We start from the raw sequence: 448,725 nt of genomic DNA on the forward strand, positions 1-448,725 counted from the left end.
CTGTCTTGGTTTGCAAAGGAAATGGCCAAAAGAGAGATTTTTTTTACCAAGAATAATGTTACGTTTTGGACCAAATAAAAAATAAAATAATAAAGGGGCCACCGAATGATATTGCCTAAAATAATTTTTAAAAAAAGTACCTCAACACAATAGGAAGTTTATTAATTTATATAAAATCATATATCCAATATGTAGTAATTAAGCATGTGACTTTTATATTTTGAGCGAGGTCAAATATTTGAATAACGTTTCTTATTACTATTCCTACACTAATATAACATGTGACATTTGACTACTCGATCATACATACATATACGCATGCGAGTTTACGTTAAACATTAATATGTTTGAAAAAGTAGTAGTGTTAGGAGATAACTAATAAAATAATGATATTATAATTGCAGGGATTATTTTTGTCAATCAAGAAAAGAAACGCGTTTTCTATATATTTATGTTTCCAATTAAGTATAGTACTTTTCCTTTAGATGAAGAGTTTAAATACATGCAGTAAAAGTATTGTAATCTTATACGAGTATATATTACTCTTGTACGGTAAAAACAATTGTGCACACGTAAACTAAAAGTTAAAACATAATTATATCATCTGAACTAAAGTTATACAATCAAAAACAACAAATATACTGTATGCATGGTATAAAGTTATCGAAGGGATGAATACACAAACACCACTGAATCGAAAGGAAATATTCTAGTCACTAAATATCCCCCAAAATATATCTTTCTTAATAACCATTTTTTTTTAATAAAAAAGGCAATTCAATTCTCCGACGACCACTCCGATAGTTTATTTTGGTGAATATGCATTCTCGGTTAATCGAAAAAATGAGTGGATAATATTTACATATATATGTATATATCGTTCTTGATTGATTGGCAAGTTTAATTTTTTAAAACTTTGGATCCCCAGACATTGGCAAATATGGACAAGAAAAGATATGTCAGTCAGGGTGGCGAGTAGACTTCCACACGGAAAAATGGGATTTGATCCAATGGTTGAAATAATTTTAAAGACCGACGATCCGTACGTATATCTTCTGTGTTAGAACAAAAAATGATGTCACTTTCTCTTTCTTCAGAATTTTAAATAAAGTATTTGAATTTTTTTCATCCAAATTAAAATTTTCTGGTAGTTGCCATTGGGTTTATAGGAGGAGCTAATCAAATGAGGCGCACTCACGTGTCTCTCTTCTGTGGCTTCATCTTCTTATTTTCTAATTAATACTACACTAGCTAGTAGTACTAGTAACAATAAGGGGTTAATTATAAAAATAAAATTTTCCTAATTCTGTCATGGATTCTTTCTAACTGTCGTAAGTTATTAGTATATACATATAATCAAGCTTCAAGCATACTATACTATGAAAATATGTTTGTGTACTCGTTGAAACTCTTAACAAGTACAATGTGTGTGCAACTTTGATCAAATTGAAAGAAAGAAACAAAAAACAAAAAAAGAGCTAGCTAACAAGTCTTGTTGCCACGTAATAAAATTAAATGATAAATTTTACACGCATACTTTAACATGATGCACCATAGTGCAGCAAACAGCCTTTTCATATGTAATGTAGTTTTTAGGGACGACAACAACAACAAGAACAAGAACAAAAAATGAAAACGAACCCTATACAGTTTTTTTTGATTTTTTTTGGGCAACAAACCATTTATCTTCTTAATTAAAGAGGTTTATTCATTTAACACATAAATGCTTGATTTTTTTTGTTTGTTTGTAGTTAAGCTAAATTTTAATAACACATCGATCGCTCATACGAGTATTTAGTAGTATTACTATTTACTTACTGTCGAGCGTTAATACATAGTACTATATTGTTTCAAGTTTAAAATAATAAAGTTCACATATTTGTTGTCTTTGTTACTTTTTGGGCAAAGTTGATCTGTAAACAATCGTCTTCTCTAAACGATAAGTCTAGGTCCTCTACTAGCCTCAACTCCAAAACGTCCGCAGCGCAAACCTGACATTTGTGATGATCAACAATAAATTAAAGATCCGAGATATATATGTTGTTGTTCTATTGTTTTATATAACACTTTTGTCTTCTTTTCTTTTTTTTACTCGAGATGAATAAAAGTAAAATAAAGGATATATAATCAATCAAACAAAACAAGATATTACTGGTGATTGAAAGATTAGAAAGTAAGTTGACCAAAGAAAAATTACTAGAAAGTAGTAAAAGATTTAGAAACAATTCAAACCGGAAAAGATTACTGGTGATTTAGATTGAAAGATATGGTGAAACAATTACCGGAAAATTTATAGAAACAATTACATATGGTGATTAATATATATTAGTATTCCGTCTACTATTCAAAATCATACACACACACACACAAATTTATTGATTACATTACCTATGTATGTATATATAAATCTGTGGGAAAATGACCAAAAAGCCTTACCTTTGTAATTGATAAAATGTTTATAATTAATTAATTAATTAATTAAAAAGCTAATTTTTGTGAAACAAAATGTAAAATCTCCTATACAAAAATTAAAAATGAAAAATGGGGTACTTTAATTAACAAAAAAAAAAGAAAAAAAGAAAACGTTAAAAGTATGGACGTCTTTAAGCTTGGACAGTCGAAAGAAGTACAAATTTGGCTTTATATACCTCTGCCGGCTGCCACAACAAAAAACTGCATAACAGAGAACAACCAAAAGCACAATGGAAAAAACTCTCCCACAGTCTCCCATGAAAACCAAGGAGGAGGAACACACGGGAGTTGAAAGCTCCGGTGAGAGAGAGAGAACCCTTCCAGTGACGGCGTCGGGCGAGCAGGCAAAAAGCTACTGTGAGCAACAAGTTGTCTCCGGCGAACGTACGGGAGGAACAACTCACTCCAATCCTCCGCCGTCCGACCAAGTCTCCGCCTCCGTCTCTGCCTTCATCACCTTCACAGTCTGCAGGAACAACTCACTCTCAACCGTCTTCGTCGATTTCAACCCTTCCTCTAACATCTCTCCCCCAAGGCACAGCTTCGTCACCGTCTCCGCCTTCATCATCTTCACAGCCGCTTCACCTGACTGATCCTCTGCTGTCCCATCCGCTTCTGACCGCCCCCATAGGAACGACTCACTCTCAGCCGTCTTCGTCCACTTTAACATTTCTCCCCCAAGAAACAGCTTTGCCTCAGCGTAACCCAGCGTAAGTTCACCGGTTCATTAAATATGATTTATAAATAATAAAGTGATCTTAGATTAGATTAATAACTCTATTTCTATATATGTCGACAGCGAGATTGAGAAATGGCGTAAGTTGGTGAAACGGTGTCACGAAGTTATCCTGCTCCTGATTGGGTTTGCTGTGGTCTTCGTTCCAATCAGCTTGGTAATGCAATCTGTCAGTGGCAGTGACTACGTTGGTGATTCCGTTTCCGCTGCTATCATGAAGCTAATCTTTAGCTTCCTGCAAGATTTTGAGGCCTCTCTCGTCGCACCGTTTTTCACCGCCGCAGTTCTTTACGGGTTAACTTACACCATGTCTGCGGCTGATGTTCCTGTGCTCTATGCCTCGACATGATTGCAGTTGTCTTGGGTTTTGTTGCAGGATTTATTCTGATGTATCACATATGGCAGATTTTTGCTATAGCTGCGGGAGTTACTTGCGAGATTGTTGTTACGGTACTCTTCGCCTGGCAATTTCCACGAGAACGTGCTGCAGTAAACAACCTCGGAACACCCTGAAGAAGTGATTTGGTGCTGCAGATACAAACAAGGGGTTATGCATTATGTGTGAAGGTTACTCTTGGATGTGTAATCACCCACGTCGCCTCTTTCTCTATCTTCTACGTATTATCAAACTTTAATTATTTATAAGTATGGTATCTTAAACTACGTATGTGTGCGACTGCGTTATTATCTTTATCAGTTAAGTGTTGATTTCTTGTGTGGTTTCTACATGCGCGCGTATTACTACTATATGCATGTTACAGAAAACACATATATCACTCTGTTTGCTTGCTTCTTTTTGTTTGTTATGTTTTCCACTTGGGCTTAAGAATATGACATTATAACACACAACCAAAACTTATACAATCTGCCAACATAAACAGAGAAACCAAGTCTTTAGCTCCAGCGTAATAGACAACCAAAATTTGTCAAATGCAAAACAGAGATTCATACCCTGCGGTGGGAAATAGTTCTTGTCAACCAAAAAACTCAAGAATAGTATGAAATGACAACACCTCGCGTTGATAACGACTATCTGTTTGTGTTACAGACTAAGTTCATGAGTCGAATCAATGCATAAGTGATCTAATTTGGTAAATGTAACAAGCTGAAAACCCGTTGAAGAAGGGGCATTTTCAAAATATTTTGAGAGCAGAACCATGGAAATCCATTCGATTAACCAATCTGGATATCAATAAGTTTAATAACAGAGTTTAAAAAGAAAAAGACAGAGAGAAACAGAGTCACAAATCTCTAAACTGAAAAACTTGCTACCCAAGCAAACCAATAACGTCTTTCCGCTTCAATGTGTGAATGTAGCCAATTTCTCCAACTTTTGCTAAGTAATGAATCCCTCAAGAAGAGATACAAGAGACCCTAAACCAGTGGTTCGGTTAAGTGTTTATCTTCCAAAAAAGCAAGAATACAAAAGGCGAATAAAACAAAAAAAGTCCAATATACAAGTGTTGCCCCAACGAAGAAAAAGACTACACCCTCGATGGGATTTGATGGATGCATGTAGGAAAGGAGCATCATACATCCGTAAAATTGAGCAAAATGCCCAATTTTAGTGACAGTCAGCGGCTCTTCATCACTATAAAACCTTCTGGCCACAACTTCAGCTATGCCAAAGGGAAGGTAAGATAAGATGATGGGGGCGCACACATTGCCAAACTTGTCGAGATCAAACCCTTCTGTATAGAAAATTCGAAAAATGAAAAATGCATATGCTGTGATGATCACAGAATGCATCACTATCGAGTAGACAACTCCGGAGGTCATCCTGTCATTAAGATATATGTGGATGATTAATCCAAACGACGCTAGCTTGCATATTTAAATGTGCGTATACAGATGATAATGATGAGGTAGGGAACGATGTAAGTAATGCGTGCTAATTATAAATAGATATGACACTCACTCGATAACAAATCGAATTCTGCGTTTCCACATGTCTTTGAGGGTTTCTTCCATCTACAAAACAAAAGCTAATCTCAGTTTAGAGTAAATCATCAATTCCTTGTTATAAGATGGAACTATAAGAAAATGTTACACATACGAGTAAGCCAAGTTTAGTAATATACATGCACGTTATAGTGTTAATTAATTTCCTTTCGGTGATGAAAAGTGATAAAATTAAACGTCAATCAAAAAGTTTGATATGTTTTTTTTTCTCTTTTGTCTTGGTCGTCTGGTTTTATGAGTTTTGCTAATGTACTTGTTAGTTCGTTTTGATTTCTAATAAAATCCATTACGACGATGGTCAACAAAAAGTTGTAGTAGTTACTACAACCTAATTATGTTTATCGTTTCCTTCCATCTAATTAAAAAACTCTAATTACCCGCAGTCTCCAGTCAAACTCTATGTTAATTGGTTTATTGAATAGATCTACCTAGCTAGCTAACCCAAAAACAAAAGAAATAACCCCGAGGAAACAATTTTCCCCATGATGGTAGAAATTAACAAGGCAAGAGGTAATTAAGAAAAAAAGGAATCCGAAATCAAAGTTAAAAAGAGTCGACAACTAACCGGCAAGAGTTTTGGGACTTCGGCGGCAGTCATAACGACGGTAGAGGTGAGATTGACGGCGGTGAAGACCTAATTAAACCTTTAGTTTATCTCGCACTCAATTGCTCAAGAGAGATTTACTTGCCTTGGTGCATATATATATCTATATTATTATTTTTGCATCAGTTTTTGCCAAAAATACTTTTTGAAAGTTTTTACATTTAATTCATTAACTTTAATATTAGTTACCAAAACTTCAAAATTAAATATAGGAAAGATTTAAAAAAATAAGTAAATCTTTCTACTTCATTCAAACATAAATATATGATTATTTTTCTTTTTTATTTGAGTTTATATTTAAATTATCTTGAATTATTCTATAATACATTTAGTTAATAAAAATTGTGATTTTTTCCTGTATATCGTATAATACAAAATTTTAAAAACGGACATATATTACTCAATAGATGAATAAAAAATACAGGTACAATATTCCACATCGTTTAAAAAATTGGGCAATGATTTAGAGTCATACTATACAAGAGACCAAAATTATTTTGAATACAAATGAGTAGAAACTTTGATTTATCAGACATTCAAACTTTAAAAACTTTTATTTGGTTTATTCCGGTTCTTTATTTTAAAGATTTTTAAAAGGTTAAATATGAAAAATGTTTAATACTTTGAAAAAGTTAAATATGATAAATATTATACCGTAGATACACAATAAATATTAAAAATTAAGATGATATAGTGTGAGTTAAAATATCTCAGGATGAGGTTATATAGCGGAACGGATTTTATCGATATTTATATAAAATTAAAAAATATTATTAATTTAAAATTATACGGGTAAAACATCATTTAATTTCATTATTTTGTTAACATTGTCAGTATGAGAGAATAGATATATATAATTAAATTGATTAAATAAATATTATGTAAAAATAAATTCTATTGCGGTATTATATGTTTTAGTTAACAATTATTATATAATTATAACATATTTACCAACAAATACAAATTATAATTTAAATATATTAGTTATAAATAATTTTGCCCCGCGATGTACTGCGGATCCTAATCTAGTATACATATAATAATTAATTGTAAATTAAGTGTTTGTTATATATCTAGCTAGGTCTCTAATTCGTCATATACAAAAATTAATACATAACCATTAACTATTTATTTTTGGTTTTAGGATGACAAAACTAATCAAAAAGTTTAAATATACAGTACATATAATTCAATTTTTTGTTTTTTGTTTTTTACATCAATATTTAACTAACGAAGTATTTTATTGTTAACCCGTCCCTTACCAAACTCTCTACCATCGATAAATTAAGAAGTTTTTTTTTTTTTTTTTTTAAAGGGCATAAGTTAAGAAGGTGAAGTGACCTTAGTGCAGTGGCCAAAGGTAAGTCCTTAATGCACAAGACACCATCACACCCGGGATCGAGTCCCGCTTCCTACGAATGTAGGGATTAGGCTAATGGACCGGCCTGTTGTGGTCTAATGGTTGACAAAAAAAATTAAGAAGTTACATATTTGCTACAAATTTTATAATTAGTATACCTATGGGATGAGTTTTATTTGTTTAATAATAAAACGTAATAAAAATAAAGTTTTAATCGTTTAATTTCAGATAACTGTGTTTGTTTTTGCATAGAGAAAATAAGACACTGAGAGACCCGCTAGGTGTCATAATTCTATTGCTGGTGTTTGTTTTTGTTTTTTTTTTTTTTTGTGTTTTTTTACTTTTTTGCTGCATTTGGTTCTCTATCTGTTTCGAAACAAACGAGAGAAGAGATAGGGAGAAGAATCGATTTTTCATAAGTCGATTCACAACCCATCGGTTTTCCAGTTAAAAATGATCTCTTCAATTCTGGGTATTAATCGATTGATTTCGGAGGAGAAGACATTGATGCTCAGTTCAAGCAATTCTCGCCTCCAATGTCGAGAGGACCAGGTCGACTGATACAGAACGTGACATAGTTCGCAGATGCTCCGTTCAAGTAATAGACATTCTCGATTTACCAATCAAGCTTTTCTTGTCTCCTTTCACTCTTGGCTTTGGCATCCCTGAATTCATCTCAAAACTGTCTAACCTCTCTGTTTTCGTGAGTTGCCTTCTCTGTTCTTAGCTGTCGTAAAGGATGAAACTTTTTGTTGGTTTTGCTCAGTTTCTAGCTTGGAGTCTATCATTTTCTTTCCGGTGTTTTCTCGTATATGATGTTTCCGTGACAATTTCTCTCTGGTTGTTTCCTAAAGTTTTGAACTTTAATTAGCAGTATGAATCAAAGTTTTGTTAGATAAGAATCAATTTAGGAAACTGGAAGATGTTTGTTTTAGTTTGTGGTATATGGAACCTTTTTTTATCATTCAAGTTCCAATGAATTGCAGGCGGTTGCTACACTTGGAACTTATGACATTGCATTGGATTTGGGAAAGAAAGTCATATGCCAAAGGTCAGCTTTCAAGATTTGAAGTTAGTCTTAGTTTATGTATGCATTTTTATTCTGAGTTAGAGAATTTTTTTGTGGTTCACATGTTTAAGGTCATCCAGTGAAATGAGCATTTTTTTTTATTCTGTTGGTCAGGGATTATTGCAAAACTTGTAATGGGTGGCAGGCATTACGGTGCACCATGTGCAAAGGAACAGGGAATGTTCATTACCAAATCAAAGATGGGATTGTCTCTTGTTAAACCAAGTTTATAATCGCTTCAGCCATTAGATTTCATGAAAATTAATCAATTCACCGTTATTCTGATAATTCTCTAAGTATTCATTATCTAAAGTAAACTGATGGATGTTAATGATTTAGTTATCCAAGTGATATATTGTAACATACATAAAAGAACTTAAAGATTTCTTATTTCTGTCTTCTTTGTAGTGGAGAGAAGAAACCAACAGCTGATTCTGTCGCAGATGCCATAGTTGAAAATCGAGCTGAGTTGGTTCATCTTCCCTCCTCCATCGACATTAGTGCACCATTGCCTTCAAAAGACTGCCCAACTTATGATGGAATAGTAAGCTCTGTCCCCCCTGCTCATGGTCTAGGCTACGGTTAATGTATTTACATTGCTATATTTGATACAGATTTGGTTTATTTCTCTCAAATTGTCATGTACTACTGTTTATTTCATGTCCATGTGATAAGGTGCTTTTATGTGTGTTAAGGTGAACAAAATAGACCAATTTTACTTACATCAATATATGATTTGAAGGAACATCTACTGATATTATATTTTTAATACAAAAAAATTAGACACTCAAAGATGACTAATAGGGAACAAAAAATTAAAAACAAGAGTGTGAAGAGATTAATATTATTTTAAATATTATTAAAAGATAGAGATACTCATTTGAGGATGTCCAATGGCCATGCTCTAATAGTGAAAAGAATCATTTGGATGATTATATATATACGTGAAGACCCTCCACTCCTGAACCACAAAAGCAAGAAATTTAAGAATCCCGTACAACACGCTTTAACCATCAATCAAATGGATCATAATAATGACTATGGTCTATGGATAGGAGGAATTATAACTGAAATTCAGGAATCAAAATCTACTATAAATACTACTACTACTAATTAAACATGACAACACAACGGAAAAGATTTCTAAACAAACCAAAGAGAGAGAGAACAAGAGAGTTTATTTTCTTGTAACAAATCAAATGAAGCTCTCTTGTTTTGTCTTTCTCATATTATTATTCTTTTTCGTTTCTACTTCTAAATAACGATTTTTATCTAGGCTCTAAATAACGTTAATAATATATATGTCAATAACGTTTAAAAAAAAACAAAACTTGCATTATCACATGACTACTACACACACGTGAAGCCATGATTGACATGCGAGTTTATGTTGAATATTAATATATATGCTTATATAAAGTGTTGAAAACTAAAGAAGGACTGTTGTGGTTGTGTAACATAACCTACATATATGTTTCCAAAATGATATATTAGTTATATATATATATATTATAAAAATGATACTATATAGTTGCATATTATAATTAATTGCATGGGATTTCTTTTCGATAAAAACGCGTTTCTATATTCAAATTTAGAAATTATGATTTAGTCGACAGACCACTGTAATCAAAAACGTAACTCGTTTGAGAAAGAAAAAAATGAAGTGGATGATATATATATTCATAACGGAATCATATCGTTCTTTCTTAATAGTCAAACTTTTTTTTTTTTTTTTTTTGTTGAACTGTGATCCCCAGGCAAAATCAACAATGGACCGTTGTCCAAGAAAAGATCTGTCAGGGACTGGCGAGGCTTCCACACGGAGGAATCGCTTTGGCAATACTTTTAATCCAACGGTGTCCTTTTTGTGTGTGTTATATTTTACTTACATATTTTTTTTTTTTTGAACAAAACATATTTTACTTATAAAAAAGGATTATTTTTTATCTATATACTGGTGATTGAAAGATTATAAAGTAAGTTGACCAAAGAAAAATTACTAGAAAGTAGTAAAAGATTTAGATTTTAGATACTTTTTTTTTTGTTTTGTTAGTAAAGATATTATTATTACTATTATACATTTATAATTATTGAGAAAAAGTTAACTCGTTGTTCAATTTTTGGGTTAGTCTAATCAAGTAAGTAAGTAATCAACAGAACAGAACAAAAATATTTGATCATTACAAAAATGTCATTCTGCTGCGCGCAGAGTGCAGACTAGGAGTTAAATGGGACACGCGCATGCATCTTTCTGCTTCGTCTTATTTGTCACTGTACTCTGCAGTACAAGTGTTATAAAAAAATAATTTTCGTTTGCCATCATCGATCGATTCATGGAAAAGACTCGCTTATAGTTAATAAATAATCAAATCATACTATAATGTATAATAATCAATGAATGAATCCACATGTAAAATGTAAAATGGTTGTGTTAATCATTGAAACTATATATATATATATATATATATCAAGTATGTAATTTTAATACTAACAAAATGTAAAAGGTTTTATAATAAATATATTATTGTTGTTTTTTGTTTGCCACGTTACCAAATCAATGATATTTACACGGATTATTAACATGCAATGCAATACATAGTGAAAAAACGCTTTTTTTTTTTTGTTCTCCTTATAAATTATAGAACAACAATGAACAAAAACAAAAAAGTTGTAGTACAAAGCTTTAATTTATACGACTTTATAAGTATATATAACCCACACAAAAATAAAACGAACCCTATACAAATTTTGAAATAGTCTATAGCAGCACGTATACAGTAGTATCTTTTTCATGGGTAAGGTAAAATTAATAAACCAACACCATTAATTAAAGGTTTATTCATTTGAACCTGACTATATATTCCTTTAACAGAAAATGTGATATTAGTTCTCTTCGGCGAACCACGCACGTTCAGATACCAACTTACTATTTTTTTTTTTAGAATGGAAGTAATAATCGTTAACCTACAAATATTTACAAATCATATATAGCTGGTACACACCTCTTAAATACACACACCTCTACACTACATGGAGAATTAATTAGGCACTTAAAAATACTATATCAAATATAAATAATAGGGATATTCACATCCCATGTTTTTTTGCTGATTTTACAAAATGCTGAAAATTGTCGTCAGTAGACTGTAAGCGACAAGTTTGTTTTCGCTCCTCTTCTACCTCTACTATAGGCCAAAATCTAACATTTCTTTCCACTTTTCAGATGATCAATAAAGAAAAGATCCAAGATGATATCGTCCTTAATATATATATATATATGATCCAATAGACGGAAAATACATGTTGAACAAAACAACTGTAAAAATATTAGAATTGAAGAATAAATGTTTTAAGGGATAGGTTTTTGAAAAAAAAATAAAATAAAAGAAAAAGAGAGGATAATGCCATTATATCAAACACATTTTTTTTGTTGTTAATCAATTCAAACTGGAAAATTTATAGAAACAATTACATATGGTGATATTCCCTCTGTATCACAATAGATGATGTTTTAGTATTTTTACATTAATCAAGAAAAATATTTAATGTCTAGCAATAAGTGTATTATTTATTTATAATAACATATTTTTATAATTATTAACCAATAGTATTTCATCAAACTTTTAAATTCTCATTTAATGATTCTTGAAATTTGCAATCTTTTACCATTAATTAATAAAAGTATACAGAAAATCATCCTTTCTCATACAAAATAAAATTCTACAACATCATCTATTCTGATACAGAGGGAGTATATTAGTATTCCGTCTACTCTTCAAAATCATTCACACACACACACATAGGACAATCGGACTTACTATAAGATCCATCATTCATTTTTTTTATTTTTAAATGAATGGTTCCACAAATTTATTGATTAACATCTTATTATATAAACTTTGGTTTTTAAAGTTAGTAATTCATATAGTTGTGACATGTGTCAAGTATATCAATAATATTTTAATTTGAAAAGAAATTTTATTTAATAATTATTAGGAAAATTAAAAAAATCCTAAAAATAAAATAATTACAATTAATATTTTTTAAAAGATATATAAAATCAAAAGTAATCTATTATATCCTAATTCTAAAGGAAAGTTATCTATTAAGTTACTAATTTCAATAGGAAAATATGTGCAATTAATAAGGAAAATATTTACAATTAATAAGGAAAATATATGCAATTTAATTGCAATTATTATTTATTGTAATCATATAGTAAAAATAAATTTATACATAAAAGTGATTAAAGTATAAAAAGGTTTCAAGTGTTAAAATTAGTGATGCTGAAAAAAATGTTACAATTAGTGATTAACACAATATAAGAAAAATAAGATAATCAAAATAAGAAATTAATGTAATTTTCTTAAGTTTTTCAATCGGTGAATGAATTTGATAGCGTATTCAATATTATGTTATTATATAAACCTTGGTTTTCAAAGTTATAACTCATGTGATCGCGACACGTGTCAATTTTAAAAATTAAAGATTTTGTCATGTGTTATACAAAAACTTTGTTTAAACATATTTGTAAATTATAAGAAATTAAAATTTTAAACAATTTAATAAATATAAAAGATAGTTCATATATTACTAATTCTATAAGAAAAGAATTAAGAAATAATACAATTAATTACTATAATACCATAATTAAATAAATTATACTGTCAATTATTAATCCTAAAAGGAAAAGGATTGTAGATACTCATTTTTACATAAACAAATATTTTTTCTCATAATAACGTCTTTGAATTCTTGATTAATTTATGATAGTGTTAGAATAATTTTATTCAAAATTAGTTGGACAAGTAGTAAAACTATTATGTATGAGATTATAAAATATGAAACAAATATATTTAAAATATTGTTACTTTTACAAATATGAGATAAAATTAGATTTCAGTTTTTCTTTGAAAATTATGTTTTATTAATTTTTAGTTTTTTTTAAAAATTAAGTAAGATATAAATTTGATACAATGCATATTTTTTTGATATGAAAATTATAAATGTTATTAATTGGGATTGAGTGCATAGAATTAAAATCTAATTTTATTATCATGTAATATACAAAGAAATTGTATTGCAAGATGGAGTTTGTGAACTCTAAATCTGGTTTCTTTAAAATATAAATAAAATAAAAATAATATTTTGAATATAACTTAAAATTTCACATATTTTTCTTATATCCGCGTTAATACGCGGGCCTAATCTAGTATGTATATAAATCTGTGGGAAAATGACCAAAAAGTCTTACCTTTGTAATTGATAAAATGTTTATAATTAATTAAAAAGCTAATTTTTGTGAAACAAAATGTAAAATCTCCTATACAAAAATAAAAATGAAAATGGGGTACTTTAGCAAAACAAAAACAAAAAATACGTTAAATGTTCTCACAAAGTTATATAATATAGTATATATATATGTTGACAGACGAAAAGAAAAATGGACGTATTTAATTATAAATTGTTTCTTTTGGTTCGTTGGGTTTTTGTCGTCCCCTGCTTCGACAGTCGACAATAAAATTTGTCTTTATATACATGTATAAACCTGCAACAAGAAAAATTGCAGGACAGTGCTCCGTGGAAATGGATACTCTCCCACAGTCTCTCTCCACGGCGGCAGGAGTGACGGCGTCCGGTATAGGGAGATTGAGAAATGGCGTATCTTTGTGAAGCGATGTCACAAAGTTATCGCGATATTGACTGGGTTTGTAATGGTGTTTGCTCCGGTTAATTTTGTAATCAAGACAATGAGAAACAACGGTGGTAATCAACTTCAACCGGCTGCTATTGTTAATTTTAAAAACAGACATATATTACTCAATAGATGAATAAAAAATACGGATATAATATTCCACATCGTCTAAAAAATTGGGCAATAGTTTAGAGTCATACTATAAAAGAGACCAAAATGATTCTGAATACAAATGAGTAGAAACTTTGATTTATCAGGCATTCAAACTTTAAAAACTTTTATTTGGTTTATTCTGGTTCTTTATTTTAAAGACTTTTAAAAGGTTAAATATGAAAAATGTTTAATACTTTGAAAAAATTAAATATGATAAATATTATGTCGTAGATACACAATAAATATTAAAAATTAAGATGATGTAGTATGAGTTAAAATATCTTAGGATGGAGTTATATAGCGGGACGGGTTTTATCGATATCTATATAAAATTAAAAAATATCATTAATTTAGTGTTACACGGGTAAAACATCACTTAATTTTATTATTTTGTTAACACTGTCAGTATCATAGAATAGACATATATAATTAAATTGATTAAATAAATATTATGTAAAAATAAATTATATTGCGGTATTATATGTTTTATTTAACAATTATTATATAATTATAACATATTTACCAACAAATACAACTTATAATTTAAATATATTGGTTATAAATAATTTTGCTCTGCGGTGTACCGCGGGTCCTAATCTAGTATATATATAATAATTAACTGTAGGTTAGGTGTTTGTTATATATACTATATACTATCTAGGTCTTTAATTCGTCATATACAAAAATTAATACATAACCATTAACTATTTATTTTTGGTTTTAGGATGACATAACTAATCAAAAAGTTTAAATATACAGTACATATAATTCAATTTTTTGTTTTTTTTTGTTTTTTACATCAATATTTAACTAACGAAGTATTTTATTGTTAACCCGTCCCTTACCAAACTCTCTACCATTGGTAAATTAAGAAGTTTTTTTTTTTTTTTTTTTAAGGGCATAAATTAAGAAGTTACATATTTGCTACAAATTTTATAATTAGTATATGGGATGAGTTTTTTTTTTTTTTTAATAAAACGTAATAAAAATAAAGTTTTAATCGTTTAATTTCAGAGAACTGTGTCTCTGCAGAGAGAAAATAAGACACTGAGAGACCCGCTACGTGTCATAATTCTATTGCTGGTGTTTGTTTTTTTACTTTTTTTCTGCATTTGGTTCTCTATCTGTTTCAAAACAAACGAGAGAAGAGATAGGTGTTGGTTCCAAGTGATATTAACACCTAAAATGATGGATGTTAATGATTTAGTTATCCAAGTGATATTCTAACATAAATAAAAGAACTTAAAGATTTCTTCTTTCTATCTTCTTTGTAGTGGAGAGAAGAAACCAACAGCTGATTCTGTCGCAGATGCCATAGTTGAAAATCGAGCTGAGTTGGTTCATCTTCCCTCCTCCATCGACATTAGTGCACCATTGCCTTCAAAAGACTGCCCAGCTTGTGATGGAACAGTAAGCTCTGTCCCCTCTGCTCATGATCTAGGCTACGGTTAATGTATTTACATTGCTATATTTGATACAGATTTGGTTTATTTCTCTCAAATTGTCATGTACTACTGTTTATTTCATGTCCATGTGATAAGGTGCTTTTATGTGTGTTAAGGTGAACAAAATAGACCAATTTTACTTACATCAATATATGATTTGAAGGAACATCTACTGATATTATATTTTTAATACAAAAAAATTAGACACTCAAAGATGACTAATAGGGAACAAAAAATTAAAAACAAGAGTGTGAAGAGATTAATATTATTTTAAATATTATTAAAAGATAGAGATACTCATTTGAGGATGTCCAATGGCCATGCTCTAATAGTGAAAAGAATCATTTGGATGATTATATATATACGTGAAGACCCTCCACTCCTGAACCACAAAAGCAAGAAATTTAAGAATCCCGTACAACACGCTTTAACCATCAATCAAATGGATCATAATAATGACTATGGTCTATGGATAGGAGGAATTATAACTGAAATTCAGGAATCAAAATCTACTATAAATACTACTACTACTAATTAAACATGACAACACAACGGAAAAGATTTCTAAACAAACCAAAGAGAGAGAGAACAAGAGAGTTTATTTTCTTGTAACAAATCAAATGAAGCTCTCTTGTTTTGTCTTTCTCATATTATTATTCTTTTTCGTTTCTACTTCTATTGCCACGGCTCCGCCCAACCCTATCTACGAAAGCTTTCTCCAATGTTTCAGCAACCACACAGGCGCTCCTCCCGAGAACCTATGCGACGTTGTTCTGCCACAAAGCAGTGCCAGCTACACCCCAACCCTACGCGCCTACATCCGAAACGCGCGTTTCAACACTTCCACGTCTCCCAAACCTTTGATCGTTATCGCGGCGCGTTCTGAGTCTCACGTCCAGGCCACCGTCCTCTGCACCAAATCTCTCAACTTCCAGCTCAAGACTCGCAGCGGCGGCCATGACTACGACGGCGTTTCCTACATCTCTGACCGCCCTTTCTTCGTCCTCGACATGTCCTTCCTCCGCAACATCACCGTCGACATGTTAGACGACGGCGGCTCCGCTTGGGTTGGAGCCGGCGCTACTCTCGGCGAGGTTTATTACAACATCTGGCAGAAGAGCAAAACTCACGGGTTTCCCGCCGGAGTTTGTCCTACGGTAGGCGCCGGAGGTCACATTAGCGGCGGAGGCTACGGAAACATGATCAGAAAATACGGACTTTCCGTCGATTACGTCACCGACGCCAAGATCGTAGACGTGAACGGATGTATCCTCGATCGGAAGTCGATGGGAGAGGATTTGTTTTGGGCGATCGGAGGAGGAGGCGGCTCGAGCTTCGGCGTGATCTTGTCTTTCAAGATCAAACTCGTGCCTGTTCCTCCGAGGGTGACTGTTTTCAGAGTGGAGAAAACCCTCGAAGAGAACGCACTCGACATGGTCCACAAATGGCAGTTCGTTGCTCCCAAGACAAGCCCGGATCTGTTCATGAGGCTAATGATGCAGCCCGTGACCAGGAACACTACTCAGACGGTCCGAGCGTCGGTGGTGGCTATGTTCTTGGGGCAACAGAGCGATCTCATGTCTCTGCTGAGCAAAGAGTTACCCGAGCTTGGTCTGAAGCCGGAGAACTGCACGGAGATGACGTGGATACAGTCGGTGATGTGGTGGGCCAACAACGACAACGCCACTATGATCGAACCGGAGATCCTGCTGGATCGGAACCCGGATTCGGCGTCTTTCTTGAAAAGGAAATCGGATTACGTGGAGACAGAGATCAGCAAAGAAGGTTTAGATTTCCTGTTTAAGAAGATGATGGAGGCTGGGAAGCTAGGGCTAGTGTTCAATCCGTACGGAGGGAAAATGAGCGAGGTGCCTACGACGGCGACTCCATTCCCGCACAGGAAGAGGCTTTTCAAGGTCCAGCATTCGATGAACTGGAAAGACCCTGGCACAGAAGCGGAGAGCAGTTTCATGGAAAAGACGAGAAGCTTCTACAGCTACATGGCTCCTTTCGTCACCAAGAATCCAAGACACACGTATCTCAACTACAGGGATCTTGACATCGGGATCAACAGCCATGGCCCAAACAGTTACAGAGAAGCTGAGCTTTACGGGAGAAAGTATTTCGGTGAGAATTTTGATCGGTTGGTCAAAGTGAAAACAGCCGTGGATCCTGATAACTTCTTCAGGGATGAGCAGAGTATACCTACCTTGCCCACCAAGCCTTCCACAAGTTAGGTTTTTTTGGCAAAAGACCAAAATAGCTATACATCCCAGAGGCTGTCTAGGGATCATTCATTTATATCGTAGCTAATTTATACAACTTGTATTTTTTTTTGCAAGAAATACAAGCATCGACACTATATATATTAAAACAAAGAACTCTATCGCACTCAAATTATAAATAGCTAGTATTACCAGACGATTGTTTTTAATTAATATATAGTTATATACACTAAATCTAGCGCAATAGAATTTGTATACATCATAGGATAGTAGAGTACCGTTCTGTTTTGGTGGAGGGATGGGTGTGAGTAAATGAATAATTTCAATTTACAACGATATTAGTAACTAAGTATATAGATTTTGTTCCTTAATTTCTTTTTGTTTTATTTATAGTATAATATTACATGTACATTAATATATTTTCATTGCTAAGCTAATAGGAGGTGAATAAAAAGATGAAACAAAAAATATTGTTTATATATATAAATATTAGTTCTTTGTAATAACTAATAACAGAGTGAAATCAAACATACAAAAAGAATACGTACTATTCCTTTTTCTATTATATACTCTTAATTTTTAATATGGGTAAATATGATAGATTTACGTTTACCGTTTACCCATAGAAAACTTAGAAAATTACTCATAGAAAAGAGTAATTTTTAATAATGGGGCCATCGGGTACAGAGGACGTGCAATTACAACTTCCTGAACTACTTCTCAGGGAGTTTTCATCTAGCCACATGTCTCTACTCCTTCTCAGTCCTCTGCCACTCCTTCTCTACTTGCTTTTGTATCAATTTCCCTTTCTAGTTCTAGTTCGACCTTTTGATGTATACAGATTCTGAGATACAAGTTAATTAAATAGAACCGAATCAAAAACTTTATTCTGAGATACAAGTTAATTGAAAAGAACCGAATTAAGTTGGCGTATAATAATAATATATACGTACAAAATCTTCAAAATGCAAATAAGAAAAACCATATGCTGTTTTGGTGGCCAGACAAAACAGCACGCAGTGCAGGCTCTCATTATAGAAACAGGAAAGCTTGCATCTCGCTTCAAGCATGCTTAGAGGGGTTGAGACTGGCTAGATGAAAACTCCCTGAGAAGTAATTCAACTTCTTCAACAACACCAAGCTTCTTAAACCACCGAGCCAACACAGCAGAAGCTTCTTTCTCAATCATTATAGAGTCTTTCTCAAGCTCAACCAAGAACCCTAATGCTTCATTAAGCTTTTCTTCCTTCTCATATGCAGCCAATACAAGAGCCACGCACTTATCAGTAGCTTTGATTCCCGCTTTTCTCATATTCTCAAATGCCAAACGCGCATTCTGGCTCTGTCCCAAGACACTGTATGCGTTTATGAGCAGTCCGCATAGCTTTACATCAGGAGTGATCCCGGCGATTTGAACAGCATCAAAAACCCGCTTGGCTCCTTGTGCGTCTCCACCCATCGAGTAGGCTCTCAACAATGCCTTGTAAACCTCCCTTCCCGCACAGATTTCTTGGGAATCCATATCTCTGAGTAAGGCCTCTCCTTTCTCGGGAGCACCAGCTCTAATGTAGGCCATAATCATAGAACCATAGGATCGATAATCTAGTGGTTCCCCAAGCAATTTGATGTCGTTGAAAGTATCTTCAGCCAGTTTATGATAGCCTGCCTTGCTGTACAACTGAACCATAGCAGTAAGGGTAACCTGATCAATGAGAAAGCCTCGGTTCTTCATGGCAAGAAGAGTTCTTTCAGCTTCTTCCACTTGGTTAAGCTTCCCATAGTAATGGATGATCTTGGTATAGTCACGGGGATTGGCTTCAAAGGAATCTTCGAGCAGCGAAAATTCAGCCACCTACAGGAACAAGATTGAGTGATTCAAAAACTTAACAAATTAAAAAGAAAAAGTCAAAACCAACAAGACAAAGAACAGGAGTAGGGAAGGAGGAAAGAGAACAAAAGTACATTGATATAGAAGGGAGAGTCAAGATTCTTCAACTCTTTAAGAAGAGAAAGCCAGTCAGCTCTGATGGGGCTCATCCTCCTGACCCAAGCAGCCAACAAATCACAAAAGCTCCCCTTTTCGCTGGAGAAGCATATAATCTGCTTCATAAGCGCTTGACAACGTTTTGACATCTTTATAGGAATCCGAGTAATTGCCTCATCTTGTTCATCTGTCAGATTCAGACCGGAACTAAACCTAGGGGTTCGTTGTTCTGTACCCTCCTCCTTGTCTACTACTACTACAACCTCGCCAAGGGCGGCACTACTACATTTGCAACTAATTTGACGAGGAGATTCTACAAGTAATGGGATCCGATGCCTATGGCTTCCAATAACAACTAATGGACATTTCAAGCCGAAGCTCAACAACACTACTGCGTCGCAGCTATACATTCCCATTATAGAACCACCTCAAAGAACCTCTCCGGAATCTATCTAGAATAAAACGGGACAATTCTCATGTACCTCAGAAAAGTAAAGGCTGCTTCCGCCCTTAGGATCATAGATAGAAATACTACAGAATTGAGCTTCTATGATTACTTACAAAATTATTTAACTGGAGAGAGAAAAGCAAAGTTCATAGACAGAGAGACTACGGCGACGAGTTGGGTGGATAAATTAGATTAGACCGGTGGAGAAGAGAGGATGATGTCTGCTCTGCTCTCACACCACAAAGCGCTGCTGCTTCCATATGGGCCTTATTATGTTGGGCCTTATTATGTTGGGCCTTCATTAGAATTATGGCCTGGTATTTTCATGGGCCATATTGTAATAAATGAATAGTGGCCCTAACATCTACATGATTATCCACTAATGCGTTTACAGATAGTCCAAAACATTCGTGCATGCTATGCCTTGGACGCTGCAGTTATTTTATAAATAGAAGTATTCAAAACTAAAGCTAACAGATCTGATGACGAAATTTTTTTTTTTTTGTGGTAAGAATGTTGTACTTAGGTTTTAATTACAACCGCGGCTAAAGAAGAATATAATAAGATACATAAGCAGGTGAACAACGATACATTACCAAATCCGGACAGATTGTAGTAACTTCAAATGTGTAAAGAAGTAACCCTTCGGTAAATTTCCACAATCGAAACTGTTATAGAGTCAAATCATTAGTCAATGACAAGAGAAAGAGACTTTTTAAAAACCATTATTTACGGATTTATCATAACTTTCCCATATGAGATGTTGAGAATTGACAAATGTTGTGCATCACACTTTTATATGCTTTCCACTAAACCGGTCAAGACGAACTAAACCAAAATCTATATATACATTTTTGGAGACATTTAACAAATAAATTCTGAAGTTAGAAAATATTTACAAACATGTTGTTGGCATTAATTATTAATTTTCTTTTTCATTTAGTTAATTAATATTAAATTTTAATTTTGGAAAACAAGATTTTCCATCCTAATAAAATTTCTAAAACAATAGGAACCACTCCCTTTAATATTAAGTATTAAGTTTATAATTAATTTTATTAATATTAAGTTTCCAATTTTACAAAACAATAAGAATTAATTCTATAAACACACACAATATTTAATTGTATGTTATAGTTGCTATAATATAAAACAATAAACCTCAAACAAAATATTTTTTACACTAACTAATATATAAAGGTTGTACATTTTAAAAAATACAAATTAAATATCAGTTATTAATATAGTTAATATACAAAGCAAATAATATTTTATTTTTATTACAAAGTAGTCTCGCGATGTACTGCGGTGAATATCTAGTTCCTTATCATTTTTTTTTTTTAAATTTTGAAATAGCGTTTCTATACCGTAAAAATGAGGTAATTATATTATTTATATGTACATATGAATATCCTTTAATGCATTTACTAAAAAAAGTCAATAAAGGTAATCTCTTTTTAAATATTAATAGCACTATTTGTTTCTATGAATGGTATATACTTAGTCTCTTATTTATACATGTGGTTAAGTTTTTTTTGTTAAAGACATGTGGTTAAGTTAACGAATAACATGAAAACTTAATGTAAGTGAAACAGCTTCTTGTGAATCCTTCGGGTAGAGTGATTTAGGATCCATTATTAGTGTAAAATTCGGATTCAATTATATTTTGATTATTTTTCGGTTTCATACGAAGTAGTACTACCCGACATAGTACCGGGGAGTCCACCGGGGCGGTCAACAGAGAGATATAATAGATTTCCTCATTTCCAAAGTACCAGTTTTGCCCTCCAATTCGCTGCTTTAAGTAAAAAGAAGGAAACAAACATAGCGCCACTGTTGAAGGGTATTTTAGTCATTTATGGAGAGGACGGCGATCCAAATCTGCTTCACTGAAGCTCTCTCTCTCTCTCTTTTTTGTTTGTTTGTTTGTTTGTTTGTCTCGTCTCCTCCTTCTTCTTCTTCTTCCCCTTTCTTTCTTCGTAGATGTTCACTGAGTCGACGAGACGATACGACTCACCGCCAGCCCTGATAAGACGTTTGCTTTTGGTTCGATCGAAACAGATTTGTTCTTTTCTCTCTCTGGCTGGCTAGTGGCTACATACATACATACTCAGAGGGAGGCGATAGATCTGAGGAGGAATTACTGAATTAGCGGGGTGGGAGTTGTGATTGGTAATGGCTTCTACGGAAGTCGATTCCCGCTTAGCTCGAGTAGTGATCCCAGCTCTGGACAAGGTCATTAAGAACGCCTCCTGGCGTAAGCACTCCAAGCTCGCTCACGAGTGCAAATCCGTCATCGAGCGCCTCAGATCTCCTGATAATTCTTCTCCTCTCGCCGACTCTGATTCTGGATCTTCCCTTCCCGGTCCCCTTCACGACGGAGGAGCCGCCGAGTACTCTCTCGCCGAGTCCGAGATCATCCTCAGCCCTCTCATTAACGCCTCCTCCACCGCCGTTCTCAAGATTGTCGATCCGGCCGTCGATTGCATCCAGAAGCTTATTGCTCATGGCTATGTTCGCGGTGAGGCCGATCCCACCGGCGGACCTGAGGCGCTACTCCTTTCCAAGCTCATTGAAACCATCTGCAAGTGTCACGAGCTCGACGATGAAGGACTCGAGTTACTCCTCCTCAAGACGCTCTTAACTGCTGTTACTTCTATCTCCCTCAGGATCCATGGAGACTCTCTGCTGCAGATCGTCAGGACTTGTTATGGCATCTACTTGGGTAGCAGAAACGTCGTTAATCAGGCCACCGCTAAGGCCTCGCTCGTCCAGATGTCTGTTATCGTCTTCAGAAGAATGGAGGCTGATTCGTCTACTGTCCCCATTCAGCCCATCGTCGTCGCCGAGCTTATGGAGCCCATGGACAAATCTGAATCTGACCCATCCACCACGCAGTCCGTTCAAGGTTTCATCACCAAAATTATGCAGGATTTCGACGGAGTCTTCAATTCAGCTAACGCCAAGGGCACCTTCGGCGGCCATGACGGAGCCTTCGAGTCTTCTTTGCCCGGGACTGCGAACCCGACGGATCTGTTGGATTCTACTGATAAGGATATGTTGGATGCCAAGTACTGGGAGATCAGCATGTATAAGTCGGCTCTCGAAGGAAGAAAAGGGGAGCTGGCCGATGGGGAAGTGGAGAAAGACGATGATTCTGAGGTTCAGATTGGGAATAAGCTGAGAAGAGACGCCTTCTTGGTTTTCAGGGCACTTTGCAAGCTGTCCATGAAGACGCCTCCCAAGGAAGATCCTGAGTTGATGAGAGGGAAGATTGTGGCTCTCGAGCTATTGAAGATTCTACTCGAGAATGCTGGTGCTGTCTTTAGAACCAGCGATAGGTTTGCTTCGCTTATCTTCTTGCATTTTTATAAGCCACATTAGGTAGTTTGTTATTCTTGATAGTTGCTTTGCGCAGAATGTTATTTAGTTGTTGGTGTTATTTTCTGAAAATCTAGTATCAATTCATTATGAAACAGGTTCTTAGGCGCCATCAAGCAGTATCTGTGTCTCTCCTTGTTGAAGAACAGTGCTTCAAATCTTATGATCATTTTCCAGCTTTCCTGCTCGATTTTACTTAGCTTGGTTTCAAGATTTCGTGCTGGGCTGAAGGCAGAGATTGGGGTGTTCTTCCCTATGATTGTTCTAAGAGTGTTAGAGAATGTTGCTCAACCTGATTTTCAACAGAAGATGATAGTGCTTCGGTTCCTGGACAAGCTCTGCATTGATTCACAGATTTTGGTAGATATCTTTATCAACTATGATTGTGATGTCAACTCATCCAATATATTTGAGAGGTATGAATTGATGTGGTATTTTGGTTTATCTATGTCTTTATGCCCTGAATCTGTTTATTTTATTTTTGTTGTATAAGCGCTGGATCAAGAATTAGTGTGCACTATCTAAAGTTGACATTTATTTCCGTGTTTGTTTTCTATACCTTGTTTTTAGGATGGTGAATGGTCTCCTTAAGACTGCTCAAGGAGTGCCTCCTGGTACAGTCACTACCTTGTTGCCACCTCAGGAAGCAGCCATGAAGCTTGAAGCCATGAAATGCTTAGTTGCTGTTTTAAGGTCTATGGGAGTATGGGTGAATAAGCAGTTGCGTCTTCCGGATCCTTATTCTGCAAAATTGCTAGAAATTGATGATAGAAATCTTGAAGAAGGAAGTCATCCGGTGGAAAATGGTAAGGGGGATGGAGGCCATGGGGGTTTTGAAAGATCAGAATCCCAGTCTGAATTGTCCAGTGGGACTTCTGATGCCTTAGCAATAGAGCAGCGCCGAGCTTACAAGCTCGAACTTCAGGTAAAAGTGTTAAGTTACCTAAAGTTTCATTCGGCGCTCATTGACTTTTGTCTCAGCCTGTCAGCTTAAACCTGATTTGGTTTTATTGATGGCAGGAAGGTATTTCTATTTTCAACCAGAAACCTAAGAAAGGCATTGAATTTCTAATCAAGGCAAACAAGGTGGGGGACTCACCAGAAGAAATAGCAGCTTTTCTCAAAGATGCATCCGGGTTAAACAAGACTTTGGTAGGGGATTATTTGGGGGAAAGGGAGGACCTATCTCTTAAAGTGATGCATGCATATGTGGATTCTTTCGAATTTCAAGGCATGGAATTTGATGAGGCTATTCGAGCCTTTCTCCGGGGCTTTAGGCTGCCAGGGGAAGCCCAGAAAATTGATCGTATCATGGAAAAGTTTGCTGAGCGTTACTGTAAATGTAATCCAAAGGCTTTTTCTAGCGCTGATACGGCATATGTCCTCGCTTACTCTGTCATATTGCTCAACACAGATGCACATAACCCTATGGTGAAGAGCAAGGTACATATTTAAATCCCTCTTGAGGGATATCCTACTCCAAGCTTGTTTTAAGCTTCTGTAATGTTCAAACAAGTTAACTCATTATTAATTTTTCAATTACAACTTGCAGATGACAGCTGATGGTTTTATTAGGAATAATCGTGGTATAGATGATGGAAAAGATTTGCCTGAGGAATATCTACGTGCATTGTATGAAAGGATATCTAGAAATGAGATAAAGATGAAGGACGATGGTTTGGGTCCGCAACAGAAGCAGCCGACAAACTCAAGTAGATTACTTGGCTTAGATACTATCTTAAATATTGTTGTTCCTAGGCGTGGTGATGATATGTACATGGAGACCAGTGATGATCTTATTAGGCATATGCAAGAGAGGTTTAAAGAAAAAGCTCGCAAATCTGAGTAAGAAGCTTCCTTTATTGTGCATTTTTGTTTTGCACGCTCTTGTGCGGTGGTCTGCTTCACCCATGTTGGTTCTTTTTGCCGTTCTTTTCTCTTTTGGGCATCTTCAAACTTATGTTCTGATAGTCAATTCTTTGGGAGTTAGTGGTTGGTCAGGTCCTTACTGCTGGCTTCTGATCTTATTGTTATTTCTATTTTGCTATTTTGCTATGATTTTTATACTTGGAGGTACCTGAAAAAGTGTATGTCGTGGTTTCTAATTTTTGTTTTCCACTGTAGGTCAGTTTATTATGCAGCCTCGGATGTGGTTATACTCAGATTTATGGTTGAGGTGTGTTGGGCTCCTATGTTGGCAGCTTTCAGTGTTCCACTTGACCAAAGTGATGATGCAGTCATTACAACATTATGTCTGGAGGGTTTCCACCATGCCATCCATGTCACTTCTGTAATGTCCTTAAAAACGCACAGAGATGCCTTTGTGACTTCGCTAGCAAAATTTACTTCCCTCCACTCTCCTGCTGATATCAAGCAAAAAAACATTGAAGCCATTAAGGTTTGTATTTTTGTTTCTCAACTTCCTACCTTTATATTCAAGGTACAAAACGAGATAGGGGGAATCTCATTTAGTCTTATGTTTCATTCTAAGCTGGACTAGCATTGACAATTTTGCGTCTGAAAAACTTGGGAAAAAAATAATTTCATGTTTTTTTTGGCACTTTTCTCATTTCTAGGAAATGGTAATTGAATTAGCTGTTTCTTTCGAAGCGAGTTGGGTTAACTTGCATCACATCCAAACATGGTTAATCTTGAAAATACTAATGGATGATAAGAAATGGCTTCGATTGATTAAGTTTGTTTTGTCTGTTTACTGATAGGCAATAGTAAAACTGGCGGAGGAAGAAGGTAACTATCTACAAGATGCTTGGGAGCATATATTGACTTGTGTTTCACGGTTTGAGCATCTTCATCTCTTGGGGGAAGGAGCGCCTCCTGATGCCACTTTCTTTGCATTTCCGCAAACGGAGTCAGGAAACTCTCCACTGGCTAAGCCAAATTCCGCACCTGCAGTTAAAGAAAGAGCACCTGGAAAACATCAGTATGCTGCATCTGCTGTGATAAGGGGTTCCTACGATGGTTCCGGTGTTGCTGGCAAGGCTTCTAATACAGTGACAACTGAACAGATGAACAACCTGATATCTAATCTGAACTTGCTAGAACAAGTTGGTGACATGAGTCGGATATTTACTCGTAGTCAAAGATTGAACAGTGAAGCCATAATTGACTTTGTCAAAGCCCTCTGCAAAGTTTCTATGGATGAGTTACGATCTCCATCTGATCCACGGGTCTTCAGCCTAACAAAGATTGTGGAAATAGCGTAAGTATCAATCTTTTATTTACAATACTGTTGTGTTTTGCTCAAACTCTCTCTTATTTATACTCTATTGGGGTTAATGGCAGGCACTATAACATGAACCGCATAAGACTTGTCTGGTCGAGCATCTGGCATGTGCTATCGGATTTCTTTGTGACTATTGGCTGTTCTGATAACCTCTCTATTGCAATTTTTGCAATGGATTCTTTGCGCCAGCTGTCTATGAAGTTCTTAGAGCGGGAAGAGTTGGCGAATTATAACTTCCAAAATGAGTTTATGAAACCTTTTGTTGTTGTCATGCGCAAAAGTGGTGCTGTTGAGATCAGGGAATTGATTATACGATGTGTCTCGCAGATGGTTTTATCCCGTGTTGACAATGTCAAGTCGGGATGGAAGAGTATGTTCATGGTATTTGATCCATCAAACTCCCGTTTATGTTGATGTCTCTCTCAGTTGTTGATGACAGATATACTTACTGAAATCTGTTTGCTCTTGCAGATTTTCACTACAGCGGCACATGATGCACATAAAAATATTGTGTTCCTGTCTTTTGAAATGGTTGAGAAGATTATCCGAGACTACTTCCCACACATCACAGAGACAGAGACGACCACCTTCACAGACTGTGTGAATTGCCTTGTTGCGTTCACCAATAGTAAATTTGAGAAAGATATTAGTCTCCAAGCTATTGCTTTCCTTCAATATTGCGCAAGAAAACTTGCTGAAGGCTCTGTTGGTTCATCATTAAGAAGGAACCCTCCATCATCTCCTCCGGGTGGAAAAAGTGGAAAACAAGATAGTGGAAAATTTCTAGAAAGTGACGAACATTTGTATTCTTGGTTTCCGTTATTAGCCGGTAAGCCACATTTTCGCACTTGTTGTCACAATAGTCTTACTTTTTTAAATTAACATAATCATCACAATGACATTTTTGGCTTTCTTTTGCGTGCAGGTTTATCTGAACTTAGTTTCGACCCAAGAGCAGAAATAAGGAAGGTTGCATTGAAAGTCCTGTTTGATACTCTGCGGAACCATGGTGACCATTTCAGCCTGTCTTTATGGGAACGGGTTTTTGAGTCTGTTTTATTTCGGATATTCGACTATGTGCGTCATGACGTTGACCCATCTGGTGAGGATTCAGCAGATCAGATAGGTTACAATGGTGAAGTTGACCAAGAGTCTTGGCTTTATGAGACATGCTCGTTGGCTCTACAGCTAGTTGTAGACCTCTTTGTAAATTTCTACAAGACAGTTAATCCTCTCCTTAAGAAGGTACTGATGTTATTCGTAAGCTTGATAAAACGTCCTCACCAAAGTCTTGCTGGTGCGGGTATTGCTGCGCTTGTCCGTCTGATGAGAGATGTCGGTCATCAATTCTCAGACGAACAATGGCTCGAGGTTGTGTCATGTATCAAAGAAGCAGCGGATGCTACATGCCCTGACTTCTCATATGTTACCAGTGAAGATATGACGGAGGATGTAAGCAATGGGGACGAAACAAATGATAATTCCAACGACGCACTGAGAAGAAGAAACAGGCAGCTTCATGCTGCCGTCGCAGATGCCAAATCCAAAGCTTCAATTCAGATTTTTGTGATTCAGGTCAGTAAGTCTCAAGTCTCTGGTGATGAAGCATGGATATATTCACACATAATCGATCTCATCAGTATATGTGTATGTTTGTGCACTTGTTCTTGATTTGCAGGCGGTAACAGATATCTACGACATGTACCGTACGTCTCTCACAGCCAATCACATGTTGATGCTCTTCGACGCTATGCATGGCATTGCATCCAACGCTCACACAATCAATGCCGATCCACTCTTACGTTCCAAGCTCCAGGAGCTGGGGTCGTCCCCTGATTCCCAAGATGCTCCTCTGCTGCGCCTGGAGAACGAATCTTTCCAAACATGTATGACCTTCTTAGACAACCTCATCTCAGACCAGCCTGTGGGTTACGACGAGGCTAAAATAGAAACCCACCTCATAAGCCTCTGCAGAGAGGTGTTAGAGTTCTACATAGACATCTCGTGTGCAAAAGAGCAGTCGTCTAGATGGGCGGTTCCCTCAGGGACAGGAAAAAGGAAAGAGCTAACCGCGCGAGCTCCACTAGTGGTCGCTGCAATCCAGACACTGGGAAACATGGGAGAGTCACTGTTTAAGAAGAACTTGCCGGAGTTGTTTCCGTTGATAGCGACGTTGATAAGTTGTGAACATGGGTCAGGGGAAGTACAAGTTGCCCTTAGTGATATGCTTCAGACATCAATGGGACCTGTTCTCCTCCGCTCTTGCTGCTGATCTCTCTCTCTCTCTCTCTCTCTCTCTCTCTCTCTCTCTCTCTCTCTCTCTTCATTTGCTCCCTCGATTTTAATCATAATTCTGATTGGTTCTTTTCTTTTGAGGTTTCTTTTTTTTTTTCTTTTTTTTGTCACAAAAATTTACGTTTGCCTGATTGTTTGGTGGTAGCCATGGGAAGAAGGTAGCGTTCACGAGGTGTCTATTTTCTTATAATGTAAATTGTAAAATATTAGACAGTCTGTGTTTTTGACACATTGTTTCATAATAAGTCTTCTACTAAACTTTCTTTTTATTTCGAGGTTGGATGAATCACAAAACGTGATTTAGTAAGGCGTTTTTTACAATCAAAAGTGAACGAAACGTTTAGTACTAACATCGATAAAATAAAATAAATAGAAAGAATACAGATGATGATGGGTGTGTCATGTGTGAATCTCGTTGAGAGATTGATAATTATGTTACAAACTTAGAACAAAGTCAAAACTGGATGCCGAGGCGACGGATCTCAGAACGGAAGACGGGACTGGAAGAGAGAGTACGATGAGCCAAACTTCGAATGTCTTCTCTTGAACATTCCTTTGATATTCTCACCAACTCCCACAACGCTCCTCCGCTTATCATCTCCTTCGCATTCACCTCTGCCCCCACCAAACAATACCAAAAAAAAACACCAATGAATATGATGAACCACAAGGACCACAAAGAAAAGTCAAGGATCGCACTAACCATGCTGGGCCAAATGACATAAAGCTAGCTCTATGTGCCGCCTGATTGGCGCAGCTTCATCGTTAGCATGTTGTACAATCCATGGAAGAGCTCCGTCTTCTATTAGTAGTGATCTTCCACTCTTAACACCTTCATACACTCTTCAAATTAACCCACCAAAACAAGAAATGTCTCTACACACTAGATGACCTTGATGGAAAACTAGAACGGCTTTTTACCTTGAGTGGTTGCTCGGGACTCGCACTTTGCAAAGTTTGCAATTCCACGAGCCACCTGGGCAAGAACATCCGGATGTCCGCATCTAACCATTCCTAACAACGCTTTTATTCCACCATCCGACCATAGTCTTGCTTGAAGTTTGTCTGCCAGACATAATAGACATCTCAGAAATTGGTCGGTTTCTTCGTTCAAAAGTAAATGACAGTTGAATATGTTATTTTACCATTGCCACAGAGATTAGCAATAGCTCCAGCAACCATGCGTAAAGTCTGTGGATCCTCTGCATCTGCAGCTGTTAGAGATAGCAAGCTGATTCCACCTTGGTCCACTATCAGTTGTTGGCTCACTTCTGTTACCACCAAAACAAAACTAAAACACATGAGCACATATTGTCACACTAAGTGACCACAAGCCATTTAACTAGTCTGTTTCTGCTTTCACCGTCTGTTTAACCTCCAACTATTATTCAGTATCCATAAGCATTTACCATTCATTGCGAGATTGGCAATCGCACCAGCGGCGACTCTTCGGACAGTTTCATCTTCGTAGCTTCTCAGAAGCATCAACAATGATGTAAGCCCTCCAGCTTCAACGATCTTTTCTTGATTTGCCTCTGCTTATCAAACCCAAAGAAAATAGGGGAACTGTGATACCTTATAGCAACAAAAATATATGAACCTCAAGAGATATCATATATGAATGTGAGTGAGCAAAAGTTACCTTCAGCTGCAAGATTCGCCACAACTTTCACAGCATGAATTCTTATGTTTGCATCATCTGATTCAAGCAATTGCAAAATCTTTTGAAGTCCCACTGTTTCAAGGAGGATAGAAAGTTATAAGAACCACAAAGGCAGTTGTACACACTCCGGCGCAAACATTTTAGAAGAAATTCCTATTACCTTGCTCACATAGTGTAGCAAACGGCGCCTTCTGTCCGTTCATAGATTCTCTTGCTTGGGAATGCCGTGAGGGTAATGAGTCCGTGCCAGAAAATGAATTCCCTGGGGCACCGCTGTCCAAGCATCGTCTCATCTAGAAGAATGAGACTCAACTGTCAGGTAAACTCAAGGTTGAACCAAAAATCATTACCAAGATACAGTTGTTATCAAGTACAAGAGCAGGTGGTTGTGAATATGTGCCTCATAGTGATTATAGTAAGCTCAAAGAAACTCTAACCGTGCTTGTACAATTTTCCAAGTGTTACAAGGTATATTCAATGAGTGAAAACGATAAAGACTAATCCTTTATTTGATGTTAAAGACAGTTGCTTTACAGCAATTAAAGGAGAGACCTTCACACCCACTAAATTCGTAAATTTTGTACCTGGTCAGCTTCAAAAGTAAGTTGCACAAGTTGACTTCGTAATATAGTGACCTCTTCTTCAAGTTTCTTTTTCTGAATAGCCTCATCCTCCAGCAGTTTTTGTAGTCTTGATATTCCAGCATCTTCGCCTTCCTAAAACGCCAGAGAGCTTGGTTAAATATTATCTAAGATGTTAAATCATTTGAGAGGGGGAGAGAGATAGAAAGAGCGAAAAAGAAGTTAAAGACTGGGTACCCCTGATTTTGTCTTCAGCGTTGACTGGCTTTTTATTTTGCTAACTTCCTCTTCAGCTGCCTTCCTTAACCTCATTTCGTTCTCAAGTGATTCTTTTAACCTGGTGAATTCACTAGCTGTAACAACCCCGTTGATCTGCAGGTTAATATTTACAGGTTAAAGATTCGTACACTCCCATCACCTGAAAAGAAAATAAGAGTTCTGTGGGCTAGTACCTCTCCATTGCGTTTACCATTCTCATGGTTCCGCTGGCTCGATATCAGCTTTTCTTCAAGCTTTTTAACTGACTCCATATACTCCATTTGACACTTTAGTTTCTCCTTCTGTAAATAGAATATTAGAAAACAAATATCCGATTTCAGGTACTGAAACAAAACACGGATGTGAAACCGTTTTTTATTTTATTTTTTCGAATTCTTTTGGGTGTATGCTAACCTCTAAGGCCTCAGCAAAGTTTTTTTCAACTTCTGATATACGATTTTGCGCTTGTCGATTTATTCTCTCCACATCGTCATCAAATGCTTTCAGCTGCCTTTCATTTTCAGCAATCACCTTATCAAGTTGGACCTCAAGTTTCTTGGATAAACTCTTGTAATCAAATTCTTCCTTTATCTTTAACATATTCTCTACCTTCATTGCCTGCCCAAAAATTAAAAACACTTATGGGTTTTGAATATTTTCAAAACGACTTCTACATTACGGGATGGGTAAAGATAGTGATAGCGCACCCTTTGACCAAATAATATAGTACTTGTTGTCTCCCCTCTATGGCGTGGAGAGGGACCAATGGTCACAATTAGGGATGTTCTTGCTGTGCCTGAAATGCAAAAAACATATGTATAAGCGACTGATATTCTGAAAAGTCCAGTTATTAGGAATTCAGAATTCAAGACACCAGGACTTAGGATATGAGCAATAAGATAAACTAACCACCAAATGAATCTCTCAACAAGCGAGTAAGTTTTGAATCGCGAAGTGGAACATGAGGGCTATTCTCAGCTATTGCATTTATGCATTTTCCTAAAGCACTAAGTGAAAGATTAATGGATTTAGCTTCCTCCAGCATGTGCCCTTCGCTGCCTGCATAGCAAGAAAGAAGGTGATAATGAGTAACACCCATAAGATGGAATCTTACAGAGCATCATAGGAAAAGTAGGAAATGTGTTAGTAACTGATACTGTCTTTCATTGAGGGAAAACGAAGAAATGAGGGAATCTGCTGAGTACAAAGAGCTTTGACAAGCTATGTCAATTGATTATTAGAGGTTTATACCAGACTTGTGAACACGTTCAGAACCAGCAAGATCAACTAGAACAAGCTTGCTTCTCCTAACCAATGGCTTTGATGGTCTGAGAAAGTGAGATGAGTTGTCCGTTTCAGTTGAGACTGGATCCTCGTTTTCTACCACCGACCTCTTGACATGTACCTGAACTATTATTGATCATGCATCAACTCAAGATAACAATAGAGATGAGCGTAAAGGTATATCAAAATCTAATGTCTCAAGGCTAAACAGAAGTGAATTACCATGAGAATTGCATGACTTCGAGAAGATTCAGTATTCAATTTGGTATTGGCAGCAACCCTATGTGTTTCCCCAAGCTGAAGGAGCTCAAGGAAATTTTGTTGGTTCCTGATCTCTACATGGGTTGCCCCAGGCAAGGAGACATCTCCAGTTTTGGGGTCTTCGACAATAGCAATATTGTCATTAGATGGGTCTAGGAGATCTTGGATGGTCTCCATATAAAGCTGGAGATAGAGAGAGAGAGTCAGTGTCTGATGCAAAGTAAGTGAGGAAACAAACAATGCAAGGAAAGAAAGAAAACCTGTAAATAAGAGACAGAGACAGAGTCAGTGTCAAGAGAAGTGCCAGCAATGATATCTTCCATGGAACGAACCATGATACCACGAGCAGCAGTATCTTCGTCTCCTAATTTCCCAAGGGTAAAAGTTTTGCCAGTACCGGTTTGACCATAGGCCATGACAGTTCCATTGTAACCCTCAAGAACACTCTACAAAGTAGTGGGGTAATCAAAGTAAATTCAGATGAATAAACAAAAAGAGGGAGAAAGAAGAAGAAGAAGGGGGTGGGGGGAGAGAAAAAGGAAAGAGACCTCAACAACAGGCTTGGCAACAACTTGGTAGACGCGTTTCTGTGAAGCAGTTTCGGTAAGGACGTCATCAAACTCATAGGTTTCAGTATCCCAATTGTTTTTCCTGAGTTTCAACCTTTTAAGCTGGGAACATATGGAGACAAATCAGTGAGAGAGAGAGAGTAGAAGGAAAAAAAAAACCAACCAAAAAGGGAACAAGAAGAGAAGAGAAGAGAAGAGAAAGACCTCAGGTTGCAACTCAACACAATCAGCAAAATCAGCATCTGCGACGGACTCATCAGCATTACGAGGTCGTAATCTAACAGCTACTCGAACTCTCCCAGGCACTGAAACAAAAAAAGAAGAAGATGATGTTAGCAAGGGTGGGTTCCAGAGTATAGAGATCGACAAAATCGTTCTAACAACCATCAATTAATCAAATCAATCATCCAATCCAAGTAAGTCGATTTGGAAACACAGAGAGAGTTGCTTAATCTTCACTAAACCACAAAGCTAGGAGATGAGAGTGAAACTTGGAAATTGAAATCGCATCTCAGTAAGTTAGGTAATTACAAAAACCAAACAAAAGAGAGAGAAAGAAAGGAGGGACCTCCATTGTCAGCGAGAGAAGCAGAAGAGGTGGAGTTGCGACGGGGGGCGGAGGAGGAAGGAATCCTGGATTTGAAAGAAGACGATCTGAGATTGCTGGAGCCAGAGACGGGTCTCATGGATCCTCCTCTAACCGCACCATTTCTCGATGAAGATGAAGCCATAGCCATCCCCTCTCTCTTATCTCTATATATATGCTAGCCTAACAGTCTTCTTCTCCGTCTTCTCTTCAGAGCCGACTGAGTTTATGCGAATAGAAGAATTAAAATTCAAAACATGAAAAAGAGAATAGAGGCGAACAAGAAGAAGAAGAAGAAGAAAACCCCTCCGAAAATTACAAGAAGAGAGTTGTGGACGTTTTTTTTTTTTTTTTTTTTTTTTTGCCTCAATTTCGTCTCTTCAATTTTTTTTATTATTAGTATTACTTAATTATTAAAATAAAATAATAAACACAGCAGTGCCAGTGAGTTATGGAGGAGGAGGAGGAGGTTGGCGGGGCCCACACGCGTCCGCATTTTGAATGGAAGAAGAAAGATAGACAGAGACAGTCGTTGGGTTTTTCAGTGGCTCCCACTTTTCTCACAAAGAGTCCACTATTTCTTTTTTACCTTTTTACCCTTTTCCAGGTTCTTTTTTTTTTTTGGCTCGCTTTAATTGCGCCGAACGGGTCGGTTTGGTTTATGATGATGCTTGCTCTCTCTGAACTACCCTTCTCCCAGGTTATTCGTTTGTATTGGATCTGTGTCAAGTTTTGGCTGAGCCCATTTTTAAATATAACTCCTGGTAGGCCTCTTGTAATTTGGTGGCCCACGCAGAATCCTATCTAACTTCAACGTTTTTTTAACTTTGAAACTCCAGTCATGAGACGGGTATTTTAGCTGTCAAATTTACGCACTTGGTGAGAGAGACAGTGTGTCAATTGATTGAAAAAGTTAAAACTAAACTAGACAACCAAAAAAAGAAAAACCCCTTTCAAATCAAGAGGACACTACTAGTAACAACTGTTAATAAAACTAAGTTTTTGACATGTGAAACAGTGGTTTTGGTTTTAACTTGTGAGCGTGTTCATGTCTAATCATCAGCTTTACCGAGAGGATACAAAATGAATGACTTAACCAACAACAATAGAAGCTTTATTTTTGACCCTTTTAACCAGCAAGTGGATTGGCGTGGATCGTCACACGGTTTAGCCTTATCTCAGCAAGCGGCCTATCTCTTGGCCCTGTTTGAGTCTGCAATATCATTAGAAGAGTTAGTATTCTTTATCTTGTGTAAAACAAATTCACATCAAGAAAACTTCTAACAGTTGCTAGTAAGGAAGATAAGAGTTCAATCTAGTATTTCTTGGGAAGGTAAAAAAAAGAGGTTGGTTAACAAACCTTTTCCATAATGTCAAGGACTTCGAAGCCATGAATGACTTTGCCAAAGATGGTGTATGATCCATTGAGATGTGGTTGTTTAGCGTAGGTGATAAAGAACTGGCTTCCGTTGGTGTTTGGGCCACTGTTTGCCATTGAGAGCATACCTCTTGCATTGTGCTGCAATAAAAAGAGAATGGAACCAGCAGCAGGTCAAGAAACAGATCAGGAGGATAGTAAGTAAGTAAGTAACCCTCTCTTCTCTTGTAAGATAGATAGATAGATAGATAGATTACCTTAAGGGAGTCACGGATCTCATCATTGAATTTCTTGCCCCAGATGCTAGTACCTCCTTTGCCAGTGCCATTAGGATCACCTCCTTGAATCATGAACCCTTTGATATTTCTATGAAATATGGTACCATCGTAGTACCCACTTGCACATAACGCCAAAAAGTTCTGCATCCAAAATTAATTTATAACCAAATTAAATAAAAATATTCCCCTCCCTCTATCATCATAAGATTCAACCCTAAACCCTAATTTCGATCGATTTTGAATTTATAAGTTGTAAGACAAAGGAGCAGAAACAATCCATCATAGAATCGAAAACAGAGAGACAGAGAGATGTGAAGAACTAACCTCAGCACTCTTGGGAACCTCGTCGCAAAAGATCTCGCACTTTATATCACCCAGATTCGTGTGCAATGTTACTGACTGCACATTATATTATACATACAATTATCGCCAAAACAAATTCAAAAAAAAAACTAAAATAGCAAAAATAGAAACGAACGATTGATTGACGACGTCTCTCACCATTGATTGATGCTCGGAAAACTAGCAGAGGCTTCTTCTTCCCACTTCCTCTTAAGTCGCGTCGATGCTTTTGGCGCTTCCCCTTCCTTCCAGAGACATCATCTCTCTATACTAAAACGTCGCCGCCTTATCGTGTTGGGCCTTTTATGGGCCAGATTTTGGATCCATTAAACAAGATTTCTAACGGTGACGTTTTATCTTAATAGTTAATACTGTAGTTAGTATGTTTGGTTATCTCTTTCAAATCCAAATATTGTATTCTATATCTCTTGTAATGGCGACCACCGGCGCCGCCGCTGCCACGGCCACTGAGATTGGAAACGCAGAAATCAAACAGCCTCGATCGATATTTGACTTGCCGGCCGATTTCCTTGACTCGTGTCGATTGTCAAATCCTTCGGAGACTCAATCGTCGACATGGTTAATACCAGTACCACCCGCGGAGGAGGAGAAGAAGAAGGACGGCGTGATTCTGGATAGATGGACCTGTAATACTTGTAAAATTGACTTCTCTTCTCTTCAAGATCAACGCTCCCACTTCAAATCCGATCTTCATCGCCTTAACGTAATCATTTTTCTATCTCTCTTTCTCCCACTACTTTGATGATTACTCCTTAAGAATATAAGAATATAGAAAAGTCCTTCTATATTGTTTTCCCATGCCTTAATTTTTTTGTTGTTGCTGTGATTGTATAGATCAAGCTGAGTGTTGCTGGCAAGCCTATATTGAGAGAAGAAGATGTTGATGAGTTGACGTCTGAATCTGTCCAAGACTACGATGTCTCTAGTATATCAGGATCAGAGGACGAAGCTGATACTAGTAGACACACACTCCACTTTGATCCTCAAAAGGGTATTGATAAAAAGAAGCTTTTTATTCGTCTTCAAACTGGTGACAAAGTTTCCATCTGGAAATGCTTAATCATGGACGAGGCTGAGGTGGTGAATGACACTGGATCTTCTTCTCTCGATGATTGTGGGAGGGGTTTGGGCGAGATTGAAGTCACTGAGAGGTTGAGAAATTTGATTCCAGAGAATACGGATCACAGGCAAATGTCTGTCGTGTTGCTTGCTAGTGGTGGCCACTTTGCCGGTACTGTCTTTAATGGAAAGTCGGTTGTGGCTCATAAGACTTTCCACAGGTACTGTCTCTTTTACATGTTCTCTCTATTTTCATGTGTTTTTTCCCCTGCTTGCTGATTCTTATTCAGTTCAGAATCGAGATTCTGTTGTTACCTATGATAACTGAAAATTAATATCCTTTGTTCTTGAAACATTATAGAGTATTGATGTGTTCTCTTATTCCCTTTCCCATGTATAGGTATGTTGTAAGAGCCAAGGCTGGTAAAAAGCAGTCCACGAAAGATGGAAGCGGGAGGAGTATACACTCTGCCGGAGCCTCACTTCGTCGTTACAACGAACTTGCTTTAAAAAAGGTTCGTCTCTAAACATGTTTTTGCTACTTACTGTTGCCTTCTTCTTCAGCTAGTGGTTCGTTGATTTTCTTGCTAACTATATTTCTAAGCCCCTTTTGTTGCGGATTATATAATTGGAAATGGGGGCTTAGGAGATGATTCTGTATATATCTCTTGGAACTTTATTTGCTAACATTGGCCGCCTTCAGGATGGTTGTCAACCGGGATCAGGATCATAGGAAGGAAAACATTAATAATTTTGTTTATATATTTTGTAGCCTCTATTAATATGATACATAGCCTTGAAGTATAATTCTTATCATTTCTCTATATTGTTAGGATATTCAAGAGCTGCTTGCTAGCTGGAAGCCTTATTTTGATGGTGCTGCTTGTGTTTTTGTTCATGCTCCCTCAAGCAGTAGGCAGTTACTTTTCAATGGAGGCAAACCGTACTTTAGCAGCCAAAACTGTGCTGTACGAAACGTTCCATTTACTATCCGGCGGCCAACCTTCAAGGAATCACAGCGTATATATAATCAGTTGACTCAGATTGCATATGTAACTGAGGAGATTTTTGTTAATCAACCAGAAGACACCAAAGCCCATACAGTGGTGCATACCCATAATGAGGATCCTGGTCAATCCTCAAGAAACGAAGAGCCCAATGAAACTTCTTCTACTAACATCATCTTAGAGGAACCAAATCTTATAGAAGAGGATATCGGGGATGGAGTTACTGGTACGTCAACTTCGTTGCATGAAGCTGCTAAATCTGGTGATTTTGAAAAGGTTCTGGAGTTATTGGAGGAGGGTATGGATCCTTGTGCTAAGGATGAAAGAGGCAGAACGCCGTACATGCTTGCAAATGAGAAAGAAGTGAGAAACACTTTCAGACGGTTTATGGCGTCAAACCTTGAAAAGTGGAATTGGCATGATGCTAAAGTACCCAGCCCGCTCACCAAAGAGATGGAGGAATCTCAAGCTGCCAAGCAGGTACTTTGCATTGATTTGTTATTTGTTGACATCAAAAGTTTGGTTAAGGATTATGCATGAGGCAAAATAGGACTAGTGCAGAACTCCTTAGTCCTTTCTTTACGCACTGGGTTCTTAGGTTGAGCTCTATCCCGGAGTTTATGGATATATGTGGTCATGTGTTAGGGTCCAATGTCTGCCAACAGCCAAATACTATATAATTGTGATGTATATGAAGCATTTGTTCTCGCATGATTTGATATATATGATTTTTTAGATGGGATTATGAATCTACCATTTGACTAACTTGATTTGTGACGGTGATTCTTGTTCAGGCAGAAAAAGACGCCAAGCAGAAAGCAAGAGCAAAAGAGTTGAAGAAACAACGCAGAGCCCGAGAAAAGAAGGCTCAAGTAACGTTTTAATCAGTGTCTTATTCCAACCAAAATTCGGATTAGTAGAAACTAGAGAGACAGTTAACTTCTTGTCTAACACTCCTTGTGTTTGCAGGCCGAAGCTGCGCAGGCTGAGAAAGAGAAGCCGATCTCTAAAGTGGTTAGCTTCACAAACCCTCAATTTGTATAATTTTGGATATCAGTTATTTAAGGAGAAGCCACGTCAACATTTACTTTCTCTTTTGTGTAAATCTTCTTGTAATTAGGAGGAAGTGAGGAGAGCAATGGCAGCCCAGAGGGAAAAGAGAGCAGCCGCTGCAGAAAGACGGATGGCGGCACTTAACATTCAAAGCAGTTCAACGACAATATAATTCCCAACAAAGTTTTGAGTGTAAAGAGGAAAAAAAAAGGTTTGAAAAACTAGGAAAACAAGAAGCAAGTAGTATCAAGAAGGCACGACATCATTGATTGGGCCACAAATTTGTTTCTAAAATGCCCGTTTAGACCACATACAATGTAGTATTTTCGGATTACAATAATAAAAAGGCTTTTTATCATATAATGAAAGTAGTCAGTCACAAACCCTATATATAGTGTGATAAATACTGGTGATAATAGTGAGATTTAGTCATCATTAATGGTGGTCAGAGGAGGAGAGTGCTAAGTGAAGGGCATGCTCTGCCTCCTTCAAGAACAGTCTTGTGAGCTGCTTCTGTCCTCTACGGTACACTACACTTGACCACTTGTTTCTGCTCATCCTTCTCCCATCCCAGTCCCTACTATCAAAACATATATTTCAAAAACATTCTATCCAAAGCTAAACCATGTCCAGAGATTTTGGACATTGTACCTCGGCTCTTCATCGCAGCATGCCTCCCCAAGGAGCCTAGCATCTTCTTCTTCAGTGCCCGAATTCTCTTCCAGCTTCATCATCCTGTCAAGAAAAGAAAAAACGCATTGAGGACTGTCACTTTCTTCTGATCCTGCTGACAAACATCTTACTTAGCTCTTAATATCATGTCAAATTCAGTTGCATACTTTGCATTAAGGAGATCCACAAGTAACTGCAAAGCTCCAGAATCCCCGCATGCTTCCCATATGGCCATCCTGACCTCAGTTTCAGACGGTTGCTCGTCTGGTCTTGACTCTACAAGCTTCTCGAAAATAATAATTGTGTCTCAATATCGAGTGAAATACAAACTATGGATGTTTATCTGATTTTGTCATCGTTTCCCAACTCACTACTTTAAGCAATGGATCTTTCGTGTAGGATATGTGTTTAAGTTGAAAAGATGCCAGAAGAAAGAAAAAGGGTGATCATACCTCTTCAAGCATAGCTGAGACCTTGTAAATCTCTTCTTCTTGCATGGCAATGGTCCTTAAGCCAGTCATAAAATCTTCTGGGAAAACTAGTTTGTTCATGTATGAGGGCATCTTACGCTGCCCAGACCAACTGAAACTACAGGATCTCACTGTCTCCTTCTCATCACTTTCTCTAAGTTTTGATGTGGTTTGTGGGAAGAACCCATGATTCAAGGCCGATTTTGGCAGGAGATACCGGAGTTGAGCTTTCTGCATTACGAGAATTTCCAGAGTTCAACAGGTACATTATCAAATCAAAATAAAATGTACAATGCTAACCTGAGCTTCAAGAAGCTGCCCTTTGGAATCAGAAAAAGGGATACTCGGAATCGCCTCAACAGGATAATGAACCTAGAATAAATCCAAGGTCATTCCTAATAACAGACGTGAAAACACAATTGACGAGTATGTTTTTGCTCTTGAAAGTTATGTTTCTCGTCAGCATCCTCACAAATACATTACTGGTTGAAAATTAAGGAACTCTCGAAAGCAAATATTACCATGAGATAATCATCTGGATTATTCTCAATCACAAATCCATACAGGTAAAGAAGCTCCTGCATACAACAAGAAGGCACATCACTCAAACAAAGGCTTAGATGTGATAATTTGCAAATACACATGTCCACCACTCGAAAACCTATAGATCGTCATACAAGATAATCAATCAAACAAAACAAAATATTTGACTGGAACAGGACCACTCATTTAATTTTTCATTGAAGCTGCCAGGAACTGCAAAAGGTCTTACCTCATTTCCTTTGTTACCATAGCTGATCGAGACCTCCTTGTTTGGGATACACTGTTGTGCAACTGTTCAATTTACAGAATTGTGGCACTTAGTTTTCCACATCACATATCATTAAGAAGTGAGTAAATGAATAGTTCCATAGTTTGATAGATATATGTAGAAAGTGAGAGGTAACACAATCAAATTTTGACTAACCCGAGAGAAGGTACATGGAGGAAGGAATCCTAGATACCAATCCGGTGCCATCAACTTCCCAAGTCGCTACAGGCTTCAAATCTAAACAACCATAACTATAGTATATCATATCAAATGACACTAGGATATATACTCATTGACCATATCAACAATATGGAACAGAGTAAAGAGAGCCTCGTTTTAAGTTTTCTTTGATAATAAAAAGTTGGCATACCATGGTTGCAAAAGTCAATGCCAGGAACAAGTCCCTCAACCCACACAGTATCGCCGGGTCCGAGAGATGACGCGCCAGGGACTTGAGCCTGAATATCTACCCATCAGAAAATGAAGAAACTCATGAAGTTTTGATTACAGGAGAGAAGGATAAAAGAACATGTATTTTTTCACATAGAATTCAGCAAACTGACTTTAAATGACTTGCCTTTGTCCCCATTAGAACTAGCTGGGTCCGTTTCAGGGGTATGACTTGTTGATGGGTATTCCCCGACATCCTCCTGGCTTTGTGGAAACACGAAAGAATGTGGAAGAGGAATGTTCAAGGCACGACTCCAGAATACAGAATTTGCCCTGGCGTAATGGAAAAGGTCTCAAGATCACTCAGGACACAAAACTCTGGTTCTACTAACAAGAGATAACACCACACCAGTAGCCAACATACCAGAGGAAGTGTTCAAAGGAGACCTCGCTGCACCAAAAGACAAAACAAAATATGATTGGCTCGAGCACAAGAAAATTTTAATCTATAATACTAGGTAGGCGTAAGTAAATATGTGAGGTATGTAAACCTTTGGGAATCACCATCCAAAATAAGAAGCTTTTTCACCAGGGGTTCCACCTTCTCATGGTAAAGCGAAATCAACTTCTTCTTCTGAAAAGGAAAGTACAGATGAAACGAAAAATGAAATCACGATGGTCATGAACAGTGAACTGGAGAAAATGTGGCAGCAATCTATTTGTAGGATGATATAGGGGAAATTAAAATTGTTAAAAAGAGTGACACCTGTAACTCGGTTGCGTGATACAAGTTTGTCCCCTTGAGCTCGAGGATGTCAACATCAGAAAACCAAAGAGGATTGCCAAATCGAGTAGGAAGCATATCAAGATACCTATAATGTATATCATCATATTCTTTTTATATAGACAGTAGAGATGAATCCCCCCTTAAAAAACTTATGTCGGTTAAGAGATAAAAGAAAACTTACGGCTTCCAGGAAGAATTGATTCGAAGACGCTCGAGAGTGAGGAACAAAATCATGAGAAAGCGGTCATCGACTTGTCCTTGTTGGAACATTTGCTGACACTCTGGGCCGAGGAGAGGGTCCTGAAGAACTCTCATAGGGGTAATGGCCAAATCAAGCGGCACAACAAGCAAGACATCTGAAATTTTCCAAAAAGCTGAATTCAGAGGAGTGTGTACATACTGAAGCGATTAACTCAATGTTCCATATATATAGCCAAATGAGATAAACAACTAATAGATAGAGATAGTACCATCGGAAGGTTGAGTGGAAGAGCTGGAGGCGAATATGCCAAATCCTTTTTGGGAGTCAGAATATTTGATGTGGCAGCCTCTTAATTCAGCTCCATTCACCTGAAAATTCAAAATCAAACAAAGATCGATCGATCGATCGATGAGAGATACATAAACGACTGAAAATAACACTCAGACAACAGAGGGGGGATCTCTAACCTGAAGCCATTCTAGGAACCTTTCGAGTTTCGCTTCTTCTTCTGAGTTCGCCATATCTCCCGGCGAAGTTCAACACGCCGGGAGACGGGTTTAAGGGAACCGGGCAGAGGGTTTTTTTTTTCTCAATCGTTCTTGTTAACAACACTGGGCTTGTTGCTGACTTCTGTCTCTGTGGGCTTTTGTATCCACCCCACACCCACTGGGCTTGTTGCACTTGCACCTTCTTCTCTTTTTAATTTCCTTTTTTCTTTTTTTTGTTGTGAAAATATTTTATTTGGTTATAATGTAACGGTTTGTAGAGATGTAGAAACTGTTGAAAGATTAGGTTAAGCCGAGAATGGGTTATTCTAGGAATATACCTTTAATTTCACCTAAATAAAATATGTACTGTAGTTTGCTACATTCATAGTTTTACTCAAAAAGGTGCTTTAGTTATGTTTAATATGATATACGATCGTTTATTTATTTTGTTCGCTCCAATAACATTGGGATGCGAATGTGAATACTGCCGACTCGTTAAGCACTGACTCACGTGCTTACCAAGTTCTCACTAAACGCCACATTTGGTTTACTCATCATGTATATACGTGTTGCTCTACCTTAACCTATTGCTTGGAATATCCCCAGAATTTTTTTCTTTATATATGATAAATTGTGGAAATGCATGTCGTTAGTTTTTTTTAAGATATACATACAGTAGGTGCTAAAACGGTCCCTTTTTCAACCAAACTGGAACTATCACGTGGGTGGCTGTGCAAAGCCAAAGCCACACTGACCTTGACCTATATATATATTGATATATTGTACTAGGAATATGAATTTCCAAAGCACATCAGATATTTTAGATGAGAGATAATACGTACTCACACTAATTTCATAACTCGATAGTAAAAAAATATTGTTTCGATACGGTCGGTCACGCGGTTTATCACCGATTATATACGGTAACGATTTTTTAACCGTTGAAACTCATGCATTTGTAATTATATAAGTTCTGTCGTTTTACCAATTTTGAATGATATGATATGATGACGTACGAGTTCCACGCAAGTAGAGAAACAATTCAGATTATCTTCCTTTCTCTCTAGCTTTCCAGGTTACTTGTTAACTGTTCGATAAAATATATGTATGTACTCTTGCAATTTTCTTTTTATATATATAGTTGATTGATTCCTAATTTGATTATGTCATAGGTAAATCTTTTGTAGTCAAAGCTCCGGTAAGATGGTTGCCTTTGGGAAGAGGTTGAAAGAAAGCCAGATTCAAGAATGGAAAGAGTAATATTATTTTGTTTACCATTTGAATATTAATTTTATTTTACATAAATGCATGCCTAAAATGCGTCTCTGTTTCTGCAGATATTATATCGACTACAAGTTTATAAAGAAGAAGGTGACCCAATTTAAGCCGCAAGTTGATGATGATGTTGGTACCCAAGATCATAGTTCTGTGCTCAAGGGTTTCTCTAGAATTATGGATAATCAGGTAACATATATATTATATATATAGGAGAACCTTAGAAATATTTCTCATTGAGAAGGAACTTATTTCCCCCCCCCCCCCCCCCCAAAAGGCTTTTTTTCATGTCATTCATCTACTTGAATGTGCCATACAAAAAGTACTCTCTTGCCTAGTTGACTTATGCCTGAATCATTGGTCTTTTTTTTTTTGGTTAATTAGATTGAAAAGGTTGTCTTGTTTCTTCTGAAACAACAAGGACTGCTCGGACACAGATTATCATATCTTGGACAACAGCGCAATGCAGTTTTTCAGCAAAACAACATATGTGAGCTTGAACAAGGATACAGACAAGTAGGACATGATCTGTTGCGGCTACTCTGTTTCCTTGAGATGAACGCCATTGGTATCCGTAAGATCCTGAAGAAAATTGATAAGCATTTTGACTACAAATTCACAGACTATTACGTCAGAACTCGTTCAAATCACCCTTACTCTCAGCTACAACAAGTCTTCAAGCAAGTGGTAACATGTCCTATCTTTACCTCACTTTCTTCTTTTTTTCTTCTATATGCATGTAGTATGACACCTAAACTAAATGCTCCTGTTTGACTTCTCCTTGCAATATATATATGCAGGGTGTTGGAGCTGTTGCTGGGTCTGTTTCTCGCAATCTTGCAGCACTTCAGGACCACCAAGGGATCCATACTTCAATATATGACCAATCTGTTTTATCTAACCCGGTTATCATACAAAACATCTCTTCGCATGCCTAATCAGTTTTTGTCTTTCTGCAGCTGACAACAAGTTATTTTGTTGTGACTAGTAATTTAAGAATACCATGTACTGCAGGATGCTATGGTTGATTCTATCAATGCTGCTGTTAGGAAGCTATCAAACTCAACAAGCTTTCTGGATTTCCTCGGGAAACATGCGTTAATCATATTGGAAGACTCGCCTTCTCTTCAAGATCCTGTTGCTGAGGAAAATTTTCATTTTCTGTCCCTGTTCCTGAATTTGGTTAACGCTTTTCTGTATATGGTAAACACCTACATCGTAGTCCCTACGGCGGATAGTTACTCGCTTAGCCTTGGAGCTGCAGCAACTGTTTGCGGTGTGGTGATTGGCTCCATGGCAGTTGCTCAACTGTTTTCTTCAATCTATTTCAGTGCATGGTCAAACAGATCTTACCTTAAGCCGCTTTTGTTTAGCAGCATTGTTCTTATCGTTGGCAACACATTTTACGCCTTGGCCTATGATATGAACTCTATTGTACTTCTTCTGCTCGGTCGCCTCTTCTGTGGGTAAGTTTCAAGCAATACTAACGAATTTACTACTCTACCTATGTTAACACAGTGATTGATTTGTACAGTATATGATCTGTTTTACCTCAGGTTAGGCTCTGCAAGGGTAATAAATAGGCGTTATATAAGTGATTGTGTGCCACTGAAGCTTAGAATGAAGGCTTCTGCTGGATTTGTTAGTGCAAGTGCGCTAGGAATGGCATGTGGTCCAGCGCTTGCCTGCTTCTTTCAAACTAACTTCAAGATTTGCAATCTCACCTTCAACGAGAATACATTACCGGGTTGGTTCATGGCGTCGGCGTGGCTGGTATTCTTGCTCTTGTTATGGATATACTTTAAAGAACCTGAGAGAGAGGATGTTGTGCCACAGCAAGGTAATCAGACTTTTCGATTTGTTAAATTGAGTGTTCGTTCTGACTTTGCATATATATATATATGCAGGGCCTTCAACTTCAAGTTTAGGTACTTTGGATGAAAATATTGTGGCGCCTTTGCTCCTGAAATGTGTAGCTAAACAAAAGACAATTTATGAAGATGAGAATTGTGAAGAAGACCGAGAGCCAGTAAATTCAATTATGTCAGCATACCGGTTGCTTTCACCTTCAGTAAAAGTATAATATGAGTTTGAGTCTAAGTTAAATTTTCTAATTAACCAATAATAGCTAGCCATATGTTGAACAAAGAACACAATGGTGGATCTCCAGGTTCAGCTATTTGTCTACTTCATGCTCAAATATGCGATGGAGATCTTGGTGGCTGAAAGCAGCGTCATCACTAGTTATTACTTTGCCTGGCAAACCAACGCAGTTGCAATCTTTCTTGCTTGCCTCGGCCTAACTGTGCTTCCAGTTAACGTTATAGTCGGACACCACTTCAGCAACATGTTCGAAGAAAGGTAGAACCACTTCACAATCTGATTCTAATTCATTAGTTACAATCTACAAAAAAAGTACTGTGTGCATACCATAAGGTTTCATGTTGCAAAGACTTATAACTTGCAGGCAGGTTCTGCTAGCATCAGAGATGATGTTGTGCATTGGCATTCTCCTCAGCTTCCACATCATTGTGCCGTACTCGGTTCCTCAGTACGTCGCCTCTGAATTCATCACTTTTGTATCCGCAGAAGTGCTTGAAGGCGTGAATTTATCGCTCCTATCGAGGGTAATGTCATCGAGGCTGTCTCGAGGAACATTCAACGGAGGTTTACTATCAACAGAAGCTGGTACGCTTGCTCGGGTCATAGCGGATGGGACCATAACAGTTTCAGGATACTTACCGGAGAAGTGGCTCTTGAATGTTACTTTGCTTCCCTCGTTTCTAATCTGCATCTCTTCCATTGTTGCAACCGGTGTTACTTACAACTCGCTTTACTAAACAAGTCTAATCTACCTACGGTTAAAGATAGGGTGTGTAATCTAAGTAATAAACCGACCAAGTTAAAATATCTTCTTTTGCAACGGGATCGGATTTGTATAATTGGGTTTGGGGGCTGAATTTATAGCATGGTTCTCTGTAAACCGATTTTAGCGGAATAAATTGAACTAAAAAACCATAACCACCAAAGGAACAGATAAAGAGGTATCAACAAAACCAACAAATTGAACCGGTCGGTTAAGTCTCGTCTTGCATTGCAATTGCAATTGCATATACAAACAACAACGCCGAACAAGTCAGCAGCTCTCTATTAAATTAGATTGGTACTAGCGGCGGACGGAGAGAAGAAGGACGAAGCAATCAATAATTTTAACAATGGCGGCGGATATGCCGGAGGCAACAGTAAGGAACATTCTAGACCAAGAGTCACTAAAATGGGTTTTCGTCGGAGGTAAAGGAGGTGTTGGGAAGACGACTTGCAGTTCGATTCTCGCAATTTGTCTCGCCAGTGTTCGATCCTCCGTTCTCATCATCTCCACCGACCCTGCTCACAACCTTAGTGATGCGTTTCAGCAGCGCTTCACTAAATCCCCCACTTTGGTTCAAGGTTTCTCTAATCTCTTTGCCATGGTAAAAGCTTTCTCCTATTTTTCTTTTCTTCTAGATCGTGGTGGAGTTATGATCTTATATGGAATTAGGGTTCTCTGATTCAAATTTCAATCTCAATCTGCGTGTTCTTATCTGAATTCGCTCTTTAATGATTGATTGAGATTGATCCCCAACAGTGTTGAGGTTTGGAATTTGCATATGCGCCCACTCTGATTTTGGGGAATTAGGTTTGGAATTTGGATATACGACCAATTTGTATTCTCTTAGCTTTGTTAGGAAAAGTTTATATCTCTAATTGAATTTTGGCCATGATAGATATAGATAGTAAAATTGGATGCTTGTTATGCCAAATTCAATGTCAATTCAAGCAGAGGTTTTATTAAATTGCTTTGGTGGTTCTGGATCGCCTTTAATAGACAGGGTTGATGATGAGTTCATGGCTAATCTTCTAAGCTTTAAGCTCTTATGTGTGTCTGTTTCTATGTTACTCACACTCCTTACCTCTTGATAGTGAGTGAATCTTGTGTTTGCTCTTCTCAGGAGGTGGATCCTACCGTTGAAACTGATGACATGGCTGGTCCAGAAGGCATGGATGGTTTATTCTCCGATTTGGCTAATGCGATTCCTGGAATCGATGAGGCCATGAGTTTTGCTGAGATGTTGAAGTATCTTATTACACTCCAAGCTATTTGGTTCTTCTAACAGTTGTCTGTCTCGCATTAACGATGTATTATCACTGACATATTTATATTCCTTAGGTTGGTGCAAACAATGGACTATGCAACTATTGTGTTTGACACTGCTCCAACTGGCCATACTCTCCGCCTGTTACAGTTTCCAGCCACACTAGAAAAGGGACTTTCCAAGTTGATGTCACTGAAGAGTAGATTTGGTGGCTTGATGACTCAGGCATGTCTATAAGCTTGTGAATTTCAGTTTGCTTGTCCATTGATATTGCTCTTTGGTTTCTTCTTTGGCTGATTTGTCATGGAACTTGTTGCTAATGTAGATGAGCCGTATGTTTGGCATAGAGGATGAGTTTGGAGAAGATGCTCTGTTGGGAAGACTTGAGGGCTTGAAAGAAGTGATTGAGCAAGTAAATCGGCAATTCAAAGACCCGGTAACATTTTCTCAACTGTTTAAGTTCTATGCTATTTTCAATTCTCATTGGCTGTTTTCTTAACTCTGTTCGTGAATTTTAGTTTTAGATGCATGACAATTGCTCTGTAGCATAGAATTTAATAGCATTCATCAGCGTTAGTGAAAAGTCTGATACATATTTGACAAACTCTGCTTTTTAAGATAAGAAATTGACACGTGTGGCTCTTTTACGCAGGATATGACAACGTTTGTTTGTGTCTGCATCCCTGAGTTCTTGTCTCTCTATGAAACAGAGAGACTTGTTCAGGAACTCGCCAAGTTTGAGATCGACACACATAACATTATCATCAACCAAGTACTATACGACGACGAAGGTGCCTATTTTTTAGCAGTTGTGTCTTTCTTCTCGTATCGAACTTGTTTTACATGCAAATTTAACAATTTTTCTCACATGTCTCTTATGTAGATGTGGAATCCAAGTTGCTCAGAGCAAGGATGCGGATGCAACAGAAGTATCTTGATCAATTTTATATGCTATACGATGATTTTAATATCACAAAACTTCCTCTGCTTCCTGAAGAGGTAAGAAGGCATGGCATTTGTTATAAGATGAGAAGGAACACACTTAAAACCAAACCGAAGACTTATATAATTTGCATACTAAGAATATGGATGTTTGGATGACAGGTGACAGGGGTTGAAGCGTTAAAGGCGTTTTCACATAAGTTCTTGACGCCGTACCATCCTCCGACTAGCAGAAGCAATGTAGAAGATCTGGAGCGGAAAGTACACACATTACGTTTGCAGTTGAAAACAGCTGAAGAAGAACTTGAACGTTTCAAGAGTGGCTAAAGAAAAGGGTTTGTTCTTCCCTATGATGATGGTAAGTTTTCTTTCTTCACCAGATTCTCTGGGAACTGACTTGCTTTATACATGGGCGGTCTTCTAGATCTGGGTTTTCATTTGGGTTTCTTGTTGATTATGATTTGAACAATTTTATAGGTGGAAAGTTAAAACTGAATCTTTTTCTCTCTTTTAAGTTCTTCATCTGGCAACGACTCTTTATAGGGACCAGGATTAAACAGAATCATCTTTTACGTTTTGTTTTGCATTGGATTTTATTTTTCAGTTGTAATAATCATATTATCAATCATGCAGATAGACTCTAGTACACTCTTTACCAATGCGTAAATCATTTTGTTTTAGACTAGGTGCATTTTATAATTAAAGCTGATGGATCTGTTGTGTGACATAATTAACTTGAGGGGTCTTAATTACTGTATATAGAGACTGGTCTTTTTAAGAGACAAAAACAATGTTTCCATGATAAAACAAATACAGTAGTATGATGCGGGTGTTCTAAAAGATAAATTTTTGATTTACTTACAAAACCTTACAAGTTGTTGTGTTCAATAAGTTTGGTCTTCATCGGTATAACAATAATAGTGATGAATAAAAATAGAAACGAAACTTATTCCCACGTCACGGCGATAGGGCTTCTGACCTTGTACTTGTCACATATCCAAACCAAAGCTCCGAAGGAAGAAGAAGATGAATTCGTCGAAGCTTCTGAAACAAACGTGACCGTATAAGTCAACCTCTCTCTCACCTTCTGAAACTTGAGAACCTGCGACTCCACTCTCACCTTTACACCTCTGGGTTCCTCAACGTGAGCCATATACTGACAAACAGGTGACCCAACGTTCGTCACAGTCCTCTTATATCTCGCCGTTGTGGCGCCGCCATTGACGAAGTTGACCGCGAAAGAGGGATAGTTCAAATCACCGGGACTCAAAACGACGCCGTGAGTAGTAGGACACGTGTATCTCGTGCCGGAGAACAAGAGTATCCTCTCGCTCGTGTAATTCAAGCTGCACAAGTAGTTGAGATAATCGACGGTGGATGTATCGTATACAAGCCCCGGATCTACCGCTCTCGTTGGCTCCACCTGTCCCGCTCCAAGCGCAAACGCCGTGGCCGCCGAGTCACGTCCCACCCCCATATCTCCGATCGGTCGGTTCCTGTTGTCGGTGATCCTCGCCGTCGTCATGATTGCCGATTTTATCATCGCCGGTGACCAGTCCCCGTGGACGGACTTGATCAGAGCGGCGATTCCGCTGACGTGTGGACAAGCCATGGAGGTTCCAGAGATGATATTGAATTGGACCCGTCTTGGATCCGATCTGAGGAGGCTAGGGCCCGAGAACGGCGACCAACCGGCGAGGATGTTCAAACCGGGAGCCGCTATGTCCGGTTTAGAAATTTCCGGTCCGGCGACGCTAGGTCCTCTTGATGAGAAGGCGGCCACGATCGGGGCGGTTGCACCGTACGCGGTTCCTCTGAATCGAAGAGACGCGGTGGCGTTCGCCGCGCCGGAGAGATAGCTCAGCAAGGTTTTACCGTCGGAAGCACCGATTGAGACGGCGGGTAAAACGTGAGGATCAGCTAGAAGCTCCTCTCCTTCGGCCTTTGTGCTCACCAGAAGCATCGCTGCTCCTCCGCTCCGTTTCACCTCTTCACCTTTGGCCGTTCTGCCGCTGGCTCCTCTTAAGCAAATGACGATTTTACCCTCGACGAGTTCTCTCTTGAGCGAGTCCCGAACGCAGTACTCGGCTCCTCCCCTTCTGCCTCCTCCAGCTGTTGTGTTAAACGCTAAAGACAGATTCTTTAAGCTTTTCCCTTTGTACAAGGATGATCCAACTATCCTTTTACGGTTCCCGATCTGGACAATCGCCGGAAAAGTCCGGTCCGTGTAACTCGCAGCGACGGTCATCAACCACGGAGCTCCATTACTCACTGTGGATGCAATTGGACCTGAATTACCCGCAGAGCAAGAAACGAAAATGTTCTTCTGCATCGCTCCAAACCCAGCGATCGCTATTGGGTCGACATAAAACGGTCGTGACGACCCACCTAGCGACAGAGAGATCACATCCACACCGTCTGAAATCGCTTTGTCAATGGCTGCGATTACGTCGGTGTTGGCACATCCTAGTGCCCAACAAGCTTTGTATGCAGCAATCCTCGAAGTAAACCTCATCCCCGTAGCCAAACCTCTTCCTTGTCCGAAATAACTCGCTTTCGGGACCATGTCTCCGGCAGCTGTCGAGGCTGTATGCGTCCCATGTCCTTGTGCGTCTCGAGCCGACCTATATATATATGCAACCAATTACTTGTCACGCTTCTTTTTTGTTATACGGATCATACTCCTTTTAATGAGAACCACCATGCATATATTATTGACCAAAGAGTTGTTCAAGGTACTTTTATTGTATGGATCTTCAATCTTGATCAGAAACAATTCGTTAATTTACTTAGGAATATACACATTTAGCTTAGATCTTCGGATAAATTAATTTAATGAAAGACTCTTACTAGATCATTGTCTCATTGGACTTGTAATGAAAGATGCATTCACTAATTTTGTCCAGTCACATCAATTGTTTAGAGGAAGGTAATTTTATGTTATCCAAAAGATGTTCGGTTTAACGTTATGGAGCTAGTGATCAACGTTTTTAATTACATCTTTTTTTTTTTGGTTATGCATGATATTCAAATTCGAATGTTTTCTTCACATTGTTCCCGTTAGCTTTTAGGGGATAAATATTAGCAAATGTGCTATCAGCATTAACCGTCTAACCTGAAATCAGAGGTTTCGTTGATTTTTCCAACGATGGATTCGTAGCCTTTGTAAAACGCGCTAGCCCCGATGATCTTCTTGTTACACGATGATGAAGAGAAGTTTGTGCCATGGTCGCACGAACCTCTCCATCTAGATGGGACCGGAGGCATGTGCGTGTCTCGGAAGCTCACGTGCTCCGGCGAGATCCCTGTGTCCACAAGGCCGATGATGACGTCCGAAGATAGGCTGGTCTCGTTCCAAAGTCCGATCCCATATTCAAGACCAAGAAACTCGTGAGAATATGTCGTGTGTAGAGATAAGAGCTCGTCTGGATACGCCGAGATAAACCCTTTTGTGTTCTTCACGGTCTCGAGCTGGTCGTCGGTGAGAGTCGCGGAGAAGCCGGACATGGCATTTTCGTAAATATAGTGAATCTCGGGGATAGAGAAATCATCGTCGTCGTGAATATTCTCTGTTTGGAGTGAATCCAAAAGCGAAGTAACGACGTGTTTGGTAGTGGTTGTTGCAGTGTGGATCACGTAGGTTTGTTTGAGGGAGGAAGCATTTGATGTGAAGAAGAATATGAGAAAGAAGAAAATTAATGATCTGAAGAACATCATCGGACGGTTGTCGTCGTTAGAGGGAAACAAGAAGAGCATTAAAAGAAAGCGATGTAACAACAACAACAACCTATGATTCTTTAGGACTCATATATTTCGGGGTATATAACACATAAAAGAAAGATGTAGGTGACGTGTGAATACTGTGAGCTGTGAGCTGAGGAAAATTGTGACTAGAAAGAAAAGAGTAATATTTTTTATAAAAAAAAATAAAGGGTAAATATTATGTGATGTTTGTAACTGTCGCTAGCTATTGTGTGGTTCTTGTGCGGTCCCCCGTCTGTTACTTAATGTTGCTTTTTTTGGAGTCGTGGCCGTGGGTTCATTTATATTTATTTTACCAATAAAAATGAGCAGATTACAAGCTTTGATGGGATGATAATTATGAATACTTGTCTAACAGAGAGTGAAGCGTAAGGAATAAGTCTAGCCTTAGAAATGGGATGTGGTGATTCTGCATGTTTCTGCTGGACCCATCATCATTTTATGCAGATTTTGTAACTTGTGTTCACTCGTTTTGCAATCGATTCCATTTCACATGATTAGTTCACATTGTCCATCAAATTACTTTTAAAAAAATGGTCGATCATAGAAAAAAAAAGTAAAGAAAACAGGTGGTAGTTTAGAAGGACGGAGGATGCAGCTTCCACCGCCGGTTAGGTGACATTAAATGAGGGGACAACGCAACAATAATTGGGGCGTGACTTGATATTACTCATATCGATCGGTCTAAAGTTTTATTTTTTTGTTCTGACCTCTCTATATTACCAGCGTACCTATGATTCAATTCAGGGATTGCTTGTTCACACTTCACTGATCATCAGAATCTCTTAATTTGTCTTGGCTTCGAAGCCAAGTTGGAAACACACGTAAGCTAAACTACTTCCATTGTTTTCTACTTTCCTCATCACTCCTACGAAAGTCAGAGATATATTCATCGTATCTTCCCATTTAATTCTTCAATAACTTCTCTCTCTCTCTCTCTCTCTTTTTTTTGTTTTTTTAATAAAAGGATAACACACCATATAATTAGTGCTTTGACCTCTTCTTAGGTAGATCTTAATAATAATGTACACCAAGATTTACATATTACTTAACTGCTGAACATTTGGATTTACTAATATATTTCTAATTTATGTAATTAGTGTAATGCTTTTCTGTAAGACAATTAAAAACGATTTCTATGAAGTAACTTATAAGTTAGGAATTAACAACAAAGCCCGTCTAGCTCAGTTGGTAGAGCGCAAGGCTCTTAACCTTGTGGTCGTGGGTTCGAGCCCCACGGTGGGCGTATTTATATTTTTTTTGGGTTTTAATGGGCTTATAGTAGTTGGGCCTATAATCGTGGCGGGTGATGTGATGCTATGATGCCTTATATAGATAGATTAGGCACAATAAACACAAGCGGGTCCAACACACTCCATAACGGTAAGAAAAATTGAGAGAATTCAATCCCCCTTTTGTCTCGCCCGGCGATTGGGGGTTTCGTGGTCTTCTTCCACTCCGCTTGTCCAATTGATGGGTGTGGGAGGGAAGTTCTGGGATTTGCTGAGACCTTATGGTCGGCAACAAGGCTTTGATTTTCTCACTAACAAACGCGTCGCTGTTGATCTCTCCTTCTGGATCGTTCAGCATGAAACCGCTCTTAAGGGTTCTGCCCTTAACCCTCACCTCCGCCTCACTTTCTTCCGCACTATCAACCTCTTCTCTAAGGTTCCATTTTTCTTCGAATTCCTGCTCCTCTCTCTCTCTCTCTCTCGCTCTCGCTCTCTTGAATTCCCCAATTTCGTCTCCTTATATAAAAAAACCCCTTTTTTGGCTTAGCTAAAAAAAAAGGGTTCTTTTTCTTTCTCTTCTGTGAATTATGGGTTTTTCGAATTCTATGTTTCGAATTTTAAGGTTTATTCTGTCGAGATGATCATAATGCGGTTTTAGGGTTTTGCAGTTTGGAGCGTACCCGGTTTTTGTGGTTGATGGAACACCATCACATTTGAAATCTCAGGCGAGAATCTCCAGGTTTTTCCGGTCTTCTGGAATTGATACTTCGAATCTACCTGCAATCAAAGAAGGCGTCTCCGTTGAGAGAAATAAACAGTTTTGTGAATGGGTTAGGGAATGTGTGGTAAGTTGGATTTCTTTTTAAAGAAATGGCTTAGTTTTGTTTCACATAATTTCTTATGACTTTTTGGTTCTTCTCTAGGCGCTACTCGAATTGCTCGGTATTCCTGTGCTGAAAGCTAAAGGTGAGGCTGAAGCTCTCTGTGCTCAGTTAAACTGTGAAGGTTATGTGGATGCTTGCATTACTCCTGATAGTGATGCTTTCCTCTTTGGTGCTAAGTGCGTCATCAAAGACATCAAGCCTAATTCAAGAGTAAGTCTTCCTTTGTAACTGAGTATTATTAGCCTGACTCACTTGTGGGTGGCCTCTTTACCATCTTAGTTTCTTTATGTGCAGGAGCCATTTGAATGCTACCATATGTCAGATATCGAGTCTGGCCTTGGTCTGAAACGAAAACACTTGATTGCCATTTCTCTTTTGGTTGGAAACGACTATGATTCTGGCGGTGTTCTTGGCATCGGCGTGGAGAAAGCACTTCGCATTGTTCGTGAGTTTTCTGAAGACGAGATTTTTGAAAGGTATAATCATTATATAAGGTTTCTGTTTCTGCTTTTTTGGTGACTGGTCATTTCTTGAATGTGATGAGATATTTTCTTGCAGGTTGCAGGACATGGGAAAAGGGTTGAAACCTGCAGTTCTTGGTGGAACCAAACCTGTGGATGATGGTGAAGAATCCCTCTCAGAGATGAAAAAAAGATCTTCTCACTGTTCCCGTTGTGGACACCTGGGCAGCAAGAGAGCTCATTTTAAGTCATCTTGCGAGCATTGCGTTTGTGATAGTGGCTGCATTAAAAAACCATTGGGGTTTAGATGTGAATGCTCCTTATGTTCCATGGATCGAGACTTAAAGGAACAGAAGAAAACCGAGGATTGGTGGATTAAAGTCTGTGATAAGATTGCTCAAGGGCCAGAATTTCCCAATAAAGGCATTATTGAACTGTATCTATCCGATGGTTTCACAGGTATGTAATTACTTTACAACTTTATGTCCGTATTACATGAACTTTGTTTTGGAGCCTAATCTGTTAAGTACCTCTGAAGCAGAAGGTGGCTCTTCAATAATGTCTTGGAGAACTCCTGATACTGAAATGCTAGTGGATTTCATGGTTTTCAAACTGCATTGGGATCCGTCTTATGTTAGAAAAATGTTGCTTCCAATGTTGTCGACCATTTATCTAAGAGAACGGGCAAGAAACAAGACAGAAAACCCTTTGTTATGTGACAAATATGAATTCCATTCAATCAAGTGCACAAAGACTAGATATGGGCATCAGTTCTTTGTGATAAGGTGGAGAAAACCCATATCTACAAGTGGTTTTACTCACGGTGAGCGAGAAATTGTTATACTGGAAGAAGAACTTGTCGAAGATGTGGTCGAAGATGAAGAGTCTGGTGATCCGTTAGATGGTTTTAATGAACCTCAGGTGCAAGATGATAATGGTGACTGCTTCTTGCTAACTGATGAATGCATTGGACTTGTTCAGTCTGCTTTCCCTGATGAAACAGAGCAATTTCTGCGTGAGAAGGTAAGTTGGCTCTCTCTCTTTCTCTGTGGATTGCCTTTTGTTCCCTTGGCCTTGACTGGTTTATTGTTCAACTGTCAGAAACTACGAGAGTTGTCCAAGAAGAATGTTGCGGAAGTAACAGCAACACCAAGAGCAACAACAACAATGGGTGTGCAGAGAAGCATCACTGATTTCTACCGATCAACGAAAGCAAAAGCAGCAGCTCAAAAAAGTATAGACGCAGGAGGGAGCTCAAGAGCTTCTTCTTCAGCGGAAAAGAAGAGACGGGCAACTTCCACTAGTAGTAGTAGTAATCTTTCAAAGTCTGTAAGGCGTCGTCTTTTGTTTGGTTAGAACATTCTTGATTCTGAGTTAGTAAACCCAATGTTTGGTCTGTATATGAAAGAATTTGGCATTTTTTTAAAAAACAAGATATTAGTGCAGCTTAGGGAATCGAATTTTTGGTGTGTACGTTTAAAAAGAAGAAATAAAAGGAAATGGTGCTGCCCAGGATCGAACTGGAGACCTTTTGCGTGTAAGGCAAACGTGATAACCACTACACCACAGCACCAGATGCTATTGTTTGTACAATCACTGAAAATAGCGTTTACTTTTGTTTTTCTTCGGATTGCCAAAAACGGCGCATTTCAGAACTGATGTTTTGTTTATCGGAGAGCAAAAGGGAGGGTTTGGGTCTTATCGGAAATTATGAATGTGGTAATAACAACATCAACACTCCCGAACTGCAACTCTCTCTCGCCGTCATGGAGAGACAATTCCTCGTCAAAGCTTCCGTCGGGGGAAATCTCACGGCGGGGCTCGGCTATGTTCCTGACACGCGCCAAGAGCAGCCCAGATGATTACCACTCAACACTCAAATCTCTCAATTCCCGTGGTCGCTTTCCCAGAAAATCCCTCGGCCAGGTTCTCTCAATTCTATTACATCTCTGCTGTTGTGTTGTTGAGACAAATGGTCGAACACCTTTGTGTTTTAACCAGAGTGTTTGTGTTTGTGTTTGTGTCACAGCATTACATGTTGAATTCTGATATCAACGACCAGCTAGCTTCTGCGGCTGATGTGAAAGAAGGAGATTTCGTGTTAGAGATTGGTCCTGGGACTGGATCTTTAACCAATGTCCTTATCAATTTAGGTGCTACAGTTCTTGCCATCGAGAAGGTTTGTTACTACAGACCTCTCCCCCCCATACGCTATCATAGGAAACTGTTAGATTCTGATTTTTTGCAACTTCATCTTTAGGATCCTCATATGGTGGCTTTGGTCAGCGAACGATTTGCAGCTTCTGACAAGTTCACGGTACCTTTCATCTTGTGTGTTGTTGTTTGGTTTTCATCTCCTGGATGCTTCTGTTTGATATTTCTGATCAAATGGGGGTTCTTCTATAGGTTTTGCAAGAGGATTTCGTCAAGTCTCACATCCGCTCTCACATGCTCTCCATTTTAGAGAGTAGAAGCTTGTTAGATACAGATCCTTCTCTTGCAAAGGTAAATCAGTTTTCTCTTTTGTGGTCACTTTGATCACATATATATCCCCTTTGATTAATTTGTTTACACGAATAGAATTATATACGACTACGAGTGCAGGTTGTTTCCAACTTACCTTTCAATATAAGTACTGATGTTGTCAAGCTTCTACTTCCTATGGGTGATATCTTCTCCAAAGTTGTTCTCTTACTCCAGGTTAAACAGAAGAAGTTCTCCTCGTTTTTTTAACAGGATTATTCCAAATGCTATATTCTTTGTGACAAGTTTTTTTTTTTTTTTTTTTTTTATGCCAAATCTTAGGACGAGGCAGCTTTGCGATTGGTAGAACCAGCATTGCGAACATCTGAATACCGACCCATCAACATTTTGATCAACTTCTATTCAGGTACTTGTTCCATGATGTTCGCTCTTCCAAATGTTGCAAATCGTCAATGTAGTTGCTGCTGAGAAACTTTGTAACTTTTTTTTTTTTGTTTGTTTCAAGAACCGGAATACAATTTCAGAGTTCCTAGGGAAAACTTCTTCCCTCAGCCCAAGGTCTTGATGAATATCCAAACTTTCATCATAACTAAATTTAGCAACCATTACAGAAAAAAAAAATGACTGCTTCTCATTTTTGTGCTCTGTACAGGTTGACGCTGCTGTTGTAACATTCAAGCTGAAGCATCCGAGGGACTATCCTGATGTTTCCTCCACCAAAAGTTTCTTCTCTTTGGTAGGCTAGAACTCTTGTCAAAAACTACTTGTTAGTTTTTGAACATCAAAACATCTGAATCAAATTCCACAACAGGTGAATTCTGCATTCAATGGGAAGAGAAAAATGTTGAGAAAGTCCCTACAGCATATATCGTCATCTCCTGAGATCGAAAAAGCTCTTGGAGTTGCTGGTCTTCCAGTCACTGTGAGTAATCTCTCTGATGACTTTTATATGAGCCTCTAGCAGCAGTTGAGATGAAACCTTTAATATGGCATCAATATACATGAAACCTTTAATCATAAATTTTCCTTTCTTCAACTACATTGCAGTCAAGGCCTGAAGAGCTTACCTTGGATGACTTTGTCAAGTTGCATAATGTAATCGCCAGGGAATAACACCAAGACCAACCGAGAAGGACCATAAGTGTCCATGGTTTGTTGGCGTCACCTGAAAACAGAACACTGACAGGCGACATGAGGAAGAGACGCCATTGATGCAGATGACACTAGATAATAATCCAGAAAGACGAATATGACCAATCTTTTTATACAATCAGGAATCCGGAAGTTAGTAGAACACAGTCATAATCTTGTTTGTTCTTGTAGAATGTTTTGTGTATGATGATGATCTTTGTAATGTAAATTGTAGATTTGTTGTAATACCAAAACAGTAGTGTCTTTATTTACAATCACAAAAGTTTTTGTCGTCTTTTCTACGGAGAGAAATAAATAAAAAAGCTACAATCTACAGAGAGAGTCAGATGATGATCATCCATGAAACTGGTAGATAAGATCCAAAGCTCTCAACTTGGCGGCGTGTGGGTCGAAATCAAACCCATAATCACGGCCAGTCCTCTCTTCCGTAGCTGAAGTCTCCACCACGGCCGATGACGGAGACAGTGGCCGCTTGACTCTCTTGTTCCTGATGAAACACTCTCTCATCTTCTCACCAACCTTCTCCACCGCCGAATCCCTCTCCTCTTCCGCCGCCAGCTCATTCTCTTCTTCTCCTAGTTGCATCGGCTCGACGGAGGAGATGAGAAATTTATCGGCTAGGAAGACGGAGAGGCGTTGGTGGGCTATGCGGAGAGAGGAGGAGATTTGGAGGAGCTGGTTCTGTTCAGCAGTGGTTCCGATTTGCTGCGCCATTAGAGTCGCTTGCTCCAGCGACGATATTAGCTCGGCTACTTGCTCTATACTTGCCGCCATGTTCTTACAGTCTCGCTGTCTATTTCTCTCAATTCCGAGGAGGAGGACAGAGGAAGAAGAGACTGACTCACTGACACATGGGGTAACTCAACTCAATCTGTGCTTTAAAAAGACTACTTTTGGGCCTTCAAATGGGTAAATCAATCAATTTGTGATTTCTTTTGGGCCTTCAATTCTTAAATTGGGCTTTAAGAAGAATACTACTACTAATAATACTCGAGGTTTGGTTGGAGGAGTTTTGATTTCGTATATGGATCTCCGCAACCGCAAGCAATCAAACCTGTGTATCCCTTATATAGTGCGAGATGTCGAATGAGCTTCAAGTATATATGCTAATTCTTAAATTGATATCCCTTGTTGACATGGATACTTTACTTATAACATAATCATAACCATATGGTATTTCAAGTACTATTAGTCTATTACTAGATGGTCTTTCGTAATAACTCCGAGGCTATGAATATAATATGTGTATGGCTTTATGCCTTTTATCTAATCATTCACATTGCATGTACACTTTTTTTTTTTTTTTTTTTTTTTTTTTTTTTTTTTTTTTTTTTATATTTGCTTTACAATGAACAATAAACTGTACTTGGTGTTTGTTTGTGTGTGTGAGAGAGTGATAGAGAGTATATATAAATAAATATATGCATTAAATGTCTCATCTTTAATTAAATAATGATGAGTAGTGAGTGAGTGAAAAAGAGAGACACGACATCCATCCACATGGCGAAATAATTTTAAGATGAAATTATTAATATTGTATGTACCGATAAACATGTAAAATTATGAAAGAGCATATTCACACACGTATTTATGATTCTCCTCAAAGATAGATAGTAGTACAATTCTGTTACTTTTGGCGATCCAAGAGTTTTACAAACATTATAAATTCTGATGAATTACATACATATTATAATTAACATATATTATAGTAATCACAAAATTTTGTAAGGTTTATCTGGTTAAATACGACGAGAATAAATGAACCATTGTCACGTGCGTGAAACAACAACATTATTTTCAAATAATTTAACTGTTAATGTCTTTTTTTTTGTATGCCAGCCAAAGTACTTATTAGCAGCAACTCTTGAAAAAAACTACTAGTAATTTAATAATTAGGTATACACATACATAGTTAGTTAGTCCAGAAAGAAAAGAAACAAATTAATGGATTTTTTTTTTTTTTTTTTTTTTAAAAAGAGAAGAGAGTGGGCCAAATAAAAAAAGGTAGGGTGGTCACGCGAGTCACACATGCAAATGTCTTATGGTGGTCTTGTAATATCACTGAAAGTTAGAACTTAGAAGCATAATATTGTAAATTGGCGACAAGTTCCTTGTTAGAATTTCAAAATTTCCAATGGGCGACCGACGTGGGCATTAATATATATTAGTAAGCCACGATTATTGTTGATTCTACAATACTACTACAACAAAGAACGAAGACTAGAGAGTACGGAGATCTAAATCTAACAGCAACGGTAAAAAAAATCGAAATGATAAAGATGGAATCACAGCCGTCGGATCCCAAAGAAAGCTAACTACGTACTGCTTGCTTTTAATAAGAGAGAGAGAGAGACAGAGAGAAGTCGATCGTCTCTTTTCTTGGGAGGGGAATCTCAGTGACAGATCTCTGATCTCTCTCTTGTAGGCTTTTTTCTTTCAAAAAATATTTTATCTTTTATTTAATTTCTTAAATAAAAATAGTAGTATTTCTGTATATTTTTGTCAACTATTTTAAGAAATACGGAAAAAAATAGTACGAATTTTTGAAGTAAAAAAAAGGGAACTAGTATTAAAGAATTAGACTTTGAGTTGATGATCGAAGTTTGTCTTTAGTTTTGTACTCTGTCCCCTTCTATTTCTTTTTGATTTCAAATATCTTATTCTCTCTCTCTCTCTCTCTCTCTCTCTAAATCGCGTTGAGATTTGAATTTTATTTTTCAAATATTTTTATCTGAGCAAGAGAAAAAGAGAGAGAGAGAAGAGGAGCTGGTGTTTGTTTGTATCGTTTGGGAGTTATAGAAGAAGAAGAAGAAGAAGAAGAAGAAGAAGAGAGAGAAGTCAGCAGCAGCAGCAGCTTTGTCTTTGTATTCTTGCAAGATCCTCTTTCATTTCAACTTCAACAGCTCCGCTTTTGTTTAGCTACCTTCTCTTCTTTCATTACACAACAAAAAAACAACTTGGGGTAAGTTTCTTTCTTTGGGATCGAAATTGACATATATCTTCTCTCTTGTCTTATGTTTTTTGTATTAACATCATCATTTTTAGTTTTCCCACAATTTTAAAATTCTCTCAGCCTGAGCTGTAATTTCTGATTTTTAGTCTCAGGTTAATTTTTCTACTTCTTTCTCAAGGAAACATATATATATATATATATATAAGTTATAATTTCTGATTTGATTCTCATCCCTCAGCCTTTTATTCTTTCTGCTTTCTGGGTATTCAAGAAAAATCAAATTGAAAAAAAGTTGTTTAAATCTTTTTGCTTTCAAGATTCTGAATCTTCAAAGGTTGGTTCTTTCTCTGCGGTTGATATTTGCATCCACAAGTAAAAATAAAATAAAAAAAAAGGAGAGCTTAATTAAGCTTGTGTGATCTCAAACTTTATATCATTTGGTTTTTCAATTTTGCTTTATCATCCGTTGACAGTGACCATTTTATTATTTTGTCTATAATTCTCTAGAAATCTTACTTAACCTCTCTCTACATGTTTGTATACTTACTGAATCTCTTTAAATTTCTCACACAGATCAAGTTTTTGGCTGGACGCAAACCCCTATTTTCACACTCAAAAGTCAACTACTAAATTGAAGGTAAAATTTTTTTTCCTCCTCTTAGATCATCATCTCATTCCTTAAAAGATTGGTACCAAGTTTTGAGCTATGTTCAACATCATTCATTAGTAAAGTAGTAGGATCACTTAGTTTATATCAAACATAACATTGGTGCTTACAACTTACAACTTGTGTCTAATGAATAGAGAGATACAGATACTACTTCCCATTGACTTGTCTTTAAAGAAAAGTCTGCCAGTTTACTTTGATCCTCAGCCAGATTTTTTCCCTTTCTGTTACTATCAACACATTTAATCCTTCTAATCCACACACAATTTTACAGCTTTTGCTTCCCCTTTTTTAAGGAATTTTTCTCCAATCACGAACCTCTAACCTTTACGAGTTTTGCATTGACAATGATGGATGGTTCATGGAGAGTGAGAGTTTATTTCGTGGCTGTGAATGAGTTTGATTTGATGTGGACTATTATTATTCATAGATATGATACTGTATACTACTATTAGGGAGAAGCATTTAATGAATATGCATCTAGAAACCACTCGAAATGATATGTCGTGGGGATACTTCTTTCTTTTGTTAAGCAATGGCTTTTCTGTGATTCTGGTACATGTTGTTTTCATCTAAACTAATATTGTTCCTTTATTTTTTTGTGTCTTCTTCTACTCTTGTGTTCCATTTAAGTTTTGAGCTTTCTTAATCTCCAAGTGCAGATAATTAGAATCTGGAATTGTCTGTGAAGAACTCAGGGAAAAATTGGATTCAAGTGCAGTTAAAGGAACAAAGTGACAGGGTAAGGTTTTGCCTTTTCTTTATGTTTCTCCCACTGAACATGTGAAAACTCAATCAAAGTTTTGATTGTTCTCTTCATCTTCAACTGCAGTTGGAGTCGATACAGTCCAATTTCAGATGAGGTAAAGTTCTACTTTTTTTGCCCCATAAACGAGGAAAAACATGGCTCAGACATGTATAAGGTTGTAAAGTTTTGTCTTTTTCTCTTCAGGTTTCATTAGCACTTAATCAAACACAGATCAAGAAGAGAGAATATATGTTCAAATAGCCTAAAGAAAGAAGCTGTTCTTTTTTTTGCAATGGGAACAATGGCAGAATTGGGAACCATGGGGAAGTTTGGAGCCATGGCAGAAGAGCAGCAAGTTAACCAGATGGTCATGGATAAACAATCAGCAGAAGAATGGCTATCGCGTGTCCATTCACTAATACCATCAGTGCTCAGCAAGGCCAAAACGGTTAATAATTTTGCAGGACGATGGAAGACCATAATCTCAAAGATTGATCAGATTCCAGCTTGTCTATCTGACCTCTCAAGCCACCCTTGTTTCTCCAAGAACAAGCTCTGCAACGAGCAGTTACAGTCTGTAGCTAAGACGCTCAACGAAGTGATAGAGCTTGCAGAGTTGTGTTCAACTGACAAGTATGAAGGGAAGCTGCGTATGCAGAGCGATCTCGACGCTTTATCTGGAAAACTGGATTTGAATCTAAGAGACTGTATGGTTTTGATCAAGACCGGCGTCCTCGGTGAAGCCACATTACCTCTATACATCTCAAGTTCACTGGAAACACCAAAAATTTCGAGTTTAAAAGAACTTCTAGCGAGGCTTCAGATCGGTCACTTGGAATCAAAACACAATGCTCTCGAAAACCTCCTCCGTGCAATGCAAGAAGATGAAAAGATGGTTATGCCTTTGATCGGACGAGCCAACGTAGCAGCTTTAGTCCAACTGTTAACAGCAACTTCGACAAGAATCAGAGAGAAAGCTGTGAATCTCATCAGCGTATTAGCGGAATCAGGACACTGCGACGAGTGGCTTATCTCCGAAGGTGTATTGCCTCCTCTAGTGAGGCTAATCGAATCAGGAAGTCTTGAAACCAAAGAAAAAGCTGCAATAGCGATCCAGAGGCTGTCCATGACAGAGGAAAACGCAAGGGAAATCGCAGGACACGGGGGGATCACACCGCTGATCGATCTCTGTAAAACAGGGGATTCTGTGTCACAAGCTGCGTCTGCAGCTGCTTTGAAGAACATCTCAGCAGTTTCAGAGCTGAGACAGTTACTTGGAGAAGAAGGAATGGTTAGAGTCGCGATCGATCTCCTAAACAATGGGATACTGTTAGGATCAAGAGAACACATGGCGGAGTGTTTGCAGAATCTCACTGCAGCGAGCGAAGCTCTACGCGAAGCCATCGTTTCAGAAGGCGGAGTTCCGAGTCTCTTAGCATACCTAGACGGTCCGTTGCCGCAAGAACCGGCGGTGACGGCGCTGAGAAATCTAATCCCGTCGGTGAATTCAGAGATGTGGGTGGCTCTCAATCTGCTGCCACGACTGACACATGTGCTAAAGTCAGGATCTTTAGGCGCGCAAGAAGCAGCAGCATCGGCTCTATGCCGTTTCGCGTGCTCGCCGGAGACGAAAAGGCTAGTGGGAGAATCGGGGTGCGTTGCGGTGATAGTGAAGCTTCTGGAATCGAAATCAAACGGATGTAGAGAAGCGGCGGCGCAGGCGATAGCGGGATTGGTGACGGAAGGAAGGATTCGGAGGGAACTGAAGAAAGACGGGAAGAGCGTGACGAACCTAGTGATGCTGTTGGATGCAAACCCAGGAAACACGGCGAAGAAGTACGCAGTGGCGGGGCTGTTGGGGTTGTCGTCGGGAAGCGAGAAGAGTAAGAGAATGATGGTGTCGTACGGAGCAATAGGGTATCTGAAAAAGCTGTCGGAGATGGAAGTAATCGGCGCCGATAAGCTTCTCGAGAAGCTCGAAAGAGGAAAGCTCAGAAGCTTCTTCTTTCACCACCGTTAGTTAAAAAAGTAAAAACAACAACCGGTTATTATGGTTTGATGTAAGTTTTATATATATACCAAACCACCCGTTAGTATTTTGGGCTGTTGTTTCTCAGTAGCTGTTAATATGGGCTTTATATTATATACAGGCCCATTAATTAAAAGTCAACCTAGTCAACTAGTTTAATTCCTAGATATTTTAATTTACAAAATTGAGAGTTTGGAGATATATTGTCGTAAGAAATTAAAATATTTGTGCAGTTATTGCAATAAAAAGAAAATAATCCGAAACAAAAATAGAGATTTCCTAATAATTTTGTTGGTAGGGGAGAGATACAGATAGAAAGGGTCAACGGTGCGTTCGTTTCTTCTCATATAGCTCTCTCTTATCATTCTGTTTTCTTCTTCATACCTCTTGTACGAGAATATATATTCATTCGTTTAAGGTAAAAAAAAAGTATGCTTTGGTGGAGCTCGAATTGTCTTTCGTATGTACTTTGTTTTGTCTTTACGATAATTTGCAATGAATCTGTTGTTTACCACTTTGAGTTAAGGGATAATTTTTTCTGGTGGCACTCCTTGGTAGAATTTTTAGGGTTTTCTCTGTAAATTTCGTAGGAATACTTTGTTAAACGGATGATGCATAAATCTGGTTTCTTTGGTTCGATTCTTGTTGTATTATTTTTGTTTTGATTTTTTTTTTTGGATTGTTAACCGCACAACAAATGATATCAAATTTGATCTTAAAGGTGAGAGAGAAGATGAGTACCCTTGAGAGGACGAGAGCTGAGCTTGGTCTGGTTGTTGTGTATTTGAACAAAGCGGAGGCGAGAGACAAGATTTGTCGAGCTATTCAATATGGTTCTAAGTTCTTGAGTGATGGTCAACCTGGCACTGCTCAATCTGTCGACAAGTCCACCAGCTTGGCTCGGAAAGTTTTCCGTCTCTTCAAGGTTTTTGCTTTTTCCCTTTCTTCTTCTTCTTTTTATCAAAGTTCACTTCACACTTTTACCCCAAATCAGTCTCAAGGGTATGAGCTAGCTAACTAGATGTATAGATCAATCATTCATGGTCAGTTAAGTTCGAGCTTAGAGTCCTTAAATCATATCTTAGATGTAGGATTTCTAGGTTATCACTTGCAGGTATGGGGGATAAATGTTTTTGAGGGTTCGCAACTAGAATGAATACACGTCATCTGTAACTCAGTTTCTTATAAGAGATGGAGTGATTCGAGTAAAATGGTTTTGAGATTGACATCTGTTAGTTTTACCTGTTGAGATGATTTGGAAGAGGATATAATACTATTTGATTTAGGAATAAGCGCTAAGTGGTGTTCTTCTTGTGGTGGGTGCAGTTTGTGAATGATCTTCATGCTCTCATTAGCCCTGTTCCCAAAGGGACTCCACTCCCTCTTCTTCTGCTCGGAAAGGTAATGTTATTGTTGCTTGCTTTTCAGAGCTTGTTTCTTTTTCCAACTAAATTGATTGATCTGATTCTGATGATTCATGTTCTTATTTTGGCAGTCTAAAAACGCGTTGCTCTCTACATTCTTGTTTCTCGATCAAATTGTGTGGCTTGGCAGGACTGGGATTTACAAGGTGAGGACATGCCTGCATTATGAGAGACTTATTTTCTCAGGTTAAACTGAGGTTCCGAATCTGATGTTATTATAGGACAAAGAACGCGCTGAGCTTCTTGGACGTATATCCCTCTTCTGTTGGATGGGCTCATCGGTCTGCACATCCTTGGTTGAGGTTTGTTCACTGCCACTGTATTGTTTCTCATCTCTGGTATAAAGGCAGTACCGCACTGTGTAACTAATGGCTAATAACTTTTCGAGATGTTTAGGTTGGAGAGCTTGGTAGGCTGTCAGCATCAATTAAGAAGTTAGAAAAGGAGATTGGGAATAAGGATAAACATCAGGTAAGATGCCTCAAGCTATGATTCTCTTTCTCTATGGATTGAAGAAGAAATTTTGTTAATTATGGATATAAGATGTTTATGCAGAACGAGCAATATCGTGCAAAACTAGAGAAATCAAAGGAGAGGTCGTTGGCTCTGGTGAAAGCAGGGATGGATGTAGTTGTTGCTTTTGGATTGCTTCAATTGGCTCCGAAGAAAGTCACTCCACGAGTCACAGGCGCTTTCGGATTCGCCTCCTCTCTTATCTCTTGCTACCAGGTATTTTTTCTTTCAAGAAAACAGTTTGCTATGTGTGTTGCAATCTTGCTTTGGGATCAGTTCAATGAATTAAAAGCCATAAAAAATCTATCGCTTGTGCAGTTATTGCCGTCACATGCCAAGTCCAAGACGGTCTGAGAGAAGGGAAAGATAGAAAAAGTAATGTAGTTTCACTTCACGCATGTCCAGGTGTTCCATATATGTAGTCTGGTCATTTGTATTTCCCCTGTTTTTGAAGACTTAGTAGTTAGTAGTGTTAAATTTGTCTCGATTGGTACGTTTTGTTTGTGTTAGATGTTGTTATGGTATAGCATGATGATAAACGTTTGCAGTCCCTCCGTAGATTAATAATAATAATCAACATTGCGGAACCCCACACTAAGAGTATATTCGTAGGGTAATTGTGTCAAAATCCAAGCAAGCGGAGCAATAGTAAAGATACATCTTCGTTCCGATCCTAGAGAGAGACTCTGTTGATGCATGATACTAGTAATAAACACTGTTCCGATCGTCCTAAAAAATGAGACTTTGTCGTTGCATCAGCTCCACCATTTCATTGAGCAATGAATAAATAAAAAGACTGATACAAGCAAGAGTGAAAGAAAGATAAAAACCCTCGGAAATATATATAAAACGCTAGCTAGCTATAGGATAGGACGTAAAATGTTTTATCTAAAGGATTCAAGGCAGTGATTCATGGTGAAATCTGTGTTCAATTCACAAAGCTGCAGCTGCATTGATAGTATCTTCGGCTGCACTGATGATGATGATAGCACTGTTACCGATTTATCCAAGTTTGAAAGCCACCTTACTAGTTTTGCCTTCGTTTTCGGCTTTCTTCCGATCGCTACCTTCTCCTTCTCCTTCTTCTTCATCTTTTCCCCTCTGTTTCCTATTACTCTCTTACGCTGATGAGACTTGCCCGTTTGCTTCATCTCACGGCTCGCTGCGGATAACGCCACAGACAACGACGATAGGTTCATTGTATTTTCCTTGCGGCCTACATCTATGGCCTCGATCGCTTTCTTCAGAGACCCGAGGTTGAACGCAGATGCACCACCCTTTTCCTCATCGTTCCGCCGTCTTGTTCTCTTCGTTTCCGGCTTCATCTTTCGTACGGCTTACTACACTTTTTTTTTTCCCTGGACTTTTACTGACTGACTTAATTAGGGCATTTATATAGTATATTTACTCACTCGAGCTTACTGGGCTTTTCTTTCAGCCCAATAACAATTGCGTTACAAAAACGCTTATTAATTACTAAGAGGTTGTTGTTGTTGTTGTAACTTGTCGTTACAATCCGATCATACTTGGCTTCATAGTGTATTACTTGAAAACTACAAATCTGGTTCACTTTATTTTCTACTACACTTTGATGTTGACAAAAGTCACAACACACGAGGAAGGAAGGATGTTGACAAAAGTCAAAAGTTGGAGACATTAGCGCGATCATAGAAGAGACCAGATGGGTCTCCATTAGGGACCAAAGCCAGTTTCACTGGACTCGCTGCACCTTGTTCAACGCTTAAAATCCCAGTGTTGAAATTGATATCTGTCTTGACGAAACCAGGACAAACACTGTTGATGATCATTGATTTGTTTCGCTTAGCCAACACTCGTGTCAATGCCATCACCGCAGCTTTTGATAGTATGTACGCAGACATTACTTTTGGCCAACCTTTGGCTTCTAATGAGCCTTGTCTGTAATCCTTGAGATACTCATCCATCACTTCATCTATTTTCTCTTCTGTTAGATTCTCAGCATCACTCAGCACTCCTTTTGCCCACTCATTTGACACATTCTGTAGTAAAAAAAACATATATACAAAGCTCACTCCTAATATATCTACTCTTGAATCAACATCCCCTGCGGCTACTTATATAAGTTTATGATGGGACTAGAAGAAAGAAGATGGTACCTCTAACTTTCCCATGGTAGAAGCGATGGTGACGATCCTTGGGGAAGCAGAAGACTGAAGCAGAGGAATCATAGCCTCACACATTCGTTTGACGCCGTAGTAGTTTGTAGTAACACACTCCTCGACAATCTCATATGTATCGCTCATAATCTTGGAAATATCAGTAGGTGCACCAGCCTGCAGTATTAATTAATGAATTATATGTTAAGAAGACTAAGGTACGTACCTCTCCTCAAGCATGTGGAAATTGTTAACTAGGAAATCAAAGTGTAACCTCAGCAATCTGAGCTTTGAGAACATGGACATTAACATTGGCGCCTCCAACTCCGGCATTATTAACCTGGAGACAATACCAAACAAGACCCTTTCAAGATTATGTATCCTAATGGCAAGAAACAAGAATTTGCTGAAGATCAAGTATCTCAATCCCTAAAAAAGGGAACTGCAACTAACGAAGATCTGAGAGTGAAACTGGTTGCAGCCAAGAATGTAAAACACAGATTGACATATAATAATATAGTAGGAATCGGACAAAGATTCAAGAAAAGAAAGAAGGTGAAACCAGAATATCGAGTTTGCCGAAGCGGGTCTTAAGAAAAAGAGCAAGAGAAGCGATGGTGTCTGGAATGGAGACATCAAGAAGGTGAAAGGAGATGGCTTGATCAGAAAAACAATTCTCTGTCTTGAGCTTTTCGACAGCAGCAATACCCTTTTTCTCATCTCTCGCAGTGAGAATCACATTTATCCCATTTTTAGCTAGTTGCCTGCATATCTCTAACCCTATCCCTTTGTTTGAACCAGTAACAACTGCAACTCTGATGAACACAACAAAAAAAAAGAATCAAAATCTGATCCCATAAAGATTTCAAGCCGAGGTTAGAGAGAGAGAGAGAGAGAGGAAGCACGAACCTTGTGTCGGCCATTGAATTGATGAGAGAAAAAGTCAAAGGGAAGCTCTATACATATTTTCTCTCTTTGTGCTGTCAATTTTAAAAAGTATAGTATTTCACTCAGTTCACCAATTGCGAACGACGTTTTCTTTCTTTTAATAAAGTGTTTTGAGTTAATTTAACTTAATTTGTTAGAGATATTTGAAGATTATTTTTACATTCATGACGTTCTGTATATAGTAATTCAATTACATTCATGAATGTGTATGTATACTGTATAGTCCTTAAACAAATAAATGATGAATCCATCACTTAACTGTACACTGCAACCCAAGTTGGTGATGGTTAAAGAATGGACATATATACCCTTTTTCCATGAACGAAACGAAACTACCAGCAAGTGTTTAAGACGTTCTTGTTTGTTTCCACCAGAATTATAAAAACACAATAAGGTCATTAGATCGCCAGTGTGCCGCTTTCTATTATCGGGTTTTCATCAGACGCATCCGTCGGAGGTTTAGGCTTAGTCGCCCTCGAGAAACCATACCCCAGAGAGCTTCCGCTTGCTTCACTTAGCTGCCATTGTCATTACGCCGTATCCCCAACACAAAAATCAATCAGACCAAACCACACTCTGATATATATATAAAAAAAATAGATGATTATCGACAATTAAACACACACCTCTGTCAGCTCAGACAAGTGACGGGTTCTGAACTCGTTTATTGTGTTTGCAATTTCCGACGTCGGTAATTTTGCCTGAGAAGGTTTTTTAAACCCCAAAAAAAAAAAAAGGATCGATCATGCACTGTGTGTTTTATCCTTTCTTTAGGATTACTTCCACTAATAAAAGAAATCATTTATTTTTTTACCTGAGCAAGAACAGCAGCTGCCAACTGTAGACTAGGCTCCAGAGTCTCTGGGACAACCTAGAAGTTTTTGTGATCGACATATATTATTAGTGTACCATTTGATTAAAAAGCTAGAGGAGAGTGAAGGGTATGTGAACATATTACCGCAGTAGCACCGGCTTTTTCTAGATTAAGACCATGAACTACATCGTGTGCGCGGACAAAGGTTTTGACATTGGGGTAATACTTGCTCAAAGCCCACACACATCTGTAGTTTGCTCCTGGTGCGTCTAAGGCAACCACAGCAGCGCATGCTCTCTCTGCTCCTATTTTGTGGAGTACCTGTTTTTTTTTTTTTTTTGGCACAAGTGAAGTAATAATTCAAATGCTGATCTAATCTGTAATTGTCTAGTGTGTCTTTTTCTCTTTTTCTTTTTGTGTGCGTGTGTACCTCTCTACTACCAGCGTCTCCGAAATAAACAGGAAGATCCAAGGAACGCCCGATAGTCACTCTATCACTGTAGATTTAAATACGAGGTTTTAATTTCAGGTAAGCACAGAATGTGAGAAAGAGGCCAGGTGCAATCTTGAAACTAGACTTATAAAGCAGAGAGATTCAAATGTAATCTCAGCGTGTGTGTGTGTGTGTGGAAATTACTGATAGTCCCCACATTTCCAGATTGATACGAGAACAAAACATTTGAAACCTACTTTAGCCCACAAAGATTATCTGACAATAGAGGCAATGAATAAGGAACGTAATGTTACCTGCTGACATCGAGGGCAACAAATGGGATAAGTCTTTCCGAGAGAAGCTGAGCGATTATCTACAAGTTACAAACAAAAAATGGTCATGAGGTTAGATACTACGACCTATCCTGTGAAGCAGACTATCTAGAGAGAGGTTCTCATATAAGAGCATAAACTAAAGAAGTTCAGATAGTGTATTAAACCTGCCCAACTCGACCAAATCCGCAAATAATTATGTGATCTTGCAAATCATCCGTCTGCAAATAAAATCAGACAAGAAAAAAATACACTCATCAGTCGGTCTTGTAATGAATTTCTCAATTAGAGAACGTGTGAGCTTCACTGAATTCAGGTGGTACCAGGATTGATGGATTATTTCCTGACAGAGTTATATATGCTATAAACGAAACATCATGATTCCTACCTCACTCTCAACCGGCAACAAACTTCGAACATCATGCAACTCAAACCGAGATGCAATTAACTGGCCACCAGCAGCTAACCAAGGTGTGATAGCCATTGAGATTCCCACGACAAGAAACAGCAACGAAGATAACTGGGGAGACATTATACCCTGAAGAAACAACCACATATTAGGCCTACAGGGATAAAAGGTAGTTGAAAACCATTAAGTTGTGAAGAACATTGGTGCTTATATACTCATGTAGATGACAAACCTGATTGACAGCTTCTCCGAAAGCAACAAATGCAAATTCTCCCCCCGGGGCCAGAAGTAGCCCTACCCGAATTGCAGATATTATTGAAATGCCGAACAATTTGCCCATAATCACGACTAACATAGTCTTTCCCACTATCAAGAGTCCCAAAGTTCCCACTATCACAGGGAAATTAGAGAGAAGTAATTTCGGATCAATAGACATGCCAACCTGAAATGAAAGGAACTCTTTTTGTTAGTTTTTATACCTGTGCTTACAGTTGATTACTAATATCAGGATCTTACTAAAACACAAGTAAGTCTTACTTTTCACCATCTATAATTCGTGATTCTTTCCAAAATATGGATACAGTTATAAGGAAAGTTATGTTACCGTCATGAAGAAGAGTCCCAGTAAAAGACCACGATATGGAGCAATATCTGATTCCACTTGCAAGGAAAATTCTGTCTCTGCAAGGAGTAGACCAGCCAAAAACGCTCCTAGTGCCATGGAAAGTCCAGCCTGATTCATAGAAGCGGAAAAATTAGGTGACGGAAACGAATAGCATGTCAGTAAAATAGTCCAATACCAACAAGGTCACTGTCATACCCTGGCTGTCAATAAACTAGTCCCAAGAATAACAAGAAGCGTGTTGGCAGAGAATATCTCAGCGTTTCTGTTTTCTGCAATTTGCTTGTAGATTGGTCGAAGAAGCTGTATGCCACAAAATGCCATAGATTAAAACTCTATTGAAACAGATGAACTGAGTACTGGAAGTAGCAGTGACAGCACAGTAGTTCATGAAAACATGCCTCTTCCTTTTGTAGCAAATCTAAAACATTCATCTAACAAGTTTGGTGGTAATTAACTTATTTTAATATCCGGGATCTCAAAAGTTAAAAGTATCTGAGCCTTACAAGACGGCCACCAGCAATTATGGCAGTAATAGCAACTGCTGCTTTGACTGCAGCAAGCCCAAGAGCTTCAGCGATGGCTTGAAATCCAATCTGTAAACAGCAGCTAGTAACTTAGCATTTTGCTAGCACTGATACTTACTAGACTTCCTTTAGTATATCTCGCATAGTAGCAATTTCAGCACATGGCATCGAGCAGAAAAAGAAATCCTTGAGATGAGCTTACCCCTCCTTTCGATGAATTAGGTGAAATAAGTGGGATGAGAATCAGTAAAACAACAACAGCTAGATCCTGTGAAGAAAAACAACAAACTGATGAGAAATGCCTCAGCATAGTTGTCGTTACAAAAGTACAGAATTAACTATGTTCTGAACCGACCTGGAAAAGCAAGACGGAAAATGAAGCCCTTCCATGTCTGGATGTACTCTCACCTCGTTCTTGTAGAACCTGAAAACCAGGTACATTGTTTCTGTTCAACCATAGCGTCATTGCATAAAAATCATGAAAGGGCTGTTACAGACTTTCCTTTCATTAAGACACCTATGTGAATACAACCAAAAAGGTCACCTGAAGGACAACAGCAGTGGAGGACAGTGCCAGGCCATTTCCAATCACTATTGCCGCTGGACCAGCTTGACCAGCAACATAATGGGCAATCAATCCAACTACAGCTGCTGTCAATAGAACCTAGATTTCAACAATAGTAGTACAAATTAAGCATGTACGTATTGTAGTAGTTGATAAATAATGGGGAATGATATACGCAGATCTACATATCACCTGAGCGGAGCCTAATCCAAAAACATATTTCTTCATGGAACTCAGTCTTTCAACAGATAGCTGTCAAATCAAAACAAAACAAAATTTGGCTTTTCGACCAAACACAATTTGAAAGCAACAGGATACACAAACATATATCAAATAGTATACCTCAAGGCCAATGTTGAAAAGCAAGAAAACAACTCCAAATTCTGCGATGGCCCTGGTCCCGTGCACATTACGGATTATCGAAAGACCATATGGACCAATCAGAATTCCAGCTGCCAAATACCCAAGAACAGGGCTGCCTATACATTGCAGCAGATGAAGCCATCAAGATGGCACATAAATCTCTATGCAACATGATTGCGAGACCAGAACTGAAATTGTTTTTGACTGATGAGAACATGGAAATCGTAAAAGTTTTGAGGGAAAGGGATAACAAATAGTGGTGCAATGGATAAGAAACAAAAAAAAGAATCCTACTTACCTCCAGGAATCTTCTGAAATAAAGGCACAAATATGACGCTTGCCAGCAGTAACCACAAAAAATCAAAAAGGGAAGCTTCTTCCTCATTGACCTAATAATGGTAGAAAGTTTCAGCCTGCAAAGTACATTCAAAATAATGTTCACTTTGAAAAAAAACAAGAACAATCTTTAATACCTCCTGGTGAGGGAGCATCTCAAGTAGTTTTTTAATTCTCTTGGGAATTTTTTGCACTTGCCGGATCAATGGCTTCGTACTGGAAAAGCCGTCTTCTGTACTAGTGCTGGTAACATCTGGCTGTTGAAGCAGCTGATTGTTTCCCCCTACTCCATTGGAGTATAATGTCAGTCTGGAACGGATAAGAAGAGCATATCAACAAAAAGACTAAACTTTAAGTACTTAAATGATCCTACAAAAATTGACGAGAGTAAGAGTATATTTTCAAACTGACCCTGCTCCAAGAAGTGCAATCCCAAGAACTAGCTTGGGCCATTGCTTTTTGACAGAATCAACCAGACTCGCAAACACTGTGGCGGTCCCATCTGGATTGGAAGAGAAGAAAGATGCAGAAAAGAAACGGGAGGATTTATTAAAGGATGCCTTGGGAGAATTAAGAGAGGAACCCTCTTTTGGCTGGTCTTTCTCCTGTTTTTTGGTCTGAACATTGATCTTTGACTTTTCAAAATCTGCTTCAACCACTTTAGAAGACTCTATATTTGGCTTTCCATTCTCATGATCGCTTGACTCATAAGGCTGAGTTAGTTTTTGAGTCTTCTGACCAGCTATATCAGGCACAAGATCAGATGTGTTCTGTACCGCTAATAAATCATCATCTTTAGGTGATTCTTTTTCAAACTGAAGGCTTACAACTTCAATATTACTTGAGAGTACTTCCTCATCCTCGACAGGAGCTTCTTCATCGGAGAGTTGGGTCTGAGTTTCCTCTGGGGTCAGAGAAATGGAGAGAGACTTTTCTGCTCTCTGCAAAGCGATCTCTGCATCATTAACGCGTTGGGTAGCCTCGAGCTCAAATGCTACAGCTTGCTCAGCGAGTTTCATAATATTAGCGACATCCTCCTCGGCTTTCAAGGCATTGATCTGTATTGTCTCGGCGAACTCACTCAACTTGTCCACTTCCTTCTGCAGCTCGTCTTTTTTGCTTTGCAGAGAATTCAGTTGGGCCTCACAATTTGCTAAATTCACTTGGCATTCTTTGATATCATCCTTAGCAGCTAAAAGGGCATCCTCTTTATCGTTAACATCATCTGTTCTCTCATCAGTCTCTTGTGGAGTATCATTCCCTGAACCAGCTGCTTCAAGTGATTCTACAATAACCTGAAGCTTAGCCTCAGCAAGAGATAAGGCCATAGTAGCCTTATGAAGAGCTTCTTTAGCAAGAGATTCCTCATCGACGGTATCTCGAATGACATCAAGGGTTTTGTTAACGTCATGCCAAGCAGTAGCAGCTTCATCCTTGAGTGCAATGGCTCTTTCTGAGAATCTCTGAGCCTTTTCCTCAAACATGGTACTGTTAAGTCTAGCAACTTCCAATTCTTTAACTGCCATGTGTAGTAGCTCCTTGAGCTCCTCCAAACTCGCGTCTTTATCTTCATTCAAATCTGTACTTTCGGAAGATTCCCCAATTCGATCATCACTATCTAGAGAATCATTGCCCTGACAACTTAACCTAAACCCAAAACCTCGGAGGCGAGTGCCAAGTAATGATTTTTTTGGGCTAGAATGCAAATTATGACTATAAAACCTTGTAGAGAAACGAAGACACGAGTGCACTTTGGGAATCCTAGTGCTGATGATTCCTTTGGGATTTGAAAAGCAGTAGTAGTAGTAACTCGCACCATGAGATAGAATCGGCTGTGGAACAGTAGACGCAAATTCCATGTCGAATCAATTCAAAAACTAGAGCTTTTACTTGGTTCCTCGAACCTTCATATATAACTAAACACCTGTATGACCTGTCTCTGGAAAATTCCAGGAAGCCACATCATTCATATAGGTATCATCACACAATTCAGACTTGAAAATCAAAAATACGGCGAGAAGCGAGAAAGAGAGAGAGAGAGAGAGAGGGAGAGAGAGAGAGAGAGACTAACCAATCATTGAGAACTGAGAGTACGAACAGATGGCGTGGGCTCGTCTTCGGTTCCGCTCCAAACAGAGTTTTTTCAAATGTTTTTCTCAGTCAAAAAAAAAAAAGGAAAAATTCATGAGTTTCTCGCCAACCAGACATCATCATCATCATCATCATCGTTCATGGTATTTTTGGTAAGGATTATTTTCCCCGATATATTTACGAAAACACCCTGCGCTTCCCTAAAATAAATGAATGATCCACATCACCCGATAACCACTTGGTTTAATTTTATCCGGTATAACCCAATTTGCTTTGAACCGAATAGATTAGATGATAACAATACCGTATTCTTTCACATACATATAAGAAAAAAACTATCAGTATATCGCATAGACCATGACCATCCCATCAGTAAGCAAGCATATCACTGATCACTCTGTCAAAAAATCATATTTGTTGCTTTTCTCGCCCGTAATATATTATAACGTAATCAATAATAATACCAACGAATCAAAAGAAGAAGAAAAAAATCATGTCTGGACTCTTGATTATGGAAACAACTCATTACAAATAAAAATCAAATCACACAACACTCACTCAACAAGAGATATATATTCAAGACTGTGAATCGCCGTTTTCTTCCTTGGTCTCCACTGCGATATCTTCCGTAGCCTCTGCAGGAAGAATGTTGCCTGAGGCTGTGCGACGGTGGTTCGTCGCTTGGAGCACGTGAGCGTAGTTTCCTTTCTCCATGAAGAGTTGGTTAAAGTGATGCCGACAATAGAGAACGCTGTCTAGGGAGGCGTAAGAGGAATGAGTGAGCGTACAGCCACCGTGAGCGCACCGGAAACATGTCTTATGGAAGCATTCTCCTTCCATTTGTACCTGTTAGCAGCAAATTAACCAAATTCCCTATTAAACCGATCAATTCAACATTTTATGGAACCAGCAACAACCAAGTACAACGTTCTGATATCGTATCCAATGTAAACTAAACAGACCAAAAAAAAAAGTCAGTTTTTCTTTTCCTTTCCCGTTTGATCTAATCTAGTAATAAATCATATGAACCGAATAAATCAAAGGACATGGAAAATAAAACCCCCAAAACTGAAATGCCGAGCACATAAAATTTTGTGTTTCTACAGTACCAGTTCGTTGCAATTTTGCTTAAATTTACAAATCTACAAGTTAGGGACTTGATGGTAAATATTTGGATAAGGAAGAAGATGTAAAAAAAAATGCAAAATACCAACCTTTTCAAGAGGGTAAACAGTTTTTTCGCATGCGGCACACTTGTCTTGTGTTCCACAGAAGATGGAAGATATCTTGCTGGGAGTCCTAGTCTGTAATGTTGAAATTATCAATGCAGTCAATTTTCTTTCAGATCCTATTTATTCGTCCAATCATTAAAGAATGAAAAATGAAAGATTGATACGCATAATTATCATATAGAATGATCATTGTACACATAAATGATGAACGTACCAGCTCAGGCTTCTCAGTTTTTCCTGATAAAAGAAAGAAACTTGTTACGATCATGATGATTTATTTGATTGGAGAAAAATAAGAGAGATTCGAAGTTGGAGATATATTATAATAATGAACCTGGTTGAAAATTTTTGCTGAAATTGCCAGACTCCTTGAACAATTGCTCAAAATGAGTCTTGCAGTACAAGACTCCGTCCATGGAGGAATAGTTGCTCATCTGCCATCAACGCATAAATATTGTTTCCATGTTTGGAATCTTTGATTGAATAATATGATCATAGGAAAACTGAACAAGAAATTTGGGAACTAAATGATCCCTTGTATAAGAATAATGCAACATACCACAAGGGTTCCTTTGCAATGGGTGCACCTGAAGCAAGACTTGTGGTAAGGCATCCCTTCAATAGACAACATGTCCACCACATACACTGTCTTATCGCAAGCATTGCATTTGTCGAGAGTTCCTGTGAAAGACATTTTTCTGTTTTTTTTTTTGTTTTTGATTTTCTTTTGTTGTTGTTTCCTTCTCCAAGATCCTGATTAAAACAGGTTAGAATTTATTTTAATCAAATCAAGAGGTCATCTGAGGAATTAGTTAAAGAAGGAAACCTTTACCTCAGACAAAGGAGGAACCTGCGAAACTTCTGTCCTCTTTTATACGAAACCTTGTTGCAATTGTGAGGCTGTAACGGAGCAAGTTTTTTTTTTTTCTCTCTCTTTTTTGATTTTGCAAAACCAACGAGATAAAATTGGGTGGCAACGTGATTGGAGTTGAGCAAAAGAAGGGTTCTGGTTTCTGACAATTTCAACCCATTAAGGAACGTTACTTTAAGCCAACTGTCTTGAGGTGGTGCAACCCATGTCAGGTCCTGCAAAGGAATATAACAACCTAACATTATACAAATATATAATATTCTTCTTCAATAAAATAAAATTGCTTTTAATACATCTGTATGCGTATCTATCAAGATACCCAGTTGTAAGTTGATGCAATTTTAATGAAATAGAAAGTGAAGCACCACTAAGTCGATTTTCTCTTTTTCCAATATCTTAAGAATTATAGTGTAGTTCAAGTCTCTCTTTTAGTTAACATTACCACACGACACAATATTTGAATAGAAAAACCTGATATGCAAAGTAAAGTAGTCTTACAACACAACTTGTTGACACAAGATGAGATCTGAGATTGTCTTTCCGTGTCGATCGATTCTCCTGGAACAGTTGACTCCACCATCTAATATGTTCCGTACGACAACATTCAAAGCATGAATGCCTTTAACATCATATATCTCTACAGACACATTTTCATCGATTGGTTTTGCATCGGTTTCAAGAAACGGAGAGGTTGATAACAGAACTGACATCACATGTTTAACCCATTGAGGAGTAATGATGAGTTTCAGACGATCGATATCAGGGGAATAGTGTGGGATTAGTGAGAAGTTTATGTCGTTTCCTTTATCACCTGCCCGGCTATGAGCAACAGAGTAGAGTGGGATCTTTCGGCCAGATGGAGCAGGAGAGTGATGAATTCCAGATAAACCCGTCCACTGATCACCTTTCGTTGTTTGGTTATTTAAATTTTTCTTAGGGATCTACAAATGGAAGCAATACCAAGGTGTTTAGCACTTAAGTTTAGAATTCTTTCACAATTTCATCCTCTAGTTTTGAACACAGATACGTACAGAATCTCCATACACAATAGATTGATTCACTAAGGAACTGGATTCAGTTTATGATCACTACGATTATCTAATTTTGTCTTAGCACTTAGCGTAGTATAAGATAGCTGTCAACAAAGAAACTAACCGGTTTGAGCAAGTACTTTCTCACTAACCTTTTGGATTTTCTCTTGAGCAACTGGATAATGATTTTCAGGGGTCACTGACTTTGATGTGTTGGTGTGCTGAAGTCCAGTTTTCCAGATTACAGATTCACGGCTGACCTAGATAATCAAACATGTAACATCAGAAGCCAGGATATGATTTATGCAAGGCTATATTAGTTACAACTTCACGATAGAGACGACATACCAAAAGCTTTTCAAGAATAATCTCTATCTTGTGTCCGGTACTGCATGATTGCAAATAATTACAAGGAGTCAAGCCAAACCAAAAAGACCTTCCAGCATCTCATATGCTCTATTTTAACAAATATCAAGTTTCGGTACATTGAGATTGCCATGATAAAAATTATCAGTCTGCATAATCAGAGATAAAAACAGAACATGCTCTAACTTGTCAATAATTAAGCATTCTGTCAAGTCTATAAGATATCTGAAACCATCAGGATCTGGTACTACTGTAATGCTACAATAAGAAATTACCTAATTCCACCACCACCAGCTGGTCCATTTGTATATAAAGCATTGAACTCTTTCGTTAAGTGGACTGCATGTTCTTTCAGTTTGAATAGACCATCCATACGTAATCTAATATCTCCACATGACTGCCAAGATGATTCAGCGTCGTTGTTTGTCGCCTTCAAGCTATCAAGCCCAATCACATAAGAAAGAATGCAGTGGTTAACACCAGGAATGGTTTCTTCCATCCAAGATCGAACCTAAAAAAAAAGCACACAGTAAAGTATGTATACACTTTATGAGAAATGAAAAATCCATTATAGGCATAACAAGGAGTCATTTCAAGCAAAACTAGTGCTTAATAATGCTACTACATCATAGACATTTTAACCAAAGGCACACCAGAAACTCTGAAGCTTTAGCACGCTGAATAGATCCATGCCCTCCATAAGATATTTCTCCCCATCCTTTCCAACCACACTCCTGCAAAAAAAAGAACGAATTATAGAACTCAACATATGTTGTTCTTTAGTATCAATCTAATAATACCAACATTTTCTATGGATAACCTTTGGAATCAACCGCAAAAGTTTCTCAGGCACAGCAGTGTTAGCAGATGGTTTTGCTCCACTGCATTGTATTTTGCAGTCTGAAAGGGGAAGGAAAGAAACATCTCGAACATCAATCACCTGCAATAAAGATTTTCAAATCAACTGTTTCCGTTGTTGTTACAGTTGTTTCTTCTAGCTTTTGTACCGCTAACTTACCACATCAGGTGTAATGTAGGCACTAGGATCAGCAATTTCATACAGAAGTTGCTCGGCGCAAGTACTGGTATTTAAAATTCCACCAGTCCCTTCAGGCTTTGATACATATACTTTCCCGTCATGGCCAATTTCTGCATAAGGAAGTGACACATCCTGGAGGAGAGGGAAAGCCAAGTCTCTATAATGGTCACCTAAAGAACAATGAAGAACGAAATGACCATACTGAAAATGAAAAACAGCAGTCCATTATTTCTTCCCTGAGCCAGTAAGCTTAAAACACACCTGGATGCATGAAGTATCCACCAGTGAGCTGACATCCGCATTCCAGAAGGTGGCCAGCAAGAGTTCCCTGAGCTAGCAGCTCCAAGTCATTCCAATTCCAACCTAGTTCATAGACCTAACCATACAACAAGGAAATGATCAGATTAACGAACAGAAACGCCTCTTGATACGAATTCAAGCCAAAGGGAGACAAACGATGATTATAAAACTGAGATGATAATGATATGCAATCCGAGTGGTTATCTGGTCCAACAAGAAAATCGTCCTGGCTGTCAAATATCAGATAGTTGGACGGATAAAAAGTCCTCACCATTGGTGCTAAAAACAAGGCAGCATCAGCCACTCTTGAAGTAATTATCACGTCTGGTTGGTACTTCTCCAGACATTCAACAATAGGAGCTGCTCCAAGATAAGTGCTAGTACCCTTCAACAAGGAGAATAAAAATTTCAGGACAACCACAAGGAGGAGCTAAATAAAACATGGTACAGTCTGAAACTCTCTACTCTTGTGACATATAACCTACAGCCCTTCAATGTACACATAACCATGTGTACGCATCTTCTAGTCTATCAAAATAGCAGTCACAAGCTGATAATAATACCCCATTTGACACATACGATCAGGAGTACGAGAAACAGAATCCTACCCCGGTAGAGCAATATTGACCGCAAGAAGATGATCCAGAGCCTAAATAAGATTCAAAAGACAATGGTTAGACACACTTATAATACACAGAACACTATCAATAATATATCTCCCAGGAATGAAATGAAAGTAGCTTCCATAACCTGTTTCAAAATGCACCTCATGAGCCACAGCGACGGAAATTGTGAGCCCTAGTTCACTGGCTACCTGGAGAACCTTCTTCTGAGCCCCAGAAGGATCAACTGTATAAGGAAAAAAACACGAGAATTCAGATTATCAGTCAGAACAAAAGGGCACCATTATATAGAGTATAAGCTCTTACTTGCACCCATATTAGTGATTATACAAGTGCCTTTCTCCACAGCCAAAGGTAGTAACAAATGCATCCACTCTGAAACTGTACAGCAGGAGGAAAAAAATGGTTGAAGTTGATGAAGTTATGAAACAATCCTACAAGCCAATTCTAGCAACTAGATGATAGACTACTAATTTTCAACAAAACAAAAAAAAATCAAACTCAAACATACCACGAGGGTCGAAACCGTCACCGCCAGATGACATAGAGAGCCAGCGATCAGCCAAAGTTCGCTCGGCTAAGCACTCAAGGACAAGATAGTGAAGGTCTTCAACTCTCTGAAGCAGTTTGAGAGCCGCCAGTGGCCTATCGCCGCCGAATCCAGCACCACATCCGACGTAAACCGTCTCCTTTCGCCTCTTCGGGTTCTCCCTCTGAAATTTAAAATCAAAATCATAACCACCACCAAGAAGCGGATGATTCTCAAAAGTTGAAGTAACATTCAATAAAAAATCTTACCAACTTAATCACACAATCGCTGAGATTCTCTTTACCGTCCATGAGAGAGAGAGTAGTAGTAGTAGTAGTAGAAAACCCTAAAACACCAGGAAGTGGAGAGATCATGCAATTGGATCTCTCACGGATTGCTTTGAATCCCCGACGTCGATGATCACAGATTGAGGAATTTGAATTTTGGGAAAGACGTCAAAAGAAGCGAGTGGGAGAGGAGTGAGAGAGTCCCTTGAGTTTTATTATGCTTATTATCCCAGCCACCACCATTAGATTAAAGAAAGTGAAGAACTTAACTTTAATAAGTAATTTACTAAAACGGTCCCTAAACTTTAAAATATTTTTCACACAGGTCTCTTTCTTTCTCTACTTGAAAAGGTTTTGCCAAAATAATTAGGATCCGTTTCGAGTAGAAGAAATAGAATCAGAGGGACTAGTTAGTAGGCAATGGAAGGAGAAGGATTCTGCAGCAGCGACTGGGGAGAGATAGTAGCAGAGAAGGTTGTGTCGGCTTACATCTCTCTCCCGAAGAAGGGAAAACCTCAAGGACGTGAAGTCACCGTCCTATCCGCTTTCCTTCTCTCTTCTCCTTCCCAATCCAAAGGTCTCTCTCTCTTCGACTATTTTTGCTTTATCCTTTGGTTTCCTTCTGCTGTTTCGATTTTTAAAGCTAATTTAGGGTTTATGTGCAGACCTGGAAGTAATAGCGTTGGGAACGGGGACCAAGTGCGTTAGTCGGTCGCTGTTGAGTCCCCGTGGAGACATTGTTAACGATTCTCATGCCGAAGTTGTCGCCAGAAGAGCTCTCATGAGGTTCTTCTATTCCGAGATTCATCGGATCCAGCAATTCACTTCCCCCGATCAGAGGCGGACATGTTTTAATAATGATGCCAAGCGTCAGAGATATGATGATAGCGTAACAAGCTCGATACTAGAGTCAGCAGACCCAAGCTCTCCTGGAGAAGTGAGTTATAAGCTCAAATCTGGTTGCCACTTGCATTTGTACATTTCTCAATTGCCATGTAATCCATCAGCTTCTTATTCGTTTTTTGCTTCTTCTCGTTTCAATAATGTCGTCTGGCACTGACCATTTTTTTGTTGATATTTATATAGGTGGTTATGCTTCTACTAGTTCACCCTTGTATGCCCTGAAAAATATTCCATCAACACAAGTAGATGACGACTCTGTGTTAGTTCAAGGCTCGTCTGGACGTTCTCATGTTCCAGAGATTGGTAATAGCAACAAAGGTATTGAACCTCATTGTTGCAAGAATTTGTTTTCCCTGCTTGCCTTTCTCTTATATAACAGCTATAAGATAGCGGATTAGACTGATGTTGTTATCGATTTATTTTGGATGTCTCCATTTCAGGTAATGGCTCACAAGTAGGAGATATGGTGCAAAGAAAGCCTGGTCGTGGTGAAACCACACTCTCTGTTAGCTGTTCGGATAAGATAGCTCGATGGAATGTTCTTGGAGTTCAAGGTTTCCTCTCTACTCTGCTAATGTTTTTGCAACCTCTTCTGTACTTTTAATTGCATCAAGCATATATGTCATGTGATATCTTGTGGGTCTATGCTTGAAGTTTGACAGAGAACTTCTTTTGTCATTCTATATTTTCTTATGGGCATTTTTCTCTCTCTCTTTGTGTGTTCTTACTTCAGGGGCACTGCTTTCCCAAGTCCTTCAGCCTGTGTATATTTCTACCATCACCGTTGGACAATCTCTGCACTTTCCTAATAGTTTTTCTTTGGCTGATCACTTGCAAAGGTCTTTGTATGAGAGGATCCTTCCATTATCGGATGAGCTTCTGACTTCCTTCCGTTTGAACAAGGTTTCATCAGCTTCTTTATACCAGAGTATCATGTAAATTGCAGTAGTTACTTGCATATGCTGTGCTAATTCCTTTTCAGCCACTGTTTTTTGTAGCTCCAGTACCACCATCAGAATTTCAGCATTCAGAAACTGCTCAAGCTACCATAACATGCGGGTTAGTTTTCAATGCTCTCAACTCTAAATCACATGACAATGACATATCTTTCTCTTCTTTCTTGTTACTAGGTGACGATGTATTTGTTGTCTCTTAGGTATTCCTTGTGTTGGAACCATGCTGGGTTACACGAAGTTATTCTTGGAACAACCGGTAGAAAGCAAGGCACCTCAGCTAAGGGAGCTCTGTATCCGTCGACTCAATCATGTATATGCAAGTAAGAAGAGGAGCCTTGTTATCCAAGCACGACCTTTCTTATTTCTAGTTGATACCATAGTCATCTGTTTTTTTTTTTTCTAGACAGCGGTTACTTGAACTATTCTTGAAAGACGCTCATGGACACGAAAATGAATCCTCTAAGTCAATTAAAACTTATCGAGAACTGAAGGTACATGTGATATTGATTATTTTCTGCTGCTTCATTTTGATTTAACATGCTTCCACTGGTACTACTTACATACTAAAGTGTATGAATCATAGCGAGTGTTTGACATGCATTCCACAAGATTGCGATACTTTTCTCTGGTTTGTTGTGAGATGGTTTACGTTTTTTTGTTTGTTTTAATTCTATGCAGGACAAAGCTACGGAATATTCTTTGATGTCGAAGATTTTTAAAGGAAAATATCCATTCAACAACTGGCTAAGAAAACCCTTGAATTACGAAGATTTTCTGATAGATTAGTCTTGAGGTATGTCTTCCTATTTGCCCTCTCTCTCTCTATCAACCTACCTTCTTTGCATCATTAGTTCATTATCGTTTACAAGTTGCTAAATTTGATAACTTTGTTTAGGGAAGCAAAGTAATTAACTATTATTATGATGATTACGTTCCAATAATAAAAAAAAAGAGTTGAGACCATGAATCACAGAAAATTCAAAGAGTGAAGAATGTAAAACGGGAAACCCAAAGAAAACAAAAGCAGATAATATGAATTTGACTGAAACGAACGAATGAAGATGGAGTATGTTCCATTCAGAGATTGACTCGTCCCTTGATGATGTCGAGGCTCATCTCGCTAGGATCTGTTGCTTGCAATTCAACTTGAATCCCATCCATTTCCCTCTTGAATCTGTCCTTGGAGCTTGCATACAACATCTTACTCCTCACTCTTGATGTATCAGGTGACCTGAAGCAAGTCGATGTCTCAGTTATCACAAAGTCTACGTTTCCAAATCATTAGAAGAAAAAGAAAAAAAAAAACAGGGGAAAGGAGCTGTACCATGCGATGAAAAAGATCTTGCTCTTCTGGCAATTCTCAGGAGTGGTGAAATCAAAGTCATAGACAGCATATCGGCACTCGTCCTCTGGAATAGATCCGGTGAAATCGTCGTAAGTTTCTTCTGGATTCCCAAGCTTGTCTATCATAACTTGCTGAGCCTTCTCATCGATTTTGAAAATAATGTACCTATAATTCCTCTTTGCTTTCAACTCCAAGAATTTGAGCTTGCACTCATCGCTTACATGCATCCCAGAAGCTGAGTTAGCCTGCACAATCGAACACACGCATAGTGAACTAATATGATCACAACATATTACATGATTGATTGATTGGTGATACCATTGGTAAAAAAAAAAAAAAAAAAAAAATGAGATGTAGGAACATACCATGTTTTCTGCTGAAATTGGGGGCTTGATGATCTGAAAGTAGAGAAGGTAGGGGGGTGGTTTTAGAGGGTGAGAAGAAGGAATAGACAAGTAGGTTTGGTTGGGTCGTTAGGCTGGTCACGTCTTAAAACCAAGAAGACTTTGATGCTGTCACGTTGTAGCCATATTTTACTTCCATTAGAAATATTAGAGGGAGTCTATATATTATATTCACGCTACACATCATAATTCACATGTATATGTATGTTGTGTATGTAAAGCACATGTGGTGAAGTTCGTTTGTGTTCCGGGCATAATTGGGAAGTTGAGGAGGTTTCATGATGTACATGTTTTATTTCTTTTTATTAAATGTTTTTGACTTTTTCTTTCCTCACAATTTGGTTGTAGACTTTGCTAATTTATTCAATTTAGCGGGAAAACAATAACTAGACTTTCGAGTTTGTCATTTGTTTTTGACAACGAGTTCGTTATATATTTCTCCAAAGGGGTTTTGCACTATGAGAAATTGCAGCTACTATCATTTGAAAAAAAAAAAAAAGGGTTTGGCCGAAAAATAAACAAAGGTTGCATCGATGTCACTTGACAACAGTATAAAATCATAGGTTTGTGAAAATGTTTTGCAATTATTTTGTTTTCGGCGGCAGAGTAGAAAAAATCAGGTTGGTCTGTTGAGAGCCCAATCAAAAGCCCATGGGCTTTTCCCTCGAAAAGACAGACCACTTTCAGTTCCTTGCTTACTTGTAATTGTATTGTTGTGGCGGCTAGGCCTATTCAACCGTAATATATTTATCACACTTGTCGGTAATTTGTCTATTTTTCAATGAGAAAAAAGCTCAAAATATGGTTATGTTATGGGTTAGGATTAAGATTAGATGATGTTGGTGAATTCAAAACTTATGAATTATTTATTATTACTCTCCTCTGGGTATCGAGTATCGACACTTTCCGGTTTGCTTGGGCTACTTCCGCATCGGTTTGATTGAGATACTGTCTGAGTATCCTCATTTTTATATACATCCTCTTATTAAAATCGAGAAATTTATATGGTTGTTGGTGGATTTGAAATTGGAAGGAACACCGGAAAGTGCGTCTTCGATGGATAGATAAAAAAAAAAAAAGGTGTCTGCTTTTTGTTCAGTTGTGTTTTGCTTCTTTCTTTTAGTTTGAACAAAATTAGTACTGCCGGTCTCACTGTTACTAGCCGAGCACGAGCTAGCTGGCTGACCAGAATGGTTGCGAGTTGACAAAGGTACTACCTGTTTCTTTATACCAAATTTTTTAAGTTTGATCTCTGAGTGACATCTCTCTTTCCCTGTAATTAAAAAGAAGATTGGGCAATTTCCTGCTTGTTTCCAGGCATTACCCGTTGTTGCCTTTATAACTGAAAGAAAACATCGATGGGAGGTCAAAGCTCAAAGATTGTTACATGTTGTTGGAATTCATCTCACAAGACTGCTGCTCTTGAAGCTCCATATGTTGGTGACGTCTCTGTTCTCAGACAATTTCTTTTTTGGCTTTATGCCCTGTTTTCTTTAATCCTTTTTACGTGATTTACAGAAAACGAAGAGATTGATAGTGAGGTAACAGATGTGCCGTCTTTTAGTGAATACACACTAGAAGAGCTTAAGATCGCCACCTCTGGTTTCGCTTTGGAGAATGTTGTATCTGAACATGGAGAAACAGCTCCAAATGTTGTCTATCAAGGGAAACTGGTGACTCATAAGAAGATTGCTATCAAGCGCTTTTCTGGAACTTCCTGGCCTGATCCACGCCATTTCCTGGTATTCACATGTATCCTCATAGTTTATCTTAATTGCCAATCTCTCAGTCTCATATCTCCTTTTAACTTTGGTTGTGTCTGTTTCCAGGAAGAAGCAATATCGGTTGGTCAGCTACGCAGCAAAAGAATGGCCAATTTACTCGGCTATTGTTGTGAAGGCGGTGAGAGGTTACTTGTGGCTGAGTTTATGCCTAATGAGACACTAGCCAAACACCTTTTCCACTGTAAAAGAAAAAATTCATTTGATCAGTTTTCTTTTAATGCTCTTTTTAGATTGTTTGCCTTTGTATTTGCATTATCACTTTTAACATCTACCACCAGGGGATACACAGCCAATGAAATGGACGATGCGACTAAGGGTTGTCTTATACATTTCAGAAGCTCTTGAATACTGTAGTAACAAAGGACACACGCTATATCATGATTTCAATGCTTACAGAGTTTTGTTTGACGAGGTACATTCCATAATGAACTTAAGCTCTTTTCTGAGAGACCATGTTTTGTTTCATGATATATTCCTCCACTGACGCTTTTATGGATCTTCTTATAAGGAATGCAATCCGAGACTTTCAACCTTTGGGTTAATGAAGAATCGTCGGGATGGTAAAAGTTATACCACAAATCTTGCTTTCACCCCTCCTGAGTATCTACGAACTGGTGAACTTCATATCCCCCTCTCTCGTAGGTCATATTTTCCCAACAACTTGAGGTTTAAGTGTGTTCTTGATACAGGGAGAATCACAGCAGAGAGTGTAATCTACAGCTTTGGCACTCTTCTGCTTGATCTTCTCACCGGAAAGCATATTCCTCCTAGCCATGTAAGTGTCCATGGTATTACTATTTTACTTTAATCATTTCTTGAATTATCTTTGCTAACTATTTCAGCCTTCTGCTATGTGTTTAGGCCCTTGATTTGATTCGAGACAGAGACCTTCAGACTCTAACTGATTCCTGCTTGGAGGGAGAATTTTCCGACAGTGATGGCATGGAGTTAGTACGCCTGGCATCTCGCTGTCTTCAGCATGAAACTCGTGAGCGACCAAGCATAAAATCGTTGGTCACTGCGCTGATATCTCTCCAGAAATACACAGAGGTTCCGTCTTATGTTCTAATGGGTATGCCTCAGAGTGGTACTTTTGCGTTACCTCCGTCCCCTTTTGCTGAGGCTTGTTCGAGACAAGACCTGACTGCTATACTCGAGTTCTTGGATAAAATTGGATACAAAGACGATGAAGATGTAAGTCGTCAGGTTTTATGGCTATATCAACTTTTAAAATCCACTTAAAAGTTAGAGCCCTTATGGTTCCCATCACATGAAGGTTTCTTCATGGTTTTATGTGACATGTTTAAGTGCAGCTTTCGTTTCTGTGGACGGAGCAGATGCAAGAGGCTATAAACTCGAAGAAAAAAGGCGACATTGCATTCAGAAGGAAAGACTTTAGTGAAGCCATTGAGTTTTACACGCAGGTCTGTCTTTCTTCCGCACTCGAATCCATAACAAGACCTTCCTCCTTAGTTGACAATGTCCCTGTCTACAAAATTTGTCTCAGTTTCTTGATTTGGGAATGAGCTCTGCAACAGTCTTTGTGCGGCGCAGTCTAAGTTACCTGATGAGTAACATGGCGAAAGAAGCTTTAGATGATGCAATGAAGGCTCAAGGCATTTCTCCTGTGTGGTACGTTGCATTGTATCTGCAGTCTGTTGCTCTTGCCAGCCTGGGGATGGAGAAGGAATCTCAAATCGCACTAACTGAAGGATCCAACCTTGAAGCCAAAAAGATTTCAGCTTCCACACAGAACTAAAGACATTGGGTTTTGTAAAAGATGAAGAAGCTATCATTCAATGAAGGGAAACAATCGAAAGGTAATCTGTTGTCCCATTTGAAGCTAAGAAGGTTTAGGTGTTGGTTATACTATCTAAAACTTAAACAAGGCAGACGCTAATCCATTGTTTTCAGTTGGTACATAAGACCTTGGGATGTATGGACACCAAGAGAATATTATACAAACTCCATTAACAAACAGATGCAGAAAGCAAAACAATGGTTATAATGTCTTGTGCAGCTCAACCTCTGCCTCCGCTTGGAGAATTGGGTGAGAGCTTCTGTAGTCTTCCTTAGACATACCACAGTAAACAGGGTCTGTGCCTCCTCCGGTAATGAAGTTCCAGCCAAATGCCGACCCTCCAACCACCTTGTCGCCATCTTTAAGAGTGTTGAGCTTCTCGGTTTGGGCATAGCTCGTCTCAGATGATCTCAGTGCAGTAGTAGTTTGAGGTGTTTCACTAATGGCCTTTCCGTTGGATAAAGACTCGGTCTTAGCAGTTTTCTCACGTTTGGGTGATCCTCCAATCATCTCTTGGTACAGTTGAAGCATGTGCTTCATCTCTGCAAACAGCATAATTTTTCAGAATGAAACAAGTTGGGGGACTTTGTGTGTTAAAGTGAAAATTGGAATATAACAAAAAGTATGAGCTCTCTCTCTCACTTTCTTGAATCTCGAAAGCTGCCTTAGAGTTCCTGAAGTCTGGAGTTCGTAAAACCTGTAGGAAGAAATCTCTCAGTTATCTTCTTTTATTTCGAAACATAATAAAAGAATTGAAATTGCCAATCACAATTTTCATCTAAAGGAGTTAAAAACAACCTCGAGAACGTGAGGGCGAAGATCTTTGAGAAGGAGACGCATCTTGTAGTAGTTGGAGTTTTCGATCCGAAGATTCGTCTCCAGCGCTCGCTTTCTTCCCCTCTGCGGCGACGGATCCATGGAAACCGTCGACGGAGGCTGAGCCGTGGTCCCGGGAGTAAACGCCGGAGAAGGTAACTCGGCTGATCTCTGATCTGCAGATGTAGGAAGCGGAGAAACCTGTGCTGGAAGAGATGAAGTAGCAGTAGGAGGAGGAGGAGGAGGAGAAGGTTCAGTGAGTTGAGTCGCCGACGAGGTCGATTTCTCCATAATTCAATTTTTCAAAGGTTTTCAACCGCCGAAAAAGAGATCTCCATCAACGCCAGCCGGGGATCTTAAAAGAAAACGACGCCGTGAAATGTTTGGGCCTTACCTCTCTCTCTCTCTAGGCCCATCCATATTTGAAGTGTTTATGGAAATAAAAACGGCATGAAGTCTTACAATTACAACAAACTCACAATATCCGGGAATGTGTGTCGTCGTTTTTTACCGAGCAAAAGAAATATTGTGATTAGAAATTGTGCTTTTCTGGTTCTCTCTTTCTCACTCGATGATGAATCCCCAAATAGAGAAGGTGGTGAAGGTAACGACAGTGGTGGCGACCACCGTTGTATCCTACTTCCTCTTAACCGCTGATTATGGTCCCGAACCTAACGCTCTTGATCCTGTGAGTTCCTCCCGATTGCTTCCTTCTTTTTTTTTTGTTTCCATCATCAAGTCTGATCGAATCCGCAGCAGAGATAGTTGTCTCTCCCTCTCTCCTCGGTCACAATCACTAGGAGGGAATACGCTTGTCTCTTTATAGTTGCTTCTTGCTAGGGTTGTGAAGTTTGATTACTCGGTGATGATTAGTTTCTAAGAAAACTTTTGGATAATAAATTAATAAGATGTATAGGATGGATGGCAGATCTCCAAGCAAGAAACAGTTTCTGATCAAAGTGAGAAGTCAATTTTGATCTTTATGCTCAGCTCTGTCTGGATCTGCTCTTGACTAGTGGACTTCTGGACTGCTTCTATTGCTCTGTTTTTAGTCTGTTACTGTCAATTGCTGAATGCTCATTTTCTCTTAAACAACAAAAATCAGTTGCTTATGGTTCTTTGTGCCTATATATATGTGGGGGATTATGTTTCCAATTGACTCTCTGATTCTTAGTCTTACATAAGATAGATATGGCGTTTTCGTATTCTGCAGATCAGAGAGAGAATATTGTCAGCCCAAGATTCCGTGAAAGAGTTCATCTTTCCATCAAAGAAGCGCCCCGACAAGTGACAATGAAAAAGTAAGATGCAGCTGACCATGATTTGAGTGTCTGGTTTCCAGCGTCTCGTTTTCTGGCTAACAAAGAGGTTCATCTGCTTTCTTAGTGCTCCAGTTGGTATCCTCCGTTAAACTTGCAAGACTTTTGAGTTATGTCAATAAAGTATAGCAACAAGTAAGTAGATCATCTGGATTTTATCTTTGTATAATAACCAAACCAATTCCACCCGATCAGTTAGCTATTTCGGTATCAGTTCCGTTCAAGGAATCGAATATGTCAAAGTCCCCTTTTTCAATAAAGTATGCTCTAGTTGTGTGTACTACTACTAGTATTAAAAAAACATCCGTACGGACGGTTAGATCAACAAAATCATGTGGATGATTGATTAAGCAGAAGGAACTATTAAATTGATACTTAGCTTTTTTGACTTTTATGACCACCAAAGCGGAAACAAAAGACAAGTGGAGTTTTTTTCTACCTAACAGTAGATACACTGACCAACATCGAACAACAATGACCACCGTCCGATCAGGTATTACCTGAAATCTTGACGGTCTTATATAAAACAACAAACGAACAACAACAACAAATCTAAATGGCAGCAGCACCACCGATTCGGCACACTCATTGACCATCATAAAAACGGTCTCGTGTTGCCATTAAAACGCAAAACTAAACGGAGCGTTTTGGGTTTTGCGTTTTTTGCGGCAGGCAAAAGAAAGGGGGAACTAATAAGGCTTGGGCATGTACATGAACATATCCTGTAGCGGAAACATCTGATTACTCCCTCCTCCTCCTCCAAAGGCGTTATCCACAGTGGCATCAATGTAATTAAACCCAAAATCAAGGGTGTTATTATTACTTACAGCCGCCGACCAATCATTCCACTTGGGCTCGCTCTGAACCTCGCTCGTGAACTCAGGCGACACCACCTGCTCCGAGCAACTCGAATCCGTCGTATGCAGCTTCGGCACCGAATCCGACGTGTCGAAATACACGAACTCACTCGTCTGTTGCGGCGGCGGAGGCATCCCCATCTCCGTCACCTTCGGCTTCTCCTCCACGATTTCGTCGGTGACTCCCCCGTAAACAACCGGATTCGGCGGTGGTACTCGCCTCTCGATAGCTCCTTTTTTGTTGTAAATCCGACAAAGAACCCAATCGTCCAGCTGGCAGAAAAAAACGGATCAGTTAATCAAACTACAGAGAGAGAGAGAGATTGAAACAAAATTAGATCTTAATCACATATATAATTACCCTGAGGCTGTTCTTCTTCTTGCGAACGGAGCGGTCAACGTCGGCGAGACGGTACTCGTGCATAATCCAGTTGGTTTTCTCTCCTTTGGGAGCTTTGCCGGCGTAGAAAACAAGAGCTTTCTTAATCCCGACCGGTTTAGGAAGACCGATGGGTTTATCAGCACCGGTGGCTTTCCAGTAACCAGAACCAGCAGACCGGTTAGGACGCGAACCGTTGGGATATTTTCTATCTCTGGGAGAAAAGAAATACCATTCCTTCTCACCGTACAAGGCTAAACCTGTAATTTTTGATCTTCTTTAGTTTAGTTCTTTTTTTTTCTAAAATCCTCAGATTTAAAAAGAGAAAGAGAATTTAATAATCAATATACCAGGAAGCTCCCATGGATCGTATTTGTAGAGATCGATCTCAGCGATGATGGGAACGGCGATGGACTGAGAAGCACATTTGCGGCAGAGATAGTGCATGACGAGCTCTTCGTCGGTTGGGTGAAATCGGAACCCTGGAGGCAGCTCTAATTCTGCTGACATAATCGATTACCTTACCCTCTCTCTTCTTCTTCTTTCTTAATCTCTTGACCTATTATTATTGATGGCCACTAGTATTATTAACTACGGAATAAGATTAGGACGCGATGGTGGTTGGGATGATCCTAATCTTCGTATAGCTCTAATAAGAAACTTGGCGTTTGAAAGTCTGGAAAAAAAGAGAGAAAAGTCAAATATATAAGGAAGAGGGATATGACACGTGTCGACATGTAAGGGTAGAGAGAAGAGCTTCTAGAACACACGTGGGTGGATGACGCTGCCGATACACGTTTCGCACAGAGAAGTCAGTTGCTGACGTGGCCGTTAGTCGATGTTGTCACTGCTTACGTCTGTCGTTTCGAGAGGGGGGGTCCACTCCCTTCTTCACTTGTTCGTAAAATTCCAAATCCGACCGGTCCGATACGACCGAACCCTCCTTATATGGATTCTTCGTTTCCGGTCGGTGGATCTGTGGTCCCACTTTTCCTTTTGTCTTTTTGCAAAATGGTTCTTATCATTTCATTTCCGCCGATTAAACGGTGGGAAAGTGGTCTCTAGTTGTCTCCATTTTTTCGACGGTGACTTTTTTCTATTTCCTTTTTCTTTTGTTGTAAAGAGATTATTGATGTCAATTCATTTAAAGGGTCCAAGTTTCTTACACTGATGAAGCTTTGATTTGGGCTTGGTTCTCTTATTCATGCAATTGACATTAATCTCTTTACAAACAGAGGTTATAATACTTGCTATCTATACTCTTACTCATAAAGGCGAGGGATGTTATTACTCATCTAGTAAGTAGAACGAAATATACGACCGGCCGGGTAAAGCAGGTCACGAGACGGTACTCGTGCATAGATCCAAATTATTTTGATACTTAGGCCCATCATGTTTCGACCCACGAAATATAACAATATATATATTGAGATACGTATATATGATGATGAAGGTAAGACTGTAAGAGTGCCGGAATCAAACAATACCATTCCAAGGGAATGACTCGAGTTTGTCTAACAAATACCCCAATAAGACGGTTCTTGTTTGCAGCGTTGTACTCGTAATCATATACTGTATGTTATTATTTATTAGCTTACGACGGTGGGCCATTCAGAGCTTTGACGTGACCGAGGGTTTTGGAGGTCTAGCCTCTCTTAATAGAGCCTCTTGCGTTAACGATACGACCAGCTGTTTCACATATTCAAAACATAACCAGAATGAATTCAAAGATTTATTTATATATCCAATTTGAAACATTGGCAGTTTTGAAAAAGATATGCTACCATATATCATCTATCGCGTCCAAATATGTATATATATAAAAAAGGAGGCAAAAGAGTAGAGAGTACCTCTCCGTTTCTGTTGAACATTTCACCAGTGACAAAACCACGGGTCTCATGAGCGGTAGGACTGACAATCTGCAAGCGGCATCATCGTTGTGTAAGTGGCTGACGCTCAAACAGCAAACAAGTCGGCTTTTCTTACATAACAATAAAGACTTCTTAGAATTTTATAATCCTATAATGCTATTATGTAAAACTAATAACATGTCTCGCTGAGCGAAACTCAATCTACTGGTATAATACTATTAGACTACATTTGATGTACTTCATTTAAACATGTATCTGATTTCTATGTTGATTTTCTTTCGCTCACTAAAAAAAGAGCTCTGAAATGTTCACGGAGAAACAAGGATAGAAAAAACTACCACAAATAGCAACCAGTCATCAGCTCTTAGAGGTCGGTGAAACCACATCCTGCAAAACAAATGAGGAAAACTGAGTAAAAATAGCTACTGAAAACTTTTGTTTGGAAGATCCCTGCCGGAATAATGTCTCAATGTAAATTAAAAATTAACACAAACACACGAAACTCAAACACCATCAAGAGAAAATAAAAACTTACGCATGGTCGAGGCTAAGTGAAGCGGATCTCAGGCCCTTTCTGCGGTGAGGGTTCAAACCGACACCAGAAAATATTAAATCCGAGGCAAATGCCACGACACATCTGCATAACAACATGGCTTGCCAGATTATTAGTTTGCTAAGAATGATATATCGACTTTCAGAATGAACGGTATACCATCAGTTTTCAATGCTATTAAGAAAGTTTGGCCTTTTAAGAGTCTCAACCATACTCCAATTTATCAGTGTTGGGGATACTAAATCTAAAACACCACCGATTCACTTGTCTCCAATCATTATTGCTTTAAAAGAAAGGGCTGTTACCAAATGAGTAATATCAAATTTTAGATGGCTACCCTGATTTACATAGATGGAGGTACTTACCGGTGCAAAGCCTGGTCATCAGAGAGCTTTCCCTTTGCTCTAAACCAATAGTTCAATCTGCCCGAAGAATTTGTAAGAGTAATAATTATTTTTTAAAGAAATACTCAAGTCTGGTAAGTGATGAGTTTCATGTGTAATCACATGAGTCATACAGTTTATCAGTTCTGCTTGCTTTCCTGGTGGAATGTATGAGTATATGGATATAAATGATATATTTACGTGAGCTGTTACCTCGGAGGAGACTTTGTCTGATTTGTTGAATTGCTGGGATCACAAAATCGAATCTCTATAGGCCATGGAACAAAGTTTGCAGTGGCAACTTTGTTCCGGTAACTCCTGAAAGAAAGAAACAATTGGGAGATTGGTCCAACTTGAGCTTCTGAAACAAGTTTTCAACTTTTCATGCATTGGAAAACACTATCACTTACCTAGGTAAATGAGGATCAGTTATACGACGCTCACGCAGCTCCTCCAGCGATAGAAGCTGCAGCAGATAATGGTGATAAAGGCAACGCTTACAAATTATTGAAAGCCTTAGATCTGACGAAATGATACCGTATCAGGATCTGGCACGGAGGGTATGGTTGACTCCTGATGATCAAATCCTTGTTGCTCTTTCTATGAAATTAATGAAAGAGACAATTTCAAAAGCAGTTTTCAAAGTTTTGTGAAAGGCAATCCTCTCTTGGTGGCAGATTAACGTAGAGATTAATGAACTATCATGAAAGGAATAAAATGGAAAACCTGAAATGATGCCACCAAGATGAATATGATATTTCCTTTCTGTACTGCATCTACTCTTCGGGTGGCAAAGTTGTTCCCATCACGTATGCGGTGCACTTGATAAATAATGGGGACTGCAGGAGTAACAAACTATGATAATTAGATGAATAGAATAGCAGGCAAAAGGGAAGAAAAGCATCAACGGTGGCTGGCAAGGGCACAGTGAAAATTAATAAGTTCATACTATCAATATCTCCAACGAGAAGAAAATAGGAGTGTAAACTGTGGACTATCTTCAGGAAATCAACAGTTTTTGATGCCGCAGCAAGTGCCTGTAAAAATAATGTTGGTAAGAAGAGACTTAGTAGCGTTTATGGTTAACACTGCCTGAAAATGACACATAACAAGCTATATATATATATATATATATATATATATGCAAGCAAATCAGATCAGCAAGGTTTATAGAGACATAATGTAACCTTCCTAGAGAAAATGGCACACCTGTCCCATAAATTGTCCACCGAAAACCTTTCCAAATTTGGGAGCATCAGGTAGTGTGATCCCCCTGAAGATATTCAACTACAAGAGAGAAGCACATAGAATAAGAGGGGATCAACCGCATATCATTTCCCAGCAATACAAAAAATGTGATAAACGTAGATGTAATAGTACTATGAAACTGACAAAAATCTGTAGACGTGCTGACAAAAACGATGCTTAGATAAAGTTGACTAGAGAAAGAATTATATAAATAGAAAGCATAAGAAAAGAAGAGAAGAAGTTGGATGATGACCGTACTTCTAAAGGGTCGAGATGCAAAATGCGTTCGACTAAAGAGCATTTGTCAACAGTGGTATCGGATTGCCAGATTGAATTAGTCTCAAGCAAAGGACAATGATCACGCGGCAACACCAAGCAAGTAAGCTGCAACGGAAAGCGTCAGCTCAAGGACAGAGAAGGGATATATGAAAAAGTCAGGTAACTTTCAAGCAAGCACAAGCACCTGGGACATAGCAACAATGTCTGCTGAATGAACGTTCCCAGAAATACCTGTAGGAAAAAGAAAAAGAAAAAGAGAGAGAGAGAGAGAGAGAGATGGAAGCTGAATAATACTATCACCACCAAAAACGAAAGGTTCAATCAAAGTGGAAGAACAAATGTTAAAATCTCACCAAGGCCGAAGTAATCAAACTGTTTCAAGAGAAATTCGGAACGGTTATCTTCCTCGGCTGGTCCGGAAACCTGAGCCTGCAAAAAAAAAAACAAGAATCAAAAAGAAAGCAAAGTTAAAGATAAAAGATAAAAAAAAACAAAGATACATATATATATATAGTCATTGAAAAGGGTAAGATGATGATGAGAGAAACATAAAAACCTCTCCTTCAAAGATAAAGTAACAGCCATCCCAAGTTTGATCTTCACGAACCACATAATCCCCTTTCCCTGCAATTATATTTATAGAGAGAATGGCTAATTATTGGTACAGGCTTGAATCTCGTTTCTAAACCGTGAAAAGCCAATTAAGCAGATACTAAAGAGCTTCAATAAAATTACGAATCGTATTGCGAGAATTCAAAAGAGAGAAACAACAAAAGGAAAAAAAAAAAAAAAAAAAAAAAAAAAAAAAACAGACCGTAACGTTTCAACAAAACAACTTGAGCAATTTTCCTGAGAGAAGAACTCGGCAATTTCTGAAGTAAAGGGACGTTTCCAAGGAACTCCACAACTGCAATCAATAATAACAACAGACTTTGGATTTTAGGCCAACTTTGGATCCGGACTATCTCTATCTCAATCTCAATCTCACTCCTCCAAAATCTTATTATAATACAACCTAATTTATGTATATAGAGGGCTTACCTGATTCGGTGTTCATGGCGGCGGATTCGGGTTCCCGGAAGCAATCGCCCCCCCGGTTGCTTGCTTGCTGGTGTAGAACAAGAACAAGAAGAAGAAGATTGGTGAATTCGATCCGATTCGGTCCGACACACCAGACCAGATGATAAAATTTGGTAATTTTTATCGTCGGCCCTCCGGTTTATGTATGTATGATACGTGGACTCGGTTCGATTTTGTTTTCCGTCACGTGATAAAATTGAAAATATTATATTTAGTGGGACTCTAGCTAGTAAACCGGAGGAAAAACATTTAAGGGCATAGGATATATATAATTTTAATATAAACTCAATTTCTTCTGGTCAACAAAAACATTTAATATATATATAATTAAATATTTTATATCTTGCTGATAATGTTATCTTGGGCGATGCCTAAGAGCACACCCATTGCACATACTCAGGGTATGTCTTTTATTTTTTTAATAATATAAGAAAATAAAAGAAAAGTTTTAATCTTAATTTTGCACCGGTCCGTGTCTCTGCCCACATCCTTCTTGACACTCAGAGACACCCAACGTGTCACTAATTTATTGGTTACGTTTTGTTTTTTTTTGTTTTTTGTTTTTTTTCTTCATTTGCTTCTCACTCTCTTTCGATACCAACGAAACGATGAAACATGAATCGATCTATCAAAATCGACGAAAACAAAACGATCGAAGCTCTGATCGGTTTCCAGAAAAATTAAATCTCGCCTCGTCGTCTTCTTCTTCCTCCAAACTTCCAATTTGGTGTGGAACTCCTCCTCTCTTGCTCTCTCTCGGCGTCTCTGTGTCTTGTTGCTGAATGAGCAAGCTCCAGCGTGAGTTAAATCTATTAATTGCCTTCTTCTATTTGGAATTGCATCGGAGTGTGAGTTATTGTTGTGTATTGTTTATGAATCGAAGTGCTGCAACGTTTAGACTTGAGAGTTGAGACGATGCTTCAACGTTTATGAATCGAAGTACTGCAACGTTTAGACTTGAGAGTTGTGTCTTGTTTGTTATTGTTGTGTCTTGTTTGTGTATCGTTTGTTATTGTTGTGTCTTGTTTGTTATTGTTGTGTCTTGTTTGTGTATCGTTTGTTATTGTTGTGTCTTGTTTGTTATTGTTGTGTCTTGTTTGTGTATCGTTTGTTATTGTTGTGTCTTGTTTGTGTATCGTTTGTTATTGTTGTGTTCTGTTTGTGTATTGTTTGTGATTGTTGTGTCTTGTTTATGAATCGAAGTGCTGCAACGTTTAGACTTGAGAGTTGAGACGATGCTTCTTTTTGTTCTTGTTGTTGTATTGTATCAGTAAGTAAACACATGTCAGAACAAAACAGAGAATCAAAGAGAAGAAGAAGAAAAAGATATGCATTGTGAAGAAACCAGTTTTTTTTGTTTCTAACTGTAAAAGCATTTTCACTCTGTGTGGTTCTGATCTAACTCTGTGTGGTTCTGTTATATGTGGTTGTTGTTACAGGAATTTAACATTGAGAAGTTGCAGCTAGTTGAAGCAGAGAAGAAGAAGATTAAACAAGAGCTTGTTAATATGTATGAGAAGAGACTTGGTGACGCTGGTTATCTCAGTTACAAGCTTGGCCGTACTAATAACCGTGGCGATGGTATTTAACTTTGTGACAATCTTCTTGGCTTTGATGTTTGTTGTTTCCATGTGTATGTGGTGTTTTCATTGTATAAACATCTGTCATTGCTATCTACAACATCTTCTGGTGTGTTATCATTGCAGGCTTTCCAAGCTAGCAAGTCACATGCTTACATACCAATTTCTGTAAGCTTATCCATTTAACTTCGCTTATCATCCTGAGACTAATTTTATCATTGAGGAGTCCTAAATCTTTGCAGTTAAAGTGAATCCATGAATTTTTTTAACTGAGTGACATGTTTTACTTCTGCAGCGGGTGACTGAAGTGACAAATACGGTGAACTTAACAGATAGGATGTGGGCTAGACTCCTTGCATCGATAAATCAACCGAGTTTCTTGACCGGTGAAGGAGCATTGCAGAATGTGATGGACATGGAAATTTGAGAAAAGATTGCAACATGAAGACATCTTCTATCTAAGAAACAGGTCAGATGATATTCTTGGCTCTATACCTGATGACGATGATGTATATACTTAAGATATTAACCTATATATATATATATACTAATAAAACATCACTACACCCATTAGTTTGATGACGATGATGAAGTACTCGTTCTTGTTCCTCGAGGCTGCGGTACATCGCTTCTCCTTCTCTTCCGGCATGTAATAATGGAACTTAGGACTGTTTGACTTAGGACTGCAACAGGGGAGAGGATATGGGGAATCAGCAAAATCCTCAGCAATGATCTGTTTTGAAGTGACACTGAAGATGGGAAGAAAACAACAAAAGTCTTTTGCAAGCACTTTCAGTGTCCTGAATCATTCAATGGTGGAATCTAGTAGTTTCACTAGATGATTCTTCTCCCTCCGTTGTTGCCAGACTCTGCTTATTAATCCCTTTGTTCTATTTTTTTGTTCGAGATTTTATTTACTTATTCACAAGTTTTGGAAACAAGCTATCAATCTTATTTACAATTTTGGAAGAACGGTTGGTGTATTGAATTGATTCCTGAGTCATAGATCTCATAAATCCTCCTAACTTGAACCAGAGTTCTTGATTAACCCAAAAGCAAGGAACACATAAATGATCTGGAGGCACTAATGTTTTAACACAGTACAGACTCAACAAAACTCAACGTAGAACAAAAAATCAATGTTCAGTTTTGTGTTCAGTTTTGAATAAAGACACCCATATCTAGAGATGACTAATGGGAGGATAAAAACTAAAAACAATGGGATGAAGATCTAAACTTAAATTAATATTATTTTTAATATTTTTAAAAGTTAGAGACACTAATCTGAGGATGTGCAATGGGTTTGCTCTAATGTATAATGAATGTTTTAAGCCACACATATCATCTCAGGGCATAGGATATATATATATATATATATATATATATACGTACCTCGCACGTTTATTATTTCGAAAAGGAATTTATTTACCAATAGTATCTTTAACACATGAAATTACCCAATGACATATCTAATACGTTGTAAATCAGTATTGGAAGACGAGCTTAAGAAACCTGTCCCACAAAAAAAAATTCCACCATATAAAGAAGAGTCTTGGTTGGTATGATAAATTTATCGATGAAGAACCTTAGTTGTAAACTTTGTGAATGGACATATATTACTCTCGTAAAGTTCATACCGTCCTAATTAAAAAGTATATATATATATATATATATATATATCTAATTGAAAATAATAAAAATAATTTTAAAGCTCATGAAACAAACTCTAATAATGTTTAAATAATACTAATATGCAAACTAGAAAAAAATGTAAACAATAGTAGTAGTACTATAGAACATGCACGTTAGTGGAGAAAACTGGATTTGTTGTCTGTTTTTGTCCGGACACTCATTATTGCTCCATAACGGTGCATTTCAGCTATGATTAATGATTTTTTTTCACTTAAACAAAATACTCTACTGGACTAGTACTATTTTTCAAATAAAGCAGTGATTTTTTTTTTTTTTTTACGTCTACAAATTAAATAAAGAAATACTTGTGGCTGATGCTCGAGTTCTGGATCCCTCTTTTATAAGAGTAATCAATTACGTTGGACCTCTCCTCTTTATGGTGAAAAAATCATTTCAAGAACTTGTGAAATGGAGAGATACTCTCATAAAGTTTACACCGTACAGTTCACAAACTCTCCTTTCATCAGTCTAGATATCCAAATGAATCATCAGTGATTTAGTATTTTCGTGATGATTTTTCCAAAAGGGGGAGATAGTTTCGCTCGGACGTGATATAAAAAACATTTACTATTTTTACCTATATATGGTACCATGTCTGTAACTGTGAATTGATAAATTTTGACCCTGCAGTCTCGACGATCGAGCTGTCTGCATGTCAGTGTCAAATAAAGAGCAACCAAAATTTTTCAATGCATCTGTATTACAATCTATTACTAATTTTTATTACTTTTAAATATTTTGACTTTCCAAGCAAATATATATATTTTGTTTTCACTATTACCTACTACATATATCTATATCTATTTTAAGTCTATTTTACACCAATAAACTTTGTATACAAAATTTAAATACTATAATTATTACAGTTTTTTAATTCTTTTGTCTACGTACGTACTTGCTATATAGGTTGTACAAATTAGTAGGTGCACTTGCGGAGAATTTGGGGAACGCTAAACAAAAAAAGGACATCAAGATTCTATATATACATTCCTCGTTTTTGTTCTCTTTTGGTTCATTTACACTTTTTTTTTTTTGTATAGAGTTCTTCAAGTCTTTTTTTTTATATATATCACACATGCATCTAGAGAGTGAAATCTTTCCAAGCTATTACCATGTAAAATAACCCAAGGAAATCAACATATACACAATACATCATGTAAAAAATTAAGAATATGTAGTCCTAGGATTAGAACCTAGAACATTGGTTCCAAACATATTAAAAAATGTGTTTTTCAGATCCATGAAAAATATATTTCCAAAGTTTGGATCTCAGTTTCTGAAATTCATATTCTGTGTTTTTACATTGTTTTCCTCTTATATTTTACATTGTTTACGTTACCATTAAACATTTGATTATCTTTATTAATAAATTATATTTGGGAATCATTATGTTCTTTTAAAAATTTGATAGGTAACATCTTGTTACCATTACTGAATACTGATATATAACAACTGATTGCAAGTACAGTATGAGTACTTAATTGTAACATTAATTAAAAAAATATATATTATAAAAAACTAGCTTTGTCCCTACGGGAATAACTTTGTATTGAAGAAGAGAGTACGTCTAGTCGTCTATCACTAAATAATGTGGGCTTCTTGTGTTGTAATGACACATCTAAAATTTATTTATTTCCACAATGTTGTTTTGTAGCTACCAGATTAACTAATTTATAACTTTGTATTGAAGAAGAGAGTACGTCTAGTCGTCTATCACTAAATAATGTGGGCTTCTTGTGTTGTAATGACACATCTAAAATTTATTTATTTCCACAATGTTGTTTTGTAGCTGCCAGATTAACTAATTTACTAGAAGTAATTTATACTAATTATTTACGTTGTCATATTTCTTAGAACTTGTTATACATATATTCTGTTACGAGAAAAATTAATAGATTACTGTATGTAATAAGTTAAACAAAATTCTAATGTTTTCCTAGGATTATTAATAATAAATTCATGCATGCGATAATTATTTAGTACAAATAAGATTACATAAATGAATTGGAATCACTGATTATACAAATAGTATTGGTTTCCACTTTCTTGCACTACAAATAATTCCTATAAAGAAACCCCTACTTATAATTATTCAGTGAAGTATATTGGTTTAATCCTTTCTACAACAAATAACTTCATATGATATACGAATAAAACTGCAATGTCATAAAGGGAGACTTGAATTAAGGAGAAAAAAAAGAGAGGACAACATAGTGTAATTAATATGGGTGAAAAGGGGGAAAATATTAATATGGGTGAAAGAGGGAAAAAAAAATCTCTTAGTTAATATTGTAGACGCTATTTCAAATATATTATTATTATCCAAGAAACCAAGATGTTGACCCCAATTCTAATCTCTCCATTTCTTTCTCCCTGTATGAACCTAATAAATCAACTTTAAATACACACTCTCTAGTCTCCATATATATCTCCACTGGGCTAAGCTGAGAATAGCAAGAAGCAAGACCATTATAAGAAGGTACAAACTTTAACACAGACTTCTGTTCTTGGTTCACCTTTTTTATTTACTTCTTTTTAAGTTCGTTTTTAAACTTCAGGATCCATCTGGTTTTTGCAGTTTAAACTATAAGACCTTCTGTTTCACACAAAAAAAAAATAACCATAAGACCTTCTATGTCTTCGACAATGGCGGATGGTGAAGAAGCTGTTAGGAACATTAGATTAAGAAAACAACTCGCAGTTGCTGTAAAAAGCTTGCAATGGAACTACGCAATCTTCTGGTCATCTTCACAGACACAATATGGGTAAATAACTTTTATTACTATGTGTTATTTTTGTCTCCTTATAATTCTTGGTAATATGAACAAATTAACACACACAGATTTTAGAACTTGATCTCATCGTAGTTTGTCAAATATAGGCATTGCTCTGTTCATCAAGAAATGATATCGCACACCTCTTAGTTTATATATAGTAATAGTTGTATGCACGGAATTACATGGGTTTTTTTCATGATCGGATGACATATATAGGTTCTGATTGTCTTTTCCCTTGCATTTTTAATTACTATATATTTAATTGTAATGGGTTGTTTTGATGTGATTAGGGTTTTGGAATGGGGAGAAGGATATTATAATGGTGATATAAGAAAGAGGAAGAATAAGAGCTATGAAGCTGATTCTACGTATGGGTTGCAGAGAAGCAAGCAGCTCAGGAATCTCTATCTAAGTATGCTCGAAGGAGACACTAAAGTTACTACAACCGGCCATGGTCATGGTCGTGATACTGATGATAAGACAAGTAGTAATGTAATGCTCTCACCAGATGATCTCTCTGATGAAGAATGGTATTACTTGGTTTGCATGTCCTACGTCTTCGCACCTGCCCAGTGGTTCGATCTCTCTCTCTCTCCCTGTAATTAAGTCTCTAACTTGAATGCATTTCACACATCAAGTAATTATTATTTGTTGCTAGCCTATCAGTGGGTCATGACAACCTTGATATAAATGGAAATTAAATATATTTGGATACAGAAATATAAAGAAAATTTATACCAAAAGATAACAGACTAGCTAGTGGGTTTTACCTATATATTAAGATATGTCATGCTATATTCGAATATAGAGTTTGTACTAGGCCACTGCATCATATATAAAGCCTGTTTCAATAGGTCATAAAGTACTTTAGACTTACCCTGGCCTCAAAAAAAAAAGGGGCTAAATATTGTTTTTAAGAAGAATAGTAGCACTATTTCATAACTCTATTTTAATGTTTTTTTGTTTGCCAATATCATTTAGCTTTTTTTGCTGAATTGAATCTTAAGTTATATAGTACGTAACCTAATGATTTGTTGAGCACAATATATATATTAGTTTACCGGGTAAAGCTTTGGCGACGGATGATACCATATGGCTTTGCAACGCACAACACGCAGAGACCAAACACTTCACTCGATCTTTGCTAGCAAGAGTATGACTCTTACAAACTTTTCTCACTGCAGTATTCTGTAATATCCAACTCTCACTCGTCTCTTCGTTCCATTTTTTTTTTCATGTGACGCTCCAATGGAATTAATTAGAGCGCCTCCATTCAGGTACTTTAGGGCTATAATCAGAACTAAGTACTTCTTAACTAATTGTATAAATTACAGAATTTTAGAGATTAATTTGCACTAATCTTTTTGTCTTCTACAGACCGTTGTGTGTTTCCCTTACTTAGGCGGCGTGATTGAGCTTGGCGTCACAGATTTGGTAGCGCGCGTTTTGAATTTCTCTAATAACTTTTGCTTCATAGTTCATACACTCTATTTTACCTACACCCTCAACTCATATATGTGCTTTTCATGTTAAATGAAAAAAAAAAAGATTGCAGAAGATCCTAATCTGATTCAACATATCAAAGATTGCTTGTTCGAGACTTCAAATCCCGATTGCTCGGAGATGTATATCAGCGAAGGAAACTCGAAACTCGTAAACCTAAAAGATGGGAACCTTCAGTTTTGGTCTAAACCAGATGAAGGCTTGCAATACAAGGAAACATTAGCTACCGTTCTGAGGTTAGCTACGAATAGACCAAAGAGGAAAGATCTTGCTTCATCTGATTTTGGCTCTAGTTTCTTGCGTTGGAAGTCCCAGTCAGTTACTTCAAACCCGAATTATCATCAGAAGCAGAGTAACGTGTTGTGGAAGATATTGCATGATGTCCCTCTGATGCACTCTGCAGATGAGAAGAAAATGTTTCAGGCAGAAAAAACTGGTCTGAATCAGCGTGTTTCAATGGAGTGCGATGATGATGATCCTTCAGATAAAAGCGAAGAGAACGAGAAGTTCAGTGTTCTCAAATCTATGGTTCCCACAGTTAATGAGGTAAGTAAGCTTTTTCAATATTTTCTCGAACAATGACAATCATCTGATATAAAACTCTGTTTTTGAATGCAGGTAGACAAAGCATCAGTTTTGAACTACACGATCAAGTATTTGCTGCAACTCGAAGCAAGAGTTAAAGAGTTAGAATCTCGTATCGGACAAAGAAAGCCGACGATGAAGGAGAACATGCTTTCTGAATTAATCGAAGAGACATCAGAAACAGAGCAAGGAATGGTGAGAGATGAGACGACACACGTGAGGGTTAAGCTCAAAGAAAGTGAAGTCTTTATCGAAGTAGGATGTCTCTATCGAGATTGCATAGTTGCAGATATCATGGAAGCTGTGAGTAATCTCAACATGGATGCTTTCTCGATTGAGTCGCACAGTCACGATGGAGTGCTCGTATTAAATCTTAAAGCAAAGGTAAATACGAAAACGAATCTTCTTTGTAGTTTTTTTGTGATTTCTTGAATAACACGGTACCTTTGGGTTTATGGTTTTGGTTCTTAATAATAGTTTCGTGGTGATGCGGTTACCTCAGTTGGAATGATTAAACGGGAGCTGAAGAGAATAGCATGTGAAAGCTAAATCGTTGGTGAGAAATGAAGACAAACGTTAACGTAGTATTTTTATTCCACAATAAATGGTAAAATCTAACATAATTTATTATTATTATTGTTATAGTAGATTATGGTTGATTTGATATATAAGAGTAAGAATTTTCCAATGTAATAATTATTTAAAAGGTATTTTCTGAGCACTGGGCGGATATAAACAATATTTTGTATTCGCCTATCTATCTTGTAATGGTACGCACGTCTGTATCATGAACCATGCAAAATACAATCTCTCCTCCTTACATTTGCTGATCATGTGCTATATATAGTATAGATTATATGATGTATTTGTCATAAACTTGATGTATAATAATTACATTTATTCTGACCGATTAGTAGGTTTGAGTAGATCGTGTAAGCTACATGGGTACAAAGCTAACCTCCGACCATGTGCTAATTTCATAATAGTTCTAATTTATTATTGGTTTGCACCAAAAAAAAAGTTATAATTTATATGAAGCGTTGACACAATTAAAATTTTAAAAAGTATATATGCCATGGTGTGTTCCTAAACCGACCATACATTTGAGCAAAGTCAACAAGTGAAAAAAAACATAAAATTCGATAGAACAAAAAAATATATATTTATTTTCTCACATTTGGAAATAATTACGATCGTTACTAATTCTGATTATTTGGTTATGTTTTAAATAATTGACTTTAATTCGTAGAGCAAATACAGGATATTTATCTGGATTGATCAAATAAGATAGATCATCGTTAACAGTGTCTGACCGGGGATAACAAGAATAAATGATGATATTTTTTTATTGTTTCTGTCAGAAAAAGTGAATGATTAATCATATAGTTACGAAACTAACATTTTTCATATTGAAAAAACATATCTTATACAGATTAGCAACTACATTTCCATTAGTTGTTTAAGATGCACAACCGCACAAGTCGTCTTTTATCGGCACCACAAACTCTACGGTGCGTACGATCAGTCATCTTCTTCCCCCATCGGACTATCCACATTGTTCCAACTTCCAACTCCTTTTTTTTTTTCCGGTGGCCGGTAAGATTCAAGAAAAGAGTTCAAGCGGAAAGAGAGAGTTTTCATAAACGTTATAAAATATTCAAATTTGAAAGCAAATCTGCAGAAGCTTTAAAGGGTAAATCAAATAAAGACCGTTGCTTTTTTTTTTCTTCTTCTTTAATTACATTTTTAAAATTAAATTTTTTTATCTCATTATCTGACGGATATATGTGCGAAAGATTTTCTTATATATATAAATAAAAGAAAATCTTCGTGATAATTTCGATAAATATTGTTGTGATATATTAATAATTTTTTTTTTCTTTCTTTTTGTTTTGCTTTTTGATTTTGGCACGCCTTAACGGTCTCTCTGCTTTTGCCTTTTTTTTTTGGTCGTGATAAATTATACTTGTTGCTAGTTTTGTTCTTACTTTAATCTGTTAGCTGGTCCTCGAAATTTCGCTATCCAAGAATCAGAAATTATTCCCTTCGGTTCAAATTTTCGGATTCAAATTCTCTCAAGTTTTCTTTCCTCATCCATAAATCACAAACGAAAGTTCTAAGCCTCCATTATTACATTTTTCTCACTGTTTTTTTTTGTTTTTCTTTCTTACTCTTAAAAAAACTAGAGATCAACAAAAGCAGAGGAATTTTCAAAACAAAAAAAAAAAACAAATCTTTGAGAGTATGGAGAGTTTTTCAAATCCTGAAGAAAACGACGATGTAGGATCCATCGATCCAAATGATCAATCAGCATCTGAAACTCCGGTTTACTCGACGATGAGCACAGATTCTTTTGCTTATCATCGAACATGTTCTGAAACCTCGGGAGGCTTTTCAGACCAAATTGATGAAACCAGCAGCTTCTGCAGTGATGTCTCTCCTAGTGATTGGCCTGTCCCTGTCCTAACCGAATCCAAGTCTACGTGCTCAAATTTTCTATCTGCCTTTATTGAAACGAAAAAGAATCAGAACGAGCCTGAGGAGAATCTTGCGGTCCAAGAAATTTCAGGGCCAGGTTTTGTATTTCTCCGTCTCTCTCTATCTCTGCCCACTTGTGTCAGAATCTTGAAACTACAATTCTCGGTTTTGTGCAGAATTGGAGACGATGAAGGAAAGATTCTCGAAGCTTCTGCTTGGGGAAGATATGTCTGGAAGCGGCAAAGGCGTTTGCACCGCTGTGACAATCTCAAACGCTATTACTAATCTTTATGGTAACTAAAAGCCTCACAGTTTTTTCTTTTACTTTTAAACTAAGCCATTTATAGAAACTGTAACTAATAGTGTGATTCCGAGATTGCAGCTACTGTTTTTGGACAGAATCTAAGATTAGAGCCACTGGAGATAGAGAAGAAGGCAATGTGGAAGAGAGAAATGAATTGCCTTCTCTCTGTATGTGACTATATTTTCGAGTTTATCCCAGAGTCACAGAACCTAAGCAATGGAGCCACTGTTGAGGTAAACAGGTTTTTTGCCTTATAGTGTAGAAGAATTAAGTATAAAACCTGCAGAAATATAATTCTAAAAAGGTTTGTTGTCAGGTAATGGAGAGTAGACCAAGAGCAGATATCTACATCAATTTGCCTGCACTCAGAAAACTAGATTCCATGCTTATGGTAGTTGCTCTGAACCCTAATACATGAAGACTAGTTCTATAAGCTTTTTTCGGTTAATTAAGGTCATTCTTTTTTGTGTTGTTTGCAGGAAGCATTGAATAGTTTTCAAAAGACAGAGTTTTGGTATGCAGAAGAAGGAAGCTTGTCAATGAAGTCAACAACGCGTTCTGCAACTGGATCATTCAGGAAAGTGATTGTACAGAGGAAAGAAGAGAAATGGTGGTTACCGATCCCTCTGGTTCCATCGGAAGGTTTATCAGAGAAAGCAAGGAAACAACTTAAGAGCAAGAGAGAGAGCACTAACCAAATCCACAAAGCTGCTATGGCAATCAATAGCAGCATCCTTGGTGAGATGGATATCCCAGCTTCTTACATGGCAAATCTTCCAAAGGTGTGTCTATAACAACAAATGGTTATGTTTTGCACACTAGAAGTTAGCATTTTGAATTCTTATTTTACTTTTGGCATTTTGCAGAGCGGAAAAGCGAGCACAGGAGATTCAATGTATCGAAAGATGACGAGTTCAGGGAGGTTTTCACCAGAAAAGCTGCTAGATGGTCTCAAGATTGAATCAGAACATGAAGCCCTTCAGTTGGCAGATAGAGTAGAAGCTTCAATGTACACATGGAGACGCAAAGCTTGTCTCAACAATTCCAAGTCTTCATGGAACATGGTGAAAGATCTAATGTCAAATACAGAGAGATCAGACAAGAACTATGCTTTGGCAGAGAGAGCAGAGTCTTTGCTTTTCTGTTTGAAACAAAGGTACCCAGAGTTGTCTCAGACATCATTGGATATATGCAAGATCCATTACAACAAGGTAAGAAACACAAACAAAAGTGGCTTAACTCAATCATGATTTCTATGATTAAAAAACAATTTTTGATCTATTTATTTTTGTGGTTTGCTGCAGGATGTTGGAAAAGCTGTGTTAGAGAGTTATTCAAGAGTTCTTGAAGGTTTAGCTTTTAACATAGTTGCTTGGATTGATGATGTTCTTTATGTAGACAAAACAGTGAGAGGAGAAGAGGAATTATAATTACATACTTTGAATTTCTTCTTGTCTCCCTCTAGCAGCTCCATTGTAAATTACTAAATTAGGTAAAACCAACTTATCTTTTTATGCTGTGATCATCTTCTCTTCAAGTCAAGTAGTCAACCATGACTTCCTCCACTAGTTCATTTAGTATCAACTTGCTAATCTCAAAGCCAATCATGTCAACCTCACATCTGGTGTCTAACCAGCTCCTGGGTTTATCCATGTCTTCTCTAACTCTATCGTCCAACAACCGAGGGAGTTGCATTGGCAAGAGACGACAATAAACCTTTTCTTGTACCTCGCTAACGATGCTTTCCACGCTAGAGGCGGGCAAGGCTAGGGTTCTGGGTTCAACAAAGGAAACCCATTGAGGAAACCTGCAGAATTCGAAGAGAACTTCGTTGATGCTCTCGAAGAGGAGGTCATGGTCTACACAAAGCTTGTTTGGATAGAATGGTATGTTGCTGATTAATGCCGGACAAAGAAGCTGGTCAGAGCATTCTGTTATCAGATACAGATCTTCCCAACTTGAGTCTATTGCATCCAACACCTCTTTTACGTACTTAAACACTGCTTCTTTGTCATCCATACCACGGTTCTCTTCTTGCAATAGGTTACGACGCAGAGGTTGTTGTATCTTTGCTTCACCTGAGTATTGTCAAAGATGAGTCAATGTAAGTGCATACCTCTTGAAGAGTTCTAGAATATAAGCCCACTAAGCATTAATTGGATCTTCTTTCTATACCTCTTACTGGATTTATTTCATATTCAATGAATAGCGGCTGGGATGGTAATGAGGCCACAGAGAGATGAGACAGTGTCTGATTGCTTTTGGATATGAAAGGGCTACTAGTACCATCTATTGGTGAAGCAGAGTCTATCTCTTTGATAGTTAAGGAATCATCTGCAGCAGAGTCGCAAAGAATCATTTGATAAATAATAATAACGTTATTGTATTGTATCTCTCAAAAATGGGAGAAAATGTAAAATACCTGCAACTGTCTCAGAGTTCATGAAATTGTCTGAAGAAGAAGATCTCGAAAGCACGGTTGAATTCTTGTCCCCTACTCTTCCTGAGCTGCTGAAAGGAGACGAATACCCGGGAAGGGATAATACGAGCCTACTTTGATTTCCTAACATCTCAGAGAGATGTTTCTCGTTGTCGTCGTAGTGTTCTTGATGATGAAATCTCTGCCGAGATATCGAAGTCATGCGCTCGAGAAAGAAATGGTCTTTGGTTGACAAACTCTTCTCCAGGAATCTGTGGTGGTGGTGGTGCCGCGATTTCTCTTTTCTGATTGCATGTTTCAGCTTCCTCATGATCTCAGAGAGAAACAAATGCAAAATCTTGGCTTTGTGTCTTATCATCAAACGAGAATCGTCTTCAGATATGCTGTGTTCATCTTCTTGTGCTGACCTCTTCTTCCACCTCCTGAGAAAACCAGATATCCTGCCTAAATGATGATGATCTCTCTCTTGTCTTTTCGAGCAAAGCTTTTCTTCCACATGGCTGCTTTCCATTGACATTTCAGATATTGGCACTTAAGAACCAGTTCCGATATGCAACACTCTTTATGATTTATAAAGCTTTACAATCTCAGATTTATTGGAAAACAAACAACAAAAATATTTAAAACCCAAAACTTTTTGATGATAAAGACTTTAGTTTACTAAGAAACAGAGGAAATTCTTCAACAAGAAAACTGATTTGACCATTGTATGTGTATCCATTTATTGTTTATAGAACAAATCTAAATACAAAATCTACTGTTATTTAACATTTTCTTTTACCTATTTCAAACTTTAGTATCAATCTGATTTTAAGTAATCTATTCAAAACTCCAAAAAAGAAATAATATATGATTCATTGTATTAGAGTGAAAAAATAACTTGGAGATAATCTAACATTGGTAAGAAGAATATAGTTTAGATTGGATAATGATGAAATCAAGTAACTTCTGATTTTTAATTAAAAAGAACCATATTTGGCTAATGTATTTATTTGATTTTTTAATTCAAAAGATCCATATTGGCTATCCTAACTTTTTGTTGGATATTTTTTCTTAATTTACTTATTTGATGAACCTGTCATACCTTTCTGGTCCAATTTATTGAAAACAATTAGTTGTGAAATTTTGAATGAGAAAATCTTTAAACATAGTGATAATTTATTACTATAAAGTACATGCTTTTAAATATGATCCAGTTATCTGTTTCCATGTCATATTTTTTTCCCTCCATGTCATAACTTATAACATTAAATTTTGAGAAACAGAATCACTAAATTTTATGAGATATAAACTCACTAAATTTTACAAAATAATACCATACTGATAAAGATTGTGCTATACTGTATTATAGAGTCACAACTGTGAAAGTCTATACAATTAATATCATCTTAATCATGCTTTAGCCTTTAGATATAGAAACAGAGGAGCGTAGCTCTTACTACCTCGATTTCAGTTAATAATTATGGGGTTACCGAACTTCCTCTTTGTCCTCCTTGCTGTCCTCAGAATTCTTTCAGTTTCCTTCTCTGCGTCCCAGTCGAATTTAGCTCCTGAAGTAATCATACATAGTTCCAAAACACAGCTCTTTAATTTAACATGTGAACATCTTGTTACTTTTATCTACCACAAGATAGAATTATGAGTTCTCCATTGGTTCGACAAGAATCATGTTTAGGAATTTTCATACCTTTGGTGTTCCCGTCAATCAAGCATGAAAAGCCTCCATCGATATCTTCATCTGAATCTATGATAACACTGCATTGTTCAAACTGCATGAAATGAATTGCACATTGCTTAGATTTTGAGCAAGTTAAAACGCTTGTTCTATGATAGCTGACCAATGACAAAATCCAGCCCAATACCTGCGTTCCAGTGCCTTCTGATTTTACTGACTTTCCTGCTGCTCTTTTCTTGAACATACTCTGTTTTGGTTTCACCGTCTTCCAAGATCCCACTTGTATCTCTGGGGATAAATATGCTTTCACAGCTCTGGCTGGTGCGTTAGATGGACTGTGAATGCAAGATGAGCATTTTTGTAACTATTTTTGGTATAAAAAAGGGTAAAAAAGGGTACAAGTAGCATAGCTTGTTTGACTTACTTTCTGGGAAGCTGCGGTTGTTTTGTTTTCAGTGTAGTATTACAATAGGAATTGCTCTGTAGTTTATATTTCATGTGTCAGTGACAGCTGAGCATGTAAACAAAATGGAATTCCGAAGAGTGGAAATGTTGTTCATTGTAATAGAGTTTATTACCTTGGTTGCTGGGCCGCGCTGCTCTGGCAAGTTTTCCTTAGCCTGTTGTTTAACAAAAGCCACATTAATAGCTGAAATTTTCAGCCTACATAGCAAAAGACATGGAAAGCAAAAGACTCTCACTTGTGGTGCTGTTGGAGGCTGAACTCTTGGCCCAGGCATCTTTGAGCTCGCCAAAACCTATAGGAGATTTTGGTGGTGGGAAACAAAGCATACATGTGTTTTAATTCTAAAAGGTCTAAAATTTAGAGTTACCTTGGCTGCTGGACCGCGCTGCTCAGGCAGGTTTTCCTTAGCCTGAGGTTTAACAAAGGCTACATTAATTGCTGAAATTTATAGCTAATAGAGCAAAGACATGGAAAGCACGAGAAAAGACCTGCACTTGTGGTGCTGTTGGAACCTGAACCCTTGGCTCAGACATCTTCAAACTAGCCAAGACCTATAAAGAGTGTTGGTAGTGAGAATTAAAGCATTACATGTTCACAAGTCTAAAGATTTATGACAATCCGATATGACAAACAGGCTCTGCTAAGATTGATAAAAATGCATACACAGTTTCTTTACAACACTGATGTTGTTACCTGAATCTCTCTGGTGAACGTGTGACAGAGTTCCCTTTGAATTCTCTGCATAGCGGATTCTACTTGCTCTGGGATAGCTGTTAGCATCAGACAGATCTTCTGTAGCTTCTCCTGATTGGGATCTTTGCTGAGTTCCTCTAAAATAGATTTAACACCTCCATCAAGACTAGCTTTAGCATCTGCTTGTTCCTTCATCTGCTTGCCAATAAATTATGTATTGTAATAAGTTAATCCATTTGCACAAGGTCGATAAAGAAACAAGTAAAAAATGCAAATATTTGCTTTTACCAGCTGCTGTAGTGAAGTGTCTTGGAGAATCAACTTTTCCTGTAAGCGTCCAGCTGCAATGAACAGAAAAATCTAGCTAAGTATCTCTTTAGACCTTCACGTGGAGTATTGAGGAATTAAGAGTCATTCTTCATGGTGTGATCAACGGTCAAGTGAAATGGTCTTCAACAAACTGAAAAATCTATTGGAGCAAACAATGTCAATCTGCAAAATTGCTCTAGTCAATATCACGTTCCTAAAGGAGTAAGATCAGCTTTTAACAAATCATGTTTGGCTAAAGAAATGAGAAAATGAGAATCCAAGGGAATACACTATCCTAAACCCCCTAGTCTGCTTCTCTTGCCTATGTGGTTGCTACATAGTTTGAGAACAGAGAGAATTTGGCATATTCAAATATAGGTGTTCTGGTGTACTTAAAATGAGACCATCAATAGAACTCACTTTCAAGAAATACTTCTTTATTTCCTCTGTTGGCCTGCATGATGTCACTCTGAATTGAATCTAACATCATTCCAAACCTGCTCAAAGAAGTTTCCATCATCCCAAACCGTTGCTCAAGTTCTTCACTGATCTGAGCTGCAAAGTGACAAATGAAGAAAAGTTGAATCAAATTAGGAGCCAAGCCACCCCAGTGAACATATTTTTCCACGCTAAGAGGCCAAACTTACATTTATTAGACTCACCAACTGAAGCAGAACTCCACCTTCTTGTAAGACCGCTGGAAGGTCTCGATGCTGCCAACTGACTATCATCTCGTTTATGATTGATTGGGGGTAAGCAACTGACCTTCTTCAAAGAATAGTCTCGTTCCTGAGAACTAAATCTCTGTAGCAGCACAAAGTGTAATCAATTTTATTAACATTTTCCTATTTTTTCAGAAGAAGAAGATAACCCAAGTCGTCCCATGAAGGACGTTTAGGTTAAGTAGCTAAACCTGATCGTTGATGAGGAGGTCTTCGCCAGAACTCTGAGTCATCTGAGAAAAGCCACAACCACGCTGAGACGAAGGTCCCTGAGAGAAGGATTGCTGTGATTGCTGTGATCGAAGCTGCTGAGATGCTTGTGGTTCAGCTGATCTCCTATACGCAACACAAACAGATACAATTCGAAAGAGAAAACGTAATCAGTAGCCAATAACAGATACAAATATACAGATCAATGAACCTCGTCTCCAGTCACAAATCAGATCCGAAACAACAAAAGCGGATAATCCCAGAATAAATTAAAAAACCCTAAACCATGAAAATCGATCAAATCAAGGTCCGCTAATGTGAAATTATTCGCGTGAAAGAGAAATATAAGAGATAGAAGCGAAATCGAACCTTAAATTAGGAGGAAAAACAGATATAGATTTCAGATCGTAGGCTTTGTTCATATTCATCTTCATCACAGAGCAGACGACGACGCAGCTCTTGTTCAAAATTTCACGATAGTGTGATCAATCGATTATGAACTTTAGGCTAGAGTGAAAGAGAGTTAGAGAGAGAGTGAGAGAACTCGAACCCAATTTTGAATTTCAAAAAGATCTCGAGAGAGAGAGAGAGTTGAGGAAAATTTATTTTTTTTTTCCTTTTTCTTTTTGTTTTGCTGTTTGTGGTAAAAGAGACGATTTAAGAGGTGATGAAGCCCATGGACTGTGTATAAACGGCCCATCTCAAAGACTTGTATAAAAAAAACAAACGTATATGTGGATAAATTTATCACGAACATATTATTATGGATATCTAAATTAATAGTTATTGTTTTTATATCTACAAACGTATATGTGGATAAATTTATCACGAACATATTATTATGGATATCTAAATTAATAGTTATTGTTTTTATATCTACAAAACTAGTGTATTAATACAAAAAGAAAACTAGTGTATTAATACAGAAAGAGAGTTTAACAATAATCTTAAAAATATTGTATTCATAGAAACCCAAATTAACTTCAAAACTGTTGTTTCTATAATAATTAGTCCATATAAATGTATACATGATGTTTTCAACATTTGTTGCAATGGAAAATTTTATATGGATATGAAAAATTAAAACAACAATAAATTGGATTAAGATACAAATACAATATGCTTCATACAAATTAATGGACACCAATTTTGCAAAGAATGTTGTCCGAATAAACAATACACTAGGCAATATCCCGTGCTTAAAGCACAGATCAACATTAAAAAAAAATTATAATTGAATAATAAAAGTTATTTTTATATTAAAAAAATATTTTGTTTAAGATAATATTTATTTTTAATTGTTCTGTAAATCTATATATGTTTTTTTAATACTAATTATTTTAGAATATTATAATATTTTATTTTTTGATGTATATTGCAGTTTTATATTGTTTGTTTGTTATATTTGCATCATTATTTTGTGAAATATGAAGTAGTAATTTTAATATTATAATTATGAACAAATAAAATTTATCAACTTATCAGCCATATAAATTTATTTTTACCAATCTGCCAATGTGAAAATTAAAACACACATTTTATTTTCATAGATCAAGTAATATATCTTTGTTTTTTAAAGTTCAAATCACAACATATGTAGAAAAAAATCTTCATTTTATTAATCATATGTATTATATGAAAATTCCAAACAGTTTGTAAATAAAATAAAATAAAGATGATAGGAGAATCATAATATGAAATTTTAACAAAATATTCGAAATCATGCTATTAAAAATAATTATATTGACTACTTAGATATAAAATCTTAGTTTTTGAAATTCTGATTTGTTTATATTTTTTTAAAAATATTTTGTAATTTTCGTCCATAATTTATTAGAGAGAGAAAATATTTTTTTTAACTAATAATTATTTAAAATCATTGGCATGACAATGTAAAATTAAAGAAGAAAATAAACTCTATTATATGAGCAGTTAATTTTTATTTTTTATATTTTTTTCAAGTACAAATTAGTTTTGATTTGAATAGATTTCTTTTATTTTTCTAGATTTTTTTTTATATTTGATCATTTTTATTTTAATTAATTATATTTATTCAATTAATTGATTAATCTTAATTAAAATTTTCTAATGGCAATTGAATGTAATTTTTTACACATTTTAAGGATAATGGACACCATTAAAAACTAGATCAATTTGAACATTCTAATATTCTTATTGGAAAAAATACATTAATAAAACATTATTATGTTAATTCGACATTTTTATGTTTTTTGATGATCATCCACAAAAAATATATTCACAAATAAATATCCTCATAATAAGACATTTTTAGCATCAACATAGCAATTAACAAATATTCACTTTAAATATAGTAAAATAGATCTTAAAATGTAGAAAAAATAAAATTATAATGAATCATAAAAACAAAACAAAAATATATGTCATAATAATTAAATTAAATAATTATAAAGAGAGAAAGAGCAAAACAAGAAAAGATTGAAAAAAAAGTGAAGAATAGAAAAAAAAATGTGATTAAAAATATCCATTAAATTTTAAATAATAGTTTCAATCGAATAGTTCTTATTATTTGTGACAAATTCTATCAAATCTACTCTTCACATTTATTAGTTAGACCCATGTTTTATGTTTAGGGGTAAAAATATCCAAAAATTAGTTGAATAATGTAAAAGTATGTAAAAAAATGTGTTATAGTTAGATAGTGTGTTTTTGCACAAATTTTGATAAAAAATGAGTCTATATATAAATATCCCATAACAAATTCGAAAGTGACATGCCTAATAACAAAAACTTAAATTGAACGCTGCCATGTCAGTCACTATTTTGACACAACTTTTATCTTACCAGTGTGGTAATGATACAGCTATCATGGTCAAACTTCAGCAAGTTAGCGGGTGAAAGGTTCCCCTCATAGATCCATCCAGGTCAAGTACGTAGATAGACCCTAGTTTATCAGCGTAGCACAAATGAGAATCAGTGTTTGTAAAAGAAACTGCCACCAGCGCCCTCTTAGAAGAACTGCAAGAACGTGTGTAACTTGAGCATACAGCTTGTTTTACAAAAACTGATTCTAAGAGAACGTGTGGATTCTAACAAAAACTGCAAGAACGTGTGGATCTTAACTCACATCGTTACCGTGCAAAGGCATCTCCAGCTAAAGGCACACCAAATTGTGAAAAATTTGTCATTTCCAACACAAGCAAAAAGTTGGCCAGTAGTCCCAAATGTAACCGAAGCAATGGAGTCCTTATGGGATGGCTCCTCCTCCAAACTAACGGGGTAATCGTCCCTGTTACATGAAATTAAAATAGTTAGTTAAAAGAACCAGCTACGTGTGCCATAAGATGATAAAAAAACATATGGTCAGATACTTACTCAAGATCGTAAACTCTCAAGTCACAGCCAATGGAAACTGCATATTCTCAATTCTAATCTGAATATTGTAGATTTTACATCATATTCTCAATTCTAATCTGAACCATGTACACACACTAAATGCATTACACAAACGTTAACAACCAAATACTGTATGTTTTTTTATATTTTCATATTTAGTTTTCTACTATATTACATATACTAACAACCAAAAAAAAAACTTTAGAGTAAAACAAATAATTTTACAACATCAATCCAGTAACATATACCCCAGCTTTTTTCCAGTTGGAAAACATTAAAACTGACTAGTTATATTTCGTTAGTCACCTTGACTTGTCGATTCTAGAACATCCTGGCCTCATTTTTATTAGATTTAAGAACCGGCAGTGAAGTCAACAATTTATAAAAACAAACTTGATGTATAAGTAGTAGAAGTGTCAACGAAATTTCTCCGCATAAAAACATTTATTTCCGACATTTAATCACAGAAACTTAATGTCCAAGTGTGGAAGGACCCCATTAATCTACACTAGGATTCCCGGAGACTTAAGATATAAGCGTAAAGTGTTCTCAACTGCTCTCGCTTGATTTAAATAATCTGACCCAAAGCCATTGACCGAGAAATTAACAACACGTAAATAGTCCGAAACCACCTTGCAATTTTCTTGCAAAGGGATAGAAAAAGACATAGATACTCTTATATATACCTTCAGAAGTCCCTCTTGCCTATATATATTATGCATTACTAATAGTGATTTCAATTCTCACACACCTTCCTTCCTTCCATCATAAGAAGAAGCAAAGGAAAGACCAAACCCTAGTATAAGAAAGAAAGAAACCATGGGAGACGATATATATGTTGCGGTGAATCAAGATGTTCGAGAAAGTAAATCAACTTTGTTATGGGCTTTGAAGACTCTTCAAGTCAACAAGATTTTCCTTCTTCACGTTCATCTTCCATTTTCCTTGACCACTTCTTGTAAGTATTTTTGATACGTTCTCTCTACGTTAGGTTTTTGCAGTTTTTTTTTTTTTTTTTTTTTTTAAATTATCTTGGGGCTGTCGAGAACCTTTGATTAGGGATTGTAACTTCAAGCTTAATTTAGATAATATATGATATTTTGTTACAAATATTAGATGAGATTCTGGATGATGCTGATTTCTACATACATACTTACCAGAAAATACGTCTGTCAACAAAACATATTTCTTCAGATATATAGAAATAAATACTAATCATCATGTGTCATCTTATTAAAAAAAACATATTTTTCTTACCACATTTCAAGAGACTTTGAAACAAAGATGTGTTGATATTAAATTCCCGAGAAGAGAATACATATGATGCCAAACTATTTATAGTATAATTAACATAGAAGTAATTTAATAAAGTCATGAAACAATCAACATCCTAATTTTTTAAACTTCAAATTACAACAAAAACAAATTAGACCAAAGGCTCTATCCATTTGTAGTTAAGTCTACCTACTTCTATAACGAATTAGATTTTTGGGCGTATACGGCTCTATCCATTTGTAGTTAAGTCACACATCATGGAATTTTACTCTGTTTTAGAAATGGTCTTTATGTTTGTGTATTTTTCAGCAAGTGGTCTTACACAAGGGGAGATCGATGCAATCCAAGATTCAGAACTCAAGACTTCATACCGTAGCCTCTACAAGTACCGTGATATCTGCATAAAAAATAGGGTGAGTTCTCTTTTCGATTCTGATATACTTGTGTAGCGATGACAGTGTTAATCCAAACAAAAAATCAACACCAGAGATGAGGCTTAAGAAACACAGTATACGACTAATCTACGTATCGTCAATACGTTTTATTTGTTTAGATATAGCTTAACAGAATGCTACATTGATGCAGGTTAAGGAAGAAGATGTGGACATATCAGTGATGTCAAGATATGATGTGGGTGAAGGTATTGTGGAACTCATCTATGAAAACAATATCAAGAAGCTCGTTATGGGAGCAGCAGCTGATCCTCACTACTCCAGGCAAGGATAGCTCGGAAACCAATCAATAACTCCAAGATCCAGAACATCAAATTTTTCCTAGTAGAAAGATGAGTGGGTAAAGCAAACACGCTAACCTCTTCTTTGATAATGCAGGGGAATGGGTATCAGATCAAGAAAAGCAGAGTATGTGCTTCAACATGCACCTCAGAGCTGTAACATGTGGTTCATCTGCAAGGGGAAACTCATCGAGACAAGGTAAGCTTGGGGATTACACTTGTGTGTGTGTGTGTGTGTGTTTTATAAGAAGTGTCGAGTTTACCTTAAAGAGTTTTTATGTGTAAAACAGAGAAGGAAGTTTCGACCTTGGGAATCGATCAGAATCATTCTCAGAATTCTCTAGTTCAGCGGAGAAACCAAGCAAAGGAAGAAGAAGGGATGAAGATGAACCCGAGTCACCTAAAGAACAACAACCAGTAAGTACAAAGACTGAATAAAGCCTAAATAAAACATCCACTTTAGTGTAAAGATGGAGAATTGAGAATAATGTGAAACAGGGTTGGATACTGGAAAACGAGGAAGCAGCAAAGAAAGTAAGAACAAGGAAGGAACCTGAGACAGTGAAGTCAAAAAGCAATGGGAGTGAAGAAGACTCATCAAGTTCATGTCTTCCTCCACATGAGTATATGTGTCCTATAACGTTGGTTAGGATTCGAACCCTGCATCTTATTTTACATTAAGCTTCGCTGGTTAGTTTGTTAACTAAACGCATATTTGGCAAATGTGATGTAGGAGATAATGGGAGATCCGCATGTGGCAGCTGATGGATTCACATACGAGGCAGAGACATTCAGAGAGTATCTAAGGACAACAGGAGGGAAAAAGAAGTCGCCAAAGACAGGCGAGCCCCTTGAGAATCACAAACTCATTCCAAATCACACTCTTCGTATCGTCATTAGGGAGTGGCTGGAGAAGCACCCAAATTATAGTCGTGATTAAAACCATAATCTTCTTCTTCTTCTCTATGAGAAAAATAGAACAAGTCGAGAATTATGTTGTGAAAATGAAAATTAAGACAAATATAAAAACTTTTAATGTATATACTGTTGTTACATTCATGGAGTCTCTTTGTACAATTCTCTATGCATCAAATCTGTGTATACTGACTCTGTCTCTATGGGGTCGCTTGATTAAGTTAAGCCTAGTTTCTTAAAAGAGAGAGAAGCTATCGAGATTGTACCTTGAATTAAGAAGTTGGAAGGCAGCGACATTAAAGCTTAACCCAGCCAGATGATCGTATATAGGCATTGTTCAAATTCGTCTTAGGATCCATGATGAGGGACGATTCGAGAGAGACTTGTGAATTTTTAGGGAGAGCCAATAGCGAAAATTGAATTGCGTTATCCGCGCGATTGGCGGGAGAGAAACGATCCTCAATTGAAAAGAAAAAAAAAAAAAAAAACCCTAGATTGATGATTGCTAAGGCCATCCTTAATGGGACAACAAATGGGGTGTTCCAAGCCCATTTTTAATATAAAAAAATTGAATAGTGGAGTAAGATCAATTTTTTCGTTCTTGAAGTAGAATAGTTTTAAGCTCAGTTCTAGGAAACGTGTCATTACGTGAGTCGCTGTGTTTTTTTGCAATTGAGAGTTTTTTTTTCATTTCTCTTCCTCTTCCAAATCGAGATTCTTTTGCAAAGCTTCGTAAGTGTGAAATAATGGCGGCGGAGGGATCGTCCATCAATCTCCGAGGGAAAGGATCGTCTTTCACTTCCCCCTCCGTTTACAAGATTGCTTCCGGCGTCGCTAATGTTCGAATTGATTCTTCAGCGATCGAGAGATTCTCCACTAGAAACACTCCATCGATCAAACGAAGCTCCTTAGGTATCCCTGAAGGGTTAACGAACGAAGAAGCCCGAGCTTCTTTAGCTGTTATCTTAAACAAGCTTATTTTGTCGACTTCTGGTCCTCCTTCTTCCTCCACCGCTCGTTCTGTTCTTCCGATTAAGATTTTGAATTCGGAGGCGGAGAGTTTCGAATTGGGTGAGATTGATGTGACGGAAGGGGAAAACATTGTGTTGGAGAAGTCTTTTGCTTCGTTGATTGGACTTTGTAATTCACAAGAATCTTTGCCTTGTTGTGAGTTTTCTTGTAAAGATTGGGTTTTGTCTTTGAATGCTTATGAATGTGGAGTCTAAGTAGTTTAAGTTATGTTATATTAGCTGCATAATCTGGTTGTGTTTAACTGATGAGAAACCTCTTTTGAGTATGGCTTTGAAAACCACTTGAATCTGTGTTGTTTGTTAGCTAATTGGGTTCTTGATATAGGTGGGTTACAGTGTGGCCAGTGTGGTTGTTGATTTTGATTATATATATGTGCAGGCAAATGTTGACGAGGCGAGGTTACAGTGTGGCTTATGTTGTCTTTCAAGCACAAGCAGTGAAGCCAGCGACGTCGCCGTTGTTCATTCAGAACGAGATACTCAAGGCTCCTAGTCCTAAATCATTGGATCTTCCTGAAGGATCTCAACGCTCTGGGCAAAGCTTCTTCACTCTCCCTCTCAGACCAATCGTGATTTTGCATACTCCTCTCATAATCTCAGGTTAGTAATTCAAGTGATTGGTGATATCACAAAATAATTAATAAAAAAGTGATTAAAATGGTGATGTTTTGATTGAGAAATGGTGATGTTTTGATTGAGTTTTTCACCACGGTTGATTGCATAGCCTTTCTCTCTTGCTGCCATTAAAATGTTAGAAGCTTGGTGATTGCCTAAGAACTTGATCACTTCATGTAGATGTTAGTATGAATGGTAGCTAGATGTTCAACATTGTTGTTAGATGCCATTGGAATGTTAGAAGCTTGGTGATTGCGTATGAACTTGATCACTTCATGTTTTCAATGTCCCAAGTAGAGGTACGGTTACAGTGGGATTACCACCAGACTGGGTTGATGTATCTGAGGAGATTTCAGTTAACATTCAACGTGCAAGAACCAAAATGGCTGTGGGTGTGGATTCTTGGATTATTTGCAGCTTCCTTGGATCTCTGTTTTTTAAAGAGCTCTCTGTTTTCTAATTTGAAAGTTTTGTAGGTAAGTATTAATATTTTTTGTCCAAGGATCATTGAATTTGGTTTGTATCTTTGTTCACATTCAAGTTTTGGTCTATAGTTAATAATAAATTACATCTTTGTAAAATGTTTAAGAATATTATATTATTATATCTTTATTCTAAGAACACCAAAATTAGTTCCTCTATTTTTTTTACCTATGATCTTAACAACTGATCTTACATTATTTTCACTATATATTTAATCTAAGAACACAAAAAAAATTCTTCCATTAAGGATGCCCTAGCAGAACGATGGCTTATGATGGGCCTTCTTCATATGGGCCGTTTATTTAATGGTTTGGATATAGCCGAAGAAGAAGATCTGACCGTTCACACTAAAATGCTCCGTGACGTGTCGTAACCTGCATCGTTAACCTCCCGATTATTCCTCAAACATTAACAATTTTTTTTTAAAAAAAAAGTTTTGCACAGATGTTAAAGTTTTTTTTGACAGGCTCCATTGTTCTTGACTTCTTCGTCTTCTTCTTCATCTTCACCTCACTGTAATTTTAGCGGCGGTTGATTTGGTGTTTCAATTGGGTATAAACAAACAGGTAACAAATCCGAAACGATATTTCTCACTAGCAACTAGCCACTTCCTAATTACTTAACCCTAAAATTATCTTGCCTTCGATTTCAGATTCTTGTATCAGATTCTTTTTTTTTTAATCTTCCCTGAGTTGACACTTAATTAGAAAGTCAAGAATGTCTTTTTTAATTAAAAATAATTATAGGAAATGTGTCTTTTACGGTAAGAAATGGTCTTGCGAATGTAGTACTAGTGTAAGAGAAAGTCACGGATACTATCTTAAAATTTGCATTTAAATATTGTGATTTGTGAGAGCACAGGCTCGTTCTGATGTTAATATCTTTAGATCTTATCTTTCCTTCTAATCACCTCTCCCCTTTCTCTCATAAACAAATACATTAATATGAAATATTACTACGAACATGGTAGGAAACATCTTCGTAATTAGTAAGCCAATGGGAGGACCAATAGTCCAATACATATACACTCATGTCTCTGTAATATTATAAAATAACAAAAAGATAGTTTTCGTTTGTGTGTATTATCCTCTTTGTTTTGGGAAAAGATAAGAATTTGTCCTCTGCCTGCGTAATCAATCAATCTATATAGAGAAAAGTTGAGAGAGAATCAACCATGGCAAAGGCTTTGAATGACGATCCCGTTTATGTTGCAGTCAGCCAAGACGTTGGTGAAAGTCGATCCACTTTGTTATGGGCTTTGAGGTCTCTCCGTGTCAAGAAGCTCCACCTTCTTCACGTTCACCACCTGATTTCCATGACCCCTTCATGTATACCTCCTATCTTCATTTCTCCTTTTTCTTTTGTCATTTCGTGCCAAGAAACTTTGGTTAGGACTGTGTTAATCGAACATGTTATAATTTGTTATATATTTCTCTTGTTTAGTAACACTTATCAATCATCTGATGATTATGCGGATCACACCAAAAAAAAAAAAAGAGGAAACTTTGATAAAATAATGCAAATGGTTGCAGCTGATACAAATTCGTGTTTCTTTAACCTTGAGTTTTCCTTCTTTTCTTTTCCTAATCATGTTTGTTCTTTTGTTTCCTTGTTTGTGCTTTCCAGCAAGTGGGCTTGAACAAAGTGAGATCGATGCAATCCAGGAGTCGGAACAAACAAGTATAAGTGACAGCCTTCTCAAGTACCATGATATCTGCATAGATGAAGGAGTGAGTGCTCCCAACTGATTAATACTGTAGCTGTCACAATAAGGAAACAAGTTGAATCTGAAATCATATTCGCGTGGTTCATTTTGTTTTACATCAACAATTTCCATTAGAATCTATAAGAGTTGAGAACGTTTACTATGTATTCATCTGGAAAGAATTGTCTGTATATTGATTGCAGGTTATTGAACAAGATGTGGATATGTCATATTTTTCAGCAAATAATGTGGGGGAATGGATTGTGGAACTTATCTATCAAAACAATATCAAGAAGCTGATCATGGGAGCAACTGCTGATTCCCATTACCCTGAGTACGTATATCTTGAGAATCATTCTGTGTCAACACAGTTAAACAATCCCTCTGTATATCATTAATCTGCGTAAAGATTACTTGTGAATAAGTAAAAGGTTCACTCTACTTACTTATCTTTAATGATGCAGGGACATGGTTCATATAACATCTACAAATGCTGAGTATGTGATTCGACACGCACCTCATTGCTGTAAAATATGGCTTGTTTGTAATGGCGACCTCATCCAAACGAGGTGAGATTCAGGATTACATACTTCTGCATGTTTTGAAATAATTGTAAGGTTTATAGAAAAGTTTCTTTGTTTATCAGGGAGGGACGCTTTGAACTTGCAGGTTCATCGTACTCCTACTCTGAATCCTCAAGCAGCGTTCATAGCCTTGATTCTGCTTTGATTCCTTATGGGGGAGCAGGAAGAGCTGAATGTGTCACTGAGCCACATCCCCTGTCGTCATCTGAAGAACGATCAGTACGTAAACCCCACTCTTTGGTCAGCATATAGCACTTTATAAAATTTGGAGCCTTGCAAATTCCGTAAAACCTCTTGAAACCATTGGAGAAAATATAAAGAAATGGAGTTGTGAGAATTGAAAAATTCTAGGATCCAACACCTCTCCTTATTAGCTCAAATTTGTATATTTCCTGCCCCACGTGTCTTAACCCCGAGTTTAATTTCAAGTTTACCATGTTAGATTCTTGTGCTGGTGTTTTATATCTTCCAGTGTAGGCGATTCTCATTTGTTCAATTGTATTGGTTCTTTTAAACAGGCTAGTGGGGTTGAGACGATGTATTACGAGGCGCAGAGACAGCGATTAGAAATTGAGGAACTAAAGAGAGAAAAGGAGCAACGCGATAAGATGAGGTGTGAAAGGGAGGAAGCTCTCACAAGTTCCTTTGGTGTCACTCAGAAACTGTACAGTGAAGAAGTAATTCGCAGGAGAGAAGCAGAGGCGGAACTAAACAGATCGAAAGCAGAAATTGAAGATATGAAAAGGGTCCAAAAGGAACACGAAGAACAGCATTATACTGATTGTCGTCTGTTAGAATTGATCCAGAAAGAGCGAGACGAAGCTATAAAAACATGTGAAGAGCTTTTGATACATCTAAACCTGGATAAGGCCATGTCATCATCACATTCACCATCATCCCCGTTGCAATGGTCTCTTTCCGACGAGCCTCCCCAATGTTTCCTATGTCCCATTTCAAAGGTCAGGACTCAAACCCTCCATGGCTCCATCTAGAAAGCATATATTTTTATCAGACATTGACTTGGCTTCTGCTCAATATATCCAAACATTAGTTTACTCTTACACTAAACCATCCATGTTGTTTAAAACTAGTCTTCCAATTAATTTATTCATTGCCATTGCTCGTTTATGTAGGAGATTATGCATAATCCTCATGTTGCAGCCGATGGTCACACCTATGAAGCAGAGGAATTCAAAAGGTGGCTCCGTCACGGAGGTGAAAAATCACCGATGACAAACCTTAGGCTCGAGAATGACAATCTCACCCCGAATCTTGTTCTTCGTTCAGCCATTAGAGACTGGTTGCAACGGCACCCATATTTCTATGATTCGTCTTAGGATATATATGATGCTGATTGTGTTGTGTGATTCATTGAATGTGTTAAAATTTAATAAAAAGTCCTTTATTCACTGGGAAAAAATCTTGCAGTGCCGTTTCTTGTTTTAGTATTTTTATGCACTGACTTCTGTTTTGATTGCCACCCGTTGACTTTACTGTGTCCACTTTACAAAATCTGAAACGGTCAACAAAAAGAACATTGAGGGTCACCACTAACCACTGTTGGTTTCTTTCTGTTAGATTCTTCTTTGTTTCTCTGTTTTCATTTTTAGGTGAGAAGAAAGATAGATTACAAAGGCGAAAGAAAGGACATCATCAATGGCGGAACTCATGGCCATGGGCAGTGATGTTGTTCATGTTGCGGTGAAGAATGATGTCAGGGAGAGCAGATCAACTCTGCTTTGGGCTTTAAAGAACTTCGGGGCCAAGAAAGTCTGCATTCTCCATGTTTATCAGCCAAAAACTGCTTCTCCTGCTGGTAATCGTCATTTTTTCAAGCCTCAATTGAACTAAAAGATCGAGTTTTTAATTATTTCCCATGGCGCGATGTTTGCCAATTGTTAATGTTTGTTTAAAGGCTAGAAAGATGATTTGTGTTGCTTTTGATATCTTAGCTCGCAAACTTGAAGAATTGGAGGCTATCATGTACGAGACATTACATGATTATTTTGATCTTTGTCAACAAGAAGGGGTATTGATCTGTTGCACTCTTATATTGTTAAATTATGTTAGTTCTTGCTTTGAGATGGATGGTTGTGTTTCCCCTGTTTCTTGATTTCTAATTAGGACGATTGTTATGCAAAAATTGATACCCGATGTTGGATTCATTATGATCACAGGTGAATGAGGACGATATTTACATATCATGTATAGAGATGAACGATGTGAAGCAAGGGATATTAGAACTCATCCATGAGAGCAAAATCAAGAAGCTCGTCATGGGAGCTGCATCAGATCATCATTATACAGAGTATGTATAGGAAATCTGCGAAAACTTTAAATTTCACCGAAACGTTCACTCGTATTGACTTGCTGAAAATGACAGGAAGATGTTCGAACTCAAATCCAGAAAAGCAAAGTATGTGTACCAACACGCGCCTAGCTCATGCGAGGTTATGTTTATGTGTGATGGACATCTCATCTACACAAAGTGAGAGTTTTAAAAACTCTCTTTACTAATATGTTCTTGTGGCTTGTCTTTGAGGAAATTACCTGATTGTCTCTATATATTAAATACTTAGGGAAGCCAATCTTGAAGATCATGTGGATGAAACAGAAGCCGACGCTGGACAATTGAAACCGAAACTTTATTCCTCTGCTTCACCGAAATGCTCTGCAGAATTGGTCTCTGCAATTGTAGCTTACATTGACACAAGGAGAGACAGAGACATGTTAGAGCCAACTGCATCAGAGGATCAATCTGTACGGTCTATACATTGTTGGTATTGTTAATTAAGATATATAAACAATTGATCTATGCAAAAGACGTAAAACCAATATATCCTGTGTTGTTTCTGTGTCTATTACCAAGTGATTGAAAGCTCTATGTTATGTTGCAGGAAAGCGACAGGAATGATCAACTGTATAGACAGCTTAAGCAAGCACTTATGGAAGTTGAGGAATCGAAAAGAGAAGCGTATGAAGAATGTGTCAGGCGATTTAAAGCTGAAAATACTGCAGTTGAGGCCATTCGAAGTGTAAAAATCCTGCACAAAACCATAATCTTCAGACATTGAAAATGTGTTTTTGCTTAGACTTGCTTCCTTTTACTTTATAGGCAAGAGAGTACGAGGCCATGTACAATGAAGAGGTGAAGCTAAGAAAAGAAGGTAAAGAAGCCTTAGCAAAACAGAGGAAAATGGTGGAGAAGACTAAGCAAGAGAGGGACGATGCACTTATCATCATTCTGAATGGAAGAAAGCTATACAATGAGGAACTGAGACGCAGAGTTGAAGCTGAAGAGATGTTAGGAAAAGAGAAAGAAGAACACGAGAAAACTAAGAAGGAGATTGAAGAAGTGCGAGTCATTGTTCATGACGGTACTGTCAGAAACAGAATTGAATGTTTTCTTTCAGACAATTAGAGATTCCGCTGAATGTTTTTACAAATTAGGTATGCAGCTGTACAATGAGCAGCTGAGACAGAGGAAAGAGATGGAGGAATCTATAAAGAGACAAGAGGAAGAGCTCGAGAAGATAAAGAAGGAGAAGGAAGAAGCGTGCTTGATAAGCAAGAACTTGATGCAGCTATATGAAGACGAGGTGATCAATCTTAGATTTAACTCAGAAACTAGAAGTTAATGATCATCATATTAAAATACCTGTTTTGACAGGTGAGGCAGAGGAAAGAAACAGAGGAGATGGGAAAGAGAAGAAGAGAGGAGCTAGAGAAAGTGAAGAAGGAGAAGGAAGAAGCTTGCTCTGTAGGACAAAACTTCATGAGGTTATATGAAGAAGAAGCAAGACGTAGAAAAGGAACAGAGGAAGAACTCAGCAAGGTCGCGGCTGAGAAAGACGCAGCCAGCTCAGTCTGTTCGGAGATTCTATTGCTTCTTCAGAGTTACACGCGTCGCCATGGAATTCCTTCTGGATTCTCCGTTGAGGAATCCGTTACACGCCAGCCTCCCTCATATTTCATCTGCCCTATCTCACAGGTACGTCGACCAGGACCCATGTAGTTCACTGTTCATATTAGAGCATTTTAACTGAAACTGAATCCCAAACAAACGGATAGCCCTGAAAAGCCCAACATGTCTATTTCCAAGTTGTATGTTATTTCTGTTATCATCTGCATTATTGCTCTTCAATATGTGTAGAACTGATATAAGTACACACTTAGGGGGTGTTATTGGATTGAGGATTTTAATAGATTTTAATTAACCCAGGACATTAGTGGATTTAAAAGTCTAATGCATTTGTGTGGACTTTATAATGCATATAAGGTGGATTTGAAAGTCATTGATAATGTATTTTTGGTGATTGTTATGGATTTTTTAAAAAGTTATTGTTAGAAAAAAATATATATATATCCATAAACTGTGTTATACACCAAAATTATATTAAATTAATAACAACCAGACTTTTACGCATGTCATAGAAAACTTGAATTAAACTGTATTTGTTTTCAATCCAGATTTTTGGTGTAATTAAAGAACCCAGATGTCATGAACCCAGAAAAAAAAAATTAAAGAATACAAAAAAACACAGATCTGATGAATAAGTGTGATTATATACAAAGGGTTTGAGGAGGAAGAAACAGAGACTGAACCCAGAAAAAAAAAAGTGTGATTATATCATAAACCAAAAAAAAAGTTATAGATCATGAACCCAGAAAAAAAAGTTAAAGAACACAAAAAAAAAATTCTCAAAAATAATACATATCTGATGAATAAGTGTGATTATATAAAAGGATTGAGAAAAAAAATCAAACAATAATATGTCAAAGGCTAGAGATCCATCTAAAGAGAGGAGAAGAAAATGAAATGATTGAGAAAAGTGTGATATTGTGTTTGTTCATATTTTAGAAGCAAAGTACGTTGAAATCCAAAATCACACAAAATCCAGTAGATATTGAATAACACTAGATTTTAATGGATTTTTAAAAATACCCAATTGAATAACACCTGATTCTTAAATACATCAAACTCCTTTAAAAACCACAATCCAATAACACCCCCTTAGTTTGGTTTGGTCTCTGATTGATTTTTAGACAATTTTGGGTTTGATTTATGTGTAGAAAGTCAATGCTCGTTTTGATTTTTTTTTGGAGTTTTTCAGGAAGTAATGCGAGAGCCTCGTGTTGCGGCCGATGGCTTCACCTATGAAGCTGAATCCTTAAGAGAATGGCTAGACAATGGTCATGAGACATCACCAATGACGAACCTTAGGCTTGCCCACAACAACCTAGTCCCTAACCACGCCCTTCGTTCCGCCATTCAAGAGTGGCTCCAACGAAACTCTTGAGAATCGAATCTCTGCTTTGTGTTTTGAATCTCGAGTATATTATCTGTGTTTACTTAAATTTTTTTTACTTTTTGTGAGTGGAGTGGAAAAAGACTGGAAGTTCATATATAAACCGTCTGTTTTATTAGGTGCAAAAACCCACTCATAAAATACTTGCTGTTTTCCTCTGTCTCGAGAAACCTGTCTGCCGTCAACACTTTCGGAAAACGCCCTGTAGTGTTGTTACTTTTTGGCGTTGTCTTAATTAACACGTCCCTTTCTACGGGCCTGTATTACCAAAGATGGCCCAACAAAGGGCCCACGAGTTTTGCGCACGTGATAATCAGAGCAAAAGCGCGACGCGTGGACAAAATGACCAAAAGGTGATCTTTTTCATCGTGGGAGACTATGATTGGCCAAGACAGTTTGATCATAGTATGAGGTCGACCACATTAGATTTTGAGAGATTATCTAATAAATGGTTTTTTTACTACTGTAACATGCCGTCTTGTCGGTACGGTTCATACGGATTCAGTTTTTAAAATTTGTAATAACTCAAAATAATTACAATTAAATTAATTTTAAATTAGGGGGTAGCCGGTGATCGGTGGATTTGAAGTACAAATCGCATGCATGTTCCACGCGCAGCTTGTCTATAGATGTTCCACGCACATGCCAATTTAGTGTGCAGATGCATTATTTTTGATAACCGGTATTTTTATTTTGGTTAATGTAATGATGTTAATCAAATTAGACCCACTTTTTATTATATAATGTATATTAACATTATTGTCAACCTGAAATCATCAGTAATCATACCATATATCAACATGGCATCATCAAATACTTTTTAATAGTTTCATGGCATATTTATGAATATGATGTATGATGTATGAGACGTACTGCAACCGTCCCAAATGTCTATAAAATTCTATTATCTGAAAATTTGTCTTGTGTGTGAGTTAGGCATCATATATATATAATCAGTTCTTCACTAACTGACAATAAGTGAATTATATATATTTAATCAAAAAAATTTATAGAACGCTGGAAAAAATAAAGTGTTAGACAAAATTTCACAAAAAAAGAAAAAGAAAAAAAGTGATAAGTACGATAAGGGGTTGATGTTAGTTTTGTGTCATTTGCATTAATTACTCCACATGTTTTTGTTCGACACGCTAGTTCCGTTCTAATAATCACTATCAGCAGATAACACTTTGATTTTTTTAAATACTATAAAAAAAAGAAAAAAATAAAAATCGTACGGACAAAGAGTTCGACCCATTGCTAAATACAAAATAATCTAATATTATAATAAAGGTTTCCAAAAATAAAAATCCATAAACACACAAATACATCAAACACGCGTCCCACGCGCCAAAGGACGAGAGAGTCGGAGTCGCACCCAAAAAAAAGTCAAAACCAAGCGTTTTAAGCTTTACTTGTGTCTAAAACGACACTCACCTTTTCTCATTTCTCTCTCTCCCACGAGAGTTTTTTTTTCCCTCTCTCTCTCATCTCTCTCTCTTGTTCCTTGTACCTTCCTCCATTTTTTTTTTCTTCTCTATCTTTCCTCTCTAAATCATTTTTATCTTCTTCTTTTACTTCTCTCCTTCGTATTCATCTTCATCTTCTTCTTCTTCTTCTTCTTCCTCCTTTTATGATTCTGTGGAACCAATTATGATCCTGTGGAAAACTCTCAGTTGTTACTCGTTTGTTTTCGGGTTGTTGCTGTACAGTGCTAGTTTGGTTTCTGCTGGAGACATAGTTCACCACGATGATTCCCTCCCGCAGAGACCTGGTTGCAACAATAATTTCGTACTGGTGAGAGGATCATTCATTCACTTCACTTTGATCTATCTTTATTTTAGCTCGTCCCCTTTGAACTTATCTATCTATCTCTTGGTGACTTTCTTGTATTTCAAATTACTTTACGTTTGTATTATTAATGAATTTTTTAAGTCTCTGTGTTGTCGATTGCTTTCATTCTTTATGTAATCTCGGTGTCCTCCTGTTCCTATATCTGTTATTGCCAGCAACATACAGTGAAATTTGGGGGCTTTACTGACTCTAATACTCTATAGAGCCAACTTTTGGATTTGAGATTTGATGTCATTTAGAACAGAACAGCCAGAGTAGCTATACCTATGAGAGCTTTAAAAAATGTTGCAAGCTTCTTGTTAAAGATATAATTAAGGAGCGATTTTGGTGTGTCAAGAAATTTGGATATAGATCTAGAACTCTTACCTTTTTGCATTTTAGCCTATGGAGCCTTCCTACTTTAACTCCAACGCAATTTCATGGATAGGTGAAAGTCCCAACTCGAGTGAATGGGACGGAATACATGGAGTATGTTGGTGTAGGTGCTAGGTTTGGCCCAACCTTGGAATCTAAGGAGAAACATGCTACCCTCATCAAACTTGCTATTGCTGACCCTCCTGATTGCTGCAGCACACCCAAAAATAAGGTTGCCAATTTTTTTACTTTTCGTCTTGTCAATTTGTACTACTCGTCTTTCTTCTTATTTCACCTCTGTGTGTAATTCCAGTTTCATTTTCTTTTCGTAGCTTACAGGAGAGGTCATTCTTGTTCACCGTGGTAAATGCAGTTTTACCACCAAAACTAAGATAGCTGAAGCAGCTGGTGCCTCGGCCATCCTTATTATAAATAACAGTACAGGTACTTCTGTCTGTAAATATTATTCCTATTCTTGTAGTTTTACTTTTACACACATAGAGTGTGAACAGGTGATAGTATTTATTTCCCAAACAAACAGAATTCTAGTTACCTTCTTGAGTTTGGCAAGGTTGATTGTTGTTTTGCAGATCTTTTCAAGATGGTCTGCGAGAAGGGCGAAAATGTTTTAGATATAACTATTCCTGTTGTTATGTTACCCGTTGATGCTGGTAGAAGTCTGGAGAACATAGTCCAGAGTAACAGTACAGGTAATTCTTTGTATAAAACTAATTGTACTTCAGCAGAGGTTTCGTCTTGTATTTTGGCATCTCTCTGCTTTCTCTTTTTCTGTATGTTGGTGTTGACTATATTTGTTCAGTTACTCTGCAGCTCTACTCGCCGAAACGTCCAGCAGTTGATGTGGCTGAGGTCTTTCTATGGCTTATGGCTGTCGGTACCATTTTATGTGCTTCTTATTGGTCTGCCTGGACTGTCAGGGAAGAGGCTATTGAGCAAGACAAGCTGTTAAAGGTGCTTGCTGGCTCAGAATTTCGTACAACTTTATATTGTGGGCATCCATCATGTTCGAACCTTTGACAGCCAAAGAAAAGTGCCCTCATTCGTTTGTCATTGATCTTAAACTGCAGGACGGATCAGATGAACTTTTGCAGTTATCAACCACCAGCTCTAGAGGTGTTGTTGAGGTCACCGTGATATCAGCAATTTTGTTTGTAGTGGTTGCTTCTTGTTTCCTGATCATGCTCTACAAGCTTATGTCATTCTGGTTTATAGAAGTGTTGGTGGTACTATTTTGCATAGGTGGCGTAGAGGTCAGAACGTTTATCTTGTGACCAATTGAAATCATAGAAATACCTAATTGAATCATCCTGTTATTGATACTGAAAGTTTCGTTGGTACTATCAGGGGCTGCAAACCTGTTTGGTCGCTTTACTTTCATGGTATGTTTATTTCTTCTTCTCGTTAACATTTCGCCGTCAGGAGCATGTTTCACCTCTTTTGGCTTTTAAAAGAGAAAGAAACATTAAGATGTACAACATCCCTTGATGATTTGAATACTATATAAAACACTCCTAACCGCAAAAAGTGGTTCATTATTTGTTCTCGTGGGTTGATCTCTTTCCAAACTTCCTATGTTCTGCATTGTCTGGATTTTAGGGTTTGTTTTGCCATGTAATAAAGAATCAGAGAGAAACTATGAATTCGTTTTCTTTGATTGACTATGAACTGATAGGACAATTCACTTGAATATTTGTTCTTTAACTCTCTGCATTGGTTGTAGAAAAGTTTCATATGTGCATGCTTCTTCACTCTTTAGAAGATAAAAAAGAAAAAGAAAAATCTGATACTGACGTTGGATTTATTATAGTTTCAGATGTTTCCGCCGCTTTGGAGAATCATATGTCAAAGTTCCTTTCCTGGGTGCTGTCTCATACTTGACGCTGGCTGTTTGTCCCTTTTGCATAACATTTGCTGTAATTTGGGCAGTTAAACGACAATACTCTTTTGCTTGGATAGGGCAAGATATACTTGTAAGCACGACTTTCCATCTCTCTCTCTTAACTGACTTCAGTTTGAATCCATGTTTGTCTATGCCACATACTGTTAAATTTCCATACAAGACTACCATGCTCATACCTAGTTTAACAGATAACAGAAGGTAACAGCTTACTTTTGCTTTTTTTTGGCTGACAGGGAATCTCACTGATAATCACGGTTCTTCAAATTGTCCGCGTACCAAACCTTAAGGTAATAGCCATTTCCTTGTGACGGCGCCAAATGTTACATGTTGACAACACCCTGTAGCCATCTAGTACCAGCTTTGTGTTTGAACATCACTTTTTGCCAGTGTGTATGTTCTGACTGTGTGCTTACGAAGTTGGCTCCTAATAAATAAGCTTTAAAATATTGAAAATACAACAATCTGAACCACTGAAAATTTGCTTGCTGCCAGTGACACAATCCTTTCAACCAATGTATAGAAGACCAATCTTTAATAACAGTATTAGTTATGATGACTCATTGAACTTTAATGTTAACAGGTTGGGTTTGTTCTTCTCAGCTGTGCCTTCATGTATGACATCTTCTGGGTTTTTGTTTCAAAATGGTGGTTCCGTGAAAGCGTGATGATTGTGGTAAGTTCCTGCTGCATTTTCTTTTTGGCTCCAGAAAACCATTTTCATTCATGCAAGACTATGCAAGATGTTCCAACATACTTTTCTGTCTGCTCAACACGGATATTTTCGAGAAATTGTCATCCTTTCCCATTTTCGCACCTATAGGTAGCCCGTGGTGACAGAAGCGGAGAGGATGGAATCCCAATGCTACTAAAGATCCCACGTATGTTTGATCCCTGGGGTGGCTACAGCATCATTGGATTTGGTGATATAATATTGCCAGGACTGCTTGTAACTTTTGCACTAAGGTTTGTACTGTTTCCCTTGCGCTCTTTCGTCTTATTACTATATTAAGGTCTCAACTGAACTGTATCATTAGACGGAAGCAATATTAGGCAATACTGAAATGATTCGCAAATGCCGATATCGATGTATATCAGGACAACAAACCAACAGAGGTGCTCAGCAAAAAACAGCAAAAATGCGAGATGGGTTTTATCAGAAACATAATTGCACACATTGGAGTCTTGCTTAATATACCTCTATATCCGCATTTGTGCATCATTTCAGACAGATACTTGATGAACATATATCGCTTGAACTCTAAAAAAAAATCTTATTACTTGCCATTCTGGTTCAGTTTAACTTTCATGTAATGCTCTGTGCCTGTTTAATGTGGTTTTGCGTTTTTTTAAGAACTTGTTCAAGAGTTGCTATTATTGCACCATAAGTAGGGTATGAGCCTCATGACATAAGACAGTACAAAGTCTAGTAAATAGTTAAGTTTGAATGAATCAAATGTACTCAGAGAAATCAGGGCAAGAGTGCACTAGGTAGACGAATGGAGACGAGATCTTGTTTAGAAGAAGAATAGATACAGTAGGGATGTGTTTTCAGTTGATCCATCTTATGATTTTCATGTAATAAAAGAAACCTACTATGATCAGTACCTTAATCTAATGTTAAATCCGATTAAACTGTGCTCCATTCTGCAGATACGACTGGTTGGCGAACAAGAAGCTTAAGTCAGGATACTTCCTTTGGACAATGTCTGCTTATGGTCTAGGTATGATCCCTTCAGTAGACGTAGAAGAAATTGCAGAATCTACTAAAAGGGTTTTTCTAATAGTATAATTCTTGAAAATCATCATAGGTCTTCTCATAACATACATAGCTCTAAACTTGATGGACGGACATGGGCAACCGGCTTTGCTTTACATTGTGCCATTCATACTAGGTAAGCACCCAAAAAACAGAGATGTTTTGGAACCAAAAAAAGCAGCTATTTGAAAAGTGTTTGAAACTAAAAAAATGGTTGGGGGGGAAATGTCTGTCAGGAACTTTGTTCGTGTTGGGTCACAAGAGAGGTGACCTGAAGACGCTATGGACAACAGGGGAACCAGAGAGGCCATGCCCTCACGTTAGGCTGCAACCTCAATCGTCGTCTTAAAACAACAACCAAATGTATCAGACAGATGAGAACAGATAAAATCAGATGGTTTTTTTTATTGTTAATACACACACCCTTTCTTAGGTCTATATATATATATATATATGTCTGTGTACGCTTTTTACACAACTGAGCAAGCAGGAGAGCCCCATAACATGTGCCTTGAACTCGTTTTAACCTTCTTTAATTAATTTCATACGGTTTTCTAATAGATAGATTGGGTGGGGTTCTTTTGATCATATTTTATTTTTATAAAATATATATATCCAATAGATTACACTCTACTAGTAGTATTTATGAATTGTTATTTGTTGTAAGAAGAGGTCACAAGTTTTATAGAGGATGTTATTATTGTAGCAACAAAATATAACTATTACTTCTAATTTCTAGACTATGTAAGTTAGTAACTAATATACAATTAATTAATCTGAAAATGTAATGATTGTCGAGAAAAAAAAAACAGTTGTTTCATACTATGACCACACACAAACAAAGAATAGTTGTTGCGTAATAATCTTGCAAAACTGTTTTGATATTTCTAAATCTGAGATAAGTGTTTGTTAAGATATTTTCAACGAATATGATAGTGTCTAGTTAACTAAACTTTTCGATTTTTTTTTTTTAAAGAAGAATTCTTTTGCTTTTCCGAATTGATTGAATTTTTTAATAACCCATATCTAAAAGAAATTCCTATATTAATTGACCAACGAAACGACGACGAAAGTCATCATTATTCACCAAAGTAAAAGTCAAGAAGAAGAAGAAAAAAAAAAAAAAGAGTCGCACTTTAAAAAGTTAAAAAAGAGTATCTGCTCCCAGTCCGATCATCGTACTGAAGGGATCTTTCTTATACCTAAAACGACTCTTTGAGTGAATCAAGACGATCTCTCCCTACTCTCTCAGTAAGATCCTCATTCTCGTTTCCTTTATCTGTTGTTCTGTGAAATTGCATGAGAAACCCTTGGAAACTGGAATCGCCGCCGCTGCGATTTTCACCGGCTTGATTCAAATTTTTGTATTTTTGAGTTGTGAAATTGCGGAAACTTTTAACTTCTTAAGATTAGAAAGACGATGCTTGCCTTGGATTAGTCCTCTCTCCAAACTCTTACGATTTTTAGGTTAATCTGTACTTTTTTGAAATTGCAATAGACACAATCCAGGCATGTTTAGGTTGATCTTGGTATTCAATCTTTGTCTTGTCTCCACGAATTGGCTTTTGTAATAACTAGGAAAACGCACGGGGAGGTGAAATCCTAAATTGAAATTTAACACTTGTAATTCATCTTAAATTATTTCTTTTCTCAATCAATTTGATTATTTTCACTTCTTGCTATTGCTTTCTGCTGATTAAAAAGCCAAAGGTTCATTTCAATGTTATTATATTTTATGTTGTCACACACAAAAGTGAGCCTTTTTTAGAGTTTGATTTACTATGAACATTACTTTTAACCATATATAAAATTTTACTTATGTTTGTCTCCGACCATATGGTGCTATATATTAGTATCCTTTCTTAATTCGCTATTAGAAATTGTCTTTGTTGTTGATCATTATCAATCAAAATACATATGAGGCTGCTTCTCTCTTGGTTTATTTACTATATCGAGAAAATACTAAATGCCACTTGTCGAAGGAAGGTCGAAGATTGAGATCAGAGTAGATGGCTGGATTGAGTTTTGTTTCCCCTTCACTTTGATACGCGATTTCTCTTTCCATAGATTACTGATTCACAAATCACAATCAATATTCCGATGTTGTAAGCAAGTGGAGTTTGTATACAAATGATTTACTATGAACATTACTTTTAACCATATATAAAATTTCACTTATGCTTGTGGATGTTTTTTTCTCTCACTTTTAGATATGTACAAAACCGAGTTTTATATGACGGACCAATCAAACCTAATTGGTTAGTATAGAGTAACTCATATTCTTCAGCTACAACTTTTAGAGATATATATTTGGCTATAATGCTTTCCACAGTTACATGCATATTGGTCTCACGTTTTCCCTCAAAAGACCCCCTTCTTTCCTCCCTTTTAATGGGTTAATCTTGATTGCCTTATTTCCTACTAACACATTTGATACATGGATTTGTAATATTTGCTTCAAATCACATATTCCTCTTTGGAAAAGAAAAAAAATCCAAGACGTAACAGACTAAGAATGCATATAGACAAAAACTTGTACACTCATCAGCTATTCAATCAAAATAATTCAATTAAAGTAAAAAAGTCAGAAAATTAATAAAATATAGAACATAGGATTTTATGTTGGTCTCTCCCAATCCATCCCATTCCACCGTGTCGACTGCTCTCCATCCAGGCTGCATCCCCCTCTATTTGATTTCCCACTTATGTCTATGAATCGGTACCATCATGTTCTTCAATAAACGATAGCGAAAACAAAGTCGATATGGTGAAACAGGTGATAATAATATCTCACCTTTTGATGTTCTCTTCTTTAGGCTAAACACTAATTTTATAAATTTCTTGCATTTTCTTTTTTTTGGCAGATTCCAGATCACTCTAAAAGTGACTGTTATACATCATGTTTTTAAAAAGTTGTATATACAGATTAGAAAGTCATCAAAGACTAAATAAGTTACCTTTAGTAGATCTTTTCTTTCTAACTTGACTTGTCATTTGGTCGTGCTTACGCTTTATAGAATTTGATTTTGTGTTGTCACAAGCTCTCTATTTCCATGCTCATTTGTAATATTTCAATATATTATCAAAATGTTTGATACCCAGAAAGTATAAGAAATTATAATTCAACTAAAATTTTTAAAAACTTTATTTACAAAAAATGCAAACTAACCTGGATCATGAACATCTAATGGAAAAAAATTAACATTTATACCATGTTTGTTAGAAAAAAATAGGTTAAAATAAGAACATATATAAAATTATAATTATACCATGTTTGTTAAAAAAAATTGGCTTATCCGTAGCTCCAACATCACTGCATATCATCATGCCTCTCGTATCTTGGTATTGGTTTTTCCAAAAAGTCAAAAAATAAAATCTGCACATTGAGAATCAAAAACATTAGCCATGCAAAAAATATGGCACACGTACTTAATAACATTAGCCATGCAAAAACATAAAAACCGGAAAGGCTAAAAATTTTGAAGAGACTAAAAGTTAACAAAAATAAGATTAATGTATGAACTTAATAGTGTCGACTAACAGTAATAATAATCTAACCGAGAAACACTACAGATCATTCGCAGCAAAAATATTAAATTACCTTGAATTAGAGATTGATGCTTGAAAGTTAAAAAAATACTTCAATAATACAATTCTTCAGTACTCAAAATTTTTTTTTTCGAAACTTGTTTATGTAGTCAAGAAAAGTTTATATATAATAAACAAAGAGGTGTAAGACATAGAGGTGTAAAATGTAAAGGTGTAAAAATTAATAGATGTGAAACATGGAGGTACAACAAAGAGGTGTAACACATAGAGGTGTGAAATTAAAAGGTGTAAAAATTATGGATGTGATTTTTGAAACCAGGAGGTACAACAAAGAGATGCAAAGACTAAGAATGTGTGATTTAAAAGGTGTAAAATTTAATGGATGTGATTTTTGAAACCAGGAGGTATAACAAAGAGATGCAAAGACTAAAAGGTGTGATTTAAAAGGTGTAAAAATTAATGGATGTGATTTTTGAAACCAGGAGGTACAACAAAGAGATGCAAAGACTAAGATGTGTGATTTAAAAGGTGTAAAATTAATGGATGTGATTTTTGAAACCAGGAGGTACAGCAAAGAGATGCAAAGACTAAGAGGTGTGATTTAAAAGATGTAAAAATTAATGGATGTGATTTTTGAAACCAGGAGGTACAACAAAGAGATGCAAAGACTAAGAGGTGTGATTTAAAAGGTGTAAAAATTAATGGATGTGATTTTTGAAACCAGGAGGTACAACAAAGAGATGCAAAGACTAAGAGGTGTGATTTAAAAGGTATAAAAAATAATGGATGTGATTTTTGAAACCTAGAGGTACAACAAAGAGATGCAAAGACTAAAATGTGTGACTTTTGAAAGATGGGGGTGCGACGAAAAGACAAGATTAATAATTTTAAACCGTTGGATTAAAACTGTAACTAATCTCATCCATTGGATTAAAAGTTGACACAAAAAAGTGAGTTTGCTATTATATATAGATACCTTTAGCTCTTGATGATTGGTGGTGACAGACTGAATTTAAAAAAAGCAATGGCAGAAGAAGCAGCGGATAAGGCAGCTTTCCTCGGTGGTCTTGTTGTCACATTCAAGGACCAAATCCACACTGATGTTCTTGTTAAGCCTGGTCAACAAGGCTCACCCATACCTACTCACAAAGCCGTTCTGGTATCTGTTTCTTCCCAAAGCTACTACTTCTAGTCTCAAGACACTTATACTTAACATTCAGATCATCTAGTCTCAAATTCCTGGATTAGTTCTTCTTTTTACCAAAGTTCTCTGAAAGCTCATTTGCTGTTTTGGGCAATGTTGGACAATTCTTTTACTATCCATTTACTTGCATTGACTGATTTATGCTTTGGATCAAGTAACAACATCCCTTAGATATATGTATTTGTTTTTCTTCCTGTAGGCGGCAAGATCAAAGGTCTTCAGGAACATGTAAGATTCTGATGAATGCAAGACCTCCTCCGAGGAATCTATCACTCTCCCGGATTTGACTCACGACGAACTCAAATCTCTTCTCGAGTTCCTCTACTGCGGAAACTTAAAAGCTCCATACAATCAATACAGAGCCCTCTATTTGGCTGCCGATAAATACGACATTTCATATCTTCAAGAGGTTTGCAGAAACCATTTCATTGCTTCCCTCAGCTCCAGGAACGTCCTAGACATCTTAGAGCTCGCCAGTATTCCTTGTGACACACTCTTGAAAGAAGCTGCGATCAATCATATTGTAAAACATATGGAAGAAGTGGTTGTTCCCATGAAATACGAGACATTTGTGCAGAGGAACCCTCTAAGCGTGGAGATCACTAGGGCTTATCTCAGAGAGACCAAAGCCAAATCCAAAGATCATGGATTTCATACTCGCGCACGCATGTGGGATGCATGAGTGATTTTTCTTACTTTTTTCTTTTCTTGTAAGAGTGAAAAAGTTACTTTGTTTTATGGATTATTATCTCAACGTGTTATATGTGATTCATGTCCCAGCCTTTATAAATTAGTAAATCTAAATCGGTTAGATTGGCAGGAAAGAGCAAAAGCAAGTATACTGATATTTTATAGTTGCCATAGTAAATGGCTAAATCGATATAATATCACAATAAGATCCACTGAGGTTTAAAGTAGATCAAATACTATGAAATTACATTGAAATTTAAAGTTTGTTTACGATACTTTATATCTTTAGCTTTTTGACGATAAATATAGTGTTGGCAGTAGGCAACTCTCAATAGGTATAATTTTTTTTCACTTTATTCAAATGAAAAAGAATGGTAATAAATTGGGATTTGTAGAGGTGGGCCGTGGTGGGTAACCTATAATTAGGTCTCCTGAATAGGAACAAGTGGCAATTTGCCTCCGTAGATGTCGGGGAGTTGGTTTTCGTCTATGTCTTCAAGCAGAGTTGGAGTGAGTTTCTTGTTCTCCACGAAAACAATCTGTCAAGGAAAAAATCAAACAACAGAATAACAAAATAAATCTCTCTCAACCAAAGTCTAAACGGTAAGAGGTTAATTTTGTTACCTTTTTCTTGGTGTTGGCGTCGATAAAGGGGTAAATGACCTTCCATGCAGTCATGAATATGTAAGGGGCATGAACTATATAGAGTTTCCCTAGTCTCTCTGGGTAACAATCCTGGAACCACAAGGTTTTATTAATTTTTCAATTTTGTGAAAATTATTATGTAGCTTCCATAGTATATTCCTCATTGTCCGAACCTTCAAGACAATAACGATATTTTGCTAAAATAGTCCCGATTACAATCATGAAAGTTCTTTTAAAAAAAACAAAAAACAAAAAAAATCCATAAAAGAGTATAAAGTTAAAAGAAAGAGCCGAGTGCGGCCAAAAGGACCAAAATAACAAAAAAGACTTTTTAACCAGATCACCTACTCAAAAATAACAAAATGACCTTAAATTACCTAGTAAATAACAAAAAGACCTTTAATCTGATCACCAACTCCTAAACCTAGTAAATAACAAATCTAAGTTTTCTTGGTTAGAAGCCAAATTAATTGTAGTATTCTCTTCTTCTTCTTTTTTTTTCTTTTTTTGGAGTGAAGTGGATTATTAGCAATATTTATGATATATGCTAAAAACGATACTTACGTTTGTTTCAAAAAAATATGATAGGCAAAAGTGGAAGTTATAAAAATTGAACCTGCAAAGTGGAAAGAGCAGCAAGGTAGCCGCGGATGTCACAGTTAGAATATCCCCATCCTTGTAGATCTCCAATGGTTACGAATTTCTCTTTACCTCTCGGCATTCTAACATGAACATATTAACAAACAAAAAGTGCATTATTAGCATAAATCCCCTACTAACTTACAACTGACGAATCAATTAATGGATGATGTTTGTATTCACCTAGCGCATATCTTCTCGAGAGTGTAGACAACAAAACGCTTGAACTCCTCAGGGTTACCTTTGGAAGGGTTATGCCTGTTCCCAATGGCAACAACGATAGGTCGACCCAACTTGTCATGTCCCTGCATACACACCTTCTTGTGCGAGAGATCATTCGCAATCTCGGATTCAGGTATGTGTCCTTTTGGGAGCATGCTTCTCTTCCAAGTCAGGTACTTGAGAAACAGCGTTGAAGCCTTTTCAATGTCGAGGTCACGCGCCCTCAGAAACCGCCTTATCATCAGATCATCCACCTCCTGAGCAAATTCAGACAAGACATATCGTTAAAGATTCTATCAAAATCAAAAGAGTATATATCTTAGCTAGTTGACTTTTTCTTGACAAGAAATCGAAAAGGGACCTTAGTTGCGGGATCTTGTCGGTCGCAAAGAGCTCTCATGATCCCGACTTTGCTCCTTTCGATCTCATCTTCGATCAACGGACCATTGTTGTCTTTCTCAGCTGTTTCCGCTGCTTCTTGTTTGCACTCTTTCTTATCCATTACGTTTCTCCGGTAAACGAGGAGGACTAGATCTTGAAATTGGTAGAGAGAAGAAAGCGGTTGGGATGGATCATAAATGAAGACAGCAGAGGGGGAAGATTAAGTATCATTCAATGCCAAGTTGGGCTGCTCTCCCCTTCAATGGCGACACTCACCTACCAACCTTACTCTTCCTTACAATTCCGACTCATTTATTGACTCATCCCCAGCTCTTTTGTCGGGACTCTACGGGAGGAAGACGATCTCACGCTCCAGTCATAATGGGCCTATATTAAGGCCCACTTTCAATTGTGTGAGAGCACACGACACAACCTTAGTAAACGAGACTTAGGCCCCTTTACATACAGTCAGTAGAGCCCATGGCAGAAGCTTGTCTCCAGTTGTGCGTAGGAGTATATAAACTATACAGTAATCGATTTTGCAAACTAATTCGTATCTTTTTCACATGTAGCAGCAGCAATGAACAGATCTGCTTCGTTGCAAAATATTTTTTTGATTGCATGTACCAACCCAAGAGTACAGCTAACAAAAACACACATATTCAGTAAAATAAAATAAAAATACATCAACCTAATTATTGCTTGTTACAATAACATTATAACAATGCCAATGTATAACTCATAAGCATTTCTTTTATACGGTCCACGCCTCATTACGACCGCCCCAGTCGAAGAAGAGACAGACCAACAACACATATTTGCTGCTTCTGCCACGTGTCGTAATCCTGATGGCTGGGCAGCTGGACGACTGTGATGTGTGGTTGCTTTTTCGAGAAAACGGCAACCCCGTCATAGCCACACCACCACCACTATTCCCTAAAAGTTGTTGGTGTTTTTCTTAATCATAGTCATAGAGCTAGCTCACGTTCGGAGTATTTGTCTCTTCTTAATCATTGTTTAGGTTCGGATTATTTGTTTGCTTTCAGTAGTTAAAAATAATACTAATATCCACAATAGAGTTAATCTATTGTAAAAAGAAAAAAGAAAAAATTTGAGTTTTTTTTTTTTGAGTTATGGAATCTCCCATTCCGCATTTTACTAGCACATGAATCATACTATAAGTTCTGAATGGATAACATAGTCTGCAAATTTATTTGCTTTGGTTGGTTGAATGGATTGAGAAGAAAATTAAAGTAAGTAAGTAGGGAAACGAACACATGTGATCACAGAAAAGAAAAGCAAATATTGAGCTGTTCAATGCCCCGCAAATTTGAAACTAATCTCCAATTTATAAAATATGGTTTGGTTTGTGTTCCACTTTAAAAACCTCAAAATTGACAATCATACTATATTGTCACACTAGTGAAGAATACTAGTAACTACCACAAGGTAATACTAATAACCTTTATAAAAATAGTTTATAGGCCCGGGCACAATATTCTAGTATGTTACTTTTTCATAATAAAGCAGGTCGCTTTCCACACACACTTCTTCTCCTTTTTCCTTTTTTTCTCCAACGGTCGGAAATAGTAATATTTTTTTTATTCGTCGGCTAGTCAAAAAGTTAAATCCTTTTTTACAGTGTTTCGCCAAAAACAAAATAATTAAATTATTAAGTTTTATTTTATAAAAAAGTTTAAACAGTTTAGCTTCGTCCTTTAGGCATGTGCCACCTATACCAACGGAGACTCTTTTTGCTTTGTTGGCAAGACCTCAAGAGATAAGACAACTCATGATTACTTATATTTATCGTCTTTACTCATTAGAATAGGATTTTGATTCATAATTACAATTTACGTACGGTAAGGATATAATCGTATAGCTCATGATATAAGAAAAAAAACACCCATTACAAAATTCGTTTATTTGGTAGAGAAACTAATTGTAGAGACAAAAATATTCTATCTATGCTACTTTAAAAAAAAAACAAGGAGATGAATCTTTAGTAGTACTACTGTACTTTTGCTAGAAAAAAAACAAATTAAGATTACTATAATTAATAAAGAAATAAAGGTAGCTCAAACATGGCTATGTATTGAAGCTTCAGAGTATAATAATACAAGTAGCCAATAACATTATTAGCGTGGATTTGTTACATGATTAAAAAAAAAGCCTTCAATCAAGTCTTTACTATTACAATAGTATTAGTCCAATTAGTATTACTACAGTATTAAACAAAGATCATCGTTATCCATGATTGATTCCCTCTTCTTTCTCACTATTTTCGAGACGTTAGGCTTTGCTTTTTCTCTACTACCTCTCTCTTCTCTATAAAACGGTACCACTCTTTTCTCCTTCTGAGCCACTCACTATACTCATTGTAGAAAGAAAAAAAAGCTATCAAACGTTTAACGTTTCTAAAGAGAGAGAGAGAGATGGAAGGGAAAGAAGAGGATGTTCGAGTGGGAGCGAACAAGTTCCCAGAGAGGCAACCCATAGGGACGTCAGCTCAGACGGACAAAGACTACAAGGAGCCACCTCCAGCGCCACTGTTCGAGCCAGGCGAGCTGAGTTCTTGGTCCTTCTACAGAGCCGGGATAGCCGAGTTCATAGCCACTTTCCTGTTTCTTTACATAACGGTGTTGACAGTGATGGGAGTGAAGAGAGCTCCAAACATGTGTGCCTCTGTTGGAATCCAAGGCATCGCTTGGGCTTTCGGTGGCATGATCTTTGCCCTCGTCTACTGTACTGCTGGAATCTCCGGTAATAAAACCCATTCATACCCTTCTCTTTTGATGCATGTTTTAGACCTAGTAGTAGTAGTAGTAGCTCTGTTTTCCGAATTTTGATTCAAATTTTGTGTGTTTGTATACTATTTTCAGGTGGGCACATAAACCCAGCGGTGACGTTTGGTCTGTTCTTAGCTCGTAAACTGTCGTTGACGAGAGCTGTCTTCTACATCGTGATGCAATGTCTCGGAGCCATCTGCGGCGCTGGAGTTGTCAAAGGCTTCCAGCCTAATCCTTACCAAACCTTCGGCGGCGGAGCCAACACCGTCGCTCACGGCTACACCAAGGGATCTGGACTCGGTGCTGAGATCATCGGAACCTTCGTCCTTGTCTACACCGTCTTCTCTGCCACTGACGCCAAGAGAAGCGCGCGTGACTCCCACGTTCCGGTAACTTTCGAGTTCCTACCCGAAATCTTAATTTGATTGATTTGTTTGAGAAAGAAAGAAAGATTTGGTAATAATAATATTTGATTTTGGGTTTGCAGATTTTGGCTCCACTACCAATAGGATTCGCAGTGTTCTTGGTTCACTTGGCGACGATTCCAATCACCGGAACTGGGATTAACCCAGCTAGGAGTCTTGGAGCTGCAATCATCTACAACAAGGACCACTCTTGGGACGACCACGTGAGTCTCCCTCGGCTCACATCCTATTACTACATAATACAATGCAAACATATTGATCTGTCTTTTTTTTTCTATATTAATATTGCCAGAGTTTTTTTGGTTGATTTTGAATTTGTTGGTTGGTTGGTTTGCTGTTTGCAGTGGATCTTCTGGGTTGGACCATTCATTGGAGCAGCTCTTGCAGCACTTTACCACCAACTTGTCATCAGAGCCATTCCCTTCAAGACCAGAAGCTGATTTTGTTTCTTTTATTAAGTTTCACTGTTGCTTTCTCTTGGTTTTTTGTAATTTGTATCGATTGAGCTTGGTAATATTTGAGATCTTCTGGTCATATATGTTGTTTATTCAAATGGATTTGTCTTTTTCTTCATTCTCGGTTATTTGAGATAATGATCTGGTTTAATCGTTAATGGGAAGTATATATGTCTGGTTTAATTTGAGAAATTTTCAAAACTAATTAAAGTTTTTCTAATTTCTGTTCCGGTTTTAAATAAGACCAAACGTAAAATATGGGTTCAGGCTTCTCGGTATCTCGGGTCAAATGCTTAACCAAGATTAATTTAGCCCATCTACTATTAGCCCCCATCTGCATTGGTCCTCTTTTGCACTCAGCAACATTTTGCTAATGTGCCCTTTTCTGGATGCTACCATCTTTTATATGGGGATCCAACTCCAAAACGTTTCTTAGTTTGGTACGATTGATAGCCAACCAAAGTTGAGAGAACATTCTTACTGTTTTTATTTTTACTTTTTTTGCTAGAAAGAAAACTCGTCAAAAGTGGATTACCCACTGCCTCACTTTTTTTTTTTAGTTTCTACTTTCTATCTTTAAAGTGTATGTTATGTGATTAAACTATTTTTATCTGCTTGGAATTAAAAATGTATATAAACCATAGTAATTGCGTGCATACCGGTATTTCTCAAGCTCCTATGTGTGCGTATAGCCTAAATTACGAACCCATAAAAACTGTTACATCCATATCCGTAAGTATGATGAATGCATGGCTCAAGGCCTGTCCAACTCCCAACCATTTACCCGTTTTATTTATATATCATTGACCATGAGATACAAGAAACCCCAAAAAAAAAAACAGAATCATACTTATGTAACTGATTATTAAAATAAGAAAGGTTTAATTTAAAACTAAGTCAATTAGAGTAGAACTCTAATGTCGACGTTACCTTAAAACGTAAAAATCTTGCAATCATAATTAAACGCAATCCGAATTATTATACTTACACAAATCAAAGTCATTTTCAGCTATATTAACTTGGTCAGGCGGCCGTCAACTTTAATGCTTCACGTAAATATACATTATACGCGTATACACACACATAGTCCCCCCAACTATTCTAATAACTCACTCAATTAATTATACAGCCTTCCATTTTAGGTGAGCTACTAAGCTACTTTTCTTTCATGTCAATCAACACAACAACAAAAAAATAACCAAACCGCGTGACCAAAAATAGTATTTATGTAAAACATTGATATATTCACCAAATTTCATCATCTAATAAATACTAATAAATTAATCTTATATTTTAAATTTAAGTTTATCCAATAACCACTCATATTAAATGTAATATATCAGGAAAGTGGTGTAAAATTGAAACCTTTGTCGTGAATGTGATGTGGAATTTAAAATTTTCATAGAGAATTTTTTTTTGAAATCAGGGCTAATTTTGTTATGATTGAAAGTTTGAGGATAAATTCGTAAAACGGGAATATTAATTGGAGTGATAAGTTATTTGTTTTTGTCAGTTGAGCGACTGGGGGAAACAAAGCGCATTTAAAACCCCAAAGAGCTTCCCTCTCTTTCTTCCCAAATTCCTCTGTTCTTTCTCTCTCTCTCTTTAGTGTCTTTACTTCGAAGCCGCCATTATCGAGTGATAGGGAGAGAAAGATTCGCCGCAACAAGAAAAAAATGTCTCCGGCGAAGAAAAGCCGAAGTTTTCCTCCGATAAGTGAGTGTAAAAGTGGAGAGTATGATTCGATCGCGGCAGATCTTGACGGGACTCTGCTTCTATCGAGAAGCTCCTTCCCTTACTTCATGCTCGTCGCCATCGAAGCTGGTAGTCTCTTCCGTGGTTTGATCCTTCTTCTATCTCTCCCTATCGTCATCATCGCTTATCTCTTCGTCTCCGAATCTCTCGGAATCCAAATCCTCATCTACATCTCCTTCGCCGGTATCAAGATCAAGAACATCGAACTCGTCTCTCGCGCCGTTCTTCCACGGTACGTACCTCTTCGAGATCTTTGATTCTTCATTCTCTATTTTTTTCTTGGAGTCTCAGATTTGACTTTAGGGGTTTTGATTGTCTTTTAGGTTTTACGCGGCGGATGTGAGGAAGGACAGTTTTGAGGTGTTTGATAAGTGTAAGAGGAAAGTGGTGGTTACTGCGAATCCCATAGTGATGGTTGAGCCATTCATCAAGGATTATTTGGGAGCAGATAAAGTTTTGGGAACAGAGATTGAAGTTAACCCCAAGACGATGAAAGCCACAGGGTTTGTCAAGAAGCCTGGCGTTCTTGTTGCTGATTTGAAGAGATTAGCAATCTTGAAAGAGTTCGGCGAAGAATCACCGGATCTTGGCCTCGGTGACCGGACCTCCGATCACGATTTCATGTCCATCTGCAAGGTATCATCTCTATCTCTCTCTCTCTCTCTCTGTGGTTTGATTTGCATATCCAAATGCTTTGATTTTACGTTTTCTTGAATCTTTAAAACATGGTTTAGGTGGTTATTAATTAAGTAAAGAGCTTAAACTGATGTATTTAAAGACAAATAAATGCAGTAGGGCCTATATAAATGGCGGTGGAGAAGTTTCACATGATCTATGGGTAAATAGATTGAATTTTCCATACAGCCTTCACATGATTTATTTACTCTGTATGCAAGGTGTAGTGTATTATAAACGCACCTAGAACAATTACTTTAGTCTTGAAATTTGGAATAAAAATATGATGTTTATTAGGATCAGTAGGTTTTATTATATAAGGTTCAAAACTCATACTATAATATATGCATATGTGAATTCACTGAAGAGTTTTTCATATGACAGTGACAAAAAGTAGATAATAGAACCCATAGAATAATACAAAGTAGGAGGAGTTTTTCATAAATGCTTCCAACCTATCACCAACTAAGTTGGACGGTCCATTTAATGAATGAATCAATCCATCCATATCTCAACATGTAATTTCTATAGTCGTGTGAATTAGGACAAATGATTTAATAAAATATCTTAACAGGAAGGTTACATGGTGCACGAGACCAAATCAGCCACAACAGTTCCCATAGAGCGTCTGAAGAACCGCATCATCTTCCACGATGGCCGTCTAGTCCAACGCCCCACGCCGCTAAACGCAATAGTCATCTACCTTTGGCTTCCTTTTGGCTTCATGCTCTCGATCTTCCGCGTCTACTTCAACCTCCCTTTACCTGAACGCTTTGTCCGCTACACCTACGAGATCCTCGGCATTCACCTAACGATCCGTGGAAACCGTCCTCCACCTCCTTCCCCCGGCAAACCTGGAAACCTCTACGTCCTCAACCACCGTACCGCCCTTGACCCCATAATCGTTGCCATTGCTCTCGGCCGTAAGATCACATGTGTCACTTATAGTGTCTCTCGCCTCTCCCTGATGCTCTCACCCATCCCTGCCGTTGCTCTGACCCGAGACCGTGTCGCTGATGCAGCCCGCATGAGACAACTCCTAGAGAAAGGTATGTTCTATTCTATCTATGCGCTCTCAGTTATCATTGTAGAAAAGCAGAGTGTCTCTGTTTTGCTACTTACGATTGGTTTCATTATCTCATATGGACCCTAAAATATGAAATGAAGAGAGAACCTAGGCTCCATTGGTCACACATAATACCTTTGGTTTCGTATAAAGAAAATCAGAAAAGAGAGCATTACCTCACCTGAGTTTCATTAGAATCATATACAAGTGCATTACTTACAGAATCAGAAAACAGATACTCCTCTCTTATTCTACACACATCAAAATTCCTATCATCACACTATCATTAATTGTAACTCTTTATTTTACTTTTTTGCAACAGGTGATTTGGTGATCTGTCCCGAAGGAACGACATGTAGAGAACCATATCTACTAAGATTCAGTGCTCTATTCGCAGAGCTGAGCGACCGGATCGTGCCAGTGGCCATGAACTGCAAGCAAGGGATGTTCAACGGGACGACAGTGAGAGGTGTGAAATTCTGGGATCCGTACTTCTTCTTCATGAACCCTCGACCTAGCTACGAGGCCACTTTCTTGGACCGTTTGCCTGAAGAAATGACGGTAAACGGTGGTGGCAAGACTCCTTTCGAGGTGGCTAATTACGTTCAGAAAGTGATCAGTGGAGTTTTGGGATTCGAATGCACTGAACTTACAAGGAAGGATAAGTATCTGTTGCTTGGAGGCAACGACGGGAAGGTTGAGTCTATCAATAAGACCAAGTCCATGCAGTAATATATATAGTCCAGCTAATTACTGGTAACTGGTTGCTGCTATTTTGCTTGAGACTGGATTTAGGTCTTTCTGGTTTCACCAGTTACCTGTTCTTCTGTCAAGTTTTATTCGGGGAAAAGGTTTTGTTGAATATGCACTGGAAAATGAATTACGTTTGAACTCAACTCAACGTACGTACATGTTGTTTTACGATTTTCCGTTGTCTTAACTAATAACTATGAATGATTTGTAAACTGTTTACAAATATATGTGTTAGATTTACAAACATAACAGACAGATAGATAAAGTCCAATATACTCTGCCACGAATTCTATCTATCTGCAGAACTGCATTGATCTCACATGATCTTAGGGACCAAGGAGTCAAGGACCATGTGTTGGTGTTGGCCTGTTGGGTCTAGTGTTTCATATGGCCTGAAATGCGGTGAATCTCTTATTCTATTTGCTTCTTTCTTGTAGTTGAATATCTTAGGGGGATCATACTACCAAATCTGGAATTAAAGGTTTTTTGGATGACAATTTGTTGGACAGGTATGGCATTTTCTGTATGAAGGTATAATAAACTTTACTGATTTGATTGTTAGCCATAACCACTACTAAGTAGCCATAACCAAACTGAAACAGAGAGTTACAAGTGAGACTCAAAGTTCAGAGCAATAATAAACAGACAATGAAACTCATGGAAGTACTCAAACTGAGATAGAGAGTTACAAGTGAGACTCAAAGTTCAGAGCAATAAAAAACAGACAATGAAACTCAGGGAAGTACTCCAACTGAGATTGAGAGCTACGAGTGAGACTAAAGTTCAGAGTAATAAGAAACAGACAATGAAACTGTGTTAGAAGTTAGTCAACTATATCTCCAAAGTTATCCTATTGATCTTCTGGTTTACCTTTTCCCTCCAATCAGGTTCGTTCTCGGAGGGCAGCTGCACACTAGTTACTGTGAGATAGGTGGAGCTGTTATCGAGCGAGTGGATGCTATATCCAACAACAGAGGTGATGACAGAGGAAAGATTGTTGCTGTTTCTTACAGATTTTGAATTCAGTTCAGTAACCACCACAACACCTTCACATTCGCTAAAATAACTCTCATAAGTGAAAACCTCCTTAGTATTTACCGTTGAAGAACCACAATAATGTAGTGTTTTTCAAGCCTAAGATCTTTCATTTTTTTTTTTTGATGTATTTTAGTTTTTGGATAAGAATTATATTTTTTTAGAATTGCACAAGTTTGTAGTTGTTATTTGCTAGTATACATGAGATATGATTTTCAATATGAAAATCTTAATTTCATAAGTATATGATTAATTAATCATTCAGTTTTTTGATAAGTTTTTTCAAAAATGAAATGAATAATATTTTTTAGAATTGCAAAAATTTGTAGTTGTTAATTGCTAGTGTACATGAGATATGGTTTTCAATATGAAAATCTTAATTTCATAAGTATATGATTAATTAATAATGAAAATCATTGAGTTTTTTGATAAGTTTTTTTCAAAAATGAAATGAATAATATTTTTTAGAATTGCACAAATTTGTAGTTGTTAATTGCTAGTGTACATGAGATATGATTTTCAATATGAAAATCTTAATTTCATAAGTATATGATTAATTAATCATGTTAATCATTCAGTTTTTTTTATAAGTTTTTTCAAAAATGAAATGAATTATATTTTTTTAGAATTGCACAAATTTGTAGTTGTTAATTGCTAGTGTACATGAGATATGGTTTTCAATATGAAAATCTTAATTTCATAAGTATATGATTAATCATATTAAATATAGATTTGTATAAATAAGAAGCATATATAATAACGTTGTGTGTGATTACTTTTGTTTATGAGTTTTTTCTAATTTTACCTCTACTTGCGCAGATTCTGTAACTTCTTTGACATTGGGAGCAACACCGGACACCATTGAAGCATCGACGACGATGGAAGTGAAAAGATTTTTCCAATTATTCTAACAACATGACAACAACAAGTGGTTAGTGTGATTACCATTGTCATAATCCCTTCATCAACAAAAGTTCATCATCACCTCACCATAGGTTTTGTGGGCAACCATCACAATATCATCTTTCTTTTCTACAACCCTAAACCAAGTATCAGATGTTACTAATAATGTGGTATAAATAAGAACTACAATAATGTTGTGTTTTTCAAGCCTAAGATCTTTCATTTTCTATTTTTTCTGATGTATTTCAGTTTTTTGATAAGTTTTTAAAAAATGAAATGAATTATATTTTTAGAATTGCACAAATTTGCAGTTGTTATTTGTTAGCGTACATTAGATATGTTTTTCAATATGGAAATCTTAATTTCAGAAGTATATGATTAATTAATCATTCAGTTTTTTGATAAATTTTTTCAAAAATGAAATGAATTATATTTTTTAGAATTACACAAATTTGTGGTGGTTATTTGCTGCTAGTGTACATGAGATATGGTTTTCAATATAAAAATTTTAATTTCATATGTATATGAATAATCATATTAATCATGTTAATCATTCACTTACGACATAGAAAATCATTAGTTCTTGTTATTCTCGTCACAGAAGATAAGATCGGCTCACCAAAAAAATAGAAGATAAGATCGGCTCAGCAAAAAGATAGAACAAAAAGATAGAAGATAAGATCTATATGCTAATTATTAAGGATGGCTTTCATGTATATATGATTTTTATGATGTATCAAACAACTTATAAATAATGCACAGAGCATGTGCTTGCGGTCCGCTTCTAATTATATATTTCTCAGCCCTGTTTTCTTAAAAAGCCTCTTATCGAAGTTCTATTGGTAAAGGGTTGGGTGGAGGAGTGTGAGTTGGTGGTTCGATTATCACAGTTGCGGAAAAATTTATAAATTTTGCTGACTCATCAGTTCCTGCTTACGTGTATTTATGACAGCTCCTAAGCTTCGGCTCACGCTGACTTCTAATCCAAGCCCTAGCCATTTCTTCAGCTTCCGCATGAACTCGGGTATGATAAACCGTTGGAGCGGCACGGTCGAATGCAGAGGCAAAGCTGATCTCGGGGAGCCCCGGTGCACAGGTTCGTGTGTCCTTACCAAACGCCAATCCGCAAATGTTGTCGAATGTGAGCCGTAGTATTAAGTCTTGGAGATTAACCGGTTCTGATTTGGCTTGAGCCGTTTCAAGGATTGGACAGAACCGGAGCTTAATTCCTCGGTTTACCCACCTACCCATGGCTTGCCGCAACGTCCTGCATCATAACAATACCGAACCGACTGTAAGTATTAGTAAACCGGACAAGGGTTAGCCAATGCATTTGAGTCAATTCTGTTAATGCACGATGAATTTGAGTAATCAGGATTAAACCGAGCGGTTAGGTACCAGGTGTCACCGTCGGAACTGAAAATGCCTTGACCGAGAAGATCATGGAAGACGGATTGCCATGTAGGACCTTTAGGGTAGTTATCGAACCGGTTCTTGAGCAATGAGCATGTGTTCGAGATTCTTAAGGTCACAAGTGACGGTCACGAGACCTTGCTTCCTAGCCAAGAAACAGAAAGGCACGGCGAAGATACAAGTCTGATAAGTGCCGCCGCACGCACGGAGGTTCTCGGTGATCCAGTCATGCATTCTGTCACGTTGCTCTATGAGACCAGGAAGACTACCCAATAGGGGCCAGACACGGGGACCCTTAAGCCACCGTGAGATCCTCTTGAACCATAGGCAATACGCTGTTACGACCGCTACAAGAAGCATCACATTGGATATCTCCATTTATAGAATAGAGCTCTTTAATGTATTCTTGTGGTTGAGAAGAGAAGAAGTTGGATGAAAATGAATGATTTCTCTGCTTAAATTTATAGGGAGCAATAATGAGGAAGAAAGCTTCACTATGATTCACAATCTGTCACTCGTAACTATCAGAATCATTAGTGAACCCACTGTTATCGTTGAGAGAATAGATATGTACAATTGATTTTATGTATACAGTGATAGATTTGCAAGTCAAGAAAGTGGTAAACTGGTGCTTATGCTTGGCTGGTACCTAATTTTGCAGCGAAAGGATAGTATCATTTAATGAAATTCATTAAATGATCATATGTGTGTAAGTAAATACTCCTACATAGTATATGTTTGATGAAGCTGTGTGGTGAATTAAAAGAGATTAGTTGAGAACATAGGGCACCAAAAAAGATGGTGGGGAAGACGAAGATGTAACACAAAAGTCGTCTGTTTTTAAATTTAGAAGTTAGGGGATAAAGGTTAACACTTAACACATGCATGTTCGGTTTGCTAGTGAGATAGGTTTAACGTTCTAATTTCTAGATACAGCTATAAGCCTACAAGTTTTTTTTTTTTGGTTTTAAATACCTACAAGTGGTGCTTGTCTTTTTTTGGTTTACTTGGTTATAGAATATTGATTTATTTTGGAAATTTATTTCGGTCTGGTTAAATTTAGTTGATGTGGATTTGGTTTATTTGGATTAATACTGAAGGTTTTAACTTTTATCTATCAAACTAGATGTAGAAATTTCTGTATCAGTACGATTTTGATTTGGTTAAATTCGTTTTTTGTTTAGTTCAAATACTTGTTTTTACACCTATAATTTGTAAGTAGGTGAGAGATATCGGAACAGAGCTTTTATTTCCCACTTTAATAAAAGAATACACAATTTTTCTTAGTTAAGAAAAATTCCTCGTTTTGGGTAACCGGTTTAAGGATTTGGTAACCACTTGTTGTTGTGTCACTATTTTGACTTTTTTTTTGTATTTTTTTTTTAATTTTAAATAGCAAATTCATAAAATTTTAGGAAAAAATGGCATATTTGAAAATGTCATCACGAAAATTTCACTTTGAGTAAGAATTTCTTGGCTTACAATAACCACATTTGATTTTTTTTAACTAACACCTGAAATTTGTTGTTACACAAAGTTCATCATAACCTCTAATCTCTTTAACATTTAGGGACGATAACTACTGAACGCTTGGTGATGCTGGCAAAAAAAATGTTAGCATGCTTCTACTCAGGCCTTGCATCTACAACTTCAGAGTCCAAACTAATTGCAAGTTATGCTCTGCATTCTTTGTTTGTTGGCACTAATTCCAGCTACTGGACTGCTGCCAAATCCACCATGCAAAGAGATGCCAACTTTCAATTTTTTGATAAATTTTTTCAAAAATGAAATGAATTATATTTTTAAGAATTGCATAAATTTGTAATTGTTTGCTAGTGTACATGAGATATGGTTTTCAATATGAAAATCTTAATTTCATAAGTATAAGATTAATTAATTTTGTTGATCATTCAGTTTTTTAAAAAATGAAATGAATTATATTTTTTAGAATTGCAAAAATTTGTAGTTGTTATTGCTGCTAGTGTACATGAGATATGGTTTATAATATGAAAATCATAATTTCATAAGTATATGACTAATCATATTAATCATGTTAATCATTCACTTACGACAAAGAAAATAATTAATTCTTGTTATTCTCCTCATAGAAGATAAGATCGGCTCACAAAAAAAAAAAAAAAAAAGATAGATCTACATGCTAGTTATTAAGGGATGACTTTCATATATATATATATATGATTTTTATGATGTATCAAATTATAAACAATGTACAGAGCATGTGCTTGCGGTTCGCCTCTATTAATATGTTTCTCAGCCGTGATTTCGTCAAAAATCTCTTATAGTTCTACTGGTTTAGGGGTTGGGTGGAGGAGTGCTTGGTGGTGGGTTCGACTCTCAGAACTTGCAAAAAGACTAAATTTATTTTTGTTTTTGGGTATAAATTAGGTGTTTTTTTTTTCCTTTTGGCTTCTGGCCTTCTAATTGTTAGCGACATCTGAATATAAAAATTCAGAAGCTAAAACTAATAGATTCAAACTCAAGATTCTCAGCCGAACCCAAAGAGCATATCTTTGCTACCTCTTGCCTCATCTTCTTCGGACCACACACAAGAACTCCCACGCTCGAACCCTTTAAACCAGCTAGAAGCTCTGTTTCACACAATAAACGGAGTTAGAACTCACAAACAAATAATCATTTATAGCAGTATGATCTGAAATAGACTTACTATTAAGATTAGGCCTCTCTCCATAATGAATGTCGGTGGATTGCGATAGCAATTGCTGCGGCGAGCTCTCCATAATCAACAGAGAGAAATCGCCGACGTAACGGTCACTTGTCGTATAATACCTTTTTTTGCTCCACAACATAGCAGCCGTAGAAGTAGCCACCACGCTAATGGAGATTGTAAGAAGGTAAATGAGCGACTTATGAGCCGAAGTGTACTTTTCCGAGCTTTGATTGATGTGATATCTCGTGATAAGTGCGATGATGACAATAAAGATTATGAACGAAGAAGAGAGGATGGTGGCAAGACAGAGCCAAGAGTTTGGCCCGAGGATTGGTGAGATGGGTTTGTCTGATAGGTTTGGTTTGAAGCGTAGGGTTTTGATGGTATTCCTATTGTGGTGAGTTGATTCTCTCGCTGATATTTCCTTCTCTCGGGTGACGAAGGCTTTGATCTGGATGTCTACAAACGAGGTGATGTCGGTGGTGAGACCAGTTGCTGGTAGAATAAGGTCGAGCATGGAGAGCTCTGAAGAGTTTTTGAACGCGCAGATGAGGGTCATTTTGGGGGTTTTACATTTGTGCGTTGAACTAATGTAGAATAGGTCGCGGATTATGGAGATAAACGGTGCAATGCCACTGCCTCCACTCACCATCACCAGAGATTCATGTCTGTTCTCGAACATGCAAAGAGAAAAACAGAGCATTAAAAGTTACTTGTGACGTAAGAAACTAAATGTTGAACTTGTCTGTTTTGGATTAAAGTGAATTACCTTAGGAAATCAGTGGAATTAGGGCCGTAAGGTCCCTCGACTGAAACAGCGAGTCGTTCTATCCGATCAGAAGAAGATGAAGAAGAAAGCATCTCGTAAAGCTTAGTGGACCATTTTCCTTGGCTCTTGATCATAACACTTAACGTCTCTGGTTCGAGTTTGCTACTAGAAGTTATCGTAAATGGATGCCACTGAAGCTTCGAAATACTCGGTATGTTCACGAACATTGTACTTGTTGGGCTATACATCAACACTGTTAAATCAATTTTAACATATGATTTACTGAATCATGATCGATTGAAGAAGGACAAAAAACAGAGGAATCATGATCAGTAGTTAAACTCACTAGGGTTTTTGGAGAAATTGAGCTCAACGGCGTCACAGGGAAGAACACGAGCAGAGAATAGCTTGACATTGTTGCGCGACTGAAGATATCTCAAGAAACGATCGACGATGAAGATGTAGAAACCGGGAAAAGGGATCAACGCATGAGAGATGCCGACGTGGAAGACGTAGAAGAGCATGAAGACGATGTAGAGATAATGAGTATAGAAGAAGACTTCGAAGAATCTCTTCCTTATCTTCGGATACGTGGTTACCCACATCATAAGTCCAGCAACCAGAGATATCGCTCCGGCTAAATTCGAGACACCGGTCCTGTCCCACTCCAACATCTATTTACACGAACGTTTAAGGGCATTTAATATAATGTAACTTATATAATAGAACAATATCAATGATGAATACTGTACCAAAAAGATACTAACTAACCTTGGAGATTTGATTTCTGGATATCCAATAGATTAAGTAACAGAGACCGTGGCTGGTGAATATGATCATGGTCAAGTGTCCCAGCCATATGTGGTACTTGATGCTTGACTCGGACGTAATCCCCACTGCAGCCAGCAACGACGAGCCGCGAGCCACTGGATAGAACAAGAACGCCAAGCATATGTCCCCTACTATACCTACCCATACTGCTATTAACTCCAGTCTCGCTTGCCATCTTTTCGGTTTTGCCACAAAAACAAATTAAATACAAAAGGCCAAGTCAAATAGCTTAACTAATAGTACAGGTCAATGTTATTTTACAAAAAATTGTTTATAAAAAGGTCAAATTGTTTTGAGTGATTGAGAAAACTATGCGTCACTTCTTATTTTAAGACGCACAACTATTTTCTATAATTTAGTTCAGTGAAAACAGAAAAGTTGATTTATACAATATATATATTCTCATCATATATCAAACAAAAAATGCCCTGCAAATATGATCATTATATATGAATATTTTTGCTATACACAAAAAATAATTACAAAAATTTATCTATAAATAAAACTTACAGGATCTCTCCGTCAAGTGCTGCTGATTCAGAAGTGATAGTGACAAAAGTATTGTAAATGTAATTGGTTAGGCTCCAAAGAAGAAGAGCCATGAACATTGTCAAAAACATAACCTCAGTCACTGTCGCTATTCCTAATGGTCCCTTCACTAACATTGGTCTTCTCAATACACCAAACTTGTCTCTCTTCTTCTCCGCTCCGCTTTAAAATTTACGAAAAAGAAAGAATCTAAAATTAATTAAAATTTTAAAAGCTATTAATCATAGAGCAATCAGTTGGTAGCTAGCTCAAGGCGTTTGATTACGTATTTATTTGGTTAACCGTCGTTTGTTTCTTCAAGTGAAGGTAGATACATCCCAGAAAAGCCAGTAGAATCATGGGGAACATGTAAAGCAAAAGGTTCACTCCTAATAAAAGAAATTCATTATATTGTAATTGATCATATATTCGTATATAAAAAAAATAAGATTATATATCGAGTGGCTTACCTGGTTTCCCATAGTAAATCGATTTACCGAGCTTGGCACGAATGGAGATTAACCAGATTTTCTTATAGGTCGAAGTTGGCATCATTATCCAAATAAACGTAGTTCCCATCAAAATCACCATCGTTAAGAGTTTAAACACCTTCTCAATCACTTTTTTATTCATTTCTCCTAATCTTATGGCACAAGAGATGAAATTCCAGGAAATAAGAAGAAAAAAACAAAGCAAAATAGAGATTGCAATGAATATTGCTTCTGTATAAGAAATGACATTTAAGTAACTTTTGAAATGATTAATTATTTTTAAAAATAATAGAAGAAAAAGTGTTCTGGTAAAAAGAATTAGTAAGAACCCCCAAATGTTGAAAAAAAAAAATAGGCTACTCGTTTGTAGATGTTCAAAAATATGAAAATCGATTAAAAAAAAAAAAGTTGAACTCGTGGAAGAGCCCAAGTAACGTGTGTCATGTTCCTAATGTCAACGCCATTCTATAATTAGGGGCTTATATTTTACCAAATAATGGAAAGCAGATCGTTGAGCTTTATGGTTGAGGTCTTCCGGAGTGTGTCTTTGCTTCGCCGATGTGTGTTGAGACACAAATCTTCACGTGTCCTTTAGTCACGAAAGGTAATCTAAATTATATATTTTTCTTAGAAATATATTTCCTATTCTCTTTTTAGTCAACGATTTTATTCCTCGTAGTGAGTTTTGAATATCCGGGAAATTAAATCCCACGTAAATTCATGAATTTTACATTAATTAGTTGGAGTCAGTTTTGTTATTTTGTTTCACATATTAAGCCATGAATTTTCAGTATGTAAATTAATGTGTTTTTTTTGGATAAAATGATATTTTTATTAGCTTTTTTTATTTGAAACTAGCTTTTTATTTTTATTAGTTACCCACTAAATTCTAGCAATCAGAGATACAAAAGTGTTAAATAGGTTGATGTGTATGTTAATTAGTGATATGTCAATTGAAACGGTTTGTTTTTTCTTATGTTCACGTAACTTCTTCTTCATCCTTTTAACCAATAATTAGGCATTCAGAGATAGCATTGACACGTGAGTTACACATATATCCAACTATTCATTTATTTAAAAGTTTTTAACAAGTGGTGTGTATAACCCAAGTAGTTTCGAGAAAAATGACTTTTTATTTGTAAGACTGGTGTTAAATAAAATATTTAAAATGAGAAAAATTGAAATTTCATTGTACCGTTGTACGCGTATAGATAAAATCACAGTTTTAAAATAGTGTTAACTCACAAATATGTATAGGTAAATACATATCTTATGACCCAAAACGAGTTTATTACATTTCGACATTTACAATTTACAGGACCTATATGCTTCGTTACATAAGGATTACAAACAAAAGGATATTGCCAAACTTTAAGGGGGTTTTTTTGCACACTAACTATATTCCTAGAAAGGGATCGAAAAAAAAAAAGAAGAAGAGAAAATGTAACAAGCACACAAAGATAGGTCAAATCGCACGGCCCACCTTATTGATTTGCAACTCAAGCAAATTCAACAACACATGGTAAAACATAGTTATATACGCAATCACCAGCTGAAACTGATAGATTCAAAATGAAGATTCTCAGTCAAACCAGAGGAACATATCTCCGCAACCTTTTGTCTCATCTTCTTCGGACCACACACAAGAACTCCCACACTCGAACCTTCCACATCAAGTAGAAGTTCTGCTCATACAAATTAAAACCAACAAAAGAACATGTTTAGAATAACAATACACTTATAGTTATATGTATAATATAGAGGTAGAGAAGGTGAAAGAGGGTTATGTATATATTACTCTTGAGATTAGGTCTTTCCCCGAAATGAAGATTGGTGCGTTGCACGAGTGACTCTTGTGGCGTACTTTCGATTTCTCTCACGGAATTGTAACCCGAAGAGGTAGGAGAAGATGTTGGAGATGGAACATCGACGTTCTGGACCTGTTTATTTTCAACGTTACCGTACTTCTTCTTGTTCCACAACATAGCTGCACTAGAAGTCGCCATGATGCACACGGAGATGACGACGATATATATGATGGTTTTTGAAGTCAATGAATAGATCTTGTTCGTGTTGTGGTCGATCGGGTAAATGTAATATCTATTGATGATACCAATAATTATCATGAAGATCAAGAACGAAGATGAGAGAATCCCACCTAGCCAAAGCCATGAGTTTGGTCCTAGGATTGATGAGATGGATTGATCTGAAAGACTTGGTTTGAACCAGAGAGTTTTGATTTTGCCAGTTGTTGCTTCGGTTCCTGCTTCTTTCTCTCGGGTTATATAGGCTTCGATTTTGATGTTTATGTCGGAGGACAGTTCAGTCTCGAGACCGGATAATGGCAAGACAAGATCGAGCATGGAGATTTCTGAAGACGTTTTAAACGCACAAATCAGAGTTATTTTGGGGATTTTGCATGTTTGTTTTTGGCTTGTGGCGATCAAATCACGAATAATAGAGATAAAGGGAGTGATCCCGCTTCCTCCGCACACCATAACCAAAGCTTCATGTCTAGAATGTCAAAAAGAAAACTTATGAAATCAATGTTACTTGGAATGCAAGTCAAACAAGTTTCCAACACCCTGAGAAGTGGAATATCAAGTTATGTGAGAACGTGAATAATATATAACTCACCTTAAGAAATTGGTGGAAGCAGGGCCGTAAGGACCCTCCACGGAAACAGCAAGTCGGTCAATCTGATCAGAAGAAGAAAGCTTCTGGTGAAGCTTAGTTGACCATTTGCCTTCGGTCTTGATCACAACACTTAGCTTCTCTGGTTCGAGTTGGCTACTCGAAGTAATCGTAAATGGATGCCATTGCAGTTTCGAAATGCTCGGTATGTTGACAAACAATATGCTCGTCGCGCTATAAGCCAACTCTGTATAACAAAAACAATTGTTTAGAATTGGATATCATCCAAAAAGGGTGAACTGTTGTTGATGATAAACTAATCCTATCATCACACTCATCGAATTGGACAAATTTAAAAGAAAGAACTCACTAGGGTTTTTGGAGAAAGTGAGCTCGATGGTGTCGGAAGGAAGTATACGAGCAGAGAGCAAGCGAACATTCTCACGAGACTGAAGGAACCTAAGGAAACGATCGACTAAGAAGATGTAGAAACCAGGGAGAGCGATGAAGGAGAAGCCTATGCCGACGTGGAGGACGAAGAAGAGCATGAAGACGATGTAGAGATAGTGAGTATAGAAGAAGACTTCGAAGAATCTCCTCCTTATGTTCGGATATGTGGTTACCCACATCATAAGTCCAGCCACCAGAGATATCTCTCCCGCTAAATTCGAGATATCTTTCGTATCCCACATGATCATCTGCCATTCGTTTATATATTCCACGTCAGATTATTTTTACTATACTGCTTTAGACTTGAAAAAAATAAAAATAAAAATTCGATTTATTTGGTTATAAAAAATACTTGAAGAAAACAAGAAATAAGGAATAAATTATCCAAATAATTACCACCTTAAAATGCGTGATTCAATTAAATTCTGTTTTTGGATCAACATAATTAATTGCGTTATCTACACATTTATGCCATGTGAAGACCCAAATTTTGACCGCAATACTCCGTATGGAAGCTGCTCCATTCAGTGTGACGTTGACAATTCTTAATTCACTTTTCTTTGAGTCGTTGACTTTTTGGTGGAACTATTATTTTATTTAGGCCTAGGCCCTAGCCAAAATCTAATCCGTTCCATATATAGTAGTATGAACGTACCGCTTGAATTAAATTTTTAAAAATCAAAGTGTACGTACCTGGGAGATTTCATGCACAGAAGCCCAGTAAATGATGTAACAAAGACCATGAAGCGTGAAAAGGAACATGACCATATGTCCGAGCCAAATATGGTATTTGATGCTTGACTCCGAGGTTAATCCCACCGCCGGTAGCAACGATGATCCACGAGCCACCGGTAAGAACAAGAACGCTAAACATATGTTTCCGACCAGCCCCAACCTTAGCGCCGCTGATTCCAGCTTCGCTTGCCACCTTATATATAATTCATCAAAATTTTAACTATTTATTACTCCCTGACATCTACTAACCCAAGTTGTATACTTCTCTTCATTCATTTATTAAAACTTGATTTGCTCCACATTAATAAACCATTGAATTACAAAGAACAAATAATTAATCTTCCAAGTATAGAAAGAATTGCTTACAAAGATTCGCCATGTGCGGCGAGTGATTGAGGAGTGATAGTGGCGAAGCTATTGCGCAAATAAATGATAAAGCTCCAAAGAAGAAGAGCCACAAACATCGCCAAGAAGGTGATCTCAGTCACTGAGACTATCCCTAATGGTCCCTTCACTAACATTGGCTTTCTCAGTGCACTCAACACTCCTCCCTTCGTCTCCCTTATTTTCGATTAAGAGAAACAAGTTGCAATATAATAAAAGAAAAGTGATGGAATTTATACACATAAGTTAACTGATTAATTGTTTACCTATCGATATGGTATGACTTTCGTTTCGTCTTAAAGTGAAGATAGACACATCCCAAACAAGCTACGACCATCATTGGAAACATATACATGAAAAGTGTCGTCCCTGCCGTACAAACCAAGGGAAAAAAAAGATATTTGAATATTCATGTCCTTTTGCCGGGAAAAATAGACGAAGAGAGCTTCATTTTTTTTTTTTTGATATATAATTAGTAGTTTTTACTGAAAAAGATGTATTAGCTAGGTGCTTTTTTAGCTAGGGAATCAAATTTTATTTAAAGGTCATAAAAAAAAGAAAAGCGATTCAGTTAAATATTGGAAAATATTGATCATACAATTACGTACCCGAGGAACCAAAATAAGTTGATGTTCCAAACTTAATACGCATAAGAGGCTGCCACTTGTTTCGATAGGTTAGTGTTGGCATCATGATCCAAAGCAAGATAATTCCAAGGAAAATCACCATCATTAGGAACTTAGTCACTCCCTTGACCATATCCTTAAACTCTTCTCTTGCAGATGGGTTCGAACCACCATTATTGCTTTTGCTGATCTCCATCTTCTCTCTCCTCTCAGATTATCTCTCTCAAAAGATCTTTAAGAGATACGATCGCTTTAGTGAGAAGGATCGAGCTAGCTTGTTCTGAGAGAAGGGGTGGTAGGGTAAGTGTATATATAAAGAGAAAATTTTTGAGTGGGAATTGGATGAAGTAAGCTAGTTGCATGCTCCATGCATGTGACTCCTCCCCATGGATCTTGTTTTTTGTTTTCTTTCATTATTTTAAATCTATTTGTTGTTTTTCTTGGCGAGATGACGTAAAAAACGAATATACGATATGGTTAGAAACGTATATCAATGTTTGAATATACGATATGTATATGTAGAAAGTAAATTAATTAAATTAATATATAGAATAATGACAGTACGTAATATGGTAACAATATCGCCAACCCAAACTTTTTTTAGTTGGATTCGAACTATTAGCTCTAAATTTGTATTGAACAACGGTAACAAAATTGCATTACGGCACTATAAAGACATGTGCATGATCGAACTATATTTATTTTATCACCTAAATTAATTCCTTGTGTTTTAAAAAATACTCATAAGTCATAAGATATTCAACTATATATAGTATTGATTAATACTTCTACAAAATTTTATATATATGCATGATCAGTCTAGATCTTCTTGTGTGTGTGTACTCACAACGTCAAACAATTTAGTATATGAGAAAGTAGGATTTTAAAGTTTAGATAGAGCCTGTAGGATCATTAAAATATTTGTTGACTTAAGGAAGTGGCCAAGGATCATGCTACCTTTTGTTGCTCCTAGCTTATTTGATAATTACATATTCGGTTAGGTTATAGATCGGTTAAAACATGTCCAAATACATTCTAAACATAATATTAAACTATCAAGTATTAGTTGTGTGTATCATCAATCTAAAGTAAATCCGTGTCTACTTGAATAACACCATTTTTACATATCATACAAACAACAACAACAAATCCTGTAAGAATTTAGTTGAAATCCATTATTCAAGAGACCTAATCATCTTCCTATTAATGACGCAATAATTATTAAAAGATAAAAGATAAAAGTGGCTAGAAGTGGCGAGGGACTAAAAAAAAGATGTGGATATATCCCAAATTGGATGGTTGTAAAGAATCTGGTCCGTGTTCGGTTTTGGTAGGTTCGTCGGCTCGCGAGCGTACGTACGTGCGTAAAAGACACGCGGCATATGTCGACGTATGAGTGTCACAGTCTCCTCCGTCCACGAATCTCACGCGTGTCTACAAAATATGTCAATTTTAAAGCCAACGAGGAAAAGATGATTCAGGCCCATTCCCAATTCACATTCTTTCTTTCTCCTCATCATTACACACACATCACACTTATGTTTTGACTTTCTATACTTCTTTTCTTGTTTTATTCGATCAGTTTGTATTCCTTTCAGCATCGAATATACTGTTACATTTTAAAGATTTTTTAAGTGACTTAATATAATATACACCATAACTACAAACCACCGTCCATATATGAAAAACTAAAATACTAATGGTAAATAATTGGGTCCTAAAAAAGAAATAATAATAATTGGGTCCTTTCCATTTGATTGGTCTCGGCTGGTTTCGGTTCGATTCCAACAAGTTTCTAAGAATTAGAAGTCAATTAATCCCACCCACCCATAATACAAACAGAAAAGAGATCAATTCCTCGGAGAGACACCAAACAAAGGGAAAAGAGGATTGAAGTGTAAAGAACTCAATACATAATTTATCAACAATCTCCAAGTCTCACCAGAGATATACACACCATATATCTTTCTCTATATATAACAATTACATTAACACGCTTATGAAACAAAACAAATATAATCAGAGAGGATACTTAACTTAAACGTAGTACCCGAGAATAAGTTATTAGCTTTAACTTGTCAAACCTTCACGGCAAACTCTGATCCAACTCGATCTGCAGTTTTCGAATTGTTATCTTCTGGTGCATTATCTGATAATCTTAACCACCCGAATCCGTCCTTAGATTTCCTCCTTTGAATCACAATGTAAACACTCATCAAGATACACATGAACGCAACCATTGACATAAACAAGCTAAGGTTTCTTCTGTTGGGACAACGGTTAAGTATCGTTTCCATAGAAACAAACCCATCAAGACTTCCCAATGTGTTATTCATCTTCATGATCTCAATCCCGTTCAAGATGGCATCAACTGCGTGTTCAACACTCTTACTAGATGGCCCAACACTAACGCTTATCAAACCCGAAGAAGAAGACTCATCATCCACCACAAAATCTATGTAATACGGGGAAGCCAAGACGTAATTCGTAGCATCTGAGATATCCAAATCTTGATAGGCCAAATTCCCATTGATATAGATGTTGAAGTATAGCATACCAATTGACATACTAGCTATATCGCAGAAATGCAACCGGATTAGATACTTGTAGCCACTACTCACTGGAAGCTCCCATGTCATATTAACCCGAGAAACGGAGCCACTTTTGCTCTTCACCACACGGGCAGTGTTATAAACATTATCAGGACCAACCTCACGAGTTGCACCTCCAAGCCTATACTTGATCCTACCAGAGAAGTAAACTTTCTCAGAACCATCAGTGACTTTGAGGAATGTCTCATCAGGAACCCAAGTTCTCCACAAAGTGTCATTAAAAGGAGTAACTTTTTTGCCACCAACATTGACTCTGTAAACAACTTCCAATGCTTGTCTAACTAAGCCACTGAATTGCTCAGTTCCATCATTGGATACAGAGGTTGCTACGTCTGCTATCAAATCTTTAGGTGCAGATATAACTTCAATAGCATTAACGAATGCAAAGTTCGAATCTTTACTAGGAACAAACCTAATAACGACTATTCCAACATCGACCCAAATCAAGAATTCTCTAACCCTAGGACCAGAACTAGCTGATGAGTCGTCATCATCATCATGGCCACTAAAATTACTAAGCACGACATATCCGTTAACCGTGACGTGGAATTGGGCGTCACTGAAATCGATTCTGGAGGAATTGAAGCGATGGAAATGGAGACGTACCATGTGAGTCCCTTTCTCGGCGACGTTGAATTCGTATTTGGCTTGTCGCGTGAAAACCCTTGCCGTCTTGTAGATCTGAGGAATGTTCGGAGCTGTATTTTCCGATTGAAGAGTGATGATGGATCCTTCCGATGAGAAAAGCTTTACGTTGGACGGCGAATCATCGCCGATGAAGTGGCGGTTGTCGACGGTGGAGTCAACGACTGAGCCACAATCTACGAGGTACTCGTTGGCCGGAGAGAAGGAGATAGAGACGGAGAAAGCGAAGAAAGCAGAGAAAAGGAGAAGGAAACCCCCAATGCGAATCGCCATTATCGCAAATTGGATTTGTGAGCAGACGAATCAATAAGTTAAAATGATATTCATTGGCTTTGTGTTTGTGACTGAGTCAACGCGTCATTCCCCAGCTGTAATGTTCCTCCCCCCCTCTCTCACTGTCTCTTTCTCTCTCTCTCTCTCTCTCTTTCAAATCGAGTCAATATATTAATGGGCCAAGCCCATAAGTCCATAATATATTTTTTTTTGTTTCGAAACCCATTAGTTGTTATATATGATGGTGATTCCCACATATAAAATGGTAACCAAAGAGATTATTTATAAGTAAGATATACATCTACATAAAATTCGAAACTTCAAAAATGTTGTCTTTTCTCTATGCCATGTGACATGTGTGAAGTGAAACTCAAATAAGAGATTTGTTAAGATGAGAAAAAACTAAAAAAAAAAAAAAATTAAAAGAAGATTATTGTCTTACTTCACAGGGAATTCAACAATTTCATCATCTTTACAAGCGCCTACATCGATCACCATCGTCCCATTCTTCTTTGTAGGCAGTATTCTACAACAATCTCTTCTAGGAGCCTGAAATTATACACCAGCCACAAATTAAGGTTAATTTTTGCATCTTCATAAAACAAAGAGTAAAGGTAAGAAAACTAACCCTATCTCTATTCCATCTATCCGGGTCGGGTTTCTTATAAACAATGACCCGTTCAATTTCCGAAGGATCCGACATATCCCAGTCACATTGAGGATCCCACATGTCATACCACCTCACGTACTCGCTAGCTGTTCTGTGTAATGCCAAATCAGGAAGCGCGTTGGAGAGGTAGTACACACGCGGACGCTGACACGCGTTCTTGCTGAAAGGACGAGTGTTGAAAGCATAAGCTTTCTCGTCGGCGCGCTTGTACCAATCGATGAATGTGCGCGTGGGGATCAACATCTCTTTAGCAGACAACACGCCACGTATGATCTGAACTGTGTATCCCCAAGAGACAGACACGGTCCATCGGCGCGCCTTATCGTAGCAGATTGATTGCTGCGCGAGGCTCGCTGAGTCGAGTTTTGCTGAGACCATGAAACGTTGCATGGCGTTGACTCTCCCCATGTTTGGGAATACTGGATCCACTAAGTCCAGATGGTGGATCGATACTAGAGGAGCCAATGGATGGGCTGATAACAGGCCCAGAAGCTTCCCGTATAAATCAATCTGATATTCACAACACAAATCAAAACAATAATGTGAATACAAAAAATTATCAATAATAATTTTTCTAATCAACGTAATTAACGATAGGTCCAGATCGAGAAAATAGTGGGGGGACAGAGATTCCAAAAATCGATATATAAAATTTGATATTTTATCGTTTCATTAGAAAGAAGATTTCGGTTTAGATGTTCCTAGATCTATCATAGGAACAACAAAAGAGTAAAGTAAACAAAATGTAAATCAAAGCAAAAAAAACAATATTTTTTTCTTTCTAAAATGGAATAATAATGTAAACGCACGGAGGAATGTAAGATGAACACGTACATAACAACCAACGACATTATTTGACTTGAGAGTTATTACGCTTTAGTGCTCGCAATGACTTATGTGTGTGCCTAAGATCTATGTGAGTGCCGCGATTATCGCCACAAATATATATTGTACATTTTACTAAAATCTACAGTATCAAAATGTTTTTATTATTTTATGTTATGGTGATGTGGGGTATTTACTATTTATTTATAAAGGTCTTAACAAAAATTCACAAAAATAAAATAAAATCAGAATACACCTACTCACAAAAAGTATATACTATGATTGTAGATAGTAACAGCATTCGCAATTGATATATATGAATCTTTAATGAAAATCTGGCAGTTTTAGTTAAAAGATTTTGCCTAAAAATAATAAATGCATTTTCAATTTATTACGTTTCCTAAACAAAACCTACCTAAGATCGTGTACCTTAAAACAGAAGTTGTGATTTTTGGATTGGAAAAAAAAAAATCAAATGTGAAAATGATTAAACCAACTTTATATTTTCAACCAACACACCAATGGAAATTTTTTTTAAAAAAATACTAGTATTAACTTTTATTTAATAATTTTAAGGAGAAAAAAACAAAACAAAAACAGAGAGGGACTAACCTGGTGAAAGCCAACTTCTTTGGTAAGAGGAACACCGAGCTCCGACATACAAGCATGAATCCGATCATCGGAGCCGTACAACTCCGAATATCTCTGAATACAACGATCTTGCATTTTCTCCAACGCTTTAGCCAACGGATAGCTAATCGCAAACCCTCCTCCTCCATAAGCCATCCCGTAAGAGAATTTGAGATTCTGGATATGACTCTCCGACGGGCTTCCGATGTAATAGAACTGTTTGTGATCGTACTTTCTCAAAACCTTGACGAGATTCTCCGGGAAAAACACAGTGTCGTCGTCTCCCATCACAATCCACCTCACGTTTTTCTCAGACTCTGTTCCGTTCAAAAGCCTCACCGTCTCCGAGACGATTCTCGTGATTCTGATCGCCGACCGGAGACCATTCGGGTATTTATACTTGAACCTCGACGTGTCGGAGGAGATTTTGATCGGTGGCAACATGGCCGAGACGTTGTCGTTTTGAGCAATGTGTGTGTCTAACCAAACGACGCCGTTCATCTCACCGTTTGGTTTCCACCAGAGCTTTACGTAGTCTCTACGGTGTTTCCATAGCTTAGCAGACGCTGCGATTCCGAAAACGACGTGCTTGAGATCGGTCTGTTCCGGGTTTTGAACCGGTTTGGATCCGGATCCGACTGGTGAAACAGAGAATTTGATGAGAGATCGAGGTTGATAAGATGAAGAGATTATGTTGAGAGGGTAGAAAACGAACTGAACAGAGAAAAGAATGGCTAGGGTTAACAAGATTAGCTTCGACGTTAGCCAATAGAATGAAAAATGTGAAAAGGTTTTAGCTTTCAAGTACGAAGAAAGATTCTTCTCGTCTCCCATGGCGGAAAAAAACAAAAAACTTTTTCCGGCGAATGAGAACAACGACGAAGAAGTAACCCAAAACTGCGCCGTTTTATTTGGGTTTTGTTTTTATTTTGTCGTTGTGGTGGTGATGAGTCACACTGGGGGAGAGAGGTTTCAGAGAGGAGGAGACTCTTTAAAAAGATGAAACGATTTTGATATTTCGTCGTGATTGAGTCCTTTATTCGTGTCAACCATTATTTTTTATCTTTTTATTAAGAGAATAAGAATAAAATTTGACTAGATTATTGGAATGTAATTATTTGTTTACTTACAGATATAGAAATGGCATGAAAATATTTGACTCTATCGATTAGTACCGGTCAAATCTACTATATTCGAATGATCAATGCATTTTTGTTTTGGTAATTACTTGATTTTATTTTTGTTATGTTTGATTATAATTGATTTTAATTGTGTGTCTAACTGTTAATAGTATGACTTTCCATAATAAACCGATAAGTTAGGTAAGGTACATTCAACTGTTCACGAGTAAATTTTAAATTATAGAGAAAAAAAAATACCACATATATTTTAGGTAAACCCATTAACTTACTCTCTTGTTTTAGCCATACCATAACCTACTTCATATTCGTGAGAATGTGATCTGTTTTCTCTATTGTTTTTTGTTTTGTTTTCAATCCTGATGATATGTTCAATATGATATTTTTGTTTTCCAACGAATTTGAAGTATGAGGGGTGGACTTCACTAAAGCAGATCATGTATGTCAATCCAAATGACCTTTGACGCCCCTGCAACATCGTTGGGAGATGGACAAACAAGGCAGCTCCGGATGTATGTTGCATGCAAGATGGGTTGTAGATGGATCTCATGTGATTTGTTGCATCCACCACGATCCATTATTCTTCACAAAAATTATATATATTATAATAATAAAATTACACATTGTATATAAGTAAGAAGCATACTGCACAAAAATTGTTACAATTCGATTTTTATTCCATGGAGCCTAAAATTGAACCAATATAGTTTATTTTGTAGCTCAATGTAGTCGGATGGAAAGGATGAGTATATTGTAGAAACTATAATGTGGTTTTTCCTTCATTTTAGTTAAAATTTTGATGTTTAATGTGAAAGAAATTTTATTATCTCGCGCAAACATCTGCCCTTAACTATTGCATAACTTATGTAGATCATGCAGAAATTAGTACTTGGACATCTTTGGAATTATGTAGGCCACCTAGTTTCTTTGAAATCAAACTAAGCTAGGCAGCTATGATAAAATATCAATATAAATTTGAGATTCACAAGCACAAAGTTTTTATTTTCGCTGAGCTATAAAAGACTTACGTGTCTTATTAACTTGTGACGCTTTCACTAATCTGCAAAATAGAAGAGTTAATTGATCTGTAATCATTTTTATTTAATATTTCCGTACAACATAATTAATCGAATGAATTGGGCTTTTGTAAGCCAGACGAGACGAGATACTTTAAATAAGCCCAATAAATAGGATAGTGGAAACAAAAAGAAGGGTTTCTCAGAATGTTGAACAATCAGTAAGATTGGGGGTTATAATCGAAATAAGAGAAACTATCGCCCCCTTATTAAAAATTCTGTAAAACTGCGACAGACGAGCGAGCTAAAGCGACGGCTCGGCGACGGTGGGATTTGTTATCCCGGAGGTAACTAATTCCGTAGAGCAATGTATTCCGTCCGTAACTAATTTCTCTATGAACCTATCAATGTTGTAAAAGTTTTGAGAGAGAATATTCAATTTGCTTTTCGATCCAAATTTGAAAAAAACATTACATGCTTTACTATATATTAGCAATTTTGATGAAACATACAGAGCTTGTTGAGTTTCTTGTCAAGATTCTCTTTTAAAGTCTCGGACTAAGAATCTTGAGGGTTAAACTGGACTGATTCACGATATATAAGCTCCTTGATATTATCTTCTGTCAATGAAGGTTGCTCGAAATCGAAATGGAACGGCCTCACGCATACAGGTTCCTCGTTCATGTCATGAAACGGCGCTAAGTATGGGTGGCACAGAGCTTCGTCAACTGCAACTCAACAAAAAAAAGACTCAAAACTATCACGAAACGCAATAATCTAAAGAGAAAGAAACATGACATATGACATGGCTTTCTTCTTTACCTGTAATCCGTTTGCTTGGGTCAAAGACGAGCATTTTCTGCAGCAAATCAACTGCATTGACCGACATGTTTGGGAATCTAGCGGCAAAGTTTTGTCTTGGATACTGTGGAAGCTGCCTTACGTATCGTCTCGCGTTGTCGCTTCTTAAGAATCCTAGGCTTGAATCATCTGGTGAACCTATAAGCTGTGTATTGAAAAAGATAAACCAAATATGAGTTTGTTTATGGATCTACAAATAAGAAAAACAGAACAAACAGAGTAACAAGATGGTTCAATATTGAAGAAAGTTTCCTTTTTGTGGTCCGTACAACTGATGATAAAGTAAAAATTTACCTCAGTGATGAGCCTAAGCTGCTGAATATAATCGCTGCCGGGAAACAACGGCTCCCTGGTCATTGTTTCACCAAGTATACAACCAACAGACCAAATATCGATAGCTGCAGTGTACTCTGAGCAATTGAGGAGCAACTCTGGAGCTCGGTACCAACGTGTAACAACATATTCTGTCATGAAGTTTGTCTCTGAATTAGTCCTTGCGAGTCCAAAATCCCCAATCTTGAGGTCACAGTTTGCATTCAGGAGCAAGTTACTCGGTTTTAAATCACGATGCAATACATTGGCTGAATGCACATACTTGAGTCCTCGCAACAACTGGTACAAGAAGAACTGCACAAACATGGAATCTATGATTATGCATCAATTCTGATACCCTAATGTCCGAGTGTTACCCATATAATTCTAAAGAACTAAACCATTGATGCTTCAGCTAAAATTTGAGAAGCACAGAGAGGTTTATGTATGTGTGTACCCGTGAATGATCATCGGTCAACGGTTGGTTTGAGCGTATAATGTGGTGAAGATCAGTGTCCATTAACTCAAAGACAATGTGAACATCATTGAAGTTGTCTCGCTGCGGTGGTCGTATTATGTCTTTAATGGCAATGACCTGTGAGATGAGATGAAGTATCATCACTCCACAACCAGATCATCATCTACAAGAAAAGAAAAAAACGTTTGGAGAATAATATAAATGCTTACATTGTCATGATCCATATGCTTAAGAAGCTTAATCTCTCTCAAAGTTCTCTTAGCGTCGATGATGTTGCCAAATGCATTACCAATCTTCTTGATCGCCACTTCCTCACCCGTCTCCGAATTCCATGCAGCACTAAATCAAATAACATACATAGAGATCAAGAAATGATCCTTCAACCTCAAGACATAAAAAGGCAAAAGAAAAGAGACTGACCAGACGATGCCAGAAGCGCCTCTGCCGATAGGACGAAGAGGAGGAACATACTTGTTAGAAACTTCGAAGAGATTGCCATACACATTATACTGAACATAACGACCACCAATAATACTCACTCCTCTGTTGCTGTCATCACCGAAGTATGTCTCCGTCGACATCTCTCTCTCTTTCTTCCAACAGATACTGAATTGAGGTAATTAGAGTGAGATCAAAACAGAGAGCTATACTATAAATAACGCGGGAATAAGTAGACAAAAGAAGAGTTGGAAGAAAATATTATAGCGTGTTGAGGGTTGTTGTTTGTGGGGTTTAAAAAGAGGAACAAGAAAAACGTGTGAAAGTGTGAATCCTTTGATGAGCAATTGAGAGGAAGAAGAAGAAGAAGAAGAAGAAGACGAGTTTTCTCGTATGACCCGGCCGTGAGTGAAAATCAACTCACGCCATTGCTTTTTCTTTCGAGGACCACGACTTCTTGATATATTGGTCTATATAAGTCAATGTGCTTTTTAACCGGATTACTCAAATCCAAAAAGAAATAAGATATCAAACCTAACCGAACCGGATAATTCAAACCACAAAACGTATTTAACACTCTCATCGAAATTGCATTCGGATTTCATATTCTATAAACACTCAAACTTTTCAGTATATACACGATTCTTTAGCATCGTAAAAAAATGGCGGTTCTGACATAACTCTTGGTTATAGGAGTTGATAAATGTTTGGATCTTTATGGCGTCAAGATGTGCACAATATAGAGTTTTTATAGATAAGTTTTATAATACCTTTACTTATACAAATAGTACTTTCTTCAAAGCATCTCATACAAACCACTACAATATCACAAACCCCTAATGACAATACATCCAATACCAAGATGGAACACTTAAAGTTAGACCATCTGTACACACAACAATCACAGTTTATCAGAACTTTTTTCCGGCAGCCTTTCTTGGTGATGTTGCCAATATGGTTGATGCCCCCATCGACCTCAGGTTCTCCAGTAATGTGTCTCTCCCCGATAACAGAATCTTGAAGAAACAATCCACTTCTTTCGACACAAGATCTAGCCCATCCGATAATGCTGTTACCGAGTCCTTCAACGGTTGCAGCGAAATGGGATCTACTGACCCTTGTTGGATCGCAGGGTAAAGCTTCTGAACACCTGAATCAACTGCCTCAAGCTCTTTCAGAACCGTTAGCCCCTCTGATAAGAATATGTTCTTGATTTCTGCGTTCATGGTGTTCTGCATTTCCATGAAGGGTTGTGCCCATGGAAGCTCGTTTGAGACAGTAAGGTACATCAGATTCTGCGATGAACCTGAGAACGCTGCAGCAAATACACCACTGATGTATAAGGTCTTAACCTTCACACCGTACATAGCCCGCATCAAGACTTTTCCTTTGGCAGAGTTTTTCACCTTGGGGAGGTTCAAGGTTTGAACAAGACTGCTCATGATTGCACGGCAGTTTTCGATTCTCGGGTTCTTGGAACCAATATGTTTCTTCCAGCTGTCTAGTGATGATTGAGCTTTCGACAGATTCTGAGGAGAGTTTGCTTCCAAGTTATGCAAAGCAAACTGGAGCAGGAGATGGCCTTGGTTGAGACGGGTTAGCTCAGAGCTAAAGGCATTGCAGAGATCAAGAAGCTTCACACTAATGTCAAGATAGACATCAACCCACTTATCCTCCCAATCTGATACAGGAAGCTCAAGATCGGTTATAAGGGTCTTGATACTGTTATGTGTCTCGCAAAGAGACTCCATGGCGAGTTTCATCCATGAAACAGTAAGGATTTGGCTCTTTTCCTTAGGGACAAGGTTTCTAACAGAGGATGCTAAGTTCGTCTCAAAATTGTTCAAGAGTGAGAGAAGCTTTGAGGGCAGTACCGAGTTCTTTGAAGATAGATTCTTGAACGGGTTTCCAAAAGGGAAGAAACCGCGTGGAAGGTCTTGTGGACGAGCCATTTTTGTAAAGTTTCAACTGAAAACAAAAAAAAAACAGAAGAAAGAAGAAGAAAGAAAGCATATCAATTGTCACATACCATAAAACAAAAATATCATTACTTTGATTATATTCTGGATCCATACTACTACTACAAGATCCAAATACAAAAAAAGATCATTACTTTGATTGAATTCTGGATCCATACTACTATTACAAGATCCAAATACAAAGATCAAATGTTCTTTAAAAACACTTTCTCTCGTCTTTTGGATAATCAAAGTATGGTCCATCTCTTCTCAACAGATCTTTAAAAAAACAAAGAAACACAAGCAACATCAATTCATGTTCTTCAGTTAAAATTTAGAACTCATACAAAAAAAAGTCAACCAATAATAATTTAATTGTTCCAAGATCTAAAAAGCTTTCAAATCAATAGATCTAAGATTCAACCTTAAGAGGAAACAACTATCTCCAACTTACGGGTATATAAAGCAAAACCCAGATCTTAAAATCTAGAATCCGATTAACCAATGTCGAAAGTCACATAGGAAAGAGATGAAAGACATCAAATCGAAACACAAGATAATCACAGACACAACATGAAGCGCAGACAAAACTATGAAGGCGAAAAGACTAATAAATAAATAGATAAAGCTCACCTAAAGAGATGGAATCGCTGGACAAAAACTACACCGGTAACTCCAAAACTATGAAAACTCGAATTCGGCTGATAGAAGTTTCTGAGCAAAAGAAATAAGAGACGGAGAGAATTAAAAGAAGAAGAAAGAATCAAAAGAGCCGTGTCAGAGAGATACAAATCTTAATTAATAGTACAAGAAAAGTGTGACAAGAATCATAAGATCAAGGATCAGTGTTTGTTCTTACCGACAAATCAAAAAGACTAAAGTATTTTTGTGGATACGGAAATTTCCAGGAAAGATAGATAGATAGATAGGTTTTACTGAGACGCGTTCTTCATATATTCATATATGGACCAAACACAACGTTGCCTTATTTTTCTACAGATAACACCAAACAAAGCAAAACTAAAATAATGCTAGATAATTAATTATTATATTAGGTTTTTATTGACGTTGATTTTTGTGGTTGATGATGGGAGATTAGGTTCCAGTTACGGGGCTGTGACGGAAACACTCAAATGACAGATCTATGCGTGTACGGCTACGATGTGTTTGGTCAATTCGGGCCTACTTGTGTTTGTTGTTGTTCTAGACTTCTAGTACGTCTACACACCAAGAGGAAAAAGTCAATTCTAGCCAGCGGATCTAACGGCTCAGAATTTGCTGATTGTTTAGTTTTGATTTAGGATCAATCATTCAATTATTTTTAGTATAGGCTCTAGTGGGTATTTTTCTTTTAAAATTGAATCATTTTCTATAATGACTTTTCAAAGAGTATAATTAATTACTAGCTAAAGTATCCCATTGGAAAAGATGTACATGTTTTTTGTAAGTGACATTATCTTAAACGAAAATGAAAATATCTCTCATGTCACGTAGACGTTACATAACTCTGCTGTTAGATTTATGATTTAATGCACAAAAAATACTAGTACTGTATATGTTATAATATGCTTCTTCTTTTTTGTCATCTGATTTTATTGATTTAGCATGTTATAATATGCTAAACATACAATTTTTTGGTTAGTGACGATAATTTTATTAATATTTATTTTTGTCAATAATCAATAATCAATAATCAGATGGTGCATGTATATATATATTGACGTTTGTGTACGCTATACATACACATATTTTACTCTTTCTCCTCCCACAAAAAAAAAAGCTTTGTTGGGGTGGTTTAGTTTTCTTCAAGAAATAGCAAAGTATTACAAAACGGAATGACTTGGAGAAATGTATATCAGTGATTCAGTAATGTTATATTTTCCTAACTTTTTTTGTATATAGAAAAATAGTTGCCTCTAAGTTTACGTTTTCCTCCTACACGAGAAGAGAATCCGGTCGTCGGTCGATGACAAGTGTGTACTTATATTGTGTTTTGAAGTCAAGCAAGCTATCCAACTTTGATTGTAAATTTAATATTCGACCTGCTGCTTTCAGATTCTTGCAACTTGGAAAATTTCAAGATGACAATCACATCTTGGTCCGTCCATGATGGAGATTATTTAGATTATTTGTGTGGAAACACTATCAATCAATCACGTGAGCTTAAAGAGTCCTTTTGTGGGTCCATTTTACCCCAAACCGGTTCTAAAGCGATAAGTTCAATCCATCGACCAATCCCCTGCTTATTATGCTAGGGGCCGAACATAGCTTCGAGGTCGGGTCCAAAGTCCAAACATTACATTACATATAAATAACTTATAATGACATGTGAATGTGACAAAGAAGAAGAAAGTTAATTCCGTAAGGCCAAAAGAAGACTCGAAGAGGCAAAGAATGAAAATATTATGTAAGTGAGACAATAATATACCGGGGAAAAAAAATTGAAATATAAGGGTCGTGTGAAATGGAAAGTCACTTGACCTGATCAGTGACTCTTTTTTCATCTTTGCTTTTGCTGATGTTGCCGTGAACCGCTCTCACCACTTTCACTACCCGCCGCAGCAACCACAGCTGTCTCTTGTCTCTCGCGGGTTCCATGGTCCCTTGTCGTTCGTCGTTCCTGCGAATATATCATCCCAGCTTCAGTCAGACATCTTTCAAACTTGTAAAGAACTGTAAAAAATGTAAAGGCAAAAAATGACTTGTATATATACATCTCGAAAGAGTAGATCTTCAGCTTCAAGCATGTGTATGATATGACCCATTTTAGGTCTCTTGTTGGCATCAGGATCTACGCAACGCAAAGCTACGAGCAACACTCGTTTAAGAGCCTTTGAGGATGGCGGTTCGGGTATTTTCGGATCAACTACTTCTTCTGATCTTCGGTTCCCTACCATTGACTTCAGCCAATCCACTAGATTCGTCTAAAACCACAAAAACACATAATAAACAAATTAACAAAAACATAGATGGAGGAATCGATCAAGCAGGGTTTAATGTTCCGGTGCAGCTATGAACAGCTAAATACCTCTCCTTGAGGCCGACTATAATCAACTGGGTTTCTTCCTGTGATTAACTCCATGATTAATATTCCGAAACTGTAGATATCACTCTTCTCGTTTAACATTCCGGTGCAAGCATATTCTGGTGCTACATAACTAAACAAATAAACCCCACCAAGTTAAAGTTATTTCCAAAGATTCCAACAGATTGTATTGGCAGGAGAGAGTGAATGAGTTTAAGAGTTATACCCGAAAGTTCCCATCACACGGGTAGTAACATAACTGCTCTCGGAACCCAAGAGCTTAGCAAGTCCAAAATCTGAAACCTTAGCATTCCATTGGCGATCAAGCAAGATATTGCTTGATTTAATATCCCTATGAACAACCTTTGGTTCAAGACCCTCGTGTAGATACGCCAATCTGCAGATATAACAAAGGTTTACATACAACTATATGTAGCTTACAAACATAGAGGACACAACTCAAAAGCTATTCAAGGATTACCCTTTTGCCATCCCGAGTATAATATTCATACGGATATCCCAAGTTAGAGGGCTGACATCGCCAACATCACCGTGAATCCATTGCTCCAAGTTACCATTATCGACAAAGTCATACACAAGCATCCTGTATAGCAAAGAATCCGATATTAGATTACAACATTGCTTTTTGTAATACTGGAAAGCTGCAAAACACCAACAGCGGTAGTTTACCTGTATGCACCTTCGACGCAATACCCTAAAAGCCTAACGAGATTCTTGTGCCGTACACGCCCAATTACTTCCACTTCTACTTTGAATTCCTTCTCTGCTTGACCCCTAGCAATTTAAAAGACAACACCAACAACAAATCTTACAGATCATAGAGATCAAAATCCACAAGCATAGTCTATTATTAGTAAAGACGTTACACACATGTGACCCTGACATAATCTACACATTACATCAAAATTCAATAATAACAACTCTTGATCAGGACCACAACATTGCAGTTAAATAAGAGAAGGACTCTGATCGCGATCACTCTTAAACCCTCATACCTACCTCTGCTCTCTACATAAAAAATCCAGAGGCATCTTACTTCAATGGATCTAAGCACATTACAGGATAAAGTATAGAATCAGACACAAACTACATTACAGAGGCAAACTACAAATAAAATTCCCCAATCTAGAAACGAGTAAAGGATCACACTTTAGGATGAAACCCTAAAACCCTTATCTAAAAATACGTAAAGGATGGATCTTTAGAATCAAAATGGAAGGAGTACCTATTGTTAAGCAAGTTCTTGACGGCGACTTTGGTACCATCAGTTAAAACGCCACGGTAGACAATCCCATAACCACCTTCACCGATAACATTCTCTTCACAAAGCCCATTCGTAGCTGCTTCAAGCTCTCTGAGAGTATACCATCTTCCCCATCCAAGATGCGAAACCTCCGGCCCACAATTCCCACTGCCTGAATACGACGCCGTTTCGCTAGCACTCGCCGTTCCTCTACTCTCACCACTCGACACTCGATCTGAAAACACCACTCGATGCTCGATCTTCCCTATATCGACCTGGATCTCCGCCGGAACAGGCTGCGTGTTCGCCGGTACAATCTCCTTGATCTCCTTGGAAATCGGCGGCGTGGCGACTGCGGCGGAAGCGAAATCGGGCCGCGGCTTTCGATTCTTCCGGCGAGAAGTTAGACAGAGGGAGAGAAGGAAGAGAGCAATGACGATAAGAGATCCGAGTAAGATTCCGATGACAACCCAAAGCCGGAGACCAAAGATCGATGTCGGTTTCGAAAGCTCAGTGTTGAGGAAAGCAGCATCGTACATCGACATCGTAGTACTACTTTCACTTTTTAAGTTTGTAGATTCTTCCGGTTACTTCGCATTACTCGCCGGAGATAACTCAAAAACTTTCCGGCCAAAACATGTGCTTCACCGCATCGAGTGTTGAATCGAGGAAGAACAAACAAATCAAAGATTCGTATTATTACACAACAAATAGATGATAAATTAAAATAGTGATCTGTATTGAATGAGCTGTCTTTTTGAGTTTCCTGTCTCAGTGGGTTATATGGGGTGACGGTGAGAGAAGGTTACTTTAAATGTCGATTTTACCCTTTTTGGAAAGTGGAACTTAACAAGCCTTTTTAAAAAAGTTTCGAGGAGTTTTTGGGTAAATAACACGATCTCGATAGCCGTTGGGACTTGGGGGTGGTCTGATTATTATGATAAGGGTACGGTTCACTGCAATATACCAATCTTAAATTTATGGATTACATACACATTTTGGTTAGCTTTTTAGTTGTTTTTTTTCTTTCTATTACTAAAATTAAACCTTAACGGTTGATTATTGTATTACGTTGCAAAATTCTTAGTACTAATTGATTGTGTTTTGATTATTATGGATATAATAAACATATTCAATGAAACTATTATTGAGTTTACTTTATGAGAAACTATAATCACCTTTGTGTTATGGGAACATGAGTGCACTATGTTTGCTTGTGGTACACACACATTATTGGTTCATAAAATATATTTGTATTTAGATATGTTAAGGAAGATTTTTATTTATTTTCTTTATTGATAGTTCGACATAGTCATCGCCGTTGTAAACATAATTCCACACAAAACTGCTACAAATATATATATGCAGTATCTAACTTATTTTATGTAAGTCAATACAAGATGATCAAGTGACTCCATCATCATTCATTTTCAAAACAAAAAAAAATATTTTGATATTATGCGAAGATTTTTATTAATTTAATTATAATTTATTTTGTCCTGATCAAATATCAGACCGCGAGCTGACCCGCATATCCGCGAACATTAAGCGGTTGAATTAGGATTGGAAACGCAAACTAATGTGTTGTTGGGCTTATTCAAAACTTATGACCCCAAGTAGATTTTTAGGCTTATTGCTTTTGCATTTGGGATTCATTACAGTTTTTTTTTTCTTTAAAGTTTGGTTACTTGTTGGGCTTAGGAATAAATATTTGCTTTGAATATTCAAATATATTTTGAACATGGAAAATGAATAAAAAATCAATAAATTCAAGTAATTGTTATATCCGCTACTGTTAATTCACCTTTTTTTCTTTTCTTCAAAACACTTCTTAAAAAGAATTTAATTAATCAAATCAATAAAGATTATAAAAAGAAATATAGTAATTTTAGATTTTTAGTTTAGAATTATTCATCTCATCCCAAACATGGTATAGCGTTGTTTGGAAGAGCAGACGGGTGAGCGCCACTTGCTGGGGATGACTTTGCTCTGATCGCACGTACAATGTCATTCCAGTTCGGTGTTGTGTTCTAACAACTATTTTACAAGGGTTCTTTTTAATATTCCATTAAAATTTTGAAAAGTCGGCCATCCACTGATCAAATGTAAGATTGACAAAAAAAAAAAAAAAACGGCAAAGAAAATTAATATATTTAACAATTACTTTACTATGATATTTTTAACATTTCATTTTATATTTTAAAAATCAATGATCCAATGTTTAATAAATTATTGAAAAAGCGACAAAAAAAAGACGGCGATGATAATTAATATGTCTATTAACTATTTTATTAGGATCCTTTTTAACATTCTATCGGCGATTCAGTGATCAATGTATGTTTGACGGAAAAAGAAACGGCAAAGACAATTAATATGTCTAACAACAACTTTATTATGATTTTTTTAACATTTCATTTTATATTTTAAAAGTCAGCGATCCAATGATCAATAAATTATTGAAAAACGACAAAAAGGCGGTAATGATAATTAATATGTCTAACAACTATTTTACTAGGATTTTTTTTAATATTCTATCGGCGATCCAGTGATCAATGTATGGTTGACGGAAAAAAAAACGGCAAAAATTAATATATTTAACAATTACTTTACTATGATTTTTTTAACATTTCATTTTATATTTTAAAAGTCAATGATCCAATGCTCAATAAATTATTGAAAAAGCGACAAAAAAAGGCGGCGATGATAATTAATATGTCTATTAACTATTTTACTAAGATTCTTTTTAACATTCTGTCGGCGATCCAGTGATCAATGTATGTTTGACGGAAAAAGAAACGGCAAAGACAATTAATATGTCTAACAACAACTTTACTATGATTTTTTTAACATTCCATTTTATATTTTAAAAGTCAGCGATCCAATGATCAATAAATTATTGAAAAACGACAAAAAGGCAGCAATGATAATTAATATGTCTAACAACTATTTTACTAGGATTCTTTTTAACATTCTGTCGGTGATCTAGTGATCAATGTATGGTTGACGGAAAAAACGGCAAAGACAATTAATATGTCTAACAACAACTTTACTATGATTTTTTAACATTCCATTCTATATTTTAAAAGTCAGTAATCCAATGATCAATAAATTATTGAAAAAACGACAAAAAGCTGCAATGATAATTAATATGTCTAACAACTATTTTACTAGGATTCTTTTGAACATTCTGTCGGCGATCCAATGATCAATATATGGTTGACAAAAAAAAAAGTCAGCATTCAATATTCAAAACACATTTTGTTTAGATTTTTCATCTTAAAAGAGAAAAACTTGAAAAGTCGACAGTCATGATAAAACTATGAAATAACTATAAAAGTCAGTGATCCAATGATCAATAAATTATTGAAAAAACGACAAAAAGGCTACGATGATAATTAATATGGCTAACAACTATTTTACTAGGATTCTTTTGAACATTCTGTCGGCGATCCAATGATCAATATATGGTTGACAAAAAAAAGTCAGCGTTCAATATTCAAAACACATTTTGTTTAGATTTTTCATCTTAAAAGAGAAAAAATTGAAAAGTCGACAGTCACGATAAAACTATGAAATAACCACTACTTCAAAAATGTTAACATAATATTTATACTTCAAAAATAGATATAATATTTCAATTATGCATCATATAAACTTAATAGAAATTTTAAATACTTTGATAAAAAAATCAATAAACCTCAAACTTTTCTTATTTTGATATATAGATAATGTCAAAAAGGTATTTAAGTGGAAAATTATCACTAAAAAAGGTATCAATATTTTTGTCCATATCCCTTCACCAGTCATTACTACCTATATTTGGCAGATATTAATAAAAACATTAATACATTATCACCAAATTTATATTAAAAAAATTACAGGCTGTGAGTTAGCAAAGTAATTAACTGATAAATAAAACTAAAATAATATTTTATATACAATACCTTTTATTGACATAATGGTTAAACCATCATAAACTCCTAAAATGGCTATTCCTAATAATATCTTTGGGAAATGAAAAGAGGAATAAAATATATTACTTTTAAAACCCAAAATGCAATTTGCAAAATATAAGGCTATATATACAGTCTTTGTCTCTGATACTATCAATTCACATTTTCTTTTGTTCAGAAACATTAAAAAAAAAAAAAAAAAATGGTGAGAAAGAATCTTGGCCGTAGAAAAGTAGAGATGGTGAAAATGAAAAATGCAGCAAACCTTCAAGTAACCTTTTCAAAGAGAAGATCTGGTCTTTTCAAGAAAGCCAGTGAACTCTGTACCTTGTGTGATGCTCAAGTTGCCATCATCGTGTTTTCACCATCTGGAAAAGTGTTCTCTTTTGGTCATCCGGATGTCAACCTCTTGGTTGACTACTCTTCCGGACGTGTCAGCAACACAAACCTTGATGACCCCAACAGAAAGCTCTATATCCAAAACCTCAATGATCGCTTAACTGAGGTAAACTTATTTTCAATTTCATGTGGCAACAAATCTAATGTTTAATTTTTCTTTCTCTTTTTTTTCTTTTCTTCACTTTTAATTATAAATAAATATATATAATCTTGTTTTTAATATGGAAACAGACATGATAAAATAAATTAATTAGCGGGATGTACGTCCACACAATTCTTTCTTGATTTTTAAACATCTCGTTACAATTTTATCGCAGGCGAGGGATGGAAAAGAAAACGAACAAAGGAAAAGGGCTATGCTGCTCGAAAACGAAAGAGAAAGCAGCAACAACCCTGACAACTGGTGGAGAAACTCTCCAGCAGAACTCAACTTAAGTCAGTTAGCTCATATGAAAGATGCTCTTGAAGGTTTGATCAAGGAAGTTGGTGAAACCGCAGCTCCTCCTCTATTTCATCAAACAACCCCGACCTTTTACGTCGAAACCTCTATCAATGCTGCCCCAGCAACTGTTAATGGTGGGAATGTCTTCACAAACCAGGGGCTATTTGATCATCCTATTCTTGCGTTCCCGTTTGGATTTGATGTTATGAATCGCATACCAGCTGGGTACAACCATAGCCAGATCCAGAACCAGGAGTTTAAGCAAGCTCATCCTCATCATGGACCTCGTTACTATTAATTTTATTTTTATTTTCTCTCTCGTTGTGTGACTTTTTAAGTCTCCAATAGAGTGTGTCGCGTCATTTTCATTTAATTTCTAAGCTTATTTTTTTTTCATTTGTCGTTGTTGGACCGACCTCCCGATGTTGCATGACTTCATGTAAAGTCTTCGGTCGATGGTGGTTTGACTTTGTTATCCCCTGTCGTTTTGTGGTTTCGATATTTTAATGGAATAAGAGTGAGCTATATTAAAAAAAATATTATTTTTTCTCTTCTACAACTTTATATGAAGTTTTTTTTTTTATTTTACCTAATTTCGAAAAGTAATGAGTTATGTGGAATATCAAAAAGTTTTTCCTTGTCTGTGGGAAATACGTATACTATGTTGTAGTAACGAAGTATATGTTTTAGCACATAAACATACATGTTCAGGCACGTAACCTATTCGATCAGCTATCCCCTTAAATAAATAACCACCAAGCTTCAGCTGATCTTCTGTCCGTAGTTTTCAGGTAGGGATGAAACCAGTAATGCCGTAGTCCATTCCGTATAAAAAACATATAACAATTGAATATTACAAAAACAAACGCTAGTGTCTGCCTTTCTACACGGACTTTTATGATCTGTCCTACTATGATGTGACTTGTATGTACAACCGCCTCACTCTTTTGGTCTAGTCACATAGTCACATGTAATGTGCGCTCGACACGAGACTCCAAAACTTGGACACTGAGGCTAATACCACTGGAGAGAGAGAGAGTAATGGTTTCTTCTCTTTCTTCTCATTCTACTTAAATCTCTATCTGGCGTTGTATGATGATATCAACTTCCGCTGCATAAAACAGAGCAATCATAGCGTAAGCCCATACGAAAATTTGTTACTTCTCAATCTCAGTTCTCAAGAGTCAAAAATGAAAATGTTAAGAAGCAATGATCAACACTTACTTGTTCTTCAAACTCGGGACTCCTCAGGTTTACAGACAAATTTCTCATCAGAAAGAGGACCTAATGAACAAAAACGGTCTTTAACGAAACTTTTCGATTCCAGACAAGTTCCCAAGCAGAAAGTTTGTGATTAACATACCGTTTCTAGGTTTATTGGATCCATTTGCTTTAATCTATGGACATGACCTGTTGTTTTAGGATCAAATACACTTCCTATGAAGCTGTACACTTCAGCGAAGTTCGGCATCACTGTGTTGACAAACAACAACACCAAACAAACAAACAAACTCATAGTCAGTATACATCGAAAAGACCGAATCTTGTGTTAGATATGTACAAAGTAAGAAACGTTTACCTCTATGTGGCTTCCCACAACTTTCTTGGTCATTTTTCTCTGTAAGTGTTCGAGTCCTCTGCTTATCTCTACTTGTACTAGTACTGCAACAGTTCTCTGGGACTCCCAATTCCTCTACACAATCCCAAATTCATTACCCCACATTATTAACAACTTAACAAACAAACATAACTTCAGATTACTACACCAATCCACAGCAAAAAAAGATAAGCAACATATAGTACCTTTAATCACTGGATTTGGCGTGCAACGCAGTAATCCATGCTTAGGAGTGCTACTTATCACTGGTCGTGAATTGGCGCTGTATAAGTAGTCATGCTGAAGCAATGCGTTGGAAGATGTAAGAGCAACTGCAGCAAAAACAAAAGCATGAGAGAGGTTGAGATAAAAGAAGACAACAACAAAAGGTAAACTAGAAAGATGGAAAGTTTACCAGATTTAGGAGCCTTCTGTGGATAAGGATGATTGGCTTTCCTCTTTGGTCGAGGAGGTGGGAGATGTTCGTTAGTCCCATTCTTCTGAACTTTGAGAAAGTATTTTTGTGCGTGGCTTCGTATCTACCAAACCAATAATATTTCATCAAACATCATAATCCAACTAACGCAGAACAGAGAGTTCAAGAAACTACTGTTTCATCAATGTAGTTACAGTACAGACAACTCAAATGATGTAAATCGAATCTTGAATTACCTGGATCACCGTTTTCGATCCAACAAAGGCCTCGATCTTCTTCCAATCCCGGTCAAATCTGTAATCAAAATTGACATGAATGATTATATGAATCACAAGAAGAACGAATCTCCAACATTTCATATGAATTTTAATCAGATAAAAAAAAAAAGAAGGCAGAGAGGGAGGTAGAATCTGTTAAAGCATACAAATGGAGAGCTTCAATGAACTTGTCGTGTTCTTGCTCCGTCCAGTTCTCCCTAGACTTGGTGATTGTGTACGGCTTTCTAATCTTCTTCGTCTGATCCTCAGAAAACGACATCGTATTTTTCCTTGCGGTGACTGGTATCGTCGTTGCCGTGTGGGTAAGAGTATTGAAACCAGCTAAATTCATATTCGTGGGGGAAAACAATGAGCTTCAGTAGGGTTTTACTACCGACTACCGTCACCATAACTGTTTGAAACAGAGGAGCTGGTGCTATTATATGCCGGCTTGGAGAAGCAGACAAGGGTATAAGCGTAATTTAAATGATTAATTGATTTAAGCCTAACACGTGTAAGGAGCCGGTTGCTCTGGTTCAGAGCGTGGGACTAACAACTAGAGGCCATGTGGACTTTGACGCCACGCATAAATTTTTAATCCACGGCAGATGACGAGCCACGTGGATAACGATCGTAACCAGGCAATAATAATACGTTTGACATACAGTCACAGAGCTGGTTTGATGCCGTAAAGATGGTTTCGGGAACACAGACGACGCAGCAAACACACAATCTATTTCAAAATTACTAACCAAACCACACAAGTCTCTCTTAGTTCATCACGACCAGACCCAAAAACAAACAACAAAAGTCTCTCTCTTAGACAAGCTCATCAGATGTTTCAACAAACTGAGAGAATAAACAATGATTACAGAGATAAGTTGGTTGATACCAACTAGATAACACACGACACCGTTGGAAGAAACACACAAAAATGGGTGCTTTTTTTGGTCTGTGAACCCTAAGAATGTAAAAAAGTAACTAAAAGAAAGAAAAGAGAGAAACTCACAACTTGAGAGACCCTATTTCTTTTTCTAATCAATCCAACGTGTGATACCATCATCTCCTACCATTGCCAATATCTCCACACGCACGTCCAACACCGCCTGCAACATTTGTTTTTAACATTTACACAGATCAGTACTGTTTACAAAGTTTTGGGGTTTTTCCTTTTAGGGCCATTTTGTACTATGACAGAGACTTACTGAGGGATTCCTGCAGTTAACAAGCCGGCATTCGTCCAGAGAACCTTCTAGACTCCAACTCTCCCACACGTCAAAACTATGGCTAGCAAACACAAACTCCATCCTTCGATTGATCTGCACACACACAACCACTTTTAGTTTCCACAAGAGCACTTTCGACTGATAAATTGGAAGTAACACTCTGTAATGTAAGAGGTACCTGCAGTAACTTCCCACCAGCAGCAAATGATCTCAGACCAACAGTGTCCTGAGAACAGGTTCATGCACCAAAACCAATTAGCCATTCATAAGAATATTTTAGATTTTTTATAAATGGGCTTTGCTCACGAAGCAACAAGAGGCACATTCTCTTCATCCACTCTCCACAGATATCATATTAGCCAACCACTATTAACAAGGCATGGCAAGTAAGATTAACGAAAAGAGAGAGAGGGAGAAAGGTTTACCTTGTTTCTGTATGCGATAATGAATTGTGCAGCTGGATCACGTTTGGATACATTGGACAAAGTATCGAGGAACCAACCACCGTTTTTCGTTCTTTGCCTGGAAACATGGAGGCCCGAGAGATCTTTCGCATACAAGGCTACTACATATCCATCTTTCAGAAGCTCACTCGATTTTCCAATGAACTTCTTATTTGACATTACAAGCTGATTTGGGGAAGACTCTTGCATTACCTCAAGAGGTGTTTTCCTATTTCTGGAATCTTCAGGAGAAGCACATCTAGAACTGGAACTTAATACTTCTTCCGTGTCACTCATAGCAATATCGTCTCTTCGCGAAGTACTTTCTTCATGTAACCCTGAGGAACCCTCCGCTTTTTGCATGTATTTTTGCTGTGAATGACTCTTTTTGGCTTTCTTACCGGATCTGCTACGTCTTACTTCAGATTTTACTGCAGTATTTTGAGAAACGTGTTGCTGACCAGGGCTCAGAGATTCCTTTAATTCACTAGCCTCTCTACGAACGACCTCAGCGCTGGTGAGAGTACTTTCTCCCTGTTGCCTACTGGTCGAATCCACTATTGCTAATTTCTCATGTTTGATGGGTGATTGTTCTTCTTCTTCACTTGCTTCACTTTCCTCAACTTCCTCATCAGAAACAGTGTTACTTGGTATTACACCGTCTAAGAAAAAAGAATGCAAGATAGAGATGGCCTTCTCTCTTATTTCCATCCATACTTCCTCACTGTAGTCTGCACTGCGAGGTAGTATTAACACATTTGGCATTTCCTTCACCTGCAATTAAAACAAGATATAATAATTCAGGATAAACAACATAAAGAGAGAAGATGATGTAACAAGAGAATAGGCAGTAGGGCACAAATGTGAAGTTGAGTCAACGAAAAAGAAATGCATACCCATGCTTCCATCCATTGTGGACCTTCAGCACCGTCAAGGGCGCAGCCAGCTATAGTGCCATCAATTAGAAGTTGTTTCACAGCACAATCATCCAACAGCTGGCAGCTTCCAGTATTTACAAGAAAAGCCCCTAACATATAAAATCAACCGGAACTAAAGGGAATGAGAGAAAGCAGAAAGTCCACCATCTTCAATATACATAACATGGAGAATCAAACATCATTTTGACTACCAGACAAGAAAACTCATACCAGGTTTTATATGCTGCAAACACTCTGCATTGAGGATCTGAACCGTGTCATTTGTTAATGCACAGTGAAGCGAAATGACATCACTTGCTGCTAGTAGATCATTTAACGTATCCATTCTTCGCGCAGCACGTGGGAATCTCGAGGGCCTGATTCGTTCTTCATCTCCCTGGACATATATGCAAACACAAACTATTGACAACAATCCAAGCGAGAGGAACTTGAATGAATAGCATATTCGTATGCAGTTTCGTAAGAGCTAAACACCTCTAAACCTTTCCTAATAAAGAAACAAAGACCATCATCCTAATAACAACACTCTATTGGCATCCCCATACCTCTGGGACATCAAAGTAGAGCACACTCATCTTGAAAGCCAAGCTTCTGCTAGCCAAATATCGAGCGGATACAGATCTGCCAACTATACCCAAAACCATACCACGACACCGTCTCATTCCTCGGCAAAGCGGCTGAAGCGATCCGAGCCATCCAGATGCAGAAAGCGCGTGGCGAGAGAGTAAATGCGTCCGTCGAAGGAGTCCAAGGATAAGCGCCATGACTGTATCCGCGATTTCCTCGGCTCGGGAAGTATCTACATGGACAAGTCGGAGACCTAGGTCGGCGGCGAGTGTGGAATCGACAGCGCGATCAGCAGAGCCAAGGCAAAGAATGAGCTGGTGAGGACGGAGTCGGCGTTGAGCTGCACGTGGAAGGTATGCGAGGGAATGGAGGAGAACTGCGGTGGCGGACTCGATCTTACCATCGGCGATGCGACTGAGAGGGACGTATTCGACACCAGCAACGCCGGCGAGGGAGTCCTGCTCAAGCGCACAATCCTCTATACAGTTGAGTGTGACGACGTGAGGCGACGCCGGTGACGGCTGGTCGCGATGTGGCATTGTCGCAGACGAACGGATCTTGCTCATCTCCTTCTTCTTCTTCTCCCTACTCTCGAGGAGTGGTATTTTGATTTTGGGAACATTATTGATTTAGGGTTCAATGTTGTTAACTCTGATAAAACTAAGGGGCTAAATTGCATTTATCATAAGTTAAGGGCTTAAAGTGCAATTTTAAACAAATTGAAAGGCATATTTTATTTGGTCCGAATTTCCGATGCTGATGCTCGCCCTAAATACAACACCGTTAGAATTGAAGAAAAACGACTCCGTTTCCGTAAATACGCCATGTGTACATTTTTTATTTTTTATTTAATTATGATGCCGTTTACTGGCAAAACGCAAACCCAAATTACAGGTGAAACATGTACACTCCCTATGCCACACCAAAGGACAAACTCCAGAGTTAACAACAACAAGAACACGAAATCTCTTTCTACACAAGAGCAACGACATAGACACAGACTTGAGAAAGAAAAAAGAAAAAAACACATGACTAAGGGAAGATGGGAACTCTCTCTTGTGCTACTAAAAGTATATGAACAGAGCCGATTATATATACACAAAAGAGAGGAAACAAACCGCTGAAAACCAAAAGCTCTATACATCTATCTACCAAAATTCTATCTTTACTATGTCATGATTCTTCTTAGGATCTCCACACATGTCTAAGTGGGGTGTTTTTAGTTGATGGTGGTAGGTGATGATGATCAGAGAAACCTCCTACGAAGATTACTCGTTGTTGCTTGATACGAACGCATGAGTAATCCAACTCCAATGCCTACACCAAGGCACATCCCAAGGCCTAGCCCAACTCCAACTCTGACACCTGCATTAAACCATGAGAGTTGACCATCCTCGTCAACATACATCCCTTCTGGGTAGTATCTCTGTGCCATTTTCATTTCAGACTCATCGTAATCATCAGCTTCTGATTCCATCATCTGCATAAACCAAACCACAAACAAGAATAAGAACCAAAAAAGTGGGAGCTTTTCACGCCAATATATGCAAACAGAGATGAAAATCCATGCTAACAACTCTCGAGATATCAAAGAATTGTCTCTTGACATTTTACTATATTTTCAGCTGCTGATCAGACAACATTCCAAAAGTTTCAAATTCAGCTGTAGATTACACAAGAAAACACTCAAGAAGAAGCTGAAATAAGACTTTGACATCAACAATCTAAATTTTCAGAATCAGCTGTAGATACATAGAAAACACTCGATTAAAAGCTCTGCTACAACATGCATAACTCACAAAAACAGGACCAAAGAAGTAACCTTTTCAAATCCTAAATCCCAAGTTAAGAATAGTCAGTTGAGGTCTTGGTGTACAATCAAGAATCAGAGAGTTCTAAATCCGAATCATAGACAATCATCAAAGAGAGAATTGAGAAATCCGAATCATACCTGTACTTTTCTTTGCCGGGCCAAATCAGTACCAATGGCAGCAATGTCTTGCTCTTTGCCAACTTCCTCATCCTCAGGGATAGCCTCGAGGGTGACGTGTCTAGCCACCTTCCTCCTGGGACTAGCCTGAATCGTCTTGGTCAAAATAACCGGAACACCGCCACAGCAACCAGCTATATAAACCTCCACCGACGGAGACGAAGCACCACGCTTTGGCTGAAAAAACGCAGAGGAAGAAGAAAGACCCGAGCCGTGTCCGTTGCCCATAGCTATGTAACAATCCATACCCCATCCAGTCTTGGGATCACTCACAGTTCCGTTGTTCCACACGCCTTCGATTCTATCAAGGTTCCCACACAAGACCATATCGTCGTTATCGTAAACCTCGACATCAACGCATCCGGTAACGCGCACGGTCTCAGTGCTAACGTAAGTCACCTCAGAGGTTTCACGGTCGACTCTATCACGGCGGAGTTTAAGAGACGCCGTCTCGGAAGAAGGAACCCTAACGCCGTTAACCTCAAGGGAGGCGCCGGTTTCACGGGGAGGGTGACGGAGGGTGAGGAAGTCAGGGACGTTCTGAACAACACAGGGAGCGATGCGGACGTAGAACAAACGAACCTCAAGCCAAGAAGATTGCGATAACGCAATCGACGATGCCGAAGACGGCGGCGGCGATACGGAGGAGGTATTCATGTGGTACGATTTGGTGGTGGTAGTGGTGACAAAAGGATCCTGATGAAGATGATCTTTCGAAATCATCTATAGAAACAGATTTGATTCAAGAAAAAAAAAACAAATTCGCAATCTGAATTTATGAAAAATTTGGAAGGATTGAGGAGAAGAAACAAAGAGATGATGATGAATGAATCGGAACAGCAGCAACTCTTTATTTTATTTTTTTTGTTTGTTTGTTTTGTTGGTTTAGGTTTTTTGGGGGTTTCAGATATTTTCGAAGGTAAAAATAAAAAAAGTCAATACCTTAAAAATAAGTTTGACGCTGAGGAAATTACGGAGGGGTCAAAGGTAAAGAAACCGACAAGATACATACCCTCGTGTGACTCGCACGTGTGACTTTTTTTTGTTTCCTTTTAAGACTGGGCCACAATATATCCTCTCGGTCTCTTAAATGGGCTTAGATCAATTTTTGGTTTGGGCTCAATATAAATTATTTTATACCAACTTCAAAAAATCTGCAAACTACACAAGTTTTGAAGTTTATGTTTGAAAACTTTATTATGTGGTGGAAGTCTGAGTTTTTTTATTCATGTGTATCATAAGATAAGACCATGTTTACAGATACACACCTCGTTTACTAAGATCAGCCCAACAGGCCCTGTAATGATTTAATATTTACCTGTATGATCAATGAAAATTGCATGGACTATAATATCACCATATCTGTTTTCCCACCCAAAAGAAGAAGAAGAAGAAGAAGAAGAAGAAGAGATGGATGCACTCATGCATTGAGTGTATAAAAGTGAAGGTGAAGTGATGATATACTTACTACTACAATGAATGATGATGATACTGTCTCACCAAACATACTAACCACAAGTTAATGGATATATATAGCTTTGTTTCTTTTATTTTTGAAACCGACAGCGATAAACTTACTACAGTATTAGTAAAGAATGATTCGTGATAAAGGAAAAATCATTTTACTCATTCGGGTCATTGACCGTACGGCAATTAATTATTATTTTGAATCATAACCATTTATATTCTTTAGTAGACGTCCCTTTTGATCTATCTAATCTATGTATTGTTTTCAAAAGAAAAAATTATAAGGGATTCCTCACCGTTGGATATGAGATCTTGTCGGGTGAATTGGACCAACTTTGGATATACATAATTTATAGGCCGGCTATAATGTTTTCTTCTTTCTTCTCTTTTTTTTTGTTTACACCGAAAAGATTGGGGTTTTGTCATTTCACCATCCAATTAGGTAGGTAGACGAATCTAATCATAATAGTAATGAGATTAATCTGACATCAAAATTTTAATTATCGTTTATTTTTGAATAACGATTTTGCAACTCATGTGTATGTCCGCAACTGAAGATCCGTGTCGGAGGTTTACTTAAGTTGATTTTAATTGCATCATGTAGTAGCTTAGTAGTAGTATGATTTTGACCGTATTTTAGATCTCCTTGTAAAAGTTTATTAATACATTTCGTAATTTTTAGTTAACACTTAATTAAATTCGTAATCGTATCTTACGCTGACGTTGGATTTTTATAATACGTAGAAGTTAACTAATTAACTGATATAATCTATACTTTGTTAACCTTTAATTTGTATAGTCTGCAATTATATGATGCTCATCTTAAATAGTTAAGATAACTATACGATCCCTAATTGTACGTGTATCCACCACATACATACAGAAACATTGTCTGTTATAGTATTTCTGTAGCACGACATATTTCTAATAGTTAAGATGAGATTTATTTTTTCTTTCAGTTAAAGAAAAAAACAAGATAAGACTCTTCTAATATTTGTCAAAAACAAGCAAACCCATAACTAGCAGCTGCTGTAACATTCAAACCATCAATAAAACCATTTTCAATTTTGGTCAAACTATAAAGCAGAGTGTGTTTTTTTGTCAAAGTTTGCCAAAATAATTAAAGAGTAGTTAGGTCAAACTGTGTTTAGTTTGCTCTTGGGTTAATAGTCAAAGTAGGAATCAACGGTCGAGATCAGACGCTGAGGATGGTAAGACCAAAGGATGGCTAAGAATTGACTATATTAAGCCGCCTTTTCAAAAGAAAACTAATAAATACATATTTTGAAATTTTTGTAGAATAAAAGAATAGTATATAATAAAAATATAAAACATGAGAGAAGTGGGCCTGAGATTCCACTCTAAGTGGCCCAGATTACAAATCTCGTCACGTCTCGTTTCGTCTTATACCCGCAGTCACAACGTGTGTGTGGTTCACGCGCAAGCCAAACACAAATCCAAAAACATAGTGACATATACAAAAAAGCTGCTCCACTTGTATAATTCGTGGACGTAAGAAATATTTTATCAAACAGAGAAATAAAAAAAAAAATTAATCTACGTGGGCAAACACGTGGAAATATATAGCTGTTTCCCACTAAACATGTATATATTTTCTTTATGTATTTGTATTTGTTTTGGGGGGGGTTTTGTCTTTATTTGGAGAATCGAATTCGTGTAGAATTGGCAAACTGATGATGGTGGGATAGCTAGCGAGGAGGACTCAATTATTAGATAAAATTTCATATACATAAAAACTTTAGAACAATTCAAATCATATAATGGAATAAAAAGGAAATATTGGCAATTTTGAGTGACCACATTATCTTCTTTAATATGTTTTTTTTCTTTTCTTTCTCTCCTTATACTTTTACCCAAAAAGAAAAAATATATAGATATATACATGTGTCCATTTCAAGTAAATAAACGGGTAATCATGAACAATTTGGTTTTCTTATAATTTTTTGAATTAGATTACAATACTATACTCATATTATACTCCAAATAATTAACCGAGTTATCCCGGACATAATGAAGATTAAATAAAACAAATAACTTTTATTTTTTTGAAAATAATAAAACAAATAATTACAAAATACTTGTATTCCACAGATTTGGATAATTCGAAGTAGGTGGGTTACTTACTTGACTCCAAACCGCACATACCTAAGATCTTGTAATATGTCTCCCTCGGCACCATTCTATAAAAATGACAAAGCTTGTGATACTCCCCGAGTATATGAAACTTATTATTCTTAGGAATTATGGCTCCCAAAAAAAACCATAAATAAGTTTTGATATATAGTTATCTTAAAGTAGGAAATCATTAAAAAATGACGTTGATAAGGTGAGAAAGAAAAATCAAAAAAGACAGAAAAAAAAGGAAACAACAAGAACCAAAGGACGGAAAGCAGCAAATGCAATGACGCTCGGAGCTGAGAGAGACTCACGCGCTCTTAATTTACCTCACGCGTGTGCATGTTAACATAACACGCGCGTCAATGAAATGAAATCAAGAAAGAAAGAAAGAAAAAGATATAGTAGAGATCTCTTCGTCCCTCTCTCGTACCACACCATTCATTCATTCATTCATTCATTGAGATTGGAGAGACTCTCTCTTCTTCTGGCTCTGCATGCATCTCTCTCTCTAATATATCAACCAGTATTTGTCAGGGTTTGGGCATTTCTTTATAAAAATAATTATACGATCAGTGTGTGTGTCTGTCCAATCTCTCTCTTATCGTCTTCTAAAGTTTCCTATTATTTTCATTCTTCCTTCATTCTTCCTTCATTCTTAACTCTCTCTCTCTCTCTCTCTCTTATAACTCAAGAGACAAAATCTTTCTTTTCTTTTCTTACATCTCTCTCTCTCTCTCTCTCTCTCTCTCTCTCTCCCTCTCGGCATATTCTTTAGAAAGTTAACCTAAAAACAGAGAGCAATGAAGGTCCATCTCTCTCTCTCTTCCTCTCTCTCACTCTACACGTTTTCAAGATTTGATTCCTAGCTAGGATTCGAATTTCTATAAGAAAAAAATTGGCTTGGATTTTTTTTTTTACATCTTGAATCTGAATGTAACAAGCCCTCTTCTCTTTATGTATGTTCTTTACTAATGAACCTCTGAATCTATTCCTTCAGTTTTGAAACAAGTAGATGTGTGTGTTTATTTAGATGCGATCTACTTCTTTTTGTAGTTCAAGAACAGAAACAATCTCACTTTTTTTTTTTTTTACTTACTCTGCTCCTATTGCAACATAAGTATATATCTTTCTTTTTCCCTTGGGGGAATCTTAACTGTGAAATACAGTTTTTTTTTTCACTTACTATTATTAACAAAATCAATTCAAAAATCTTATATTGAATGATGCACATGGCTCTGTTTTGCAAAAGTCTGGTTCTCTACTATGTTCACACTACTCATACGCATGCATGTCACTCTCTCTGTAAACATAACGTATTAGTAATTTTATTTTATTTCTGGTTTTAACGTTAAGAACATATCAGTAATTTTTTAGTATCTTCTGTAAAACCTGCAAAAATCTATGTTTTTATATTATTATGTTCTTGGTGATCCAGTTGTTTTGTTTTTAGTTGCATGATATACAAATTCCAGAGAGAAATAGAAAACAAAAGGAAGAAGAGAAAAATAGATCATCTTTGTGAATTAATTTCACTAAAATCTATTTGTACTTTGTAATTATTTTGCAGAAAATGGTGTTAAACCTGGATTTGCATGATGATAAGGCAAAACAAAAGGCCCTTAAAACGGTTTCCACTCTCCCAGGTAATCCATCACTAATCTTGTATAATGTTGGTTACAAACTTACAACTACACATCAGAAACAGGGATAGAGATCTTGCTCTGTCTCTGTTTAGTTCTCGCTTCGAAACCAAACTATTAGATAAATGGTTTTACTGTCCGGTTTAGTCTCCGATTTAGTAGGTAAGGAAGGTGTTAACTGAGGTAAACATGTTTTTAAAATTGCTTTATTGTTTGTTGATGAACAATCACGAGCTGCTCTGACAGAAGTGTCTTTCTTTTTCAATAGTGACAATACGGTAAAATGTTGCGCCATATTTCAATTATTTCTGAAATTCATTTATTTTATTTCTTTGGAATAAAATCAAATCTAGGCCACTATAGCTTCTTTGAAATATGTGCCCATCTATTGAAATATCATATGCTGTCAAAGATTTGTTTTTGTTTGTCTGAGTCAAAGTGTTTTAAACTCCTTATTGGTAAAATGTTGCAACTTATATCAATAGGGCAAAAACTCGAGTGTCTGTCTATCAAAATGGTTACAAATTTCATCTTGTTTTTTTTTTCTTGTTCTAGGAATCGATTCGATTGCAATGGACATGAAGGGGAAGAAATTGACTGTGATCGGAACCGTGGATCCGGTGAATGTAGTAAGTAAGCTAAGAAAGTATTGGCCCTTGACGGATATTGTACTAGTAGGACCTGCGAAAGAGCCGGAAAAGGAGAAGAAAGAGGAGCCGAAGAAGGAAGGTGGTGGCGAGCCGGCGAAAAAAGAAGGAGAAGCTCCCAAAGAAGAAGCGAAAAAGGAAGGAGAAGCGCCAAAGAAGGAAGAAGAGAAGAAAGAGGGCGGCGATAAAAAGGAGGGAGAGAAGAAAGATCAACCGCAACCACAACCACAACCACAACCGGTTTTGCCGCCACCGGAGCAGCATGTGTTGGAACTTGTAAAGGCGTATAAAGCATATAATCCTCACCTAACAGCATATTACTACGCTCAAAGCATCGAAGAAAACCCTAATGCTTGCGTTATATGTTGAAAACATATATTATATTATATAATTTGGGGGAAAATGATGAACCGATCTATAGTGAGGATGAAGAATAAGAAACAGGATATATTGATTCGGTTGGATCATCGGATATGTTTTTTTCTGTCCTCGATAATGCGAGGAAGCTTAATTTCCTTAAATCGATTTCGATGATATGTTTTCTGTATATATCGTCGATAGTACTAGAATTTTGTTTTTTTTTTTTTTACTTTGAAGGGAACTTTCTGTATATAATGGTGTTATATATGTACGTTAGTATTTTAATTTGTTTGTTAATTATCTTCAGTTGTCCTTAAGTTAATATTGTTTGTGATACACGTTTCTTTGTCGACGTTAATATTTCTCAAGGGTTTATAACGTAAGTAACAAATTCTATGCACATATTTTAGGGACTAAATCTCTCGAATATTTAAGTGTAATATAACGATTTTGCTATTCCGTAATTTTGTCATCTTCGATCTTGTGATTTTAATTTTACAAAGTTATTCTATTGCAGGAAACTGTATGCTTAAATGTACGTATGTGGGTGTTACTTTAGGTTAAGAATGTTACTTCTGTTTTGCACGAAGCGAAAGGGCATGGCCTTTCGTGATCATCTGATAAGTCACTTTTAGAAATTTGTTTTATAGTTGGTAATTAATTCTTTTAATAGTTCTAGTTTTTTGTTTCTTTTCACAAAAATGAAGTTTAAATATAGAGTTCAAAAAAACTTCGACAAAAAAATTCATATAATAATTGATTTCAGGGGATAATAACATAAAGTGAAGTTCTAAATTATTACTTTTTAAAAATAATCATATTCTAGAAACAAACCACTTAAGAATTATCTCCGCCACATATAAAAGTTCTTCATTTTTCGACACAGAAAAATTGACTATATTTTCAAAAATTGAATATATAGTATTCACGTAACCAAGTTCATTGTAAACGTCATAGGATAGATCACATATGCAAATGTCAAAAAAATTTGGTTGGTAGGCACCTAAAAGGAGCATGTGAATATTCAAATTAAAAACTTTTGTAACACATTATCTGATCACAATTTCTAATTTCTGTAATATTTTTGCGATATATATTATTTGGGTCAAAACAAAATACATTCCCGTGAGTGCTAAAAAGAATACTTCACTACCAAAAACAGAAAGGGCTTGCCTATTTGTCAGTATTTCTACCAAACAAATATAAATATTACTCCATCATGTTTCGTAATGAATATGATCATGAGTCGGTGGTGAGTGATGATGACGACGACGATGTCGATCATTATAAATAGACAGATATCTACATATACACACTAGCATATGTCTACTTAATTATCCAGATACATATTAATCAGTATGAAAGGGATCAAACCGTTTTTTCCCAAATATCAAATTTGATTTTTGTCTTATATAATCCTTTCTTGTTGGTGTGTTTAGTATCAATATCATCCAAGAGGCGGCCCAAAGCACGCCTTATCTTTATTTACCACCTAACAAGATTAAACAAACATATGTATGGTTTCATCAGCTTAATATATTTATATGGCTGAGATCTGTATCAAAAAAAGGCTAAATTTATTATATATTTCATTCCAGCTGACATTAACAAAGGAAAAAGGGAGACAAAGCTGACGGTTCATGGGTGTACACAAAAAAAAATAGCTGACGATCCATGAATAATTCAATTGATGGAGATGTCATCTTACGCGATAGTTAATTATTCTGCGCAAATTTGTCATTTTGTATAATTTAATAATATGAATTTTATCATATTTGGTGCAGCTAAAAATGCTGATGACTTTTTGCATCACCCACCATATTATTAAGGCAAATTCCAAAAAAAAAGAAAAATGAATAAATTAAACATATCTCCGTAGAATGTTCGGTTTAGTCCATATTATTATTTCAGAAAATGATAGGCACGGTAGCATGCACGTGTGACGTATTGGGCGAACAACAAAATGTGGTTCTAGAATAATCGAATAATTTAGCTTAACAAATTCTCCATTACGTAGATATCATCAACCTCCCCAACTAATAAACACTAGTGATTCAATCATAAATTATTATCAAAAGATAACGTTTCATTTTATTACACACAAAAAGATAAATAAGAGATCCCAAAAGGTTAAGTTGCTACACACCAGCACCACTAGGAGAATCTATCGATTAAATCCTAAGCGGGGGGAAAAGAACAGAATTAAACACACAAAATCTTAAAAGTTACCATTTGACCCCAGGAGAAAAAGCTGGCAGTCAAAAAAACAACCCTAGCATCGCCATCGAAGTTGAATTATTCCCAATCTTACAACAAAGAAAAAAACATTTTCACTTACTAATTAAAGATGAATTAACACTTGGAGTGAGAGGAGGACGAGTTGATCCGATCTCTCAGGCGTTATTATGATTTCATGCTCGGAGAAGAGGTGAATGTGGTGACATTATCCCTGGAGACGAGAGGCCATCCTCATATAGTCTTCGGAAACTTAATCGGAGATTGCTCTGCCTCCATTTCTGCTTTTTAGCATTGTTGTTCTGGATTACTTGATCCTTGTCCGTTGCTTTCTCAACGATCTTGTTGTTGTTGTTCTTAGACACGAAATCTTGGATCCGCCGAAGCGCCACGCGGAGAGTATCATCGTCCATGTTGGCAAAGCAAACCCTAAACCATCCAGGTTCCGTGCAATGGAAGGAAGAGCCTGGAGATACGTTGAGCTTAACTTTGTGGATGATTATACGCCAAAGCTCAATCTCAGATTCAAACGAGTTACGATCTCTCAATAGATGTCTCAAATCCATCCACACAAATAAACCTCCGCTGCTTGTCAAGCAAGTAATATCTGCTTTCTTGAGCCCTGTGGTAAAAACTTCATGCCTTATCCCTAACCTTTTCGAGTTTTCCATAAGGAAATTCTCCACAAACCGTTCATCTGACAACATCGAAGCAAGCATGAGTTGTGTCTGCGATGAAACTAGTCCGAAACTCGACATTTTCCTGGCACAAGACACGACCGAGTCGTTGTAAGAATAGACTATACCGACTCTGAAACCAGGAAGTCCCATGTCTTTAGAAAGACTATAAACAATGTGAATCAAGTCAACGTTGACTTCAGAGATGTCCACGTCGTTGACCACCTCAGCAACGCTCACGAAATTATCTCCGCTGAAGACTGTGGCGGCGTAGATCTCGTCGACGACTAGGTGAATGTTCTTCTTCGTGACGAACCGAACTAGGTCCTTGAGTGTGTCCTTATCCAACATCGTACCGAGCGGGTTTGATGGATTCGTCAAAATCAGACCTTTCACTTTTTTATTGGACTCTTGGGCTTTTTTATAAGCCCATCCCACGGCCTCAACGGTTAATCTGAAATTGTTGGAGCTTGAACAAGGAACAGGGATTATCTCGACACCTGTACGCCACCTCAAGTCTCTATCAAATCTGCAAAAAGGATTAAACAATTAATTAGCACACGTATGAGCTACTCGTTGAATGAATCTAAACCGCAATTGAAATTGATAATTTGATATACTTACACGTGTGATAAAGTTGGCGAAAGAGTCAATTAATACTAATATTATTAACTCATTTCCATTTAGAATTTGTTAACCCAAAAAAGTATGTGAAAGCAACATTAATGAAATTTCTCCTAACCATTATCCATTATCATATTACTATTTTTTTAAAATGTGATTAAGAAAAAATATTAAAATGCTTACGCGGCATAGTAAGGAGAGGGAATGAGGAAAACGTCGCCGGGATCGGCGAGGCAGAACATAATCGTTTCATTGGCTCCGGTAGCACCGCCGCTCATAACCACCCTCTCTGGATCAAACGTCACTCTTCCACCTCTAGCTTTTCCCATGAAATGTGCAATTGCCTTCAAGACCAAAATTTCCATCAGGCATAAATTTATAAGTTGCTAAATGTAAAGGAAAAAAAATTACAAAATGTAGCACGACTAAATTTGTTTTCTTATGCGTTTCATATCTACTACTGATGTTTAGGATGTTAACTTGCTATGTGTAAATAGAAGTGTCCTTACTGGTTAAACTGATTTGTACTGGTCTAAACCATGTCAAGGTTCGGTTAAAAACTATGTCATTTTAGATTAATATTTATATAATCTAACTCTACGTATTACTTCCGTGGTGCATATATTAACGTAAAACCTGAACCTGTACAAGATTTCTAGATTAAATGGGTGATTTATACCTCTCTAAACTTTTTAAGACCGTGATAGTCTTGGAAATTGGCGATGTCGCTAAATTGATGAACACCTTCAAGAGTGCAAATAGAAGCTTCTGGGTTTTCTTTGATCCAATCTTTTATTAAATCTAAGCAAAGCTGTAAAATGTTTAGAAAAAAATGTGTTATATATTTGATGTTGTATATATATACGTGTTCACGCTAGCTAGCTAATACACGGATGAAAATGCACAACAAAATAAGCAATGTTATATTGGATTCTATATAATATATACCTGATTCTCTGCAAGACCCATTTGGATAATACCATGGGGATTATGAGAAAGATGAAAAGGATCTTTGTCGTAAGCTTTCCATCCTTCGAAGTACTCAGAGTTCTCGCCGTGTTGATTGTTTGTTGCTATTTTCGAAAGAATCGCACCGCTATTACTCCCTGGAAGACCCATTTACTGTTTGAATATTCACTTCTTTTGTAGCTGTTTTTTGTTTTTTTCTTTGGGGGTATCAATATTGATCTTATGACAAGTTTTTGTGGTATGTACTAATATTAACGTATGAGTGTTTGGTTTTATAAAGGAGGTGAAATAGAAACATGGAGGGGACAGACAACATAAAGCTGATGTGGGGTCCCAAGAAAAGAGAGTTAGGATTTGATGAAACAACCGAAAAGGAACAAGCAAACCAAGGAAGTTTCTCCACCCAAAACAATATATTTCAAAACGTAATTTTTGTTGCGATGAATTTTAGGTGGTTGTGTGTTTCTGCTAGCATCAATATCCCTTGTATTAAAGATTATCGTATATTTCGAATTTTGGTAGATGACGATGGATATATTGGTCTTAATTACTCCAATAGTTTCGTATTGATTTCCGTTGCATTATTAGAATCCATTGGGAACTACTGGTAGGAAATTATGTGTACTTATTTGAACCCAAAGGCTATTTCTAAGCAGCTTCTTAAGAAAAATGTTGACCTTTCACTACAAGTCATGCAAAAGAAATAAAAAGGTTAGGGCTGTAGAGGAGAATATTTGATAGAATACAAATAATCAGGAAGAAAGTTATGATAGAAAAATGTATAAGATTATTCAAAAGAAGAGACCGATTTGGTTTAATAAAACATTTTGGTATGTAATATATGCACATGTATAAACTTCCACGACGACATAATTCCAAAATTTGTCTGGCTTAAGGAAATATTAAATTTAATCATCTCGATAAATTACTAATGATTTTCATATGACTGTTGTGGAATTTGATTTCAAAATTTCTGTTTGATGAAAAGTAATTTAAGGTTTGTAGAACCAGAACAAATGTTAGTAGATTGCGTTAATTTGAGCTACCATATATGATATTTGTACTTAGGTTATAGTGCTGTTATACAATACAAATACAAATATTGTTAGGTTCGGACTGTTTGGTCAAATCAACCACATGCACTGATTAACTTGCACTTCACGCCGCAAATTCTCGTGCGACGACCACGTGACTAAACCCTGTTAATACTTGATAGTTTTTCGAAGTCAAAAAACCTCCTTTTTCTAATCGTTTTCTTTGAAAAAACAAGGTCTTTTTTTTAACCTTGCTTTTTATGGCTTGGACTAAAGATATTAAAATCTGATTTTGGCTCTACTTATATTAATGTCGGACTATAGCTACTAAAGTTTCAAAATAATATTCTATAAGCACGCATTGCTGGAAAACCTAATTACAGGGGGACATAAAATCCCAATAATATAAACTAGGAGATATCAACTTTTGCCCTATTTGGAGTTGTTACATGTTCACTTTTCAAACAAAAACTACGAACCCATTGTTTTTGTGATCCTACGAATCTCTTTTTAAAAAAAAAAAAAAAAATTAAAGATTCTACGGATCTCTTGTCGAAACAAGCAAGACAGTCATATTATATTTTCTTATCAAATTTATAAACATTTTAGCTTTGTGTAAATATCATATCATCTAACTATCTAACTATCTAAAAATTTTATTTTTGTTGTAAACATATAATAAACTTAATTTGCTTAAAAGATCAGAAGTAAACGTTAAAAACGTGAAAGAAGAAAAATACAGTAGAATGAATAGTAAAAGAAAATAGTAGAAGAAATAATCTGTACTAGAAACACCGAACACAGCGTTGGTATTTCTATACTAATTGGCCCGACAACTACCAACACCGACATATGTGCTTTCGGCAGTTTTTGATTTGGTAATATATCATTCCAAATGTTTCAATTACTTTTAAATACTTAATTAGATAATAATCAAACATTTTTCTAATATAAAAATTTAGTTTGTGGATCGGAGTGTTTTAGTTTAAAATATATTTTTGATCTATGCACACGTACGTGTTCAAACTGAAACTTGTGTTTCTCCTAATTATAGACGCCAATAAATATTAGCAAGTTGCTTTACAAAATTTACAAATTAAACGGGTTATACAATTTATGATATTTAGCAACAAAGCATATACTCCGCCATTGCAATTGTGGAATTCGATGAGTACTACTAATCAAAGAGTGACATAGTGTGAATATGTTTCGTTTGTGGGAGATTTTAAATTATACTAGTAGTAATTTGTTTGTGTCAATTAAAAAAAAAAAAAAAGTGAAGCATGCTTATTTGAATGGTCAATAAGTCAATATTATTCACAAACATGCGAGAAGAGGGCTTGAGGTTTGACTTCTCCAATAGTGATTAGATGCTGACTCATCTGACTCATCATTCCTCAGCAGCTGTCAACTAATTTGGACACGGTTCTTCCACTAATCACTCCTCAACACGTGTCACGCCTGCGCGACTCAAACACAAACAAGAAATTGTCAGGAAAAAAAATAACAACATGGGGACGTACTTACTCTGTTAAATGTCCAGTTACAATTTTTTCCTGGGCTTTAAGGCCCATTGTTATGAAAGATTTATAATTAGGAAACACACTAACTAAAAGGGCCTTAATTATATATCAAACAGAAAGAAAATCATCCCGATACGTGTCATAAGCCTACTGTGCCATACAGTATACCGCGATACAGGGGATTGATACTACGCTCCACCGACGTGCATATGGGCGGACATGGTCGGTCGGTCCATTAATCTCTTGCGCATCTTATTCCTTACGCAACAATACTTTCCCTCTTCTTCTCTTTCGGATAAATACTTTCCAATTTTTTTTATTGTCATTCAAAATATCGTCGACATAGTAAACTACTATTCCATGACAAAAAAATCTATCTCTATCGAGTTCAGCTACAACTTCAAACAAAATATCTATTTCATAAATAATAATATGTATACTTCGTCAGACTGATAGTTAATTTCTCTATTTGAAGAACATTAATAATTGTTGTCATGTTACGAAAACTACCAAGCACAAGACACGTATTATCCACGCTTTCACTCTCACTCGTCGAAAGATCTCACACGTACACAACAAACCCATTATAAAATGTAATCCATTCACTTTGTACCGACTTAATAAAACATCGTAGTCCCATCCGTTTATATATAGTCCAAGAAAAACTTCATACTATCTTACACACTTACATCACAAAATTCAAAAGCAAAAAGAAAAGATTTATCAAGAAGAATCATTTATATGGCGAGCTTGCTAGATAAAGCCAAGGGCTTCGTGGCTGATAAACTCACCACGATCCCTAAACCGGAGGGTTCCGTTACTGACGTTGATCTTAAAGACGTGAACCGCGAGTCCGTTGAGTACTTGGCCAAAGTTTCCGTCACCAATCCTTACGATCATTCGATTCCGATATGTGAGATCAGTTTCACTTTCCACAGCGCTGGCCGGTAAAACACGCTTTCTAACTCCGTCGTTTGATTCCTTTTTTCAACCATGATCCATTACAAAATTATCAATAAAAGATCATAAATATGTAGTTAAGAGATGGTCACTTGGTTTGGTTCTGTTTTTTTTTTTTTTGACAAACGGTTTGGTTCTGTTATGCTCTGTTATTCCATCTTTCGTTTGGTTCGGTTATGCTCCGAACGAATGTCTTTTTTGTTTAGATGGTTCGGTTTGATTTTGATTTTGATTTTTTTGTTAAGTTGTGAAAACGAAAACCGGCTAGATTACAAATAGATTTTGGTTCGGTTTACATATGCAAGTCGTGCGGTTTGTCTTTGCTTGTTGGTTACATATTATTAGACATATTTTTAATAATAAATAAAAATCTTAGGCATCTTAGATTCATTGATTAATTCCATATTATGATATTGTTGAATATATATTATGGAGATGCATAATTATATGCAAATGCAATGATAAAATATGATAGGGAGATCGCAAAGGGGAAGATACCGGACCCGGGTTCTCTGAAAGCTAAGGACATGACAGCTCTTGATGTTCCGGTGGTGGTGCCGTATAGTATACTCTTCAACCTGGCTCGAGACGTTGGTGTGGACTGGGACATTGACTACGAGCTTCAAATAGGTCTCACCATTGACCTCCCTGTTGTGGGCGAGTTTACTATCCCTATTTCCAGCAAGGGCGAAATCAAGCTTCCTACTTTCAAAGATTTCTTCTGATCTTTTTGATCTACTTAACCTGTGAGACGATGATATATAATGCATGTAACGAATGGGTTTGCCTATATATATAATCAATAAATGTTATATTGTGATCCTATCATGTGATAAAAAAAAATCAATAAATGTTTTATGATTTCAGTAATGGTTATTTTTTTTTCCATTGAAATTTTGTAATTGTATAAAAAACAAACCAAGTGCAAGGGAAATCTTGATTCAATTTGGTGAATATGATATGAAAACCGAATGATCGGTTAAGTTCCGAGTTTTTTTTTCTTTGTTTTGATTTTTAAATATAATTGTTTTAATTTTTATTTCACAATGGTTTTAACTATTTTTTTTTTTGATTTTTTTTTATTTTACATATAATGTTACGTGTGAATATGTGATGTTTTTATTTAAAATAAATTAATAATTGAAAATGAGCCTTGGACCTAGGCCAAAGTTATCAAAAGAAAAAGAAAATTGGAGGTTGCTTTTGCTTCACAAACAAACAAACTTTGGCTAAGCTATACAAATAGTGAATATAAGTAGAAATGTTAAGACATGGAAGTTAGTATCAGCGTGAAGGATCTTCGTCTGCTAAGAAGATCTGCGAGACAAAGTCTTGGAAACGAGAAGAGTAGATCTTGGGATGCACCGCTGAGATTGTCTTAGAGCTGTGTTGAATAGACTTGTAACAATGTTCAATGCGTTTTCTCACACCATAGTCTTGGAAAATGTCTATAATCCCGAGATACAATATCACATCGTACCATTCCTCTCCTCCTCCCCTACTGTTCTTCCCCACCACACTCCCTGATTCTCCTCTCTCAATCCTTCTTGCTCGCCCCGGTATCTTCATCCCAAAGGTAGTGCTTGAGCTGCAAGAAAGCCCATTTTTCATAAACGTAAACTTAGTTCTGCTTTCTTGGCATTTTGGATTTGAACAAAAGGATAAAGGAATTCTCAAAATTGGTTACCTGTTATGGAAAATGTTGGTCAAACTTGTTTTGGAAACAATGCTTCCTTTTGGAGATTCAGAAGTGTTGGTTGGAGCTGGACTGGGGATTATACTTGCTACTGATTGTGTAGTTACTGAGTTCTCACTATCAAGTGAATCTGTATGGATGAAAATAATAATTTCTAATGTTATAAGCACCGCGGGGTTGTCTCTAGCTATAGTAATGTAGTTTTAAAATTGAAGATCATTCAAGACACTATTTGAAAATCACCTCTGCTCGGAGTGCAAGAATACATTGTAGACGATCTATCTGGAGAGTTTGAAGCTGTCTTCATAAACTTTGAGCTATTGCTGTCAATAGAGCCTGCACGATTGACCGGAAAGTGTATGTACCATTTCATATATTCTTTCTTGGTGAATTACAGTAAACAGGAGAAGAATGCCAGAAGGAGATTTACCTCGTGATGAGAAACTGTCGTATACCGGGCTTAATCCATCAATTAAACCTGAAGGGAGATGTTAGTGAGGGATTTGGTATTATAAGCCACCACTAATAATAATAATAGAGACATGAGATGCTTAACTCACCTTGACACGAGCCTTTTACTTGTAAACCAAGCATTAAGCTATAATCCATTATGCCTTCATCTTCCAATAGTTCACAATCTAGCTTTGTTTGCCTGCGCGATGGGAAAAATCTTCTGAGCATCTAAATCATTCTCTGAGACAAGAACCAATTAAGATATCAAGAACAGAGAAGACTCACTTAATGAGGCGGTGTCTGGCCAAGGAATCCACGTAGAAACAAAAATCAAGGTCAATATCCTTCAAGATGGTTTTATCTCTCACTTTGATCTTCTTGTTAGTCCGACCTTGTGATGAACCCTTAAGATCATAAACCTTGTTCATAAAAACATCCGACTGCAGTATGTTTGACATGACGACAAAATATGTCTGCTCACCAGAGAAAAACAAAGTGTTTTGTAAGCCAAACATTATAATGATTTCCACTACATGCATGTGGGAAATAATCCGGTAGAGTCGTCATATACCTTGTCACCCCCAACAGGCTTGACAGAGTGAGCTCCATAATTCTTGGACAACAAGGTGGACCTGTATTTATGAATATGACGGAAGTAACCAGGCAACATCTCTAGAATAACCTTGATTTCGGATTTGCGGAGAATCTTGATGAGGAAACGGTCATCTTTAGAGAGAAGAAACATGTTACCAACTTTGCCAGTAGAAAGCTTGCGTAAAGTCTCATCATTACAGATAGAGGTCATGTATTCATCATGGTTAATATCCTCAAGTTCTTGTATTAGTCTGCAGATTTAACAAAGTAAAGAAGAGAGGGACATGAATGAATACACATATATATACCTATCTCAACCCCTAGACTAGTTATTAAAAAGAAAAGAAAAGAAAGAGAGAGAAACCTGAAACCCAAGGGGCAGTAATCTTTCCATTGAAACTCAGTAATGGTTCCGGAGGGAAGATGTTTGATGTGCTTGGAAGAGTATCTAATCCTGTTTTTCTCAGTGGCTTTCACGTCCTTTGATGTTATCTCCCTTGTAAACATTTCTTCCGCTAAACACACTCTCCGGATATTTTTCAAAATCTTCTCATCTAATTAGCCCACATCCCTTTCAATGAAATCATCCCACAAAATTTTTCAATACGAAATTGACATATGATTCCGCAGAGATTTTGAACCCCTATATATCGGAAATAACGTAACAACGTAGAAGACAGAGAACCCTAAGATTGGATTGGCTCAAAACCCTAGAAATCGTAAATCCAGACAAATAGAGAGATGCCGAATAAATTTGATCATATATACCAAGACAAAATGATCATATTGATCTAATTCATATATATAAACCATGAACTTCTACAGAAGATCTCGTAAGGAAAAAAGATTAAAGAGATTGGTATTTACCTGTTTGAGGAGCTGGGTAAAAGAGAGAGGAGGAGAACAAGAAGAAGAGTGCGTTGGATTGTGCAAAGGGGAACGAGAAATTTTGAGGAAAGGTGATTTGGTTTTCTTTTGTTCTGTTGGAGACGTAAACAAAAACGAGAAAAAAAAAAAAGAAGAAAAAAGGTAACAAATGAGGTTTTCTGAAATTTTTTGTTTGCCAAAAATGGGTTCGACGAAGTTCGCCGCTCGATGATTCCAACTCATATTTCCCCTCTGTTTCTTTCAATTAGGGCAACCAACCAAACCAACCAATTCCCGCGTTCTGTTTCATATCATTTTTATTTTCCGTTACCATATATTATTAATTTATTTTGTTATCTAAATAACACTTTAAGGCCCATTAGCATATAACGGCCCAACAAAGAAGCTCTTACGGTATTTGACGAAATCCGGACCGTTGATTTGACATACCTTTATAGTCGTCGACACGTGGTTAAGCAGAAATTGTCGACGTGCTTCCCTCACTCACGTATATTATTTATCTAGAACGTGACTGCAATGAAATATTATCATTCACATACCGGCGAGCGAAAAGATCTATCATTTTGTAGATATGGCATATGACAACAATGATTATAGTTTTCATGTTTAGAGTCCCCTGCAAGTATCTCCACAGTCCATAGACTATCCAAAGTGATTATCTTGTCATGTTAATATGTTATGTTAGTATTCAATGTCCAAATTCATGGGATCCTTATATTTTTTTTTTTTGTTATAGAGAGACAAAGGAAAAGAACGTAACTGAAAAAATATTATCTGTCTCTCACCCAATAAAAAGCTTTACGATTTTCAATTTTACCGATCGGAATCTTTAAAAGAAAAAACATATTTATTTTTTCTTCTCGATATAATATCCACATGCTAATAATCGTCATCAATATATATTGTTGCATGCCTCTGTCTACAAAAACAGATACATTTTTACTTAGACGTTAGAACTGCTTATAATTATAAATAATTGGAAAAGGTCAAATCTAACGAGCTAGCTGTATACTTTTTATACATGGTGGTCACTATCTTAATTATAAACCAACAACCGGTCCATATAGTCCTTTGCAACACACACACTTCCACGCAAACTAATCAATTTGGAATGTAAAACGCTGAACGGTTTGCATATGACTTAATATTTTCTTGTTTCAGCTGGTTCGTACGTAGGATCAAGATATATATTTTTGTCAACACTTTCTCATATAATTTCAACCTATAGTGTCTTAGTTATGGCTAACATGGATCAAAAGCGACCAACCATCGCCGGCGATGAAGAAATTGCGGCGGAGAAACCGTTAAGACCAAGATTCCAGAAACCACCAGGGTTCGGTGATCAACAGAATCCACAACCTGGAACAACAACGCTTCCACGTCGCCGTCCCAGACCTATCCATCCGGCGTCACTCTACCCTGATGAGAAGAAACGACGCTGTAGTTTCTTTCGCTTTTTCTGCTGCTGCGTTTGTATCTTTGTCGCCGTCATTCTCCTCCTCATCCTCATAGCCGTCGCTGTTTTCTTCCTCTGGTACAGCCCTAAACTCCCCGTGGTCCGCCTCGCCTCTTTCAAAATCAGCAACTTCAACTTTTCCAGCGCAACATCCGACGACGGGTGGTCGTTTTTGACGGCGGATACAACGGCAGTGCTCGATTTCAGAAACCCTAACGGAAAGCTAAGGTTTTACTACGGAGATGCTGACGTGGCTGTGATTCTCGGAGAGAAAGACTTTGAGACCAACCTAGGGTCAACGGAAGTCAAAGGCTTTGTTGAGAAGCCAGGGAATCGGACGGCTGTGATTGTCCCGACGAGGGTGAGGAAACGACAGGTGGATGATCCGACGGCAAAAAGACTACGGACAGAGCTGAAGAGTAAGAAGCTGTTGGTGAAGGTGACAGCTAAGACTAAGGTTGGATTGGCTGTGGGTAGTCGCAAGATTGTTACTGTGGGAGTTAGCCTCAGATGTGGAGGCGTTAGGTTACAGACGCTTGACTCGCAAATGGCCAAGTGCACAATCAAAATGCTTAAATGGTAGGTTACAATTACTTAATCAAATAATTTTCCCCAAGTACCTTAGATAAATCATTGACGAAGCCATTTGATGGGATTGCAGGATCATATTGCGTTCATGATGCAACGGTGTCTTTTTGGCTAGCTGTGCCTCTCATCAAGTCTCAAATCAAAACCATAGAGTTATACGAGGAATTTGTATGACCTTTTACGTTTAACTTGTCAAATACTGATGCGACCATTTTTCTTATTGTAACACATTAATATACATACACTCCTGCATATGATCATTGTTAATTAGCGAGTTGTGTTATTTATTTGGCATCTAAAGTTCCAAAATTGTTTTTTTTTCGTAAAAAAAAAGTTATAAAATTTTCTTCAATGTACAAATTAAGTTTCAATTATCAAATTGTTGAGCCATAATTCTACGTATGACATTGTGAAAATTATAAGTGATGAATGCTATAAACGTACGTATACTTCTGATCTGATTACAAATAAAATGTATGCCAAAAAAAGAAAGAAACATTAATAGTAAAAAATTTCAATCGGTTAATTGATCATTTACGTAACTAAAATGGTTAATTCTGCTATTTTGGGACAAAAGGATATATATTCTTGATGATCATTGTAGGGAGGAGAAGCAGTATTTTTTAAACGAGTAGCGTTATATACAACCGCATTTGTTTCAAACATACGATCAAATTCATTTGTCGTTCGGTAACGCGTGGAACAACAACCAAAAAAAAAAAAAGAGAAACGAAGGGGACAGAAATAAATATAATAATGTTACGGACAAGAGAACGCTATTATGCGCGTTTGTTAGAAACCAAATTAAGCAAATCCACCAAATTACAATTTGCCAAAAATACCGTATGTGTTCGAACATCTCAACTAGAAAAAATTTCTTAGAAAAAAAATCAATCAATTTCCCGTAATACGATCTGTGTCTACAACCTCGAGAGGAATTGTATGAGTATAATAAATTATAATTCAAATTCCAAACGCTCAGGGTAAAGTTGAAGTGGTGGGAAAATGGAGCAATTTCGAGAGATAGGAGAGGTATTAGGAAGCATTAAAGCGTTAATGGTGTTCAAGGACAACATTCAAATCAACCAACGTCAATGCGGTCTACTACTCGACCTCTTCACCGCGGCCTACGATTCAATTTCCGAATCCATGCGATCTAATCTACGGTTCAAAGAGAAGAACACTAAATGGAAGATTCTAGAACAGCCCTTAAGGGAACTTCTATTGGTGTTAACAGAAGGGGAGGCTTATGTTAGAATGTCTTTAGAGCCTAAAATAGGGTTTTGGGCTAAGGCTATTATGTTGCATGGCAATAGAGATTGCACAGAGCTTCACATACATAACTTGCTCTCTTGTCTACCGATCATCATCGAGGCTATTGAGACAGCAGGTGAGGTTTCAGGGTGGGATGAAGAAGAAATGAGCAAGAAGAAGTTGGTGCATTCCAACAAGTATATGAAGCAATGGAATGACTCTCAGATGTTTACCTGGAAGTTCGGGAGAGAGTATTTGGTGACAGAGGAATCCTGCAACCGGTTCGAGAGTGCTTGGACAGAGGACCGTTGGATTTTAATCAAGGAGCTTCAGGAGAAAAAGCAGCCCGGTTCAAGCAAACACGACCGGAAGATGGCTGATTTCCTTTTCAAGAAACTGGGAGATGGAAACGAGTGTCCCAAGCTGTTTCCGTCTTCTCTTCTGGTCAGCGCGAAAGATTACCAAGTGAAGAAAAGATTAGGGAGTGGAAGTCAGTACAAGGAGATTACCTGGTTAGGCGAGAGCTTTGCGCTTAGGCATTTCTTTGGGGATATCGATGCTTTGCTCCCTCAGGTTACTCAACTGCTATCTCTTTCACACCCGAACATTGTATATTACCTCTGCGGATTCACGGATGAGGAGAAGAAAGAGTGTTTCTTGGTCACAGAACTGATGAGTAAAACACTAGGTACACACATCAAAGAGGTATGTGGTCCGAGGAAAAAGAACACTCTCTCCCTCCCTGTAGCGGTTGATCTCATGCTTCAGATAGCTTTGGGAATGGAATATCTCCACTCGAAAAAAATCTACCACGGAGAGTTGAATCCATCAAACATTCTTGTCAAACCAAGAAGAAGTTACCAATATGGAGATGGGTATCATCATCTGCACGGGAAGATTTTTGGGTTCGGGTTGAATTCTGTCAAAGGGTTCTCTAGTAAAATAAGTGCTTCTTTGACGGGTCAGAATGAGAATTTTCCATTCATATGGTACTCCCCGGAAGTTCTAGAGGAGCAAGAACAGAGCGGAACTGCAGGAAGCCTCAAGTATACTGATAAATCTGATGTGTATAGCTTCGGGATGGTTTGCTTTGAGCTTCTGACAGGTAAAGTGCCATTTGAAGATAGCCATCTGCAAGGAGATAAGATGAGTAGAAACATTAGAGCAGGGGAGAGACCGCTTTTTCCATATCATTCACCTAGATTGATTACAAACCTGACAAAACGATGCTGGCATGCTGATCCGAATCAGCGTCCAACATTTTCATCGATAAGCAGAATTCTCCGGTACATCAAACGGTTTATAGCTTTAAACCAGGAATGTCATAGTAGTAGCCAACAAGACCCGCCCATTAATGCTTCTCCTGTGGATTACTGCGAGATCGAGACAAAACTATTGCATAAGCTTTCATGGGAAACAACAGAGTTAACTCAAGTTTCACAAGTTCCTTTTCAGATGTTTGCATATAGAGTTGTGGAACGAGCAAGAACTTGTAAGAAAAACAACCTCGAGACATCTGAATCGGGTAGTGAATGGGCTTCGTGTAGCGAGGACGAAGGTGGAACTGGATCAGATGAGCAGGAGAAGGAAAGAAGATTGTCAATATCAAATGATGTAGGTATGATGAGCAAGAAGAAGCATGTTTCAAAACTGGTGAAAAGAGCGTCTGGCCTGAAACCAATAAAAAACCCAGGTGAGATTATCACAGAGGCTCTCTCCCATACATGTGAACCTTGTTACTATTTGTACAAAAAGGAATAAAAATTCTACTTGCCGTTTTTGGTTTTTGTGTTCAGGAACTCCGAGAGGGAAATCACGGCATCCCCCACTAAGCCCATGTGGGCAAAGCATGAGAACAAACTCAGAGAGTCAACTGATACTAATAAGCCCAAAGATACGAAGATCAAACTCTGGTCATGCCTCAGACTCTGAGCTTTCATAGTCTGCAGGACAAAACACACAAAAATTCAACATGCTTGTATAAATCAAAAGAATATATGTAAGTGCTCCAAAACGATAGGCAGGCCTCCTTATATAATTACTTCAGCCTGGTGACTTGTAGATTCAGTTGCGATCATCTTTAAGGAAACAAATCATAAGAAGCAAATTACTGTATACTAGGCCTGATGTTTTCTATGATGTGTCAAATCACAAAAAAAAAAAAAAAGAGAATAAAGGGTGGTAGCTTTGATTCAACATACACAAAATAAAAATAAAAATAAATGATTGCTTTATTCTGAATTCCGAATTGTGCTCGAAGAAATTTGGGGCTTCGTTGATTTATTTAATAAACCACGAGGAGAGTGGAAGCTCCGTAAGCAAGCCATGAGTAACCAGCGAAGTCGGGAAGCCAGTCGATAGCAGACTGAGATCGAGTCGGAGCCGGTGGAACGATCTCCGATCTGAGTTGCCGGAGAGGCAAATTATCGATCGGATCTGTGATCGGTGAGATCGCGTCGTGACTCGTCGTCTCCGGCACAATCACGGGTTTTAAACGGAAACACTCAAATCTTAGACCAAAACTATTTTATTTTTCCGTTTGCTTACATACATAACTTACCCAGCAGGAGCAGGATCGTCGAACCTTCCTACTAGGCTAGAAGGTTCCAGGTCGAGACTGTATCTCGCTTAGGCCCACTTCTCACTTGGGCCTCCTTATTGTAAATTGTAATGTGTATTTCGGTTACAAAGCATCCACCGCCATAAGCCTCTTTGTCGAATAAAAGCCCAATACGTTTTAAATATTAACCAAAGTCCCAAATCGGAAATATAATAAACACATACTAACCCATAACTCCTATAAATAAAGTTAGTCCACTTTGCTTACAAAGCATCCACACAGTTGTGGGCTTTTCTGAAGGCCCGACTGTTGGAAAGTACCAATATTTTTTTTAAACGTTTTAGCGTTATTTTTTCTTCAGCTTTTTAAAACGTTTGTTTTTCGGCTTTTCAAACTTTTTTTCAGTTTTGTTTTTGTTTTGGTTTTGGTTTTGGTTTTAGTTTTTGTTTTTAAGTGTTGAATTTTAAATTTGTGTAAGCAAACTGGATACAACATGCATTATACATAACTTAAATTTAACTCTTTTTTTTTCCTAATTTTTTACTTTTTTTTTTGTTTTTCTCTTTTTGCTTTTGTTTTGGTTTTGAAGTATTGAATTTTAAATTTGTGTAAGCAAACCGGATACAACATCCGGTCCATATTCTTTGTGGTCTGTAAGAAGTGCTCTAGGTCCAACATGCATTATACATAACTTAAATTTAACTCTTTTTTTTTCCTGATTTTTTACTTTTTTTTGTTTGTTTTTCTCTTTTTGCAGGAAAAATTTAATTAGTCAAGACTTGGATCGTCTTCTTTGATGTAAAACGACGTTTTCTACTTTTTTTTGGGTTAATGGTTCGAATTTCGAAATCAACATGGAGTATCGTTTTATGACTTTATTAAATATCCTACTGAATTGACAAAATTCACCGATGCTTGTAAGCAAGTGGAGTTTTGTATACAAATAATTTACAGCTAGTTTCCTGTAACATTCGTCATTGTCACCCTATAAAAAAAAAACAATCCAACAACTAAAATATATTTCTAAACTTTTAAGATGATGATGTATTGATGTAACACAGAGAATTTGAATTTCTTACAAAAAATAAACCGACTATTTAATTAAACGTTAATTTTTTTTTTTTCCATCTATTAAACGTTAATTTATGAAACTCAACAAACAAACAAAGGTCTCCACCAAAAAAAAAAGAAACAAAAAAAGTAGTGAGCTATTAGGAATAGAATACAAATCAAGTTATGAGCACGTCTTGGGGAGCATGGCACACACCATCTACTTAATTTGACAAAGTAAATCCTCCATCGTCATGAGAATAAATGTGTAACTACTAACTACTAACTACTAACTACTATAGTATATTGCTAAGACACAAGTACACAAAATCAAAGAACTAATATTGGCATTCAAATTGGAATTAGTTTTATTTATCTCTATGTAATCTTGGGTAATTAGAGTTTAAATAAGTGTAAATATATTTGGTTGGTCGTCACGTTATCTCTTGGTCAACTTGACCTGGTAAAGACCTCTTAAATTAAAAGTACTAGTTGGTTACTAGATTATCTATGTCCTGAAATTATAAAATTCTGAAAACTCGAATCCTAAAAATTGCTAAAGTCCGTTTGTCTTCTTCTTCTATCCTTAAAGCTCTCTCTCTCCCTCTGATATATATTCAAAACTCCATCGCCGATCTTCTTCTTTTTTAATTTATATATTCCCAGAGTCCCAGTAGTAGAGAGTAGATTAAGATTCCCCGGAAAACGAAGCAAAGTGCATGAGAGAGCAACAGTATATTTTTTTTTTCCTCCTTTAAGCTTTTCCTCCTTTCCAGTTCAAACTCTTTTGGATTATTTATTTAAAATCACTCTTGAAATTTTCAAAAGGACTCTTTCTAATTTATATAAAAAAAGAAAGGCTTGTGAATTCATTCTCACCGGAGAACCAATTTGCCCCCAAAAAAATTCCCCTTTCTTCGAAGGTACGTTTAAGTTTTCCTCTTTTGGTTGTCTAATCTACTCCCGTTGGAATGTTGAATTGCTAATTCAATTAGAGAAATTAATGTATGTTGAGTAATTCTAATTGTTATTATTAGTTCAGTTGCGGTTAAAACAAGCAAAAACCCTAGAGAAGCTTAGTCTTCGTCGGAGAAGAAAGACAAAACTCCGATGAGGACAAGCGGTGACGTTTTCGGAGCAGATGCTGTTTCAACAAGACCTGACGAAGACAAAGTCTTTAAGGAGGAGCTCAATGATTCTTCTTCGAGCCCGTTGAGACATCGCCAAGACGATTCTAATTCACGACCTGGGGGTTCTCAGAGACTCGTCAAGGAAGAGACTGATTCTGATTCTTCTTCTAAGAACACGACCACCACCACCCCAAGAAACAAACCTATTCACTACACAGATCAACAACAAGCTGAGCTTCTCAGGAAACTTGATTCTATTAAAGATCATCTTCTCCGCGGTGGAGCTAATGCTAATGCCAATGCTAATGTGGTTGATCAGCCACCACCAATGGGTTTCCATCCTTCTTACTACCATCCATATCCATCTTATGGAATGTATCCTCCTCCCACGACTCATGTTCCACCGTCGCCTTATATAGACCCTTATGCATTCCCTATCCATATGAAACCTCAAAACTTTTATCCTCATTACCCGAATCAGATGCTGCCTCGTCCTCCATATCCTCCTCCTCCTCAAGGTCAGTATGTAGATATTGGTCCTGATCTGTTTGACCCACAGTTACAGGATCCTAGATTCTTGCCTGCTACACCTAGTAGGTACGGTGATGTCCCATATAGCCCTGTTGTGCACCACCACAATGACAATATGGCTACTTTTAGTCCACATGCTGGTGTTCATCACACGAGGTGGCCTAGTGAAATTGATTCTGATTCTGGTAGTGGTGCTGCCTTTGCTCGTGGGTATGTCCAGAAAGCTGTCTCAGATTCTGATTCTCGTCGTTGCCATCCTTTAGCTGGCGGTGCGCCTTTTATTGCTTGTCACAATTGCTTTGAGCTTCTCTATTTGCCTAAGAAGAAGCTTCTTGGTCAAGATAGGCAACAAAAGCTGCAATGTGGTGCTTGTTCTGAGGTTATCAGTTTCAAAGTTGTTGATAACAAGCTTGTTTTCTCCTCTTCTGCCCTTGATGATACAAGGGCAGCAACCGCAGGGGTAGATGATTATCCACTTAAGGATGATGAACCAAGAATACACCAGGAAATGAAAAGTGTCCATGCTGTATCGCCTAGTGAACACTCAGACGATGAAGAAAGAGCAAGCATTTCTAGTGAACCCCAGAAAGAGGTTGTCAAGTCTGTTCGCCGCAGGGCACAAGGCGCTAAAGTTCCTCCTCCACCTCCTCCTGAAAATTCTAATCTTCTTGAGCTCTTTGAGTATTCTAATGTAAACAGAGCTGCAATCACTTACGGAATGGCCCAGTTAGGGTACAATAAGCAAGAATCCTACGCCAAACAAGACTCGCTGAAACCAGAATCAGTAGCTACCGAGACTGATGTTTCTTATAATGAGTACTATAATAACACTGGGGTGTCTGAAGATTCAAGTATCACAAAAAACAGCAAAGAAGAGAGCAGACCAAGAAACAGAAAACAGAGTAGTGAGTACGGTTTCCCAGATAAAATCATCTCTAACGACCAAGACAACGAGCAGTTAGAGGTTTGGGTGAATGGTCATCTGATACCGGAAGATCTGGTTATCAGTGCTGAGAAACAAGCTGGACCAGTTCAAGCTGGCAAGTACTGGTATGTTTTGCTCACAATTTGATTTACTTAGGACAAAAGATTGAACAGTTGCTGAAGGGATCATCTTTATGTTATGAATCTGATTAGGTATGATTATCGTGCTGGGTTCTGGGGAGTGATGGGAAACCCGTGTCTCGGTATAATTCCAGTAAGAACATTCTTCACTAACTTTCCATTTATGTTACGTTCACGGTTTCTCTGTTTCTTGTGAGTTTGTTGTATTGGTGCTTGATGGAGAATAATTGGTTGATGCAGCCATTCATCGAAGAGTTTAGTCGTCCAATGCCAGATAACTGCGGTGCAGGAAACACGAGCGTGTTTGTAAACGGAAGAGAGCTTCACGAAAGAGATCTTGAGTTACTTTCAGGGAGAGGTCTTCCTCGAGGCAAGAACCGTGCTTACATTGTTGATATATCAGGAAGAGTTCTTGATGGAGACTCTGGTGAAGAACTTAAGAGTCTTGGCAGATTAGCTCCAACGTAAGACACAACAAGTCTTTGTGATAGAGTCTTGGATCAAAACTTTTAGTTGAGTAGGGGATATATTAACTCATTTATTGAAAACTGAAACAGGATTGACAAGGTTAAGCATGGATTTGGCATGAGAGTTCCAAGATCATTAGTGTCATGAAGCTTCTTCATCAGCTTGATTCAGCCTCTCTGGTGCCAATCTTCGGTTACAGTGTAAATTGTGCTTGTGATATAAATATAACACATCATTGCTTATATTCTCTAACCCATAAGTTCTGTTCAGTTCTGTTTTTTGAGTTTAGTGTTCTATCTTTGTTTTTGTTTTGGTGTTAAAGTTAAAGATAAACATGTGTATTTTCTTTTGCTTCTTTTTTGTGATCTGGTTGATGTAAATTGATCTTTTTTTTTTTTATTGTGGATAATCTTTTGGAAATGTGACAGAAGATAATATAGATCTGTTCCAGGCTGTACCTGACCGTTTTCAAGGGAGACAGTGAAATACAAAATCAGCTAATTCAAGTAAGACGGGTCCACGTAGTCGAGACTGAAGCCCATTGAATAATTTAATAAGTATGGGCCTCGTGGTCGTGGTAGTGGTGTACCATGCGTAGTTTAATTATTTCTTAAATTTATTATAAACAAATTCTAGATAAAGTTGATACGAAAATTAAAAACAAAAAAATTATCATGAAAATTAACGAGTATAACCCGTATATTGATTTTTTAAAGACAAATTTTTGTGTTTCGTCTGATTTTAGATGTTTAATTATATTTGTAAGCATAAACTAGATAATAATTTCCTACAAAACAAGGAGTTTTTAGGTGCAAGGCTGTGCGAGATCTCTCTATCTTTATTCTTTACTCTTTAGACTTTAGTTGGAAAAAAAGAAGAAGGAGAGAGGTCTTTATCTATCATTTGCTCCTAATCAATGAATACTGTAGTCTGTAGGACCATTCCGAAGTGACATCTATTCTTATCAGATTTTCGTTTCACAGTTTTGTACTTTCCTTCAAATCTGTGTTTTTATATACTTTATAAGAAAAAAATTGATAGACAGTAGAAAATACAAAACTGAATCACATAATAATGTTCATTACAAATAAAGATTACTCAATATTTTATTTTTTTCAAACTTAATTATAATCATATTTTTAACGTCTTAGAAAAGTACTTATGCCATGGTTCTATACTTGTATGCAATTTTTTCCAGTAACTATAAATAATTAATGCTCCTACTATCAATGGCTTAATCATTACCTAAAAGAGACAAAACATACAATCGCTGTACAATTTGTAGTATCTTAAAAAACAATTAAGGAGGCCTAATCATTAGAGTTTTCTTTGTTCAGAATCTCTCACCACAAATCTCTTTAATTAAGCCACGACCGACATCAAATCTCTTACAAGCAAATGCACAAACAAACAAATAAAGAAACTCGAGATAATTATTTCATGTTTTTATTGATAAAGAGTGTATAGTTTTGAAAGAAAGAAAAAAAGCAAAACAGAGTCCGCTCTGTCTTTTAGTATTACAAAGAAGTTCATCGCTTTCAACGCCAACCAAGAAAGCTCAATTATTATCAGAAAACATCCCCCCAAAAAAAGAAAAACAAAAAAACACAGTGATCCATTCTTAATCATTAGAATGGATTCAATAAGATTGTTGTCTAAGAACATGAAGATCGAAGGAAACCCTTTCTTTGGTTCTTCTTCTTCTCACCAACGCAATCAAATCTTCCTCAAATTCGTCGCTTTCTCCCTCTTGATCGGTCTCGCTTACCGTTTTATCGTCACTAACTCCACCGTCTCTCCGGTTACCCAACTTCCAACCCCGCCGGATTCTCCTTCCGGTCTCACTGCATTAGCTCAACCTCCAGCATCCTCAGGAAACATCACCACTCCCACCATTGCTTCTCAAAACGGTAAAGATAGATTCTTTTTTCAATCATCAGTCATTAATTAGTCCCAGATTCAATTGAGTAAGATTCAAGCAACGTCGATGAATTTGGGTTTTTCATCCAATCGAATCAAAAACCCTAAATTTTAGCCAAAAAGAATTGATTTTTTTTTGGGATAATTAATGTTCACCAAGTGTGTTTGATTTAATTAGCTGTGTGTGAAACCATTGTAGTTAGCAGCAAGTGTGATATCTTTACTGGAAAGTGGGTACCAGACCCATCAGGTCCAGTCTACACCAATGTCACTTGCCGTCATATCCAAGATCACCAGAATTGCTTGAGCAACGGACGCCCTGATGTGAATTACCTTCTTTGGAGATGGCAACCTCGCGACTGCCATCTCCCAAGGTTTAATCCTGAGCAGTTCCTCCAACAAATGAGGAACAAATGGTGGGCTTTTATCGGTGATTCCATCTCTCGTAACCATGTTCAATCCCTCATCTGCATTCTCTCTCAGGTACCAATTTCATATCTACTGATTTGATGATTCTCAAGTTGGATTCTTTGTGATGATGTCAAATTCGATTTGCCTTTGTAAAGGTAGAAGAAGTAGAGGAAATATACCATGACAAGGAATACAGATCAAAGATTTGGAGATTCCCTTCTCACAACTTCACACTCTCAGTCATTTGGTCTCCTTTCCTTCTTAAAGCTGAAACCTTTGAGAACCTCGATGGTGTTTCCTTCTCTGACATTCAACTCCACCTCGACATGTTAGACCACACTTGGACTGATCAGTACTCCAATTTCGACTACGTTGTCATCTCCGGCGGCAAATGGTTCCTCAAAACTTCAATCTTCCATGAAAACAACACTTTGTCCGGATGCCATTACTGCCAAGGGAAGAACAATCTCACCGAGCTCGGTTACCTCTACTCGTACAGAAAAGCGCTACGTTTGGTTCTAGACTTTGTCGCTGAACCAACCCATGAAGCTCAGGTTCTGTTCAGGACAACGACACCTGATCATTTCGAGAATGGGGAGTGGAACACTGGTGGTTTCTGTAACCGAACGATGCCTATTACGGACAGCAGCCAAGGAGAGATGAAGACCGAGGATGTGTCGATGCGTGATATCGAGCTGGAAGAGTTCCATAAGACGACAACATTACAACAACAAGCCAACATTGGATTACTTGACACAACTTCAATGTCGCTTCTCCGGCCAGATGGACATCCCGGACCGTACCGGTATCCTAATCCTTTCGATGGGGTGAAGAAGAAGAACAGTGAGCTTAATCATATTCAAAACGATTGTCTTCACTGGTGCTTGCCCGGTCCGATTGATTCATGGAATGATCTAATGGTCGAACTGATGCTTAACCGGGAACTGCACAGATGACGGATGTCAAAAGACGTAAATAGCCTCCACTTCACGTGCTATTTATTATTATTGCTTTGTTGTAATTAGTTTGTTCGTTTTTTTTTGATGTGGGATATATAGAAACGCCGTGTCGTTCGTTTTACAAAATTTAAATAAGAAGTATTAGTTATGCAAATATTATGTAAAACTGCAACTGGTTATGTGTTAATCGCTAAACAAAATAAACAAAATTGATAAATATAACTTTAAATTTAAAATTTTTAGTTAAGAAATCATTCTGCGGTATACCAGGTTAAAATTTAGTATTCATGTAAATCTGAATTCAATACAAAAGGCAGCTTAGATGAGTTGAATGTTAAAGAGTTTTTGGTATTTTTGAAGAATAAAATTAATAATGATAATTTTGGAAAACAAATATTATTATGTTAACAGTATTTATGAAATTTTGTCTTAAAAATAAAATTTGAGAAAAATAAAAAAAATTGTAAAAGTAATTGTGGGTTTGCGTTAAAAAGTTAAACTCCTTGTGATAAATATATAGAGAACAACTTTTTATTTTGTATGAAGTAATTAAAAAACTAAGAATTATCTCTAAGATCTAAATTTGGAGACTCCGATCTCTATCCCGAATCGAGACGAACGCCATCAGTTTCTGTATCTGTGAATGTGATTGCCCTTTGTCGTCACCATTACGGGTTCGTATTTGTCTTTGAATGTTCTGTCCTCTTTCTCTCTCTCTCTCTCTCTGAATGATCTGTAATTCCGCTTATCATATATGTTCATGTGGTATGCTTGCTCAAGTTTGAGATTCTGCAAAGTTATAGAAAAATCTGATCTTTTTTGGTGGGGTGCATTGTAGTAATTGTTGAATCACTCTTAAGTTTCAGGCACTGTTAATCTCTCTATGGATGCCAAAACCTGCTCGGGAGATGCAATCAGCTGGCTCCCAGACGAAGTTTTGGGCAAAATTTTGTCCTTACTGCCGACAAAACAGGCTGTGTCAACATCTGTTCTCTCGAAAAGGTGGAATTATATGTACGGATTGGCGGATAGTCTTGATTTTGATGACTCCGTCTCGCTGCATGCGGAAGAGGGTGGTGATGAACAAACGAGTTATGTGTTTTCAGATAGCTTCAAGAAAATTGTGGATCGAACACTGGCTTTGCAATGTGATTATTCGATCAAGAAATTCTCACTAGCATGCCACGTTGATGATGAAGGCCAAAAGGCTTGTGTGGGACGCTGGATATCTAATGTTGTAGGACGCGGTCTCGTTGAATTGGACTTACGGATAAAAGATCGGGGTATACATTTTCTGCCTCCTCAGCTCTTCGCAAGCAAAACACTGGTTAAGCTGACACTAGGAACAAAGCTCTACCTTGGAAAGCTTCCTTCATATGTGTCACTCCCATCTCTTAAGTTTCTCTTCATCGATACGGTTTTCTTTGAATATGAAGATTTGTGTTTTGTGCTTCTTGCTGGTTGCCCGGTGCTCGAGGAGTTATCAGTCCATCACAGAGACCAAGCTATCCCTCACACCATATCGAGTCCGACGGTCAAGAGACTATCAGTTGACTACGACTGGCATAGCCAGAACGAACTGTCATTTGACCTGCCAAACCTTGAGTACCTTGACTACTCTGATTTCGCCTTGCATGAGTATCCACAAGTTAACTTGGGATCCCTTGTTGAAGCTAAGCTGGATCTTTATTCGGGACATGAGGAGAGGGCAGATGTAACTGAACTCCTCATGGGGATAAGAAATGTTGAGATCCTTCATCTATCTCCCGTTACAGTTGATGTAAGTTGGCCAGTTTCTTTCTTTCTTTCTGAAAATTCTTGGGACATTATTAAACTCTGTTTGTATGTTTCAGGTGATCTACTCCAACTGTAAATATGGGCTACTTCTACCGGTATTCAAAAATCTAGTTAATTTATCTTTTGGGAGTAAGGGTGAACGAGGTTGGAATATGCTGGCAAATATGCTTAAGCAGTCTCCAAAGCTTGAAACATTAATCATCCAGGTATACTCAATAAGCAAAACCTATGAACAAATAGTAAAATACACGAACTTAGTGGTTGATCATATACATACATCTTCTTGAATCATGCTTCTTTAGGATCTGAATGGCTACACACGCGATGTCTCCATGCCTCTGAACCAAGTGAAGGCGTTGCATATTCTGAATTATGGAAGAACTGATGAAGAGTTGAAGCGGTTGAAGAGTTTTCTTGGGGGAAAATGTAATGCAGAAGTTGTGGATAAAGGCATAAGATTGCAAACCAATAGGTTCTTGGAGTTTCAGTTTCATTAAGTGCCAGATTAAATTAAAGTAGCATATTTCAAGTATAGACAATCGTGTTGCACAAAAAAAAGAAGAAAAAAAAGTTAGAGAGTGAACTAAAAGAAGTGGATTATTCTGATAGATGAATTAACAAAAAGAGCTTTCTCTTCCACTGTTTTTAAACTAGTCAACTTTCAAACATCAATAACATACTTCCAGTTTTATTGTGTGCATCCTAAAGTACATGTCAATGTTATGTGATCATACGTTAGTAAAGTACATGTGCGGTTGAGTACATGTCAGTGTATGTCATACATGTCAATGTTACTTACTATCGTAAAGTACATGTCAATGTATGCATCCTAAAGTACATGTGCGGTTGAGTGATCATTACTTACTAACGTATACGTGAAAATCTTAGAGAACATATCCACTATTTGTCGCGAAGTTTCTTTGATAATGGCCCTGTTCTTTTGCTACACGCTACGACAGCGGCAGCGACAGAGTAAAACGATATCTCAGAAAGAGTAGCAACAAATTTAAACGACGACAGAGCTTGATAATAAAAGTTTTAGATGAATCGCAGAAGGTAGGAGATGAGTCGCAATGTCATTTAAATGAATCGCCAGAAAAAACGGCGACACCACCCAACTTCTTATTTCAAACCAGTGACTGTCGCAGCTGAGATTTTAAATGCAATTTTGCCATTACAAAAATTTTACAGATCTGTATGCTCATATTTTCTTCTGCAACTGTTAGAGCAAACCCATTGGTGACACCCACTCAAATGTCTTCAAAACTAAAAAAATATAATATTTTAATTTTACAATAATATTCTAACTTTTTAATACATTTGAACAAGTAATATAAGGACACGTGTTGATTTTTTCTCATCCCGTGTCTCGCCGAAGACACTCCATCTTTTCTCTTTCTTACTTTTTCTTTTTTTATTAATTTTTTTTGCTTCACATCTTTATAAAGACATCCCACAGGATGTGGGATAAAACTGCTCTTAATGGCGGAATGTGAAAAAATTACACTTATATCCCTAAAAATACTCATATTTACAAAATATTTTTTAAAATTTACAAAACTCCACCTTTTAAAAAGCTGTCGCTGAAAAGAGTCGCGCGACTCCTAAACGAACAGGGCCAATGTTGTACATCACGTATATTTTGGTTCCTAGTAACAAATCTCACAATTGGATTCATTTTTATCCATAAATACCATATAATAACATCAAATATTATATTTTATCTTAACTACTTGACAAAAGAAAAATTATGTTCACATATATAATCTTTTTTTTACTTTAAATATATATAGTCTACTATATTTCTATATAGTGTTCTTTTATTTTGATTCTTCTAAATCTACAAACTCATAAATTACTCTAACTTTTAAATAATTTTATTTATCCAAAGATATAATTCTTTTTAAATTTTAAGTAAAATTCTACAATGTAATTGTTTTTAATACAAATAGCTTTATTGAATTTTTTTCTTAGTATTTTTCACTTCTTTTTTTGGTGTGTGTGATGTTCAGAATAAGTTTTCTTTTATATATATATATATATATATATATATATATATATTTATTTCAAATAACCTTATACATTTCTCCTGAATATATACATTATTTTAAATTTTGAGAACTTGATTAGTATTTTCTCATTTTTTGGTAATACATTCATTTAACAAATTTCACTATCTTTCAATTTTAAAAATGATAAATAACATTTTGAAAGGTAAATAGTCTCGAGGTCAACATCTTTACCATTCTCCATAATATCTTTGATTAGGGTAGTACGAGATCGGTCGAAAGTAGCTACAATAACTTTTATCTTAATCATGTTTATCATTTAGTTTTTTTAAAAATGAAATGAATTATATTTTTAGAATTGCACAAATTTGTAGGTGTTATTTGCTAGTGTACATGAGATATGGTTTTCAATATCAAAATCTTAATTTCATAAATATATGATTAATCATATTAATCATGTTAATCATTCATTTACAACATAGAAAATCATTAATTCTTGTTATTCTCGTCGTAGAAAATAAGATCGGCTCACCAAAAAAATAGAAGATAAGATCTACATGCTAGTTATTAAGGGATGAGTTTCATATATATGTGGTTTTTTTGACGTATCAAATTATAAACAATGCACAGAGCATGTGCTTGCGGTCCGCTTCTCGTTATTTCTTTCTCAGCCCTGTCTTCGTTAATAATCTCCTATAGTTTTACTGGCAGAGGGCTGGGTGGAGGAGTGTGAGGTAACGGGTTCGATTCTCATATTTGCGAAAAAGCTTAAAAATTTTATTTTTGGGTATAAGTTAGGTTTTTTTTTTTTTTGGCTTGTGGCCTTCTAATTGTTAGCGACATCTGAATTTAAAAATTCACAAGCTAAAACTTCTTATTTGGATTAGTGTATACTTTTTAATTTTTACCAAAAAAACTAATTACAAAGCACAACAAACTTCACGTGCCTAATTTTTTACCGTGACACCACAAAACCAAATAGTTCAAATTGACCAATAAATTAATCACTACCAATGTTACAAATTCTTTGTGAACCATTTTTATATTGATATAATAAAAGTAAATTAATCGGACGCTTAGATAATATTTGAACGATTTAGCCAAAATCCAGTAAAGTGTTGTTCGCCGCCTACACGAACACCTAATAGGCGCCTTTGATGCCACCATTTAGTACAGAGGACACGATCATGCTATATAAGCACAAATTAAAAAACAACTTTTAATAAAATCAAATAAAAAGAAGATCAGTATTAATATATAACATTTGACTAAAAAGAAAGATATATGTTTTGATCACAACTCAATAATCTTGCACTAATGGCAGAAGCAAACACTCCACATGTAGCAATCTTACCGAGTCCCGGTTTAGGTCACCTCATCCCACTCGTCGAGTTAGCGAAACGACTCGTCCAAGATCACGGTTTCACCGTCACTTTCATCATCTCCGGAGACTCTTCACCCTCTGACGCTCAAAGGTCCGTTCTTGACTCTCTCCATTCCTCCATAGCCTCCATATTCCTCCCTCCCGCCGATATTTCCGACGTTCCACCGACGGCTCGAATCGAAACTCGGATCTCACTAACCGTGACTCGTTCCAACCCGGCGCTTCGAGAGTTTCTTGGCTCGTTAACAGCGGCTAAACGTCTCCCGGCGGTTCTCGTCGTCGATCTATTTGGGACGGATGCGTTCGAGGTGGCTGCTGAGTTCCACGTGTCGCCATACATATTCTACGCCTGAAATGCCAACGCCCTCTCCTTTGTGCTTCACTTGCCCAAGCTAGACGAAACGGTGTCGGGTGACTTTACAGACTTAACCGAACCGATTAAGATCCCTGGTTGTGTCCCCATAACCGGTAAAGGAGTTGTCAGAGTCTTGAGGGAGGATGGGTTCTCTACGAAATCACTTGGTGAAGTTTCGTCTGACCAAGATATGTAGTAACAAGATCTGTAGTGGGTTTTGTTGCTGATATAATATTTTCTTGTGCTCAAAATTCTTAATTTTACCGCCTTTTCTCGGGTTGACTTATCCAAGAATCAATCATGTTATTTAGTCCCAAGGAATTTAGTGTTGAGTACGTTTGCGAAATCTCAAAATCGAACATAAAACCATCGAATAGGAATTCACATCCAATCTTTACGATCGAATAGTAAAAAAAAAATAATCCACTAAGTAACCCACAAAATTACCAAACTATTTGTGGTATTTGTTCATATATATTTCAAAAAAATATTATATTGCATCATCATACGTGCATGAGTTGTTAGTTAACGCGATAACTCTACCTAAAGATATATAAGTATAACAGAAGAAGAAAGACATAATTTAGGCTACATATTTACCAGATTTAAGACTAACACTTGATCTTGACCTACTAAATTACATGGCATTAGTAGGTTTATTTTGTAGCCTAATGTGGACCGTATGAGAAAGATGACTGATTATATCATAGAAATTGTGACTATAATAATATTATCAATGAAATTATCACATGGTGGGAGGTTAATCTTTGTGAGCGTTCTACTACGCCAGAGCAAAGTCCCCAAATCAACAAAACCAGGTCCATGGTAAAGCTTCATTCCTATTTCTTTTTCTTTTTTTTTGTATTCTCTCGAGTACTTATTCTCGAGTACTTATTCTGCAGAAAAATTACGGAACCTTTTTTTAGAAAATATTGATCAGTTTCTACTTTTTATGAGTTTTAAGTTTTTATTTTCCAAAGACATGAGAACAAATTCAGTCATCTTTCTCATACGGTCCACATTAGGCTACAAACTAAACAATATTAATTCATTTTAGACCCCATGAAGTGAAAATCGATTTGTACATAACAACATATTTTTTGCAGTTAATTCTATAAGATAGAATTCGTTTCATTTTTGAAAAAACCTATCCAAAACAATTCTCCATATTCCATCAAACTTTACACCCTGTCATAGCCTAGTATTTTCTTAACATTACTCTCTGTTTTTAGTCAAATGCATTCTCCCATAGAGATGTATGAATCCAAAACATGATGCTTCGTTAGGTTTAATTTGTCTTTTCTGCATTCCAAAAACCAATGAAACCAAACTCTGTTCTTTAAATGAAAAATTAAGTATGTGACAGTACGCTTGGGCTATGCATAGCTTTTATAAAATTGTTTACTATTTTTTTCGGTAACAGCTTTTGTAAATTGTTATAGATGCCCAGTATATTAATGTTTCATCTTCCAATCGTAGTACCGTTATCGACTTATCGTACCAAAACTTTAACTGACCAACCTCTAATAGCGTCCACACAAAACGAACAAAAAGAAAAACGAACCAAAAAAGAAGGAAATTCCCAAAGAACTTGTAGCTACAACCACGAGCATGATCTATAAAGAGACTACGTACGTACCATAAATGAAAGGAGTGAGCATAAATATTTCTCAAGAAAACAAGAAATCAAGAAGAAAGAAAAATCCTTTAATTTCACAATCTTGAATCTTGCTTTTAATGGCGGAAGCACACACTCCACATATAGCAATCATACCAAGTCCGGGAATGGGTCACCTCATCCCATTCGTCGAGTTAGCAAAGCGACTCGCTTAGCACCACTTTTTCACCGTCACATTGATCCTCTCCGGTGAATCTTCTCCGTCTAATGCACAAAGATCCGTTCTCAACTCTCTCCCTTCCTCCATAGCCACCGTATTTCTCCCTCCCGCCGATCTTTCCGATGTTCCCTCCACGGCACGAATCGAAACTCGGATCATGCTCACCATGACTCGTTCCAATCCAGCGCTAAGGGAGCTTTTCGACTCTTTATCAGCGAGGAAACGTCTCCCGGCGGTCCTCATCGTCGATCTATTTGGTGCGGATGCGTCCGACGTGGCCTTTGAGTTCCACATGTCACCATACGTTTTCTATGCAACTACTGCCAACTTCTTGTCATTTTGTCTTCACTTGCCTAAACTAGACGAAACGGTGTCGTGTGAGTTTAGGTGCTTAACCGAACCGGTTAAGATTCCCGGCTGTGTCCCCATAACCGGTAAGGATTTTGTCGATCCGGCTCAACACCGAAACGATGACGCATACAAATGGCTTCTCCACAGCGCCAAGAGATTGAGAGAAGCTAAAGGGGTTCTAGTCAATTCCTTCTTCGATCTAGAGCCAAACGCTATTAAGGCTTTACAAGAACCGGGTCCTGATAAACCACCGGTTTACCCGATTGGGCCGCTGGTTAACACAAGTTCATCTTATGTTAACGTGAAAGACGAGTCCGAGTGTTTGAATTGGCTAGACAAACAACCATTCGACTCAGTTCTATATATATCATTTGGAAGCGGTGGAACACTCACGTTAGAGCAGTTCAATGAGCTTGCTCTTGGTTTAGCGGACAGTGAAAAACGGTTTATTTGGGTGATACGAAGTCCAAGTGGAATAGCTAGTTCGTCGTATCTCAATCCACACAGCCAAACCGACCCAGTTACGTTTTTACCACTTGGGTTCTTAGACCGAACCAAAGAAAAAGGTCTAGTGGTTCGATCGGTCATGGGCTCCACAGATTCAAATCCTGGCTCATCCATCAACATGTGGGTTTGTAACACATTGTGGATGGAACTCGATCCTGGAAAGCATCGTAAACGGTGTACCACTCATAGCATGGCCTTTATTCGCGGAGCAAAAGATGAATGCATTGCTACTCGCGGAGGATGTTGGAGTGGCTCTAAGAGTGCTTGCGGGTGAAGATGGGATTGTACGGAGGGAAGAAGTGGTGAGAGTGGTGAAGGAACTGATGGAAGGAGAAGAAGGTAAAGCCATAGGGAATAAAATGAAGGAGTTGAAAGAAGGAATTGTTACAAGAGCCTTGGGAGATGATGGCTTCTCCACCAAGTCATTTAGTGAACTTTTGTTAAAGTGGAAAGCCCACCAGCGAGAAATCAACCAAGACACGTCCCACTAAACTTACATTCTCCGTATATATGGACCATATCAAAATATGCCAACATATAGTAGAATAAACTGTTTTTTTTTTTTTTTTAACTTGTCAGAAACAATATGATTTTCGTACAAATGCTACAAATAGAAGATTCAGAAGGTAACCTCCTTTCATCTGTTTACCAGATTAGGTTATCTTTAAATAGTTATTTAATATGATAATAAATGTTTGTATGCACTTGTAATGTTTTGTATACACACACACATTCAATATATTGAACGATTTTGTACATCACATGTCTGATTTGTATATGGGTTTTTTTTGTTAAGGCCCAACAATCTTTCGTATTGCCTCAGAGTGCTACAAGTATGGGCACAAATTTATCTTTAATAACTTTAACTTATTAGATAATTGATCTTGAGTCCCTTTTTTTAATGGTTGATTACAATTTTAACTTCAAAAAATTAAAGGTTCGGTTCATGGTTTTTTAAAATCAAATAACAAAAAGTAGTACACACAAGATGAAAACACGAGAAATACAACTAGTAACTACTTCAAATTCACGAACAAAACTGCAGAATCACCAACGAATAGAGGATATATATATATGTATAGATTTCATTTTTTTCGATATTAGAAAAATGACTTTAGAGTTGGCGATATCAACGTAATAAAGATCTTCGATGATTCTTCATCACCCAAAACCTCTCGATCTCTTCTGCTGTTCTTCCTGGAATCCTCCCAGCTATTAAATCCCACCTTAATTTACAGACAAATTAAACAAAACAAAAAACACTAATCTTTAATTCACCTATGATTAATAATCAGACATGGAAAGATTAACTACAATTTAGAAAAGAAAAAAAGAAAGAAAGAGAGAATAAAAAACCTTTCACCGACAAGCTTAAACATCCTGCAAATCAAATCCTCTTCTTCTTGAGCCATTGCTATTTCTTCCCACTCAAGACTGCTCACTTCTGTTCCACGTCATCAAGTTAAATCACATATATATACAAAATTTACTGAAAAAAATAAAGAAAACGACGCCGTATTATGGAGATCATGATGAGTTAAATTATACCTTGATCAGAAGAAGAAGCAACAATGGTTGTTGGATTGGTCTTGCGATGCTTCGACTTACGCTGCGTTTCCATCTATCTCTCAAACTTACTTTACCAAGATTTTACACGATCGTACCTTTTGCAATTTTATCAATCGATACGGTTTAGTACGGTTTGAGGTAGAGAGAGAGAGAGAGAAGTGGTTGTTGGATTTTGAAGGGAAAGGACATGAAGCCTCTTCTCTATTTATAGGGGAAAAAAATTAACGACCGGTTTGGTCGGTTTCCACATTAAGGAATCAGGTATGATGTTTGTATTACCGTACTTTTATTTTCCTTAAAATCGGATTTAACTCTTAAGAAAATTAAGAATCTTAAATAGTAGTATATCATTCTTATTAATCAATTTGCAACTTATGATGGGTGGTGACAGAGTTATATATACTACTATGCCACAGTATAATGGCTTGAGGGATTTCGCTAATTAAGAAACATGTTTCATTACATCATTTACTCCGTCATGTTCTTGCCTAATTGCTTTTTTTTTTCTTTAAACGATACGTACTACTACTTGCCTTTGACTTGACTTGATATTTAATCTGTACACACTGCATAAAATTAAATTAAATCATGATTTAGTTGAGATTAATCAACTAAGTTACCGATGTGTTAGTGGGTTTATGCACACGTGTATTCAGCTATAGACTTCATTTAACCACGGAAACTTTCAAATTAAAAGTACAGTAATATTAGCGATGGTAGTTATATAGACATGATAAACTATAGACAAAGCATTAGGATAATCACTAACATTTATTATGGATTTTCAATCGACTATTAATACAACTTTCATATGAATTAAATTCTCAATTTAATGAAATATATTGTTAGAACTATCAAAAGAAGAGTTGAAAGTTTGTTAGGGTTGAATATAAAAAATGAATTTTTATACGTCGACTCGTGGATATTCCCCAATTAATTCTCACATCGCAAATTTTATTACAATGCTTCTTTTTTTTTTGGTTCGGTTTATTGTATTTATCTCTCTACCTTACTTTAAATTAAATAAAAAAACAAAAAACAAAAAAGGGTTGAGAGAGCAACGTACTACTCTGATTACTGAACAAACTATGCAGTTGCAACTGAACATGACACGTGGATTTTTTAATTTGTTGGGACCATCGCATGATTCATGACGCCCTTCTTGATGAGAGTCTTCGCTCGACGCTTCCTTTTTTTTTTTTTTTTTTTTTTTTTTCGTTTTTTAATAATAAGTTCCCTTAATTTTGTTACATTCTTTGAGTTTTTTTTTAGCGAATTATGAAGGAAACCATAAGATTAAATTGTTGGGACCATTGCATGATTCATGGGCGCATCCATTTTTTCACATTTATAAAAGTTAACCTTGATAAATTTTACACTTGTTTCAGTTCGCAATGAATTTTTAAGAATGTATACAGAGATCATTAAAGATATACAAAAAGAAAAAAAAACAGTTTACTAGTAATAAAAAGAGTTGACATTGAAATAAATACTACCAAATTCCGAAAACATTCGAGCTTTTTAAAAGTTTACATGATCTGACGGTAATGAAACATACTCTTATAACTTTCTTTATGACGACATTATGATCTCAACAAATGTTTTATGCGAATAATCCACTAAAATAATCAGTATATGAATTATAAAATTTGATGTGCTAAGGATATCTCAAGCTTTCTAATATGCTTTTAAAAGTTGCAGCTGGGGGAATCCATTAGCCAGAGATATATTTCTTTTTAAGCCCTCTCTCAACACATGTTCTTTCGAATCATCCATCCTCTTTAAATTACCTTTTTTTCTCAAATACAGCCCTGTCTAAGACTGAGCCATCACCGAGGCTTCGAGTTAAAATATACACATCAACTATTTGCAAGTTGGAACTTAAAGGTAAAAAAAGCAAACAAGAAACACACATAGAGAAACAAGTTTTACAACCTAGATAGATTATTGAATCGAACCCACAAACTCAGATTTCCAGTTATGTATCAAAAGAAGGTTATTTTTTTGGTCAGACCATCAAGTCGAAAAAAGGACAAGCACATAACTAGTGAATAATATTATACAACCTACGCACACATACTGTATGTTGTTAACTATTCGATCCTCACTAACAATGACAGAGATGCGAGTAGTGCTAGTGGGTGAGTTTCGTTTCTATCACCAGGGTCTGCCTTTTCCTCCAATCCGGCGTGCAAGCTCAAAGTCTCTTCTCACTGATATGAACAGACAACGTATCAGCATATTAGATATGATTTTTCAGCAAGTAATGGTTCAAAGGAATGCACAAGTATGACTGTGATTTTCTAAATTTAGACTACAGAATTGTCTTATTTAGGAGTACTTACTTAGAGTAACACGTCTTGCATGGATCGCACAGAGCATTGAATCTGAGAACAAACCAATCAAGTAATCTTCTGCCGCCTGCCCAAACAAAATTCACTATTACATTGATTACATATCAAGGGAAAATGACATTATCTGTGATATGTGTGGCTCTCTATATATATATAGCTATATCATACATTCATATTAAGAAATAATCTAAAGGATTTGGTTACCTCTTGGAGAGCCACAAGAGCTTCAGCTGTCCAACGAGAGATTTGTGGAGGGGCCACCGCATTGGTTATACTTCTCACCTGGTAATAACAATGTAAATTAATTAGTTATGATTGGAACAGAACACAAATCAGCATTTGGCAATTCAGGTTAAAAGTATTGTAGTTACAGAAACATATGGTTCTGGGTGGGTCTATGAGCCAGAGTAACCTCTCAAAGACAAACTAGATTTACAAGCTCCTCTTAAATGGAGGGTTACCCTAAAGTGTAGTTCAAAATGCTATGTTCACTGCACTGATGGTGAGACAGGATCCATGTTGAGAAAACAAGAAACAAGAACCACAATTATATAAATAACCAAGTAGATTGAAATTGTAGAATCAGGTTGTAAATGCTAAAAAAACGAGGCATACACTACTACTACTAAAGAGCAAAGAGAAAGAGAGAGAAAGAAAACTGACTTGTCTGATAAAACTAGCAGCAGGAATAAGAAGGCTAGTGCTCTTCTGATAATGGCGAATCTCTCTCAGAGCAACGGTTCCTGGCTTGAAACGGTAAGACTTCTTTTTTTGTGAGCCTACAGAAAGAACAAGAAGGAGGAGGTTAGTAGTTAGTAGAGTAAAAACACAAATAGAAAGACAAGTCCTGCATTCTAATTTCTGATTTCTGAGTGATAATCTATGACTAACCTTGTGACCTACTACCATATCTGGTTCTCTTAGCCCCTTTCTTCCCAGACAAAAAAAAAATACAAAAATGAGAACAAAAAAATGAGCACAAGGAAATCAAAAGGGCCAAACAAAAAAAAAAAGCTCACTTTTGTAGCAGGTGAAGTTGCAGCAGCAGGCGTTGCTGCAAAGTGTCACAAAAGGAAGGATTAATAAAAACTTCACACACCCAACAAACAAACAAACAAACAAACAAGGGGGAAAAAAACTAACTTGGTTGAGCATCATCTTCTTCACCATCTTCGGCTCTTGTTGGCGGTGTCTGCAATTTCGATTGATTACAACAAATTCGACAAATAATCTAATAAGGACAAATTTTGGAATCTGAAAATCGAAAACCCTAAAAGAGAAATAAAGATGGCAATATACCGCACTGGGACCAGCCTCCGGAGAAATTGAAGCAGCATCTACAATTTTTCAGATGCGAAATCAAAATCTAGGGTTAACAGCCAGATAAGTTGAACCAAAATTTAAAAAAAAAAAAAAAAAAAAAAAAAAATCGTAAAGGGTGAGAAAGAGAAAGCAGATAATGATTTACCAGTTGGAGTACGAGGTTGGGACCTGGTAGCGTTATGCTTGGTTCTCGCCATCAATTATTATTACTACTGCCGCATACAAAAATCGAGCATTTAGGGTATAAAATCCCCCAAAATTAGTGAGAGTAATGTGGGATTCGGGGGAGGGGAAACTCACCTGACGAGAGAGAACTAGAGAGGATTTGTGTGTGTCTCTTTCTCCCGCTCGCTCCACACGAAATTATTTGAAGGATTTTTGGTTTTCCCGCTTGACCCCCCTCAAAAATTTTTGAAATGTTAAAATCGATTTTTCTTTGTAGAGAGAGAGAGAGAGACTCAAGAAGAAGAGAAGAGAGAGGGTTCCGTCTACCGTCGTCATTCCTTATTTTACCCCTTTTGTGTTGTTTTTTAACCATTTGGTAATCCCAATTCAAATTTTTTTAAACATTTTGGAAGTAATTTAATTTCCACTTTTACACCTCTAATAACGTTCAAGAGATCTGGACCGTTTAATTTCATCTAGTTGCAACAACTGTGAGAGATCAACTTAATCTAAACAGTCAGAATTGAAAGATTTTATGTGGGACCGGGGTGATCTCTTATGGAAATTCTCAAGAAACTATTTTAGAATGGTGGAGACGATGTTGGCTCCTTTTTAAATGGAGCAGAAGAACAGAAGCAGCAGATGCTGCCAACTTTGATTGATGATCTAACCAGACAGTGACATTAGGTTACCATGCTTGTTTGTGTAGGTGATAGAATCTGCTCTGTTCTCAGTACAACGTTTTTGGTGGTCCTTGTTTGAATATTATATGCAGAGAAGAAACAAAAGAGGAAAAGAGAGTTTTGGTGTTTATAAAAATAAGGATTGTTCATATACGAGACTGCGTCTACTTGACGGTTATGTCTCCTGTTGACGAGCTCAATCATCTTGTTTAGAGTTTTTGTGTGTTTCGGTTCTGTTCTTCTGTGTTTATGTCATCACAAATTCACAAAAGTATGCTGTTTCCTTAGTCTGAAACAGAGTAAGAAGACCTCAGACGTGACATTTGGATAATAAAAAAGGGGTGGTACGATTGCCTAAAGATACGTTTTTTGGGTGGTTGTGATGATGAAGTACTACTGATGATAAAACTTGAACAGAGCAATATATGGAACATAACTAGACCTAATCTAATCTCTCCATTCGATATCTTGTCTTTGCACAAATGAAGTCGGAAACAAGAAAAACGTTTGTCATCAGAGTAAGATCCATCTGCCATCTTCTTGCCTACATGGTTAAGGCAATAACTGACAGGTAACTGATGTAAGTTCGGAAAAGCCTAAACCAAGACCAGCTAAGCAACTTTTACCAGTCTCCAAGTCGGATCAAATCAGAGATTCGAAAACCCAAAACCTTTTCGTCCTTTTGCTTCTTGCTGCATCTTCCGCTGTTCTCTGCATAGACAGACTACCGCGATTGCAGAATCCTACAAAACCAGTAGAAGAATGAAACTGATTTATTGCTACAATGAACCAAACGTTGGTAAAAACTATTCTCCGAGACGGATATAACTGTACCTCAAACTCTTGTTTTAGCATCTTAGAACCAGCACATATAGTTTTGAGTAGAGAATCTGATCTCTTCCCAGGAAAGTTCATCGGGAGGGAAAAATTGAGCATGAGTCAGAACATAGAACATAGAGCACCATGTATCTTTTCCAAAGGTTTGGAACTTTGGATGATAGCTAAATCAACTCTATACACATCCAAACGATCGAACATAGAGCAAGATATCTATTGGTTCTGTTCTATTAGAAACAGTCTCTTACAAGTTGGTTAGCTTAGCTTGTTACGCATACATCATATATAAACAAAACATTCACATCATATATAAAAACAAAACATCATATATAATCTATGTACAGCTTGTTTTTTTTTTATAAAAATATCTACAAATAAAGCAACGGTCATAAAACAACAAGAGACCAGAAGACATCTTACAATCGAAAAACTTCACCATTGGAAAAATATATCTTTGAACAAGTTGATCATTCCTGAAAATATATAGCTAGCTAGACCAAATCCAAAAGACAAAAAAAAAGATCCTGAAGAATATTATATCACATACTGGAACATGATTCCTTGTGACTGATGAAGATGTGAGAGATTGATTAGATGATAATGTCTTGAGAAGCCAATCTCTCAGAAACATCAGCTAAAGACTTGAGGTTACATCTGATGAGAGCTTCAACGAAGAAGCAAGTCTCATCCTTGGTGTTACCTTCAGGAACATCAACAACAAAGGATTCAATCACCATTGTCCCTGCTCTTCCCTCTATCATCTCTGGATGAACTGTCACTATCGATGAGTAATTCTGAGACAAACAACAAAGATTCATTTAATAATTCTCATTTCAAAACACAACACAAAACCTAAGAGATTTTTTGGTTAATAATAGTACCTTGAGTCTGTGATCACCACCAATGATTCTGATACCGAGGATGTGTTCTTCATCATCGAGAAGCTCTAACCTCTCGGTGCTTGTTGTAGCAGGAAGCCCAGATTTGACATTGACTTCTCTGAGGCTGCCGATTTCAGGATCACCGATCACAGTACATCTGCTCACAAATGGTTTGTATTTCTGCGGCTGATCAAATCTACGCACCAGTGACCAAACCTAGAGATTTGCAATATCGTTATCATTAATTAGCTTGTCTGAAAACGAACCTATAGATTTGGGGGAGAAAAAAAAACCCTAAATCGATCAAAAATCTGAAATTGACGGAATTAAGATCAATGTTGAGAGATTAGACATATAAAAAGGGAGAGAGAGAGAGAGAGGATTACAAGATGAACAGGAGCTTTGATGTGTTTGACAAGAGCAGAGGTACACTGGTTCTCTCTGCAGTGATGTTTGTGTTGCGTCCGTACATACTCCACCGTCTCCAGATCTCCGTACATCGCCGTGCCGTCTTCCATGTCTCTCTCTCTCTTCTCCGATCCGATCAGAATCTCCTCTCTCTCTCTCTGGTCTCTCTGTGTCTCTCAGAGGGAATCTGTGAAAGAGGATAAATAAATAGAAGAGAGCAAAGTAACAAACAAACAAAAAAAGATGCGTCTGCAGTAACCAATTTTTTTTTTTTTTTTAATTGTGTGCCTAATTAACCTTTTTTTCTTTCTTAAGCTTCTTCCCCTTCACACATTTAAACAAAAAAATAACAACCAAACACTAGTGGTATTCGTTTTTTTAATGTAACAAAAAAAAACAACAAAAGGTTTAAGCAAAGTGTTCTGTATGACGACGTTTTTGGGACCTAATCCGAATAGAAACAAACACAAAGTGCTTAGAAAAAATAAAGTATTTTGTTTTGGTGAGGTAAGATCGTTTCTAACTTTATAGATATTTTCTTCATTAAAAAATAAAGTTTCTAGACCATAGCTAATTAAATTCCATGGATGAAAATGTCTATTTTATCATATCATACCTATGATTAATTTTCTTATGAATTCGTTCGTATATATTGTTTGGTATGCTGCTGGTCACAGCATATGCTTAGATATATTCTACATAAGTTGGTCTTCACATATTGAGTGTGATAGGTTTCGTTTGGTCTGATTGAGTGATTCTCCATGCATAGGGTCCCATATGTGTTGTACCATTAATTACTATAGTTCTTCTTGTTTGTTTACCTTAAAAATTTAGTTGTTAAAACATTAAGTATGTTGTTCTAAATATCTAATACCATATCTTATTATTAGCTACGATTGGTCATCAATAGTCTCATCCTCTCAGCCCGTGACTTGTTCCATGTAGTTATGTACGACATGTAATTAAGGTGTATTTTGCCTTCTAGGATGCGATGCGAAGCCCTTCTCTAGAAGAAGAAGAAGATTGCTACAAGACATCCACAATCTAAAATCATGAAACAAGAACTTGAATCTGACATCTATTATGTTATATATTGAGACAAAGTCCCTATCATACCGAATCTAAAACCATTAGTATTTTGTTAATTTGTATTGTAGTGAAGCTGCATACCATCATAAGAAGGAAACGTGAGAGACCATTAAAAAAACAAAAAAAAATTCTACAATCAACCATAATTCGATATTTCGATTGATCTCCAAAAGTCTGAAGTTGCTACTCCTCCATCATTAATCTTTGATCACTATCATCAACAACGCTAATTACGCTTCCTAACCAGCAATCTATGCATATAATTATTATAATTAGTGAATTCTACTTTTCTTTTCTTTTTTTCTCAAAAGACTCATCTTCACTTTCTTTTTATTTTAAACCAAAAAAACATAATCACGTCTTAGATAACTCTAGTTAAATGATTACATTATCTTCTAATTATAGTTTAAGGTTATCAGAAAGAACAATCTTTCGATCTTGTAACCATTTTAACTAACACATATAATTATAACCGGAGGTTATCTTGTTCAATTTGAATATTATTTATGCTTAAATTACAAATCTCATTAATTATCTCAAATTGATGACGAGACGATAGAAAGAGGGTTTTAGCTTATATAGAACGTTTTCTGCTCTAAATAAGTTTTTTTTATATGTTAAGTGATAAATATAGGACTTAAAAGAGCGGTGTTGATGATAATTACAGTAACCTTATCAGATAAAAATTTACCCAAAAAAACTTATCGGATAGGATCGCCTTTGGCACTATAGGCATGCAAACTTAACGCAAAAGATGACTTTAACGTAAATACAAACTGCTCCAAGATAATAGAAACGACGATTCCTTTTTAGCGACAGCGACAATGCAGCTAAATATGGTCAAATTAGAGAAAACTCCGTATACGTGTCATCTTCCTATTGGTTTATTGTCAGACATTTCCATGTTCACTTATTGTGGCATATCTTGTGAAAGTGACACGTGTAAAATCTACTTTTTGCTGACTTGGATAACTTTTTTGCCGGCCAATAGATTCTGAAATCTGTTCGAATTTACAGAAACCATTTAAAAACCGAGGGGAAGTGAAATAAGAAAGATAACGCTAAAAAAGAACACACAAAATAATGTTGGAAAAAGAGATTCTTCTGATAATGCTGGAAGTAAAAAGTTACGAGTTTATCATGTCATCAGAGTATCAGAGTCACACTGAAACATTCATTGTACTGGTTTAATCTAACTTTGACTGTTTCAACTTTCAACCAATTGAGAAAAGAACCAAAGTTAAATTTAGATGAGCCAAACAAGGCCCAATATTTAAAGACCATCATAATATGGGCTAAATGAGTACATCAAACAAAAAGAGAGCTTCGGCTTATGAAAAAACTTCACAATCCTTCAAGCTTCAGCTTTACTACGTTCTTCAGCCATTCTCTTCTTGATCTCATGTGCTGCATTGAAAATCCCCATTGTTGGTTGGTTACACACAAAGCACTTCTTGTTCTTCGTGTGATGCTGCATCATTACATAAACACATTCTCTTTAGTTTCACAAACCACAAAAAAATAAAACAGAGTCATCAAAATTGTGATTCAAGTTATGATCATACCTTTAGAGCACAATGCTCGCAGAAGTAATGCTTGCATTTGGTGACAACTGGATCAACGAAAGGCTCTCTGCAAATGAAGCAAGCAAAGGGAAGTGCATCGTCGTCTTCTTCGCTATCGTTGCCAGCCTCATCATCTTCATCCTCAACTCCCATAGCTTTATTTCTCTTCCTAACTTTCTCTGCTTCTTCCCATTCTTTCTCTATCTGCCATCCCGGTTTATAATCCCCACGGTCATGCAAGAACTTACACGAATCTCCATATCCACAGTATCCAGTTTCCTTGTAATCCTTGCATATATCTGGCTGGTAATCGAATCTAGCCGACACTCTAATGTGAGCAGAAGCTCTCAATGGCCCGTGTGAGCCTCCAGCTTTCTCGCTCGAGATGGTTTGTTCTCTTCTAAACCCAGCTTTGTGATCTGTATATCCATGAATTCCAGTGTACAGCTTCTCATCTGAAACCTTCTTCTTATTCCCTTTCAATGATTCGTCTGCTTTTTTGAGAACTCGCTCACGGATAGCTCGTGCGTCTTGATTGAAGTCGGTTTCAGTTTCAAGGGTTGCTGTTGCCCTACTGTCGTTTTGAACCTGGATTTCCTTGGATGAATCGTAGTGAAAGACGGGTTTCTCAGGGGCTTCACTCGTTGTAGTAGAGCTCTTAGATGGTCCAGAGGAAAAGTATAGCTTGCTGTCAGGTTTTGCAACTTTCTTTAGATTTTGTAATATAGAAGTTTGGCTCTTGGAATCTCCATCTTCTTCATCTTCGTCAACAGTTCTTTTCCTAATGTTTTTAGCTTTAGTCGGCTTCTTGAAGAAAGTGCAAACTGAAACAGAACAAGGATAAAACTTATTAGTGTCTGTCTCTCTTGATCCATATATGACAATTTCAAGCTAACAACAACGAACCAAGTAAGAAAAAGTAGGAAAGGTAGGGAGAGAAGAAAGTAGAAGTAACCTTGTTGAGACTGAGATTCTTGGGCAGCAGGTTGAGGTTGAGGTTGAAATTCTTCTTCTTGCTGAGACGGTTTAGGTTCACCAGAATCTGACATCGTTTGATTTCTATAATGTAAGCACACACACTTGAAATTGGTTTGCTTGCCTGCAAAATACAAGAGAATCCTCACGATTAGTATCTGGACCATAATCAGATAACTCATAAGTAATGTTGTTCATACTGATTCATCAAAATTTATCCAGATTCCATCTTCTTCTTTAGCAAATAAGAGACAATGTAACCCGTAGGAACCCATGGAGAAGATTAATTCCAAATTCATATGCTCAATCAAGCTCATGAATATAATCAATCAATCAGTCTGTACAACAAATTGAAGAAACCCTAGCTTAAACGGAACACACTCGATGCTTAGAAAGGCAAATCCAAAAAATTCGGAAACAGTAACTTCGCAAAGAGCAATCCAAGAAACATAAAATAAAAAGAACTCACAGTTCGATCACATTCGATGTTATCACGGAAGCCTACAAAAATAAAATAAGAGAAATTGAAATCTAGAAAACCCTTAACTGAAATTGGAGTGAAAAGCTCGACGAACACAGACGAAAACAACAAAACAACGAAGACGAAATCGAACATATATGAATATATAAGACAAGGAAGAGTATGTTACCTTCAGGAAACCTTAGCAATTGTCGCCGGTGGTGAACTACGCCGGGAAGATCAACGAAAGACAACGCCGTTCGCGTTTTCTCAGTTAAACCAAAAAAAAAAAGAAAAGGAAATCAATGTGAAGAAAGAACAAATATAAATAATCGATATTACGATGAGGCGGTTAAGTTCAATTGGGCTTTAGTTCTTTTAAATGGGCTCAATATTCATAATGGGCCTTAAATTTATTTTCGCCTCATCCCTTGACTTTTTGACCAAGTCTTCGTCTTTCGATTTTTGGAATTGAACAAAGACTTTAATTGCATCCTATATTTATTCCTATTTCCCTCTCTTTTGTCGTTGTCTCAAAAAAAAAAACTACACATAACCGCTCATATGGGTCTTTCTTGCTTTTAAGTTTTAAGCGACGGGACCAGTAGCGAGGATAGCTTCACGAAGAAGACGAAGAAGAAGAAGTAAACGCCGTTGACCTACTTCCTTAAACTTTCGATTTCCACTTCATAGCCGGAATCTTAATCTATATCCCCCTCCTCAGTTACTTCGTTCTAGGTACGTCTCCTCATGTTTGGTTTTTGCTTGTTTCTCACTGATTAGATAATTCTGTGTAAGAATTACTTACGGCTAATCTCTTCATAACTTGTTTGGTCTAGATGTCAATTTATCTCGAAGCTTTAGTTTTTCTTATCTTCGATGAACAGAAGTTCGTATGACTTTACAATTATTGAGCAGAGGAGATGGTTAGGAATTAAAGGATTTGGTAATCATGTTAGGTAGAAATTGACTGATTCTCTAGTTTCTAATTTTTACCTTTGAAGAAATATACTACTATTATATTAAAAAAAAAACTGTTAGGTGTCTACTTGCTATTTTATAATTGATTTTGGTGATTATCAATTGTACGTAATCATGGAGAAGTATTCGTATGATTAATTTTGTTTTGATTCAATAAATGTTAGGATTCGTCACACTGTAAGCCAAAATATCCAAGGGTTTGGCTGATGATGGCATTCAGCCATGATAATCGTGTCAGGTTGGTAACTTGCAATAATCTTGTCTCATACATAGCATCCATTCCCTAGAAATGGTTCTATAGATGAATATGAATTTGTAGTATCTTAAATGATTTAAGATGATATATATATATATATATATATATATATATATATTTTTTTTTTGTTTAGGTTCAAAGATGAAGACAGGTCAATAGCCTCTGAGTATGGTTACGGAAGAAAAGCTAGACCTTCTTTTGACAGAGTTTTGAAGAATGTAAAGTGGGGAATTGAGAAAGGTTCAGGAAATTTCAAAATTTTCAAGAAGCCATCATTAAGTTCTCTTCCACATAAGGATCCTGACCACAACAAGGTCCAGAAGGAAACATCTGGTACCACTAAGAAGAACATCATTAACCCACAAGATTCGTTTCTGCAGAACTGGAACAAAATATTTCTCTTTGCTTGTGTCCTTGCTTTGGCGATTGATCCGCTGTTTTTCTACATTCCTATTGTCGATGGCACGAGGCACTGTCTTACTATGGACTCAAAGTTGGAGATAGCTGCGAGTTTTCTTCGTACACTCATCGATGCCTTTTACATTATTCACATTGTGTTTCAGTTCAGGACAGCTTACATCGCTCCTTCTTCTAGAGTTTTTGGCAGAGGTGAACTGGTGGATGATGCTAAGGCAATAGCCTTGAAGTATCTCTCGTCTTACTTCATCATTGATGTACTTTCTATCATTCCTCTCCCACAGGTAATAATGACTAATTGATTGTTTTTTTTATTTAAGTGTTCATGATGAAATGTTTTTGAATATATGGCTGAATCCTCTGTTTCTTTTTGTTTCTAATCTTGCAGATAGTGGTCTTAGCTGTTATTCCAAGCGTCAAAGAGCCTGACTCTTTGCTCACAAAAGACTACCTTATGTCTGTCATAATCGTTCAATATGTTCCTCGGATTCTTCGTTTGTATCCGCTTTACACGGAAGTGACCAGAACATCTGGCATTGTTACTGAAACAGCATGGGCTGGAGCTGCTTGGAACCTCTCTCTCTATATGTTAGCCAGTCATGTAAGTTCTGGATCATCAGATAACTGATTCTTTAAAGATGTAAATGCATTTTAAAGGTTGATCAAGTTTATAAGGTAAACTTACTTATTCAGGTATTTGGAGCTTTATGGTACTTAATCTCAGTAGAACGAGAAGACAGATGCTGGCAAGAGGCGTGCGAGAAAAAGAACGGTTGTAGTTTAAGTTCTCTGTACTGTCACGGTAATGGTAATGCTGGAAACGATTACCTGACCACCTCTTGCCCTTTTCTCGACCCTGGTGATATAACGAACTCAACCATCTTCAACTTTGGCATCTTCACTGATGCTCTAAAGAGTGGGGTTGTTGAATCGCATGATTTCTGGGAGAAATTTTTCTACTGCTTTTGGTGGGGACTGCGAAATCTTAGGTTTGACAAAAAACACACATACAAACTAACTAGTTGCATATCGAGCTTATGTATCTGAAACTCTATCACAACTCAAAGATTCTCACTAACTGCTTTTGTTGTTTCAGTGCATTGGGACAAAACCTTCAAACAAGCAAATTCGTTGGTGAAATCATCTTTGCTATATCAATCTGCATATCTGGACTAGTCTTATTTGCGCTACTTATCGGCAATATGCAGGTAATGGCCTCTTTGACTAGTTCAATAACCATTAAATTTTTCAGGAAACTGATCATGTAAGTTCTGTTTTGATGATGCAGAAATACTTGGAATCAACAACAGTTCGAGAGGAGGAAATGAGGGTGAGAAAGAGAGATGCAGAGCAGTGGATGTCTCATAGAATGTTGCCTGAAGACCTGAGAAAACGTATCAGAAGATATGAACAATATAGATGGCAGGAGACAAGAGGAGTTGAAGAAGAAAACCTTCTTCGTAACCTCCCTAAAGACCTAAGAAGAGATATTAAACGCCATCTTTGCCTCGATCTCCTTAAGAAAGTAAGTATACGAGCTTTCTCTCTTTTTCCTCCATTAAATATCAACTGGACCAAGAATCTTAGTGCAACCCTCAGAACCCTAATTATATGACTGTTTTCGGTAGGTACCTTTGTTTGAGATAATGGATGAGCAGTTACTTGACGCGGTTTGCGATAGGCTAAAACCTGTGCTCTACACAGAGAACAGTTACGTGATACGTGAAGGAGATCCTGTAGGGGAGATGATGTTTGTGATGAGAGGAAGGCTTGTAAGTGCCACCACTAATGGAGGAAGAACAGGGGTCTTCAATTCCGTGGACCTCAAGGCAAGTGATTTCTGCGGAGAAGATCTTCTGCCGTGGGCATTAGACCCTCAATCTTCTTCTCACTTTCCAATCTCGACGAGAACAGTTCAAGCTCTCACCGAAGTTGAAGCCTTTGCTCTAATGGCTGAAGATCTCAAGTCTGTCGCTTCACAGTTCAGGCGCCTCCACAGCAAGCAGCTCCAGCATACTTTCAGGTTTGGTTTCTCTCCCATCAACATTTTTTGGTTCTGTTCTGTTTCCAAGATAGGATGATCTTAATTTGATTTAATTACAGGTTTTATTCGGTGCAATGGAGAACATGGAGCGTATCTTTTATACAAGCAGCGTGGCGGAGATACTGTCGGAAGAAGTTAGCCAAATCATTACGCGATGAAGAAGAGCGTCTCCGAGATGCGCTGGCTAGAGAAGGCGATGGTACAACGGCGTCTTCGTCCTTGAGCATTGGAGCCGCTCTTTACGCGTCGCGTTTTGCGTCAAACGCGCTTCGTAATCTGAGGCACAATATCTCCAACCTTCCTCCTCGCTACACACTTCCTTTGTTACCTCAAAAACCCACCGAACCTGACTTCACCGCCAATCATACAACTGACCCTTGAGTTCTTTTTTCCTTTTTCATGTCTATCGAAAAAAAAAACATTATGTTATTATTTTTAGAATAAGGTATGCGGCTATGTAAATAATGCTGGTTTGAACCAAAAAAATGTATAAATTTGTTAAACATTACAAACTATACACATTCTCTTCATGATTCTAAATTGTGATAAGAATTAATAAACCAATAATCACGTTTACATTGAGTGAACCCACGACCGACTTCTTTCTTCTTCATATCAAAGTCCCACGTTTACATTAACTTACCTTCATCGTTACAATATGTTGGAGGTAAGTAGAAATTGTCTCCTCCATCATATATTATATATCCATCGTTACATTTGTATTAGTTCAATGGTCAAACAAATTATTATAGTCATCTAGTTGCAACTTTCAAACTAAAAATCCCGAATAAAATTTATTTTTTAACGAGTGACAGTTACAGAATATACAATATAGGATCATATTGTATATTGCAAAAAATTGACGAGTGAAAAGATAAATACGTATTTTTTCTGGGAGTTGGGGGAAAGAAAGAATAACGGAGTTTCTCGACAAATTGGCCACATTTCGATTTTTTTTTTTTTGGTTTTTGGTAACTAGTGGTGGATTATAATGGGAGGATGCAGCTTTAATTACGTGGACCATTTAGGACCGTCTAATTGTAGGAGGCAGGTTAAGAAAGAGTGCGGTTGTGATGCGTCGGAGCACCCATTTTACGTTGGACCCATATATATGTTATGTAGAACAATGGTCCCGCTTCTTTGTTTCTTCCGTCCACTTGTGACCTCTGCCTTTGCCAACATTACTGGACGACAACTTCGCCTGCGCTTTCTTCATACACAATATTTTTCAAAAAAAAAAAAATCTTCTTTTTTCTTTTTTCTTTTTCTTTCATAAATCAAGAAATTCTATTTTTCCTTACTGATAACTGTGATAAACTAATTATCCAACTTTACATATATACCAACTTGTGATTGTGTTTGAATTACTTAGCTGTATTTATCTATATGCAAACATACATAAATATCTAAACGACAAGCTCCATAAATCAAACATACGTATTTTTGGTGAGCCATACACCTAACCTACGAATGTGATTTCTCATTCCTAAGACTCTTTTAACTGGACATTTATGTCAGTAAATTACCACCGAATGTTTTGAAATTTGGTTAAAAATAAATCACATTTCTACTACATACATACAGATACAGATAAAATCAAAGCTTTTCGATACTGGCTCCGACTATAGTATTAGTTAGCATGAACTTGTTGTAATTTATATAAATAGAATGGGGGCACAAACAGAATAATCCAAAAAAGGTATGGAAAATAAGACAATCCCTCCTAGGCCCATTAAAGGCTTAAAGGCCCTAAAAAGGCAAGAAATCATTCCTGGAGGAAGGAAATTTTCAATCCAGAGAGAAAAGACGAAAAGCCCATAGAATGAGAAGATAATTACGGGGAAAATGCCATGGACGTTCCATAAAATGCCATTCTAGCCATCTGACTAGTGAATCTCCGCCCTTCCTTCCTTATCACTCACACACACACACACGCACTGCTCTCTTCTCTCTTCTCTCTCACACCGTTTTCTCCAGTTTCAGCTTTTTCTTCGAACCACTAAACTCTCTTGTTAACTCTCTTTTGTCATCATTATTATTATTATACTTCTCCATATTCCAATTTCATATTTTATCCTCGTGGTATCTTAATTCAACTTGGCTCCCCCCTCACTCGGTAATTATCTGATATATTACAATATGTTTTCCTTAAGCTCATCTTAATCTCATTATTTTGGATAAGGTTTTGTACTCTTTTGCATATTATATATAGTCTATGGACTATGGGTTCTTGGGGAGGTTTGAGTGGTTTTAAGCTCTATAAATTGTTACATTTGTATGTTTATTGATTGACCAACAATGAGATTATTGTAGTTAACCAAATTCAATTTGTTTTTCAGCTATTGTTTGTTTATTTCAATAAAAGAAAAGTTATAAAAAAAAAAAGCTTGAGAGAAATGGCTCCCAAGAACAACCGTGGAAAGACTAAAGGAGACAAGAAGAAGAAGGAAGAGAAAGGTACCAATAATGATGAAATATCTCTTATTTATTAATATATGAATATGAATGAATTTCAATAAATTAAAAAAATTAGTTGTTAATCACTAATTAGCTTCCTTTTGATAATTAAAAATTTCTGATGATATGAATCATGTGGTTTACGGTTTATGTGCAGTTCTCCCGGTTATCGTGGATGTCATTGTAAACCTTCCCGATGAAACGGAGGCTATTCTCAAGGTTTGTGTGTTTTGTTCTTCTTTTCTCGCATCATTTTCGAATTATGTAAAATTTTCATATTTCTTGCGTGTTAACAACTGTTTTTTTTTGGTAGCGATTTTTTCTGCGAAATTTGTTATATTCCCTTTTATATATTTTTTTAGTTTTTAATATTCTTATGCAATTAACTAATTTTTATACATAAGTTTCGGTATTGTATAATTCAAACTAATAACATATTCATGAAATGAAACGTTATCTTAATCTAGTGCATAATTTTTTGTTTTTCGTTTTTGGGATAAGGTATTACACGTACCATTAAAATTGATAGTTTTACACTAATACTTATTTTTATTTTTGTCTTTAAAAATATATATCGAAAAATCATTTTCAATTTGACTTAGAATTATCTTCATGAAATTTATCATTATTTGAACGTGTAGAAAAATACAAAAGAGTGTGTAACACACAAATTCGATCGGTTGTTAAAATAATTCAACTATTTCTCATAATTTCGGTCAATAAAATTACGTAGACGTTACATAGAAAGTGAAATTTGTTTATATAGAAAACATGTGTATCCACTTTTATTTTTATTTTTTTGTCGTCAGAAAACATGTTTATCTACTATATTCATATTTAGTTAATTACTCGAAATATTTCTTGTATGAAGCAATAATATATCTTGTATTGTAGCCAAAGGTTTCACATGATGAATATAATTAACAGAATACTAAAAATACGTATGTATGAAAACAGGGCATATCAACGGACAGGATCATAGATGTTCGGCGGCTTTTATCGGTTAACTTCGACACTTGCCACATCACCAATTATTCACTCTCCCATGAGGTAAATAATTCTCGTTTCTCATAATCGTTTTTTTTTTTTTTAAATAGAATTTTCCTATTTCCATAGTTTTGGTTGTTATTAATTATTATTGTTCGTTACAAGTTAACGTTTGATGGTCCAAAGATATTCATATTTATTGGGGAACGTTTGATTAGAATCCCAAGTGAGGCAAAAAAAGTAAAGGAAAATGACTACTAACTAGTGTGTCATTGTGCCTAAGAATTTGCTAGTCTGACTTTTATTATTTCCTTTTCTATCCATAGAGATATGTTACCCGATTAAGTAGGTCATAAAAAAATAAAAAAATGACAGTGGTAAAATAGTTAAATCAAATTCATGTTTATCGTTACAGGTCAGAGGATCGCAGTTAAAAGACACAGTGGATGTTTCCGCGCTTAAACCGTGTCTTCTCACGTTAACGGAAGGTAAAAAAGCTCTCTCTTTCACGCTTCAATTAAACGCCGTTAACGTGCCGTAACGGAATTAATTATAAAACCTAAAACGATGCCGTTTCGGTGATGACCGTTGTGATTTCCTTTTTTCCATCTGGCAGAGGATTATAATGAAGGAACAGCAGTGGCTCACATCAGACGACTGCTTGACATCGTCGCCTGCACAACTTGCTTTGGTCCTTCGCCGGAGAAATCCGAATCCGTGAAAAGCGCTCAGGTCAAGGGAGGTGGAAAGAATTCCAAACATTCGGAAACTTCGCCTCCGCCGTCTCCTGCGTCCAAGGATGCGGTGATTGATGACGCCGGAGAGACCAGCCACTCTTTCCCTAAGCTTGGAAGCTTCTACGAGTTTTTCTCTCTCGCTCACCTCACTCCTCCTCTTCAATGTATGATTGTATCTTTCTCTCCCTTTAAAAGCCCTAGATTCGATTCCCCTCTGCTTTGATTGATTTTGTCCCAACTTACAGTAATTAGGGTTTTATAGATATACGCCTTGTGACTAAGCGGGACACCGAAGATTTATCGGCGGAAGATCATCTTCTCTCCATCGATGTAAGCTTAAAATTTCTATATCTATTGATCTTAATTGAATGTGGCAATCTGCTCTTTGGTTTGATATCGTTTGCGTTTTGTTTTTTTCTTCTCTCAGGTGAAGCTTTGTAATGGGAAGCTCGTTCATATTGAAGGTTGCAGGAAAGGATTTTACAGTATTGGGAAACAGAGAATTATATGTCATAGTCTTGTTGACTTGCTTAGACAAATTAGTAGAGCCTTTGATAATGTAAGTTTTGTTTCGGCTACCCATTATATTCATATTTTGCTGTTGAGTTTGATTGATGATCTTATCTTTTTTATCATGTTTAGGCTTACAGTGATCTTCTGAAAGCGTTTTCAGAGCGCAACAAGGTATATTTCTTTCTCTACTTGAATATGGATCTACTGGATGTTGAATTGGGTTTATTTATTGAGCGTTTCATCTGTTTGCAGTTTGGAAATCTTCCATATGGGTTTAGAGCTAACACATGGCTCATCCCTCCTACTGCGGCGCAGTCACCAGCAGCGTTTCCGCCTCTCCCTGTCGAGGATGAGAGATGGGGAGGGAATGGTGGTGGTCAAGGGAGAGATGGCAGCTACGATTTGGTTCCATGGTCCAACGAGTTTGCCTTTATTGCATCTATGCCTTGCAAGACAGCAGAGGAGAGACAAGTCAGAGACAGAAAAGTGTTTCTTCTTCACAACCTCTTTGTCGATGTCGCGACTTTCAGAGCCATCAAGGCTGTTCAGAAAGTAATGACTGAGCCACTGCTGGATCAAGAAGACTCTGAAGTTCTATATTCCGAGACAACTGGAGACTTGAGTGTTACGGTTACAAGGGATACTTCTAACGCAAGTAGTAAAGTGGATACAAAAATTGATGGAATCCAAGCCACTGGTCTGGATAAAAAGAAGCTGATGGAACGGAACCTTCTCAAGGGACTTACTGCTGATGAAAATACTGCTGCCCATGTCAGTGTTTTCTACAACTCTCCACTCTTTTGTTTCCTCTCGTCTGTGTTGTTTAACTGTGGTCTTACAATTATTTTTGGGTGCAGGACGTTGCTACTTTAGGGACTATAAGTCTTAAGTATTGTGGTTACATTGCTGTTGTGAAAATAGAGAAGGAGAGTGAGGAGTTAAGCCCACCTTCTCAAATTGTTGACCTCCTTGAACAGCCTGAAGGTGGTGCTAATGCACTAAACATTAACAGGTGATACTTAAATGAAAAACATTCATCCTTTGTCACTCAAATTTATGGTATCATGAAAAAATTCACCCTTTGTCTCTTTAGTTTATAGTCTCACTTACGGTGTACTATTTTTATGTTGCTTTACAGTTTGAGATTCCTTCTCCATAAATCCTCTTCTGAGCAGAACAAAAAAACACCTCATCAACAAGATGATGAGCTTACATCTTCACGGGAATTTGTAAGTAAAATGGTGGAAGAAAGTATTGTAAAGCTTGAAGAAGAGGATATAGACAGGGAGAGTATCATGAGATGGGAGCTTGGTGCTTGTTGGATACAGCATTTACAAGACCAAAAGAATACGGAAAAGGACAAAAAACAAAACAGTGAAAAATCCAAGAATGAATTGAAGGTTGAAGGACTTGGGAAACCGCTTAAGTCCCTCAATAGCAGCAAAAAGAAAACAGATGTAAGTAGCCCTAAGACGACGCAGACTGCAGTATCGTCTCAGGTTGATGCGGTTTCTTCAGAGACTGATAATTCTGCAACAACTGCATCTTTGCAATCCGATGCCGAGAAGAATGCCCAAGAAAATGTACTCGTCTTGAAGAATTTGCTGTCTGATGCAGCCTTCACTCGCCTAAAAGAGTCAGATACTGGACTTCATCACAAGGTTTTTACACTACAACTCCAGCTTTTGCTCTATGTTTATTTACTTATTGTGTGCTAACAAAGAATTTTTGTTTCAGTCTTTGCAAGAACTTGTCGACTTGGCACAGAACTATTATACTGAAGTTGCTATTCCGAAACTGGTAACTGCGTATAAATTTTGTTGTTGTGTTTTCTATTGGTTATATTAAGATATTAACAAATAATAAACTTTTTTATCACTGAATATAGGTTGCAGATTTTGGTTCGTTGGAGCTCTCCCCAGTCGATGGTCGGACTCTAACTGATTTTATGCACACAAGAGGTCTTCGGATGCGTTCCTTAGGATATGTTGTAAGTTTGCTTTTTTAACCTCATAGTTCTTAGAATCTATTCAAGTTTGTTGTTGTTGTTTTTTAATTATCAATATCTTTTTTATGTTTACAGGTAAAGCTTTCAGATAAGTTGTCACATGTACAATCACTGTGTGTTCATGAGATGATTGTAAGAGCCCTTAAACATATCCTCCAGGCGGTGATTTCTGCCATTGCTACTGACACTGACAATATAGCTATAAAAGTAGCTGCTGCTTTGAACATGATGCTTGGGATTCCTGAAAATACTGCAGCACCACCACAGAACACTTGGAATGTACATCCTCTGATCTTCCGGTGGTTGGAGAAATTCTTGAAGAAGCGATATGATTATGATCTTAATGCCTTCAGTTACAAGGATCTACGGAAGTTTGCCATTCTCCGTGGATTATGCCATAAGGTAATTTATGGATGCTCTAACCAGAAAATTTGATTGAGTCATAAACTTGTTGCTATTTACTAGATTATTAAGATTAATGGAATTGTGGCTTGAATTTTATTTTTCAGGTTGGTATTGAGTTGATTCCAAGGGACTTTGACATGGATTCTCCAGCACCGTTTCGGAAAACAGATGTGGTCAGTCTGGTCCCAGTGCATAAGGTAATGGACAACATAAAAGATTTTGGAAAATGTTCTATCAGAATCTGGATTCGTTATAGTATGTTAGGCAGCCATTGTTATTGATCAGACTCTCTATTCTAAATCTTTGCAGCAAGCAGCATGTTCATCTGCTGATGGAAGGCAACTTCTGGAGTCATCTAAAACAGCTTTAGACAAAGGAAAGCTTGAAGATGCGGTTACCTATGGAACAAAGGTACATGTCCGAAAAAGATTTTTCTACTCCTCAGCTCTTTATTCATAATACTTTTTATTTTTCTAAACATCGTCATGATTTGGTTTTGTTGTTTTGTCTCTTTTGTTTTTTTTCTCCTTTAGGCTCTTGCTAAACTTGTGGCAGTCTGCGGTCCCTATCACAGAATGACAGCCGGAGCTTACAGTTTACTTGCTGTAGTTCTATATCACACTGGTGACTTTAACCAGGTCTGTATATATATGGTTGGTTGTGATATTTTTCTTTTTGTGACAATTGCGAAACTAAATGGTTTTGTCAAAACAGGCTACAATATATCAGCAAAAGGCTTTAGATATCAATGAGAGGGAACTTGGACTTGATCATCCAGATACGATGAAGAGTTATGGTGATCTTGCTGTCTTCTATTATAGGCTTCAGCATACAGAGCTAGCTCTTAAGTAAGCTTTGCAATCTTGATTTTAACAGAACTGCGAGGTTTTATGGTTTAAATGTTTTATGTCTCTTAAACTTGGTATTTTTGTTTTTGTTAGGTATGTGAAGCGCGCGTTGTATCTCTTACATCTCACATGCGGTCCATCTCATCCAAACACTGCTGCTACATACATCAATGTAGCCATGATGGAGGAAGGTCTAGGAAATGTACATGTTGCCTTGAGGTACCTTCACAAAGCTCTCAAGTGTAATCAAAGGTTGCTTGGTCCTGATCACATCCAGGTTCTTTTTCCCGATGCTCTCTGTGTTTTTGGAACATCAGTTTGTAAGAAATTTGATTTGATTTTGCTAATATGTGCTAATTATGTAAAATTATAGACTGCTGCAAGTTACCATGCCATAGCAATTGCACTCTCGTTGATGGAGGCATACCATTTAAGTGTTCAGCATGAGCAAACGACCTTAAGAATCCTCCGAGCAAAGCTTGGGCCAGATGATTTACGTACTCAGGTATGTATTAGCATGATATCCTCAGCCAGATCAGTCATCTTTCTGACATTTGTATGCTTTCTTTATATATGACAATTGAGTATATACTTCAGGATGCGGCTGCTTGGCTAGAATACTTTGAATCCAAGGCTTTTGAACAACAAGAAGCTGCACGAAATGGAACTCCTAAGCCAGACGCATCTATAGCCAGCAAAGGGCACCTAAGGTCAAACAAGTTCCTTTTATATCTCCTTAGTTGTTGTTTATAAGTTTTTATATTGTTGGAATGTGTCAATCAAGTGTACTCCGTGGCCTGATCTTTAGGTTGATAATATTTTGTAGTGTATCCGATCTACTCGACTATATCAACCCAAGCCATAACGCCAAAGGGAAAGAGAGTGTGGCAGCAAAGAGGAAGAACTATATTATGAAGGTATGCATGATTTTTATTTCTTTGACTTTTAATGGTTAAAAATACTTAAATGGTTGGACTTGTGTTTTTTGTAGCTAAAGGAAAAATCCAAGCAGAGCAATGTTTCTGAACATTTAGCAGAAGTTCCGAGAGAAAAACAAAAGGTGATGTCTGAGGAGGAGACAGAAGAAACGGAATCAGAAGAAGGTAAATCAAGCGAAGAAAATCACGAGGCAAGTCTTGCACCAGTTGAAGAACCACCTTCTCCTCCAGCCATTGAGGAGGCTACTATGGATTACAGTAATCCAATTACATCTAGTGAAGTTTCAGCCGAGCCACAGCACCCTGATGGTAGTGAAGATGGATGGCAACCAGTGCAAAGACCGAGATCTGCTGGATCATATGGACGCAGGATGAAGCAGCGACGGGCATCCATTGGGAAAGTATATACATATCAGAAGAAGAATGTTGAAGCTGATATTGATAATCCTCTTTTCCAGAATGCTACTCAGCAGAACGGAAAATACTACATTCTCAAGAAGCGAACAGCGTCATATGCAAGCTATGGGGATCACCAATCTCCTGGTTTAACAGCTCAAGGCACCAAATTTGGGAGGAAGATAGTCAAAACCTTGGCGTATCGGGTTAAATCGATGCAGCCGTCTTCTGGTAATACTAAGACTGCTGGTGAAACTTCAGAAGAAGATGGGTTAAAGACAGATGCTTCTTCTGTTGTGCCAGCTACTCAGTCTAGTACTGTGCAAAGTGAAGCCTACCACACGAAAAACTCTGTTGTAAGTCTTGGAAAATCTCCATCATACAAGGAAGTAGCATTGGCACCACCTGGTTCGATTGCCAAGTATCAAGTCTGGGCTCCACAAAATGAAGCTTCAGATAAGCAAGAGGGTGATGAGATGGAGAGAAAGATTGAACACGGTACAAGGGATGAGCAGATGATTACAGGTTTACAGGAAGAGGTTAAAACTGAAATTTCTGCAAACATGGAATCTACCAAAACTCAAGGCGAAGAAGAGATCAAAGTAGAGTTACAACCATCTGAAGTGATAGTTGAAGGAAACATTTTGAATGAAAATGAAGAATCTGGTGGTGGCATTCATGTGGAAGAACAAGTTGAAGGTGAATTGATAAACGATGGTGTTACAGATATAATTCGTTCAACGGCAGAGCAAGAAATGGCAGATCAGTTAGCTGCTGATACCGAAGATCTGAAGGAAAAACTGTTAATATCTGCTACAGACTCAAGCGATCCCTCCCGAATATTGTTACCTAACAAGAAGCTATCTGCTTCAGCTGCTCCATTCAACCCATCATCACCTCCAAGTATAATACGTCCTACTCCAATAGGAATGAACATTGGACCGTCATGGCCAGTGAACATGACTCTCCATCACGGACCTCCTCCTCCGTACCCTTCACCTCCGTCAACTCCAAACTTGATGCAGCCAATGTCTTTTGTTTACCCTCCTCCATACACTCAGTCAGTCCCCACAAGTACTTACCCTGTAACAAGTGGCCCTTTTCATCCCAATCAGTTCCCGTGGCAGCTCAATGTTTCGGATTTTGTACCAAGAACAGTTTGGCCTGGATGCCATCCAGTTGAGTTTCCCCCTCCGCACATGATCACCGAGCCAATAGCTGCAACTGTGTTAGAGCCAACTGTGATTCTGCCAACTGATATTGACACTTCAGGAGTAGAAGAAGGCACAAAAAAGGAAGAAGAAGAAGAAGGCAAGCGAGATGTGGCTATTGCGGACGAAGTTATGGATCCTGTTAACCATGTGAGCAATGCGGTGGCACGCAGTGAAATGGAGAATGGAAACCGAAAATCCGAGGATGGTGAGAAAACTTTTAGCATTTTGTTAAGAGGGAGGAGAAGCAGGAAACAGACACTGAGAATGCCAATAAGTTTGCTTAAGCCTTATGATTCTCAACCGTTCAAGCTTGGTTATAGCAGAGTTATCAGAGACAGCGAGGCTCCAAGGTCTGTAGCCTGAAACTCTCTCCAGAGAGCCAATTCGATGAAATGCAAAACTCACAGATCTCTCTGATCTTTGCTGTATCTTTGGGACAGTATAAAGGTTAGCTTCTCTTAACTCTTAAACCGAATCTTTAAAATCATCATGTGTTGTAGCTTGTTGATGTCTAAAATTCGCAGGTAATTTTGTTATCAGGCATGGGAAGCTGAGGCTTGTGATAGCCTGGAAATGGATTTTAACCGCGGAAAGGTTGTGCAGAGAGAAAAAGGCCAAGCTATTCTTTTGTTTACCAAGAAAGTGAGGTGATGTCTCATTTTTTCTGGGGTTTTTCATTTTTAATTCAGCCAATAAAAGTTAAAAACGTAGGAAATTTTGGACATAATTTTTTTGGTTCTCCATGTTTGAACGTTACGTTAGTTTCACTTGTTTTACTTTACGTATTTGTCATTGATTATTACATCAGTTTCGTAACGGTTTACTTACCATCTGAATTCTGAAATGTCGAAACTATGAACTTTGTTTAATATTATTAGATGATCGTTCCACAGAATAAACCCAACAAGGTGTAGAGTAAGTTTATTCCAACAAAAATGTTGTGGAAAAAGAATAGAATTAAATATAACTAAAACATGGAAATGTGCAACCGCCATGTCCTCCGCTCTCAAGCCATCCCTCCGATCACCGCCGGTGGATCCTCCCTGAGAAGACCAATCGGAGTTTTATAGCTTCCGAATGGATTTTCACCTTCGTAATTTCCCGGTGGGTTATACACACAAATGGCGTAAACGCCGCCGTTTGAGCAATCCACAGTTGCGCACCCAACCTTGGTACTATCTTTCCACACGATCTGCGTGTAATGCCCACACATGTGATGCGGCTCACACGAGTTAGCGTTCACGTTATAGAATTGATCCTCATCGGCCCACACTTTAACGACTTCTGCGGGGCTCCAGGTATTCTGCGCGGCCCAGAATATGTTTTCTCCATAGGGACCGTTAGAGTGAACAAGCCTACAATCTCCCACGCGTTGGTTCGCCCACGAGCGCGCGTAAGCTGCTAATCTCCCGTCCCATTCGAGCGGCGGTTCCATCACGCTCGCTCGTACGAGGTTATGTGCTAATAGAAACTCTCTGCTAGCTCTGTTGACTTTGTTACGATGTCGTCTTCTTCTCATCCACCTAGACCTGAACGTCAATGGTCCCCCGGTGAACAACCGTGATGACGACAGAACCGGAGTTCCCGTCGCTGACGGAGAGGTAGCAGAAGATTGCGTGGAAGACTCGCTGTAATTAATGTTGGCCGTGGCAGCCCATAGCTGAAGGAGGAATAACGTTACGGCGAATATGTTGTGTAACGGAGCTCGTAATTTCCGTTTACGGAGCTCCATTTACACACACAAAAATATTGTAGGTGAAAAAAGGAAATTAATCTCTAGAATACAACATTGTGGGAGGAAACGAATTAATAATAGGTAATCGTTTCTATTTATGAACATTGTATGTAAAAATATCCTTTTGAGTAAGAGTCAATGGAAAGTCAACGCACGGTTAATATTGAATATCGGAAATGACGTTCTAATTTTTAAAGAAAATTTTAGTAACACCACATTTAGGCAATACTTAAAGTTAATGGCTACGTACGGTACTTAGAGATCACACAAATCTATCTATATTTTTGAAACAAGTAAATCATAATCATATACGTTTTGAACAACAGGATAGTTATGCTTTTATAACATATGTGTGGTTTAATTGTTATCAATCGGGAAATACCGAATCTGCACATCTCAAAAATAGACAAAACACAAACAAGAAATGAATTAAAGTGCACGTCTCGGCTTCCTCTTAGCTTTCTTGTTAAAGTTCCAAGCTGCCAAGAAATTGGGATAATGTGACTGGATATAATCAACAGGCTTCTTCAAAAGGGAGTTGATTGTCACATCAGATGGTATATGCTCAATCTTCATATATATGGGAGCTCTTGGATCATTTTTAGCTATACACCATTCACTGAATATATTCGTAGTCACAGACATAATCTCTCTCACACATTCTCCTCCTTTTAAAGACAATCCCATCTCCACTGCTTTGTAATTCCCCACCGCTTCTCCTACTCTTCCGACAGCATCTCCGATTTTCTTCCACCATGGTTTCGCCTCCACCGTCTCTCCGGTGGTCAACACAAGGATGACTAGGAGGAAGATCGCTTGAGATACTCTCGATGGCTTTCCCATATGGTCTTTTCGTGAGGTTTTGTGTGTCGATTTGGAAACTATTCTATTTGGGGGAGTTATTTATAAGGGAAAGGAAAAATACAGTGGTTACGTTAAGATGATGTAGTTTTAATACTTTTGTAACATCTTTTCATTAATCGAAGTCGATGTTGTTTTCAGTTTCTGCTAATACATCTATTTTAGCCAACTATGCAAAACATACTGGTTGAGTTTAGAGGGTTTAAACTCAAAAGGAAGGAGCTTAACATGCATTACAACAACCAATAAAGTAGTAGAAAATAAACAAGTGAAAAAATAGTAATTAACACAGTACAACAAATATCGAACTTGGCGCTAAATCTTCCTTTTTGTCTGATTAAGCACAACACATTTTCTCATGTACAATCTATACTATAATAGTATAATCAAATATGGTGCGTATACGTGATTACGTTCATAGTACTTTAATTACCAACATTTAATACAAAAATATTAATTTCTGTTTTGGAGGTACTCCACCATCCTCAGATATCTCGTACTATATAACATTGACTTGAGAAATTGGTTATAATAATCTTGATCTAAACGTTTAACAAAAAAAGAAAAATCTTGATCTAAACGAACTTCCACACTTGTCATTTGTTGGGGTAACTAAAAAAAAGTAAATGGAAGAGTTTTTTTAGATATATAATTCAAAAGAATCATACACGCTTTTTTTTTTATGCCAGATGAAAATTATATAAAGACGATACTAATAATACAGCCGACAACACGTGAAGCTTCTATCAAACACGTATTCAACTCCACCGCTTAAAGATTCACTTGTCCGATTTTGAAGCAAAAAAAAAAAAAAAAACACAAGTCTACTAGTAAAGCATTAAATAGCGAATACAAAAGTACATTATCCGTACCGGGCTCCGGTCGGTCGGGTCATGATTTACTTAAGCGCATCCTCGTGGAGCAAACCCGACCCGGGAAGTCGCTAAGTCGTATACGACCCGGAAACCCTGTTGCTGGATATTCCCAATGATGGATAGTCCACCCATCGTACCCGCAAACGCAAAACAGAACTTGCCGTTAGTATCAACCGGAATCAGATAATTCGTCGCCGGAAGTGACACGTCAGCTCCACGGAAATGTAAAACCACCGTCGGGACTTTAACCTCGTTCATATTGGACAGATCGAAACACGTGTCGAAGAGCGAGAAATCCGGAGCTCTTTTCAAGGTCCTAGCTCCGACCCGGAACGCGTCTCTCATCGCGATATAAGCGGGTCGAATCAACCGGGTCACAGACGTACCCGAATCGATGATAACCCCACCGTTACCGATCTGATCAAGTTTAAAAAGCGAAGCCGCTACGCCGGGGACACGTGTCCCCCCGACGCTGATTCCCAAAAGCTCGACGTAGTAGAAAGTGTCGAGCTTTGGGTTTGACAAAAGCGGCGTGAACCTCGCGGTTCTTGAAACGGCGGCGTTTCCGAAGACGACTGAGGATGGTTTCGAAGAAGCGGATCTGTCGACTAGACAGTACGAAAATTTCTGATTAAACCGGTGACCGGTCTGACCGGGGAACGATAATTTTCCTTTACCGAGTCCTAATAAACCGGCGGCTCCGACGAAGAGACCTTCGTTGTCGTGGCCGCATCCGAGAGCAACGCCTTTGACCCGATTTCGTCGGAAAGTCAAAGTTTCGGTGGAGAAATCGCCGACGGTGAAAGAACCATCGCCGTAAGAGACTTGGTAGAGGCAAGTCTTACGACGGGTGTTGCATCCGGCGGAGTCTAAACGCCGGCAGTGAGGCGAAGAACAGGGGATGGTTGAATAAGTCCGGGACTTTCTCGGGTCGAATATCGGGTCGGACTGAGAGTAGCATCTCCGGCAAGGAGCGCATTGGAGCCAGACGATGTCACTTCCGGTGTCGAGCACCATGTAGACATATCTCGCCGGAGTTCCGACACCGAGGCGCGTGAAGTATTCGCCGCTTCCTTGAGAGAGACCAGAGACCACTGAGCTGCTGAATCCCGGCGCGTGAGTCACGTTTCTTCTGGGGACTCGAGCGGCGAGTGTGGCGATTGATTGCACGCGCTTGGAGTCACGTTGGAGGCGGGAGCTGAAGAGCTCTTGTGGTGTTTTGTTTGAGGAGAGAGCGTCGATGTGGTCGAGGTTTAGAGTGATGGAAGAAGACTCGGAGTCGTCGGATCCGGATTCAAACTCGGATCCAAGCAAAGACTCGGAGTCGGGTTGGAATGAGACGGGAGAAGCAGAAGGAAGAGAATGAGAATTGGGGAGTAGAGTTTGAAATGCTGGAAGGGAAGAAGAAGAAGAAGACAATGAAGGAAGAGAGACGAACAAGAAACAGAGAGTACAGAGTAATGCTTTTCTTCTTCCTACCATTTTTTTTTTTCTTTTTTCGCCTTTTCTCGGGAAAATGGGAAGTGAGAGTGGTCGTCTCTGTTTATATAATTGCACAGTTGCACACTGGTCTAGTCTTCTTGAAGAACACAAAAAGTAAAAAAGAAGAGGAATTAAATGTTTTAATTCTACTTTTTATTTGGAATAATAAAAAAATATGAGTAGATATTTTTATCATAAGATTGTGAAAATGTAAAAGCGACATTTTAGATTCGGTGGATAACAAAACAAACACACACTAAAGAAAAATATCTTTAGTGGTAGCTTCTTTTCTTTTGTCGTCATGAAAATAATCAACGCTTATTTAAGTAATAATTTAGCTTATTTGTAAAAAAAAGTGAAAAGCTCATTTGATATTAAAAGTGTATAAGTTTTAACTAATGATGGCCAATAATTTCCCCACGATTGGTGGCACATTTTCGCTCTTTAAGTTTTGCACAAACTGAAACATTCCACATGGGTTAACAAATACATGCAAATGTACTCACGAAAGATAAATCTAGTACGACTGTCCAATGATAGTAAAAACTAATTTATTCATGTATACAAACTTTGCATGATGGTGTAATTTGCCAAGACATTATTATCTTAGTACTATAACGTCACGACCTTTAGATCTCACATCTTGTTAGATTGTCGATATCATCAACCCCTCTTTTCATTTATTCGCCCACAAGAATTCCAAATAATGACATCCAAGATTTGGAATTTTCATATTCAATGCTTCGATATGTTTACATCATACTACATCATAACCACGAATATAATCCTCTTCTTTAAAATGAATACAAAAGAAAATTATAAAAAGGGGGAAGAGTACTAAATCTTGTGATATTGGTTTGTGTGACCACCAATTAAATGCTGTGAACCACCAATCTATCGCAACTATCTAAAGAATGTGGACACAAATATGAATAAAACTGTACAGCGAATAATGATGACTTTTTAAGTCTTCACAGTTGCAAGCATTGACTTAAAAAGTCTTCATAAATTGTTTCACATAGGGTTTAGGTGAAATTTCTCATATTACACATCAAATTGCTCTATTACCAAAGTACCAAACTTTTCGCAGCCGGCTTTACTTGCCCGGACAAGCCATAGTGTTAACACGTCGTTCGAGTCTAAATGAAGATTAGCATTGGTAAGAAGAACTCAGAGGAGAGATCTGGAAATGGAGAAGAGAAACATATTTGATTAAAGGTGACAAGAAAGCTAAAGCCACTACAAGAAAGAGAGAAAGAGGGGAAAAAAAAGAGACTTTAGCCAGCAGAGACAGCACACTTTCTAGCTTTCTCTGCTTTATTTTAAGTGCTCACTCATCATTGCAAGGCTCATAACATGAACCATGTGCATACAAAAAGATTCAATATGCGACATGATAACCTTTACATTATGTTATCTGATCCTCTTATTTGTGTTGTCATGATCTTAACTACAACAAGTTTCATGAGAGATGCTATGTGTGTTTATACTAGTACCCATTACAAGAACAACTGTGAAAAGAAAAATATTAAAAAACCCTGTAGATTTAGAACAAACTTGGTTGTTTCAATGCGTTCTTTACAATCAGCAACAGTAGGTAATATTCCACCATTTTTTCAGGAAAGACAAACTTAAACTATAGTGTCTTTCACAGTCAGTGTGAATTACCCTTAATTGACTAATCGAGATTCAAAAGTTTCCATCTTTCTACAAATGATTTATCACCCAAGCAACCAAATCAAATCGGATCACAAAACACATTGATACAACTCAACTTTAAACAGCACTCGCAACAATACTTTGAGCAAGTAGAAAAACCTAACTATTGTTTCTTTCACAGTGCCTATGTTAATTATGCCCAATTAACTATTCAAGATTCAAACTTTTCCATCTTTCTATATATGATTTATCACCCCAAGTAACCAAATTAATTGGAGAACAACAAATACTTCCAAGATAAAGAAAGCTGACCTCTAATAGCTACGGAGACAAATGTCCATTGTGTTCACTCCCCTCTAGACCAATACCCGCTCTTTCCACCAGTTTTACGCTCGAGTCTCACATCTGTAATACTGATATCTTTCGACGCAGCCTTACACATATCGTAAACTGTTAAACCAGCAACTGAGACAGCAGTCATAGCTTCCATCTCAACTCCAGTCTTTCCAGTGCAAGAAGCTTCTCCTTCAATGTCAACACTAAAATCCTCAGGGTTTAGTCTTAGATCCACACGAACATGCGTAAGAGCAATGTTATGACACAATGGTATCAAGCTGCTAGTTTGTTTTGCTCCGCTAATGCCAGCGATCTTCGCCACTCCAAGAACATCTCCTTTCCCCATTTGATTCGCTAAGACCAAATCGAAAACTCTCTTCCCAAGAACAACTTTGCAGCAAGCTAATGCAGTTCTCTTAGTATTGTCCTTGGAAGATACATCCACCATTTGAGCTTCCCCTGAGATCCCAACATGGGTTAGCTTAGAAAAATCACTAGCCACTTTTGCAGGTTGTTCTTTGCTCGATTTCTGATACTCAATATGGGATAAAAGATCAGAAATTTCAGGGTTTGTCGACTTCAAAGATTCAGCTTTCGATTTCAACTCAGAGAAATCCATTGTGGCAGGACCAGAGAATCCATCTGGAGATGGTTCTTCTCCAAAGATTGACTTCATTTCCTGAAACACCAAAATGATTGAGCTTTTTAAGTATTTGTTTGGTAGAATCGAAAAATCAAGATCACACTGAGTTGACACTTAGCATCAATTTCTCTCACAGTTCTATCATCCGAAACACAAACTCTAAACCATTAATCAAAACTCAATTTGCTTAGTTCCTCAACACGATTCATATTCTTGATTAGTGTAGCTAGTTACATATGCACACAGAGGCTAAAATAACAGACAACAGAGAGTGAGAAAAACCTGATTCAGCTCATCTATATTCATGATTTGCGGATCGATTTCATCGTAAATTTTACTGCTGAATGCCCTTTTCACGGGAGAAATCACGGTCGGTAATCGACGGAGTAACACGGCGCGACGGAGTGTCGAAAACATGTTTTTTTTTTGCCTTAAGTCAAAGAGATTGATGAACTGAAGAAGCAAGGTACAGTTAAAAGTAGGGTTCTGCTAAACCGGGAAAATTAAAACTGGTTTGGTTTATAATTCAATAACCGAAATTTATTAATTCTTACTAATATTATTTGGTTTAAATCAATATTGTACTACTATGTGTACAAATGAGATGCCAATCGTGGTTTAGCAATGGCCCATAATGGTTTAGCTTTAGGCATAGTCATGCCGTAAACTTCCACCGTATCAATATATTCCGGTGAAGACCAATCAAAGCAATGAAAGAGCCGAGCCAATGCCATTAGCACCATCGTCACACCTAACGGAGCTCCGGGGCACTTCCTTTTACCAGCACTAAACGGTAATATCTTAAAACCCGGTCCGTGGCTTATCTCAACTCGTCCGCTACCGTCAACGGGCCAATGTCGTTCGGGCCTGAAGTCTTCCACGTCATCCCATAACTTAGTGTTTCGGCCCAATCCATGTGTATTGATGAAGACACGTGTCTTTGCTGGGATGTAATAGCCGTTGATCGTTGTTGGTTTGACGGACTCGTGAGGGATTAAAAACGGTCCGGCTGGATGCATTCGGAATGTCTCTCGTACGACACAACGTAGGTAGTTTAAATGGATTAGATCGGATTCTTTGACCATTCGGTTTGATCCTACGATAGTATCAAGCTCTTCTTGAATTTTACGCATTACTCGTGGTTGCTTGATGACTTCGGCCATTGCCCATTCGTTTGTAACTGCTGACGTGTCTGTCGCAGCCGCTATCATGTCCTATTCAATTTACAAAAAAAAAAATACATCTTTCATATTTTTGACGTTTCATGCAATGTATTAACATAACGGAATTAAATGATACCTGAATAAGAGCTTTAATTTCAACGTCGTCCATGTGTTCTTTGCCGTTCTCACCAGGTAGAGACAACAAAACGTCAACAAAATCCATCTCTCTATTATTATCTTCTTTTTCTCGTTTTGCCCTTCTGTGCTCGTCGATGATCTTGGTATGAAACTTGTCTACACGCTTCTCCACGTCCCTCATCTCTTTCTCGCATCCGGACGGATCAACCCATCTCCAAAACGGCAAGTAGTCTCCTAAGTAAATAACACCCAACAGCCAAAACAATTTATGAGTTATGTGCATAAACTCTTGTGCTTCTTTTGGACTTACTAGAGATCCAGGTCCAAAAAATTGTTTCCCTAGTAGCATCCGAGTCACATTGTTCATAGAGAAAGCACCCAATACTTCCCTTAGGTTTATTGGCTTTCCAAATTCCGCTCGTTCGAAGATATCTCGAACAAGATACCGAGCTTCCTCGGCCCGTTGGGAAGTAAAAGATTCAAGCCTTTTGGTTGTAAGTAGGTGTTCCATGCATATCCTCCTCATTCTTTTCCAATGCGGACCCATTGGAGCTAATGCGACGTCCCCGCATCCATAAGCTAGGTGGACTGCGGCGAGTGTTTTTGGCCTAGATGCAAAAACATCGTCCTGTCGTAAGAGAATCTCTCGGATGGTATCGGGATCGTTCGTTGTGATGGCATCAATATTCCCGAGCCGGAGGTAGACTAAAGGACCGTACTTATCACAGAGAGCAGCCAAGTCCCTGTGAGGTAAAGGGCCCAATTGGAGTAGGTTACCCAATATCGGCCACCTTGGTGGGCCTGGAGGAAGCCTTTGGGATTTACTTGCTGAAGCCTTGAGCCATTTCCATAGAAGGAGATTAAGAATGAGAACAGCGAAGAGGGAGGCCAATACCAAAATCATCTAATCTTATATTCGATGTTCAACAGATCTTTTCATTATTCCCATATTGTCTTTGTTGTGTCAATATATAACAAATAATGGAAGACTAGTAGCTAGGTTTTGGTTAGAACTAGTAATTATATAATTCAAGAGAAAATAATAATAATAATAATACAATCTAACCATGTATCTCTCTCTTTGTGTGACACTTTTGCGAGTTACATGCTTTGTTCATGTTCTTTTAGTCGGTTTATTAGGACAGAGTTAGCTTAGGAAATCTGGAAAGAAACATCACATTACCCTTCGAGTAAAAAAAAACATGTAAATTATAAAACTGAGCATAGATACAAAATGTGTAAAGCTGTACACAAAATAATATAATTTTAATACGCAAAGAAGTAAATATTTTAATCGACAAAACGGTTATCAACGATTAAATATTGTAACGGAAGCCATAGTACCAAATGGTTCCATGGTCTAGCGGTTAGGACACTAGACTCTGAATCTAGTAACCCGAGTTCAAGTCTCGGTGGAACCTTTCTTATATTTTTTTACATGTTTTCCTACTGTTCCTCATGTTAACACTTTTTTTTTTTTTTTGTTCTCCAGGCGTACACGGTAACTGTAAGTATGAACTATATGAAACACTAAGAACGAATCCTTGCCGATTAACACTTACCTATAAATCCAACACATAGAAACTATCAGAATCGGTCTACGACTTTAACTGATATAACTCTAAAACATTATCTGTATCTTCCAACCTTGTCTACTTTTGTCAATAAAACTTCTAAAATCCTAGTTTGGAGGATTCTTACAGGTATATATAACCAAAAAAAGAAGCAAAAACAAAGAAAACCTAGAAGAAAAAAAGAACCATTCAAAACCGGTTCTTGATTACAAACTCACTTCCACCTTCTTCTGTCTCCCAAAAGGCTATCTACCTGATGATGTTCTTGACTGAACAGAACTTGATTGTTCTCTAGACAACGCTGAGAGCAGCTTTTCTTTCGTTAACTCTTCAGATTTGACCACAAACGTATGTAACACTGTGTCCTGAGAAACTTCCAGGTTCGAGTTAACCACTTCTACTTTACTCTCTTCAAATGCATGGAAGATTCTAGAAGCCGGATGAGACTCCAACGGGCAGTTTATTCTCACTGTGACATCTTCACCTGAGGTTTGAACATTAATATCCGAATCCAAGCTGATAGGTGGATTTGAGCTATATCCTAACCTTTCCCTCTCTGCTTCCATGACTTTAAGCTTGGCGTGAAGCTCGTTTATGTAAGAAACAGCGTCCCCCAACAACGATGCTTTGTCCATCTTGGAAATGTTGGGAACGACGGATCTCAGAGCGTAAAACCTCTGGTTTAGCTTTTCACGCCGCTGCCTCTCTGCTTCTACATGGTTCAAAGCTTCAGCTCTTCCATTGGCAGGTCTCCTTCCGCGTTTTCTTGGTCTGTTGTTACCAGATTCATCAGCACCCACCGTGTCAGCCCATTCTGGGCCTCCTTCTCCATCTGAATTATTCTCAGAAGCCCTTGAACTCGCAGCAGAGAAATCAATCTGCATTTGAGCAGGAGGAAGCAGCTTCTGCGATGATTGCTGCAAAGGTAGAAACTTGAACTCTTCTTTGCTTGGAACTTCCTTCACACTGTTCGTCCTCACGTAGCTCTCCGGTTGCACCCATGTAGGACTAAGAAGAGTGTTGTTGTTGTTGTTGTTGCCAGGGTTTGCAAACATAAACCTATTCCCATTATTATTCGGATAAGCATCTAATCTCTTGGGAGCTCTATCATCCATTTTTCTAACCGTGAGTTTCTCTCTGAACTGTCTATGTTGTTGTTGTTGTTGTTGTTGTTGTTGATGTGGCTGTTGTTGGTGATGCTGATGAAGAAACCCCGAACTGTGCAGATCCTTCCCGAAGATCTTAGAAGCAGTAACTGTTCTGTTATCATCAATCTTTTCAGCTACAGGTAAAGCAACAGCCGGAAGAGTTCTAACCGGAGGCAAACTACTAGAAAACAATGATCTTATAGACAACATAGACTCTTCGCTTTCAGGCAAACATGAAGTAGAGCCTAACTCAACAACACCAATATCAGTAGGAACCAAAACAATTGTCTGAATGCCAGCAGACTTAGCAAGAAAAGATCTAACACAGTAATCAGAACCCGAGTTGACAACATCAGATAACCAAAGAGGTTTACCAGAGGAGAAACACTTGCCAGGACCACCTTCACCACGAGGGAAAGAGAAGTACATGGAAGAAAGAAGAAACATCTCAGTGTCAGTAACTCTATCTAATCCTAAAGCACAGTTATCTTCCTCAGATTCACCAAACATAGCATGAAGCTTTTGCAAAACCCTCTTCCTCATGGTCTGGTAAGTTTCCTCTTCCCTACCCATACTAAGAATCCTAACGATGTCTGACTTCTCACCTTGTTTAGGCTCTCTGCAAGATCCATCGCCCCAACAGAGAACCAAGTCGCCGGACTTTGACCTCGAAATCTGCCAGAAAATGGCGTAGTTCCAAGAGAAATTGCAAGAGTTGGGTCTCTCAACGAGATCGGAGAGCTTGTTCTGAAGGTTATCGTCGCTGCCAACAGTCATCAAGAGATTAGCATTAGGAACAGAATTGGAAAGCAAGTAATCGAGAGCTCGTTTCCCAAGCAACGAAGCAATTATCGCTTTATCATCTTCGTTCCACACTACCCCACCAATATTATTCATCTCCTCTGCTTCTTTGGATCCAAAACAAAACAAGAAAAGGAGAGTTTTTTTTTTTTGAAGAAACCCCAGATCTTTCTTTATGCTTTTGGGTCAAATTCTAGGGTTTAGAAGTGACCCCCCTCCCCTCCCAGATGCGAAATTACGGCCGACTATAGCAACAACAGCTTTGCATGGAACAGCCACCAGAGATCTCAGATCTTGCCCTATTTTAATACATAACAACAAATCCAAACAGAAAAATTTAAAATCAAATTTTTGATTATGTTTTTTTTTTTTTATAAATCTTCAAAGAAACAAGAAATGAAAATTAAAGTTAGTAATTTTACCAGTTAAAAGATACAAAAACCAAGTCTTCCTCCACCAGAGATAATCTCCTCAAATTCAGATTTTTTTTTTTTTTTTTGTCTCACAAAACAATCCGACCAAAAAAAGAAAAGAAATTTGTATATTTCTCCAACCCCAAAATGAACAAACAAATCAACTAAATTACCCGAAAAAAAGAACCCTAAGAATCGAAGAGAGTGCAGGAAAAAAAAAAAAACAAATTGTGTTTAGGTTTCAGTTTTGTTTGCTCTCTTCTCTCCCCCTCTTTTGTCGCCGTGGCCAATTGAATGAATTCAAGGAAGAGAGAGAAAGTCCGACGCATGTTCTTCGTGCTCCTTTTTTATTTATTTATTTTTTATTTTTAAAAAAAAAACAAAAAACACAAGACTTTCAATTTAACCATGGTTAACCTACTACTACTTCTACTATTTTAACTACAGTTTAGAGAGAGTTGTGTTTTAACTTCAACCGGGTCTGGTCAAGTTGGTCCGGCTAATAGTTTTGTCTTTTGTCTTTGATACACGACGATGTTCTAAACCTTAAAATATGTTACTGTTTTTCTTTTTCTTTTTTTGTCAATAATTGATAATACATATATTGTTATATACTAGATATACGGTTTTGATTTAATTATAAAGTTGTGTGTATCAGATCTATCTCAGCTGGTGTAGATCTAATGGGGTTGATTAGATTCTTATGTACAGCACATATAGTATATGGAAAATAAACAAAAGGGATAACCTAAACCCAAAATTAGTAAATCTGCTTTTGTTTTTAGATTTTATAAAATTTGGATGGTTTCAGAAAAAAAAAATATCAAAAGTCCGATGGTCAAGCACCGGAAACTTTGACCAAATCAACCCATTCACGTTCACGTTAGTAGAGGAGAGGATTTAATTAACTGATTTTGTTGTTGTGTTAATAATACTAGTTGTTACTTAAAAGTTGTATTATATGTTTACATAGTTTTGCATGTTTTTATTTTACCAAATACTATATTTTTTTTTTGTAAAAAAAAAACGGAATTAATTTGTGTTATACTAAAATAGAGTAGTAATTTGATACTATTTGTTTGTTTTTTTTTTGGACACAATTATACAACACACGCCAGCCAAACTGGATAGAGAGAGGAGGAGGAGGAGGAGGGCGTGAAAAGCACGTGAATATCACGTGGATCGAGGAGAGATGACCAGAAGAATGAGAAGAACGTGAGATGCATTTAATTTTTATTGGATTTTCTTTCTTTTTTTTTTTTTTTTTTTAAAAAATGCGCCTGCCACTTTCTTTTTCTTTCTTCTCTGTAACGTATTTATTTTGATTGAGAACGTATGATTTATTTTAATTTTTGGTTCCTTCGCACTGCCCACTGCACAACAAAATTGATTTATATCGTTTTCACTTTTAATATTATCATCACTTTTAAAAATACGGCTCATGAAATTCTAGTATATGCAACAAAAAATGAAAATAAAAATAATAATGTTAAAAAAAAAATGGATGGAGTCACGAGTGGGTATAAAATATATGGCGGTGTGAGAAACACACAGCTAAAGTGTGGGGACCGCGTGATTCACGTGTTTAAACTATCCCTTTAATCGAGAGACGTGGGCTCCTCCCTCCCAAATTTCTAAATGGGCCTATGTTTACATATTGATTCGGGTTTCCATGAAAAACTAATATTATTTATTGGGCCGTATATGGGCTGCGATCATCGTTATTATATATTAGCCTTTTTCGCTACTGCCCCATCTTACATTTCCGATACAAGGAAGGAGGTTTGATGGAGCTGGAGAAGCCAGAAGCTTTCACAAACAGTATATTTTCACATGAATTGAATCTCAATACTCAAATCATATATATATATATTCTGGTTTATGTTTGTTAGAGTCATGTATATATTAATATATATATCAATAATTCAAAAATGATCCAAATTGGTTATGTCTTTTATATGTGATTGTAGACTCTAGTCTGAGAGTTGTATCAAAAGCTTTATCCCATGCAATTTGGCGTCTATATATAGATGTTGATATATTCATTTTATAAATGAACTCCGTGTTTGTAACGTCTACAAAAATCGTCACCTTTTTTGTTAACAACCAAAATTAAGGGACTACTTTACATTTAACAAAAAAACACTCACGAAAAGGGCAAAAAGCACCGACCAAAAACTTAATGCTCATCGTATGACAGAACAAAAACTTGAAGCTTAATCCAAAAACAAAAGACGTCACCCACACACACACACATATACTGTTATAATTTCAGTTACTTACTGTTTGAAAAACGAACAAGTGTTTACACTGTTACGACAACGCAACCGAAGACAAAACTGATCATGTCTCTAGTAATTAAAGTCGTCGTAAATGATCTGATGTAAGATGAAAGAGAGTTTTGTAAGTCCTCTTGCTAGCTATTTCCCTTATTAAGAGTATTAATTTTTAAATAATATTTTGATCGCACTATTACTTGGAGTAAATTTTCGAGATGTCCTTGTTAATTTGTAGTGACGTGATGGGTTACAATGTGGAAACCATAGACTTCAGGTGATTTTTATCAATCCCCCTTTTGATGTTAAATCATAAATCACCGTTACGAAGACGTGATTTTCTTGTGATATCTTAAATTTGGTTTTTAAATTTTTGTTTCTTTTCTTAAGAATAACTTCAGCTAGTTGTCTTTTTTCTTGTAATAATCTTTACTGTCATGGAGAGTTTTTATTCTTTGAAACGGTGATTTTAGTAGCAAAATCATAAAAGAGAACTTTTTGAGTAGTGTAGATTTCTGAGTGGTATAGACTAGAGTTTAGACTATGGTCCCGATCAAGAAATAATCAATGCTATTTAAAAAAAGGCAACCTCTGTGGACCTGCGTTGCCCAAGTATATGAAATAAGACAAATTAATAAGTTAGTAATTAGGAAAGAAAAAAGGGATCTTTGTAGATACATTTTCACGATCATGGCATGCATGCACACAAAATTAAACCTAATAAAGTGATTTCATTAAATTAATAAATTAATATATATAATCACATATATAATTTCCAGTGTCATCTTTCGGCCAAAGTTAATTTTTGGAGTTCAGGGTTTTTATTTATATGCAACGTGTATAGTGTATACGCATGTTCACTTCGAGATGTTGACTGTGAAATGTTAAGATATGATCAGGAGGTACTAAACTACTAATTAATTAAGGTATTAATATACTGCATACTATACTTAAAAAAAAAAAAAAAAAACTCTTATAGACTTTAAGTTAATTACTCTTTTGCTTGCCATCGACAACTAAATTTAGTTATAAGACTCATCATAACAGGGTAATTACTATCTTTTTCTTGCCATCGACATACTTTTTAACAATTTGTTGAAAAAGTGCTCAAACTATAGGACATGACGTCAGCAGTACATGAGAGCTATTGAAAACATTTCCCTACCACTCCCGATTGTTGGGAGACAAAGATTTGACATATAAACTTTCTTAGTTTAATTTGACATGAAAACTTTTTATCATACATCAATTAACCCCATGATCTTAGATTTTGTTCTTATGCAAGATTTGCGCAGTGTTTTATTTTAGTAACAAATATTTCTTTGTTATTGACAGTAATAGTATTATCACTGGTTTATTTTGACCCAGCTGCTTATTGTAACAATCCATTGATATATCACTATAGTCTATAGATTAAAAACATGCTCGCTGATTTACTATTCAACATTTTTCCTTTTTTTTGGTCTTTACTGAATTTTTTATTAAGTGATACTATAAAATAGAAGTAAAAAACCAATATGTATGTTGGGGGCATATAGGTAAATTCGAATATGGAGCAGTAACGCTTTTTGGTTAGAAAATGGGATTGGATGAGATTATAAATGTAGAGATAACAGTGTGACTTAACCACATAACAAACTCTTTTAATGTCACAACAGAGAATGAAGCTATCACCACCACCACCACTTGCCAACAACGAACAATCCTCCACCGCGTCCGCCGTTAAATCTTTTGGCGGAGGAGGCGGTAGAGCAACCAGCTCGACGACGAGGCATCCAGTGTACCACGGAGTTCGCAAACGTCGATGGGGAAAATGGGTTTCTGAGATCAGAGAGCCCCGCAAAAAGTCTCGGATTTGGCTCGGATCTTTCCCGGTGCCGGAGATGGCGGCTAAAGCATACGACGTGGCGGCGTTTTGTCTCAAAGGTCGGAAAGCTCAGCTTAATTTCCCCGACGAAATCGACGATCTACCTCGACCGTCCACGTGTACGGCCAGAGATATCCAAGTCGCCGCGGCCAAAGCAGCCAACGCCGTCAAGATCATCGAAATGGTAGATGTCGACGACGTGGCAGACGAAGATGATTTTTGGGAAGGCATTGAGCTGCCGGAGCTCATGATGACCGGGGGTGGCTGGTCGCCGGAGCCTTTTGTTGCCGGAGATGATGCCACGTGGCTTGTCGACGGAGACTTGTATCAGTATCAGTTCATGGCGTGTCTGTGAGTGTTGCTATCGATTGTGTCGTATTCGTTATACGTGTACGTTGTATCGTTATTGTGTTGGCTACGTTAAATTTAATGCAATATGTATATTTTTATTTATTTGTTTCTAGTTTATTGTTTTATACCTGTTCCTTAAATTAGTTATCAGGTTCGTACGATCTTGATAAGTAATTAATTATATGTATGACGTTCTTAATTATACAGTTTTAGTTTGCTTAAGTATCGTTACTGTTTGCACACACAAAAAAAAGTATCGTTACTTATTATAACCTTTTCTAACAAAAAAATTGGGTGCAACTTTACTAAATACTAACTCCTAAGCTTTAATGGGATTTTTTTGTTTAGTTGAAATTTTTTATGAAGCTGCTGATTATAGTAAATCATTGGTTTTAAATCATTGATCGAAGCTTGATTAAAACTTCTGAAATATTTGTAAGAACTTGTTATTTTTATTTTATTTTGTAGGAAAAGTATAATTCACTACCTAGCATAATTCCTAATTCGGTCCAATTTCCATCGTTGTTCATGCAATAGTATTATCGGGACCCATATCCATATTTAATAGTAAGTAGTATCAAATAATCATTTTAAAATGACTATTGATATTTATCATAATTATTTGTTATGTTTTTTTCATAGAAAACAAAAAAAAATGACTCCTTAAATTAGCATCATGGGGTTCCCGATTAATGTTCTCTTGATGTGTTTGGAATATACCGTATATTAGTAGTATTAGTATGCAGCAATTTTTGAACTTTTTAATCATAAGTTGTTCGCTTTCGATTACACTGGTAGAGAGCTACTTCGTTCCAAGATGTTAATAATATCATCATCAGTACTAGTACTCTGTACTCAAGCAAGCATTGATGCTTATAAATGTCGCTAGGAAGAAACTCAGTAGTAGTCAGTAGTCAGACAGTACTGGATCTAGGTAGCAAACCAAACTATTAATAAGATGTATACATATCAGACGTGGAAGGACGGTTGTGCCCTCTCGAAGCCTCATTGCTTCGTTGGACTTTTTGGACTGTTGGAATTAACTTCGGAGCTAGTCTTTTTGTAACAAGAGAAAACCGGGCGGGCCATAGATATGTCATGCCGTTTATCAAACACAAAAACGACAGTACGTGCTATTTCCTATTTATAATCAATCCAGCACTTCATTTCACGATTATCAAAAGACACCATTCAAACAAGCCAGGGTTTTGAAAGTTTTTGACTGATCGAAATACACGTCCATAGAACGATGTTTAGGATTGTTTCCTAACGCACTTGTATTCAACCTAATTAAAACTTCTATACCGTTAAATAGATCCCAATTTCAACACGTGGAAATTGTAAACTACTTCAATTCATTTTCCAAAATGTAAGATGTGTATAAATATACGTGTTAAAGCTGGGCCATACATATGTTTGTTCCAAAACAGAATCATCCGTATATGTACCACCCACGCCTTTTGTATAAGTATAATCAGTACGAGACCTAACATGATAAAACCACAAACTCGAGATCTATACATGTATACGTTTCATTCAGAAGTATTTTCAAAAATTCAATACTACTACATAAGGTAATTACTGATTCAAGTCTTCTAGCAAACATGTTAATTCATCAATTTTGTTACATTTTGGGATATATTTATATTTGACCAATTAGTCCTTCAATATTTTTGTCATGTGCTATATTAAGCTCTAGTACTGTGTCTGTAATAATATTATGTTCTTGTAGGACACACGACAAGACGAGGACGCGGAGATGGTACTAGCATAGAACCAAGACTTGTCTGGGTGGGAATTTTGAAATTATTAATGTTTTGTCCTTTGTATCATCATATATTCATAATACAATTTTGCACCACATATTAAGATATTTAATGTACAACACGTTTTAAAAAAAATAACGGCTAAAAGGATACTCGAATTTATTATATCAGACAAGAATTTGTTGGACACTTTAAATTCAACTACTACTATAATTTAGAGCTGTATTTAGTGGTTTGGAAGTTGGAACTCGATCATAGCATCCAAGGAAATCGAATATTGGTTTATTATAATTCGGGAAATTTTTGCTATACTTTGAACCTTTTATGTTTGTAGTACGCAATGATCATCGACAATATATGTTTCTCCTGCGAATTCAATAAAGCATCTTACAACTATCATTCAGAATCAATACGGAGAAATAATTATCAAATTTGACCCTAAAAAAAGATTGGAAAAATAATAATGACCATCTATATTCTACATGATCACGAACAAAGAAATATTCTTTTTTTGTTTGTTTGTTAAAATAAAACAACAATGAACAAACAGAGATGTGAAATTTAGTACATTAGATGATGAGTATATGTCAAATTTGAACCAATGTTGGCAAAAAGAATAAACTTGAACCAAAGCTGATAATAACCGTTAACTCCTCTTCTATGCACCGCGCAACATGCTTAAAAGTTAAATCAACAAATCCCCTAGCAATCAATATACTAAAGAGAATGTTTAGAATCACTTTATTAGGATCTATACTTTATTAGGATCTATCTCAAAACTGTTTCCAGGACATTTGGGCCTTAGATTAGCATATTGGGTCAAATATGATCCACATATAGAAAAAAATATTTGACTGTAGTTCTTTTGATTACAAACACTCTCAAGCAGATAGATCCTAACCAAAATAGCTTTTATAGAGATGATCACTATAACAGAAATATCACACAATATATACAGTACATTAAGAGTTTAAGACAACAAACACACAAATTTAGAGCCCAAGTGAAGAAGTTATAAACCCTAAAATTCTTGGAAAGATCAGTGAGTGATCAAACAAAAGACATTTTCAAGATTCTACAAGGTAAAAAACCATCCAGCAGTCCAACCTAGGAGCAAACCAGCACCAATGAGACTAAAACCTAATGCAAAAGCCATCATATATCTCCCAATCTCACCCTTTTTCTTCTTCTCCCTTCTCTGTTTCCTCTTCTTCAGATTCATTCCTTTGATCTGTTCTTCTACTTCACCCTCCTTCAACTGCAGGTAAAGAGCTTCCATTTCAAGAAGCTTTAACCATTGCTTATAAGCCAACATCTGACTCGCTTGTCTCAACAAGATTGTTATCACACGGTTTTTCTCAGCACAAGCTTCTCTGGCCGCTTTCTCTGCTTCTCTTGCTCTGGTTTGAGAGTGCCTCAACGCTTCTAAAAGTTGAGCTTTGCTTAGATCATCACTTCGAGGGGAAGACATCGGACTCGTGTTCTTGCTCTCTGTGCTACTATTGTAACTCAAAGATCTCTCAAACCGATCGTTCCAAACTCCTTGTTTCCATGGAGATCTAACAGCTGTTTTAAACCCTCTATCGCCACTCGTGCAGTGAATACTCTTGTGGAGTTTCTGAGGTGGAGGAAGATCACAATTCTGGATATTATGATCAATCGATTTAGACGCCACCAAGAGAGCTAATTCATCTTTATCAGTCGTGCTTCTCCACCAAGGAGTTGTAGCGTTAGCTTTCTTGCCAATAAAGCTGTAGTCTTCTTTTTCTTCTTCTCGTATCAAGTCGACAAATTGTTGCAATTTCTTGCATTTGGTGGTATCTTCAAGAAAGGAGTTTGTAATCTCCTCATCAAATTCAGTAGATCCCTTGAGCCACCATTTGGTATCAGAAGAGAAATCAGAGGAATCTCCAAAACTTGCTGAAGAAAAGCTGCTTTTTTCGGACGAAGAATGGTGTTGGCAACAAGCTAACCTCGGAGCCATTTTAGCATCTTCATGAACAGCAAAGCAACGACTCGCTGTTCTTTGCCACAATGCTCTTGCTTCAGCTGCTCCCATTACTACATCAATGTTAAGCCACAAGAAGCCTAAAAAGGTTAAGAGAAAAGGGGAAAACACACACACACACAGAATCAAAAGACAGTTTTTTTTGTTGTTGTCCTGAATCAAAACTAACAGGTGTTCCTTCCTAGTTCCCCCCTAGATCCCGCAATTGAAACATAAAACAAATGGGAAAGAGAGCTAATTTTCTTTGTTTGCTACTCCCGAGATTGCTTCTAAGCAAATGATTGACTCATATAAAAGCGAGTGACTTAAGGAATTTAATTAAACAAGTACACGCAAGTCTTGGGATCAAAGCATCTTCTTTACAGAAGAATCAGTCATCAACTCAAAAACCAAAACCCATTCAACATTAAATAAAAATTTAGGAAAGTTTCTACAGATCAAGACATGAAGTTGGTAAATTTCATTACCAAATAAAAAAAGAAAGAAACAAAACTGAAGTTTCAGAGCAATTGAAACGTACTGCAGGAAACAAATAAGATTTGGCAGTGGAATCGAGTAAAATTAACAACTTTATCAGAAATACCAAAATCAGAAGTTGACCCATGAAAAAAAACCATAAATTATCATCGTTGATCGACGAGATCGAACAGAACTAGAAGAAACAGAGACTTTTATGTAAAAATCAAAATACGAAAACAGAGCAGAGAGCAGTAAGATTATATAGATCAGAAGAAAACGGAGTAACAAAACTAAAAGATACCATTTTTAGTAGCTTAAAGATTCCATGAATCTCTCTATAATAAAACGAAGCGATCTTGCAACCGAAGCTTTTTGGCTTTTCTGCTTTTCTTTCGTTCTTTCTTGGTTCACACTCTGGCCCCATGGAACGAATTTTACAGTTTCTTCCGTGGAAAAGCTTCCGAGTTAAGGGCACTAAACGACGCAGTTTCATTAACTTGTTTGGCTTGGTAAGCATACACGTGTTAATTTTAGAGACAATCGACGGTCGTTATGACATGGACCCCCTCCTTTGATTTAAAGGATAAGGTGTTTTCATACTCATCCGTTTCATATTAAGTGTCATTCTAGGATTTTTCACACATATTAAAAAAATCATTAAATTTTCTATCTTACTCTTTATTAATATATTATAAAAAATTTTCTATTGGTCAATATATTAAATTAGTAGGGATAAAATTGAAAAATTTACAAAACATCTACATTGAAAATATAAAATGACACTTATTTTGAAACAAATTTACATTCTAAAATGACAGTTCTTATGAAACGGAGGGAGTATTTTTTTTCTCAGGGAAAAATAAATAAAAATCATTATTCCATCTTTAATTTGTCATTCCTTCCTTTTGTCGGCTTTAATTTTGTCGAGGAACACCATGTTTTTTTGGGTTAAATCAACAAATTTATAATCATCAGTTAATCACGTTACTTGCCAAGGGGTTTACTTGTTTATTTTTGTTAAGAGAATAGAGAATCACTTTTATTACAGTGCTTAAGTGCTTTATACAATTAAACCCCATGACATATAATATCCATCCAGGTGGGCTTTAATTTGACACGTGTCATTAACTAGTTTTTTGAGATCTTGTTCTCGGCCACGTGTTCTTTATTGATACCATTAGCTAACAAAACAATTGTTTTTCATCTGAAATAATTAAAATTAATTGTTGTTAAAGTAAATAGTGGTTTCTTTTTTTTCTTAACAACTGAGACTTTGGGAGTTTTCCAAATATTTATTTCCAGGCTTTTGTAACATTTAAGAAAAAACTAATTATTTAGAAAAATAAAATTAAATATGAAAGAGAAAAACATGATAAAAAAACTTCTGATAAAAAAGAAATCATAAAATTATTTTTACAATAGTGTCAAGAAGTGTGTATTAATGGTTAAAATGATATTTTTTTAGATGAAAAATAATATTAAAAAAGGACAGTCTAAAACAAATAAATGAAAATATACCGATTTTGGTAATGATATCATTATGCATGATGGAAATAGTGATTGTGCATGCGTTTCTAAAACTACCTAATGATATATATTCATTTTGGGGGAATTTGTTGTATAATCTTCAAAGCGAGATTAGAAAAAAAAACTAGCACATTATATTTTATCAAGTCACAATAATGTGTATAGGGGTCTAAACGTATCGTTTAATACAAAAAAAAAAAAAAATACCACAGTAATGAATTCGAAAATGATCATGATGATTAACATAGGCTTGTAATTCGGACACACATAGCACTAAGCCCAACACCAACACGTAGTCCTTTGGTCATGTCAAAATAGATTTTATTTTTTTTGATAGGAAATCATATATATAAAAGTAGAGTTTCAGTCTCTTTATTGGTCCATTTGGCAATGTAATTTCAAAAAAAAAATATATATATTAAAACACAAATTTAAAAACAATTAATTTTCACATTTAACTCACATAATATAAAACTGAAATTTTTGTAGCTTCTTCCTATAAATTATGCATTAACTTTATTTTTCCACTAAGTTGAATTAATCAATTGTATTAAAACAAAACAATAAATTAAAATTGTAACTCTCATTTTTCTAAATGTAATTTTCTTATTTCTCTTCCTATAAATACTCATTATCTTATTCTCTTAGCCTATCACTCTTTCATTCTCTCATCTTCTTCCACTACTCTCAAATCTCTTTTTTGTTTTGTTTTGTATTTTTTTGTTATTGTTGTTGTATGGGTAAAAGCTTAGTTTTAGAGTTTGTATGATATGTATATCTTATATATTTATTTTAATCTTTCAAAATGTTTATCTCCATTTTCTATTTTATATTAACATTTTATAAGTTATTATTTTCATACTTCCTTACAATATTCACCACACAATAAGATCATAAAGTTGAAATGATCCATATGTAATTATCTATTATGTATCTGGTTATCTCACATATTCATGTATCATTTTTAATAATTTATAAAGATCAATATAATATTTAAAGATCAATATAATTATCCATTTATCCATTTATAAAGACTATTTTGTTTTGTGATCCAATTGATAAATCTGCATAGATCAATATAATATATTTTTTTTTATGATTTGAGGTTTTTGAAAACAAAAAGAACATAATTAAACAATTGATTTTTTGTGTGTTTTAATCAAAATAAAAAATAATCCAAAAAACAAAACATATTCAACCGGAACTTAAATATAAAAATAAAATATAATTTTAAAAATATCATTTCACTAAATTCTCTAAAGATGAAACCATTAGTATGAAATCTAGCACTATAAATTAAATTGATGAGTGAAAACCAAAAAAATATAAGTTATCCTTGGGATTTTTAAAATTATTGAGATTGAAAATTCATATAACTTTATAAGAAAACTAATTTAGTTTGTCACTTAAAAAGTAATATTTTTTATTTTGAAATATTATGTGTAAGTGTTGAGTTTATATCAACAAACAACCAAATCATGTGAATTTTGATTCAGCCATTTGGTATTCCTTTTATTTTAAGTTATAAAAAATTAAAATATTTATTTATAATTAAAGACATGTAACTCCATTTAACTCAAATGTAACTCCTATCCAATAATTGTACATTAATTCATTCCTCCTACTAACTTATTATCTTTCAAGAGAAATTATTTTTGGTTAAATTTTAATATTTTTTATTTATTTTGGTTGGCTAAACTTATATTCATATTTTGGTTAGCTAAATTAATATATTTCTCATGTAAAATTATTGTGTATAATATTTCTCATTTCAAAGTTTAAAGCAATATATCATATATATAAAAGTAAGGTTTTGGTCTCTCTTTATTGGTTGATTTTCATTTAATATTTTCTATTTTTTTTTTGTTTTCTAATTGCTTTAAACAATATTTAAGATCCAATAAACACAATACATTTAACTCACACATTAAAATAAAATTATAACTGAAAATAAAATAAATTATGCATTAATCATATTCTACCACTCAATTTTATTCAAACACAATAAATTACTATTGTAACTCCATAGTTCTAAATGTAACTTCCATCATTTCTTATCATATAAATAAGCATTCTCTCAATCTATCATTCTCTCATATTGACATTCTTTTACTATCTCATTTTCACATTCTCTCATTCTCTTCTACAATACCTCAAATCATTTTTCGTTTTTTTGTTATTTTTGATTTCTTATTTTTGTTGTATGGGTTGTAAAAAAAAAAAAATATCATTGTAAATTGTTAATGCTAAATTTTAGTTTTACATGATATATATTTTACATTGTTCTTATTTTAAAAGATTTATCTCCTTTATCTAATTTGGATTATTATCTTATAAGTAATCATTCTCTCTTCCTCTCCCACCAATATCAAATGTTGTTATATCTCATATGTTTTGTAAGAGTTTGATTCTATATTTTAATTTAGAAAGTATTATATATATATATAGATATTACATTGTTCTATTTTTTAAAGATTCATCTCCATTATCTAATTTGGATTACCATCTTATAGTAAACATTCTCTCCTCTTCTCCTACCAATATCAAATGTTGTTATATCTCATATGTGTTGTAACTTGTAAGAGTTTGATTCTATATTTTAATGTAGAAAGTATTATATATATTTAACATTGTATTCAATTTTTATTTTATTTATATAATTTTTTTTTTTATATATTTCTTGCCTTTCTAATCTATTCATAGTATATTCTCTCAAGAAAGTGCCAACTACACCACAATCCACGCGTTGCGTGGGAAAGCACCTAGTTAAAAGAAAAGAAAAGAAAAGAAAAACAGGAAACACAAATGATCGTAAACATTAATCTATATAGTTTGACATTGGAGTATACTCCAGGAGGATCTAGACTGATCATGCATATATAAGTTAGTTGATAGAATGTATATTTTTGAGAAGTATTAAATAATACCAGAATAATGCTAGTTGTTGATATCTAGTTTATATGTGATATATATCTTAAACGCAAAATAAAAAAACATAAGTTAAGTGATAAAAAAGTAATTGTAATTTAGATACTTTACGAGAAATAGAATTTGAAACTAAAGTTACGTTGGAATCTGACTAAACAACATGTTTGGTTTCCAAAACATAGGGTGCCAAACCTATAAACAATTTGAATTGAAGATGTTATATTTATTTTGAAGATGCTAAATAAATAACAATGTGACTGCAAAAGATAAAAGTGTTCTGAATTTGTTTCCATAAATATATGCATCAAAGGGTATCATCACAAGTAATATTGTATGGCACAATTTCAAAATTATTGTGTTTTTTTTTTGTTGTTGAAAAAAACAATCGAATAAAGCAAGAAAATGCATATACTATATCCTAAACAACAAATGTTACTTTCAGAATTCGAAGAAAAAAACAAATATTGCTTTGACCGATTTTCTATTTTCATCAAATAGTTAAAACAGTGGGAAGCAACAAAATGAAGAGTGCTCAGATTTGAAAAAACAAATAGTTTTAAAATATAGTTTTGTCTCAACAGGGCTAAAAGAGCAAATAAGACAAAAGGACTTTGAACACAGACCATTTCCTTTCCCTCTAAACGACTGAAAATGTACAACGTAACAATGCACTGTGAACAATGCTAGTTGTTGAAAGAATGTATATCTTTGAGAAGCATTAAACAATACCAGAATAATGCTAGTTGTTGGTATCTAGCTTACATGTGATATATATCTTAAACGCAAAATAAAAAGACAAAAGTTAAGTGATAAAAAAGTAATTGTAATTTGGATACTCTACGGGAGATTGAATTTGAAACTAAAGTTACGTTGGAATCTGACTAAAAAACATGTTTGGTTTCCAAAACATAGGGTGCCAAACCTATAAACAATTTGAATTGAAGATGTTATATTTATTTTGAAGATGCTAAATAAATAACAATGTGACTGCAAAAGATAAAAGTGTTCTGAATTTGTTTCCATAAATATATGCATCAAAGGGTATCATCACAAGTAATATTGTATGGCACAATTTCAAAGTTATTGTGTTTTTTTTTGTTGAAAAAAACAGTCGAATAAAGCAAAAAACGCATATACTATATCCTAAACAACAAATGTTACTTTCAGAATTCGAAGAAAAAAACAAATATTGCTTTGACCGATTTTCTATTTTCATCAAATAGTGAAAACAGTGGGAAGCAACAAAATGAAGAGTGCTCAGATTTGAAGCAACAAATAGTTTTAAAATATAGTTTTGTCTCAACAGGGCTAAAAGAGCAAATAAGACAAAAGGACCTTGAACACATACTATTTCCTTTCCCTGTAAACGACTGAAAATGTACAACGTAACAATGCACTGTGAACAATGCTAGTTGTTGATAGAATGTATATCCTTGAGAAGCATTAAACAATACCAAAACAATGCTAGTTGTTGGTATCTAGCTTACATGTGATATATATCTTAAACGCAAAATAAAAAGACACAAGTTAAGTGATAAAAAAGTAATTGTAATTTGGATACTCTACGAGAGATTGAATTTGAAACTAAAGTTACGTTGGAATCTGACTAAAAAACATGTTTGGTTTCCAAAACATAGGGTGCCAAACCTATAAACAATTTGAATTGAAGATGTTATATTTATTTTGAAAATGCTAAATAAATAACAATGTGACTGCAAAAAAGATAAAAGTGTTCTGAATTTGTTTCCATAAATATATGCATCAAAGGGTATCATCACAAGTAATATTGTATGGAACAATTTCAAAGTTATTGTGTTTTTTTTTTGTTGAAAAAACAGTCGAATAAAGCAAGAAAACGCATATACTATATCCTAAACAACAAATGTTACTTTCAGAATTCGAAGAAAAAAACAAAAATTGCTTTGACCGATTTTCTATTTTCATCAAATAGTGAAAACAGTGGGAAGCAACAAAATGAAGAGTGCTCAGATTTGAAGTAACAAATAGTTTTAAAATATAGTTTTGTCTCAACATGGCTAAAAGAGCAAATAAGACAAAAGGACCTTGAACACAGACCATTTCCTTTCCCTGTAAACGACTGAAAATGTACAACGTAACAATGCACTGTGAACAATGCTAGTTGTTGATAGAATGTATATCTTTGAGAAGCATTAAACAATACCAGAACAATGCTAGATGTTGGTATCTAGCTTACATGTGATATATATCTTAAACGCAAAATAAAAAGACACAAGTTAAGTGATAAAAAAGTAATTGTAATTTGGATACTCTACGAAAGATTGAATTTGAAACTAAAGTTACGTTGGAATCTGACTAAAAAACATGTTTGGTTTCCAAAACATAGGGTGCCAAACCTATAAACAATTTGAATTGAAGATGTTATATTTATTTTGAAGATGCTAAATAAATAACAATGTGACTGCAAAAAGATAAAAGTGTTCTATAATTTGTTTCCATAAATATATGCATCAAAGGGTATCATCACAAGTAATATTGTATGGCACAATTTCAAAGTTATTGTGTTTTTTTTTGTTGAAAAAAACAGTCGAATAAAGCAAGAAAACGCATATACTATATCCTAAACAACAAATGTTACTTTCAGAATTTGAAGAAAAAAACAAATATTGCTTTGACCGATTTTCTATTTTCATCAAATAGTGAAAACAGTGGGAAGCAACAAAATGAAGAGTGCTCAGATTTGAAGCAACAAATAGTTTTAAAATATAGTTTTGTCTCAACAGGGCTAAAAGAGCAAATAAGACAAAAGGACCTTGAACACAGACCATTTTCTTTTCCTGTAAACGGCTGAAAATGTACAACGTAACAATGCACTGTGAACAATGCTAGTTGTTGATAGAATGTATATCTTTGAGAAGCATTAAACAATACCAGAACAATGCTAGTTGTTGGTATCTAGCTTACATGTGATATATATCTTAAACGCAAAATAAAAAGACACAAGTTAAGTGATAAAAAAGTAATTGTAATTTGGATACTCTACGAGAGATTGAATTTGAAACTACAGTTACGTTGGAATCTGACTAAGCAACATGTTTGGTTTCCAAAACATAGGGTGCCAAACCTATAAACAATTTGAATTGAAGATGTTATATTTATTTTGAAGATGCTAAATATATAACAATGTGACTGCAAAAGATAAAGGTGTTCTGAATTTGTTTCCATAAATATATGCATCAAAGGGTATCATCACAAGTAATATTGTATGACACAATTTCAAAGTTATTGTATTTTTTTTTGTTATTGAAAAAAACAGTCGAATAAAGCAAGAAAAATGAATTTTGCATATACTATATCCTAAACAACAAATGTTACTTTCAGAATTCGAAGGAAAAAACAAATATTGCTTTGACCGATTTTCTATTTTCATCAAATAGTGAAAACAGTGGGAAGCAGCAAAATGAAGAGTGCTCAGATATGAAGCAACAAATAGTTTTAAAATATAATTTTGTCTCAACAGGGCTAAAAGAGCAAATAAGGCAAAAGGACCTTGAACACAAACCATTTCCTTTCTCTGTAAACGACTGAAAATGTACAACGTAACAATGCATTGTGAACAATGCTAGTTGTTGATAGAATGTATATCTTTGAGAAGCATTAAACAATACCAGAACAATAATAGTTGTTGGTATCTAGCTTACATGTGATTTATATCTTAAATGCAAAATAAAAAGACACAAGTTAAGTGATAAAAAAATAATTGTAATTTGGATACTCTACGAGAGATTGAATTTGAAACTACAGTTATGTTGGAATCTGACTAAGCAACATGTTTGGTTTCCAAAATATAGGGTGTCAAACCTATAAACAATTTGAATTGAAGATGTTATGTTTATTTTGAAGATGCTAAATATATAACAATGTGACTGCAAAAGATAAAGGTGTTCTGAATTTGTTTCCATAAATATATGCATCAAAGGGTATCATCACAAGTAATATTGTATGACACAATTTCAAAGTTATTGGACTTTTTTTGTTATTGAAAAAAACAGTCGAATAAAGCAAGAAAAATGAATTTTGCATATACTATATCCTAAACAACAAATGTTACTTTTAGAATTCGTAGGAAAAAACAAATATTGCTTTGACCGATTTTCTATTTTCATCAAATAGTGAAAACAGTGGGAAGTAGCAAAATGAAGAGTGCTCAGATTTGAAGCAACAAATAGATTTAAAATATTATTTTGTCTCAACAGGGCTAAAAGAGCAAATAAGACAAAAATACCTTGAACTCAGACCATTTCCTTTTCCTGTAAAGGACTGAAAATGTACAATGTAACAATGCACTGTGAACAATGCTAGTTGTGGATAGAATGTATATCTTTGAGAAGCATTAAACAATACTAGAACAATAATAGTTGTTGGTATCTAGCTTACATGTGATTTATATCTTAAACGCAAAATAAAAAGACATAAGTTAAGTGATAAAAAATTAATTGTAATTTGGATACTCTACGAAAGATTGAATTTGAAACTACAGTTACGTTGAAATCTGACTAAGCAACATATTTGGTTTCCAAAACATAGAGTGCCAAACCTATAAACAATTTGAATTAGAGATTGATATATTTATTTTGAAGATGCTGAATATATAACAATGTGACTGCAAAAGATAAAGGTATTCTGAATTTGTTTCTATAAATATATGCATCAAAGGTATCATCACAAGTAATATTATTTCCATAAACAACAATATTATTTGTGCGTTGATTCAAGTAGAATTCATTATCCAGTGCATATCCAACTAGCTAGACTTTTCCCATCAAACAATCCATTAAACAAATTAAGTTATCTTCCTAAAAGCAGAAAGACCTAACATCATTCCCAAGCATATTATTACCAGCTAACTATTCTAATCCATGGACTTGGTCTTATTGATAGACTCAACCTTTTCGTTGTTGCCTCCAAGCAACAGATACTTATCCTTCCTTGTAAGTTCAGTGCATTCGAATCCCAAAACTCCACCGATCACCTTCTGAACGTAATTAGCCAACTCAAAAGGAGTCTTGCCACCACCTTTTAATTTACCGTCATTATATTATATTTTTGTATCAGTAAAATTTTTAAATATTATCTTATATAATATGAAAATTTAAAGATTTTTTTTTTAAGTTTTAAAAAAAATAATGTAGACTTAATTGGAAGGTTAGACTAATTTTAGCTCTTCGTTGTACACTGGATCATTATTATTGCGCTCAATCAAAACACATCCTCGCTCGCGTTATGATGATACGTAACTCATGATGATATTATTAGGGTCCGTGAGATAATGAAACCAATCAAAAGTAGCAAAACAGAGGCACTCTGCTTTTCAACTAGATAAATGCAGCTCTTGTTTAGACACATTATCGGGTATCCCGAGTTCTCTGGAACAAGTCCGGTTTTTTAGGTTGTGTGAATGAATTTGAGAATATAGCATACTGTATGAGCCAATGATGTAGATTGGAAAACAGAGATATGTGTGTTTCTGTAGATGAAATGTACTTGACTCTATAATATTTATGTTACATAATAATCACAACTCAGGTCATTTCTTTTCTTTTCAGGACAGAGAAAACCAGAGATACTCTGTCTTCTGATTTTCTATATACAAAAACAAAGCAATTTGATTCCACATGTGTGACCAATGGAGGCCAGGGTTTCTCTTCATTTCAGATTTTAGGGTCCGTGAGATAATGAAACCAATCAAAAGTAGCAAAAACAGAGACACTCTGCTTTTATACAATGGTAACTGAGAGCATGAAAAAAATACATTTCTTTGTCTCATTCAAGCCGCATCAGCGACATGGTCTCCGGTAAGAGCAACGGCAGGAATGGCTGTGAGCATCAGGGAGAGTAGGGTGCAAGAATCTAGGAGTGCAGACTTGAACTACTCTAGAGTCTAGACTACGGTATCAACTCGAAAATCTTTCAGAATTAAAAAAAAGGATCACTTTTTCTTCCAGTGCTTTATACAAATTAAACTAGGGGTTCAAACTTATATGTTGTATACGTACACCATGACATATAATATCCATACAGGTGGACTTCCACTATGGCACGTGTCATTAACTTCGCTCTCGTTATAATGATAAACTCATGAGTCACAAAACATGCCCATTGATATTATTAGGCTCAGGTACTACTAACATGAAAGCCTAAACTTGTTTATTACCTAACCGAGATGACATTACATGATATGTAACATTGTTGGAACCTGGAAGTGAAAGTGGGGAGATAGAAGGAGAGAGATTTCGTGTTTATATTAAAAGGAACAAGATCAAAGCTTCAAAATTAGTTACTTACAAATATCCAACAAAAAGCATGAACTCTCGATTTAAAACCAACTCATATGAACATTTTTATACATATATTATGTTTGGTTTTTTTTCTTCTTCCTGGTGTTCTCTTTACCGCAAAAGGAAACTTACTTATTTTCACCATTGATGCCAAAGATGCGTACCTTGTGCATGTTGGGGAACTTGGCAACAACCAGAATCATCACAGCTAGTGTGTTGAGGAACAGCCATGGGTGCCTGTAATCTGTTGTATGCGATGCTATCAAGTACCTGATTTTTTTATTCAAACTATCAATTAAGAAACCAAAATAAACCATTTGCCAACAAAAAAGTTTATAGTAAAAAAAAAGAGACACACAGATAAAGAGCTCAATCTTAAAAGTTCAACGAGATAAATGCAGCTCTTGTTTAGACACATTATCCCCAGTTCTGTAGAACAAGCCCGTTACACATTACCGATTTTAGATTGTGTGAATTTGAGAATTTAGCACATTGACCATATGAGATACAAGGATATATGCAACGAAAGGGAAACAAGTGCTAAGAAATTGTAGATTGGAAACAGACAAGAATGTTGAGATATGAAGGAGCAAAGCAGTTGGGACTTACAGGACAACAGGAACTACGGTGAGAAATTTGCGGTTGCGGGTAAGTTGTTGACCGCTATCCATTTGTTCCCACCAAGTTAAACCATTGTAGATTCCTTGGTCATCTGCAAAAGGAGTTCCCTTCATCCAGTGAAAGCAGTGATACGTTACCTGACAACAACAACAAATATCCACAAATGCTACTCAAAAATTTCCAAAGAGTAACCCAAGATTCGACTAAGTTTGGTGTTTTGATCAAGCAATGCCAATACAAAGTCACCCCAAAAAGCCTGATCAACTCAACACTGCTGATACTATCCAAACTGATCAATTAAAAATTGCTGATACCAAACCAAAACTGATTAATTTAATGATCAGGAGGTAATTTGTATCTTATTTCGAAGCCTGATCCAAAACTCAAAACCTAATGATAACGATACTGATCAATACACAGTCACAAATCTTATTTCAAACCCTAAAGCACTAGGGAATTGCTGATAGCACAAGAAATCAATTCAAAGGTTGCTGTTTAACAAATTAACAAACTCATAACTAGATTCAAATCCAGATCTCAGGAAAAAAAGAAAAAAAGGAAACAATTAAACAAATCAATCGATTATCTAAAAATCAAAGTCACAATTGTAAGTGAAGGCCGTAAAACAATCATCGAACCATGAAAAAGGTAGGAGAAGAAAGAAGAAGACTTACAACGAAGTGAGCGAGATTAACAACAGTCCAAGCCATTCCAGGGGAACAACCAGAGATAGAGAGAACAACGAGCCAACCGAAGAAGAGAATAAGCATGTAAGTAGTCCAAACTCCTGGATACATGAACCATTCCGTATTCCTGTTCATATCCGGCGGTGGCACAGCTTTCACATACAGATTCGCCATTTCTACAAACCTAATCGATCGGATCGGATCGATTCTCGTCTTCTTTAGAGATGGGTATTGATCAAAATCTTATATTAACACCTGAATTGAAAACCCAGATTCACAAACTTCTCTCTTTCGCCCCCGAGAAGAAGGATTTGATTGTTTTGGTTTTGGTTTTAATTATGTGTGCCCGTGAAAGGCGACTCCTTTTTAGCATCTACAGTATAATTAATTAATTATTGGATTTGAGATATTTAATTTACATACGCTTACCAAAACGGTAGCGTTTTTGTTATTCTCACTTTAACAAACGTTTTAGAATTTGCATTTGATTAGTCTTTGCTTAATACAAACATTTTGAAAAAGAAACACAACAAGCTGAGGATTTTAACAGAATTGTTCTATTTGTCACCTAACATAGTCGGTATCAGAATCTTCTTCTTCTTCTTCTTGTTCGACTTGCTCAATGGTCTTCAAGTCAAGGTTGAGAGCCAAATCCTCAACTGAAACCTTAATGACGTCGCTTCTAACGCCAATATCAGTAGCATAACGACTCATACAATACATTCCAGCAGTAACTGTCGCTACACCAATTGGATTTGGAATCAGCAACTTGAAAGGAGAAGAGAGAATTGCAGCCAAAGGAGCACCAACGATCGAAGAAGCTTGACCACTTCTCCCTACCCCGAGCTTATCCATTATAAGCAAACCGGTTTTGCAGTAGAGCGCGAAATCCTCGCAGTTGTTCTTGAAAATGTCGTAGTTGCCAAATCCGTTTTGTAGAAGGTACATTGCCCTGTGGATGACTGAATCAGTTGGATCAGATTGCGCGGTTGTGCAAGTTCCTCCGCGGACTTTGGTGAGAAAAACCGGTGGGCTGACTCCATATTCGAAGCAGTAGAGTGAGCCGTTCTTGAGGAAACAGTCTAAGCAAGAAAGGACTACTCCACTGTCTGGTTGTCTGAAACCACAATCAGGAAATATCGAACAGATATCATCAGAGGAAGATGATATTGATATTGATGATGATGATGATGATGACTCCATGGGGTTGTGTTCTGGTCTGAAATGAACAACTTTGGACCCACCGACAAAGATCCCTGCAAAAAAATTTGGTATCCAACAATAAAATCAAAGCCCATTAGAATATGATGAAATGCCTACAACAGTATCTATTCATCAACATAGGTAATTAGGTGAATAAATATCAAGGAATCCATAAAGTCCACCAGATCACAGCAGAAGATGAATAACAAACAAAACACTGGGCCAGTGTGAAATTAGGTTCATGCAAAGATTGGAACTTTGAATACAATTAAAACAAAGTAAAGACCCTTTGTCTTTAAGATCTGTCTAGATAAAGTTATTAACTTTGAGATTTCACAGTTCCGAAAACATAGACAATTAAATCGAAAAGTAAGTAGCTAGAAACCAAAAGACAAGAGCTGCATTAACAAAATCGGATCTTTTCCACTACGATGGAGTTATCTAGAGAAAGAAAGGAAGAATGAATCTAAAGTTATACCATGGTGAGAATAAGCGAAGACTGCTCTGTAAGTGTAGATATGATCTCCTGGTTTTATCTCTTCTCTCTCCATCTTGTTCGTAAGCAAACCCATTTTTTCTTTCTTCTTCTCTCTCAACACAAAGCTATTCTTCTCCTTGCTTGTGGAAAATGCAGGAAACGGTGTTACAGCTAGGTTACAAGTGTGAGCTCTAACGGTGGGATCTGACGTCAGCGAGATTATAGGTAGAGTAACGTTTTCTTGGAGTGAGCATCTGTGATTTGATTGGATGAAGGAACTGGAGCTGTTGAACTAATCCGTTACGGAAGTCTTTTAACGGCGTTAGTTATCTCCAAAATCCAAATGCGAGACCAACGAGGTGACCAAAGTAATCGCTAATTATCCGGGGGCCTTTTGACCTTGATTCCAGGCGAGGGTAATGTGGTCATTTCATAACTTGGTGGTTGAGCTATGAAGTAACCAACCCGAAGCAGGTCAAGCAAAGGATTATGTAAAGGCGACGACGTCGTTCAAGCTTCCCTCGGATTCTTCTGCTTTATTTCTCTGTCAAATTCGATTTCGTTTCTGAAAGCATCCAACTTTATCTAATAAAAACATCTTTAACGTATAATTTTCTTTATTGTTTTTATCAAAAGGTTCAACCAAAAAAAACAAATCAATAACAAGGCGTTACAACACAATGACACTGATAATATTAATTACAGATGGTCCAGTTGTAAACCTTGACATCAAACTCTGGATGTTGTTCCAGTCTCTTTCTTAACTCCTTTGCTTTTTCTGTGTCCTTAGCCAATATAAGAGAGAATCCTCCACCACCTGCACCTACAAGCTTGAAACCTGAGCTATAAGGTTGTGAAAACGCGAAAAGCTTATCCACAAACTCATTGCTGCAATACGGATCGAGCTCTTGATGCAATCTCCAAGCTTCTGACATTATTTCCCCTAGCTCATCCACTTCACAGTTCATTAACGCTTCTCTCCCCGATTTTGCCAGCTCTGTCAACCGCTTGATGCTCGAAATCAAGAGATTATCTCTTTGCAGATACCTTGTTACAACTTTGTGTAGGACCTGGTGAGCAAGCCTGACCTGTTTCAATAAAGTCATGAATGAATGAGACTGTAACTGCATGTTTTTTTTAAATATATTGCTAACATAATATTATTCTTTTTCCTTTCAGTTGTTGTTGTCACTTACTTGACCGGTGAAAACAATGAGGAGACGTTGCTCCAACTCTGTGATTAGCTGTGGTGAGGCGAGTAAAGGAACGACTTGAAGACGCAGAGGAATTCCTGGAAAACTTGAAGTGAATTTGATTCCTGGGTATAACCCACCGATCTGATCTTGCCAGCCACCTCCAGTACCCATGAGTTGCTCCAGAACCAAGACGAGCCTAGCAACGTTTTCATTGCTCTCATCTCCATTGGATATTTGAAGAAGTCCTTTCACAACAGCTGCAGCTAGAATGCTCGAGGTTCCTAGACCACTGCCACGAGGTACATTGGCCCATGTCTTTATTGCTAATCCTGTGGACTTGACAAAGTTTTCTTCGAGAATGCCGGTTACCAATAGAGCAGATTTAACAAGCCTGAATGGATCATTGATTTCAAATGGTGTCTTGATGCTTATCGGATCTTCGATGTGTAGCTCGTTTCCAGCATCGTCTTGGATTGAGATTCCAGCCTGACTTGTTGTTTCGATGGTTGTGCCAATTGGAAGTGAACCTTCCAAGGTTATAGCCATGTTCAGGACACAACCTGCACGCTCTAAACTCCATGGAGGTGTATCACTCCAACCTCCTACAAAATCTACTCGAACTGGTAGTTCAACTTTTGTCCTTCTTGGTTGAAAAACTTGATCCAGTTGAGAAATATGATTCTCGGTATGGGGCTTGCCGCTTGATTCCAACAGATGCTCTGGAGAACAAACAAAAGAGTTAATCCAGGTTTATCTGTCAAAGAAAAGTATTACACAGCAAGGTTTTACCTTTAAAACCATATCTCACAGCTGAAGCAGTCTCTTCTGCAACTGCTCCCCAGACTTTATGCTCCAAGTCTATAGCTTTTGCCTCATCCCCACATGCTCGAAGAAGATCAACTTCTACCTGGTAAGCCCGACTCTTTGGAAGAATTTTGGAGTTTTGCTCCTGAAATTTGGGACATTGATCCAGAAAATTCTTGCATATCTCCAATCCTAATGACTCTTTCTGTAAAATCTCATGGCACAGCTGAGAAAAATTTCGCCCAAGCATACCATAGTTCATACATGCCTTAGCGATTCCAGCCGCAAGATCAGCTTGATGATTGCTGGAACCATTGCACATCTCAGGAAAGTTTATTGATCCGTGCAACTCTTCTAAGCTTACACGTTGTGAGCTTCTCCACAAGGTAATCTTCTCCTTGTTTCTACTATCATCTAAACCCATCAACCACGACGCCAACATCAGCATTTCACTATAACTGAGAATCGGGAACAATTTTGCATTCCACAAACATCTGTCTTGTCCAGCATACGAGTTCCAGAGATCGTTTTCCTCAATGCCAAGATCAAACAGTACTTTCTCCAAAGGTTTACCACAAAAGGTTCCATCTTTATATATTGAGTTCTTTGGATTATCATGGAGACCACAATACACTATTACTCTCTCCTTATGTCCTACCAGCGGGACCTCCCAAAGACAATGCCTATCCGGAAGCATGAACCTGAAACTTTCTGGAGTTCCAAGATCTTCGCTTGGGATGTGAATACCAACAACTATGGACTGTGAGCCAATCTGTACGGCACCAGAAACTGTTGAATCATAGATGAGTGAATCTTCACCAATGGAGACACCGGGTGCAATTTCACTAGACAGTATAACAGAAGACGCTGCAATATCTGAAACCGTAGTTGCAGGGATGGAACATAAGTGTCTTCGACCTACAATTCCTGAAGCATCTCCGCTTAAGTGATCCAATACCTCACTTGATGTTCCAAAATGCAAAAACTGCAAATCATCTGACACAACATGATACAAAGGAATTAGAAAAGTAACCAAATGCAATCAAAAATTTTCTCAGTTTAGATAGTCTTGTGATCAGTACAAACATACAAGTGCAGTAGCTGTATATCTTTTGCCTCCCCAGACTGTTAATAAGAAGTTCACCCAAAGGCCTGGTTCGCAGCCAATCATGTCTTGAAGGAACCCATGCAGCCACCAAATCTTCATACAAACTCATCTGCCAGAAACCATTACCAAATATCTGTAAGAAGCCAGTACATTTCCAAGGACAAGGTGTTTTTACACACAAGCTGCATAAATATGAGAAAGTTACCTCCTTTTTACTGCCTATAAGCTCTGAGATCATGGGTTGGGATGAGCATCCAAGAGCGACCAGGTCCAACCATGCTCTCCCCCTTGCAGATATTATCCCAGTGTCAAGAAGCGTCCGTCCATCATGTAAGATTGCATCTTTCTTGACAAGCTCCTCTACTGTAGGCTTCTGTAGAAGATCATTTACTAAACTGACAATACAGCCTTCAGCACGGGACTCAGATTTGGATGTGACAATGACACCATGATTGGAAGCAATATCAAGAGTGATAGGCACAGTAACAATGGAAGCTGCGTCTTCAGGGAGAGTCATTTTAAATGCATCAAAACAAGGGAGAACATCTCCAGTCATAATGAATAAACCACCTGCACATGTTCAAAAGGTTAAGATCAGCCTCCAGACAACCCTTAAAAATAGGAAATAAATATCACACGACAAAACACACTTTTCTCTGTTTTATGTAGCTTAAACACCAAGCTGCACAATGGACAACGAGAACATTTGAATATGTCACTTTAAAGTATGGAAATTGACCTTCATCTCTGAAAGCCTGTCTTGCACAAGAAGCTATTGCCAGTATATGATCAAAAAGGAGAGGAACAGGACCATCAGGGTCATCAGCTGCAAGATAAGGAAGTGGGAGGAAAACTTTCCCCATAGGATTTGCCCATGGAACCCTTTTGGAGTCACCTCCAGCATGAAGCATCAGTACATGCTTTTCAGAGAGGAATTCCGTAGGACAAGTACCATTTGCAGCTTCCACCTGATGAACATCAACATAACCGACAAATCAAACAAACAGATCTAGTGGGTTTTGTCACTTGATTATCTAAGATATAGTGAGTTTATTGCACAATGCCAAACCTTCTACAACTAGTGATCACTGAGATATCTAAACATGGGAGCAGAATTTACCTGGGGACCAGGATTGAAACCTAATTTCTCATAATGGAGAGAGAGAGCATGAATGGCGTTAAGAGTGGCAGCACCAGACCCGATCCGCTTGCCATCTGGATCAGGAACAGCCAAAGTAACAGTGGAGCTAGCTATTCGTCCCATCCGTTTCGCTCGTCGGAGCTGCCACTCGTACAGCTCAGCCTGTTCAGGACTAGCCGCCGTGAGAACGATCGCATCCCAAGTCGGGACCCTGGTGGGATGGCGCACCGAAAGCCTTAAATGGTACCATGACTTGCGCAAAAGCGTGGCTAAGTCAGCTTTTTTCCTCTGCTTAGCTTTCGAAGACATTATGGTTTCTCGTAGCCGGAGAAATGGGAGAAGAAAAAATGAAATCTGGAGGTTTAGTGGACAGAGGAAGAAGACGAAGTTTTTTATAACAGACCAGACGGATCGAGTCAAAGTCAAAGACCAAAATGCAATCAATACGTTGCCGTGTTGGATCTGAATCACAAAGGCAAATGAATATTCTCTCTCAAAACTTTTACTTCCAAAAAGATCAAAACTTTTCATAGTCGAAATTTATGTAATATTCCGATTGCCAAAAAAAAAGAATGCGCGAAAGCAGAGGATCTTCAGCAGCATTGCCAATGAGGTAAAACAGACTGAAAGAAGATAGCATATGTAAAAAAAAAAGAAGGTTTTTAAATAAGCACAGAGGTTGAATAATGATCATCATTATCATTCTTCACGCCAAGTGAACTCGCACTTCAAGCATCTATAAAATCTTGATTCTGGCTCATCAGCTGAACGAATCTGCATTGATTTGAAGTATGCCTTGTCGTGGCCGCACCTCGGGCATGGAGCTGATCAACAAAAGCAATCCGCAATGAGAAACATACGGAAACAAAGATGCTCTAGTCTAGCTAGCAATAGTAAGTGTAATTCTTAAACCAACGCCCTGAACCCTTCTGGAAGTCAAGTCACAACCGACGCTGTTACATTCTTAAACCCTAAATCTTATTACCATGTTTTAATTAACTAGTGTAGCAGAGCATGAACTAAACTAATCCCAGTCCTAGAATCAGAATAAGAAGACAAGAGACTCGGAATACCTTCGGTTTCGGCTTCTGTCGGTATATCTTCTTTAGACACAACAGGTTCAATGGCCTTCTTAACCAGAAGTTGCTTCTTCTTTATCTCCACCTGTCACAACATTCCAAAGACAAGAACAGAGATATCTAAAAAAGGGTTTTTTTTTTTTTTTTGGGGAAAAAAGGTTAGAAGAAGAGAAAGAGAAAAATAAAAGACATGTCTTTCGATGTAGGCGACGTATGGACAAGTGGAACAGAAGAATCTGGAATTGCCACCACCCTCGTAACGCAGCAAGTTCCCACATGTCGGACAAAACTCCATCTTCCTCACCTATCAATTCCCTGTAAAAAAAAATCTCCTAAAAATCAATTCACAAAACTACAACACTGATAGATTCATAGATTAAGATATAAAGGGTGTTTTCGGAATACATTGCTCTACTGAATTAATTACCTCCGGTAAGAAAGAAAACCCACCGTCGCCGTCTCGCCGAGCCGCAGCTTTTGCTCTCAGGACTGTCGCCGTTACACACAGAATAAGGGGACGAAGGTTTCTCTTATTTCGATTTAAACCCCCAATCTTACTAATTGTTCAACATTCTGTACCCTACTTTTTGCTTCCACAGTTCTATTCGATCTTATTGGGCTTGGGCTTATTGAATAAGGTTATTTCGTTTTTTCGGCTAAAAAGGCCCAATTCATGCGAGAAATGTTATATTAATGATCATATTACAGATCAATTATTATAATAAATAAAATATGTCTATATTTTTTTTGAATAAAAAGTCTGTATTTTTCACTTTTTCGTTTATTTCCTTTATATTTAAATTTTGGTTGTATGGTATGCGGAGCTTCGTTGTGTATGCTCATTGATACATTTGTATTATTGATTTCAAATTAATGAAAAATGAAAGTGTTAAAAAAAAAAAAAATTCTGTATTTAAAACTACGCAACAACACTGATGTCATATTTTTCTTTGCAAGCATTGTCTACTTTCTCAGAAGAAATTCGTTCTGCAGTGCTATCGAGAGGATAATACTGTTCGTAGGTATCAAATAAGAGAGTCGGATCATCCAAACTGTCGTGAAGAAACTGTCAGCTGAAAGAGTCGTAATGACCAGAACTTTGTCTTTTTCTATTTTTTAACTAAATATATTTAAATTTTAATTATAAACTTTTATATGTTGTTGATATAAATTAAATAAATATTTATTTTTAAATTTTTGTTTATGATTTTTTATTTATATTTATTAACATATATTCTTACATCACTTTTAAAAATAATATCATTTATATAAATGTTTTATGCTGAAAAAACTAAAACACCTAAAATTACCTAAAACTCTATTATGATTTTATTAACGATCAATGGTGAGTTTGAGGTTATAAAAGACGTGTATTACAATAATTTAAAATTTTACAAAGAATTGACAAATTATACTTAGAGTTGCATATCTTTTTTTTTTTGCTCAAAAAGAGTTGTATATCCCTTGTACATAAAATGTCCAATCAATCAATAATCGATTATAAATTGCTGTTCATATCCTTTAAAGTAGGTCAAACTATGGTTTATTAAATGATACATTTTGTATTTCTACTACGTAATCGGCAAATTTATATCCGAAAAAATATCAATAATACATTGTGAAAATGTATAAATTAGTAAAATTCGAATCCATAAATAAATTTATTTTCGTTTGACTAGAATATGTGGCTAAGATAATAATTTGTAAATAAGAGTCAAATTCATGGCACATTTACAAAATAAATAATTACATTAGAGGTGGTTCAAAGTGGTAAATGATGTGTATTTTTGGTTGTAATGATTAGACCACAACTTAATACATGGCGGTAGTGCAAATGTACATGGACAAGCCACGATAATCAATCAATATCTAACACTAATATATTTCTAATTGAAGTTTTTTTCTTCGCGAGAAAAAAATTAGATAACCTAATCAAAAATAGGTTTGATAGTGACAACTAAAAATTTGAACTAACATATCATGGATAAAATTGACGTATGAATGAATTTTTTATTTAATTATTGTTAAAATTTTACAAATGTAATTAAGAAGAAATACACAAATCTTAGAAGCTCATGAGGTGGTTAATACAAAAATCTTTATATTGTGCATCATAAAACTCATTTTTCTTTTTCGTTTACATATATCATCTTGTTTATTAAACAAAAAAAAATTGACAAAATATTTTTAGATCAAAGTTGGTAAGGCCACAAGACACCTCTATCTTCTTCCGCAAGTTACCTTATGCACACTAGAATAGTTGATGTCTGAGATATCCCTCAATTATCTGTTTGAAATAAATAACTAGAATAGTCGATGTTTGACATATATATACAAATCTTTATCTTGATTGTTCTCTTTTATAACGTGTCTCATCTCGTCTGGCTTAAAAAAGCCTAATTCATGCTATAAAAGTTATAGCAAACCTAAATTATGGCATTCTGATTAGTGAAAGCGTCACAAGTTAAAAACACGCAAGTCTTTTAATAACTGATCGAAAATAGAAAAAATTGTATTTAATTTATAGAAATTAGAAACAAGTTGTACCGTCGTTTATAGAAATCTTTTTTATACCATTTCCGTATGTGCAATTTATTAATTCGTTAGAAATGTTGTCTTGATTGAAAACACAAATATGTAACAATCAATTGATTTATCATTCTCATATATACTACAACCAATAAATTTAATTTCTAATTTCCAGCAACAATATGAAAAGAAAGAAAAAAAAACAATAAATTCATACATGAGGTCGGAGTAGACAACAACCAACAACAATTCATGGAGCATATAAAAGCTTTTTTAGGTGGTCTCCAGACAAACTGTAGGCTTCATGTTGAATCAATAAATTGATTTAGCAAAATAATTACGTTTTAAATTGTGTCGGTCCATGCTCACAGCTTTATTATTATTCTATGACTCTATATATATATATATATATATATATATATATATATTCATTTAGAAATCATATAAAAGCGAATTAAAATAATGCACAGAGCATTGTTGCTGTCTTCGTTATAACACTTCAGGACATTTAAAAATTAATCTCGGTTTGGGTCATGTTGACGACTAAAAACCAAAACCAAAATTTCGAAGGGGTTGGTTTTGATTTAGTTACGGTTTCGTATGGTTATGATTTGTTGTTCTTATAACATGTTGAAAATCTCTAACCAGACTTACCGAATCGAATTTCGGTTCTGATTATTATAAATTCCGTTCGGTTTATTCGTATTCAACCATAAAAACAAAAATAACTCATAAACCAGTTTCTCCCCCTTACTCTCTCTGTTTCACTCACTCCCACTTTACTCGAAAGAGACTTTATAGTTTTTTTTTGTTTGTTGTTGTGTGGTTCATTTCATCAACGCAATAATGAACGAAGAGATGAGCGGAGAGTCGCCGGAGAATAACAAACACGTCAAGAGACCGACGCTGCCGGAAAAGATCGATTACGTGTTCAAGTTGGTGGTCATTGGAGATTCTGCCGTCGGGAAAACGCAGCTCCTCTCACGTTTTACACAGAACGAGTTCTGTTATGATTCAAAATCAACCATTGGTGTCGAGTTTCAGACAAGAACCATCACTCTTCAGGGCAAACTCGTTAAAGCTCAGATCTGGGACACCGCCGGTCAAGAAAGGTATTAGTTAATATCTTTACTCTATTACGTACACTCATTGATCATTCTTTATAGTATATTTTATTAAAGCTGAATCTCACTTTTGGATTCAACTTAATGTAGAGTTTCGTTTTCTTGGATCACGACAATTTTAGATATGGCTGATTTGATTTTCTATCTTAACTATACATAATTGTTTAATACTATATGTTTTTTTTCTTTTTTAATAATAAGAATGGCATATGGATTTGAATAACCAATGGTGTGTGTTCTTGATTTGGTTAATATAATGTCATATTTCTTTTCTATAGTCTTGTTTTTGTCTATTTTTGCGAATACAATAACTCACCGAAAACTTTGCTGCATAAGTCAAAATATTATATTCCCGGGTAACCCATACAAAACTTTCATTTAATATATAGTCTATCAAAAAATATTTAACACTGACACCATTATTTATAGCTTAGTCTCAGAGTTTGATACAAATTAAATGTTATAATAAACCTAAAGTTGAACTTCGTTTTGTTATATAGGATCACGAATACATATATTTATAGTTTATGAATTTGAATAATCGTTTGTTTTCTTGATTTGGTCTGCAATGCAAGATTTTGTTTAGGTAATAATTTATTCAACTGAAAAATATATTAGTTTTTTTTTTTTAATTATTTATGGCGTTTTCCGGCGATCAGATACAGAGCAGTGACGAGTGCGTATTACAGAGGCGCGTTAGGTGCGATGGTGGTTTACGATATTACCAAACGCGTCTCATTCGACCACGTGGCACGTTGGGTTGAGGAATTACGTGCTCACGCCGACGATTCCGCCGTCATCATGCTCGTCGGAAACAAAGCTGATCTCGCCGATGATAAACGTGCCGTTCCAACGGAGGACGCCGTCGAACTCGCCGAGACGCAACGGCTTTTTTTCTCGGAAGTCTCGGCACTAAGCGGCGGAAACGTAGACGACGCTTTTTTCCGTTTACTCGAGGAGATTTTCAGCCGCGTTGTTGTCTCTAGAAAAGGACTAGAATCTGACGGTGCAGCCACCGTGAAGCTTGACGGTTCGAGGATTGATGTGACCTCTGGTTCGGATCTTGAGGTTAGCAAGATGAACATGGAACAAGCTTCGTCGTGCTCGTGTTGAGTTTTGATTGATGGGCCATAAAATGAAGAACATCATAGAGCCAATTATTGGGCTTTATTTTAAGCCCATATATGATTATTTGGCCTTTTTCATATTCCAGGTGGTTGGTGCTTATCACACTGTCAAAAGCTCTCTACTCATGTGTCTCATTCGTAATCTCTATGTCGTCTTTGACATTCTCATGTATACAACAAATTCAGATTCTTTTGTACTGTCAAATCCTAAGGAGATCTATTCAATCAAAAATATAGAACCATTTACGTTCAGCCTTATGGTTATGGTTGGCGACGAAAAGACGTACGTAGCAGAAAAAAATGAATAAATGATTTACTTGACGAAATTATGTTAATGACCGTTTCAGTGATCAATGAAACAAAACCGTGTTCCGATGTAATGTTCTTTTTACCTGTTCTAGGCTAGCTAGTGGTAAATATGGGATCACAATCACAATGTGTTATGATTTTTTCTAAGATGATTAGTGCTAGTGCAATTATCAGAATTACGTTAAGTTCACAATATAAGCAGATATTTTCATAATAATTTTCGTGACATCAATTGTGAGTGTCACGTTAGAATCTGGAATATAATCCATATCCAACGGAAGATATGATTCTATTTATTTTATTTTTGCATGCAACCGAATAATTTGAAGTGCTCCAATCAGAAACTCGCTTTTTCTCTCATGACCTAAAAAATGGGTTTTTATTATAAAATCAAATATATAACACATAGCACATCAATATTTACATTGTATCTAATTAATCACATATGATTAATCGGCCACTAAGTGTTTTGTGACCACTTAGTTTTCTATGCTGATACCTCTGCATTAGTTGCGTGTAAAGTTACTGATTTTATAATGTCTATTAGCAAAAGAAAGATTCTTGCAACAACAATGTAAATTAATTACTTCTTCGGATTTTTATATATTTCAAAAAAAAACGATACATATCATCAAAGTTAAGACTAATCATCTATTCATCTTAGCTGTTTTTAGTCATACATAAATGATCATAACAGTAACTAAGACCAGTTTTGAACAGAAGAGGTTTGGATTCTAGGTTAGATTATTGTTTCTATTGAAATTTGGTGGTCGTGTTATTAATTTATTTTCTTAAATATAAACACTTGGACGATCTTTTTTATAAAAATTTATCTGGTAACTCGAGGCCATTAAAAAATCAGAGTTAGCCTTGATAGTAGTAGTAGCTATGTCTTATTTACGACGAAAATTACATGTTAAATTTTCTTCTATTTAATCTAAAATTATATTGTTGGGTGGAAAAAACATATCTAAAGTTGGAAACTATACACCAAAGTAGATAAGTGAAAGGAAAAGGTCGTTGACTAGCAAAAGGAAAAGTCAAATGGGGGAGCAATTTGCAGAAGAAAAAGTCGCACATTGCTAGTTGCTAGGAGACTCATCAGAAAATGGCATCTTTGAAAATAATAGTAATTCCGTATACATAGTATTTTATATTGTTTTGTTAATTAAGCACTACGTTTAGATATGAAATTACTTTACTAAGATGCATATATACTCACTTTTATTACATATTACGATATAAAAATCATCATATATAAACCATACTATTATACATGGAAATTGTTTACGTATGCGCTTGCTTAAAAAGGTATAAGAAATAGAATACTCATCAATAGAAAACTAACAATAATAATAAAAAGGGGACCATAAGACGATAGTAATGTTCTTAGACTATTTAATGAGAATTGAAACAGATAGGACAGATGTAATTATAATCTTCAATACTTCGTGTTTATTTAAATCAAAGTTCTATAAAGGTACCAAACATGTCATGACATATACATATAGATGACCACAACGAATATTGGGCTGTTAGCATATGCCCATGAGCACCAACAAATAACTTTGAAATAAAAATATTTAAAAATGTCAAGTATTCTCTGTTTTGCAATTGGCTAAGATCTTCATATTGTGTACGTCTATTTAAAGCCTCACAAAGACCCAAACTTATATCACAACCTTTAAACGGAAAAAAAAAGTCACACACAAAAACAAAAGAACATTTTATCCTATCCATAATGTTTTCTCTGAATATGAGAACCGAAATTGAAAATTTGTGGGTATTTGCTCTTGCATCAAAATTCAATCTTTTCATGCAAGAACATTTCGCTTCCGTCCTTGTCGCCGTAGCTATCACCTGGTTTACCTTAACCATCGTATTTTGGTCTATTCCGGGTGGACCAGCTTGGGGAAAATACTTCTTCACTCGCCGGTTTATCTCTCGCGGTTATAATAAAAAATCCAAGAATCTCATTCCCGGTCCTAGAGGATATCCACTTGTGGGAAGCATGAGCCTAAGGTCAAGCCACGTGGCTCATCAGCGCATAGCGTCAGTTGCTGAGTTAAGTAACGCCAAGCGGCTCATGGCGTTTAGTCTCGGTGATACTAAGGTGGTGGTGACGTGTCATCCTGATGTGGCAAAGGAAATACTTAACAGTTCGGTTTTTGCAGACCGGCCAGTTGACGAAACCGCTTACGGTTTGATGTTTAACCGAGCCATGGGATTTGCTCCCAATGGTACTTACTGGCGTACACTGCGTCGGTTAGGCTCGAACCATCTTTTCAACCCAAAGCAAATCAAACGCTCGGAGGAGCAGAGACGAGTGATCGTGACTCAGATGGTGAATGCGTTTGCACGTAACGCTAAGTCCGCGTTTGTAGTGCGGGATTTGCTCAAAACAGCGTCGCTATGTAACATGATGGGGTCTGTTTTTGGAAGAGAGTATGAGTTGGAGTCTAATAATAACGTCGAATCAGAATGCTTAAAGGGTTTGGTGGAAGAAGGATACGATCTTCTCGGTACGCTAAATTGGACCGACCATCTTCCTTGGTTAGCTGGTTTAGATTTCCAACAAATCCGGTTTAGGTGCTCCAAGCTCGTACCGAAAGTAAGCCTGTTATTGAGCCGAATCATTCATGAACACCGTGCTGCCACGGGCAACTTCCTTGACGTGTTACATTCTCTTCAAGGTTCCGAAAAATTATCAGAATCCGACATGGTTGCTGTTCTTTGGGTGAGTATATATCCAATCCATACAACTACTTATTTAATGTATTTTAAGTGTTTTTTTAGAAGCTCAAAATTTGAAGGATTGTGTTATGAAATTTCTCTATAACATTTTTTTGTTCGTCCGTTAGGAAATGATATTTAGGGGAACGGACACTGTGGCAGTTCTGATCGAGTGGGTGCTAGCGAGGATTGTGATGCATCCTAAAGTTCAATCAACGGTCCATGAAGAGCTTGACCGAGTCGTTGGCAGATCCAGAACCGTTGACGAGTCCGACCTTCCATCTCTAACGTATCTAACGGCGGTGATCAAAGAAGTGTTGAGGCTGCACCCACCGGGGCCACTTCTTTCGTGGGCACGCCTCTCTATAACAGACACCACCGTAGACGGATATCACGTGCCGGCTGGGACCACCGCTATGGTTAACATGTGGGCTATAGCACGTGACCCCCACGTGTGGGAGAATCCTTTAGAGTTTAAGCCTGAGAGGTTCGTGGCTAAAGAGGGTGAAGCTGAATTCTCTGTTTTCGGGTCGGATCTGAGGCTGGCACCGTTCGGGTCGGGCAAGAGGGTTTGCCCTGGAAAGAATCTGGGACTTGCGACAGTGTCGTTTTGGGTTGCAACGCTCTTGCATGAGTTTGAGTGGCTTCCTAGCGTCGAGGCTAACCCTCCAGACCTCTCGGAGGTTTTGAGGCTCTCGTGCGAGATGGCTTGTCCTCTTACCGTTAACGTAAACCCGAGGCGTAAGATGATGTAAGCTTGGGTTTGGTCAGTGCATGGATGTTTCATTATTGGCAATTAAAATGATGTATATTTAAATAAACCTTCAAGGGAAAAAAAAATATGTATCCTATAGAGCGAAGTATATTCGCCTAGCTTTTATTGATCAAAAGATCAAAATATGAATGTATCTGTCTTATGTAAAATAAATATATTGTATGTATGTTACATGAATATATTATCAATTAAAAAAAAAAACATGGTAAACTATAAACATGCGCGTGATGTGCTTGATTGATATGCTATATGATGATCATGATCTCAGCGGTAAATTAGTGATGGTTTCGGCTCGAATGTTTCATTCGTGATATGTCTGGAACAATTATTTATTTATTTTTGTTCAAATGTTTGTCATACAAGTTATATAAATTATGTCACTATATTTAATAGACATTTAAAAATATTTAATTGTAAACAGGTATAAGAAAGTCCAAAATTTTTGGAAATATGTAAATTACTTAACTCTAGTTATCTTTAAAATCAATTAACTATTATCCTAGGAATCATTCCACTTAAATTACTCTATATATCGCGTGTTGAAACGATTAACGGAATAACATTCTCCAAAACTAATTTATACTGTATATTACTCCAAATTGTTTGGACATCCTTAATTTGCTGCGAAATTTCTTATGAAGAAGTCGGTCAAAGAGACATAACGATTTTATATCATATAATGAAGTATTAGATTAAAGCTTTTGCATTATATTAATCTGTATCGTCGTGGAGTGTTCGACTCGGTTAGTGTTTCTGACTGGTTTCTGACTGTTTATTAACATGATGTCACTAACTTGTGTGATGGACTTATGAAACGTTAAAACATTTTATTTTTTATTTACTTGTTGACCAATGTATCAGTGTTCTTACATCTATTCGATAAATTGGAAATGCAATGCTTTTGAAAATTTCAGTGTATTGAAAGTTGATTGTGTGATTCAGAATCCCTTGATTTTTTTTTAAAGGATTAAACTCTCCATGTTGGTGCTGTGTGAAAATATGAAAGGCCTAGTTGGGTCGGTTATGATATTAGAGTATCAATATGGGTTAAGCCCATTTATTATATTGTCAATGGCCTATTTACATGAGAACCAATCAGTAAGCAGAAGAGACGACAGCATCCCCACCTTCCTCTGACATATCGTCTAATATATGCTCACGATTCTAACTCAATGGTGGCAACTAAACACGCGTATAAAAGCTAAATACGAGATTCAAACGAGCAAAGACGACACATAATGATAACAAACTTGCAAATATGGCATAAAAGACAATGATCATTAGCTAGATAACAGTGAAACTTTCAAACATAAAGGCTAAGGGTGATACAATTTGAAATATAGTACTCCAAATTCAAATGTGGTACAATGGACAATGAAACAAATAACAGTGAAAGATGTTACACCTTAATAACATGAAACAAATTAACATGCAAAACTATTTGCAATAGTCTCCTTTGTACTCTCTGTTACTTTATATCATGTTTGAGGGGGGAATTTCACTGTGTAGAATTTATACATGGCTGAATTATATCGATTTTTATATGTCTTTAAAAGTTACTAATATTTAAATCGCAATAAAAGCGAGAAGTCTAAATTTTAATTTTGAAGACCCAAGAAAGGATAAATCTCGCGGTCTTGATCAGTTGCTCTTCACATAACCACGAAGGAGGCAGTAACCAAAAAAAAAAAAAAACATTTACATCAAACATCTGTTGGTCAAACTGGTTCAGTCAAATTTATAAGAAGTATCGAAAAGTCAAATCAAAATACAATTTCCCGTGATGTGAAATATACATGGTGTCATGGTGAGTCTATATGCTATAATTTGCTATAGTATGCTATTGATAATATTCATGTACTGTTTATCCATATTATCTTATTTCATTCTCTATATATTCACACTAAAAAAAAACCGAAAAATGTAATGTGATATTAGAAGTAAAAATGATTTCTTTATTTACTAAAATTGTATATTGTAAACCTTCAACGGCCAGTATTCTTTTGGCCAAGGACCGATTTTAATCGAAAAAGTATATGCAAAAACTGTAAAATCATTCCAACAACAAAAAATGCAGAGTCGATGAATTTTTTTAAAAACTATTCAATAAATTAATAATCTTGAAAATTGCAAGTATATTAAAAATATTAAAATGGATGCCATTATAGACTTAGAGTAGTTATTAATGGCGAAGAGCTACGAGACAAACATGCCTAAGAACTTGACAGTCCTTTATATTTATTACGTTCCTAATTACAATGCTACGTTGGTGTAGTTGCCAGACCTGTATTCCTATATAAATTAATTATCCATATATTACTTAAATAACCATAAATTTACTAAACAGTGTTTTTTTTTGTTTTTTTTTGACATCGTCTACTAAATATTGTCAATGTTGGCATGTCAATGACGCAAACGAGACGAGAGTAACGCAAGAAGAAAGTCCAATCCAGAGCAAGCAGAGCAGAGCGCATCGTCTTCTCCGTTTGTCATTGTACCAATATTTTATATGCTTCATTGTCATATATATAATTAAATTACTCATACGTTTCATGCTTTGATCGATGAATGTGAGTATATATAAAAGATGACAATTAATGTTTATTACATTAATCAAACTGGAGAATACAATAATCTTTTTAAATGAAAAAAATTCCCCACGCCATAAAGAAACAACGACATGGCTTCACGTTGTAAACAACTCCACGGAAACTTCCAACTAGCTTAATCCTATTTATTTATACTTATTATATTCGACTATAAACCATACTTATTTTCAGTTTTTCTTCGCATAAAGTAACGGTCATAAATATAAATCCTTTGTCTGAACGAGAAATTAATATCATAATGTATTAAAATTACCATGTTGTTTGATGTTTTCTAAAGGGATCAACTAATCAACAAATCTGTAGACATGAAAATAAAAAATCGAAATTAATGTATATATACCGTAGCTTCATATATGCTGTATATGGAAATAGAACCATCAAATTTTGATAATTTTGAGAGAAAATTAAAGAAGTAGTAATAATTAATGAAGTTGGTAGAGTACCTAAAAAGCGATGCAAAATTAAATTGAAAATATTTTGTTTCCTAACTGGTCATCCTCAATTTACCCAACCACTCTTCTGACTAACTTCTCTTGCCTTCTTTATTTCGCAATTCAATAATACACTCTCTCGTCTAAATATAATTATATACAATATATATTGAGAGAAAAACAAATTGAGCCAAAAAAAAACGTTACAGGTGAAGATGGATAGTCTTATACTCTTATTAGACCACAACATAATTAATTAAGTTGATTTCAATCACATTTCTATTGAGCTCGTGATCTCATCATCGAAGCCAGTACTTTTTAAGTAGTCAGTTGGTACGCCGGTTGAACAAGCAAAATTTATTTTATATTGTATTGGCTAATGTAGATGTAGCTAGTAATCGTTGTACTGAATCAAAAGTCAAATTATTTATTGCCAAGTATAAACATACAGTACGTGGATTAGTTACAAACCACAATACTGATTACTGAATCAAAGTCAAATTATTTTCTTGCCAAGTTAAGCCGTGTGACGTGTCACCTCATTCAAAAATATATGCATTAACTACATTGATATTTAAAAAAAAAAATTTCCTTTTTTTTTGTTTTTGATTTTTTTTTTTTTAAATAGCTAGGGTTTAGGAATGACGAGCTGTTTCTGTTGTGTCTTATTAAAAGCCCATCATCTTCTTCTCCGCCACTCATCATTCCCTCATCATAACACCATCATCACCATTCACCCACCCCTCTCTCTCTCTCTCTCCCCTCTCTCTTTCACCTCCCTCCTTTTCAACAACAAAATGTGAATCTGCTAATATCATCATGAGAATTAAGCTCTTTCGGTTGAGGGGAATGTTGTCTGGATCGAGGATATTATATATACAGACACACGTATATGATATATATACATGTATGTTGATGATACAAGTGATCATATATATATATATGTATAGAGAGTATCCTCGGACCAGGCTTCATCCCCCCCAACATGTTATTGCCTCTGATCAGTGATCGCCAGATCATATTGTTACATTTTTCGTTAGATATATTGCTTGCGGAAATCACAATATCAATTAATTTGTATGATCTTTACATTATTTTAAAGTCAACAAAAGCTTTAATTTTTTTTATGCATGGCTTCGTAAGAATAGATTTACACATTCGCGGTTCCGTTTATGTATTTTTTAAAACCTTTTGTTTCGTATCTCTATATATATGTATTTTGAAAGTAACGAAACCGTTTTATTAGATATTTCAGATGAATATTTCGATTTTAGGGGTTGGAGAATACACTCTCTCAAAGATCTAAACTGATCGCTGTTTTTTCCACAATTATTTTTTAAGGATTTATGAAATCCTTTTTTTTTTTGGAATTCAGATTTTGAGAGATCTTATCGGCTGTGTCAATGTATTCGCAGATTCTTAATTTCTAGTTGTAATGCCATCTCTTCCTTTTTTTTTTTTTTTTTTATCATCTCTTCCTTTTAACTTAATTATAAGGAAGAATGAACATTTTATTAATTACATTTTGTGGTATTTACAGCCAAAGATTCGGAAGAGAAATGATAGACAGACCACCAGGATAAATCTACTTTTTGACTATCTAGGATGATGGAGTAGGGATTATAATTGATGGGACGTATTAAAGTTTTTGGATTCAGTATGTACATTATAAAAGTTTTGATGTTTTTCTTTTGGCAACAGTTTGTTGTAGGAAATTTATAATTTGTATTGCAATTAAAACCCAAAAGATGATGTTATAATCAGCTATATCATCATATTTGTGTAATCTCTATCCATTTAAGTCAAATGACATGATTTATAAACTATTTAGCTTTCATATGATTTTGTAAATTTGATATAAACAAAAAAAAATCAATTAATAATATATAAAATTTTGAAATGTATTAATTTTTAAGATTAAAAAAAACAAATTTAATATGGGATTTTTATTGACCTGATCTGACCAATACAGGATGGAATGTCTATGGCCAATAGTGAGACAACAACTTTTTTCATGGGCTTATCATTTTTTTATGGACTGTAAATGTTTATTTTGGGCTTTGAGACTGCTGCGATCGTGTTAGATCATACGGAGAGGCAAGTAACCTACAAGAAAACATAGGCATGAATAGATGATTTAACAAACAATTTGTCTGCGAAAGATATAGGACCAAAATTATACGAATTGTGACACTTTCATCAACTTGAAATAAGAAAAAAAAAAGGATGGATTTTTTCAACTAGTCACATACATTTTCTTTTTTTTTGGGTCAACATACATTTTCTTATTATACAATCAAAAAGTTCAAATCCATTAATTGTTATTGTCAGGTTAATTTGACGGAGACACGGAGTCAATAACCCAATGTTGACCATCGGTTTTGATCTTTAACCGGTTAATCTCTGCGAACAAATTCACAGCTCTCCTAACTCCTCTGTTATCCGCCGCCGTGAAATAATCGTGACCAAATATAACTCCACCGGGTCGGAGTATCCTAACCGCCCGGTTTATATCTGCCCAAGCGGAATTAAAATCGTGACCTGCGTCTATCTCCACTAGATCCGCCGTCACTCCCCACTCACACATCTTCTCCAAAGCAGAACCGGTCGAGAAAGGAACCGGCAATATCGAACCGGAAAACTCCGAGCTAACCACGTTTTGCATAAACTGGTACATAAGCAAAACGTCACCGTTCACCAAGGCCACGTCTTTGAACCGGTCTCGAAACCCTGGCCAGCCACGGAAGTCGTCTACGCAGAGTATCTGAGTCTCCTCGAGCCCAAGGCGGCGCGTGAGATTCGCCATGTGTATCGCCGACGCGCCGAGGAAGCTCCCGATTTCGACGATCGTCCTAGGTTTGACTCTGCGGATCAGATTCTCGAACACGGCTCCGTACGATCCCCAGCCTTTGATTCTTTTTCGCCGGAGGAGTTTAGCTGCGTGCGGTGGCGGGAATTCAGAGTACGGTGAAGTTCCGTTAAAGATTCGGTCTATCACCGTACGGCGAATCAGTTCAGGCAGAACAGGATCGCCGCATCGAGTTGTTACTCGGAAGTTGTCGATCGAACAATCTTGAGGTTTTGTCGTCTTCACGGTTCTCACTTCATCCGTAGAAGGTGGTGGCTGCTGCGGCGGCTGACGGTTGTAGTAGGCGGAGAAATAACCAAAAGCGTATGATAGTAATATGAAGATAACGTACGCAGTCTTGGTTTTCAAGAACTGGAGACCATCGCGTTTGTGAGGAAGAAGACGACGATCATCCTTCATGATCATGTTTTGGTGAGAAAGAATGAAGTAAAAAAAAAAGATTAAGAATGATTAATAGTGTTTGTAATTAACTTTATAGAATACGAATTATGGGAATTTCATTATTATTTTATTTGGCGGGTCAGTTTGTTAAGACGTTTAAATACAATCGGATAAGCGATTGCTCAGGTCGTGTGATATTAATTTGACTTTACGTGTCTAGAAAGTCACATGTGATGTATTCAGTTACAATCAAAATATTTAGCTTTTTTATTCTTAGACCTAATTAATTTTGTAATTTATGGGTATCCATCTTTAGTGGAGAACCGATCAATTGTTTCTCAGAAAACAAAAAAAAAAAAATTTACTATACATTTTTCTTTTTTATTTATTTTTAATATGTACACCAATAAATGAAAGACATGTGTCTAGTTTCAAGCAAAGCAAGTAACGATTTTAAAGGTCTCCAGCAAGTAACGTTTCTTTTGGTTTTAGCTTCTCTCTTCTCTTTTTATTATTTGTTTAATAAAAGTATCACCCTGAGTAACTCCCACTAATCATGCCCTTAGAAAACTGTAAACAAACTTAACACACTCCCCTAGACCTATTTAATCAATGAAACTGCTCAAGTTGAAGTCATTTTGCGCAAATTACAAATCTATATCTCTTTAGTGTATTTTACGAAATTATAAGGTATTATTAAAACCAGGACCTGAATAATCGACAATATTTAAGTAACAATCATGTTGCACAAGTCATTTGCAGCACTAAATTCGAAAGAATATAGAAAATGAGTTTCGAAAAATCTTAATTCGGCAAGAATTGTATGCATGTGGCACACGGCGAGATCGTCTAATCTTATGTGTCATATGTGCCCGTTTCGGTCTTTTCCATGAGCAAGCGATAACGAGTTCTCCCAAAGCTGTGCCTATTTTAGTAATTACCGAGAAGTTTGTCTTTTGTCCATTAAATAGAAATTTCTTTTTTAAAGATAAGGACGATAGTGTTGAACGATCAATTTCCACCGTCAAATTCTTCTCCAACTCCAGTCAAGTGTTTAAGCTCAATCAGCAAAGGTAACTTCTGAATTCTGATGCAACTAAGAATGATTTTACTACAAACCTTTGCCCTTTTCTTTTTTAATAGAAGCTCTGGAATATAGCTGAGTAAAGCTTCGGTTCCCCTAAAATAGCTGAGTTTTCTCTGGCGATCTGTTGTTAATTAAGCAAATTGAATATGTGATTTTTGGCTTTTATAACTGAATCATTACATATCTTTGTCTTCTGTCTGGGTTACATATGTGGAGTGTTGTTGAGTTTGGAAGAATGGTTGTGACAAAAATACTTTCAGGTTTAGAAGAAAATGGCTACATCATCAGGAGGTAAAGCCAAGTACATAATCGGTGCTCTTATCGGCTCTTTCGGAATCTCTTACATCTTTGACAAAGTTATCTCTGATAATAAGATCTTTGGAGGTATGTTTTACTCAAGATTTCATTTTTCTTCTTCCTTTTTGTGTGTTTCAACTTAGGGACAATCTTATCTTAATGGTGGTGAAAAACCTCAGGGACTACTCCGGGAACTGTCTCTAACAAAGAATGGTGGGCAGCCACGGATGAGAAGTTTCAAGCATGGCCAAGAACCGCTGGTCCTCCCGTCGTTATGAATCCCATTAGCCGTCAGAATTTCATCGTCAAGTCGCGTCCAGAATGAGAGAAACAAAAGTTCAATGCTTTCATTTTCAGAATAAGATAAATGACAGATGTTTTTCTAAACCAATCCGACCTTGTACTACTAGATAACAATACATTACAACACGGTTTGCGGAACTATTCCACAGTCTATCTTCTGTTAAAAACTCAAATAAGCTATTGCAAAACCCTTATGAGTAGACTCAGAAGTCCTAAATATCAACAAAACAAAGCTTTCATTTGGATCCTTTCACTTGCCATCATCTTTTCCTTGTCCATCTGCTCCATCTTGCTTGCCACCTCTAAGCCCCACTGTAGTAGAAAAAACAAATGAACACAACTTATCATCCAAGGATATATATAAGTCAGCAATTAATGAACTAAGTATTGTCTTAATCCAAAAGACTTGTTACCGCTTCCTCCAAGACTGGTTTCTGGTTGTTGCATCGCATGCTGCATCCCGTTGTTGTTCATACCCATTGGTCTAATCCCCATGTGTCCCTGCATAGCTTGTTGATGTATCTGATGCTGTTGCGGATCTTGAAGCTGGTGTGGGCTACCAAACTGTAAAGGACCTCTTGGAGGAAAAATCCCTGCGGGTGATGCTTGTTGACCCATTCCTGAAGCTTGTGGATGTTGCATGAAGTAGCCAGGTGGTTGCATCCCAGGATGCGGTGTCGTCATCTAACACAGCAATCAAACCCAAAGAGTAAGTAAACCTGATACAATCTATTTTGGAATTCGATATATATTGATTTGATCGATCTCAACTGAAATTAATCATCACAAACAAACCTGGGCAGCCATAGCTGGTGCTGGTGGAGCTCCTGGTGTAGGTGGTGGGGGTTGAGCGTCAGCAATTGCAGCAAGATACATCAAGTTCTTCTGGAGAAGAGCTTGATACCTGAAAGTATAGTGGAGCAAAATGATGTCTCTATAGAACCTCACCATTATCAATATTAATTCTCAGATTCCATAACTGTTTAAGAGATAGGAGATGTATATAAACTAAATTACACAAAAGGGGACACTTACTGGGCACATTCTGCAAGTTTTCCGAGATTCTGATTTTCCATGATTGCCATAATCAGCTTCTTGTTCTCATCAAGGTACTGTGTTTAAGCACATGAAAGACATTAAAGAGAATGAAGGACAAGTAAATGATGATGTAGCTTATCATCTAGCCACAAAAATTTATAGACGTCAAGCCACGTAACTATACAAGAAAGTATAAAACAACAAACGGGACCAATAAATCTCCAAACTTGAAAATCGAATTATTAAGTGTCTCGATCCAAATTAACGTAAAGTCCAAAATTTTAACAAAACCCATCAAGCATCTAATCTCCTAGTCCTAAAACTGTCTCTTATCATCAATAAACAGAAACATCAACACGAAGGAGAGTAAACAAAACACACTTGAGAGATTCCTAACTGAGTAATTACAAGAGATTCAAAGATAAACACAAATTACTGCCAAATGACTATTTATAGAACTCAAATCACAAAAACCCATTTGAGTCTCTCAGCACACACAAAAAAAAAAAAAAGAAGCTTGCTAACACACTAAAAAGAAACAATTGAAGAGAGGGAAAGAGAAGAAAGAAGGAACCTTTTGGATCTGTTCGGTAGTGATGTTGTTAGTAGGAGGAATGGAAGGAACCATCGGAAACATTTGCGGAGACTGCTGCATCTTCCTTCCTTCTTTCTTCTTTCTTCTTTACCCAACCAAAATGACCTAAACCCTAATTCCGTGTTTCCCCCGAAGAAAAAAAAAAACCCTTTCGAAGTTTCAAACCACACGGAGAAATTGGCAAATTGGAAAGGAAGATTTCAACAAAAAAAGTATTTAAAGAAGATAAAATCCTGCAAATTTAATTACTTGGATTCACCTGGATGTCGACGCACCTCACTCTCTCTCTCTCTCTCCGATTTTATCACCCCAAAAAAAAATGCCTCCAAATTTATTATTATCAGAAGAAGGAAACTGATATACCAAAACCTTTTACGCAAATCAGAAAGTTTTGAGTTCTTTAATCACACATATTGGGCCGTAAGATTATAAGGCCCAAATATTTAGGCCTTGCTACAGTCTTCTTTCTTCGCCTAAATTAGAGAGAGACTGACACACACAGTCACTTCATTACAGAGTCCCCTCTCTAACGGAAACACACAGTATCTTCTTTTTTCTTCTCCCTCTAAAACATTCGTAATTTCAATTTCTCACTTTTACCTTTTGAGTTTTCTCAAACTTTTCGATCCGGATCTGAAAGCAAAAAAAGATGGTGAGAGATATCGAAGATGAGATCAGAGTCGAGAAGAATCATCCGCAGCTTGACGAAGCTAGTCTCGAAGATGAGATCATCATAGTCGAGAAGAATCAACCTCAGCTTGACGAAGTTAGTATCGTTGATCTCCTCGACAGTCCTTATTCCGTAAGCGCCTCCTTTACAACCCTAAAATTTTCATTCTAGCTTCAAAAAATTTCGAATCCTGCCCTAGATGTTAGTCAAATTTGCTCTTACTGGTTTCCTGTAGAATTCGAGATCGATTCGTTTTTAATTGCTCTTCGATGAGCCTGATTGGTCTATTTTGTTAACTTTTGTGTTGTTAGGACTTAGGATCCAGACTATATGACTTTGTTTTGTGTGACTTTGCCTCAATGTTGTCTTATTCATTCATACTCCGTTGTGTCTGTTCACTCTCAGCTAGATGAATCTGTTGAAGAAATTGATTCTGTCAGCGAGAAGCTTAATGAACATTGTAACGTTTACTGTGATGATGACTTCGAATCTGCTCTAAACATCTTCCCTTATGTTCATGTGCCTCCAAAGAAGCGCAACTTTTGGAATTATGAGTTCTGCAGAAGAAGCTCTGAGCTGTCTACTGCTTGTATACTATGCGATCTTGCAGACGATTCTGTAGTGCCTTGTTCTGGGAAGGACTGTCCTCTCGCTGTTCACAAGAGATGTGCTGAGCTTGATTGTAAAGAGGATCCTGCTGCATCCTCATACTGTCCTTATTGTTGGTTGAAATATCAAGCGACTAGTTCCATGGCTGTTGCAGCTGCAAAGGCACATGAACACTCTTCAGCTCGCATGTTCGGTACTGAGCTGAATAGTGGAGATATAGCCGTGGCGAGAGAAAATGTTCAAGGTTCTGATAAAACACTACCAATGCAACTACATGAGAACCTCCATCAGATACGGAAAGCTGTCGAGCAGCTTAAGTCTCTAAATCTCCAGTTAGACAAATCAGCTGATCAGGTCATTGATATGGAGGAATCCTCCGGAGAAGCTTCTGTTGTTGTTAATGATCAGCCAAAAAGGGTTCTTTGGACAGTCGAAGAAGAAACCATGTTGATGGTAAAAAAAAAACCACCACTCTACCTCCACTTGTCTTACAATCTACTTTTAGCTTTAAATTCTTAGTATATGTTTTACTTTGGATATAGGTGGGAGTGGAAAAATATTCAAAAATAATCAATAAAAACATGCCATGGAAGAAGATTCTGGAGATGGGAGAAGGTGTATTCCACGTGAATCGCAGCTCATCCGATCTTAAGGACAAGTGGAGAAATATGGTACGTATGAGTCGATATTAGTAACTCCTTTCGCTGTAGAATCTTAACAAGTATTATATGAGGCATTGATAGCAAACGTTAAGACAAATGCTAGTAACCTTTTGAAGTAGTGTAAAGAAACTATGAGACTTTGACGCATGTAGATCTTTTTGGTAACAATTGTCCTGCCTTTTAGCAGTCTAGTAAAACTTGTATTGAGACATAGACGACAATGTCGTTTCATATCCCCTTATATTGATATTAAGAGAAGAGAATGTGTCTTTTGTTAGTAGCTGCCCTACTCTGTTTGTGTCTCTCTACAGCTTTTGTGTGAGAATGTGTCTTTTGTTAGTAGCTGCCCTACTCTGTTTGTGTCTCTCTACAGCTTTTGTGTGAGAATGTGTCTTCTTTAAACAAAACCGGGGAGGCAGACTATGAAGAATTTACAAACAGGTTTGAGGTTTCAGAATTTTGTAATATGAGGGATTACGAGTGGCAATCTGTTGTTGTTTTTGCCTCAGTTCATCCTTGTGGCATTCTGCAAACCCTGTCACCATTTCTTAGAATCTTTTGAATCTCTTCTCTAGTCGTAGCAATCAAATTCAACAGGCAACATAACAACTTCAAACTGAACAAATACTCTCTTTCTTTATAGACTTGTAGTTCTACAGAGCAAAGGCAGTATCGAAAGTACAACTGATTGATGTATTGACTAAAAATTTAACATGATTATCACTAAGTTCAATGCCTTTCTTAAAAATCTTCCTAATAAAGTCAACAAAGATAACATCTGTTACATTGTAGAGTCTTAATAAATACTATAACTTGTCGTACAAGTACCAACTGTTTTCGCAAATAAAGGTGGAAAATTTATGAACTTAAACCATAAAACCACGCAAATATATTCTACCTTTTTATACGGAGTCAGTTAAATTAATAATAGATCATATTAATACCAAATAATTGACAAAGAAAAAACTCAAAAATTTTATATTATGACCGAGACTTGGTTCAGGTGGAGATTGACTTGGTCATCATCGTCGTCGCAGAGATCGGAGATCAAAACGGCGAGAGAGAGAAACGCGGGAGTGATGAATAAGATGAGTCCAAGAGGAACCATCCAAAGATGAGAATTTGTGGGATGGTATTTGTAAAGCCAATAGCTTAGAAACAATCCTCCACATATATTCACAATCATCAAATATAAGAACACCATTGAAGACGTTCTTTTCCTCTCCTTCTTCGTCTTCGTCTTCGTCTTCATATTCGTATTCATGTTGCTTTCGTGGCTCATTAGCAAGACTGCTAGAGAATCGAAACAAGTAGTAGTGATGATTCAATTCCAGGCTTTTTATTACTTCCTTTGCTGGGAAATTAGGCGAAGTGAAAGAAAAGAGATGGTAGATTTAATATTATCTTTTGAGTGTATGAGTAAACTCTATATATATATGCAGTCCGGTTTCTATTCATGCAGGTTGGTTAGAAAATATAATTTCAAGATTAGACCCGGTTTAATTTGGTATGTATCGGTTTTCTAGCGAAATATAGTTAGATAGATGGAATATTTTATAATTTTTAGAGGACTAAGTTTTCGTATAGAGGTATTCTATAGTAGTACTCTAAATTTATCATTTCTGTTACGAGGCGAAAAGAAACGTGGGGAAGGAATTAGGCAAGGCAACAACGGTGCCGTGTGGTGCGAAGCAGAGTTAACGTATTTGTACAAATTCACGATTGAATCTTAAAAGACATTATATGCTTGTATCAATTTTTATTGACATATATAAAGATAAATAAGAAACACAATCTGACCCGACTCTACTATTTATACGTATGAATATATCTAACTTCGTTACTCTCATACGGGCAAATAATGAACCCTGAAAGCAAATTATGTGAGGAAACAATTAGGTCCTTTGACCATTTTTGTTTAACATTTTTCAACGAATGAAAGTGGAAGTATATAGAAGAATTATTGTCTTTAAAATATATCGAAATTATCATCATATAATTTCATACAAATGCTGCTTTTAGTATCAAATTCGATCATGTTTGTCTTGACAAATTTAGTTGCCAATAATATAATATAGTGTTATTTTTGTTAGGCCCTAAAGAGGTCAACAATGTTAATGGGCCATTTAAGCTTTAATGGGCTATACATTAATAATACTATCGTCTTATCTGAATCGAAATATGTAGGACCCAGATGGATATGCTCGGTCTAGTGGAGCTAGAAACGGATCCAAACCGAAAAAAAAAGCAATTACAAAAATCGAAACAAAATAAAATGGGAAAAATGCTAAAAAAAACTCGAAGTTATTTTTATTTGGACGTTTAATACCCAATGATTTTGGATTGGAATAATAATATACCAAATAATAAAAATGTGTTATATAAAACCCAAAATAATTAGTTTTGTTATTTTCATATCCACGATTTTTCAACAAAATCAAAATTCTAATTTTACCCCTGGTTATCTAATTAATTATTAATTTTATATTAAAAAAATCTCGGTTTTCTGTTAACCATATCAAACCGAGTTAACCGGTATTTAATTACTTTTAAAATCGTTTCTTCAACCTTTCGCTATCGGGTTGGTAATTTTTTGATCAAGATGGAGCAGACTCGATCGGGGAACAATTCTGGGTGAGTTGTTGTGTTCATTTTTATTTTTTTGGATCATACAAAGAAGAAGAAATCGGAAATTCCATAAACTCGAAAAAAAACCATGGAAGTATCAAGCTTGGAACCAGAAACTAAATCAAGAGGATTCGAAGAGTTGTTAGTTTGGTAATTAAAAGCATGATGGCTCTTTATAGAACTCAAAGACTCGAACCCAGAATTAGATCGAGTAGCCATCCACATAATCAAACCCTATAAACCCGTTCACACCATCTAAACCCAAATTTTTCAACTTTAAAAAAATAAGATTGAAACTTTAACACTCAGAAATCAAATCCAAAACCCCAAACCCTCCTTTGATCAGATGTTAAAAAAGATACAAACTTTGAGGAGGTGAATCATCTTACGCCATGGAAGAGAGCCAAACGAAGCTTGAAACTTCTTCACCTTCTAACTCCGATGAAACTCTTGCTACTGAATAATCCCGTAAATCTCACCCATCACCGATTTCTTCTTCTTTGTATGATCCAAAAAATAAAAATGAACACAACAACTCGCCCAGAATTGTTCCCCGATCGAGTCTGCTCCATCTTGATCAAAAAATATCCAACCCGATAGCGGAAGGTTGAAGAAACGGTTTTAAGAGTAATTAAATACCGGTTAACTCGGTTTGATATGGTTAACAGAAAACCAAAATTTTTTATATAAAATTAATAATTAATTAGATAACCAGGGGTAAAATTAGAATTTTGATTTTTCATTTATTGAAAAATCGTGGGTATGAAAATAACAAAACTAATTATTTTGGATTTTATATAACACATCTTTATTATTTGGTGTAATTTTATTCCAATCCAAAACCATTGGGTATTAAACGTCCAAATAAAAATAATTTCAAGATTTTTTTAACATTTTTCCCAAAATAAAATCCAAAAGAAATAAAGCAAACAAAATCTGGAATGAAGAAGTTCAAGTTGATAACATAATGAAATTGCTATCATATGATGGCGACGTGATATTATTGTACTCCCGACTTAAATGAAAAATATTTAAAACAGACTCTCAATTATTGAATCGAGTGGTTCAGTTTGCATTATTGCATTTTTTTTTTCTTTTTCTTTTTGTTCGTAACAATAATATTTAAAAAAATTATTAGTAGTTATGCAATAACTCACTAACTCACTGTCTGCCACATTTTCATTTTCTGCGTGTTTTGGCTGTATTCTATATTTTATCAAAACATTATAAAATATATGAAAGAAATTAAGAGAAATAAATAAACAAAAAAAAAAAAGGAAAGAAGAAAAATAAAAACATTATCACATTCTGATGACTGTGTCATCTGAGTTTATCAAGAAGGATATGTGATGTGGGGTTCATAGTACAGTTTACCTTTTTACTCACATGGAAAGTTCAATTATCTTATTTTTGTTTAAAAACCAAAGTTTAGAACCGTTACATATTTTTATATGACAAACCAAACAATAAGGGGAGATCATCATATTCATATAGATACTATACTTTCCAACTTCAAACATTTAACTTTGAGCATGAGTAGAGAAGAATGGAATGAAACACACACAGAAAGATATACACACACAATTAGGATTAAGGACATCAAAAATCACATTTCCTAAGACCAAAACAAGATTGGGGTTTCAATATATATATTTTACCACACACACAGAGACACACAAAATATGAATGGATAGGAGAATGAACGTACATTCCATATAGTACGATTCAACATACACACGGGATGGACGCGGAGCATGAAAATAATAGTATATAAGGGGGGGGGGGGGGGGGTGGGGGGGTACACGTGGCGACAAGAGGCGCGTGAATCACAGACGCTCCTAATAAATCTCTGGCTCGTCCACTTCTTCTCGTTCGCCTTACATTCAGCCACTAGAAGAAGAGATCGAGAGAGAGAGAGAGAGAGAGAGGATCACATTTTTTCTGAGATTTTTGATTCTTTCATCGGATTCTTTTTTTTGTGTGTGGTTTTTGTTCGGCGGTGATTACATAATGAGCGGGAGCAGAAGGAAGGCTACGGCGCCGGCTAGTAGGACGCGAGTTGGAAACTATGAGTTGGGAAAAACTCTTGGAGAAGGCAGCTTCGCTAAAGTCAAATACGCCAAGAACACCGTCACCGGTGATTTAGCCGCTATCAAAATCCTCGACCGTGATAAGGTCTTCCGTCACAAAATGGTTGAACAGGTTCGTTCGTGTTATAGTGTGTTTCTTGAATACGTAACGAAATTCACGTACGTACGGATTTTTTTTAATAATAAATATAATTAAAGAACAGTTTAGTTTTGTGATTAGGGACCTACATGTCCTAGGTAGGTATTAACGTTATACTATTAGTACAGTATTATTAGGTTGATTAATGATTGACTAGAGTTTTAAAAATACTAATACTTTAAAATTTTCGAATTTATATGACTGTTGTGTATATACGGATTTGAAGATCTTTTGGAACATCTATGATCTAGTTAGGACATGGATTTTGTTTTGAAACTGGCTCGCATCTGAGCAAGATTTAGTTTTTGTTATGAGCAAGGTCTTGGAGATTTAATGAGAGCATAAATAATGGAAGTTTCCTTTTGTTTTTTGTTGTGCAGCTTAAAAGAGAAATATCGACAATGAAACTTATTAAACATCCAAATGTTGTTGAAATCATTGAGGTATTGATTTGAAGAAGCTTATCACTTTCTTTTTTTTAGTTATTCCTTAAATGCTAATATTAGTTCTGAATCTTAAGACGAGACACCTCTATGTTCTGTTTGTGTGGATATAGGTTATGGCTAGCAAAACGAAGATCTATATCGTTCTTGAGCTTGTCAATGGAGGTGAACTTTTTGATAAAATCGTAAGTCACCAAACAAACACTGTTCTTGACATATTTTTGTCATTTTAAATCAAATTGAGTTTTGATCTGTAAACATCGCTTATGAGAGTTGGCAACAGATGTTGAGAGTTTTAGTAAGATGTCCCTGTAATCCTGTATATATAAAGATCAGTTCTAATGCAACACTTAGAGTTTCCTTTGTCTGTTCTTTACTAATGTCATTCTTTTGATTTGTATCATATATATATAGGCGCAACAAGGAAGACTTAAGGAGGATGAAGCTCGGAGATACTTTCAGCAACTTGTCAATGCTGTGGATTACTGCCACAGTCGAGGGGTCTACCACAGAGATCTCAAGGTCTTTCTTTTTGTTTCTTCTGTACCTTCTTCTTATTTTCCTGCGTTATGATATTTATCCTGTTCAAGTTTTCATATGCTATGTGATATGTTGCTTGCTGCAGCCTGAGAACCTGATCCTTGATGCAAATGGTGTTTTAAAAGTCTCTGATTTTGGGTTAAGCGCCTTCTCACGGCAAGTTCGGGTAATGCCTTCGGCTTTTTCTATTGGACATCATGGAAACTTGGCTTCTGCTGAAATTTGATTCAAGTGTTCTAATCATTATTCTTTTTGAATGCAGGAAGATGGTTTGCTCCACACAGCTTGTGGAACACCAAACTACGTTGCTCCTGAGGTATATACGTACTTTCAGAAGTAGAAAAAGCAAAGCATATAGAGTGTTCTGTAGACGCTCCAAAGATAGAATCATATGTAGGCTCTAATTTCTAGGGCATATTTGTTTGACTTGCGGTCAGGTTTTGTCGGACAAAGGCTATGACGGAGCAGCAGCAGATATCTGGTCTTGTGGTGTAATTCTATATGTGCTCATGGCTGGTTACTTGCCTTTTGATGAGCCAAATCTCATGACATTATACAAACGTGTAAATTTTCTTTTCCTCTGCTTCTTCTTACTTACTTTTTCTCAGTACCTTTTGTAATCTCATCTTTGGTGTACTTCAGATATGCAAGGCTGAGTTTAGCTGCCCACCATGGTTCTCTCCTGGTGCCAAGAGAGTCATTAAGCGTATTCTCGAACCCAGCCCTGTAACCGTAAGCGCCTCTTACATGAATGCATAGTTGTGAATTTGAGACTTTAGATGCTGTCAACTTTAAGATCAAACGGTCTTTAATGTGCAAGAGCTTAACAATACTTTGTTTTTTCTTTGTTTCTATATCGCAGAGAATAAGTATTGCTGAGTTACTAGAAGATGAATGGTTCAAGCAAGGATACAAACCGCCATCATTTGATCAAGATGATGAGGACATAACCATAGATGATGTTGACGCTGCTTTCAGTAACTCCAAGGTAAAAAAAAACCCAACCGCCATTTTCCCAATATTCTCTGTAGTTCATTTAAAGTAAAGTAACTAATATTACTATGTTGTTCCGCTACTATAGGAATGTCTTGTGACAGAGAAGAAGGAGAAACCTGTATCCATGAACGCTTTCGAACTTATCTCTAGCTCAAGAGAGTTTAGTCTTGAAAACTTGTTTGAGAAGCAAGCCGTACGAACTGTTTTTCTACTTACTATATGTTTCGATTGTCTAATATTATCATATGCATATATGGGGTCGTCTAACTAATGCTGTTCTTTTTTGTTGTTGCAGCAACTTGTGAAGAGAGAGACACGGTTTACGTCTCAACGATCTGCGAGTGAGATAATGTCGAAAATGGAAGAAATAGCAAAGCCATTAGGCTTCAATGTCCGCAAAGACAACTACAAGGTTTGTTCGTTCGTCTTCTTGATTTTGTCTGTGTCAATTTATGTCTTTGTGGCTCCAACTTTATAAAACATTGTTTGATAAAATCGCAGATAAAAATGAAAGGAGACAAAAGTGGTCGTAAAGGTCAGCTCTCCGTAGCTACAGAGGTAAGAAGAAAGATAGGTTTTGGTGATAACTACACTCCGGTTTAGTTCGGTTTTAGGATTTTGGTGAATACTGTTGTTATCTAACTGTTTTGGTTTGGTCATCGGTTTAATAGGTGTTTGAAGTTGCGCCATCGTTGCATGTGGTAGAGCTTAGGAAAACCGGCGGTGATACCCTTGAGTTTCACAAGGTAATAATGTTTCAGTTCAATCTTTATCCGGTTCAGATCCGGTTAACACGCCGAACAATTGGTTTATGTTTGAAATTATGTTTTGCAGTTCTACAAAAACTTCTCATCTGGATTAAAGGATGTAGTCTGGAATACTGATGCAGCCTCTGAAGAACATAAGCAATAAGATATAATAACAAGTTGTTTATCAATTCAGATTTTTTTTTAATTAAAGTCGAATTTGTATAATGAATTAGTAACATTTGGAGTAACATTTAAAGAATTAGTAATTCATTATTAACATTTAAAGAATTAATTTGTATAACTTTTTGTTGAATTAGTAACATTTGGAGTTGGCAAAATTAAAATATATTGCTAACAAAAAGAAGCCGAACTTATTAGAAGTGGGCTTCTATGGAGGAGGTATAGATCCTTAGGTTAGCGCTTAGCCATATGCGATCTGCCTCAAAACTCGGTTTTGGCTTACTTTTATGTTTGACTCAAACGTCAAAGTCAAACAGTTGAATTAGTCAAACGTCCAATAAATGAAAGGGATCGTTGCGTAATAGTCGGGAAGTTCACTAATTGAGTATAGTTGAAACAATAATATTGTCACTTTATGGTTACGGTTTTGGCAAGTGGCAACGATTCACACTTCACAATGACACAATACCGATATGGAATACAATGATAACATAATTAAGACTGGCAACAAAATAAATTAACTGGAAAACCAACGTACAAAGTGTGAATCTAGATTGTTTTTTAAAATAATGGATTGGTTAACAAACTGCAATTCCAAAAGTTAATTGTTATGCTTTATAGATATACTAGAATTGGATCCGTGCTAGAGCACGGGTTGAAATTTCTTCTGTATATTTTGTAGTTTTTATTTAAATCACTATATATATGTGAATGTTTTATTTGTTTTGAAAGTCTTTTTTCTTTTGGGATGAAACATTATGCCATGAAATCATGTTCTGAATATGACTTATGAAATAATATCTATTTTATAAAATAGTCTAGTAGATTTACATTTTGATCCGTGGTACACTGCAGGTTAATTTAATTGTTAAAAAAAAAAAAAATTTGTTTGTTAATTTTATTTGATTTGTTTAGTTTTTAAAATTATATATTGTATTTTGATTGTTAATTCTATGACTTAACCCACAATATAGCGCATATTAATTTTATGACCAAATATGTAACATATGTTTGTCAAAATCATTTTAACCAAAAAAGCCTCTACCAAATAATATTATTCGAAACTTTAATTTAATCTGAGAAATTATATTTCTTGTAATTTCAATCCGTGCTCTAGCAAGAAATCAAATTTCTTGGATTTTTTTCGTATTATAGTGACATATTATTGACTCAGGCTATAACAAATCAAATTTGAGTGTTTATAATTTTAAATTTTTGATCTATCATATATTTATGATATTCTTAAAAATATCAAATTAAACATTTTTAAAGTATGACTTTGAATCTTTGTCTAGTTTTGTCAATGTGGTTGAGACATTTTATACATTTTTTATTCATCAGTTGAGCAATATATGTCCGTTTAAAAAAGTTTAAATTACATCATATGTAGAAAAAATTATAAATTTTATTAACTAAATATATTATATAATAATTTAAATACAAAATCAAATAAAAGTGAAAGAAGAATCACATATATTTGTTTTAATTAGGTTGAAAGATTTCCTTATCTTTTAAATGTTACCTATAATTGATTTTATATGTTACTATAATTAACTAAATGCATATTATCCCTAATTACCAAAAATCAAACTAACCTATATATTATGATACACCTAAATCATGAATGTCATAAGTCTATAATCAAAAAATCATATATATACTTATTATATAGTCTACAAAAATAAGTTATGTACTTCCCAAATATTAAATAGGGGGATACTATTACACACACAAAAAATGGTTGTATATAGCCAATGATAAGACTATACATTGTCCATGTCAATGATAAAAAAACTTGGAAAGAAATTGTGGCGGATAAAAGACCTTAAAATTTGTCGCTACTTTTGTTGCTAAATCCATAAATTTTTCAAAACAGATGACTATGATTTAGCAACAGAAACATGTGTAACAGAAAAATTGGTTGCTTATTAGCAATTTAGCATAATAAATCTATAATAGTCGATATAAAAAGAAAATCAGTAAACATTTTGTCGTCGTGTTGTAATAGATTAATACCATGATTCAATATTATCCATTTAAATGGTTTTCAAACAAACACTGTATCATCTACTTTTTAATCGTTAAAAATAAATATTAATTTAAGGAGTAATTCATTTTTTTATAGGAGTTAAGCTAAGCCTACACATCTGTTATCATTCAGCAGCGTACTAAGTAATACAGTACTATGCATATGATATTACACGGCCAAAATAAACCCTTTTATCCATATAGTTTTAAGTAGACTAATATCGTTTATTTATGCTGCAACCATTTAAATTGTTAGTCCTTTTTTATATTATTGTATAGTTGTGAAAATATGTGTACATACATATTCATACATTGATGACGGACTGGTTTCTAGTTAGTTGGTATTAAGCCGACCAACATTAATTGTTGGTTTATGTCCACACATGGGCACCAGTCCACCATTCAATATCATCATTACCCCATTTTTTTTAACAAATTTATGCTTAGATTTAATCTGTTTATTAATTAGTTCTCCACTGTTTACATATGGTCATTATACTGTACATGTATACACATAAACCTAAAAATATGTATTATTAGCATCTGATGATGACCTGGATCGTTCTTATATTGAAGTTAGAGAGTTGGTACGTACTGTCGAAACATGTGTTTCGTGTATCACGATTAATCGAAACGACATCGTTGGAATGTTGTATTTTTCTCTGTAATTTCCTAATATGTGTGAAATTTGGGTTTATCTTGGGCTTCTAACTAAAAACCAATTGGCAATTAGTAGATTGACCCTAACTCTTTATATATTAATGATAATCCCTTCAAACTTCAGATGCGGGACTTGGATTGTATCCAACAATATGTATCGAGTTTACTGTCTTATTTTGCTTTGTAATAATCAATAGCTTGGAACATTCTTTAGAGAAAAAGTATGCTTTTTGGTACTCGTTTCAATTATTCTTTAAATATGTCAAGATAGCAAGATAACAAAATAGATTTGGTATTCTTACGCTAATAATAACTAATAAGTTGCTTGCTGCTGGTTGAAATGATTTTCAGTTTTTCACACTACAGCGCACGAAATATACGGAATGTTTTTTTTTGTTGGTTTGTTTTCGCATAAATTAAAAAGTTCTATCAAAATGGAAAGAAGATGCAAAATAAGCAAAGATCCAAAGATATTAATTATAAATGATTGGCTACGTTATGATACTATAAATATTTACAGAAACTATTTGCATTTTATCAATAACTTTATCATATTGGAAAACAAAACAGAGAGGAGTCCACTTTAGACCTAAAATCCGATCATTTTTAGTTTACCTACAGATTAAGCTACTAGGTTACAACTTACAACTACCCCATCTGAGATTCTGAGGTCCATTTTGGACATCTGGACACAACCAATTTTATTATGTATATAACAGAATACTCGAAAATAAATATACAAACCCAGCATTAGTGACTTTTTTTTTTAACACTTGTTTTTTTTTTTTTTAACACTTGCAATGACTTCTTTATAATTCTAATTTATAAAGAAATATGGTAAATAATTTGTTACATCAACGTCTTAATGAAGACAGCAAGATTATACATAAATTGATAATGACAACAATATTGGAACAGCTAATAATAATATGGATGGTATACATATATATAATGAAAAAATAAAAAAATCGAAATGTGCGAATATTGATAGGTAATAATAGTATATATATAACTCATTATGAAATTACCATGGCCCATAATAAGGAGTTTGTATCCATGAGGGATACATTTTTATATAAAAAAGAACAAACTTGGAATTTTGGGGACACGCTTTCGTCTACCACTGTAATTGCAAATTGGACAGCAAACGCTTCTCATTGAATGAAAGAAACGTTTCTCGAACACGTTTCTTCCTTTTAATCTACAATATACTACAAAAATATTGTATCAGATTATATAAATTCGATTGATCATCCCCGAAATTTCTCTCACTCGATTTTGTATACACATATACGCTTGCTAATTGCTATGCTAATGAAGGTTAAACAATAATAGAAAGTTATGGTTTAATGAGAAATTATAGTAGTAGAGTACTTGTCTCTGAATAACAAATTAGGTTATAAACAATAATAGAAAGTTATGGTTTAAAGAGAAATTATAGTAGTAGACTTGTCTCTGAATAACAAATTAGGTTATAAACAATAATAGAAAGTTATAAGATGCCTAAATTTTGATGTATGAAACCCCAAGTTATGATCTACCATATGACTTATGAGATTCAGCTGGAATTTGCTAGACTTTTTTGGTGAAAATGTTACTCCATTTATAACTTGCATTGTTCGTGTGAACAAAACATGACAAAATAATCTGACTAGTTAATTTAATTATCAAGGTCCCATGTAAGTAGTTGAGCTAATAGTAGTATCTCGGAACCACCCACCATTAAATTCGAATATTATTCCATTTTTTGTTATTTTTAATCTTATTTCTCTTTCTTGCACTTAATAGCAACTCTATATATCTCTCCATTCCTACTTGCCCTAATTTCACCAAAATCCTCCTAATTCACCTGTTTTAGACTTTCCATTCTCGTTTTCTCTCTCTCTCTCTCTCTTTCTCTTTCTCCAAATTTGTGTATCGTTTAATCATTAACATTGTCCTTCAATCTTTGGTTCCAGTTTAAAATATTTCGACCCAAAGCTGTACTGATCATGGAGAGAACAAATAGTATAGAAATGGATCGAGAGAGATTAACGGCGGAGATGGCGTTTCGAGATTCATCATCGGCCGTTATAAGAATCCGTAGACGTTTGCCGGATTTGTTAACGTCCGTTAAGCTCAAATACGTGAAGCTTGGACTTCACAACTCTTGCAACCTCACCACCATTCTCTTCTTTCTTATCATTCTTCCCTTAGCCGGAACCGTGCTGGTTCAGCTAACCGGTTTAACGTTGGATACGCTCTCCGAGCTTTGGTCTAACCAGGCGGTTCAACTCGACGGGGCCACGAGACTCGCCTGCTTGGTTTTCCTCTGTTTCGTTTTGACCCTCTACGTCGCTAACCGGTCTAAACCGATTTATCTAGTTGACTTCTCCTGCTACAAACCGGAAGAGGAGCGGAAGATATCTGTGGATTCGTTCTTGACGATGACGGAGGAAAACGGATCTTTCACAGAAGACACGGTTGAGTTCCAGCAAAGAATCTCGAGCCGGGCCGGTTTAGGAGACGAGACTTATCTGCCACGTGGCATTACCTCAAAACCGCCGAAGCTGAATATGTCGGAGGCACGTGCCGAAGCTGAAGCCGTTATGTTCGGAGCCTTAGATTCCCTCTTCGAGAAAACCGGAATTAAACCGGCAGAAGTCGGAATCTTAATTGTAAACTGCAGCTTATTCAATCCGACGCCGTCTCTATCGGCGATGATCGTGAACCATTACAAGATGAGAGAAGACATCAAAAGCTACAACCTTGGAGGAATGGGTTGCTCCGCCGGATTAATCTCAATCGATCTCGCCAACAATCTACTCAAAGCAAACCCTAATTCCTACGCTGTCGTGGTGAGCACGGAAAACATAACCCTAAATTGGTACTTTGGAAATGACCGGTCTATGCTTCTCTGCAATTGCATCTTCCGGATGGGCGGAGCCGCGATTCTCCTTTCTAACCGCCGACAAGACCGGAAGAAGTCAAAGTACTCGCTGGTCAACGTCGTTCGAACGCATAAAGGATCAGACGACAAGAACTACAATTGCGTGTACCAGAAGGAAGACGAGAGAGGAACAATTGGTGTCTCTTTAGCTCGAGAGCTCATGTCTGTCGCCGGGGACGCTCTAAAGACAAACATCACAACTTTAGGACCGATGGTTCTTCCGTTGTCGGAACAGTTGATGTTCTTGATTTCGTTGGTCAAAAGGAAGATGTTCAAACTGAAAGTGAAGCCGTATATTCCTGATTTCAAGCTAGCTTTCGAGCATTTCTGTATTCACGCAGGCGGTAGAGCGGTTCTTGACGAAGTGCAGAAGAATCTTGATCTCAAAGATTGGCACATGGAACCTTCTAGAATGACTTTGCACCGGTTTGGTAACACTTCGAGTAGCTCACTTTGGTATGAGATGGCTTATACCGAAGCTAAGGGCAGGGTTAAAGCCGGTGATCGACTTTGGCAGATTGCGTTTGGGTCGGGTTTTAAGTGTAATAGTGCGGTTTGGAAAGCGTTACGAGCGGTCTCGACGGAGGAAATGACTGGTAACGCGTGGGCTGGTTCGATTGATGATTATCCGGTTAAAGTTGTACAATAAACGGTTGAACCGGATAATTATTATATATGTAATTGTGTTCTTCTTGATTGTTTTTTGAATTTTTTTTTTTTAAAATGTAAGTTGTCGACTGAAAATATATAATTTAATTAATTTTATGGATGTGTGTTTGGTATACGTTAGTTGGTTTTTTGATACTTTTGGGTAAACCAGAAATTTGGATATTTATCTCTAGTCAAACAGAATTCTAATCCACACTATCTATGTGTTCACACACACCCATAATAACTCCATAGATCACATATAACTTGCACAATAGCAAAAACGACGCTGGCTCCAATTAATTACACTTTATTTAACTACTTTTTTTTTTTTCTTTTCCTTTTTGCGAAGTCGTGGTGCGGATTCGTTCTTGACAATAATTTGGAAAAATTATTGACCAAATGTTATCCACTAGTTTAAATTTTTTAATAAGAGAATCCGAGAATTATATTCTAACAAACAGTTCCATTACAAAAGTTATCTTAGTTTTTGAAAGTCTTGATCCATGATAATAAGTTAATAACAATGTACGGTTCTCTTGAACCATTAGTTCGGTCAACAACTTGTCTAGGTCGAGGTGGTTGTACTTGTACCATCATCTGCATTACTGGTTTGCTGCCAACATATAACAACAACTAGAAAAGCAAAAAAGAGAAAAACATAAATTTTATAAAAAGCAATGTCAGTTTAATCAGTGTCTTTACTAGTCTTCAATGCACTAGACCTTTCAACACATTAAATTGAAACACGTTTACCACTTTTCCCAGGAGGCTGATTACTTCACCTTGCACGGTTGAAGTACTTTTGTTGTATAGTGCGTCGTAGATCACTTTAAGGCCCAATGGGCCGTGTAAGAGAAGATCATTACCTCTTCGCGTGGTGAGATCATCTATGACGCATCCTTTGAAGTCTTGCCATACACTTTAATCCCCGTAAGTTTAGGTCCATTAACGTTGAAAGCCTACATAAATATGGGCCATAAATCCAGAACTTGCAATCCCCGCCGTTCTGATTCCGCAGTATCTAACTACATGCCGTTTGTACAGTTTCACCTTGAGAAACATTTGTGTTTTCTTTGATCCAACAAACATTACTAGTAAATAGCCTTGTTAACTAGATTTTCTGTTTTTATAGGTTAATTTGACATTATAAATATAATTTCAAAATTCAGAAAAAAACTTGTATAAGAAACAATATATATTTTTGGGAATCTAATCATGTTTGTGATATCAGAGGTGAAGGTGATAAAGAATTGTGTGTAAAACGTCAAAAGACAAGACTAGTGATGTTGGGGAATCATGTCACATGGGTGATGTCCTCTTCTCGTGTTTCAAGTAGCAAAAGTTGCAGCTTTTTTGCCTTTTTAGCTCATTCTCAAAAGGTTTAAGAGTCTCACTTTTGTATCAAAATCACCAAAAACGTAAATTATGGAGCCAAAGTGGAAGATTCAAACTTTTTATCCAATTTTTAAGCCTGCAAAAGGCCAAAATAAAAAGATCTACCAGCCATTCATTTATAAGAACAGAAATATTTTGTAGATGTCACTGTTTTTGTTTTTCTCTTTAAACGATTTGGTGATTGCAATATGTTGGCTTTTAGAATGCAAATAAACATTTTTTTTAAAAAAATCCACTAATTTAACATTTTCAGAAATCTTCAAAGTTACAGAACAATCGGTTAAATAAACTTTTCTTCCAAGGACAACATCAACCTCAACACTCAACATCAACGACAAAATTATAAATGTTTTTTTTTTTCTTTCTGCTGAATATAAAATAATTAAATGAAAGAGAACTAAGATCGTGACCGTTGATTTGGCATCACCAAACAAGTCATCTAAGCTAATTCCTAAAGTCACTAGTAGACGCTGGAGGGATCTCAGCAACACCATTAGACTCGGTGCAACATGAAGAGTAATTCGATTGTTGGTCTAACAGTCCACCAAAATGTGAACCAGCCACACTCTTAAAGCTTGGGCTCCTCAAGCTAATATTGTCCTCATACTCCGGTGGCGGTGGGATCGGATACGAGAGCCGTTTCTTGACCGAACCCGCACGGTCCCTCTCGGGAGTCGAGGGTCGTTGCTTCGGTGCGCTCTGAGACCGGATCCTGGCTTTAGCTGACTCCGTACTTGCCATGTAATTAGGCAACAATGATGCATTATTAACCATTGTGGTACTAATGCTACATCCACTCCTAGCTGTGAAACTATAATTAGACCTCAAGCTTGGTGTGTTTGATGTATAACTATAAGCTGCTCGGTCCCGGTCTTCCCTCGGGTCTCTCTGGCACCGCGGACTAGCTGACCTAATATGTATTGGTCTAGACTTAGCCGGAGATGGAGTGGCTGGGAAATTATTGCGGGATTGGTAATGGTGGCTAGTTCTTGATGGGGAACTAGGTCTTTGGCTACGACTCGGGCTTCCGGTTCTTGCTCTTGAGTAAGGCTGTGAAGTGTCGATCTCAACGGTTTTAACTGAAATCCTTTGGTCAACCGAAGCTCTACTACTAGGTCGTTTATCCCACGGTCTAGTAGCCATCCACCGGTCCAGCCATTTTGGTCTTTCCTCCTCGAGTTCTGCCTCGTGATCTCCTCCCGCGGATTGGTTACCAACCGCTCTCCACATCTTCCATTGAAACGAAACGGTCTTATCAACAAGCTCAATGTATATATATATACTATAAGCTCTTTACTTTTGCCGGATTAGTAATTTTACCTGTTGAGAGAAAGCCTGAGACAAATTAGTCTTCTCCTGTCTCAATGCTGTGTCTCGTCTCCGTTGTAGCATCGCTTTCACTTCGTCTATCGTGTGTGGTCTGTCATCCCAATCTTCCGCAACGCTGCTTCCTTCTCTTGACTGTAACAAATCCATAATCAAATTAACATAGTCACCAGATATATTATTAAACTGTGGGGATAATTTGAAAAGTATACCATAAATGTAAAAACGTAAACACAAATGCAAAACGTAAACAAACAATCAAGGCACACATATTTTACAGAACCAATGTGAGTGCCTAAATTAGACAGGCATGCTAAAAACTGCGTAACCATATCTGTAACTATAAAGCAGAACATGTCTATAATTATTAAAGCATCAATTAATAATGATATAGTTTAGGCAAGGCCTTAGTCCTTAGAAGGCTATAGGAATTACTAACCATGGATTGTCGATCTGAAATATCTTGAAGATAACGAGATTCAAAACCAGTGTGGGACTCGCTGAAGGCGGATTTGCGACTACCGTCATGAGACAAGCGTTTGCGTTGGTCAAGCACGCGAGACTGGACTCGAACCAGAGCTTGCATACACCTCAAAGTCATTTTGGCTTGCTTTCTCACATTATGACCCCTTACCAATGCTTGTAGCTTCACTAACCCTTTTAATGCTCGTAATGCTCTTCTTGCCTAAACCATACACCACCATATTAGAAAGAACAACACAGCTTAGATAAAAAAAAAAAACAAAAAAAAATCTCAATCTTTTACTGTTAGATCTTGTATAGGATATACAATGTTAATCTTATGTGACACATCACTGTCACAATAAAGTGGTCTATAACTCAAATATTGTTAATTAATTTGCTCACCAAATATCCTCTGAAAGAAGTTTGGATAACAACAGCAGCGTAATTTTCTCTAGCGTAATAGGCCCGCCTCGGTGCGACCATCTTAGATGCTGACGTGGCGACGGAGGAGACGACGGACGGGGTTTTTCCGGCGTTCGATGGCGTCGTCGTGGTTGCGTTACTCGGTGCTGTCTCCGGGGAGGTTAGCGAGTTTACGTTAACTGATTCTTGCGGTGGTGGCGGCGGAGAGATACCGGAAGGCTTCAACGGAGATTCCTGAGTCGCCGGTTTTCTAAATAACCACCGTCTCTTCTCTCTCTTCTGTTCAAGAAACAGAGCAAAACAGATATTTTCTTATGAAAAAGTCTCAAACTTTATTACGGAAGCCAATAACAAGATCTAGAAAGAAAGAAGGAACCTTTTCCTCATCATCTTCGACTTCGTTATTATGTTCTTTCTTGGTCGGAGATCGGAAAGCTCGCTTCACGGCGGTAAGCCAAGAAGAAGAAGAGCCGCTCTTTTTCCCCATGGTGTTTTTTACTTTTTGGTGTGGTAAGATGAAAGATCACTCACTGCTCTATTATTAACAACATACCACTGTCTTTGTGTGTGTTTCGGTGTTCCGTGAAGTTGAGATTTACTTTTAGATTTTTGCAAGAAATAAGGAGAGAGAGAGAGAGAGAGAGACAGCAAGTACAGATAATCTTTGGTTGCTTGCTTGTGTAAGAACTTGCTCTGACCACCTCTTTTACTGCAACCACGACTGTGTTATTTTCTTCTTTCTTTTTTAATAATTCTATCTCTCTCTATCTATTATATTATTTTGTTTGCATCGATATTAACATGCATATATTCGTTATGGGTCCGTCCATGTTGATTGATGATATACCGTGCGGGGTAATATACCGTGCTACAGAGAGAGAGTGAGAGAGATTGCACGTTGTTTTTTAAATTAGCTCGTTAATCTATAAATTTGTTATAATGACTTTCATAATGAATTCTTTTTGTTACTCGACTAAATGCTAATTAATGGCTTAGAGCATGGGTATTTTTTAAAAATTTATACAGAAAAGGGTATAAAGGCCTAACTTTAAGAAAGCCCAATAACCTCAAACTGTCTGTTTATATTAATTGTAAATGGGCTTAACTTTTATGGCCCATAAACTTGGTTCGATACAAGCTTTATAAGAATCTGCCGTCTCTTTGTCAAAAACCCTAGCCAAAGTTTGTTTACTTCTCTGGAGCCGCGTTGCCAAAGCATTTTCGATCGTACTCTAAGGTACTCGATGACTCTCCATTTCCTTCTATCGTAGATCTTTGTTAGCTTTTTGCTCTCTCTGTTATGTCATAATCGTTTTGATTTTTGAATAGATCTAAAGTTTCGATTTTTGGATTCCGATTTATGAATAATAGGCGATTAATACTTTGTTGTTCGTTTCAGGAAAAAAGAAAATGTCGACAGTGGGAGAGCTTGCTTGCAGCTACGCTGTTATGATCCTCGAAGACGAGGGTATTGCTATCACGGTATCCTTCATTCTCTCTTTTGCTTATACTCTCCTTTGTCTAAATCTGAACTCGTCTATTGTATTGGTATTGAAGTTTAAGGATTAGGATCCCTTTTTGGTTATGTCATAGTCAAAAATCTGATTTTATTTGTCTGAAGATTGCTTGATCTATTTGTCTGAATTATTTTGTTATAATTTGAGGTGTCAAGTATTTAAAGTTTGATGACTGATTGGTAGAGTTTTATGTTTTGAAGTAGTGTTTTTGGTTCTGTCTAAATTATGTTTGCATTGGTGTGTTGAATTGTATGAAGATCTTTGGTTCTGGTTGTTTACATCCTTGATTTTTGTGTTGATAGGCTGACAAAATCGCTACTTTGGTCAAATCTGCTGGTGTGAATGTTGAGTCTTACTGGCCAATGTTGTTCGCCAAGATGGCTGAGAAACGTAACGTGACTGATCTCATCATGAACGTTGGTGCTGGTGGTGGAGGCGGTGCACCAGTTGCAGCTGCTGCTCCAGCTGCTGGTGGTGGTGCTGCAGCTGCCGCTCCTGCCGCTGAGGAGAAGAAGAAGGTAAATGGAATAATAAGATATTAGTCACGAAGAGTGTTTGTTGTGGTCATTTTTATCTAATTTTGTTAAATTTGTTAATTGTAGGAGGAACCAGCAGAAGAGAGTGACGAAGATTTGGGTTTCGGCTTGTTCGATTAAGCACATTTACTTGTTTTCTTCTACTTCGTAGTTTGCTTTTATCGATTTAAGACACTATAATTTTGTCGTACCTAGCTATTACTCTTTTGGTTTGTTTAAAGGTCTATTGATCTTCGTTTTTCGAATCATATGTTGGATAACTCAAGTTTCCATTACTCAGCATTTTGTTTACATTTTTCTTTGAAACCGTTCGAGATAACTAGTCTAGATGGACTAATATATACGTCCATCAATGAAAGAATATATCATATAATATAGAAAGCGATCGGGTCTAATAGAATTATAGAACAATCACTATGTGATAGGCTTTTTTACATTATAGTTTTGCTCGGCCCAGTGGGCCACATGTACTAGGCATGTGGGTTGAGAAACATTTTTGAACATATATATGGTGTTTCGCTGTTACGTATCTGCGTTTCTTTTCTTTCTTCTGCAGTTGTACATTTGTACGTCTATTGGCATAAGTTCCAAATGGTGAAAATGATATGGGATAATTAATTAATTAAATTGAAAGGTAAACTTAGACAATAGGAGGAGAACCAAAGTAAAAAGTTTAGAATTATACAACTACTATTTTATTCATACTTAAAATTTTTTTTTTATTATTTTATTCATTTGCCCATGGTTTAATTCAATTTCCTTGTTTTAAAGTCACAAGTAGTAGTTGCATCTATAACTCTATCTACCTGCAAACTACTGGTGATGAGAATAGTTTACCATATTTTCGTAATTCCATTTATTTTCTTAGCACTCATAATAATAATCCTAATCAAAATTTTATTTATAATTTTTGAGAAAATAATTCCGGGAATATGTAATGTACAATGTTAAAATTAAAAAGCATGTGCTATTCTGGTAAAGATCTTTGTTTACAAAAATCAAATTAAGAAGAAAAGTGATTGTGTTGAGTAGTTTAAGTTAGGATTGTGATAAGTAGTAGATCCGATCTTCAAATAAAGATATACAGAAACTGAAACATTGGTATTAACGAAAAATAGGAGTTGGGTGGGTCCAAAAAATCGAATGCGAGTGTAGAAGTAGAAGAGAAGCCCTTCTCCTCTCTGCCTCTTGTTTTTTTTGTTTAACTCTTCCAAGTTCCTTCCAAACTCTCTCATCTCTCTTTGTTCTCTCCGCCCTCTCCACTTGAATCCCCTAGATTATAAAATTTCTGATCTCATTGGTCTCTCCATTCTCCGATAATGGCGACGGCTTTCGCTCCAACCAAGCTCACTGCCACCCTCCCTCTCCATGGATCTCAAGAGAATCGTCTCTTGCTCCCGATCCGATTGGCTCCTCATTCTTCTTTCCTCGGATCCACCCGTTCCCTCACCGCTCATTCTTCTCGCAGGCTCAATCACGCTCACGCCACACGTCGTTCTCCTCCCGTCGTCGGTGTCCAGGAAGTTGTCAAGGAGAAGAAATCCATCAATAGCCTGGTATTATTCTAAAGACTTATACTTTGTTACTAGGTGGAGTAATATTGTATACGTAATTACCAGATTCGTGTTCATTCTACTGATCCTAGCTAGTATTTATCGAACTCTGTGACAGAATTGTTCATTCTAGGACTTAAAGTTGGAAGCTTTATATAGTTCTATGTGCCTTGAATTTGTTGAATTGATTAAGGAATTGATGAAAATTCATGATTTTTTTTTAGTTGATAACCAAAGAGGAAGGATTGGTCTTGTATGAAGACATGATACTAGGTAGATCATTCGAAGACATGTGTGCTCAAATGTACTACAGAGGAAAGATGTTTGGTTTTGTTCACTTGTACAATGGCCAAGAAGCTGTATCCACTGGCTTCATCAAGCTCTTGACCAAGTCTGATTCCGTCGTCAGCACTTACCGTGACCATGTTCACGCTCTCAGCAAAGGTGTCTCAGCTCGTGCTGTGATGAGTGAGCTCTTCGGGAAGGTCACCGGTTGCTGCAGAGGTCAAGGTGGATCCATGCACATGTTCTCTAAAGAACACAACATGCTTGGTGGATTTGCTTTTATTGGTGAAGGGATTCCCGTGGCCACTGGTGCTGCGTTTAGCTCCAAGTACAGAAGGGATGTCTTGAAACAGGACTGTGAAGACGTCACTGTTGCTTTTTTCGGTGACGGGACTTGTAATAATGGACAGTTCTACGAGTGTCTGAACATGGCTGCTCTCTGGAAATTGCCTATTATCTTTGTTGTGGAGAATAACTTGTGGGCGATTGGGATGTCTCACTTGAGAGCCACTTCTGACCCCGAGATTTGGAAGAAAGGTCCTGCTTTTGGGATGCCTGGTGTTCATGTTGACGGTATGGATGTGTTGAAGGTGAGGGAAGTCGCTAAAGAGGCAGTCACTAGAGCTAGAAGAGGAGAAGGTCCAACCTTGGTAGAATGTGAGACTTACAGATTCAGAGGACACTCTTTGGCTGATCCCGATGAGCTCCGTGATGCTGGTAACAAAATCTCTCCTTCCTTCTACTTCTTTACTGCTTCTCGTTGAAGCTTGTAGTAGTGTATTTATCTTAGAATTGAACAAACCTTAGAAGTTTAAAGCATTTTTGATGGGTTACATTCGAATTTCGTTACAATCTTATTTTTTTTTTGGCAGCTGAGAAAGCCAAATACGCGGCTAGAGACCCGATAGCAGCACTGAAGAAGTATTTGATAGAGAACAACCTTGCCAAGGAAGCGGAGTTAAAGTCGATAGAGAAGAAGATAGATGAGTTAGTGGAAGAAGCAGTTGAGTTTGCAGATGCGAGTCCACAGCCCGGTCGCAGTCAGTTGCTAGAGAATGTGTTTGCTGATCCAAAAGGGTTTGGAATTGGACCTGATGGACGGTACAGATGCGAGGATCCCAAGTTTACTGAAGGCACAGCTCAAGTCTGAGAAGACATGTTTAACCACAAAGCTGTCTACTCCTGTCTTTGGCTTCTGTTTGATGTTTTTATATATCTCATTAAGTTAAATTTCACAGAGAATCAGTTTGAATCATTTGAACTTTTTGTTGGTATGTTTTGTTGGGTGTTACTAAATTATCACAAGGTTCTTCATATTGTTTTACTAGATGTTAATCTCTTTGCTGTAAACAAAATGAAAATGTTATCGGATTCTACTCAAGTTCCTAACTGAGTTATCGAAAAAGGAATGGAAGATGAAGATCTCTAAAATCCTGAGTTAACTAGCTAACATGATGTTCAACTGATTAATTACTTTTATTTTTTTTGGCAACGAAGCATCAGCTCGCTGCCGTATATATTACATAAATACATTCGGCCTTATTTTCTCAAAAATTTCTTTGGTCTAGTGGTAGGCTTCATGGTTCATGGGTACGATACGCTTATAAGCTTATTTTCTGTTATTTTTCGTCCGGATTTTAACGGGTTAGAAGAAAGAACCGGATCGACCCGATTTGTCGTCGTAATTTCGATTTCATTATTTGTTTTTTTTTTTTTTTTTTAATTTTTATTGTTTCCTGTCAAATTAATTTTATTTTATTTTGACTCACTCTGGTTTCGATAATGGCGGCCTCCTCCTCCTGCTTCGCAATTCCCTTATCTTCTTCTTCTTCTTCTTCTTCACGAACGTCTCACAATGCCATTCCCAAATACAAAACCCTAATCTCTTCTTTTTACTTAGAATCCCTGAAACCTCATCAGTTCCCTTCTTCCAATTCTTTTCACTTGTCTTCTCTTTCTCGTCCCTTTGTAGCCCAACAACCACTGCAACCTAATAAGGTCTCTTCTTCAGAATTATCAGTTGTAGAAGAAACGAAACCAGTAGTACAAGGAGAAACTGATGGAGACGCTGTCGTCTCCGAAGCAACAGCAGCAGCACCAGTAAAGAAACCGAGACCTTGCGAGCTATACGTGTGTAATATCCCAAAAAGCTATGACATTGCTCACCTTCTTGAGATGTTTCAGCCTTTTGGCACTGTTATCTCCGTTGAGGTAAATTATTGTGTCCTCACCAGTTTATGTTTGACTGTGTGTGGCTGTGATTAGTTCATGATTCTTATCCAGATTTTTGTTGATCCCACAATGCCTTTAAAGAAATTTCAAACTTTTTTACTCTTTTTGAACTTGATTCATATACTTGTCTCCACATACTTGTTTTCAACTCTTTTGAGAGTATATGATGATTATAAGTGAAAGGTTTGTGGTATTACTTGATATGATCTGGCAGGTATCGCGAAATCCTCAGACGGGAGAGAGCCGTGGAAGCGGATACGTTACAATGGGTTCTATGAACTCTGCCAAAATCGCTATTGCTTCTCTTGATGCAAAAGTAAGATCTTTAGAAACCATTTAAAAGCTCTCTTTTTGCTTCTTCTTCATTGAGCTTTTTAAAGTTGAATGCTTTTTTGGTTTCTTGCAATGAAGGAAGTAGGCGGTAGGGAAATGCGGGTTAGGTATTCTGTTGACATGAATCCAGGAAACAAAAGAAACCCTGAAGTCTTGAATTCAACTCCAAAGAAGATTCTCACTTACGAAAGCCAATACAAGGTTTATGTTGGGAATCTCCCTTGGTTCACACAGCCTGATGGTTTGAGAGAACACTTTAGCAAGTTTGGGACAATCGTAAGCACGAGAGTGTTACATGACCGTAAGACTGGTAAAAACAGAGTCTTTGCCTTTCTTTCTTTCACAAACAGCGAAGAACGTGACGCGGCTCTATCATTGAATGAAACAGTTAAGTTCGTTATCCATTAAAGGATCTTGAAATAAAATACCTATCTGCTCTCTGGTTTCCTTTTAACACAATCTCTCTTTGCAGGAATATGAAGGTCGCAGGATCATTGTCAGACAAGGTGTTGAAAAGAGCGATGCGTGAACCAACTGTTCTGTTTTTGCTGTAGTAATGTCTTCTGATATCTTCAACGAGGTCTCAAGAATGTAATGTAACCTTTACATATTGTATCCATCTCGATTTTGTTTTTCACCCATATTATAAATAATATTATCCTCTGTATGATTCTCTTTACTCACTACTCTATAATTGAAAGGTAACTGTCAAGTGTCTTATTACTTATTAGTCTCTCAGATGTAATGCATCGCAAGTTTAACCACATTACTACTTGCTTCCTCGAATTTCCAAATAAGAGTTTGGAACAACGACATCTCAGTCGAACATCTTGCCAAACACTGGTGTTCATGTTGTAGACTTAACTCCGAAGATCCGATTCGGAGCCCCCTAAATGAGGATTTAGGATCCTTGACTTGCTTTGACAAAAGGCAAGAAGAACCAGAGATTTTTTTTAAAGGACACAAAAATAAATGGGTTTTAGATTTGTTGAGGCCCATGATTAAAGCAGCAGTACTAAATTCTTGGCCCAAATCGCAAACCGAAGCTTAAACCTACTTGTTGACCAGCCAAAAACCCCCATGAAGAGTGGATTAAACCGGAATCATGTCGTGAACCATTGATAAAGTAGAAAGTATCTTTTGTCGAAAAGTAAAAAAGTATCTTAAACAATACAGGGCAGGAGCAGGAGTCAGGAGTCAGGAGTACACTATCTTTCTTCTTTTATTCAAATGATTCGTTTTGCCACTTTCACTTCATACTAGAATTGTTTTCGTTCTGCATTACCTATGTTTCTGTTTTTTCACTAGCATCTTTCTATATTTTTTTTTGAATCTAATGTTAAATTATATTCAAAAGAAAAATAAACTATTTTTACAACCGTAGCTCAGTTTGGTGCCTTCTTCCTTTGGCATCTTTCTATTTCAATATTCAAAACTATCATACTGCTTCTTCTTTTTTTCTTCTTAATCATTAGTTCCGCACAGTTCGATCCTCCAATACAATTGGGATAATATAAATAATAATATTATTAGTACTATTAACTTTAAATATTATATAGAAGATATACAATAGTTTTACTTACATGAACAAAAACAAGATAATGCAAACCAGAGATGATAGTGCAAACCAGATGGATTCACCACTGAAAGAAAAAAGAAAAAAAAGCTTAAAATGAATCCAATTAAGATGCGAAAATTGCGAACAATTAACATGGAGGATTTGTTTAATGAAAGTTATTAACACTCACCTAATTATGATTTGATGGTTTATCTCGTTGAAAAGTGTATTTTTGCATTCATGTCGAATATGACCTAAGATTCAGAAAATGGTCATCGTGCTTATTTATATATATATATATATATATATATATATATATATAATAGTGGCTTTCTATGTTAATTACTTAATCGTGGTTGATTAAGAAAAATATGAATCTATATATATGGAAATGTATGTACGTACAAACACGTATAAAGATGTATCATACGGGATTATATGTGATGTTGTTACATAGGTGTCGTGTTTTTTTTTTTAATATGTGTCGTGTTTGTCCTTTATTAAACATGGATTATGATTTGTTTTAAACATGGATTATAATTTGTTTTGATTCTTTACAAAGAAAAAGAAAGACAAATATTTTTGATAATTAGGTAATATACAACTGGGTCTAATCTTATTATATAAAGTTGGGTTTTGAAAGTTAGTCATTAACAGGATTTTGACATGTGTCAAGTTATCAATATGAAATTTTGACATGTGTAAATGTTAATATTTAATAGGAGAAATTTGAGATTACAACCAATAACAAAATATTTTGTTTTAAACAATATTAATATTGTAAAAAGATAATTATCAAAAAAATTCGAAATTTAAAAAGTTATTTTATGATCGTATATATAGTCTCCTTATTATTTAAAAATAACTTTTAAAATTCGAAATTATAATTTTATTTATTTATTTTTCAACTTAAGTTAATAATCTACAAAAAAAATAGAAATGGGATTAAGGAAAATATACAGTTATTTATTATTTCTAAATTTTGTAACAAAATATTTTGTTTTAAACAATATTAATACTGTAAAAAAATAATTATAAAAAAATCAAAATTTAAAAAGTTATTTTATGATTGTATATATAGTCTACTTATTATCTAAAAATAACTTTTAAAATTTAAAATTATAATATTATTTATTTATTTTTCAACTAAAGTTAATAATCTACAAAAAAAATAGAAATGGGATTAAGGAAAATATACAGTTAATTGTTAATTCTAAATTTTGTAAATACTCACTTCTATATAAACATCGATCGTCTCATATTTTTCACTTTACAAAATAATTTATTCAAAAACACTTCTTTCAACTTTGTTCTATTGGTAAAACTATTTTAATGGAAGATAAATTTTCTTATTTTTAAGACCAATTTTTTCTCCATATTTTCTCCTTTTTCAGTTTGGAATACTTAAGATTAATATGTTGACCCAAAATAAAAGATTAAAATATGCGTCTTCTTTTTCTAATAGTGTATTTTAAATTTTATTGTAGTATTTTTAGATTGTTCTCTTTAATATATCTTTCATCTTTGAATTATTTGGGATTCATATATTAACGTGCTTATAATTTTCTGTTATATCTATAATTATATCAAATTAATTTTCTTCTAATTTCTCAACCTTTATTGGTTGATCATAGACTCTTTTTTTTTTGTGCAAACATAATCGTTATCATTTATTCAATCCCGAAGGGAGATAACGAGTAGAAGCTCATCAACCTAATAGTTGGATGAAATAGGCTAATCAGACACAAGCTTACAACAAACATAGATAGATAGGTTGGAGAAACATAAATCGTTGTTGATATATCCATAGGAGCTCGGAGACTGTGACACCCTGGTTTGCGGATAGGTTCAAAAGAATTGATTTGGCCACCTATGTCACCAAATTGCACTTATCTTTTCGGTCAAGGATCCTAGGAGAACTCCAGAGTTAAGAACAAGTATTATCGGAAGTGATTATCGGAACTGTGCGAGCGAGAACAAAACACAGGGAAAGATCATATGGTGATGTGTAGGATCGGTAAACAAGTATTTAAAGACTCCTGGACGTAACAAACTGATCGTCGGATATGGGTGGTCCCACAGGCCGTGATTAGACGTGGGGCTCACTAAGCAAGGTGGCAGAGACAGACTCTACATCATGGTGTATCAAAGACACTTCCACAAATACATTGGAAAATTTAACATTAGTTACTATCAAAAGATTTGATACGGAAGGAGAGGTTTAATGATGGGTTGTATTATCAAGATCATTAAGCCTTGATTAGTCATTAACATTGGTTGTCGGAGCAAGCCAGTTTTTGATAGCTAAAAGACGTGAACATGTTCTCTCCATATAGGAGGAGGGCATAGCCGAGGTTCTCTCGATGGTAGAGGAGGTTGGACGCAAGGTTATCTATGCAAGGGAGGAAGGTGGAGGATGTTGGACGCAAGGTTAATTATCTCCCCAAAGGAGGAAAGCGGAGCCAAAGTTCTCTCCGTGGTGGAGGAGGTTGGATGCAAAGTTCTCTTCATAAGGGGGGAAGACGGAACCAAGGTTCTCTCCATGTTTGGTCATACACTATTGTGATGATACATCATTGATTAGTATATTATGTAATATCTTTTTGTTCGAAATTTTTTTGAGCCAAAAATTTTAGTAAATAAAAAAACTATGCAAAAGTAAAAGTAAAGAAACATATAAAGTAAAGAAATTAATGTGTTCATACAGACATTTCTAGGTGGTGTTAAAATATATATTTGTAACATGCAATATATTTAGATGTAAAAAAAATATACTTTTAATAGTAATATATATAAAAGATTTGTATATAGATATAAATCATTGTATTATAGCAAAAAAAAAACTTATAAAGAATGTACAACAACTTTTAATATATATTTTTTTAAATTTAATTTATTTACAAAAATTTAAACATGCACATCGGGCGGATCCTTATCTAGTTAATTATATAAACAGATATAAAAAAATTTAGCAAACAAAAACTCAAGTTGTTTTAAATATATATATTTTTTTGGTATGAAGTTGTTTTAAATATATTTGATGGATAAAGTAATAACTCGATACCTGTTTTAAAAAAGTAATAAGTAGTGACAATTACTATTTTGGTAATTCCATATATTTGGAATCTGTAGGCGTCACATCAAATAAAACATAATAGTATTAAATTACATTTCCTTGGCGATGATAAGAGAGGTCATAAATAAAATTCCCAACTATGCCTAGATGTTGTACAGTCGAACTTAGTGAGGTACATGTCGACCCACTATAAATTCTTAACTTTTTTTGTAATCAAACGTTATTCCTTTCGATTGCTTTTCTGCTCCCTCCAAATATTTTTACTTTTTTTTAGTGGGTATTATGCTGATGTAATGTAATTCATTTATTTTTATTTATACGATATAAATTATTTGCTTTGAGTTCCACTTCCACGACCACTCATGCACTCGAACTCAGATAGCAATATGAACTCCTTTCGTCTTTTCCTCTTTTTTTCCTGTCAGAAAAGATTTGTCATGCTCTCAATAGATAAATTGCGATCAATCTTATCGGTAAAAATAGAAATGTTTCTTCTTTTAGATCTGATCACCCACGTGTTATAATAAAATACATAAAGGGGGTCAGCTTGCTAGATGATGAATATATATGGCTTATAGTATATAGTTAGGGGGCCATCGTGATTTACAAAAAAAAAACGCGGTAACAAAAGTATTTAGTGAATATACCGTAAAAATAAATTGGATTAGAAATGTGCAGATATAAACATGGGTTAATTAGGAGAATACCACAATTTTGAAAGTTATTTAAGAGAATACCACAACAACATTTTTTCATTGGAAAATACCATAGGGCTCACGTTTTTTTGGAGTGAAAAGACTTAATCACCCTTTTCTATTTTAGTGTTAGATAGAAAGAGTGAAATATTTGGTGTGATTTTTTAAAATAGCATGTAATATTTATATTTTACATGTTATATTGAACTAAATAACGTTTAATTGTAAACCCAAACCGACAAATAATCTCGTTTTAATTGTAAAATCTAAATCATAACCATCTAATTTCGTTTTAATTGTAAAATCTAAACCCTATAACCATCTTATTTGTGAACCGACATATAATTTCGTTTTAATTGTAAAATCTAAACCCTAACCATCTTATTTGTGAACCCAAACCGACATATAATTTTGTTTTAATTGTAAAATCTAAACCCTAACCATCTTATTTGTGAATCCAAACCGACATATAATTTCGTTTTAATTGTAAAATCTAAACCCTAACCATCTTATTTGTGAACCCAAACCGACATATAATTTCGTTCTAAATGTAAAATCTAAACCCTAACCATCTTATTTGTGAACCCAAACCGACATATAATTTCGTTCTAATTGTAAAATATAAACCCTAACCATTTCATTTGTGCACCCAAACCGACATATAATTTCGTTCTAATTGTAAAATCTAAACACTAATCATCTCATTTATGAACCCAAACCGACATATAATTTCGTTCTAATTGTAAAATTTAAATCATAACCATTTCATTTGTGAACCCAAATTGATATATAATTTCGTTCACAAAACAAAAATTACATGATATTTAAACAAATAACATGTAATATATGTAATGGGTATAAAAATAATTGTATATAAGGAGAGAGAATGCACTGTGGGTCCTATGGTAGTTTCTTAAATACTTTTGAAAATTGTGGTATCTAGTGCATATTCCCTATAAACATCATCATTCTAGTCCAACCGAATAATCTACTGATCACTCTATGATTTATTGTCATATCCCACATTGGTGTTAAATAATTCGTTTCAAAAACAAGAAAAATTTGTGTCAAAAAAAGAAAAGAAAAATATGTAAGTATATTTTTTATTTTCAGAAAAAAAAAACTGTATATGACTTGCCGTGATAGAATTCATAACCTTTTCCTTTAATATCACTTTTATTTCTATTTATGTTAAAAAGCTGAAACGTAATTGGATAGTAATATATTTAACGAACGTTGTCAATTCTTCCTTCCAGCATGCATGTTAACAAGGCGATTTTTATGTACTTTATTCACTTTCCAATAGATTATTTACTAATTAAATGGAAAAAGAACTCTTAAAATATGTAAAAAAGTTCATGTTTTTTTTTTTTTAAAGTTCATGTTAAATTTAGGAGTTTTCAAGAAATTAACATAGTTCTCGAATATGTTTCAGTATAGCATCGAAATAACATGAAAATAATAGTATTCAGAACTGATTTTGAGATTTAAATTGGCCACTGTATGAGCATCCTATATATGTTTTCTTACGGAAAACTTCACCAATATTTAAGTGGCTTACCATTTTATACGAAAAATAATGATCAACTGTTTAATATTTTGTAGCATCAACTACGTATCTATGTTTAATCTGTGATTTATCTATGTTCTTGTACCGGGATTGTTTACTCCGAATATTAGCTGTTGTTGCGGCACCTTAACTCTTTATATGTAACCAAGTACGTATTCATAATATAACATCAGAAATTTTATGAAAAAAAAAAAAAAATCAAACTACATATCAAAACACGACAAATAATCAAAAATAATTTAAAAACACGAATGGTCGTTGGACAATAAACCAAGTAGAAAACACATCCATAAATAGATAACTAAAGAGGACAATTGAAGAAAGTTAAAAGGTCTAATGGACCCGTGACTAATAAGTCCATGATCGATAGCCAGATTTGACACATATCGTACACTTAAATCAATTATAGTTGGTAGATTATATAATTGAACTCTTTATGTTTTCGTAAGCTGTTTAAGGTTTTCTTGCTTTTTTTTTTTTTTTTTTTTTGAAAAGTTTAACTCTAAACTACACATCGGGATATGCAGTTTAATTTATTTTTAATTTTGGAATTAAATGATACGTACTCAATTACAGCGCGAAACCAATCAGCAATCACTTTATATATGTGAGCTATTGGTTAGTTAGATTATTCCTAGTGTTTTATGGTTTTTGATGTGGACTTGGAAAATTTAATATAGCAATTTTATTGTAAAACTGTAGTTTAATACTGTTAATGTCGCTGTACGTAGTATGATATTTCGTATTCATATGTAAAGTAAAGATATGTGATAGGAACTGCAGTGATTGTAGTTTTAATAATAAAACTAGATAAGACATCTTTACTAAGAGCATTCCCCATTGGTCATTTTATAAAAAAATAAATAAATAAAATAATAACATTTTACATCTTCAAATTATGGAATGTCTTAAAATTAAATCTAAATTTATTCTTTAGACACCTTTATAAATATGACCGATGTATAATGATGGTCTTATGGAATTATATAAACGCACGTTCATTATAAAGTGACCATGTAGATCTTTTATACATCTTCATTTATTTTAATTAAATAATATGATTCCTTTATGTTGACCAAAAAAAAATATGATTCCTTTATATATATATCTTAATTATAGAACTCTAAATCTCATTTCGTTTTCTACTAGTGTTATGACATGTCATAACAGACCTAATACCTTCTCCAGGACCAGGTAATAGCTCATCCAAAGTCCAAACTATCTTGAACCGAATCATATTTCTACTTAAACCATCGTACCCATGATCAGTAATTTAGATTTTGACACTATATCAAGTTAGTACTTAAACCATCGATATCGTACTTAGTTACCCTACTTAGATCAATAATATATAGCAAAGGTAACCTATAAACATAATTTATGTATTTTTCAAATATAATTTTTAAAAATGCTATTGGTGCAACCAATTTTTCTTACAAGTGTTTTTTATTTTTTTGCAAAATCCTTTAAATTAACATGATTGAAATTGATAAATATATGTTTGTAGAAATATTCCTTTTAAATCCAAGCCAATCACAAGTCACAACTTATATCGTTTCATAAGTTCTAATACTGGTTGTATACGGTGATATCAGAGAAAATGGAGGACGAAAACAAATAATTTAAAGTACGTACTACGTAGCCCGGAGATATGCTTCGAGTAATGTACAAATTGTGCAGTAGATGATAACACGAACAAAATGTGACAAAGCCAATTAACACCTGTCTTGTATAACGTCTATATCTTGGAAAAAGAAGAAAAAAAGCAATAATAATTTTATATCGCTGGAAATTAAACAGGCTGTAAGAACATTTAAATTGTTCGCCAAATTAACGAATATTCATCATTTTTATTGTTTTGGTTTTTAAATATACGTACGTCGTCCTGGTAACATACCTATCTGATTTCCTCAGAATCTTACAAAAACTATACGAATATATGATTAATTTGGTAATATCTTAAGCTAAATAATTTAAACGTTTGAAAATCCTAGAGGAATAAGAATGACGAATATAATTAAAAATCAAAGGTTGTGGTCTGAAGTGAATGAAAATAACTACATACAAGTGCATGTTAATTTTTTTTTAAAAGACTTTTTTTTTGTTAATTAAAGAATTATATTTTTTTAGGTTAACGTCAAAGAAAGTCCAATGTGGAAAGAACCTATATACACACTTTCGTATATATATGCGAAGGGTTGTGGTTGCCAAACTCAAAGCACGCATCGGGTCTTATCTCTTTCTAACACACACAGACAAACTCACATAGAGAGAAAGAGAGAGAGAGAGAGAGAAAGAGCGAGAGAGAAGGAGAGATGGGTGAAGATATGGGAGGAGTGAGAGTAGTTGGAAAATATTCACCGGTTATAGTAATGGTGATATCAAATGTAGCGATGGGTTCGGTGAATGCACTTGTGAAGAAAGCTCTTGATGTTGGCGTGAACCATATGGTCATTGGTGCTTATCGAATGGCTATTTCAGCTTTCGTTTTGGCTCCGTTAGCCTATATCTTGGAAAGGTTTGATATTTTGATGAAATAACAAAGTTACTAATATTAATATGTATATTTAGCTAAATATCATTGTATATTTATGGTTAATAGGAAAACAAGACCGAAGATGACCTTTAGGCTAATGGTTGATCATTTCATCAGCGGCCTGCTCGGGTTTGTCCTCGCAAAACTAATTGCAAATTATTATATTGTTTTGTTCATTTCCATTTTCTTGTATGTTAACGTATTCTTACAAGTTTCAAGGTCCATATAATAAATAATCAAAAGTTCAAAATTATTATTATTTTAATATATTTTTGGGGTTTAAATTGGCAGGGCGAGTTTGATGCAATTTTTCTTTTTGCTTGGTCTGTCGTACACGTCCGCAACTGTTTCGTGTGCTTTGGTAAGCATGTTGCCTGCAATCACCTTCGCTTTGGCCCTTATTTTCAGGTAAAGATGGAACCATCTAACGTCATTTTTTCATTCAATGATAACAATTCATCATTCAATAATAATAATAATAATTGTTATACCCTGTATTAAGGCGCCAACGAAAGTAATATCAATATTTTGGTTAATTCTTCTTATGCAATATGATTAAATTTCCATTAACATTACCTAAAGTATACGTATAACTTCATCCAACTGAGCCCCTTTTTTATACCTTTTCCTGACAAAAGGTCTTTTTTATTGAATACGTTGAATTTTCATAAACTTTGATAAAACTAATAGTTAATTCGTTAAATCAAACATAATATATTATCTATCATTTGAGCTTTGAAATTTAATTGTTTTATATACTTTTTTGTTATCTATATATGTCTTCATGTATATTATTAGATATTATATATGTCAATCTAAGCTTATATTTATTTTATTTTTTTATCTTACAATATGATTTTAAAATAAATTATTTTAAACTTACTCTTTTTTTTTTTTTTTTTTTTTAGGATTGAAAAACTAAAGGTTTTAAAGACCAAAGCAGGAATGTTGAAGGTGATTGGAACTCTAATATGTATTAGCGGAGCTCTGTTCTTAACGTTTTACAAAGGCCCTCAAATATCAAATTCTCACTCTCACCGAGAGGCTCCACACACAAAGAACAACGCTCAAGAAGACAAAACCAATAATTGGCTTCTTGGATGTCTTTACTTAACCATAGGAACCGTCTTGCTATCTTTATGGATGCTATTTCAAGGAAATTTAAGCATTAAGTACCCTTGCAAATACTCAAGCACTTGTCTCATGTCAATATTCGCGGCGTTTCAATGTGCTCTCTTGAGCCTTTATAAGAAGAGAGACGCTAATGATTGGATCATCGATGATAGATTCGTGATCATGGTCATTATATACGCTGTAAGTATCATATCTTCATAAATCTAAAAATATATTTAAAAGTTAAATTTATGAGCTTATTATGCAAGAACTTTAAAAATTTGGGAGAAACAGGGGTTATCTATTACGGTATTTTAGACTAACCACCTACTAAATTGATGCTATCATATGTTTCTCTAATATATTTTTTTTGGCGCCATTGCCATTAATCATTTAATTGCTTTTTTGATAATTAATCATTTAGTTGTCTTCAGATCTCTCAATAGCCACAAATTTTTTACAAATACACTTCTTGGATAATATAATACACGACACTTACAATATATATATCATACACGTATTGTAGGGAGTGGTCGGACAAGCAATGTCGACGGTAGCAACAACATGGGGAATAAAGAAATTGGGAGCTGTTTTTGCATCGGCATTTTTCCCAATTATTCTCATTTCGGCCACTCTGTTTGATTTCCTGATTTTACACACTCCTTTATACATCGGAAGGTACATTCTTCGATCATCTCTATCAATTTTTATATAGTTTTATATCGTAAATGTGTACACATAACAATAGTTACAATTTTTTTAACTTTTGTAATACAGTGTGATTGGATCACTAGTGACAATAACGGGTCTCTACATGTTCTTGTGGGGTAAGAACAAAGAAACGGAACCATCGACAACACTGCCTTCCCGGATGGATGACGAAGCTAAAAATATCAATAATGAAAACGAGTCTAAGTCGCCCGTTTAATATAATGATATCGTTGTTATTGTACTTTACAAATAAGTGCTACTATATTTCTACTTAATATTGAAGGAGAGACTGTGAGATAAAATATCCTTATTCGAAGTTCGGAACCCGAAACATCGACGTAGAGAGTTGTAAAATAGTTTTAATAATGATATAACGATGGTTATGAATTTTTAACCATAATCTTGTAGTATGTAATAAAACATCTCTATTTACTTAACGCTCTTTGGGTTATTAAGTTATTATCATCGTATATGCATTTGGAATTCAAAAGCAGGCACATCTTGTTTAAATTTTACTTTTTGTAATCGAGTCATTAAAAAAATGAAGCGTAGAATAGGCCCATGAGAAGCCCATGAGTCATATTAAAAATGGAAAAAGGCTAAATTGGAGGCCCATAGAAATAGTATAGATGTAAGAAGCCCATATATATATATAACGGTCCATATAAGGTGCATTGTGTTTACATAACCGACACGTATCGGTAAGAACAGCAACGCAGCTGGCGCCGTACCCACTTGCCGATACCAAGTAACCGGGAAGAAACCGTTGACACGTAAGCAAAGAAGTCACTTTTTGAGAATTAAACCCAAGGTGAGAAGGGGTGTTTCTGGCTCATAGAGAAGCAACTTGATAGCTACCAAAAAGTGCAGTTAGTCAGCCACTACATTCTCACCACGTGTCGAACTCCGATGACTTCTGTTTTTCCCCATTATACCCTTGGTGGTGTTTCAGCCTCAAAATATTAAAAAACATGTTAAAATACAAAAATTAGGGGAAAAATTGTTGTGGCTGAGATTGCTTCTGGCTTCTTCTTCTTCTTCTTCCAAGTAGTCTTCTTCAGCCTAAAACAGTCTTCCTACTTCCTTCTTCCTTCTTCTTCACTTTATCTTCTTCTTCTGTCTCTCTCTCTTTCTACGTTTTCATTGTTTTTTAGGGTTTCTTTTAATTTTGTTTCTCGATTTGAACTGTTTCCGGGAACGATGATCTAGTTTGTATACTTGACTCCTCCATGGCTATTCTCAAGGGTATAGCTTTTTTAAACATTATTATTATCAGTTTTTTAGGGTTCCTCTTTTACATATTAAGATAATAAGAAGATCTCCTCTGTAATTAAAGTTGAACATATAATGATAAATACAAATCTAGTGATTAAATACTGATATGAAGATTTGTGATGCTTGTAAAGGTTTTGGCTGCCATGGATTCGTTTCGGTGAGGCTTCTCATAACAAATTGAGTTTGCAAAAGATTTCTCTTTTTTGAAATTTCTAAATCTATCTTTCAGTTTGTGTGGATAAAAAAAAAAATACTTTCCTCTTTTTTTTGTAGTTGCTCTAGATTCTAAAGAGGTTATTATCACAACGGCTTTGCTGCAATTTGGAAACTTTCATGTTTTTGGAGATCAAAGATGGTTTCTTTGTTATACTTTACTTGTTAGAGAGGATTTGAAGCAGCTAATTGCTGCAAAGATCCTGTTATGGATACTACTAATACATCTGGTGGAGAAGAATTATTAACTAAGGTCCTTCATTCATTTTATGCTTGAGATTGGTGTTTTTTGTCTGTTTGAGAATTGAGATTTTGGATTCTTGTTTGTGTGAAGAAGATTTGGTTTTTGATTGTTTAGGCGAGAAAGCCATATACAATAACAAAGCAGCGAGAACGATGGACAGAGGATGAACATGAGAGGTTTTTAGAAGCCTTGAGGCTTTATGGAAGGGCTTGGCAACGAATTGAAGGTCGGGAACCAAATTAGCTTTTTTGTATGCTTAGTTTTGATGTGAGAGACTTTGTTTAGGAGTTTTGTTTTCAGATTGTTTTATCTCCTCTTGATTTGGAGATTCTTCTCTTCTCTTTCTCTTTTCCTTTCCCTTTTGATTTTGATTGCAGAACATATTGGGACAAAGACTGCTGTTCAGATCAGAAGTCATGCACAAAAGTTCTTCACTAAGGTTAGAGCTGATGATCTCTTCAAAACCGTTTAATAAACATGTTCATTAACTTGTGTTCAATTAAAGTGAAGGCACTAATGGTTTGTATTGGGTAAATATAACTTCTCCGGTCTCTATATCGATGTTTAGAGGTTCCCTATCACCGTCTGTGTTCTGTCTGAAAAAAAGATGATTGAAGGTTCATTTTTTTCTTAGTCATTGCTTCAAGTAGATATTTGGTTTGTGTTGCTAAGTAGAGTTTGTTGGTTCTGAGGATTGCAGCAGGCTCTATAGAAACATTTGGTTTTACATTGTCATTTGCTCTTTAACTGATCGAGTTCACGAATTGTCCAAGTGGAAAACATCTGTTAGATTAAAGAGAACTTTTTATTCTTTGATACTATAAGATAAGGTCCAAAGTAACATAACTGGCATTGCATTTGCATGAGACAATTGACCCATATTCACTTAAGTCTATGAAATAATGGGATTGCATGGATTCTTTTATATAGCCAACCAAACCTCCTTGCCATATAGGACAGGACATGAAGTAACTCTATCATCTCTACCCCGAAACATTCGTGTCAGTATAAGACTTTTTTTCCAACCTCGTGCTATGGTCAATTACATGAGTCTCATGATTTTTACATCTGAGCTGCATTTTCCCATCTCCGGTTTGGGGAAATCTCACAGTTTTTGGTTCTCTTTCAGTTAGAGAAAGAGGCTGAAACTAAAGGTATTCCTGTCTGTCAAGCTCTGGACATAGAAATTCCACCTCCTCGTCCTAAACGAAAACCCAACACTCCTTATCCTCGCAAACCTGGGAATAACGTTACATCTTCCTCACAAGTATCATCAGCAAAAGATGCAAAACTTGTTTCGTCTGCCTCTTCGTCACAGTGTAATAATCACGCCTTCTTGGATTTGGAAAAAATGCCGTTTCCAGAGGTTTGTTCCTAATCATTCTCATCATCTTTCTATCATTTTGTTGTCTCTTTCTTGTGATAATCGTCTTTATGTTTTTTTTTCTAATTAGAAAACATCAACTGAAAAAGAAAATCAAGATGATAGTTGCTCGGGGGTTTCAACCATGAACAAGTATCCCTTACCAAAGAAAGTAACTCCAAGAAAGGTATAAAATTGTACTCTAAAATTCTGATGAATGCTGTATTTAGAGTTCTATTGCATGACAAAAGAAAAATAACTTGTTGCATTCTGATTTTGAGCAGGGAAATGCCGATATTGAAACAAGTAAGAACTCAACCGTGGACAATGCGGTTCAAGATGTTCCTAAGAAGAATAAAGACAAAGATGGTAACGATGGTACTGTTCACAGCCTGCAAAACTACCCTTGGCATTTCCACGCAGATATTGTAAACGGGAATATCGCAAAATGTCCTCAAAATCATCCCTCAGGTATGGTATCTCAAGACTTCATGTTTCATCCTATGAGAGAAGAAATTCACGGGCACGGAAATCGTCAGGCTACTACTACAGCATCTGCTTCTACTACTACAACTTGTCATCAAGCGTTTCCAGCTTGTCATTCACAGGATGATTACCGTTCCTTTCTCCAGATGTCATCTAGTTTCTCCAATCTTATTATGTCAAATCTCCTACAGAACTCTGCAGCTCATGCTGCTGCTACATTTGCTGCTTCCGTTTGGCCTTATGCGAGTGCCGGGAATTCTGGAGATTCATCAACCCCAGTGAGCTCTTCTCCTCCAAGTATAGCTGCCATTGCTGCTGCTACAGTAGCTGCTGCAACTGCTTGGTGGGCTTCTCATGGACTGCTTCCTGTATGTGCTCCAGCTCCAGTTGCATGTGTTCCATTACCAACCGATGCAGTTCCAACTCCAGCGATGACTGAGATGGATACCGTTGAAAATGCTCAACCACTGCTTGAGAAACAAAACACAGCTGTGCAAGATCAAAACTTGGCTTCGAAATCTCCAGCTTCATCATCTGATGATTCAGAGGAGACCGGAGTAACCAAGCTAAATGCTGTCTCAAATACAAATGGTGATAAGATGGAGGAAGTTATTGTAACTGCTGCTGTGCATGATTCAAACGGTACCAAGAAGAAAAATCTGGTGGATCGCTCATCGTGTGGCTCAAACACACCTTCGGGGAGTGATGTGGAAACAGATGCATTAGATAAAATGGAGAAAGATAACGAGGATGTGAAGGAGACAGATGAAAATCAACCAGATGTAAATGAGTTAAATAACCGTAAGATTAAATTGAGAGAAAACAACAACAACAACCAAGCTACTGATTCGTGGAAGGAAGTCTCCGAAGAGGTAAAATGAGAAACCCAATGATTGATGGCATATTGCAGATTTTTGTTTTGCGAAGTAACACTATGCATCCACAAAAATCTTTTCAGGGTCGTATAGCGTTTCAGGCTCTCTTTGCAAGAGAAAGATTACCTCAAAGCTTTTCACCTCCTCTATTGGCAGAGAATGTGAATGGGAAACAAAGTGACACGTCAATGCCATTGGCTCCTCCTAATTTCAAAGTTCAAGGTTCTTGTGATGCAGACCAAGAAAGAGTAGTAATGATCGGTGTTGGACCTGGCAAGAGTCTAAAAACGAGACAAACAGGATTTAAGCCGTACAAGAGATGTTCAATGGAACTGACAGAGAGCCAAGTTGGGAACACAAACAATCAAAGTGATGAAAAAGTCTGCAAAAGGCTTCGATTGGAAGGAGAAGCTTCGACATGACAGACTTTGAGGTAAAAAAAAACAACCACATATTTACCAATATCTCTAGTGTTAGTAATTGCTTCTTCAATCTATATGAAAGAAAGAGACTGTTATTTCTTCTTCATCTTTAGATCCATGAGAACATTTCTTTGGTCAAGTCAGGTTCTGTACCATATCACCACCCCATGTATTATTATCTCTTGTCTCTGTTTGTTGTGTATGCTACTTCTAGTCTATATGTCTGCTGCTACTACTACTGTTAATTAACCATTCAAGCAATGGATTCATGTCTTTTTTTCTCTTAATTGTGGATATTGATGATGGTATCATAAATAGTTAGGAATGATAAAAAGATGGATTGTACAAAAGTTTCAACTTTGAATGTTTTTGTCTTTTGTGTTACTTTTTGTCCATAATGATTCTCTCTGTTGTTTGATTTAAACTTGAAGGCGCTCATTGCCCAAACGCCAAAAGGCCTAAAGATGCTCGGGTGGGCTTAAGATTTTATTCACTCTACTCGGCCTACATACAACATTCCCCCTGTTACAAGCTTAACTAACAAGCGCTAAGGATATTAATCTATAACATAATGCACTGCAATCTCTTCATTTATCTTACTGATGAATGAATAAAATGTATGTATATATTTATTTTCGGAATTAAGATGCAATAAAGTATCCTATTTTTTGTAGAATTATTACCGAAAACGCTATGAAGGATATTTTCTTCTATTTTTTTATATATTCGTTTACACTTTTTATAATATAATTAACGGTGAAAATGTTATAAACAAATCGCAAAAATTAATTGAAAATCTTTCTCAAAGGAAAAAAGAAAATATTTGTCAATTATTTAATGAGTGATACGAGTTGTATAGAAGTTTTGATCCGTAAATATATATCGGAGGTCACTCTCTCAATATATACACCTTACCTAAAACGCTTAATTACAAAATATTACAATAGAATAGACCAACGCTCGTCACTCCTTTCTTTCCTCTCCCAAAGTGTTTCTTCATCCTTGCGATTCCAAAAACATATCGGCTGTTCCGATCCAAAGGTACGTTTTTTCCTCCTAAAGATCGTCAAAGTTGGATGCTTTTCGATGTTTAATCTACTGGGTATTGCTTCAAATCTCAATCATCCATCGACTTTAAAAAAAAAAGTAGAACAGATTTGGCGTAGATCTTTTAGTTATCGATACGTTAATATCAATAGAAACGTATATCTTAATTTTGGTATTATCGATCTTAAATAATCTGCTCTAAAGATTGTTTTTCTCTTGTGGGGTCTGATTCTGCAATAAATTTTGGTATTTTTGATTCGATTGATGATACTCTCTCTTTCTCTCTCTCTCTGCCCCCAATTTTGAGTTTTTGATTCATAACGTTTTGAAAACAGATGAGTGAAGAAGGGAACGAAGACCAGAAGCAGCAGCGACCTGCTCCTCGTCTTAACGAGAGGATTCTCTCTTCCTTGTCTAGACGTTCTGTAGCTGCACATCCATGGCATGATCTTGAGATTGGTATACAAAATCATATCTTATTCAGTTTTTTTTTTGCATGCTTTTTGTGTTTTGTATTTTGGGATTAATTCATAATTCATATGTAGGACCTGGAGCTCCACAGATTTTCAACGTGGTAAGTTTCTTTCTTCTACTGTTTTGAGAATCTTGTTATGAGAATGAGATGGGTTCTTGAATCGTTTTGTCATTGGATGATGATGCTGATTAGGTTGTGGAGATCACAAAAGGAAGCAAGGTCAAATATGAACTTGACAAAAAGACAGGACTCATCAAGGTTTGGTTATATATCAAGATCAATCATTATTGTCTTATGTATCAATGATGGTTTTCTTACCGCAAAGTCAATAACATCTTTGCATTATCTCTCATTCAGGTTGATCGTATTCTGTACTCATCAGTTGTGTACCCTCACAACTACGGTTTTGTTCCTCGCACATTGTGTGAAGACAATGACCCAATTGATGTATTAGTCATCATGCAGGTATTAACTCTTTTCCTTTCTTTCTTATAGTCTGCACCAAACATTTATATTTCAATAAACAAATTTATTATCTTTGTGTAGGAACCTGTCCTTCCCGGTTGTTTCCTGCGTGCCAGAGCCATTGGATTAATGCCTATGATTGATCAGGTAAGCACTAAGTTGGCTCTGTTTTTTTCTCTCTTACTCCAGTCTCAGTTTAAATGATTCTTGTTTTTTATCTCGGTAATTTTAGGGTGAAAAAGATGACAAGATCATTGCTGTTTGTGTTGATGATCCTGAGTATAAACATTACACTGACATCAAAGAACTTCCTCCTCACCGTCTCTCCGAAATCCGTCGTTTCTTTGAAGACTGTATCCTTCTTTATTGTTCCTCTTTATTTTTACTCAAGAAGTATTTAGTTTTTTCCCTTTAACTTATAATCTCTTACAGACAAGAAAAACGAGAACAAGGAAGTTGCAGTGAATGATTTTCTCCCATCTGGGGATGCTATTGGAGCTATCCAGTACTCAATGTAAGTCTCTCTTTCTCCATCAAGAGCCAAACTTTCTTACATCTTTCTTACTCAATGTAACATTAAAGCAATTCTGGATTTGACTTTTCCATTACAGGGACCTCTATGCTGAATACATTCTCCATACTCTGAGGCGTTGAAGCTTTCCTGTGAACAATCCTGCCAACATCTTTGTTTCTGTTGCTTTTCATTGATAATAAGAAGCATATGATCCTAATTGATACCTTTCTCTGCATTTTTCTATTAGACTCGGACCATATCATTTGTCCTTGTAAACTCATACTATTGTTATAAAGAGATCTTGACATTTGAAAATTTGGCTCTGTTTTGGTTTAACCTGTTAGAAGAATTCTATACCCAATTAAATGGAATAGCAGATCAATTGATTTAAATACTAAAACCACTAGCCAAAATTTTCACTAATTCTAGTAGAAGTCAAAGGTTTTTATACTTTAAAAATTCAAAATCCCATAATCATGTCCATAATGACTCTTTTGGAATATTATTACATAAATAGACATGTCACTATTCTTAAATTTAATACCAAGTAAAAACAAAGATCAAAGATAACTTTTATTTAGAAGCTCAAGTAGGAGAACTGCGGCAGAATCTTTAGCCTTTTTAACACTCGGCATTGGCTCTCCAATACATTCATCAGTCCATCCTCTATCGCTTGTATTCACTCTTACCGCAAAAGTAAACCTCTTTGCGTGCGCTGGTCCTCCTTCTTTCAAACATCTACGAAAATTTCACCACAAACCCCAAATAAGCTCAATAAAACCTCAAACAAAATCATAGCAATTACAAAAGTTTTACTCATAATTTAAACTCTTTACCTGTAAGAAGGCATTGGCCAATTCTTCCTCAAGCAAATATCGTTCAATGTCTGTCTCGTAAACGTCTGATTCCCATTCTTCTTGTTCCCATTCTCATTCTCATCCTGATTCTCTCCTGTATTCCCGTTCACACGCTTCTCCTTTGATTCCGCTATTTCTTTCTCTTTCAAGGCAGCAAGTGCATTCCTGGCCGCTAGCTTTTGCGCCATTTTCTTCTGCGGGTTTTGTGCCACTCCGATTTGGACGCCGTCGATGAACACTTCCACAGTCGCTGTGTTACCACTTCGACTTGCTTTGTACTCTAATCCTTCTGCTTGTTGCTGGCACCGCTCTTGTAGCTCTCGAACTGGATGCATAGGAAGTGTCTCTGGTGTCACCATGGGCTGAAGCAAAGGTTGAAAAACCTGGAATAAAAGATAAAAAAGTGTTAGTAAAAGCTAGTAACTAGAATTTACTAGAGATTTTAAACCAAAATAACTAACCTTCCAAGCTGCAGTTGTATCTTTTCCACTATCAAGAAAAATAGCACCTGCAATAGATTCAACAATATCTCCAAGAACCTTTGGGGCTTTACAGTCTCCCAAACCAAAAGAGTTAAAACCCGGTTTCGATGACTCGGTTTGAACTTCCTTCACAAAATCCCGAATCTGAAATAATAAAAAAACAAACCAAACAGTCATATATTTGTAAGTGGTGTTTTGGGAACAAAATAGTTTTGGTTTTTAAGATTTGTTTACCTGTTTCTCAAGGGCGCTAGAACCGTGACGAAGGTACAAGTGGAGTTTATGTTTAACGGCAACACGGGCGAAATTTTCGTTGTTAACCGCAGCAGCACGAAGATCTGTTAACCGACCAGGAGGAAGGCTTGTGTATGTGAAAAACAGGTGTCTTGTAATAAGATGATCTAAGACAGCATCACCTACAAATTCCAATCTCTGGTAACACGAAACACCTGAAGATGGTCTTGAAGCATGTGTTATAGCTTCAACAAGAAAACCTTTCTCTTTAAACTCGAAGTTAAGAGCTCTCTCGAGGCCAACAAAGTCAATACTCTTGAGTATACTCTCTGGAACATTAGCAGGTTTAATAGTTCCTTCCACTTCTTCAGGTTCATCCTCCACATGGATCCCAATCCACTTCATCAAATGATTTGCTGCAATCTTACCCCCTTCCACGTAATAAACACCGATCAAAGCTTCAACAACATCAGCCAACGTTTTGCTAGACAAGACTCGGTACGAACTCAAGTCACCCTCTAGTTCACCATCTTCCATCTCTCCATCTTCAAACACATCGCTGTTATCCTTGGAAACAGGTTTCTGCTCTTCATCAAAAAAAGAAGATTCTTTTGTGTCCTCGTCGAAAACTGGAGGCACACCAGGAGCAGACCACCTAGACGGGGCGAAACGATCCGCCTGGATATATGACTGAAGCCCTTTAACCAGAGCAAACTGATAAAGAACCATATTACTAACCATCTGTTGTCTCATCCTTGTAAGCTGACCCTCGTGCTTTTGTGGATACTTCAGAAACAGAAAACGACTAACAACCCATTTTAGATACGCATCTCCTAAAAGCTCAGCTCTCTCGTAGCAGAACGTTTCCTGGCACGAGGCGGCAGTCAAGGCTTCCAGAATCTACACATATATATATATGTACCAAATCAGATTAGACTAGTTTCAACAAAACAGAACAAGAAAGACAAACAAAAGACTCTAACTACGCACCTTTGATGTGGGAATAGGATAGCTAATCAAATTTTTGAGTTGAACAGCGAGCAAAATGCTCTCAACTCTTCTCATTATAGAGGGCAACCTCTGAGCACCTCGGACAAGTGAACCCGAAAGTGGATGCACAACGCATATTTCAGGTGGAAGAAACACGTAATATGTTTTATCAAGGATCGTCTCTGATTCACCTTAAATTACAGAATCAAACAACACGTATTAATCTACCAGTCAATCAATAAATGTTGAAGACATAAAATTATCTTAATAATAGTACCTGACTGTTCAAACCGAGGAGAAAGGAGGTTCTTGCAATATGAAACACCCCGTCCTTTGATCAAAGGTTGTTGCTTACGGTTTAAATCAACTCCATACCTGATAAATAACATTATAGAAGAAGACTTGTATAGCCTCAGATACCTCAGGTTGTGCAAGAAGAAGAAGAAAAGCCGATCTTGTACATATATCAGTGGATATCTCTTAATACATAGACAGGCTTTGCTTCTCCTTCTTGCACAACACCTTGAGGTGAACTGAGGCCATGTAAGTCCTCGTGATCACAGAAAAGTTATTAGTATAGTGCTTACTTCTCTAATGAAACTTAGAAAAAGCATTGGAAGAATAAAAAATTCATACTTTTGCTTGTAATAGTCAGCATATGTGTTGTACTCTAGGGGACCAAGATATCCCTCCTTCCTTGGGAATGATGTTTCTGCACTCATGTCATAACAAATTGAATCAACGTAAAACCGCTTCCCGGAATGTGCGGCTGTAACTATTTTCCCAACAAGATCTTCTGCAACCATGCACCCATCAGCCATCATCAGTTTCCCTTTTGATAGATCATCTTCTACTTCCTTCTCAAAAGTATCTCTTACAGGTAACAATCCAGAAGCTCTCACAACATCGAAGGATGCTACAGCTCCTCTAATACCATAAGTTGGGTGAGATTTTTGCCCAAAGGCAATGTTGTTACGAAGTTTACCAAACCCGTATTCCCTTCTGTCACCACCAAGAGTTCTTTCATTAGTCCCGAGATATACATCCGGACGAGCTCTCTGTAGTGGGTTGTCCCACACAGTGGTTTTGGTAATCTTTTCAACCAATTCCCAGTTGATCCCTTTTATGGGTTCCATACACGTATTCTCAGAAACAGGGACAAACAAGTAGGCCTTTGCAGGATCCCATGGTGTCGTTGAGGGTTCAACATCAACGTCCAACACGATACTCATTAATCTCACATGAAACTTTTTTAAAGATGATAGCTGCCCAAGATATGCCACCAATATAAGATCAAAAAGAAAATCTCAAGCAAACATATATGTGAGGGGAAATATAAGTTGGTTGTTTGTTCAGTCTAACCTGGTTTTCTGTAATATCAAGCGATCCCTTGAAAGCAAGAGATGCTTTAGTGATCATGGCCCGAGCAACATAAAGATCCATAGACATCGATAATACCTGACACAACAAAAAAATCTTTAGATAAGGGGCAAGGGAAACTATTGTAACATCTCCGAATTCTAAAGCTCAAATCCATGGAGAAGAGTAACAAGAACCTCTGCATCCAGCTCATTGCCAAAAAGAATCGCGAACTCTGAAACTTCGGTTAGGAATGAATCTTTTGAAGAGCCAAGATCTACACATGTCACATTGTACATGTATAAATGGAATAGCTTTGAGCTCTCACAAGTTTCCTTTCCCGATAAAATCCATTCACCCTGTACACATGGTAGAGGAACAGTCAAGTTTTGAAACCAAATTTTCACTAACAGCACATTTAGTCATTTTTCATAGGTTAGTGCTAATTTTACCTTAAGTACATCCGCAACACCTTCAGGATAGAACTCTCTATGTCTAGCAGTCCCAGGAACAGGCTCACCTTCATCATCTTGGTCAGCCTTCTCAGCGTCGTGGCCACTTCCCTTGTCCGGCAATAGCATATCGGTAAATGCACCCATCTCATGCAGTTTCTTGCATGCAGCTAGACATACAGCCTACATATCAAACACACAAACATTCAAGACATGGGAACACAACACATGGTAATAAACGAAGAAGATAAATGAACAGTAAATAAGAAGTCCACCTGTTGAGCAAGACGCATTGAACTGCAAACAGGACCCTCGAGTATTTCAAATGGTGCATTGCAAGGAAGCTGAAGCCTACATGAATACTCTGTGTGGCCTCCAGGCTTTTCATGTTTCTCCATGCTAAACTCAGGACGAAGAATCGCATACCTGAGACACAAAGAGAGAAGCAACCCATCGTTTCATACAGGAAGAAAAAAAAGAACCTTAAAACGATAAAAGGTATCAGTAAACTTACCTGTCTCCAGGAAGCTGAGAGCAGTAGAAATGTACAAGACCAACAGCAGAATTCAAGCTAACCATGGCACCAGTTGTCTCCACCTTATAAACTGTACCTGGCACAGCATCAATGGAGATTAACCTTGATGTATCTTTGAGATGACTGAGATCAGTTCTTTCTATAGCTTCTTTTCGCAGTGTCTCCTCACTGTTCCTAGCATTCCTTAAGAATGCTGCGTGAGATACATTTCCCCTGCAAGTAACACAAGTTGACATATATATAAGAGATTGATTTATTGATCAGATGTTAAGAAAACAAATGTAATTCCTAAAGCTTTTTATGTACCTCTCAACCATGAGTATGTAGTCTGATCCAGGCTTTCTTGCCCGACCACGAGACTGAATGTATGCCAGCACTGTCTTTGCAAGGTCGAAACGCATAACAACGTTACATTGCCTAATATCGAGCCCTTCCTCCGCAACGCTTGTGGCGACTAATAGTGTCACCTATCACAACAGAAAGAGACATATGTAAAAAGACTAAAGGCTTAAATACAAAACCAAATTACCCAAAAGACAAATCTTTCATACATGGCCATCTCGGAATTTGGAAATTGTATCCTGCATCTGGGATGATTTCATTTCCTGGCTGTTATTATGTCCAATCATGCTGGCACACCGTATAAAACCAAGTGAAGGCAGCTCAGCAAAAACCTGAAAATTTCCAAGATCAGAGATAGAGACAGGACATGTGTACTTAAAGATCAAACTGTTACTTTCACTTTAATCCTAACCTTTGGAAGAACCAACGCAGCAACCACCCTCTCAACAAACACAATAGCACGAAAATCAGCTGTGTGCTGATACTTAAGGAGTAGTTTGATCAATGATTGAACTTTTGGAGTAACTTTCCCATCAGCCACTGCGGCACCTATTACTTTATCAACGTGTTCCCCTCCCGAGACCACTAAAACCATAGAGCATTGTTAATATACGGTTTCTCAGAACGGTAAATAGTAAATATATATGTACAAATAATGTGGTTGAGACTTACCATGATCAGCAGGGAGCTCCCCTTCCTCCATCTCGTCATGTGCATTACCATTTTCTGGTTTGCTAACTTCAGCTGCGACCTTTTCAGCAGCAGCGCCTTCAAGAAGCTCACATTGTAACAGTGACACCACCTCGTTGAGGTATGATTCTTGAAACTTGACGTCCACTTGGAAATTCACCCTCTCGTCACTTTGCAGAGCAGTCAAGAATGATTGTGCCACCTTGAAAGAAAAAACAAAAAGTTAATATCATATGAACATAAACAAAACCAGTTCAAATCATCTAAACATATGTTATCCATTTTTTTACCTTGTAAGCACACCATTGACCCAATTCAGCAAGCGTATAATTTATAGCTCTAAGTTTATGAATCAAATTGGCAGCTCCATCGCTCTCCGTTCTTTCAGACACGCCATAAACTTGTCTCAATTCATCCTTTGCTCCAGCATCCCTAGCCCCCATAAACTGCCACTTGCTTTTCCTTGAACTTGCTTGTGCTGCTTCTTCCACGGCTGCAATCATTTGCTTTATTGTCTCGTGAAGAGACCACATAGTCGCAGCTTTGTCATACTCAACAACAATCTCTGAAGGCATAGGCACATGCTTCTCTAACTCTTTCCGGTCTTTTATTGTACAAACCGTAGAATCCAACTTGGTCTCGAGGTTGCGTATTTTTATCGCACAATCTACTTGGCTTGAAACACCTACGTAAACAAATAAAAAAGAAGTCAGTTTCAAGAACATTAGCAAGCAAGATACGCTTAGAACAAGAAACAATAAGTACCCTTTAGATTAACGGGCGAAGCAGTCATTCCAAAGATGGCAGGTCTTTTGTCCTTAGGGGTTGTGTGGTAAAACTCTGACATCACTAATGAGTATGGATGTTTCTTGACAGCATGGTGACACTCGTCGAGGATAAGAAGATCAATTGTCTCCATTCTAATGATGCTATGCCTCAGTATATTCAATAGAATTTGTGCTGTCATTACTAGAACCTGCATAGAAGAAGAAAAAAAACTGTAAACTTCGAGAACAGATAAATAAAATGATCCAAACCCGTGAGGAAAACGAAGCATCAAAAGCAACCTGCTTAGACTCGAACTCTCGCTGCCACCTTCGAGCATCCCAGAAATCTTGTCCCATCTCACCACAATAATGTCCAACTTGAAAACTAGTTTGATTACGGATCACTTCTGCTTGCTGAAAACATAAGATAAATCAACAAACTAAACCCCAAAGGTGAGCAAGAAAACTACGAACATGAAAGTTATATAGTTACCTGATAGACCAAAGGCACTTTAGGAACCAAGAAGACCGAGAGCATTTTTCTATTCCGGCTCATTAAATCTTTATGAACACTCTTGATAAGAAGAATTGCGATAAGTGTCTTTCCAGCACCGGTCTCAAGGAAAGCAATTGTGTTTTTCGCTTTCGCTTGTTCAAGCACATCCAACTGATATCTCCTTGCTTGCTCTTCCACAACCTTCTCTTTACGTTCTTCAGGCTTACTCTTATTCTCCTCTGCCTTGTCATTGCACTCTCGGGTTCCACCACTCCCTTTCTTAACATCTCTTTCGTGATCAGCTTCCCAAGTCCCTGACCGATAAACCAACTCATTGGAACCAACTTTATCCCTCTCCCAATAACCTCTAACTTCTCTATCCCTACCATCTCTTCTATGACTGTAACAATCTCTTTTCTTATTGTGAACCGCCTCGTCCCAATTACGAGTACGTTTCCTATTCATAAACCTATCTTTATCCCTAGAATTAGCCTGTCCTCTACCTGAAAGGTTACTCCTTTCACTCTGGTAACTACAAACTCTAGCTCTCTTACAATCCTTCTCTCCTTCTTCCTCTTTCGACACTTCTTGGTCTCTCTTACCGCCATTCTTTTGAACCCCATTCTCCTTAACAGATAAAGTAATCTCTCCAGGAATCAACTGAGGAGTTACACTAACCTCTTTAATGGTCTCAGAAACGCCATTGTTTGGTAAGCCTCCACCGTTCTTGATACTATCTAGAATGTGATCGATTCCACCGAAAAAATCATTGATGACGCCGTTGTCATCAGTGGATTCATTGACAGCAACAGAGGAAGGATCAAAATCAGAGACAAGATCATCGATAAGATCACAAGAGATGTCTTCGCAAGCATCTAACCAGTAAGAAGGCTTTGTTATGTCTTCCCTACGCTCATCCTCCATTACCATAATTCAGGTAATAAATCAAATCAAATTAAGAACATTAAAAAACAGAAAAAGCTCACTCAAGGGACGAAACAGAACAAAAGCACGAGAATTGAAGAAACCAGAGAAGGGGGTGAGAGGATTGAAGAGTGTTTTGTGACAGATTAGGGTTAGATAGACCGTACGAAACACGCCAATTTTATAAGAATTTGTTTTGCAGGTTAAAAGGGGTCACGAAGAAGAGCAAGCAAAAACCCTAACCAAAGATTTGGTTTTCTCTGGTAAATAAATAAGAATTAGAAGAAGAAAAGAAAAAAAAACCCCTTTTTCAAGCTTTTGCAAAGTGTTATGTGACTCGAAGATTCCACGGTCTATCGATCCCTACTCTGTTCTGTTTCTCTCTTCGTTTTCCTCTCTCTCTCTCTCTTTCTGGTCACTTGCTCTCTTCTCTGTTAAATATTTCTTTCCTCTTTTTGCAATATTAAAGAAAAAGGAAACTTGCTATAATTTTCCTGAATTTGTGAAAAACACCAAATTCATTATTTAGTAGTAAGTATTTATTACTTTTATTTACTCCAAACCAACCAACCAGTGAATTCCACAGGGTCATTATGATGATTTTTTAAAAACGTAATTCAAAATTAAGAATTCCAACATATTCACACATATTAAGAAAGTCATTGAAATTTTTATTTTACTCCTTACAGATAGGCTAAATATTTTTCTTTTTCTTATTGAGAAATTTAATTAATAGAGATTAAAAGATAATTTTTGTAAAAAACAAAATTTATCTTAAATTAATAGTTTTGTAAAACGGGAAAAATATCAGTCAATATAAACAGTAAAGATAAACTGAAAACATAAATAACATTAAACTAAAATTAAAATGATATTTGATGTTTTCATATGGAAACACGTACATAACATAGGTTTGACTAAATTAACTAGCGGTTTCGCCGACCGTAGTTACACTAGTTAGATAGATTCGTACGGGACGGTCAGGATCATTCCAAGCTTTTTACTGTTTTCAGAAAAGTGCAATGTTCGATGCACCAATGAGATACAGACAAGTGGAAAGGTCTTAGTGATTGGTCGGTTCTTTCTCATGCTTTTGTTCTGTCATTCTGTGGACCGACTCGTGCAACTTCTTCTCAATTTTATAAAACTGTAAACAACAAGCATCACAAAACACAATTATTCTTTTTCTACAACTTTTATAAATAAATAATTAAAAGAAATTATTGATTTTATGATACGAATTGCTCGTTGAAAAAAACAAATTAGTGTTTTTATGATACGAATTACTCGTCGAAAATAAGGGATATGAGCGGTCAATAGAAGTATAAATGTTCGTAACGCTACTTTAAAAATTAGCATTGACTGTTGGTTTGTTGCTCTAAACTTTTTCTAAAAAAATCTTCAAGAGATACTGTCCATTGGGAGTTAAAGTCAATTTTAAGACATAACGCCCACGAAATCTATTAATGTATGAATGGTACAATATATAGGACGTAATAAAGTAGAACTATTAACGCCTCCTCCACCATTTAAAAGTTTAGGCATTTTTACCTTTTATAGTAATGTGTTAGCAGATTGATGACGACGGCCAAATAAATACGTATCCGACTCTTTTAGAAGTAGTGATGCGTTTTTATTTTTAATCATTTGTATATTTAGATAGACCGTTTGCACTCCGATAAATATTAATAAAACAATCTAGACCTTTTTAGCAAATAGTTACCATCTATATGTATTTGGATTCGTTGTAAGCATCCGATCGAGTATCCGACACTCCAAAGTCCAAAGTCCAAACATTTCCCCAAATAGTTTAAAAATAATCAGTACATCACTTTAATTTTGTCTAAGGATTACTTTCATCTTCTTCTACTAAATATTTTTTAACACGTTATATAATTACTGTTAATTACTATATGTTAGTTTTGTAAAGTAGACCAATACTAGAAAGAGAGAAAAGTAGAATTATTCTACAATATTTTGAATCGGAACGGAATTCGATCTTGGTTCTGTTTCTCGTTTAGTTTATAGCTGACCAAATAACCAAAGAATTCAAATAGAAACGCGAAACATTGAGCATATGCGAAAAAGATAGAAAGTCAGGCCGAAGAATCTAAGATATTATTTTGTTCTTCTTCCAGATAATTGCAAAAATCTGCATGGAAAGTGAGATCTTAAGTCGATCGAATAATATTATGATCATATTATAAATTTAAGACAAATGCATCTTCACACACTGACTAGCTTACGATTCACGTTTACTACTTTCATTGATAGTATTTGATTTTCTTATTGGGGACATGTACCTATAATACATACTGATCTATGATTGAATCTTAAGATTCTCAAAGGTGCATTTTGGAAAGAAAAAAATAACAATTATTCGACCTTTTTTGTCCATAATTGAAGGACCAATTCGTTATTTCCTGTCATTTTTTTTTGTTTCTTTTCATCTCATCCTCCTTTATTGATTTTTTTTATTCTCCACGCACATATCTCTTTATATATACAACACAATAGAATAAAATATAAAATGATGCCATGTCAAATACATAGTGTTTAAAATATTCATTTATGTGTATTTAACCTTATTATATAAACAAACTAATTATATATATATATATATATTTATTTATTTAATCCAACAAACGGTCTGTTCTAGCAAGGCAATCCAAGTGACTTTAGTTTTTGAACCCCGTGTGACAAACGAGATAGAAAATGATACACAATGCTCAATAAAACGTGTAAAAATGTCAAACAGTTGGCCAATCTATATATGGCGATCTAGCATCTGGAAAATGTTCCAAAGACTTGCGTCGTCACCTGACGCAAGGAGAAACATCTGTGCATTACACATTGAAGTGATTCGAGCTCAGCGTGAAGGGGAAAACGCCGGCGTAGTTTATCACGTTACTGATATGAGTGAGGCAAGCATGCGATATTGAGTAAGTGTTAATTTAGTGTCGAATAAGCTAAATGGGGTACGGCCAATATAAATCCGAAGCAAAGCCCAATATTACTGCACCAGCAAGCGGTACATTAGTGAGCAAGCAAAATTGAGAATGGGCCTGACGCTTATAAAATAAGAAGACCCAAATACCAAAATTTTCTACCTTTATATACTTTAATATGCTCTATATTACGATATTATATAATGACTTTTATAATAATACAGATCGATTCTGTCCAGTACTGTTAAGTATTCTTTTTGTCAACATACGCAGGCGATTGTATATCCAACACACATGAGTAGGTAAGGTATATTACGGAAGATTTGAACCACATCCATACCAATCAAAGGAAAAAATCTGCAATAAATTTTACAAGTATATATTTTTAAAAATTTTGAATTACAAACCTTATGGTATATAATAAAGTCTTTTTTTTTTTTTTTTGGTAAATTAAATAGCGCCGTATTTCTTTGTGAGCTAGTAAGATACGTGAACCCACAAAATTGACCTTTTTTGGACGGTTCCGAGAGAGAGAGAGAGAGATCCAACGAAGCCAGACTCTGTTGAAGTTATGTGTGTGTTGGTAATAAGATTAAGAGGCATCACAGGGTTCACGTTTTCCACCAGTGACCGACTTAAGTGACCCGCGACGTCACTTTAGCAGAGAGAGCCCCACCCGATTATTAACTGAAAATCCAAATCCAAAAAGATCCGATTTATTAGATTTTGCAGTATCCATCCATCCAGAACCAGAATCCATCATACCAGAATACGAAGAAGTAAGCCAGGTGGTCGGTTCGGCCGCCGCCCATCCTAAACCGGGCCCGGTCTAGTTAACATCAATACTACCAATCCTTTTCCCGGTAAGAAACTACGGCGCGTGTATGTCAAGCACCTTTCACTCTTTTTTTCATTAAATGCCAAATTCCAATTTAATGACGACATCCCCACGCATATACACAATTTTTTCGCTCTTCTCTTGTTTCTTTATACTACTCTCACACAATTTCATCATCCTCATGCAATAAAGAAAATTTAAAAATTACGATAGATATTGAGTATTTTTTTTTATGTATCAGTTAATGAATTTTTAGAATTACGCAAGTTTGGTTTTGTAGCTGCTAAATTATTTAACAACATATGCATGATTTAGTTAAAGAATTAAGATTGATGAACATAACAAACAAAAGGAGAAGAGAGAGAGAAGAGACAAGGACAGAACAAAAGCCTGCGAAGCCTCCAACGGTATTCATTGTGGACCAACCTTAAGTGTGGGACGACTCTATCCATCTACATTCATTTTTTCTTTTTAATATATATTGTATGATTTTGTCCATTGCTCTATTTACCACGTCATATTTCTATTTCTATTACATTTTAAAAAAAATATATGTATATATGTTTTTTTTTCGTTTGAAAAAATTTGTTCGATATCACGAAAAATAAATTCTCGAGTTCGTACGGTTTATTACCTTAAGAATGATATGTTTGAAATAGTCATCGACTCATCGGGGAAAGGAGAGCTTCGTAATTAGGGTTTATGTGAACATACCCTACCAACACTTGTCTCGTTTCGTTTATTCCTCTTTGAAGCGTGCTTTGATCATTCGTATCCATGGACCGTATCGGTCATTTCATTCTTGATTTTTAGTGCATACGACTTCTTTTAAATATATCGAATGGAACTAACACAAACTATATATTGACTCAACTATTTTAATCATTAATTGACCAAAAACTGAAATGATATTAAATTTATCATGGAAATTAAAAAGAAGAAACCCCCCCCCCCCCCCCCCCCCAACGACTTTGACTGGAGCTGTTTTCCTTTTTCTCTGACCACTACAAATCTCTTGAGTTCGTTATACGTACTACGTAGCTATAATGATAGAAAAATGTAAGCTGGAATCGTGTGTAAACAAGTTTTGCTATAACGATCATCAAAACCAGTGCTGATCTTTCTATATAACTCCTAGCTACATGCATCTTTACATATGTATACGTACGCGGTACAATCGCCTGTAATTATTTATTAATACATATGTGTGTGTGTGTACTATAGAGGCTATATATATATATAAACACGATCATTTATATAAGGTATATACAAACCGTAATTCCAAAGAGTAATACATACATAAATAATCTTACGTTCTGAAATAGATATTTAATTATAAATTTTGAATAGAAAGTTAATTATAAAATTTGGACTTCCCTTAATATCTTTCCGATTTCCTTAAACATAAACTTCTGACCTTTTTCAGTTTAGCTAAATAACGTCAGTGTTATATTCAGTCTTCTCTATATATATAGTTTTACTTTTTTTTGGGGTTTGATGAAAATAACTTTAAAGAAGTCTGAACAAATTATTTTAGGCTTGATAACAAGACTTTTTGTAACCTAGCTATTAGATAATTTCTAATTATACTCATACACTATATTATGTGTATATATACTATATGATGTATATGCACTTTCTAGTTTTTGCCCATATTATATTTGGACCTACTTCTTTCAATCTGTGTATTCGTTTGAGGTGATTAGAATTATGCATATAATGTAAACTAATTAAGACTCCTAAACTTTGGGGCACACATGACAGTTGTTACCATCATCAACATCACATAAACCTGCTCCATGCAAATGGACTCTATTTTGCACCTACTGATAACGACCTTCTCTCTATACACACATAACATATTAATACACTATATATGAAAAAAATACACTACATATGCCAATCCACACGCACACATTTCTATATTAAATGTTACTATACTTACATTATTTGATCATTATGCATATCTTTAGTATGATCTAATGTCAAGTTTATTGAGGATTTTCCCAAATTTTGTGTTTCCTTCATTCTGAACTTTTAAGAACCCTTGTTAAACATACAATTTAGGAAATTTGGATTGAGGATAATTTTGGAAACCAAAACATAGAATATGGCACTTTTGAGACATTGTACGTGATGAATCTCGGTTGAGTACTTGTGACAATAAAGCACAAAACTACATAATATATTCACATATACCTTAATTTTTTCTATAGATCAGCTTTAAAAGACGACCAAATTCTTAGCATATCTCTATGGCTATATATAGGAAGTACATTGTGTGGAAAAGTTTAAATTGAAAAAAATAATCCCAAGGGGCCGAGCTCCTCCAAGTTGATAAAGAAAAATACACACACACATAACAATATATATAAAAAATATTAATAATCAATAAAGAAAATAGGTGTGAAAGAGATCGAGAAGTGTGGGGATGCAAAAAATGTGAGGCTGTTTTGGACAAACTCTAGAGAGAGAGAGTAGTGAGAAGTGGTCCTTACTCCTTACTCGCTTCCAAGTTTACTGTTGTTGTAAAATTGTAACACTTCACCTTCTCACTTACCTTCTCATTTATGTTTGCTTCCCTTTAAATCCAACCCCTACTTTAACCATTTTATTCAAATCTTACATATATACACCATATGCACCTCATATTTATACCATATGGTCCATATTTGAGATACTTACAATCAGTTAATGGTTTTAAAGCGCTAGGTATTATAAATTGACATTGTATATGAGAAATGCATGCATGGTTCTCCGATAGAATTTGGGATGCAACATGATAAACTCTGAAGAACTGGAATATCTAGGGTTTTTGGGTTAATAAGGGATCTGGGTATGTAAGTATCTATATTTAGATATGAATACATATTTTAAAGAAAATCTGGATATCCAATATTTCTATGATCAAAAAACAAAAACAGAAGCTAGAGATATATAGAGTCGGGCAATTAGATTAGAATGGGAAATATTCCTTAAGCATAAACTATAAGGGGATTTTGTTTTTCAATAAAATAGATGAGGCCAATGAGATATTATAGGTAGAGAGGTCCCCTTTGTATTTAAGCTGGTGCAGCTCGGTAAATAGTAAACTTATATTATACTTATTTGATTTGAGCTTTGCCTTTATTAAATTAAAGAGCGAGGGATGCAGGCCAACTTTTTTCGAGCCATACTTTATAATAATTGATAATTGTGTATACATTTTACAGACCCTAATTAATCTCTCGGTAACAGAAAAATAAATCTGGTTAATGACTTTATCCTTTTAACTGAAAAAAACTTGAATCAGTAGCCGGATTGAACACATATACAGTTCAACTGTTATAGACGTACGTGATTAGTTTTACTTGAAATGTTGCTAATTTGTTATAATAATTGACGATTCGTCAAATACAAGATCCAGGTCGAGTTTTTTTTTTTTGTTCAACTGATCGGTCGAGTTTCGAAACGAATTTAAAGTATCACCTACTTATTACATATTCGTCTGCACGTGCTTATCAATTGAGTCATAGCTTTAATTTGACTTATGTACTGATGACATGTATAATACTAGTATTATACTTCTAGTATAAATAAATGATTAAACTGTTTAATCACTGGGAAATATTTGACCAGGTGTGGCAGATTTAGACATTTTCTTGTTGTCTCAAAACATCAAACGCTCTTGTTACGGATGTTGATGATTATGACACATGTGAATAAAATAATATTTTGGTCATTATAATGACTTTTGCTATACAATTTGATTTAAATTTTTATATATATTTCTGAGAAAAATTATATTTATAACTTAGATATTTTTCTCTTTTGGGGAATGATGATGAGCCTAAAACAAACATCGTGATCTGAATATATTTTACATAGATGTGTATTAAACATACACACATATACATGAATGAACATATACTTGTATAGATATAAAAAACAAAAAAAAAATTATACACTTGCATTTGCTGATTTTCGTTTTGTTTTGTTGTGATTGATGTATATGTAGATAATTTTGGACCACAAAAAACATGGACACATCATAACCAAACCTACTTCCCCAAGTGATCTGTAAATAACTACATTTTTTAACTGTACACAACAAAAAATTGAGGTAATTATGCGCAATTAATGTGTTTTTTCTTACATCGAGATTATCAAATCTTCATTGTTTAATCGTTCTTATAACAGTACTAGTATACTGTTAACCCATGTGACTCGATCTGATAAACCAATTAATGTGAAAACAGATAAACGCAGTTAGGAACAACCCAAAATATAAATCATGATTAGTCATATACTAATGTTTAAATCAGCGTTAGTATAAGTGAAATTTTTTTTATAAATAAAAAAAAAAATTAAAAAATTAGCTTCTCATATATATCACATAAATGATTTCTCGTCGTATTTTCAGAAACTTGTTTCCACTTTGTTTAGTAAAAAATTGAGTTCCAATAACGTTCTAATTATTATAAAAATAACATAAACACTATTTTTGTAGTACGTATCAATAGCTAATTTTCTTCAAATTCTCGGAATAACGAATCGACTCGACGAGGATAAGATCCACAAACTTAGAAATGAGTCGAAGGATATAATAAGGCTTTATTATAGCCATGAGACGGTCCATAATGTTACATCATATGTGTGTACACATTTTTGAGTAATCATGGCATGCCAACAACTGGAATAGTACTTTTTCAAAAATAAAAAAAATTAAAAACTTGAATAGTAGCAGTAGGTAAGGATTATATTTAATTTAATGTGATAAATTGCGTGCATGCATATATTTTATATTGTTGTTGTAACAGATAATATTCTATATATGGAAAATGTGCATTTCTTTTCTGATAAATACTGTACGTAAATATATATATTACCTGAGTCACGTACTAACTAACAAAAACTGTATACGATATAAATTCAAATTGTTATAATAATTAGTGCTGCTAACCAACAATAATTGGTAAGAAAAACAAAATTAGATAAATACAAAAATAACATTGCTTTAGTTAACAAAAAGGAAATAGACACGTATACTTTCATTCTAATACCAAAAAAAAAGGGATCAACGGAATCTCAAACACCGTGGACAACTACATACACATGTATACAAAGATTTGAAATTTCAATACAAAGAGCTAATTCGAAGCCTAATGAAAAGGACAAGAAGCTCACATGACCCGAACCATATCATTCATGGGCCCCTACGCATTACTCGGTACCAATCTCACTCTCTCTCTCTCTCTCTCTCTAAGACTTGAAACTCTATCAAGAATCTCAAGCCACCATTTTTTTTCTTCATCCTCATAAAGAGAAAGAGAAAGATCCTCTTGTTTGGCAAGAACCCAATTTTTTGAGTTCCAAGTCCTGATTTGCTTTGATCTTTCTCTTTCCTTGATTTCGTTTGTTAGTCAAACAGAAGATATACAGTTCTCTATATATATATATGCATATAGTTTGCTTTCAGATTCTAGGGTTTTCATATTTCTCCTAAATTTTCATGGTCAAAGGAGAAAATCAAAGAACCAATCGAACCAAGAAGAGAAAGAAAACTTCAATATCAAAATCTCTCTCTCTCACTCACTTATTTTATAAGGTGAGACCACATCAGAACTTTAATTTTTTTTTTCTTCCCTTCTTTTAATATATTCTTTGAATTTTTTTTTCATTAATCCATCTACCCTTTTTTATACTTGTGGCTAGATTTTCGTTTTGTTAATTTGCTCTCTTTAATATTTTATCTATCTATTGTATGTTGAAGATCTCGAGTTGAGTCATCATCGTCAATGTCTTTGAAAAGCAGCCGCAACAATTCACCGATTCAAGAACAAGAGAAAGGTTTAAATTTCATCAAGACGACTCACTAAGAGAGAGTCTAAAGTCCTATCTAAAGATTTAGTCTCATAAATCAAGATTTCTCCAAAAGAAAATCAGATAATTCGTCATGGATCTATCCCTAGCGCCGACAGCAACAACAAGTTCCGACCAAGAACAAGACAGAGAACAAGAATTAACCTCCAACATCGGAGCAAGCAGCAGCTCCGGTACTGGAAACAACCTTCCGATGATGATGCTTCCGCCGCCGGAGAAAGAACACATGTTCGACAAAGTGGTAACACCAAGCGACGTCGGAAAACTCAACAGACTCGTGATCCCTAAACAACACGCGGAGAGGTATTTCCCACTAGACTCATCAAACAACCAAAACGGCACGCTGTTGAACTTCCAAGACAGAAACGGCAAGATGTGGAGATTCCGTTACTCGTATTGGAACTCTAGCCAGAGCTACGTGATGACCAAAGGATGGAGCCGTTTCGTCAAAGAGAAAAAGCTCGACGCAGGTGACATCGTCTCTTTCCAACGAGGCATCGGTGATGAGTCCGAGAGATCGAAGCTTTACATAGATTGGAGGCACAGACCAGACATGAGCCTCGTCCAGGCACATCAGTTTGGTAATTTCGGTTTCAATTTCAATTTCCCGACCACTTCTCAATATTCCAACAGATTTCTTCCATTACCTGAGTATAACGCCGTCCCGATTCACCGGAGCTTGAACATAGGAAACCACCAACGTTCTTATTACAATAACAACAACCAGCGTCAAGAGTTTGTAGGGTATGGTACTTATGGGAATTTAGCTGGAAGGTGTTACTACACGGGATCACCGTTGGATCAGAGGAACATTGTTGGATCAGAGCCGTTGGTTATAGAGTCAGTCCCTGTGGTTCCCGGGAGATTAACGCCAGTGATGTTACCCCCGCCTCCTTCTACAGCGGGAAAGAGACTAAGGCTCTTTGGGGTGAATATGGAATGTGGTAATGACTATAGCCAACAAGAAGAGTCTTGGGTGATGCCACGTGGGGAAATTGGTGCATCTTCTTCTTCTTCTTCAGCTCTACGACTTAATTTATCTACTGACCATGATGATGATGGTGATGATGGTGATGGTGGTGATGATGATCAATTTGCTAAGAAAGGGAAGTCTTCATTTTCTCTCAATTTCAATCCATGAGAAGTTTCATCTTTTTCTTCTTTCTTAATTTCTCTTTTTTGAATCTCTCTCTTTATATTATTACATTAGTCAATCTTCTTCGTTAGATTCTAGCTAGTAAGAGGATGAAAAAACGATCTTCTTCGTTTGTTTAATTTTTTTTTGGTTATGAGTTTTGTTTTTTCGACATGTTTCTTGATGTTCATCACTAGGCTTTTGTCACCATGTTGAACTCGTCTTTGTATATAAACTTATATATGAATATGATTTACATAAAATAACATGTTCACATGTCTCAACTTTTTTTAGCTAATTTATATCCATAATATTCGTTGTAATTCATTATTTACTCATATCATATTCATAAATTCTATATTAATCTTAACACTTGCACACTAGCTAGGTGAAACTGCCTCTACCCTAGACTTCTAGCTTATATAGCCATCAATAAAACAGTGTTCATCTTGCTTTCTTTATAAATAGAATTTGAGATTTATAATTGATTGAGTGGGAAAAAGCTTATAAATTTCATGAATTGTACTCTCTGTGCCTATCTCCCTACACTGACAAAGTGTTTCATGGTACATTCTAAGCTAATGGGCAGGTCCAAAAAAAGCCTCTCTTTTTTTCTCTCTCTATGGTCCTATTTTGTTTGTTTGGTTACTCTTGTAATTTTGCTCGGTTAAAGAGAGTTTTGCAGGTTATGGGCAGAGAAAATAAAGAGAAGCTAGCTATGGAAGAAGGACTGATATCCATCCATATAGTAATTCAATTTATAATATTAAAAAGAACAAAAGGTATGATATGTTTTCACATTGTTTGACTTTTTATGATCACAGGTTCATTTAATTTCTCATTTTTACTAATTCTCTATTCTTGTTTTGTTTTTAACCTTTGGTCAATATCTTTGTTTGGTTTGGATTGTGAATTGAAGTGATTTTTACCAAATCAGGCATCTCAACAGATCTCCTCAACCCCATGAGTTCTTTTAGAATGTTAGATTCTAAATCATTTGTCAATTACTACTATATATATACGTATGCCTCTGAATCACTACATATATACCCACCCTATATATACACACATCCAGTTTAGACATGTACAGGTATAATTAAATAGATGTGTTATAATAGTTTACGTGGAACTTTGGAATGCAGTCTTAGGGAATATAATTTTCAGGTAAATAAGAAGAAAGATTCTTGAAAGAACTACTATATATTCTATAGTCCATGTATATATAGAGTATCGTGTCGAGTTATAAATTGTTGCATGCAAGATCAAAATGGAGAAAGTCATTGGCAGAATGGCAGATTTGATTTCTCTACTATTGTATAGACATACTCTACACCTTTCTATATATTATCCAAATTATTTGTGGGTTATTATTATTTTTCAGGATACACGCTATATATATACAACACACACATACTCACACATATATATAGCCTTTTTGTGCACAATATTCCATGTAACTAGCACATAAAGAGAGTCGTAATTTCACTAGATGTGTTTTTTCCTTTCTCTCTTTAGGTGCTAGTTCGATTTGACATGGCAAATTTGTATATCTTCCGGTAAGTCTGAGTGGCGCGCGATATTATTTGTGATCGATCAAATTATTCTATAATAGCTAAGGATAAATGTTTGAGCCTGCCACTATAAGTAGTACCCCATATAAATTGAAGATCATGGATAGGGTTAAGCGTGTGTATATGACTACTCTATATATGTGTGTTATGATTGGTAGGCGTATATGTGTATATAAGTACTCCATATACAACGAACATCAAAGAGTAATTAATTAGATAAGATAGACATGGAGACTAGATAATGTAAGCATACACATGTATATATGTGAATTACATATGTAGCCCACATATCTTCAATATATAGGGGATCAAAGTTACAAAGGTAATATGTTTAAACAAATTTGCAAAGGGATGATACAATTAATGGAATATATAAAGGGAATATGCACTAGATACCACAAAAATCAAAAGTAATTAACAAACTACCATAGGACCCACAATGCATTCTCTCTCCTCATATACAATTACTTTTATACCCATTATATATATTACATGTTATTTTTTAAAATATCATGTCATTTTGTTTTTTGAACGAAATTATGTATCAGTTTGGGTTTACAAATAGAATGATTAGGGTTTAAATTTTACAATTAGAACGAAATTATATGTCGGTTTGAGTTCACAAATGAGATGGTTAGGGTTTAAATTTTACCATTAGAACGAAATTATATGTCGGTTTGGGTTCACAAATAAGATGGTTAGGGTTTAGATTTTATAATTAGAACAAAATTATATGTCGGTTTGGATACACAAATAAGATGGTTAGGGTTTAGATTTTACGATTAGAACGAAACTATATGTCGGTTTGGGTTCACAAATGAGATGGTTAGGTTTAGATTTTACAATTATAACGAAATTATATGTCGGTTTGGGTTCACAAATGAGATGGTTAGGGTTTAGATTTTACAATTAAAACGAAATTAGATGGTTAGGGTTTAGATTTTACAATTAAAACGAGACTATTTGTCGGTTTGAGTTTACAACTAAACGTTATTTAGTTCAATATAACATGTAAAATATAAATATTAAATGCTATTTTTAAAAATCACACCAAATTTTTCACTATTTCTATCTAACAATAAAACAAAAAAGGGTGATTGTGTCTTTTTACTCCAAAAAAAACGTGGGTCCTATGGTATTTACCTATAAAAAAATATTGTTGTGGTATTTTCTTTATTTTTCTTTATATTTGTGCTATCTACTAATATTACTCATATATAAATACGTATTTATTCCAAATAGTCTACAAGTAGCTAATATTTATTGTGTAGATGTCTCAAAAGGCTTGTGCATAGTTGTCAAAAGAGTATAAAATGTGTTTTTATATTCAAAAGATGCATAGAAAAGAAGATATAATGAATTAAAAAGGGAAGTATTAGTGAAAACTGAAAACTGAAAAGTACGGATGTAATACAAAATTATTAAGATGACAAAAGCAGACAATATTGTAACATATCTAAATGATCAGTTTGTGTAAGAATAAAGAGAATAAATGACATGCTCCAATTATTGTTAGTTAAATAATTCATTCTCATTAGATTCCTGACCTAAAAGAGACTGCAAATATGTAGGCCGGTTAGGGTTTTTATAGGCATGATTGATGATGATAAGGAAACTTCGTATTGGGGTTAATTGGTTCTTCCCTTTCTAATACGTTTTTAATTTAAAGTAATAATTAACTATTCACTTTAACTTTTAATTGATCGTTCCATTTTTATGTCTGTTGAGTTACTTCTTATTAGGGGGAAACTATTTTTCTTAGCCTCATTTCCAAATCTTTCGCCATGTTGATTACAAAGAGCAAGAAGAGACAATTTCTTTCTTACAAAACTTATCCATCAGAAAATAGAAAGCACATGACGGTAATAAGATTAGTGAAGCACTAGAATTTTTTAGTAGGTCTGGTTAATTCTAATTAGACTTTTGAATACATTGATGATTACATAGATGAGTCTAATTCATAAGATATTTAAACTACAAAGTAAAAAGTATATCTAGCTCTTTAAAGTTGAGATTTAATGTGTTTAATTCATTTTAATATATGCGATCTACGCATTTTAAAACGCTACGTCATATGAACAAGAGTTTTATTCAAATTGAACCATCTACAAATTGTAACGTATATGCTCATTATTACGCCTCGTCCGAATACCATGTTTAAAGTAAAAGTGGGCCTGACAATTAAATTTTAAGACTACACAAATAAGGCCCGTTAGCAGGCCTACTCAGGTTTCAAGACCTAAACCCGGATCCGGACCCGAACTCCCGTTGCTCCTTATTTGTCTTCTTCTGTTTAATTGGTATATGGTTCTGGTTTACACAATACCGGTCTTAACAATTTTGAAAATTACTGAAACAACTGTATGTTTATTATCGTCAACTCTTAATATCTTTTACTTATTAATCAACGTAAGCAAATAATAATCAGATTTAAACCAACTAACATACTGTAGTACTGCATTTATCGATTATAGAAAAGGAATTAAGAATTAATTTTATATAAATAGGATTTGGATTAAGGATTGAGTCGGTTTGGATGAACCGTCGATTATATTAAACAACATCCCCTATGTATAGTAGTAATTTGCATTAGTAGTATATAAGAAGAATGAAATAAAATAAATGTTGATTATCTATGATATAATACCAAGTCTTGCATCTCAATCTCTAATTTTTGTTGGTGTTATCATTAAATTTTTATGATAGAAAATGGCTTTCATTACTTTTTAAAAGATGATATATCTAGAATCAATTTTCTAAATGATATTTATGCACCAGATTTGGTCTTTAATATTAACTAATGTGGAACGGTCTTATGGATTTATGCTGCCTTCGATGAGATTTTTGATGATTTCTTTTCCAGGCATCCCTCTCCTCCTCAACAGGTAATTTACTTGGTAGCTTGATCTTGTCTTTTTTCACTACATTTGAATTTGCTTTTCAAGCGGATTCACCCGATGTTGATTTTTTTCTTTTGTGGTAGGGAATGTTCGATGTCCAATCAGGTAATAATGGAAGGATCTATGTTGGACTTAGAGGATGTGATGAAACCATGGAAAGCTCAACCGAACCACACGGACTTGAGGAGCAGCTCGAATCAGAGGAAGTATTGGAGGAGCAGCTTGAACCAGAGGAAGCACCGGAGGAACAGCTTGAACCAGCGGAAGCAGCAGAGGAAGCGTTAACCGTCCCGGCGGGTCCTATAACAAGGTCACGGTCCAAGAGGTTCAACCAAGCCATCACTGGACTACTCAAGGAGCTGAACAAGAAGCTAGAAGACGAGACTCAAACCACTTGGACGTTGCTCACAGCTCAAGACGAGTGTGTTCTTGGGAAGCAGATTCCTCTTCAGGAGTCTATCAGGATGTGTCGAAGTTTGTTGAGTATTGGGACAGTGAAGATGAGTTACAAGAAGAATCCATTTGAATTATTTTTGAGACTTTGAGCTACAAGAAGAATCCATTTGAAGTATCTTAATTTCTCTTTTGAGTATGTTGAACTCTTAATTTCTGTTCTGTTTGAATATTTTTTTGAGTATGATTTGAACTCTTAAAAGGTCTAATGCCCGTTTAGCATGATTTGATCCAAGACCAACCCACACAGCTCAGCCAGCGCATATGGAAGACTCAGGATTTCATTTGCCACATTTGCTGCCTGTAAAGCACATGACGGTAATAACTAATAAGATTAGTGAAGCACTAGACTTTTTTAGTAGGTCTGGTTAATTCTAATTACTAATCTAGCTAGACTTTTGAATATATTGATGATTACATAGATGAGTCCAATTCATAAGATATTTAAACTACAAAGTAAAAAGTATATCTAGCTCTTTAAAGTTGAGATTTAATGTGTTTAATTCATTTTAATATATGGGATCTATGCATTTCAAAACGCTACGTCATATGAACAAGGGTTTTATTCGAATTGAACCATTTACAAATTGTAACGTATATGCTCATTATTACACCTCGTCCAAATACCAATCTTAAAGCAAACGTGGGCATGATAATTAGATTTTAAGACTGAATAAGTAAGGCCCGTTAACAGGCCCACTGAGAATTCAAGACCTAAACCCAGATCTGGATCCGGATCCGGATCCGGACCCGGACCCGAACTCCTATTGTTCCTTATTCTTCTTCTTCGAGGGAGAAAGAGAGAGAGCAATGGCGAGTGAATACAGATGCGTGGGATGTGGGTTTAGGGTAAAGTCATTGTTTATTCAATACTCTCCTGGTAACATTCGTCTCATGAAATGCGTAAGCTTTTAACACAACCCAATTAGGGTTTTTGTTGATCTTGTTTTGTTTTTTATATGTTTATGGTAATAATTTCTAAAAAGTTTCCATATCTGAATCTTACCTTTTCTAAGAACATATGTATTGTTGTTTATTTAGGGAAACTGCAAGGAAGTAGCAGACGAATACATCGAGTGTGAACGCATGGTCTGTTACTCTGTTTCAATCACTGAAAGTTTCCATTTTTGGTGTTCTTTTGTTTCCTTCCAAATTTTGAATTTAATTGATTCTTTTGTGCAGATCATTTTCATTGATTTAATCCTTCACAGACCAAAGGTGTATAGACACGTCCTCTACAATGCAATCAATCCAGAAACTGTCAATATTCAGGTAAACAAACTTTTTCAATTAAAGAATCTTTATTACAAACATTTTTCTGATCTGAATCTAGTTATCTGATCTTGAAATTGGTATTGCAAAATTTTTGTTTGCAGCATCTGTTGTGGAAGTTGGTGTTTGCGTGTCTTATTCTAGACTCTTGTATCCTCATGTTCCATATAATCTGTTATTATCTATGTAGATAGGAGATATGTAGTTAGTGAGATTCATCAGCAGCCAAACGTATTTGAAAAGCCTTAAACTCATCAAAGATAGAAGCTTGTTACTGAGAAGAACTGATGAGAAATCAAGCTTTTCTGAGAGCTCGGTTCTTATATCTATAAAGGTTTGATCTTCCCTTTTACCATCTTTTAGTGGACCTTTTTCCCCTCTGAGGTCTATAGGTTTAAGTCATTGAGATAAATTTGAAAGGATACTATAATGTTTTCTCATGTTACAGGTTCTAATGGGTGTTTTATCTGCAAACGCTGCATTTGTCTTCTCTTTTGCCATTGCGGCAAAGAGTTTGCTAAATGAAGTTTCTAGGTGATTATACTTCTTCTTAGTTCTTTATTATGAGTTTTTTCACAGATTTCAGACTTTTGTCCCCTGAATATCGAAGTATGTATTGGCTTTTTTAATATAAAATCTGCAGAAGGAGAGAGATTGTGTTGGGGATATTGATCTCGAGTTACTTCAAGATCTTTCTGCTTGCTATGTTGGTATGTTGTAGCTTTACCTTTCACTTTAAGTCCTGATATCGATGTACCAAATTCATTATGCATTTCACAGTTATTCAGCTTAGTTATTAAGGATCGTTAGAACTTGGTATTGTTTTCCTTTTGCTCAAAATGGGAATCTTGAATAATTACAGATATGGGAGTTCCCTATGTCAGTGATCTTCATTGTTGATATACTTATCTTAACATCAAACTCCATGGCTCTTAAAGGTCAGACCTACAAAACATTCTTAATGCAAATTGATTCATCTAGACTGTTTTTTTCTTGTTGTTGTTTTGGAACCTCACATTGCAAGCTGTGTCATATAACCAGTGATGACTGAATCAACGACGACCAGATGCATAGCCGTATGCTTAATCGCGCACTTGGTTAGATTCTTGGTGGGTCAGATCTTTGAGCCGACAACTTTCTTGACACAGTTTGGATCTCTGATGTATCTGTCTTCTTTATTCAGAATCGTATGATCCCATCATCTTCCACTATAGTCATTTTGTTTTGAAGAAAAAAGAAACCTTTACATGATTAAAGGCTTTAAAGCCATATGCATTTTTTTGAGGATCATTCGAATTGTGTAACTTACCAAATATTATTGACATCAAGAATTGAATTGGGCCATAGTAAGAATATTTAAGTCTATTTAAGATTACAAATCTCAACGTCGTTATTAGATATTATAACTTGCCTTTGTTTCCGTACGAGTGAAAATTGGTCTGGGAGGTTCCGCACGAGTAAAACGTTGATTCGAAGGCAAGTCGTCCAACAACAACTACATAAGTGCAAGAGGGGGGTTCAGAAATTACGCAAACAAAAACTAGATGCTCACAAAAATGTATTTACTAATACAAGTCCATTCTGTTTGGCTAGGATGCTTGATTACCTCCCGTTGATGTCGCCTACTATTAACATGAGTGGTGTAATTATCAAAGCCTTGGCCACCAAGATCCATGTGGCATAATGAGCAAATCCAGAAGGCAGACTCACTTCAGTTATCATCGTCAAGTGCCCCTGAATCTGTGGAATAAAAGTAAGCCAGTTTAGTTGACAACATATTGTAGCCAGTTAGTACTATTTCTTTCAAGTACAAAGACACAAACCTGCCAGAAAAAAGCTTTCAAGAGAATCACATCGAAGAATGTTGTATCCCCTTGATTCTAGGGGAGAAGAATAATCAGTGAAGGATTTTGCGTCGGAAATGACCATTATATTAGCTGGAGGTGGATTGCTACTGGTAAAATCACAAATCAGACGATCCACAGTGCTAGAAAACCCTGTTTCAGAAACTAAAGACTTGAGACTCTCTAATCATAATCAATCCATTAATAAGAAAGAAAGGCGCAGAGATGAGACAATCCTAACCAGTGCAAATGTTATTAAGAGAGACTCCACCGGAATAGACTCCTTCCAACACGTCATTAGGGACGTCTACGTACAGGGTGTTTGACTAAAAAAAAAAAGTATCTTGATTACCAGCTCTTCAAGATGGTCTTCATCACATAGATGCGTGACGAAACTTTCAAAGCATTGGCTAGGAGGATAGCAGGAGCACACACGGCAATCCCAGAAGGCAGATTCAAGTGTTTCCGCATCAAGTGCCCCTGAACCTGTGGAGAAATTAAAAAAAAAAAAAAAGAAAAAAAAAAAAAGTAGGGCAGTTGATCAGTGCAACAAGAAATTGAGAGAGAGAGAGAGAGAGAGAGAGAGAGAGAGAGAGAGAGAGAGGACAAACACACACACATACTTGTGGCTTCCATAAGTAAGCTTTCGAGAGAATCAATTGGAAACGGCTGGAGAGGGTTGTAGCGATATATTTCCAGAACCTCAGAGAGACCACAGCAAGCTTTCCCATAGGATATGAACATAAAATTAGCTGGAGGTGGATTTGTCTCGTGAGAGGTAGCCATTAGATCAAAAATGTCAATGGTACCTGTTTGAGATAGAGAAAAGACATGAGACTCTCTATCTATCAAATCAATGACTGTAGAAAGGCGGCTCTATAAGGATGGATAATAAGATACTAACCGTAGGGGACAATTTTAAGATCGATTCCACTGGAAAAGACTTGTCTGAGCATGTCAATAGGGAGGTCAGCTAGTTTTCCGTAGGCAGTGATGGTGAGAGGACCACCGTAGCCATTCTTCTCCAATAACCGTTTAATACTCGGACGGACGAGACGAGGATGAAAGCCAGTGGGAACCGGGCACATCTTGATGTCCCAAAAGACCAATGTTACAGCCACAGCCTCCTGCTGGGTAGCCTTCTTCATCATTATTATTTTCTGGTAAACGAAGAAGAAAATCAAAATTAACAAAAAAAACTAGTTAGTGTTGGGAAAGCAAATCGCAGCTGTAAGGTCCGTCTTTTAAACTAAGAACGGAAATCAAACATCATCACAGAAAGCACTATTCAGAGTCAGAGAGATAAAATTGACACGGCCGAGAGAGAGAGGAACACGGCTGTAATCGTTTTGGAGCAGAAATTACTAACCTGAGAGAGAGAGAGACGCAGAGTTTGGCGCAGCTAAGGACTTGGTTACCTGAAGAAAAATAAAACAGATTGACACAGGCGGTAATGGTTTCCGATGAATGAGATTTTTACCTGAGAGATAAGCTTGGTTGGATCTCGAATTCGACTACGACGGTTAGGGTTTCGATATTCCTAAGACTGAAGAACAATAAAATACTATATATATCTATCTATGCAATGGGATAGGGTTGAATGTGGGCTTCGTTTTAATGGGCCTATAGTATTCTTCAATGATGTATGCTCGAGCACGCAAGTCGATGGCCCAATAATCATAGGGAAAGCCCCATGCAAAAGGTCTAATGCCCGTTTAGCATGATTTGATCCAAGACCAACAACCCACACAGCTCAGCCAGCGCATATGGAAGACCCAAGATTTCATTTGCCACATTTGCTGCCTGTAAAGCACATGACGGTAATAACTAATAAGATTAGTGAAGCACTAGACTTTTTTAGTAGGTCTGGTTAATTCTAATTACTAATCTAGCTAGACTTTTGAATACATTTGATGATTACATAGATGAGTCTAATTCATATGATATTATTTAAACTACAAAAGTAAAAAGTATACCTAGCTCTTTAAAGTTGAGATTTAATGTGTCTATGCATTTCAAAACATCATGAATTTTGAAATGAAGTTTGCTAAATGAAGTTTCTAGGTGATTATACTTCTTCTTAGTTCTTTATTATGAGTTTTTTTCACAGATTTCAGACTTTTGTCCCCTGAATATCGAAGTATGTATTGGCTTTTTTAATATAAAATCTGCAGAAGAAGAGAGATTGTGTTGGGGATATTGTTTTTGTTTTTAAGAAAAAGAAACCTTTACATGATGATTACAAGAATAAAGGATTAATCCCTATCATCTTGACTTGGTTCTTATATAACTAACCAAATATTATTGACATCAAGAATTGAATTGGACCATAGTAAGAATATTTAAGTATATCAAAAATTCTCAGGCCCATACAAACGTTACCTGCTAAAGTGCTAAGTAATTAAGAAATGAAATAAATTGATCAATTGTGATATAGAGCAATCCGATAGATTCGATGAGAGTTTCTGGATGAGATAAAACGTCGAAGAAATCAAACGACCAATAATAATTAATCTTTATTCGAATATTCGACAGAATTTCCCACCGACTAGTTCTTTAAGTACTTGTACTGATCAGAACCTGAATTTTTGTTTTTCTTTTTTCAAATATCCGTACGATGTTTTCTTTACCTGAAAATATATTTATTATTTTGTTTTGCGTTGCAAGGCTTGGGAAGTAAGTGAAGCCAGCCGTCTCCCAGCTCGGATAGATATGGTTCAAGTGTACGGATACAATCCTATGGAGACACGTTGAAGTGCCTCGTAGCTGTCTACGACAACAACAACGACTAAATAATCTAAACTGGCCAATCTACTTGGGATACGTTAAAACTTGGGATTGGGTCCGTGTAATTCACATGTGGAAGTCTTATTGGTGTCCTTTTTAAAAAAAAAAAACACAAAAGGCTCTTTTGAAACTTAAAAATCCTCATCCTTTGGTATATATATTAACATTGAAATCTGTGGAGATTTGTTAGACTGTCCTCATTGGTAGTGTTTCTTAGTTGTTTCTTAAGGCATTTTTAATAATAAAAAGGAGAGAAGAAACTTTGTTAAGAGAAAAAGAAAATTTTGTTGATTATTGGTAGAACCAACTTTAGGTGTTTCTTAGGGAAAATTTTGTTGATTATTGATTATAAAACTCAAAGAAAAGTGATAAAACGATGGTGATAATCCGTCTCCCACTTCTTCTTGGACCGTTCCTTCGATTTTTTCAACCGTTCCTCATATCTAGTTTCGTAGTCACTCTCGTAAGCAGTCTGGTAGTCGCTCCTGGGGTCACTTTCGGAGTCACTCACCTCCCATTCCCAATGGTAGTTTCCTGTCGCATTATCGAACTCCATGTCGCTGAACACATAGATCCGCTTGATCATCTCATCATCGGTTAGGTTATTCTCGACTGCAACATCTAGAATACAATCAAACACCTTCTGTAAATCCGTGTTCCCTCCCCAATCCATATTTGGTTTGCATGCAGCTGACCATTAACATTATAAGAAAAGTAACTTCAGCTGACCATTAACATTATAAGAAGAGAAACATATCAACATTATAAGAAGAGTAACTTCCAACAAGTCACGCACCCATTCCATATTCGGTTTGCATGCAGCTGACCATTAAAATAAGAATATGCATCAGCTTCGATGAATCATATATATGAATCATCAAATCAAAGCATGACTTGCAGAAAAACAGAACCTTTCTTGATTACAATCTGACTTTCTTCCTCCAACTGGTTTATCCTTTCTAATAATTCATCTTTCTCTTTCTTCAGCTTCTTCAGCTCCTCAACTGCAGCTAAGCGTTGCTTGTTTAAGAACATGATATCTAAATACACAACAAAGACGATACAATACACAAGCAGTGAGTGATTTACATTTCCAGAATATGAAACCAAAACTATATCGCATCCGAACTTCATTTACTTTGTTGAGCTTCTTTAAAGAGGCTCCATATATCCTTGTGTTTTATCTCTTTCGTAACAGAAGATAGTCCAAGATTTTCCTGTAAAGTAACCAATTACACTACGCAAGCAAATCATAGGAGATTAACATACTTCAAACCGCAGAAAAGTACCTGAGGAGAGTTCTCAAACTCCTCATGCCCTTCTGATCTGACAATGATCAAAATCCATTTCAGTTAAAGAGAAAGAAACAGAAAAGTTCCAATTTTTAAGCACAAATTTCAAGAACGATTGGAAAAAAGTTCACTCTAGATAAGCAACGATTTCATGAAATCCTAATCTACAATAGCAATCAGTTGTAAATAACTAAAATGCAACATCAGTGATACTATTAAGCCTGAAGAATTCGGATCAAGTAGATAAAATCAAACGATGATTCAAAAATCGAAATCAACCTCAAACAATGAAGAGCGTGAGACTTTTGATACTTGGGGCTCAATATATGAACTTTGGAGGATGACCCACGCAGCGAGAGATTCCATATCACCGAAAGGTTCGCCGCTGCTTGCATCATTTGGCGAAGTTCGAATTCGTCGCCGGCGAAATTTAGTGACTTCAGCCAAATTTGCCGGGAACGACAAAATAGAAAACAGCCGGAAATAAAAATACTTTTGGAATCGAAGAAAAAATCAAGGGAAATCGGCGATTTGTCGAGAGAGAGATAGAAGAGAGAAAACGAAGAAGAAAGAAAAATGCCAAAAAAAAATAAACCCATTCATTTGGTACAACGTGTCCAGCAAGAGATGTTTCTTTCATTCCTAAAATTAGAAACGATTCTTGCTTTTCTTAACTTATGTTTGATTAATTAATAATATCTACACCTAAGAAATGTACTAAGAAACAACTAAAACTTACCGATGAAGATAGTCTTACATCAGTTTTTAAAAAAGAAAACTTAGAATGATATGAAATTTTGCAAATAAAATAAACAAATTGTAATACTGTGATATATTATTACAATTTGTTTTTCACTGTGCCCTCTCCGTTATTAGATTCTTGACGCAATGTGAGTATGAATCGGATACGACCTGTTAAACCCCAATGATCCAGCCAATGATGGAGATAAACAATAAGAAGCCAATGATCATGTTCTTGAGATAGATCCACTGGGATTTCCTTCGGCTTATGTCCTCAAAAACAACCCATTCCTGCTTCACCGTTTTGGTTGATGGAGTGTTCTTGATTGTTGAGTCTTCAGCCATTTCCAACTCAGGATTGCTTTCCTGCCTACTTATCACCTGCAACCGTGTCCACAGTCCAAAATTTAATATATAATGTAACTAGAATTTGATAATATATATATAAGATTATGATTTGATTGTATCAGACTAGCCAATTCGAGTTTCTTAATAGCACCTTTTCTTGTCCTTGCAAATGCAACTCCAGTTGCTCTTGTGCCTCAGAATTGTGCAAAGGCTTAGTAGTGTTCAATGATAGTTTATCATCTATAGGAGTATGGTCCGGTTCAGTTACACTCGAATTGTCGCTGCCAATCTATTAAAAACGCAAAAAGTAGACGACGTGTAAGAAACAGAACACAATCATATAGATATCTATGGTGTAAAACTGCTTACTGCTTGCTTACCATAGAGTCAGTGTCACTACCACAGCTATCATCGGTAAAAAACCCTGTCACAGGTTTTTTGGGGATGCAAACATTGCAATTCTCATTTAGCAATAACCCATTGTATGGAGGATAAACCTCATCATCCAAAACCATCTGTTGGCCACCATCATATGACACCAATTGAGGAAACTGATCTAGCATGTTTAAATATTCATTAAACTGCTGGCCATGATGATTTGTTGAATCGTACTCAGAATAAGTGTTGTAGTATCCTGACTGGTTGACCTGAAAGAAAATAAAAAAATAAAACAGTTTAGGAATACATCAAATCAGTTTTTAGACACAAGTTTTTTTCTTGGGGGTGGTATGCTTAAGATCTTTAAGTTGAGAGAAAACAAACAAAATGGACATATAGCCTTAGATAGACTCACCACAGAGCCGGCACTATTAGTCATTATGGCAGGGACAAAAGAGGGATAGGGATCTGTTGGTTTAGCTTTAGCAGATAGAATGCTCTTGTCGTTACCCTTATACTCAAGTCTGCAGATGACATAGGTCGTCCTCTGTAAAAATTGCCAGAGGTAAGCAGCACATATATATACAAGCTCAAAATTGTAAAATAGTATGGGGATAAAATACTATTTGCTGCATATATATAGATAATTAAATTACTTTCATCAAAAGCTAAGTGATGAAATATCAAAGATCAAAATTGTTAAAAAAAACCAAATATATATAGATAAATACCAGATGTTCAGGCAAGATGGTATCGTGATAATACTCGTGAATAACCCAATCAGTATCGACGATGCCATTATCCCGACGGAACTGTACAACCCTTTTATGACCAATCTTGTTGTCGTCTCCAGTTCCAATCTTGTTGTCGTGTCCAGTTGCAGACAAAGGCCAAGACTTAAACTGATCCTTGACATCAGTATGCTCTCCAGTAAGTTTCCATCTTCCAGAAGGCGTTTTCCTGTTCTGTCGATTCCCTCTAGCGTACTTGTTTTCCCTACGAGAGAAGAAGTAGCACATACGATCCGTCGATTCGATCTTCGATTGCACTGTTACAGAAACAAGAATACAACACACACATCCCCAAACCATAATCAAGATTCAAGAAACCCCCCCCCCCCCCCCAACGACTCTCTCTCTCGATCACGCACGTACGGTGGCAGAAAATAATTAAAATTCGAAAAACCGTGATAGTAGTATAACTTACAGCGCAACGTCCAAGGATCGAAATCACAGATGTTGACCTCGTTAATGGCCCATTCTACTAGACGAGTGTTGCCCATAATTTTGTGATAGAGATAGTAACCGACGAGCTCGTCGTCCCTCGGGCGGAATCCAAACCCCACAAAAACATCATCCATCTCTCTACCTATTTCTCCAAATGTTTCAAAGAGACTAGTACTTTTCTGTTTTATTTAGAGGAGAGAGATGATGAGATGAACTGAGTGAAGAAAGAGTTAAGAGTTTAAATAAGCCCAGAAATATTATTATTTTATTATCAGTATTTTTATTTATGCTACTAAATTTATATATTTTAAAGTTAAATAATGGATCTTCTTCGGTTCAATTTGGTTTGGTTTTGGCTTTCACCGGTTTGTTTGTTATTTTGATATTTTTCTCCTTTCTTTCTTCATAAACCTTAAATCAGATTCTTTGGTTTGGGTTTTATTAATAGAATCGGTTTTGGTTGAAAAGCTATGAGAATTGAAAAAAAAAAAAAGGTAGGCTTATTTGGGAAGCTTTAAGGCTTACAAGAATTGGACGGTGGACATGTGTGCCCTACAAGAATTGAAATGGCGAGAAGCTGGAATCTTTCTGCTTATGTAATAAGTCCGTAATTGTAATTGTAATTGTAATTGTAATCTTTCTGCTTATGTAATAAGCTGGAATCTTTGACCATGCTTACTGAATACTAAAGAATGTTCTACACTGACATGTGTCTTTGATATGTAAAAAATATGTGTAATATCTCTCATTCAACCATTGTTATTATATGTACAAACATAAATCCTTTAAGATGGATAAAATAGGTCGTAGGTTTCTGAGATATCAAAAAATTCTACCATCTTTAAAGATTGTTGACGCGTTAATTGATAACAAGATTCGGCTTTCTTACAAATTTTGAGGATTAGTCTATGTTTAGCTTCATGATTACCCAAGAATAAGTGTAGAGACAACATACTCTACAACAATGTAATTAGTAAACAAACCGTAAAAATACATAAGATAAACTATTTTAATTAATTTCAAACAATCCTAATGTATATTGCTTGTCAATTTTCGGTCAGAGGACTTTAGTTCTTCGCAACATGAATTAGTTGGTATTACAAAACTTGCTGAAACGTCATAGCACTAGTTGCTTTTTTTCCATTGCGCCCTCCGTTACACTTTCTTGATGTGTTCAATGAATCTTTGAGCCAAACATCCTTTGCACAACCTCTCATGTATATATACCCCTTTCTTTTGCAGAATTATTTGATCACTTTTATATACAAAATAAGAACTACAACACAATACGATTCACTAATTATGAACATACACTTTTCTCCCCCTTTCTTTACATTATTACACTTTCTGCATTTTTTTTTTCCTTCTCTCTTTTTTTTTCTCTTTTTTTTTACACATACTTATGTAAAACACACAACTTCAGACTTTTCCGGAGTGAGAAAACAGAGCAAAGAAACCAAAAGGAAAAGCACACAGACAAGAAATAAAAACTGTGAGCAAGAATCGGATTTGACCTCTTTAACCAACAAGAATCATCGAACCAATGATGGAGATGAACAGTAAGACGCCAACGATCATGTTTATGAGATAGTTCCACTGTGCATTCCTTTCACTCCTCTTCTCCAAAACAATCCAGCTCTGCTTCACCGTCTTGGTGGATGGAGGTTTCTTGATCGAGTCTTCCGCCATTTTCCACTCGCATTCGCTTTTCTGCGTATTTATCACCTGCAAGCACACCCATAATTTAGACTATATGTTGGTTTCAGGTTGCGTATCAAAGTATGTTGTTTCTCAGTGAGAGTGTTAAAACCTTTTCTTTGCTCTGACACGGTTGCGCCTCGTAATTGTGCAAAGGCTCAACGACAGTGTTCAATGATGGAACATCATCATCTATAGGAGTATAGTAAGACTCATTTGAACTACAACCACTATCAGTCGAGCTCGAAGTGTCTCCGAAAGTCTGTTAAAAAGCCAAAAGTCGATGTGTCAGAAACAGAAGCGATGGTATAGATTCTGAATATATAAGTGGTCCAAGTGCTTACCATTGAGTCATTGTCACTGCTATCATCACCCAAAACCCCAGTCACAGGTTTTTTGGGCTGGTGATCACTGTAATGCTCTTGCATAGATGTCCTTTCACGAGTTTCTTCAATCACAAAGTTCCGAATGAGCTCGGAGTTTTCATCATATGGGGCCGCCGAGTAAGGAACTTGTTGTTGCGGGTAGAAATAGTCACTCAACCACTGGCCGTTGTTTGCTAAATCATACTCAGGGAAAGGGTTGTAATATCCTGAATTCCCTTGAACTGATTGCTGCATGTTAAACTGCTGGCCATGATTTGCTGAATCATACTCAGAGTAAGTGTTGTAAGATTCTGAGTTTCCTTGACGTGATTGGTTGACCTGAAACAAAAATCAACAGTTAGACACAAGCTTAGTTTTTTTAGTCTGCTTACTTCAGAGCTAAGAGCAAACAAACAGTTTTGGACATTAACTCACCACAGAACCTTCACTATTAGCCATATTGGGGGCAAAAGCGGGAGTAGGATCTATTGCATAAGCAGAGAGAACGTCCGGGTCATCACCTTTGTATTCAAGCCTGCAGATAACATAGGTCCTCTGTAAAAATTCCAGAGGTAAACACAAAAGTTCGTCAGTAAAAAACATTGATAAGAGTTCTGTCAAAAGCTAATCCTAAAACTAGATTCTGAACCTCACTGGTAACACTACATAGTTTCTAATCATAATAACATTGATGAGTTCTTAGCTCAGCCTATCTAGGGATACATACACATAGATGAGTGAGGGGTACACTTAAGACAAGATCCTGAAATGACGAACCTTCTGTTCAGGCAAAAGGTCGTAGTGAAACTCGTGGATAACCCAGTCGGATTTGGTTTTGTCAGGGAATCTTCCATCGATGAAGACCAAAACCCTTTTATGACCAATCTTACCACGAACGCCGCTAGCAATCCCCCATTGGTCCTTGACCTCAACAGATTCTCCGGTAAGCTTCCACTTGCCAGAAACCGTCGTCCTGCTCTGTCGATTCCCATTCCCATACTTGTTTACTCTACAAGAGAAGAAATACCACATAGCATCTCTCGATTTGTACTTTGATTGGACTGTTTTTACAAAACCAAAACCAAAACCCTAAATCAGAACAAACCCTTCCAATCAAATAGATCAATTCACGCGAGCATATATATGAATGAAACAAAATTATGAGGAAAATTGGGAAACTTACAACGCAAGTCCCAAGGATCGTAGCTACAGATGTTGACTTCGCTAATGGCTACTTCAACGTGGCTGCTGTTTCCTTCAATTTTGTTACGGAGATAGTGACCGACGAGCTCCTCGTCGTTCGGACGGAATCCGAACCCAACTCTATCCTCCATTGTTCACAAAAAGGAAGAAGTACCCACCGATTTCGATGGTAAAAGACTAAAGAGCTTCGCCGCCGAGATCGCTCTGTGTATTTCTCCGATTATATTACTATTCGTTTTGTTGTTTGGTATATAAATTAATTTGGAGGGAGGAAGACAGTGAAAGCAATGCGTTTAAATAACCCCCACAAATATTTGTTTTTATTTATTATTAAATTTAATATGGATCTTCGGTTCAATTGGTATATGGTTCTGGTTTACACAGTACCGGTCTTAACAATTACTGAAACAACGGTATGTTTATTATCGTCTAACTCTTAATTTCTTTTACTTATTATTAATCAATGTAAGCAAACAGAAATCAGATATAAACCAACAACTAACATACTGTAGTACTGCATTTATCGATTAAAGAAAAGGAATTAAAAATTAATTTTATATAATCGGTTTTAGGATTTGGATTTTGGATTGAATCGGTTTGGGTGAACCGTCGATTATACTACATTCCCTATGTATTAGTAATCTGAATTAGTAGCATATAAGAAGAAGAAAATATATTTTAAAATAAAATAAAATTGGAAAGGCTTATTAGGGAAGGTGATGGGCGGTAAGAATGGGTCCCAAAGCAAAAAACAAAGGTGATCAACTCGAATCTGCCTTGTGGCTTCCTTAATTATGCTGTGTGAACACGCTTACTATTTTGATCTTATTCCTTTTTAGAAAACATTATTGAGGGTTCTTATCTTTAATCTTGTTAAGATTTTTTTTTTTTCTTCGAGTGGCGAATTGTTGTATCTCCAAATGACGGAATCTAGGCTACATTCATGACCCTTTTCTTCTTTTTTTTTTTTCATTTTATTTTTTTACTTTTGAATTTTGATAATGCCGTATATGGCATAATAATGCGTTAGAAGATAGTTAGTGAAACAAAAAATAACAAGAGGACACGTGCTTTCAAAAATTAACCAATAGGGGACTTTACTTGTAAGAAAAAAACTTTACTCATAAACAAAATAAAAAAGATTAGGGGAACAAAATCAATATATAATAGAGAAGTCAAAAGTTCATCCACATCTTCCGTAAATATATAAATACACACTTTACCTAATGTTTATGTTAGCATTGAACTAATTAAAGGTTCATCTAATTTACATCCATTTTTGTGTAGTCTAGATGTGCCATTGTAGATAACATAATGTTGATAACGTTAGATTATTTATGATAATGTTGATTATCTATGATAATACCAAGCCTTGCATCTTAATCTATACTTTTTGTTGTTATTATCATTAAATTTTTATTATGGAAAATGATTCTCATTACTTTCTAAAAAAAAATATTTAGATTCAATTTTCTAAATTATATTTTTGCACTAGATTTGATTTGGCTAATGTTAATTAAATTCCAATATTTTAAAAGTTTAATAACAGCTTAGCATTACTTCTCTGACGTTATTAGAATTCTTTAAATGTTTTAATTTGATATTTTTCTGACGCTTAATAAGAATTTCTTTGATATTTTTCCAACACTGCTTCTATGCGCGGACGGATCTGACCAACATCATAACAATCCGGAATCCGACAGTTGTTGACATCAATCCACACCGACGTCGGAGTCGCCTCTTTGTTCTTCAACATCATCCTATATAATAAACACATCATAAAGATCCAAGTTACGCTTTTTTGTAATCTAGAAGAACCGATAAAACCTTGTACAAATCAATCATACATCAGATAATAGCAATTTGAGACCAAACCTCAGCCAGGCAAACAAAGACGCAACTTCTCTTTTCTCGCAAGTCAGTCGAGAGCTCCAGTAAAATAAAATAATGCGGTTTATACTTAAACATCAACGATGACAACATGCACGTGTGATAATATTGATTTAAAAAAAGTCCAAAAGAGACTCTTGACATAATAACTTTGAAGCATCTTTGATTTGATGATTATTTATTCTTGTTTTCTTTTGTTGAACGAAAACTTTCGTGGGGTTTAGGTAGGAGTAGGACTAGAAGAGTCGACGCTGATTGCTGCTACGTCAATTAAATTTGACCATTTGGGTTAGCTGTATGATAAATTCAAATTTTACAACTTTGAGTTCACTGACTACTTCTTATCACAAGTATTTTACCTTTCACTAGATAAAAAAAAATGGAACACACGTCCGAGATGGAAAAGTTGCAAAACAAGATAAGAGATTGTCGGTCAATTGGAATATATTAGGACACACATAGAGTAAGGAAATAGTTACAAAACAAGATAAACATAACATATAGTTTTACGGATCTTGGAAAGTACAAAGGTGTTTATATCATGTTCTTGAGATAGGATAACATAGGCGAATTTTCTTGACGAATTTTTGTACCATCCTAAGAAAGAAGTTACCAGCTCTTTTGTTCTTCTTGATCATCTCTTGACCCAATTTATGATCTTCAATCTCAGTCCCACGTGCATCATCACAAGGATTCATCTTTTTGATCTCAGTGGTATCAACATTAGTTCTGAGAGCTTGGCTCACCTTGAACCATCATATCAAAGAACCCAAAACGCTTGTGAGTAATGAATGGCACAAAGTTAGCATTAGGGATTGTTAGCCTCAGTGAAAGAGAGATAATAAAGCTCACCTCTTGAGTTAGTGGTGACACTAACTCGACTGTCGAATTAGGAGGTTCTGGCAGGTCTTTGATTTGGTCTATGCGATGATTTGAGCTACCAAAACTATCATCACAAGTGCACGAAGTTCCAATAGAGTTCTGTCATATATATCAGCCAAACTCAGCTTTTATGAGAATGAAATATGAAAACAGAGGATTCTCAAGGTAAGACATAGTAAAAACATTGCTTACAGTGGCCGGAGATAGAAAATCAGAATCATTATCATCACTGCTATCGATATCGTCAGTGAAGACACCAGTCAATGACTTTGGAGGTCTGTAATCGTTGCGATTATCCTGCAAAAACATGATATTCGTCTCCTCATCATCATTATCATTCAACCATGTTTTCCATTCCTCCTCTTTGGTAGCTATAGTTGCTGCATCATCGAGTTGATGAGCCTCTTCCTGCAAACCAAACTGACTTGAATCTGGTTAGTAGCATTAGTTTCATCACGTGATATATAGCAAAAAGATAGAAAGGATAAAATACCAAACTAATTAAATGTTGATTAATCAAACAATATATTAATGAAAAAAAGGAGAAGAACACAAATAAGAGTCGTTCGTTGTCAGATTAAAAAAAAAGAGAGAAACAAAGAAAGTAACGACCTCAGATCCTCCAGAATTGTTCACAAGATGTAAAGGGGGAGAAGAAACCTCGTTCTCTTCACCCTTAAACATTACTTTACAGATGGTATATGTCATCATCTTCTGTAATAGTTAACAAAAAAATAATTACTGTACAGATTCAAATCAAATCACAATCGCAGCTCAAAAAAGTTACAAAAAAAAAAGAAAAGAAAAACAGAGTACCTGAACAGGGGAGAGAAGGTGGTACTCGTGCATAACCCAATCGGATTTGGAATCCTTACTAAAGTAAAACATCAAAACCTTTTTCGCACCGATCTTAACACGGTTGCGCATGATAGCCTTTGGGTTACCAGTTATCTTCCAAAACCCAGATTTCGTTTTTCTGATCTGTTGCTCACCTCTGTCGTATTTGTTTACCTTACGGCTGAAGAAACACCAAGACTTATCTTTCAATTTGATCCTCGACTGACCTGACCAAACAAAACCAAAAAATCCCAAAATCAGAAACTAGCTGATGATTTGATTTGATACAGCACTGACTACTGAGAGGGGAACTCGTGAGATGGGGACTTACAAGGTAACTCCCAAGGATCGAAGCTACAGATAGTGACAGTGCTAATGACTTGATCGACACGGCTCGTGTCAGTTTCCAGATTTTTTGGCCGGAGGTAATCATCGACGATCTCCTCGTCGGTCGGACAGAATCTTAAACCCACCGGAGTCTCCATTTCTCTAGCAGCGATCATAAAAAGGGATATAAAAAGAAGAGAAAAATATCAAAATATGTAGGAGAGAGCTTTCGCCATTGTTGCGGTTCTTCTGTAATGGTTAAAATCCAAGGAGGAAGACGAATGAAGGGTTTCACTATTCATATATATATATAAGCGGAGATTCTGAAATTCAAAAATAAAATAAAATAATAAACATTTTTACATCCCTTATTATAAAGAAAAAGAAAAAAAAAAGAGAGTGAATGTGTAGTAGTATTTATTAATTTGTGACGTGCGTCGATAATACGCTATTTCAAAGGGTTAAATTTTGCAGTGGTAAAATACGTGGCATGTTTCTTTATCACTTGTCTTATTTTTTGGTCATCCTTTGTTTATTATTATCATTCAGTAATGAACAAATTTTAGTATTGCATTTAGATATATATAGTCCATAATACCAATCTACAGTAAGAAAAATATTCCCCATCAAATTCTCTCGTACCTTGTGACTTTAAGAAAAAGTTAACTTTATACTAATCAGAAAAGGAAGGGAAAATAGAGGATTAATTAGCAAGTTGCAATTTTGCGTTTAATCAAAAAGAAGAAGGGAATATAGAATAGTAGTGACGTGATAGTTTCATCACGTGCCACTAGTAGTTAGTTACCCCCAACACGCAACTCTGAAGAAATTACTTACATTTATTTATTGAACATGATTGATGTTTGATGTTTGATGTTTCCCTTTATTACATTTTCGTTGGCCCATTCCGATAGCACCTGATTAAAAAGTTAAACGTCATTTGTGTTGAAACAGATACAAAAAGGTATCTCTATATGCCAATAGGAAGCTTCGTAGAAGCCGTAACCAGATAATAATATATAGGAAAAGAGGAATTGGCATGCCCATTCAAAGTTAATATTAAACTGCAAAAAGAAAAAGGATAAAAACGATCTCTCGATGAGGAATTTGGAATTTTTATCACTTACCTTATGATATATCTCTTTCAGATTTCTTTTTAAAAAAAATCATATCTCTAAAGTGAACGAGAATATCGTGATGAGCATTATTTTATAATGATTTATTGCAATTACAGTAAAACCTCTATAAATTAATAAGATCGGGACCATGAAATTTTATTAATTATAGAGGTTTTAATTTATCGATAAATTAATAATTATTAATTTATCGATAAATTAATAAAATATTAATTTATGAAGAGATTTTTAATTTTCATAATTTTGAAAATTTTATATTACAGTAATATACTTTTGTTATCATTCATATTTTTTTAAAAAGTCTTATTATAATCTTTGCTATCATAATTGCTAAGTTTAGAGTTTAGGTAAAAATGACAAATGTTAGAAGTTTAGAGTTTAGAAGAAATTGCTACTAGTATCATTCATGGTAATGATGAAGTCAAAGAATATCTTGAAGTAATTTAAGAACCAATTACATGTAAAGAAGCAATTATCACATTTAATATTTTCCACAATTTTTGAATGCGATTTGAAAAGACGACAATGAAAAAAATTAGAGATGAACTACAATAAAAATGCAAATTCAAGAATATACAAACAACAATAGAGTCATATTTCACAAGATTTTGTTAGATATATATATATATATATATTTATTTATTATTTGATTATTAATTTATGATATTGATGGGACCATATTTTTACATAGGATTTTCAAAAAAATTATTATCTAATTAATTTATCGAAATGAGTCATTTTTTACACCGGCCCAACTCAGGACCGGAAGAATTTATTAATTTATAGCGAGTATTAATTTAAAGAGTATTAATTTATAGAGGTTCTACTGTATAGCAAACTACAGTTTTTGAATTGATATGAAGTAATAGAAGTATATATTTGTGTATTTTAAAGGGTTAGTTGAGTTAAAATTGTGATGCTAAAAAAAAATAAAAAAAAAATTGTGATGCTAAATACGTAGCAAGTTTAGTAAACATAAGTATATATCGCGTTCATAAAGAATATAAACATTGCTTTTGCCAATCTTTTTTGTTTAAATATAGAAAAGAAGGGAAAATGGTATTCAAATTTTTTGAAAATTCTAATCAAAGATTGACATATAGTGACGTATATTATTCTTTCTTCTTCTTTTTTTTTTTTTTTTGGTTTCCATGGTTAAATGTTATACCCAAAAAAAGAAACGAATGGATACATACTCGAAAACTAAGGGTTTGAATGGTAACTGCAGTCAGGGCAGTCAAATCTGTCTGCGGTCTGGACCGCTCTATTTTTGGGGCGGACTACAGACCGCTGCGGACCAGTTCTATTTGTATACAAAAGCAGTCCGCAGCGGTCTTGTCTCTACTTTATTTAGACCGCACCACTATGGACTATATTTATTGAATGGTAAATTAAAAGCGGTCCTGTCCGCAGACAGATTTGGCCGTCCTGACCGCTGCAACCATTTACACCCTAAGACTAAAAGCACCCATTACATTAGCTCCCTATCCGAGAGATACAAAAGTGGAACGACGTATGTTTATTCATCTATTGCACTTATCATGTGACAGTTGTTACTCCCAGCACGTAGTATGATATTCATATTACTATATATATATTTTTTTTTCTTAAACATGCTTCCTTTTGTTAAATTTGATGTCCCATTTTTTGGAAAAATCCTGAAAGGGTCTCTGGTTAACATTGACGTTTTAATTTATATACAGAGAAAACTTCGTAGAAGGCAGGCGTAGATTAAAAAAAAAACAGACATCATATTTGTAAAAAGAAAAATAGAGGATAATCATAGTATAAAGTAAATTTTATTTTGCTAAATCATAGTATTACGAATGCGTAAGTAAACGTTTAGTTGGCATGGTAAAAGACGTGTGTGTGCCTTGCATAATCAAGTTGCAATTATGGAACAGTGAACTTGTAGTAGTGGGCCAGGAAATGCTACCAAACACCATCCAACGACCGAATCTAAAATATGTGAACTGATTGGGCGACGTGGAAGTGTTTTAATTACACGCGCCCTTCTTACTTTTCAACCAAGGCACAGTTTCAACTTTCAACTAAAGGCTAAGCTATAATAAAATCCTCTTTACAATAATAATAATCGGAACATGAATCTTTTGTTTGGTTTTTGTCATCATATCAAGTTATCAACTCTCAACAAGAGAAAGAAAAAATTAGACCATTTTGTTAGCTGTACTTATCTCTATCGTAATCGTGTATGAATTGAAATTAGCCAACTTTGTATGATTGACACACACACAAAACAATAGGCAAATTTACAAAACAAGATTTGTTCAGAAAAGTTACTCCGGCCTTAAAATTTATGTAGCTATTTGGCCCATTATGTGGCCTAATTCGGGTCATTGAGTAAACAACTGTATATGTTATTAATTTACTGTCCGGTTACTGTCGTACAGCATATATAAATGATAAATCCATAATAAATATGACCGTTTAGAAACAATTAAGTTTATCACTTCACGTGCTAGCTAGCTCTGCAGGGTGGGCGTCTCTTATGATATTACACATTTGTTACAATTTTAACTTTTTAAAAAAAAAAAGTTTTCCAATTAATCTCTGTCACTTGAGATTTGACAGTCGAACGTTGGATTGCAGATAAAATATGAACGTTTGAAACAATTGTTACTGTTATGAATATAATAATTTTATTTTTTTAAACAATTGTTACCGTTATGAATGACTAATTCTCTATAAATATTAACATTTCTCCGCCTCTTCTCTCCTTCAAAGTTCAAAATACTAATTCTTAAAACAACTAAAACTCTGTTATTTTTTTTTCCATGTCCGAATATGTTTTTTCACTTACGTTTTCAAGTCAAAACTGTTTATAGTTCCTAGTTCCCACATCCTCAGAGACAAACATAGAAGCATGCATCATCACCCTTAAAGGTAAGAGACTCTGGTCTGATTACGTTTATTTTCTCTGTTTAACTATATAGTGTTCAGCTTAGTAAATAATATAGTTTTCGGAACATTTCAAATGATCATGTTTTTGAATCCAGCTATATAGATATGGGTGTTTAGTAAAATGTTCGTAAGAATGAGGGCCCTGAAATGTTGTTTCTTAGTATGCATCTGGCTGAAAATAGTAGGAAATAGTTTCCTCTCTGTTTCTGCCTAAGAAAGTACATATATTTTATGATAGTAGAACGATTGTTAAGTCTTTTTTTTTTTATATAAAGGAATTTAACAAAATTGTTGGATTTATTAAAATGACGTCTAAAGTGAATTGTTGTTCTATTTTTAGTTTTATTTGTAGAGAAAAATTGAGGAAATTGTAACGGAAATTAACTATTCGATCCATTTTGCAGATGGCAGTGAAACGAGAGAAGCTTGATTCGTGTGTGTATTCTCTCGTCTATGGCTTTCATCATCCGTCTTAATTGGTGCAGTATAATCTCTAAGTATTTTTATTAATGTTAGGATATAAATGGGAATGAATGATGTATAGAGTTATATATTAGATGTATGTATATGTATAGGACCATTGTATGCGTGTTGTGTGTTAGATGTATGAATAAGGTTATTGTGTGCGTGTGTGTTAGATGTATGAATAGGGGGCCAACGTAGCGACAAATGCTGCAAAATCGCGAACACGCCATATGCAAAACAAGTAACAAAATCACGAACATATCCTAAAACAAAAACACAAAACACGAGCAGCAGCTATACAAATGAACAAAATCACGAACACATTCGAAAACAAAACACAAACACATCAAAGCCAACTAAAGAAAAATAAGAACACGTTAGTCGAAGCACAATCTAAAAACAAGGAAATGAAATGCTGCAAATAGTGAACACGTCAAAGCAAAAAAACACAACACGAAAACATCTTTAAAGATAATATGATCAGCATGAAGTTATGAAGCAAAAAACCACGACATGGACATTAAAAGATCATAAAAACACACAAACTATCGAAGATTATAAACTACACAAGAGCATAAAAAACACAAACTATCGAAGATTACTTCTCATAAACAATATGGACATTAAAAGATCATAAAAACACACAAACTATCGAAGATTAAACAAAACAGGAGCATAAAAAACACACAAACTATCGAAGATTACTTCTCATATTTTCTCAACAGTCAGGAAACAAGCCTCAAGAGGATAGGTAAACAGTATCGTATTCTTCTCCTTAATGTACAGAATCAGCTGCATAGTAAAAAGAAAAATACCACATTGACTCTAATAAACAAATCCCACACATCATTCAAAACTAAGACTAAAAGCACCCATTAGCTCTCTATCGGAGAGATAAGACTAAAAGCATACAAAAGTGGAACGACGTATGTTATTCATCTATTGCACTTATCATGTGACAGTTGTTACTCCCAGCACGTAGTATGATATTCATATTGTACTATATTTTTTTATTTCCTTAAACATGCTTCCTTTTGTTAAATTTGATGGCCCATTTTTTGGAAAAATCCTGAAAGGGTCCCTGGTTAACATTGACGTTTTAATTTATATATAGAGGAAACTTCGTAGAAGGCAGGCGTAGATTAAAAAAAAAACAGACATCATATTTGTAAAAGAAAAATAGTGGATAATCATAGTATAAAGTAAATTTTTTTTTTTGCTAAATCATAGTATTACGAAGGCGTAAGTAAAAGTTTAGTTGGCATGGTAAAAAAAGACGTGTGTGTGCCTTGCAGAATCAAGTTGCAATTATGGAACAGTGAACTTGTAATAGTGGGCCAGGAAATGCTACCAAACACCATCCAAGGACCAATCTAAAATATGTGAACTGATTGGGCGACGTGGAAGCGTTTTAATTACACGCGCCCTTCTTACTTTTCAACCAAGGCACAGTTTCAACTTTCAACTAAAGGCTATGGCTATATTAAAATCCTCTTTACAATCCCTAATAATATCGGAACATGAATCTTTTGTTTGGTTTTCGTCATCATATCAACTCTCAACAAGAGAAAGAAAAAATTAGACCATTTTGTTAGCTGTACTTATCTCTATCGTAATCGTGTATGAATTGAAATTAGCCAACTTTGTATGATTGACACACACACAAAACAATAGGCAAATTTACAAAACAAGATTTGTTCAGAAAAGTTACTCCGGCCTTAAAATTTATGTAGCTATTTGGCCCATTATGTGGCCTAATTCGGGTCATTGAGTAAACAACTGTATATGTTATTAAGTTACTGTCCGGTTACTGTCGTACAGCATATATAAATGATAAATCCATAGTAAATATGACCGTTTAGAAACAATTAAGTTTATCACTTCACGTGCTAGCTAGCTCTGCAGGGTGGGCGTCTCTTATGATATTACACATTTGTTACAATTTTAACTTTTTTTTTTTTTTTTTTAAGTTTTCCTATTAATCTCTGTCACTTGAGATTTGACAGTCGAACGTTGGATAGCAGATAAAATATGAACGTTTAAAACAATTGTTACTGTTATGAACATAATAATTTTATTTTTTAAAACAATTGTTACCGTTATGAATGACCTCTATAAATATTAACATCTCTCCGCCTCTTCTCTCCTTTAAAGTTCAAAATACTAATTGGTGCAGGATATAATCTCTAAGTATTGTAATGTTAGGATATAAATGGGAATGAAATGATGTATGTGAGATGTATGTGTCATGTATAGGGCCATTGTATGCGTGTTGTGTGTTAGATGTATGAATAAGGTTATTGTGTGCGTGTGTGTTAGATGTATGAATAGGGTGCCAACGTAGCGACAAATGCTGCAAAATCGCGAACATATGCAAAACAAGTAACAAAATAACGAACACATCGATCCTAAAACAAAAACACAAAACACAAAACACGAGCAGCAGCTATGAACACAAAGTAACAAAATCACGAACACATTCGAAAACAAAACACACAACACGAAAACAAAACACAAACACATCAAAGCAACTAAAGAAAAATAAGAACACGTTAGTCGAAGCACAATCTAAAAACAAGGAAATCAAATGCTGCAAATAGTGAACACGTCAAAGCAAACAAGTAATCACGAACACATTCTAAAACAAAAACACAACACGAAAACATCTTTAACCAACAACAACAAATCCACGTTAGTCGAAGCACGTTAGTCGAAGCATGAAAGATATGAAGCAAAAACCACGACAAAGAAAATACTAGTAGCGAGGATGACAAAAACAATATGGACATTAAAAGAGCATAAAAAGTAAAAACACACAAACTATCGAAGATTTAAACAAAACAAGAGCATAAAAAACACACAAACAACTATCGAAGATTTACTTCTCATATTTTCTCAACAGTCAGGGAACAAACCTCAAGAGAAGGTAAACAGTATCGTATTCTTCTCCTTAATGTTCAGAATCAGCTGCATAGTAAAAAGAAATACCACATACTTGCCAGAGTCAAGAAATAAACAAATCCCACATATCATTCAAAATAGGAAGAAAGATGGCTAGCTACATGAAGTATAGGTGAATACATGGTCACACATACCAACTATACTATTGTATATTCAACTACACAAAGTATATGTATTACATGGCCACATGCATGAGCTATATGACGTCATGTGTTCAACACCATAGACATACAATCTGGTACACTGATTGATTAATTCCGGTGAAAACCAGTGTTGACTCCGGCGTTGACCAAAAAAAAATTTCTAAAATTAAAAATAAAAAATAAAAAATAATAAGTTATTTTATTAAATCATTTATGGTTTTTATTAATTAAAAAATATTCTATTCAATATCTAAATATTTTTTATATATTTCCTAAATATATCTTAAATGTAAAATAGAGAATCCAAACCTTAAAAAAATTTTAAAAAAATTAATTTAACATATTGTAATTGTGTAAAAGAGGGTAAAAATGAAAATGTTCATATGTTAAAAATAGATATTGTGAATTTTTTGTTGTTGTTTATATGTTAATTCAACATCTAAAGATATTTTTAATATATTTTCTAAATATATCCTAAATGTAATATAGAGAACCCAAACTTGAAAAAAAATTTCTAAAAATTAATTTAACATATTGTAATTGTGTAAAAGAGAGTAAAAATAAAAATGTTCATATGTTAAAAGTAAATATTGTTAACTTTTTGTTGTTTATATGTTATTTTGAGTATGTAAATTTTAAAGAAAAGAGTGTCTAAATTTTTTTATAACAATTACCATGCAAAATTTAGAGTAAAGAGTCATATACTCAATCTTTTGCATATTATTTTCTAATGAAAGTAGTTGAATTTGATTTTATTGATTTTGTAGTAATTAAATAATCTGATAATGAGATATATATATATATATATATATATCTTGAAAATAATTAGAAATTTTTATATCTTGAACATAATTATAAATGATTTTATATCTTGAAGATTATTATAAATGAATTTTTATATCTTGAAAATAATTATAAATGATTTTTATTTAACTATTTACTTTAGCTTGAAAAATAAAAAGTAATTAATTATAAGATGAATATATTAGAGATATATAAAAAATATTTGGATATTGAATAGAAAATGTCTTTTAATCATGAAAACCCATAAATAATTTGCTATAATAATTTTTTTTTTAATTTAGAATTTTCTTTTTTAAGTGTTGGTCAACGCTGGAGTCAACGCCGGTCTTTGCCGGAATCAATTGACCGGTGTACTGGATTATATGTCTATGATGTTGACCACATAACGTCATATAGTTCATGCATGTGGTCATGTAATACATATACTTTGTGTAATTGAATATACAATAGTATACTTGGCATGTGTGACCATGTATTCACCAATACTTCGTGTAGCTAGCCATCTTTTTTCCTTCAAAATATATCCAAAAAAGATAAAAAGACTGCAGTTTATACTACACATACAATCAAACCTACAAAACAAAATGAAAAGACCGGAGTTTAGTTTTTTTCGGTTTGGTTTGGTTGTTTGGATCTCTGATTTTTCCAATTTAGATAAAGATTTCATACCGGTCGAGTTTCGTTTTCGTTTTAAGGTCAAATTCAGATTTAAAATAATCATACTAGTTAAACCCACACCATGGGCCTTCAAATCATACGAGTGTTGCTTTATTCTTCTTCTTCTTTTTCTTCACGTCTAGTAAAACGATGATCCGCAGGCAAATAGTCCAACAACTACATAAGGGCAGGAGAGGGTCAAAATTAGACTTGTGAACAATGACAAAATATATGTTTGGATGCTTTATTACCTCGCGTTTATGTCGCCTACTAGTAACATGAGTGTTGAAATTTTCAAAGCCTTGGTAAGGTAGATCCTTGTCGCATATTGAGCAAATCCAGAAGGCAGACTCACTCGTTTCATCAACGCACTTATCATCCTCAAGAGAAAACAAGCTAAGAGAATCCCATGGAACCGGCTGAAGAACGTTGTATCCCCTCGATTTTAGCCCAGAAGCAATCATAGAAGGGAAGGGTGTGCCCAAGGATTTTGCATCGGATATGACCATAAAATTAGCTGGAGGTGGATTGCTATCCATAAACCCAGAAAGAAGACCATGCAAAGTGTCAAAAAACCCTGTTTCAGAAACAGAAGACTTCTTGAGACTCTCTATTCAACAAGTAAAACATCCATTAACCAAGAAAGGTGCAAAGATGAGAGAAGATCCTAACCGTAGAAAATGTTATTAAGAGCGATTCCACTGGAATAGACTCCTTCCAGAATGTCATTAGGGACTTCTGTTAGTCTTCCAATGGCAGTGATGGAGAGAGGACCAGAGCAGCCTTCTTTCTTCAAGAACCGCTTGATGCACGGACCGACCAGACTAGCATCACAGCCAGGGGGAACCGGACACGAATTGATGTCCCAATAGACCATTGTCACAGGTCCCAAACCTCCTCTTGCAATAAAGGAAGGATTTACATGTTTCTGCAGTGGAGAAAAAAAGACAACATAGGGGGCGTCAAACAAAACTATAAAAAATTAGAAATTAAAACAGACTTTGGTAGCATCCTCACCATGGGAGTAACAACACGTGGAGCAGGAGACCTCCTAATCTGCTTGAACAACAAATGAACCAAGGGGGGTCAAAACAAGGTAACAGAGGGTGTTTGACTAAAAATAAAATAAAAAAACAGTTGGGACAATGACGACAAAATGTACTTTGCATAATTACCAGCAGTTCATGATGTGCTTGTAGACCGGAAGTTTCATAAGTAAGGTGGAAAGAGAATGATATGGAAATGGCTGGATAGGGTTTTTGCCGAGTGCTTGTAGACCGGAAGTTGAATAAGGGCAGGCTTTTGGATCGGATATGACCATAATATTAGCTGGATATGACAAATCAATGTAACCTGAAAGGTTACCTGTTTGAGAAAAAATAAAAAATAAAGACATGAGACTCTTATCTATCAGCAGATCATCCATTACTGTAGAAAGGCTCTATAAGGATGATGAGAGAAGATATTTAACCGTGGGGGAGAAGTTTAAGATCGATTCCACTGGAAAAGACCTCTCTCAGGGTTTCAAGAGGGACGTCCGCTAGTTTTCCATAGGCAATGACGTTGAGAGGACCACCACCGTAGCCATTCTTCTCCAATAACCGCTTAATACTCGGACGGACAAGACGAGGATGAAAGCCATCCGGAACCGGGCACATCTTGATGTCCCAATAGACCCATGTTACAGCCCCAGCCTGCTTCTGCGTAGCCCTCTTTATCTCGTTCATCTCCTTCATCTCCTTCACCTCCATCTCTATCTCCTTCATATCCATCTCTATCTCCTTCATATCAAACACTATCTCCTTCATCTTCTTCATCTTCTTCATCTTCTTCCTTTTCTTCTTCATCTCCTTCATCTCCTTCATCTCCTTCATCTCCTCCATATCCTGCTTATCCTTCATCTCCTTCATCTCCTTCATCTCCTTCATATCCTTCATCATATTTATTACTCTTGTAAAATATACCCTAACGAAGAAAAAACAGCCAAATATCAGATAGGGTAAAACAGCCAGCGGAGTAAAAATCGAACTAAGGTTTCTTATCCAAACACAAATATTGATTAGGGAAAAAGGGGGAAAGTGAGGGCGAAGAGCTCACCGGAGATGTAGTATAGGCGGGGGGGGGGGGGGGGAGTAGCTGCTTCGTTCGGCGTGGCAAAATCAACGAGGAAGATTGATGAATACGAAAAGAAGACAGGAGGAGAGAGAACAAGAGACAAAGCCGAGCAGTACAAAACTTTACAATCCCTCCTTGCTTACTTTTTTTATTTATACGGGATACTTTTCGGCCGACTTTAGGGCATCCCCATTGGTTGGCTGTTAGCTAAGTTGCTTAAAAAAAATTTAATTGTAAATTTTGAATAAAAGTGAAGTTTACAATTTTTTGGATCCATTGGTAGTACATAAAATTGGGATCCTTGAATTAAAAATTTTATTCTGGAAATTATTATAGTATAATGAATTTTGTTCAAAATTTTAAATATTGTAAACATCCTATATGACCTGTTTATGGATTTCAAACAAAAACATAAAAAAGAAGATAGATGAAACTGTATGATTAAATTATGTATGTACCTGAGCCAGAACCCATCCTACAAGCCAATCAATATCACTACGGTGATTACAAACGACAAGAGCATGATCTTTGCCAGAAAGAAAAATGTAGGCTTTAACATGATCACACTAAAGTATGTACGTTTGACGTTTCTGCAACTCTTTCATTTAACATGGAACACAAATCAAACAAATAGTGGAAGTTTATTCTATACATAAAAGATAAAACATTGCAAACACGATATGAAACTAGACGAGGGGAAGAAAACCTCTTAAGTCAAAGGCAATAACATGCAAAATTGAATAAATCAGTAAGATCCGCCTAAGTTACACATCTTCAACTCTATGTTTAAGACAGTTAGATTTGTCTGCAACTGCTAAAGCTAAAGGTTTTCAACCAGAAATTAAAGCACAGGGAGTTTGCTTTCTTACTGATCATGGTTCATAAAAGTCCTAGCTTTTGGTAGACGATCAGTTCCACTTCACCACGAAGGCTCTCCACATCTGCAGCATAGTCTCTCTTGTATTCATCCGCCATTGATTCCTCCAGCTGCAGGTTCATTCTCTCTAATGCTCCTTCCAACCCGCAGAACTTTTTGAGAATCTGAGTATTTAAGTTGAAGAAGAGTCTGGATTGATGTACCATAATTAAACAAGAAAACCATTCAAAGCTCTCCATATATAGGTAAGCATTCAATAAGTATCAAACTCGGACAAAAGAGAATGGTAAACAAGTTTATAACCTCAGAGAAGTCTAGCTTTGGTGCGTTAATCGGATTCCCCATTTAGCTTTTTACAGCCTTGACATAATTGGATTTTGTCATGTACGATCTTAGCAAGCTCAGGAAAATGCAAATTGTACAATTCAGGAAGCCCTCGTTGAAGTAAGTGTTAAAGCTCTTCGTCGTCAAAACATCAAGCTTTGTGCTGATTCGTAATATATATCCTCTTTGTAGTGATTGTAAACTGCCACTGCAAGCACCTGCATCAACGAGATAACCAAAGATGCATTAAGAACAAGCAACTGAGACAACAGTTTGATCACAGAAGAAGATATGATGAAGCGTAAATATATGAATATAAAGATTCATAAGAATCGAACAAAGCTGTGTCTCTAACGGTTACCATAAATTTTTGTCTCTCGCCTCCGTTTTGTTCAAATACAGAACAACCAGACCAAGCTCAGCTCTTGTGCTCTCTCATACATTGGATTCTCATCTTCTCACCTTTAAGATCAAATTGGATATATCATTTGTGGGGTTAATAATCGAAAAAAGTCAAAACAAAAATTATACTACAAGAATCGAACCAAATAAACCAGATTTATGCATCAATCAATCCACAACAACAACGAGCACAAAAAAATTCTACGAAATTTACAGAGAAACCCCTAAAAGTTTCACAAGGAGCCGATAATTTCAATTGAAAATCAATTATGAAATGCATCAGTTGTGAATCATTAGAAATAGTGCACAACAGCAGATATGTACGACATACATCGATTGAAAATCAATTCAATAAAACAAGAAATTGAATATCTTACCCCAATCGATTCATTCAGTTTCTCTTATCCCAATTTTTGTTTTATTTTTCCATTGCTCTTGCTAGGCGTCGACACGTGGTAGTAAGAATCAAAATAAAAACTCCTTAGCTAAAGGATTATTGATTCTAAGCTTAATTAACATTTTTGATTTATTTTATTTGCTTTATACCTTAAGAAATTTGTTAACATCTCCCCAATGGAGATGACCTAAACACCGATCGTTAACTTTTTCATTCACTTTTTATATAATTAAATTCTTTTTTTTTTTTTGTTAAACAACTTTACCATCTCCATCTAAATGGAGATTACTTTATCACACTAAGGCTCAAATTAGACCTCTCATCTTTTTTTTCATTCTTTTTTTTTTTATAAGGAGTTTATGATCCGATTTGTATTTAACTATTTGCATCTCTTACAGCTAAATTCCATATGACAAGTAATGTAAACAAAATTTTGTAACAGAGGACCTGAGATTGACACCGGAGAATCAATCTCGACCTTGCCGTGTCTGTAAAGTTAACGTAACTTGTTGACCTCTCTCTAGTGTCTCTTTGCCTTGGGTCGTTTTCAACGAATGTGCGCTCAGATCCAACACGAGCTGATCATATGACCTCTCTAAAACTACCATGTTCGCAGCCGGAAGGGTATGAGAGCTTCCGTTTTTGTTGCTAGAGGTTGCCACGTGAAGAAGCTTGACGACGGGAATGACAGAAACAGAGTCAAGACGGAGAAAAGAGGTTAAACCACCATTCGCTGGAAGGGTCACCAGATGGATAACCACTATTAGATACATACGTAAATAAACTGTAAGACATACGTAATTGTAAGGTTTACAAAGGCGAAGTAAAAATTGATGTGGCCAGGAAATTTTACCAAACACCAACCAACGAACAAAATCTAAAACCAAGCAGGCACAGTTTTACAAAATCAGAGAAAAATATTCGACTGCTAAACTAGTTTACAAATTATATTGTAATATAAATCACAAAAAAAAAAGAGGAAGAAAATTTCTAATGGGGTTTGCCGGTTTGGGCAAAAAGTTTAACGTGGCCATGTTCGTATGATGAATACTAAAAGAGTTTTGATTAGTGCTTATGATGAAGACAAAAAGTCTTGAAAGAGACTCTGATTATTAACCCACACAAAAGAGTCCTGATTTGATATTGATCTTTGTTTCCTTTTGGCTGAGAACCTGAAATCTTTTGTGTGGGTTAGAACTTAGAAGTAGTAGTAGCTAGGTAGGACCAGAAGAGTCTGAGTTTGATTGCTATGTCAAAGAAAATTTGACCATTTTGTTATATGTGAATTGAACTTTTATCCAACTTTATATTCTCTGACCACTACTTAAAACATTCACCGTTTATATTGGTTCTTTGACAAAAAAACATTCACCGTATATTAAATATACATATTGGTCCACATTTACAGTAGTTTCAATTACAGAACAAGATAGACATAAAATTTCGTTACTTAAAACAAATTTATCTTCCCCTAACCACTTCTTAGCACAAATCCACCCTTTTGCTATAGAGAGAGTACGTACATACGAAGCACAATCACACGATATGAAAAAGTTATAAAGCCAGAGAAAACCAGAGATAGACATAGCTTATGCTTCTACAAATTTCGAAAGTACAAAACGGTGTGTTCTTTGGTCTCGTTTATTGTTTTCATGTGAAAATTGGTGAAATTTCTTGACTAATCTTTGTATCATCCTGTGAATCAAGCTAGCTCTTTTCTTCTTGATCCTATCTTCACCCATATTATTCTCTCGAGTCACAGTCCCTTGACCCATAGCTTGGCTCACCTGGGAACATATATGAAAGAACCAACAATTTTAATTTTCCTAATTTGGTGACTGGTGAAACAAAGTCATTTTAAGTAAAAGAGATAATAAAGTCCCACCTCTTGAGCTGATGACACTAACTTGATTGTTGAGTCAGGAGATTGTTGAGTTTTGCTCTGGTCTATGCGATGATTTAAGCTACCAAAACTATCACAAGTGCTAGAAGTTTCAATAGAGTTCTGTCAAATGAAACAAAAAAAATCGTACGCTTAATGAGGTGAAATCTGAAAACAGAGGATCATAAAAGTACATAAGTATACAAATCTTTTCTTACTGTTGTTGCAGAAATCGAATCAGAATCAGTATCATTATCATCACTGCTATGATCATCAAAGACACCAGTCAATGGCTTTGGAGGTCTGTAATCGCTACAGTCCTCTTGCACAGAAACGATCTTACTCTGTTCATCATCATCATTGAACAAACTATTCCAATCATCAGTCGATATACTGTTGATAGCCCTGCGCACTGCATCTTCCAGCTGAGTTTCTGGCTGCACTCCAAGAAAGCCACTACTAAGCTGACTTGGATTCTGTACTCCTTGGCAGTACGACGATCCCTGAAACATGAGAAGATAACACAAACCAGAATTCTCTATGACTGATATGAGACATGGTTTTGAAGGTTAAAACGACAAAACAGAGAAAGTTTGAGATTGACCCACCTCAGATCTTGGACTCAGTTCTCCAGAATAGTTCATAAGAGGGATTAAAGAGTGATTATTCTCAATTTCACTACCAGTAGAGGAAGACGATATCTCACTCTCTTCACCCTTAAACTCAACTTTACAGAGTGTATATTTCATCATCTATACAAAAATCAAACACGAACCATAAAGGAAAACCAATAAATAAAACAATGGCAACACAAAACCCTAAAAAAAAGGGTCAATCAACTTAGAATATACGATCATGAGAACCAACAACAAAAGAAACGCAATTACAAATCAATCAAATCACAATCGCAGCAGTAACAACACAAAACCCTAGAAAAAAAAAACAGGGCAATTATCTAAGAATCAACGATTACGAGCAATCAAACCGCAGCTAGTATAACAAAACACCAAAACCCTAAAAAAAAGCTGGAATTAGGAAAGTTACCTGATTAGGAGGAGACAAGGGCGTAGCGTGGTACTCGTGCATAACCCAATCGGACTTGGAACCACCACGATGCTTAAACACCAAAACCCTTTTCTCACCGATCTTTTCATTATTGCCTCTTCTTTTGCGGATGATAGACATGGTCTTTCCAGTTTTCTTCCAAACCCCTGATTTTGTTGTTCTCCTCAGTTGATCACCTCTGTTATACTTGATTTCCTTGACACCAAAGAAATACCAAACCCCATCTCTCGACTTGATCCTAGACTTGGCTGTGATATAAAAAAGAGCCAATGATTTCGAATTCTATACAACAGCTGGGGAAAGAAAAAGAAAAAACTCATGATATTAAATTAGTAGGGACTTACAAGGTAAATCCCAAGGATCGACGCTACAGATATCAACTGTGCTGATGACTTCATCGACACGGCTCGTGTTAGTTTCCAGATTTTTAGGCCGGAGGTAATGGTCGACGATCTCCTCGTCGGTCGGACGGAATCTGAATCCCACCGGATTCATCATTGTCGCTGTACTAGGTAGGAAAGTGGAAGACGAAGTTGTGTTTTATTTATTTATTAATAAGTTAAATTATATAAAGGCAGTGACGGGAGTGAGTGACGTCAACTATGACGTAATGGTCCTACAAACTATGCGTGCGACGTCATCCCATCCATGATTCCCAAGCTCACATGGCTGCACACTTGTCTTCTTTTCTTTCCTTTTCATATTGTCCTAATTATCTTCTTAATTAACAAGAATCACGAAAAGGATATTTTATTTGTTTTTATAATAATGGCTTCACTTGTTTTTTTTATTCATTATGAAAATTTACTAATACAGTAGAACCTCTATAAATTAATACTCGATAAATTAATAATCTCTATAAATTAATCAATTTTTCAGATCCCAAGTTGGCACTAATATAATTTTAGATACTATTTAATAATATAATAAAATAATATTTTTTTGAAAACTCTTTGTGAATATATGGTTCTATCAATAATATAAATTAATAATTATACAAAATTATCTAAATATATGTATATATATACACACTAATATTTATGTATAGTTCATTTTTAATATTTTTACTATATAAAATTTTTTAAGTATTATCTTTAAAACATGATAATTGTTATTTTTCTTGAAATTAATTTTATAAAAATATTATTTATAATAAATATTATTATTTTTAAATTATTTTTTATTAAACTAGTAAAATCTCTATAAATTAATAATTATTAAATTAATAATTATTAATTTATCGATAAATTAAAACCTTTATAAATTAATAAATTTTTATGGTCACAACATTATTAATTTATAGAGGTTTTACTTTATTATATAGTTTTGATATGTAAAAAAAACTACTAATATATGCAGCAGACGGACTGGGCCCTTCTTTGACTTTTGTTGAGATTCTTTTAATTTTAAAGATTTTTTTTTTTAAAGAAAAAAAAGAAGAAGTGTCAATTGATGATCTACTACTAAATGATGCGAATCAATCACAAAAGCTGAATGGATTTTAACATGTCGTTATCTTTATTTATTTAACGCGTCATTTTTATGACCCGAACGCATTGAGTTCGTGCACGGTTCAGAAACTATTGGTTTCTTTAATTCACATTTTGTTTTATTGGATTTATACCATTTCACCCAAAAAAATAATAAGATAAATTTGTATAAAAGTAAAAAATTATCAATTTTCGACGTCCAAAGTGTTTTAGGCGCCTACTTAGGGCATCTCCAACCCACCTCTATATTTGCTTTTTAACTCTATTTTAGAGTAAAATCTACTCCAACCCAACTCTATTTCTACTTCTATAATAGAGATCTCTATTTTTTCCTCTAGCCCTGGGCATTCGGGTACTCGGGTCGGGTTCGGATAGGAACCGATCAGGTTCGGGTTTTTTAGGTAGAGGAGTTTAGAACTCATTAGGGTAAACAACAAATATCGGTTCGGGTTCGGTTTGGGTCTTACTGGATTCGGGTCGGTTCGGGTCTAAAATTTCAAAACCTATAAATACCCGAAAAAATCGGATATCATTCGGGTTCGGGTATTTTGTACCCGATTACCCGAAATTTAACCTAAAAAACCTGAATTTTACCTGATTACCTGGAAATTTTAATGTTAAATATTAAAAAAAATTTTAGAAAAATTGGTTAATTTTTTAAAAATTATAGCTAAACATTTCAATATAATTTTGGTTATGTTGAGTATTTTTATTATTTTGCTCTAGGAAAAATAATATTTTTGAATTTTAAATTGTAACTTTGAATAATTATGTTATAAAAAATATATATATAACTAATATTCTCTATATATGATTTTATTTCGGATATATCAGGTACCCATTCGGTTTTTGGTTCGGTTCCGGGTTCGGTTCCGGTTTTTCGGGTTTAGGAGATTAGGACCCAATAGGGTATTCTAACGGTTCCGGGTTCGGATTCGGGTCCATATTTTCGGGTCGGTTCCGGTTCGGGTTTTCGGATCCGTTTTTTGCCCAGGCCTATTTTCCTCTATATATAGAGGAACTCTATTTTTTCCTCTATAATAGAGTTGAAATTTTTTATTTATAAAATGGTCCTTGAACTTTTAACACTTTTATATTTATGATAAAAATAAATAAAATATATATATAAATAGTTTAATAATAATTTAAATATATATTTAAATAGTTTAATAATAATTTAAATATTTTAATAATATTTAAATTTTAAAGGCTAATTGATTATAAAGTTAAATTTGACTAATTTTAATATTTTGGTTTAAAATTTTTTAAGATTTTCGTATTAAAAAATTTTAAAGGCTTTTGTATAGAAAAACATTTTTAAAATTTGAGACTATTATTTGCAAAAGAAAATTTATATAAAATCTTATTAAATATAAATAATTTAAATATTTTAGTTATATTCATGCCATAACATTATTTTTAATACAACAAAGACTAATTATTTAATATTCTGGTAAATTACTTCCGGATCCACCAATATATCCCTAAAAATTTGTCCAATCGAATTATTTAATACAACAAAGACTAATTATTTAATATACAACAAAGACTAATTATTTAATATTCTGGTATATTTATGAATGTTAAAAATTTAAATAATATCATAATTTTATGAAAGTTTCACAAATACTAAAATAAATGGTTTAGTTTGCAACTTTTATAAGTAAAAGGTATTAACAGTAAAATAAAAAAGGAATCTCTATGGAATATTCTTTTTTAGAGGAAAAAATAGAAGTACCTATTGGAGCAAAAGTCACCTCTATTATAGAGTTCCTCTATTTTAGAGGTAAAAATAGAGAAAACCATTGGAGATGGTCTTAATAAAATTACGATTAGCGTAATTGAGGGGAGGGGGTTTGGGACTTACAGACAACATATGCACGTGGTACACTTACGATGTAGACTACTACTAAGTACTAATTAATAGTCCAAAAAAAAAAACACTCTTGTCATTACTAAAACTAAGTATCTTGATTGGATATTTATTCTTCGCTTCTTTTGTAATGACAAGATAATAATGGAACTCGCTACAATAGCAATTGGTCTACATCATATGTGTACCACGAATTCACCTTTTACATGTATATATAATGGAACACGCTACAATTTGGAAAAGTTACAAAACAAGATAGACATAAATACATAATATATAAACTCTCTCTTTTCTTTGCTAAGGAAGATAGACACAAAACTAACTCTTCTACATATATGGAAAGTACAAATAGGTGTTCTTGATCATAATAATTGATATCATGTTCTTTAGTTAGAAGAACATAGCTGAATTATCTTGACGAATTTTTGTATCATCCTGCAAAAGAAACCAGCTTTTTTGTTCTTGATCATCATCACTTGACCCAATTTATTACGCTCACCAATCTCAGTCCCTAGTGCATCATCGTCATAAGTCTTCTTCTTCTTCACAGGTGTTTCTTTGACTGGCGAGGTAGGAGATTCTGGCAGCAGGTCTGTGATGATTTGGTTTGAGCTACCAAAACTATCACAAGTGCTCGAAGTTTGAATGGAACTCTGTTCGTATGAAACAAAACTCTATAGCGTTATGAGGTAGAAACTGAAAACAGAGTAATTTATAATGTTTGTGTAACATAATAATTTTTTTGCTTACTGTGGTTGGAGAAATCGAATCAGAGTCACTACTATTATCAGAGAAGACACCAGTCAATGGCTTTTTAGGTCTGTATCTGTTGTATTCTTCCATGTAAACACCCTTACTCTGTTCGTCATCATCATCAGCCGCCAAGCCCACGAAATCAGGACTTAATATATCATCCATAACCCAGTCCAGTGCATCCAAATCTAGAGGAGATCCAGTAATCTGACATGGATTCTGTAAAAAAGGGGGAACACAACACAAGTAAAGTCAGAAATTGTCAGAAGATTCTCCATGACTGACTTATTAATGATTTTGAAGATCGATGTAAATAGAAAAACTAATAAATTAAGTTTTGACTTATTGAGATTGACCAAAGATAGAATGACAGAATATTCCTATTCTATCAACCAACCTTAATTATCAAACCACCAATATTGTTATCATTATTATTCATTGGAGCTGGGTATAAAGTGCGACTTTCCTCAATTTCTCTCATTTCACCCTTAAACTTTACTTTGCAGAGTGTATATGTCATCATCTGTAAATAAAAAAATTAAATAGGTTGCATCGATTAGAGTAACAACAACAACAACAACAGTAACAAAGAAGCCTAAAATTAAGAACCTGGTTAGGAGGAGAGTAAGGGAAGGTAGCGTGATACTCGTGCATAACCCATTTGGATTTCGATCCACCTTTCAAGTAAAACATCAAAACCCTTTTTTCACCAATCTTTTCGCAATTGCCGCTCTTTCGCTTGATATCTATTGTCTTTCCGGTTTTCTTCCAAAACCCGGATTGTGTTCGTCTGCTTTGTATATCACCTTTGTTGTATTTGTTCTCTATACGGCCAAAGAAATACCAAAACAGATCGGTCGTTTCAACGATGGTAGTCGCCATGGCTTAATTGAAGAAAGAAAAAGACAACAAAAAATAAATAAGAAATTACCCAAATGGATGGCTTAATCTTTTATTTAGAGAGAGAGAGAGAGAGAGAGAGATTTAATTACAAGGTAAATGCCAAGGATCGGAGCTACAGATATTGACAGTGCTGATGACTTCATCGACAAGGCTAGTGTTACTTTCCAGATTTTTGACCCGGAGGTAATAAAAGATCTCCTCCTCGGTCAGACGGAATCTGACTCCGATCGGGTAAGCCACTTTCGAGAGCGACATAACTTACAGATCAGAAACCCTCCCTAGTTAAAACAGAACCAAAAGAAAAAAAAACAAGAAAGGGAGAGATTGGGATGTTCAGTTTCGGAACTTATTTTTAGAAGATTTTGCTTTCTGTAAGTACGATGATTGAACTGCAGACGTGTGCTTATTTATATAGCCCGTCAGGACATTTTCGGGATTCGTAAAATTCGAATTTTTTAAATAAAATATGACAATGTTAAGAAATGAGATTAAAAATAGTGCTTAGAAGACACGCTAACAAGGGGTGGAATGGTAAATTTTAGTATTTTACATACGTGTCACATCTCCTATCCACTTGTTGTCTGGTTTAGAGCATTTTTTTTCTTTATTTCCTGATATAACCATATTGTCGATGGGCTTTTAGTATTACCAAGTTGGAGTTTAGCATGTTTAATTGTAGACAAATTACATTTTGTTTCTACGAAAACTAATGTGTTTGTTGCTCAATGGAAAAAAAAAAAAAAATCGTCGTTTAAATATTATGATGTTATTTATGGAAAATACCATACTAAACGTAACGTCGTTGGTCAAGTCAGAAACTTCGTCGAAGGCGCGGGTAAGATAAAAGATTAACCGACATCGTATAAGGGGGAATTAGCCGAATAGGAATGATCATACATTGTAAATAATTAATTCACAAATTTGTTTTTGTATCTAAACTTTCCATTTTCGAAGTGCTATAGAACTCTTTGACAAAAAAGAAAAAAGTGATTTAGAACTCATCACTGGTTAGTGGTACATTAATGATATTCACTAGTTTGACTAGTTTAATATAGTTTCCGTTGAATCATCATAAATAAACGCTGGAAAACCTGATCTCACTACTACTGTATATACAATTCATTACTTGTGTGATGGTAGTGTTTGTTTTCTCAATGACACAAATATGGATACTATGAATATCAAATTACAAACTGTGGAAGACAACCCAACCCATCAAGACTGATTCTTGTAGTTAATCAAATTTCATCACAAAGAAAAAACAGAAAGCATATATGAGCCTACCATTTACTTGATGAGGAGGAGACCAATGGCAGTGACTATGAGTGTTGAAGGTAAACCGAACTTGAAGTGTTTTGTGAAAGTGAGAGTGTATCCATGGCTCCCTGATCTGCGAGCTTGCTCACACACTATCAGGTTTGCAGCTGAACCAAGCAACGTCAAGTTCCCAGCCACTGTGCTCACCCACGCCAGCAACAACCAAGCCTTCTTCTCCTCCTCCCTCCCCATTGCTGATGCCGCCACTCTTGCTCCAAGCAAAAGCACTGCACACATTTAAAAGACAAAAAAGAATCATTCATTCGCAATGGTCCTGCGGTTTCTTTCAAAGACTGAATTTGTTTGCAGAGCCAACATAACATATTTGCCTTTAAGGATAGTGAGGTTACCGGTAGGTACATTAGAGGCTACATTGGAGAGGACAAGAATCACAACAGCTAGAACCGCGGTTCCTTTGGCTTGATCGATTTTGGCATATGGCTCCATTAGGTCCCATAGAGCGGTAGGGATACCAGTTTTGTTGAATCCATCAACGGTTATGAACATCCCACAGAAGAAGATCAAAAGCGAATACGACACCTGCGAATCACAACAAAAAAAAGGTTACAACTTTCAAATTATATCTTTGAAAGAGTTTGGTTTTTTTACCTTCTCGAGAGATGGCCTTGCATCTTTGAAATCAAGAACAACGAGAGCTAGAGCCGCGGTAATTGCAGCCCACGACATGTTTAAACCCATAAGCATAGACACAAGCATCCCTAACGTGATCAAATAAACACTTGACTTCCATAAAACTCTTCTCCACTTCTTGGTTTTGAACATACTGTTGTTGTTGTTGCTGTCATTGCTCTCTCCTTGAGACTCTGCGTCGGTTTGTAGTTCTCTTGAATCGCGGCTTATAAGATCACTCTCACCAGCCGAACCCGCTCTGTTTCTGAGCGTATCAGCAGCATCCATTCTCAAGTTCGATTCTTCGGATGTTGGTGGTGGTGGAAACGTAGCTGGCGAAAACCTATGAGAGCTGACATCTTCTTCAGCAACAGAAACAACTTCAGAATCAGCAACTTCTCCTGCTTTCTCTTCGTCCTCTTTATGATCAGACAAGACCCGCCAATACATACAGAGAAGAAGCAAAGCATTGACGGTAATACCAACAATCATAGCAGGAAAAACACCAAAAAGAAACTCCCCAAAGGGTATCTTGCTTTGAACAGCGATAACAAGATTCTGAGGATTCCCAATGGGAGTAGCGGAAGAACCAATATTAGCACTCGTGGCCAAAGCGAGCAAAAAAGGATGAGGAGGGAGGTTCTTTTGCCTAGCGATCTTCAACACAAACTCGGTTAAAACCACACAAGAAGTGTCATTAGTGAAAAGAGCGCTTGAAACAGCGGAAACAAGACAGACTCGACAAAGCAAGTCTTTAGGTCCTCTGCTTTGCCAAGAGAGCAATGTGCCTAAGTACTTGAACATATCAGCTCTTTCAAGGTATATACTAACAACCATAGTGCCAAAGAGAAGGCCAAGGATGGGGAGATCGATGGCAGCGTAAGCTTGTTCAGGGGTTATCACTTGGAAGATAACCATTAGCATTGCACCAAACAGAGAACCGGCGGTTCGACCGATTGGTAGTAATGGTACAGAGGGGAACACTGCTAATACCCAGAAAATAGCAAAGGCTAATGAACCTAAAACCAGCTTAACTACTGGTGCCATTGCCATTTTCTTTTTTTTGAGTATCTCTAATCAATGATTCAAAAGCATGGATCTTGTAAATTAGATAAGAAACACTAAGATCTCCTGATAAAATCTAAGGACGTTGACGATTCCGGTTAGAATCGACGACTCTGTTGGAAAAGAAAAAAACAAGAAAAAAGGGCAATTAAATATCGAAGTCAAAAGACAGTTTATTGGGATAATCAAATACAACACTTGGTAATATATGTATAAACAAATTGTTCAGCAAAAGAGAAAATTTTTATCGAATAGAGTGAAAACATACAGTTTCTGAAGATTGAAGAAGGAAGGAATCGAAGACGAGCGAGTGATGGAACTACATGGATAACACTCCTCGATCTTTATAGTCACCGCCACGACGAGGTCCACCACCACCAACCAGACAAAGTCAGCCCCTTTCCAATTTTCTTTTTTATTTTCCAAAAGTGAAGACGAAAAGTCTTTTGTTTCAGATCTTCTTCTTCTTCACTTTTCCAATTTTCATGAAATTAACAATAGGGATTTGACACGTCCCTTAGGTTAATAAAGTGTTTTCTTTTTACATAACAGCCAAATTCGAAGTGTAATAACGAGTCAATTATTTCTTTTAAAAATATTCGATACCCTCTATTAACTCTTATTGGCTCGTCATTTGGAATTTCTTTCTAATCCACTAAAAATCGATACATTAACAAAAAAACAACTAGACCTTAAATTTTTATCGGACACAGTAATGCAATTACAAAAAAAATAAACTATACAAAAGGTTTAGGTTCTCTCACTGTAATTCTCAATCTCATTGCTTCTTTACATTTTTTTCACAAAGAGCCGGTAATAAACAAAACTTAGCTACATAGCATTTTGACAGGAGAGAATTGTACGGTCAGACAAGCATGATCCGAGATATTGTAATTCTCCGGCCACAGTCCTTTCTCTGCTTCTTGCGGAAACAAAACCGCTTTCTTTACTCTCAATCCGATTGCTTCTTCTTCTTCTTCTTCTTCTTCTTCTTCTTCTTCTTCTTCTTCTTCTTCTTCTTCTTCTTCTTCTTCTTCTTCTCCTTCTTCGTTCTTACTCTCCATCATACTCTCTTTGCAGTTTCCAGGTTTGTTCACCATCGTCGTGTTCCAAATTTTCTGATAGTACATATAACACACACTCATCAGAGTCTTGATTGACGTTTTTTTTAACAAAGCTCAGATTCATTACCGGTTTGTGACTTCCATTTTGCACCAGTTGGTTTAGTTTAGTTTACCTTAAGTTCTTCAGAGTCGAAGACACCATTTCCATCAAGATCAGCTCTAACCCATAGCTCTTTTGTCTCTTCGAAGCTAAGTCCATGTGGAATGCCCGTTAGATTTATCTACCACACAATATCAAAATTTTGACGTCAGCATAAAAGTCCATTCGTCGTTGAAAGAAATTGAAAAAAATCTGGAAGAACTCATTTGATCCTTATTCTACTACTGTTATGATAAATGAAATCTCTAGATGATCACAACGAATTTCCAAAAGTGTTGAATGTCAATTAGAATTTGAAAATATAAGTTTTTTTGGCAGCATTTATGGACAATTGAGGCTTCTCTAGGCGCACTTTTTCCTGAAGAGAATGTATATACCTTTTGAAGTGCTTGGCAAAAGTCAGAGTAGGTTAGTGAATCACTATGATTATTTGCCCCAAGAAAAGCAAAGGCATCGCCCTCGGCTATGGAAGCTTTGTGAAGTTGATACTGGAAGAACCATCAAGAGAAATCAGAAATAAACAAAATGGACATGAAGAAGGTAAATTTGGAAAGAATGAGACATGACATGGTAAAGTATGATATGACTTAACATTTTATAAGTTAATATCTTAGTTTTATGAAGATCTCACCTTGATAATGCTGAAAACAGCTTCCACCCAACTTGTTCTCAAAGGTTTTCTTGAATCACTAGGGTTACAGAGCCATATGAAATCAACTCCGCATATATTTCCCCTGTGGTTTCTGTGGCTAACCCACTGAAGATAAAAATGGAAGAAAGACTGGATAAGGATGTGAATTTTTACTATATGAGCGTAATAACATAAGGCTGGAGAATAAAAAAAGGTTTGTAAGAGATGTTTACCCTATGAGCATCACTGTCTGTATACTGGTGAGCATCATCGTATGATGATATGAACCCTTGAGATCTCAAGAACTTGTAGACATGCCCGCGTTTGCTTCCATTCCAGTCACTGAGATAAGCATAATTCAAAAGTCTGTGACTACACATTGTACTGGTGGAGGGACACAATTTCAAGACTCTAAAAGATCCAGAACTTACCCGCAGAGAATAATGGGCATGTGATTAAGTTTATATTCCTTTTGGAAAGCTTCCAAATATTCAAGAATTTTGTAAACCTGTTAAGAGAAGCAGGTATATTGAAATTAAACTAGGATTACAAGATCTAAGGGGAACGGTCTCAAAATGCAAAATGATGGGAAGGATGACAAACCTGATGCAATCTAACAACAGACAAGCTAGAATCATGAGGAAACAACAGGTGAGTGTTCACTATAATGACTTCTTGTTGAATGTCTTGCTTCCCATTAAGCGGAAAGGGAACAACTGATTTGACATGTAAGAGCTGAGCAACGCGGTCTCCGAAATCGTTAAAGAGCAGCTCTCGGTAATTTACAACTTTAAAATGGTCCTTATGGATGGCAGTTAAAAGACCTGTAAGAAAGATATACAAGTCCACAAATGAGACATAAAAGGCAAAGAATCCTATCTTTGATCGCATGCGATCAGATAGAGGAGTCCAGACCTATAGATAGCATTGTCTTTGAATTTCAGTTCATATATCAACTCCATCCATAAAACAGTCATTGAAAGTATTGCCGCTTTATACGGCATCCTACAAACAAACGACGCTGAGAGATCATATAAACACAAACAAGCAACCTGTGACACAAGAAAGATTCTGACATGCCCTTCCAAGACATGTATAGATTTGAACCACCCTACACTATTAAATGAGGCATTTTAAGCAGCAACACTAACTGAGCCTATTAAGTTTCTAACGATTCTGGACAGAGAGACCTAGACCAATTAAGCAATAAACACAGAGACATGGCATCCTTCTACTCTCCTAGCTAGAGCTGACGGCAATTTCACTTAAAAGAAGTAGTAAACAAAATGCAAGAATCATACCATCACCACGACCATTGGTTCTAGCCAACTGAAAAAGAGTGTAGCCTGAAGTGGCAAGCTGGTCGTGATACATGTTGACTAATTCCTCATTCCCAACCCAAACTTCCTGTGAATAAACAGTCAAACAATAGCTAAAGAGTCACAAGCTGAAGCTAAAAAAGTCAAATATGTTTGAGTTTATAAGTCACAAGAAGCAAAAGTGTGTACCTGGAGACAGATAACAGAAGAGCGTTTATGGAGTAACAAATCTAAAATCCTCTGGTTACGAGCTAACCAAAGCTCGTGAAAATCGCTCTCTCTAATGCTCTGATTCTTTAAAAACCCCAACAAACACAATCAATTCGACCAATCAATCAATGTCGCTAAAACGAGAAATCAGAAAAGGAGGAGAAAACAAACCTGCTGATCAACGCGTTTATAAATCGGAGCCAGTATATTGAAAGTAGTACAAGATATATTCGATTCCACCATTGAAGAAGCTAAGTTGGAGTTGAGTCTCTGCAAATTAAAAACAAAAACACAATCGGTGAATCACTCATCATCAATTCTCAGAAAGAAGGAAAAAACTCAAAAAGTGAAGTCTCGGAAGAGGAGGGAGGGAAGCACACACACCATAAGTGAAACCGGTTTGTTGATTCTGGAGAGTAAACCGGAAAAGTAGATCGGGAGAGGGACGGCAGCGAAGACGAAGAAGAAGGAGAGTGGAGAAGAGAAGGAAGGGATGAATCTAGACCGTAGAAAGAAGCTGAGCCTTGTTCTCGTTGTGCTTCGATTCTGATGATGATGGCTTTGCATTTGAGCTTTCGAATTCCCCCGAATAGAGATCTTTTCTTTCTGATTTCCTTTTATTTATCCGTCTCTTTGTTTTTTTTTTTTTTTTTTTTTCTGTTTTGGCAGTATTGATTAATTTGTTTATTTTATTCATAAAAAAAATGAAAAAAGGGATATGCCTTTTACGTGCTATTTAATTTGTTTCGTAAATATAATTAATTTTCTTTCTACACACCACACAAAAAAAAGTTTTCTTAGCAAAGGAAAAAATTGATCGTCTAGTAAGGTCCATGTAATTTCAACCACAATGACTATGTAATTTTCATCATAACTCCTTTGAGTCTATTTGTTGGCCACATATCGAAGTTTCTTTAGTTTGTTTTGTTGTATTAATGGGTTTAGATTGAAACATTCAAAGGGATTTTAATATCTGACAATTCATGGAAGTTTACAAACGATATAGCTATTATAAGTTTATAACGTACATAATATAGTACCATATTTAAGATCAAAAAACATAAAATAAAGAAATTGCTGGTATTGGTAAAGGGAATGAGAGGGAAATTATTAGTGATTGGGGAAGAGAACCGCGTCTATGTCGGTGCTCATCACATCACACGGTTCTTATTCGTACCACACCAATTATATTATTATATTTTTACAGCAAAATTTGCTGCTTAACCACGTTGTATTTATTGATTATTTTTAGCTTCTTTGTCAAATGTCAACCCATTAACAAATACGGTGAGTTCATAAAAAAAAATACTTGTTTTTATTTTTATTTTTAATTCATACGCCAATTATTGTTTTTTGTTTTTTTAATATCATACACAAGGCTATATGCATACTTTATTTATTTTACCTTTGATAATACATTTCTCACATATTACATTTGACAATGTCCTTTTGTATCTGTTTAAAAAACTTACACACAAAAGCCAAATTTGATTTTCTTAAGTAAAAAATTTCACAATTAAATCTTCTAAGTCTACTTGGAGATAGAGATAACCGAAGAGCGTTCATAGAGTAACAAATCTAAAATCCTCTGTTTCCGAGTTAACCATAGCTTTTCAACCAACATTTTTTTAAAGAAATATACAGTACCAATCACCCCACCAAACTTTTTGACTTCGCTTACAGATAAAGGCTTCTCTCACAAATTCTCTACTCCTCATCTCTCTATACAAATATTCAAATTTGGGCACAATCATCATTATTAATCAAGTAAACTATGTAAGCACATTTAACTTCACTCAAAGAGTGAATTAAATTAATAAACCAAATTGAAGATAGGATTCAAATTTCAGATAGAGTTTCATTATCCACTTTAGCCTGCAGCTCAAGCATCCAAAACCAGACAATGAAAGGGAATCAACCATATGATGTTACACATATACACCTTATAAACAATTTATGTGTAGCTTGCAAGGAAACCAAACAACAAATAAGAGAACACAACCCCAAAATTATGAACACAGAATGGGAAATGGATTTGGGTCGAAAGCAAACTTTTTTCAAATGCACCAAGTGGCAATTCGAAGACACACTTGATCCTATCAACTGCCCTTTCCACTACTTTTGCGACAGCCTCTACGCCGGCGACTACCCTCAAATCATTGATGTTCTAGTTTTCTTCTTCGTCACGGTTTCTTACTTGACGGCGCTAATAGCTATGTTAAGGAAGGTACTATCAAGAAGAAGCAGAAGAGAAGATGGTGATTATGATGGTGTTGATGATGATGATGATAAAGCAAAAAGGTACTTAGTTCCTTCTGGTCCAATCTCTTTCCCTTTGATCATCTTGATCCTTGCAAAAGGTCAAAGGATCAATACCCTTTTCCCAATTTCCATCTTCGGACCTGAAATCCTGCAGCTCGTTCAACTCTCAGTGCTTATATTCGAGAACAACATCGAAAAAGAAGCAAGCTTTGTCTTCTTTGAAGCCTCTACTGTCTCTGGAATTATCCACGCCAGCCTTTACTTAGACGCTGTGATTCTTCCCTACTATACAGGATACGATGCTCTGGTCACTTCTACGTTCTCTGGAGTTTGCAAGTCTTGTGTCTGCAAGAAAGAGCCATTGATAGTGGGAGGGAAGATTGTGGCTTACCGGGGATGGTCTAGTACAACGTTCTTGGTTGTGGGTGTTCTGTGTTTGAGGATTATATGCAAGTTATGCAGAGAAGAAGCAAAGAGGAAAAAAGTTACGGTGATTAAAATGGCAGTGGAAGGATTGGCATGGGTTGTTCTTATACGAGATTGTGTGTATTTGGCTGTTATGTCACCTGTTGAAGAGCCCGTATTGTTTATAGCTTTTGTGTATGGTTCTGTTCTTGTGTTGATATGCGTTTATGTAATCACACAAGTTTGTTGTTTGGTCAGTCGGAGGTCGACTAAGAAGACATCAGACACGTGACATTTCTAAATAAAAGGATAGGTGTTCAATCCGGATTACATACAAAATTATCGGTTCATGAGAATAATAGTATCCAAGATAAAACAGTCTTTCTTGGTTTTTATAGCACTTTTCCTAACATTGGAAAAAATGAAAATTGTTTATATATGCCCTATATGGTGCGAAGTAATTTGTCATATCTACAAAGTACATAATCACATGAATGTTTGAACACATAATTCATTGTAAAATTAAGTTATTGTGACAATTTTGTACATAATCGTTTTTTATTGGTTTGTGTCATGTTATAATATACATTTGTCTTGTCATGTTATAATCGTTTTTATTGGTTTGTGTCATGTTATATATATGGTTAACTTTGTTTTACTTTTGATAAGCTTCCAGATTTTTAGAATTTTGTAAACCTATCACAGCACCTCGGTAGCCTAAGTATCCAAGCAAGCAAAACCGACAAAATTTTCCCGCTACCTCTTGTTTTTGTATCTGTTGTTGTTATTTCAGTGTTAAACACCCTCTCGCAGGACATAAAGTCTAGTTAATTTATAGAGAGATGAGAATATTAACCAACCTCATGGGATGTAGTGAACAACAATTCCAGTGGAAGATAACACTTGTAGGACATCAAGCGTAGTGTCCTCCAAGGTGCCCAATACATTAATGGTGACAGGACCAGAGCTACCAATCATATACAAAACCGATTGTACACGCTGACGGACCTGACTAGCTACACAACTATCGGTAATCGGACAGGTGTCGAGATCAATCCACACCGACGTCTTTGACATCCTTCTTAGAATTAAAAAACTTGAAAAACAAGAACATCTCTCTTATTAATTTACCAAATTCTCAAAAACTAAATTTGGCAATGCAAACAAAAATATAAACACATCTTTATATTTCCCAACAAAATCTCTATCTCGCCCTTTCCTAGCTATTTACTGACGTAATTTTTTTTTTTTGTTGATTTAATTGATTGATAGGTTCCAATTGTTACTTCCTCACTTTTGTAACAACAAAAAATAAGAAAAAAATGTAACTATAATAAGGTTATAGAAGAAAATTAATAATCAGATTAATAATCAAATTAATAACTTTTGGCCTCAAATGAAAATTGTTTATATATGCCCTATATGGTGCGAAGTAATTTGTCATATCTACAAAGTACATGATCACATGAATGTTTGAACACATAATTCATTGTAAAATTAAGTTATTGTGATAATTTTGTACATAATCGCTTTTTATTGGTTTGTGTCATGTTATAATATATATTTGTCTTGTCATGTTATAATTGGTTTTTATTGGTTTGTGTCATGTTATATATATGGTTAACTTTATTTTACTTTTGATAAGCTTCCAGATTTTTAAAATTTTGTAAACCTACCACAGCACTTCGGTAGCCTAAGTATCTCAGCGATTGCCTTATGCGCTGACCGATATCATGAGCATCAATCTCAGAAAGTGGCAAGCAATTCTCGACGTCCCACCAAACTGTGATGGGCGCATCAATATTCAGTTGTGACGATCGTGGGTTACGGGTACTTTGTGCTGAACCCATAACCTGAAACCAGTAAACTATAAAAGAAAGTTTTTTTTTTGTTTGTTAAGAAAAAGAGAAGCCAGAGAAGAAAGTTTAAGATTTATGAAAAAATTATGCTGAGAGAGCAATCATATATATATGCTGAGAGGGCAATCATGTGAACTTCGATCAATAAACCCCCTGACACCCCATCACAACTCAAGAATGACAACTCATAATTTAGAAAAAAGTTATAAGTTTCATTTATACTAGTATTTGATAGGGTGCTTCCTGGGGCGTGGTGTACCAGACTACCAGGTTACCAAATATAGTAACTTAAGCCTATACTTTTTTGGATTAACCCGCACAAAACTTTCCGATTTCAAAAATCAACATATGTAGTTACTAAATTTGATATATAGATTGTAATTTGATTAGTCTCTTATGTAAATCTTAACTTCAACATTTTGAAACGATCACATATGAATTTACAAATAATTGATCAATTTAGTAAATTTAAATACTATGTTTAAGATTTATTAATCAAACCACAGCGACAGCGTGTTCAAGTTTGCATTCAAATATTGATCAATATAATAAAGTAAAATAGTAAATTTACGATGCTGTCAACCAATTACATTTTGGTTCACGTTTGCATTAAAATATTTATCAATTATCTTTTACTAGTATTTATTTTATAATTTTTATGTAAAGTGTTATATATATAATTGTTTTATTTTTATTTTTAATTTTTAAATTTATCAAACCAAAATTACAAATAAAATTTACAAAATAAATTAAAACAAATATATATAACAATTTAAATAAAAATTACAAAATAAATAAAAGAAATGTTAATTTATGCTCTATCACGAGTCCATAATAAAATGGCATAAATTTTTTAATTTCAATGCCTGATAAATCAAGGTTTCTGCTCATTCGTATTCAGAATCTTTTTGGTCTCTTTTTTATTAGTACGACTTTGAATATTTGCCTAGTTTTCTTAGGTGATGTAGAGCATTTTGTATATTTTTTATTCATCAGTTGAGCAATATATGTCTGTTTTTAAAAATTTAAATTACATCATATGTAGAAAAAATCATAAATTTTATTAATTAAATATATTATATAGAAAAATAAAATAATTTAAATATAAAATCAAACAAAAGTGAAAGAAGAATCACATATTTTTATTTTAATTAGGTTGAGAGATTTGCTTATCTTTTAAATATTACCTATAATTGATTTATATGTTACTATAATTAACTAAATCCATACTATCCTTACTTACCAAAAATCAGACTAACTCGTATATTATAATACACTTATGTCACAAGTTTATAACAAAAAAATCAGAAATATATCTATTATAAATTTAAATTTAAATTACATCATATGCAGAAAAAATCATAAATTTTATTAATTAAATATATTATATAAAAAATTAAAATAATTTAAATATAAAATCAAATAAAAGTGAAAGAAGAATCACATATTTTTGTTTTAATTAGGTTGAGAGATTTCCTTATCTTTTAAATGTTACTATAATTAACTAAATCTATATTATTCTTACTTACCAAAAATCAGACTAACCCGTATATTACGATACACCTATGTCACAAGTTTATAACAAAAAATCATAAATATATCTATCATATAGTTTACAAAAAAGTCGTGTACTTCCGTTTTATTATATAAGGGATGGTATGAAGTGAGCCAATTGTTAAGCTCTGCCTCAATGACCACCATGATTTTAGGCGTTGGAGTAAATTTTATTAACCAAATGACAGTTTGTTAGTATATTTCACATCTCTAATATTAGTTCATGAAATAAATATAGATCATTTTAGTAAATGAAGTTAACTAAACACTAACCTCATAGGAATTAAAAAAAGTTGATTGGACTGACTTTACCGAGGATAACAATTTATGTTAGTGGGAATGTAGTGAAGGATCCGAGATAATATCATTTTAGATCACTGACATTTGTTATGAAATGTTGTTAAATTTATATATTTCAAAAATCTTATATATAGTAATGTAGGAAGAAGAAGATGACTTTTCTGTTGACAAAAAAAAAGAAGATGACTATTCTAAAATATGAAGGACTAGAAGGAGTGAAGAAAAGCAGAAACAATTTCTTAAAATTATCTTCACCGGAAAAGGTCCTGTACCTTGCATTATTTCATGGTTTTTAAAGCTGTAATTGGGAAATTAAGGAAAGCACGTTTCTTCTTTACTATTATAATATTGTTAAAGAAAATCATGTTTACTGTTTAGGTTTGCGATAAAACAACAAAACTACATAAGCATGCCGTTTAAACATATTTGTTTGGGACCTTGTTTTCCTTTAAACATACTATTATTCAAAACGATACTAAAGTAAAGTATCCTACTTTGTTTCCTGTTATAACATTTTTTATGTAAAAATACACAATTTTTTATACAACTTTAAATTTATAAAACAAAAACCAAAAAGATAGAAGAAATAATAATAACCTTACAATCATTTTTTTTTTACAACATGTACTGTCAATCACCCCATATAAAATATTGACATAGAAAATTGGCGGGTTCCAGATTCCAGTGCCTCTCTCTCTCACACTTCACAAAAAATATATATGTTCTTCATCAAGGTAGTTGCTTTGACCTTCACCATGGCAGTAGCAACTTTAATCAAAAGGAAAGATCTAACTCCTGCTTTGACCACCATGACCTTCGACTTTTTCTACAATGTTTTAGAAACCAAAGGTTACTAAATTAAAATTCATTGGAGTCTAGTTGAAGGAAAAAATGTTTCCATTAAGATACTTGACACAAACCAATGAAAAACGATTATGTACCAAATTATCACAATAACTCAACTTTACAATAAATTATGTGTTCAAACATTCATATGATCATGTACTTTGAAGATATGAAAAATTACTTCGCGCCATATAGGGTATGTATAAACAATCTTCATTTGAGGCCAAAAGTTATTAATTTGATTATTAATTTTCTTGCACAACTTTACTATTGTTACATTTTATTATTTTTTTTTTCTGTTACAAAAGTGAGGAAGTAAGAATCAGGACCTATCAATCAATTAAATCAACAAAAAAAAAAAAATTACTTCAGTAAATAGCAAGGAAAGGGCGAGATAGAGATTTGTTGGAAAAAAAGTTATCTCTGGGAACGGTCAAGAGATCTGGACCATTTAAATTCATCACGTTGCGACAACTGTGAGAGATCGGACGGACGGTCATTAACTTAATCTAAACGGTAAGTTTTAAATATTATGTGGGACCGGAATGATCTATTAACAAAAAGACTCGTACTGTTCATATATATGGAGAACGAAAGAAACAACATATGTGGCTCTTTTAAAATAGAGCAGATCCTGTCAACTTTAATTGATGATCTAATAGACATTCACATCAGGGCCACCAATGCTAGTCTTTGTGTTAGAGATATAAGCGGCCTGGCGTGGTTATGATGAAATGACAACAAGAATTGCTTTGGTTAATTAGTACCACTACCAGCACACCAATCATGTCTAGTGGCCCAATAAATCCTCAATCTTGATTCTGACCACTGAATAATCTACAACTCCATGGCTCCAAGGGAAGTACTGTGTTTCATGCTTGTTTATGGAGGCGATAGAATCTGCTATGTTCTCAGTAGTCAGTAGTCAGTACAACGTTGTTTTTTTTTTTTTTTTTTGTGGTCGTCGTTTTGGGTTTGAGGATTATATGCAGAGAAGAAGCAAAGAGCAAAAGAGTTTTGGCGATTGTTTAGAGCCGATCAATCATGTTTAGAGAGTTTTTGGGTTTGGACGTCGATTCCGATAGATATTGTTCATTGTGAACAAATAAAATGTAGAAATTTGTCGTTGGTTATGATAGATATTTATCTTTTTATTTACTAGTACTACTCGAATAATATATATTTTCTGACGAAGAGGAAAAAATATTAAAAAAGCAAATGCTAGAAGAGAAAACGTGGGAAAGGGTAACACAACTAACAAACAAGGTCAACCATGTTGTAAGGGTAACACGGAATGGAAAGCCTAAAGGGGAAGGGATGGGGAACGTGTATGTCGTCACCGACGTCACGTAGTGGACATGGTTAACTTAACCGTCAACCATGACGGCTCTTATTAGCCGTCCGATTAACTGAAACACTTATTGTCTCATTCATAGCCTAGCCATTCGATATTTATTTTTCTCTACTCGCTAACGATACCTATATAGTAATTACTTACCGTGTTGCTCTGTATTACTTATTGTCTCATACACGAACCAATCACTTCTTTGGTTCGTTTGTTTCCTTTGTTTGCATCGGATATGGTACATCTTTTGAATGCTAATATAATCGATATTACGACTTTTAAATCAAATCATATATATAAAAGTAGAGTTTCAGTCTCTCCTTATTGGTCCACTTGGCAATGCAATTTTAACACAAAAAAAAATTATATTAAAACACAAATTTAAAACAATTAATTTTCACATTTAACTCACATAATATAAAACTGAAATCTTTATACATTCTCCCTATAAATTATGCATTAACTTTATTTCTCCACTAAGTTGTATTAATCAATTATATTAAAACAAAACAATAAATTAGAATTGTAACTCTCATTTTTCTAAATGTAATTTTTCATCATTTCTCTTCCTATAAATACTCATTATCCTATTCTCTTAGTCTATCACTCTTTTATTCTCTCATCTTCTTCCACTACTCTCAAATCTCTTTTTTGTTTTGTTTTGTTTTGTTTTGTATTTTTTTGTTATTGTTGTTATATGGATTATAAAAAATCAAATCAAATATCATTGTAAAAGCTTAGTTTTAGAGTTTGTATGATATGTATATCTTATATATTTATTTTAATCTTTTAGAATGTTTATCTCCATTTTCTATTTTATATTAACATCTTATAAGTCATTATTTTCATACTCCCTTACAATATTCACCACACAATAAGATCATAAAGTTGAAATGATCCATATGTAATTATCTATTATGTCTTTGGATATCTCACATATTCATGTATCAATTTTAATAATTTATAAAGATCAATATAATATTTAAAGATCAATATAATTATCCATTTATCCATTTCTAAAGACTATTTTGTTTTGTGATCCAATTGTTAAATCTGCAGATATCAATATAATATATATATATATATATATATATTTTATGATTTGAGGTTTTTGAAAACAAAAAGAACATAATTAAACAATTGGTTTTTGTGTCTTTAATCAAAATAAAAAATGATCCAAAAAACAAAACATATTCAACTGGAACTTAAATATAAAAACAAAATATAATTTTAAAAATATCATTTCACTAAATTCTCTAAAGATGAAACCATTAGTATGAAATCTAGCAATATAAATTAAATTGATAGGTGAAAACCAAAAAAAATATAAGTTATCCTTGGGATTTTAAAAATTATTGAGATTGAAGAATTCATATAATTTTATAAGAAAACTAATTTAGTTTGTCACTTAAAAAGTAATATTTTTTATTTTGAAATATTATGTTTAAGTGTTGAGTTTATATCAACAAACAACCAAATCAGGTGAATTTTGATTCAGCCACTTGGTATTCTTTTTATTTTAGGTTATAAAAAATTAAAATATTTATTTATAATTAAAGACATGTAACTTCATTTAACTCAAATGTAACTCCTATCCAATAATTGTACATTAATTCATTCCTCCTACTAACTTATTATCTTTCAAGAGAAATTATTTTTGGTTAAATTTTAATATTTTTTATTTATTTTGGTTGGCTAAACTTATATTCATATTTTGGTTGGCTAAATTAATATATTTCTCATGTAAAATTATTGTTTATAATATATTTCTCATTTCAAAGTTTAAAGCAATATATCATATATATAAAAGTAAGGTTTTGGTCTCTCCTTATTGGTTGATTTTCATTTCATGTTTTCTAATTTTCTTTTATTTTTTATTTGCTTTCTAATTGCTTTAAACAATATTTAAGATCCAATAAACACAATACATTTAACTCACACATTAAAATAAAATTATAACTGAAAATAAAATAAATTATGCATTAATCATATTCTACCACTCAATTTTATTCAAACACAATAAATTACTATTGTAATTCCATAGTTCTAAATGTAACTTCCATCATTTGTTCTAAATGTAACTTCCATCATTTGTTACATTCCATAGTTCTAAATGTAAATAAGCATTCTCTCAATCTATCATTCTCTCATATTGATATTCTTTTACTATCTCATCTTCACATTCTCTCATTCTCTTCTACAATACCTCAAATCATTTTCGTTTTTTTGTTATTTTTGATTTCTTATTTTTGTTGTATGGGTTGTAAAAAAAAATGAAATATCATTGTTAATGCTAAATTTTAATTTTAGAGACTACATGATATATATTTTACATTGTTTTTATTTTAAAAGATTTATCTCCTTTATCTAATTTGGATTATTATCTTAAAAGTAATCATTATCTCTTCCTCTCCCACCAATATCAAATGTTGTTATATCTCATATGTGTTGTAAGAGTTTGATTCTATATTTTAATTTAGAAAGTATTATATATATATATAGATATTACATTGTTCTATTTTTTAAAGATTCATCTCTATTATCTAATTTGGATTACCATCTTATAGTAAACATTCTCTCCTCCTCTCCTACCAATATCAAATGTTGTTATATCTCATATGTGTTGTAACTTGTAAGAGTTTGTTTCTATATTTTAATGTAGAAAGTATTATATATATTTAACATTGTTTTCAATTTTTATTTTATTTATATAAAAAAATATTTCTTTTATATTTCTTGCCTTTCTAATAATATATTCATATTTATTTTTAAATTTGCATAGTTAAATTTAAATTCACATATGTTGGTTTTAACAAAACAATCAACTTTATTTGAGAACTAGATGTTCCTATTCATTTTTAAACGATCAATGTGTAACATATAAGCATTTTGTCTTGCAATCACAAGTTCCATTTCTATTGCTTAACTCCATGGTTAAACTATAATATATGTTGTCCTATTTGTAGGAATAACAACATACTTATTTAATTTATTTAAAAGAGCAGATGATTAAACAAAATAAACATTTCTCCAAATTTTATAATTCAATCAGTGAGTGTACTTATTACTTTGAAAAACTTTTACATTGAAGTTCATAAAATCATATAAGAAAACTAAAATACTATATCACTTCAAATTTGGAAGGAAACACTTGGTATTCCTTTTAAAAAAAGTCAAGACACATATAAAAATTTATTAATATTTAACTCACTTTAAAGACATTAAAGGTCATTTAACTCAAAAATAACTTCTATCCAATAATTTCATACATTCCTCCCACAAAAAAAAAAATATATATATATATATATATACATATATGTTCAAGATTGTATTTAAATATTACATAAATTTTTAGTTAGCTAAATTTATAGTCACATATATACAATATATATACATAAGAATTTATATTACTTATTAACACCATGATTCGACCCATTATTTGTTTAACTCAATATTGGTTTCAAAGCCAACTAAAGAAAAACAGAAACGATCTTATTGATATTAGACCAAAACATGGGCATACAAACATAATCACTTACACGGAAGATATTTAAAAAAAATAACTTATTATTGCAACATCAACGTATGAAGAGTTTACATAAGCAGTTAATTAGAAAAACTATAATACAATAAATGTATTGGAAACAATATCAGTCAATGATAAGATTGGATCCTCAAAAGCAAGAAACAACATCTTCATAATTCATAAAAAATAAACGCCACAATTATACACATCTGAACGAAATGGTATAAACATATAGTGTATAAATAAAAGTGACGGCAAAACCCATATATGCCTAATTAAAACGAAATAATACAAAAGAGAATACGAAAAAGACAAAAAAAACAAGAAAGTGCCAACTATACCACAACCCACACGTTGCATGGGAAAGCACCTAGTATATTATAAAAAGCTTATGTCCAGTGCAAAATACAGCGACCAAAAAAAACGTAGAATTTGTGTTCTTTACGTTTTTTGCACTGTACGTTAAGAATATTTACTAACGAATTTTTTTGCTTTAGGAACTTAATGTAAACCGAACCAAAATTTGTTTATCATGATTTAGCCGGTTTTAGTTTTAATCAAAAAAAGGAAAAAAATAATAAGAAAAATAATCTTAAGATACATACATAAATAGGATTGGGTTGCACAAGGCCAAGAAGTCATATAACCTGTAGGCCCATTAAAACGAAACCCATTTTCAACCCTATCTACAGTAGTAGGAATCAATTTCTAATGTGCCGCCATCTCTTTAAAAAAAATATTTACGTTATTATTTATTTTTAACAAAATAAAATAAAAAGGGTAAAAGACATAAAAAACAATTTCTAATGTGCCGCCATCTCTTAAAAAAATAATATTTACGTTATTATTTATTTTTAATAAAAATAAAATGATAAAAGACATAAAAAATCTTCTAACTTGTGAGATATTTACATACCCAACCATAGAAATTGAAATCCACTAGAGAAACCCTTAAAACCAAAATCTCAAAAACCAAAAAATCTCTCCTCTCTTTTCCCCCCTTTTGTCGACCATCTTCGCCGAGTCTTCTTCTTCGCCGTTCAACCCCGCCGAGTTATCAAGAGCACCAAATCGTTCTTTCTAATTTAATGAGATTCAATTGTATCTTTGCAGATTGTGAAAATATGGAAACTCTATCCGATTTTTTTGACTATTGACCCCAATATAAATTTTGATTTTAGGTTTTGATTGTCTATTCATCCGCATACGATATTTCGTTCATGGGGATTGGAAATTTGTTAATATTTTCCCAATTTTTCTATCAAATTTTGGAAGTCTTTTTTTGGAAGTCTTTTAGTCTCAGGATCATCATCTCTAGCTATGTTGTTTTCTTTCTGATATTTTTGTTGGTGGTCCTCTACTCTACTCTATATGAATGAATGAATGAATGTGTTCTTACTTTTTCAAGACAATATATATTATAACATGACACAAACCAATAAAAAACGATTATGTACAAAATTATCACAATAACTTAACTTTACAATAAATTATGTGTTCAAACATTCATATGATCATGTACTTTGTAGATATGAAAAATTACTTCACGCCATATAGGGCATATATAAACAATCTTCATTTGAGGCCAAAAGTTATTAATTTGATTATTAATTTTCTTCCATAACCTTATTATTTCTACATTTTATTATTATTTTTTTTTCTTTGTTACAAATGTGAGGAAGTAACAATGTGGACCTATCAATCAACTAAATCAACAAAAAAAAAAATTATGTCAATAGCAACAGAGCCGGCCTTGACCCCAGGCTGATGAAGCACAGGATTGTGACCTTAAATATAAGAAGCTTTTTAGCGGCCTTTTTTCAGAAATGTTTCAGTAGCCTAGTTGGCTTGTGCACGTGAATTCATGTTGGAGGTTCCCCGTTCGATTATCCTCTATTACAGTGCTTTACCATTTTTTCCCTTTTTTGTTTAAAACTAAGTTTTAAATCAGCCCATAATACATTTGGGCTTTCAGCCCATTATTTACTTTTGTGCACGTGATTTTTGTTGGGAAAAAGTTGTCTCTGGAACGACGGTCAAGAGATCTGGACCGTTTAATTACGTCACGTTGCAATAACTGTGAGAGATCGGACGGTCATTAACTTAATCTAAACGGTAAGTTTTAAAATTATGTGTGACCCGGACGATCTATTAAACGTGTCTCTATCTCTGTAACAAAAAGACTCGTACTGTTCATATATACATGGAGAACGAAAGAAACAACATATGTGGCTCTTTTTAAAAAAATGGAGCAGATCCTGTCAACTTTGATTGATGATCTAATAGACATTCACATCAGGGCCACCAATGCTAGTCTTTGTGTTAGAGATATAAGCGGCCTGGCGTGGTTCTGATGAAATCACAC

The 448,725-nt window shown here is 36.0% G+C and overlaps 107 protein-coding genes, 9 long non-coding RNA genes, 3 other non-coding genes and 3 pseudogenes across 201 annotated transcripts; 56 read left to right on the forward strand and 66 right to left on the reverse strand.

Moving 5' to 3' along the window:
- Window positions 1–4,458: 4,458 nt before the first annotated feature.
- Window positions 4,459–5,850, reverse strand: LOC147923202 (uncharacterized). Its single transcript, XM_087494170.1, has 3 exons — window positions 5,736–5,850; window positions 5,127–5,179; window positions 4,459–4,988 (listed from the first exon to the last, which is right to left on the reverse strand). Exons 1-3 carry the CDS (start codon window positions 5,766–5,768, stop codon window positions 4,583–4,585), a joined length of 492 nt encoding a protein of 163 aa, XP_087350296.1. The 5' UTR covers window positions 5,769–5,850; the 3' UTR covers window positions 4,459–4,582.
- Window positions 5,851–7,413: 1,563 nt separating this feature from the next.
- On the forward strand, window positions 7,414–8,950 carry LOC104754354 (uncharacterized). Its single transcript, XR_762110.2, has 3 exons — window positions 7,414–7,837; window positions 8,121–8,185; window positions 8,318–8,950. It is a non-coding gene; the product is annotated as an uncharacterized LOC104754354 (long non-coding RNA).
- Window positions 8,951–15,837: 6,887 nt separating this feature from the next.
- On the forward strand, window positions 15,838–17,877 carry LOC104754353 (berberine bridge enzyme-like 1 pseudogene; annotated as a pseudogene). Its single transcript, XR_015586692.1, has one exon. The product of XR_015586692.1 is annotated as a berberine bridge enzyme-like 1 pseudogene (transcript).
- A 692-nt stretch (window positions 17,878–18,569) lies between these two features.
- On the reverse strand, window positions 18,570–20,397 carry LOC104754352 (pentatricopeptide repeat-containing protein At1g01970). Its single transcript, XM_010476525.3, has 2 exons — window positions 19,687–20,397; window positions 18,570–19,576 (listed from the first exon to the last, which is right to left on the reverse strand). Exons 1-2 carry the CDS (start codon window positions 20,122–20,124, stop codon window positions 18,797–18,799), a joined length of 1,218 nt encoding a protein of 405 aa, XP_010474827.2. The 5' UTR covers window positions 20,125–20,397; the 3' UTR covers window positions 18,570–18,796.
- A 1,307-nt stretch (window positions 20,398–21,704) lies between these two features.
- LOC104743092 (brefeldin A-inhibited guanine nucleotide-exchange protein 3) lies at window positions 21,705–29,334 on the forward strand. Of its 2 annotated transcripts, XM_087495034.1 has the most exons (11): window positions 21,705–23,497; window positions 23,636–23,953; window positions 24,108–24,462; window positions 24,558–24,980; window positions 25,090–25,382; window positions 25,662–25,935; window positions 26,258–26,757; window positions 26,841–27,162; window positions 27,253–27,610; window positions 27,707–28,356; window positions 28,460–29,334. In XM_087495034.1, exons 1-11 carry the CDS (start codon window positions 22,332–22,334, stop codon window positions 29,051–29,053), a joined length of 5,253 nt encoding a protein of 1,750 aa, XP_087351160.1. In that variant the 5' UTR covers window positions 21,705–22,331; the 3' UTR covers window positions 29,054–29,334. The 2 variants fall into 2 exon arrangements, with proteins under 2 accessions (XP_087351160.1, XP_087351161.1); XM_087495035.1 differs by lacking the exon at window positions 21,705–23,497 and having other exon boundaries at window positions 25,667–25,935.
- On the reverse strand, window positions 29,328–34,805 carry LOC104743093 (kinesin-like protein KIN-UB). 2 transcript variants are annotated; one of them, XM_087495036.1, is made up of 19 exons: window positions 34,261–34,805; window positions 33,897–33,997; window positions 33,672–33,794; window positions 33,384–33,569; window positions 33,085–33,306; window positions 32,830–32,983; window positions 32,488–32,637; window positions 32,286–32,374; window positions 31,993–32,196; window positions 31,773–31,880; window positions 31,558–31,692; window positions 31,324–31,455; window positions 30,900–31,032; window positions 30,719–30,811; window positions 30,486–30,611; window positions 30,222–30,347; window positions 29,998–30,141; window positions 29,780–29,908; window positions 29,328–29,691 (listed from the first exon to the last, which is right to left on the reverse strand). In XM_087495036.1, the coding sequence occupies exons 1-19, from the start codon at window positions 34,427–34,429 to the stop codon at window positions 29,531–29,533; spliced, it is 2,685 nt and encodes an 894-aa protein (XP_087351162.1). In that variant the 5' UTR covers window positions 34,430–34,805; the 3' UTR covers window positions 29,328–29,530. The 2 variants fall into 2 exon arrangements, with proteins under 2 accessions (XP_087351162.1, XP_087351163.1); XM_087495037.1 differs by having other exon boundaries at window positions 32,730–32,983; window positions 34,261–34,682.
- A 412-nt stretch (window positions 34,806–35,217) lies between these two features.
- LOC104754350 (peptidyl-prolyl cis-trans isomerase CYP18-1) lies at window positions 35,218–36,536 on the reverse strand. The gene is made up of 5 exons (XM_010476523.3): window positions 36,436–36,536; window positions 36,259–36,333; window positions 35,914–36,075; window positions 35,639–35,797; window positions 35,218–35,491 (listed from the first exon to the last, which is right to left on the reverse strand). The coding sequence occupies exons 1-5, from the start codon at window positions 36,436–36,438 to the stop codon at window positions 35,408–35,410; spliced, it is 483 nt and encodes a 160-aa protein (XP_010474825.1). The 5' UTR covers window positions 36,439–36,536; the 3' UTR covers window positions 35,218–35,407.
- On the forward strand, window positions 36,522–39,774 carry LOC104754348 (uncharacterized). Its single transcript, XM_010476520.2, has 7 exons — window positions 36,522–37,000; window positions 37,132–37,577; window positions 37,757–37,871; window positions 38,190–38,843; window positions 39,158–39,235; window positions 39,333–39,377; window positions 39,484–39,774. The coding sequence occupies exons 1-7, from the start codon at window positions 36,659–36,661 to the stop codon at window positions 39,586–39,588; spliced, it is 1,785 nt and encodes a 594-aa protein (XP_010474822.1). The 5' UTR covers window positions 36,522–36,658; the 3' UTR covers window positions 39,589–39,774.
- Window positions 39,658–43,416, reverse strand: LOC104754349 (ribosomal lysine N-methyltransferase set10). 3 transcript variants are annotated; one of them, XM_010476522.3, is made up of 16 exons: window positions 43,216–43,416; window positions 43,017–43,116; window positions 42,728–42,902; window positions 42,526–42,631; window positions 42,311–42,393; window positions 42,184–42,210; window positions 41,947–42,092; window positions 41,740–41,835; window positions 41,526–41,606; window positions 41,331–41,392; window positions 41,080–41,136; window positions 40,859–40,930; window positions 40,541–40,789; window positions 40,256–40,371; window positions 40,068–40,151; window positions 39,658–39,993 (listed from the first exon to the last, which is right to left on the reverse strand). In XM_010476522.3, the coding sequence occupies exons 1-16, from the start codon at window positions 43,267–43,269 to the stop codon at window positions 39,852–39,854; spliced, it is 1,650 nt and encodes a 549-aa protein (XP_010474824.2). In that variant the 5' UTR covers window positions 43,270–43,416; the 3' UTR covers window positions 39,658–39,851. The 3 variants fall into 3 exon arrangements, with proteins under 3 accessions (XP_010474824.2, XP_010474823.2, XP_087351164.1); XM_010476521.3 differs by having other exon boundaries at window positions 39,658–39,996; window positions 43,216–43,374; XM_087495038.1 differs by lacking the exons at window positions 39,658–39,993; window positions 40,068–40,151; window positions 40,256–40,371 and having other exon boundaries at window positions 40,535–40,789; window positions 43,216–43,374.
- Window positions 43,417–44,031: 615 nt separating this feature from the next.
- LOC104754347 (SPX domain-containing membrane protein At4g22990-like) lies at window positions 44,032–47,450 on the forward strand. 2 transcript variants are annotated; one of them, XM_087495040.1, is made up of 10 exons: window positions 44,032–44,159; window positions 44,409–44,492; window positions 44,574–44,700; window positions 44,896–45,198; window positions 45,312–45,416; window positions 45,526–45,977; window positions 46,068–46,351; window positions 46,419–46,588; window positions 46,682–46,872; window positions 46,979–47,450. In XM_087495040.1, exons 2-10 carry the CDS (start codon window positions 44,440–44,442, stop codon window positions 47,349–47,351), a joined length of 2,058 nt encoding a protein of 685 aa, XP_087351166.1. In that variant the 5' UTR covers window positions 44,032–44,159; window positions 44,409–44,439; the 3' UTR covers window positions 47,352–47,450. The 2 variants fall into 2 exon arrangements, with proteins under 2 accessions (XP_087351166.1, XP_087351165.1); XM_087495039.1 differs by lacking the exon at window positions 44,032–44,159 and adding an exon at window positions 44,264–44,311.
- A 176-nt stretch (window positions 47,451–47,626) lies between these two features.
- LOC104758472 (ATPase GET3A) lies at window positions 47,627–50,218 on the forward strand. 3 transcript variants are annotated; one of them, XM_087495042.1, is made up of 8 exons: window positions 47,629–47,981; window positions 48,501–48,625; window positions 48,719–48,869; window positions 48,970–49,080; window positions 49,297–49,435; window positions 49,528–49,643; window positions 49,749–49,944; window positions 50,064–50,218. In XM_087495042.1, the coding sequence occupies exons 1-7, from the start codon at window positions 47,727–47,729 to the stop codon at window positions 49,911–49,913; spliced, it is 1,062 nt and encodes a 353-aa protein (XP_087351168.1). In that variant the 5' UTR covers window positions 47,629–47,726; the 3' UTR covers window positions 49,914–49,944; window positions 50,064–50,218. The 3 variants fall into 3 exon arrangements, with proteins under 3 accessions (XP_010457062.2, XP_087351168.1, XP_010457065.2); XM_010458760.3 differs by having other exon boundaries at window positions 47,627–47,981; window positions 49,749–50,218; XM_010458763.2 differs by lacking the exon at window positions 48,501–48,625 and having other exon boundaries at window positions 47,765–47,981; window positions 49,749–50,218.
- Window positions 50,219–50,357: 139 nt separating this feature from the next.
- On the reverse strand, window positions 50,358–53,658 carry LOC147923203 (subtilisin-like protease SBT1.1). The gene is made up of 2 exons (XM_087495041.1): window positions 52,702–53,658; window positions 50,358–52,210 (listed from the first exon to the last, which is right to left on the reverse strand). The coding sequence occupies exons 1-2, from the start codon at window positions 53,340–53,342 to the stop codon at window positions 50,533–50,535; spliced, it is 2,319 nt and encodes a 772-aa protein (XP_087351167.1). The 5' UTR covers window positions 53,343–53,658; the 3' UTR covers window positions 50,358–50,532.
- A 33-nt stretch (window positions 53,659–53,691) lies between these two features.
- LOC104754344 (flap endonuclease GEN-like 1) lies at window positions 53,692–57,437 on the forward strand. Of its 2 annotated transcripts, none has more exons than XM_087495043.1 (7): window positions 53,692–55,016; window positions 55,249–55,425; window positions 55,504–55,674; window positions 55,759–55,940; window positions 56,023–56,384; window positions 56,467–56,948; window positions 57,027–57,437. In XM_087495043.1, exons 1-7 carry the CDS (start codon window positions 54,822–54,824, stop codon window positions 57,279–57,281), a joined length of 1,824 nt encoding a protein of 607 aa, XP_087351169.1. In that variant the 5' UTR covers window positions 53,692–54,821; the 3' UTR covers window positions 57,282–57,437. The 2 variants fall into 2 exon arrangements, with proteins under 2 accessions (XP_087351169.1, XP_087351170.1); XM_087495044.1 differs by having other exon boundaries at window positions 53,790–54,172.
- Window positions 54,522–54,594, forward strand: TRNAK-CUU (transfer RNA lysine (anticodon CUU)). Its single transcript has one exon. It is a non-coding gene; the product is annotated as a tRNA-Lys (tRNA).
- Window positions 57,426–57,498, reverse strand: TRNAV-UAC (transfer RNA valine (anticodon UAC)). Its single transcript has one exon. It is a non-coding gene; the product is annotated as a tRNA-Val (tRNA).
- On the forward strand, window positions 57,448–59,836 carry LOC104754343 (ribosomal RNA small subunit methyltransferase, chloroplastic). The gene is made up of 10 exons (XM_010476513.3): window positions 57,448–57,851; window positions 57,955–58,104; window positions 58,186–58,242; window positions 58,332–58,430; window positions 58,530–58,625; window positions 58,731–58,815; window positions 58,915–58,967; window positions 59,062–59,145; window positions 59,221–59,331; window positions 59,457–59,836. The coding sequence occupies exons 1-10, from the start codon at window positions 57,636–57,638 to the stop codon at window positions 59,520–59,522; spliced, it is 1,017 nt and encodes a 338-aa protein (XP_010474815.1). The 5' UTR covers window positions 57,448–57,635; the 3' UTR covers window positions 59,523–59,836.
- Window positions 59,757–60,409, reverse strand: LOC104754342 (uncharacterized). The gene has a single exon (XM_010476512.3). It carries the CDS (start codon window positions 60,333–60,335, stop codon window positions 59,895–59,897), a length of 441 nt encoding a protein of 146 aa, XP_010474814.2. The 5' UTR covers window positions 60,336–60,409; the 3' UTR covers window positions 59,757–59,894.
- Window positions 60,410–64,221: 3,812 nt separating this feature from the next.
- LOC104754341 (uncharacterized) lies at window positions 64,222–66,094 on the forward strand. Its single transcript, XM_010476511.3, has one exon. It carries the CDS (start codon window positions 64,222–64,224, stop codon window positions 65,947–65,949), a length of 1,728 nt encoding a protein of 575 aa, XP_010474813.2. The 3' UTR covers window positions 65,950–66,094.
- Window positions 65,857–68,485, forward strand: LOC104754340 (peroxisomal membrane protein 11C). Of its 4 annotated transcripts, none has more exons than XM_087495057.1 (8): window positions 65,857–65,989; window positions 66,680–66,883; window positions 67,285–67,359; window positions 67,454–67,528; window positions 67,604–67,684; window positions 67,779–67,853; window positions 67,938–68,111; window positions 68,214–68,485. In XM_087495057.1, the coding sequence occupies exons 2-8, from the start codon at window positions 66,692–66,694 to the stop codon at window positions 68,247–68,249; spliced, it is 708 nt and encodes a 235-aa protein (XP_087351183.1). In that variant the 5' UTR covers window positions 65,857–65,989; window positions 66,680–66,691; the 3' UTR covers window positions 68,250–68,485. The 4 variants fall into 4 exon arrangements, with proteins under 4 accessions (XP_087351183.1, XP_010474810.1, XP_010474808.1 ...); XM_010476508.3 differs by lacking the exon at window positions 65,857–65,989 and adding an exon at window positions 66,153–66,285; XM_010476506.3 differs by lacking the exon at window positions 65,857–65,989 and adding an exon at window positions 66,159–66,376.
- Window positions 68,486–68,779: 294 nt separating this feature from the next.
- LOC104754339 (uncharacterized) lies at window positions 68,780–69,220 on the reverse strand. The gene has a single exon (XM_010476504.3). The coding sequence runs from the start codon at window positions 69,218–69,220 to the stop codon at window positions 68,780–68,782; it is 441 nt and encodes a 146-aa protein (XP_010474806.1).
- A 129-nt stretch (window positions 69,221–69,349) lies between these two features.
- On the reverse strand, window positions 69,350–71,102 carry LOC104754338 ((+)-neomenthol dehydrogenase). The gene is made up of 5 exons (XM_010476502.3): window positions 70,940–71,102; window positions 70,593–70,845; window positions 70,305–70,370; window positions 70,031–70,207; window positions 69,350–69,913 (listed from the first exon to the last, which is right to left on the reverse strand). The coding sequence occupies exons 1-5, from the start codon at window positions 70,951–70,953 to the stop codon at window positions 69,536–69,538; spliced, it is 888 nt and encodes a 295-aa protein (XP_010474804.2). The 5' UTR covers window positions 70,954–71,102; the 3' UTR covers window positions 69,350–69,535.
- A 16-nt stretch (window positions 71,103–71,118) lies between these two features.
- Window positions 71,119–77,884, reverse strand: LOC104754337 (K(+) efflux antiporter 1, chloroplastic). 2 transcript variants are annotated; one of them, XM_010476501.3, is made up of 21 exons: window positions 77,451–77,884; window positions 75,791–77,318; window positions 75,517–75,688; window positions 75,342–75,432; window positions 75,023–75,159; window positions 74,873–74,932; window positions 74,660–74,779; window positions 74,471–74,539; window positions 74,318–74,383; window positions 74,095–74,184; window positions 73,787–73,891; window positions 73,571–73,699; window positions 73,199–73,408; window positions 72,946–73,095; window positions 72,725–72,778; window positions 72,540–72,598; window positions 72,223–72,289; window positions 71,937–72,113; window positions 71,793–71,849; window positions 71,605–71,679; window positions 71,119–71,496 (listed from the first exon to the last, which is right to left on the reverse strand). In XM_010476501.3, exons 2-21 carry the CDS (start codon window positions 77,236–77,238, stop codon window positions 71,377–71,379), a joined length of 3,456 nt encoding a protein of 1,151 aa, XP_010474803.1. In that variant the 5' UTR covers window positions 77,239–77,318; window positions 77,451–77,884; the 3' UTR covers window positions 71,119–71,376. The 2 variants fall into 2 exon arrangements, 1 of the variants encoding a protein (XP_010474803.1); XR_015586693.1 differs by lacking the exons at window positions 71,119–71,496; window positions 71,605–71,679; window positions 71,793–71,849; ... (2 more) ...; window positions 72,540–72,598; window positions 72,725–72,778 and having other exon boundaries at window positions 75,023–75,231; window positions 77,451–77,649.
- LOC104754335 (LIM domain-containing protein PLIM2b-like) lies at window positions 77,884–79,541 on the reverse strand. Its single transcript, XM_010476498.3, has 5 exons — window positions 79,262–79,541; window positions 79,037–79,136; window positions 78,917–78,939; window positions 78,685–78,774; window positions 77,884–78,316 (listed from the first exon to the last, which is right to left on the reverse strand). The coding sequence occupies exons 1-5, from the start codon at window positions 79,394–79,396 to the stop codon at window positions 78,047–78,049; spliced, it is 618 nt and encodes a 205-aa protein (XP_010474800.1). The 5' UTR covers window positions 79,397–79,541; the 3' UTR covers window positions 77,884–78,046.
- Window positions 79,365–84,143, reverse strand: LOC104754336 (uncharacterized). Of its 11 annotated transcripts, none has more exons than XR_015586701.1 (15): window positions 83,731–83,997; window positions 83,444–83,645; window positions 83,239–83,313; window positions 83,060–83,158; window positions 82,918–82,958; window positions 82,581–82,694; window positions 82,271–82,385; window positions 81,989–82,179; window positions 81,775–81,910; window positions 81,624–81,704; window positions 81,246–81,481; window positions 80,953–81,119; window positions 80,757–80,859; window positions 80,072–80,514; window positions 79,365–79,788 (listed from the first exon to the last, which is right to left on the reverse strand). XR_015586701.1 is itself a non-coding variant. In XM_087495046.1 (15 exons), exons 1-15 carry the CDS (start codon window positions 83,833–83,835, stop codon window positions 79,782–79,784), a joined length of 1,977 nt encoding a protein of 658 aa, XP_087351172.1. In that variant the 5' UTR covers window positions 83,836–84,143; the 3' UTR covers window positions 79,365–79,781. The 11 variants fall into 11 exon arrangements, 2 of the variants coding, with proteins under 2 accessions (XP_087351172.1, XP_087351173.1); XM_087495046.1 differs by having other exon boundaries at window positions 80,757–80,864; window positions 80,953–80,992; window positions 81,791–81,910; window positions 83,731–84,143; XR_015586700.1 differs by having other exon boundaries at window positions 79,572–79,788; window positions 80,757–80,864.
- On the forward strand, window positions 84,118–87,172 carry LOC104754329 (tRNA-specific adenosine deaminase TAD1). 3 transcript variants are annotated; one of them, XM_010476492.2, is made up of 10 exons: window positions 84,118–84,325; window positions 84,414–84,743; window positions 84,835–84,969; window positions 85,092–85,205; window positions 85,385–85,554; window positions 85,634–85,710; window positions 85,808–85,927; window positions 86,011–86,098; window positions 86,286–86,400; window positions 86,834–87,172. In XM_010476492.2, exons 1-9 carry the CDS (start codon window positions 84,169–84,171, stop codon window positions 86,391–86,393), a joined length of 1,299 nt encoding a protein of 432 aa, XP_010474794.1. In that variant the 5' UTR covers window positions 84,118–84,168; the 3' UTR covers window positions 86,394–86,400; window positions 86,834–87,172. The 3 variants fall into 3 exon arrangements, 2 of the variants coding, with proteins under 2 accessions (XP_010474794.1, XP_087351179.1); XM_087495053.1 differs by having other exon boundaries at window positions 84,414–84,685; XR_015586705.1 differs by having other exon boundaries at window positions 84,140–84,325; window positions 85,650–85,710.
- On the reverse strand, window positions 86,494–87,494 carry LOC104754331 (actin-depolymerizing factor 10). Its single transcript, XM_010476493.3, has 3 exons — window positions 87,318–87,494; window positions 86,932–87,197; window positions 86,494–86,838 (listed from the first exon to the last, which is right to left on the reverse strand). Exons 1-3 carry the CDS (start codon window positions 87,318–87,320, stop codon window positions 86,685–86,687), a joined length of 423 nt encoding a protein of 140 aa, XP_010474795.1. The 5' UTR covers window positions 87,321–87,494; the 3' UTR covers window positions 86,494–86,684.
- A 600-nt stretch (window positions 87,495–88,094) lies between these two features.
- Window positions 88,095–91,120, forward strand: LOC104754332 (serine/threonine-protein kinase BSK4). 4 transcript variants are annotated; one of them, XM_087495049.1, is made up of 10 exons: window positions 88,095–88,566; window positions 88,674–88,796; window positions 88,875–89,098; window positions 89,186–89,321; window positions 89,419–89,552; window positions 89,649–89,754; window positions 89,830–89,915; window positions 90,002–90,334; window positions 90,454–90,564; window positions 90,648–91,120. In XM_087495049.1, the coding sequence occupies exons 2-10, from the start codon at window positions 88,715–88,717 to the stop codon at window positions 90,897–90,899; spliced, it is 1,464 nt and encodes a 487-aa protein (XP_087351175.1). In that variant the 5' UTR covers window positions 88,095–88,566; window positions 88,674–88,714; the 3' UTR covers window positions 90,900–91,120. The 4 variants fall into 4 exon arrangements, 3 of the variants coding, with proteins under 3 accessions (XP_087351175.1, XP_087351176.1, XP_087351177.1); XM_087495050.1 differs by having other exon boundaries at window positions 88,130–88,566; window positions 89,186–89,258; window positions 89,476–89,552; XR_015586704.1 differs by having other exon boundaries at window positions 88,131–88,566; window positions 90,449–90,564.
- Window positions 90,910–92,199, reverse strand: LOC147923204 (uncharacterized). Its single transcript, XM_087495058.1, has 3 exons — window positions 91,740–92,199; window positions 91,584–91,638; window positions 90,910–91,483 (listed from the first exon to the last, which is right to left on the reverse strand). The coding sequence occupies exons 1-3, from the start codon at window positions 92,046–92,048 to the stop codon at window positions 91,143–91,145; spliced, it is 705 nt and encodes a 234-aa protein (XP_087351184.1). The 5' UTR covers window positions 92,049–92,199; the 3' UTR covers window positions 90,910–91,142.
- Window positions 92,200–92,310: 111 nt separating this feature from the next.
- Window positions 92,311–93,356, forward strand: LOC104754334 (uncharacterized). Its single transcript, XM_019239230.2, has 2 exons — window positions 92,311–92,445; window positions 92,971–93,356. The coding sequence occupies exons 1-2, from the start codon at window positions 92,329–92,331 to the stop codon at window positions 93,046–93,048; spliced, it is 195 nt and encodes a 64-aa protein (XP_019094775.1). The 5' UTR covers window positions 92,311–92,328; the 3' UTR covers window positions 93,049–93,356.
- A 66-nt stretch (window positions 93,357–93,422) lies between these two features.
- On the reverse strand, window positions 93,423–95,229 carry LOC104754328 (NAC domain-containing protein 2). Its single transcript, XM_087495056.1, has 4 exons — window positions 95,083–95,229; window positions 94,663–94,988; window positions 94,295–94,572; window positions 93,423–94,206 (listed from the first exon to the last, which is right to left on the reverse strand). Exons 2-4 carry the CDS (start codon window positions 94,820–94,822, stop codon window positions 93,766–93,768), a joined length of 879 nt encoding a protein of 292 aa, XP_087351182.1. The 5' UTR covers window positions 94,823–94,988; window positions 95,083–95,229; the 3' UTR covers window positions 93,423–93,765.
- A 444-nt stretch (window positions 95,230–95,673) lies between these two features.
- Window positions 95,674–100,017, reverse strand: LOC104754327 (acyl-CoA hydrolase 2). 4 transcript variants are annotated; one of them, XM_010476487.3, is made up of 17 exons: window positions 99,688–100,017; window positions 99,461–99,553; window positions 99,203–99,270; window positions 99,000–99,075; window positions 98,831–98,877; window positions 98,626–98,751; window positions 98,329–98,406; window positions 98,069–98,156; window positions 97,846–97,958; window positions 97,657–97,719; window positions 97,530–97,585; window positions 97,333–97,437; window positions 97,102–97,158; window positions 96,719–96,820; window positions 96,522–96,570; window positions 96,163–96,231; window positions 95,674–96,001 (listed from the first exon to the last, which is right to left on the reverse strand). In XM_010476487.3, exons 1-17 carry the CDS (start codon window positions 99,701–99,703, stop codon window positions 95,924–95,926), a joined length of 1,284 nt encoding a protein of 427 aa, XP_010474789.1. In that variant the 5' UTR covers window positions 99,704–100,017; the 3' UTR covers window positions 95,674–95,923. The 4 variants fall into 4 exon arrangements, with proteins under 4 accessions (XP_010474789.1, XP_087351180.1, XP_010474792.1 ...); XM_087495054.1 differs by having other exon boundaries at window positions 98,307–98,406; window positions 99,688–99,959; XM_010476490.3 differs by lacking the exon at window positions 99,461–99,553 and having other exon boundaries at window positions 99,688–99,964.
- A 94-nt stretch (window positions 100,018–100,111) lies between these two features.
- On the forward strand, window positions 100,112–102,278 carry LOC104754326 (ATP-dependent 6-phosphofructokinase 4, chloroplastic-like). Of its 2 annotated transcripts, none has more exons than XM_087495059.1 (5): window positions 100,112–100,524; window positions 101,166–101,307; window positions 101,433–101,474; window positions 101,602–101,775; window positions 101,881–102,278. In XM_087495059.1, the coding sequence occupies exons 2-4, from the start codon at window positions 101,239–101,241 to the stop codon at window positions 101,731–101,733; spliced, it is 243 nt and encodes an 80-aa protein (XP_087351185.1). In that variant the 5' UTR covers window positions 100,112–100,524; window positions 101,166–101,238; the 3' UTR covers window positions 101,734–101,775; window positions 101,881–102,278. The 2 variants fall into 2 exon arrangements, with proteins under 2 accessions (XP_087351185.1, XP_087351186.1); XM_087495060.1 differs by having other exon boundaries at window positions 100,244–100,524; window positions 101,988–102,278.
- Window positions 102,279–105,355: 3,077 nt separating this feature from the next.
- LOC104754325 (transcription factor MYC1-like) lies at window positions 105,356–108,769 on the forward strand. 2 transcript variants are annotated; one of them, XR_015586703.1, is made up of 9 exons: window positions 105,356–105,477; window positions 105,577–105,763; window positions 106,066–106,350; window positions 106,832–106,928; window positions 107,038–107,052; window positions 107,153–107,209; window positions 107,324–107,824; window positions 107,901–108,247; window positions 108,341–108,571. XR_015586703.1 is itself a non-coding variant. In XM_087495048.1 (9 exons), the coding sequence occupies exons 2-9, from the start codon at window positions 105,633–105,635 to the stop codon at window positions 108,410–108,412; spliced, it is 1,509 nt and encodes a 502-aa protein (XP_087351174.1). In that variant the 5' UTR covers window positions 105,356–105,477; window positions 105,577–105,632; the 3' UTR covers window positions 108,413–108,769. The 2 variants fall into 2 exon arrangements, 1 of the variants encoding a protein (XP_087351174.1); XM_087495048.1 differs by having other exon boundaries at window positions 107,897–108,247; window positions 108,341–108,769.
- Window positions 108,770–109,134: 365 nt separating this feature from the next.
- LOC104754324 (rop guanine nucleotide exchange factor 2-like) lies at window positions 109,135–112,165 on the forward strand. Its single transcript, XM_087495052.1, has 8 exons — window positions 109,135–109,556; window positions 110,050–110,438; window positions 110,518–110,634; window positions 110,724–110,878; window positions 110,962–111,036; window positions 111,125–111,427; window positions 111,512–111,856; window positions 111,950–112,165. Exons 2-8 carry the CDS (start codon window positions 110,108–110,110, stop codon window positions 112,073–112,075), a joined length of 1,452 nt encoding a protein of 483 aa, XP_087351178.1. The 5' UTR covers window positions 109,135–109,556; window positions 110,050–110,107; the 3' UTR covers window positions 112,076–112,165.
- LOC104754322 (uncharacterized) lies at window positions 111,997–113,967 on the reverse strand. Its single transcript, XM_010476479.3, has 3 exons — window positions 113,068–113,967; window positions 112,821–112,979; window positions 111,997–112,723 (listed from the first exon to the last, which is right to left on the reverse strand). The coding sequence occupies exons 1-3, from the start codon at window positions 113,600–113,602 to the stop codon at window positions 112,179–112,181; spliced, it is 1,239 nt and encodes a 412-aa protein (XP_010474781.1). The 5' UTR covers window positions 113,603–113,967; the 3' UTR covers window positions 111,997–112,178.
- A 370-nt stretch (window positions 113,968–114,337) lies between these two features.
- On the reverse strand, window positions 114,338–117,819 carry LOC104754323 (putative recombination initiation defects 3). 2 transcript variants are annotated; one of them, XM_010476480.3, is made up of 14 exons: window positions 117,530–117,819; window positions 117,142–117,286; window positions 116,876–117,032; window positions 116,649–116,783; window positions 116,208–116,260; window positions 115,920–116,114; window positions 115,715–115,777; window positions 115,594–115,635; window positions 115,462–115,518; window positions 115,339–115,380; window positions 115,185–115,240; window positions 114,948–115,095; window positions 114,773–114,854; window positions 114,338–114,635 (listed from the first exon to the last, which is right to left on the reverse strand). In XM_010476480.3, the coding sequence occupies exons 1-14, from the start codon at window positions 117,592–117,594 to the stop codon at window positions 114,535–114,537; spliced, it is 1,341 nt and encodes a 446-aa protein (XP_010474782.2). In that variant the 5' UTR covers window positions 117,595–117,819; the 3' UTR covers window positions 114,338–114,534. The 2 variants fall into 2 exon arrangements, with proteins under 2 accessions (XP_010474782.2, XP_010474785.2); XM_010476483.3 differs by having other exon boundaries at window positions 116,891–117,032; window positions 117,530–117,788.
- Window positions 117,820–121,242: 3,423 nt separating this feature from the next.
- LOC104754320 (U-box domain-containing protein 54) lies at window positions 121,243–123,598 on the forward strand. The gene is made up of 7 exons (XM_010476475.2): window positions 121,243–121,493; window positions 122,120–122,223; window positions 122,396–122,526; window positions 122,641–122,742; window positions 122,834–122,960; window positions 123,042–123,188; window positions 123,277–123,598. Exons 1-7 carry the CDS (start codon window positions 121,355–121,357, stop codon window positions 123,481–123,483), a joined length of 957 nt encoding a protein of 318 aa, XP_010474777.1. The 5' UTR covers window positions 121,243–121,354; the 3' UTR covers window positions 123,484–123,598.
- Window positions 121,808–124,046, reverse strand: LOC147923205 (uncharacterized). Its single transcript, XR_015586707.1, has 5 exons — window positions 123,725–124,046; window positions 123,097–123,506; window positions 122,807–122,943; window positions 122,622–122,715; window positions 121,808–122,207 (listed from the first exon to the last, which is right to left on the reverse strand). It is a non-coding gene; the product is annotated as an uncharacterized LOC147923205 (long non-coding RNA).
- A 37-nt stretch (window positions 124,047–124,083) lies between these two features.
- On the forward strand, window positions 124,084–125,685 carry LOC104754321 (histidine--tRNA ligase, cytoplasmic-like). 3 transcript variants are annotated; one of them, XM_010476476.3, is made up of 3 exons: window positions 124,084–124,625; window positions 124,869–125,089; window positions 125,402–125,685. In XM_010476476.3, the coding sequence occupies exons 1-2, from the start codon at window positions 124,205–124,207 to the stop codon at window positions 124,877–124,879; spliced, it is 432 nt and encodes a 143-aa protein (XP_010474778.1). In that variant the 5' UTR covers window positions 124,084–124,204; the 3' UTR covers window positions 124,880–125,089; window positions 125,402–125,685. The 3 variants fall into 3 exon arrangements, with proteins under 3 accessions (XP_010474778.1, XP_010474780.1, XP_087351193.1); XM_010476478.3 differs by having other exon boundaries at window positions 124,205–124,598; XM_087495067.1 differs by having other exon boundaries at window positions 124,205–124,529.
- A 312-nt stretch (window positions 125,686–125,997) lies between these two features.
- Window positions 125,998–129,296, forward strand: LOC104754318 (U-box domain-containing protein 56). 3 transcript variants are annotated; one of them, XM_010476471.2, is made up of 8 exons: window positions 125,998–126,153; window positions 126,802–126,915; window positions 127,214–127,317; window positions 127,496–127,626; window positions 127,757–127,861; window positions 127,939–128,095; window positions 128,395–128,835; window positions 129,010–129,296. In XM_010476471.2, the coding sequence occupies exons 2-8, from the start codon at window positions 126,903–126,905 to the stop codon at window positions 129,211–129,213; spliced, it is 1,155 nt and encodes a 384-aa protein (XP_010474773.1). In that variant the 5' UTR covers window positions 125,998–126,153; window positions 126,802–126,902; the 3' UTR covers window positions 129,214–129,296. The 3 variants fall into 3 exon arrangements, with proteins under 3 accessions (XP_010474773.1, XP_087351192.1, XP_010474772.1); XM_087495066.1 differs by having other exon boundaries at window positions 126,026–126,153; window positions 127,962–128,095; XM_010476470.3 differs by lacking the exon at window positions 125,998–126,153 and having other exon boundaries at window positions 126,183–126,915.
- A 236-nt stretch (window positions 129,297–129,532) lies between these two features.
- On the forward strand, window positions 129,533–133,313 carry LOC104754319 (putative U-box domain-containing protein 55). Of its 5 annotated transcripts, none has more exons than XR_015586706.1 (10): window positions 129,533–129,692; window positions 129,829–129,905; window positions 130,054–130,184; window positions 130,260–130,364; window positions 130,456–130,636; window positions 130,774–130,911; window positions 130,992–131,253; window positions 131,335–131,475; window positions 131,547–131,867; window positions 132,991–133,313. XR_015586706.1 is itself a non-coding variant. In XM_087495061.1 (10 exons), exons 1-10 carry the CDS (start codon window positions 129,533–129,535, stop codon window positions 133,174–133,176), a joined length of 1,710 nt encoding a protein of 569 aa, XP_087351187.1. In that variant the 3' UTR covers window positions 133,177–133,313. The 5 variants fall into 5 exon arrangements, 4 of the variants coding, with proteins under 4 accessions (XP_087351187.1, XP_087351189.1, XP_087351188.1 ...); XM_087495061.1 differs by having other exon boundaries at window positions 131,327–131,475; XM_087495063.1 differs by having other exon boundaries at window positions 129,543–129,692; window positions 130,456–130,656; window positions 131,327–131,475.
- Window positions 133,314–134,599: 1,286 nt separating this feature from the next.
- LOC104754316 (signal peptide peptidase-like 4) lies at window positions 134,600–139,627 on the forward strand. Of its 2 annotated transcripts, XM_010476469.2 has the most exons (14): window positions 134,600–134,979; window positions 135,464–135,622; window positions 135,723–135,834; window positions 135,981–136,100; window positions 136,211–136,362; window positions 136,479–136,661; window positions 136,756–136,790; window positions 137,219–137,381; window positions 137,545–137,598; window positions 137,892–137,984; window positions 138,132–138,274; window positions 138,962–139,032; window positions 139,120–139,203; window positions 139,304–139,627. In XM_010476469.2, the coding sequence occupies exons 1-14, from the start codon at window positions 134,836–134,838 to the stop codon at window positions 139,414–139,416; spliced, it is 1,626 nt and encodes a 541-aa protein (XP_010474771.1). In that variant the 5' UTR covers window positions 134,600–134,835; the 3' UTR covers window positions 139,417–139,627. The 2 variants fall into 2 exon arrangements, with proteins under 2 accessions (XP_010474771.1, XP_087351191.1); XM_087495065.1 differs by lacking the exons at window positions 134,600–134,979; window positions 135,464–135,622; window positions 135,723–135,834 and having other exon boundaries at window positions 136,222–136,362.
- Window positions 139,628–140,145: 518 nt separating this feature from the next.
- Window positions 140,146–141,255, forward strand: LOC104754314 (uncharacterized). The gene is made up of 2 exons (XR_762104.3): window positions 140,146–140,318; window positions 141,054–141,255. It is a non-coding gene; the product is annotated as an uncharacterized LOC104754314 (long non-coding RNA).
- A 2,211-nt stretch (window positions 141,256–143,466) lies between these two features.
- LOC104754315 (BTB/POZ domain-containing protein At1g01640) lies at window positions 143,467–144,644 on the forward strand. Its single transcript, XM_019238757.2, is given in 2 exon segments — window positions 143,467–143,775; window positions 144,020–144,644. Coding segments are annotated over 2 exon segments (654 nt in total). The 5' UTR covers window positions 143,467–143,604; the 3' UTR covers window positions 144,503–144,644.
- LOC104754313 (uncharacterized) lies at window positions 144,645–146,970 on the reverse strand. The gene is made up of 5 exons (XM_010476468.3): window positions 146,378–146,970; window positions 145,978–146,273; window positions 145,772–145,877; window positions 145,135–145,245; window positions 144,645–145,049 (listed from the first exon to the last, which is right to left on the reverse strand). Exons 1-5 carry the CDS (start codon window positions 146,516–146,518, stop codon window positions 144,933–144,935), a joined length of 771 nt encoding a protein of 256 aa, XP_010474770.1. The 5' UTR covers window positions 146,519–146,970; the 3' UTR covers window positions 144,645–144,932.
- A 1,547-nt stretch (window positions 146,971–148,517) lies between these two features.
- On the forward strand, window positions 148,518–150,184 carry LOC104754312 (aquaporin PIP1-3). Its single transcript, XM_010476467.2, has 4 exons — window positions 148,518–149,160; window positions 149,280–149,575; window positions 149,674–149,814; window positions 149,956–150,184. The coding sequence occupies exons 1-4, from the start codon at window positions 148,833–148,835 to the stop codon at window positions 150,049–150,051; spliced, it is 861 nt and encodes a 286-aa protein (XP_010474769.1). The 5' UTR covers window positions 148,518–148,832; the 3' UTR covers window positions 150,052–150,184.
- Window positions 150,185–151,435: 1,251 nt separating this feature from the next.
- Window positions 151,436–154,559, forward strand: LOC104754311 (glycerol-3-phosphate 2-O-acyltransferase 4). Its single transcript, XM_010476466.2, has 4 exons — window positions 151,436–152,053; window positions 152,145–152,457; window positions 153,071–153,545; window positions 153,885–154,559. Exons 1-4 carry the CDS (start codon window positions 151,743–151,745, stop codon window positions 154,292–154,294), a joined length of 1,509 nt encoding a protein of 502 aa, XP_010474768.1. The 5' UTR covers window positions 151,436–151,742; the 3' UTR covers window positions 154,295–154,559.
- A 273-nt stretch (window positions 154,560–154,832) lies between these two features.
- On the reverse strand, window positions 154,833–156,390 carry LOC147923206 (uncharacterized). The gene is made up of 2 exons (XR_015586708.1): window positions 156,341–156,390; window positions 154,833–156,257 (listed from the first exon to the last, which is right to left on the reverse strand). It is a non-coding gene; the product is annotated as an uncharacterized LOC147923206 (long non-coding RNA).
- Window positions 156,391–156,924: 534 nt separating this feature from the next.
- On the reverse strand, window positions 156,925–158,256 carry LOC109130047 (uncharacterized). The gene is made up of 2 exons (XR_002036222.2): window positions 157,652–158,256; window positions 156,925–157,520 (listed from the first exon to the last, which is right to left on the reverse strand). It is a non-coding gene; the product is annotated as an uncharacterized LOC109130047 (long non-coding RNA).
- Window positions 158,257–160,028: 1,772 nt separating this feature from the next.
- Window positions 160,029–163,573, reverse strand: LOC104754309 (putative ferric reduction oxidase 1). 2 transcript variants are annotated; one of them, XM_087494327.1, is made up of 9 exons: window positions 163,465–163,573; window positions 162,954–163,126; window positions 162,770–162,872; window positions 162,466–162,666; window positions 161,896–162,130; window positions 161,471–161,798; window positions 161,125–161,377; window positions 160,353–161,023; window positions 160,029–160,275 (listed from the first exon to the last, which is right to left on the reverse strand). In XM_087494327.1, the coding sequence occupies exons 2-9, from the start codon at window positions 163,114–163,116 to the stop codon at window positions 160,136–160,138; spliced, it is 2,094 nt and encodes a 697-aa protein (XP_087350453.1). In that variant the 5' UTR covers window positions 163,117–163,126; window positions 163,465–163,573; the 3' UTR covers window positions 160,029–160,135. The 2 variants fall into 2 exon arrangements, with proteins under 2 accessions (XP_087350453.1, XP_087350452.1); XM_087494326.1 differs by lacking the exon at window positions 163,465–163,573 and having other exon boundaries at window positions 162,954–163,456.
- Window positions 163,574–164,247: 674 nt separating this feature from the next.
- Window positions 164,248–168,435, reverse strand: LOC104754307 (ferric reduction oxidase 2). Its single transcript, XM_010476460.2, has 8 exons — window positions 167,786–168,435; window positions 167,444–167,546; window positions 167,160–167,354; window positions 166,752–166,986; window positions 165,979–166,306; window positions 165,612–165,855; window positions 164,773–165,488; window positions 164,248–164,659 (listed from the first exon to the last, which is right to left on the reverse strand). The coding sequence occupies exons 1-8, from the start codon at window positions 167,997–167,999 to the stop codon at window positions 164,520–164,522; spliced, it is 2,175 nt and encodes a 724-aa protein (XP_010474762.2). The 5' UTR covers window positions 168,000–168,435; the 3' UTR covers window positions 164,248–164,519.
- A 1,246-nt stretch (window positions 168,436–169,681) lies between these two features.
- On the reverse strand, window positions 169,682–171,573 carry LOC109130250 (putative receptor-like protein kinase At5g24010). The gene has a single exon (XM_019239767.2). It carries the CDS (start codon window positions 171,331–171,333, stop codon window positions 169,882–169,884), a length of 1,452 nt encoding a protein of 483 aa, XP_019095312.1. The 5' UTR covers window positions 171,334–171,573; the 3' UTR covers window positions 169,682–169,881.
- On the reverse strand, window positions 169,682–174,570 carry LOC104754306 (uncharacterized). The gene is made up of 3 exons (XM_010476458.3): window positions 173,441–174,570; window positions 171,962–172,513; window positions 169,682–171,882 (listed from the first exon to the last, which is right to left on the reverse strand). Exons 1-3 carry the CDS (start codon window positions 174,290–174,292, stop codon window positions 171,772–171,774), a joined length of 1,515 nt encoding a protein of 504 aa, XP_010474760.1. The 5' UTR covers window positions 174,293–174,570; the 3' UTR covers window positions 169,682–171,771.
- Window positions 174,571–175,763: 1,193 nt separating this feature from the next.
- On the reverse strand, window positions 175,764–179,670 carry LOC104754305 (mitogen-activated protein kinase 11). Of its 2 annotated transcripts, XM_010476457.3 has the most exons (7): window positions 177,685–179,670; window positions 177,474–177,603; window positions 177,244–177,381; window positions 176,769–177,101; window positions 176,436–176,619; window positions 176,126–176,341; window positions 175,764–176,014 (listed from the first exon to the last, which is right to left on the reverse strand). In XM_010476457.3, exons 1-6 carry the CDS (start codon window positions 177,843–177,845, stop codon window positions 176,172–176,174), a joined length of 1,116 nt encoding a protein of 371 aa, XP_010474759.1. In that variant the 5' UTR covers window positions 177,846–179,670; the 3' UTR covers window positions 175,764–176,014; window positions 176,126–176,171. The 2 variants fall into 2 exon arrangements, with proteins under 2 accessions (XP_010474759.1, XP_010474758.1); XM_010476456.3 differs by lacking the exon at window positions 175,764–176,014 and having other exon boundaries at window positions 176,033–176,341.
- LOC104754304 (protein BPS1, chloroplastic) lies at window positions 178,434–180,739 on the reverse strand. Of its 2 annotated transcripts, XM_010476455.2 has the most exons (3): window positions 180,520–180,739; window positions 180,294–180,374; window positions 178,434–179,670 (listed from the first exon to the last, which is right to left on the reverse strand). In XM_010476455.2, exon 3 carries the CDS (start codon window positions 179,652–179,654, stop codon window positions 178,614–178,616), a length of 1,041 nt encoding a protein of 346 aa, XP_010474757.1. In that variant the 5' UTR covers window positions 179,655–179,670; window positions 180,294–180,374; window positions 180,520–180,739; the 3' UTR covers window positions 178,434–178,613. The 2 variants fall into 2 exon arrangements, with proteins under 2 accessions (XP_010474757.1, XP_019095187.1); XM_019239642.2 differs by lacking the exon at window positions 180,520–180,739 and having other exon boundaries at window positions 180,294–180,433.
- Window positions 180,740–181,818: 1,079 nt separating this feature from the next.
- Window positions 181,819–184,761, reverse strand: LOC104754302 (putative serine/threonine-protein kinase At1g01540). Its single transcript, XM_087495068.1, has 7 exons — window positions 183,932–184,761; window positions 183,376–183,480; window positions 183,167–183,289; window positions 182,912–183,082; window positions 182,689–182,818; window positions 182,375–182,584; window positions 181,819–182,280 (listed from the first exon to the last, which is right to left on the reverse strand). Exons 1-7 carry the CDS (start codon window positions 184,492–184,494, stop codon window positions 182,161–182,163), a joined length of 1,422 nt encoding a protein of 473 aa, XP_087351194.1. The 5' UTR covers window positions 184,495–184,761; the 3' UTR covers window positions 181,819–182,160.
- A 3,285-nt stretch (window positions 184,762–188,046) lies between these two features.
- AGL28 (AGAMOUS-like 28) lies at window positions 188,047–189,328 on the forward strand. The gene is made up of 2 exons (XM_010476452.2): window positions 188,047–188,407; window positions 188,619–189,328. Exons 1-2 carry the CDS (start codon window positions 188,105–188,107, stop codon window positions 189,039–189,041), a joined length of 726 nt encoding a protein of 241 aa, XP_010474754.1. The 5' UTR covers window positions 188,047–188,104; the 3' UTR covers window positions 189,042–189,328.
- A 35-nt stretch (window positions 189,329–189,363) lies between these two features.
- Window positions 189,364–191,613, reverse strand: LOC104754300 (protein REVEILLE 3). Its single transcript, XM_010476451.3, has 8 exons — window positions 191,201–191,613; window positions 191,013–191,070; window positions 190,756–190,879; window positions 190,547–190,672; window positions 190,323–190,436; window positions 190,107–190,216; window positions 189,968–190,027; window positions 189,364–189,854 (listed from the first exon to the last, which is right to left on the reverse strand). The coding sequence occupies exons 1-8, from the start codon at window positions 191,383–191,385 to the stop codon at window positions 189,822–189,824; spliced, it is 810 nt and encodes a 269-aa protein (XP_010474753.1). The 5' UTR covers window positions 191,386–191,613; the 3' UTR covers window positions 189,364–189,821.
- A 134-nt stretch (window positions 191,614–191,747) lies between these two features.
- On the reverse strand, window positions 191,748–194,951 carry LOC104754299 (C-terminal binding protein AN). Its single transcript, XM_010476450.2, has 7 exons — window positions 194,186–194,951; window positions 193,851–194,016; window positions 193,599–193,729; window positions 192,685–193,476; window positions 192,438–192,485; window positions 192,239–192,352; window positions 191,748–192,139 (listed from the first exon to the last, which is right to left on the reverse strand). Exons 1-7 carry the CDS (start codon window positions 194,771–194,773, stop codon window positions 192,068–192,070), a joined length of 1,911 nt encoding a protein of 636 aa, XP_010474752.1. The 5' UTR covers window positions 194,774–194,951; the 3' UTR covers window positions 191,748–192,067.
- An 89-nt stretch (window positions 194,952–195,040) lies between these two features.
- LOC104754298 (uncharacterized protein At1g01500) lies at window positions 195,041–197,702 on the reverse strand. The gene is made up of 2 exons (XM_010476448.3): window positions 196,159–197,702; window positions 195,041–195,687 (listed from the first exon to the last, which is right to left on the reverse strand). Exons 1-2 carry the CDS (start codon window positions 196,918–196,920, stop codon window positions 195,454–195,456), a joined length of 996 nt encoding a protein of 331 aa, XP_010474750.2. The 5' UTR covers window positions 196,921–197,702; the 3' UTR covers window positions 195,041–195,453.
- A 2,173-nt stretch (window positions 197,703–199,875) lies between these two features.
- Window positions 199,876–202,750, forward strand: LOC104754297 (heavy metal-associated isoprenylated plant protein 39). Of its 2 annotated transcripts, none has more exons than XM_019238659.2 (3): window positions 199,876–200,609; window positions 201,371–201,446; window positions 201,999–202,750. In XM_019238659.2, the coding sequence occupies exons 1-3, from the start codon at window positions 200,604–200,606 to the stop codon at window positions 202,457–202,459; spliced, it is 543 nt and encodes a 180-aa protein (XP_019094204.1). In that variant the 5' UTR covers window positions 199,876–200,603; the 3' UTR covers window positions 202,460–202,750. The 2 variants fall into 2 exon arrangements, with proteins under 2 accessions (XP_019094204.1, XP_010474749.1); XM_010476447.3 differs by having other exon boundaries at window positions 200,232–200,759.
- A 1,753-nt stretch (window positions 202,751–204,503) lies between these two features.
- On the reverse strand, window positions 204,504–207,282 carry LOC104754295 (1-aminocyclopropane-1-carboxylate synthase 2). The gene is made up of 4 exons (XM_010476445.3): window positions 206,935–207,282; window positions 206,666–206,797; window positions 206,170–206,330; window positions 204,504–205,891 (listed from the first exon to the last, which is right to left on the reverse strand). Exons 1-4 carry the CDS (start codon window positions 207,103–207,105, stop codon window positions 204,862–204,864), a joined length of 1,494 nt encoding a protein of 497 aa, XP_010474747.1. The 5' UTR covers window positions 207,106–207,282; the 3' UTR covers window positions 204,504–204,861.
- A 2,911-nt stretch (window positions 207,283–210,193) lies between these two features.
- Window positions 210,194–211,342, forward strand: LOC104754294 (putative desiccation-related protein LEA14). The gene is made up of 2 exons (XM_010476444.3): window positions 210,194–210,459; window positions 210,948–211,342. The coding sequence occupies exons 1-2, from the start codon at window positions 210,254–210,256 to the stop codon at window positions 211,195–211,197; spliced, it is 456 nt and encodes a 151-aa protein (XP_010474746.2). The 5' UTR covers window positions 210,194–210,253; the 3' UTR covers window positions 211,198–211,342.
- Window positions 211,343–211,588: 246 nt separating this feature from the next.
- Window positions 211,589–214,295, reverse strand: LOC104754293 (phosphatidylinositol 4-phosphate 5-kinase 10-like). The gene is made up of 9 exons (XM_010476443.3): window positions 214,083–214,295; window positions 213,580–213,786; window positions 213,193–213,466; window positions 212,907–213,094; window positions 212,729–212,820; window positions 212,599–212,646; window positions 212,412–212,504; window positions 212,160–212,298; window positions 211,589–212,060 (listed from the first exon to the last, which is right to left on the reverse strand). Exons 2-9 carry the CDS (start codon window positions 213,720–213,722, stop codon window positions 211,757–211,759), a joined length of 1,281 nt encoding a protein of 426 aa, XP_010474745.2. The 5' UTR covers window positions 213,723–213,786; window positions 214,083–214,295; the 3' UTR covers window positions 211,589–211,756.
- Window positions 214,296–215,176: 881 nt separating this feature from the next.
- Window positions 215,177–216,441, forward strand: LOC104754292 (uncharacterized). Its single transcript, XM_010476442.3, has 2 exons — window positions 215,177–216,138; window positions 216,221–216,441. The coding sequence occupies exons 1-2, from the start codon at window positions 215,342–215,344 to the stop codon at window positions 216,237–216,239; spliced, it is 816 nt and encodes a 271-aa protein (XP_010474744.2). The 5' UTR covers window positions 215,177–215,341; the 3' UTR covers window positions 216,240–216,441.
- Window positions 216,442–217,021: 580 nt separating this feature from the next.
- Window positions 217,022–219,964, reverse strand: LOC147923207 (uncharacterized). Of its 5 annotated transcripts, none has more exons than XR_015586709.1 (7): window positions 219,603–219,964; window positions 219,176–219,344; window positions 218,908–219,072; window positions 218,617–218,774; window positions 217,911–218,532; window positions 217,635–217,842; window positions 217,022–217,522 (listed from the first exon to the last, which is right to left on the reverse strand). It is a non-coding gene; the product is annotated as an uncharacterized LOC147923207 (long non-coding RNA). The 5 variants fall into 5 exon arrangements; XR_015586711.1 differs by having other exon boundaries at window positions 217,022–217,308; window positions 219,603–219,963; XR_015586713.1 differs by having other exon boundaries at window positions 217,022–217,308; window positions 217,635–217,824; window positions 219,603–219,930.
- LOC104754290 (uncharacterized) lies at window positions 217,153–219,344 on the forward strand. The gene is made up of 2 exons (XM_087495069.1): window positions 217,153–219,094; window positions 219,198–219,344. The coding sequence occupies exons 1-2, from the start codon at window positions 217,153–217,155 to the stop codon at window positions 219,341–219,343; spliced, it is 2,088 nt and encodes a 695-aa protein (XP_087351195.1). The 3' UTR covers window position 219,344.
- Window positions 219,965–221,369: 1,405 nt separating the features above from the next.
- LOC104754289 (uncharacterized) lies at window positions 221,370–224,662 on the forward strand. Of its 2 annotated transcripts, none has more exons than XM_010476438.3 (5): window positions 221,370–221,934; window positions 222,049–223,722; window positions 223,810–223,870; window positions 223,978–224,201; window positions 224,295–224,662. In XM_010476438.3, the coding sequence occupies exons 2-5, from the start codon at window positions 222,122–222,124 to the stop codon at window positions 224,350–224,352; spliced, it is 1,944 nt and encodes a 647-aa protein (XP_010474740.1). In that variant the 5' UTR covers window positions 221,370–221,934; window positions 222,049–222,121; the 3' UTR covers window positions 224,353–224,662. The 2 variants fall into 2 exon arrangements, with proteins under 2 accessions (XP_010474740.1, XP_010474741.1); XM_010476439.3 differs by having other exon boundaries at window positions 221,506–221,934; window positions 222,054–223,722.
- An 862-nt stretch (window positions 224,663–225,524) lies between these two features.
- On the forward strand, window positions 225,525–227,649 carry LOC104754288 (protein trichome birefringence-like 25). The gene is made up of 3 exons (XM_010476437.2): window positions 225,525–226,115; window positions 226,325–226,608; window positions 226,692–227,649. The coding sequence occupies exons 1-3, from the start codon at window positions 225,839–225,841 to the stop codon at window positions 227,490–227,492; spliced, it is 1,362 nt and encodes a 453-aa protein (XP_010474739.1). The 5' UTR covers window positions 225,525–225,838; the 3' UTR covers window positions 227,493–227,649.
- A 364-nt stretch (window positions 227,650–228,013) lies between these two features.
- Window positions 228,014–229,992, forward strand: LOC104754286 (F-box/LRR-repeat protein At1g06630-like). Of its 2 annotated transcripts, none has more exons than XM_010476435.3 (4): window positions 228,014–228,169; window positions 228,356–229,275; window positions 229,349–229,498; window positions 229,595–229,992. In XM_010476435.3, the coding sequence occupies exons 2-4, from the start codon at window positions 228,379–228,381 to the stop codon at window positions 229,787–229,789; spliced, it is 1,242 nt and encodes a 413-aa protein (XP_010474737.1). In that variant the 5' UTR covers window positions 228,014–228,169; window positions 228,356–228,378; the 3' UTR covers window positions 229,790–229,992. The 2 variants fall into 2 exon arrangements, with proteins under 2 accessions (XP_010474737.1, XP_010474738.1); XM_010476436.3 differs by having other exon boundaries at window positions 228,036–228,169; window positions 228,362–229,275.
- A 2,623-nt stretch (window positions 229,993–232,615) lies between these two features.
- LOC104754285 (UDP-glycosyltransferase 72B2-like) lies at window positions 232,616–236,361 on the forward strand (annotated as a pseudogene).
- Window positions 236,362–236,662: 301 nt separating this feature from the next.
- LOC104754284 (MYB-like transcription factor ETC1) lies at window positions 236,663–237,674 on the reverse strand. 2 transcript variants are annotated; one of them, XM_010476433.2, is made up of 3 exons: window positions 237,285–237,674; window positions 237,093–237,180; window positions 236,663–236,962 (listed from the first exon to the last, which is right to left on the reverse strand). In XM_010476433.2, the coding sequence occupies exons 1-3, from the start codon at window positions 237,355–237,357 to the stop codon at window positions 236,866–236,868; spliced, it is 258 nt and encodes an 85-aa protein (XP_010474735.1). In that variant the 5' UTR covers window positions 237,358–237,674; the 3' UTR covers window positions 236,663–236,865. The 2 variants fall into 2 exon arrangements, with proteins under 2 accessions (XP_010474735.1, XP_010474736.1); XM_010476434.2 differs by having other exon boundaries at window positions 237,093–237,177; window positions 237,285–237,486.
- A 1,547-nt stretch (window positions 237,675–239,221) lies between these two features.
- Window positions 239,222–241,488, reverse strand: LOC104754283 (histone H3-like centromeric protein CENH3). 3 transcript variants are annotated; one of them, XM_010476431.3, is made up of 10 exons: window positions 241,283–241,488; window positions 241,128–241,194; window positions 240,959–240,996; window positions 240,803–240,851; window positions 240,679–240,713; window positions 240,551–240,590; window positions 240,323–240,438; window positions 239,864–239,941; window positions 239,651–239,726; window positions 239,222–239,518 (listed from the first exon to the last, which is right to left on the reverse strand). In XM_010476431.3, the coding sequence occupies exons 2-10, from the start codon at window positions 241,177–241,179 to the stop codon at window positions 239,463–239,465; spliced, it is 540 nt and encodes a 179-aa protein (XP_010474733.1). In that variant the 5' UTR covers window positions 241,180–241,194; window positions 241,283–241,488; the 3' UTR covers window positions 239,222–239,462. The 3 variants fall into 3 exon arrangements, with proteins under 3 accessions (XP_010474733.1, XP_010474734.1, XP_019094767.1); XM_010476432.3 differs by having other exon boundaries at window positions 241,128–241,191; window positions 241,283–241,481; XM_019239222.2 differs by lacking the exon at window positions 241,283–241,488 and having other exon boundaries at window positions 241,128–241,275.
- A 1,465-nt stretch (window positions 241,489–242,953) lies between these two features.
- Window positions 242,954–244,619, reverse strand: LOC104754282 (abscisic acid receptor PYL9). Its single transcript, XM_010476430.3, has 3 exons — window positions 243,935–244,619; window positions 243,549–243,764; window positions 242,954–243,461 (listed from the first exon to the last, which is right to left on the reverse strand). The coding sequence occupies exons 1-3, from the start codon at window positions 244,064–244,066 to the stop codon at window positions 243,258–243,260; spliced, it is 552 nt and encodes a 183-aa protein (XP_010474732.2). The 5' UTR covers window positions 244,067–244,619; the 3' UTR covers window positions 242,954–243,257.
- Window positions 244,620–246,129: 1,510 nt separating this feature from the next.
- Window positions 246,130–248,594, reverse strand: LOC104754281 (zinc finger CCCH domain-containing protein 1). Of its 2 annotated transcripts, XM_010476429.3 has the most exons (5): window positions 248,236–248,354; window positions 248,055–248,086; window positions 247,566–247,709; window positions 246,611–247,434; window positions 246,130–246,516 (listed from the first exon to the last, which is right to left on the reverse strand). In XM_010476429.3, the coding sequence occupies exons 3-5, from the start codon at window positions 247,657–247,659 to the stop codon at window positions 246,400–246,402; spliced, it is 1,035 nt and encodes a 344-aa protein (XP_010474731.1). In that variant the 5' UTR covers window positions 247,660–247,709; window positions 248,055–248,086; window positions 248,236–248,354; the 3' UTR covers window positions 246,130–246,399. The 2 variants fall into 2 exon arrangements, with proteins under 2 accessions (XP_010474731.1, XP_010474729.1); XM_010476427.3 differs by lacking the exon at window positions 248,055–248,086 and having other exon boundaries at window positions 248,236–248,594.
- On the forward strand, window positions 248,513–252,283 carry LOC104754280 (putative cyclic nucleotide-gated ion channel 10). Its single transcript, XM_010476426.3, has 9 exons — window positions 248,513–248,783; window positions 249,191–249,264; window positions 249,416–249,983; window positions 250,088–250,300; window positions 250,393–250,688; window positions 250,796–250,907; window positions 250,988–251,224; window positions 251,328–251,722; window positions 251,803–252,283. The coding sequence occupies exons 2-9, from the start codon at window positions 249,233–249,235 to the stop codon at window positions 252,122–252,124; spliced, it is 2,175 nt and encodes a 724-aa protein (XP_010474728.1). The 5' UTR covers window positions 248,513–248,783; window positions 249,191–249,232; the 3' UTR covers window positions 252,125–252,283.
- Window positions 252,284–253,609: 1,326 nt separating this feature from the next.
- On the forward strand, window positions 253,610–263,145 carry LOC104754278 (protein REDUCED CHLOROPLAST COVERAGE 1). Of its 4 annotated transcripts, none has more exons than XM_087495071.1 (25): window positions 253,610–253,859; window positions 254,083–254,200; window positions 254,358–254,419; window positions 255,158–255,250; window positions 255,603–255,675; window positions 255,804–256,088; window positions 256,187–256,254; window positions 256,352–256,483; window positions 256,567–256,608; window positions 256,690–257,208; window positions 257,295–257,449; window positions 257,576–258,098; window positions 258,175–258,237; window positions 258,326–258,427; window positions 258,521–258,847; window positions 258,955–259,047; window positions 259,160–259,261; window positions 259,384–259,488; window positions 259,565–259,698; window positions 259,792–259,975; window positions 260,072–260,203; window positions 260,296–260,408; window positions 260,525–260,615; window positions 260,690–262,693; window positions 262,771–263,145. In XM_087495071.1, exons 2-24 carry the CDS (start codon window positions 254,140–254,142, stop codon window positions 262,607–262,609), a joined length of 5,379 nt encoding a protein of 1,792 aa, XP_087351197.1. In that variant the 5' UTR covers window positions 253,610–253,859; window positions 254,083–254,139; the 3' UTR covers window positions 262,610–262,693; window positions 262,771–263,145. The 4 variants fall into 4 exon arrangements, with proteins under 4 accessions (XP_087351197.1, XP_087351196.1, XP_087351200.1 ...); XM_087495070.1 differs by having other exon boundaries at window positions 262,787–263,145; XM_087495074.1 differs by having other exon boundaries at window positions 253,635–253,859; window positions 256,177–256,254.
- LOC104754277 (pathogenesis-related protein 1A-like) lies at window positions 263,091–264,072 on the reverse strand. Its single transcript, XM_010476421.2, has one exon. It carries the CDS (start codon window positions 263,976–263,978, stop codon window positions 263,253–263,255), a length of 726 nt encoding a protein of 241 aa, XP_010474723.1. The 5' UTR covers window positions 263,979–264,072; the 3' UTR covers window positions 263,091–263,252.
- Window positions 264,073–264,294: 222 nt separating this feature from the next.
- On the reverse strand, window positions 264,295–264,957 carry LOC104754276 (uncharacterized). The gene has a single exon (XM_010476420.3). It carries the CDS (start codon window positions 264,822–264,824, stop codon window positions 264,411–264,413), a length of 414 nt encoding a protein of 137 aa, XP_010474722.1. The 5' UTR covers window positions 264,825–264,957; the 3' UTR covers window positions 264,295–264,410.
- A 508-nt stretch (window positions 264,958–265,465) lies between these two features.
- On the reverse strand, window positions 265,466–267,474 carry LOC104754275 (aspartyl protease family protein 2). The gene has a single exon (XM_010476419.3). The coding sequence runs from the start codon at window positions 267,197–267,199 to the stop codon at window positions 265,745–265,747; it is 1,455 nt and encodes a 484-aa protein (XP_010474721.1). The 5' UTR covers window positions 267,200–267,474; the 3' UTR covers window positions 265,466–265,744.
- A 654-nt stretch (window positions 267,475–268,128) lies between these two features.
- Window positions 268,129–270,346, reverse strand: LOC104754274 (cyclic pyranopterin monophosphate synthase). The gene is made up of 3 exons (XM_010476418.2): window positions 270,120–270,346; window positions 269,171–269,873; window positions 268,129–268,382 (listed from the first exon to the last, which is right to left on the reverse strand). Exons 1-2 carry the CDS (start codon window positions 270,252–270,254, stop codon window positions 269,205–269,207), a joined length of 804 nt encoding a protein of 267 aa, XP_010474720.1. The 5' UTR covers window positions 270,255–270,346; the 3' UTR covers window positions 268,129–268,382; window positions 269,171–269,204.
- A 9-nt stretch (window positions 270,347–270,355) lies between these two features.
- LOC104754273 (cytochrome P450 703A2-like) lies at window positions 270,356–272,106 on the reverse strand. The gene is made up of 2 exons (XM_010476417.3): window positions 271,137–272,106; window positions 270,356–271,051 (listed from the first exon to the last, which is right to left on the reverse strand). Exons 1-2 carry the CDS (start codon window positions 272,040–272,042, stop codon window positions 270,425–270,427), a joined length of 1,533 nt encoding a protein of 510 aa, XP_010474719.1. The 5' UTR covers window positions 272,043–272,106; the 3' UTR covers window positions 270,356–270,424.
- Window positions 272,107–272,487: 381 nt separating this feature from the next.
- Window positions 272,488–272,559, forward strand: TRNAQ-CUG (transfer RNA glutamine (anticodon CUG)). Its single transcript has one exon. It is a non-coding gene; the product is annotated as a tRNA-Gln (tRNA).
- A 164-nt stretch (window positions 272,560–272,723) lies between these two features.
- On the reverse strand, window positions 272,724–275,473 carry LOC104754272 (transcription factor bHLH13). Its single transcript, XM_010476415.3, has 2 exons — window positions 275,084–275,473; window positions 272,724–274,960 (listed from the first exon to the last, which is right to left on the reverse strand). Exon 2 carries the CDS (start codon window positions 274,755–274,757, stop codon window positions 272,958–272,960), a length of 1,800 nt encoding a protein of 599 aa, XP_010474717.1. The 5' UTR covers window positions 274,758–274,960; window positions 275,084–275,473; the 3' UTR covers window positions 272,724–272,957.
- A 3,448-nt stretch (window positions 275,474–278,921) lies between these two features.
- LOC104754271 (ethylene-responsive transcription factor ERF023 pseudogene) lies at window positions 278,922–279,790 on the forward strand (annotated as a pseudogene). Its single transcript, XR_015585823.1, has one exon. The product of XR_015585823.1 is annotated as an ethylene-responsive transcription factor ERF023 pseudogene (transcript).
- A 2,434-nt stretch (window positions 279,791–282,224) lies between these two features.
- On the reverse strand, window positions 282,225–284,268 carry LOC104754270 (uncharacterized). 2 transcript variants are annotated; one of them, XM_010476412.3, is made up of 2 exons: window positions 284,103–284,268; window positions 282,225–283,395 (listed from the first exon to the last, which is right to left on the reverse strand). In XM_010476412.3, exon 2 carries the CDS (start codon window positions 283,391–283,393, stop codon window positions 282,410–282,412), a length of 984 nt encoding a protein of 327 aa, XP_010474714.1. In that variant the 5' UTR covers window positions 283,394–283,395; window positions 284,103–284,268; the 3' UTR covers window positions 282,225–282,409. The 2 variants fall into 2 exon arrangements, with proteins under 2 accessions (XP_010474714.1, XP_010474715.1); XM_010476413.3 differs by having other exon boundaries at window positions 282,225–283,422; window positions 284,103–284,259.
- Window positions 284,269–294,518: 10,250 nt separating this feature from the next.
- LOC104754267 (uncharacterized) lies at window positions 294,519–296,270 on the reverse strand. Of its 2 annotated transcripts, XM_010476410.2 has the most exons (3): window positions 295,869–296,270; window positions 295,183–295,331; window positions 294,519–294,843 (listed from the first exon to the last, which is right to left on the reverse strand). In XM_010476410.2, exons 1-3 carry the CDS (start codon window positions 296,052–296,054, stop codon window positions 294,702–294,704), a joined length of 477 nt encoding a protein of 158 aa, XP_010474712.1. In that variant the 5' UTR covers window positions 296,055–296,270; the 3' UTR covers window positions 294,519–294,701. The 2 variants fall into 2 exon arrangements, with proteins under 2 accessions (XP_010474712.1, XP_087351201.1); XM_087495075.1 differs by lacking the exon at window positions 294,519–294,843 and having other exon boundaries at window positions 295,179–295,331; window positions 295,869–296,262.
- Window positions 296,271–296,294: 24 nt separating this feature from the next.
- Window positions 296,295–297,724, reverse strand: LOC104759283 (protein LEAD-SENSITIVE 1). The gene is made up of 2 exons (XM_010482228.3): window positions 297,562–297,724; window positions 296,295–297,136 (listed from the first exon to the last, which is right to left on the reverse strand). The coding sequence occupies exons 1-2, from the start codon at window positions 297,653–297,655 to the stop codon at window positions 296,445–296,447; spliced, it is 786 nt and encodes a 261-aa protein (XP_010480530.2). The 5' UTR covers window positions 297,656–297,724; the 3' UTR covers window positions 296,295–296,444.
- LOC147923208 (uncharacterized) lies at window positions 297,267–302,503 on the forward strand. Its single transcript, XR_015586714.1, has 5 exons — window positions 297,267–297,589; window positions 297,718–298,634; window positions 298,741–299,667; window positions 299,788–300,999; window positions 301,077–302,503. It is a non-coding gene; the product is annotated as an uncharacterized LOC147923208 (long non-coding RNA).
- LOC104754265 (bifunctional fucokinase/GDP-fucose pyrophosphorylase) lies at window positions 298,161–302,341 on the reverse strand. The gene is made up of 7 exons (XM_010476408.3): window positions 301,790–302,341; window positions 301,409–301,637; window positions 300,875–301,239; window positions 300,652–300,778; window positions 299,547–300,557; window positions 298,758–299,476; window positions 298,161–298,649 (listed from the first exon to the last, which is right to left on the reverse strand). Exons 1-7 carry the CDS (start codon window positions 302,339–302,341, stop codon window positions 298,257–298,259), a joined length of 3,396 nt encoding a protein of 1,131 aa, XP_010474710.3. The 3' UTR covers window positions 298,161–298,256.
- On the reverse strand, window positions 302,297–303,461 carry LOC104754266 (DNA-directed RNA polymerase III subunit RPC10). The gene is made up of 4 exons (XM_010476409.3): window positions 303,317–303,461; window positions 303,080–303,204; window positions 302,884–302,974; window positions 302,297–302,634 (listed from the first exon to the last, which is right to left on the reverse strand). The coding sequence occupies exons 2-4, from the start codon at window positions 303,182–303,184 to the stop codon at window positions 302,510–302,512; spliced, it is 321 nt and encodes a 106-aa protein (XP_010474711.1). The 5' UTR covers window positions 303,185–303,204; window positions 303,317–303,461; the 3' UTR covers window positions 302,297–302,509.
- Window positions 303,462–306,126: 2,665 nt separating this feature from the next.
- Window positions 306,127–307,921, forward strand: LOC104754264 (ras-related protein RABA3-like). The gene is made up of 2 exons (XM_010476407.2): window positions 306,127–306,530; window positions 307,202–307,921. Exons 1-2 carry the CDS (start codon window positions 306,265–306,267, stop codon window positions 307,653–307,655), a joined length of 720 nt encoding a protein of 239 aa, XP_010474709.1. The 5' UTR covers window positions 306,127–306,264; the 3' UTR covers window positions 307,656–307,921.
- A 1,685-nt stretch (window positions 307,922–309,606) lies between these two features.
- On the forward strand, window positions 309,607–311,663 carry LOC104754263 (cytochrome P450 78A6-like). Its single transcript, XM_019238749.2, has 2 exons — window positions 309,607–310,715; window positions 310,840–311,663. The coding sequence occupies exons 1-2, from the start codon at window positions 309,720–309,722 to the stop codon at window positions 311,464–311,466; spliced, it is 1,623 nt and encodes a 540-aa protein (XP_019094294.1). The 5' UTR covers window positions 309,607–309,719; the 3' UTR covers window positions 311,467–311,663.
- A 5,073-nt stretch (window positions 311,664–316,736) lies between these two features.
- On the reverse strand, window positions 316,737–317,943 carry LOC104754262 (uncharacterized). The gene has a single exon (XM_010476405.3). The coding sequence runs from the start codon at window positions 317,798–317,800 to the stop codon at window positions 316,859–316,861; it is 942 nt and encodes a 313-aa protein (XP_010474707.1). The 5' UTR covers window positions 317,801–317,943; the 3' UTR covers window positions 316,737–316,858.
- A 722-nt stretch (window positions 317,944–318,665) lies between these two features.
- On the forward strand, window positions 318,666–319,604 carry LOC104754260 (uncharacterized). Its single transcript, XM_010476401.3, has 3 exons — window positions 318,666–318,849; window positions 319,124–319,247; window positions 319,340–319,604. The coding sequence occupies exons 2-3, from the start codon at window positions 319,136–319,138 to the stop codon at window positions 319,483–319,485; spliced, it is 258 nt and encodes an 85-aa protein (XP_010474703.1). The 5' UTR covers window positions 318,666–318,849; window positions 319,124–319,135; the 3' UTR covers window positions 319,486–319,604.
- LOC104754261 (GRF1-interacting factor 2) lies at window positions 319,483–321,481 on the reverse strand. Of its 2 annotated transcripts, none has more exons than XM_010476403.3 (6): window positions 321,346–321,481; window positions 321,076–321,208; window positions 320,499–320,575; window positions 320,259–320,367; window positions 319,877–320,147; window positions 319,483–319,775 (listed from the first exon to the last, which is right to left on the reverse strand). In XM_010476403.3, the coding sequence occupies exons 2-6, from the start codon at window positions 321,154–321,156 to the stop codon at window positions 319,714–319,716; spliced, it is 600 nt and encodes a 199-aa protein (XP_010474705.1). In that variant the 5' UTR covers window positions 321,157–321,208; window positions 321,346–321,481; the 3' UTR covers window positions 319,483–319,713. The 2 variants fall into 2 exon arrangements, with proteins under 2 accessions (XP_010474705.1, XP_010474706.1); XM_010476404.3 differs by having other exon boundaries at window positions 321,356–321,472.
- Window positions 321,482–321,551: 70 nt separating this feature from the next.
- LOC104754259 (uncharacterized) lies at window positions 321,552–323,317 on the forward strand. The gene is made up of 3 exons (XM_019238655.2): window positions 321,552–321,898; window positions 322,172–322,828; window positions 322,918–323,317. The coding sequence occupies exons 1-3, from the start codon at window positions 321,746–321,748 to the stop codon at window positions 323,065–323,067; spliced, it is 960 nt and encodes a 319-aa protein (XP_019094200.1). The 5' UTR covers window positions 321,552–321,745; the 3' UTR covers window positions 323,068–323,317.
- Window positions 323,318–327,146: 3,829 nt separating this feature from the next.
- On the forward strand, window positions 327,147–330,910 carry LOC104754258 (CBL-interacting serine/threonine-protein kinase 9). The gene is made up of 14 exons (XM_010476399.2): window positions 327,147–327,867; window positions 328,275–328,337; window positions 328,451–328,522; window positions 328,752–328,859; window positions 328,963–329,043; window positions 329,140–329,193; window positions 329,315–329,440; window positions 329,520–329,609; window positions 329,740–329,865; window positions 329,959–330,066; window positions 330,169–330,285; window positions 330,375–330,431; window positions 330,545–330,619; window positions 330,708–330,910. The coding sequence occupies exons 1-14, from the start codon at window positions 327,676–327,678 to the stop codon at window positions 330,783–330,785; spliced, it is 1,347 nt and encodes a 448-aa protein (XP_010474701.2). The 5' UTR covers window positions 327,147–327,675; the 3' UTR covers window positions 330,786–330,910.
- Window positions 330,911–335,305: 4,395 nt separating this feature from the next.
- LOC104754257 (3-ketoacyl-CoA synthase 1) lies at window positions 335,306–337,203 on the forward strand. Its single transcript, XM_010476398.3, has one exon. It carries the CDS (start codon window positions 335,482–335,484, stop codon window positions 337,066–337,068), a length of 1,587 nt encoding a protein of 528 aa, XP_010474700.1. The 5' UTR covers window positions 335,306–335,481; the 3' UTR covers window positions 337,069–337,203.
- A 1,458-nt stretch (window positions 337,204–338,661) lies between these two features.
- On the reverse strand, window positions 338,662–341,512 carry LOC104754256 (protein IQ-DOMAIN 18-like). The gene is made up of 5 exons (XM_010476396.3): window positions 341,056–341,512; window positions 340,659–340,958; window positions 340,231–340,476; window positions 339,786–339,926; window positions 338,662–339,695 (listed from the first exon to the last, which is right to left on the reverse strand). The coding sequence occupies exons 1-5, from the start codon at window positions 341,164–341,166 to the stop codon at window positions 338,910–338,912; spliced, it is 1,584 nt and encodes a 527-aa protein (XP_010474698.1). The 5' UTR covers window positions 341,167–341,512; the 3' UTR covers window positions 338,662–338,909.
- Window positions 341,513–341,680: 168 nt separating this feature from the next.
- Window positions 341,681–343,027, forward strand: LOC104754255 (large ribosomal subunit protein P1y). 2 transcript variants are annotated; one of them, XM_010476395.3, is made up of 4 exons: window positions 341,681–341,916; window positions 342,079–342,161; window positions 342,499–342,714; window positions 342,799–343,027. In XM_010476395.3, exons 2-4 carry the CDS (start codon window positions 342,090–342,092, stop codon window positions 342,850–342,852), a joined length of 342 nt encoding a protein of 113 aa, XP_010474697.1. In that variant the 5' UTR covers window positions 341,681–341,916; window positions 342,079–342,089; the 3' UTR covers window positions 342,853–343,027. The 2 variants fall into 2 exon arrangements, with proteins under 2 accessions (XP_010474697.1, XP_087351202.1); XM_087495076.1 differs by having other exon boundaries at window positions 341,861–341,946; window positions 342,051–342,161.
- Window positions 343,028–343,556: 529 nt separating this feature from the next.
- Window positions 343,557–345,884, forward strand: LOC104754254 (pyruvate dehydrogenase E1 component subunit alpha-3, chloroplastic). Its single transcript, XM_010476394.3, has 3 exons — window positions 343,557–344,288; window positions 344,510–345,287; window positions 345,443–345,884. The coding sequence occupies exons 1-3, from the start codon at window positions 344,052–344,054 to the stop codon at window positions 345,718–345,720; spliced, it is 1,293 nt and encodes a 430-aa protein (XP_010474696.1). The 5' UTR covers window positions 343,557–344,051; the 3' UTR covers window positions 345,721–345,884.
- A 242-nt stretch (window positions 345,885–346,126) lies between these two features.
- LOC104754253 (28 kDa ribonucleoprotein, chloroplastic) lies at window positions 346,127–347,860 on the forward strand. Its single transcript, XM_010476392.3, has 4 exons — window positions 346,127–346,781; window positions 347,017–347,118; window positions 347,214–347,522; window positions 347,608–347,860. The coding sequence occupies exons 1-4, from the start codon at window positions 346,353–346,355 to the stop codon at window positions 347,662–347,664; spliced, it is 897 nt and encodes a 298-aa protein (XP_010474694.1). The 5' UTR covers window positions 346,127–346,352; the 3' UTR covers window positions 347,665–347,860.
- An 8,327-nt stretch (window positions 347,861–356,187) lies between these two features.
- On the forward strand, window positions 356,188–358,832 carry UMAMIT28 (nodulin MtN21 /EamA-like transporter family protein). The gene is made up of 6 exons (XM_010476391.3): window positions 356,188–356,552; window positions 356,637–356,699; window positions 356,862–356,978; window positions 357,479–357,884; window positions 358,210–358,361; window positions 358,461–358,832. The coding sequence occupies exons 1-6, from the start codon at window positions 356,350–356,352 to the stop codon at window positions 358,609–358,611; spliced, it is 1,092 nt and encodes a 363-aa protein (XP_010474693.1). The 5' UTR covers window positions 356,188–356,349; the 3' UTR covers window positions 358,612–358,832.
- Window positions 358,833–359,228: 396 nt separating this feature from the next.
- Window positions 359,229–363,985, forward strand: LOC104754250 (protein LHY). Its single transcript, XM_010476389.2, has 10 exons — window positions 359,229–359,639; window positions 359,801–359,826; window positions 359,943–360,135; window positions 360,241–360,352; window positions 360,504–360,565; window positions 361,256–361,492; window positions 361,581–361,676; window positions 361,774–362,847; window positions 362,934–363,283; window positions 363,704–363,985. Exons 3-9 carry the CDS (start codon window positions 360,091–360,093, stop codon window positions 363,270–363,272), a joined length of 1,965 nt encoding a protein of 654 aa, XP_010474691.1. The 5' UTR covers window positions 359,229–359,639; window positions 359,801–359,826; window positions 359,943–360,090; the 3' UTR covers window positions 363,273–363,283; window positions 363,704–363,985.
- On the forward strand, window positions 363,926–366,088 carry LOC104754249 (soluble inorganic pyrophosphatase 1). The gene is made up of 9 exons (XM_010476387.3): window positions 363,926–364,313; window positions 364,655–364,778; window positions 364,865–364,893; window positions 364,987–365,052; window positions 365,152–365,259; window positions 365,341–365,406; window positions 365,492–365,612; window positions 365,692–365,773; window positions 365,871–366,088. The coding sequence occupies exons 1-9, from the start codon at window positions 364,110–364,112 to the stop codon at window positions 365,911–365,913; spliced, it is 843 nt and encodes a 280-aa protein (XP_010474689.1). The 5' UTR covers window positions 363,926–364,109; the 3' UTR covers window positions 365,914–366,088.
- Window positions 366,089–366,199: 111 nt separating this feature from the next.
- On the reverse strand, window positions 366,200–374,415 carry LOC104754248 (endoribonuclease Dicer homolog 1). Its single transcript, XM_087495077.1, has 20 exons — window positions 372,975–374,415; window positions 372,782–372,895; window positions 372,480–372,690; window positions 372,005–372,399; window positions 371,697–371,916; window positions 371,437–371,609; window positions 371,234–371,356; window positions 370,989–371,149; window positions 370,662–370,895; window positions 370,423–370,573; window positions 370,148–370,330; window positions 369,893–370,054; window positions 369,699–369,794; window positions 368,973–369,601; window positions 368,614–368,711; window positions 368,337–368,527; window positions 367,347–368,246; window positions 367,092–367,256; window positions 366,610–367,013; window positions 366,200–366,511 (listed from the first exon to the last, which is right to left on the reverse strand). Exons 1-20 carry the CDS (start codon window positions 373,905–373,907, stop codon window positions 366,334–366,336), a joined length of 5,721 nt encoding a protein of 1,906 aa, XP_087351203.1. The 5' UTR covers window positions 373,908–374,415; the 3' UTR covers window positions 366,200–366,333.
- Window positions 374,416–382,886: 8,471 nt separating this feature from the next.
- On the forward strand, window positions 382,887–384,947 carry LOC104754247 (B3 domain-containing transcription factor NGA3). The gene is made up of 2 exons (XM_087495078.1): window positions 382,887–383,274; window positions 383,440–384,947. The coding sequence occupies exon 2, from the start codon at window positions 383,623–383,625 to the stop codon at window positions 384,688–384,690; it is 1,068 nt and encodes a 355-aa protein (XP_087351204.1). The 5' UTR covers window positions 382,887–383,274; window positions 383,440–383,622; the 3' UTR covers window positions 384,691–384,947.
- A 5,410-nt stretch (window positions 384,948–390,357) lies between these two features.
- LOC104754245 (protein ARV 1) lies at window positions 390,358–392,233 on the forward strand. Of its 4 annotated transcripts, XM_010476383.2 has the most exons (9): window positions 390,358–390,511; window positions 390,650–390,697; window positions 390,791–390,880; window positions 390,985–391,030; window positions 391,141–391,214; window positions 391,329–391,414; window positions 391,524–391,590; window positions 391,743–391,818; window positions 391,922–392,233. In XM_010476383.2, exons 1-9 carry the CDS (start codon window positions 390,419–390,421, stop codon window positions 392,071–392,073), a joined length of 732 nt encoding a protein of 243 aa, XP_010474685.2. In that variant the 5' UTR covers window positions 390,358–390,418; the 3' UTR covers window positions 392,074–392,233. The 4 variants fall into 4 exon arrangements, with proteins under 4 accessions (XP_010474685.2, XP_087351208.1, XP_087351209.1 ...); XM_087495082.1 differs by having other exon boundaries at window positions 390,378–390,511; window positions 390,650–390,880; XM_087495083.1 differs by lacking the exon at window positions 390,985–391,030 and having other exon boundaries at window positions 390,416–390,511; window positions 391,071–391,214.
- On the reverse strand, window positions 392,177–394,287 carry LOC104754246 (uncharacterized). The gene is made up of 8 exons (XR_002036372.2): window positions 394,205–394,287; window positions 394,094–394,142; window positions 393,629–393,884; window positions 393,348–393,533; window positions 392,966–393,210; window positions 392,704–392,877; window positions 392,487–392,620; window positions 392,177–392,375 (listed from the first exon to the last, which is right to left on the reverse strand). It is a non-coding gene; the product is annotated as an uncharacterized LOC104754246 (long non-coding RNA).
- Window positions 394,288–395,772: 1,485 nt separating this feature from the next.
- On the reverse strand, window positions 395,773–397,402 carry LOC104754243 (uncharacterized). The gene is made up of 6 exons (XM_010476381.3): window positions 397,083–397,402; window positions 396,801–396,837; window positions 396,650–396,728; window positions 396,423–396,551; window positions 396,308–396,333; window positions 395,773–396,201 (listed from the first exon to the last, which is right to left on the reverse strand). Exons 1-6 carry the CDS (start codon window positions 397,400–397,402, stop codon window positions 396,133–396,135), a joined length of 660 nt encoding a protein of 219 aa, XP_010474683.2. The 3' UTR covers window positions 395,773–396,132.
- LOC104754244 (NAC domain-containing protein 1) lies at window positions 397,381–399,719 on the reverse strand. Of its 2 annotated transcripts, none has more exons than XM_010476382.2 (6): window positions 399,477–399,719; window positions 399,002–399,318; window positions 398,686–398,817; window positions 398,273–398,539; window positions 398,044–398,181; window positions 397,381–397,925 (listed from the first exon to the last, which is right to left on the reverse strand). In XM_010476382.2, exons 1-6 carry the CDS (start codon window positions 399,628–399,630, stop codon window positions 397,719–397,721), a joined length of 1,215 nt encoding a protein of 404 aa, XP_010474684.1. In that variant the 5' UTR covers window positions 399,631–399,719; the 3' UTR covers window positions 397,381–397,718. The 2 variants fall into 2 exon arrangements, with proteins under 2 accessions (XP_010474684.1, XP_087351207.1); XM_087495081.1 differs by having other exon boundaries at window positions 399,002–399,266; window positions 399,477–399,707.
- Window positions 399,720–400,696: 977 nt separating this feature from the next.
- Window positions 400,697–403,031, reverse strand: LOC104754242 (NAC domain-containing protein 1-like). Its single transcript, XM_010476380.3, has 6 exons — window positions 402,743–403,031; window positions 402,337–402,620; window positions 401,995–402,114; window positions 401,539–401,898; window positions 401,307–401,456; window positions 400,697–401,221 (listed from the first exon to the last, which is right to left on the reverse strand). The coding sequence occupies exons 1-6, from the start codon at window positions 402,891–402,893 to the stop codon at window positions 401,015–401,017; spliced, it is 1,272 nt and encodes a 423-aa protein (XP_010474682.2). The 5' UTR covers window positions 402,894–403,031; the 3' UTR covers window positions 400,697–401,014.
- Window positions 403,032–405,078: 2,047 nt separating this feature from the next.
- On the reverse strand, window positions 405,079–407,255 carry LOC104754241 (NAC domain-containing protein 3). Of its 2 annotated transcripts, none has more exons than XM_010476379.3 (6): window positions 406,703–407,255; window positions 406,351–406,598; window positions 406,147–406,248; window positions 405,727–405,942; window positions 405,505–405,633; window positions 405,079–405,398 (listed from the first exon to the last, which is right to left on the reverse strand). In XM_010476379.3, the coding sequence occupies exons 1-6, from the start codon at window positions 406,872–406,874 to the stop codon at window positions 405,192–405,194; spliced, it is 1,074 nt and encodes a 357-aa protein (XP_010474681.1). In that variant the 5' UTR covers window positions 406,875–407,255; the 3' UTR covers window positions 405,079–405,191. The 2 variants fall into 2 exon arrangements, with proteins under 2 accessions (XP_010474681.1, XP_010474680.1); XM_010476378.3 differs by having other exon boundaries at window positions 405,727–405,954; window positions 406,703–407,251.
- Window positions 407,256–410,575: 3,320 nt separating this feature from the next.
- LOC104754240 (uncharacterized) lies at window positions 410,576–411,388 on the forward strand. Its single transcript, XR_762098.2, has 2 exons — window positions 410,576–410,738; window positions 411,161–411,388. It is a non-coding gene; the product is annotated as an uncharacterized LOC104754240 (long non-coding RNA).
- A 4,273-nt stretch (window positions 411,389–415,661) lies between these two features.
- On the reverse strand, window positions 415,662–420,860 carry LOC104754239 (uncharacterized). Of its 8 annotated transcripts, XM_087495089.1 has the most exons (12): window positions 419,882–420,860; window positions 419,464–419,564; window positions 419,082–419,320; window positions 418,360–418,942; window positions 417,884–417,922; window positions 417,258–417,751; window positions 416,962–417,151; window positions 416,804–416,842; window positions 416,459–416,714; window positions 416,038–416,363; window positions 415,799–415,963; window positions 415,662–415,701 (listed from the first exon to the last, which is right to left on the reverse strand). In XM_087495089.1, coding segments are annotated over exons 6-8 (660 nt in total). In that variant the 5' UTR covers window positions 417,727–417,751; window positions 417,884–417,922; window positions 418,360–418,942; window positions 419,082–419,320; window positions 419,464–419,564; window positions 419,882–420,860; the 3' UTR covers window positions 415,662–415,701; window positions 415,799–415,963; window positions 416,038–416,363; window positions 416,459–416,714; window positions 416,804–416,841. The 8 variants fall into 8 exon arrangements, with proteins under 8 accessions (XP_087351215.1, XP_087351213.1, XP_087351211.1 ...); XM_087495087.1 differs by having other exon boundaries at window positions 417,884–418,942; XM_087495085.1 differs by lacking the exon at window positions 415,662–415,701 and having other exon boundaries at window positions 415,770–415,963; window positions 417,884–418,942.
- On the reverse strand, window positions 415,898–416,663 carry LOC147923209 (uncharacterized). The gene is made up of 3 exons (XM_087495009.1): window positions 416,459–416,663; window positions 416,038–416,396; window positions 415,898–415,963 (listed from the first exon to the last, which is right to left on the reverse strand). The coding sequence occupies exons 1-3, from the start codon at window positions 416,661–416,663 to the stop codon at window positions 415,898–415,900; spliced, it is 630 nt and encodes a 209-aa protein (XP_087351135.1).
- Window positions 420,861–421,253: 393 nt separating the features above from the next.
- LOC104754191 (NAC domain-containing protein 4) lies at window positions 421,254–423,395 on the reverse strand. The gene is made up of 6 exons (XM_010476328.3): window positions 423,193–423,395; window positions 422,828–423,096; window positions 422,392–422,535; window positions 422,002–422,286; window positions 421,787–421,906; window positions 421,254–421,688 (listed from the first exon to the last, which is right to left on the reverse strand). Exons 1-6 carry the CDS (start codon window positions 423,344–423,346, stop codon window positions 421,491–421,493), a joined length of 1,170 nt encoding a protein of 389 aa, XP_010474630.1. The 5' UTR covers window positions 423,347–423,395; the 3' UTR covers window positions 421,254–421,490.
- A 2,999-nt stretch (window positions 423,396–426,394) lies between these two features.
- Window positions 426,395–428,249, reverse strand: LOC104754192 (NAC domain-containing protein 5). Of its 2 annotated transcripts, none has more exons than XM_010476330.3 (5): window positions 427,957–428,249; window positions 427,574–427,848; window positions 427,362–427,487; window positions 426,962–427,183; window positions 426,395–426,864 (listed from the first exon to the last, which is right to left on the reverse strand). In XM_010476330.3, the coding sequence occupies exons 1-5, from the start codon at window positions 428,120–428,122 to the stop codon at window positions 426,598–426,600; spliced, it is 1,056 nt and encodes a 351-aa protein (XP_010474632.1). In that variant the 5' UTR covers window positions 428,123–428,249; the 3' UTR covers window positions 426,395–426,597. The 2 variants fall into 2 exon arrangements, with proteins under 2 accessions (XP_010474632.1, XP_010474631.1); XM_010476329.3 differs by having other exon boundaries at window positions 426,395–426,885.
- Window positions 428,250–428,943: 694 nt separating this feature from the next.
- On the reverse strand, window positions 428,944–431,391 carry LOC104754193 (silicon efflux transporter LSI2-like). Its single transcript, XM_010476331.3, has 4 exons — window positions 431,148–431,391; window positions 429,794–430,992; window positions 429,535–429,724; window positions 428,944–429,411 (listed from the first exon to the last, which is right to left on the reverse strand). The coding sequence occupies exons 2-4, from the start codon at window positions 430,865–430,867 to the stop codon at window positions 429,155–429,157; spliced, it is 1,521 nt and encodes a 506-aa protein (XP_010474633.1). The 5' UTR covers window positions 430,868–430,992; window positions 431,148–431,391; the 3' UTR covers window positions 428,944–429,154.
- Window positions 431,392–431,549: 158 nt separating this feature from the next.
- LOC104754194 (putative calcium-binding protein At1g02270) lies at window positions 431,550–435,115 on the reverse strand. 4 transcript variants are annotated; one of them, XM_087495079.1, is made up of 12 exons: window positions 434,648–434,898; window positions 434,435–434,533; window positions 434,243–434,347; window positions 434,036–434,141; window positions 433,650–433,739; window positions 433,338–433,558; window positions 433,166–433,242; window positions 432,968–433,076; window positions 432,735–432,860; window positions 432,481–432,591; window positions 432,117–432,224; window positions 431,550–431,997 (listed from the first exon to the last, which is right to left on the reverse strand). In XM_087495079.1, exons 5-12 carry the CDS (start codon window positions 433,660–433,662, stop codon window positions 431,707–431,709), a joined length of 1,056 nt encoding a protein of 351 aa, XP_087351205.1. In that variant the 5' UTR covers window positions 433,663–433,739; window positions 434,036–434,141; window positions 434,243–434,347; window positions 434,435–434,533; window positions 434,648–434,898; the 3' UTR covers window positions 431,550–431,706. The 4 variants fall into 4 exon arrangements, with proteins under 4 accessions (XP_087351205.1, XP_087351206.1, XP_010474634.2 ...); XM_087495080.1 differs by having other exon boundaries at window positions 434,243–434,341; window positions 434,648–434,854; XM_010476332.3 differs by lacking the exon at window positions 433,650–433,739 and having other exon boundaries at window positions 434,648–435,115.
- A 1,123-nt stretch (window positions 435,116–436,238) lies between these two features.
- Window positions 436,239–437,269, forward strand: LOC104754196 (uncharacterized). 2 transcript variants are annotated; one of them, XM_087494010.1, is made up of 2 exons: window positions 436,242–436,564; window positions 436,696–437,269. In XM_087494010.1, the coding sequence occupies exons 1-2, from the start codon at window positions 436,519–436,521 to the stop codon at window positions 437,220–437,222; spliced, it is 573 nt and encodes a 190-aa protein (XP_087350136.1). In that variant the 5' UTR covers window positions 436,242–436,518; the 3' UTR covers window positions 437,223–437,269. The 2 variants fall into 2 exon arrangements, with proteins under 2 accessions (XP_010474637.1, XP_087350136.1); XM_010476335.2 differs by having other exon boundaries at window positions 436,239–437,269.
- The last annotated feature ends 11,456 nt before the right edge of the window (window positions 437,270–448,725 follow it).

The sequence above is a fragment of the Camelina sativa genome, chromosome 17 (assembly GCF_030686135.1).
Source record: "Camelina sativa cultivar CO46 ecotype springtype chromosome 17, ASM3068613v1".
Taxonomy (NCBI): Eukaryota; Viridiplantae; Streptophyta; class Magnoliopsida; order Brassicales; family Brassicaceae; genus Camelina; species Camelina sativa.

Excerpts from the sequence above, each read along its gene's own strand:
- LOC104754248 (XM_087495077.1), bottom strand. The coding sequence starts at position 373,907 with ATGGTAATGGAGGATGAGCGTAGGGAAGACATAACAAAGCCTTCTTAC. Across the intron at positions 372,691-372,781 it reads GAGAGTTCGAGTCTAAGCAG|GTTCTAGTAATGACAGCACA; the intron begins GTTGCTTTTGAT and ends TCTTCTATGCAG. Across the intron at positions 370,896-370,988 it reads TACATACTCATGGTTGAGAG|GGGAAATGTATCTCACGCAG; the intron begins GTACATAAAAAG and ends TGTTACTTGCAG.
- LOC104754316 (XM_010476469.2), top strand. The coding sequence starts at position 134,836 with ATGATCCTGTGGAAAACTCTCAGTTGTTACTCGTTTGTTTTCGGGTTG. Across the intron at positions 136,662-136,755 it reads TTTGCATAGGTGGCGTAGAG|GGGCTGCAAACCTGTTTGGT; the intron begins GTCAGAACGTTT and ends TGGTACTATCAG. Across the intron at positions 139,204-139,303 it reads CATTGTGCCATTCATACTAG|GAACTTTGTTCGTGTTGGGT; the intron begins GTAAGCACCCAA and ends AATGTCTGTCAG.
- LOC109130250 (XM_019239767.2), bottom strand. The coding sequence starts at position 171,333 with ATGGCGATTCGCATTGGGGGTTTCCTTCTCCTTTTCTCTGCTTTCTTC.
- LOC104754321 (XM_010476476.3), top strand. The coding sequence starts at position 124,205 with ATGGCGGCGGAGGGATCGTCCATCAATCTCCGAGGGAAAGGATCGTCT.
- LOC104754324 (XM_087495052.1), top strand. The coding sequence starts at position 110,108 with ATGGAGAGTTTTTCAAATCCTGAAGAAAACGACGATGTAGGATCCATC. Across the intron at positions 110,439-110,517 it reads CCAAGAAATTTCAGGGCCAG|AATTGGAGACGATGAAGGAA; the intron begins GTTTTGTATTTC and ends GGTTTTGTGCAG. Across the intron at positions 111,428-111,511 it reads ACATGGCAAATCTTCCAAAG|AGCGGAAAAGCGAGCACAGG; the intron begins GTGTGTCTATAA and ends GGCATTTTGCAG.
- LOC104754276 (XM_010476420.3), bottom strand. The coding sequence starts at position 264,824 with ATGGGAAAGCCATCGAGAGTATCTCAAGCGATCTTCCTCCTAGTCATC.
- LOC104754318 (XM_010476470.3), top strand. The coding sequence starts at position 126,762 with ATGGCAAAGGCTTTGAATGACGATCCCGTTTATGTTGCAGTCAGCCAA. Across the intron at positions 126,916-127,213 it reads GATTTCCATGACCCCTTCAT|CAAGTGGGCTTGAACAAAGT; the intron begins GTATACCTCCTA and ends TGTGCTTTCCAG. Across the intron at positions 127,627-127,756 it reads GCTGATTCCCATTACCCTGA|GGACATGGTTCATATAACAT; the intron begins GTACGTATATCT and ends TTAATGATGCAG.
- LOC104754332 (XM_087495049.1), top strand. The coding sequence starts at position 88,715 with ATGGGAGGTCAAAGCTCAAAGATTGTTACATGTTGTTGGAATTCATCT. Across the intron at positions 89,099-89,185 it reads CTGATCCACGCCATTTCCTG|GAAGAAGCAATATCGGTTGG; the intron begins GTATTCACATGT and ends GTCTGTTTCCAG. Across the intron at positions 89,755-89,829 it reads TCCTGAGTATCTACGAACTG|GGAGAATCACAGCAGAGAGT; the intron begins GTGAACTTCATA and ends TTCTTGATACAG.
- LOC104754262 (XM_010476405.3), bottom strand. The coding sequence starts at position 317,800 with ATGATCATGAAGGATGATCGTCGTCTTCTTCCTCACAAACGCGATGGT.
- LOC104754249 (XM_010476387.3), top strand. The coding sequence starts at position 364,110 with ATGAGTGATACGAGTTGTATAGAAGTTTTGATCCGTAAATATATATCG. Across the intron at positions 364,314-364,654 it reads TCGGCTGTTCCGATCCAAAG|ATGAGTGAAGAAGGGAACGA; the intron begins GTACGTTTTTTC and ends TTTTGAAAACAG. Across the intron at positions 365,053-365,151 it reads AAAAGACAGGACTCATCAAG|GTTGATCGTATTCTGTACTC; the intron begins GTTTGGTTATAT and ends TCTCTCATTCAG.
- LOC104754261 (XM_010476403.3), bottom strand. The coding sequence starts at position 321,156 with ATGCAGCAGTCTCCGCAAATGTTTCCGATGGTTCCTTCCATTCCTCCT. Across the intron at positions 320,576-321,075 it reads CTACCGAACAGATCCAAAAG|TACCTTGATGAGAACAAGAA; the intron begins GTTCCTTCTTTC and ends GCTTAAACACAG. Across the intron at positions 320,368-320,498 it reads AAACTTGCAGAATGTGCCCA|GTATCAAGCTCTTCTCCAGA; the intron begins GTAAGTGTCCCC and ends CTATACTTTCAG.
- LOC104754292 (XM_010476442.3), top strand. The coding sequence starts at position 215,342 with ATGGCTAACATGGATCAAAAGCGACCAACCATCGCCGGCGATGAAGAA.
- LOC104754266 (XM_010476409.3), bottom strand. The coding sequence starts at position 303,184 with ATGGAGTTTTGTCCGACATGTGGGAACTTGCTGCGTTACGAGGGTGGT. Across the intron at positions 302,975-303,079 it reads TCGCCTACATCGAAAGACAT|GTGGAGATAAAGAAGAAGCA; the intron begins GTCTTTTATTTT and ends ATGTTGTGACAG. Across the intron at positions 302,635-302,883 it reads GACAGAAGCCGAAACCGAAG|CTCCATGCCCGAGGTGCGGC; the intron begins GTATTCCGAGTC and ends TTTGTTGATCAG.
- LOC104754322 (XM_010476479.3), bottom strand. The coding sequence starts at position 113,602 with ATGTCAATGGAAAGCAGCCATGTGGAAGAAAAGCTTTGCTCGAAAAGA. Across the intron at positions 112,980-113,067 it reads GAACTCTGAGACAGTTGCAG|ATGATTCCTTAACTATCAAA; the intron begins GTATTTTACATT and ends ACTCTGCTGCAG. Across the intron at positions 112,724-112,820 it reads TGAAATAAATCCAGTAAGAG|GTGAAGCAAAGATACAACAA; the intron begins GTATAGAAAGAA and ends GACAATACTCAG.
- LOC104754350 (XM_010476523.3), bottom strand. Across the intron at positions 35,798-35,913 it reads AGATCCGTGACTCCCTTAAG|CACAATGCAAGAGGTATGCT; the intron begins GTAATCTATCTA and ends TTTTTATTGCAG. Across the intron at positions 35,492-35,638 it reads TCCTTGACATTATGGAAAAG|ACTCAAACAGGGCCAAGAGA; the intron begins GTTTGTTAACCA and ends ATGATATTGCAG.
- LOC104754286 (XM_010476435.3), top strand. The coding sequence starts at position 228,379 with ATGGATGCCAAAACCTGCTCGGGAGATGCAATCAGCTGGCTCCCAGAC. Across the intron at positions 229,276-229,348 it reads TATCTCCCGTTACAGTTGAT|GTGATCTACTCCAACTGTAA; the intron begins GTAAGTTGGCCA and ends TGTATGTTTCAG. Across the intron at positions 229,499-229,594 it reads TTGAAACATTAATCATCCAG|GATCTGAATGGCTACACACG; the intron begins GTATACTCAATA and ends ATGCTTCTTTAG.
- LOC147923202 (XM_087494170.1), bottom strand. The coding sequence starts at position 5,768 with ATGACTGCCGCCGAAGTCCCAAAACTCTTGCCG. Across the intron at positions 5,180-5,735 it reads AAGTCCCAAAACTCTTGCCG|ATGGAAGAAACCCTCAAAGA; the intron begins GTTAGTTGTCGA and ends TTTGTTTTGTAG. Across the intron at positions 4,989-5,126 it reads AGAATTCGATTTGTTATCGA|GATGACCTCCGGAGTTGTCT; the intron begins GTGAGTGTCATA and ends TCTTAATGACAG.
- LOC104754328 (XM_087495056.1), bottom strand. The coding sequence starts at position 94,822 with ATGTCAGCAGAATTAGAGCTGCCTCCAGGGTTCCGATTTCACCCAACC. Across the intron at positions 94,573-94,662 it reads CGATCCATGGGAGCTTCCTG|GTTTAGCCTTGTACGGTGAG; the intron begins GTATATTGATTA and ends CAAAAATTACAG. Across the intron at positions 94,207-94,294 it reads AGAAGAAGAACAGCCTCAGG|CTGGACGATTGGGTTCTTTG; the intron begins GTAATTATATAT and ends TTTTTCTGCCAG.
- LOC104754196 (XM_010476335.2), top strand. The coding sequence starts at position 436,275 with ATGAACACAGAATGGGAAATGGATTTGGGTCGAAAGCAAACTTTTTTC.
- LOC104754191 (XM_010476328.3), bottom strand. The coding sequence starts at position 423,346 with ATGATGAATCCGGTGGGATTCAGATTCCGTCCGACCGACGAGGAGATC. Across the intron at positions 421,907-422,001 it reads ATTCGATTTCTGCAACAACA|AACTCTATTGAAACTTCTAG; the intron begins GTAAGAAAAGAT and ends TTCATTTGACAG. Across the intron at positions 421,689-421,786 it reads TAGTGTCATCAGCTCAAGAG|GTGAGCCAAGCTATGGGTCA; the intron begins GTGGGACTTTAT and ends ATATGTTCCCAG.
- LOC104754339 (XM_010476504.3), bottom strand. The coding sequence starts at position 69,220 with ATGAAGCCGGAAACGAAGAGAACAAGACGGCGGAACGATGAGGAAAAG.
- LOC104754192 (XM_010476329.3), bottom strand. The coding sequence starts at position 428,122 with ATGTCGCTCTCGAAAGTGGCTTACCCGATCGGAGTCAGATTCCGTCTG. Across the intron at positions 427,488-427,573 it reads CTTACTCTCCTCCTAACCAG|ATGATGACATATACACTCTG; the intron begins GTTCTTAATTTT and ends TTTTATTTACAG. Across the intron at positions 426,886-426,961 it reads ATTCGATTTCTCCAACCACA|AGTTTTGTTTCATACGAACA; the intron begins GTAAGCAAAAAA and ends ATAACGCTATAG.
- LOC104754294 (XM_010476444.3), top strand. The coding sequence starts at position 210,254 with ATGGCGAGCTTGCTAGATAAAGCCAAGGGCTTCGTGGCTGATAAACTC. Across the intron at positions 210,460-210,947 it reads ACTTTCCACAGCGCTGGCCG|GGAGATCGCAAAGGGGAAGA; the intron begins GTAAAACACGCT and ends AAAATATGATAG.
- LOC104754307 (XM_010476460.2), bottom strand. The coding sequence starts at position 167,999 with ATGGAGATCAGCAAAAGCAATAATGGTGGTTCGAACCCATCTGCAAGA. Across the intron at positions 165,489-165,611 it reads GCTTCCACCAATTTCTTAAG|ACATGAAGCTTTGGTTATGG; the intron begins GTGAGTTATATA and ends TTGACATTCTAG. Across the intron at positions 164,660-164,772 it reads GGAAAGACCTAATCTCAAGA|AACTTCTACTTGATGTGGAA; the intron begins GTAATATATACA and ends TTGTATGAGCAG.
- LOC104754250 (XM_010476389.2), top strand. The coding sequence starts at position 360,091 with ATGGATACTACTAATACATCTGGTGGAGAAGAATTATTAACTAAG. Across the intron at positions 360,136-360,240 it reads GAGAAGAATTATTAACTAAG|GCGAGAAAGCCATATACAAT; the intron begins GTCCTTCATTCA and ends TTGATTGTTTAG. Across the intron at positions 360,353-360,503 it reads GGCTTGGCAACGAATTGAAG|AACATATTGGGACAAAGACT; the intron begins GTCGGGAACCAA and ends TTTTGATTGCAG.
- LOC104754305 (XM_010476457.3), bottom strand. The coding sequence starts at position 177,845 with ATGTCGACGGAGACATACTTCGGTGATGACAGCAACAGAGGAGTGAGT. Across the intron at positions 176,620-176,768 it reads AGCTTAGGCTCATCACTGAG|CTTATAGGTTCACCAGATGA; the intron begins GTAAATTTTTAC and ends TTCAATACACAG. Across the intron at positions 176,342-176,435 it reads CCCAAGCAAACGGATTACAG|TTGACGAAGCTCTGTGCCAC; the intron begins GTAAAGAAGAAA and ends GTTGAGTTGCAG.
- LOC104754342 (XM_010476512.3), bottom strand. The coding sequence starts at position 60,335 with ATGGCGGCAAGTATAGAGCAAGTAGCCGAGCTAATATCGTCGCTGGAG.
- LOC104754256 (XM_010476396.3), bottom strand. The coding sequence starts at position 341,166 with ATGGGGAAAAAGAGCGGCTCTTCTTCTTCTTGGCTTACCGCCGTGAAG. Across the intron at positions 339,927-340,230 it reads TTTCAGATCGACAATCCATG|TCAAGAGAAGGAAGCAGCGT; the intron begins GTTAGTAATTCC and ends GATTTGTTACAG. Across the intron at positions 339,696-339,785 it reads CTCAGGCTTTCTCTCAACAG|ATGTGGAGAGCGGTTGGTAA; the intron begins GTAAAATTACTA and ends TTTCAATGGAAG.
- LOC104754265 (XM_010476408.3), bottom strand. The coding sequence starts at position 302,341 with ATGAAAAGTTTTGATCTTTTTGGAAGTAAAAGTTTTGAGAGAGAATAT. Across the intron at positions 301,240-301,408 it reads ACAGGCTTTCAGAGATGAAG|GTGGTTTATTCATTATGACT; the intron begins GTCAATTTCCAT and ends GAACATGTGCAG. Across the intron at positions 298,650-298,757 it reads TCATTGTTTTCACCGGTCAA|GTCAGGCTTGCTCACCAGGT; the intron begins GTAAGTGACAAC and ends TTATTGAAACAG.
- LOC104759283 (XM_010482228.3), bottom strand. The coding sequence starts at position 297,655 with ATGGGTTTGCTTACGAACAAGATGGAGAGAGAAGAGATAAAACCAGGA. Across the intron at positions 297,137-297,561 it reads CTTCGCTTATTCTCACCATG|GGATCTTTGTCGGTGGGTCC; the intron begins GTATAACTTTAG and ends ATTTTTTTGCAG.
- LOC104754325 (XM_087495048.1), top strand. The coding sequence starts at position 105,633 with ATGTCTTCGACAATGGCGGATGGTGAAGAAGCTGTTAGGAACATTAGA. Across the intron at positions 106,351-106,831 it reads GTCTTCGCACCTGCCCAGTG|TTTACCGGGTAAAGCTTTGG; the intron begins GTTCGATCTCTC and ends TATATATATTAG. Across the intron at positions 107,210-107,323 it reads AGCTTGGCGTCACAGATTTG|ATTGCAGAAGATCCTAATCT; the intron begins GTAGCGCGCGTT and ends AAAAAAAAAAAG.
- LOC104754263 (XM_019238749.2), top strand. The coding sequence starts at position 309,720 with ATGTTTTCTCTGAATATGAGAACCGAAATTGAAAATTTGTGGGTATTT. Across the intron at positions 310,716-310,839 it reads ACATGGTTGCTGTTCTTTGG|GAAATGATATTTAGGGGAAC; the intron begins GTGAGTATATAT and ends TTCGTCCGTTAG.
- LOC104754319 (XM_087495061.1), top strand. The coding sequence starts at position 129,533 with ATGGCGGAACTCATGGCCATGGGCAGTGATGTTGTTCATGTTGCGGTG. Across the intron at positions 129,693-129,828 it reads AAAAACTGCTTCTCCTGCTG|CTCGCAAACTTGAAGAATTG; the intron begins GTAATCGTCATT and ends TTGATATCTTAG. Across the intron at positions 129,906-130,053 it reads ATCTTTGTCAACAAGAAGGG|GTGAATGAGGACGATATTTA; the intron begins GTATTGATCTGT and ends TTATGATCACAG.
- LOC104754302 (XM_087495068.1), bottom strand. The coding sequence starts at position 184,494 with ATGTCGATGTACGATGCTGCTTTCCTCAACACTGAGCTTTCGAAACCG. Across the intron at positions 183,481-183,931 it reads AAGAACTTGCTTAACAATAG|GGGTCAAGCAGAGAAGGAAT; the intron begins GTACTCCTTCCA and ends TTAAATTGCTAG. Across the intron at positions 182,585-182,688 it reads ATAGTCGGCCTCAAGGAGAG|ACGAATCTAGTGGATTGGCT; the intron begins GTATTTAGCTGT and ends TTGTGGTTTTAG.
- LOC104754313 (XM_010476468.3), bottom strand. The coding sequence starts at position 146,518 with ATGGATAAGAAAGAGTGCAAACAAGAAGCAGCGGAAACAGCTGAGAAA. Across the intron at positions 146,274-146,377 it reads GACAAGATCCCGCAACTAAG|GAGGTGGATGATCTGATGAT; the intron begins GTCCCTTTTCGA and ends GAATTTGCTCAG. Across the intron at positions 145,878-145,977 it reads CTCGAGAAGATATGCGCTAG|AATGCCGAGAGGTAAAGAGA; the intron begins GTGAATACAAAC and ends TGTTCATGTTAG.
- LOC104754260 (XM_010476401.3), top strand. The coding sequence starts at position 319,136 with ATGGCTACATCATCAGGAGGTAAAGCCAAGTACATAATCGGTGCTCTT. Across the intron at positions 319,248-319,339 it reads TGATAATAAGATCTTTGGAG|GGACTACTCCGGGAACTGTC; the intron begins GTATGTTTTACT and ends GAAAAACCTCAG.
- LOC104754297 (XM_019238659.2), top strand. Across the intron at positions 201,447-201,998 it reads AACGGTTTCCACTCTCCCAG|GAATCGATTCGATTGCAATG; the intron begins GTAATCCATCAC and ends TTCTTGTTCTAG.
- LOC104754347 (XM_087495040.1), top strand. The coding sequence starts at position 44,440 with ATGGTTGCCTTTGGGAAGAGGTTGAAAGAAAGCCAGATTCAAGAATGG. Across the intron at positions 44,493-44,573 it reads CAGATTCAAGAATGGAAAGA|ATATTATATCGACTACAAGT; the intron begins GTAATATTATTT and ends CTGTTTCTGCAG. Across the intron at positions 46,873-46,978 it reads AGCAACATGTTCGAAGAAAG|GCAGGTTCTGCTAGCATCAG; the intron begins GTAGAACCACTT and ends TATAACTTGCAG.
- LOC104754245 (XM_087495082.1), top strand. The coding sequence starts at position 390,419 with ATGGCGAGTGAATACAGATGCGTGGGATGTGGGTTTAGGGTAAAGTCA. Across the intron at positions 391,415-391,523 it reads TTGCTAAATGAAGTTTCTAG|AAGGAGAGAGATTGTGTTGG; the intron begins GTGATTATACTT and ends TAAAATCTGCAG. Across the intron at positions 391,819-391,921 it reads AAACTCCATGGCTCTTAAAG|TGATGACTGAATCAACGACG; the intron begins GTCAGACCTACA and ends TCATATAACCAG.
- LOC104754309 (XM_087494327.1), bottom strand. The coding sequence starts at position 163,116 with ATGAATAAAAAAGTGATTGAGAAGGTGTTTAAACTCTTAACGATGGTG. Across the intron at positions 162,131-162,465 it reads GCACTTGACGGAGAGATCCT|ATGGCAAGCGAGACTGGAGT; the intron begins GTAAGTTTTATT and ends AAAACCGAAAAG. Across the intron at positions 161,378-161,470 it reads CAATTTCTCCAAAAACCCTA|TGTTGATGTATAGCCCAACA; the intron begins GTGAGTTTAACT and ends TTGATTTAACAG.
- LOC104754323 (XM_010476480.3), bottom strand. The coding sequence starts at position 117,594 with ATGAAGATGAATATGAACAAAGCCTACGATCTGAAATCTATATCTGTT. Across the intron at positions 117,287-117,529 it reads GTTTTTCCTCCTAATTTAAG|GAGATCAGCTGAACCACAAG; the intron begins GTTCGATTTCGC and ends TGTTGCGTATAG. Across the intron at positions 115,096-115,184 it reads CAACCGCAGCTTCCCAGAAA|TCCATCTAACGCACCAGCCA; the intron begins GTAAGTCAAACA and ends TTGCATTCACAG.
- LOC104754282 (XM_010476430.3), bottom strand. The coding sequence starts at position 244,066 with ATGGAAGACGGCACGGCGATGTACGGAGATCTGGAGACGGTGGAGTAT. Across the intron at positions 243,765-243,934 it reads TCAAAGCTCCTGTTCATCTT|GTTTGGTCACTGGTGCGTAG; the intron begins GTAATCCTCTCT and ends GCAAATCTCTAG. Across the intron at positions 243,462-243,548 it reads GTGGTGATCACAGACTCAAG|AATTACTCATCGATAGTGAC; the intron begins GTACTATTATTA and ends TGTTTGTCTCAG.
- LOC104754194 (XM_010476332.3), bottom strand. The coding sequence starts at position 434,830 with ATGCAAAGCCATCATCATCAGAATCGAAGCACAACGAGAACAAGGCTC. Across the intron at positions 433,243-433,337 it reads CTGTTGTTAGATTGCATCAG|GTTTACAAAATTCTTGAATA; the intron begins GTTTGTCATCCT and ends TTCTCTTAACAG. Across the intron at positions 432,225-432,480 it reads TTTGCCAAGCACTTCAAAAG|ATAAATCTAACGGGCATTCC; the intron begins GTATATACATTC and ends ATTGTGTGGTAG.
- LOC104754289 (XM_010476438.3), top strand. The coding sequence starts at position 222,122 with ATGAGGACAAGCGGTGACGTTTTCGGAGCAGATGCTGTTTCAACAAGA. Across the intron at positions 223,871-223,977 it reads CGTGTCTCGGTATAATTCCA|CCATTCATCGAAGAGTTTAG; the intron begins GTAAGAACATTC and ends TGGTTGATGCAG. Across the intron at positions 224,202-224,294 it reads CTTGGCAGATTAGCTCCAAC|GATTGACAAGGTTAAGCATG; the intron begins GTAAGACACAAC and ends AAACTGAAACAG.
- LOC104754326 (XM_087495059.1), top strand. The coding sequence starts at position 101,239 with ATGAGAAGAGACTTGGTGACGCTGGTTATCTCAGTTACAAGCTTGGCC. Across the intron at positions 101,308-101,432 it reads TACTAATAACCGTGGCGATG|GCTTTCCAAGCTAGCAAGTC; the intron begins GTATTTAACTTT and ends TTATCATTGCAG. Across the intron at positions 101,475-101,601 it reads ATGCTTACATACCAATTTCT|CGGGTGACTGAAGTGACAAA; the intron begins GTAAGCTTATCC and ends TTACTTCTGCAG.
- LOC104754311 (XM_010476466.2), top strand. The coding sequence starts at position 151,743 with ATGTCTCCGGCGAAGAAAAGCCGAAGTTTTCCTCCGATAAGTGAGTGT. Across the intron at positions 152,054-152,144 it reads TCTCGCGCCGTTCTTCCACG|GTTTTACGCGGCGGATGTGA; the intron begins GTACGTACCTCT and ends ATTGTCTTTTAG. Across the intron at positions 153,546-153,884 it reads GAGACAACTCCTAGAGAAAG|GTGATTTGGTGATCTGTCCC; the intron begins GTATGTTCTATT and ends TTTTTGCAACAG.
- LOC104754306 (XM_010476458.3), bottom strand. The coding sequence starts at position 174,292 with ATGGGAGACGAGAAGAATCTTTCTTCGTACTTGAAAGCTAAAACCTTT. Across the intron at positions 172,514-173,440 it reads AAGAAGTTGGCTTTCACCAG|ATTGATTTATACGGGAAGCT; the intron begins GTTAGTCCCTCT and ends TGTGAATATCAG. Across the intron at positions 171,883-171,961 it reads ATAGATGGAATAGAGATAGG|GCTCCTAGAAGAGATTGTTG; the intron begins GTTAGTTTTCTT and ends GTATAATTTCAG.
- LOC147923209 (XM_087495009.1), bottom strand. The coding sequence starts at position 416,663 with ATGGTCTATTGGGACATCAATTCGTGTCCGGTTCCCCCTGGCTGTGAT. Across the intron at positions 416,397-416,458 it reads TCTTAATAACATTTTCTACG|AGAGTCTCAAGAAGTCTTCT; the intron begins GTTAGGATCTTC and ends CTTGTTGAATAG. Across the intron at positions 415,964-416,037 it reads GTAGGCGACATAAACGCGAG|TTGTTGGACTATTTGCCTGC; the intron begins GTAATAAAGCAT and ends GCCCTTATGTAG.
- LOC104754348 (XM_010476520.2), top strand. The coding sequence starts at position 36,659 with ATGTTTGGTTATCTCTTTCAAATCCAAATATTGTATTCTATATCTCTT. Across the intron at positions 37,001-37,131 it reads CCGATCTTCATCGCCTTAAC|ATCAAGCTGAGTGTTGCTGG; the intron begins GTAATCATTTTT and ends GTGATTGTATAG. Across the intron at positions 37,872-38,189 it reads ACGAACTTGCTTTAAAAAAG|GATATTCAAGAGCTGCTTGC; the intron begins GTTCGTCTCTAA and ends CTATATTGTTAG.
- LOC147923204 (XM_087495058.1), bottom strand. The coding sequence starts at position 92,048 with ATGGAGAAATCGACCTCGTCGGCGACTCAACTCACTGAACCTTCTCCT. Across the intron at positions 91,639-91,739 it reads TTCGCCCTCACGTTCTCGAG|GTTTTACGAACTCCAGACTT; the intron begins GTTGTTTTTAAC and ends TTCTTCCTACAG. Across the intron at positions 91,484-91,583 it reads AGCTTTCGAGATTCAAGAAA|AGATGAAGCACATGCTTCAA; the intron begins GTGAGAGAGAGA and ends TGCTGTTTGCAG.
- LOC104754275 (XM_010476419.3), bottom strand. The coding sequence starts at position 267,199 with ATGGTAGGAAGAAGAAAAGCATTACTCTGTACTCTCTGTTTCTTGTTC.
- LOC104754349 (XM_010476521.3), bottom strand. The coding sequence starts at position 43,269 with ATGGCGAACTCAGAAGAAGAAGCGAAACTCGAAAGGTTCCTAGAATGG. Across the intron at positions 41,393-41,525 it reads CTCCATGTACCTTCTCTCGG|TTGCACAACAGTGTATCCCA; the intron begins GTTAGTCAAAAT and ends TAAATTGAACAG. Across the intron at positions 40,372-40,540 it reads TCTCAGCTATGCTTGAAGAG|CTTGTAGAGTCAAGACCAGA; the intron begins GTATGATCACCC and ends ATTTTCGAGAAG.
- LOC104754343 (XM_010476513.3), top strand. The coding sequence starts at position 57,636 with ATGAATGTGGTAATAACAACATCAACACTCCCGAACTGCAACTCTCTC. Across the intron at positions 58,105-58,185 it reads CAGTTCTTGCCATCGAGAAG|GATCCTCATATGGTGGCTTT; the intron begins GTTTGTTACTAC and ends CTTCATCTTTAG. Across the intron at positions 59,332-59,456 it reads TTGCTGGTCTTCCAGTCACT|TCAAGGCCTGAAGAGCTTAC; the intron begins GTGAGTAATCTC and ends ACTACATTGCAG.
- LOC104754267 (XM_010476410.2), bottom strand. The coding sequence starts at position 296,054 with ATGGCGAATCTGTATGTGAAAGCTGTGCCACCGCCGGATATGAACAGG. Across the intron at positions 295,332-295,868 it reads TTAATCTCGCTCACTTCGTT|GTAACGTATCACTGCTTTCA; the intron begins GTAAGTCTTCTT and ends TGTTGTTGTCAG. Across the intron at positions 294,844-295,182 it reads ACCGTAGTTCCTGTTGTCCT|GTACTTGATAGCATCGCATA; the intron begins GTAAGTCCCAAC and ends TAAAAAAATCAG.
- LOC104754298 (XM_010476448.3), bottom strand. The coding sequence starts at position 196,920 with ATGATTTCGAAAGATCATCTTCATCAGGATCCTTTTGTCACCACTACC. Across the intron at positions 195,688-196,158 it reads CCCGGCAAAGAAAAGTACAG|ATGATGGAATCAGAAGCTGA; the intron begins GTATGATTCGGA and ends TGGTTTATGCAG.
- LOC104754290 (XM_087495069.1), top strand. The coding sequence starts at position 217,153 with ATGGAGCAATTTCGAGAGATAGGAGAGGTATTAGGAAGCATTAAAGCG. Across the intron at positions 219,095-219,197 it reads GAAACCAATAAAAAACCCAG|GAACTCCGAGAGGGAAATCA; the intron begins GTGAGATTATCA and ends TTTTGTGTTCAG.
- LOC104754293 (XM_010476443.3), bottom strand. The coding sequence starts at position 213,722 with ATGTTTACAAGGGAGATAACATCAAAGGACGTGAAAGCCACTGAGAAA. Across the intron at positions 213,095-213,192 it reads AGCCTGTTGGGGGTGACAAG|ACATATTTTGTCGTCATGTC; the intron begins GTATATGACGAC and ends TCTGGTGAGCAG. Across the intron at positions 212,821-212,906 it reads GCCAGACACCGCCTCATTAA|GCAAACAAAGCTAGATTGTG; the intron begins GTGAGTCTTCTC and ends CCCATCGCGCAG.
- LOC104754341 (XM_010476511.3), top strand. The coding sequence starts at position 64,222 with ATGGGAACAATGGCAGAATTGGGAACCATGGGGAAGTTTGGAGCCATG.
- LOC104754281 (XM_010476427.3), bottom strand. The coding sequence starts at position 247,659 with ATGTCAGATTCTGGTGAACCTAAACCGTCTCAGCAAGAAGAAGAATTT. Across the intron at positions 247,435-247,565 it reads AGAATCTCAGTCTCAACAAG|TTTGCACTTTCTTCAAGAAG; the intron begins GTTACTTCTACT and ends GTTCTGTTTCAG. Across the intron at positions 246,517-246,610 it reads GCGAGCATTGTGCTCTAAAG|CATCACACGAAGAACAAGAA; the intron begins GTATGATCATAA and ends GTAATGATGCAG.
- LOC104754335 (XM_010476498.3), bottom strand. The coding sequence starts at position 79,396 with ATGTCTTTCACAGGAACTCTCGACAAATGCAATGCTTGCGATAAGACA. Across the intron at positions 78,940-79,036 it reads CAGCAAAAATTTTCAACCAG|GAAAAACTGAGAAGCCTGAG; the intron begins GTTCATTATTAT and ends TTCTTTTATCAG. Across the intron at positions 78,317-78,684 it reads CTGTTTACCCTCTTGAAAAG|GTACAAATGGAAGGAGAATG; the intron begins GTTGGTATTTTG and ends TGCTGCTAACAG.
- LOC104754337 (XM_010476501.3), bottom strand. The coding sequence starts at position 77,238 with ATGGAATTTGCGTCTACTGTTCCACAGCCGATTCTATCTCATGGTGCG. Across the intron at positions 74,780-74,872 it reads TTGGATTAGGCTCCGCTCAG|GTTCTATTGACAGCAGCTGT; the intron begins GTGATATGTAGA and ends GTTGAAATCTAG. Across the intron at positions 72,114-72,222 it reads GAGACGCTGGTAGTAGAGAG|GTACTCCACAAAATAGGAGC; the intron begins GTACACACGCAC and ends AAAAAAAAACAG.
- LOC104754336 (XM_087495046.1), bottom strand. The coding sequence starts at position 83,835 with ATGATCTCTCCACTTCCTGGTGTTTTAGGGTTTTCTACTACTACTACT. Across the intron at positions 83,314-83,443 it reads TGACGGTTTCGACCCTCGTG|TTTCAGAGTGGATGCATTTG; the intron begins GTATGTTTGAGT and ends CCTGCTGTACAG. Across the intron at positions 81,911-81,988 it reads CCTACATTACACCTGATGTG|GTGATTGATGTTCGAGATGT; the intron begins GTAAGTTAGCGG and ends TCTTTATTGCAG.
- LOC104754264 (XM_010476407.2), top strand. The coding sequence starts at position 306,265 with ATGAACGAAGAGATGAGCGGAGAGTCGCCGGAGAATAACAAACACGTC. Across the intron at positions 306,531-307,201 it reads GACACCGCCGGTCAAGAAAG|ATACAGAGCAGTGACGAGTG; the intron begins GTATTAGTTAAT and ends TCCGGCGATCAG.
- LOC104754280 (XM_010476426.3), top strand. The coding sequence starts at position 249,233 with ATGATGGCATTCAGCCATGATAATCGTGTCAG. Across the intron at positions 249,265-249,415 it reads AGCCATGATAATCGTGTCAG|GTTCAAAGATGAAGACAGGT; the intron begins GTTGGTAACTTG and ends TTTTTTGTTTAG. Across the intron at positions 251,225-251,327 it reads GCCTCGATCTCCTTAAGAAA|GTACCTTTGTTTGAGATAAT; the intron begins GTAAGTATACGA and ends TGTTTTCGGTAG.
- UMAMIT28 (XM_010476391.3), top strand. The coding sequence starts at position 356,350 with ATGGGTGAAGATATGGGAGGAGTGAGAGTAGTTGGAAAATATTCACCG. Across the intron at positions 356,700-356,861 it reads TTCATCAGCGGCCTGCTCGG|GGCGAGTTTGATGCAATTTT; the intron begins GTTTGTCCTCGC and ends TTAAATTGGCAG. Across the intron at positions 356,979-357,478 it reads GCTTTGGCCCTTATTTTCAG|GATTGAAAAACTAAAGGTTT; the intron begins GTAAAGATGGAA and ends TTTTTTTTTTAG.
- LOC104754277 (XM_010476421.2), bottom strand. The coding sequence starts at position 263,978 with ATGGAGCTCCGTAAACGGAAATTACGAGCTCCGTTACACAACATATTC.
- LOC104754278 (XM_087495071.1), top strand. The coding sequence starts at position 254,140 with ATGGCTCCCAAGAACAACCGTGGAAAGACTAAAGGAGACAAGAAGAAG. Across the intron at positions 258,238-258,325 it reads AAGTTGCTATTCCGAAACTG|GTTGCAGATTTTGGTTCGTT; the intron begins GTAACTGCGTAT and ends CACTGAATATAG. Across the intron at positions 259,262-259,383 it reads CGGTTACCTATGGAACAAAG|GCTCTTGCTAAACTTGTGGC; the intron begins GTACATGTCCGA and ends TTTCTCCTTTAG.
- LOC104754304 (XM_010476455.2), bottom strand. The coding sequence starts at position 179,654 with ATGGCTCGTCCACAAGACCTTCCACGCGGTTTCTTCCCTTTTGGAAAC.
- LOC104754244 (XM_010476382.2), bottom strand. The coding sequence starts at position 399,630 with ATGGATGATGTTTTTGTGGGGTTTGGATTCCGCCCGAGGGACGACGAG. Across the intron at positions 399,319-399,476 it reads CGATCCTTGGACGTTGCGCT|TGCAATCGAAGATCGAATCG; the intron begins GTAAGTTATACT and ends TTTCTGTAACAG. Across the intron at positions 397,926-398,043 it reads ATTTGCAAGGACAAGAAAAG|GTGATAAGTAGGCAGGAAAG; the intron begins GTGCTATTAAGA and ends ACACGGTTGCAG.
- LOC104754243 (XM_010476381.3), bottom strand. The coding sequence starts at position 397,402 with ATGGGTTTATTTTTTTTTGGCATTTTTCTTTCTTCTTCGTTTTCTCTC. Across the intron at positions 396,729-396,800 it reads AGTTTGAGAACTCTCCTCAG|GAAAATCTTGGACTATCTTC; the intron begins GTACTTTTCTGC and ends GTTACTTTACAG. Across the intron at positions 396,552-396,649 it reads CTTTAAAGAAGCTCAACAAA|ATATCATGTTCTTAAACAAG; the intron begins GTAAATGAAGTT and ends TTGTGTATTTAG.
- LOC104754272 (XM_010476415.3), bottom strand. The coding sequence starts at position 274,757 with ATGAATAATATTGGTGGGGTAGTGTGGAACGAAGATGATAAAGCGATA.
- LOC104754242 (XM_010476380.3), bottom strand. The coding sequence starts at position 402,893 with ATGGAGGATAGAGTTGGGTTCGGATTCCGTCCGAACGACGAGGAGCTC. Across the intron at positions 402,621-402,742 it reads CGATCCTTGGGACTTGCGTT|TCCAATCAAAGTACAAATCG; the intron begins GTAAGTTTCCCA and ends TTGTAAAAACAG. Across the intron at positions 401,222-401,306 it reads CGTGTCAGAGCAAAGAAAAG|GTGATAAATACGCAGAAAAG; the intron begins GTTTTAACACTC and ends GTGTGCTTGCAG.
- LOC104754299 (XM_010476450.2), bottom strand. The coding sequence starts at position 194,773 with ATGAGCAAGATCCGTTCGTCTGCGACAATGCCACATCGCGACCAGCCG. Across the intron at positions 193,730-193,850 it reads TTTGCAGCATATAAAACCTG|GGGCTTTTCTTGTAAATACT; the intron begins GTATGAGTTTTC and ends TTTATATGTTAG. Across the intron at positions 192,140-192,238 it reads TTAACTGCAGGAATCCCTCA|GCGGTGTTGGACGTGCGTGT; the intron begins GTAAGTCTCTGT and ends CAAATGTTGCAG.
- LOC104754254 (XM_010476394.3), top strand. The coding sequence starts at position 344,052 with ATGGCGACGGCTTTCGCTCCAACCAAGCTCACTGCCACCCTCCCTCTC. Across the intron at positions 344,289-344,509 it reads AGAAATCCATCAATAGCCTG|TTGATAACCAAAGAGGAAGG; the intron begins GTATTATTCTAA and ends ATTTTTTTTTAG. Across the intron at positions 345,288-345,442 it reads CGATGAGCTCCGTGATGCTG|CTGAGAAAGCCAAATACGCG; the intron begins GTAACAAAATCT and ends TTTTTTTGGCAG.
- LOC104754274 (XM_010476418.2), bottom strand. The coding sequence starts at position 270,254 with ATGTTTTCGACACTCCGTCGCGCCGTGTTACTCCGTCGATTACCGACC. Across the intron at positions 269,874-270,119 it reads ATATAGATGAGCTGAATCAG|GAAATGAAGTCAATCTTTGG; the intron begins GTTTTTCTCACT and ends TTGGTGTTTCAG.
- LOC104754258 (XM_010476399.2), top strand. The coding sequence starts at position 327,676 with ATGAGCGGGAGCAGAAGGAAGGCTACGGCGCCGGCTAGTAGGACGCGA. Across the intron at positions 329,866-329,958 it reads CTGCTTTCAGTAACTCCAAG|GAATGTCTTGTGACAGAGAA; the intron begins GTAAAAAAAAAC and ends CCGCTACTATAG. Across the intron at positions 330,286-330,374 it reads TCCGCAAAGACAACTACAAG|ATAAAAATGAAAGGAGACAA; the intron begins GTTTGTTCGTTC and ends ATAAAATCGCAG.
- LOC104754255 (XM_010476395.3), top strand. The coding sequence starts at position 342,090 with ATGTCGACAGTGGGAGAGCTTGCTTGCAGCTACGCTGTTATGATCCTC. Across the intron at positions 342,162-342,498 it reads ACGAGGGTATTGCTATCACG|GCTGACAAAATCGCTACTTT; the intron begins GTATCCTTCATT and ends TTGTGTTGATAG. Across the intron at positions 342,715-342,798 it reads CCGCTGAGGAGAAGAAGAAG|GAGGAACCAGCAGAAGAGAG; the intron begins GTAAATGGAATA and ends TGTTAATTGTAG.
- LOC104754288 (XM_010476437.2), top strand. The coding sequence starts at position 225,839 with ATGGATTCAATAAGATTGTTGTCTAAGAACATGAAGATCGAAGGAAAC. Across the intron at positions 226,116-226,324 it reads CACCATTGCTTCTCAAAACG|TTAGCAGCAAGTGTGATATC; the intron begins GTAAAGATAGAT and ends AAACCATTGTAG. Across the intron at positions 226,609-226,691 it reads TCATCTGCATTCTCTCTCAG|GTAGAAGAAGTAGAGGAAAT; the intron begins GTACCAATTTCA and ends GCCTTTGTAAAG.
- LOC104754327 (XM_010476487.3), bottom strand. Across the intron at positions 99,076-99,202 it reads ACTTTATCTTTGAAGGAGAG|GCTCAGGTTTCCGGACCAGC; the intron begins GTTTTTATGTTT and ends TTTTTTTTGCAG. Across the intron at positions 98,407-98,625 it reads TGCATCTCGACCCTTTAGAA|TTGAATATCTTCAGGGGGAT; the intron begins GTACGGTCATCA and ends TCTCTCTTGTAG.
- LOC104754295 (XM_010476445.3), bottom strand. The coding sequence starts at position 207,105 with ATGGGTCTTCCAGGGAGTAATAGCGGTGCGATTCTTTCGAAAATAGCA. Across the intron at positions 206,798-206,934 it reads TGGGTCTTGCAGAGAATCAG|CTTTGCTTAGATTTAATAAA; the intron begins GTATATATTATA and ends AACATTTTACAG. Across the intron at positions 206,331-206,665 it reads GTCTTAAAAAGTTTAGAGAG|GCAATTGCACATTTCATGGG; the intron begins GTATAAATCACC and ends TTGGTCTTGAAG.
- LOC104754334 (XM_019239230.2), top strand. The coding sequence starts at position 92,329 with ATGATGAATCCCCAAATAGAGAAGGTGGTGAAGGTAACGACAGTGGTG. Across the intron at positions 92,446-92,970 it reads AACCTAACGCTCTTGATCCT|ATCAGAGAGAGAATATTGTC; the intron begins GTGAGTTCCTCC and ends CGTATTCTGCAG.
- LOC104754320 (XM_010476475.2), top strand. The coding sequence starts at position 121,355 with ATGGGAGACGATATATATGTTGCGGTGAATCAAGATGTTCGAGAAAGT. Across the intron at positions 121,494-122,119 it reads ATTTTCCTTGACCACTTCTT|CAAGTGGTCTTACACAAGGG; the intron begins GTAAGTATTTTT and ends TGTATTTTTCAG. Across the intron at positions 122,527-122,640 it reads GCTGATCCTCACTACTCCAG|GGGAATGGGTATCAGATCAA; the intron begins GCAAGGATAGCT and ends TTGATAATGCAG.
- LOC104743093 (XM_087495036.1), bottom strand. The coding sequence starts at position 34,429 with ATGGCTATGGCTTCATCTTCATCGAGAAATGGTGCGGTTAGAGGAGGA. Across the intron at positions 31,456-31,557 it reads CGCTGAAGACAAAATCAGGG|GAAGGCGAAGATGCTGGAAT; the intron begins GTACCCAGTCTT and ends CTGGCGTTTTAG. Across the intron at positions 29,692-29,779 it reads ATGTCATTTGGCCCAGCATG|AGGTGAATGCGAAGGAGATG; the intron begins GTTAGTGCGATC and ends TGGTGGGGGCAG.
- LOC147923203 (XM_087495041.1), bottom strand. The coding sequence starts at position 53,342 with ATGCTCTTCTTGTTTCCCTCTAACGACGACAACCGTCCGATGATGTTC. Across the intron at positions 52,211-52,701 it reads AACGAAACCTCTGATTTCAG|GTCGGCTCGAGACGCACAAG; the intron begins GTTAGACGGTTA and ends ATATATATATAG.
- LOC104754312 (XM_010476467.2), top strand. The coding sequence starts at position 148,833 with ATGGAAGGGAAAGAAGAGGATGTTCGAGTGGGAGCGAACAAGTTCCCA. Across the intron at positions 149,161-149,279 it reads CTGTACTGCTGGAATCTCCG|GTGGGCACATAAACCCAGCG; the intron begins GTAATAAAACCC and ends TACTATTTTCAG. Across the intron at positions 149,576-149,673 it reads CGCGTGACTCCCACGTTCCG|ATTTTGGCTCCACTACCAAT; the intron begins GTAACTTTCGAG and ends TTGGGTTTGCAG.
- LOC104758472 (XM_010458760.3), top strand. The coding sequence starts at position 47,727 with ATGGCGGCGGATATGCCGGAGGCAACAGTAAGGAACATTCTAGACCAA. Across the intron at positions 49,081-49,296 it reads ATCGGCAATTCAAAGACCCG|GATATGACAACGTTTGTTTG; the intron begins GTAACATTTTCT and ends TCTTTTACGCAG. Across the intron at positions 49,436-49,527 it reads AGTACTATACGACGACGAAG|ATGTGGAATCCAAGTTGCTC; the intron begins GTGCCTATTTTT and ends TCTCTTATGTAG.
- LOC104754329 (XM_010476492.2), top strand. The coding sequence starts at position 84,169 with ATGGAAGGAGAAGGATTCTGCAGCAGCGACTGGGGAGAGATAGTAGCA. Across the intron at positions 84,744-84,834 it reads GTACATTTCTCAATTGCCAT|GTGGTTATGCTTCTACTAGT; the intron begins GTAATCCATCAG and ends ATATTTATATAG. Across the intron at positions 85,206-85,384 it reads GAATGTTCTTGGAGTTCAAG|GGGCACTGCTTTCCCAAGTC; the intron begins GTTTCCTCTCTA and ends TTCTTACTTCAG.
- LOC104754270 (XM_010476412.3), bottom strand. The coding sequence starts at position 283,393 with ATGGGAGCAGCTGAAGCAAGAGCATTGTGGCAAAGAACAGCGAGTCGT.
- LOC104754259 (XM_019238655.2), top strand. The coding sequence starts at position 321,746 with ATGGTGAGAGATATCGAAGATGAGATCAGAGTCGAGAAGAATCATCCG. Across the intron at positions 321,899-322,171 it reads TCCTCGACAGTCCTTATTCC|CTAGATGAATCTGTTGAAGA; the intron begins GTAAGCGCCTCC and ends GTTCACTCTCAG. Across the intron at positions 322,829-322,917 it reads AAGAAGAAACCATGTTGATG|GTGGGAGTGGAAAAATATTC; the intron begins GTAAAAAAAAAA and ends CTTTGGATATAG.
- LOC104754241 (XM_010476378.3), bottom strand. The coding sequence starts at position 406,874 with ATGATCGCTGCTAGAGAAATGGAGACTCCGGTGGGTTTAAGATTCTGT. Across the intron at positions 405,955-406,146 it reads ACAATTCTGGAGGATCTGAG|TTTGGTTTGCAGGAAGAGGC; the intron begins GTCGTTACTTTC and ends GATTCAAGTCAG. Across the intron at positions 405,399-405,504 it reads TGTCACCACTAACTCAAGAG|GTGAGCCAAGCTCTCAGAAC; the intron begins GTGAGCTTTATT and ends TGATGGTTCAAG.
- LOC104754257 (XM_010476398.3), top strand. The coding sequence starts at position 335,482 with ATGGAGAGAACAAATAGTATAGAAATGGATCGAGAGAGATTAACGGCG.
- LOC104754338 (XM_010476502.3), bottom strand. Across the intron at positions 70,208-70,304 it reads TCAAAGCTCAGATTGCTGAG|GCTGGTGCACCTACTGATAT; the intron begins GTTACACTTTGA and ends TTAATACTGCAG. Across the intron at positions 69,914-70,030 it reads CTACCATGGGAAAGTTAGAG|AATGTGTCAAATGAGTGGGC; the intron begins GTACCATCTTCT and ends TTTTTACTACAG.
- LOC104754331 (XM_010476493.3), bottom strand. Across the intron at positions 86,839-86,931 it reads AAGATCTTTTTCATCGCATG|GTCACCTGATACATCAAGAG; the intron begins GTACAGCTCCTT and ends GACTTGCTTCAG.
- LOC104754344 (XM_087495043.1), top strand. The coding sequence starts at position 54,822 with ATGGGTGTGGGAGGGAAGTTCTGGGATTTGCTGAGACCTTATGGTCGG. Across the intron at positions 55,017-55,248 it reads CTATCAACCTCTTCTCTAAG|TTTGGAGCGTACCCGGTTTT; the intron begins GTTCCATTTTTC and ends AGGGTTTTGCAG. Across the intron at positions 55,941-56,022 it reads GAAGACGAGATTTTTGAAAG|GTTGCAGGACATGGGAAAAG; the intron begins GTATAATCATTA and ends ATTTTCTTGCAG.
- LOC104754340 (XM_087495057.1), top strand. The coding sequence starts at position 66,692 with ATGAGTACCCTTGAGAGGACGAGAGCTGAGCTTGGTCTGGTTGTTGTG. Across the intron at positions 67,529-67,603 it reads GCAGGACTGGGATTTACAAG|GACAAAGAACGCGCTGAGCT; the intron begins GTGAGGACATGC and ends ATGTTATTATAG. Across the intron at positions 67,685-67,778 it reads TCTGCACATCCTTGGTTGAG|GTTGGAGAGCTTGGTAGGCT; the intron begins GTTTGTTCACTG and ends CGAGATGTTTAG.
- LOC104754352 (XM_010476525.3), bottom strand. The coding sequence starts at position 20,124 with ATGGGAATGTATAGCTGCGACGCAGTAGTGTTGTTGAGCTTCGGCTTG. Across the intron at positions 19,577-19,686 it reads ACTCTCCCTTCTATATCAAT|GTGGCTGAATTTTCGCTGCT; the intron begins GTACTTTTGTTC and ends TTGTTCCTGTAG.
- LOC104754284 (XM_010476433.2), bottom strand. The coding sequence starts at position 237,357 with ATGGAAACGCAGCGTAAGTCGAAGCATCGCAAGACCAATCCAACAACC. Across the intron at positions 237,181-237,284 it reads TGCTTCTTCTTCTGATCAAG|AAGTGAGCAGTCTTGAGTGG; the intron begins GTATAATTTAAC and ends GACGTGGAACAG. Across the intron at positions 236,963-237,092 it reads TTTAAGCTTGTCGGTGAAAG|GTGGGATTTAATAGCTGGGA; the intron begins GTTTTTTATTCT and ends CTGTAAATTAAG.
- LOC104754300 (XM_010476451.3), bottom strand. The coding sequence starts at position 191,385 with ATGAATTTAGCTGGTTTCAATACTCTTACCCACACGGCAACGACGATA. Across the intron at positions 191,071-191,200 it reads TTCATTGAAGCTCTCCATTT|ATTTGACCGGGATTGGAAGA; the intron begins GTATGCTTTAAC and ends TTTTGATTACAG. Across the intron at positions 190,217-190,322 it reads TTGTGGGAAGCCACATAGAG|TGATGCCGAACTTCGCTGAA; the intron begins GTAAACGTTTCT and ends TTGTCAACACAG.
- LOC104743092 (XM_087495034.1), top strand. The coding sequence starts at position 22,332 with ATGGCTTCTACGGAAGTCGATTCCCGCTTAGCTCGAGTAGTGATCCCA. Across the intron at positions 24,981-25,089 it reads ACCCTATGGTGAAGAGCAAG|ATGACAGCTGATGGTTTTAT; the intron begins GTACATATTTAA and ends TACAACTTGCAG. Across the intron at positions 27,611-27,706 it reads TTGGTTTCCGTTATTAGCCG|GTTTATCTGAACTTAGTTTC; the intron begins GTAAGCCACATT and ends TTTTGCGTGCAG.
- AGL28 (XM_010476452.2), top strand. The coding sequence starts at position 188,105 with ATGGTGAGAAAGAATCTTGGCCGTAGAAAAGTAGAGATGGTGAAAATG. Across the intron at positions 188,408-188,618 it reads TCAATGATCGCTTAACTGAG|GCGAGGGATGGAAAAGAAAA; the intron begins GTAAACTTATTT and ends ATTTTATCGCAG.
- LOC104754253 (XM_010476392.3), top strand. The coding sequence starts at position 346,353 with ATGGCGGCCTCCTCCTCCTGCTTCGCAATTCCCTTATCTTCTTCTTCT. Across the intron at positions 347,119-347,213 it reads TTGCTTCTCTTGATGCAAAA|GAAGTAGGCGGTAGGGAAAT; the intron begins GTAAGATCTTTA and ends CTTGCAATGAAG. Across the intron at positions 347,523-347,607 it reads CTCTATCATTGAATGAAACA|GAATATGAAGGTCGCAGGAT; the intron begins GTTAAGTTCGTT and ends CTCTCTTTGCAG.
- LOC104754239 (XM_087495089.1), bottom strand. The coding sequence starts at position 417,726 with ATGATGAAGGATATGAAGGAGATGAAGGAGATGAAGGAGATGAAGGAT. Across the intron at positions 417,152-417,257 it reads TCTTAAACTTCTCCCCCACG|GTAACCTTTCAGGTTACATT; the intron begins GTTAAATATCTT and ends TTTCTCAAACAG.
- LOC104754247 (XM_087495078.1), top strand. The coding sequence starts at position 383,623 with ATGGATCTATCCCTAGCGCCGACAGCAACAACAAGTTCCGACCAAGAA.
- LOC104754283 (XM_010476431.3), bottom strand. The coding sequence starts at position 241,179 with ATGGCGAGAACCAAGCATAACGCTACCAGGTCCCAACCTCGTACTCCA. Across the intron at positions 240,997-241,127 it reads CCAACCTCGTACTCCAACTG|ATGCTGCTTCAATTTCTCCG; the intron begins GTAAATCATTAT and ends GAAAAATTGTAG. Across the intron at positions 240,714-240,802 it reads AGAAGATGATGCTCAACCAA|CAACGCCTGCTGCTGCAACT; the intron begins GTTAGTTTTTTT and ends GACACTTTGCAG.
- LOC104754193 (XM_010476331.3), bottom strand. The coding sequence starts at position 430,867 with ATGGCAATGGCACCAGTAGTTAAGCTGGTTTTAGGTTCATTAGCCTTT. Across the intron at positions 429,725-429,793 it reads CAAGGCCATCTCTCGAGAAG|GTGTCGTATTCGCTTTTGAT; the intron begins GTAAAAAAACCA and ends TGTGATTCGCAG. Across the intron at positions 429,412-429,534 it reads AGCCTCTAATGTACCTACCG|TGCTTTTGCTTGGAGCAAGA; the intron begins GTAACCTCACTA and ends AAATGTGTGCAG.
- LOC104754273 (XM_010476417.3), bottom strand. The coding sequence starts at position 272,042 with ATGATTTTGGTATTGGCCTCCCTCTTCGCTGTTCTCATTCTTAATCTC. Across the intron at positions 271,052-271,136 it reads AAATTAAAGCTCTTATTCAG|GACATGATAGCGGCTGCGAC; the intron begins GTATCATTTAAT and ends TAAATTGAATAG.